At 51.6% G+C, this 526,202-nt stretch overlaps 29 protein-coding genes and 1 long non-coding RNA gene across 75 annotated transcripts; 12 read left to right on the top strand and 18 right to left on the bottom strand.

The window, feature by feature from the left end:
* Positions 1–19,909: 19,909 nt before the first annotated feature.
* Positions 19,910–24,406, bottom strand: LOC122383479 (adrenocorticotropic hormone receptor-like). The gene is made up of 2 exons (XM_043369974.1): positions 23,645–24,406; positions 19,910–22,803 (listed from the first exon to the last, which is right to left on the bottom strand). Exon 2 carries the CDS (start codon positions 22,647–22,649, stop codon positions 21,609–21,611), a length of 1,041 nt encoding a protein of 346 aa, XP_043225909.1. The 5' UTR covers positions 22,650–22,803; positions 23,645–24,406; the 3' UTR covers positions 19,910–21,608.
* A 19,891-nt stretch (positions 24,407–44,297) lies between these two features.
* Positions 44,298–71,491, bottom strand: LOC122383489 (AF4/FMR2 family member lilli-like). Of its 3 annotated transcripts, none has more exons than XM_043369991.1 (7): positions 71,270–71,491; positions 69,853–69,894; positions 68,766–68,925; positions 63,024–63,090; positions 62,453–62,545; positions 50,996–51,202; positions 44,298–46,321 (listed from the first exon to the last, which is right to left on the bottom strand). In XM_043369991.1, the coding sequence occupies exons 2-7, from the start codon at positions 69,854–69,856 to the stop codon at positions 44,372–44,374; spliced, it is 2,481 nt and encodes an 826-aa protein (XP_043225926.1). In that variant the 5' UTR covers positions 69,857–69,894; positions 71,270–71,491; the 3' UTR covers positions 44,298–44,371. The 3 variants fall into 3 exon arrangements, with proteins under 3 accessions (XP_043225926.1, XP_043225927.1, XP_043225928.1); XM_043369992.1 differs by lacking the exon at positions 71,270–71,491 and adding an exon at positions 70,248–70,324; XM_043369993.1 differs by lacking the exon at positions 71,270–71,491 and adding an exon at positions 70,021–70,054.
* A 4,233-nt stretch (positions 71,492–75,724) lies between these two features.
* Positions 75,725–78,427, bottom strand: LOC122383478 (thromboxane-A synthase-like). The gene is made up of 2 exons (XM_043369972.1): positions 78,036–78,427; positions 75,725–77,359 (listed from the first exon to the last, which is right to left on the bottom strand). Exons 1-2 carry the CDS (start codon positions 78,122–78,124, stop codon positions 75,898–75,900), a joined length of 1,551 nt encoding a protein of 516 aa, XP_043225907.1. The 5' UTR covers positions 78,125–78,427; the 3' UTR covers positions 75,725–75,897.
* A 353-nt stretch (positions 78,428–78,780) lies between these two features.
* Positions 78,781–86,053, bottom strand: LOC122383477 (glutamate receptor ionotropic, kainate 2-like). Its single transcript, XM_043369971.1, has 12 exons — positions 85,847–86,053; positions 85,415–85,618; positions 84,966–85,050; positions 84,652–84,695; positions 84,278–84,372; positions 83,552–83,689; positions 82,462–82,516; positions 82,064–82,206; positions 81,628–81,860; positions 79,929–80,044; positions 79,647–79,802; positions 78,781–79,488 (listed from the first exon to the last, which is right to left on the bottom strand). Exons 1-12 carry the CDS (start codon positions 85,901–85,903, stop codon positions 79,348–79,350), a joined length of 1,467 nt encoding a protein of 488 aa, XP_043225906.1. The 5' UTR covers positions 85,904–86,053; the 3' UTR covers positions 78,781–79,347.
* A 10,681-nt stretch (positions 86,054–96,734) lies between these two features.
* On the bottom strand, positions 96,735–119,768 carry LOC122383476 (indole-3-acetaldehyde oxidase-like). 2 transcript variants are annotated; one of them, XM_043369970.1, is made up of 23 exons: positions 119,574–119,762; positions 116,998–117,086; positions 115,591–115,948; positions 115,292–115,451; positions 113,395–113,611; positions 112,915–113,241; positions 111,466–111,596; positions 109,739–109,861; positions 107,889–108,056; positions 107,461–107,626; positions 106,983–107,185; positions 106,512–106,719; positions 104,814–104,991; positions 104,343–104,526; positions 103,920–104,121; positions 103,457–103,574; positions 103,107–103,218; positions 101,498–101,656; positions 101,159–101,287; positions 100,437–100,561; positions 99,874–100,217; positions 99,536–99,643; positions 96,735–97,317 (listed from the first exon to the last, which is right to left on the bottom strand). In XM_043369970.1, exons 2-23 carry the CDS (start codon positions 117,053–117,055, stop codon positions 97,247–97,249), a joined length of 3,849 nt encoding a protein of 1,282 aa, XP_043225905.1. In that variant the 5' UTR covers positions 117,056–117,086; positions 119,574–119,762; the 3' UTR covers positions 96,735–97,246. The 2 variants fall into 2 exon arrangements, with proteins under 2 accessions (XP_043225905.1, XP_043225904.1); XM_043369969.1 differs by having other exon boundaries at positions 99,536–100,217; positions 119,574–119,768.
* A 3,404-nt stretch (positions 119,769–123,172) lies between these two features.
* LOC122383471 (myotubularin-related protein 9-like) lies at positions 123,173–135,453 on the bottom strand. 3 transcript variants are annotated; one of them, XM_043369950.1, is made up of 11 exons: positions 135,219–135,453; positions 131,089–131,287; positions 130,253–130,415; positions 128,441–128,589; positions 127,994–128,119; positions 127,531–127,680; positions 126,869–127,102; positions 126,571–126,677; positions 126,050–126,285; positions 125,531–125,768; positions 123,173–125,188 (listed from the first exon to the last, which is right to left on the bottom strand). In XM_043369950.1, exons 1-11 carry the CDS (start codon positions 135,293–135,295, stop codon positions 125,053–125,055), a joined length of 1,815 nt encoding a protein of 604 aa, XP_043225885.1. In that variant the 5' UTR covers positions 135,296–135,453; the 3' UTR covers positions 123,173–125,052. The 3 variants fall into 3 exon arrangements, with proteins under 3 accessions (XP_043225885.1, XP_043225886.1, XP_043225887.1); XM_043369951.1 differs by lacking the exon at positions 135,219–135,453 and adding an exon at positions 131,573–131,652; XM_043369952.1 differs by lacking the exon at positions 135,219–135,453 and adding an exon at positions 131,619–131,646.
* On the top strand, positions 131,818–150,290 carry LOC122383475. The gene is made up of 3 exons (XM_043369968.1): positions 131,818–132,156; positions 148,991–149,103; positions 149,499–150,290. The coding sequence occupies exons 1-3, from the start codon at positions 132,011–132,013 to the stop codon at positions 149,663–149,665; spliced, it is 426 nt and encodes a 141-aa protein (XP_043225903.1). The 5' UTR covers positions 131,818–132,010; the 3' UTR covers positions 149,666–150,290.
* LOC122383472 (zinc transporter 1-like) lies at positions 139,887–143,093 on the top strand. Its single transcript, XM_043369953.1, has one exon. The coding sequence runs from the start codon at positions 139,958–139,960 to the stop codon at positions 141,686–141,688; it is 1,731 nt and encodes a 576-aa protein (XP_043225888.1). The 5' UTR covers positions 139,887–139,957; the 3' UTR covers positions 141,689–143,093.
* A 3,675-nt stretch (positions 150,291–153,965) lies between the features above and the next one.
* Positions 153,966–167,079, bottom strand: LOC122383473 (28S ribosomal protein S9, mitochondrial-like). 5 transcript variants are annotated; one of them, XM_043369958.1, is made up of 11 exons: positions 167,027–167,079; positions 166,014–166,256; positions 165,749–165,852; positions 165,154–165,327; positions 164,842–164,927; positions 164,527–164,602; positions 164,169–164,294; positions 163,659–163,835; positions 163,266–163,390; positions 161,590–161,723; positions 153,966–154,292 (listed from the first exon to the last, which is right to left on the bottom strand). In XM_043369958.1, exons 2-11 carry the CDS (start codon positions 166,240–166,242, stop codon positions 154,201–154,203), a joined length of 1,323 nt encoding a protein of 440 aa, XP_043225893.1. In that variant the 5' UTR covers positions 166,243–166,256; positions 167,027–167,079; the 3' UTR covers positions 153,966–154,200. The 5 variants fall into 5 exon arrangements, with proteins under 5 accessions (XP_043225893.1, XP_043225894.1, XP_043225891.1 ...); XM_043369959.1 differs by having other exon boundaries at positions 166,014–166,257; positions 166,867–167,078; XM_043369956.1 differs by having other exon boundaries at positions 166,762–167,072.
* A 192-nt stretch (positions 167,080–167,271) lies between these two features.
* Positions 167,272–193,601, bottom strand: LOC122383474 (general transcription factor IIE subunit 1-like). Of its 7 annotated transcripts, none has more exons than XM_043369963.1 (8): positions 193,446–193,601; positions 175,197–175,336; positions 174,875–175,041; positions 171,634–171,762; positions 171,290–171,455; positions 169,890–170,041; positions 169,066–169,363; positions 167,272–168,340 (listed from the first exon to the last, which is right to left on the bottom strand). In XM_043369963.1, coding segments are annotated over exons 1-8 (1,248 nt in total). In that variant the 5' UTR covers positions 193,448–193,601; the 3' UTR covers positions 167,272–168,146. The 7 variants fall into 7 exon arrangements, with proteins under 7 accessions (XP_043225898.1, XP_043225899.1, XP_043225902.1 ...); XM_043369964.1 differs by lacking the exon at positions 193,446–193,601 and adding an exon at positions 175,818–175,950; XM_043369967.1 differs by lacking the exon at positions 193,446–193,601 and adding an exon at positions 175,877–175,927.
* An 8,818-nt stretch (positions 193,602–202,419) lies between these two features.
* Positions 202,420–205,135, top strand: LOC122383470. The gene is made up of 3 exons (XR_006256842.1): positions 202,420–202,443; positions 203,590–203,959; positions 204,539–205,135. It is a non-coding gene; the product is annotated as an uncharacterized LOC122383470 (long non-coding RNA).
* Positions 205,136–206,842: 1,707 nt separating this feature from the next.
* Positions 206,843–210,178, top strand: LOC122383469 (transmembrane protein 17-like). Of its 7 annotated transcripts, none has more exons than XM_043369944.1 (2): positions 206,843–207,070; positions 209,370–210,178. In XM_043369944.1, the coding sequence occupies exon 2, from the start codon at positions 209,382–209,384 to the stop codon at positions 209,949–209,951; it is 570 nt and encodes a 189-aa protein (XP_043225879.1). In that variant the 5' UTR covers positions 206,843–207,070; positions 209,370–209,381; the 3' UTR covers positions 209,952–210,178. The 7 variants fall into 7 exon arrangements, with proteins under 7 accessions (XP_043225879.1, XP_043225883.1, XP_043225882.1 ...); XM_043369948.1 differs by having other exon boundaries at positions 207,029–207,050; XM_043369947.1 differs by lacking the exon at positions 206,843–207,070 and adding an exon at positions 207,508–207,549.
* A 245-nt stretch (positions 210,179–210,423) lies between these two features.
* Positions 210,424–213,274, bottom strand: LOC122383468 (glycine receptor subunit alpha-2-like). The gene is made up of 3 exons (XM_043369941.1): positions 211,682–213,274; positions 211,250–211,513; positions 210,424–210,930 (listed from the first exon to the last, which is right to left on the bottom strand). The coding sequence occupies exons 1-3, from the start codon at positions 212,720–212,722 to the stop codon at positions 210,742–210,744; spliced, it is 1,494 nt and encodes a 497-aa protein (XP_043225876.1). The 5' UTR covers positions 212,723–213,274; the 3' UTR covers positions 210,424–210,741.
* A 139-nt stretch (positions 213,275–213,413) lies between these two features.
* LOC122383467 (chitooligosaccharidolytic beta-N-acetylglucosaminidase-like) lies at positions 213,414–217,801 on the bottom strand. 4 transcript variants are annotated; one of them, XM_043369940.1, is made up of 6 exons: positions 217,645–217,801; positions 216,381–217,026; positions 215,681–216,067; positions 215,148–215,291; positions 214,718–214,957; positions 213,414–214,596 (listed from the first exon to the last, which is right to left on the bottom strand). In XM_043369940.1, the coding sequence occupies exons 2-6, from the start codon at positions 216,975–216,977 to the stop codon at positions 214,129–214,131; spliced, it is 1,836 nt and encodes a 611-aa protein (XP_043225875.1). In that variant the 5' UTR covers positions 216,978–217,026; positions 217,645–217,801; the 3' UTR covers positions 213,414–214,128. The 4 variants fall into 4 exon arrangements, with proteins under 4 accessions (XP_043225875.1, XP_043225873.1, XP_043225874.1 ...); XM_043369938.1 differs by lacking the exon at positions 217,645–217,801 and adding an exon at positions 217,376–217,597; XM_043369939.1 differs by lacking the exon at positions 217,645–217,801 and adding an exon at positions 217,513–217,570.
* Positions 217,802–217,884: 83 nt separating this feature from the next.
* On the top strand, positions 217,885–242,006 carry LOC122383466 (cilia- and flagella-associated protein 298-like). Of its 7 annotated transcripts, none has more exons than XM_043369929.1 (7): positions 217,885–217,924; positions 220,414–220,564; positions 220,978–221,213; positions 221,409–221,579; positions 222,077–222,200; positions 222,464–222,555; positions 241,084–242,006. In XM_043369929.1, the coding sequence occupies exons 1-7, from the start codon at positions 217,892–217,894 to the stop codon at positions 241,192–241,194; spliced, it is 918 nt and encodes a 305-aa protein (XP_043225864.1). In that variant the 5' UTR covers positions 217,885–217,891; the 3' UTR covers positions 241,195–242,006. The 7 variants fall into 7 exon arrangements, with proteins under 7 accessions (XP_043225864.1, XP_043225866.1, XP_043225865.1 ...); XM_043369931.1 differs by lacking the exon at positions 217,885–217,924 and adding an exon at positions 218,135–218,247; XM_043369930.1 differs by lacking the exon at positions 217,885–217,924 and adding an exon at positions 218,142–218,233.
* LOC122383464 lies at positions 223,100–228,176 on the bottom strand. Of its 2 annotated transcripts, none has more exons than XM_043369925.1 (3): positions 226,704–228,176; positions 224,431–225,422; positions 223,100–224,090 (listed from the first exon to the last, which is right to left on the bottom strand). In XM_043369925.1, the coding sequence occupies exon 1, from the start codon at positions 228,090–228,092 to the stop codon at positions 226,707–226,709; it is 1,386 nt and encodes a 461-aa protein (XP_043225860.1). In that variant the 5' UTR covers positions 228,093–228,176; the 3' UTR covers positions 223,100–224,090; positions 224,431–225,422; positions 226,704–226,706. The 2 variants fall into 2 exon arrangements, with proteins under 2 accessions (XP_043225860.1, XP_043225862.1); XM_043369927.1 differs by having other exon boundaries at positions 226,739–228,169.
* Positions 232,720–241,076, top strand: LOC122383465 (protein tipE-like). Its single transcript, XM_043369928.1, has 4 exons — positions 232,720–232,877; positions 235,314–236,288; positions 238,693–238,878; positions 240,228–241,076. The coding sequence occupies exons 2-4, from the start codon at positions 235,360–235,362 to the stop codon at positions 240,259–240,261; spliced, it is 1,149 nt and encodes a 382-aa protein (XP_043225863.1). The 5' UTR covers positions 232,720–232,877; positions 235,314–235,359; the 3' UTR covers positions 240,262–241,076.
* A 107-nt stretch (positions 242,007–242,113) lies between the features above and the next one.
* LOC122383463 (mitogen-activated protein kinase kinase kinase 4-like) lies at positions 242,114–271,595 on the bottom strand. Its single transcript, XM_043369924.1, has 19 exons — positions 271,561–271,595; positions 270,482–270,666; positions 269,956–270,192; positions 268,499–269,698; positions 268,096–268,260; positions 267,661–267,818; positions 267,297–267,422; positions 266,606–266,832; positions 266,100–266,302; positions 265,675–265,824; positions 264,807–265,447; positions 264,459–264,580; positions 263,857–264,036; positions 252,387–252,574; positions 251,459–251,627; positions 244,783–244,905; positions 244,292–244,398; positions 243,805–243,984; positions 242,114–243,399 (listed from the first exon to the last, which is right to left on the bottom strand). Exons 2-19 carry the CDS (start codon positions 270,485–270,487, stop codon positions 243,313–243,315), a joined length of 4,269 nt encoding a protein of 1,422 aa, XP_043225859.1. The 5' UTR covers positions 270,488–270,666; positions 271,561–271,595; the 3' UTR covers positions 242,114–243,312.
* Positions 271,596–272,421: 826 nt separating this feature from the next.
* Positions 272,422–275,813, bottom strand: LOC122383488. Its single transcript, XM_043369990.1, has 3 exons — positions 275,581–275,813; positions 273,783–273,989; positions 272,422–272,569 (listed from the first exon to the last, which is right to left on the bottom strand). The coding sequence occupies exons 1-3, from the start codon at positions 275,649–275,651 to the stop codon at positions 272,422–272,424; spliced, it is 426 nt and encodes a 141-aa protein (XP_043225925.1). The 5' UTR covers positions 275,652–275,813.
* A 306-nt stretch (positions 275,814–276,119) lies between these two features.
* Positions 276,120–282,615, top strand: LOC122383462 (putative GPI-anchor transamidase). The gene is made up of 8 exons (XM_043369923.1): positions 276,120–276,344; positions 278,043–278,182; positions 278,412–278,547; positions 279,089–279,297; positions 279,534–279,651; positions 279,980–280,090; positions 280,319–280,503; positions 281,666–282,615. Exons 1-8 carry the CDS (start codon positions 276,282–276,284, stop codon positions 281,733–281,735), a joined length of 1,032 nt encoding a protein of 343 aa, XP_043225858.1. The 5' UTR covers positions 276,120–276,281; the 3' UTR covers positions 281,736–282,615.
* A 756-nt stretch (positions 282,616–283,371) lies between these two features.
* On the bottom strand, positions 283,372–318,082 carry LOC122383461. 3 transcript variants are annotated; one of them, XM_043369920.1, is made up of 8 exons: positions 317,824–318,035; positions 305,526–305,615; positions 304,724–305,086; positions 285,802–286,023; positions 285,237–285,386; positions 284,990–285,067; positions 284,413–284,558; positions 283,372–283,937 (listed from the first exon to the last, which is right to left on the bottom strand). In XM_043369920.1, the coding sequence occupies exons 1-8, from the start codon at positions 317,872–317,874 to the stop codon at positions 283,646–283,648; spliced, it is 1,392 nt and encodes a 463-aa protein (XP_043225855.1). In that variant the 5' UTR covers positions 317,875–318,035; the 3' UTR covers positions 283,372–283,645. The 3 variants fall into 3 exon arrangements, with proteins under 3 accessions (XP_043225855.1, XP_043225857.1, XP_043225856.1); XM_043369922.1 differs by lacking the exons at positions 304,724–305,086; positions 305,526–305,615 and having other exon boundaries at positions 317,824–318,082; XM_043369921.1 differs by lacking the exons at positions 304,724–305,086; positions 305,526–305,615; positions 317,824–318,035 and adding an exon at positions 310,700–310,966.
* An 8,068-nt stretch (positions 318,083–326,150) lies between these two features.
* Positions 326,151–330,519, top strand: LOC122383460. Its single transcript, XM_043369919.1, has 3 exons — positions 326,151–326,733; positions 328,878–329,851; positions 330,008–330,519. Exons 1-3 carry the CDS (start codon positions 326,703–326,705, stop codon positions 330,140–330,142), a joined length of 1,140 nt encoding a protein of 379 aa, XP_043225854.1. The 5' UTR covers positions 326,151–326,702; the 3' UTR covers positions 330,143–330,519.
* Positions 330,520–335,721: 5,202 nt separating this feature from the next.
* Positions 335,722–349,978, top strand: LOC122383487. Its single transcript, XM_043369989.1, has 4 exons — positions 335,722–336,037; positions 347,137–347,795; positions 348,916–349,566; positions 349,862–349,978. The coding sequence occupies exons 1-4, from the start codon at positions 335,782–335,784 to the stop codon at positions 349,976–349,978; spliced, it is 1,683 nt and encodes a 560-aa protein (XP_043225924.1). The 5' UTR covers positions 335,722–335,781.
* A 955-nt stretch (positions 349,979–350,933) lies between these two features.
* LOC122383457 lies at positions 350,934–353,587 on the top strand. Its single transcript, XM_043369906.1, has one exon. The coding sequence runs from the start codon at positions 352,348–352,350 to the stop codon at positions 352,729–352,731; it is 384 nt and encodes a 127-aa protein (XP_043225841.1). The 5' UTR covers positions 350,934–352,347; the 3' UTR covers positions 352,732–353,587.
* Positions 353,581–358,260, bottom strand: LOC122383456 (alpha-taxilin-like). 2 transcript variants are annotated; one of them, XM_043369905.1, is made up of 8 exons: positions 358,187–358,260; positions 357,786–357,905; positions 357,167–357,313; positions 356,680–356,874; positions 356,169–356,297; positions 355,887–356,045; positions 355,452–355,635; positions 353,581–354,978 (listed from the first exon to the last, which is right to left on the bottom strand). In XM_043369905.1, exons 2-8 carry the CDS (start codon positions 357,897–357,899, stop codon positions 354,425–354,427), a joined length of 1,482 nt encoding a protein of 493 aa, XP_043225840.1. In that variant the 5' UTR covers positions 357,900–357,905; positions 358,187–358,260; the 3' UTR covers positions 353,581–354,424. The 2 variants fall into 2 exon arrangements, with proteins under 2 accessions (XP_043225840.1, XP_043225839.1); XM_043369904.1 differs by lacking the exon at positions 358,187–358,260 and having other exon boundaries at positions 357,786–358,168.
* Positions 358,261–369,428: 11,168 nt separating this feature from the next.
* On the bottom strand, positions 369,429–372,703 carry LOC122383486 (uncharacterized protein K02A2.6-like). The gene is made up of 3 exons (XM_043369988.1): positions 372,386–372,703; positions 369,737–372,136; positions 369,429–369,467 (listed from the first exon to the last, which is right to left on the bottom strand). The coding sequence occupies exons 1-3, from the start codon at positions 372,701–372,703 to the stop codon at positions 369,429–369,431; spliced, it is 2,757 nt and encodes a 918-aa protein (XP_043225923.1).
* Positions 372,704–377,269: 4,566 nt separating this feature from the next.
* On the bottom strand, positions 377,270–382,077 carry LOC122383458 (tyrosine-protein kinase Abl-like). 3 transcript variants are annotated; one of them, XR_006256841.1, is made up of 2 exons: positions 378,346–379,314; positions 377,270–378,098 (listed from the first exon to the last, which is right to left on the bottom strand). XR_006256841.1 is itself a non-coding variant. In XM_043369909.1 (2 exons), the coding sequence occupies exon 2, from the start codon at positions 379,146–379,148 to the stop codon at positions 378,483–378,485; it is 666 nt and encodes a 221-aa protein (XP_043225844.1). In that variant the 5' UTR covers positions 379,149–379,314; positions 381,857–382,077; the 3' UTR covers positions 377,270–378,482. The 3 variants fall into 3 exon arrangements, 2 of the variants coding, with proteins under 2 accessions (XP_043225844.1, XP_043225842.1); XM_043369909.1 differs by adding an exon at positions 381,857–382,077 and having other exon boundaries at positions 377,270–379,314; XM_043369907.1 differs by adding an exon at positions 381,700–381,859 and having other exon boundaries at positions 377,270–379,314.
* Positions 382,078–384,177: 2,100 nt separating this feature from the next.
* LOC122383459 (protein tyrosine phosphatase type IVA 1-like) lies at positions 384,178–422,712 on the top strand. Of its 8 annotated transcripts, none has more exons than XM_043369911.1 (6): positions 384,178–384,231; positions 391,217–391,242; positions 410,073–410,524; positions 412,596–412,727; positions 419,566–419,732; positions 422,047–422,712. In XM_043369911.1, exons 3-6 carry the CDS (start codon positions 410,408–410,410, stop codon positions 422,156–422,158), a joined length of 528 nt encoding a protein of 175 aa, XP_043225846.1. In that variant the 5' UTR covers positions 384,178–384,231; positions 391,217–391,242; positions 410,073–410,407; the 3' UTR covers positions 422,159–422,712. The 8 variants fall into 8 exon arrangements, with proteins under 8 accessions (XP_043225846.1, XP_043225847.1, XP_043225845.1 ...); XM_043369912.1 differs by lacking the exon at positions 384,178–384,231 and adding an exon at positions 384,760–384,957; XM_043369910.1 differs by lacking the exon at positions 384,178–384,231 and adding an exon at positions 384,785–384,979.
* Positions 422,713–430,496: 7,784 nt separating this feature from the next.
* LOC122383485 (glycine receptor subunit alphaZ1-like) lies at positions 430,497–477,415 on the top strand. The gene is made up of 11 exons (XM_043369987.1): positions 430,497–430,604; positions 453,600–453,877; positions 457,481–457,548; positions 460,629–460,767; positions 461,191–461,281; positions 461,644–461,726; positions 463,980–464,111; positions 465,068–465,266; positions 468,385–468,489; positions 469,416–469,581; positions 476,544–477,415. Exons 1-11 carry the CDS (start codon positions 430,543–430,545, stop codon positions 476,688–476,690), a joined length of 1,470 nt encoding a protein of 489 aa, XP_043225922.1. The 5' UTR covers positions 430,497–430,542; the 3' UTR covers positions 476,691–477,415.
* Positions 477,416–493,944: 16,529 nt separating this feature from the next.
* Positions 493,945–510,467, bottom strand: LOC122383454 (protein FAM8A1-like). Of its 3 annotated transcripts, none has more exons than XM_043369901.1 (6): positions 510,283–510,467; positions 509,021–509,240; positions 508,658–508,733; positions 508,286–508,406; positions 503,580–503,724; positions 493,945–495,945 (listed from the first exon to the last, which is right to left on the bottom strand). In XM_043369901.1, the coding sequence occupies exons 2-6, from the start codon at positions 509,210–509,212 to the stop codon at positions 495,649–495,651; spliced, it is 831 nt and encodes a 276-aa protein (XP_043225836.1). In that variant the 5' UTR covers positions 509,213–509,240; positions 510,283–510,467; the 3' UTR covers positions 493,945–495,648. The 3 variants fall into 3 exon arrangements, with proteins under 3 accessions (XP_043225836.1, XP_043225838.1, XP_043225837.1); XM_043369903.1 differs by having other exon boundaries at positions 510,151–510,420; XM_043369902.1 differs by lacking the exon at positions 510,283–510,467 and adding an exon at positions 509,385–509,463.
* Positions 510,468–526,202: the final 15,735 nt, after the last annotated feature.

Genomic DNA, 526,202 nt, shown 5'->3' with positions numbered 1-526,202 from the left:
GCGCTCCACTGGGGTGTGCGTATAACACGCCCCTACTGGGGGGGGGGGGAGGGGGCTATTCATAGCCCCCCCCCCTAACTCCGAAACTACTGGGCCGATCGTCAAAATTCAAACGGCGTCTGATAGCCCCGGAAAAAACTGTCTAGCGAAACCTAATTTCATTGACCTCAAGGTCACCGATGACGTCACAGGTCAGGTCAAAGTAAAAATTATTAGCATTTTGGCTTGATCACCTTTTGGGCTATGGCCGCCGTCTTACAAGTCAGATCAGGTTGATTTTTCGTTTACACACTCGTGAACAGATGCTTTAGATACCATGAGGGTACTAAACTTGTACTTTGATTTTCAGGTCAGGGTCAGGTCATCACAGGTCACGGAAATATTTTATCATGCGTCGGTCACGTGACACATGTTTTATGGTCCATTTAGGCCATAGATTTCGAATTTGATGCCGTCTGAGTCATTCGAGTTCATTTTGAGTCGAATTTAGCTTAGTTCAGGTCACTTTCAGGTCAAAAAAGTCAAATTTTGAAGTTAAAACTTTTCAACAACAAAGGTGTCTATTGGATGCAGTTTTAGCTCAGAAATACGATGGTGCTATTTATATTGGTGTACGATTTCAAATACGCACTGAAAAATTGATTTGAAAAATAATAATTGTGATTTTTTTTGCAATAATGCGTATAACTTGGCCATTTTTGAAGATATTTAGCTAAAACTTGCTAGAGCAAGTCATAAGCATGCGTTCTATGACATATTGCGTTTTTTCGAAGTCAAAACTTTTTTGAAAAAAATTAAAAATATAAATTTTGAATTTTATTTTATAAAATTTTCGAAATTTTCGAAATTTTGAAAATCCGAGATTGCAGTTTGATAGCGCAGTCTATTCTGAGTCCTTTCATGCAAAGAAATTGAATCTAGCTTAAAAATTGAGCTCTTGGGAGCGATTGCCGTGGTTCAATGTTTTGCGTCGAAATCGGCCGAACATGACGTCACTCTGACGTCATTTTTGGCCGACCTATGGTAGCTACGAAGTTCATATTTTGACACAAGGTGTCAAATTGATGCAGCCTAAGGTACTGAAAGTTTGGCGTCGATACACGTCAAGCGGTTTGGAAGTTATTGCAGAAAAACGGAAGGGGGGCTATGAATAGCCCCCCCCCCCTCCGTGGGGCGCGGCTTAATGTTAAGTTACTTCCCTTACTGATAATTGTACTTTTGGTTGTATTTGTAACATTTCTTCAAATGCATATCTTGTGTGTATTTGATGTAAATGGTTGATGCCGCCAACAGTTCGATGTAATATCCCTGTTCGCTGCGCGCAGTGCCCATTTTTTTTTTTTTAATATATATGACTGAGGGAGGCTGCGCCATCAATCATCGGGTGTGTCCTATCTGTATCAGCCAATAACCCTGTTTGTCCCAGCGGGGAGCGGGCCATCCCTCGAGCAGAGGCACCATCTTTCTTTCACCGTCCATTGGCCCAGCTCGCCTGGGTAATCAGACGACCGGGATATGGTGACGATAAGCGCGGCAAACAAAACAAAAAACACACGGCGATCCGTGAACATCGTCTATATTGTAGCAAGGCGATACAGCAGCTGTATTTCAGGTCAGGTTTCGTCATCAGTCCTTTCCTATTCCAGGATACCGCTTGTCATTGCAGCAAGAAAATTTTCTTCAGCCGTGTACCTATCCATTATGCTGTTTATAATGGATTATATCCATTATGTTGTTTACAGGTTTACAGTCATTTATGTGGTAGTGCATACTGCGCATCAGACAACAATTTACGCTCGAACCAAATAATATTACAAACAAGTGACTACTCAGATTGCATTGCTTGCTGCGACGTCGTTCAATATTAGATGTGCGATGCTCGCTCTGTCGAGACGTACGCGACACGGGCCTGGCACGCGGAACACGTGACGTGGTAGGGTAAAAAATGGTTTAATGCAATATCGTGTCTTCGGAATTGCTTGTTAAAGGTGAATCGCCAGTACTCATACTGGATGCGAATATACGCTCACCAGTTAGCAGGTAGTCATTTCCCCGAGCATTTGCAATTACGCGTCCTATATGTTGTTCAGTGAGGTACATCTACATTGTACGAATGCCGGGCAACGGCCTGTCCCTGACCCTGCTTGATGGAACACACCTAGATATTAACACCTAGATATATAACTGCGTAGCATAAACGGAATTGATAATAAGAAAGCAATGAACAGATGTCGCAGGAGAGATGCTGACAACATATTGGCGGTACCTGGAAATTGGATATTTTGTCTCTGGGTAGGTACCGATGACATATGCGAAGTTGTGTGGTAGCGCAGTAGTATACATACATATAACTATTCTGACAATAGCGTAGGAACTGCTAACAAGTGCGATTTAAGCTCTGTGTAAGAGAAATTGACATTAAAAGCGCAGTATTGCACGCTTCACCCGTCCGTCATTTCCATCCTCAGAACATTCAAAGCTTTCTCTTCCACGCCGCAACCATCGCACAGTGGGGATTTTTCCGATCTAGCGCGTCTTAATTCAAGAAATCTTTTTTGGATTTTTGTTTATTTTTTGTGTCAGTTGGGCTACGAAATGTCTGAATTTTTCATATATGGCATTTTTTATCTGTAAGTCCACAGCGAGACTAGGAAAAATGCGCCCAAAGTTCACACTCATGCGTTATTACTCAATGCGCTCAGTAAGGCCCGAAAGTATAGCTCGATTTCATTGTCCTGTCCTGTTGGGTTTTATTCTTGCGAGGTCTTAAAGTTACATATATTCTGAAAGGCACCTTTATTAGGAATGGAATGGCAAACAGAAACTATGCCACTACCTTATTAAGGTCACAAAAATGCCATTTACACAAAACCCTGACAGACACCATATTGAAGGAATTGTATTCTAAATAAATGTAGGAAATCAACAATGTTCTCCACACTTTTCCACTCCGAAACAAATCCTATCGAATTCGCCACTTTCTCCTGCACAAGACAACGCCTAGTTTGGCTGCCGGAACTTGCCTGAACACTGAATATTCACATTGGAGTATCTTAACCCGCGCCCCACTGGGGGGGGCTATTTATAGCCCCCCCCCTCCCGTTTTTCTGCAATAACTTCCAAACCGCTTGACGTATCGACGCCAAACTTTCAGTACCTTTGGCTGCATCAATTTGACACCTTGTGTCAAAATTTAAACTTCGTACCTACCATAGGTTGGCCGGAAATGACGTCAGAGTGACGTCATGTTCGGCCGATTTCGACGCAAAACATTGAACCACGGCAATCGCTTCCAAGAGCTCAGTTTTTAAGCTAGATCCAATTTCTTTGCATGAGAGGACTCAGAATAGACTGCGCTATCAAACTGCTATCTCGGATTTTCGAAATTTTGAAAATTTCGAAAATTTTATATAATAAAATTCAAAATTTATATTTTTACATTTTTTTTTCAAAAACCTTTCGGCTTTTCGAAAAAACCGGAATATATGTGATAGAACGCATTATTATGACTAACTCTAGCAAGTTTTAGCTAAATATCTTCAAAACTGGCCAAGTTATACGCATTATTGCAAAAAATTAACAATTATTAATTTTTCAAATCAATTTTTCAGCACGAATTTGACATCGTACGCCAATATAAATAGCACCATCGTGTTCCTGAGCTCAAACTGCATCCAATAGACACCTTTTTTGTTGAAAAAATTTTAACTTCAAAATTTGACCTTTTTTGACCTGAAAGTGACCTGACCTAAGCGAAATTTGACTCAAAATGACCTCGAATGACACAGACGACATCAAATTCGAAATGTTTGTCCTAAATGGACCATAAAACATGTGTCACGTGACCGACGCATGATATAATATTTTCGTGACCTGTGATGACCTGACCTTGACCTGAAAATCAAAGTACAAGTTTGGTACCCTCAGAGTATCTAGAGCATCTGTTCACGAGTGTGTGAACCAAAAATGAGCCTGCTCTGACTTGTAAGACGGCGGCCAGAGCCCAAAACGTGAAGAAGCCAAAATGCTAATAATTTTTACTTTGACCTGACCTGTGACGTCATCAGTGACCTCGACGTCAATGAAATTAGGTTTCGCTCGACAGTTTTTCCGGGGCTATCAGACGCCGTTTGAATTTTGACGATCGGCCCAGTAGTTTCGGAGTTAGCAGGGGGGGGCTATGAATAGCCCCCCCCCCCCCAGTAGGGCGTGTTATACGCAGACCCCAGTGGGGCGCGGGTTAATACCCCACTCTAGGAGCGCTAGGGCAAACAGCACGATATAGGTATGTCTCGGTGATAGGCGAATAATCTTGCTTCGTGATTTATATGATGCATATTTTCTGAGACACATTCATTAGGAATAGGATAACAAGCGTAAATTATACATACATACCGTAACCTTATTAACCCTCGCACTTGTGCGGAGGGGGAGGGGGAAGGGGTCGGATAAAACCCCATAGTTTTCCGCAAATTACTCGCGCAAAAAGCGGCCGATCGCGACGAAACTTTCAGTGCCCTCGAGATCATCAATTTTACATCTAACCTAAAAATTTCATGACTCTGACCCAACTGACCTTTGACCTGTAGCATATTTCTCGAGACCATGTTTGGCCGGAATCGCGATTCGGCGTAAGCCAGCTCACATTATCTGCGGTTTCCAGTCTCTTTGTGGTTTTAAACGTTCAAATATGTGAAATGATGTTGGTGCCATGCATTATGGTGAGTGTCAAGGTCACGTGAAGGTCAAGTCAAGACCATTGACCTTTGATAACCTTGGTTCACTTTTTCTAGTTTTACTTGTTTCTAGGGTAGGTTTTGGTGCTGATTTCGAATTTAGCAACTATTTGAATATTTACGAAGTAGTTTTGGTGCCTTCGTACTATGTTACGAAGCTGTCAGTAGTAGGTGACACCTACTATGGATGGCCGGCAGGACGCCTACTGGTTGATCTGACCTGACCTGACCTGACCTGGCCTTAATGCATAAAGACATCGTCTGTGATCAAAACTAACATGAAATTCGTGATCAGCACCCCAAAATACCCCGTAACACCCTAACTTTACGAAGTTTCAAGAGGTCTCGATTTCCCTTGGAAAGTCAACTAATGAACTTGGACTTTGAAATTGGATATATTCGGCCTCATCTCGTCATAGGCAGCACGCTTGATTTTTCCGCGAAGCTCTAGCTTGATCAGGGGCCAAACGGCTGAGCCGTGGGTCCAATTGAACCCCCTATACTATCATACTATGTTGAGTATGCACATTTTAGGGTAACATGCTCACCAGAACACACCAGCCAACATCTGTGCACAATCTGGCTACAATACTACCTATGGTTTGCCCTCTACGAATAAAGACGTGCTAGATCGGAAAAATCCCCACTGTGCATCGGTCCGGGCTGAAGCAACTTAACCCTCGCCCTGGCAGGGGGGGGGGGGTCGATGCGACCCCCCTAAGGTTTTTCGAAGATAGCGTAAAAAAGGCGGAGCGCAGCGCCGCCAAATTTGGCACAGCCTATGGGGCAACCTTTTTACATATGACCTGAAAATTTTAGGTCCGGGTGACCTTAGGTCAGGTCACCAGGTCAGAAAAACCGGTACAAGGTCATGGTCAAATTTCAATTTTCTTTTTGCACCTGTCCAACTCACAGTTTTGGACTGATTTCCTTCAGACTTTCAGGATGTGCTAAGTTCACCGAGTTGTATAACATATACTTCGGTTTTTTAAGCCCACTGACCTGAGGTCAGTTAGAGGTCATTGCGTTGTAATGTTAAGCCTATGGGAAAATACTAAATTCGGAAAATACTGGAGATATCCTCTTCGTTCTATCACTTCTGTGCTTTGAATTCCACAGTACTTAACAGGAGGTCACTTGGTGCTTCTTTGTTTGGTGTACTTATCCATGGGTCAGGTCAAATGAGGTCAACTGAGGTCAAATGACGTTTTTGCCAATAACTTGGCACATAATGACGCTAGAGCTTAAAAAATGGTGTCATTGTGTTCCTGGTGATCAGCCGAATCGAATGATATGCGATGCAATCATTATATCGAATCGAATATATGATGCAATTTGGTTAACTTGAACTTAATTAATTATTTAATTAAAGTTTACTTAAAAATTAAGAAAAACTTTAAGTACACTTAAGCAAGCTAAAAAGTATATCATCCGACGCGCCTTGACGTGCTGAGTTCACAGGTGTTTTTTTTCTTCTCTATCTTAACCCTATTCCTGGCGGGGGGCCTCAGGAGCCCCCCCCTGAGGTTTTTTGGTTATTTCTCCCAAACGCGTTGAGCTAGGAAGCTCAAATTTTCTGACTTTTCCTAAAAGGCTTCTACGCAACATGTCTGAAAATTTTGAGTTGATCTGACCTCAGGTCAGGTCACCAGAGGCGGTTTGGTGACCCTACCTCAGAAAAGTTTGCAATCACGCCAGAGCTAGAGTTTTTGACCGATCAATTTCTTCTCTTCAGGCTTTAGTTAAGGTACCAGTATGTGCAATTTGTATATCTCGGAATTTTGATATCGGTGACCTAAGGTCAGGTCAGTTTCGCGACCTCCCCATTATAAGTCAATGGGGGAAAAATCAACTCCCTGTTTTTACCACTAAAACGGGTCGGAATGGCCCCATATACCATACATGACTTCATATACGATCAACCTTCACTATCTTGAGGTCTGTTTTGCTGTTGGGCAGCTGTGAGGTCATGTGACGTCATCAAAGGTCACCAAAGGTTTTTGGCCAATAACTCCGTACAGGAACAAGATACAGACGCGGGGATGGTCTCATTGTGTTCAGCTCGTCAAGACGCATCGAATGATATACATGATGACCTCGAGGTCACGTGACCTGAGGTCAACCTTTGACCTTGACCTTGCGAGGTCAACATATATATCATTCGATGCGGATTGACGAGAGGATCACGATGATGCCCTTAGTTTGTTCCTATCTTGACTAATTCGAAAGTTATTCGAGAAAAACTCTCTCCATATCTAGCGCCGCCATTTTGACTTTTTCGACCCCTGTGACGTCATCTTTGACCTCACCTGAAAATGACCTTAGTAAAAATTGTAGATCTTGACCGTGCGTATCCGATGCCGTTTACCGTTTGTCGCTATCTTGCTTCGTTCTCGAGATCTCAGGGGGGGGGGCCGAATCGGCCCCCCCCCCCGCCAGTTTCTTGTCCCGGCGGAGCCCGCCAGGAATAGGGTTAATTAGATCAAAAGTTATAAGCGAAAAACTTTTGACCTGTTTTTAGCGAAATTTTTACATTTATACCCCCAAAAAAACCCTAAATATTGACCTAGAGCAACCAAATTTGCACAGGGGCGAGAACTCCAGGGGGACCCACCTACCTACCAAATTTGGTGTTTCTAGGTGCCATAGGAGCCAATCGCGAGGGGGGGTCGCATCGACCCCCCCCCCCCCTGCCAGGCCGTGTTATGAGAAATGCCCTGCCAGGGCGAGGGTTAAGCTCATGCGGGCTGCTCCCTTGGAGCGGCTCTGCTGCTCCCAGGGGAGCACACCCGTAGCCGGGTGCAGTAAGTACTTGGGGGGGGGGGGGGGGCTGGTCGGCCTGTCCTTTGGGACGGGCTCAGCCCCGGTGACTCACTTGGGTGCCTGCCTAGACCAATATCTCCCCCTAATTCCTATCATCCTTCCGGCTCTGAAATGGTATTGTCGGACCGAAAGGGCCTAACCGAGCAAAACAAACAAACAAATATTGCATGCTTTCATTTTTAAAACAATTAGGTTATTTATGAACAAATAAGTTATGACGCCACGCCGTCTTACCCACTGCAGTTATTTCAAGCGCGAGTGTCTTGGGAAAGGTCCAGGGGTGACCTTTACACACTGTTCAGGCGACCGGTTCGCTCAGTACCAGAAGTCGACAACTTTTGTGGGAGAATGGGAGGACAGGACAATATCACACCAAGTGTCCTCAAACGGAAAATGCTGGTAGCGAGACTGCCTGGTGTACGCCCGGGCGATGTCTGTTCATACCGCCTGGTGTCACTAGGCTCATTTCGCCCGGTATCGTTAGACCTTGATTGGTCTACGGCTGGGCGATGTCGGTGCGTTCTCGCCTACTATGCATTTCAGACCCCATGAGACCCTGTTTTTCGGTGATAATTTCTTCAATTTTTGTCAAATTAACTTGGAATTTTGGCAGACGATGTTTCAGCTCAAGCGCCAATTTTTGTCAATATGGTCTCTTAACAAAATATCAAAATTTAGAGCACTTGTCGTTGGCTCGTAATGTTAATCAGTTTTTGCACCCGGATAGAGGCTCGCATCGCTACTGCACCGGATTGGATAGGAGCGCTGGCCAATCACGTTACGCCGTGCTCAACTTGACTCCGCCCACTGGCCGTGACCGCGATGGGTCTATGCCGCTTCAGTCGGTGTCAGCACCGCGGAGAGGTCGGAGCGGGACCACATTGGGGAAGCGGGGGGAACACCGCCACTGTGGGGACACACCGCCACCCCATCTGGCGGCGAAAGTATGAACTATAAAGTGTGAAAATCCGTTATTTCCTATTAACCGCACGAAGGTAAGCGTCTTCTGATTTGTGTTCCGGTGTTTCAGTGTAATCGAAGCTCAATGTGGGCATTTAAAGAAAAATGCACATTCTCTTATAAAAATCGATGAGTTGGGAGCACTTTTGAATGTCTTTAAGTAGAGACTCATTTTGATTTACTTGATTACCTACGTCGAAAAATAACTGATCGGCTTTGTCCAGTAAGATAGGTTTGCTTGAACCGTGTAGTACATTCTTGCCGCTGGCGATTTTTGCTTGTGATCACTTATTGGGGAACACCGCCACCCCGTGGCGGTGTTCCCCCAATTGAGGTTGCGGTGTTTCCTGTTCGCAGCGTGATAAGTGATGAAACTCTAAAGACATGCTTTATTTATGTTCGTAGATGTTCCTAAGTCGGGAAAAAGCAGCTTATTTGATTTTTTTTTACTTTATATTTTTCATGCATCCCGACCAAGCACTTGCCAGCTGTATAAAACTGGCAAACAGCTGATGAACCTATACCTATTTATGTGTCCTTTACCGATTATTTGCGAAAATTACCACTTACCGACAGGAAACTCATCGCACGCGATCTCTGAACAATGAAAAGCTTTCGTAGGGATGGGTTGGGTTAACATCAACACCGGTGGCGGGGTTACCCACACAATTTGTAGGTGGCAAATATGCAAGGTATTTTTAAAAGTCGTGATACATGAAAACCTTTTAGGAGCATGCAAAATTAGTACCTAAAACACGTGAGAAAATGTTTAAATATTGTAACCAAGACAATAACTACCAAGAGACTACACACATATTCTCTCATTTTGGCGAAAAGCTTAGGGGGGCGGTGTTACCCCCGCTTCCCCTACTGGAGACAAGTGAAGCTGGCAATGTTGCTGCGGGACGAAAGCCAAAAAATTATCCGTTCGAGGGCATTTGATGTCCTCTTTTCCTTCTTTTGGTATTTAAACGTCGAACCAGCTCAGAATATTCAGAATGATCAGAATCAAGGTAGGATCTATTGGAACGGAACCGGCCGTAGAAGGAAAGATAGATGAACTCTTGGACTCTGAACACTTATTTAAGCCGGAGTTGCACCTATCTAATCGTCAGGCTGGGTCAGGTCACTACCCGATTATCTATAAGATCATGCGTAAGCCTCTGCATGACCCAAAAATATTAATATATTTGGCAGCGTCAATAAATGTTTCTGAGGAAGGCGCAGAAAGCAACAAAGTAGGATGAAGAGTCTCGGGCACGGCCGATTGCCTGGGGCATCGCTCCAGCGAGACGACCGTATTCGTGATTCGTGAAGCGTTGCGGGGCGCCGGGTTGGGCAGAAGCGTAATGTGTCGTATGGTAGAATGTCATGTGTGTGTTACATTGTTAAGACGTGCACAGAAAGAAATAGGAATGCCGGCAGGTGGACGTTGTGCACTACACGAGAACGATCAGCAAGAAACACGTATCTTTTTGTAAAACTTATGTAACAGTAGGCATGTTCTCAATGCTGAAGAATTATCTCTAGGTTTTTACTTTTCATGTTTGCACTTCAACACACAAGATCTGGGGGTCCGGCACGAACACGTGAGGAGGTCGCCGGAAGCTAGTCCGGCGACCTCCTCAACCTAAGTCAATGATAACATGGATTAGTCCTGAAGGTGTTCAATGCTTATGCTGCACCGGGATGATATAAATCAATCACGCCGGCACAGTGGCTGATCCAGGGGGGGGGGGGCTAAATGGGCATTTGCCCCCCCAACGGCATAATTTTAACATTACGCCTATGGACGATGCATGGAAAGAATCGATAAATTGTTATGGTTTGCCCCCCCCCCCCCAAAAAAAAAAACTCTGAGCTGGATCCGCCTCTGCGCCGGCATAGGTACATTCCTAATCAAATTTCATATATTAAACACATAAACTGCATCCTATTAATGGTGATTCTATTATGCAAATTGGACGTAGTCTGACGCGATGCATAATTTTACGCAAGCATTTGAAATCAACAGCGTCTTTTATGTGCGTTTTTTTCACAAGCCCCGAATCTTGTGTGGAAATATATATTTTTGTGACTGAACAACGTGTACGTACATTTGTGATAAATACAAAGTCGAGGGCTTCAGCTAGTGCGTTACTTTGCGCGCTATTTAGCTCGCTCGATGAAGTTACGGCTGCAACGACAACTGCACGGCAGAGCTACGTTCCATGCGAGCCGCCCCGGTGCGACAGCTACTGCCCCGCCCGCTCCACGCAGCCGACTGACCGGCCAAGGTCACCGGGAGTCCGCCGGGAGGGCGGAGCTTAATGGTCACGTGTTTGTGACGTCACGCCTACGTACGGATAGCCTCTACTTCACTGGCGGATTTACGGAGCCGATTTTAACATTACGAGGCAACGACAAGTGCTCTAAATTTTGATATTTTGTTAAGAGACCATATTGACAAAAATTGGCGCTTGAGCTGAAACATCGTCTGCCAAAATTTCAAGCTAATTGGACAAAAATTGAAGAAATTATCGCCGAAAAACAGGGTCTCATGGGGTCTGAAATGCATAGTAGTGTCGTTAGGCTCACTTCGCCCGACATCGTTAGGTTCAACTCAGCTCTGTGTGTGACAGTCGTATTTTCAGCTCCTTTGAAGACGAGTCGCCCGCTGTGCGTCGCGATTTTCCCTACACGGTTCACAGAGCAGACGCCAATGCACACGAGCTGCGAATCACTCCTGGCATCGCCCGTATTGTGATTGCATCATCTTCCTTACAGCATTTCTTGTTAAAGCGACGTAGAACTACGGATAGTGGAGCACAGGCTCCGATGACGTTCGCCGTCATTTTCCACGTGGCCGGCTCTCTCAATGAGTAGGCATTGTGGGGAGAGTGCTGCAAGGAAGGACGTTTCCGCCAAATATCACTTCAGTCGGACAGGTCTCCAAATGTCGCTCTCTCGGTCACTGGAGCCCCGTCAGCGGCCGTGTTGACTGTCCGGCAGCGTCGGCCGGAAAGTGCGCCGCGCCGCGGGCCGGGGGAGACCGTCTGTGCGCCCGGGCCGTGAACGGTTATTGACTGCATAATTTCCCGGTCCGACCTGGAGCGAAGTGGGCTCCGTTTTCCATCGGCAGATACCCCGGGGTTAGACGGACTGGTCGCGACGATCGATGACGCCGCTCTGTGCTTCTACTCGCCTATCTTATTTCATACATGTCCTCTCTCTCTCCCTCTCTCCCTCTCTCTCTCTCTCTCTCTCTCTCTCTCTCTCTCTCTCTCTCTCTCTCTCTCTCTCTCCATCCCTCCCTCCCTCCCACCCTCCCTCCATCTTCTTTTCTCTCTACTCCCTTTCGCTCCCCTCCCCTTCTCTCTCCCTCTCTTTCTCCCTCCCTCTCTCTTTATCCCTCCCTCCCACCCTCCCTCCATCTTCTTTTCTCTCTACTCCCTCTCGCTCTCCTCCCCCCCTCTCTCTCTCTCTTCTCTCCCCCTCTCTCCCTCTCTCCAGCCTGAAATCGGCACGCACATCTAGAGAGGCCCGTCACCGACTCTGAATTTATGCTCACGAAGTTAGCGCGACGAAGTCAATCAGCGAAAGAATAGTCAGCTCAGCTTATCTCACAGCACTGAAATAATCAGCGTGCTACCGTCGGTGGCGCTTGGGTGGCGCCACCAACGTATAATGCGTGAAGCGAATTTACATAATACGTATTTATACGAATTGCTCCGCAATAGGGATTACGTCTTCCGGAGTAGGAATGTATGGATAGGTATAATTTGGTTACTGTTAGCGATGTCGTAGCAGGCGGATGTAACTTGTAAGTGAAGCTTAATAGATGGTGACTGTTTAACTTTTAAGGAGTTCTGTGATTTTTGTTGCTCTGTGACAGTTCCTGAAATGCCAAGAACGGTGCAGTGAAGTAGGCATCACGCATTTTCATAATAGGTATCTTCATTTCCAGCTGGCTTGTTGCGGCTGGTTGACGCGACCGCTTTCCTTTGTGCTTCACCTACCATAGTCTGAGTATCTTCCTGGAACTGGGAAAGTACAAATGTTCGAGATAGATGGACACCAGAAATAAAAACATGGAAATAAAAAACAAAATTAATTCAAATAAAATAAATAAAAAGTGGAAGCTGAATTGACATGTTCTGGGCATTTGTTTTAAGAAAATTGATTAAAGCTAACTATTTCCTAAATTTGTCTAAGCCTGTTGACAAATGTTCCACTTGCGGCCTAGAAGGATGATAATACCGTGAAACTAGCTGGTCGGCACGTAGGTAGGCAAGTGTTATGACGATGTTCTTTGTGAACGATTAATTTCCCCGCCTTTGCTATACAGCCCATTCCATTATCTTCACAGCGTTAGTAGTTAGTACCTACAGCTATCAGCGACCCTGTTATCCGTCCCGTTGATTATTGTTGTTTCCGTTGTTAATGGGCTCTGATGCAGATGCTCTCTCTGTCCATTTTGTCTTAGTTACGGTGGCTGCCGCTTTCCTCGTGAGGCAGACATTAGAATGTTTCTTCTGACGGATGCGGAACGCCGAGGCCTTTGTCCTATATGACACTCAGCATCTCACGAACATGGCCTCGGTATATGATGCTGCAATGGACGTTGGAAAAGGGCTATTGCTTATCGCGGAAGTGGGTAGATAAAACTTAAGCCATAGAAAAGAAAACAAGATAGGAACAAGTATCGCCTTATTGCGGTACAGCGCAGTTGATGTTTTCCCCTAGGCTCAATATTTTTTATGAGTGATCATTGACCAGTGATCAAGAAAGAAACGAAATTCTGAGGTTACCAAACAACTCACTCAAGAGATGAGCCCATTGGCGCATTTTGCCAGAAAACTTATCTCTGAGTATCAGTAGCCGACTTTTTCTAATCTGTTTTCTGTGAGTGTAGTGTTCAGCAATTAGTCGCGCATTATACTGCATGCTCACTTCCCAACTGATGCGGAATGATTGCTGTTAATGCATTCGCGCGTGTGTGTCTCCGAATGTCGGTAGATCTATGCAGATAAATGGATTGGGAATTTTCTCCAATCAGCGATATACGCACATGTTGCGCACGTCCGGTGTCGTTAGGCTGTGTTATAACAACAGAGCCAAGGGTCCATCTAGCTCAGATCCCTCCCCTCCCCTCCCCTCCCCTCCCGCCTCCCCCTATCCGACGCCAAAGGTCGCGCGCTGTTCTCAGAGAGTGTCAGTGGCCCATGCAGGCCTAAAAGGCCCTCCGGCGCCAGCGGCGCGCGAGGCAGCGCCATTGTGACGGCCGACGGACGACTTTCGCAGGCTGTTTTATATGCATTGCCGGCGGCGGCTAACACCGGCCTGATACGCTGGAATAACCGCCGAGAGTGCGGCCTTCGCCCCGCACTTGGTAGCGGCGATTGATAAAGCAAACTGGGCGGAATGGCAATGTGAGTGCTGGCGGACCGACCACCGGATCAGTGTCGCCGGCTGGGCGCTGTGTCGCCGTGATGTTTAGACTCTCATCGGTGTTGCGGTGGGAAAATAGAGAGATGGTGGTCACAAGGATTATAGGGATCGTCTGTGACTGCTAGCTGAGTCAGCATACATATGTGTGCTATGTGTGAGACATGTATTGGCCACGTTGCACCGTCGGATGTCTAACACGTGTTTAATACTTAATGTAAATATCTTTTCCGATGTAGGCATATGTTCTTTCTTTGTAGTCCAATTAAATCTGTCCCATCCCGAAGTTCCGAGCTATGTAAACCTTGCGTCAACTCGTGTTTCAGACACGTGCATGCAGCCAGTTGCTGAGACCGGGCCGACTTAAATAGCTTCATTGTGAGCAACTGCGGGGCGTTTAAATCGCTTACATATGGATGTGAGCCTCCGGATAGTTGCCTGTCTGGATGGATTTGACAATTTTTTTTAGCCAAGATATTTTACGGTTTCATCACTGCGCCGTTCAAATAAGCCGGTGGCGTATTTTCTCTGCAGCATATTTTGCAGTGTAAGTACACAGTCGTTTGGCCGGATGTGGCTCATATCTCCTTTTTGGTGAGCCCGCAGGCCGTTAGGAGTATCGCGCCGGCTGATAGCGGGGCCATTTTCCGTGAGTGAGTGGTACGGTACGAGCGAGCTGTTGACGCACTCAGAGTGAGTGAGAGTTAGCGCCGAGTGCAGTGGAGGGGGGGGGGGGGAGGTGTGACTGCGAGTGGCTGTGAGTTTGACAGTGCGTATGGCGGTGGATGGTGCTGAGTCGACGCCAAGTGTGGCGGTGAGCTTGACGATGAGTGTGATGAGACGATGAGTGTTACGATGAGTTTGACAGTGAGTGAGCTTGACGCTTAGCTTGACGGAGTGCGGCAGTGAGTGTGGCAGTGAGTGCGGCAGTGAGTGTGGCGGTGATTGGCGCCAAGCTGACGCGCGCCGAGCGGCGTTGTTTGTCGGTCCGCGAGTGTCGATCGGCTGAGCTGTGACCGGGATCAGCTGCTGGTTCCAGCACCGCGCCACGGTCAACACACGGCGAGTCGGTCCGATGAGCCGGGGAATGCATCCGGGACGTCCCGCCCCGACAGCCAGTGCGGCAGGATCCGACTCTCCCGTCAGCGTGTGTTACATTTCCACTCCTTGATCGTCTTTGACATAGAGTTCTCAAACTCGGGTGTGTACTAATATATCTATCGACACCTATACCCATCGGCACATTCTCATCGTGTGACCAAAACTGCGCATCGTGTGTGCGCAAAACGCACACTGCGCATCGTGTGTGCGCGCAAGGTCTCTTTATTAGACGCCCGTGTGCTCGATTTATGTTGTCATCGTAATCTGCCGTTATTTGATGTGCTTTCCTGTGTTCGCCGCCGGTCGGACAGTGAGACCACCCGTTTCCAGTTGTCTCCCGGCGAACTTTATTGGGTGCTATGTCTGTGAAGTTGGCCAATATTGACAGCGCGTGTCCGATGGTCGTTGCTTTGTTTCGACCGGCCGCTTTAGGAGATTCCCAGCCATTCGTTATTGAAACTGAGAGAGTATGTAGAGTTACCGACGCAATTCAGTGGGCTCGTGACGCTTTTGACCTTGGTCGTCTCATTTCTCATCCTTTAATGGTGGATGCAGTCGATTGTTGTTGACCAGTGGGATGTGAAGAGTCATTTGTAGGGCTCGTCTCGGTACCAGTTGGGCACTCATTTAAAGTAACCCTGAATGATGGGTGTCAGTCCAGCATTTGCTAAATTTATTGTTCATGAGATCTTTGCTTAAATCGTTTATATTTAAACGCATAACTGAATGAGATTCGCCTTTATAAGGTTGTCTAAGGTGTGTCGTTTCGGCAGTGCTTTTATTTTCCCTCACGAATAGAAAACTAGTTTCTCGCACGGCTATCTGTAACCACCCTTATGTCCACATGTCATTGACGTGGCGTTCAGCTGCCTTACGCTAGCGGTCCACCCGGGCTTTCCACCGAGTCTGACAGTCTCCTCCCCCTCTCTCGCCAGGAGTGCACCAACATCTTCTCGTCGGGCGGTGGTGAGCAGCTGAGCTCGGTGGCCGGCGTGCCGTTCCTGGGCCGTCTGCCGCTGGAGCCGCGGCTGGCCGCCGCGCTGGACGCCGGAGCGCCGCTGACCGAGGCGGCGCCCGCCGCCGGACCCGTGGCAGACGCCGTCTCAGAGATAGTGCGCGGCCTGCTGCAGACGGTGCGGTGACCGAGCGGCCGCTGCCGACGACTGCCGGCCCACCCGAGCGGTGGGTCGGGCCTCCTGGCCTGCTGTCGGGGTGCAGTGGTCCCTTCTGGCTCACCATCAGCTCAGAACTGGGTATTTCAGTGCCGCCACCAGTGATGAAACTGCTCAGCCAGTTGTGGGGATGTCGTATTCCCAACAGTGACGGGTACCCGGCTGCTAGTGTCGCCAACAGTGATTATATTTCCGAGAGGGCCAGTGACCGACTAGCGCTCCTGTGGCCCGTGTGATCATTGTCGGTCAGCACACCGCCCCGTGCTGATTGAGCCGTGAAGGCGCCGGAATGGAGTGGACACAGTCTCGGCACGGTGATAGCAGTTGCCATCGGTGCCGCCGGGCCGTTCAACTCTCGCTGACCTGTCCGTCCGTGGGCCGGGCGGCTTCCCGACCCGTCCATGGTCTACCCGTTGGCCGGGCGGCTGTCCTGTTCTGTCTGAAGTAGTCGTCTGATACCGACTGAGTCCGGTCCGAATGATACCAAACACTGGCGCGAGGGCTACACTAGTGATCATATATTGACGAACGGAATAATATATGAAATAATGCTTTAATTTTATTTTTGTTTGTTGGGGAGATGTATGTATCCCTGACGCACATCTTTTACTCACGACATTATATCTATCCGTTCAGATTTCCTGATAGTCAGCAGCCTTTGAAATATCGGGAAGGCGGTAGCATTTGTGTCGCCGTGACAGAACTACCGATGTCATCTTTTTTTTTCTAGTTAAATAACGATTGTCTGTCAGTTCTGCGACGAAAGTAATGGAAAACGTCACTTTTGCTTTTACAAAGAAAGGATAGTTAATTATTTTTGCAGGACTCAATAACATCCGTGTTTCGTTTGTTTACAAAGCTGTATTTGATATCCCGTGCAATCAGGGTGGCTTGTTTGCTTGATATTTTAGATGTTTACACCACATTAAAGGGACTATCCCACCTTCTAAAATGTTGTTAAAACCAGTTAACCCTCGCATGTGTGCGGCGTTTGCCAGCTTCTAATGTGTAGGGGGGGGGGGGTCGGTTGGACCCCCCCCCCCTTGCCGTTTGGCCCCTGATCGAGCTAGAGCTTCGCGGAAAAAACGAGCGTGTTGCCCGTGACGAGAGGAAGCCGATGATACCCAATTTTAAGGTCCTAGGTCATTGGGTGACCTTCCAGGTCAGGTCAATGACCCAAAGTCGGGAAAATCGGGACCTGTTAGAAAGTCGTAAAGTGTGGCTTCTAAGGGGTTTTTCGGGGTGCTGATCACGAATATCGTGTTAGTTTTGACCACAGATGATGTCTTTAAGCATTTAGACTAGGTCGGGTCAGGTCAGGTCAGGTCAACCAGTAGGCATCGTGACGGGTATTCGTAGTACGTGTCAACCGCCTCTGACAGCTTCGTAACATGTTACGAAGGCACCAAAACTACTTCGTAAATGTTCAAATGGTTGCTAAATTCGAATTCAGCTCCAAAAACTAGCCTAGAAACATGTACAGCTCGAAAAAGTGAACCGAGGTCACCCGAGGTCACCAAAGGTCAATGACCTGACCTGACCTTCAGGTGACCTTGACACCCACCCTAATGCATGGAAGCAACATCAAATCACATGTTTGAACGTTTGAAACCACGAAAAGCTTGCAAACGCGCGGCTAATGCGAGCCGACATACGCAGAATCGCGATTCTGGCCAAACATGGTCTCGGAAAAGAGGTCACAGGTCAAAGGTCATTTTGGTCAGGGTCATGAAATTTTTAGGGTAGGTGTAAAATTGATCAATGTGAGGGTACTGAAAGTTTCGTCGCGATCGGCCGCTTTTTACGCGAGTTATTCGCGAAAAACCATGGGGGGGTCCATCCGACCCCCCCCCCCCCCTACACATGCGAGGGTTAAATTGTGCCCGACTTTATAGATTGGATGACCAGGAACACGGTTCTGGCATTTATTTTTCATTAAACATCTTAGGCTTCCCATATTCCAAACACAAACTTTCAAATATGTGACGTCACAGCCCAAAATTACCTCCTTCCCCAGGCCACATTTCTGTCATAAACTGATTCTTTTTACTCTGTAGGCACCACAACAAAGTTCAGACCAAGTTTTAAGCGATTTTTCAACGAACAAACCCATTTAAATCAGAATGACTAAACGAGGTGACGTCACACTAACGGTCGCTCCATGTTGAAGATAGGGCCTTGTACAAGGCCCATTTTCAAATGAAGGGAACGAATTTCTTCAACACCAAGAGGCCGCGGGGGTTGCAACCTAGATAGATAGTGGTTTCTGAACCTCGCCGCAAACTTGGCTATTTCAACTCAAACCCCATGTTAAAGGTGGGATAGTCCCTTTAAATTTGCAAATTGAGTCTGCAGATGTTTGTTTTTCAATTTTATGTGACGTCGCCCTGTGTCCATCGTGCGGTTGTTAGATGCACGATGTAGCCCTCGCTTGTCTGGAGGCGAGCTATATTTGTGTCCGTTGATTGTCTGTCCCATTCTCCTGGCGTTAAGCTCGTACACCGACATTTCTTCATTTGTCCTTTGCCGTCCGCTCGCACTAGTTAACTCTGCTGTTAGGTATGCCGTTCTAACCTCCGCCGTTCGGCTATACTACCTCAGCCGTCTGGTCGTACTACCTTGGCCGTTTTGCTACCACTGCCACTCGTTCGTGCTAACTACTTATGCTTTGGTGCTTGTTCTGTTCTCTGCCGTTTGGTTGTACTACTTCCGCCGTTCGGTCGTATTACATGTGCCGTTGGGTTTGCCCTCTCGGTCGTACTTAGTAGTCTGCCGTTCTGTCATGCTACCTCGGTCCTTTGTTTTGTCCTCTGCGGCTCGGCCGCCAGTGATGCATATCTCTGGTGTTCAGTCAAACAGCCGTCACCTCCGACAGTTTGGCTGTCGGCCTCCGAGCCGTCACCTCCGACAGTTCGGCTGTCGGCCTCCGAGCCGCCACTGATCTCCCGGGGTCGTCCCGATCGTGCGGTGACGACCAACTAATGACCGCTGTCCGCCGCCCGCCCCGGCCCACCGACTGCCCCAGCCGGGCTGCGGGCCGGGCTCACCCGATCCGCGACCAACCCACCGCCGGGCCGGGGCGCCGGCCGTCCACGGCTACACGCTGCCGGCTCCATCGCCATTCACAGACGGGAACTGGGCGAGTTGCGGTCCGGAAGGGGATGACTTCCGGTCCGGAAGGGGATGAGTTCCGGTCCGGAAAGGGATGAGTTCCGCTCCCGACGCTCAGAAGAGGCGCCTGTGGTTCCCCGGAAGTGTGTTCTCGGGGAGGCAAAATGGCGGCTGTTCTCCAGGATAGAGAATAGGATGGCTAAGAGCCAGTGCTCTGCTGTGAGGAGATGGCTTTGGGTTGTATTACCTCAGTGTCAACAGAGGAAGTGGTCCCGTCTCCGGGCCATCCTCATATATGGCTGCGCGGTCCGCGCCCTTCCCTGCGGCCGCTGAACAAATGCCAGTGTGCCCACTCATTTCCATTCAAAACAAAGAGGTGAATCGTTAACTAAAGGGGTACGACATCTCGTAAATGGGTATTTCAATGATATGGTAATATCGTACATCTTTATGACAAATGAGGGTTTATAGAATTTGCTATACTCACGTGAATATTGGGGCTAGGCCTATAAGGTGTACTAGTTAGCAGATTCTATAATAAGCCAATTGGATATATTTTCTTTTATAGTCGTTTAGATGTTTCGTATTTTGTACGTGTTTATAATTTATTTGAAGTACATCACAGCTGGTAGCCATCAAACACCCATGCAACAAAATAGGTACGTCGTCAGAGGTCTGTTCTATCCAAACCTTAACACTTTACAGCCAAACCCATCGATGACAACATCGAACGAGCAAATGTAAATAGACACATACCTACTTACATACCTACGCTTCCATTGACTTTGAACATAGTGTTCCGAAAATAACACGTGTCTTTGGGTCATCCTCGCATCTCCATTGCTCACATTGCCGGTTTAGTGAGCCATTCTTTGTCTCATTCGCGTCCATGTCAACAGTCCGTCGTGCCCAACCCCTCTCCAAAGAGTGTCATTCCTATTGCGTTTTGACCATCATCGACAGCATTAAGCTCGGTACACAAGTAGACAGTGTAGTCTGCACACAGCGCACAGTGGACACACCGAAGGGGTTGATGTTCTCGGAGAGCGGCCACACTCGTCATTTCCACCGTACACATATCCAGCACTAGCCCTGGCGCTCAAACGCCCAGCAAAAGGGGCGAACAGCGGGACAATGGCGCCTGCCAAAAAGTTTTTTTTCAACATTACTATGCCTCGTGAAAATGAACAACTTGTTTGACCCCTCTCCTGAATACATTAAAACACATCATAGACCAGCGCTGGCGTACACTCAGACACAACGTTGGTGGCTCTAATGACGCCTTCTTTTTTAGAGACATCAAAGCCAAGCCGATAGATACAAGTTAATTTGACTATCCGCGACCGAAATAGTAACTTATTGGCGATAAAAAAAGGTGGATATAGCTCGTTCTGAAGAGATAACACGTCAAGAATGGCGTACTCTGAACACAACACATGGTCTCACATCACGCTCCTGTTGACATTAGCGTAATGTACACGCATCGGAAACACAGCACAGTCATTGCAATACATGCACATGGAGGACGCATGCCGTCCGCAATAGTAACCAGTAGACAACAGGGCTACTACAGTCCATTTCGGAGCCACACGTTACGGCTCCGCGGTACGTTGATGACACGTCTCCGCTCCGCTCTGTCTGGTGGAGACGGGGCGCGAGTGTCGCCCAGCGGGGCGCGACATCAGATCATTTGTGGTGGAGAACACAGTCCAGTGGGCCGCAGTGTCCGACGGACTGACCGATCGGGCTCACGGCGGGCCATCGACAGAGACCCAATTACTTAGTGAACAAGTCCACTCGGCGCCGGTTTTGGCTACCGTCCATCGGGAGGCTGCGATTTGGCTCGGTGAGGAAATCAGATGTGCTTAGCTGAGCGGCAGGGTCATAGACCAGTCGTCTTTGCCTCACAGTTCAGTCACAGGTCGTCGTTGCCTGTGTGTCAGCCTCAGCTCCAGTCTCAAAGACCATTCTCACTTTGCAGGCATTTGGCCGTCTCACACCGGCCTCTTGGCCAACCGCAGCGGCTGGTCGGTCAGAGTTCTGCTCAACTTCTGAGTAGTTGAAAAGGTCACCTGTCCAGTCACCAGACATCCAGCCTCAGCCTATCTAGACTAAGCCGTCCGTGCAGTCGGTGAAGCTGTCGAGGACTGCTCAGGGACATCCAGCAGCAGAGATCCGCCGACCCACGGCAGGGGTCCGACCACCTGCGGTTTTTCACCGAGGTGCTACCGTTCCCTTGGAAAAAAAAATCCTGATCGGTCCCGCAGCAGGGCTGACCTCAGCATTGGACCGGCTGCGGCGCGCCGGCGGAGCGCAGCACCCGCAGCGGGATCTCGGTGTGGCCGTTCTGCCGCAGGCTGGTGGCCGCCGTGGTGGTGGTGCGCAGTCCGCGCTGGGTGCCCGCCAGCAGGGTGGTGCGCGTGTTGCGGCCCGGCTGCAGACTGCCCGGCGTGCCCGGCCGACAGAGCAGCAGCTGCCGCAGCCGCCGCAGCGCCAGCTTTATCTCCGGCATGCGCGCCGCGTAGATAACCGGGTCGACCAGACACTTGAGCACGACCAGCGTGTTGGTGGTGATGGCCATCTCGAGGTGGGTGCGCCAGTGCAGCTGCCGCGGGTGCATCGAACAGTCGTAGCAGATGAGGATGAACGTGACGACCGCCGGCATCCAGCAGAGGATGTACGTGCCTAGGATGAGCAGCGTCGTCACCACAGCTTTGACGCTGCTCTTGAGCTGCGACGAGTTCTGGTTGCGCAGCGAGCCGCGCTGATGCTGGCGTACCATGATGAAGATGTGTGTGTAGGCGAAGAACATGCAGATGAGCGGCACGAAGAAGAGCGATGCCACCACACGACGGAACGTGCTGAACGGCAGAAAGTCGAGCGAGCAGCCGTCGGCGCGGAACCCGCCCGCCGCCGCAAAGTACACCAGGAAGAAGAGGATGGGCACCAGCCACAGGAAGCCGATGGAGGTGAGCACGCGGCCGCGCGTGATAAGGCGCGCGTAGTGCAGCGGGCGCAGGATGCCCACGTAGTGGTTCAGCGCCAGCGCCAGCAGGTGGGCGGCCGTGGAGATGACGCCTCCCAGCCGGAGCGCCTCCAGCACCAGCGTCGGACAGCGGCTCAGCGTCTCCACGCCGAACCCGACCGGCAGCAGGCTGTTGACCACCAGACCGAGGCCCAGGATGGAGGCGGCGTACGCGTCGGCGCCTGCCAGGCTCACTGAGAAACACATGGTGGGGCTGAGCGGGCGCCGGATCAGGCGCGCCGACACGCAGATGCTGAGGTTGATGACGGTGCCGATGACGCAGAAGACCAGCATGATGGGCACGGTGATGAGGTAGATGTTGCGCCGGTGCTCGAGCTCGCCCTGGCGCAGCTGGTTGCGGATGTGCAGCGCCAGCAGGTGACGCAGCACGGTCTCGTTCACCGTGCCGTTCGACGTCTCCAGCAGCTCGTGCAGTGGCCCGAACTCACTGAAACGGGGAGCGCAGCGCGTGCGTCATTTACGGAATTATGCAAGTAACAGTCACAAAAGTAATAGAAATGCTGGATGGAAGCTGGTGGCTGAGCTTATAGTTAAATAGAACACTAGTGAAGTTCAGCGGATGTATGTAAACGAGAGCAATGTTACCGACGACATCTCTTTCATTTTCAAACTTCTGAATATCTCACGCATCTAGTTACTTGGCACAGTTCTAAGCTGTTACAAATTAGGTCGGATTTTTTGGAGTTATATTGAAATGAAATATAAGTGAGTGATTTGTGCCAGGTTGTAATAACTAGCATTCAGGTCTAGGGGCAGCTTTCTACAAACTAGCACTCAAATTATATTGTCACCCTATAATACTAGTAGATAACTTGGCCTTGAGACTTATTTAAACTTTATCTCATTATATGCTTATTCGGATGATTATGCGATATTTTGAAGGGTATACGGTGCTTTATATACCCATATACCCGTTGTTTTATTGAATAAAGGCTTACCTACCTCAAAGGCCGGAAAGGGCTCACTATCGGAGGGACACGACTTAGTAGTGGAAGGACACGTTCGGTAGCGGAGGGACACAGCTCACTAACGGAGGGACACGGCTCACTAACGGAGGGACACGGCTCACTAACGGAGGGACACGACTCAGTAGTGGAGGGACACGGCTCAGTAGCGGAGGGACAAGGCTCGCTATCGGAGGGACGCGACTCAGTAGTGGAGGGACACGGCTCAGTGTCGGAGGAACACGGCTCAGTGTCGGAGGGACACGGCTCACTAACGGAGGGACACGACTCAGTAGTGGAGGGACACGGCTCAGTAGCGGTTACCGAGGCGCTGTGGTGGGTGCAGTATCAGTTGGACAGAGCCCCGTGGCAGTGCGGTGCGCCGCTGCCAACGCCGGGAGCAGCCGCGGCTGCCTTGTTTACAATCGGTTGTAAATCAGCGTGGGACAGCGGGCTGGTGGGCGGTGGCGGCGGGTCCATTCAGCGGGCGCTCCTGAGGCCGCGACCCGGCGGGGCGCGAGCTGCGCTCCTGTCTGGTGTATATTACACGTCCGCGGTCCACACCATCGGTGATTAACTGACTCCATTGACACGCCGCGACCTCGGATTGGTTTATAGTGCCCCTTCCCCGAGCCAGTCGCAGAGTCCGACACAGAGAGAACTGCGACAGTTCGCCCGAGGCTGACGTTCTTCGCTGGCTTTTCTCTCCCTTCATCATCCTGTGACGTTAACTGTCCCTGATGATCCAGCAGAATTATTTCCTGTACCAATTAAAAGCAGTTTGAGCCATCAGCTGTTGATGTCCAATTTATCACGGCTTTATTGCTGCTCTCTATGAAGATTGATGGCGGCCGAAATGTCAGTGCATGTCAGAGGGCTGAGCTGCATCACCACAGATATGACGCCTTCCCGGAACGGCCAATTGTTGGCGCTGCTTCTGTTGCCACCGGGCGCTCCCACGACGGCTATTGATGGTCGCATCGGTAAAGCCACGAGTATGATGGGCTTATTCTGGTGGCTGCATGCTTTATTCACATTTGCACATATTGAGAATGCTGCCGCAATGCTGAGCGTCTCATGAATCACGGTCGTCAAGTTAGATGTAAGTGAATCCTAATCTATAATCTAAGATTCGGAATCAGGTGAGCCCCTACGATTTGGACCAAACTTGGTCAGTGGATAGTACGTAACGTCCTGATTACGATGCACCCAAAATCTAAGCTCGGCCCGCCATATTTACGAAGTTACGGATGTTTGAATTTCAAGGTCATTCGGGAGAGCCCCTGCGATTTCCGTCAAAATTTGTGTACGGACACTCTAGATGCTCCTCATTACGAATATCACAAAATTTAAGCTCGGCCCGCCATATTTACGGAGTTACGGAGGTTTGAATTTCAAGGTCATTTGGGTGAGCCCCTGCGATTTCCGTCAAAATTGGTATACGGACATATTACATCCTCCTCATTACAAATATCATAAAAGTTAAGCTCGGCCCGCCATATTTTTCAAGTTACGGAGTCACAAATTTACGGAATTTCAAGGTCATTCGGAGAGCCCCTCCGATTTTCGTCAAAATTTGTATGCGGACACATTACACGCTCCTCATTACGAATATCGTAAAAGCTAAGCTCGGCCCGCACTATTTCAAAAGTTACTGACGTTTGAAACTCACTGAAATTCAAACATCTCTAACTTTTGAAATAGTGCGGGCCGAGCTTAGCTTTTACGATATTCGTAATGAGGAGCGTGTAATGTGTCCGCATACAAATTTTGACGAAAATCGGAGGGGCTCTCCGAATGACCTTGAAATTCCGTAACTTTGTGACTCCGTAACTTGAAAAATATGGCGGGCCGAGCTTAACTTTTATGATATTTGTAATGAGGAGGATGTAATATGTCCGTATACCAATTTTGACGGAAATCGCAGGGGCTCACCCAAATGACCTTGAAATTCAAACCTCCGTAACTCCGTAAATATGGCGGGCCGAGCTTAAATTTTGTGATATTCGTAATGAGGAGCATCTAGAGTGTCCGTACACAATTTTTGACGGAAATCGCAGGGGCTCTCCCGAATGACCTTGAAATTCAAACATCCGTAACTTCGTAAATATGGCGGGCCGAGCTTAGATTTTGGGTGCATCGTAATCAGGACGTTACGTACTATCCACTGACCAAGTGTGGTCCAAATCGTAGGGGCTCACCGGATTCCGAATCTTAGATTATAGATTAGGATTCACTTACATCTAACTTGACGACCGTCATGAATCGGCCGCAGGCACCACTTACAGTCAGCGCCAGTCCCGCTAACGATGCCGTTTCTGTACTGCACAATCACCGCAGGAGCTGTCGGCTGTGAATGGCCCGGCTTGCATTCTATTTGCTGTGAATGCCCCAACAGGCTGAAGGGCTCGGTGCGGAGCGGCAGGCGGTTGTTGCCGCGCCGGGGCGCTGATTAGGAAGTGAGCGGCGGTCGCGGCACGCTGATGGCGGCTCCGAGTCGTCGCCAGCGGGCACGTGCCGCCTCTGGGCCCAGTAATGGAACGGTGGCCGCCGCGGCCGGGTGGGTGGCGTCATTAGCGGCGGTCGGCCGAGCGGGGACGCGCCGCGGCGCCGCCATCAGACGAGGCGCCGGCTGCCGTCCGCCGAGCCGCTCCGCTGTCTGCCGACTGATTGGTGGCAGCACCGCGACCCGGCGGCGGCCGGTGACGACCGGCGGCTGGCCTAGAGCGGGACACTTCACCGGGGCGAGACTAACCGGTGGTCGCTGTTTGGGTCGCCGAACATTTATGTACAAACATTACGTTAAAACCTGTTCATACTAAATGTTAACCCTAGCACAGCATGTTTAGTGGTCTGACTAACTACTTAGTAAAGAGTTGAAAGAGCTTGTTTTAAAGGATTGACTTGATCTTTCGTAACCTTGACCTCGAGGCGAACTTATACCTATTGGTACGCGATTCACAGATTGTGTCGTAATTATCTGAAACTCGAAGCCGAAGCATGTTTCAAACCATTCAAGCATTATCTAAATGCCTACCTTTATTTATTGGATATCTTTATAAATTGCTATTTGTAGTCAAGGCCACTTCTTAACAATGACATTCACCTTGGCATTGCTTACCACATCAGTGAACTTTCAGAATGTCTTTTCTCGTTTTTAACTATTTCTTTGGGTTTTGTGTGCTCTGCTTTCCCTTGCAACATATGGGTGTAATTTTCGTTAGTACCTACAAAAGGGTCGTTTGTCTGATACCATGACACTTTTGACTTTTGATCTGGACCTGAACTAACCTGTCATCTTGAAATAAAGCTTCAATTAAGCCTTAGGTTCCCCTCGGCTGAGACTTAATGAACGTTACATGAAGGGATTCGTGGCGCCCATTCCTTCTAATGAAACCATGATTCGCCGCGGAAACCTCAGTAAATAGCGAGGAATGAACTCCCATGTCGGGGTGGGGGGGGGGGGGTGCGACCGAGGTCTCCAGTCTCCTCAACTCCAGATACTGCGTCTGTGGCACTCGACAGTTTCGCCCATGACTGTAATATGTAGCTAAAACAGAAAAAGCAGTGGATTTGTTACGTCACACATGAACTGAACTGCACATATAAAAATAAGATTCGAGGCAAGTTACGCATACATTACGCCAGGAGCGGGGCCAAATGTCACATAACATCAAGGCAGGTGTTCCATGGGAACCAGGAATCGTCATGGCTCATATCATGCATAATAAATGGATCGGAGGCGTTGCGGGACAGTCTAACTTCAGACGCCGACAGCCACTGCCATCTAGTGGCGAGCCTGTAAGCCATGTATGGACATCGATCGGACTTGGAGTTTACTCGTAGAGTTTTTAACAAGATGACGAGCTCATGAAGAGTGGTGTGTGATGTAACATGACTATTGGCTAGGTCTATGAGCATCTCCCAATTATGCTGCCCCATCCTGTATTACATATAGGTACAGTCTGTCTTCTGACACGTGATAAGCACGCGGAGCAGCCTGAGCTAGTCGTGGTTCACAGTCGGAGCAGCCTGAGCTAGTCGTGGTTCACAGTCGGAGCAGCCTGAGCTAGTCGTGGTTCACAGTCGGAGCAGCCTACGGGTGTCCGGGGTCGGCTGAGTGATTTCCTTTGGCGACTGATCCATCGCGCCGACCGCTGAGTGATTGGTGAGGCGGCAGATCAGTCGGTGGTGCTCCCCCAGACGGTGCGATACCTTGTTTGTGCCACCGCACTCCTCCTCCAATTCATCACTGACGCCGATTGTGATCGAGGAGCGGCGGAAGTCAGCATGAAAGGAAGCTCTTTCATTCTGTATTAATGACATTTTCTACCCAATCGGCAGTTCCATAGCCATGTGCATCGTTAAACGTCGTGGACCATTTTCGAGAATGCAGGCAGTTTAGTTCGTTTAAAAAAGTCAAGTTTTAGGCGTCCATTTCCCTAAAGGATACCAGTTAAACTTATAATATAATTATATCAAGTGAAGGGCGCAGTATAGGTTCCACTTCTTAAGGAACCTATGACTTATGACAAAAACAGAACCGTCACAGCCCGACGCTAGCCGGTTCCACCGTCACACTGCGAGTCACAGCGAGCAGAACGTGTGTCAGCAGCCGCGTGTGTCTTATGGCCGACATGCGCGACCACCATCGATGAGGCTTCACCGACTATGTAACTAGATTTGTGCGCGCACCCAGTAAATAATTCTGGCGTCCTAATTGCCCGGCCGTTAGCATTCAGCCGGGGACAGCTCCGCGCGGCATTGGTTCATCCCGGAGAGTTCCGCACGGTATTGGGGCGTCACTCAGGTCGCAGCTGGACCAAACGTCGGCAACGAGATGATACACACGCAGTCAGTGAAGCTGTGTTCAGCTGTACGAACTCTATACAGCTAATGCAGGAATTGAAATGCTGCGCATGGCATTCTCAGTCGTACTATACGATAGCTTTTGATGAAAATTATCAGATGTGATCATTCTGGGTGCTAAGGGAGGGGAGGAGGGGGAGGGGACACGAACGCCAAAAGCGATGCAATAGTTGAGAGCTCGTTTCTTTCCCTTCATATCGGGTCGCAAAAAGGTACCAGAAATGAGAAAGGTCATGGCCACACGCTCGCCCCCCCCCCCTTGTGACCAGCACTTGATCTTGTGCAACCAGTAAAGACTGGTAGCCTGGAAAGTGGAACGAGCTGAACGAAGAAAGCATTTCAAAATCAAACCAAACACTTTTCAAAGTGGGAGCTTCTTTGATCCCCTTTGCCTTCAGTTCGTTATTTATGCATGTTGCGATACATTATGCAGCTTCAATGCCGTGATTGATGTTGAAAACGTGGGTACCTACCTATATGAGATTGGTTCGACTTCTGATGTCGGTTCAATAACGCGTTGACAATAACTCGAACTCCATATTGGTGGTACCCACGCAGTTGCCTATAAGATGGCTGGCCCATAAATTCATTCACGCGTTTATTTTTCAAGCGGCTCCTCTGCAAACGATCCATATACGAGTATAACTCGACGTCTTGGTAACTCACTCCACCTTTCAATTAAAATCAGTTCATTGAGACTGACACTGAGAATAGATATTGCATGAGATCAATAAAAATTTGAGTGGCTCAATTTTCACTCTTACACTAGTTTAACGACAAACGGTAGGTGCAATTAGGGTTCCGGTAGTCCGTTCCGGTCATTTCAGACGAGTGTCAACAGCGTGCCAGCAAGGATCAACATCTGGCGTGTTCTCAGCATCAAATGGTTAGCGCTGACAGTGCACTGCTGGCCAATCGGCGTAAGCGTCCTCTCTGGATCAGGATGTCCAATCACGCAGAGAAGGTGTCGAACTCGGATCAACCAGGTCAAGGTCACACACATAACGCAGCCCTCGGGAAAGCTTCCAGGCCAGTCATCCACAGACCTCGAGAATTCGGCACGGAATGGATAGAGAATTAGATGTTACCGGGTCGAGACCTCGAGAATTCGGCACGGAATGGATAGAGAATTAGATGTCACCGGGTCGAGCCCGATGACGAGAGCGCTGTAGTAACCAATACTGGAAGGGGGTGGAGAGGTCTGATTCAGTCCGGTTAGTGGAGTAAACCGAGCCGAGCAGCCTCCTCTGGACCGACACAGCTGGCAGTGAAGGGAGGCAGCCGATCCTGAAGCCAGCAGCAGTAGGGGAGCCTTTGACGCTTGCGCCAATACGCACATCCGAGAAAAACACGTATTTCTTCGACTTAATGTACTGTAAGTTATTTTCATTTCTTGCTAATGCTCAAATTTTGTGTTACCTTCTTTTATTACTTTTTGTCAAATGTCACAACGAAAATGCGGCTAAGGGGCTCGAAATTCGGTTCCAAGCCCTATTGCTGATAGGGGAGGGGAGGGGACTGTCAGTTCGGCTTCCGCTGGTTCCCGTTTTCTACTTAAAGCGGCTTGTGTTGTCGGCACTAATTTTGGCTACTTTTTCCCTCGACATTTGTTGGGAACACCTATTTAGTCACAACTTTGAACGTATACATTGCGCAGAGTCGTCTCCAGAGTGAGCTTGCGAGAACATATTTTGCCAAGCCTGGGCTCCATCGACATTTGCCTCTGGATAATTTAGTCGCCCACGGCATAACCATGGATGGATCATTTCAGCATTTACACTGATCTGTGTCAAAGTTGGAAATATATGCCCCACCGCAGCTGCCGTTCTACAGGCTGAATGTGACCACATTTTGCGCCACGAGCCACAGGCTACGGAAAGGATTTATAGTTGAGAATTGGCATGCGGCTGGCATTGATGGACATCCAATTGTAAGATGGGACTCGTCACCGCAGAAGGGGCGCGGCGGCCGACGGCGCGGGCTGGTGCTGAGGGGCGGCCGGCGGCGGCGCGGGCTGGCGCTGACGGGCGGTCGTCCCGCCGGCCCTTAGAGAGGCCGTCCCGCGGCGTGCTGGTGCGGCTCGCTGTCGGGAATGGCGCAGATAGGAGCGCGGTGGGCCGATGGGCCGACAATGGGCCGTTGGTGCCACTGGACCGACGGGATGCGGCTGCTCTGTGGCGTGGGATGTCCCCCTGATCCCTCCCTTCCCCTCCCCGCGTCGGCGTCGGCAGTGTAACCGCTGGTGGCTTATCTGGGCCGTGCTCGTCACTGCAGTCGGACCATTGGGACCTGGTACTGCGAGACGGTCCGCGCCATTGGGACCGGACACCGCGAGCTCGTCCGCGCCATTGGGATCTGCAGCACTGCCGAGGGGTTTCCAGCCACCCACAATGTCGCACCTTCTGGGATGGTGCTGTCTTTATGAGGCTTCGATAGAATTAGATCGCAATCATGCAGTGCGTTTGGTATTTCTATGCGCGTTTACATGCACAGACATTCCACAGTGTTTACGGTTACCTGAAAATGAATTTCGTCATTAAAAAAACTTCCCGAGAGATTACCGTATTTGGGTATGTATTAACCCTCGCATGTGTGCGGCGTTTGCCAGCTTCTAATGTGTAGGGGGGGGGGGTCGGTTGGACCCCCCCCCTTGCCGTTTGGCCCCTGATCGAGCTAGAGCTTCGCGGAAAAAACGAGCGTGTTGCCCGTGACAAGAGGAAGCCGATGATACCCAATTTTAAGGTCCTAGGTCATTGGTTGACCTTCCAGGTCAGGTCAATGACCCAAAGTCGGGAAAATCGGGACCTGTTAGAAAGTCGTAAAGTGTGGCTGCTAAGGGGTTTTTCGGGGTGCTGATCACGAATATCGTGTTAGTTTTGATCACAGATGATGTCTTGAAGCATTTAGACCAGGTCGGGTCAGGTCAGGTCAGGTCAACCAGTAGGCGTCGTGACGGGTATTCGTAGTACGTGTCAACCGCCTCTGACAGCTTCGTAACATGTTACGAAGTCACCAAAACTACTTCGTAAATGTTCAAATGGTTGCTAAATTCGAATTCAGCTCCAAAAACTAGCCTAGAAACATGTAAAACTCGAAAAAGTGACCCGAGGTCACCCGAGGTCACCAAAGGTCAATGACCTGACCTGACCTTCAGGTGACCTTGACACACACGGGAGTAACATCAAATCACATGTTTGAACGTTTGAAACCACGAAAAGCTTGCAAACACGCGGCTAGTGCGAGCCGACATACGCGAAACCGCGATTCCGGCCAAACATGGTCTCGGAAAAGAGGTCACAGGTCAAAGGTCATTTGGGTCAGGGTCATGAAATTTTCAGGGTAGGTGTAAAATTGATCAATGCGAGGGTACTGAAAGTTTCGTCGCGATCGGCCGCTTTTTACGCGAGTTATTCGCGAAAAACCATGGGGGGGGTCCATCCGACCCCCCCCCCCCTACACATGCGAGGGTTAAATTTGCCAACTGGCGGTATGTATGTCGGCGCACCAGTAATCGTCGAGATGAAAACGAGCGCTATCTTACAAAGTCACGGCGTAGTGTGTACATACATACACGCGTCGCGCTCACAGCGTAGCCGTAAAGTCACGTGACCTTTGGTCAGGAGACTCGGGGATATAAAGATAGAATGGAAGCGGAGCTGTTTAAACCGCTGTAAGGTGTGATCATGAACCCACAGATAGCACGATTACTTGCACCACATATGCTCTCTCTCCCCTCCCTTCCCTTCCTCTCCCTCTCACTTTCTCTCTCTCCGTCTCCGTCTCTCTCTCTCTCTCTCTCTCTCTCTCTCTCTCTCTCTCTCTCTCTCTCTCTCTCTCTCTCTCTCTCTCTCTCTCTCTCCCTCTCTCTCTCTCCCCTCTCTCTCTCTTTCTCTCCTCTCTCTCTCTCTCTCTCTCTCTCTCTCTCTCTCTCTCTCTCTCTCTCTCTCTCTCTCTCTCTCTCTCTCTCCAACAAGCATACAAAGTACGCGCACAAATTACATAAACCCCTTTCTTAATACCCGGCACAGTCAACGCCGACTGTCGCTGAGCAGCTCAAAGGCCGAGTTGAAGGGAAAAGCCTTTCCGGACCTCTGTCGCGATCTTATCCCGTCATGATGGCGATCAAATACAATAAATCTCGTGTAGGCTGTGTACGTACCTATAGAACACAAAGGATAGTTTGTGCGCTCACACACAACTACAGAAATAAAGAGGTCAGCGTTATAAAGGCCGGACAAAGGGAAGGTGCTATAAACATCGGACAATTATCACCATTCAGCGCAGAATAGGACCATTCAGCCCGGTGTGTTAGAGCTTTGGAGAGCATTCTTTTGTATAATATTGGCGATATTCTTTTGAATGGTAGCTATATAAAACCTTAGACCCGTTTCAATATTAATCGTGCGGTTGCAAACAGGCAGATAAAGGTTTATATTTACAGACATCTATTTTTTGCACGGGTTAAATACATATGAAGGCAAAGTTTGGTGATCAGAAACTTCCACTAAATTATGATAAAAAATGATGTATCTCACCCAAGGTCGTTGTTTCGAACAGACCCACGTAACTACAATGATATAAAACGGTTGGATACTGAATAAAGAAACTCAAAAGTTGATCGAAGTGAATCCGACTAATCCATTTATACAGTCAGGTCAGCGTTAAAAATCCCGGGCAAAGGACAAAGTGTTATCTATTTTTATTAAAAGACGCTGAACTCACTTTAGACTGAGCAGCCTTACCGTAATCGCAGAGCAGATAAGTAGGTGCAGAACATTCAAAGACAGCACAATTACTTTCTAAAGAATTTGCTGCGGTAGAAAGAAAAAAGTTAAACGACTTAACCGCTTATAAGCAGAAATCAAGCGGCCAACACATCTTTGTAGGTTCTATTTGGTATTTTAAACGTGGTCCCTAATATCGTTAGGTGTCCCTAATGGTTGATTTTGATTATCAATGAATTAATCCATTTAAGCCCAAGTGCGAGGGTCGATAAATTGGAACCGATTGATGCGACTGCACAAACATTGACCAGGTAGTCGTTGAGGAAGGATGAAGTCTTCTGGATGCCGAAAAATGTGCCAGATATGCCAAACAGAATGTCAACGCGCCATATATTTACGGCCACGGTGTTTCGCACGCCCACTCACCTGGCCATGGACTCGTTGGTGAGTGCGTTGGTGACCGCCATGCCGGACACGCCGGGTCAGCTGGGGTCACGGTGCACGGTCAGGTCAGGTCACTGGGGTGACGGCGCGCCTCGAGCGGCCGTCAATGAAGCCGGTGCCACCCGTTTGCTCGCTGTCCGGCACCTGTCCGCCGCCGCGGCACGAGCGGGGCGCGGGCTGGCGGTCCGGGACGGCGCCACCGACTGCCGCCGCCGTCGCCGCCGCCGCCGCCTCCCAGTGGCAGCCGCCGCCGTCGCCCCCGCCCAGCAGGCAGCCAACAGTTGGCCGTGATAAACTGAGAAGGCGCAGCCGGCAGATCGGAGGAGCCGTCCAATGACAGGCGGCATCTGCCGCGCGGAGACGCCTCAGCCGCGGGCCCGCGGCACCCGGTCACTCTGTGCACCTGGGTCCTCAGCCGCGGCACACGGTCCTCTGCACTCCGGTCCCCGGCCGGCACACGGTCCTCTGCAGTGTGTGCACCCAGGTCCTCAGCCGAGTGGCCCGCTGGGACATCCAATAGAGACTTCGCCTGCGAGTTCCGTGGCATGCTCCGGCTAAAGGCATACCGGTTAATTTTGAAGACATGACAAATAAGAAACAGATTGGCACCAGGCTGTCGAATCTAACTATTTGAAGCACGGACAGCCACTGAGCGGCGCCGTGATTTGGCTATCAGCTCTCCGTCGTTTCACTGTGTTGTGACGGAACTTGATGTTGCCGCGTTCGCATTTATTTTCAATGCTTCTGACCTAACCATGAGCTATAACAACAAAAAATAGGATTTCGATAAGCTAGATAGCAATATATGGGTAATGGGTATCATGCCCAGTACATACCGCCCAACCGAGTACCTGCCTACAAGCTGCTGCCAAGGCGACGAGTCTGAACTTAACTTTTTTTGGAAATTGCCATAGCAGAAGGTGTCAATTGTCATTAGAACAGACAAACAAGATGTTTGTCAAAAGTCTGCAGCATGCAGCACACATAAAGTGATGACAACATACCCTAAATATTGACCTGTTGATATGACTGTTCCTATATCCAGCCAGCACAATTATGTCTGGTAATTAATCAAGTCAGTTCAAAGTTGTTCGATCTGGATAAGCAGAGCATGCGACTCCTGCCGCGGGGGTTTCTGCCAGGGACCGCAGCCGTCACCAGATGTGTCAACATTAGCGCACGGGTGTGCGGCCGGCGAGTGGGCGACACGGACCGGTCGAGCCCCGCGGGTGACGGCGCCGCCGCAGCCCGCAGCGGCCACACCTAAGCGGCAGCGCTGTTTGCTGACGGGCCACTGTTTAATTCCACTACAAATGTTTACAGCCGGTAACGATGGGTGGGCCAGCACAGAGGGGGAGGCCGGGCCAACCAGCTGATGGCGTGCGCGATGGACGACACCGGGTCACAATGAGTTCCGATAGTATTCTGAAGGTCTGACATGTTTAAGGTCGTTGTAAAATATGCCTGAGCTTTGGATGGTCAAAATAGGTATATCTTCGAAGGTACCATGCTGATGCTGATGTATAGGGGAAAGTGGGTGTATTGCGCCCTCCTAACCAATTGCGCCCACCAACATTCCCACGGATTCAATGGCATGTTTAGAATTTTGTGTTCGAAAACATTATTTTCACCACTGGATTGTTCATTTTATGGCCCAAACACTCCGATGAAGTCAATCAGCAAGGCTCATTACGCCATCAAAGGTGTTATGGCGTTTTCTTAACTTTTTTGCAGTATTTTGAACCGTTGGCTATAAAAATTTGCGATATTTGTGTGATTTTCAGAGTGATATTTAGAAAGAAAAACCCTTTTTTCATTGTATTTCACTGAAACCGTAAACTTCCTGCAACATCTTTATGATAACTTCTATGCTTTTATTAATAAGTACCTGAATTTTAATTGCGCCCATGGCAATTGCGCCAGGGGGGCGCAAATAGAATAATGGTGTAGCCATTGTATCACGACAGTATGAATGCATCATTAACTGATTGCAATAAAGAAGGAGTTTAATGTCAGGCAGGGGAACAGCCCGCTGTCGTCAGTCCGCAAATTATTTCTACCGTCAAACTTATAATGCAGCTGCCATTTAGGCTACGACTTGTGATGTAATTGACAAAATACGACATTTTCAACATGGACTCAGGCGTGAGAAGTGACAGCTATGATAAAAAAGTAAAAACTGATGCCATTAAGTTGTCAAAACGATAAAAATTATTAATTTTGAGAGAAACGAGTGAAAATTTAACTGAATAGGCGCATACGTTCACATACATATATCTAGTCCGTTACAGTAAACGTTTTCGTTGCACTTTTACAAGCGTACGGAGTCACGGAACGGACACATGTAAAGTTATCTACCTGGGCAAAAAACATCGCGATACATATCTACATTTATTATTTATCCAGCCTGAATAACATAATAAATGTTTAGGTAAGCCGCAATGACATTAGACTGCCGGGGTGTATGCATTCCGTCTCATTCACTTAGCCATGCTAAAGTATAGGGCGCAATTGGGTTCTAATTGCGCCATCCCCCTGGCGCAATTTACAGCAGTTGTTGGCAAATGCGCCCTTTTGCATGTTTCTGAAAAAGCAGCTGTCAGAAGCAAACGAAACATTCTTTATTGATCGGGAGGCTCTTAAATCGTAGCCAATGAGCTCCTCTTTGAAATGGTTACCAGTGCATGCTTACATCTCCAGCGGTTTTCTTACAATTAGCGTTTTTCCTTAACCCGCGCCCGGCTGGGGGTCCTGGATTTCCACGCCCTGCTGGGGGGGGTGTTTGAACACCCCCCCCTTCTAACTCGGCTCCTGGGCCACGTAGCGATACGCGGAAGGCGGCATTCGAAAGAGCGTCAAAAATAATGAGGAAATCACTTCGGTCAATTTTTTGGTCAGGTCAAAGGTCAGGTCACCAGAGGTCATTGAAGGCAAATTTTCGCCGATTTCCAGGTCGAATGTCGAAAATTTCCAAGACGCCAACGCATAACTCGGGAACCAATAGAGCTACAGCGCCGCGGAAAAGCGCATTCGATAGCCCTATTAACGCCCTTTCTGAGTAATTTTCTCAGATTTGACCTAACGTCAACGGTTTTGCCTGCAGGGGGCAAAAACTGCAAAAATAGCCGATTTTTTCGGAAACAGTTTTTCTGCAATAACTTTTGACCCAAGCATTGTACGAGCTTACTTTTACCGGCATCGTGTTCCTCTCGTCAAGACGCATCGAACGAACTATAATTTGACCTTGAAAGGTCAACTTGAAAATTTGACCTCAGGTCAAGGTCATGACCTGACCGGAAAGGGTCATGTTGCATATCAGTCGATCCGTATCGTCGAGCTGAACACATCTAAGGCGTTTTCATCGCTCTAGCATGCCTCTATCAAAAGTTATTTGCGAAAAACTGTTAGATACCATTCGTGACCTAAGATGACCTCAGGGCATAAACAGGGGTCACAGACACCATTTTCATGTTCAGTGTGTCTAAACCACTTGTAATTCAGTGTTTGGGAGTGTTTATAATGTCTTTCGTCCAAAACAGGCGCATTTCAATTTTCTCCCATTGACTTATAATGGTGAGGTCGCAAAATTGACCTGACCTTAGGTCATCGATATCAAAATTCTGAGATATACATTTTGTACATGCTAATGCTCTTAGCAATCGCTGAAAGTTTCAAAGCGATCGGTCACTCGGTGTAGCTATGACAGACATTGAAACTTTTTATGAGGTGAGGTCACTTCGAGTGACCTGGTGACCTGACCTTAAATGACCTTGGTCTGAAATTTTCACAACATGTGTAGAATTGATGTATGATAAGGTGTACCAAAAACGGCGGCGCTCCGCGCCGCCGTTTTTGAGATATTCGCGAAAAACCACAGGGGGGGGGTGTTCAAACACCCCCCCCCCCAGCAGGGCGCGGGTTAAGGTGGCGCAATTCACCCTCCTTCCCCTATAGTCATGCGGTGCTCATCGGCGAGACAAACGGTCACTCCTGTTTTCACGCCTGCTGTTACACTATTGTGAAAGAACTTTCATTACTTCTCTTCGTTAACGAATGAGGAAGGAAGGGCAACTTTTGCCTTATCTTGGATAGCGGAACCAAAGTTAGCATCGGTCATCCTCATTCTGCCAAAATATAACCGTTCATTACACATCCTTTTGCCGTTTTTTAGAGTCATCGCAGCTCTACTAAAAGTGCATTCGCATGCAGCACGAAAAATCATACAAAATAATGTATCGTGGGTGAAATATTTAACTGGCGTGGATGCGGAAGAAAAACAGTCAATTTTTCGAGTCATGGAAAAAGAATCTGGAGGCGGGAAGAGCTGGTCGGGTCTCGTGTCGAAGCAGCTGTCGGCTGGAGACGGACGGGTGCCAGAGGGCCCCTCTGAGCCAGTGAGACGGTGTCAGTGCCAGGGGCGCCGACCCGTCACTCGACCGGCTGGCCTGGTCCGCCGACACCGACTGACTGTGTGACCTTGGTGAACTTTGGCAGGGGGACGCCTCGCTGATCGGCGGCTCCATGACTGCCTGGTCCGGTGAGCCGGGGGCGGGCTGGCGTTCGGCAGAGCGGACCAACATCGACGGTTAACTGAGTTCCTCGGTGAATGCATGGATATGTCGACTAGTCGCATGAAGTAAACAATGGTGAACGGTGGGAGTCCCAACACCTGATCCTGAAATATGATGATTGATCCAGAGATTACAAGCTCGAAGAGATGTGTGCTCACAATTCCAGGGCTACCGTGAGCGCAGCTGAAGGGAAGGAGGCCATGTCTGGAACGCTGAGAGATGGGACAAAGAAATGTGTGCCGGGACATGCACGGGACAGGGCTGCTGTGCCCCCACAGGTCGCAGTCCCGTCACTGGGTCCGTGCAGGCCCTCCCACCGAGCAGTGTTGTACTGTGTACCTACACAGTGCACTGAGAGAGGTGGGTTCACACTTCACATCACACAGCTCCGCTGGCCGGTCGCCAGCGACTTCACCTTCGCCGCTCGTCCATGGCACGCGCGCCCCGACACGGACACCAATGACAAATGAGCCACCAAAACTAACGGAATGCGACCCACGGGCTCCGTCGTTTGTCTTACGGTGATTACTTGGGAAACTTCGCTCCGAGTATGTAAACGGTGCTAACGGCCCACAAAGAGCATAGGAATCGGCGCAGGGCAACGCAAATCAAGGCTGTATCACCACACACATTATCGATATTGAGCAGTAGACGCCCTGCAATCTAGCTTGCGATCGAGTGGATCTATAAACGATTACCGAGAATTAACCCGGCAGTTGCTGGGGTATTTCGCCACCCACCGTTTGCTGGGGGGGGGGGGGGCGTTAAACGCCCCCAGCCGATAACTCGAGAACCAATAGGCGCAGCGAAACGCACGAGGCGGCAAACGAAAGAGCGCGACGAGACGCTTCAGATGAGTACTTTAAAGTTGAGTTTTGAGGTCACAGGTCGGGTCAAGGTCAGGTCAAACACCTGAAATCGGCCTTTCAGTAGCATGGACTTCAGGACTTCGCAATGGGCGCCTCTCGTCATAAACTCTGTCAAAATGGTGCACAATCCATCGTATAAGGCCTACAAGAGTGTCAGCTCCATGTAGGGGTCAGTCAAGCATAGGTCAGGGTCAATGTCAGGTCAACCGGGTAGGCACATATCCCCGAAAATCAAAACTGATATTCGCAGCCCGTGACACATGTTTTATGGGTAATTTGGGGCGTAGAACACGATGGTGACATTCATTTTATCATATGTGTACGTGTTTGGCTAAAAAAGTTTAATTTAAGAAATGCATGTATCATAGTCGTGAAGTAGTCACGAGAAATTGTCAAGATTCAGTTCAAGATTTTGGAAAATGCGGAACGATAATCAATAATCGAAGATAGCCATTTGATTGATCATGGTATTGGCAGTCTAGTGGCGTTTACGGCATGTCTGTATGTCTATTCTGTGATTTTATATGATTTTTTGAACATACGCCGTTTTTGGTCGAAAATTCAAAAATCATGACGTCACTAAAACCTCAATATCTCAAAAATTTTCCGACCGATTTTTTTGAAACTTTGTCACAATAAACTTCAATCAATTCCCTACAGGTACCCAAAATTTGGCGCGCCTGCGGCGCGCCGTTTTTATGCTATGGCCCGGCGAAAAAAGTGGGGGCGTTTAACGCCCCCCCAGCAACTCGCGGGTTAACCCTCGCCCGTATAGGGGGGGTCGAACGGACCCCCCCATGGTTTTTCGTGAATAACTCGCGTAAAAAGCGGCTGATCGCGACGAAACTTTCAGTACCCTCGCGTTCATCAATTTCACACCTACCCTGAAAATTTCATGACCCTGACCCAAATGACCTTTGACCTGTGACCTACTTTTCGAGACCATGTTTGGCTGGAATCAAGATTCGGCGTACGTCGGCTCGCATTAGCCGCGCGTTTGCAGTCTTTTCGTGGTTTCAAGCGCTCAAACATGTGATATCATGTTGCCCCCATGCATTAGGGTGGGTGTCAAGGTCACCTGATGGTCAGGTCAGGTCATTGACCTTTGATGACCTCGGTTCACTTTTTCGAGTTTTACATGATTCTAGGCCAGTTTTTTGAGCTGAATTCGAATTTAGCAACCATATGAACATTTACGAAGTAGTTTTGGTGCCTTCGTAACATGTTACGAAGCTGTCAGAGGCGGTTGCCACCTACTACGAATACCCTTACTGGTTGACCTGACCTGACCTGACCCGACCTGGCCTAAATACATGAAGACATCATCTGTGATCAAAACTAGCATGATATTCGTGATCAGCACCCCGAAAAACCTTATAGCAGCCACACTTTACGACGTTCTAACAGGTCCCGATTTTCCCGCCTTTGGGGTCATTGACCTGACCTGCAAGGTTAACCAATGACCTAGGACCTTAAAATTGGGTATCATCGGCTTCCTCTCGTCACGGGCAACACGCTCGTTTTTTCCGCGAAGCTCTAGCTCGATCAGGGGCGAAACGGCAAGGGGGGGGGGGGTCCAACGGACCCCCCCCCCCCCCCTTATACGTTCGCGGCTGGAAAAACACCAATACAAAGAGGTCTGTCACACATTATGTGATGATGATCATTCTTATCCGTAAAAGGCGCATTATAGAAGGTAAACGTTAAACCCCGGATAGGTCAGGAATATATCTCCCGTCGCAGCAAAACGACTGAATTGAATGCCGTCAAGGCGTGAAATGTCAACAATCTCATAAATTTTCATTGAAATGTGACTATATGGTGTTCACATTTACGATATGAGTGACTACATATTTGTTTGAGCGGAAATACGCATTACGCATGCTTCCAAGCGAATTTCTCGCGACTGCAGCTGCTAAGATCAATGATGTGGAACAGGTGCACCTTATAACGCCGTAAAGTTTATGGATCGCTTACGACCCGACCTCTCTCGTTTGAAACACATTGTTCTGCTGTGTTAGTTGCGCGGAAATGAATGCTGTAAAAATAGTGCATAGTTTGCTGCTTGTAACTGCGCTCGAACGGGCAGTGCAGCGCCGATTCCGAGCGTCATGATCTCATATTTCCCACATATTTCCATGTGTCGTCAGTCTCAGAAACGACAGAGCTGTCTCTCTTTCGTTACTCTAGGGTGACAAAGGAGGCAGGAGCCATTTTCTTCGAAAACGCATTGAAAGCCCGACGCATTCCATACAACATTATCGGCATCGTCGAACGATTTCTCACCGAGTGGTCGAAATACACTCAAGATTATTGTCTCCGACCAGTTACAAAGTGAGAGGAAATGACGCCCTAGGTTCGAATGTTACCCCTGGTGTTCCCTGAGAAACGGCTGGACGTGACGGGAGCCCGGCGGACAGCGATGACAGGTCCCGATCGTAGGTAGTACCTATACCTTATTCTTCTTGCCGACATATAACTAGCCATTGTGAGGCATGGGCTGGGTGGTGACCGTCTGCGTTGGAATCAATTGGTCATAGGGGAGAGCGGGGAGAGTTGTATCATGTCCAAGTTGTATCAGGGCGAATTGTGCCAAACTTATCCAATGGATGGCGCTCGCGACACGACCAGCCGACGAGGTTTTCCGGGCGCCATCTTTCCCTGTTCTGTCTTGTGGCTGAGTGGACGCGTCTCGAGGTGAGAGCCGATTTTATGTTTTTTTAATGTCATTCTAAAAAAATCAGTTGCAAGAAAATGTGTGTTCTGGGCATTTAGATGTGCACGAATTTGAAAGATCTCCGTAGCGGTGGTGAGGGTAGGTTCTAAGGCTGCGTGAGTGAAAACGGATTTCTCCAGCTGTTCGCTGTTTTTTTAGCACGAGGATGTTTTTTCCAAGATGGCGGCTAGGTACATGTTGTATCAGAGCCGGGTGGGGTATGTTGTAACATGTATGTATGCATGTATGTATGGGTATGTAGCTTTTGATCGCGAAAGCTAAGCCCTGGCTCGCGTTTGTAGGTAGCTAGTCAATGCTCGTTCCATTTCGGCACAATGTGTTGGCTTCTTTGCTATTAACAGACCACTTTTGCGTCTAGTCTGTTGATGTTTCGTTCGGATTGCATTGACCTAAGTTTGGTCTAATAAAGTGAAGCCTTTGAGCATACCTATACATTGTATTGACCCCATTTAATGTTGTTGTTATGTTCAAAACCAGTAGCAAGCATACTCCCTGAAACGTGAAATAGTGATACAAATTACCCCACCATGTGATACAACTCACCCAAGCCATGGGGCAAGTTGTATCAAAAACATTGTTCTATTCGGGAGACCGTAGAAGAAAAACTGGTAGAGGTAGCGGAAAAGTTACTTTGCACAAAAAAGCAGAAGAATCAAGGAAGGGGATAGTATGGAAATAATGAGTTTATCACGGATAGTTACGAGGTTATGGGTCTCGGAGTAAAAACTGATACAACCCACCCCACTCTCCCCTAAATTAAAGACGGGCCGGGTTGCTTACGCCACTTCCCACATACTCGTAGGCATTTTTCGAACTAAATATGTGTGTAGTGTTAATCATTACACCGAGCCGAGCACATTCGGGTTAGGTACGTATAACCAACAACTGTATAACCGTTTAGCGATCAAAAAGTAATGCCAACAATGGTGGTGGTCACCTATGATGACATCGCTTGACGTCATACATGGGACGCAAAAACACCCATTTGCAGTTGCCACCAATACGGTGGCAACTGCAACGGTTCAGAGTCCAGACGGTTCCAAAGGCGTGAGAATGCTTCTAATTTTCCGGCGATTGGAAAAGATGGGACGAGGCCACTATGTGTTCAGTTCGCTCGTGACTATTGGTCAGAACCAATTAACCTTTTGGTTTTGGTGGAAGCTACCCTGTCATTTAGTTCGATGCCTGTCAGCCATTGAGTCTGGACGGACTCTGGTTCACTTTGGTCCTAGGAGTACGGGTGTCAATGGCCATCCCGGGATAAAAGCATTGGTATATCGTTAGCTGGAGGCACAGCCCTGGCACTAAGTGCTGACAGAGGCGCCTTTACGGTTTCAGCAGGCTTTGATTCGAAGACACTTGTGTGCTGCCCCCGCTCATTTATCGATTTATCGGAGACTCATCATCTCGTGTTAGCCGTCCCGTTGTGCTAAGCAGATGATGAATCCTGTCTGTGATTCGGCAAATAAGTTCGGACACAAAGGTACAGGTACGCACACAAGCCATTTTCTCCACTAAGCCGTCTTAGAAATGCCTGCAATTTAAAAGCTTTTTTAATTAAACATGTCACACAACATACCTACTACTTCGACACACAGGCAAATACATTCAGGTGAGCGCTAGCGTGAAACAATTCTACAGATTACGAACGCAAAGCCTAGACAAATATATTTGAAGAGAGGCGTGATACTTTTCTCAGGCGTGTGGGTGCGATACCGGGCGATGTAGGCGGTGACGCAGGGCTATCTGGTATTGAGCGGTGATGAGGAGAGGGTGGGCTCCCACAGGGTGCGACAGACAACATCCCTCAGTGCACCGTGTCTTTAGTCTAGGACTGCCGTGCGCCTACCGACAGGGGACCGACCATGCGGCCCTAGCCCCGCAGTGCATGACACTCTGTTCGGGTGTCGGGGCCACTCTGGCACCGTTCTCACAATGCAGTTCGAACTTAGTCCAGGCTGCAGCTGTCAGTTCAGGAGTGGTAAATGTCCGTCTGTCAGGGCCAGGAGCAGTGAGGAAACTAGAGGAAACTGCAGCTGTCAGAAACAGAAGCAGCGGTTTCACCACCACCGACCATCCCGTGGGTCGGTGGTGGTGAAATGGTGACGTATTGGTGACGTCGATCGCCCAAGATGCGATCGACGTCAGAGAGCGCAATTCGGCCTTCTGGGGCAGACAGCGACATGTATACAGAAGCAGATCGACCTATTGGGGAGGACAGCGACGCGCAGTAGCGGTCAGCATGCCGCCCGGACGTCACTGCTCGCCGTGATGACGTCAAAGTGACGTCACTGTCTGAGTGGCGAGTGCCGCGGCCCTGGGACCTGGTGCACCGTGACATACTTGCTCGATCGCTAATGTGCGTACTGCGCAGTCCTGGGCAATGGCATGTGTCTGCACTCTGCAGAATCGCGGCTAATTCAGAACCATATGTGATGGTGAGAGGAAGGAATGTAGGGATATTAACCCTCTGGCTCTTGGCAATGAACTTCCAGCAGCCCCCGGAGGACTATTATTAGTGTTATTATACGTATTGTTATATTCTATTCTTCCAGTAGAATCTGCGCCACACAGTCTCAGTTCTGCGTCGGTAGTTATGGCCTGAAACCAAACATTTACGGTGACCAGGTGCAGTTGTTGCGCGTACAAAAGAAGAAAGTCTGTGCTATCGTACAAATTGTAACCCATCGCATGTATGAGATTTTGTATAATTCCATCTACCGACTCCTGAGCGACTGAACGGCATAATAGCCAAAAGCATAATAAGGTACAACAAAACACATATATTTCCGCACAATAATAAATACAAAATACACTGGCTATAAAACAAATAAGGATCACATTGGCACTAGCTCGAAGTTGTATTTCTTTTTGTCGGCCGTGTAGTCGATGCCGTAGAGGCTATCACAGCTGGTGCTGGCCAGGTCTATGGGCAGACACTGGTCGCCGCTGTCGAGCACGTCGTACTCGACAGGCTCGGGCAGCGGCACCGGCTCGGCGGCCGTCTGCGAGTCCGGCGCCGGCGCACCGGAGTCGGAGACGGCTGCCGATCCCCTGCCGTCCTCACTGGGTCCTTCCTCTATACCTCTTCCACCCCCAGTGACACCCTCCGCCGGCCCCCCGCCACCCGCGGCCCCCTCCGCCGACCGGTGGGCGGCTGCCGAGCGCCCGCCGCGGCCGGCGCGCCGTCCCCGGGCCGTCCGTTTGGCCGGCGGCCGTGTGGGCTGCTTCCTGAACTGGCAACGGTAGAGCCGGTGGCGCGAGAGGTCGATGTAGCGCCGACACAGCTCGCCGCAGTCGGCACACCGAAACGTCAGGTTGGGCGTGTGGTGCTCGCGGAAGTGGTTCTTGAGGGAGCGCTCTGTCTTGTAGAGGCCGTCGCAGTGGACGCAGACGAAGGGCTGGGCGCCGGCCGCCGTCAGACCGTTCCACTCTGTGGGCTCGACGGCGTCCAGCTGGAGTCCCATTTTGTACTGGGTCTGCCGGCCGGCCACCAGCGCCGTGTCCAGCCGCAGTGCCGGCCGGTGCTGGCGGCGCACGTGGCCGGCCAGCGCGTCCCAGCCGTCCGCCCGCTGGCAGCAGTAGAAGCAGGCCAGCGCGCCGCCGGCCAGTACTACGCCGAGCCGCAGCCGCTGGTCGGCCGCCAGCCCCGGCCAGTCGGGGCACAGCACACACTGGTGGGGGCAGCTGGCGCCGCGCGGACACGCGGGCGGCGCCTGGGACTGCTGGTGTTGCTGAGGTATCTGCTGAGACGGCTGCTGATGTTGCTGTGATTGCTGTTGTGGCTGTTGCTGCTGCTGAGACTGCTGCTGATGTTGCTGAGATTGCTGTTGTGGCTGTTGCTGCTGCTGCTGAGACAACTGTTGTTGCTGGGAATGTTGAGTTGTTTGCTGCTGTTGCTGGTGCTGATGCTGAGATTGCTGTTGTTGTTGTTGTTGTTGTTGTTGCTGTTGCGACTGCTCCGACTGATGAGGCAGCTGCTTGTGCTGCTGATGCTGGTGCTGAGCCTGCGTCCGTTGTATCTGTGGCTGATGCGAGTACTGGTGAGTCTGGATGCCGGTCGACTGGACTGGCTGCGGCTGATGAGAGTAGAGCTCGGATCGCTGCGCCAAGCCAGCGTGTAACCGCTGTTCTTGCTGCTGCACCTCTTGATGGCGCTGCTGCTGCTGCTGCTGCTGCTGCTGCTGTTGATGTTGCTGCTGTTGCTGATGTTGTTGTTGCTGCTGATGCCTCTGTTGTTGCTGTTGTTGCTGTTGCTGTTGTTGTTGATGTTGCTGCTGCTGATGCTGCTGTTGATGTTGGTGCTGCTGTTGTTGATGTTGGTGCTGCTGTTGTTGATGTTGCTGTGGCTGTGTTTGTTGTTGCTGCTGATGCTGCTGTCCCTGTTGCTGCTGCATCTGCTGCTGGTGTTGCGGCGCGGTCTGGGTGCCGGAGGTGGCCGTCTCGCAGCAGTCGGCGGCCGTCTGCTGTGAGAACACCACGGCCGGCGCGGCGGCCGCCATCGGCTGCAGGGTGGTGAACTGGCCGGCGCGGCCGTACGCCGGGCCGCCGGCCGGCGCCGGGTACTGGCCGCCGCGCTCCCCGGCCGCCGAGCAGGGCGGCGTGTCGGCCGGCGGCGCGCCGCTCTCGGCCGAAGACAGCATCTCGGCCGTCATGTTGATGGGCCCCGGCGGGTTGGCGCTGTAGTCGAGGCAGAACGCCTCGGCCGGCAGTGTGGCCAGCAGTGAGGTGGTGCCGGTCCGGTGCGCCTCCGGCAGGTACACCGTGTCGGAGAGCAGCAGGCCCAGCTGGCGGCGCGGGGAGGGGGGCGGCGTCAGCGGGGGACAGGGGAGACGGGGACGAACGTCGTCGGGGGGGGGGGGGGACGGCGTGAGACAGACAGTCAGACAGACAAAGAACGGTACTGTAATGGCGTGGCAATGGGTTCAAACACAGCGGCGCCCCTTGGAAATGAAAACAACGATACAAGAAAGACAGACATCACACATAAAGCTGTCGCCGTCGTCTGCCAGTGACAGCTATCACGAAGGCTGATCAAAGGCAGTTTGTTACGTTTAGTCAGCGTATACAGACTGGCACACGCAACCGATTGACGTGTACTGACGTCAGACGCCAGACCCTTAGTCGCTCCGTAAAGGCACGCTCGCGATTTTCGTCTCGAAACGGTAAAGTCCATCCCAATAGTTCATACAGCACAGAATACGTCCCCACACCTCCCAGTGCGTTCTCAGTCGGTTCCAGTGCCGGGCGGCGCAGTCCCGGAGGCGGGACTGCCAGACCGTCAGGCCCGGACGCGATACGGCTATCAGCACGGTGCACTTGACACGCTGCCGGTCTGAGTGGATCGCGGCAGGCCGACACGGAAAGCCCGACAGACGCTGCCGCCTTCACACCCGGTATACACCACGCACGACACACAACCGGGGATCGAACCAATCATCGAGGGCGATTTCTTTGATAAGAGAATCGTGAAGCTTCGGTCAATGCACATGTATAAGAGTTGTGAGGATACAAATATGCTGACCAGAAACGTAACTGGAATGCTTCCCCGGGTCAAATCAGGGGGAGGAGGCCGACCGATGGACATCGCCTGCCGAGTGCCGACTGCTGTTCTTCCACTCAGGAAACTCCCGCTCGGCACATGGCGGCCGGCCGGCCTCGGACTACGTCCACGCGGGACCGGTTAAACGGTGCCCCTCCCCAATCCGGCCCACGAGCGCCCCACTGGACAGTCTCCTCCCCCGGTCAGTATCCCGTCCGTTGGACCCCACCCTAGTAATGTTTCACCCGCTGGATCCGCGGCAGTGTCCCACTTCCTGGACCCCGGATCCCAACGCTGTGTCCCACTCAGCGTGGCGCCGCCGGCTTCAGTGGTCGATTGAGCCCGGCGGACTTCAATGCCGCCAGCCGGATATCCCCGCGGCCAATTATGCCTAATGCAGATTGGGAAAACCGTTCCTATTACGAAACGAAAACAGAATGGAAACTGAATATGCGGGCGGGCACGCTTTTGAGAGAATAGTTCACCTCTAATCTCGGGTTCCGGGAACTCGATCTCAGCCGATTTCACAATGTCGCGCAGCTATGATTTCTATTATTCACAAACAGACTGACTCACCTTCGATTACGGTTCTTGTCCGTGCCTTATCAACTAGGTACTGCTAATTTCATTATTTAATAAGCTAGAATATGTCGTGGATCCAGTTCGATTCAACACCGCCGGATAAGAGCTATATACGAAAAACAACAGAGATCACGCGACAAAAAATTCCATGCTCCGGGTCACGACATGCCCAAAGTCGAGCCATGAGGGTCACAGTTGTGTCGCTGATGATGCCGTAAGGTCACAGCAGACCGGAACTGACGTCACCTGATACGTGTCAGAGGTGGCGGCGGGGCGCCCTATAATGAAGGTCACCGGCCCATGCCGTCACTCTGCCGTCCGCGGCCTGGACGGCCGGTGTGGGGCCGGGCCGGGCCGGACGGCCGGACGGACAACCGATTGATGCCCGCCCAAGGAGCCCTAGCGGGCGCAATTCTAGCCCAATCAGTCGGCCGACAGAGACCGATGGGCTCAGACCGGGTGTTACATTTCACAGAGCCATCGGCAGTAACCGCCCTCTAACTGCAAGCATTACCGCGCACAGTAACATGAATATAAATGATTGAACTTCATGGATTGCTAGGTAGAGACTGTCTAGGCTAGGAATCGTGAGGATATGGTATAACATGTTTTATAAGCAGGTAATACGTTCACAATTAGCGTTCATTTTGTTACAGTCATTGTACCGCAACTAACAAAACGGACTAATCCACAGCTGAGATAGGGGCAACCGGTTACAGGTTAATCGATGGGGACTCATTATTATGGGTGCGGGAGCCAGGAGGCTCGCGGGGGCCGAGCCCATCCGACTTTTCGGCCACTGGGACTCGTAATGTATTCGAGCCCCTCCCTCCCCCAGCTGGAGACATCCAATCTACCAACAACCAAATCTACCAACACTTCTCGGAATAAAAACCAGGCAATGAAACCGGGAGTGAAACTAATCCGGCTACCCAGGCTGGTGTTATAGACTGTGCCGCCATATGTACTCGTATGGCGTAGATAGGCTGTGCCGCTTAACACTCAAGTCAGGCGGCACAGTCTACCGGTACTAGGCGTCCGCTGCCAGTGCTGAGGCATATTCACAAGCATCTGGTGGATGAAGAGTTCCGATCGATCAAACTGTATCCGAATGTGTTTCCTGTTGATCAAAGCCGAAATGTTTCGAGATGGCGCTGTACCATTCAGCAGACGATACCTATCAACGACTTGCGATGTTCTAAGAAACCGGGCTTAGAAGTGTTGAGCGTTCTGCGTCGTTCTAAACTCCAGGGACGCATTCGACCGCTGGGTGCATTCATTTAATCGAAATTCGGCCGGTTTAAGTGAGCGTGAAATAGATCGTTTCTCCATCACAAGTGTATACGGTGTAGGATGTAGAAGGGTTCATCGCCCAATAAGTTTGCCCGTATATCCGTCAGTAGTTCGGGTAAGTTAAATCTATTCAGATCAGAAATACAGAGTACAAGAATCTAAACGGTGACTGTCAACTTCAGACGCCGACAAATATAAAACCACACAGACTTTCAAGTTTACAGGCTAGAAGAACTTCATTAACGAACTTCTGCTTTTCTGTGAGTGAGCTAATGCGTTTCTATGAATAAACCTTTTGCTACACTGGTTAAGTTGCCCGGAGTTGAGTGCATACAGCACCTGTGTCCCCTTGAGAGTGCATTTTGAGGTTAAGGTCGCCCTGCCGTCGTCGAAACCGAAAACAACTGGGACAATGTCGTTCACCGCCATTGTTTGCAAACAGCGTACCGACCGAGGTTGGCGGTTCTTCGGACAAAGTCCCCACTGTGGAACCAATTGATGACTGACCAAACAACAGAAGCCTCTCTATATGGAGTCTCACATACGTTGACCAGAGTGGGAGCTGCTGTGGCCGGTGCACAAGGGACTGCCCGCCCGTACCGAGACCCAACGCCCACATCACCGATACCGCGACTGACCAGTCGCAAAAGAGACTGGCAACCAGACGACATCACAGCAAATTCATAGTCTACCACGACGGACCTGACTCGGGGCAGCACCGCACCATAATTGGGGAGTGGGCGATACCGGTCCTCCAACACAGTCGTGATGGGCCGCGTCACGCCGTGGAAATGAATTGGGATAGGTCACGGTATCATCCGGGCGAACTGGATACCGGGGACATCCGACAGTCCGCCGAGACAATAAATCTCCGAACGACTGGCATATTGTGATCGGATTACCAGCACCGTTGAATGGGGCCAAATTATTATTACCAATATTGATTTTGATTTATTGCAAATTTGCTTTAAAATATCAAACATAGATATATTGTAAACTGACATGTGAAACAACTGCCATTTGTATCCACTATGTCATACCTTTTGGCAGTCACATCATCCATCCTCCTACACCATGTCTGAATCCTTTTCAATGAACGATTAGTACTTTCGTTATGTAAACCACTGAATGAAGGGCGATCCGATGTCTACAAAAAGGATAGTGACCTATCTGTATGTCTGCACAGTATCTAAGACGTTCGGGACGGCGGACCGCCTTAGTGACCTTCCATGACACGCGGGGAGGGAAGGGGGTTTCCAGTTATTTACCGCCTCCAATAACGGCCCCATATGCACCAGCCATCCCATAACGCGGCCACACAGCGTCAGATTCACAGACTCCTTTTGCATACGTGATTTATGGGCTCAGCGGCACGGCGGCACTTAATGGAATCACTACCAAAAATACCCGGTATAAGTCGGCTCCGACATTCGCCGAGCACTTAGCGTGTGTGTGCTGAGCGCGTGTTCATCCGACCAACTGTCACACCCGTCCATTAGAACGTGCATACCGACAGCGCGCAGAGCGGAATCAGTTTTCCCTGTGTGGGTGTCCCTCGAACTTGCACAAAGTATATGTATAATGAAAGTCGGCCGGAGACAAACTTACCTACTGTACGGAGCGAGCTGTGTAGGTGAGTCGTTAGCCAATAGGAGCGCTGAGAAGGGTGACGTAGCGCTCAGATGAGGGACATCACTCAGAAACCAAAACCGCGAACTATTTGCCCTCAGATATCCATGGCGAAACTGGCATAGCTCACCTGCTGCTAGACATGCATTTGCCCGTGCACACTGTGCAGATAACTGAAGGATCAAATCTTTACTACCTATCAGTAGTGCTGGAGTACCGTAACAATGTACTCGCCTGAATGGCGCTGGACTGGAGTACCGTACCACTTGCCTGACTGACAATACATAGTGTATGGTACCACTGTACCTGGGTGGCGCTGGGTACCATACCACTGTTACCTGGGTGGCACTGGAGTACCCGGTACCGCGTCACTGTACTTGGGGGCGATGGAGTACCCGGTACCGTACCACTATACCTGGGTGGCGCTGGAGGTGGTGGTGGGCAGCGTTCCGCTGGCGCTCGACTGGAGCAGCGCCGGACTCGAGTACCACTGGCAGATGGGCGCCGCGCCCACGGACGAGCTGGCCGCCGCCGTCGTCAGGTTCTCGGCCACAGTCGTCAGGTTCTCAGCCACCGGCGTGAGGTTCTCGGCGGCCACCGTCAGGTTCTCCGCCGAGACATCCTGCGGAGCGCAAAACAGCAGTCAGAGAGACAGAGAGACATCACAGCGGCGGCGCGGCAGAGATGTCAGCATCTGTCAGCGAGCTGGAACGGTATCGAAAAATTAGCCGCCCAGCTGACCGTTTTGTTCGTCATTAGTAAAAGGTAGTAACAGATAATTAATAGAAGGTAGTTGAGTTTCATCGCCGACCAGTTGATGTCCATACCACGACCTATCCCACGGCCGCCTTCTTGGGCGATGTCATTTTAACTTTAAAGAAGCGTGGGTTTTGCTGTCGTGCTGATTGAGCCTCATTCGTAACATAAAAAGGTTACAGTCTGGCTTCAAAACGATGAAGTGACGATATATAGAGAGAGGACATCAAATGTCTATGCAAGTGGTAAGGAATTACTGTCCGAAATATCCCTGCGTTACTAATAATATGGCCACGCATTTCTAGTTCAATGCATAAAAAGCTACATTTCGTCCGCATTTTCGAAATGTTCGGCTGTTGTAGTGGATCAGACTATTCACTCGATTAAATATTAGGTTAATCATGTGCTATAGAGTCCGATACTCACGAACGGTAATATCGCGAGTTTGGAACTCAAGAGGCTGCATCAAGTCGTCCAATTTAATCCAGCGTATTTGAGAGGCCGTCCTTCACACACTGTCGGCTGATAATATGTGTCGCCGAGCGGTTGCGTCTGTCGGCGCCGGCTTTCCCCGGGGAGGCGCCGCGTCTGGTCGTCACGTACGCTCTGACACCGGGCGGCCGCCTGTTGCCGAGCTGGCGCCGCGCCGCCACGGTGACCCGACAAACGCCCTCGGGCGGCGGCCGCTCGGCACTGCACTGGCCCAATGGCGCCGGCCGAGCGAGCCGGCGACAGCACGCCTCAATAAGCCGGCGCCACTCCAAACCGGTGGCAATTTCACACAGAGGTCGGCGAGCCGCGCCGGGTTCGCCGCCTCCGACTGGCGAGTGGCGTCGGGTTCGTCTCGGTGGCGCTGACCCCTCACTGCTGTCTGCTGATCGGCGATGACCGGTCCGGGAGAGCCCGTGTCGGGAGGGCGACAATCTCGGCGCGAGCGAGACGCCGGGGGCGCTGTGATTCAGTGCTCGGCGGCCGGATATGAGCTGCCACGGTCGGTTCAGATGGGCGATCGATCCACCTGAGAGGCGATCAGAGACGAAATCTGAAGAAATGACACTTCGAAGGCTAGCGTGCTATTGAACAGTCTCCTCTGTATTGGACACATTGCGACATTTCAAGTCGGAAATTCAAGACCATCAAACACCCCCAGCTCTTTCTGGAGATCTAATGACGCATGCGCCAATCTGCAGGCATTTCTGTCATGGATTCCATTAGATATATCAGGTACCATTAGATATAAGCCAATAAGTGCAGTGCATGCATGATACGACTATGATTTTGGAGTTAACTTCAGCTGTTAAAAACTTGACAACTTTTAAAACATCGCCCTAAGTTACGTCGACACGTAGTCTCACTGAATGAGGTTTTTTCTTTCTATGGATGCCGTGACTAGCGTGACTAGGAGATGTTTGACTCGAAAAAAGGATTACATGATGTGGAACTGTTAAAAAACAATGGCAATGATCTACCTTCAGAAGGTCTCCATAGCCTCAACACAGCCTGTGCCCCTAGGGGAAGTAGATCCTCTAGTCCTCCAGTTCCTAAGTATTCCCTGTAGGGTCCCAACTCCTGCCGTGCTCCCAGTGGAGCCTCCACTTCCACTTTGTCCCCGGTGGGTCCTCAACTCCACCGTGATCCCGGTGAAGCCGGCAGGGAACACGCACACCTGATCGAGCTAATGGTCACAGACGTTGGGGACCATAGCCGAAATTCGGTCCGCCAGTGACGACTCCCCAGGGGCGGGAGCGGAGGAGCGGGCCGGAGACCGTCGCGCCGCGGCGGTATGTCAGCGGAGAGATGGCCCGGGTGACGAACCGCGCCGTCAGAGGGGCGGGTGTCAAATGGATATCCGTCCGGAGGGCTGGCCTTCAGGGAAAGTTTATGCGAGTCGGGACGATAACAGGTAGCTGATGTACAGAGTAGCTAATGACGACAAGTGCAATCAAACCACCAAACACGAATCATATGACAAAATCATATAAAACACTGATAGACGACACCGGCCGAATGCACACCCACTGTCCGTCAGAATGCCGTCCGTCGGCCGTCAGAGGGCAATCTGTGTGTCCAGATGAGGTCGGCAGCGGCCGGCGCTCGTCCGTCCGCGGCCTGTTTATCAGCACATTGCCAGCGGCGTGTCCCGCGGGCCGTCGAACGACTGACCGGCTCTGCCGACAGCCCCCCCCCCCCCCGTCCGTCGATACAGACCACATAAATCCCGTCGATGTCGTGGGGCGACACGCCAGGGGCCGGACAGTGCGTCCAAGGCTGCACTGGCAGCTGATGGAGCTCCCTGAACTCGGCCCGACATCGATCTTCCGGTGCAACTCCGCAGGGATTGTCACGAAGGCCGGCCTCTAAATCTCGCACTTAGGGGCAAACGAGTTCACTTGGTGCAGACGCTCACTGATAGATTAATGGAAACGTCCATTGGTTTGTTTGATAGAGTGAGCGACGAAGCAGACGGACGCGATTTAATGCGTATTAAGAACAAATTATTTTCTTGGCCAGGTCTGAGCAGGAAAAATATGGGACAAAAACGAGTGCATAGATCAGAAAGGGTTGCTACCATCAGCCACAAGAAGAACTACAGGTTTACAAAACAAATAATAATAATAAAAATAAAACACGCGATCCGTTATGATAGATGTCTACCAGCTACCATAGTCAACTTTCATCCACAGCGATTCAGTAAATAACTCCGAGGCTGTTGCGCACATCCGTTAGTCAACAAGATTTCAACGAATTCGAAGAGACCGACGAAAAATGTAGAAGGAAACCTGAAATACACAATGGAGACAGTCTCATCCAGACACCGTGTATATGGCCCCTGTCCAGGCCAGTCCTAAGGGAGCGCGGACAGGGCCGCTCATATCCGCATGTATTTCCCCTGGCACAGAGGAAAATGATGGCGCCCTGACAGAGCACGTGCAGACGTCGCCGACAAAGACCGTAAGGGTGGGCCACTGATTAGAGAAAGGCAACGCCGAAAAGTCGGCGTGGAAAATTCAGAAGTAAAAAGCGGACGCATAAACGTGTGAAACGAAGAGAAGCTCTCCTAAGCTGTATAGGGTGGATCGTGTGTGCATTGTAGACCGTCGGTATTTTTTACCTTTGGTAGCCACTTGTCCTCCACTCCTGTACCTCACTGGTACAGCCAAGGTAGGGTCATAATAGACGACTGGCTCTGTCCGCGCCGTACAGACTCCAGTCCAAGCAGACGGAGACTTCCAGTTCGCATGCACTGAACAGGCGTTCCGTACATACCATCCCTCGGACAGCAGGCATCGATCAAAAACTCCCTGTCCCCGCGGACAGTGGTCCCGTTCAGACTCTCAGTCCGCGCAGACAGGGGTCAAGGTCAAACACAGACTCCCAGTCCGCGCGGACAGTGGTCCCGTCCAGGCTCCCAGTCCTTCAGACGTGACGTCCACAGACCATATCCGTCTGTCCGGCGCCGGAGCGCAGGGGAACAATTCATCGCGCCCGGTGAGGATGACTGGACCTCCGGGACGGGCAGCATGGCGGGCAGCGGAGAACGGCCGGCCGTGCAGCCGCAACTAAATGGCCCGCGTCAGAACCGGGGTGGTGCACATATGACAGCCATTACGGCGGACGCTGATCCAGCTCGGAACGAAATCAAGCATTAACGGGACGTTGAATCGTGATTAGCGGGCCGAGGTGACACGACGCGACACCGAGCCAGTGGGGTCCAGGGAAGGGGGAGGGGGAGGGGGGGGGCGATAACGAGAAGGGTGGAGAAGAACAAACAGAACCGCGGCGGCCCGCCGTGGTCGGCCGATAACACGCGCAGTGTGAGCCGAGCCGCGGTGTACAAGGGGTGCGCGGAGTGTTTCTCGCGCGGCGCGCGACGAACGCGATATAAGTGCTCGGTTTGGTGTACGGAATAACAGGACAACATCAACGGAGCGACAGGAGACGGACGCAGGATGACAGGTGGGCGCAGCGATAGGCTGCGGGGGGGAAGAATCTAGGTAGAACGGCCACGAGGAGACGGGATAGGGAGGGGACCGTTCGACGGGCGCTATAGAAGTGGGCGTGACGGAGAGGGGCGGGTATCTAGCTGACCACGACACCGTGCGCCTAGAGAGGCCAGCATCTGTGGTCCCCGTCGTGCCATGGCCACGGCCGACGGGTGTGACCTGATCCGTATATGCCGTGTGCACAGGAGGACCTGGCAACTGTGGTCCCCGTCGTGTCATGGCCACGGCCGACGGGTGTGACCTGATCCGTATATGCCGTGTGCACAGGAGGACCTGGCAACTGTGGTCCCCGTCGTGTCATGGCCACGGCCGACGGGTGTGACCTGATCCGTGTATGCCGTGTGCACAGGAGGACCTGGCACTCTGTGGTCCCCGTCGTGTCATGGCCACGGCCGACGGGTGTGACCTGAGCCGTATATGCCGTGTGCACAGGAGGACCTGGCAACTGTGGTCCCCGTCGTGTCATGGCCACGGCCGACGGGTGTGACCTGATCCGTACATGCCGTGTGAACAGGATGACCTGGCAACTGTGGTCCCCGTCGTGTCATGGCCACGGCCGACGGGTGTGACCTGATCCGTACAAGCCGTGTGAACAGGATGACCTGGCAACTGTGGTCCCCGTCGTGCCATGGCCACGGCCGACGGGTGTGACCTGATCCGTATATGCCGGGTGCACAGGAGGACTGGCAACTGTGGTCCCCGTCGTGTCATGGCCACGGCCGACGGGTGTGACCTGATCCGTACATGCCGTGTGAACAGGATGACCTGGCAACTGTGGTCCCCGTCGTGTCATGGCCACGGCCGACGGGTGTGACCTGATCCGTACATGCCGTGTGAACAGGATGACCTGGCAACTGTGGTCCCCGTCGTGTCATGGCCACGGCCGACGGGTGTGACCTGATCCGTACATGCGTGTGAACAGGATGACCTGGCAACTGTGGTCCCCGTCGTGTCATGGCCACGGCCGACGGGTGTGACCTGATCCGTACATGCCGTGTGAACAGGATGACCTGGCAACGGTGGTCCCCGTCGTGCCATGGCCACGGCCGACGGGTGTGACCTGATCCGTATATGCCGTGTGCACAGGAGGACCTGGCAACTGTGGTCCCCGTCGTGTCATGGCCACGGCCGACGGGTGTGACCTGATCCGTACATGCCGTGTGAACAGGATGACCTGGCAACTGTGGTCCCCGTCGTGTCATGGCCACGGCCGACGGGTGTGACCTGATCCGTACATGCCGTGTGAACAGGATGACCTGGCAACTGTGGTCCCTGTCGTGCCATGGCCACGGCCGACGGGTGTGACCTGATCCGTATATGCCGTGTGCACAGGAGGACCTGGCAACTGTGGTCCCCGTCGTGTCTTGGCCACGGCCGACGGGTGTGACCTGATCCGTACATGCCGTGTGCACAGGAGGACCTGGCAACTGTGGTCCCCGTCGAGCCATATCTGGCCCGACGACGGGTATGACCTGACACGTGACGTAACTCGCGAGTTCTACCCGGCAGGTAATGGTGCAAACTGATCCAGAACAGGCGGGCACGTGTAGGAGAGGGGCGGGTATCTAGTGGCCTCCTTCGGGGCGCGGCGGCATTGGGTGAGACGGCAATTTAGTGGTGTCAATCGTAGCTTGAATCGGTGGAATTCCGGTTTTGTCCAATGTCCAATTCGGAATTCGGTTGGACAATGACGCAGGCTTTGGACAACTTTGGACAATCATTGCTACACCTCAGCATTTTTATAAAGCAATCGTGGTTAACACTGATTGGCGAATAGAAAGTTCAGCCTTTGAGATGATTAACACATTAAAGCTGCTAAAAATACATAAAAAATAGATAACAGTGTTAAGTGTAAACTATTGCGTAGGTTTCGGACATCTTTGGACAAATGGCTGGCTTAAACATTTTGGACGGAATCGACGTAAGCATTGGAATTGGACGGACATTGGACATACATTTTCTGAAACTAACACCACTAGACGGCATACGCCGAAGTGATAAAGACGAGGCGCCGTCAGCGAGGTGTCGTCGCGGCTGAGCAAATATTGGAGCTTACGACCGGTCGGGACGAGAGCAGAGAGGGAGAGTTTGAGGGCACGCAGCTGCGCGCTAAGACAAACAGGTCGGCCGTGCCGAGGCCCAGGGAGGGGAGATGGGGCGTTGGGAGCGGTCTCCAGCGGCGGCTGGGTTCTGGGGAGGGTCCGGTCATAACGGAGGGTGGGGGTGGGGGGGAAGGAGATACACTTGGCTGGACATGTGCGTCGGGTAGATCGAAATAGTCAGTGTCACTCTGCGGTGCAGTGATGGATTCTAGACTGGGTGTGTGCGCAGAATAGACCGCCCCAGTCAGTGTCACGCCGCCGTGCAGAGATGCATTGTATGTCGGATAGCCGGGTGCCCCGGGCGCCCCGATTTCGGCTGGCTTTGAACGCTAGGCGGATTGAGATGGTGAGTGTCACGCTGACGTGCCGCGGTGGTTCCCGGCTGGCTGTGTCGACTGCGGTCCTTCCCCAGGGCATGTATCAGCAAGAAGGCTCATGTTAGACCATTTCCAACGCTGAGTCGGAATGTAACTGCACAACTGCAGGTCGTCACTGTCCCGTCGTGGCGGCGGCCGCCGCTTGTGATACTGATGGGTCGGGCTTTCGAATGAACCTGATCCGTACACCTATCATATCCCTCGCCCGTGTGCGGCGTTCTGTTGCGTCTAGCGTGTGGGGAGGGGGTCAGTTGGACCCCCCCCCCCCCTCCCCCTGCCGTCCGGCTCCTGATTGGGCTGGAAGGCCCAGGTCATCAGACCAGTTTCGGTCGCCAATGGGACGTCATTAAGCTCCGCCAAAGCGAGCCTCACGGACGTCACCCCAAACGGCCGACTCGTCTCGTCTCGTCTCGGCCGGCGCCGGCTCTCCCCCAGCAAGACAGTGAACGCGACGGTTAGTGTATGTAGGTTGGACCACCGGCTGGAATGACTGGATCCGGTTATACTCTGACCACGTGGTGTGGGCGTCACATTTCTGTTGGCTTTAGAGTTGCAAAATTTTCCCAATGGGCTGCTACCGGCACCGCCCCGCCCCACAAAAATTTTCTGGGATACCGGCATGCTACCACGCCACAAGCAAAAAAAAAAAACCGCCAAATTACCGGCATACTAAAAAACCTGCATTCTTGTTTCTGGCTTACCCTTACATGAGATGCCACATTTTGGCTATTTCAGTAACCGCCCCACCCAGCAGCCACCCATTGTCCAACCAAAACTACCAGCATTACTAATTGGTTGTGCTTTTGCAACATGAATGAGTATTCTTCCTTTGATAAACCACAGTAGATTCTTGACAATTTCAATTAGAGCCAAACCTGTGAAATGCTGAGGTTCATGTGTTACCCCAACCCTTAGCAATGGAACTTCTACCAGAACATGTATTTTACAGTGGCTAAGATTGCTGTTAATACAATTCAATAGCCTCTTAGTGTCCAAAGTTTGAAGCATATGCTGATAATTTTTTGGTGGAAAATCAAAAATACCGGCATGCTACCGGCAAGACATGCCAGATACCACGAAAAAACTAGTGGCAGTGAAAAATTACCGGCATGCCGGTAGTGCGGTAGGGAAATTTTGCAACTCTAGTTGGCTTAGACCCGGCGTCGGCAAGGCGGTCTAGATGACATTAACAGGGTCAACATGTCGCCAACTGGTCGGTGCGTGTGCATGTCATCGCGGCCTCGGTATGGTATCGAAATATACCTGGCGCAATAGCGGCGCCTGCCAGACATGCCAAGTTCAACGCGTAAAGCCCAGCAGAAACGCAGCGCGGCAAACTCGCTGACTAGCGCTCGCGTCAAACGCGAAAGCCGGACATGAGGGGAATCTGTGGACCCAGTGGGCTATTTGCTTACGGCCTGGGCGGCCGTAGCGGCGATAAAAGCTACACCGCCAACAAACCGACCAACAAGGGAGGGACCATGGCCTGGGACGGACGGAGAGAAGGGGAGGGGAGGAAAGAGGAGAGGAGAGGAGAGGAGAGGAGGAGAGGGGCGAGGAGAGGAGAGGAGAGGAGAGGAGAGGAGAGGAGAGAAAGAGAGAGAGGATAGAGGGCGGAAGAGAGAGAGAGAGGAGGGAGAGGAAGAGAGAGAGAGAAAGAGAGAGAGAGAGAGAGAGAGAGAGAGAGAGAGAGAGAGAGAGAGAGAGAGAGAAAGGGGGGGGGGGGTGCGGCGACATGGATAAGGGAACGTGCGGCCGAGCGGGCGGACGCGCGGAAAGACGACCTTGCGTGACTCATAACGCACACCGCGGCGCCGGCGCGGCGGGCCGGTCAGGCAAGTGCAAACAGCAGATAGCCCGGCACGGCAGGCTGTGGTACTGCGATTAAACAATCCTAGGCTTGACTTCGGGGGCGTATTCATAATTAGACTCGTGCATGATCCTACGCCGTCGACAGTGCAGAAGGGTGGAAGCCAAGCGACAGGCTGTGGAAATTGGTCGATGCCAGAGAAACTGTCGTTGGGCGGTTCCGGCACGGGGCTGACATTGGATACCGCGGTGCGGCGCGCGCGGGGCCGTTTCGCGAAAAAACAATCAGTCCGCCGAACGGCGCCGTGCCGGGGTGACGGCAGCCATTCGGCGAGAGGTCGCGGACGGTACGACACGGGGACCGTTCCATGCTCCACCGCTGCCGAACATGATAGTGAACCCGTTGAGTGCGCGCGATAAACCTAATGGCGAAGTGCGGCTCATTTTAGATCTATCACAGTCGAGAGATGTCGGGGTCAACGCCGGGATAGACCCAGACGAGTTTCGTGTGACGTACACATCGTTCGACGAGGCCGTGCGGTTGATTTTCCTAGCTGGAGGCGCCGGGACCTTGCTGTTCCAGACCGATGCTAAAAATGCATTCAAACTTATACCTGTCCGGCCCGGCCAGTGGGCGCTACTGGGGTTCTGTTGGGACGGTTTACTATACTACCAGGTTTGTCTGCCATTTGAGGCTAGAAGCAGTCCACGGAATTTAATGATTTTGCCACATGTTTGCGCCTATGTGTTCCAGGATCAGACATCGGACGTGTATATACGCAATTATTTAGATGACTTCTTCGGGGTAGGGCGCGGAGGATCGGACAGTGCCGACGTAGCGTATGCGAGACTGCGAGACATTTGTGCGGAAGTGGGCGTGCCGCTGGCCGAGCGGAAATGCGCCCCGCCATCAACACGGATGGAGCTTCTCGGGTTGTGATCGACACAGAAACAATGACCCTAGCGTTGCCAGACGCCAAGCTAGTGGGCACCCAGGAGTCACTAAAGACACTGCTCGGGCGACAGAAATGCACACAGCGGGAACTGCTGTCGGTGGTGGGACGTCTAGTGCACGCCAGCAAGTGCGTCCCGCCGGGGAGGGCGTTCACTAGACGCCTGCTAGATGCGGCGCACTCTGTTAGCGGACCGAACCGCCGGGTGCGGATCACGGCCGAGGTACGGGCGGTTTTACGGTGGTGGGCCACTTTTTGCCGATGTGGAACGGCCTTTCCCCCCCCCCCTCCCGCCACCGGGCGAGTACGACCACTGTATTGTGATGAACACGGACAGCTCACGTCGGGGGATGGGGGCGTGGCACGGAGACGAATGGTGGATGATGGAGTGGCCCCGCGAGCTGCAGTGTGACGTCGCGCCATCCATGACGTGGCTGGAGCTCACCCCCGTCATGGTGGCATGTTTGGTGTGAGGAGAGGGATGGGGCGGGCACCGCGTGCTGATCCGGTCCGATAACATGGGGGTGGTGGGGTCTGGGGGAGGGGATGGTCGGGGTCGCCACTGATTATGGCGCTGCTGCGTCAGCCCCTGTTCTGGACGGCGTTCCATGAGTTCGCTGTATCCGTCGAGTACGTGGCAACGAAAGAGAACGGCGCGGCCGACGCGCTCAGTCGGCACGACTTGGCGCGGTTTCCGGCGGCTGCGGTCACAGGCGGCCCAGTGTCCGGTCCGGCCCCCATCGTGTGTGGCGGAGTACCTACAGGACCCGAGCCGTGGAACCCACGTGCTGACAGGATACCGCCTGTGAACCCTGTGAACGGGACACGCGCTCATAATCTAGTATGAATACACATACCCTTGGTTCCTTTGGGGTGTTTGGCGGTGGCTCGCACAGAGCTGGAGGCGAAGATAAACCCGGGTGTTGACGGCCTTTCACAGCCAAACAGGGAGGGGAGTTGATCGGAGGACACGCTAATCAAGCATTAACGGGACGTTGAATCGTGATTAGCGGGCCGAGGTGACACGACGCGACACCGAGCCAGTGGGGTCCAGGGAAGGGGGAGGGGGAGGGGGGGGGGCGATAACGAGAAGGGTGGAGAAGAACAAACAGAACCGCGGCGGCCCGCCGTGGTCGGCCGATAACACGCGCAGTGTGAGCCGAGCCGCGGTGTACAAGGGGTGCGCGGAGTGTTTGCCCACCCACCATCCCCATCATCACCGTCCTGTCCTTTGTTCCCAAACGACCCTCGTCGTCCACTCGGGTTTGACGAAGCGGTGGCTCGCACAGAGCTGGAGGCGAAGATAAACCCGGGTGTTGACGGCCTTTCACAGCCAAACAGGGAGGGGAGTTGATCGGAGGACACGCTAAACAGGCATTTGCTGGGCGAGACTAATAATGATACGCATGATTAAACCAATCTAGCAAGACAATGGTTGGGTAATTATTGGACTTTGTATGCGTTGCTTAATTAGGAAAGTCAAACGTAAGAAACACAACTGCAAAGTTGAAAATATTCCTTGACACATCTGGCAGGACTTAAATATAATGACCAGTGATATCAAAGCCAAATTTAACGATAGGCCCAAAACTTATCTCCAAAAACCTGCGTTTAAATATTAAGCTGCATACTATATTATTTAAACAGTTCCTAATATAAAATATCACGGTAAAAATGGTGAACCGTTTCTACACAGGTATAACAAAGCTGCAATTAGGAACCATGATGGCATTAGCAACTACATATGCGGACTAGACAGCAGACAGCGAATATCTGGCTAAACCGAGTCACCATGCCAGAGTCTCAGCAAACCTAAACCGTAACACAAACACAGGCTGCGCAGAAGTTCAAAATGAAGCGCTGCAACTCACCGTGTTGTATGTGCGAGACTTCTTTAGCCGGTACTGCAGGCCGAACTGGCCGCAAGTTATCAAAAACTTGTTAATAACGTCACTAGTTGTATCCTGGAAGCAGAGATAAAGACAATTATGGCGACAAGTCTCGGTGCGAGCCTATTAGCCCAGCCAGGACGACGTAATTGATGGATAGAATGCTATTATTCGGTCCGTCGTCAGTCACGCATAGAAGAAGCCAGCAAAAATGTAGGAGGTGCAATAATATGCATTATCATATCCCGAGAAATCGTGGCAGGGCTGCCCCGGACCAGGATTTCATTTCCAAATAGATCCTGAATATTTATCCTGAACTTTATGAGCACTAAGAAGCATGAGAACACGTTTCTGGCGTGACGAGCGCGCATATTTCATAAATTGCGGCAGCACGATTGTAAAAGACCACTTTAGTTTGTGGATTTACCGCCTCGGAATGTCGCATGGCGCCATTGCCGGGACAGTTTTGGGTGACGGGAGCTGGTCAGTCAGACAGTGCCGATGGGGATGGCCATACGGGAGAGGTACGACTCTAAGCCGACTCTGTGCTCACCTGTAAAAGGACCTCCAGGTACTCAATGCGGCCCAACAGGTGGAAACATTCTGTGCATATCACGTCACTGAAACAGAGAAACGGTAAACTTTCGGCAGCATCCAGCGAGACGGCAGAGAGAGAGAGAGAGAGAGAGAGAGAGAGAGAGAGAGAGAGAGAGAGAGAGAGAGAGAGAGAGAGAGAAAGAGAGAAAGAGAGAGAGAGAGAGAGAGAGAGAGAGAGAGAGAGAGAGAGAGAGAGAGAGAGAGAGAGAGAGAGAGAGAGAGAGAGAGAGAGAGACGCAACACTGCCACATTGAACAGACGTTCAGGAAATTAGATCCAAGAACAATCAATTCAGGAACAGGAAACAGCTAAGGAACAATGCTTAGTTCTTGAGACTCGTAACCAAAAAGGCTTCTAACGGATTTATTCGTGTAAGATGGCCACACAGCTTGGGGGCAGATTGTCTTTGACTCTCAATTAGTGAATGGGCCAATCTGTATCACACGAATGGGATAGGATATCGATTGCAAAGCCGAGCATTTCTTTACCACTTTTACCCTATAAAATATGGCCCTAAATTGTTGACCATAGGAGTAAATTTGACCTTAGACATCTTCTGGTTGGTCCAACGTGACCTTAGCCCAACGATCTGCAATGGTCAATTCAAGAACAACGGTTGCTTTGGTCCCATTTTAATATAAAAAACAAAACCATTCAATGCTAGGTTCCGGCCAATCGAAGTAATCAGCAACAAAAAGAGAAGATAAACAAGTTGAAATAGCATGTAAGACTTACAATAACTGAAATGGGTGTATTCTACTCCTTTGAAAACTCGGCTGCTATTCTGACAGCATCAATTTCTGTTTGCGATGCATAAGCATTAATAGTGTCGCATTAAAGGTAGTGTGCCACCTTTGAAAGATTTCCCATTTTATTTTTCCTAGGATAAGAAGCTTCTGTTTTTACCTAATATCGCAAAAAAAAAATCAAAAATGGGCCTGGAATAGTGCCTTTTTCGCCTAAAAGTTTATCGGTTTTTCGATATGTATAACAACTGTAGTGGACTGAGCTGCAAACAGGCGTCGGCAACAATCGCGAATGCGGCGCACATGTGACAATAAGCAAAGGTCATTATAGAGTTACGACGTACGGGAATGAGTTATCAGCTGTCTAATCGTAGGCAACACAATGTCGAGCCTTAAACTGTAAGCCTGTATTGGTATTGTTTCTTTTATTTGGCTGTCGAACATTGTTTATGGTTTGAAATATGATTTTATGTAAAATAATTGATATGAAAAAGCCGTCTCTTAAGTTATGACCCATTTCACCACACGCAAGTGGCAGAAATGACAATGATCAGCTGACGCATTTTTCTTGGCCGAAGTCAGAGCGCGCGGCCCGACGCACCACCACCGCACCACAAAGTATGAGCAGAAGCCGCGCCCAAAGCCAGTGCCCCGGTAACGTGAGGTAGCCGAGTCGGGGCAGCGTGCGCTGACTCAAGCCGGGGCCGCAGCTTTGGGCGCGGTCTACCGCATCCCCGCGGGCAGCCCCGGGCTATCATATGACACCGGGAGGACGCGCGGCCCCGGCTTGGGTCAGCGCACGCTGCCCCGACTCGGCTACCTCACGTTACCGGGGCCCTGGCTTTGGGCGCGGTCTACCGCACCACCTAACAGGCGTGTTCGAAACCGCAGGAGATGATGATGAACGGGTTTATCGAAACTTGATTGGATAAGCATATCGGTAATAGCGATTTCAGTGTGTGCATTTATTGTTCATAGTGGTGTGAAATGTGGTTGGGGTACGACCGACAACCCGTCGGGGCGAATTTCGCACTGGGGTACTCAAAATTTGAAGAATTTAAGACGTTTCCATGAGTTTTGAAGGTATGGATAAGTTCTAAAAATCCGGTTCTCCTTATCTGGGCCATAAACTCCATACGGTCCAGGAAAGCTGGCACACTACCTTTAAGTTCAGCACTATCTTATAGTAAAATCAGTTTAAATCTGGATATTGTGAGCTTCAGCGTACACAAATAGTCTATCTATAGCCCCCAAGTGATGCCAAATTATTTAATCATACATTCTGTTTTGACCACCAATGTGCAATCTCAACAGTTTCCGTGCAACTTTGTGTAAATAATAAAGGTAATAATAGTTTAGGTTATTATATTATTTTCGGACGGACGGTTCATCTATCCACGTACAGTAGGTATGCACACACACACACGTCCTATTTAGCTCATGTTGAATTCGACGAACCAAAGAATGACATCGATTAAAACGCTCACGAAGCTTACATTAACTCGCACTTCCCTGCAAAGAAGTGACCGAAACTCTATGAACACCAGTCAGTCTATTCACAACCACAAGGCTGTTTAATGTGCAATGTATCTGAATTGGGTGAAAGCTACGTGAAAGCAAGCCCGGTGCTCCTTGTGCAACTTTGAAAGGGTCTGTCTTTTCACAAAACAGGATACAGTGCAATGAGCACGCGGGATCAATTCAGACCCATCGGAAAAGATGGAGTGTTTTCGAATTACGAAATGTCGTCCGCACCGGCCGTAGGTTCAATGGTGAGTGATTTGCTGGGGCCCGGCATCAATGCGACTGCATCGTGCATTATTTAAAGGTTTTCGGTGAATGCAAATGAACTGAAACGGATCAGTCTACGCACAAGAGTGATTCACATGTGTATCAACATTGCCCTCAATCAGAACTGATAAGATACCTAATTGGAAATTACTCGCTGTGTATCAGAGGTCAGATGCCCGGTAATGAGTTAGGTGGACCTACAGGCTACCTACCTAGCATATACTTATGTTTTTTACGGAGCGAGCGAAGCGAGCGTAGTCTTTCCTTAGATTAACGGAAATTTCTGATTATGAGCGGCCGGCCGGCCGGCCGGCCGTGCGGACGCTTTTGCGAGGCTTATATCTCAGCAACCACTTGACCGATTTACATGCGGTAATTTTTGTAGGGTAGCTTCATTCCTTCTACCAAGTATTGGACTATTCCCGATGCATTTGGGTGACCCCTTATGCACGTGCCACGTGCAATACGAAGAGGTGTCAGTTTTGTAATTGTTGCAATATCTCGGTAACTACTTGGCCTATTGCGCTGAAAGTTGGCATGTAGGTAGGCACCCACTAGGCACTGCATATTCATGTGCCAGAGTTGGGGTGCTGCTGCACGTGCGCACGTGCAGGGGTCGTTTCCAGATCTCGAGAACGGCTCGACCGACTGCGCTCAAATTTGGTACACGGCTAGGGACCAGTTAGTAGGGTGCCGTGCACAAGTCAGTTGGGACCCATTTTGCACGTGCGCACGTGCAGGGTGCCGCTCCCAGATCTCGAGAACGGCTGGGCCGATTGTGCTCAAATTTGGCACATCGCTAGAAACCGGTCAGTAGGGTGCCGTGCACAAGTCAGTTGGAGGTACCCCCACGAAATTTCGCACGTGCAAGACTCACCCCCTCGCTCGCTCCGTTAGTCGCCCCAAAAGGCGCTATACTGGTGGTATTTGTTCGTACGAATCTCTTTGCACCAGTGACATTCACGCCAGGGGGGCCCGACTCATCCACCAGTCCAGTCTAGTAACTATTGCCACGTATTTAAATACGCAAGGAAATATTACGGGCGAGAGTATGATTTGATCTTTATCAATTTCAACGAGCATTTATCCTTGAAAGCGGCGACACGAAGAGTCTGAGTGTTGCATTCAGCTCCGACTATTCGAGAATATCAATAGTTCTACCCCAGTGCCGCCACGGCTGATCTCTATGGGGTTCAGAGTGAAGCCGTCAACTGAATAAAATCCGACAACGCAGGAATCAGATTCCATCTGACGGACAAAATGGACTGTTATTCGGCGCAACATCAGCTACGTAGTGAGGCGCGGAGTTATTTTACGCTGATATACGACACATCAGACTGATATATGCCGCGGCTGGAGAAGTCTGAGGAAAAGCCAGGCAGCACGCATTAACATTTTCAGCAAACGACCGGCTCGACGGGCAGCGATGCCCTATGGCGATAGCTTTGGCGATAATTTGCAGTGATAAACGCCAGAATTTGTCGATAGCTTTTGTCAATGATCATGTGCATTGAGCTTAACATTACAATAACTACTAAATTGTTTACAATGACCAAATAAATTACACTCAACACCATAAATAAACTTCAATGGCCTAGCCTACCCATACGTAACCTTAACCCTCGCCGGCACAGGCCATTTTGAGTCCTTCGACGGCACAAGGGGGGGGGGGTTGGTACGACCCCCCCCCCCCCTCGCGTTTGGCCTCTGATCGAGCTAGAGCTTCGCGGAAAAAACGAGCGTGTTGCCCGTCACGAGAGGAAGCCGATGATACCTAATTTTAAGGTACTAGGTCATCGGGTGACCTTCCAGGTCAGGTCAATGACCCGAAAACCGGGAAAATCGGGACCTGTTAGAAAGTCGTAAAGTGTGGCTGCCATGTGGTTTTCCGGGGTGCTGATCACGAATATCGTGTTAGTTTTGATCAGAGATGATGTCTTGAAGCATTTAGACCAGGTCGGGTCAGGTCAGGTCAGGTCAACCGGTAGGGGTTGTGACGGGTATTCGTAATACGTGTCAACCGCCTCGGACAGCTTCGTAACATGTTACGAAGGCACCAAAACTACTTCGTAAATGTTCAAATGGTTGCTAAATTCGAATTCAGCTCCAAAAACTAGCCTAGAAACATGTAAAACTCGAAAAAGTGAACCGAGGTCACCCGAGGTCACCAAAGGTCAAGGACCTGACCTGACCTTCAGGTGACCTTGACACCCACCCTAATGCATGGGAGCAACATCAAATCACATGTTTGAACGTTTGAAACCACGAAAAGCTTGCAAACGCGCGGCTAATGCGAGCCGACATGCGCCGAACCGCGATTTCGTCCAAACATGGTCACAGAAAAGAGGTCACAGGTCAAAGGTCATTGGGGTCAGGGTCATGAAATTTTCAGGGTAGGTGTACAATTGATCAGTGCGAATGTACTGAAAGTTTCGTCGCGATCGGCCGCTTTTTACGCGAGTTATTCGCGAAAAACCTTAGGGGGGTTGCATCAACCCCCCCCCCCTGTGCCGGCGAGGGTTAACTTGAGCTTATTCCTAAGACAAAGCCGAATGTGACATTCACGTTAACAAAGATCAAGTTTGGCTATGCAAATGCATTGACACACTGATCGAGTGGCCCAATGCCGTTTAGCGTTATCGGTCAAAACTCAAAATAAAAGATCAAGTCGTGGATGTCAAGCAGTGGGCTCGTTTTCCCACGCAGTATTTGTTTTATTTCCCAGGAAATAGTAAGGGGAAGTCTAGCCAACCCCTGACCCAAACGGTTGAGCAAATGGAACAGGAAGTGCCAGGAGCCTACGGGACAAATCATGTCAGAAATGAACAGGATCTCTCGCAACTTTCCATAACGGAGACGTTCAGCTTGATATCGATTGATCGGCGTTCGGATCATGAAGCATAAGCACAGGAAGTGGTTTTGATCTATCCCTGCAGTACCTCACCTCAGGCCCAGGGAGCTCTACTTGTCCAGTGTCCCCTGTAGTACCTTCACCTCGGGGAGCTTCGCTAATCCTGTACCCCCAGAGGAGCTCCATCGGTCAAGTATCCCTGCACTCTCACCTTGGGGAGCTCCACTGGTCCTGTACGCCCAGGGGAGCCCCGCACCCCTCCGCACTCACCTTGGAGAGCTCCAACGGTCCTGTACCCCCACGCTCTCACCTTGGGGAGCTCCACTGGTCCAGGTCCACCGACAGCACGCGGTTCAGCCGGTCACTGACAGACTTCCCCCCAGGCAGCAGGTTCTGCCCTATGCCGAAATAGTGGCTGCCGCTGGATGCATTGCAAATCATGCATATCAGCTTATGGCCACCAGACATGTCTGAAAGGAAAATGAATATTTCAAAAGGGCTCAAATCATTCTCTCAAAAACTTAAATTTTCAAGAATTCCAAGCCAGCAGACCAGTTGAATTTTATACAAATGTCATATGATTAAAATGCCCATTACCTGGCTGGTACAGCGTCGTAATGTAATTTTAGTGGTGAGAACCGTGTACTCGACATATGAAATTCCAGCGGCTGACGGGGATTATACCAGTGGGGCCGACAGTGTCCCACTGATAATCCACTGACAGCAACAGTGTCCGTGGGACCCCACTGTCGGCCCCACTGACGGGGAATACCAGTGGGGCCGACAGTGTCCCCACTGACGGGGATTATCAGTGGGGCCGACAGTGACAGTGTTTCTGAATCATCCAACAATTGGCATCCCTCAATCACAATCAAACGTGAGAAGCTAAAAGGGCATTGACTTTGTAGATCTGTCGATTCAATACATTTGAACCATACACCTGACAAAAAACTACACATGTGGCCTTATAAAGCTAAAACTGAAGACAGGTCTGTCTGATGATTTTTGCTACATCATGCTCTGTGTGGTCATTAGACATGTCTGGTAGTGAGCACTAAGCAATGAACAGTCTTTGTCAGCCTATCCTAGCTATCAGCTGACTCCAAAAAGGCTTAAAAAAGAACCAGCATCCTAGTCCCTGGGGATAGTGGTCTGAACTCTGAAGCTGCATGGAGTTTGTCAGACATATGTAATCTATGTCAGCCATGTCAGGCATAATGTTTATAAAGAGCCTGCCTCAATTGGTCTCATTTTGATATTGATCATTTAATCAAATATCACATCAGACAATGCCACATTCAATGAAAACATTTTACTTCCCAGCAATAACATATCTGAGCATGCCCAATATTACCAGCGACAAATTAGTACAGTCAGTTCCAATCAGTCATTCTTACCCATATTGAAGAAGTTTTGAATACACAGTCTTCAAAAGAACCCTGGAACAGAGCATAAAACAAAAGTCATCAAATTAGCAGGCCCTTGATACAACACGATGAAGAGAGCAGCGACCAGTCCACCCCCTTTGGCTCAAAGCAATCACAGAAATTCACTATGTTTCTTACATTCTTCCAATTCAGCGAACAATGATTAATCAGGGCCCAGTCATTTCACCCTGAGACTGAATCTTGGTGTTGGCTCAGTTCAGAATGAGAATCTTAACTCACAATCTGAATTTGATCTGAATCAGAATTCACTCTGAATTAAGTAAGTAGGTTAAAGAAGCCTTTTTGAATAGTTCTTTGCTCCATCAGGATAATGTATCAATATTTGGTTAACATTTAACGCTCTATATTCAACAATATTAGAACACTTTCAGCATTTCAAGCATATTCAATTAATTAGAAAAGGCCATAGGTTTGAATTTTGATGAAGACACAACAAGGATGGATACCTACAGTCAGCCCCATGCATCCCACTCAATTGCCAGTGCCACTGGTCAGCACAAGCACTGACCTGTACTAATTTGGCTGCAGGTAGAGCCCAAAGCTTAAGCAATGCTAGGTTCTGCCAATCTCAGCAGATGGTTTTGACTGATGATTTTTAAATACAGTGATCCAGAGGAAGACAGCAAGAGATGAGTGTACAGTGTGAACCTGCAAGGATGATGGTACCTACTTGTAAGCTTCATTCCAAGTTTCACGGTAGTCTGACAAATTGTTCCAAGGGTACAGAAGCAAAACTTAACCACTACTGACACATTGACACGTCACATTATTTCAGCAGTGGACTGTCTGTAGTTGTACTCTGTACCATTACTCTTTACGTCATTCTTCTGATAAACCTGCGAGCCAACAGTCTCAACACATGATAGTTAGCTAGGGTACTAAGAAGGTAGGCTTACATTTACCATCCATAGGCACCTCCAAAGAAAACATGTGACACAAGACTTCAGGGTTTAAACAGACATCCAAACTATAATTCTAATTTAAGAAGGAAAAAACTCAGACATAAAACTTTGATGGGCACTCACTGGTACATAATACTTGATCAGCAATACTTCAATTTATATCACCAACAATCAATGCTTAAATGTATATGAAAGTGCTAATATCAGTGCCTAATAGTGGCAACGCCATCACCAAAGTTGGTCGCAATGAAGCCGAAATATGCATCACTTTATTATAGTCAGTCATGCGATCACAAGAAAACAACACTCAACACTCATTATATCTCATAGTGTACCAGCCTACTAATAAATTATTCAATTATCAATAAGTTATAACTGTGAAAGCTGGCTGAACATTTGATCCAATCGATCATAACTCAAACTGAGTCAGGTCAGGACACGGATGATTGGTTTCAGTTCCTTACTTGTCAGTCAGCTGTTACGGTTGTTAGCTGTTACATTATTTATTTATTTGGTGCACATCCTTCCATGCAGGCATAGTTATTTCAGGATGGCACATGATCTGGGAACCACTATGCACAATGCATATGCACTTTATTTACATTATTCATACATAAAGGGCAGTTGGAAATAAATATCTCAAATCAGCCGTCGCTCTCCATTCAATTCAATATACTAAAAGGAACGAAAGGAACATCCAATATCAATATATCAATATTTATTTCAGTTCAAACACACACACAGCGCCATTCGCAATTTTTACACTGGAACCACTACTGGAACTGATTTGTAATAATTTGTCATCCGCGCGAGAACTGTCACATATGTAATTGCTAACATATCAGTATTTGGAAGCACTTTTTCCTTCATCGGTACATATTTTTTGGTCCGTCACAAATGATATTATTACAAGGGCTTTCATTTCGGAGTAAGAACTAAATACCACACATTTGGGGATATCGTCTGGCCGAACACATTTTTCAGAATTGGCACACCTAAACAGCTGCACTGTCTTTCTTATGTAGGTACGCTGGAGAAGAAGCTGACAAGCCGAAGCTCTACCGGTCGGCGGTCGGTCCCGGTAGGCTGACGATTTGTATTGTAGGTACATACTTACTCGGTAGGCTTCTCTCTCGCCCTGGAACGGATCTCTCCTTGGGGCTTGGCCTTTCACTCGCCAGCCACCAATCAGCATGATTGCAGGCGATAGGTAATGGAATTTGTGCTTATAGGTATCAAGCTAGGTACAAAGTGATGCGATGCAAATTTCCCGCCTTTCCTATGAGCTGGGTCGTCCCCGAGCTCGTTTAGATAGTTAAGTCCAGGGGGTGTCGAAGTCTAGTAGGAAAATCTGGCAAATTCCCTGCGTGACGTCACGTCGGGACTGACCGACGGCACTTTGCACTGAAGGATACGGCGAATTGGCTATTTTTGAAAAATGATTAAAAATACTTATGTGCTGTTATGACACATAAAACGCTTATCAGCATGTTCCTCATCATGTGATAAAGCCATATCCGTGGTCGAAAATAGCTGAGCCCCTCCCAATTTCCAACCACCGACCTCATAAGCAAAGGATGTAAGCGTAATCCTTAAGGGCGACTTTCCAATACATATCCGTACATATGCGTCCTTATGGAAATCGGTAGTGTGGCGATTGGCGACGCGCGCGACATCTGTGTGGCGACCAAGTGGCGACTGTGGCGACACCTGGTGGCTGCTTTTCTGCTGTATGTAGGCATTGGGGTTTTGCCAGATATGGTTCCTACTGCTACACAACTATGTTGACCCAATACTAGAAAGTTATTTTGCCAGTAAAAGGCAAGCAAATTGAAAGTCAATTTATAAAATTGCTTATGAATGATAACGAGAAAATAATAAAGATGTTTTGATTGAATAGTTATTAAAATACCCAACCGGTAAACTATATTCTGGTAGATTTAGTAGAAATCAGTCCGTGCAACCTTGTATTTAGGGCCTTGGTTAAGTCGTGAGTGGGTCGCGAGTGCGCCTATATGCCTGACCGCGCCACTCAGGGGCGGATCCAGCCGATCCGTTTGGGGAGGGCAAAAGTTTAGCCGACCATCGGCGACCCCGACCCACCACCGCGCCAGTGACCAAGTTACTTCACAACGCCAGTTACACCATCTTACCGTAGGTGTAAAATGTCTTATGTTAACCCGTGCCCAGCCGCGCTGGGGCTCCTGGATTTTCATGCCCCTGGGGGATGTTTGAACACCCATATGCCTTCTAACTCGGCTCCTGGGCCACGTAGCAACACGCGGTAGGCGGCGTTTGAAGGAGTGTCAAACATAATGACCAAATTACCCCAGTCACTTTTCAGGTCAGGTCAGATGTCAGATCACCAGAGCCCATCAAAGGCCAAATCCCGATAATATTTATTTAGGTCCAGTTTCGACAATTTTTGAAGAACTGGCGCATAACTCGGAAACGAACAGAGCTAGAGCGCCCCAGAAAAGCTAATTTGATAGCACTGTTACTGCTCTTTCTGGATAATTCGCTCAGATTGGACCTAAGATCAACGGTTTAGCCTCCAGGGGAAACTGCCAGTGCCATAATATATACTATTTTTACGGGAACGGATTTTCTGCGATAACTTTTGAATCAAACCTTGTGCGATCATACTTTTACCGGCATCGTGTTCCTCTCGCGAAGACGCGTCGAATGAGTTATAAATTGATCTTAAAAAGGGAACTTACAACTTTGACATTTGGTCAAGCCATGACCTGACCGGAAAAGGTCGTGTTGCATATCAGTCGATCCGTATCGTAAAGCTAAAAAAATCTAAGGTGTTTCTATTGCTCTAGAATGCCTCCAGCAGAAGTTATTAGCGAATTGCTGCAAACTATTGCATATCTTTCGTGACCTGAGATGATCTCAGGGACATAAGGAGGGGTCACGGGTGCTATTTTCCGGTTCACTGTGTGCTGTTTAGGTTGTAACTCGGTATTGTTAAGAGTGACGTTTCTTATAAATTTAGCACGAATGTTAGAAAGGGCGGATTGACGGGAGCCGGAGCCTACGCTAAGCAGAGCTTGTTGCGTAGAGCCCGACCTCTACCGTCCGATCGCGTAATTCCGGGCGACAGGAGAATTTACATAGATGCCAAAGTTAACGTGCCCTTCAAAGCCAGACACGGCCTGTATCACTCCTGACTTTGATTGGCTGCGGCTGCTCCCACCAACCGCAGACCATCCCCGTCAGGAGTCTCAAATATCGAGCGCCGGAGCGACTCAAACCCGGGCTCTCACTACCGGGAGTCCATTGCTTTACCAACTGAGCTACCGGACAGGAGGTTTGTCCAAAAAAGGTGCCTTTCAATTTTCTCTTATTGACTTATAGTGGAGAGGTCGCAAAAATGACCTAGCCCTAGGTAATCGATATAAAAACCATGTGACTAACATTTTGTACATAGGTACTGTTACCCTTATTAACTGCTGAAAGTTTCAAAGCGATCCGTCACTCGGTTTAGCTATGGCAAGCATTGGAACCAGGGCTGCGGAGTCGGAGTCGGAGTTGGAGGCGGTCGGAATCGACAGTTCTGCTTGGAGTCGGAGTCGGAGTCGGAGTCGCCAAAATCTTACCGACTCCGACTCCGGAGTCGGAGTTAACGCTGCATGTATTAACGTTATGCACTGCACCTGTCTGATTGACGATACTGCGCTCGGAATGAGATTTTGTCGAAAAAAGGCCATACAGCTGTTTTGGACGAACGTTTTCAGCGAAAGAAGCAGAAGACTGTGAATTCCCCAGAAACTGCTTTTTAATTCTGCATGTTATTTGTAACGCATATTTGCAACGCAAAGCCTTGGAACGCGCAAGGGATCGTTTCAGGCAAGATAAAAACGTCTCCCGGTTATGAACTTCAATATCCTTATATAGATTTTAATAGAACCGTCCGGAGTCGGAGTCGGAGTTGGAGTCGGAGTCGGAGTCGACTTTTGAAGCCGGAGTCGGAGTCGGAGTCACCCTAAAATCCATCGACTCCGCAGCCCTGATTGGAACTGTTTTTAGGTTATGTCACTTGACGTGCAGCTTAGTGACTTCGTGACCTTGAGAGACCTTGGTCTGACATTTTCAGAAGATATGCAAAAAATAGGTTTAAAATGGCGGCTAGGCATGTCGCCGTTTTTTTACGCGGAACGCTCCACAGCAATGAGGCTCCCAACAAATGACAAAACTGTGGATTGCTTAGGTGATTTCGAATATAGGGTGGTGGGCGTCTTACCCGACTGGGCATCTTGCCCCGTGTTACCTCACACCATGGCCATTGGCCACACTGCATATGCTTATGCATGCATTCAGTTCAGGGGCTTAATCTAATATCTGGCATATCGACCCAAAATATCAGCAGCCAGTGGTCAGCTCCTTCCTTCGGAATGGCCGTCACGGAAAGAAGCCCTGCTTTTCGTCCATATAGGCATCGACGCCGTATTAGAATTGCTCATCGCTACATGCTTTGGAAGGGGCAAAAAGATAGTCTTGCCCACACGATTTGGCTTTGGGGAGGGCAAATGCCCATTTTGCCCTCCCCTGGATCCGCCACTGGCGCCACTGCGTGTTTTTCACGCTCTCCAGCACACCAATGACGGGCCCGCGGCCTCGGAAGTGCACGCTGTGCTCCCGCAGCACGCGCACAAAAACGGTGAATGAAGGTCTCTCCGGCGGCGGTCGCGTGTTCGGAGGGACGACCGCTGCCGTCGGGCCGGTGTGCAGCATCCAAACATCCGGTACCGCGGGCGACGGAGTGGGTCGAATCGAAATCGGACGGCCCAAACACGGTCCTCAGGTGTGCCTGGCCGCCTCGATAGGATACTGCTGCCTGGGAGTGGTGACATCCTAAGTTCGTGATCCTCACCACGTCTGACAGTCGCGTGCGGAAGGCATAAGCCATCGTATATTTGTATTTGTTTCGTGTATTTGCAAGCCGGCCCTTAACACTGGTTACATACACAGATAAACATGAACGTGCAACCCTCGTCCCTATACAGTGATTTAAGATTTTATCCTCCACGACACGCCCATTTATGGTTATGACTTATGGTCCCGTGCAGTCACGTCCTGGTGATCACTACCGGGGCTCGACGCGCAGCTCGATTTTGCCGGAGGCAGGCGCCAGGAAGGGCGCCGCCAGCACGGGCTCCAGCGGCTCCAGGGGCGGCAGCAGCCGGTACCTGCGCAGCAGGTGGCACAGCACCAGCTTCATCTGCAGCAGCGCGAACCGGCTGCCGATGCAGTGGCGCGGCCCGAGCCCGAACGGCAGGTGCGCGCCGGACTGCTGCCGGGCGCGGCCGGCGGCGCTGAACCGCTCCGGGTCGAACCGCTCCGGCTCCGGCCACAGCTCCGGGTCGCGGTGCAGGCAGAACACGGACACACTCACCACGGCGCCGGCCGGAACGTGCACGCCGCCCACCTCGGCCGGCCGGGCCACGCGGCGGCCGAACATGGCCGGGATGGGCGGGAACAGGCGCAGCGACTCCTGCACCACCTGCTCCAGGTAGGGCAGCGACAGCACCTGCTCGCAGTCGAGCTCACCGTCCGGCCCGGCAGTCAGCTGCTCGGTGACCTCGGCCCCCAGCCGCTGCTGCACCGCCAGGTGGGCAGCCAGCAGGTAAGAGGTGAACGACAGCGCCGTCCGTGTGGTCTCGTAGCCGGCCAGCACGAAGATGAAGGCGTTGGAGATGAGCTCGTCCTCCGAGAGCGGCTCCCGGTCGGCGGAGGACCGGCGCGCGTCCAGCAGCAGCTGCAGCACGTCCTTGGGCAGCGCCGTCTCCGGGCCGGCGGCCGCCGCCTCCCGGTGCGCCACCACGCCGCGCAGCCAGGCGGCCATGGTCTCATTGTGGCGCACCAGCCGGCCGGTGGCGCCGAGCGCGCGCAGCAGCGGCCGCACCAGGCCGGTGAGCGGCTGCAGCTGGCGCAGCCGGGCCACCAGCGGCACACCGGCCACCAGCGCGCTGACCGTCTGCACCAGCGGGTGGCGCGTGTCGCGCTGGCAGCGCACGTCCATGGCCAGCGCCGCGCGGCAGATCACCTCCAGCGTCAGCTGCTGGAATCCCGAGTAGAAGTCGGAGGCGCGGCCGGCCGCCCGGTCCTCCTCCAGCAACTGCAGGAAGGTGCCGGTCGCGTCGGCCATCAGCGGTGCCATGCCGCGCAGCTTGGCCGCCGTGAAGGCCGGGCTGAGCACGGAGCGCACGCGCCGCCAGCGCGCCCCCTTCAGCGTGAGCAGCGTCTGCTGGAGCTCGTCCGTCAGCGGACTACCGTTGGCCGGCCGGTCGGGGAACTGGTCAGCGCGGCGCACGCACAGCTCGTGGATCAGGTCCGGGTCGGTGGTCCAGAGATGCGGCGTGGCGCCCACGTAGACGGCCATGGTGGCGCCGCGCCGGCCGTAGCGCACGCCGTACTCTGCCAGCAGCCGGCGGGCCTCGTCCAGGCCGGAGCGGCCCAGCAGCCGGTCGGCGTGGCCGTACAGGAAGCTGTGCGGCGGCACCCGGTACCCCAGACCCTGCAGCACCCGGAACCGCTGCCATCGCCGGCTGGCCGCAAAAAAAGACGGGCGAGTCACTTCAGCAGGGTGGGTGATGCCATTGCATTTTATTATGTCTCGTCACTCATGTTCTGGATATGCAATATAAAGGTCCATTTGAAAATTGAACGCAACCACTTGACACTTACAACCTTATTTGGAAACTTTTCTAGAAAACGTTACTAAAACTTTGTAAAAAGCCGTTCGGTTTTTTGCGTTACTTTCTGTCGTAAAATAAACCTTGACCGGTGGTCCAGACTCCAACCCTTGTTTCTCGCCCGTGGAGTCATTACAGCTGAACCATGAAACGTCACTTTGAATAATAATTTAAATAAACGGGTCAGCGTGGTTGTTGGGTAATTGATCTAGAAAACGCGGCTGGGTAACTGCGTAGAACCTTTTACATGCTCGAGCCGATTTATGGGCATCGTTATAACGGACATAACTTCTCGTTTACTCTATGTAATGCATTTCTTTTCTCAATGTTCGTTCAATAGTAGGTTCAATAATAGCGACTAATAATGCATCTTATTAGTCGCTTATATTTCCTTTAAAAAAAATAAACAACTAACTACTCACAGCAATCACTGAACCATTTGTTTAGGAATAAATTGTTTTGCAAAAAAATGAGCGTGCATAAAATAGTTATTATATAGTTACTAGTTACTAGCGTTATAGTTACTCACATCAGCAGGAGGACGACTGCCGTAATCAGCGCCGGAAGAGCGACGTTCCAGACGGCGACTGTCATCAGTTGGACGGTATGCAGCCCCATCCCGGGACCCTCAACTAGCGGCGACACAAGGCTGTCTGTGCATCCACGACTGACCCACGACTGTCTGTGCAACTCTGACAGTGACGCGACTGACCCACGGTTCTCTGTACTGTCTCTGACGGAGGGGAGACGGGCGACGGCACGACCACGGACCGACCCACGGCAGTGTCTGTGCGCACTGCGCAGGTTCTGACGGAGGCGAGACGGCACGACCGACCCGCGCGAGACGGTGCGCCCGAATACCACTGCTGCGGCACGACGGAGACTCTGTCCAGTGTCCCTGAACGGTGAACGGGCCCGACTCACCGTGACACAGACACCAGCCGTCTGTTTTATGTATATATGTGCCTCCTCTTCGCCAAAAAGCGATTTATATATATTGCAGTGCATGAACTGTCACAGCGTGCCCAAGCAACTATCATTTGTGATTTTGCGTATCATGTGCCTGACCATAAGACTGAGTAAAACAAATGCCATGACCTTCTTGCCCGGTCGTGTCGAAACATAAAAATGATGCTTAGCTCAGACAACAAAGCATGACTCCACTCCTTTAGCGATAACATTCGTATTGCTGCAGGTCAGTCCAAGGCCGGCATACATTTCAACGTTAATTGTAATTTACCTTCGTTTACGTTTATTACAAAGTTAAGTATCCCTTTGTATTTGGTTAAGTGAATATGTATTTTGCATGTGTTTAGATTAACATCACGTCGCAGCTGATCAGTTTTCATGATTCACGTCGACCACGACAACAGGCTACATAACAAAAAGCACATCCATTGCTACACAATGAAATCAGCCATACAAAAGTTGCTCGACTTTCTGATCGTTCAATCCGTAACGTAAAGAACATACCAATCCACCTGTCACTTGTCCGCGTCTGACAAGTGGTAACCTCAAATTACAAAACACAAATCCCAAATGACTGGTGGGTAGGTACGACGTATCCTACGCTACTATTTTAAGTGCAGTATGAAGTGTTGAATAATGCCAGATTTTTAGGTGAATTTGCGTTCTAATTTCTAAGCGTCTTCAGCAAGAACAGAGCTGTCTGTCTGGCGTCTAGGAGCAGACAGTAAGGATGTCCTGATGGAGATGGTGACGCCACACTGAGGTCGGCTGACATCAGTGTGACGCTGGGGCGACTTATGACGTCATGATGTAGATGTTGGCGGCACACCGAGGTCGGCTGCCGTCAGTATGATGTGCGGACGCCTGCGACGTCACGATGTGGATGGTGACGGCACAGTGAGGTCGGTGGACGTCAGTATGATGTGGGGGCGTCGGTGACGCGCTGGTTTGGTGGAGCTCCGACTTCGCAGCATAAACTGGAGTTCGCGCGCCATTTCTCCCAGCAGGGACACCTGCGGAGGCACGAAAATGCGCTGAACGTGTTGGTTGCATCACATTTCCGTGAATATTCAGGACTCTTTTGCATTGTAAGTGCCTTTTTACGTTTTGTAGCGTTCGCGTCTCTTGCGAAAATCAAAGTCAGCCGCTATTCTCCCGTTAAGGCCCTCACCTGAGTGGTGGGGTCCAGGCGGCGCGCCCTCCAGGCGAACTCGGCGATGGCCACGGCGCAGGCGGCCGCCATGCCTGCCAGCAGCACCACGAACACGCCGCCCACCTGGTCCAGGCCCAGCTCGCTGGCCGACGACGGACTCTTCTTGGCGCGCCGCTGCAGCGAAAGAAACGAGCCCATAGAAATTACTCTGAAAACAATATACATAAAGGAATGCGCATAGCCTACAAAACTAATCGTGTTTACTGGCATGTCCTGTCGCACAACATCAGCTCTTCCTACCTTGCACATTCCGCCGCCTTTCCTTTCCTTCCACCATTTGGTTTTCAGCGCATGTAGGGTTCCATTTTCTTGCAGAATTAAAATTGCGTTGCTGATTGACGACGTATACGGTGAACCTGAAACGCAGAAGAATAAATGTGGTATAAAGTACCTACACATTTTAAAAGTGTAGATTTAAGCGAGGGCGCTTTATTTACTTGTGTTTTGAAAATGTGATTTCGAAAATGTTTATATTACCTACTTGTATGCCGCTGACGAAGTGACAATAATACAGTCACGAAACTGTCCGGAAAAGCCTAGTACTTTAATTTCATTTTAAAAGCAATATATATGTACACCTATTAGTTCATATGTATACTTGTAGGATGAATAACTGTCATTGATTTCAGCGCTAGATAGGTAATATTACGATTGCAAGCTGAACTTAAAGTTTATGCTTACTTTCGATAGCAAAGCACTAGGGTGACCCGCGTGCTCCGCAACGCGAAAGGGGTATTTTCGATCGGTGGGTGTTTGGTTGTTCTTGTGTCGGTTGGGTTATCTATCCATTACGGTCGATTGCTTTTTGCCGGCTAAACGTTTTGGTTTGTGGAAAAAATACCCACCGCATCGAGGTGCCCGTGTCTGATAAGCATGCTTTCCACTTCAGAATCTGTCAAATGTGCTTTGTGTCTGGTGCCATGTATAATCACATGAAGGGCAATGGCACGAAATGACCTGTGCAGGCCGAAGTGCCAGTCAATAAATGAATAAATGTGCTTTATAATTTAGGCGCGTAGTTTTATGACAAATTAAAGGCGTAGATAATTTTCACTAAAAATCGTTTTGCAAAGGTTTGAAACATTTATATTTTTAAGAATACTGTTGCTTGTCATGCAAACGTGATGATTGGATCTTGGAGAGAATTGAATGCTCTTTCCAATGATAGCATTTTCAATTGTCAAACGTATCAGGTTAAGCAGCAAAATCCGTGTAATTATTTAGTGACACATTTTGGACAAATACCATTTAATTCAGCGATTTTTTCCACATTGTTTTTGATCAATTAGCTTTTCACAATTTTTCCATGAGAGGCGGTACATTTTTATTGCTAATAGGCGCTGTTTCAACTCATTCCGTCTGACGATCACCTGAAATTAATATAAATTCCAAAATCCGTCCAAAACGTCCATTTTTCAAAAGAAAGTGTCCTCCCCGGTGCAAGTGGCGCGTGCCAACCCCTGCACCGCACACCATTCGATAGCCCGTTCGATTCTCTACACGATGCTGTTTTTCCCGTACCGGTCGGGCCCACGGTTACCGAGATATTGCACCGGGACCGGACCCGTGTCGGGCAAATTTGGCTGTTTTCGCCCGTTTTTGCCAGCCGATTAATACATGTAAAGTCTATGACGCGAATTTGCACTTTTTGGGCACGCGCCACGCGCTCGCTATCGATCCGATCGAGCTGAGACCCATCAAAGGCACGTCGCGCATCCTTGATCTATGAGTTGTGCAAATTTCACCGCGCTAGGTGCAACGGTCTGGCCTGTAGTCCACGCAAAGCACCACCAAGTCGGGACCTCGGTAACGGACAGACGCACTCTCCTCAAATAGTAATATAGATGTGAATAAAACACTCCCTTTATGAAAATGCATAACATCACACGGGCTGGTAAAACATTTCGTTCGGGGCGGATAGATTAGAGATTGGACGCACCGGGCGGTAGGGCGATGCCGTAGCTCTTGGTGTCGAGCAGGCCGCCGACCTGCTGCAGCTCGCAGTTCCGCTCCAGCACGTACTCGAGCTGCGGCGACTCCATCAGGTAGGCGTACAGGCCGTTGGAGCGTTTGACCCGCTCCACGCCCTCCGACGACTTGTTGATGAACACGGACGGACGCGCCGATTTCATGAACGCCCACATGCGCTGGTACGCGGCGATCTTGGAGTCGCTGCACGCACCGAATGGCAACAGATCAACGTTGGTCGATTGGCGGTCTCTTAAGGATATCATCTCATGGTTTGAATAACTATGCAGAATATGCAGTCAACATAAATTCAATACCTATAGACCTCAAAATCAAATGCCTAATTGAACGAGATTAGCTCATGCTTAATTTATCCATAGATCTCATGCGTTCCCCGAGCTGCTCACCGGAAGAAATTTTTAGTGGACCCGGACACGAGGGCTCCGTATTTGATCTCGGTCTGTTTGGAGAGGTCCTCCGCGCTCTCGATCGGCGACACCATCCGCTCGACGGTGAGGAAGGCGGCCAGGTTGGCCGTATAAGACGATATCTGGGGAGACGGACACAAATAGCCATGTGGGGACGTCAGGCTGAAAGGTCATGTTCCGACCAGCAATAAGGTCGAGAGTTTTTCGTGAACCCTAATTAGTTATTTGTATCGTGACGATTACCTACTTGTGGCACTGAGGAGCCATTTTACATAGAAGTCCCATCTCGTCGAGGAGTGCACGCATGCGAATGTGCAACTAGGTACCTACGCAACTAGCAACTGCGGCAATACGATGATTCAGTCGTATCCACTGACCATAATCAGAGTGAAGAACCACCACAGACCGGCGATCATCCGGGTGGAGAGCGCCCTGTGAACGGCAGAAACAGAGAATCTAATTTCGGCTCTAATTTGACAAACGTAGGTACAGCCCACCGCTAAAGTAATGTAGGGTTTTACCAATCTCAACGGTTGGCTTAGACTGACGATTGTTTAATGCGGAGTGATCAAAAAGTAGATGTCAATAGCTAAAGTTGCAGCTGCAAGGGTGACGATACATATAAGCTACATTCAAAGTTTCATTGTAGTCTGGCTAATCGTTCCTAAGCTTCAGAAGCAGAACATACCCATGACTGAAACCCCACATTACTTCTGCTGTGGACTGTAGGTACGTACGCAGGCCGACTGCGAAAATAGCCGGACATGTGAAAGGATAATCTGGGCAAATGTGGCAAAGGAAGGCATATTACGCTTATTTTCTATTTTTTATACGTTATACTCTCCATAAATCAGTCAGCGTTGTTGATGTTTAGCAACACCCAATGCTATATTAATTAAAGGGACACTCCCACCTTAACATTAGTTTTGAGTTGAGATAGCCAAATTGGTGGCCATGGCCTGCAAATACCGGTTTGGGCACTCACAACATCGAAAAATGCTTTAATTCGAAGATATGGAATTTCAAACTTTCAGTTTTCGGATTCTAAGGGGCTAATGCATTGGAATGCCCCCTTAGAATTTGTGACGTCAGCGGAGATCTAACGATTTTTAAATCTTAGACTTAAACCATCGTTAACACGTGGTCGTATACGCTGCTTTGCGCGCAACGTCTGCCGCACTTTAAGGCTGCCAAATTATTGCTTCCAAATAAAGTCGCTAGTAACAGGGGAGATCCCAAAAAGTAAACAAAAGTAAAAGCCTAATATCTTGAAAACCGGTGAATATTTTTCGATGAAATTTGGTAGATATTCGTTTTCGCTCTTTCTGAACCAAGGGACATCACTTTCATGCCAATTCATTAACTTTTTTGAAGGTGGGAGGTTCCCGTTAAGCGTTATATGTAAGTAGTTTCTGACGAGAACTACATACAGTCGTGCAACGCAAAGGTGCAGTGAGGTGGTCTCACTTTGGGGCGATCTCGGATCCCTGCTGCATCAGCGAGCCGATGGTGAACCAGAGGGAGTTGGCCAGGCTGAACTGGTTCTCCAGCACGTCCTGTTGGTCCCGACACGGCTGGGGAACGTCCCACTCGTACGGACTGAACCTGCGGTACGGGACGAGGGGTGACTGAACCTGCGGTACGAGGAGGAGTGACTGAACTTGCCGACACGGGTGGGGAACCTCCCACTCGTACGGGCTGAACCTGCGGTACGGGGAACGGGTGACTGAACCTGCGGTACGAGGAACGGGTGACTGAAGTTGCCGACACGAGTGAGGAACCTCCCACTCGTACGGACTGAACCTGCGGTACGGGTGTGGGGGGTGATTGACTGAACCTCCCGACACGGGTGCAAGGGGGTACTCGTACGAAATGAACCTGTCGGCCAGCCAACAGGCGTCTGACAGGGGATAAAACCGAGACGACCAAGCGACTGGGTGCTATCACGATGGCTGTATTTTTTTTTTCGTATGGACCAAGCTGTCAAGGAGATCCAGTCCCGGAGCGATGTAAGTCCCAGCGTTCCAACGATGGGCGACTTTCACATGTATGGGTGACCTTTCACCTGGCTATGTGACCGTTAGCTGTCTTGGTGACTGTCACCTCTCGCTGGATGATCATCTACTTGACTAAGTGACCTTTCATTTGTCTGGGCGACTGTCAATTGGCTCCTCTCGCTGTGTGGCCCCTCACCTGGCTACCACGAACAGCAGCACGGAGACGCCCAGATAGGCGGCGGCCATGTAGAGCCACACCTCCAGCGACAGAGGTGCCAGAAACGAGAACAGCTGAAAACGGAACGCATCGATAAACATAACGGTTCGCGCTGTGCATACATACCTACATATATAAATAAATACAGTGACAAAAAAAATGTAGCAAATTTCTGAACGTTTATGCACCTCTTAGAGGTTAAAAATCTAGAAAGGCATCACATCGTCCAGTGTTTGTGCTTTGTTTTATAGATATCAGCATAGAACTCTGCATGCAACAGGTCAGAGGCCAGGTATGCAGAGGTCGATGATACCGGTTAAATAAGTTATTCAATCAGTCCCGTCTGGGTTTACCTGCGGTGGTTCCTTCTGGGGTAACGTGTACAAAATGCCAATACCTGCGACAAGCGAGAAATGCTTCAATAAAACTGGTAACCGAATAGGCACCAAGGTATGAAACTGCTAGCCAACATACAAAGATAATAATTAATTCCTTCAACTTAATTAATTGCTTGAAATGGTCTATATGAATTAACTAAAATCGAAAAGCTCTACATGTAATAACCTGTGTCCACTGCAATCAAAGGCTAAAAGTAAATTCAAATTCATAGCTAATTTCAACAAATGAAGCTTATTCATTCGGGCAAAAAGAAAATATCTGCACCTACCTAAATTCATCCAAGGCATTGTGAAATCAACCACTTGTTCCCTTTCATAAGTAATGGTGAGATCGGTTACGGCCATGTCAGCTTTCTGCGAAAGGGAAACGATGGGGGGGGGGGGAGGACGAAGCGTTTATAACTTCTTTGTGCAAGCTATTAACATCCGTTCTGTGCCGGCAACATCAGTCAACCAACAATAAGAGAACATTAACAGGAGCAAGAACAACATAATCAAATAATACGGGCAAAAGATGAGAGAGAAAGAGAGAGAGAGGGAGAGAGAGAGAGAGAAAGAGAGAGAGAGAGAGAGAAAGAGAGAGAGAGAGAAGAGGAGAGAGGAGAGGAGAGTGGAGAGAGAGAGAGAGAGAGAGAGGGGAGAGGGAGAGACGTGCCAGACGGGCAGAGGGACACACAAACACACAGACAGCGCCCGCTCAGCGCAGCTCGACTCGGACCTGTTCCATGAGCTCCTTGACCATGCCGCTGGCCTCGCCGGTCACCGGGTCGATGCCGCCGTAGCCGCCGCACTCGACGAAACGCACGCGGAAGTGGCGCAGCTCGGCGATGGCGTTCACCAGGTCAATGCAGAAACCCTCGAAGCGAGCGTTGCCGGTGAGCGACGGGTCCGACTCGTTCACCAGCATCACGTACGGCTCGTTCTGAGGACGGACGACACGTCAGATGTGACACATTCTATGCATAAGACTCACGGCACTTTCGGCACATCTATACATTCGACACATCAGGTACATCAGACACATCAGACACACCTTTCCCTGAGAAACAAAATTAAAGATAGCAATAAAACATATAGCAGTTTTCTGTTTCAAGTCCCGCGGTCAATTCGAACCTCGAAGCAAACCGACAAGACACGCCCGCGGACTGACCACAGTGGTAATGACGACCAGCGTCTTGTTGCGCAGACTGCGCTCGATCTCCGTCATCCTGTCCCCTATGGAGTACCGAACTCCTCCGGCGGGGGTCCAGTGGCCCACGGGGGTCAGTCCCCCTTCCGACAGCTCACTGATGGAGAGCGTGAAGTTGGTGCGCCGACCACTCCGGTCGAATTGGATCGGTCCCGATAGACCCGTGTGACGCACCTGACAAAAATAGAGACAGTTTTTACGGGTCAGTAAGTACTTACATGGACAGGGTCAAGCTGCACCGGAGCGGAGAAAATTGATACAACAAACCACCGGCACAATAAGCCTCGTTAACGCTGTCAGTCACAATCACATTCAGCGCCACCAGAAGGATGTCTCATTCACGATCACACCTACTGCCATAGATGAAATGTGATCGTCGGACGTTGGCTCACGTACTGACCAGTCTGAGGTAGTTGACCAGCGAGGTTCCCTGCTGCCAGCCCTTCTCCTGGTCACAGCTCAGAGGCCGCACGCGCAGCGCCGAGCCGAGCTGACGCAGCGCACGAGCCAGCACTAGCACGGCGTCAAACATCAGCGCCGCCTCCGTCTGCCGGACCCGGCGTCAAAAACCAGCGGGACACGGCGTCAAAAACCAGCGGGACACGGCGTCAAAAACCAGCGGGACACGGCGTCAAAAACCAGCGGGACACGGCGTCAAACACCAGCGGGACACAGCGTCGAAAACCAGCGGGACACGGCGTCAAACACCAGCGGGACACGGCGTCAGACACCAGCGGGACGCGGCGTCAAACACCAGCGGGACACGGCGTCAAAAACCAGCGGGACACGGCGTCAAAAACCAGCGGGACACGGCGTCAAACACCAGCGGGACACGGCGTCAAACACCAGCGGGACACAGCGTCAAACACCAGCGGGACACGGCGTCAAAAACCAGCGGGACACGGCGTCAAAAACCAGCGGGACACGGCGTCAAAAACCAGCGGGACACGGCGTCAAAAACCAGCGGGACACGGCGTCAAACACCAGCGGGACACGGCGTCAAACACCAGCGGGACATGAGTCAACAGGCATATGACATGACTATCCATTTCACGTCACATACATGACTCAACTATAGCGAATATGGTATGCTCTGCTGGCACTTGACAGGCACTTCATTGGTAGGTATGTTCTACTTGGCATTGCGGTTTTTATAGTTGATGCTGACCCGTTATCGAGAAAACAATTCGGAGATGCAAGGTGTAAGAACTCACCAGCATTTTTGACGGATTCACGTGCTGGGTCTCATATGATCCATTCTGAAAATGAAGGCGCGGACGTTTAAATGGAAGAATTTAGAGCATATCGGGACCAAACAAAGTGTTAGTCCTGTTTAAACAAGCTCCTTGAACAAGCCACAACTTCTTTGAATTTGTAAGGCGGTGAAATGGTTACAGGGCTTTATCGTAAGCAAGTACTCTCGAGTCTCGGGACATACATATAAGCGATTTTGTCAAATGCGGAGCCCACACACAAAAGCTCGCACTGGGTCAAATCGCCAGCTCATCAGCCGACAAAGCTCTCCCGGGGCGCCCTCTCACCAACAGCCAACGAGCCGTGCAGCGCCGGCCTACAGGGGGCGGCTGCCACCGGACGGTGCGGTTCCGGGACATAGAGGGCGGCTCACACCGACTGGGGGCGTTCTGGGATATAGCGCAATAAAAGGCAGTTCACAATTGGGAGCACACATATCAAATACTGACTAAGTTAAGACTGCCTTAATCATGAGCCTTTGACTCACCTGTAACGTTTGGGGTGGCGCCAATTGGCCTGTGACGTCATGAGTAGTCCATGGTTCCTGGTTCACAAGGTGCAAGGCGGTCACATTTGTTCCGGTGCTCTTAAACTCATCCATATCAATGGTATGCACGTTCTGTGGACAAAACACAATTAATGATTATTGTGTTCACAAAATCGGCACAGAAAACGCTATAAGATTGCACCCTATAAAGGTTCAGTTGGCTTGAGTCGGATAACTACCGAAGTTTAGAGTCAGACTGCACCGAACAACACACTGATTGCTTATGAGGAAGACTGTACATACTGCACAGCACACTGACAGTTATACTGTACCGCACAACACGCAGAGTGCCTTTACTCTAGGCTGCACCGCACAACACATTTTCTGTGAGTTAGACTGTACCGCATAACACATCGCCTGTGAGGAAGACTGTACCGCACAACACGCTGTGTAACAGACTATACCGCATAACACAATGAGTGCCTGTGAGGCAGTTACCGTCTATCACACTGGATGCCTGTGAGATAGACTGTACCGCTCAACACACTGCCTGTGAGCTAGACTGTACCGCTCAACACTGCCTGTGAGATAGACGGTACCGCTCAACACTGCCTGTGAGATAGACTGTACCGCACAACACGCTGTGTGACAGATTATACCGCATAACACAATGAGCGGGCCTGTGAGAGTGTGAAATTGTACCTGTAACACGCTGAATGCCTGGGAGGTAGACTGTTCCGCAAAACACACCGCCTGTAAGATAGACTGTACCGCACAGCACGATTCCTGTGAGATATACTGTACCGCACAACACACGGTGCGTCTGTAACGTAGAGAATAAAAACTTTGAAGGGTTCGTGAAATACGAACAAATGCGAGCTTTGTTCGATTGGTCTTGTTACTGTCGATGCTGTAAAGGCTACTGCATCGCCTTTATATCGCTGGCGTGTTACTGCCGTGCTTTGCATGTTTACCAATGAGGTGAGTAAGTAACTGAAGTACTGGTTCATCATGCCCAGCTCCTGAGCCTGCTGAAGAAGAGGACGGATCATGGAGAGCCGGCAGTCCACCACCAGCTTCGTGGTACCAGTCTTCTTAATGCGCTGCAGCAGGGGCCTGCAGGGAAAGGCAAATCAGTGAATATCCAGAATCATGCGTCATTCTGTAGTCTGTACTATTGACAAAGAAAGATTATCTTTTGCTTTTACCGTGCATTACTGGTTGGGTGCGTGTTATGTTCTTACTACATGCAGCTTCTATGTAAACAAGACAGCTGTCACCCGTCAGACGGGGGTTACAGGACAATTTGCCGAACTGCGTTTTGCCGAATGCTTATTCGCCGAATGTCAATATGTCGAATGCATTTTGCCGACGTGTCTTTTTGCCGACGTGTCAAAAAGGCGAAGTGCTAAAAGTCGAAATGCAATTTGCCGACATGCCTTTTTGCCGACGTGCAATAAGTCGAAAATGTCAATTTGCCGAAATGCTAATTTGCCGAAATGTCAATTAATCGAAATGTCAATTTGCCGAAAAGTCAATTAGTCGAAATGTCAATTCGCCGAAATGCTAATTAGTCGAATGTCAATTAGTCGAAATGCCAATTAGCCGAAACTAACCCAACCTAACCTAACCTAACCTAGCCCAACCTAACATAGCCTAACCTAGTCTGTATAAGTATTAGCTTTAGGACCGACTCAGTTTTGTTAGGTAAATTTTACACCTTCCATTTTTTGAGCTCCTAAATCCTGATATGATACATACTTACATCAAAAAACATAACCAAACCTTACCTAACCTGACCTACTGATTTTTGTCTACCCGTGGATAAGGAAGAAGTTACTCACATGAATAGATTGCAGACAATGATAAGTCAAATATTTTTAGGTTAAGTGGTTGTGCATCAGGCTTCAGGCCGAAGGCCTGAAGCCAGATACACAACCACTTAAAGGGACCCTCCCACCTTAACATTAGATTTGAGTTGAGATAGCCAAAATGGGGTCCCTGGCTCACAATTACCGGTTTCGGCACTCACAACATCGAGAAATACCTTAAATCGGAAATATTGAATTTCAAAATTGCAGCATTTTGATTCAGAGGGGCTAATGCTTAGGAATACCCCTCTGAATGTGTGACGTCAGCGCAGATATCTAACGATTTTTAAATGTATGACTAAAACGTTTTGTAGCACGCGGTGGTATATGCTATTTGCGCGCAACATCTGCCGCAAACGCCGCACTTCTAAAATAAAGTCGCTAGAAACAGGGGAGATCCCAAAGAAGTAAACAAAAGTAAAAGTCTAATATCTTGAAAACCGGTGAATATTTTTCGGTGAAATTTGGTAGATATTTGTTTTCGCTCTTTCTGAACCGAGCGACATCACTTTGATGCCAATTCATAAACTTTTTTGAAGGTGGGAGGGTCCCTTTAACCTAAAAATATTTGACTTACCATTGCCTGTAATCTCTCCTAAGGCATTGCCTTCGGCACTGCACTGCTTCACCACGAGCAATTTGATGTTATTTTCCATATTGTATTGGTGCTTTTAAAGTTGTTTGTGCCATGGACCTAGTTATGAAATCAGGAGGTCAAAGGATGTCATGTGATTTGCTTTTTACTTGGGTATCCGGGATTGCACTAAAAGTAAATTGATGATCGATCCTAAAGTAAACTAATAGGTACCACCTAACCTAACCGAGGTTTGCAGATTGACATTTCTTCAACTAATCGACATTTCGTTAAATTTACATTTCGACTAATCGACATTTCGGCAAACTGCCGATTCGGCAGATTGACATTTCGGCAAATTGACATTTCGGCAAATTAGCCTTTCGGCAAATTGACATTTCGGCAAATTTACATTTCGGCAAATTGACATTTCGACTAATCGACATTTCGGCAAATCGCATTTCGGTAAATTTACATTTCGACTAATAAGCATTTCGGCAAATTGGCATTTCGGCAAAAAGGCATGTCGGCAAATGGCATTTCGACTTTTAGCATTTCGACTTTTTGACACGTCGGCAAAAACCACATCGGCAAAATGACATTCGGCGAAGTGCATTCGGCAAAATGACATTCGGCAAATCGCCTTTCGGCAATTTGTCCGGACACCCAGACGGGCGCCCTGACCTGAAGTCGCCTGAGTGGAGGGGCAGCTGGTATATGGAGATGCTGAACTCGGCCGGCGTGGAGGTCCGCAGCACCTCCTGGAGACGCGCCAGGCCGGCGGCATCCTCATAGAGCACGCTGAACTCCGACCAGTGCCAGCGGCGGATCAGGGCCACGTACGCCTGGGGAACGGAACAACGAACAAACGACAATATGTCTGAGGAACGGAACGGAATGACAGCACAGTGACCACTTGCGCCTGGGAAAAGGAATGGGACGACAAGCCAATGGCCACTGATGCCTGGGAAACCGAACGACGGATAAATGACACGAACATCTAGGCACGGAGGCCGGAGCGAAACAACAGGTCAGCGGCCGCTTTTGTTCAAATGAGGAACGGAACTGGAGATTAACGACGACGACAACAACATGTGCGGTGAACGGATATATACTGGCGTACGGAACGGAACGGTGGAAATCAAAGAATGTTTTAAACTCCTGGGCCAGGAAGCGCACGCCTGAGAACTGAGAAGGGTAGTGACTCGGGAAATTGTGGAATAACAAACCAATCTGTCATCGGAGTGGTCGTAGGGAATTCATCGGTAGATAAATCGCTCAAAGGAGATCGCGAATGTGACGGCTGAATGTTATTTCTTTCTCCGATATGCGATATTGAATGGCGAGAAAACGCACTGATGGTAAATACATTTCTGTTGACTCATGGTTCAGGCGGACCGATGATCAATGCGTCTTTAATTGCACTGTCATTCTTCGAAAGCTGACCTTGCTGAGCGTCCTGGTGTCGGGGTGCAGGTTGATGGAGTAGTCCTCCCGTCCGGGCCGGTGGTCCCAGGTGGTCCCCACACTGTAAAAAAAGTTTAGCATTTGGGGTACTAACGGCTGCTATTCGTAGCACCTTTTAGCGTCAAAAGAACCCTACGACGTATTTACAAAGAAGCATGGTGCTAATACTGTGCTAATGATAGCTAACATTCCCATCAAATATTATAATTTTAGATCACCTATTCTTCTACTGAGCTTAACGTCTACTTCTGCTAGTACCCAGTCCATCAGTGAGTGCTTTTTCAAGCTGGATTTCTAATTAGAACCATTTTAAGTGTTTTAGAAGTTGGTAATGCTGAATATGGTGCTTACGTTAGTATCACAATAGAACCGGACATGCTTACAGAGGAAACAAATTTGAAATTGGCGCCAAAGAAAGTAGCTAAGCCCTGCTTTACAAATCTCTGGGAGTCTTATCACCAGCCCTTTAGCACGTTTTGACGGCGCAGAGCGATATGCGCATGCGCGTGCCAGCTGTTTCCGGCCACGTGTTGCGCCATTTTAGTGGAGTCCGTTGGTCGTGGTGGGAGTGTGTGCACATGCTCCGGTATATGAAGTGAAATGAAGTGAAGTGAAGTGCTCCGGGCACATGCCACCGAGTGATAGCTCTGGAATGATAGCTTAAATCAGCTATCATCGGTGGAATCCGTCGTGCGTGGCATGGGAGTGCGTGCCCCTGCTCCGGGAGGCAGTGAGGTGGAGGGAAGTGCAGTGCAGCAGTGCAGTGAAGTGAAGTGAAGTGCTCCGGGGCCGGGTGGTACATGAGCATTTGCCACCGACACATGCCACCGACACCGACGTTGATCGACTTTGGTGAGTCTGACACGTTGTATCTTTTGACATTATCTTATATTGTTTAAGTGCTTCATATTCCGACTCTGGCAAATCGCGCTTCTTGGTCTGAAGGAAAGTTGTGTTGTTTGCGAAAATAGCTCCCAACAGAAAAAAAAATCTTGGAACTGATCCAGTTTTTTTTTTTTTGCTCCAGGCATGGGGCCTGGTCAGTTCTTCCGTCGACTACCGCTTACAATGGAGGACAACTACGACAACAACACGGGGTCTCCGGTTCCGTCTATCACTAAACGCCGTCTGGTCGTGGATGAGGTCGAACTTATGGCCATGAACGGAACGTCGGTTCAACGACCCCTCCCCCCCCCCCGCCTCCCCCAGTCGACCTCGCGTTAATCGTCGGTCACTGCGAGTGTGCACTGTGCAGGTACCTATATGAGCGACCTTTCGTTATTTCCCGTGCGTTTGTTTGTGTATATATTTACATTTGTTTTTCATGCAGATGATATGAAGTGTTAATAAATGTTCCATTACTATTTTTTAATTTTATAATGTGTTGGATGCTTGAAAGATGCACTTACACGGGAATGTTGCAGAATGCAAAACACAATCATTGAGACTTGTAATAGTTAGGGTAGACCGGGGCAAGTCGCCCCGCCGAGGTAAAACGCCTCACCGATGTTTCTCGGAACTGGCAGAGTTCTGGGGAAACATCCTCTCTTCTATAAAACGTGCACTATATGATCATTATATGAGCAGACTGGAAAGAAATTGTGATGACTCTTTCGGGAGATATAGCCAAAAATGTGTTTTTTGAGTGATTTTTATGTTTTGTTGTCAGATTATGCATCATGGCGTTCTTTTATGGTCCACATCAGGTTAACGACTTTTATGTATTTTGAACAACTATTGTCTAACGCTTATCATGCCGGGTTGGTTCGTGTTAAATTATGTCTTGCTGGAGTGCAAAGCGTTGTTCTCTGACCGAACTACGTGATGGGGTAAAACGCCCCAGTAGGTCGCGGGGCAAAAAGCCCCATGGGGCGTTTTACCTCATGTGTTGTTCGGGCTACCCACTTTCTAATGTTCGGTAGCTGGCGAACAGTAAGTTTCTATGCCTTTATGTGTATTTTTCTCAGCAACTGGATGGCAAAGGAAGTATTCTGTAAACATTTGCATTGCAATAATTTATTATTTGGTCTTATGAAGCAGGTGAAAAACCTGCTCATACAATAGTGTCATAGCTGAACACCTGACAGGATGGAATGTGCTAACTTCAGAGCCGTGCCTCCAGAGGTCTAACGGACCTCTCACATAAGATTAAGCCAACTACCATGTTAAATCTGTAATCTAAAGTATGGGGCTACTTGCCCCAGGCCGTGGGGCGTTTTGCCCTGGGATTGGGGCAAAATGCCCCATTTGCAGTTGCTTCACAAATCACTTCCTAGCTTGGAGTCCGATCATAAGTGAATGAATTTGAGGGGTGCAATTTAAAGTAAAATGTCCAAAGAACGCATTGAGCACAAATTTGGCCTTCCAGGTGATGTGGGACAAAATTTATGTAGCAAAATAAATTATCTGGGGCGTCTTGCCCCAGGCTACCCTATCACTTATCTAGGATATAACCTTTTTGCACGTCTTTTCGGCCTTACACAATTTCCTTTTTGGTAATTGATTAGTCCTTTTTGCAGTAACTAGTGAAAGTATGTGCTGCTAAAGAGAGCAGTTTTTGCGAACTTTTCATGCAGCAGCTTTAACTGCAGATGGGGCAGCTCCAGTGCGTCGCAGAGACTCTGAACGTGAGCGGCGGCGGCGGGCGACTGGGGTCCGATCACAGCCGCCACCCCACGCTCCACGGCTGAGCACACTGTAACAGATGACCGCCGTGAACCAGCGGAGCACACTGCAATGAACGATACTGCAGTGAACCAGGGAAATGCACTGCAGCGGACGGGTGCTGTAAACCGGTGGAATACACTGCAACGAACACAATTGATACAACAGGATAACTTATCAAAATATTCCGTCGTCGCAATGAATCTCTATAGCAGGGAGGACCGACATACCTCGCCGAGTGACCTGGAAACTGCTGTTGAGAGGCAGAGCGCGCTCCACCTGCCCTCTCAGCTGTCGGCCCGGTAGAAGCCGCTCGTCACAGTTGACCGTGCGCACAGCCTGCAGAAATGCCGCCTCCTGCCGCTGCTCGCCCTCACCGAACAGACCGACTGGAAAGGACAGAGACGGGCCGACTGAAACGAACCACGACAGGCCACAACCAGACAGACCGACTGATAAACGGACCACAACAGGCCGACTGAAACGGATCAAACAGAACACAACACACCGGCTGGAATTGACCAAAACAGACTGACTGGAAGGGACAGAAATGGACCGACTGAAACGAACCAAAGGGACCACAACACACCGACTGGAACGGACAGAAATGGACCGGCTGAAGCGAGCCACGACAGACCACAACCAGACAGACTAGAATGGACCGAAACAGACCATCTGGATTGGACCGAAACAGACCAACGGGAATGGACAGGAATGAACTGACTGAAGCGGACCGATACCACTGACGGGCCAACGAAAATGAACCGAAACGGACCGAAATAGACCAAAACAGACCAAAAACGGACAGACTGAGACGGACCAGAATGAACCAACTGAGACGGACTTCAACAAACCGAATGAAACGGACCGACGAAAGCACACCAAAAACGGACCAACTGTAACGGACCCAACCGGACCAAAACAGACCGACTAAAACGGACCAAAATCGACAGACTAAAATGGGCCAAGACGGATTATAAGACAAGGACTGAAGCAGATCGACGCGGAGCACAACAGACCGACTGAAACGGAACAGAACGGACCAAAATAGACCGACTGAAAAAGAGAAAAATAAACCGACTTAAGCGAACCAAAGCAGACCAACTCGCTGCTAGGCGCACAGCTTCCATGTTTCTGTGCTACGTTACTATATTCTGAGTTGCACTTCAATCCGAATTATTCCATTTCTGATATCATCTTCCCGATTTGATCAGTCGTAGCTCTCGTAATTCCTCGTGGAACCGCACGCGCTACATGCCCATCCGGGAGTTATTGCAGGCGTGATCGCCTGTTTGCCATTGTCAGGACGTTTTTTGGCAGCGGCGAGCGCGGTTGGAGCGCGGTAGCCCGGGCTTTGGCAGCACACCGGTTTGAGAGTATAGAGCAAGTCGGCCACGCATGAAGAACAGGGCTCTATGTCGCGATAGTTGGCCAGCAGCGAGACTAGACAGGATTGTGGTTATTTAGTGCGGCTTGTTAAAAAAAAGAAAGAGTTCGATTGAACCTTGTTTGAAATTGAATATTGTTGTAAAACGTCCAACTAGAGTCTTGATAGATAAAACCGTTTCACAGCGGATACAAAACGTAAAAATCTATACAATTCTTCTCACTCTTTCACTTTCAGAAAAATACCACATATGAATTTAACGACAAGTATGTCAACTTAGGTCGGTAAAGTGAAGTCGAATCATTTTGCTTGGCGAGTGGCTCGCAATTATAAGACAGAGTAAATGCCGCTTCGCTGAACGAATCCATGATCTGTTTATCACCTACCTGCTATCATCTGAGCCGTCAATTATCTTTGAAAGGATATGATTGCTCCAATATCTGTTATTTACACTTTTCACAAGCTTCCACATTTCCATCATAAGTTTGTGAAGTGGAACAGAATGCCTACATGTGCACGATATCGTCGATATCAATATTACATACGCATGCAATATAATTAACGAATAATAAAAGTAGAATGATTAAATTTTCAGTGTGAAGAGTTGGATCTATTTTCATTCACCAGTTTGGTTTGCTCACCGATATAGATTGGTTCCAGTGACGAGTCTGATGCTGAGATGAATCCAGAGACGAGCAGAACCGCCAGACAGATGCGCCAGCTCCCCACCCTTTTCACTCCGACCATATCGGCTGGTGCACGGGTCTACCACCAACACCTCTTCCTCTGACTGGAGGCTCCTCTCCCAGGCCGTGCCGTACCGGCGCCACCCATCCGACCGACAGCCGACCAAAATATATCCCTTATCGTATATATCCCTCCTCCGACTGCACCAAACTACGGGACCCCTCTCTTCGACCGCACCGCTACCGCACCGCCCTCTGAGCGACTGAATTACAGCCCCGACGCTTCTCCGACCGACTACACTGCAAGATGGGAGCTCCTCGTCGACCGTACCGTACCGGCGCCGCCCCTTCAGCCAACTGAAATACAGCCCCGACGTGTCTCCAGCACCGACGGTCCCTCAACTCTCCCTCCATTCTCCATAGTATACGGTTTATCGCTGTTACTTATTTGAAACGCCGTTTGCCTTTTATTATCTGTATTGATTCAGCAATAATGCATGTATGTAAATGCAGATACCTGATACATGTTTCAAGTTCATATGTTTGGTAAGCAACAGTCATTGTATTTGTGAAGCATCCAATGATTCAGCGTCTTTCTTGATGAAAAAAACACACACAAATCTACGGGACGCTTATCTATATTTTGTAAACAAAAATATGTATAATATGTAGCGCTGAACAATAAATCACTAAACACCGAATCCTTCAACGTACGTCCATCGTATCCCGAATATTTTCATCTTCTATCATCTGGCGTACGTATCAACACTTCATCAATTATGTCACACATCATTTGCGATAATGCCCCCCATTGTATCCCATTTGCATAAGTGTTGCAAATTGATCTGAAAGTACCACTGGAAGACGCAATCAGCCCTGAGTCACAGCATATGACATTGATCTCCGGTCACACGTCGTCTGTGTCTCTGTCGCGGGTCGCCTTCTGACGGCCGTTTGTGACCTCTAGTCCGTTACGAGATCACAAACATTTCGGGGCTGAGCTGGCAGGCCGTCTGCGCCTTCTCCACCGTGCCCGGAGCGTCTGCGGGCGGCAGGCAACGGGGTCACCCACTGACAAACAGTACAGCCAGATAACAAGGTCGCCCATTGACGGGTAGCAGCAAGATACAGGGACAACCGAACGGCGACAGGCTGATTAGGTGTATCATAAAATCATTATTTTAGACGTATTGATTTATTGTGAGCGAGAATGATCAAACCACGAACTTCCGGTTTCAATGCGACGACAGTCTGTACTTTGTCAACCGAGGCGAAAAACTAATCACGCGACTGTGATGCAGAGTGGACCGTTGTTCGGTGTCGTCTACGGCAGCAGTGCAGCCGGTGCGCTGTCTGTCCCATCCCCACTCACCCAGCTGCCATCCCCCACTCACCCAGCTGCCATCCCCGCCATCCCCTCACCCAGCTGCCATTCCCACTCACCCAGCTGCCATCCCCACTCACCCAGCTGCCATCCCTACTCACCCAGCTGCCATTCTCACTCACCCAGCTGCCATCCCCACTCACCCAGCTGCCATTCCCACTCACCCAGCTGCCATTCCCACTCACCCAGCTGACATCCCCGCTCACCCAGCTGCCATCCCCACTCACCCAGCTGCCATCCCCACTCACCCAGCTGCCATCCCCGCTCACCCAGCTACCATCCCTACTCACCCAGCTGTCATCCCCACTCACCCAGCTGCCATCCCCGCTCACCCAGCTACTATCCCTACTCACCCAGCTGTCATCCCCATTCACCCAGCTGCCATCCCCGTTCTCCACTCACCCAGCTGCCATTCCCGCTCACCCAGCTGCCATCCCCACTCACCCAGCTGCCATTCCCACTCACCCAGCTGCCATCCCCACTCACCCAGCTGCCATTCCCACTCACCCAGCTGCCATCCCCGTTCCCCACTCACCCAACTGCCATCCCCACTCACCCAGCTGCCATCCCCACTCACCCAGCTGCCATCCCCGTTCCCCATTCACCCAGCTGTCATTCTCACTCACCCAGCTGCCTTCCCCGTTCCCCACTCACCCAACTGCCATCCCCACTCACCCAGCTGCCATTCCCACTCACCCAGCTGCCATTCCCACTCACCCAGCTGCCATTCCCACTCACCCAGCTGCCATCCCCACACTCACCCAGCTACCATTCCCACACTCACCCAGCTGCCATCCCCACACTCACCCAGCTGCCATTCCCACTCACCCAGCTGCCATTCCCACACTCACCCAGCTGCCATCCCCACTCACCCAGCTGCCATTCCCACTCACCCAGCTGCCATTCCCACTCACCCAGCTGACATCCCCGCTCACCCAGCTGCCATTCTCACTCACCCAGCTGCCATTTCCCCACTCACCCAACTGCCATCCCCACTCACCCAGCTGCCATCCCCACTCACCCAGCTGCCATCCCCGTTCCCCACTCACCCAGCTGCCATTCTCACTCACCCAGCTGCCATCCCCGTTCCCCACTCACCCAACTGCCATCCCCACTCACCCAGCTGCCATTCCCACTCACCCAGCTGCCATTCCCACTCACCCAGCTGCCATTCCCACTCACCCAGCTGCCATCCCCACACTCACCCAGCTACCATTCCCACACTCACCCAGCTGCCATCCCCACACTCACCCAGCTGTCATTCCCACTCACCCAGCTGCCATTCCCACACTCACCCAGCTGCCATCCCCACTCACCCAGCTGCCATTCCCACTCACCCAGCTGCCATTCCCACTCACCCAGCTGACATCCCCGCTCACCCAGCTGCCATTCTCACTCACCCAGCTGCCATCCCCACTCACCCAGCTGTCATCCCCACTCACCCAGCTGCCATCCTCACTCACCCAGCTGCCATTCCCACTCACCCAGCTGCCATCCCCGTTCCCCGCTCACCCAGCTGCCATCCCCACTCACCCAGCTGCCATCCCCACTCACCCAGCTGCCATCCCCACTCACCCAGCTGTCATCCCCACTCACCCAGCTGCCATCCTCACTCACCCAGCTGCCATTCCCACTCACCCAGCTGCCATCCCCGTTCCCCGCTCACCCAGCTGCCATTCCCACTCACCCAGCTGCCATTCCCACTCACCCAGCTGACATCCCCGCTCACCCAGCCGCCATTCTCACTCACCCAGCTGCCATCCCCACTCACCCAGCTGTCATTCCCGCTCACCCAGCTGCCATCCCCACTCACCCAGCTGCCATCCCAGCTCACCCAGCTGCCATCCCCGCTCACCCAGCTGCCATCCCCACTCACCCAGCTGTGTCCAGTCGGTGTGTCCAGCATCCTTCCTGGCCTCGGCCACGGCCTGCCGGAGCGCGCTGATGGCCGCGTAGGTGGTGCACAGGGGCGGCTCGCCGGTGGCTGCCAGCGCGCGGGGCTTGTCAGAGCGGGGATTACATAAGGCCGAACATAAGGATAAGGATAAAGTAAGGCCGAATGTAGACGAACGATCTTTAAACTGTCACTTATAATGATATTTGTTAAATTTCTGTAGAAGTTACAGTAAAAATATGGATAACAAATGGCCGAAAAATGCATAACAAATGCACAGTCCAGAGTAAAATGAGATGGAAATGAGAATCTAAGTTTACCTTTGGAGTTGAAGATTCCGATGGGGTTGTCGTTATTCTTGATGAGCTTCACGCGGAAGTCGGTGGGGATGTCCTTGCTGGACGGCACGTAGTAGTTCCAGGAGGAGTCGGTGAGCTTGCGGCCGGTCTCGGTGTCGTAGCGGTTTTCCTCGCCCATGTGCAGGCCCATGCCCATGATGAAGGCGCCCTCACACTGTCCAATGTCGATGGCCGGCGAGAGCGACTGTCCGGCGTCTTCGTAGAGGTCGGTGCGGTTCAGCCGGTACTGACCCGTCAGCACGTCCATCTCCAGCTCCACGGCAGCCAGCGCGAAGATGTTGTACGGCGTCAAGATCGGCTTCTGACTGTGGACACCACGGGTTATAGAGCCGTTAGCCGGTGGCGTCTGACAGAGCGCTCTGTGCAGACGGTTAGACGGTGGGGGATAGAAAAGCCGAGAGTTTTGACTGCATGCTTACTACTTGAGCGGGATTCTTCGTGAGTAGCGAATTTCTATAGTAAAAGACCTTGCGGAGTGAAAAATCACTAGGTGGACGGTAAGCTCGACGATGCCATAAACTTACTAATGGTAGGCGGTGAGGTTGACGCCGAGGTTGAAGGCCCTCTTGACGACGTCGGCCCAAGCCCTGCCCTCGGCCTTGAACGGCGCCAAGCGCTCGTTCATCTCCTCGCAGGCTGCCTTGGTGGCCTGGAGGCGAGAGGAGGGCAACGGAAGAGTCACGAGAAATGCCCACCCGCCCAGCGCCGCCTCAATCATTCCACACTATTTGTAGATATCATTCCCTTTTCTTAGTGGCCTTGTATTCTTTTTGACACTTCTTTTTTTTACGAGTGATAAACTGCCTTACATGAACCTATTTTGGTCAGTCAGTACGCGTCAAACCGGAACCAACTGCCGAATGCAGCCTTGTTCTATCCAAATTTGTGCCTCTTTAGTATTCATCAAAACTACTCTCCTGAAGCTTTTGTAAATCGGACCGATCCGTTTTCATCACAGTTTCTCCCTCCCTCCCATCCCTTCTCTCTCTCTCTCTCTCTCTCTCTCTCTCTCTCTCTCTCTCTCTCCTCTCTCTCTCTCTCTCTCTCTCTCTCTCTCTCTCTCTCTCTCTCTCTCTCTCTCTCTCTCTCTCTTCTCTCTCTCACTCTCTCTCTTCTCTCTCTCACTCTCTCTCTTCTCTCTCTCTCACTCTCTCTCTCTTCTCTCTCTCTCACTCTCTCACTCCTCTCTCTCTCCCTCTCTCTCGCCACAGATCTCCAGTGTATCTCCCGACGGCGTATTTCTCACCAAGCTGCTCATGTCGCTGCCCACGCTGCCTCCCGTAGCATCTCCGTTCGGGTTGATGATGTTCATGTTGGGCTTGACGGAGACCAGCTCCAGGGGAATGCCCAGCACCTTGGCGCACACCTGGGCCACCTGTAACGAGTCGGTATAGACGGGCTCTGGCGAGACGGACTGACTGCCGCGGACTGAGACAGACTGATGTGACTGACGGACACTGGCTGACTCAGCGGCAGAAACGCTTCAACCTTTCAGCAATACTTGATATCCTAGCTTACTGATTGACTCGTCATCATTAAAACATGTGAATGTCGATCCTAGTACGATCACTCGCTCGGCCCGTACCTTGGTGTTGAGTCCCTGTCCCATTTCGACGCCGCCGGTGGACACTGCCACCGTTCCGTCGTCTTTGAAGATGGAGACCACGGTCGGATATCTGGCAAACAGGAGAATGGGCCAGCGGACCGGCACCAGCGACAGAGCACGCTTCCGCCAGCGGTTGTCCTGAGCAACGGACAGACAAACAGACGGATGAGAATGAGAAGTTCATAGACCCACCGTATATCATCTCACAAAATGACGGATGAAAGCAGTGCCAGTAGGATCATAGAGATATCATATGGCTAATCAAATGGTCTCCATGAGCTACATCCAAGTGCCAACTATAAAAGCGTTAACCCGCGCCCCGCTGGGCTATTCAGCCATACGCGCCCTGCTGGGGGGGGGGGGCAGATTCTGCCCCCCCCTGTCTAACTTCCGAACCGATGGTCGTAGAAAGACGGGGAAAACGGCAATCGAAAGCTCTCAACAAGGCGGATCTTAAGAGCCCATTTTTTTGCTTAAGTAGGTCAGAGGTCAGGTCAAGGTCAGGTCAAGGGTACAAAATACAAGTTTCTACAGTATCGCCCTTTCACCGTAGTTGCCGAAGAATGGACTGAGACTGATTGCCCAAAACGTGTTCTTAGACTACCAAGACAATATTCGTTGCACACAATGTCATTCAAAGGTCAAGGTCAAGATCAGGTCAGGTCAGGTCAGGTCACCAAAAACAAAATATAGAAAAGGGCATGTGCGACACATGTTTTATGGGTCATTTTACTCATGGAATTCAATAGGCACACTCAATAAGTGATATGGACCACCTCTGGATGAATTTCAGGTCGAGGTCAGGTCAAGGTCAGGTCAAGTGAGGTCAAATTTTGAAGTTGATTGTTAAGGCCTAAATAGGTGTCTATTCGATGCAGTTTTTCACGGCGAATCGAATGGTGCTATTTTTGTTTCCGTACGAGGTCTAGAACTTCCAAAAAAAATCATTTTTCAAATTTTTTGTGTGTCGTGAGTCCGTGACGTCATAAAATTTTGAATAACTCCCACATTTTTAAACCGATTCTTCAAAAAATTGGTATGTAGGTGCACATAGACCGCTTCTTTGACATTTATTCCGGTTTTTCGATAAACTTAAAATTTTGGATTTTATAAATATTTTCCCAAAAAAGTCAGTTTTTTTGAAAAATTTTGGCCAAAATCCAAAATTTTCAAAAAAAAACCGAGATAGCCATTTGACAGACAAAGTAGAATCACGTATAACCTTTTTTGTTACGTCTTGATTCCTTTAAAAATGAAGATGTTAGCGGCGTTTGAAATTTTGCCGTTTTTGAGGCGAACATGGCGAACATGACGTCACTAAAACGTCAATTTCTCAAAAATTTTCCGACGGATTTCGCTCAAATTTTCAGGGAACGTGTCAAATTGATGTATGATAAGGTACTGAAAGTTTGACGTCGCTGGCGTAACGCGTTTAGAAGTTATTGGCGAAAAACGGGAGGGGGGGGGCAGATTCTGCCCCCCCCCCCCAGCGGGGCGCGGGTTAACTTAGGTTGTGGAGTACCATAGGCATTCCTTATAGCCCGCATTCTGTGTACTATCACGCCACGACTCGTCATCAGTCGGTCACCTGGTTGAACTGGGCGATCTCGGCCTTCCTGGCGTCGATGTCGGCCTCGGAGAACATCTCCGTCACCATCTGCATGAAGACGTCGTAGTCGGTGGCGCGGTTGCCGCCCTTCCTGTGTGTCACGGTCGTACCGGGTTATCCCGTCAGCGCCACCCGACACCAATGTTATATGTACATACACACACGTCGCAGCAGACGTCCATGCCCTTTGCTGACTTACACGTAACCGACTACTCTTCCAGACTGTCGACTGCTCGCTCTCACATCAGAGCTATTTCATGCAAGTCTGACCATAGAGTTATACATACGATAAGCAGTTACCTATTCCCTTTTAGAGTGTGGAGTCTCACCTGAACTTGGTGTCGGGCCCGAAGAAGTTGGCCTGTCGCAGCGCCCACGGGTCCATGCCCAGCTCGTGAGCCAGGTGGTCCATGACACACTCGATACCCGACACGCCCTGCACCGTTCCTGGGTCACAGGGGGTCACGAGAGGTCACGGCAGGTCACAAAACTACAGCGTAAGCGAATCAGGTATCGATTCTGGTCAGGAGAGGTCAAAGCATAGAGTTAGGAAATTCGGGGAAGTTGACTGGACTCATTGCCGTTATCGGTTACATACCATATAATGTAGATTGTAGAGCCAGTGGAGGAAGATATAAAAAGAATCAGACTCCTACACATAATGACAATTGTCTCACATCAAACGCTTCATCGGTTTACCACTGCCTGTTTTCTCATTTTCCGATATGTAGGTATTCCATTGAGGCCAGCACACCGTTTTTCTGCGCCGGCCGGCCGGGCGGCCGGGCTCACCTGGCGCGCGGCACCACGTGTTGGAGGCCGTGTTGGTCAGCACCGCAGTCCCCTCCGTCTGCCAGCCCTCGGCCTCGTACACGTTGGTGACCGTGTCCAGCGCCGAGGATGTGTCGTCAGCCGCGTACCCCACCGCGCCCGCGTCCGCCGTGAACTTGATCTGCAGGCTGGAGATCTTGCCGGTGGTTTCATCGGCCTCCGCCTGACGGCAGGCAGGTCACCCGGGTCAGGTCATAGGGATGGATGGAATGCTGAGAAGCACGCTGTGGGAAACGGATGGTTTGGAGACGGCCCAAGAGACTGAATATTGCATGCAGTGTGTTGTAGACAACGATGTAGCCCATAGAGCAGCGTTAATTACTTTAAAGAACACGGCTCTAGCAAAACGATGCATCATAACACCATGCCGGATTTTGTACTCACCTGGTACTGGATCAGGTAGGGCAGCCGGCCGCCCAGCAGTGTCATGTTGGTCCTAATGTCGAGCACCAGTCGGACGGGCTTGTTGACGGTCAGCGCGGCCACGGCGGCGGCGCTGGCCACGCGGCTCGGGTGCTGCAGCTTGCTACCGTACCCGCCGCCCAGTCGGCGCACAGACATGTTGATCCTGATGGACGGGAGAGCGTCAGGGACTGATAAATAGCATTCAGTTCTGGAGACCTCGCTTAGCATGCGCTGCCACGATACCTTCCCGATATTCTTTTTTATGGCGACGACAGCCAGTGAGGTGCAGGTGCTGATGCTGAGTCATATCATGGGTGAAACTAATTCTTCATACCGTTTTTATTTAATCGACAATCCTTATATCCACCAATCGTCCGTACCGCTGACTAATTTCAAAGCCGTATATCTCCCTCTACCGCCCGCGAAGCTGATCGACACTGGTCGTCTCACTTGTGCATGGGCAGAGTGGTGATCTGAGAGACGACCTTGTTGACGTCCCTCATGTCCTGGGTGGCGCTGAAGAGGTCCAGCTGGTCGTCGTCCCTCGGCACGGCGCGCACCGTCTGCGTCTCCATGGTGAAGTGGTACTGACCGCCGATGCTGAACTCGCCGATGACCTGACGCACACCTGGAGAGACGGGACGGGGTGGGAGGGGGCGGGACGGCTCCTATTAGACATACAGTGCAGCATGTGTGAACGGCGTCGGAAGATAGTTACGGACCAGACGGTGAAATTATGTTGCCGGCTCCCAAATGTAACGGTCGGTTTATTAACCCGCGCCCCACGGGGGGGGCTATTTATAGCCCCCCTCCCGTTTTTCTGCAATAACTTCCAAACCACTTGATGTATCAACGCCAAACTTTCAGTACCTTCGGTGGCATCAATTTGACACCTTGTGTCAAAATTTGAACTTCGTAGCTACCATAGGTCGGCCGGAAATGACGTCAGAGTGACGTCATGTTCGGCCGATTTCGACGTAAAACATTGAACCACGGCAATCGCTCCCAAGAGCTCAGTTTTTAAGCTAGATCCAATTTCTTTGCATGAAAGGACTCAGAATTGACTGTGCTATCAAACTGCTATCTCAGATTTTCAAAATTGTGTAAATTTCGAAAATTTTATATAATAATATTCAAAATTTATATTTTTATATTTTTTCAAAAAGTTTTCGATTTTTCGAAAAAAAAAACGGAATATATGTGACAGAACGCATACTTATGACTAACTCTAGCAAGTTCTAGCTGAATATCTTCAAAAATGGCCAAGTTATACGCATTATTGCAAAAAAAAACACAATTATTAATTTTAAAATCAATTTTTCAGTACGTATTTGATATCGTATCCCAATATAGATAGCACCATCGTGTTCCTGAGCTCAAACTGCATTCATTAGACAACTTTTTTGTTGAAAATTTTCAACTTCAAAATTTGACCTTTTTTGACCTGAAAGTGACCTGACCTAAGCTAAATTCGACTCAAAATGACCTCGAATGACACAGACGACATCAGATTCGAAATCTATGGCCTAAATGGACCATAAACATGTGTCACATGACCGACACATGATATAATATTTCCGTGACCTGTGATGACCTGACCCGGGCTGACCCTGACCTGAAAATCAAAGTACAAGTTTGGTACCCCAAAGGTATCTAGAGCATCTGTTCACGAGTGTGTAAACCAAAAATGAGCCTGATCTGACTCGTAAGACGGCGGCCAGAGCCCAAAATGTGAACAAGCCAAAATGCTAATAATTTTTACTTTGACCTGACCTGCGACGTCATCGGTGACCTCGAGGTCAATGAAATTAGGTTTCGCTCGACAGTTTTTCTGGGGCTATCAGACACCGTTTGAATTTTGACGATTGGCCCAGTAGTTTCGGAGTTAGGAGGGGGGGGGGCTATGGATATAGCCCCCCCCCCCCCCCCAGTAGGGCGTGTTATACGCAGACCCCAGTGGGGCGCGGGTTAAATAACCGTAGCTAATATCTAATGTTCCCAATTTATTGTAAGAATACGGATGGAATATTATCAATTAATGGGTGACGTTACTGCCTTACCTAAGCGCCACAACACCTGAAGACACCGATTATTGAGCCGTGACCATCAAACAGCCAGTATATTGATTATATGTCTCCTGGCACCTACCCTGTTTGGCGTTGGTCTTTGCAGCGGGGGCGGCGGGGGCCGACCCGCCCTGCTTCTTCAGTGCTTCCTTGATGGTGAGCACCGGCGGCTGCACGTCTGTGTAGGTGATCTTGACGAGGCCGGCGGCGGTACGGGCGGCGCTGTACGTGTCGGCCACGATCAGACCCACTGCCTGGCCGTAGTACAGCACCTGGCCCGAGGTGAACAGCTGCGGGAGACGGAGAGGTGACCGGTTAGACGGACGGAGATATGTCAAAGTAAAAGACGGGCCTACATATTGTAGGTAAGACATTTAGACAGGCTGAGGCAAAGAGAAAAAACAGACAGACAAGCAGACAAACAGACAGACAGACAGACAGACACACAAGTCAGCGACGCGACTCGGCCCAAGCCGTCTCCCTCATCGCTATCAATGAGATCGACCATGGCTCGCTGGTTTCATGTCTCGGCCGATGGCTCGGTGTGTCCCACCTCCTCGACGGTGTCTCCGTAGCTGCAGATGTTGTTGACGCCCGCGATGTCGGCGGCAGACACGTAGCCGGCCACGCCAGGCACGGCCAGCGCGGCGCTCGTGTCCACGCTGGCCACCTTGCCGTTGGCGATCGTGGTCTGCACATAGACGGCCACCAGTTCGTCCGGCTCGGCCGGCTCGTCGGCGGTGTACTTGGCCTCGCCTGGTGACCGAGTGGGTCGTCACAGATCGGGCACGTGACGATTTGAATACGGCTTCCAGAGGCATTGCGGTGGAACAAATATTGGGGAATGCATCAAAACACACGTATGTATTCTAGTCGTACATGTTCAAATGACTTAGGTCAATAAAACAATTTAAAAAGGAATCGATGAAAACAAAGTCACACGGTTAATACCTTTCGTCAGTTCCATATCGTCCTAGCCACCCAGCCCTCTCCTCATTCTCAGTTGCAGCCGCAACACCCTCTCCACGTACCGGAGGTCTGCGCCTGCGCCTCCAGCTTGGGCACAGCCTTGTTGACGGGCCACAGGGTCTGGTCCGTGTCGAACTGCTGGGTGCCCGAGCTGACCGGGTGGGTGAGGTCCTCTCCCCCGGAGCGCAGAGGGGCCGGCACCTGGTCACCGAGCACCCGGAGCACCACCTGGGGGACAGACACGGTGGGGTCACCCGCGGAGAGGACTGATCGTGGACGAGAGATCACTGGACCAGCCGAGCTGTCTGAAAGGAGGACCGGCCCGACGGTGGTCGGCAGATTGACGGAACCGTTTCACTTTCAGATAACCTTCGTTCACATAATTGTGTTCACTTATATTCATAATTGTATTATCAACATTCTCCCCCTGTGACCGTAGTTTTATTAAACTCCCCAAACGGCAGCACATGGAGACCTGTCTGGCACCTACCTTGTACAGGAGTGCGCAGGCCAGGCTGCGTCGGTAGGCCGGGTCGGCCTCTGCCGGGTCGGGGGTCGGTACCACCTCGGCCTGAAGAGCGGCCAGCGCGCCCTGCACCGTCTGCTCGTCGGTCAGCGAACGTCCCTCCAGGAACGCTTCCGTGTTGGTGGCGTGTACCTATGTGGAGAGAGGGAGAGAGAGAGAGAGAGAGAGAGAGAGAGAGAGAGAGAGAGAGAGAGAGAGAGAGAGAGAGAGAGAGAGAGAGTTCAGAGGTGTGCAGGTGGATGACAGTGGGACAGCTCTGTTCTGATATTAGAGCTGGAGAAACACGTAGAACTACAACGAGAGCACGATCTTCATTTCCCACTTTAAACGGTTTCGACAGTCTAATTAAACGGTTTATTAAACGGTTCCCCTGCCGTATTACTTACGGCACGTAACGGTCATTACGAATTCACTGTGAACCACGCATTGTACCATTGCTTTTTAACCCGCGCCCAGCTGGGGGGGGGGGGTGTTTGAACACCCCCCCTTGTGGTTTTTCGCGAATATCTCAAAAACGGCGGCGCGGAGCGCCGCCGTTTTTGGTACACCTTATCATACATCAATTCTACACATGTTGTGAAAATTTCAGACCAAGGTCATTCAAGGTCAGGTCACCAGGTCACTTGAAGTGACCTCACCTCATAAAAAGTTTCAATGTCTGTCATAGCTACACCGAGTGACCGATCGCTTTGAAACTTTCAGCGATTGCTAAGAGCAATAGCATGTACAAAATGTATATCTCAGAATTTTGATATCGATGACCTAAGGTCAGGTCAATTTTGCGACCTCCCCATTATAAGTCAATGGGAGAAAATTGAAATGCGCCTCTTTTGGACGAAAGACATTATAAACACTCCTAAACACCGAATTACAAGTGGTTTAGACACACTGAACATGAAAATGGCGTCCGTGACCCTTGTTTATGCCCTGAGGTCATCTTAGGTCACGAATGGTATCTAACAGTTTTTCGCAAATAACTTTTGATAGAGGCATGCTAGAGCGATGAAAACGCCTTAGATGTGTTCAGCTCGACGATACGGATCGACTGATATGCAACATGACCCTTTCCGGTCAGGTCATGACCTTGACCTGAGGTCAAATTTTCAAGTTGACCTTTCAAGGTCAAGTTATAGTTCATTCGATGCGTCTTGACAAGAGGAACACGATGACGGTAAAAGTAAGCTCGTACAGGGCTTGGGTCAAAAGTTATTGCAGAAAAACTGTTTCCGAAAAAATCGGCTATTTTTGCAGTTTTTGCCCCCTGCAGGCAAATCCGTTGAAGTTAGGTCAAATCTGAGAGAATTACTCAGAAAGGGCGTTAATAGGGCTATCGAATGCGCTTTTCCGCGGCGATGTAGCTCTATTGGTTCCCGAGTTATGCGTTGGCTTCTTGGAAATTTTCGACATTCGACCTGGAAATCGGCGAAATTTTGCCTTCCATGACCTCTGGTGACCTGACCTTTGACCTGACCAAAAAATTGACCGAAGTGATTTCGTCATTATTTTTGACGCTCTTTCGAACGCCGCCTTCCGCGTGTCGCTACGTGGCCCAGGAGCCGAGTTACAAGGGGGGGTGTTCAAACACCCCCCCCCCAGCAGGGCGTGGAAATCCAGGACCCCCAGCCGGGCGCGGGTTAACTAAGACAAATACATTTATGTTTTATGCACAAGCTTATGGAACAAATATAATTGTTCGTAATATGACGTTTAAAGCCCTAATTTAGTCGTACGTTTTAAACTCTATACAGCGGCTTTATTTTCGTCAAAACGTATCACGGTAGTTTTATCTCCCGCTCTGCCCGTGTGTGACTTACAAAGTCGGCACTGATTCCACCGAAGAGCAGCGTCGGCTTTTCGACGACGGTGAACGAGGCGTCGAGCGGCAGCACGAAGGCAGCGTTCACATAGGCGTGAGCACTGATGGCGCGGGGCGTGATCTGCAGCGAAACGCAGATCATTGCACATTAAAATTGCACATTAGAATTAGCTTCTCATTTTTTTTACACAGAAGTCAGCTAAAAAATGAAATTAGGATGTTTTTTATTCCCGGGCAACATGTCTCGCAGTTCAAACAGTTTTCACCGAGACACGTCTGATACACTTTCTGGAATGAAAAACGTTTACTTTTTTAAAGAGGCTGAGTATAGGGTGCGGCAAAAGTATTGATACCTTCCGTCTTTTTGTAATAACTCAATGCATTTCCAACATGCCCCCGAATATGACATTTCTGAGCGCGCCCTTGCGTACCCGCATCCTTCCCCGAGGCGGGGATTAGCTGAACAGCTGACCTCGACCCAGAGGGTCGCCGGCCGGGGTCATTATCCACCCGGTGGCCGCTGCAGTAGCCACGGACGAACCATGAAGGTCAAACAATACAGTTTGGAGGCTCGCAGCCGCGCCATTGGCATGCTCCAAGCCGGCAAGACGCAGAGGGACGTTGCCTCACACTTTGGGTCCCAGTCCTCACCATCAAACGCTGATGGAAGAAGTTTAAGGAGGCAGGGAGCGTCGCAGATAGACCGCGGTCAGGGCGCCCTTCCAGCATCTCGACCGTCGCCAAGATCGTGATGAAGCAAGCGGCTGGAAAATCTGGCCACTCGGCGAGGAATCTGTCCAAACAGCTCACTCGGAAGAAATATCCGGTGTCCGAGAGGACTGTCCGCCGGTACTGGAGGAACACCCTTGGACTGAAAGCCTACAAGATCCGCGTAAGGCCAAAATTAACGGAAAAACAGCGAGCACAGAGGCTTCAGTTTTGCAAGGAACGCAAGAACTGGACTGTGGAAGAGTGGAAACGGGTACTCTTCAGCGACGAGTCTCCCTTTCAACTCTTCCACCACCCAAACCGCCAGAACGAGCGAGTGTGGGCTGAGAACCCGGCTGAAGTCCCGAAGGCGTTCAGCGTCAAATTCCCGTCGAAACTGATGGTGTGGGGCATGATGTCCTACGAGGGACTGAGCCAGCTGCACGTGATCCCGCAGAAGACGTCGGTCAATGCCGAGTACTACGTGGAGCACATCCTCGAGGAAGTCTGCCTCCCTGCCATCAACAGGACGGCCACGACGGGCTCCGTCCTCACGCGCCGCATGGTCGAGCGCAGGTCGGACAGCATTTTCATGCAGGATGGCGCTCCAGCTCATCGGTCTGCCAGAGCGCAGAAGTGGTGCCGGGAGCACCTCCCCAACTTCTGGGCTAAGGACACGTGGCCAGGGAACAGCCCTGACCTGAATCCAATTGAAGAGCTCTGGGGGATAATGCAGCAGGAGCTGGACAAGAAAAAACCTCCCAGCAACCTTGGACAGCTCGAGAAGGCGCTCAAGAGGACGTGGGCGAACATCAGCCCACAGACTCTGAAGAACCTGGTGGCCAGCATGCCCGCACGTCTCTCACTCTGTCTCCAGCTTCGTGGAGAATACATTGACCGCTGAAATGAAACTGTTGTTTTAATTTTACGGGAGGGAGGGAATGAATGGTAAGGTATCAAAACTTTTGCCGCACCCTGTATAGCTATGAATCACGGCTACCTATCAATGGAAATTACCTTGTACGACTTGAAGACGTATTTGGTCTCGTCCAGGGTAGGCAGCGTGACTGACACGATCACCTTGCGGGCCATGTCCTCGGAGAGAAGCTGCTCCACGGAGATCTCCGTGGTGGCGGCGTCCTCGTCGGCTGTGGGACGGTCAGCGACGGGTGAGCCGGGCGGACCACGGCCGCTGGAGCACACCTACAGTACCCACGCACGCCTCCTCCCGTGTGGAACCCAACCAGGGCGCCATCTCTCTTTCTCTTTCTATCTTTCTCTCCTCTGAATGGAATTATCAAGTTAAAGTACGCTGGGTGCGTCGGATCTTTATTTAACCCTAGAACGCCTAGGGGGGGGGGGGTTGTATCAACCCCCCCTGAGGTTTTTTCGAAGTGCACGCTAAACGGCTTGTCGTAGCGGGCTGAAATTTTCAATACCCTCTGGGGCAACCTTTGCGCATCTTTTGCCAAAAAAAATTGATCGGGTCATGTCAGGTCACGGAGTTATGACGTCATAAGAGGTACAGCCTCCGGCCGGATTTTCACAAACTGAGTGCCAACGCCCGAGGTTTCCTGCCGGTGGTACGAACATCGGTTGATGGATCGTGATGAAACTTCCCATGCATGTTGGGGCAAGTATTGGCTATCATATGGTATAAGAAATTTGACCGGGTCAGGTCAGGTCACGGAGCTATGACGTCACAAGAGGAACAGCGTCCGGTACTATTTTTGAAAAGCGCCCGAACCACTATTTTGCTAATTCTTGTCACCTCAATGGGAATATGCAGCAATATTAGCTTCTATAGGGAGCAAATGAACCTCCCAAATCCAAAAATACAATCAGATTTCAAAAATTTAAATTTTGATTTTTCGAATTTCTGCCGCCGACTGTGACCTTGCCGACTTCCGGCGCTCCCAACGCGCCATTTTTAGAGCTAGGGAAACGAAATACATACCAAACGAAAGAGAATTGATCAAGGAACACGATAGTGAAGGTTTCAAGTCGATATCTCCCACCGTTTTGCCGCAATCGCCGCCGAAAGTTGAAAAAAGTCTATTTTTCCGAAAATTTGACCTTTGACCGGTCAAAAGTAGGTCAAATGTTGACCTAGGACCAAAAAATATACCACCAATCGCGAGATCTCGTTGAGAGCAATCCGTTGTTTTTTCCGCTAAGCTCTACGACCTTCCGTTTCGAAACGCCAGGGGGGGTCGTAACAACCCCCCCCCCCTGGTCGTTCGTGTTATGAGAAATGGCCTGGTCGTGCGAGGGTTAAGGCTTGCGGTACAACATACCTCCAGGGGTACGATCTTACTGCCATCTATCGGAGACAGTAGGAAATAGGCTGAGCCCTGGCTTCGGGTAAGGGCGACACGCAGGACGTCTAAGGGAAGTCTAAGGGACGAGAGGCGACCTACAGACTGCTTCCGAAGGGCGGCGAGGAGCGACCCGCGGCGTCCATACCGATCTGGAGCCGGCCGCCGGCGGCCGCCAGCAGCAGGAACACGTCAGACGGGAAGTCGCCGTGCGTCTGCTTCAGCATCAGGTTGCCGGCCCAGCTGCCGGCGTTTCGGACGGGCGTGTTGGCCACCAGCAGCAGGTGGGAGGCCATGTCGGAGAAGTGGCCGAAGCCGGCCGTGGAGGACAGCTTCTGGAACTCCTCGATGACGCGAGAGAGGGAGACGGCGGCGCCCAGCGTCAGCGCGGAGGCGGTCTGGGTCACCTGACTCAGCTCGGGCACCTTCAGCAGCGAGACGTAGCCGTCCGGCTGGCCGGCGTCGTGGTAAACACCTGGAAAACACGATCACCGTGAGAAACATGCATTATGCATGCATATAGCATCAAAGCATACGTGCATAAATATGTATTAGTGGTCTTCTCGTACAAAAAGTGATCACATGAGCGGCACTGTTCCGTTCGCCCGACCGGCAATCCCTGACCGACCTGTTCCCGTGTTGCCTCGGACCAGCTTGAGCGTCTTGTCGGCCGGGTTGGCTTTGATGATGGCGCACAGCTCAGCCAGGCTGGTCGGGTACGACCACTTCTCGGCGCCGTCCGACGCCAGGCGAGCGGTGCGCGGGCAGCCGACGCAGCCGCCGCCGCCGCCGCCCGAGCACTTCTTGGCGCACGAGCCCGCCTTGGAGCCCGAGGGAGCCACATCCTATACAAAGGTACACAGAAAGAAACATCGAGTTCCCGCTGCCACATCGCCTATACAGAGGAACACAGACAGATAGAGTTACCAGCTACCACTGCTACATCCTGTACAGAGGGACACAGACAGACAGACAGAGTTACCAGCTACCACTGCCACATCCCATGTACAGAGGGAAACAGACAGACAGAGCTACCAGTCCACTGTCACATCCTGTACACTGTACAGGACAGTACAGAGGGGTACAAAAACAGACACTGAGTTACCGCTGAGACAAAACGAAGTTAATGCGGCCCGCGAACTGATCATACGTCAGTGACAAAAAGTCAATGGAGAGATGTAGGTGATCGAGTTTTTCAGTTCAATAGGATCTCTTTTATTAGCCCCACATTGGAAAGAACAACAAATTGGAGCTAAAACGAAGGTACGTATAAACGACTATAAACCAATAGGTGATCATTGGTCGCGCATAGCAACCAGATACCGTCAATAGATTCTAAACGGCTACGCTTTAAAAGGGCGGCCCGCAGCATTTTCTTCGAGAACTTCGCAAAGTCGGTCCAGCTGTTCTTTGTTCGATAAACGATAAGTGCTGCAGAAGATCTCAGTCTATCTCACTGTCGGTCGGTGTCAGGCCTTGAACCCGAGACATTGTAAACATGAGTGGAACCTCTGTCTGAACACCCGAAACAGACTGAGACGCGACAGAGATCGCGATTACGAACGCAGTGCGTTTTATCGCACACCTGCTCTAAAATCTCTTTGTGGCGGTAGGCGGATCTATTTGGAGTGCTACTTCACGAGTATGCCTATACTTCTGAACAAACACTGGCCCGCCCCCATCCTCAGTCTGTAACAAGCTCCAGCATGACGCTGTAGATGACGTAGCTGGCATCGCAACGGTGTCAAAAACTGATCGTTTGCACTATATAAGGGCCATAGCACGTTTATAGCGGACTTTGTGCGACAGTATGATGTTGTTTTGATCAGAAATGAGGGACTGACACAACTCACAAGGGCGTCGCATGACATGCAGAATTTATTGCTACCTACCAATTATTTTTTTATCGTAAGATCCAAGCTGATAGGGGTTTTATTTCAATATAGAAATGCCATGTTGCAAACTACTTGAAAACGATAGTGAATGCCAAATCCGAATTACATGGTCACCAACAAAATAGTTTTCTTGTTTTAGCTTGCTCAGTAAACATTGTATCAATAATTGTTGTATCCGGCAATGATTGCCGAAAAAATGAGCCCAACGACTGGAAGCTCGCCCTACCATTGCGAAGAAGTTGCATTCAGGCATATTTATCTTGCATGTCTATTTATTTATTTCCTTTCATCAATCATATAGCCAATACCTAGCAAAAGAGCATGCTTTAAATCCACGCCTTAAAAACATTTAGTGTTTTTTATCGAAAAAAAAAAGATTAAATGCACGCAATGACATTCTACACCGTCGAAGATCAATAAGTGCTAAATAGGTAAGTGTTCAAATGCAAACCATCGCCTAGTCACCCTGCAAAATGACACCACACTCCAAATGCCATAAATATCATAATTATTTCAATATGTTCCATTCCAATATAAAATAAATAGTGACAATCTATTCCCCTTGTTCCCCGTTCCGCGGAGTGTTTAGTGATCACCGATTGGGGTTAACGAGCGTCGGGCGGAGTTTACCTCGATGTCCTTGATGATCTGTTGAGTCTTTTCGTCGGCATCCGGGACGAAAGTTTTGAAGGCGGCCAGGATGGGACGGTAGCCGGTGCAGCGGCACAAGTTACCGTCCAGGTGTTGCTCGACCGACTGGGGAGTCACTGCCTCGCCAGACTCCAGCAGACTGCGGGAGACAGACGGGAGATTATGTGCACCATCCGTTTCCTATACAATGTAGGTACAATGTACATACATTGTACAACATGGACATGATATGACCATTTCAGGGCTGCGGTATCCGCACTGGGTGATTAGTCCGTTACCTGTACATGGACATGACCATTCCTGGGCTGCAGTAGCCGCACTGGGTGCCGTTCATCTGTGCCAGCCGCGACTGGGCCGGGTGGTAGCCGGCCTTGCGGTCGCCGATGGCCTGCACGGTCTCGATCTGCCAGCCCTGGCAGTTGTGCACGGGCGCCAGACACGAGTTGACGGCGCGCACCTCCGTCTGGCCGGTGGCCGGGTCGGTGACGCGCGCCGTCACCACGCACGCGCCGCACATGCCGCCGCGGCACATGACTTTGGTGCCGCGCAGGCCGCACTGGTCGCGCAGGTAGTCGGCCAGCGAGGTGGACGCCGTCACCGCCGCCGTCGAGCCGTCCGACGCGGCTCCCACGCTCACTGCCGGCGCAGGGAGGACGGTCACAGCGGCCGGCGTGGTAAAGGGCATCTCACCGGTCCAGAGCGGATATCAACAGCAGCTAGGGCATATAAAACGAAAGACATCATCGGTCATCATGATTTAGCCAAAGCGCGCCCATTCGAGCCATTCTGAGGCCACATATTCTCCGAATCACTGCAGCCGAATACTGAACAGCAGATCGCATCGGTAGGATGGTTCGGTTCGGCCATAGCATGCCCAACCGATCCAGACGTGCATCATAGCGCTTAGTTAGCCTTCTATCGCGCTGACAGTGCACCAGAACTTCCGTCCGAGAGGAACAGACGCGTGGGGAACCGAATGGGAACGGGCTGGAGGGAAGCGTTAATGGTGAAATATCATTCACTTCGTATACGAAGTGGGGGAGTCCACCTGCATGGAACAGCTAATGTGTATACTTACCATTCCTGACCTCGTGATTCGTGATTGATGCATCGGGATGTCACTTCCTGAACCACATGGTCGTTCTGGCCTGTCCCCCGGTCCCACCGCTCCCGCCACGCCCGCCTTCCTCGCACGGATCATACTGTGGCGTGCACTCAGGATGGGCAAGTTAGGCTGTCCCGCAGTACAGCCGGGCGCGCGGCACAGTCTACATTTCAGGCTTCCAGCGCCCTGTTTCACGGCACTCTGCTAGCGGTTTAGCGCTCCTAGCGCTTTTGGTTTGCATAGATGATGGAAACATTAACAGCCTTCATTGCAAGCGTCTTGATTTGTTGGCGTTTCCATAGAAACCGAAAGCGCCAGTAGCGATAATAGGCAACGCGCCGTAACGATCGTCGAAAATAATAGTGATTAAAGGCGCTAGATGGAGTTGACTTTACGTTATGTTACAAGTTATAATTCACTTTTCGTTGGGCTGCCCTGTGAGCTACCGCATAACGGCTGTTTGTTGGGTGTCGGGGTTGGCAGGATATCCACTTTCAATTACTTGTTTTTACCACATGTAGGTACTAAAAACATGCGATCGTTTTTAGACTCGATTACTTTTTGTGGCGGAGTGACTCACCTTGATGTTGTTGTCCGTCGATGGTGAAGCTCACCATCCTTCCCTTGGGTGCCGCCATGGCGTCACGGCGATCACGTCGAGCCGAACACCTGTCACCAAAAGGGGAGGCCGGTGGGGTGTTTTGTGTAGGTGCCGAAAAAAGGTAGGCTGCTACGGCAGCCGGGTATGAGCGGGTTTCTGACAACATGTAACAGGAGAGCGAACATTGAGTAGAAAGGGATATACCATGCACGGTCAAAATATATGAAAACTAGCATTGCTGTGTTGTAATTTAAAACATCTTATTCAACAACAAAGTAAAATGTTCGACTCTCGTCTAACTCCAGTACCTAAGCGTTATCAACACAACCGCCCTGTATGTACATGAACAGCGCTACCATTACCTACATTTAAGAATTTACATAGGTAAACATTACCGTCAGGGGTGTCGTTTTCCGAAAATGATTGGTAGGGCCCAAAGGCGGCGGTCGGCCATATGTGACGGGGCTTAAAAGGTAGGGTACCCCCAAATCTGCCTTTCTCATCGGATTTCGGCCACTTATTTTTTCGCCCTGGTCATTGACAAGACAAACCAAAATCTATAAAAAAAAAAAAACATTTTGGAAGTCTAGGTCCTCACCGAGCTCCATGCACAAAACGTGCAGTTAAATAGGCAGTTATAATAGTGTCGGAAGAATGCACGCCATTCTGAAAGAGGCCCACGCTGACTTAAAAGCACTGCTGTGCTGAAAGGGGCCAGGAACGATTTTGATGGCCCAAGCCGAATGAAAAAGACGGCTGCGGGGCCAGGAACGGCTTTGAAGGCCCACGCCAATTGCAGGGTTCGACAACTAACAAGGTCTCGAAACACCACGATAGTTAGAAAGACCTCCTTGCCAAAATTAAAGGATGACAGTACGAGCCATTAGTGTCAACGTGTGACACCCACAATTCCTTTACGGTGACAAGTCAATGACATCTTCTAGATATTCGATAAAGGGGCCAAAAATACCGCGCTAAGCCTCCTTTCGAGCTTGCCTTTTCTCTGCAGAGTCGGCAAACGGGGGATACATCTTGCAGAGACCTTACACATAACTTAATAGATTCCAGTGGCGTAGCCAAGTGGGGGTGGGGGGTGGGAGGGGCGGGCACAAGGGGCACATGCCCCTCCCATCGGGTCCAGGGGGCCCTTCGGGCCCCTGCGGCGCCAATCGGCCGCTGAGGGTCCACGCTGGCCATATTTCGTCTCAAAGGGACCCCATAGGGCTCGTCAGAGCATCTCATGGGTCCCTAAGTGGCGTATTAAGATCTCTGTAAGTGCCCCACGCCGGCTTCTTAGAGCCCTTGTCACCAGGGCCCCTTACCAGCCTGCCCCTCACGGTCTCTGAGAATCTCTTGCTGGCCTCTGAGGGCCCATTGGTGGCCTCGGCTCTGAGGGCGCATAGGTGGCCTCGGCTCCGAGGGCCTATTGGTGGCCTCTGAGGGCCCTTACTGGCCTATTAGGAGCCGGTTCTACGAGCTGCATGCCCGCCTGTGATGGTCCAACACCAATTCTCTTAGGGCCCCAATAACAGTGATGAGTGCCTCTGATAGCCCACACCAGCGTTTCTGAGAGCCCACGCCGGCGTTTCTGATGCCCCTTCTCCCCCAGTTCTGAGGGTCTTCATCAGAGGCTCCTAAGGCCCTACACCAGCGACTCTGACGGCTCCACTGAGTCCACACTGGTGACTCTGAGGGTCTCAGTGGCGTCTGAGAATACTATTCTGGTCTAAAGGGACCCCCTCGGCGCTCCTGAAGGCACCACCGACCTCTGAGGTCCCCTTGTCGGCCTATGGAGGGCCCGCATCAGCACTAAGCTCAGCAGCTCTAAGGGCCCCACGCATATCTGTGATGGCCATAAACCAGTGTATCTGAAGGCCCCGAAACGGCGCTTAAGAGGGCCCTCGCCGGCGACTGTGCAGGTCCCTCTCCGGCGCCTCTGAAAGCCCCACACATGTGCATCTGACGGACACCCACCGGTGACTTTTGCGTGGCCCACACTGGCAATTCTGAGGATCCCACCGGAGTCTGAGAGTACCGTGCCGTTCTCTAAGGACCCCACTGAACTTCTGAAGGTGCTGCCGGCCTCTGAAGACCCTTTGCCGGCCTGAGGAGTGAGGACCCCTTGCCGTTCCCTAAGAACCCCCTGCCGGCTTGCGAAGAGTTCGCGACAGCAGCTCCTACGGCCCACAGGCCACACACATCTGTGACGACTGTACATATATGCTTATTTGCTTATCTGTTTATTTTGATTTTTTACCAACTGATAAGTGACAAAAGATTGGTAGGGCTCAGCGAACATTGGTAGGGCCCAAATAAACATTGGTAGGGCTCGGGCCCTACCAGGCCTATACAAAACGACGCCCCTGATTACCGTTGTGCGGCAATGTTTAAATTAAACATTGCCGTTGTGCGGCAGATATGTATAGGTATTCAGTTTTACCGTTTGACATTCAACAAGTAATAATAAAACAGAAACGATGTCGGCTGACCAATGTGAAAGTAAGGGACGCTCAGCCATTCTCCTGCCTACGCCGCACATTGCAGCTTTCGCTCACCGTTCCCCTCTACCGTCGAGTCGCTGGGGTGACTTCTCGTCGCCGCCAGCTGACTGCCGCTCAGCTGATAACCCGTACACGGAGAACCGGACCCGGTCGCTCCAGGGCCCGCACTGAGTTACAGCGGGCCGACGTCACCGCCCTTATATCGACCGCAGGAGTGACGTCACGGCCAACAGAGGTGACGTCACCAGCGGCGGCGGCGGGCTCTGCCGCAGGGTGGCACCATCGTAAGTCACAAGAAAAGCGGTCTTGGACGCTGCTGGGGCACCGCATAATACCCCCACCCACACCCCGAAAGCTGCTCCAATCTCCAAAAACTCCCCGGATTTAGATCCCTGACGCACTGCTGAGCAGTTTACAAAAGCTTTTCCTGATAAAAGTTGTTAAGGTAGTTTTCTTTTCACTCTAGAGAACAATGTAGATTTTGGGGGCCGCAGGGGGTGGGGGCATTTGCCCCAAATGTTCCCCCCTGGATCCGCCAGTATCCGTCTTAGGACGGTATCATCAACATAACACCATCGTCTTCCACAGGGTGGTATCACCGTCAGTCACAGGTGAGGACGGTATCATCGTCCGCTATATGACTTACTTTTCAGCTATTGCACATGGCACCCATGCATGGGTGCCACCTGCAATAGCTGAAAATTGAGCTGTGCCGCTGAAGATCTATTTCATCGTCCGCTAAATTAGGTAAGTGATCATCGTCCGCTACAGGTCGATAACATTGCATGTCACGCCACCAACAAGCGTTAGGTACCATCGCTGTCTTTCCAGACCGAGCTTATGCTTATCTCAATTTACGTGTGACTACCTGCGGCGCAACCTTTGCCTACATTCAGGCGCCTTAACAAGCAATGCGGCACAGTCTACCTCCAGGCGTCGAACCAAGCAATGCGGTACAGCATACCTTCAGGCGCTTCTTACTAGTGCCATCTGTGGGCAAATTACAAGCGGCGCGACTGATGCATCGACTTGTGTTTTCACTGCCGGAACGAGGAGGGCCGGCAGTGTTCGTAGTGTTCGAGGAGGGCCGGCAGTGTTTGTTCATTTGGTAAGATTGGGCGGAATCGCACACGAGTGGGTAAAAAAGAAATGCCAGGCATCTGTATGATTATTGACGATATTGCACCCGAAACTTCGTTTTTTAACCCTATTCCTGGCGGGGGGGGGCCTCAGGAGCCCCCCCTGAGGTTTTTTGGTTATTTCTCCCAAACGCGTTGAGCTAGGAAGCTCAAATTTTCTGACTTTTCCTAAAAGGCTTCTACGCAACATGTCTGAAAATTTTGAGTTGATCTGACCTCAGGTCAGGTCACCAGAGGCGGTTTGGTGACCCTACCTCAGAAAAGTTTGCAATCACGCCAGAGCTAGAGTTTTTGACCGATCAATTTCTTCTCTTCAGGCTTTAGTTAGGGTACCAGTATGTGCAATTTGTATATCTCGGAATTTTGATATCGGTGACCTAAGGTCAGGTCAGTTTCGCGACCTCCCCATTATAAGTCAATGGGGGAAAAATCAACTCCCTGTTTTTACCTCTAAAACGGGTCGGAATGGCCCCATATTCCATACATGACTTCATATACGATCAACCTTCACTACCTTGAGGTCTGTTTTGCTGTTGGGCAGCTGTGAGGTCATGTGACGTCATCAAAGGTCACCAAAGGTTTTTGGCCAATAACTCCGTACAGGAACAAGATACAGACGCGTGGATGGTCTCATTGTGTTCAGCTCGTCAAGACGCATCGAATGATATACATGATGACCTCGAGGTCACGTGACCTGAGGTCAACCTTTGACCTTGACCTTTCGAGGTCAACATATATATCATTCGATGCGGATCGACGAGAGGATCACGATGATGCCCATAGTTTGTTCCTATCTTGACTAATTCGAAAGTTATTCGAGAAAAACTCTCTCCATATCTAGCGCCGCCATTTTGACTTTTTCGACCCCTGTGACGTCATCTTTGACCTGACCTGAAAATGACCTTAGTAAAAATTGTAGACCTTGTCCATGCGTATCCGATGCCGTTTACCGCTTGTCGCTATCTTGCTTCGTTCTCGAGATCTCAGGGGGGGCCAAATCGGCCCCCCCCCCCCCCCGCCAGTTTCTTGTCCCGGCGGAGCCCGCCAGGAATAGGGTTAAAGAAAACCTTTCCACCTATAGCAGATCCGTGGAAAGACAATAAAAACAGATAATGCTGCATTGTATCGATAGCGCCCATGCTTTCTTGAAGATGTGCTTAATTGGCGTGTAATCAATACCGTATCCCATTTCTACCATGGTCAATACCTAATATTTTAATTGATGTGAAAATGATCAATAACATGCCAAAAATTGTATTGGTTCTTTAGTTTACCAGTTTACCATGATCATTTTCACATCAATTTTGACTATAATGTCTTCACTCATGCCAACCATCCAAACGATTAAAAACTAATATTTTAATTGGCTACTGCAGTGCAACCGAAAACAAGCTATCGTGACTCAGCATATTGCCACTGTAGACGGGCCTGCCGTCGTCCCTAAGAGCAGACGGTATCTTTATCTCAAAGCGGTGTGTCGCGGCCGAGTTCCGACCTTGGACCTGGTAATGTCGAGCAGCACTCGTCGGGGGCGGGTGCCGGGTGCACTCTCCGGCTCATGTGATCGCCAGACTTGTCCCAGCTGGTGCAACGCCGCCGGCGACAGTCCGGAAATAGGCCGAGGCCCTCAGTCCACCAGTACTGTTCGTTCGGGAGAGCCACGACCTGTGCAATGGGAACAACGCTATCACATGGAACGACACCCAACCCAGTTAGCTAGTCGCCGTTGCGTAGCTAAGTAGTGGGTCAGTAGTAGTACCTACTCACTATTGAGATGGTCATTGCCCAGCCAACGGATACTCAATGTCCAGACCCCAGTCGGTAACTATCCAGATAGTGCGCCAGTGTTAGTCAGTACGGGTGAAGGACTCAATGATTCGGGCTTAGGATCGTAGCTATTTTAGGTGCTAGTTATCAGCCGGGCCACGGACGGCTGATAGCAGTCGTGCACCGCTATTTGTCGATCACCGCGCACGTCCACCGCCGAGCGAGTGAAGCGCGAGGCCGCTGCGTTCCACAAACACCCGCGCCGCCCGGCCGAGCGAGGCCTACAGCCGGGGTGCGGCCGCCGCGCCCGGGCCGGCGGCGCCTGTGTGCTCCACACACCCAGCGCTCCGCGAGGCCGGCGGCGATGGGGACCGGCGGCCGCTCCTAAGTGTCACCGGCTGGTAGGGCGGCCGTCGATACCCGCCCCATTTTCGGTATCCGAGACAACAGTCGGCGCTGTGCGTGTTTGAACATTGCTGCGATGTTGGATTACCCGTATGGAGTGATAAGTGGTTTCCGTTTGTACGCCCTGCTTGTTGATGTTATCGATAAAGAGTCAAATAATTAGTGGAGAATGCTGAAATAACTCGTCGTTTGCTATTTCGCTCATATGTATGTATGTATGTATGTATGTACGTATGTATGTATGCATGTATGTATGCATGTATGTAGTATTCACATCAAAAGCCTTCCACATTCACCGTTCATCCGTTCATCGTTCATCAAACCGTTCATCAAACACTTCGATCAGCTGTGACTCTTTGTATTGATATACTTGTCGATTATGGGCTCCCTGCATCTGACAGACCACCACATAATGGTCCGTTGTCAGTGGTCCGACCGGCACTCAGCACCCCACTACCGGGCCGCTCAGAAAACAGACAAGTGCGAGCAGACGGAGAGAGGGTATACAGGGTACATGACGCACAGAGAGCCTCTCCACTCTGATAAATAGTGCAGACTCGCGACAGGACAGACCAGCTCAGATCGCACTCCGGTCCACACGCACCGACCGCCGGCCCCAACATGACACGGCACAAACACAGGGACGCTCTCTGTCTCACCGCGCTTTATCATTGCAATATAATATGACGCACCGTGCCGATAGCATGCCTGAGAGAGCTGATCAGTCCACAGTGTAACTGTGAACAAAGCCACGGTCCCAGCATGGCAACTTCTGTGGAAAATCACCGAGACGGTGTCCGGGAATGGGAAGATGTCTGAAAAGGTTGTCCCATACTATCGGCGGCTAGATAAAGCCACAGGGAACATCAAACAGCAGTGGAAAACATCACAGCACTGTCCTTCTAACACTGGGATTGAATGCATACGGTCGGATCGAGGCAAAATTGAATAAAGCCGGGGAAAAGTGATTAATGTTCCAGATGTGGATCCATATGCGTGTTGGGCGTGTTTGTGTAAATGCGTGTAAATGCGGGCGTCTGTTGTCATTTGTGCGCATGTGCGTGCGTGTGTTCAAATGTGCAGTTGTGTTGAGATTTGAAGGTTTTAAAACGATTGTGAGGTGCTCATCAAACTCTGGAATAACTTCCAAAAGACATCCCGACATCAAACTGACATAGGAAGTGGTCCCCTCGTCCACATCATATCCCATCAGCTCACTCAGAAACAGTGCATAAAGACAGCAGCAGCCGCGTATCGCAGGAAGTCTGAAAAACGTAAAACGAGACCATCCATTGCACACACACCGCCACATCGGGATACCATGGCGAACGATACATATAACATCGATCAGCTTCATAAATAACAGCCGACAAGCGCGATACCACAGACAATGCAACGATTAACGATAATAAGCGACCACCGATGTGCCTAACAATGCCGGGCGGAGGGCGGGGCTGGCTGTTCGGGCTCGCAGAGGGCTCGACTCGCTGTCAGACCCCTCACCACAGGTGGGAGTGGCCGGACGCACCCCGGTCTCGGGACCGCGCGCGGAGCGGGCGCGGCACCCGAGACCTGTGGGTCCGGCGCACACCGGGACCCGGAGACCTGGGGTTCGACCCTCACTGGGACCTTAAGATCTTGGGTACGACCGGACCTAAAGACCTGACGACCCATCCTTCAGACCAGGGGGCCTATGGGCGCCGTCCTCACTGCGATTGGCTGCGGTCCGCACCCGCCAGAGACTTCAGTCCAAACTGAAACGCAGGGAGATACGTCCGACGGAGGACAACAACCACATTCTTATAGTGAATCGACGGTTGTCCGTCGACCGACCAGATCTAATGGTGGTCCACCGACGGTCCAACGTGGTCCGACGACGGTTCACAAATGGTCAACCAACAGACCAAGCCTGATGGTGGTCTAACGATGGTTCAGATGGTTCAACGCTGGTCCACCAACAGACCGGGTCCGCATTTGGTCCAACGATGGTCGTGTGATGGTTGACGGATGGTCGTCCGCTGACAGCGACCTCTGCATCCCTCACAATCGCCTGCAGTCTCCCCTCCCCACCCCCCAACGGAAGCCGCCCGTCGGACGCGCTCCGCTCTCCCGGGAGATCACCCCGTCCCGTCCACAGGCCGGACAGGTGGGTCCCGGCCGAGCCCCGCCGTCCCAGACCGACCGCTGACAGTTCCTGACCGTCCGCTGCAGACCGCCCGCGCTCAGTTGGCGTCCGGTGAGACCGCCAGCTGCAGCAGGTCCCGGCGCACGGCCTCTTGCTGCAGCTCTTGCAGCCGGCGCCGCAGCTTGGACGCCTTGGCGCGCAGCTGACCGTGCTCCGCGTGAATCTCGTGCGCCCTGGCGGACCGGGGAGGGGTCAGCAGTTAATACAGAGGACGGAGGGGTCAGCAAAGTACAGAAGACTGAGGCCGGGGTCAGAAGTTAGCATGGGGTCGACAACAGCGTCCTCGACGCGGAAAACGGTACACAAAACAGGGTATTATAACATGCCGTTCAACTGGACGAGTTATAGCCATGGCCATCACCCAAAATACTAGCGCCATCTGTGTGAGAACGATACGCGAGCACCGAAGACTCATCACTCATATTCACATAACCCATTCATTTTCATGAAAAGTCACATTCTTCTCTAAGCTGACCAGCGGGTAACACACTCGCCCATCTGCCACTCCTACCCACCTGGCTAGTGCGGCGCGCTGCGCGCTGAGGTCGACCGTCCAGCGCAGGTAGAGGCCCGGCCACAGCGTCAGACTCATGGGCGCCACGCTCGGCCAGATGACCCGCTTGTTGGGCTCGTAGAGCGGGTTCAGGTAGCGCGGCAGCACCTCCACGCTGTTCATGTGCGACCACAGACTGCACGTGCGCTCGCGCAGCTGCACCTGCTCGCGCTCACAGACGTTGTCGCCCAGGAAAGTGCCTGTCGGCGGGGCGGGGAAACGGTCACAGGTCCGTCAACAGGCGGTGCAGCATGACATGGAAAAGACATTGCCCCATCTGCGATCCACTCTTCGGGTAGGTGCTCGCACGGAGTCAACCCACGGCCGGGGTTTCAGTGGACAACAAACTGTCAAATCAATCGGCTAGAAGACCACATCAGCAAAACAGTGGCCAGCAAAATCACTGAGCGTCTGAGTGACCTAACTCTGAGGCGCGTCTGAGTTAGGGGCACTCACTGGGGGGGGGGGAGGAATCACTCACCGTACTGCGAGGCGTACGAGTGCTGGAACAGGTCGAGCAGGAAGGCGTCGTTGAACTGGAACGACGTGACGAACTGGTTGGTCACCTGCCAGACGCAGTCGAGGAAGAGCAGGAACGAGGGCGCCACGCCCTGGTAGCGGTCGCGGCTGGCGGCCGGCGCGAACACCGAGTGCCGGTGGCGCGAGGTGAACGGGTGGCCGGCCTGCAGCCACTCGCGCTCCACCAGCGCCTGGAACCTGTCGGAAGGGAAGGGGGGTCAGGTAAGGTCAAGTCAGTGCCGCTTTGCTATAATAATAGAGCCTGAACCAATAATCGAGCCCCGATCAGGTCGTCACATTGAAACTCATCGGTAGCGGAGGTTTCTTTCTACGCGCAACTAGGAAGTATCCATAGCGCCCGTATCCAATATTGCTCCTAGTGCGTTCGGCGGACTATCTCATTTTCGCACCATTCACACTGTCTCTGGTGCACTGGACATGCCCTACCCGAGTGGTCACGTTACCGTCCCGTCCCCGACCTACCCTCGGATGGTGCGACAGTCCGGGTTCAGGATCAGCTGGGCCAGAGAGCTGACTTGCAGTGTCGAGTCCATACCGTCCGCCCCGTGCACCAGCACTGAGGTGACCTCCTGGCAAACAAACACCGCCACAGAGGTCATCCGAAGTCTGATCGATACACTATACAGGACGGTCATCAGATAAACCTCATCATAACTACAAGTCCACGACTTTTCGCCGCGCGACTAGAGTCTGAAGCTCTGAACAGTGGCCCAGCCTCCCGTATCTGCCCCCTACCCAGTCTCGCTCCATTGCCACTCACCTGGTCAAGACACTGGGCCACCAAGCAGGCACAGTTGAGCGTGTCCTTGACGTGCGACATCCAGTTGGAGGAGACGAGCCTGCCCAGCCAGCGGTCCATGCCCTGGGCAGTGTCGCTCAGACCGTCCACCAGGCGCTGCAGGGAGTCCAGCTGCGCCGCCTGACGGTCGATCGGCTTGTGCACGCGCCGCCACTGCGGGTAGTGGCTCTCCGGCTCGTACCCACCGCCGCGGTTCTGCCGGGGGGGGGGGGCAGTCAGAGGGAGGGTAGTGGCTCTCCGGCTCGTACCCGCCGCCGCGGTTCTGCCGGGGGGGGGGGGGGGGGGCAGTCAGAGGGAGGGTAGTGGCTCTCCGGCTCGTACCCACCGCCGCGGTTCTGCAGGAGAGAGTCGGGGCCGCACGCCAGCCAAATATGTTTAAAAAAAGGAGAGAAGCACGTGAGAAAAAGAGATCTGAGTCAGTATAAGCCATAAGGCAGCGATCTATCTACCTTGGCTGACATGGCCAGGACGATCTGTGTCCGATATGTGTCTGGTATTATTAGGTATCTACCTTGGCTGGCATGGCCAGGACGATCTGTATCCGATATGTGCCCGGTATTAATATCTACCAGTTGGCTGACACGGCCAGGTTTTCTGTGCGCTTGTCTGGTATCATTACTAACCTTGGCTGACATGGCCAGGTTTTGCGTCCTGGTGTCGATGATGTAGCCCTTCTGTCCACTGGAGCCGAGCGCCGCGTTGATGAGTTTCTCGTCCTCTCGGCAGCGGCGCTGGTTTCCCGTCATTGGCTGGGAGCTGCGCAGTAGGATCGACTGCGGGACGGTAACGAGTGGGGTTAGACACGACGTACACGGGACAATGGGGCAAGGCTACTGGGCAGATAATAAACCCCCGATACACCTGCTTATGTGGAACATCTAACTGGATAGCCACAGACTGACACGCGAAACGAAACGACAATGTGACTGAACTATTTCAAGGAAATGGTATTGATCAAGATAGAGTCAAGAACTACACCGCCCCCTACCGTCGTTACCACGGCCACTATGCCGATATGTCATCCATCACCATTCCCTTCCCCCGATCACAGTTGGTGCGGGGAGGGCGACCGTGCGGGTTACGTACGCCCTTGTCGTGTCGGTAGCTGAGCACGGGGAAGCGTCCGCCGTGTCGGAACAGCGCCACACGGATCAGCTCCTCGTCGGTGACGGAGCTGGGCACCACCACACTGCGCGGGTAGCTCTCGCACACCTAGCGACGAAGATATTGACGGGGAAAGGCGTCAGACCGGGTGGAAGGAGAGCAGCACTAGGGTCTTCAACGGGCGGCCTCGCAATCCCTGTTAGCAGATCAGCGATCAATAACACAACATTGGCGAATAGACAGAGACCAAAGATACTGGTCACTGGCGGGGACTACTAAATAGTAGATACTGACAAAGAATTGAGTTCTGACTTCTGAGCATTAAAAACAGTATGCTATTGTCCAACGTTCGATGCCTCGCACACATGCTGGCGACTCTGGTCAACAGGAAGCGAGAGCTGGGAGGGCCGACTGAGCAGGTGGCCTCACCTTGAAGTCGCTGTTGAGGTGGCTGATGCGCCACTCGTCGCTGCTCAGAATCAGCTTGGAGAACTCGTGCTCGGTGGAAAACTCGGACCAGTCGTCCTCGCCGCCCAGATTTGAGCGGAAAAAGAACGGGTACGCCAGCCGAATGTCGTCTGTCGGGAGTGTGGAGACGTGGAGAGATTCAGTCGATGACATACAGACGGGGCAATGCTACTCTTAGCATTAAAGGAAATAGTTCACTTTCACGAAATTATTTTTTTTGCAATGGATTTATGATTTTTTATGTTCAAAATGATCAGCAAAGAAAATAAAACCTATTTATAACAAAAGATTACTTTCTATATTTTGATATAGGAAGGACTTTTCAGTTTCTGTAAGGCACAGGCAATCCAGTATGAAAAGAGCATGGGTCCCGAAAATTCTTCAGAAACTAGAGAAATTATCGCGGCCACCGGCATTTGGGTGATCTGCTGCTGCTCAATGTCCTTATTGATCAGTACGAGAATTTCTCTTGAGTTCTCGTAGATAATTTGTCTAGTTTCTGAAGATTTTTCGGTACCCATGCTCTTTTCATACTGGATGCGAATATATGCAAGGCACACATCCTCAACGCAAGACACCTTTTTCGGGACGAGAAATAGAATATCTTTGCTTAGGGTGATCGTTGGGCTGTAAAAGCTCCTGATTTATGCTCGTCTCAGCCCAGGCTACGGAACTGCTATTCCAGTTCAAAACCCATGTTAAAAAGTGAACTATTTCCTTTAATATGCTGCTGTTCAGGCGGGATGCTTGATTTCTTCCTCGCGATAACTAGAGTTTGTTCCACATTGCGTAACAACGACGGTTTCGAATCCGAATAAACCAGTATAACGCCTTTTGGGGCGACTAACGGAGCGAGCGAGAGGGTGGGCCTTGCACGTGCGAAATTGCGAGAGGGTACCTCCAACTGACTTGTGCATGGCATCCTCCTAACCGGTCTCTAGCGATGTGCCAAATTTGGGCACAATCGGCCCAGCCGTTCTCGAGATCTGGAAGCGGCACCCTGCACGTGCGCACGTGCAAAATGGGTCCCAACTGACTTGTGCACGGCACCCTACTAACCGGTCCCTAACTGTGTACCAAATTTGAGGGTAATTGGTCGAGCCGTTCTCGAGATCTGGAAACGACCCCTGCACGTGCGCACGTGCAGCAGCGCCCCAACTCTAGCACATGGATATGCAGTGCCTAGTGGGTGCCTACCTACATGCCAACTTTCAGCGCAATCGGCCAAGTAGTTACCGAGATATTGCAACAATTACAAAACGGACACCTCTTCGTTTTGCACGTGGCACGTGCATAAGGGGTCATCCACATGCATCAGGAGTAGTCCAATACTTGGTAGAAGGAATGAAGCTACCCTACAAAAATTACCACGTGTAAATCGGTCAAGTGGTTGCTGAGATATAAGCCTCGCAAAAGCGTGACCACGGCCGGCCGGCCGCTCATACTCAGAAATTTCCGTTAATCTAAGGAAAGACTACACTCGCTTCGCTCGCTCCGTCATAAAAAAGCTCAATGGAGTCAAAATGGTACGAAAATAAGATGATCGAAGGCTAACATTATGCATAACAAACAAATGAAAAACATGCACTACATAATCTTAAGCTACCAGTGTAAAAACGCGGCGATGAGATAGGGAGCAACATAAACTGATAGATAAGACCATAATTTGACTTAACATGTCGAAGGAAGGAGTCGCGTCAAAGTCGCGACTCCTTCTCAAAGTCGAAGGAGAAGTCGCGAGTTGCTTAGCTACCCCGTAGCTACTGAGCTCACCGACGTTGGACAGCGTCTCCAGCGTGTGGGCGATGTTGTTGAACTCCTCCACTCCGTAGATGTCGAGCACGAGGACGCGCAGGTCCTTGCACTTGACGGCCACGGCGCCGCCCATCATGCCGTTTGGACGCCGCTCGACACCATCGATCATCCGGTGCAGCACCTGGCGGGCCGGCCGGACGTGTCACGACGGACCGGGGACCAGCGTCATGGCAGGAGGGGGACACGTTACGATAAATCGGGGAAGAGTCACAGCACACTGGGCCGGACAAGTCAATGCACCAGGGATACCTCATGGCACATAGGAGACATTTCATGGCACACATGGGACAAGTCATGGAACACCTGCATCGTCACATATGGAGCCTGGTGATTCACGTCACACCAAGGACTTGTAGGGTCATGTTACACCAGGAACTAGGAGAGTTACATCAGCAATCAGTGCATCACAAATGACTCTGAGCATATTACACTGCTTCACAACAGGCACTGGGTACATGGGAAATGGCAGGTAACTAATGAGGCATCAATCATATTGAGACATTGCCATTCAACACAGCTCTCAAAAATGTCCAGAAGCCATCAAAATAACTGAAACATTTTAGCTGCTTAGGTGAGCCTAACTCTTAACTCTTGAGCCCACTGTCCTTTGTGGTGCACAGCACTGTTGGCTTTCTGCTAGGCTGGTGCCATGCTTCACACACTCGGGCTGGCATACCTACCACTAGTAAGTCCAATTGAACAGAGAGAGTTCAGAATCAAGACAGACCTGACTGAAAAAGTGCTAGAACTGCATTCAATCCCATCTATATATGACCATATGTCTAGAAACTTACCCAGACCTCCTGTGCCTCCTCTTGTCTGGAAGAGAAGATGAAGTGATGTCCAGTGATGCAGAGAGTCCCATCCAGAGGTGGGCACAGCGGCTGGTGTAGCACCACTCGGTCACACTTGGGTGTGCGGATGAAGTCAGCAAACTCCATCCCAGAGTAGTGGGAGCCTCGTGGACGAACTGGGATGCCGCCAGGCCACCACCTGTTGCCAGCGGTGACATAGGGACGGATGTGAGTCAGTTAGCGTAAATTACCAAACAGAATCAGAATGCAGCCCAGCTGTTACACCATCTTGATCTACAAGAATATCAGTATCATGGTATGGTAGGTACTGATATTTGGCCCAGACCTCAGTCCTCAACCCGAGAGCTGCTAGACAAAGTGCAGGTATCTGTGCTAATCACATATATGAAAAAAACAAGCAGCACCTAAGCAAATATAAATATTTGATCAAACATAAATAATCAGCACATGGGCCATGCATTACACAGATTTCAGTAGATATTCGGTTTTTATTATTTGGTAAATGATACGCAAGCCGCCATTCTACGACACCGAAGTGATAGTGTTCTTTTCACGCTCACACGGCTTGTGAATTTTTTTTTTCTATCATAGACAGCAAATTTTTTGTAAAATCAGTTAAATGCTGTCCCAAAATTACGTTTCTATCGTAAAAGATGGATACTATGGCAATGCTACATTATTTGTTTTAACATTAAAAGGCCAAAAATCGTTTTTACGAGCAGAAAAACATCGATAGCGTCGCCCAGCTGAAAAGTTAGAACACCTTTGACGCAAGCTGATTTTCATGCCATTTCTTGCGCGGCTGATACAGTTACGGAATCGCGTTCGTGACGGGTGGCGCGCAGGCGCATGGTGTAGTAATATTTTGTTTTTCAACATTTTGCGTTGATGTGGTGGTAGTATGTCTGTCCCATACTCTGGAACAAAAAAGTTCGCAAATGGAGTGATAAGTGCCATTATCAAACAACTGAAAACGGTCTCACTGAAGCCAGCAAAACGTGTTGTTTTCAGATTCGATCCTTTCACTCAGCCATCGCAGCAAGTCAGGTAAGTTCAAAGCATCAATCTTGCTGAGGTATTCCACCACTCATTCCTAGTGTATAATAATTATAAATAGTTTGCTATTTTCTTTGCATTTATCTTATTCTAGTAACAGTGAACCTGAAATTAATGTTTTAGGGTTGACGCTACAACCAAGCCATCTGTCTATCAAGATAGATCAGTCTCTTTTTCGGCAGGGGTCAACTCGCCTTGTCAGATTCTATCCACTATCACCAGTGGGTGTAGAAAAGGCTTGAGGGATAGGAGAAACCCACTTCATAGTGCAATCACTGTGCAGGTGGAGTCTGCCTCTCACTCTGGAGAGAACTTACAGCATTTTCATTTTTGCAGGATGGCAATTTTCATCAGTATTATTTCTCATGGGAGTTTCTAAGCCTCTTTTGGGGAACAAATTAAGGCCAAAAAGCAATAAGCCTATATGACCAAAGTGACAATTATCATTAAGTAGTTTCCATGCCAATGCCCTGATCTGATATGCTGGCTCGATAATGGCAGTTGTTGAAAAAAGTGGGAGTTGAGCAGCTCGCTGGGTTTGAGTTGATATGACACCTGACATGACATATGAACTGTGCTGATGTTTGCCTATGTTTTGTGGTTGTTGGGAGCAGACTCAGAGTTCAGAGATAACTAATCACTGTCCAGTACATGGGAACTGGGATTGGCTCTGTTAGTCATGTGAGCACACTAAACTTTGGATTCTAATCTCCTGTACCATGGTCTTTATATCAAATGATGATGTGAGGGCCTACACAACACAACAAGTGCATGTAAGGCCTTATAGTGTACAACTTAGAGCTGACTGTAGCTTGTCTAATTTCATTGTAGGTGTTGCATGAGTGGGCCTATAAGCATTGGCTGACCAACAAGATCCACCAGGCCAAGTTGATGGGAATGAAATGCATCAGCTAAAGATTTTATCTGAACCAAATAGCCTATACTGGTGCAGATCTCTCTAGCATTTATGTCTGAAGAAATGGACATTGATTTTACATGTGTTTGTAAGGAGCTAAAATGACACAATCACAAAGCCTTTTACCTTCAGATGAAAGACAAAAGAGATAAAGGAATCACAAAACCGACTTGGGTACAGTTTGAAAGGTTTTATCAATAATCACAATTATTTTGATGGGTAGGTGATGCAATGGCACATGTTTGCTAACACTCCTGGCCCCATTTACACAAACTGCATTGTTCTGACAAACTGTACTCCTCATAATTTCTCCTCCCTCATCCCTTCTAAGTGTCCTCCCCTCTAAGTACCCAAGCACTTTGATTGTCTGAAAGCATAAAGTGTTCTTCAGAAAATTGACTAAGTTTGCATCACATATTATGCATGTGAAATCTGGTGCATCTAGGTATGAGATGGCTGCTGTTATGAGTAACGTGCCACGTGGGCTGGTCCCTTTGTTTTCGTGTTTGTTTGGACTGGATCAGGCCCGTCATTGGTGTGTTCAGTTACCCCCGCTAACTCCGCGGCAGAGGTGTGCAGACACTTCCCCCCCCCCCCGTGTATGAGACGGGCAGAGGCGCTCTCCCGTGTCAGGGTGGACACAGACCCAGTGTGTCAGGTCGGGCACAGAGCCAGTGTGTCAGGGTGGACACTGGACACAGACCCAGTGTGTCAGGGTGGACACAGACCCAGTGTGTCAGGTCGGACACAGATCCAGTGTGTCAGGTCGGACACAGATCCAGTGTGTCAGGTCGGACACAGACCCAGTGTGTCAAGTCGGACCGGGCGGGGGTACGCCCTCCATATCCGGTCGGTCTGGTGGCGACTGGTGGACGGTGACAGGTGGCCCGCGCCGACTGCGGTGACGGGACGCAGGGCGCCACGTGCGTCCGTTCTGGGGGCGCCGGACCGCTCACCGGACGCTCGTCCTGTTCGCCAGCACACGGCCGGGCGGCCCCTGTCCGACGCGACGGTAAACACAGAGCGCCGGCTGCCGACCTGCACCGTCCGCGGCGCCGGCGACGGATAATATAAACCCCGCCGACGTTTAAGCATATGTTCAAATATTTCTCGTCGCCTGTCACAGTGAGCTGAAGCCTAACAGGGCTTATGATATCCTTGGGATTGCTCTTATTGTTGATGTGGTCTTCCAGAAATCAGCGATATTCGGAGGCCTTGTCTGCTACACGGGTGCCGCTTAGATGGTATCCCATCATCATTGATCGGGAATACAAACGTTGATTGAGGGGAAAGAAAATTGTACTGTTTGACCTTTCCAGCAGAATTTCAGATTTATCCGTACAAATATCTCGATACAGGTGCAAAACATTGCTGCAACTTAGAGATGGCTATAAAATAGACTGAAGTCGATGGCCACTTGCCCGCTCTATTCAGTGTTCGTTGAGTTTCATTGGGTACGCTGCACGGAGTTTCGAAGAGCGTCTGTTCTGCAGGGCCGAAAGGGGCTTCCAACCCTGGTTACGGGCGTGAACTCGTGTCGTGCTTGAACCTGCTAAGCATAGGTACCTACATTCTATATCTTGCCGCCTTTAATAATGCATTGTTTACCAATAACAACTGTATTGCTAGTACCTATTACGAACAGTGCGGGACATTCCGGTACACTTGGTTTCCATATAGACCTACTTGTTGTACTACGTAAAGAGGAGAGAGGTATGTTGAGCTAGGTATATTTATCTATGCGTCAGCGGAAGGTGTTGCGTGCGCTCCGGGGCCGTGCAGCCGGTTTGTTCAGCTCTCCGCAGCCCGCCGGTGTCCTGCGTGTGGCGCCCGCCCGTCCATCTGCCGGGGCGCAACTCGTCACGGCGTTAGTGTCTGTGAGCCAGGCGCAGGTCACGACCTTGGCTCGGTCGCGTCAACAGGCACCGCAGTCGTCCGCCCGCCGCTATCAAACACCCATCAACACCGCGTGCAGAAACAACAGCAACCGTAGCAGAGGCGCGCGCCAGTTGGTATGGGGGCGGCGGGAGAGGGGGTGGGGCCATGGATTAGGTATTAGGTATGGATTAGGATTAGGTAGGGAATACTTCATCCATGGTGGGGCTGTCAGACGGGCCGGCGCCCGCCAGTGACTTACTTTTCGCCCTCGCCGGCGGGTGCCGGGGTGGAGCCGGCGGCCGAGCTGGCCGGGGCGGAGCGGCGGCGCGGCAGCATGGCACCTCCACTCGGCCGTCAGTTCTGTCCACAACTGGCGCTGGGATCGGAACGGGCGCCTGTCGCCGGCCGGGGCCGCTGCGCCAGGCGCGCCGACTGTCGGACAGGGCACGCCGCGGGTCCCTGAGCGCGCCCCTGCCGCCGCGATCGGCCGGCCCTGACCTCCCCACGCCGCGTGGGCCTCCTGCTGTCCATCCCCCTGACTGCGCCCTTGCCGCTGGGGTCACACGGCCCTGACCTGCCCCGCGTTCGATGTCTCCCGGACGGCAAAGATTCTATGCCGTCCGGGCCCGAAGTGGCGTTCGATGTCGCACGGACGGCAAAGATTCTACGTGACGTCACGTAGAATCTTCGTCGTCCGCGCAGAATCTTTTGAGCGTGCTACGGTGGGCAGAGAGGCAATGATGGCGCGTATTTCAAAAGCGGCGCAGCAGCTGTTTGCAGAAGTTGTTGACATTTGTGCGCGGTCTCTATGGAAACGTAAACTTGGGCCTTTTTCGAAACTGACGCACATTGTGTAAGTGGCGCACAAAATGGCCGGTCTCGTCGTCCGCCTGTGTGCTTCATCGAACGCAAAATAGAATATTCTGCGTAGAATGTTCTTCGTCCGAGGAGACATCGAACGCGGCCCTGATCCCTCCCGCCGGGCTGGCTCCACTGCCGTTCTCTGAGTGCGCCTCTGCCGCTGGGGTTGGCCAGCCAGCCTTGACCTGTGGGGAGGGGAGGGGTCCAGGTGGGGGCCGTTCGTTGACCGCTTTTGTTCCGGCCCTCTTTGGTGAACAGCATTGCCTAATCGATGTCAGTATTTAAGACCACTTTGGGGCCTGAAGTGTCTACCCTCATTCATTTGTTTCAGACTTTCACTATGGTACCTATAAAGTATAAACAGTAAGTTGGTGATTGGGTATACCTTTAACCCGCGCCCTGCTGGGGGGGGGGTGTTTGAACACCCCCCCTCGTGGTTTTTCGCGAATATCTCAAAAACGGCGGCGCTCCGCGCCGCCGTTTTTGGTACACCTTATCATACATCAATTCTACACATGTTGTGAAAATTTCAGACCAAGGTCATTCAAGGTCAGGTCACCAGGTCACTTGAAGTGACCTCACCTCATAAAAACTTTCAATGTCTGTCATAGCTACACCGAGTGACCGATCGCTTTGAAACTTTCAGCGATTGCTAAGAGCAATAGCATGTACAAAATGTATATCTCAGAATTTTGATATCGATGATCTAAGGTCAGGTCAATTTTGCGACCTCCCCATTATAAGTCAATGGGAGAAAATTGAAATGCGCCTCTTTTGGACGAAAGACATTATACACACTCCCAAACACCGAATTACAAGTGGTTTAGACACACTGAACTTGAAAATGGTGTCCGTGACCCTTGTTTATGCCCTGAGGTCATCTTAGGTCACGAATGGTATCTAACAGTTTTTCGCAAATAACTTTTGATAGAGGCATGCTAGAGCGATGAAAACGCCTTAGATGTGTTCAGCTCGACGATACGGATCGACTGATATGCAACATGACCCTTTCCGGTCAGGTCATGACCTTGACCTGAGGTCAAATTTTCAAGTTGACCTTTCAAGGTCAAGTTATAGTTCATTCGATGCGTCTTGACGAGAGGAACACGATGCCGGTAAAAGTAAGCTCGTACAAGGCTTAGGTCAAAAGTTATTGCAGAAAAACTGTTTTCGAAAATATCGGCTATTTTTGCAGTTTTTGCCCCCTGCAGGCAAAACCGTTGACCTTAGGTCAAATCTGAGAGAATTACTCAGAAAGGGCGTTAATAGGGCTATCGAATGCGCTTTTCCGCGGCGCTGTAGCTCTATTGGTTCCCGAGTTATGCGTTGGCTTCTTGGAAATTGTCGACATTCGACCTGGAAATCGGCGAAATTTTGCCTTCAATGACCTCTGGTGACCTGACCTTTGACCTGACCAAAAAATTGACCGAAGTGATTTCGTCATTATTTTTTACGCTCTTTCGAACGCCGCCTTTCGCGTATCGCTACGTGGCCCAGGAGCCGAGTTACAAGGGGGGGTGTTCAAACACCCCCCCCCCCCAGCAGGGCGTGGAAATCCAGGACCCCCAGCAGGGCGCGGGTTAATGGGTATCACGTCTTACAAAATCCATCGGTCCCATGCCAGAAATCATTGATTTTTTGTGATTTTACTTTTCATAGGCCATGACGATATAAGCCGTTGCTTACTTTTCCCGAAGACACAAAAGAACACCAATGGAAAGCGGGAAATTTCAACTCAATATCTGGCATTTTATAAGAGGTTAGAAAACATGAAGTCCTTTTGACCTATGGGAAACTGGTTCCAAAATGCACCTTGAGTGCATTCTGGAACGTACCCTTGTCAATCAGTTCAATTATGAAAATTTTGAAACAATTATTTAAGATTATAAGTTTTTCACACTTTTGTGGGAAGATGAATGATGGTTGTGTGATATAAGAAGCTATTGGCGTAAACCTCACCAGTCACCAGTCCCTAGCACGGCCATGGGTAGTTAATCGGACTCAGTCTTGTCCATTGATAATATGTGGGCCTGCAGCTGACACTTGCGCCCGGTGCTGCTTTGTGGTAGCGACAATTACATTCTCGTATGTCGTCCGTTGGGGAGGAACCAATGGCCACAGGTGCGATGTATGCAGGTCGCACGTCCCCAGAACCGAGTGCGACTTTTTTGTCCGTCTCCATGGGCCGGGGAACTATTTTTGTGCGCGTTGCCGGGTGGTGTTTTTTCGTTGGTTTGCTTGTGTCTGGCCCGGAGCCAGGTGGGTCACCAGGTGATATTGTTCACTGGCCGGTCAAACGGTCAAATATACTGCTGTAGCGCCGGTCACAGTACCTTAGGTGATTGTCTGCTAACACGGCATTGATGTGTTTACTGACCGCGATCTGGAAAATCGCACGAAATGTGTGCCTTTGGCATGGAAGTGTTTGCACATCGTTCGCTTTGTCTTGCAATACCGTGTAGTTTGTAATCATGAAAGGCTGGAAAAGAAGGTGAATTTGAGAGGAAAGAGAGACGCTCAGGATGAAATATAACCTGAGTATAAGGATTAAGGATGTATCCACCATCTTCGGGTCAAGTTTGTAAAAAACACATGTGCAAAATACGCACGCACTCGGCATTAGCAGACTGCGCCATAAAACATGTAAATATTATGGATTAGTATACGAAGAAAGAAAAAGTTAGAACCTGTCATCACACGAGTCTGCGGCTTTGCTCATCAGCTGGTGCCGTGACTCTGAGTCGGTGATGCGCCGCGGGGGCTTGTTCCAAGTCAGGCCGCCCCGTCTCGGTGCGGGAGGGGCCGTCACTCGGCCGTCAGAAGCCAGCCAGGGAGTTTGAGTACCGCGGCGGTGATCCTGTCTGGCTGCTCGTGTTCTTGTTTGCCGGGCGGCGCCTCTGTGGAAAAGTGGCAGGTGTCTTTCACGTGCGTCAGTATTTCACAGTGAAAGCGCATCTGCACGACAGTGACACGCGCTATACTTTCAGTCACGACCCGTTTCCGTCGACAGTATAGCTCCGGGCCGAACATTTCGTCAAGGAGAGGCATGCCTTTGCTCCTCCTAGAATATGCACATCATTTGGAGATGAACTTTGGTCCTGGGGTCTTTTTTAAACCACTTTCTAATGAAGCTAGAAGTTTGCATTTTATATTACCAATCACGCGAAATTTCTTGATAGGAAGAGGATAAGAAAAGTTGTAACTGGGAACTTGCAATGAGATATAACTGAGATTCTTATGTAGGCTCCTGTGAAATGTAGATTATCGGTATATTTTCTCACCGTGTACCGTTTTCTCGTCAATAGGGCCTCCATCTTCTGGCAACCGTATACGTCAGCTATACGTCAGTTCCGTGTTTAGTACACGCGCTGCATTTAATTGTGCCAGCAACGACGGTATGAATACTTAAGTCAGCACGGTGTAAGACGTTGCGGCAGGTCACTCCGTTTCTTGTGTGGTCGCAACGTCACGTACCGTACTGTGACGGCCGAGGTGTGCTGTGGGGTTCATTTGATCTCCTCAGAATTCTATTGGCCCTGTCGAGCTCCATTCGATCGCATGATGCCGAATTCCGTGACCAGCTGAGGCAATGCTCCGGTAGTGTGATCCTAGTCGGGTACTATTCTCACGTGGCGTGCCATACCAGCGACCCTGGCGTTACCTCCCGGACCGTGCCGGGGAGCTCTCTGCTGACGTCTTCGCTCGAACCGTCCGGGGGAGCTGTGGTCCGTCCTTCACTGGGTCCAGACGGGGTTGGACGGTCCGGCGCGCGGATCGGTTGGATGGCGGCCACGGCCGCAGATGAGGTGCCACAGCCCCGCTGCCGGTCACGCGGCCGTCGGGTGGAGCCATCAGTTCGACCAGTTCGTTTGTGTACATTCGGCCGTTGGCAAGTGGGGGGTGTCCGACCACTGGTCTTCTGGCGGCGGCTCGGAACGGGCGGCCTTGTGCGCACGTCTTGGCAGCGTCACAGGCCGTGGCGCCGGCCGGCGCTCGCCTCACGTTACGCCGCCGTCGGCGCGGTCGCCGGCCGGGCGCTATCGGCGTGCGCGCTGCGCTCAGTCGCCGCCGGGCCGCCGTCGCCGCCGCCCGTGTCCGCGCTGTGCCCGCGCTGTGTCCGCGCCGTGCGCCGCCGCGATGGAGGTGGGGGTGGTGCGCCGGCACGGCTCGGCGCGCATGTGGACCATGCTGGTGCTGAGCCTGCTGCTGCTGGTGCCGCTCGGCGTGCTGAGCAACACCACGCACTCGCTGCTGCTGACCCTGGAGGTGTACCACATGCTGTACAACGCGCTGACGCTGGGCGGCTGGCTGCTGTCCGTGCGCCTGGACGCGGCCGCCGGCTCGCCGACGCGCACGTTCGGCTGGGCGCGCCTGGAGGTGTTGACCACGGTGGTGACGCTGCTGTTCATGGCGGCGCTGTGCTTCTCCATCTCGGTGGAGGCCATCCAGTCGCTGGCGAACGCGGCGCACTCGGACGACATGCACCACCCGGTGTATGTGATGGCCTGCGCGGCCGCCATCCTGCTGGCCAACCTCGTCTGCTACATACTCATCGGCGGCTACACGTGCCTCCAGAGCACCCTGCTGGCGCCCAGCGAGGCGGCCAAGCGGCTCTCCCCGGCCGCCTCCGAGGCGCAGCTCAGACCCGACTCGCGGCTCGTGAAGCGCACGCCGGCGGCGCCGCTGGCGCACCACTTTGCCCGCGACCTGTCCGGCGCGGTGCTGCTGGTCATCTCGGCGACCACGGCGTACATGAGCCGCGCGCCGGCCGTGCGCTACCTGGACCCGGCGCTGGCGCTGCTGTCCGTGGCCGTGCTGGTCTCCACCAGCCGCAGTCTGTTCAGCGAGTGCTGCCTGATCCTGCTGCAGACCATGCCGGCCACGTTCGACGTGGCGGCGTTCCGCACGCGGCTGCTGGCAGCGTTCCCGGCCGTGCAGGACGTGCACGAGCTGCATGTGTGGCAGCTGACGCCCGACTGCGTGGTGGCCACCGCGCACGTGGTGCTCGCCGGGCCGCAGCAGTTCAACGACGTGGCCGAGCGGGTGACGGCCTTCTTCGCGGCGCACGCCGTCGGCCGCGTCACGCTGCAGCCCGAGTTCAGCGGCACCGCCGGCGGCTGCACCAAGTCGCGCTGCTTGCTGCCCTGCTCGGTGGACAGCTGCGCCAACGCGCGCTGCTGCGACCAGGCCGTGCTGCGCCGCGTGCCCACCATACGCGTCACGCCACCCTCGCAGGTCAGCCTGGTCGGCAGGGGCGGCAGCATGAGCAAGACCGGCAGCACTACCAGCCTGGCGAAGGAACGGAACCACAGCGCCAGCACCAACGGGGACTGCATGAAGTACAGCGTCGAGAGGGATCAGACGCTGCCTGGGAACGGCACCATACACAGCGCGGAGAAGGATCATGCCCTGCCCGCGAACGGCATCATCCACAGCGCGGAGAAGGACCAGACCCTGCCAGGGGGCGGCAGCGGGACCGGCGACGGCGCTGGAGTCGCTGCTGAGTCCAGCAACAGCAGCAGCACGGCACCTTCCCCGGAGCCGCCCGTGCCGGCCCCCCGGGGTGTTGCCTCCGAGGAGACGAAGCATATCGGGAATGCGCCTCAGGTGACGGCGATCACTAATGGCTGTGGGACGGATCCGGCTCCCTCGGAGAACGGTCTGGGCCAGTCCAGTCCCTCGGAGGGGACCGTGAAGACGCGGACTCCTTCAGATGACGTCAGAGAGTCAGTCGAGTCTTCGGACTGCGCGGACAAGAGGCCGTCGCCGGCCGAGAGGAGCTCAAAAGCGTTACTGAAGACTGACAGTCCGGCAGAGTCGTACGGCAGTGTGAGCAGTGTGGGGGACTGGCGCGACGCAGAAGGATGATGTCAACTGGTGTGAGGGTGGCGAGAACAATTCATGACTTTAACAGGCTGTGGCAAAGTGTTCCTCGCCTAAGTGTTGTGTTTGCGTGACAAGGGTGGATGAACAGAGCGATTTCGATGCATGTGGAACGCATGCTAGTTCAATGGTTGTCAAGCCCATTATCGACATGTTCTCTGTAATATTTTTTTTTTGGCGACAAAAGTTATTTGTTTCTTCCTTATACCACTGATTTCCCTTTAAACGCGCCGTGTTATCATACCACCGATAGTCTCAAGTGGAACGTCTGACTCTACTCGTCCCGGATAATTTCGACCTCGGTGAGTTCCTCCGGCGCAGATATGGCGGCGCTCCGATCTGTATCTGCTCTGTATCTGTATCGCCCGATAGCCGGGGTCCACGCGGAGGCCACTGTTTGTTTGGCGATACGCTTCTGGCCTGGAGTGGTCGTCGGCCCGTCTGTACGTATCGTCTCGGCCTTGGTGCCCCGGCCGTCAGCTGGGGGTGACGACAGACGTGACGGGCCGCGGAGTCACCCGATGACCCGCGAGTAACGCCAAACGGACTCACAGAACAGCGAGGGCGCCTGCCGGGGGCGCCCATGCCGCCACAGAGCCGGGTCGGTGACTGGGGTCGGTGCTGTTGGTTTTGGCTTCTCTCACGCTGAGCTGCTACACCGGCCGGCTCGGTGTGGCACCCATCATGCGCCCGCGCGCTGTGGGGGCGCCGCTCTGGCAGACAGTTCCCCTGGCTGGTGCCGCACTCTGCGTTAGCACCAGCGGCTGGTGCGCCTGGCAACTGGCCATCAGTGGCGGCGGCAGTGTCTGACGTGGCTAGGCAGCTCAGTGTTTACGCAGACATAAAACCAACCACCGTAGTCCATCATTTCATTAGCGGATATGCTGTTTTACTTTCACATACAGCTAACTAGTCATGATGTTGAGGATACTTTTCCATATGAAATATTTCACACTTGATGCCCTTTCATGTCGTGGCCTTCATTTCTTGCATTTCTTTGTCGCGAAGTAGGTATGAGAGACGATAACACTTACTAGTGTGTAAATATGCCATGTGAACAGGAATTCAGCAACGGCTAACTTTCCATGGGCTGTTATTGGTGAGCATTGGCCTGGCTCACCGGCTGTCGTGCCTCAATCAATTGTAACACGGGCCGAACGGTGAATGGCCCGCCGCGCGGTCGATCACCATTCACCGGCCCGGTGCATTTGGGTCATGTTTTGTACGCGCAAATATTTTTAGTGGACGTCGATGCGCCTGACGAAGCCGCATTGGTGTGGCATGGTAACCTCCTAATGAGTACGCTGCACAAGGTGCAGCTGCGCTCCTGTTGGAATGTGGTGTTTGCTGAACATGACAGATAATTTTAATACATTTCTTTTGACGCGAATTCTCATGCATTTCGATATAAGACTGCTGCTCTGAGTTATGCTTATGATGAAGCGAGGTGATCGATCCTGCCATAGTGAAGTTAAGCTTAGTTTATTTATGAAGTCATCTTTAGCATGCACGGGTTGCCGTTTGCATAGCGTGTAATTTGTACCCAAAGGCAATGCAGATGAAGCAATGATGAGAAAGGTAGCGTTTACGCAATCTTATGGTTTGGTTCTGCCACCGAAGCCTGCTAGAAACCTGTCGGTTATGTATCTTTAATCAAGTTGGTAATGAATAGACGTATTAAGATGGTTATGTGTCTCGTAAACTGGTCGCATAATGCAAATCTTACAGATGTTTCGCGCCTCAGATGTTCTTTGTGAAAAGTCTCGCCAGTTGTAACCTTTCATTTATGTAAGACCGGCCACGAGGCTGTTGTCTCGGGAGCCTGTCCGAGTGTCCGAGGGACAAGCCGACTGCTTGCTATGCCGGGCTAAGCCGGGATAATACTTTTTCCACAACAGGCTGCATTTTTGCGGCTTGTGTGTCAAGGCGCAGCCGGTCACCGCCTAGTGTTATCGGCGTGCAGTTTTCTCCGTATGATTGGCCGCTCGGTAGTGGTAGTCGGTAGCCCTCGGCTCGCCGGGCCCTGCTGCTTTGCGCCGCTGGCATTGCTGCTCCGGGCCGGACTGCTCAGTTCCTCCGCCATTGTTCTGCTGAGCAGCGCGTGACCGATCTGCGCTCGGGGCGCGCTGCCGGCAGGGGATGGGGCGCCGGACCGTCCGTACCGGCCCGAACCCGACCCACTCACGGCCGTAATCCGCCGGACCGCGTGTCAAGGACGCGACTCGTGTCCACGGGGCGGGTCGGGCACGCCGTGGTCAGGGCATCGATCACCGCTGCTCATTACCAGACGCCAATAATGGCGTCGTCCGGTCAGACTGCCCAAACCCGCTAGTGGGCTGCTGTTTTGTTTTTCTTTTTATCTGGTTTTGTTGGGCTAGGCCCGTCCGGACAAAGACCAGTTCAGGGTCATGGATTGCAGAAATTAGGACGAGGCATTGGACTGAGACAGCCTCCAGTTGGTGCGCTCGCCGCTGTTCATCCCATCTTGAGCGATAGATCACCGAGACGGATAATTGATTTACCTGAGAGTGGCTCCTATGGTCAGTGGTGGCCGTCCAGTGCTGAATAGAAAAGATCATAAGGTCGGATTCATATGCCCTGAGGACGGATAGAACGGATGGTATGCAGTTTGTAAGTGACCATTCATGGCCTGTGCGCTGTGCCAAGTTGTGTGCATTGCTAGCATAGATGGGTCGACGGCTGCGCACTGTGCAGTATGTATGACGGGGTGGGGGGAGGAGGGGCCAATTGATGCCGGCACGCCGCTGCACCGGGCGGAGCTCGCGTGGGGGATGGGTCGGCGGATGCCCCGGTCGGCCCGGGCCGGATACCGACACCGTCTGACCCCCTCTCCCTCTCGCGCCGGATGCAGCTCGTTGCCCATCTATTAACCGTGGCGGTGCCGAGCCGCAGCCTCGACCCCGGTCGTGCTTAGGCAGTTAGCACGATGCCACGTTAGGAACGAATTAATTTCGTTTTATAAATATTGTTAGTGTGTGCTCGTTCGCCATAAGTCACTCCGCCTGACGGCGGCCGGGGAACGCTGGGACCTGGACGGCAGGGTCGGAGCAGGCCGGTGTCGTCCGGGGTCCATCTGGGCTCTGGGCCGGCTGTCGTCTGTACGGGCGGCCCGTGGAGAGCGGCCGGATGTGGTGAGAGCGGGGCGCGCGCTGAGAGCCCGCTCTCGGGGCGGCAGACCGTCTCTTCGTGAGCCCGTCGGCTGCCGGCGAGTCACGCTCAACTGTCACGTGCCGGTCAGCTCCGGTCAGCTGCGGTCACTGGTCCGGTCAGCCGCGGTCAGCTGGTCCGGTCAGCTGCGGTCAGCTGGTCCGGTCAGCTGGGGTCACTGGTCCGGTCAGCTGGGGTCAGCTGGTCCGGCCAGCTGCGGTCAGCGGGAGACGACGGTCCGAGGTCCGGTCAGCATTGGTGATTGGTCCGGTCAGCTTTGGTTCACTGTCATCTGCATTTTGCGGTCACTTTTTCGGTCTGCTGTGGTTATTGGTCCGGCTAGTTATTGTCACTGGTCCGGTAGTCTCTGTAGGCAGCTGCATTCACTGATCCGGTAAGTTGTGGTCACTGGTCCCTGGTCCGGTAGTCTGTAGTCAGCTGCGGAGTGCGGTCACTGGTCCGTTCATTGGTCCGGTCGTTCGTACCGAGACCTCTCTTAGGTCACGGACTAGTCACTCTGGATCACGCCGGCGTGATCATTCTGGATTTCACCGATAGCCAGCGGGACACGGAGAGGCTAGAGAACTTTGAACCAGACTTACCGACTACCGAAGGTATCTACTTGTGCTCACGTCCAGCACAAAGTGACCCTGGCAGTCGGCGCACCCCTACGTCCCAATCAACAAACTGATTCTTGTTTATAGTATAAACACCGGGAAATACGAATCGCGAATCGGCGAATGTATATTTGGCTTCGTTAATAACGCTGAACGAATGAGTGCAAATGCGTACAGAGCATTTTACCAATAAACAGCATGGCGTAATGTGTTTTCAGCCGTAGTGCTTCCTCTGGTTGACGCTCTCGTCCTCTTATTTACGCCTTTCGTCGATTCCTGGCGTAATTCGGCCGTGCCACGCCGACAATACAGCAGCGGGCAGGACTGCCTGATCGACCTTTGCACCCGACTGTCTGCTAACTAGTCTGTATCCAGCTGGGAATATATACAATTCGCAGAAGCCACAGTGGTGTATTGCCCTCTGGCCCAGTATCGCGGATGTTCTATCTGAAGGACAGTCGGCGGCGGAGTCGGCTCGGGTCCTATTCACCGCTATCTCATGGGGTACCTACACGCTTATATCGAATATCGATCGACGGGTCGATACCGCCGCCGAAATGAACACTTGTGGGCTGGGTCATATTGTTATCCGTTTTTATAACCTGGCTCTCAAAGCAAATTGTCTGTTCGGCTCGAATCAGGCTAGCAGTAGCAGCATCTCAAAACAGGCTTGTTTCGGCTCGGCAGTCAGGTGCTTTGCCATTTTATCGATTCCAAATCCTTCGATGAATTAAAATATTAACAAAATGGTTTGTGTTGCCGACTTTCTTGTACAGCCCACCGCTAAAGTAATGTAGGGTTTTACCAATCTCAACGGTTGGCTTTGACTGGCGATTGTTTAATGCGGAGTGATCGAAAAGAAGATGTCAATAGCTAAGGTTGCAGCTGCAAGGGTGACGATACATATAAGCTACATTCAAAGTTTCATTGTAGTCTGGCTAATCGTTCCTAAGCTTCAGAAGCAGAACATACCTATGACTGAAACCCCACATTACTTCTGCTGTGGACTGTACCTCTGGCGACCATCTGGCGTCAACCTCGACATTCATAGAGGAGAAACTTGGCTGGTGACTTTGAAGAACGTATTTACCAAATTTGGGACGATAGGTGAATAAGCTATGACGGTGAAACTAAGGACAAAGGATCATGAAAAGTGCACTTTGCGCTGTTAGATCACAGTAGATCATTGCTCTGTTCCGTACGCCGTGTCGGAGTCGCCGTTCAAGTTCCGGGGCGCCGCGCCGGAGTCGCGCACTGCGCCGAACTGTTGTCAGTGGCGGTAAGAAGGATACCTATTGCTCGCGAGTCTCAGACGAGCCGCCACGGGCACAGTAGGTAAACAATCGAATCGGATATCTAAAAACAAGGTATAATACAGGGTGTCTCAAAAGTTCGCTTACACATTTCCCATGTCAATAAAGCATATAAGAACCGGCCAAAAATCTAAGGTTTTGGTGTCCGTGTCTACACTAGACAAATATGCATGCTTTGACAACTGATTCGGAAGGTTGGAAACCAAACCCTTTGCTGTATCTCCAAAAATATTTGCCCATACCGATTTTCGTCACTCCGTCAGCTGCCGGAGGCTGATAAAAGGTTACCAGCTTTCAAGCTCTTGTAGGGGAATCCCTCGCAGTTTCTACGTCGGATTTAGGTTTGACGAGCTCCCCGGCAACATCCGCTTCTCCCTGAAAGCCGATAGCTTGCATCGACACCATCCGTGAGTATTTTGTAGGTCTTCTCTGGCGCTAACTCCTTCATGAATGACTGGCGCCGACCTCCCAAGCACCATTTTCCTTTTCAAAACAACCCCATTCCTGAACAAATGGGAAGTGCCAGGGGCAAATTTTTCGCAGCATATCGTAGCAGAATGTGTCGGCCATCTGTTTCTTAGACACATTTTGCAAAATTTGCAAATCCTGAACGCTCGTCATTCCCAATGCCAAGACCTTCGCTGGGTTCCGGAGTGTTTTCCTCAGGAGAGGTTCTGCTTTGTAAACGGCCAAAACCTGTCCATCGTGCGGTTTTGTCCGGATTTTGTGTGTAAAAGAAAGCTATTTGCTCCAGATCTGCCTCTTGAAACTTCGTTAGATAAAACTTTACATTAATTGACACTTTTGGAGGGTCACTTGTCCTCGGCATTGACGATTTTCGCATTATTTTCCCTCAAAATTTAGCGTTATAGATATTATAAACAATTTTAAATGATATTTTGTCTTTATTTTATGATGACCTGCAATTTTTGAAACTGGGTAACCTCTGTCTGTGAGCTTCTAGTCAGTTTTCAATAGTTAGGACTGCATTTTCAGCTGCTTTCCGGAGCACGAGTCTGCTGCGGTACAAGGGTCGTTCAAAGCGCTGTTAGTCTTGCATGGTTTTGTCCTTCAAAAATTTTAGCCACCGTTTTTATTAGATGACCATCATGTTGTACTCATCCTCGCCGACACTTTGCCATGTGTCATTTCCGACCTAACCATTCCCATTACTCGTGAAGCAGAGAGTTTCTCAGCCGACCCGAGTATGCGACATCCATTTTCATGCCTGATCCATGGTCAGAGGTGAACCCTTTTTGTGAGCTCATGAAGGGTCGAATGCGCTTGAAAACAATGAAGCTGCTTGAGGAAGGTTGGTACCAATGCCTATGCAAAATTTCGACTGTTAATTTCATGTTGATTCAGAATTATTGACAAAAAAGCATGGCTGGTACCTGTAAGCGAACTTTTGAGACACCCTGTACAGAAAACACAACTAAGAAGTTGAATTTGCCCATATACATATATGACACTACTAGGTTACCATGACACTATGCACGGTCACGGGTCAGCACGCACGTCCGTGAGGCCTGCTTATAGCGTGAATGAGAAATGAGAAAACAGATGGAGAATGGAGCAAGGACCAGAAGAGCACACAAGTAATACATGTCATCAGTGGCAGGCCATTATCAGCGCGTGGTGATCGAGCGAGCGGCGGGATGACCTGTCGGGCTGCCCCCCCCCCCCCTCCCCTCCCCGCAGGGTCGTCGGTGGTACCGGTTCCCCGCTACTCCATCCGCGGCCACTGGGAGTGCGATCCGGCCCTTGAACACACAACCACCTCGATGCCACAATGACCATGACAGAGCAGTTCGGCACTCCCAAACCGGACGTAGTCGCCATTAACGGCGGCATACTCGCTCACGGGACGAGTGAGCGACATCACGCACTTCCACAGTCCACCCGTGATGCGAGCATTTATTGGCGTGTGCACGTAACGCTGAAGGTACCGCATGAATATGACATCCGTGAATGGTGAGAGGTGCTCAACAGCCGCCACCGTGGTATCTACCTGTTGTCTTTCCTTGGTCTGATCGCCATCAGCCTCCGTGCGGAGCAGGCTGGATGGGCGTCGTTGCTTGCTTTACTGTCATTGCTTGCTTTGATCTGGTAAGATGTATGACCCTCCCCAGTCCCCAGGCAGGGATTGACCTGGAGGCTGACCGCTGTCGCTCTTGTTCTTCCCGCAGGAATTTGATGTGGTATATGTCCGCGGGGTCGATCCGTGAGACCAATCCCAAGTGCACCTTCAAGACGGAGATCGCCAACGACCGCGGCGAACCGACCATCCTCGTGCAGCTCGGTCAGTTCTCCATCAACCCCATCAGTTCCCCAAGCCCAGGGGCTCTTGGAGGGTTCATGGCTGGTCCGGGACGTAATATTAATCTGACAATATAATATTATATCAACTAAGACGTGTACCTGACGGCCAATAGAATATCTAGGAATAGAAATATGTAGACGGCTGGTATACTCGTATATGCCTAGCACTAAGGGGTTTTGTTTTGATTGGCGCACTCCTATGAACATTGAACACAGGATGACACATCTAACCGAGAGTTGAGAACCGGGCCCCGTCGGGTCCGTCGATCTCGCCATGACTCGTTTGCTGATAAGAGCTGATGGGCGCCATCCGCCGGCAGCGACGCCCGATCCCGCCTCCTCCTCTGACGCCGCCCCCTTCCCCCCTCCCCGCAGACTCCGACAAGTCCGTGCTCTTCAAGGCGGGAAACCTGACCGAGCTGGAGGTCCTCCAGCTGTGGAATCAGCACATCACTCCCCTGGCGGCCCCCACCGACGGACCCGGCAAGAGCGCAGCAGCCGGCGCGGGCAAGACCAAGGCCGGTAAGGCCCGACTGCGCTGAGTTACCTCTACCGCTCCCGCCGCTGCCGCCATGTCCATGTCGCAGAAGAAGTACCAGTCGACGCGGACCATCACGAGCGCCATCTACGGCAGCGTTCCGGCCTTCACGGACGTGTTCGATGAGGAGACGTTCTACATCGCGTTCGGCACGCTCGTGCTCGTCACCGTGCTCACGGCCTTCGTGCTCAGCCGATACGTGACGCTGCGAGCCGTCGAGTGACGTTCCGTGCTGCCGTCAGTGAGACACCGTGCTGATCTGTGACGCCACGAGCTGACGTGCAGTGGGGACTGTCGGGAGAGGGCGCGGTCTCACTCTCGGCGGTGTACCGGTCGCTGTGACGCTCTGATGCGGCTGTCCCGGCGGTGACGCGGCTGGGTCAGACTCCGGTCAGCTATGGCAGCCCGGCGTTCCCCGCCCCGGCCCCGGCCGAGTGCCCGGCGCCCCTCGCAGTGGTCCATCTCCTGTGGTCTGCGGTCCCTCCTGGCGGGCCGTTCGGCCACCTAGTCAGCCGGGACCCGCTCAGTATCTCGTGTAGTCTCGCTCCAATTCGGTCTGGTGTGTGATTGGGTAGATGTGTGCGTGTGTGCATTCTCATTTACATAATATACCTAGATGTGCTCGGTCAGTCGGGTTATTTATCAGCATGTTCTTCACAATTGTTAACCCATTGTCGCAAGAAAACCACTGGCGATTACTAGTGAATAAGGCACTCTTCATTCAGTTTGCAGGCTTTTATTCCGAACCTAGACTAAAATGGCACTACGACAGGGGTACGCGACTAAAACTAACAATTTTACCCAACTGAACGCAAAAGCTGCCAACGGTACTAAATACGAGTATAGCCATGCCCTCGTGTTTAGCGAGAAAGGACGGAAGACCTATTGGCTATTACGCCCTCGACTACAGCGGTTCCACCAAAGGAGGCACTTCTATCGACCTATTTATCAGGGAAGTTTACATCAGCCCGCGCGCGTGTGCCCCCGATGTCTCAGCGGCCGGGGAGGGGGGGGGGGGGTAGATCGGCCGCAGACGAACGATAGACAGAGCTCGACCTTGGCTCTGATTTCAGCCGACCCGACTACAGACAGAGCTGACAGAGCACGGTAGTCCTGTGCACTATCACTCGGCAGCACACACTGACAGCGGGCGACACGGACGAGATTTGGACAACGGCCTCGCCAGAACCGCCTTCGGTTGCAGCGATTGTGGTACAAACTCCGTATTAAGTTACGTTAACACTCGGGATGTTATTACACGATTACGGGCCTACTACGAGGTTCATCTGAAATATACACCGCAAAGGAGCTCCACGAACAGAGGTTTCACGTGTTCTGCCGTGCAAAGCAAAAAACGCGTAAGTCAAAATTTTGGCATTTTTGTTTTTTTTTTACATCGATCAACAGGTTTTTTCGCGCTCTTTCACCTGATGTAGGACATGTTATCAAAAATAAACATTTTAATGCATAATTTTGGCATATAAACCCTAATTAACATACGTTTTAGTTTAGTGTCGGGAAATACCACGAAAAAAACACGTATGTCACTGGAGTTACGTCGAAATTGTTGCATTTTGATCGTTCACTTGCGAAAAGACCGTAGAAAAGCACGTATGTCGAGAGTTACGCGTTTTAGTGGTAAGACACTTTTTTACTTCCCTTGCCTAATGCAAAGGAAAAAACACGTATGTCACATACGCGTTTTACGGACCAATTATTTTACGGCTGTTCCGCAACATTGCAAAGTAAATCAAGGTATGTCAAACATACGTGCTTTTTTGCGGCACTTGGACGGTTAATAAGCAACGAAATCTCACGTATGTTTGACTTACGTGTTTTCTTCATTTGCCTTTTGTTATATCGCAGGACATACGTTAAAGATAATTGTCCCATTCATGTAAAAATTTGTTTTCATAACTGAGTCGAGTTGAACAGACGGACATGCCGGCTGCGGAGTCGATGTACTTTTACTCAGACTCCGAGTTCGGCTTTCAAAAACCAACTCGGACTCAGACTCCGGAAATCTGGCAGGGCTGCGGAGTCGACGGATTTTCGTTGACTCCGATCCCGGCTCCGGTATCCAGAATCGACTCTAACTCCGAATCCGGTCACAGCTGTCGACTCCGATTCCGCAGCCCTGGACTGGGAGACCATGGAATATTTCGGACGATTGTGTCTTTATTTTACATGCCCGAGCTAAAAGTGCACGGTTGCCATGAACAAGCTGAGCGGCGACGGTTGACGAGTTGTCGCGTTTTCCGATATATTCGTCAGAATCTGCACGTGCTGAAGCACACCTCGGTTGACCAACCAAATGCTCAGAGAGCTGTACATATACAGCTGGCGCTGTGCCATGCCAGCGGAATCAGAACGTCGAGTGCCGGGTCCCCATACCGCCTCAGCCCTCAACGCTTTGGGACGTAGCTTCACCGCAACCAATGGGTCGATCACCACCACGAACTTGCCGAAGTCTCACCACCACGAACTTGCCGAAGTCAACCTGGGGCGTGTCTCGGGAACCGCTGGAATTTCGCTGTGACCACTGCACCTTTACTGCAGTCAGCATAGGTAAGTACGTATTGACATCCACAGTCTCCAAGGGTGCTTAAGCGCCGCCTGCGTGCGTCTGCGGTGCCGCCGACAGGTCGTTGTCATTGACCACATCAGGTGAGGTGGTAACTGGTAGATATAACGAGGCTCGTCCGATAAAGCAGTGGTTCGGTAAAAGAGGCTGGATTTCGGGACGGATGTTCGCTGATGAGACCAGTGTCCACGCGCTGCCTCACGGTGGAAGGTTGTGTCTGTGTGACGACACAAGTCGCTGGATCACGACCATCACCATCGGAGGTGTTCCTGCTGGACCTAATTTAGACCCCACGCATGTGACAGCATGTCGGCTTGGTTTCATCGGGTTCATTGCCTCAGCATTTGCGTTCCATACTTCCCGCTCGCTGTCGCTGGAATAGTTAGTGCCGTTACCATACAGCAAACGAGCTGCGCATTTCTTCGCCCGAAGCCTTAGGTCTTTCCATCGTGGGTCACCCACGGATAACCCCGGGCCGCGGCTGGGCCACTTCCGATGAGTATTGGATCTTGCAGTTTCGGTTCGCAAAGAATGTGTTGCATCGCCTGCTCTCGCCATGCATTGGTCCGCACTCCGCTGCAGTACAGCTGCTGCTGGATCGTTCTAGAATACCGTCTAGTTACAGCTCAAGTTCGGCTTTGATCAGTCAGCGGCGCTGACAGCCGTGATCACGGCTTGCTGTTGGAGCCGGGGCACGCTGATCGGAAGGTGGTCTGTGGGTAAGCTCGCTACTTGGTGATCACAAAGCTAGTGCCCGTATCCATCTTCCAGCTTGAAGCACATCAATGCCAGCAACCGTTCGCCAATGCGTAATTAAATTACATACTTATAAAATCTTCATATGCAGGAATAGGACAATTATTTACGATTCAGATCGATTAGACAACCACTGGTCATTAATGACATTGGTCTCATACAAGGCTGCGGAATCAATGGATTAACAATGACTCCGACTCCGGTTTGACTCTGACTCCGACTCTTGAAAAATATCGACTCCGATTGACTCCGACTCCGCAGTTCTGGCACGTCTGCGGAGTCGATGAATTTCCGGTTACTACGACTCAGACTCCATCGTCGGTCGGAAGTGTTGACTCTGAACGACTCTGACTCCGACTCTGTAGTCCTGGATCTTGTTTATATGTTATTATCGAGTCGTCGTTTCTCTCATCCAATAAAGCATTACGTATGTCAAATTTGTTGCATGTCATCGCCAACTTCCAGCCTAGAGCAAAGGAAAAAAGGCGTAAGTCCCGACATACGCTGTTCTTGTTTTGCATTTTGGCAGTCCCACGTGCACTGCAAAGCACGTATGTATCACATACGTTGTTTTGGCGAGCTCCCCGTATCAATGGAACGCAAACTCGCGTTGACATACGTGTTTTTTACGACATACGTGGTTTTTGCTTTGTCTAGCCTCCTGCCGAAGCACAGAAACGGAGAACGTATGAAAGTAGCCCCTTATTTAGCAAATATCTAATTTCTAATGTCTTATTTAATTATACAGTTAAAAAGCTTATTCAATTTCGTTTCCAGTGGTATAACTTTCATCGGGTATTGTGTCATACAATTTGCACATCGCACCTAAACGCAAAATGCTATCTTCTGCAAAACTTTGAAAATTGAATTTCCTTGACATACGCGTTTTTTGCTTTGCACGGCAGTGTTCTCGTGTATCTTAAGTTCATCTGGAATATTCGCCGCGAGCTTCACGAACCACTAGTTTCACGCGTTCTCGTGTATTTCAGACGCACAGTATGACCATTCAGGCGAGTAACCATGGGGTTTCCACATCCCTCAATAACAGTCTCCCTATCAATCAACACAAGATATAACACATCGTCAACACGTTCACCCATCACTTCCAGCAGAATACTCCATACAAATACAACACATTCTCTCCAGTCTGCACACAACCGACGGCGCCTAGTTCCCGCACCCACCGACAGATGCCACCACTATCGCTTCTTCCAGGTGCGTCCCTTTCGCGAGCCCTTCTTGCCCGGCTTGTAGCGCTCTCGCTCCCTGACGTCCCGCGTTAGCAGTCCGGCTGAAAACAGGAACACCGTGTAAAAAGGTACAAATACAGCTAAGAGAGATACAAACGCGGCTAATGACTGGTCAGGGAAGCCTTTTCATCAGGTACGGATGATGCTGCCGTGACAACCAAGAAAAGCGTAACTCGCATTTTTTCGATTTTGAGATTTTGATACCATTAGATAGAGAATAGCAATCTCCATCTTTCTGCAAAACCGTTTTTCGAAATTCGTATTATTTTTCGAGTTATATCAAATTTTCTTTTTCGAGAAAAGCGTAAATGTTTTTCATCCTCCCTGACCGCAAGCAAAAAAAGCGTAACTACAAACGCAGCTATTAAAAAAGCGTATCTGCAGCGGTCAGGACGATGTGATAGGCAAGAAAAGCGCAACTACGTAGTTGCGCTTTTCTTGCTTATCACCGCGCTGACTTTTACGCACTTGCGCTTTTTTGCCTTTCAGGTGAGTGCATAACACTTGGTAGAAGTTTAATTTTGCCAGGAAAATTTGCATTAAAAATATATTAAGCCCTTCTTGCTTGCGTTTGCCGCCTTTCTATGTTTCACCAATATCTTCTAGTAGGTATCCGGGCGTTTGAATGGAGGAAAACTGTAAGATAAAAGCAACCAAAGTTCAAAACCACCAACTTGAAATAGTAGGTATAGGTATGGGGTGCCATGCCATACCCTGGACCAAGGCCACACGAGCGATATCAAATAGTTTACTTTATTTATTGTGGTGCATGCTCGCTGTGAACTCTTATCAGAAGCGTGTGCAAATTGCGGTTTAGGAGCAGACTTGGTCTCTGAAGAGGTTTAGAACTGAAGCGATAAAAAAAAACGGAACAAAGGTCCACGTGCAGCTAAAGGAAAATGTGAAATCAGGAGTAGAGTCGAGCGAGTTCTGGTGAAATAGGACGATCAGGGGCGGGATCTTCCCACCTGCATTTCGACATCCCAGCATTAAGAGAGGCGACCCAACCCCACATGGCCGCCCGGCCAGCCAGCACCGGCAGAGCTGACCATATGGCCGCCCGGCTTGCCCGGTCTGCCAGCCCCGACAGGGCCCCCCCCCCCCAGGCCTGACCTGCCAGCACCGACAGGGGCGAGACCTTAAGGCCTCCTGACCTGCCAGCACCGACAGGGGCGAGACCCCAAGGCCTCCTGACCTGCCAGCACCGACATTGGCGACCCCAAGGCCGCCCGACCTGCCAGCACCGGCATAGGCGACCCAACGGCCCCACGACCGCCCGGCCTGCCAGCACCGGCAAAGACGACCCCACGGCCGCCTGACCCGCCAGCATCGGCAGAGGTGACCCCACGGCCGTCCGGCTTGCCCGACCTGCCAGCACCAGAAGAGGCGATACAAAGGCCGCCAGGCTTCCCGACCTCCCAGCACCAACGGGGGCGACAGCCGACAACGTTGCCGCCCGGCCTGCCCGACCTCCCAGCACCGACAGGGACGACCCCAAGGGAGCCTGACCTGCCAGCACCGAAGGAGGCGACCCCAAGGCCGCTTGGCCTTGCAGCACCGGCAGAGGTGACCCCACGGCCGCCCGGCTTGCCCGACCCGCCAGCACCGACAGAGGCGACCCCACGGCTGCCCGGCCTGCCCGGCCTGCCAGCAACGGCAGAGGCTACCCCAAGGCCGCCAGGCCTGCCAGCACCGGCAGAGGCGACAACGTGGCCGCCCGGCCTGCCCGACCTGCCGGCACCGGCAGAGGCGAGACCCCACGGCTGCCCGAACTGCCAGCAACAGCAGAGGGTACCCCAAGGCCGTCCGGCCTGTTCGGCCTGCCAGCACAGACAGATGAAACCCCGCGACTGCGCGGACTGTCAGAACTGACAGGGACGAAAACATGGCCGCCCGGTCTGCCAGCACGAAACAAAGCGACCCCACGGCCGCTTGGTCTTGCAGCACCGGCAGAGGTGACCCCACGGCCGCCCGGCTTGCCCGACCCGCCAGCACCGACAGAGGTGACCCCACGGCCGCCCGGCTTGCCCGACCCGCCAGCACCGACAGAGGTGACCCCACGGCCGCCCGGCTTGCCCGACCTGCCAGCACCGGCAGAGGCGACCCCACGGCTGTCCGGCCTGCCAGCACCGGCAGAGGCGACAACCTGGCCGCCCGGCCTGCCAGCACCGGCAGAGGCGACCCCACGGCTGCCCGGCCTGCCAGCACCGGCAGAGGCGACAACGTGGCCGCCCGACCTGCCCGACCTGCCGGCACCGGCAGAGGCGAGACCCCACGGCTGCCCGGCCTGCCAGCAACAGCAGAGGCTACCCCAAGGCCGTCCGGCCTGTTCGGCCTGCCAGCACAGACAGATGAAACCCCGCGACTGCGCGGACTGTCAGAACTGACAGGGACGAAAACATGGCCGCCCGGTCTGCCAGCACGAAACAAAGCGACCCCACGGCCGCTTGGTCTTGCAGCACCGGCAGAGGTGACCCCACGGCCGCCCGGCTTGCCCGACCCGCCAGCACCGACAGAGGTGACCCCACGGCCGCCCGGCTTGCCCGACCCGCCAGCACCGACAGAGGTGACCCCACGGCCGCCCGGCTTGCCCGACCTGCCAGCACCGGCAGAGGCGACCCCACGGCTGCCCGGCCTGCCAGCAACGGCAGAGGCGACAACGTGGCCGCCCGGCCTGCCCGGCCTGTCAGCACCGGTGGAGGCGACCCGACGGCCGCCCGACCCGCCAGCACCGGCAGAGCTGACCATACGGCCGCCCGGCTTGCCCGACCTCCCAGCACCAACAGGGGCGACCCCAAGGACGCCCGACCTGCCAGCACCGGCATAGGCGACCCAACGGCACCACGGCCGCCCGGCCTGCCAGCACCGGCATAGGCGACCCAACGGCACCACGGCCGCCCGGCCTGCCAGTACAGACAGATGAAAACCCGCGGCCGCTCGGACTGTCAGAACTGACAGAGGGGAAAACGTGGCCACCCGGCCTGCCAGCACGAAATGAGGCGACCACACGGCCGCCCGACCTGCCAGCACCGGCAGAGTTGAGCCCACGCCCTCCCGGCCTGCCAGCACCGGCAAAGACGACCCCACGGCCGCCAGACCCGCCAGCATCGGCAGAGGTGACCCCACGGCCGCCCGACCTGCCAGCACCAGAAGAGGCGACCCAAAGGCCGCCAGGCTTCCCGACCTCCCAGCACCGACAGGGGCAACCCCAAGGAAGCCCGACCTGCCAGCACCCAAGGAGGCGACCCCACGGCCACTTGGCCTTGCAGCACCGGCGGAGGCGACCCCACGGCTGGCCGGCCTGCCAGCAACGGCAGAGGCTACCCCAAGGCCGCCAGGCCTGCCAGCACCGGCAGAGGCGACAACGTGGCCGCCCGGCCTGCCCGACCTGCCAGCACCGGCAGAGGCGACCCCACGGCTGCCCGGCCTGCCAGCACCGGCAGAGGCGACCCCACGGCTGCCCGGCCTGCCAGCAACAGCAGAGGCTACCCCAAGGCCGTCCGGCCTGTTCGGTCTGCCAGCACAGACAGATGAAACCCCGCGACTGCGCGGACTGTCAGAACTGACAGGGACGAAAACATGGCCGCCCGGCCTGCCAGCACAAAACAAAGCGACCCCACGGCCACCCGACCCGCCAGCACCGACAGAGGTGACCCCCACGACCGCCCGGCTTGCCCGACCTGCCAGAACCAGAAGAGGCGACCCAAAGGCCGCTAGGCTTCTCGACCTCCCAGCACCAACATGGGCGACAGCCGACAACGTGGCCGCCCGGCCTGCCCGACCTCCCAGCACCGACAGGGGCAACCCCAAGGAAGCCTGACCTGCCAGCACCGAAGGAGGCGACCCCACGGCCACTTGGCCTTGCAGCACCGGCGGAGGCGACCCCACGGCCGCCCGACCCGCCAGCACCGGCAGAGCTGACCATACGGCCGCCCAGCTTGCCCGATCTGCCAGCACCGGCAGAGGCGACCCCACGGCTGCCCGGCCTGCCAGCAACGGCAGAGGCTACCCCAAGGCCGCCAGGCCTGCCAGCACCGGCAGAGGCGACAACGTGGCCGCCCGGCCTGCCCGGCCTGCCAGCACCGGTGGAGGCGACCCGACGGCCGCCCGACCCGCCAGCACCGGCAGAGCTGACCATACGGCCGCCCGGCTTGCCCGACCTCCCAGCACCAACAGGGGCGACCCCAAGGACGCCCGACCTGCCAGCACCGGCATAGGCGACCCAACGGCACCACGGCCGCCCGGCCTGCCAGCACAGACAGATGAAAACCCGCGGCCGCTCGGACTGTCAGAACTGATAGAGGGGAAAGCGTGTCCACCCGGCCTGCCAGCACGAAATGAGGCGACCCCACGGCCGCCCGACCTGCCAGCACCGGCAGAGTTGAGCCCACGCCCTCCCGGCCTGCCAGAACCGGCAAAGACGACCCCACGGCCGCCTGACCCGCCAGCATCGGCAGAGGTGACCCCACGGCCGCCCGACCTGCCAGCACCAGAAGAGGCGACCCAAAGGCCGCCAGGCTTCCCGACCTCCCAGCACCAACATGGGCGACAGCCGACAACGTGGCCGCCCGGCCTGCCCGACCTCCCAGCACCGACAGGGGCAACCCCAAGGAAGCCTGACCTGCCAGCACCCAAGGAGGCGACCCCACGGCCACTTGGCCTTGTGGCACCGGCGGAGGCGACCCCACGGCCGCCCGAATTGCCCGACCTGCCAGCACCGGCAGAGGCGACCCCACGGCTGCCCGGCCTGCCAGCAACGGCAGAGGCTACCCCAAGGCCGCCAGGCCTGCCAGCACCGGCAGAGACGACAACGTGGCCGCCCGGCCTGCCCGACCTGCCAGTACCGGCAGAGACGACCCCACGGCTGCCCGACCTGCCGGCACCGGCAGAGGCGAGACCCCACGGCTGCCCGGCCTGCCAGCAACAGCAGAGGCTACCCCAAGGCCGTCCGGCCTGTTCGGCCTGCCAGCACAGACAGATGAAACCCCGCGACTGCGCGGACTGTCAGAACTGACAGGGACGAAAACATGGCCGCCCGGCCTGCCAGCACAAAACAAAGCGACCCCACGGCCACCCGACCCGCCAGCACCGGCAGAGGTGACCCCCACGACCGCCCGGCTTGCCCGACCTGCCAGAACCAGAAGAGGCGACCCAAAGGCCGCTAGGCTTCCCGACCTCCCAGCACCAACATGGGCGACAGCCGACAACGTGGCCGCCCGGCCTGCCCGACCTCCCAGCACCGACAGGGGCAACCCCAAGGAAGCCTGACCTGCCAGCACCGAAGGAGGCGACCCCACGGCCACTTGGCCTTGCAGCACCGGCGGAGGCCACCCCACGGCCGCCCGACCCGCCAGCACCGGCAGAGCTGACCATACGGCCGCCCAGCTTGCCCGATCTGCCAGCACCGAAGGAGGAGGCCGCTCGACCTGCCCTACTTGCCAGCACCGACAGGGGCGACCCCACGGCCGTCCGGCCTGCTAGCACCGGTATAGGCGACCCCACGGCCGTCCAGCCTGTCCGACCTGCCGGCACCGAAGGGTGCGACCTGACGGCCGCGATTGCTAAGCATGAAGCATGAAGTCTTAGCATGAAAAGTCGTGAGCTATTTCGAAAGGCATCTAGGCATCCGAAATGGAGAAAAGACGTTTTCGTCCTGGCGTATTTGAAACACCGCATATTCGCCGATACCATAAGATCTCGCAAGCAAAAGAAGCGTAACTACGTAGTTACGCTTCTTTTGCATTTCGCTATGGAGCCGCGCGCTGCACATACGGTTGCCGGACTGGAGTGAATGTAGTTACGCTTTTCTTCCCTACATGCCTCGCTGCAATTTGAGCATCGAGTGAAAAGCAAAAACACCTTACACCATTTTCTAGCAATATCTTATATGCCACGTAAAAAATATTTACACTGTTAGGTTCAGTGCAGTATTGCGAACAGTTTGACACCAAGTTTTCTTTGATTGTTTAAGAACCGACGATAATACAAGGTAAAACAGAAAAATCGCTCTCCTGAAAAATCGTCAAAAGCGAGTTACGCTTCTTTTCCTTTTCACGGCAGGATGGTTATAGCTGCTGCTGACTACAAGGCTGTCTTATCCATAGTGCGGCCTCTTGCCCGAAAGGTCTACTGCGTTATCGTCGCGGCGCCATTAACTCACTGAATACCAACATGTCTTGTATGACAAGGACGGCTTACATTAGTTGGCTGCATTATTTCCTAATGCATCAGAGATACCTTCCCAGCTCCACGGTAAATGCCTATTGGACGCGCCCAGCATCCCACTCAGCCGAAAGGTGTCCTACCGGGCTTCTCAAAAAAGTTAGACGATTTTATAACTAACGTATTGAAGGGTGTATCAGTGTAACAAAACATAATTGGGTATCACCTAAAAGCCTCATCAAAGACATTTCGTTTGAGTGGATTTCGATCCTCGGCAGTCGCCTTTCTGAGCCGCGCCGAGGTTATGTTCGAGATGATTCCCTTTATGCTCGATGCACAGTTTCGCCCGGCGCAGCGCGACCTCTGCTGCAGCACGACCCACGGAAAGCTGCAGACGGCACACCGCTGACTTCACTGCATCCTTATGATCTTCGGAACTTTTTGGGTGGTTTCGGTACACCTGGGACTTGAGGTGGTCCTATAGGAAAAAGTCCGGTGGGGTTACGTTCGGAGAATTCGCCGACCAAGGGCGTGTCCCGAACCTCGAGATCACGCGCTGCCCGAAGCGCTCCCACAGCCCCTCCCGGTTTTCTTTTGCGGTATTGGCGTGGCACCGTCTTGCTGGAACCATTGGATCTTAAGCGTTTCCGGATCTCTGCTCATCCTGCAATTGCAGAACCCTCCAAAACGTCGCCAGAGCCACCCGATATCGCTGACCATTGACAGCCTGAGTAGCGCATCTCTCACACGAGTGGTGTTCGCCGTGAGCCTTTGATTGGGTTTATGGCCGCCGCTGTGTTCCTTGAATTGCGTGAACCTATTGTTAACACTTCCTCAAGTCAGCAACTTGTCAATAATGTGGAAAATTTTGTTTCAAGATGTTGCTCTCTTTGCCCTAAAGTGTTTGCGGATCTTCCGTGGTGTCGAACCGACCGACTTAGTCAGGGAAAGCATAATATCAAGAGTTTTGCTTTTACTTCCTAAGACCACAGCTTCATTTTTTAAGCTCAAATCATGGTGTCATATAAATATACGAAAAATTCTCCGTTTTTCTACGTGCATTGATTTTGCTTAAATGTTGTTAGGGGTCCTCTATTCGCAAAAGAAATCCATCCAACTTTTTTTTAGAAGCCCGGTATATCCAGGGGCAGTCTACTATTGCGACCGGTTCCTTACCTAGCCGCATCGTCTCCTGCATCTCCTTGTCGACGAAGCTGCGCAGCGCCAGCGAGACAGCGTGCCGGACGGCGCCGGCCTGAGAGCTGGGAGCCTGCACCGGGTGCGGCCGCTTCCACGGCTCCGGCACGAAACTGGGGCGGCCAGGAGGGGCGGTCAACACTGGAACGGCACTCCATACCCGGGCACACTGCTTAGTGCTTAGGGCATAGAGAAGCGACGCAGAGCTCAAGGGGAGATGGCGTGCGCCGTACGAGCGGTGCCGAGCACATAGTGCAGCCAGCCGCGATTCACAAAACGCTGGGAAAGTCAGCTCATATGGAGCGACGGAGACGAGACCATGGCCTCCGTCTGAGTGGTGACTACGGGGTATCGAAAAGTTCTGATCATCACATAGAAAATGTAGACCGATTTTGATGATTTTTTGTGGGTATTATATTTGGTTCTTAAGAACAATGCTCCCATAAAGAGAATCATGAGAAGTGGTTTTATCTTATGTAGGAGAGACTTAGAAGTAAAAAAGATGAGTATTGGGCCCATTGAGGACCGAACCGTCATTCAACTAAAGCATTTGAAACGGTATCACACTGAGAAAATGCATCAAGAACGTGAAATTAGTTTATGGCGAGGAAAGCCCATCTCATGCACTTACCGAAAATGAAGAAATAATTTTCAACTTGGCTGCATGGCCCTTGCAGGGGAGTCAAGAAGTGAGTGACTACCAATGACTGACAAGATGGTGACTGTGAAGGAGATGGAGGACCTCATCCTTACAGATCGTCGTGTGACCTTTCAGATGATTGTGCAACAGAAAGGTTTCAATGCTGGCAGTGCCTGAAAATATTATCAGCGAAGAACTACAGACGATAAAGGAGTCAGCCCGCTTAGAAGTTCGTGTGTCTACTTTGTTCAAGAGAAAAATGCGTCTTGGCCTTTCGAAATGAAAACTAGGCCTTTTTTAGGAAATTGAAGACATCTTCGATCATTTGATGACTTGTGACGAATGCTGGGTCTATGTGTATGATCCAGAGACAAAAAGATCATCAAGAAGTTTAAGCACGGCACCTCTGTCCTTCTTAAAAGGCGAAGATGCAGAAGCCGATATGGAAGGTCAATGCTACCAGTGTTCTGGATCTGGCGTAGGATAGTCATTACCGACTGTCTTGATGATGGTCGGATAATGATAAGCAAGCACTACTGCACACTTTTGAAGAAGTTGCGAGATGGCCTCAAGCAGAATCGCCGCAAAAAGCCCAAGAAAGATGTTTTATCCGCACCGACAGCGCCCCCGCCCATTCGTCTTGAGCTGCGATTGAAGAAACAACATGATATGGACATTAAATCCTACCGCATCTAACAAATGCACCTGACCAGGTATTAACTGACTCTTGATTGTTACGGGAGATAAAGAATCCACACAATGGCCGGTGTTTTAAGGACAGAAATGACGTCATTGATGAGGTGGAGCAGTGATTTACGGGACAGTGCGAAGGTCCTACAATGACCGCCTGAGGCAGCTGAAGAAAAGATGCAATAAGTTTGCGGTCGTGTGTGGTGACTTGTAAAGGAGTAATGAACATCATGTAAAAAAATCAAATTTCTATCACATCTAATTCATGGTGATGATCAGAACTTTTCGATACCCCCTCGTACGGTGCAGCTGGGATGGGACGTACCTGGTGCGTTTCCTGTGTCCGCGCCGCCTCTTGCCGTGGTAGCGCTGCGTGGGCCCGTCATACTGGACCGTGGCCTCCACGTCTACAGAGTCCAGCACACCGGCCACCTGGAGCGGGTACATCACCTGGGGGGGAGGGGGTGGCTTAGAGACGGCGACATGGGAAGCAGCACCCTCCGAGCACACTCACAGGACATGGCGGTGATGTGGATAGGTCGAGAGAGCATCATCGGTACAGAGGCGACACGTGGACTGTACTGAAGGCCTCCACCGAACAACGATCGCGACTTGACCCATCACCTGCCTCCCGCTCACCCTGCCTCTGATCTGACACCTCGTCCATACCCTTCAAGTTCTAGCCTGACACTCATCTGGTTCTCCCTGCCGGACTGACCTGCGCCACGTCCTGGTTGCCGGAGCGTCCGCCGTCGCGGTGGAAGTAGTGCACCAGCGGCAGGCCGTTGACGGTGACCCGGCCCGAGCCGCGGCCGTGCACCACCGCGCGCGCCACCGCCCGCTTCCGGTAACCGGTGGCCTCCATGTAGGGCCGGCCGGCCGAGTCGAACAGCAGCTGGGGACGGTCAGAACAGTCACACGACAGCTGGGGACGGACCGATTCATTGCGGTAGCCATTACATGTGGATACTCGGCCCTGTTAAAAAATCACACATCTGATAGAAAACTGTACCTACATTAAACGAGAGTAATTACTGACTACAGTAAGTGAGACAGTGACTGTCACCTAAAATGAGCTAAAAAGCGCAACACTCGTACGCATTTCTGCGGAATCGCACGAGCGATCTGGGGAGTCAAAGGCGCACGTAGCCGAGCCCGTCTGCAACACAGCAGCAGCAACAGTCGTGGGCCGAGTTGTGCAGTCCGGCACCGCGGCGGTCTCACCCACCTCCGGCACGGTATCTGTCTCGTTGGAGACGCGCAGCATCTTGCGGTACTTGAAGATGAAGTCCTTGTGGTGGTAGGCCAGCGGATGTTCCACCAGTCGGTTCATGGCGCGTACAAACTCCTGGTACTGCACACCGCACATGCAGACACACAAACACGGTCAGTGTCAGGGGCCAGTGTGAGAAGACGGTTTGGTGAAAAACTGCGGCGAATAGGCAGTTCCTAAAATCATCAGCACACGAAATTATCGTATTATCTCAGGAAAACCCCTGATCGTAGGTCATTAGCCGAATACGATTAAAAGCAGGTGACTCAATAATCAAAGCGTAACTTCAACCGTAAACCGTAGCGTCGCTCACCTGAGGTTCTTTGAGGGTTTCCACAAGCATCTTGCCGAGCTCTTCAATGTCGAGCCACTCACTTCCTAGAAGCGAGCTGTAATAATACAAGAACAAACATTACAAAAAAAAAAAACGTCGAGGGAAACGTTCATGGCATTTTAAATGCTCAATAGTCATCTTGTTTTTAATGAAAATGACAGTCAAGGACTAATCATACAATTAATAATGACTTTAGCTCGCCCACTTTGTATTGACACCAGTATGCAATCGGCAATAGGAGTAAGCAGCAGCCATATAGCCCAAGAGACACCAAATGCCACTAAGGGAACTCACAGTTTCTGCGTGGTATCTGGCAGTTTGCCGAGAGCGTCGTTCTTGGCCTGAAGCCGATCGAGCTGGTTCATCTTTTCCACCAGCTCCTGCGAGCCAACGACACAGTATTCCAAATCACGTCACTTTTATCGCTTTTATCCCCTGTCCGTTGCAGTTCTTCCCAAGCAGAACGACTACCAAATCGGCAGTTGCTTCCAGTAGTACCGAAGCGCGATGCGACACTTAACATTTATAAAGATTTCCTCAAAATTCAGACTGGAACAGCAAATCACTGAAATCCCCGTTCGCTGTGACGACGATCAGTCAACTCACGTAGAGTGTCATGTAGAAGTTGGGTTTGAGCGTGTAGAACAGCGTATGGAAGGGCCTGCCGGTGGCGTCGAACTGCGCCGCCTTCTGCTGCGGAAACACCTCGGTGGGGTGCCGCATCTTGGGCCGCGCCTTCTTGTCGAAAATACCGGTCGGAAACAGGTACTCAATAGCGCGCTGAAACAAAATACTTGTCAGCTAGGCAAGGGAGGCGCAATATATCAGTGACCATGGCATGAAGATGCTATTTCACAGATGCAGTTCCAAATTCCACGCGTCGTCGGTATCGGTTCCCAAGGAATGTCAATGCGGGTGTGGTGATGGGCGATAAATGACTGAAACGAGCTCCCCGCCCCGCCCCCTCATCTCGTCCCTTCCCAAACGTAAGGCAGCTCAAGACCAATCTCGATAAAACTGGAGTAAGCTCATTATTTGAGTCCTGACTAAAATATGTCAGTTACGTTACTGTCACACTCACAAGTGACCAACTTTTGCACCCTCGGGCACAATTCCGTTGAGACCTATCAAGCTATCATTTTTCCGGTGCCATTCTAAAGTTCCATGCAAGTTGAAGTGAGGAAAGGTGTCCATTACTCACATCTACATCCTCCTGCGTGAAGTGCTCTGGATCCTCACCCATCATGTTGGCCAGATGGCGCTTTCCTATTTCAAATTCATGCACCTGCTTGCGCATGAACTCCTCTGTAAAAAATTAAAATGATGCCATGATTAATGATTCAGTAAAAAGTCCCACTGGACCATCACCAGGTTCACATGTTTCATGGCAGATCCAGGGTAGCTCAAGTATCAACACACGTACCTACATAAGACACGTCTTCGCTGGCCTGTCCAGAGCAACTCACCATGTTTGGTGGCCCGCTCCAGGTACGCCATCATGGCCTTGCTGGTGTTCTTGGCAGGCCTCTGCTGCACCTGGCCAGCCTGCTCCTGTGGATCAGGGCTGGTCGGACCAGACCGGGCTCCAGCGCTACTCAGTGGCCGGCACACTGTGGGGCACACAGTGCTGGCCGAGAGACGAGTGGCTGGGAGCCGCCACAGTGCCTCCAGCACTCTCACCCTGCCCAGCGACATGATGACGACAGCACCTGCAAAATGTACAACATGGAGACAGGTTCAGAGATAGCTCAAATCATGCTCATTTCACATTGGTATAAGTATGGACAACTCAGGGCACGGATGATTAAGATTCTACGCAGGCCGCAGGGCATATCATATAGATTCTACGTTGCCCAGCCAATCCCACCCAAGGTCAGCGGGGACTTGGCTGTGGTTATGGAACGTGATTGGCCGGATGACGTAGAATCTTCATCGTCCGAGAGACATCGAACGCGGGGATAGGGAACTTGACAAAATGTGAAGTCTGATTCCTCACCCTTTTTAGCAATGTCCCAAAATTTGTCGATTTGGGTGGGAAACAACATCCAAATGAAATTCATTTTCCCCTCCCTCCACTAATTTTTAAGAACATTTTTCCACTCTCAACAAAAAACTAGATTTTTTACCTATAGAAAGAGCAGTGGTGTGGATGCCCAGTTAGCATCAAACATTCTACACCCTATAATAAAATGCATGCTTTTTGTCGTTTCTCACCCTTTTTGGGCCTCATTGAATCAGCAGTTTTCCACTCTCTCCCCTCTTTTTGGTGGGTAATTTTCCCCTCTGACACCCAAGACAAAACTCAATTTTGGCACACTGCTTTTTAGGGATCCAGACTGGCAGGCCTGGTACCAGTTCAAGTTACCAAAAAACGAAACTGTGCTTGTAGGCTTATGTTTTATCTTTTTTTAGGTCTTAACCATAAGTCAAACATCAATATCAATAAATAAATGGGAAAACACGCCGACGAAACACAAACACGTTTTTCACAGCCCAATCAAGGTTTAGCTATTTCGGGAACGGACGAATAATGTGGTATCATCTTGGTGTCATCTATACCAAGCTGCCATATTTATGACGTCAGCGCGAGATATGGTAAGCTAAGGACTGCGCGATGAGGCCAAATACCATACCGCTGCTTCGACACAGCGTACAAACATTTTCCTTTTTGCGATTATGGATAGGGATGAAAGTAACCATCCAAGTGCGATCACCCTTCAAGCCTTGAGCTGTGGATAGATACATTTGTCCGCGAATAGACCAAACAACATATCGATTATCGGCAAACAACAAATTAATACACCGCATGTATTACACTCGATTCCATTCTAGTCCTACATGACACTGCGCTCAAGGCTATAGACTGCGCTGACACTTGCGGCGCATTAACTGGTAGCCTTTGCAACGTCTCGACCAGGGTATGTAGAACAACTCGACATAGAACGGTCTCTCTCGACAGCCTTTGACAATGGTGAATCGCTTGGGATTGGCGCCCAGCTCACAGTTCGAGTTCATAGTAGTGGTACACAATACACCGCACGGTGGTCCTGTGTGCTAATATAACACCAGCGCCTACCAAGGAGTAGGTCGATCAGCAAAGATCGCAGCCAATAGCAGCGCCGATTCCCGACTGACCACGCCAGGCCAGCCGGCCGGACCATCAGCCAATGTGGTCGCTCTCCATCGATAGGCCGAGCAACCACACAGCTTGGCTCGCCGCACTAGCCTACCGGTACCGGATAGCTCGACTCGCCGCACCAGGACCAACCGCACGGCTAGCCAACGCACACCGCCCTACTAATAGATCACAAGGCTATACGCACCACATGCTTTTGATGATGCACTTTTGGATCCCTGACACACAATAGCGGGAAGCGACCCTGCCAGCCTTAGCCCAGCTCCCTCGGTGTTTGTACGTCCAAAGCTGGCGACTCGAACGTCCAAGACAGTCCCAGGCGCCCTGCTTGGGTCTGACGGCTGACCTACCGAGCCCAACTCTCTTCAATGAAACATGATGGGTTATGTCGACGATATGACCAACATGAAACACTCATAGCAATGACACAGTTGATGAGACACAGTACACTAACACCGGCACGTTACTCGTGGATGTGCGAGTAGTAGTCCTGGTAGGCCAAGATGTAGGCCTCCTTCTCGTCGGCCGTCATCCGCGCGATGACGTCATCGGTGACGTCACTGATGGCGATGCGCTCGGCGCCGACCTGGACGGTGGGCGACGTGTCGTCGTCGTCCGAGTCCATGAACTCCTCCACGTCGCTCGCCTCGGCAACAGCTGCGCGGGGGACGGGAGGAAGGTCAGACACATGATTTTGCGACGCACTATCCTTGACGCACAATGTCAGTTAGTGGAATGGAATAGGCCGCAGTTTCAAAAGAGAAAACAAAAATGTATCATATAAAAACTATCGACATTTATCAGTTAACGATGATAACGAGAAAATAGTTAGAAAGTCGTGCGCAAAAATCAGGTGACGTTATTATAGCTCGTTTTTTTTTTAGCTCGATCCTCACTGTTAACATCTTTTTGAACACAGCACGAGAATTACTAGCTGAATTACTGAGAAAACTGGTTAGCGCACATTGTATTAGAGACATGAAAATATTTTCAAAATAAGTTTTGAACACTGATGATGTATTGTTATATAAAAGGTCGTGTGAGGTTTTATCAATTCAGTTATAATTCTTGACAAATCGTCCATACCTTAGGAGTTGTAACTATAGGCAAATACGAACTGAGAGGCTGGAAAATAGGAGCGCCGAGCGAGGTAGAAATAATTTTGGTAAAAGTTGATCGCCTGTGAGATCATTGTGCGCCATTCATTTTTTCTCAGTATTTCGGTTAGCAATTCTCGTGCTCTTTTCAAAGAGACGTTTACAGTGAGGGTCGAACTTAGAAAAAAAAACGAACTATAGGTTTTCAGCGATAATTCGCCACCAGGAGCAGCCGGCCGATAGCCGTAAGCCGTGCGCCAGTCCGCCCCAGCCGGCACCACTCACGTTTGGCGGCCGGCGGCGCCACCACCTCCGGCTCGCTCTCGTCGCTGCTGTCCTGGCCGGGCACCACGGGCCGGCGGCTCTCGCGCGTCTCGTGCTGCAGCAGCACAGACATGATGTCGTCGCGGCCGCGCTCGTCGCCGCCGGCGCCGGCCGCCTCCGTGTCGGCGGCCGTCTCGGTGGCGTCCGCGTCCTCCGTGATGACGGTGCTCTCCATCATCCAGACGGGCCGCTCCTTGCGCGTCGATTCCGGCGCCGCGGCACCCTCCTCCTCCATGTTGATGTTGACCGTGGTCTCGTCCTGCGGTAAATACACAGAACACGACTGTCAGAAATTCCGCATACGATAGATAGGCCCAGGGCTACGACACGATAGATAGGGCCAGGGCAGGCTCTTACGATAAAAATACGAACTATTTGTAAGCTACGAATCCAGTTCAAGACGGGCAAGCAACATCACAACTAACCAGGGACCGATTCGCGTTGGCGCACTAAGGCCCTAGTGACACTTGATTTCAAGCGTCACTATGCGATTTCGGTTCGCGCTGAGCCACTAGCCGATTGGTGTAAAATACCGCTTAGTGTCACTACATTCAAGTGTCACTTGGCCGCCTAGTCTTACTAGCTTCCTAGTGCGCCATCTCGAATCGGCCCCAGAACCCATCATCACCATTCGCAAAACGTTAGGATCCTCCGTCTCATCCCCATACCAGCCAGTTTGTGACGCCTCACAGCCTGTAGAGTGCCACTCCTATGTCATTCCCCGCCGCGGTCCGTGCCGTCAGCACCCCGATCAGCCGTAACTCATCTCTCGGCCGCACACTCACGTTGAAGCCGGCGTTGCGCGTGGCCTCTCCGGACCATATGCCGTCGGCGCCGGCCGGGCCGTCCCTGCGCGCCTTCTTCCGGTCGTCGCGGTGCAGAATGTCCTGGATGTCGATCGGCTCCGGCTCCAGAATCTCCGGCGCCAGCTTTATACCTGCGGCCGGACGGCACAACGTCGGAGAACGTCAGCCATGAGGAGCGGAGGGCCATTCGCGGCGTTTTATCCGCAGTGAAGGGACATCGTGACCCAGGGCAATCGGTCTCACCTTCCACCTCTTACCATAGGTGGGCACGATCCGTTCCTCCGTTCCGGAACGCCGTTACAATTCTTAGGAACGGAGGAACGGACTCGTTACATTTTAAAAAGGGTAACGGACCAAGTAACTTCCGTTACAGTGGTTGCTCGTTCCTCCGTTACAGTTTAGCCCGTTCCTTCGTTCCTCCGTTCTTCCGTTACTTTTCGTTTTCCGAGCGGGTTAATCTTTCAACTAACCCACAGACATCAATGTGGCAGCGAAGTTTAAGTTTTATCGTATTCTAATGTGTTAGGTTTAGTAAACTTGAGACCAGTCACAGTTCAAGCAAGTCAAGTGCCAAGGCACAGACTTCTCTATATATGAAGACTTCTACAGACTTCTTCTCTATATAGAGAAGTATGTGGCCAAGGCTGTTATAAAAATTTGGCTCGAAGTTGTCTTGAAGAAGGAAGATGGCCTCAGTGACCTGGCCTTCCGGAAGGAGCTGGCGTTGCAGCATGTGTTCGCAAATTTCAGCACGGGCGTCCCTTCAAGCGCCGAGCGCATGTTCTCGATGGGAAAAGATGTGCTAAGTGCAAAAAGGGCTACCCTCTCAGATGCCAACCTGGAACGTCTAGTGTTCGTGAAGGGCAACCGGCATCTGGCCGGGGACAAGTGATGCGCATCAGAACCACCAGACGTTCCAAGATTTAGCGTCCAGACAGTGATCGCTGTCTTGGTAGATTTGGTGGGCATTCCGTTTTCTCGGTAGGTTTATTTTGTGTCTGAATGGTCTCAGAAATGTGTGAAATACACAACATGTTAACGCGTTTTTCTTTTGTTGTAACGGAGTAACGGACTAAAGAACTTCCGTTACATTATTTGCAGATGAACGAAGGAACGAGTAACGGGAGTCACGTCGTGAAGGAACGGAAGAACGAGTAACGAAGTTACAATTTTGGGGAACGATGCCCACCTATGCCTAGACCCATCTCCGACCCGACCCACCTCCCTCCCGACCGGACCCAACTTCCATTTGCCTCCCAAATTACGGGTCCATCTTCAACCTCCTTCCCCGACGGACCCATCCTCCATCTTTAGCCCGGACCCACCTTCCACCTTCCGGTTCCGATCAGACCCACACGCCACCCATCTCTCGCACCCACCTTCCACCTCCCGCAGCAGCACGAACAGCTGCTCCATAACCTCGTTAAACCGAGCGAGCATCATGCGCGAGTCCTGGCGCGGCATGGCCGCCTCGTCTTCTTCCACAGCCGTGTTGCAGAACGTGCATAGAAACTCGCCGGTGGCCGGGTCAAACAGCTGGTCCGCCTGAGACCGTGCCGGACCGGGCCAACAGGGTCAGCGTGAGCGGTGGCGGTGTAGGGTGCAAATCGAGATACAATCAAAATACACAAATACAGCACAAAGAATCGTAAACATAACTCACGATTCCGCGGCCTATTCCGTAACAAACACAACAGCGGGGAATATGAATATAACGGCTGACCTGCAAATCAGTGTAGGTTTTCTCGCAGCTCGGGCACTTGAAACTTGACCGGCTGGTTGCATTTCGTTCTTCAGTTTCCATTTTCCGACGCATGTGATCTAGCTTGTACTTGACTACATTGACAAATATCTGAAAATGATAAAATCATGTGAAAGATGTAGATAAGATCTCAAGTGATTTTAGAACTATGTCTAGGGACCATTCAAATGTTGCCTGCTACTTATTGTATTGCTATTAATTAACCCATTAGAGCCGAAAACTTTTTTGTCGACTTTCACTGCGATTTTAACATATGTTTGTCAGGCACCCTTTAGGAGAAAACATGTGCATTTTTAGCCAGAGCACGAAACCGGAAGTGTACGTTTCCGGTCTGGCAGCTTTTGCTGCCAAGCGTATCTTACATAGTCAAAAATGGAGTGGTTTGTCACATTTCAAAGCACAAACATATCAAAACCGCGAGGAAATGATCTTTCGATACCAACAACCTTTGCCACAGAGTGTCTCCTGTTGGTGCATGTACAATTTTCACGAACTATTTTATTTACGTACCAGATATGATCTTGAATATGTGTAATTGTTCGGATTTCCATTCGACCGTAGCCTGCAAATAACGACCGTAGCCAATAATTCTCAAGAATAATGAACTCAAAATCCAGACCTCAGCTAACAGTTCAGCTCGTTCTGAGAGATCATGTTCTTTCTCTCATTATTTCAGCTCACACGCGCTTCCCCTCCCCACAAAATCTTATATAGGATGCGACGAAGGTTTTGATGACTTCCGTCGACCGTTTATTTAAAGCAACTTGGCGTGTTTCCAATGTGCTCCTAAATATCGCGTTCCTTTCAACGAATTGTGTCCCTGAGTCTTTCTCTGAAGCGGAGATTATCTGAAAATCTGACATTTACCAATGGGGGTCACTGGCATGGGTAATTAATTAACCATTGAACGGCGCATTTACTGAACGTCTAAGCATAAAGGTTTAGCTTTACAGTTGAGAGGTTCGTAGTTGCGCTGTTGGCATGCTCCAAGCTGGCAAGTGGCAACACATGGAAGGACGCTGCCTCACACTTCTAAGCCCCCGTTTTCACCAACAAGCGCTGGTGGAAGAAGTTTGGGGACAAGTAGCGTCACGCATAAGCCCCAATCAGCATGGTCCTCCTGCGTCTCAACTCTCAACCGTCGCCAAGATCGTCATGAAGAAAGCACCTGGGAAGTCTGACCATTCTGCGGAGAATCTGAAGTCTTATTCATAATGATCACTCGGATAATATTGTCCATTGATAAGGGAGGAACGCCCTTGGACTGAAGGCGCCTGACTATTGGTGCGGCCAAAATAACGAAAATCAGCAAGCCCAGAGCCCTCAGATTTGCACGAAACGGAGAATCTGGCCGGTAGAAGAGTGGAAACGGAGTAGGTATGTAGAAGCGGGTCTAGTTCGGCGACGAGTCTCCGTTTCAATGGTTTCACCACACGGACCCCCAAAACGAGCATGGGCTGAAAACGCGGCCCAAGTTCCGACAGAGTTCTGCGAAATATTATCGCCGCAATGGTATGTCGAACGATCACGATGCCCTAGCAGGGCCTGAGCTGAACCAGCTGGACGTGATCTAGCAAAAGACGAAGTCGATCCCGACTACTACCTAGAAAACATACTGGAAAAGCGTGCATTTGGCATTAAAAGACCACTACCCCGTGCTCCAACGGCGCATGGTGTCCCGCAGGTCGGACAGCATTTTCATGCTGGACGGTACTCCATCTCATCGATCTTCCGGAACTAGGCGGTGCCAGGACCACCTGTCCGATATCTGGGGGAAGGACACTTGGCTAGGGAACAGTCCTGGCCTAAACCCAATCGAATTATTTTGGAGGATATTGCAGCAGGAGCTGGACATATGCAAACTTTCCGGCGACCTCGGACCGCTCGGAAGGGCGCTGAAGTCCCAGGCGCCCCTTTTTCACATGGAGGACGTCCCTTTAAGCTTTAGAGGCACCCCTCTTTCCCATGTAAACGCCCATTTGGTCATCAAATGCGCCCCTATAGGTCTCAGAGGCGCCCCTCTTTCTTGTGCAATGCGCCTCTTTTTCATATGCAATGCGCCCCTCTTTCGCACAAAGGTGCCCTATGGACATTACATGCACCCCTATAGACCTTACAGGTGTCCCTCTTTCTCGTAGAGGCGCCCCATTGGGCTTCATAGGCGCCCCTCTTCGGCATGCAGGCGCCCCTCTTTCGTGCAGATGCGCCATTATGGTCATGACCTTCGTAGGCGCCCCTCTTTTGCATGGGAGGCGGGAGCGGGGCGGGGGCGACCCCATAGTTAGGCCTCAAAGGCGCCCCAACAAGCCTAGCAGGCGCCCCTCTTCCCGTTCATCTATAGAGTCACGGCACCACCTTCCCTTAGGCGACGGCGCGCCCCTTGAGGGATGGCGCCTCTGATGACAGTTTGTTCGGCACCACTCCGTTCAACGTCCCTGCTTCAGCAATGGCGGAATACATTACACGCCTGGTAGTGTGTTGGTATGCAATGCTCTGCAGACAAGAATAAATAGCAGAAACCCCGGCAATGACCATTTTTGGAAAAGCAAAGAACTGGGGCATTACACTATGAGCCATAAAGCCAGACATTGTTGCTCACTTACGAATGACATAGCAAAAAGGACGTAACTGCTCCATTTTTGACTACGTAAGATACGGCTGGCAGCTTTTGCTGCCACTTAAATATAACGCACGATTGGCGATACTTAGAGAAATTCATGTCGCACCTAAGCTCTTCCCATTGATAATCACACATTTCTTTACAATAATCAATAATAAAAAGGTAACATTTATTCACACCACCTTCGCAACTGACTTCTTTGGTGTCCGCCGCACGGCCGCCATCGCGCGCCCCTTGCACCCGCGCGATAAATTGTTTATTTCTCAGCACATTCGCTTTCTCGATCAATAATTCGGAGCGCACATGACGTGCATTGTTTTCGTTTTCCGTTCGGGTGAGAACTTTGAAAGTTCACCGCAACGTTTAGGAATGCGGCGCTATTTTGTCCTGTGGCAGCAAAAGCTGCCAAGCGTATCTAATGGGTTAACACTGAATATTTTCAGTTTTTAGCTCAATAAACAAGTATGTTAGTGATGAATCAGTAAGAAAGGTGAACACCTGGCAACAGGCGACACTCGCCAGGTGGCCACCAGGTGTGGCGAGCCTCATAAAGAATAAATCAACTGAGCAAATGTGAGTCACCTTGTAGTTGATGTAGTAATAGTTTTGCCTTTGAGCTTTTCCATCTGGACCTGTTTCCATTTTCATCTTTGTCTGAATAAACTTGTCATTTTTCAATGTGTCTATCCTTGCTCGAAGCATCTTGCGCTCAAATTTGAGTAATTCACAGATGTCGTCCTCCTTCATACCTGCAAATGAAGTAAAAATGAGGAAAACATTACCACACATGGCATGACACCAAATGCTCACTGTCCATTGTCCACACTTGTTCTCCATTATTTATTGGTGTCAGCCAGTCCACCTTTCAAAATCATGCTTGACAGCTGAAAAAACAAATACTTACATGGGTTTCTGACCAGCATATCAATAATAAGAGCATCCTCTATCTTGTAAAAGCCTCGGACCACCAGACGTGCAAGCTGCTTGAGAGAGCTTGGCACTTCAGTAACAAATTCACTTCCCATGCTGAGTTTCTGTGCTGACCTGCAAACCGCAGGAACAAGACATGTCAACAGACAACAAAGCTAAACCAAGACCACAAACCTCAGCTGCAACTTGAAGGAAGATCCTAATCCTGTGTGTGGCCTAACTCATACCCTATGCACCATTCATCCTCATTCAGATATTAGTTAATTCCTATAAAATCTGCTCTGGTAAACTACACTCTAGTGAAAACAAGGGTGTGTAAACATTCCTGACCACCATCCATGCCCGCTCTATTATCAAATAAATAATACTAACAATTTTAGCCCATGCATTAACTATTTCAATTGCAATTTGACCCAAGGCCTAGCCCATCGCGCACTGGTTAATCTGTTTCATAGCTATCTTAATCTGTAAGAACAAGAATCTTGTCATTTCATCCCTTGTTTGTGTTCCCATTTTTCTTTGCATTTTGCAGAAAACCTAAATCGTTATTTTCTAGATATTAAACTTTTATGGAAATAGGAAGAATCGTACTCACGCAGTGGCTGAGAAATAAGATATTATAATTTATAATAATTATTTCAAATTACAAATTACCAGGAGCGGGCATGGATGGTAGGATACCCCGCAATTACCGGCAATACGAGGTAAGAGGGACACGCCTAAGAGCTGGACTTTTTGATGACGTCTTCGGGTGACGTCATGTCGTGTATGACGTTTCGTGAGCAGGTAAGGAAAAGTCACCACCGCTGGCGAACATTGGTGCGGTAAATGGCAAACACAGATGCTGCGCAGAAAAGACAAATGTGTAACTTCAGACAACATTCGTTCGGACGACAATGTCAAGGCGAATCAAGAAGTTCTTCATGCGATTGTTAGTTATCTGTCGTGCTATTTTAGTATGATTGTTATTAGCAGTTGATTTGTGAAATTTATTATCAAAATCAATGTTTATTGAACGCAGATTCAGTTTATTTTCAGATGTACCTAGGTACCCTTACACTTCACTCATCTCAAGCTGTTCAAACACCCTTGACAAAGTCGATTAAGATGAAACGTTGGGTATAATTTATACTGTGTTTTCTCTGCATTATTAACATATTCATCATATATACAATATAAGGGCCACATGCTTTTTACAGGGAGACATGTCAGACAGCCCAGTAGGATGAGGCTTCGTCAAGCGTCATTTTTAGCAAAGCTTTTCTTGCTTAAAATCCAGTCTGCAAAACATGGCAGGGCTTACACTTTGGCTTACACTTGACTCCCAGCTGTTGTGTCTTTGCTATGCGATGTTAAACATATAAAACATCTTACTATTCATGTATGCGCCATGACTCATGTAATCTTTTCACAGCCAAGACGCTCCTAAGGTGCTGGGAATGTGGGGAGTGCAGCAGCATCAGTGCAGCACCGATGGTCGGATGCGACGGCTGCGATAAATGGTACCACTTCCGTTGTGCGGGACTGACTAAGGAGCCAGGTAAGCGCAAATGTTTTCTGTCTCAGTATTTTTGTTGCAGCTATAGTGATCAATGAAATATTTTCTGCACTGTTCAGCCAAACATGTATTTCAAACAATCTGCTTCCCAACCAAGGGCGTCGCCACAGGGGGGGGGGGGAACGGAGGGGATCTCGTCCCCTCCACTTTTTTAAATTTTAACATTACGCCTATGACGTTGCATGGAAAGAATCGACTTGAAATGGTCCTCGTTCCCTCCAAAATGGTCAATGTCCCCTCCAGTCGTCGCACCGTGGCGTCGCCCCTGTTCCCAACTACACAAATTTTGTCAAACAATGTGCCAATATGGAATTTTCAGGTTCAGTTGAATGAAATAGGAACAATGATAATTGTAGATTATGTATACCTGCAAGAGAGGAAAACAGAATACATTGTATTGCTTGTCCTTCACCGATACTGTTATTTTTCCATTTCTAGAAACACCGACATGGCGATGCAGGTGGTACTGCCTGGTGAGGCCGCGGTCTCCGGAATCGCCTGCAGACGAAGTCACCTGGCGTCCATCTGCACATCACTTGCAGCAGTGAGGCCTGCTGACAGCGTCTGGCAGTGTCGGCAACGTGCCAGACAGCTATCTGGAGTCCTGCTCACCGCAGGTCGCCGACAGGAGGGGCGACGCATCGTCTCCGAGGTCGCCTCAGCAGCAGTGAGACCCCACTGGCCGTCTTCTTAGGCTTCAACTAGATTGCGAACAACCTATGCTGAGACAACGCCCATGACGTGTGATCCGGTACCGCTACCGCACTGCGTGCCTGTGCCCGCCGTGAGCCGCTAGTGCATGGGTTCGACCATGAGAATATGTGTTTATGTTGCTTTTTATACTATTGTTTATACGTTGAAGTGACGAATTGTTTATTTTTCGCAAGCCTCCGCCGTCCGGTTGCCTGCAGCTCCATGCAACGCCAGCTGTACTGTTGTTTTAATGTTGTCTCTCCGCTCAGCTGTAGGTACTGTTGCCTCTCCGCTCATAACAACCTATGCTGACTGCTGAGACAACGCCCATGACGTGTGATCCGGTACCGCTACCGCACTGCGTGCCTGTGCCCGCCGTGAGCCGCTAGTGCATGGGTTCGACCATGAGAATATGTGTTTATGTTGCTTTTTATACTATTGTTTATACGTTGAAGTGACGAATTGTTTATTTTTCGCAAGCCTCCGCTGTCCGGTTGCCTGCAGCTCCATGCAACGCCAGCTGTACTGTTGTTTTAATGTTGTCTCTCCGCTCAGCTGTACTGTTGCCTCTCCGCTCATATATGCCACCCTCTATATGAATGGCACTACTGATTGTCACACCCACTGTCCGTATTGTCCGTAGTGGTGTCTACGCCCATGTTAATACAGCGTGCAGAATCCAGATTCTATTGAGGAGAGTTGAGCCAAGTCACCATAGGCTCGGGAAGAGAGCAACGTGTAGGCCCACTGTCCCTTCCCCGGCCCCCACTGGGGGCGCCAGCCACTCCAACTTTTGACTGGATGTCAAGAGCGTCGCCACGAGGGGAACGAGTCGCCGGCCAGCCAAGGTAGCCAACGACGTGTGAAGGTTGCCTGACCTCGAGGAAACTGAGATGGCACCAACAGAGGTTTTGTTAAGTAGGCGACCAAAATTCGAGCGGCAGCAACCTGGGCACCTTCACAGATCTAGCAGTGCCGCGTATCAGGGCGCCTTCGACGTTGTGCTGGGCGCCGATCATCAGGACGCCGGGGGAATATGACCCAATATCCCCCGTAAATATGTGCCTCGGAAGGGAGACCCAACCATAAAACTGAAAGCTCGCCGTATTTTATCCACTATTTTTCGAGCAGGTCCATAGATTTCCGTCCTCAAAAGTGCGGGGATATTCCTCAGCGTTTGAGTTGGATGGGACTATAGTGGCGTTTACACCGACAGGAGATTCCCATTGCCGGCTGTGGGAAACTACTGTCGGTGTAAACGCCATTCATATTTCCTGCGTCACCCCTGTGGGGACGCCCTTACTCCATGGTGCCGAGCTTATCAATTTGGATATCAATATTTAATGGAATCAAAATCTCTTATCGATCGATGAAGAACTAAATTACCCCGACCCGGAGAGCGTCTTTGGAATCAAAGCAGTAGCACATGACGCAAGACTTCAGGCAAATAAATCCTTCTTGTCTGAAATAAAACATTTGTGTATTGATAAGACGTGCATATAGTTGCATCATATTCACATTCAGATTCGCGTGCACATTCGCGGACCCCTTCGATTTGGCTGAAAATTGCACAGCAGATAGACCATGAGCTCCTAAGTGCAAAAATCATTTTTTTATTTACCGACATTACGTATTTTCCAAGTTATTCACGTTTGTTTTACTAGTACAATATTCTGGTTAGTAAACCTTCCCGGAAAAATCGGACCTCATCAAATTTCAAGAAAATTTCAGAAATGATTAAGACTGAGTAGTTCTTTACAAAAAACTAATTTGCATCAAACGCGGTTGCATAGTTTTCTCAGGAGAAGTCTCTAAAGTTCAAGGTCGTTCAAGGTCATGCAATTTTTCTCACTTTTTGGAGTCGTTTTACACGTGACAGCTTCGTATTTATGAAGGGCATTAGCTATACATACTGCAATAACAATATACTTAAGCACCAGAGGCATTGTTAGACCAAAGGGCGAAAAACAGTCGATAAACCTATTGAGCTAAGCCAAGAGGCAAATACAAGTGATATTCAGATTTCCCGTCCTAAAGTGAACTTGCCGGACCCCTCCGATTTCGCTCAAAATCACAGGAATGATGCTCCTTGACCTCCTGAACACGAAAATAGTGCTCCTTTTGACCGACATCAAAGACTTTTCCAGATATACGCATGCGTGCACATTCAAATTGTATATGTTGCATATGGCACGTTGGGCGGACCCCTTCGATTTCGCTCAAAATCACAGGAATGATGCTCCTTGACCTCCTGAACACGAAAACAGTGCTACTTTTGACCGACATCAAAGACTTTTCCAGATATACGCATCCGTGCACATTCAAATTGCATATGTTGCATATGGCACGTTGGGCGGACCCCTTCGATTTCGTTCAAAATCACAGGAATGATGCTCCTTGACCTCCTGAACACGAAAATAGTGCTACTTTTGACCGACATCAAAGACTTTTCCAGATATACGCATCCGTGCACATTCAAATTGCATATGTTGCATATGGCACGTTGGGCGGACCCCTTCGATTTCGCTCAAAATCACAGGAATGATGCTCCTTGACCTCCTGAACACGAAAATAGTGCTCCTTTTGACCGACATCAAAGACTTTTCCAGATATACGCATGCGTGCACATTCAAATTGTATATGTTGCATATGGCACGTTGGGCGGACCCCTTCGATTTCGCTCAAAATCACAGGAATGATGCTCCTTGACCTCCTGAACACGAAAACAGTGCTACTTTTGACCGACATCAAAGACTTTTCCAGATATACGCATCCGTGCACATTCAAATTGCATATGTTGCATATGGCACGTTGGGCGGACCCCTTCGATTTCGTTCAAAATCACAGGAATGATGCTCCTTGACCTCCTGAACACGAAAATAGTGCTACTTTTGACCGACATCAAAGACTTTTCCGGATATACGCATCCGTGCACATTCAAATTGCATATGTTGCATATGGCACGTTGGGCGGACCCCTTCGATTTCGCTCAAAATCACAGGAATGATGCTCCTTGACCTCCTGAACACGAAAATAGTGCTCCTTTTGACCGACATCAAAGACTTTTCCAGATATACGCATGCGTGCACATTCAAATTGTATATGTTGCATATGGCACGTTGGGCGGACCCCTTCGATTTCGTTCAAAATCACAGGAATGATGCTCCTTGACCTCCTGAACACGAAAATAGTGCTACTTTTGACCGACATCAAAGACTTTTCCAGATATACGCATCCGTGCACATTCAAATTGCATATGTTGCATATGGCACGTTGGGTGGACCCCTTCGATTTCGCTCAAAATCACAGGAATGATGCTCCTTGACCTCCTGAACACGAAAATAGTGCTCCTTTTGACCGACATCAAAGACTTTTCCAGATATACGCATGCGTGCACATTCAAATTGTATATGTTGCATATGGCACGTTGGGCGGACCCCTTCGATTTCGTTCAAAATCACAGGAATGATGCTCCTTGACCTCCTGAACACGAAAATAGTGCTACTTTTGACCGACATCAAAGACTTTTCCAGATATACGCATCCGTGCACATTCAAATTGCATATGTTGCATATGGCACGTTGGGTGGACCCCTTCGATTTCGCTCAAAATCACAGGAATGATGCTCCTTGACCTCCTGAACACGAAAATAGTGCTCCTTTTGACCGACATCAAAGACTTTTCCAGATATACGCATGCGTGCACATTCAAATTGTATATGTTGCATATGGCACGTTGGGCGGACCCCTTCGATTTCGCTCAAAATCACAGGAATGATGCTCCTTGACCTCCTGAACACGAAAACAGTGCTACTTTTGACCGACATCAAAGACTTTTCCAGATATACGCATGCGTGCACATTCAAATTGCATATGTTGCATATGGCACGTTGGGCGGACCCCTTCGATTTCGCTCAAAATCACAGGAATGATGCTCCTTAACCTCCTGAACACGAAAACAGTGCTACTTTTGACCGACATCAAAGACTTTTCCAGATATACGCATGCGTGCACATTCAAATTGCATATGTTGCATATGGCACGTTGGGCGGACCCCTTCGATTTCGTTCAAAATCACAGGAATGATGCTCCTTGACCTCCTGAACACGAAAGTAGTGCTCCTTTTGACCGACATCAAAGACTTTTCCAGATATACGCATGCGTGCACATTCAAATTGCATATGTTGCATATGGCACGTTGGGCGGACCCCTTCGATTTCGCTCAAAATCACAGGAATGATGCTCCTTAACCTCCTGAACACGAAAACAGTGCTACTTTTGACCGACATCAAAGACTTTTCCAGATATACGCATGCGTGCACATTCAAATTGCATATGTTGCATATGGCACGTTGGGCGGACCCCTTCGATTTCGCTCAAAATCACAGGAATGATGCTCCTTAACCTCCTGAACACGAAAACAGTGCTACTTTTGACCGACATCAAAGACGTTTCCAGATATACGCATGCGTGCACATTCAAATTGCATATGTTGCATATGGCACGTTGGGCGGACCCCTTCGATTTCGCTCAAAATCACAGGAATGATGCTCCTTGACCTCCTGAACACGAAAACAGTGCTACTTTTGACCGACATCAAAGGCTTTTCCAGATATACGCATGCGTGCACATTCAAATTGCATATGTTGCATATGGCACGTTGGGCGGACCCCTTCGATTTCGTTCAAAATCACAGGAATGATGCTCCTTGACCTCCTGAACACGAAAACAGTGCTACTTTTGACCGACATCAAAGACTTTTCCAGATATACGCATCCGTGCACATTCAAATTGCATATGTTGCATATGGCACGTTGGGCGGACCCCTTCGATTTCGTTCAAAATCACAGGAATGATGCTCCTTGACCTCCTGAACACGAAAATAGTGCTCCTTTTGACCGACATCAAAGACTTTTCCAGATATACGCATGCGTGCACATTCAAATTGCATATGTTGCATACGGCACGTTGGGCGGACCCCTTCGATTTCGCTCAAAATCACAGGAATGATGCTCCTTGACCTCCTGAACACGAAAACAGTGCTACTTTTGCCCGACATCAAAGACTTTTCCAGATATACGCATCCGTGCACATTCAAATTGCATATGTTGCATATGGCACGTTGGGCGGACCCCTTCGATTTCGCTAAAAATCACAGGAATGATGCTCCTTGACCTCCTGAACACGAAAATAGTGCTCCTTTTGACCGACATCAAAGACTTTTCCAGATATACGCATGCGTGCACATTCAAATTGCATATGTTGCATATGGCACGTTGGGCGGACCCCTTCGATTTCGCTAAAAATCACAGGAATGATGCTCCTTGACCTCCTGAACACGAAAATAGTGCTCCTTTTGACCGACATCAAAGACTTTTCCAGATATACGCATGCGTGCACATTCAAATTGCATATGTTGCATATGGCACGTTAGGCGGACCCCTTCGATTTCGCTCAAAATCACAGGAATGATGCTCCTTGACCTCCTGAACACGAAAACAGTGCTACTTTTGACCGACATCAAAGACTTTTCCAGATATACGCATGCGTGCACATTCAAATTGCATATGTTGCATATGGCACGTTGGGCGGACCCCTTCGATTTCGTTCAAAATCACAGGAATGATGCTCCTTGACCTCCTGAACACGAAAACAGTGCTACTTTTGACCGACATCAAAGACTTTTCCAGATATACGCATGCGTGCACATTCAAATTGCATATGTTGCATATGGCACGTTGGGCGGACCCCTTCGATTTCGTTCAAAATCACAGGAATGATGCTCCTTGACCTCCTGAACACGAAAATAGTGCTCCTTTTGACCGACATCAAAGACTTTTCCAGATATACGCATGCGTGCACATTCAAATTGCATATGTTGCATATGGCACGTTGGGCGGACCCCTTCGATTTCGCTCAAAATCACAGGAATGATGCTCCTTGACCTCCTGAACACGAAAACAGTGCTACTTTTGACCGACATCAAAGACTTTTCCAGATATACGCTTGCGTGCACATAGTCGTTTTGAGTCTAGAAGCTTCTGGTGGGCAGTTCTAGAAGCTCGACGAAAATGCGGTTCTAACATGTTGTAGCCACGTCAATTTTGCATCGACTGAAACGAGAAACTTGAAGATCAATTCAGTCGTTTTGAGTCTAGAAGCTTCTAAAGAGGCCAATGTTTGGCTATACACCCCGTAAGTGGTCTTTAGGCATACGAGTCAATGCAGAGGTCAACTTAACGGTGTCTCCTGCCTAAACTAAGAAAGATACAGAAACCCGGTTACCACCATTCGATAGTTCTTGAATGTATCTACAACACGTAGGAAATTCAAGGTCTTGACGTTTTTGGTCTGGCCGCCAGATGACACCAAAGTTGACATATATTTGCGCCACCTGGTGGGCAGTTGTAGAAGCTCGACGAAAATGCGGTTCTAGTATGTTGTAGCCACATCCATTCTGCATCGACTGACACTAGAAACTTGAAGATCGGTATAGTCGTATTGAATGTAGAAGCTTCTAAAGAGACCTATGTTTGTCTATGCACCCCTTAAGTGGTCTTTAGGCATGCGTGTCAATTCAGAGGTCAACTTAACGGTCTCTCCTGCCTAAACTAAGAAAGATACAGAAATCCGATTTCGCCATTCGATAGTCTTTGAATGTATCTATAACATATAGGAAATTCAAGGTCTTGACGTTTTTGGTCTGGCCGCCAGATGGCGCTAAATTTGACATATATTTGCGCCACCTGGTGGGCAGTTGTAGAAGTTTGACGAAAATGCGGTTCTAACATGTTGTAGCCACGTCAATTCTGCATCGACTTACACTAGAAACTTGAAGATCAATTCAGTCGTTTTGAGTCTAGAAGCTTCTAAAGAGACCAATGTTTGGCTATACACCCCGTAAGTGGTCTTTAGGCATACGAGTCAATGCAGAGGTCAACTTAACGGTCTCTCCTGCCTAAACTAAGAAAGATACAGAAATCCGGCTACCACCATTCGATAGTCCTTGAATGTATCTATAACATATAGGAAATTCAAGGTCTTGACGTTTTTGACGTTACCAAGCGAATAACAAAGCTAAGGTCTCCAACGATTCCCCGATTCACGGACTACCTTCGCCAAGGTTCGTGACCTACAAGGTCATGACCTTCCAGGTCAATATCAAGGTCAAACGACGGGAACCGCTCTGCACGCCGAAGTTAGCGACCGATTTCCAAAGTTAAGGTGTCAAACGATTCCCCGATTCACGGACTACATTCACCGAGGTTTATGACCCTCAAAGTCATGACCTTCCAGGTCAGCACCAAGGTCAAATCACAGAAAGCGCCCTACACGCCAAACTTAACGACCGATTACGAAAGTTAAGGTCTCAAACGGTCTCAAACGATTCCCCGATTCACGGACTACCTCCACCGAGGTTCATGACCTCCAAGGTCGTGACCTTCCAGGTCAACATCAAGGTCAAACGACGGAAACCGCTCTGCACGACAAAATTAGCGACCGATTACTAAAGTTAAGGTCTCAAACGATTCCACAGTTCACGAACTACCTTCTCCAACGTTCATGACCTCAAAGGTCATGACCTTCCAGGTCAACACCGAGGTAAAATGACAGAAAGCGCCCTACACGCCAAAGTTACCGGCCGATTACCAAAGTTAAGGTCTCAAACGAATCCCCGATTCACAGAATACCTTCACCAAGATTCGTGACCTCCAGAGTCATGACCTTCCAGGTCAACATCAGGCCAAACGACGGAAAACGCTCTGCAAGCCAAAGGTAGCGAACGATTCCCAAAGGTAAGGTCTCCTGACTAGTCTCGTATGCCTAAAGACCACTTAAGGGGTGCATAGCCAAACATTGGTCTCTTTAGAAGCTTCTAGACTCAAAACGACTGAACCGATCTTCAAGTTTCTAGTGTCAGTCGATGCAAAATTGATGTGGCTACAAACATGTTAGATCCGCATTTTCGTCGAGCTTCTACAACTGCCCACCAGTAGGCGCAAATATATGTCATTTTTGGCGCCATCTGGTGGCCAGACCAAAAACGTCAAGACCTTGAATTTCCTATATGTTGTAGACAGATTCAAGGACTATCGAATGGTGGTAACCGGGTTTCTGTATCTTTCTTAGTTTAGGCAGGAGTGACCGTTAAGTTGACCTCTGTATTGACTCGTATGCCTAAAGACCACTTAAGGGGTGTATAGCCAAACATTGGTCTCTTTAGAAGCTTTTAGACTCTAAACGACTGAATTGATCTTCAAGTTTCTAGAGTCAGTCGATGCAGAATTGATGTGGCTACAACATGTTAGAACCGCATTTTCGTCGAACTTCTACAACTGCCCACCAGGTGGCGCTAATATATGACAAATTTGGCGCCATCTGGCGGCCAGACCAAAAACGTCAAGACCTTGAATTTCCTATGTGTTGTAGATACGTTCAAGGACTATGGAATGGTGGTAATCGAGTTTCTGTATCTTTCTTAGTTTAGGCAGGAGAGACCGTTAAGTTGACCTCTGCATTGACTCGTATGCCTAAAGACCACTTACGGGGTGTATAGCCAAACATTGGTCTCTTAAGAAGCTTCTAGACTCAAAACGACTGAATTGATCTTCAAGTTTCTAGTGTAAGTCGATGCAGAATTGACGTGGCTACAACATGTTAGAACCGCATTTTCGTCGAATTTCTACAACTGCCCAACAGGTGGCGCAAATATATGTCAAATTTGGCGCCATCTGGCGGCCAGACCAAAAACGTCAAGACCTTGAATTTCCTATGTGTTGTAGATACATTCAAGGACTATCGAATGCTGGTAATCGGGTTTCTGTATCTTTCTTAGTTTAGGCAGGAGAGACCGTTAAATTGACCTCTGCATTGACTCGTATGCCTAAAGACCACTTACGGGGTGTATAGCCAAACAATGGTCTCTTTAGAAGCTTCTAGACTCAAAACGACTGAATTGATCTTCAAGTTTCTAGTGTCAGTCGATGCAGAATTGACGTGGCTACAACATGTTAGAACCGCATTTTCGTCGAATTTCTACAACTGCCCACCAGGTGGCGCAAATATATGTCAAATTTGGCGCCATCTGGCGGACAGACCAAAAACGTCAAGACCTTGAATTTCCTATATGTTATAGATACATTCAAGGACTATCGAACGGCGGCAATCGGATTTCTGTATCTTTCTTAGTTTAGGCAGGAGGGACCGTTAAGTTGACCTCTGAATTGACTCGCATGCCTAAAGAACACTTAAGGGGTGCATAGACAAACATAGGTCTCTTTAGAAGCTTCTACATTCAATACGACTACACTGATCTTCAAGTTTCTAGTGTCAGTCGATGCAGAATGGATGTGGCTACAACATACTAGAACCGAATTTTCGTCGAGCTTCTACAACTGCCCACCAGGTGGCGCAAATATATGTCAACTTTGGTGTCATCTGGCGGCCAGACCAAAAACGTCAAGACCTTGAATTTCCTATGTGTTGTAGATACATTCAAGGACTATTGAATGGCGGTAATCGGGTTTCTGTATCTTTCTTAGTTTAGGCAGGAGAGACCGTTAAGTTGACCTTTGTATTGACTCGTATGCCTAAAGACCACTTAAGGGGTGTATAGCCAAACATTGGTCTCTTTAGAAGCTTTTAGACTCAAAACGACTGAATTGATCTTCAAGTTTCTAGTGTCATTCGATGCAGAATTGATGTGGCTACAACATGTTAGAACCGCATTTTCGTCAAACTTCTACAACTGCCCACCAGGTGGCGCAAATATATGTCAAATTTGGCGCCATCTGGCGGCCAGACCAAAAACGTCAAGACCTTGAATTTCCTATATGTTTTAGATACATTCAAAGACTATCGAATGGCGAAATCGGATTTCTGTATCTTCCTTAGTTTAGGCAGGAGAGACCGTTAAGTTGACCTCTGAATTGACACGCATGCCTAAAGACCACTTAAGGGGTGCATAGACAAACATAGGTCTCTTTAGAAGCTTCTACATTCAATACGACTACACTGATCTTCAAGTTTCTAGTGTCAGTCGATGCAGAATGGATGTGGCTACAACATACCAGAACCACATTTTCGTCGAGCTTCTATAACTGCCCACCAGGTGGCGCAAATATATGTCAACTTTGGTGTCATCTGGCGGCCAGACCAAAAACGTCAAGACCCTGAATTTCCTATGTGTTGTAGATACGTTCAAGGACTATCGAATGGTGGTAACCGGGTTTCTGTATCTTTCTTAGTTTAGGCAGGAGACACCGTTAAGTTGACCTCTGCATTGACTCGTATGCCTAAAGACCACTTACGGGGTGTATAGCCAAACATTGGCCTCTTTAGAAGCTTCTAGACTCAAAACGACTGAATTGATCTTCAAGTTTCTCGTTTCAGTCGATGCAAAATTGACGTGGCTACAACATGTTAGAACCGCATTTTCGTCGAGCTTCTAGAACTGCCCACCAGAAGCTTCTAGACTCAAAACGACTATGTGCACGCATGCGTATATCTGGAAAAGTCTTTGATGTCGGTCAAAAGTAGCACTGTTTTCGTGTTCAGGAGGTCAAGGAGCATCATTCCTGTGATTTTGAGCGAAATCGAAGGGGTCCGCCCAACGTGCCATATGCAACATATACAATTTGAATGTGCACGCATGCGTATATCTGGAAAAGTCTTTGATGTCGGTCAAAAGGAGCACTATTTTCGTGTTCAGGAGGTCAAGGAGCATCATTCCTGTGATTTTGAGCGAAATCGAAGGGGTCCGCCCAACGTGCCATATGCAACATATGCAATTTGAATGTGCACGGATGCGTATATCCGGAAAAGTCTTTGATGTCGGTCAAAAGTAGCACTATTTTCGTGTTCAGGAGGTCAAGGAGCATCATTCCTGTGATTTTGAACGAAATCGAAGGGGTCCGCCCAACGTGCCATATGCAACATATGCAATTTGAATGTGCACGGATGCGTATATCTGGAAAAGTCTTTGATGTCGGTCAAAAGTAGTACTGTTTTCGTGTTCAGGAGGTCAAGGAGCATCATTCCTGTGATTTTGAGCGAAATCGAAGGGGTCCGCCCAACGTGCCATATGCAACATACACAATTTGAATGTGCACGCATGCGTATATCTGGAAAAGTCTTTGATGTCGGTCAAAAGGAGCACTATTTTCGTGTTCAGGAGGTCAAGGAGCATCATTCCTGTGATTTTGAGCGAAATCGAAGGGGTCCGCCCAACGTGCCATATGCAACATATGCAATTTGAATGTGCACGGATGCGTATATCTGGAAAAGTCTTTGATGTCGGTCAAAAGTAGCACTATTTTCGTGTTCAGGAGGTCAAGGAGCATCATTCCTGTGATTTTGAACGAAATCGAAGGGGTCCGCCCAACGTGCCATATGCAACATATGCAATTTGAATGTGCACGGATGCGTATATCTGGAAAAGTCTTTGATGTCGGTCAAAAGTAGCACTGTTTTCGTGTTCAGGAGGTCAAGGAGCATCATTCCTGTGATTTTGAGCGAAATCGAAGGGGTCCGCCCAACGTGCCATATGCAACATATACAATTTGAATGTGCACGCATGCGTATATCTGGAAAAGTCTTTGATGTCGGTCAAAAGGAGCACTATTTTCGTGTTCAGGAGGTCAAGGAGCATCATTCCTGTGATTTTGAGCGAAATCGAAGGGGTCCGCCCAACGTGCCATATGCAACATATGCAATTTGAATGTGCACGGATGCGTATATCCGGAAAAGTCTTTGATGTCGGTCAAAAGTAGCACTATTTTCGTGTTCAGGAGGTCAAGGAGCATCATTCCTGTGATTTTGAACGAAATCGAAGGGGTCCGCCCAACGTGCCATATGCAACATATGCAATTTGAATGTGCACGGATGCGTATATCTGGAAAAGTCTTTGATGTCGGTCAAAAGTAGCACTGTTTTCGTGTTCAGGAGGTCAAGGAGCATCATTCCTGTGATTTTGAGCGAAATCGAAGGGGTCCGCCCAACGTGCCATATGCAACATATACAATTTGAATGTGCACGCATGCGTATATCTGGAAAAGTCTTTGATGTCGGTCAAAAGGAGCACTATTTTCGTGTTCAGGAGGTCAAGGAGCATCATTCCTGTGATTTTGAGCGAAATCGAAGGGGTCCGCCCAACGTGCCATATGCAACATATGCAATTTGAATGTGCACGGATGCGTATATCTGGAAAAGTCTTTGATGTCGGTCAAAAGTAGCACTATTTTCGTGTTCAGGAGGTCAAGGAGCATCATTCCTGTGATTTTGAACGAAATCGAAGGGGTCCGCCCAACGTGCCATATGCAACATATGCAATTTGAATGTGCACGGATGCGTATATCTGGAAAAGTCTTTGATGTCGGTCAAAAGTAGCACTGTTTTCGTGTTCAGGAGGTCAAGGAGCATCATTCCTGTGATTTTGAGCGAAATCGAAGGGGTCCGCCCAACGTGCCATATGCAACATATACAATTTGAATGTGCACGCATGCGTATATCTGGAAAAGTCTTTGATGTCGGTCAAAAGGAGCACTATTTTCGTGTTCAGGAGGTCAAGGAGCATCATTCCTGTGATTTTGAGCGAAATCGAAGGGGTCCGCCCAACGTGCCATATGCAACATATGCAATTTGAATGTGCACGGATGCGTATATCCGGAAAAGTCTTTGATGTCGGTCAAAAGTAGCACTATTTTCGTGTTCAGGAGGTCAAGGAGCATCATTCCTGTGATTTTGAACGAAATCGAAGGGGTCCGCCCAACGTGCCATATGCAACATATGCAATTTGAATGTGCACGGATGCGTATATCTGGAAAAGTCTTTGATGTCGGTCAAAAGTAGCACTGTTTTCGTGTTCAGGAGGTCAAGGAGCATCATTCCTGTGATTTTGAGCGAAATCGAAGGGGTCCGCCCAACGTGCCATATGCAACATATACAATTTGAATGTGCACGCATGCGTATATCTGGAAAAGTCTTTGATGTCGGTCAAAAGGAGCACTATTTTCGTGTTCAGGAGGTCAAGGAGCATCATTCCTGTGATTTTGAGCGAAATCGAAGGGGTCCGCCCAACGTGCCATATGCAACATATGCAATTTGAATGTGCACGGATGCGTATATCTGGAAAAGTCTTTGATGTCGGTCAAAAGTAGCACTATTTTCGTGTTCAGGAGGTCAAGGAGCATCATTCCTGTGATTTTGAACGAAATCGAAGGGGTCCGCCCAACGTGCCATATGCAACATATGCAATTTGAATGTGCACGCATGCGTATATCTGGAAAAGTCTTTGATGTCGGTCAAAAGTAGCACTGTTTTCGTGTTCAGGAGGTCAAGGAGCATCATTCCTGTGATTTTGAGCGAAATCGAAGGGGTCCGCCCAACGTGCCATATGCAACATATACAATTTGAATGTGCACGCATGCGTATATCTGGAAAAGTCTTTGATGTCGGTCAAAAGGAGCACTATTTTCGTGTTCAGGAGGTCAAGGAGCATCATTCCTGTGATTTTGAGCGAAATCGAAGGGGTCCGCCCAACGTGCCATATGCAACATATGCAATTTGAATGTGCACGCATGCGTATATCTGGAAAAGTCTTTGATGTCGGTCAAAAGTAGCACTGTTTTCGTGTTCAGGAGGTCAAGGAGCATCATTCCTGTGATTTTGAGCGAAATCGAAGGGGTCCGCCCAACGTGCCATATGCAACATATACAATTTGAATGTGCACGCATGCGTATATCTGGAAAAGTCTTTGATGTCGGTCAAAAGGAGCACTATTTTCGTGTTCAGGAGGTCAAGGAGCATCATTCCTGTGATTTTGAGCGAAATCGAAGGGGTCCACCCAACGTGCCATATGCAACATATGCAATTTGAATGTGCACGGATGCGTATATCTGGAAAAGTCTTTGATGTCGGTCAAAAGTAGCACTATTTTCGTGTTCAGGAGGTCAAGGAGCATCATTCCTGTGATTTTGAACGAAATCGAAGGGGTCCGCCCAACGTGCCATATGCAACATATACAATTTGAATGTGCACGCATGCGTATATCTGGAAAAGTCTTTGATGTCGGTCAAAAGGAGCACTATTTTCGTGTTCAGGAGGTCAAGGAGCATCATTCCTGTGATTTTGAGCGAAATCGAAGGGGTCCGCCCAACGTGCCATATGCAACATATGCAATTTGAATGTGCACGGATGCGTATATCCGGAAAAGTCTTTGATGTCGGTCAAAAGTAGCACTATTTTCGTGTTCAGGAGGTCAAGGAGCATCATTCCTGTGATTTTGAACGAAATCGAAGGGGTCCGCCCAACGTGCCATATGCAACATATGCAATTTGAATGTGCACGGATGCGTATATCTGGAAAAGTCTTTGATGTCGGTCAAAAGTAGCACTGTTTTCGTGTTCAGGAGGTCAAGGAGCATCATTCCTGTGATTTTGAGCGAAATCGAAGGGGTCCGCCCAACGTGCCATATGCAACATATACAATTTGAATGTGCACGCATGCGTATATCTGGAAAAGTCTTTGATGTCGGTCAAAAGGAGCACTATTTTCGTGTTCAGGAGGTCAAGGAGCATCATTCCTGTGATTTTGAGCGAAATCGAAGGGGTCCGCCCAACGTGCCATATGCAACATATGCAATTTGAATGTGCACGGATGCGTATATCTGGAAAAGTCTTTGATGTCGGTCAAAAGTAGCACTATTTTCGTGTTCAGGAGGTCAAGGAGCATCATTCCTGTGATTTTGAACGAAATCGAAGGGGTCCGCCCAACGTGCCATATGCAACATATGCAATTTGAATGTGCACGGATGCGTATATCTGGAAAAGTCTTTGATGTCGGTCAAAAGTAGCACTGTTTTCGTGTTCAGGAGGTCAAGGAGCATCATTCCTGTGATTTTGAGCGAAATCGAAGGGGTCCGCCCAACGTGCCATATGCAACATATACAATTTGAATGTGCACGCATGCGTATATCTGGAAAAGTCTTTGATGTCGGTCAAAAGGAGCACTATTTTCGTGTTCAGGAGGTCAAGGAGCATCATTCCTGTGATTTTGAGCGAAATCGGAGGGGTCCGGCAAGTTCACTTTAGGACGGGAAATCTGAATATCACTTGTATTTGCCTCTTGGCTTAGCTCAATAGGTTTATCGACTGTTTTTCGCCCTTTGGTCTAACAATGCCTCTGGTGCTTAAGTATATTGTTATTGCAGTATGTATAGCTAATGCCCTTCATAAATACGAAGCTGTCACGTGTAAAACGACTCCAAAAAGTGAGAAAAATTGCATGACCTTGAACGACCTTGAACTTTAGAGACTTCTCCTGAGAAAACTATGCAACCGCGTTTGATGCAAATTAGTTTTTTGTAAAGAACTACTCAGTCTTAATCATTTCTGAAATTTTCTTGAAATTTGATGAGGTCCGATTTTTCCGGGAAGGTTTACTAACCAGAATATTGTACTAGTAAAACAAACGTGAATAACTTGGAAAATACGTAATGTCGGTAAATAAAAAAATGATTTTTGCACTTAGGAGCTCATGGTCTATCTGCTGTGCAATTTTCAGCCAAATCGAAGGGGTCCGCGAATGTGCACGCGAATCTGAATGTGAATATGATGCAACTATATGCACGTATTGATAAGCACGTTTTATAAGCAATGGTAGCAAGATTCTCCATATATTTGGTTCAAGTGATAATTTAGTAGCAGATACTTACCGTCGCATTTCGTTTTTTTTATTAATAATTTATATTGTCAGAACTAGCAACATGTCTCTACACTCAACAATAATTACAAAAGTGAAAAAGAAATGATAAATTGCTCATATTTTGGTGAAACTAAAAATTAATTCAGCACATATTTTTTTTACAGCGTTGAAGTCCAGCTCCAAAGGACAGCTGACGATCGTAGCCGAGCAGGCTGTTTGGTACTTCTTCACTACTTCTTAGAAGTACCCGTTAGTACCGATCATGTCTCACATAATAAGCTATTGGAACAAAAATATCCATGTTCTTCTAATTATTCTTCTTTCACACTTTAAATAAATACTTTTAAAATGCATTTTTCGGTTGAAATGCATTTGAAAAATGAAAATGAAATGAAATGAAAAATGAAAACGGTTTCTGCGTTTTCTCGTTCCGGGCGGCCGCCGCGTGGACGGTGTTGTTTATAGCATAGTGATGGATAAGTGATTAAATTAATTAATTATTCATGTTAAATATTATCGTGTTTTAACAAAATCATAATTAAATATTTGTTTTAAAGATTTTACAACTAACAAGAATATATTTTCGATCATAATCATTTGTCAGCTTAATTACAATTATCATATTTGAAGTAGAATGATGAGTTTTGAAACACATTTTGTCTTCTTCAATCATGAATTACACCATTTTCATTATTTACATTTGAAACTGTTCCATCGTCACAATATTATTAGCAACAATCACTTCTAATCATTCATCACTAAAACGAAATCCCGCAGAAACCGAAAAAAAGTTCACAGCTCTGAACTTTTTTTCGGTTCCGACTCGTCGGTTTTTGCGGGTTTTCGTTCCACGGGACGCCAGACTGGCAGTGTAGCTTGCGCAATGCATTCGCTATGAGGCGAACTTGACGACGCGAACCGAAATCCCGCAGGAACCGAAAAAACGTCGGAATTCATGCTAGTGTAGCTTAGGCTTTAGATCTGTAAGATGTCATGAATCAAGAAGCTGCGCGTTACAGACGTTTACGGTGCAGTTTTTTGTTTAGTTTTACAACGTCTGTCAAACTAGCAGCGAGCAGCGAGCAGCGAGTCCAGCAGCGAGAAACGGGCCATCCCGATTTAGCTGAAAATTGGCTCACAGAGCCTTCTCAGCACGCTGATTCCGAAAATCATGGTCTCTATGGTGGAAATATTGACCATTCTCGAGATAGAACCCTCTAAAGTTCATACCATCCATGACCGGGCCATCCCGATTTGGCTGAAAATTGGCTCACAGAGCCTTCTCAGCACGCTGATTCCGAAAATCATGGTCTCTAGGGTGGAAATATTGACCGTTCTCGAGATAGAACCCTCTAAAGTTCTTACCACCCATGACCGGGCCATCCCGATTTGGCTGAAAATTGGCTCACAGAGCCTTCTCAGCACGGTGATTCCGAAAATCATGGTCTCAAGGGTGGAAATATTGACCGTTCTCGAGATAGAACCCTCTAAATTTCTTACCACCCATGACCGGGCCATCCCGATTTGGCTGAAAATTGGCTCACAGAGCCTTCTCAGCACGCTGATTCCGAAAATCATGGTCTCTAGGGTGGAAATATTGACCGTTCTCGAGATAGAACCCTCGCAGCGAGTCCAGCAGCGAGAAACGGGCCATCCCGATTTAGCTGAAATTTGGCTCACAGAGCCTTCTCAGCACGCTGATTTCGAAAATCATGGTCTCTAGGGTGGAAATATTGACCGTTCTCGAGATAGAACCCTCTAAAGTTCTTACCACCCATGACCGGGCCATCCCGATTTGGCTGAAAATTGGCTCACAGAGCCTTCTCAGCACGCTGATTCCGAAAATCATGGTCTCTTGGTTGGAAATATTGACCGTTCTCGAGATAGAACCCTCGCAGCGAGTCCAGCAGCGAGAAACGGGCCATCCCGATTTAGCTGAAATTTGGCTCACAGAGCCTTCTCAGCACGCTGATTCCGAAAATCATGGTCTCTAGGGTGGAAATATTGACCGTTCTCGAGATAGAACCCTCTAAAGTTCTTACCACCCATGACCGGGCCATCCCGATTTGGCTGAAAATTGGCTCACAGAGCCTTCTCAGCACGCTGATTCCGAAAATCATGGTCTCTAGGGTGGAAATATTGACCGTTCTCGAGATAGAACCCTCTAAATTTCTTACCACCCATGACCGGGCCATCCCGATTTGGCTGAAAATTGGCTCACAGAGCCTTCTCAGCACGCTGATTCCGAAAATCATGGTCTCTAGGGTGGAAATATTGACCGTTCTCGAGATAGAACCCTCTAAAGTTCTTACCATCCATGACCGGGCCATCCCGATTTGGCTGAAAATTGGCTCACAGAACCTTCTCAGCACGCTGATTCCGAAAATCATGGTCTCTAGTTTGGAAAAATTGACCGTTCTCGAGATAGAACCCTCTAAAGTTCTTACCACCCATGACCGGGCCATCCCGATTTGGCTGAAAATTGGCTCACAGAGCCTTCTCAGCACGGTGATTCCGAAAATCATGGTCTCAAGGGTGGAAATATTGACCGTTCTCGAGATAGAACCCTCTAAAGTTCTTAGCACCCATGACCGGGCCATCCCGATTTGGCTGAATATTGGCTCACAGAGCCTTCTCAGCACGCTGATTCCGAAAATCATGGTCTCTAGAGTGGAACTATTGACCGTTCTCGAGATAGAACCCTCTAAAGTTCTTACCACCCATGACCGGGCCATCCCGATTTGGCTGAAAATTGGCTCACAGAGCCTTCTCAGCACGCTGATTCCGAAAATCATGGTCTCTAGGGTGGAAATATTGACCGTTCTCGAGATAGAACCCTCTAAAGTTCTTACCATCCATGACCGGGCCATCCCGATTTGGCTGAAAATTGGCTCACAGAGCCTTCTCAGCACGCTGATTCCGAAAATCATGGTCTCAAGGGTGGAAATATTGACCGTTCTCGAGATAGAACCCTCTAAAGTTCTTAGCACCCATGACCGGGCCATCCCGATTTGGCTGAATATTGGCTCACAGAGCCTTCTCAGCACGCTGATTCCGAAAATCATGGTCTCTAGAGTGGAAATATTGACCGTTCTCGAGATAGAACCCTCTAAAGTTCTTACCACCCATGACCGGGCCATCCCGATTTGGCTGAACGGTCAATATTTCCACCCTAGAGACCATGATTTTCGGAATCAGCGTGCTGAGAAGGCTCTGTGAGCCAATTTTCAGCCAAATCGAGATGGCCCGGTCATGGGTGGTGAAATTTAGAGGGTTCTATCTCGAGAACGGTCAATATTTCCACCCTAGAGACCATGATTTTCGGAATCAGCGTGCTGAGAAGGCTCTGTGAGCCAATTTTCAGCCAAATCGGGATGGCCCGGTCATGGATGGTAAGAACTTTAGAGGGTTCTATCTCGAGAACAGTCAATATTTCCACCCAAGAGACCATGATTTTCGGAATCAGCGTGCTGAGAAGAATCTGTGAGCCACGTTTCAGCTAAATCGGGATGGCCCGTTTCTCGCTGCTGGACTCGCTGCGAGGGTTCTATCTCGAGAACGGTCAATATTTCCACCTTAGAGACCATGATTTTCGGAATCAGCGTGCTGAAAAGGCTCTGTGAGCTAATTTTCAGCCAAATCGGGATGGCCCGGTCATGGATGGTAAGAACTTTAGAGGGTTCTATCTCGAGAACGGTCAATATTTCCACCCTTGAGACCATGATTTTCGGAATCAGCGTGCTGAGAAGGCTCTGTGAGCCAATTTTCAGCCAAATCGGGATGGCCCGGTCATGGATGGTAAGAACTTTAGAGGGTTCTATCTCGAGAACGGTCAATATTTCCACCCTAGAGACCATGATTTTCGGAATCAGCGTGCTGAGAAGGCTCTGTGAGCCAATTTTCAGCCAAATCGGGATGGCCCGGTCATAGGTGGTAAGAACTTTAGAGGGTTCTATCTCGAGAACGGTCAATATTTCCACCCAAGAGACCATGATTTTCGGAATCAGCGTGCTGAGAAGGCTCTGTGAGCCAAGTTTCAGCTAAATCGGGATGGCCCGTTTCTCGCTGCTGGACTCGCTGCGAGGGTTCTATCTCGAGAACAGTCAATATTTCCACCCTAGAGACCATGATTTTCGGAATCAGCGTGCTGAGAAGGCTCTGTGAGCCAATTTTCAGCCAATTCGGGATGGCCCGGTCATGGGTGGTAAGAACTTTAGAGGGTTCTATCTCGAGAACGGTCAATATTTCCACCCTTGAGACCATGATTTTCTGAATCACCGTGCTGAGAAGGCTCTGTGAGCCAATTTTCAGCCAAATCGGAATGGCCCGGTCATGGGTGGTAAGAAATTTAGAATGTTCTATCTCGAGAAGGGTCAATATTTCCACCCTAGAGACCATGATTTTCGGAATCAGCGTGCTGAGAAGGCTCTGTGAGCCAATTTTCAGCCAAATCGGGATGGCCCGGTCATGGGTGGTAAGAATTTTAGAGGGCTCTATCTCGAGAACGGTCAATATTTCCACCCTGGAGACCATGATTTTCGGAATCAGCGTGCTGAGAAGGCTCTGTGAGCCAATTTTCAGCCAAATCGGGATGGCCCGGTCATGGGTGGTAAGAACTTTAGAGGGTTCTATCTCGAGAACGGTCAATATTTCCACCCTAGAGACCATGATTTTCGGAATCAGCGTGCTGAGAAGGCTCTGTGAGCTAATTTTCAGCCAAATCGGGATGGCCCGGTCATGGATGGTAAGAACTTTAGAGGGTTCTATCTCGAGAATGGTCAATATTTCCACCCTAGAGACCATGATTTTCGGAATCAGCGTGCTGAGAAGGCTCTGTGAGCCAAGTTTCAGCTAAATCGGGATGGCCCGTTTCTCGCTGCTGGACTCGCTGCGAGGGTTCTTTCTCGAGAACGGTCAATATTTCCACCCTAGATACCATGATTTTCGGAATCAGCGTGCTGAGAAGGCTCTGTGAGCCAATTTTCAGCCAATTCGGGATGGCCCGGTCATGGGTGGTAAGAACTTTAGATGGTTCTATCTCGAGAACGGTCAATATTTCCACCCTAGAGACCATGATTTTCGGAATCAGCGTGCTGAGAAGGCTCTGTAAGCCAATTTTCAGCCAATTCGGGATGGCCCGGTCATGGATGGTAAGAACTTTAGAAGGTCCTATCTCGAGAACGGTCAATATTTCCACCCTTGAGACCATGATTTTCGGAATCAGCTGCTGAGAAGGCTCTGTAAGCCAATTTTCAGCCAAATCGGGATGGCCCGGTCATGGATGGTAAGAACTTTAGAGGGTTCTATCTCGAGAACGGTCATTATTTCCACCCTAGAGACCATGATTTTCGGAATAAGCGTACTGAGAAGGCTCTGTGAGCCAAATTTCAACAAAATCGGGATGGCCCGTTTCTCGCTGCTTGACTCGCTGCGAGGGTTCTATCTCGAGAACGATCAATATTTCCACTCAAGAGACCATGATTTTCGGAATCAGCGTGCTGAGAAGGCTCTGTGAGCCAATTTTCAGCCAAATCGGGATGGCCCGGTCATGGGTTGTAAGAACTTTAGAGGGTTCTATCTCGAGAACGGTCAATATTTCCACCCTAGAGACCATGATTTTCGGAATCAGCGTGCTGAGAAGGCTCTGTGAGCCAATTTTCAGCCAAATCGGGATGGCCCGGTCATGGGTGGTAAGAACTTTAGAGGGTTCTATCTCGAGAATGGTCAATATTTCCACCCTTGAGACCATGATTTTCGGAATCACCGTGCTGAGAAGGCTCTGTGAGCCAATTTTCAGCCAAATCGGGATGGCCCGGTCATGGGTGGTAAGAACTTTAGAGGGTTCTATCTCGAGAACGGTCAATATTTCCACCCTAGAGACCACGATTTTCGGAATCAGCGTGCTGAGAAGGCTCTGTGAGCTAATTTTCAGCCAAATCGGGATGGCCCGGTCATGGATGGTAAGAACTTTAGAGGGTTCTATCTCGAGAATGGTCAATATTTCCACCCTAGAGACCATGATTTTCGGAATCAGCGTGCTGAGAAGGCTCTGTGAGCCAATTTTCAGCCAAATCGGGATGGCCCGGTCATGGATGGTAAGAACTTTAGAGGGTTCTATCTCGAGAACGGTCAATATTTCCACCCTTGAGACCATGATTTTCGGAATCACCGTGCTGAGAAGGCTCTGTGAGCCAATTTTCAGCCAAATCGGGATGGCCCGGTCATGGGTGGTAAGAACTTTAGAGGGTTCTATCTCGAGAACGGTCAATATTTCCACCCTAGAGACCATGATTTTCGGAATCAGCGTGCTGAGAAGGCTCTGTGAGCTAATTTTCAGCCAAATCGGGATGGCCCGGTCATGGATGGTAAGAACTTTAGAGGGTTCTATCTCGAGAATGGTCAATATTTCCACCCTAGAGACCATAATTTTCGGAATCAGCGTGCTGAGAAGGCTCTGTGAGCCAATTTTCAGCCAAATCGGGATGGCCCGGTCATGGATGGTAAGAACTTTAGAGGGTTCTATCTCGAGAACGGTCAATATTTCCACCCTTGAGACCATGATTTTCGGAATCAGCGTGCTGAGAAGGCTCTGTGAGCCAATTTTCAGCCAAATCGGGATGGCCCGGTCATGGGTGGTAAGAACTTTAGAGGGTTCTATCTCGAGAACGGTCAACATTTCCACCCTAGAGACCATGATTTTCGGAATCAGCGTGCTGAGAAGGCTCTGTGAGCTAATTTTCAGCCAATTCGGGATGGCCCGGTCATGGATGGTAAGAACTTTAGAGGGTTCTATCTCGAGAACGGTCAATATTTCCACCCTAGAGACCATGATTTTCGGAATCAGCGTGCTGAGAAGGCTCTGTGAGCCAATTTTCAGCCAAATCGGGATGGCCCGGTCATGGGTGGTAAGAACTTTAGAGGGTTCTATCTAGAGAACGGTCAATATTTCCACCCTAGAGACCATGATTTTCGGAATCAGCGTGCTGAGAAGGCTCTGTGAGCTAATTTTCAGCCAAATCGGGATGGCCCGGTCATGGATGGTAAGAACTTTAGAGGGTTCTATCTCGAGAATGGTCAATATTTCCACCCTAGAGACCATGATTTTCGGAATCAGCGTGCTGAGAAGGCTCTGTGAGCCAAGTTTCAGCTAAATCGGGATGGCCCGTTTCTCGCTGCTGGACTCGCTGCGAGGGTTCTTTCTCGAGAACGGTCAATATTTCCACCCTAGATACCATGATTTTCGGAATCAGCGTGCTGAGAAGGCTCTGTGAGCCAATTTTCAGCCAATTCGGGATGGCCCGGTCATGGGTGGTAAGAACTTTAGATGGTTCTATCTCGAGAACGGTCAATATTTCCACCCTAGAGACCATGATTTTCGGAATCAGCGTGCTGAGAAGGCTCTGTAAGCCAATTTTCAGCCAATTCGGGATGGCCCGGTCATGGATGGTAAGAACTTTAGAGGGTTCTATCTCGAGAACGGTCAATATTTCCACCCTTGAGACCATGATTTTCGGAATCAGCTGCTGAGAAGGCTCTGTAAGCCAATTTTCAGCCAAATCGGGATGGCCCGGTCATGGATGGTAAGAACTTTAGAGGGTTCTATCTCGAGAACGGTCATTATTTCCACCCTAGAGACCATGATTTTCGGAATAAGCGTACTGAGAAGGCTCTGTGAGCCAAATTTCAACAAAATCGGGATGGCCCGTTTCTCGCTGCTTGACTCGCTGCGAGGGTTCTATCTCGAGAACGATCAATATTTCCACTCAAGAGACCATGATTTTCGGAATCAGCGTGCTGAGAAGGCTCTGTGAGCCAATTTTCAGCCAAATCGGGATGGCCCGGTCATGGGTTGTAAGAACTTTAGAGGGTTCTATCTCGAGAACGGTCAATATTTCCACCCTAGAGACCATGATTTTCGGAATCAGCGTGCTGAGAAGGCTCTGTGAGCCAATTTTCAGCCAAATCGGGATGGCCCGGTCATGGGTGGTAAGAACTTTAGAGGGTTCTATCTCGAGAATGGTCAATATTTCCACCCTTGAGACCATGATTTTCGGAATCACCGTGCTGAGAAGGCTCTGTGAGCCAATTTTCAGCCAAATCGGGATGGCCCGGTCATGGGTGGTAAGAACTTTAGAGGGTTCTATCTCGAGAACGGTCAATATTTCCACCCTAGAGACCACGATTTTCGGAATCAGCGTGCTGAGAAGGCTCTGTGAGCTAATTTTCAGCCAAATCGGGATGGCCCGGTCATGGATGGTAAGAACTTTAGAGGGTTCTATCTCGAGAATGGTCAATATTTCCACCCTAGAGACCATGATTTTCGGAATCAGCGTGCTGAGAAGGCTCTGTGAGCCAATTTTCAGCCAAATCGGGATGGCCCGGTCATGGATGGTAAGAACTTTAGAGGGTTCTATCTCGAGAACGGTCAATATTTCCACCCTTGAGACCATGATTTTCGGAATCACCGTGCTGAGAAGGCTCTGTGAGCCAATTTTCAGCCAAATCGGGATGGCCCGGTCATGGGTGGTAAGAACTTTAGAGGGTTCTATCTCGAGAACGGTCAATATTTCCACCCTAGAGACCATGATTTTCGGAATCAGCGTGCTGAGAAGGCTCTGTGAGCTAATTTTCAGCCAAATCGGGATGGCCCGGTCATGGATGGTAAGAACTTTAGAGGGTTCTATCTCGAGAATGGTCAATATTTCCACCCTAGAGACCATAATTTTCGGAATCAGCGTGCTGAGAAGGCTCTGTGAGCCAATTTTCAGCCAAATCGGGATGGCCCGGTCATGGATGGTAAGAACTTTAGAGGGTTCTATCTCGAGAACGGTCAATATTTCCACCCTTGAGACCATGATTTTCGGAATCAGCGTGCTGAGAAGGCTCTGTGAGCCAATTTTCAGCCAAATCGGGATGGCCCGGTCATGGGTGGTAAGAACTTTAGAGGGTTCTATCTCGAGAACGGTCAACATTTGCACCCTAGAGACCATGATTTTCGGAATCAGCGTGCTGAGAAGGCTCTGTGAGCTAATTTTCAGCCAATTCGGGATGGCCCGGTCATGGATGGTAAGAACTTTAGAGGGTTCTATCTCGAGAACGGTCAATATTTCCACCCTAGAGACCATGATTTTCGGAATCAGCGTGCTGAGAAGGCTCTTTGAGCCAAATTTCAGCTAAATCGGGATGGCCCGTTTCTCGCTGCTGGACTCGCTGCTCGCTGCTCGCTGCTAGTTTGACAGACGTTAAATTCCGTTGATATTATATTATTTGTGAGTATATATGTTACACTGGGTGGTTTTTATTGGAGATATGACCTAATATACTTTATTACGGATATCCGATATTACTTAGAGCAGCTAGGGAACATTTCCTATAAGTCTTTGGTGCATTATCGCCTAGTTAACTGTTTATTGAGATTACAGGCTCCAGCTTGAAGTTAGAACTTAAAGGAAATAGTTCACTTTTTAACATGGGTTTTGAACTGGAATAGCAGTTCCGTAGCCTGGGCTGAGACGAGCATAAATCAGGAGCTTTTACAGCCCAACGATCACCCTAGGCAAAGATATTCTATTTCTCGTCCCGAAAAAGGTGTCTTGCGTTGAGGATGTGTGCCTTGCATATATTCGCATCCAGTATGAAAAGAGCATGGGTACCGAAAATTCTTCAGAAACTAGAGAAATTATCTACGAGAACTCTAGAGAAATTCTCGTACTGATCAATAAGGACATTCAGCAGCAGCAGATCACCCAAATGCCGGTGGCCGCGATCATTTCTCTAGTTTCTGAAGAATTTTCGGGACCCATGCTCTTTTCATACTGGATCGCCTGTGCCTTACAGAAACTGAAAAGTCCTTCCTATATCAAAATATAGAAAATAATCTTTTGTTATAAATAGGTTTTATTTTCTTTGCTGATCATTTTGAACATAAAAAATCATAAATCCATTGCAAAAAAAATAATTTCGTGAAAGTGAACTATTTCCTTTAAACTCTTTTTTGATAATATTGATAAGGAAGCTCTCAGCGTCTCACAAAGTAAATCTTGTCGACCTTTTATCATTTTGTAATACCTGTCTCTGCCTGCATGAGCCTGCTGAAGTTAATGTTTGTATGCCTAAGTTATTGACAATGCGGCAATGCGCCTCAGTTATCAGTATGCTCGTGTTGGTGTGGTGAACAGAAGATTAGATCGCGTACTAGCATACCTGCTCTTGTCTGAAACCATTTTCTTGGGTATTTAGGTGGCTTAAAGTCTAGACTCTTGGTAAAGTCGATAACTATTTGATGTGATGTTTTCCTAATTGCCTTATTTTGTTCAATCATGGGATTTTACAATACCTGTGATAAGTTTGCAAGGTTTTTAATGGTATGTATAGGTTCCTATGTCCTATGTTGATGTGACAATGTTCTTTTTCAGATCTTGGTCTGTGAGCAATGAGCATAAACTGTGAAGAATGGAGTGAGGTCATGGATGAAGTATTCCTAATCCTCAGGAATACCTAATTCATGGTGAGGTTGAGCCAAGTCATAGCCAGATGATTATCAACTTGTACTTGTAGTCATGGTAATGTGGTCGATCAAAGCAAATGATGAACTGAACTTTTTAAATAGGTATCTATAACCTATCCAAAGAGAAGAACATGCTGTAAAGCTAGATTTCTCAATGTAAGCAGTCTGTTCCAAGCACTGTTCTTCTGAAAATGTTCATCCAGACATCCGACCAGCAACCTATTCAGTGATGCTGTGGCTGATGGCGGAGGCAAAGCACCAACTGTTCTTGGTGCCTGGTAAGTAGTATGGACCATTTCATTTTTATACCAAAGAAATAGATTTATTACTATTGCTAGTGTTATGCTAGACTTACCTAGGGTATTTGCCAAACCTGTCTCAACATTTCATCTAGCTACTTCTTCATTTGTCATTAGATTTTGCATTACCCTTAGAAGTGCCAGTGCTGATTTAGTCTAAGGGTCAGGCAACCCTGATGACGATGAGAGAAGCAACTGGCTGGAAAACTGTGACAATAACAGCATCACTCAACAGTCAACACAGGGATGGTTGTCAGGACAACCATAGATATAAGTATCATTGTTGTTTTGTTAGGACTAACAATAAGAACAATGATACTTATACCTCACCTCAAACTTTTTTGAAGAATCATAAAAAGATCATGCTCATGTCTGATGTTTTGTATGCTATTTGTGTGTGTCCATGTGCGATGTGCATATCTATGAGAGAAATATACCTCTGGGCTGTGCGTTCTCCTATCATGTGCCAGTGAGCGGGAAGAGCATGGGTTTGTGTACTCGTTTGTGCATCTGTTCATGTGCTTAATGTTGATATCTGTCCCCCCTGTGCTGGTGCAGGTGTGTGCACAAGTAGATGAGTGCCGTTCATCGCCGCCGTCTTCCTGGACCTTCGCTCATCGCCGTCGTCTCGGTCGGAGCCTGCAATTCGGTCGTCGCCGTCTGCCGGGGCCAGCCAGCTCCAGATTGATTCCTGCCTATCGCCGCCGTTTGCGGGGACCTGCAATGTCGCTGCCGTCGTCAGCCAGAGAAGCTGGTCACAGTCATCGAAGAGCAGTGATCTCCGCCGTTCGAAGAGCTGTGTAATATATATCATGTGTTGTCGCCTGTCAGTCCCCAGTGGAGTTCTCATGTGCTGTCCGTCGACTGGCGAGTCCCATGATATGACATCTGAGGATCACCCACCGGCCACCGTTTACCGGCGACTCTGAGGGCCGTCAGCCCCGAGTCCCTAGATATCCTCAGCTCGCACCCGGCAGCAGTCTCTGTCGCATCTGGAGTGTATTCTATTCTAAATACTTGATGCATTGCGCTGCTTCTTGTGTTAATCTGTTGGGAAACTTGGAAAGTGTTAACAACGGTATATGTGGGAAGTGGAAGCCGTGTAAAGTCGTCTGCGTATTCATTTCAACGGTGGTTAATGCGAAGTGATATTGGTCGAAACTGTTTTGTTATTCGTAAGCTTGTCATTGAGTATGACTTCAGGAATGAAATTGCGCGCCTCGCAATTTCAACGAAAAAAATGAGAGTTACGGTGTCAGCAAGACGTCAAATTATTGTCGCTGCATGACAGCGGCGGGTTATATTGCTACTCGCCCAGCGGTCCCTGAGGGCGTCGGCGGGCGCCGTCCGGCTGTGCACCCCCGAGGAGGCCCAATCAGCACATCTGACGGTCGCCCACCGGCGACTCTGAGGGCCCCACTAGCGTCTTGGAGTACCATGCCGGTCTCTAAGAACCGCTCAGGGTTCCGGAAGGCATCCCACGGGCCCCCGAAGGCACCACACAAGCTCTCACATAGTCACGCTCAGATCTGATAGGTCTCATACCGCCATCTGAGAGCCCCACGCCAGCGCTTTTCATAGCCCCACATCGGCATCTGCAAGAGCCCCATCTCGGCGCCTCTTGGGACCCCACACCGGCGACCCTTTTGGCCCCACAGCGGCACCTCTAAGGGCTCCACACCAGTGCTTCTTTGGGCCCCACACGGCACACTGGCACCTCTGATGGCCCACACCGGCCATTCTGAGGGCACTCATCAGCGCCTGAGAGTACCACGCCGGTCTTCAAGGGTTGTACAGGCTACTGAAGGCACCACGACAGCTCTTAAATCTCGCTGAGCTTTAATAGGTCCAATAATTGCCTCTGAAACTAAACGCCAGGGCTCTCATAGCCACACACCGGCACCTGTAGGGCTTTTCTATATCAGCGACTCGGAAGGCCCGCTCACCGGCACATCCGTCATCCGATGGCCGCCCACTGAGGACTCTGAGGGCCCCCGTCGGCATCCCAGAGTACCATGCCGGTCAAGGGCTCCACAGGTCTACTGAAAGCACCACACAAGCTCTTCAATAGTCTTGTTGAGCTCCATTGGGTCCCATACCGGCCCGGGCCTGAGACTCCATTTCAGCGCACTTCATTGCTCCACACCGGCACCTGTAGGGGCTTCGAACCGACGACTCTGAGGGCCGCACTCTGTCATAAAAAGCCCTGTCTCTGAGTACCCTATACCGATCTATCATAGGGCCAACACCGGCGCACCCGACGGCCACCCACCGGCGAATCTGGGGGCCCATACTGCCGTCTGCCGAGTCCCGTGATATCCGCGACTGTCACCCGTCGGTAGTCTCAGTCGCAGCTTGAATATAGTCTGTTAACCTAACCTGACCTTACCTTACTTACCTCGATTCAATTTAACCATGTGTGCCCTTTTTTCATTCCATCATACTCTTTTCGCTTTGTATTTCAATAGCCGCCCCCGCCGAGCGATCCCGCGGCGGCGTCGGCCGTCGCCGGCCGGCTGTGCACCCTCGGTGACGTCATCCCGCCACCTGCGCAGAAAAGCTGCGCACTGGGATGATTCTACCTGGTATATACTGCCTTGGGCGGGCGTATATATGGGTCTGTTCCCGTCGCTCCTCCCAAAAAAATCTCGGATGAGGTTGGATGAGCTTGGAGGAGAGCCGTTTCAGAGGAGCCACGGGAACATTTTTGCGAGGAAATCAGCTGTTTGCGGGCTGTAACGGTCGGCGATTTATGGCGCGCAAACATAGATTCAGAGATAATCATCGCTTTCTAATAAAATTACCAAAGATAAATATCGAGCATTACTATTTAAAGATATCCAATCGTCATCAATCACTAATATCATTTCCACTTCCCTCAAATCTCATTTATAAACAATTCACATTTGTATTACGTGCGCCAAATATGTCTACGCAAGAGCCTCCTCCAAAAACCCAACTTTCGTTTGGGATGAGGGAGGAGGCAAATAGTGGTGGTGAGATGTGAAATCAAGATGAGCTTGGAGGAGCTTGGAGGAGCGACGGGAACGATTTTTTGAAACGAGAGGAGGTTAGAGGAGCTTGGAGGAGGTTAGAGGAGCGACGGGAACAAACATAGGCGCGGGAGCCGGGGGGGCAGTGGGGGCAGCTTGCCCCCCCAACTCTGGGGCCGTGGGGGCGGTGCCCCCACAGCTTTGAGACGGAATATCACACTTTTTTTGCAAATGTTTTCTTTTTTTGTTGAAAAAGCCGAGGGGTGAAAAATAAGTGGCCTAAAACCGGTGAGAAAACTAGATTTGGGGGTACCCTAGGTTAATCTCTATTATGGTGTGCCCCCCCAGTCGGAAAGTAGTTCCCGCGCCCCTGGGAACAAACCCTATCTTTCCCGAGCGAAAAAAACAAACATTCCAGTTTTTTGGCGCTTTTGTTTCAATTGTGGTGATTCTGTTCGAAGGCCTATACAGATGGTGCTTGCGCAAAATTTCTAACGGAAAATCACCGACTATTTAGTGTCGACAGCTGCATATCAACTTTTTGAACACGTCTCCATCACTGCTTGTTTTTTGGCTGTCTGTGGTATTGGGCTGTGTTGCTGGGTGATTGTGATAATATTTTGATGATTAACCTTTTTATTCAGCGGTAGAGAATTCTGAAAATCCCAGGGGGTGCTACAAACCCCTATTTATCCACCCCTGTAGTTTTTATTTTAAGTTCCATCCAGTACCAGTATGAGTGTTTATGGCAATGGAAGGTAGCTGAAACATTTCATTATTGTAATTTTAATCTTTTGAGACCTGAATTTCAACATTCTCTTGAGAGCCTGAGAGCATTCATGCCAAGGTTTCTGAGTCTGTTTCATGATAAAGAGACAATATTTGTAATGGAGTCAACTTGTGGGTCAAGTCAGCAGAACTTGATAAATGAGTAGGTAGGTATATCACCTCTACACCTGTCGCCTCCTGTATTGTAGTGATGGCAGGTTCAATGCTGAGTCTCAGAATAATAGCCAGCGAGCGTATACTGTTGTTTTGTATTTATATGCCTGATCGGCCCTAATGTGTAATGTCTTGCATTTCTAAATATTGAACTGTAATGAGGTACTGTAATGAAAAGACTGCCTCAGACTGCAAGGTTCTATTTAACCAAATATGACTGCATGTCTGCTACAGAATGAAACACTGACAAACACTGACACTGACATCAGGCACTGACAAAGTGAATGCACAAGAACGATAAGGACATATACCTGTGCCCCCCTGTAGCGCGCTTCTCATTGGTCAATAGCCCGTTGCCGGGGCAACGTGCACATATGTGTGCGCGGGCTAGCGCGCTAGCCGGCCGCCGAACAGCGCTCCACATTATAGATCCCATAACTTACCCCGCGTTCGATGTCTCTCGGACGGCGAAGATTCTACGTCGTCCGGCCAATCACGGCTGACCTTGAACGCGATTTGTCGGACGACGTAGAATCTTCGCCGTCCGAGAGACATCGAACGCGGGGTTAGGTTCAAAGGGTTTATATCATATATATATATCATATATATATATATATATATATATATATATATCATATATATGATATAGCCTTGGTTCAAAGGTTGTGTGCGTGCAAGGTTGTGTGGTTCCTGAATCCTGTGTCACGTGTGCTATGCCAATGTGCCTTTTATTTATAGCCTTGGACTAGTCAAACGTCAAAATTCAGTGGTATACCTACCATTGACACTAAAAATTGACACAATGCCCAACATCTCTCGAGTCTCGACCTCATGGCTAAATTTTGAATTTAGGTTGGAGAGGCCAAAAAAACCTAGCGTTTTCATTGTAGTTAATTCAATCCGATTAGTGTCACAACATCTTATAAAACACTACTCTTCACATTTACACCAAGTTTCCTGCAATATCTTACCTTGAAACACTAGAAAAATTGATGTAAAAACGACTCCCTCAGAGCACACGAATAATTCAATCTGATTAGTGTCACAACATCTTATAGCGGGAAATGTGACCCAGACGCCCTCCAAAATCACTGGCAGATCCAGCTCCGAGTTTTGCGAGGGGCAAACCTGTCAAACCATAACAATTTATCGGTTCTTTCCATGCACTGTCTATAGGCCTAATGTTAAAATTATGCCATTTGGGAGGGGCAATTTCCCTATTTGCCCTCCCTTGGATCCGCCACTGTCCAGAATGGCAATTATATAAAAAAAATAAGATAAAAATAAGATAAAAAAATCAAAAGGATTTGTTCAAACATAAGTGCTTAATCTTATTTGTTGTCATAAAACATGCTGTTACGAAAATGAAGCATGTACCAGGCACTAGCCTGTAGACATGTTACACAGTGATCACTGAAACATTTTGTTGACTTGCCCCTACTTTTGTTTAACAGAGTCCAGTTACGATGAGTCACAGCAACCGGCGATGGAGCGTCAACATCCTGACTGAGGCCATGTTCCCGGGCATTGGTCTGGAGCCTGTGGCCAGCGGCCGGCCACCGCGGCCCGCTCTGGGCGCTGAGCTGGTGGCCAGCCTGCCCCTCCAAATGTGCCTCTACTTCAACATCCTGTACCTGCCGTGCTGGTCAGCGGTGCTGGCAGTCGTGTTCCACGCCAAGCTGGATCGGATGGACTTTCTGAACCGGTACATCTACGTGACGGTGGTGGTGGGCGCGCTACTGATGGAGGCCGCGCGGCTCTACGTCGGCTACATGGGCAGCCTGCGTGAGGACGTGCCCGACCTGGCCGGCTTCTGGCTGATCACGCTGCTGCTGGCGTGCCCGCTGCACGGCCTGCTGCTGCTGAACCGGGGCGCGCTGCAGCTGGCGCCCGAGCTGGCCGTGCTCTGGCCGCAGGCCGTGTTCGTCACTGCCGAGCTGGTGCTCGGGTACGCGGCCGCCCGCCGGCTGGCCCAGCACCAGGTCAGCAAGTTCCACGCCGCCAGCGCCGCCCGACAGCAGCAGAAGAGCGAGTGAGCCCGGCCGTCAGGGGCCAACCCAGTGATCTCATCCGTCCAGTCGGAGGTCGGCGGTCGCCCGATTCCCGCAGTCTTCGTCACTGATCTCGCCCAGCGCTGGGCCCGTCAGAAGTGCTTCATAATTACATGTAAGTGCTAGAAGGCACATAGATTATGCGCAAACTCGCATAACTCCCGCAAACATGTATCAAGTCCACTACATCCAATAAATGAAACAGCTTCTAAGTTAACTTTATAACTTTGTTGTTTAAAAAATTGATCGACACGCACCCATCATGCATTCTTACAGACACCGTACCACTTGGCTCAACTTCTGCGTTATCATGTATTCACATACGACCTCGCACAAAAATGAAAACATTCATCGTTTAAGCCGTTTAACTGAAAATCCTGGAGAAATCCAGAAAAGAGCGACATTAAATGCACCTTGTAACGTAAGCTTGTTTTTCAGACTTATTATATAGCCAGTGTTCATTCCGACGGTAGGTATTTTATTCACAGCAATACATCTATTCGCATTTATCAACTGCGGCCACATACAAATAACAATCACACAAGGGGCACCTGCATCGCTCGGCAACGAACAAAGCCGAATGTGAAAATCGATCACTAGCATCAAACAACGTCGAAGCCGCCCTCATTGCTACAACTGCTCACTGCTGGATAAGCTCAATACTGGTATACACCTTTCTAGTGAAAATACACCCAGTCGGGAGATTTGCATGAATTGAGTTCGAAGACTCAGGTATGTAACTGTTTTCACCACTCACCGCACGAAATGTCGCCAGTCACCACTGGTCCGCCGTCCGCGATTCGGCTGTTTGTAAGTTGTAGGACGTTAAAAAGATTGACCAATAGATGGCCACCAGTAGGATGAACAGCGTGGGGTAGACGATCGTCATGCTTCTCTCGAGAAACACTGCCATTCGCAGCCACTTCAGCACCGCTGGCGTGGCGATGAGGACCTCTTTGTCCGCCTGCGGCAAGAAACACGTAAGGTGTCTTCTAAATGTCCCAGTAACAATATGTACAAATTTAAAGTCACGTAGGCAACCCGTCGATACAATAGCTAATTACAAAGCTAGCTGAAGCGCCAGTAACACATGTCGTCTCGAGCCTTGAACGGGCGCATGTGAACAGATGTCTTTCAACTATTTGTGACAGACTGATCAGTGACCATATTTGCTATCCGTAGGCACGTACTCGCTGAGCCGCAACCTGAAATTACAAGTCCCGGAGGCGAGTCCCAGATGTCCCAGACGTTACATACGTTTCAGCGTTCCATAGGATTCTCACCTGGAACGGCGTGTTGCTGCCGTGGAAGCGGATGTATGCACTGGACCCGCCGCCGCCGGCCAGCGACTGGCGCTGGCCCACCGGGCTGGCGGACGAGCCACGCTCGTCCACCACCGGCGGCAGCTCGGCCTCGGGACGCTCCTCGCCGGCGATCTGCGACTCCTTCTCCACCATCGAGAGGAAGCGCAGGTCGGCGATGCAGTCCACGATGGCAGAGAACACGAATATGATGCACATGAAGAGCCAGATGTCGAGCGCTTTCACCTGGAAAACGAAAATGTTTTGACAACCATCCAAATAAGGGCACAGAACTCAAACTTATGGCAGCGTTCGCCGGATGAGATCAGGTCATAGTTCAGCGAAATCACGCATTACGCAGCATGCATATCCAGCATAGCATACAAACCGGCATACAAGCTCACCCTGGCTCACCTCGTTCACGCCCGGAGCCATCTGGCTGTTGGTGACAAAGATGGACACCAGCACCAGCAGCGTGGTGACCGAGAGCACCATCCGGCCGTAGGCAAAGTCGAGCGGCACCAGCAGCGACAGCCAGCCGATCAGCACCAGCATGGCCGACGGCAGGTAGGTCTGAACCAGGTGGAACGCCAGGTGACGCTTCATGAAAATCTGCAGCCGGATGACATACCGTTTGCTGCCGTCGGCATTCTCAATTATGTAGGAGCTGTTCACCCTCGGGATGGAAATGGTCACGCGGAAATGTTTGGTGACGATCTCCGTATGCCCCTGGAGGCTGTCGGGGTGCCACTTGAGCTCCATCTCTGACAGGGAATATTTGTAGCTCATTACGTCCAAAAAGCAAGACTGGACGTCCATTGGATAGTCGACGTAGGCCATCTCGCACTTGAGAGCAATAACGAAGAAGGCTGAGTACGCGACGCTTCCATGTTTCATGACTGTCACGCTCTCTGCCGGTTCGTGAATTGTTGGGATGACAACTCGCCTGGCCATCGGCATGTAAAGGTCAGGCACCCACAGGGTCTCTTTGAGCCTACCAGACATAGGCAGCATGTCTTTCCGATAGCCAGGCTTGTCATGCAGGATTTCGGACACGTCCCGAACCCTGCTGTCGTTCCACTCGGCCCGGAAAAAGAAGGCCACCACCATTTCTCCGGCCTGCTCGTTCACCGTCTCGATGAAGTCGGCAAAGGCCATCATGTGCACGAGCACTGGCCTCCCAGTGATGGGGTCTTGCGGCGGCCGGCGAATGTCATATCCTGGCTTCGTGAGTAGCTTCGCAGGCGATTCGTGCCCGTTTTTGGTGGAGTTCTGTGTTACATTGACTTCCTTAGCATTGTGTGGCCTATTTGTTTCGTTTGTTGGTACTGGCTCTGTCTGGTTCCCTGCCTGTCTCTCGGATAATACTACTGACTGGATGCATATAACCTGAAACTCAACGGATGCCAAGAGAAATATTGCAGCAACACTAAGCAATTTGCTGATAGGATCCATTTTGAGATTGAGGTATAAATCATAAGTGTCTAAAGTATCTCTGTCAATATTCAGAATGCACAGAATGCATAAGTCGCCACTTTTGAAGCGATATGAAAAGCACGGTGACTGAAAAGGATAAAAACAGGCGCCTCTCCTCGTGGCGATCTAGTATGGATACTTCCTAGTGTTTCTTCATAAACGACCTTTTTGACAAATATATCGCGCGTCACCCCCAATATATGAACAGGGAGTTGCCTAGAAAATGAAACGGTTTACACATGACCTGTGGCCGATCTTCATACCCCACTCTGGCTACTGCTCATCCAATTCCGCCGAAGTTCCCATAGCTGGTAGACACCGCTTTATGAAGGGCGTCTCCGCTGAGATTGACCGTACATTGATGTGGCGCGCCGGCAATAAGGCAGCTCCTAGTGAGCGGGGCCCAGATCGTTACCGACCGAGCGCGCCGATAGTGGCTCTCCCCCTTCGGCAGTGGCCTCCCTTCCGATACGGAGCTGCCTGAAATAGCCACCGGCGGGTAGGGCGCGGCCAGCAGCGGGAGGCAGGGAGTCTGCAGACTCAGGCGCCGCAGCGCTCGCACGGACAGCCGCCGAGGGAACTGCGGTGCTGTCAGATGATAGGTCATGCGGCATCGAGTGTCCACACCATTATCCCAGCGGCTGTGCCTAATGCATATCCCGAGGCGATCTGTCAAAATCAGCTCATCTATTATTCAGAACGGAGCATCGATTAACATCGGGTCGTCGACTAACCGTTACCGCAACAATCACATACTAGTTTCCGCCTCCTTATGCTTTGCGACGAATCAGCAATATCCCACGCCTGACATTTGACATCACTTACGGTTAAGACTAGGTCAAAAGTGTTCTCACACTTGTGGGATCATCGATCCACAGCACTAAAAAGGCTACAACGATCAATAAATCGGTCTTACATCTTCCGTTATGCTAACTGGTAACACATTCTGGCTTCTTGCGTCCCAGAAACTCCATTATAGCACTTACTTGCGCGAGTATCCTGCGGCCATATACTCTGGAAATAGCTTTACTATTGCCGTGTGTCTTTTTGATGACATCACAGTATCTTGATCAGTGATCACAAATGTTCCAAACGTAGAGTTGAAAGCGGTGTCCACTGTCCAGTCCGTGCGACAATTACACTGTGCCCCCTCTTTTGGGTTCGCTCCACAACCAATACAAAGTTCATCGTTGTTTCATAATGCCCGAGCTTCTCCAGCCAGAGACGATCCTGGCTCTGTAGCTGAAGAGACGACGGCGCTATCGGACGCACCATTAAGCCGAACGCACTACGAGCAGCAGCGGCAGCAGCAGCGGCAGGGCGGCGAGCTGCGGCAGTGCAGCGGCGGCGCCCGTCGCCCCGGCCCGCCCCCGCGCCGCCCACCGCTAGGTAGTGCACACGCCGTCGTTGAGGTGGCAGTACTCGGGCTGCAGCGGCTCGGCGCCGATGCCGCGCTGCACCATCCGCTCGCGGTGGTGCACCAGCCGGGTGAGTGCCGCCGCCGAGTCCGTGTCCGGCTCCGCCCAGAGCCGCTCGGCCAGCGCGGCGGCGCGCGGCCACAGCCGGCTGTCCAGCGTCTGGGCGTCCGACTGCTCCGACCACAGCGCCGCCGAGCCGCCCCGCACCAGGGACGCGTAGTCGGCGCCGGACGGCTCGAAACTCCGGGCGATGGCGCGCGGGCTGTTGTCGTACACGGTCTGCCAGCTCTTGTAGGGCGAACACCAGTTGTTTCCGACGCCGACCCAGGCCGAGAAGCCGCAGTCCAGGTACCAGGCGTCGTAGTTGGAGAGCAGCAGCGGGAAGCCCTGACGGAGGAGGTTCCCGATCTGCTGGTCGGTGCCGGTGGTCCACACCTACCGACAAGGGGGGGGGCGTGAAGTTAAGAAACCAGAGCCTCAGAAGACCTAGCCATATCACACGTACGCAGCGATTCATACGTGCGTTAGGAACATAACAAGTCCGCTGCTCTCTCACCTGGATAATATACTGTGACGGTTTCAGCGCCGAGGGTCGGACCGCCTCCTGTTTGGTGAGGTCGCTGGTCCACAGTAACAGCGGCGTGCTCCGGCCAGTCACGTTCCTCCAGAGGCCGGCGGCGCGGACCTGGTACTGAGCCCACAGCCGCATGTACTCCGAGTCGTCAGACGGGTCGCCGCCGCGGTCCTTCACGTGTTCGGCGATCTCGGGGGAGGACTTCCAGCAGTTGAAGTTGATCTGGCGATGCGTGAAAGAGAATTAGCTCAAGCTCTGTAATCCTGTTGGCTTCCTAGTCAGTAAAATCAAAAGCAACGTACGTAATGAGTCGCCAGCAGCGGGCAGAGCGAACAAGATGGGACTCACGCGGGGACCCGGGAGGGACACGGCGGCCAGAGCACCCTGGAGCCCCCTGGACCTCGACTCCTACCTCGTCGCCTCCCATGTGGAAGATATCCGGCTGGAAGAGGGCGTTGAAGTCCTTGTAGATCTTCCCCAGCACGGTGTACATGTTTTCGTTGACAATGTTCATCTGGCCACAGGGCGGCTCCACGCAGTACGACTGCCACGGCTCCTGGGGAGTGGGGACGGAGGCGAACCACACGGTCCGTGACACAGCACCAATGTCCAATGGCATACAAACAGGGGCTCAGGGGGCTAGTAACATAAAATGGCATCATTGTTAAACGTCGTGTTTTACAACTAGTTACTGCTCTAATTAGCATGTGTATCAGAGCTTTGTAATTCCTTGTGTTCATGTAGTCGAAAAATAAATAAGTTAAGGTAAAAAGAAAATCTTAGATCAGTTCAATCCCACATTAATGAAGCAGCCTAGTCTCCCTTCGTGGCTTAGACAGCTAGCAGCAGGTATCCCATTCATGCACTGTCGACTGACTCCACCGACGCAGACGGCCAGCCTGCCGAGTCCGGCGCTCTCGCCCCACTACCCCTCCCCTCACTAACCTCTCCGACGCAGACGGCCAGCCTGCCCAGTCCGGCGTCCTCGCCCCACTGCCAGCCGTAGCCGACGTGGGCCGGCGCGTCCAGCTCGGGCAGCAGTCGGACGCCGCGCTGCCGGCCGTACCGGACCAGCTCGGCCACCTCCCGGGCCGTGTACACCTTCTGCGGCGAGTAGGCGCCGTACTGCACCAGACGCGGCTCGCTGGACACCTCGATCGGGAAACTGTGCGTGTCCGTCACGTGCCAGTGGAGCGTGTTCAGCTTGTTCATGGCCATGGCGTCGATGGTGCGCCGCAGGGCAGAGAGAGGGATGAAGCTGCGCGATGTGTCGATGGTTAGGGCCCGGATCGGGTATACCGGCGCGTCACTGAGCGTCGCCGAGCCCAGGATCTGGGGACAGACAGACAGACAGCGACAGTCAGTGTCATATGGTCGGAGAATGGCGCACTACACAGTACAACCGGGACTGACGATAGATTATACTTATAGCGTCACTAGAATATCAGACTGATGGATTACATATGCACATGCTCGAATATAACTATAGATACTCAGACATACCATTATCGCATGCGTACTATCGCTACAGCGCAATGCTAATGAGTAATGACCCACGGGTAACGGTACACTAACAAGTAACAACAATCAGCAGTGCAGGACTGTCCAGGATGGGGCATTTAGTCCTCGATCGGGCGCCACTTGCCTGCAGACAGGCGTTCTCCTCGTCATACTCGATGAGCTGCGACACCGTCTCCAGTCCGTGGCGCGCGCCGAAGAAGGTGGTGGCGTACAGCAGGACGCTGACCTCGCCGCCGGCCGTGTGGTTGACCAGCAGCTGGTGGTACTCGCTCGTCTCCAGCGTCAGCGCGGTGCCGGCCGACTCCACGGCCACAGTCACCTTCACGGCCTGCTCGGCCACGGCCGGCTCACAGGCGCCGTCCGGCCGGCAGCCGGCCCGCCGCCCGCCCAGACCCGACGGCTGCAGCGCCCGCAGGTTGTCCAGGAATATCTCAGTGGCCTTCTGCAGCATCGGCTTCACCGGGTCGGGCGCCACCAGCTGGAACTGGATGTTGTCGATAAGGAACGGCACCGTCTCGGAGCCGAACGCGGCCGGCCCGGTCGGACGCGGCCACACCACCGACAGCTCGCCGCAGGTCAACTTGCACGTGCCGAGCTGCATGCCGTCGGTGACACCGGCGGCTGGGCGGCGCACGCAGCTCCCCGACTCACAGCGCCACGTCCACACGGACGGCTCGGCGCCCGCAGCCGCCAGCGCACAGCAGAGCAGCAGCAGCCGCATCGTGAGGCGCTGCGGTCTGCAGCGGACTGTGGGAGCGCCGTTAGATCCCCTGTGGGCAGGAACAAACTCAATGACTCACTGACGCCCGCGTGGCCGCCACCTTACCACACTTGTACACTGCCGCGTTTGCACACTGGTGTTATCTGTTGATAAGCCCGCGTTCCGCAGAGCCTTCAGCCGGGAGGAGGGGGCGGTTTCTGAAACGAAGAGGCTAAACACAAGTTGAAGTGCAAACACACTTCGTTATTACGCTCAGTGTAGGCTTCTACTAAATAGGTACCAAATAACCTTTCCCAGCCTAATCCTATCCTCGATCCCCGAATATTGCACAATATGGAGTCGCTGTTGCGCAGTTTCGCTGCCGTACACCAGCCATCTGGCGACCACCCGGCACCCACCGCAACGCGCACTGCCGGCCGCCGCCGCGACCAGCTGAGGCCCTCCAGTCAGCCAAAGACGACGGCACGGCGGCGTCGGCTGGCACCGGCACTCTGCCAGCGCCGTGTCGCAGGATAATCGACCCAGCGTGACCCACCGCGCCGAGTCTCAGTCTCGCCACCGACACGACACCGACAAAACTCAACTCAACAAACAACACGACACAGAAGACGGCGGCCAGCGGGCGCATTTTTTTTCTACCCGATCTTGTCCACAGATACCTACCTACCTAAGTAAAGTCCACAGATAGGTAAGTAAAGCGATCCCCGAACTACTTCTTTCTTCCAGCAGGGAAAATGAATAGTTATCTACCACAAATGCATATTAGGTGAGCATTCATAAAAACTCAGACAATTTTTTTTCGAAACTCACCATAAGGGGCACCAGAGAAACGAAGAAAAAATAAACAAAAAGACAGAAGCCAAATACTGGCGCTGTTGTGACAGCTCTTTTGTTTTATACAGGGCAAATCAATAATGTGGAAGGCGCGGGCAAATACAGGGTATAAGGTTTTATCGTTGTATATTTGCTCTTTCAATTGATGGATTTTTGCTTCTTCAATATTGATTTTTCCCTTTCAAAAGAAACTTGATTTGAGGTAACAATATCTATCAAAAATTAATATCAGTACAATAAGCAGACGGTCAATAATTGATCAAACTTCGGACGATTGCTATGGCAACTCCATTTCATAGCTGCTGATTAGGCTTTTGAGCAGTCGCTTTGGCAGTCACTGGCCTTTCCCTGTATCAGTATCAAAGGACCGCACGAATTGGAATTGAAGAAAAGTCAAAGCACCTCGAAGTTCGAACCAACGTGTAAATTTGGCTAGGTAGCTACCGTGGATAAATGGTTTCATTGCCATTGTCAGGCTGACCATAAGCTAGCTCTTCTAAGCTAGCTTTTCGAGGTAGTACTGCAAAAACGACTTGAGAATTATTTGTTGACACAGGACAACCAGTTTGGCTTTAAAAAGAACCTTGGTACAGACCAATGCATTTACACTTTGAAAGAGATAGTTGAAAAGTATAAGTCAATGAATAGCATTGTCCATCTGTGTTTTCTTGATGCAAGCAAGGCGTTTGACCGTGTTAATCATAAAATTCTCTTTCAGAGGCTTTCAGAGAGAGGTGTTCCTTATGTGTACCTAAGATTGCTTGCGTTCTGGTACCAAGAGCAAGAAATGGTCATTAAATGGGGATCCACTTTTTCAGAAAAGTTTAAAGTGTCCAATGGTGTCCGGCAGGGAGGTATCTTGTCACCTCCCCTTTTCAACGTGTTTATAGATGAGTTGTCTAGCAGATTAAATGAAATGGGCATAGGTTGTCTTATAGGTCGGAAATTGGTCAATCACTTGATGTATGCTGATGATGTGGTGCTTGTCTCTCCATCAAGTGCAGGGATGCAAAAACTGTTGAATGTTTGCCATGAATTTGGTATAGCAAATGATGTTGTTTATAATAGTTCAAAAAGTGTTGCAATGTCATGTAGATCGAAAGGGATGAGGAATGTCAAAATACCTGATTTTATGTTAGGGCCCATGCCGTTAGTATGTGTTGATAAAGTTAAATATCTTGGGCATATCATAGAGGAAGACATGACTGATGATCTAGATATTGCCAATCAGAACAAAGGTTTATTTGTCAGAGGGAATATGATCATAAGGATGTTTCACATGTGTACTGTAGATGTCAAACTGAAACTATTTGAGACTTACTGTTCATCGATGTACTGTGCACACCTGTGGTGGAACTATAGGAAGGCAACTATGAATCGACTCATTGTGAGCTATCACAACCTTCTTAAACGACTTATCAGGTTATCTAAATTTGAGAGTACGAGTATGACATGTGCATATTTTAGAGTGCTGAATTGTGAAAGCGTGTTCAGGAAACTTATTTATAAGTTTCTGAGGAGGCTTGAAGAGAGCCCCAATAGCATCATTGAATCAATCAATTCAGGGGATCTCCGTTTCAGATCAAAACTGAGACGTTTTTGGCTCAGTAAGCTCCATTGTCATGCTGTGCTACATTGAATGTGCATCGACTGGGAGTGTGCCCTAATCGATGTTTGTTGTTGTTCATCCATCATCCATCTGGTACATCCATCATCAACTCATAGCAATGGACTGTTAGTCTGAAATACAAATCTATCTATCTATCTATCTATCTATCTATCTAGCTCAAGCTAGGTCTATAAAGCCTTGAGCTAGGCGACCACATTGAGCTAGGCTGTTCCATAGCTCAGTCGGGTCGAGCGTTGGACTCCCAGTCGTAAGAGACCGGGCTCGAGTCGCTCAGGCCCTCGATATTTCAGACTCTTGACGGGGGTGGTCTGCGCTTGGTGGGAACATCCTCAGCCAATTCAGCAAGCTGAATTGGCAAGCTGAACAGCAAGCTGAATTGAAGTCAGTTGAGTGGGACAGGCGGTGTCTGTCTTTGGACACATTAAACTTTAAACTTTAAACTTTAAACTTAAACTTACATTAAACTTTGGCATCTTAATTCTCCCCTTACCCATTATTGCACAATTCAAATTGGATGGTACTGTTGGAGGTCTACGCATAATGTAACAACCAAGCTCTGCTTAGCGTGTGCTCTGGCTCTGTCCTGTCAGTCCTTTCATCCAGACATTTGAACTAAGTTCATAAAAAACTATAATTATTTATCTCTGATCAGTTTACCAAAGTAGGTGTTGAAAGTATTAGCAACCGAGTCCAGCACTCATGGGGCTGGATCCAGCTGTTCCTGCTTCCTATGCTGATATTCATGCTCAATTGCTCATGCCAGGCAAGAGTGAACGAATGCATTGCTTATCGTTCTATAAGAAACATTGTTGAAAGACAGTTCACTACTCATAATATAACAGCTTTTCAAATTAAGAATAGAACAATGAATAGTTATACATTCAAATTTCAATAAAGCAATTCTTAAAGTATTTTCATGTAAAGCTTGGGCATCATCAGACTACAAAAATCACACTTTTGTCTTTTTACCAGACCACAGGTGCAATGGTTCGCCTTGTGATCAAGCGAGGTGATGATGAGCAATTTCTCTATGAAACCAGCACATCAGAAAAACTTGATGATACAATATCTAATATCTGCACCATATTCAATGGAAGACTTAAAGTACTGAGGCTAGTGTCAGGTAAGAACTGGGTTCCTTTGCCTTGTTTATGGTGCAAACATTGCCTAATATGTGGAGGGCTAATCAACAAAATGTTGATCTACAATATGGGCTTCATTTGCAACATGAATTTATATTGCAAAAAAAAAGAATTGATCAAAATAATGTGATTTTGAATACTTGAATTTGAGTGATTTTTACGTGCTTCAAACATGTGCTAAGCCAGCAGTTATGGAAGTAAGCTCAGATATCCGATGCAGGTGTTGCAATTATTTATGAACTGTGTTGATCTTCCATGACCTATATTGTGATGGTGTGGTTCAGCTGTCGGTGCACAGCTCTCAGAGCTACCGTAATATGATGTCGTGTCGGCTGGCTGTGCATAGTTCACGGAGTTTTCATTATATAACGGTGTGTGTCGGCTGTTTGTGCAGAGTTCTCGGAACTGGCGCAGCATGGCATTGCGCTGCCGCCAGAGATGGTTGGCCTCACAGAGGATCAAGTGACCGACCTGAAGCTGCAGGACTCGCAGGCCGATATCGCCGTGCCCTCGGGCGGCTTCCAGATGCACGCCGACCCGCTCGGGCGGCGGAACGGCCGCGCGCCCAAGGACAATATGGTCCAGGTGCTCACCAAGGCCAGGGACGAGGCCGCCGCCATCGTGGCCAAGGTAGGCGCTACCTACCGCACCACAGGCCACAGGGTTGGTAACAGTATGTACTGCGAATGTTCTGTGGGTGTTGGATCTCGCTGTCGGTATTGAGGTGTTACCTGTCCGACGTCCGTGTACCTGGTTGTTCCGTGTTACAATGCCTGGTCTGCCGGCGTTCCTGTACTGTCCGTAACTTCTCACCTGTGTCACCAGGACCAGGCGCGCGCCGGCGTGCCGCTGACGGAGCGGGTGGTGGCCGAGGCGCTCTCCATCCTGCGCGGCGCCACCATGATCGTGTACCCGATGGGCCTGCCGCCCTACGACCCGGTCCGCATGGAGCTGGAGAACCGGGAGGACCTCAGCGGCACGCAGGCCTCACTGCAGGTACGTATCGTGACAGCAATAGCTACCGAGACCTCGGCACCCACTGGGAGCTCAGTGGCACGCAGATACAAAGGGAGACAACGCCGTTCCATCGCATCCTCAGGATACCGAAATCCTTCTCCTGCACGCCGCAACCCCCTCCGGGCTGGACAGGCACCTTTATCTCATGCGGGCTGCTCCCTTGGGGTGGCACCGCTGCTCCTGAGGGAGCACACCCATAGCGGGGTGCAGAGAGTGCTTAGGGGCTGGTCGGCCTGTCCATTCGGACGGGCTCGGCCCCGGTGACTCTCTAGGGTGCCCGCCCAGGCCAATGTCTCCCCCTAATTCCTATCATCGTTCCGGCCCTGAAATGGTCTTGTTATACCGAAAGGGCCTAACCCATCAAAACAAAAGATGCACTGCTTTTTCAAGGGACACTCACTGAGGCTCGGGACCTCAGCAGTACTTACATATTAATAGGGGATCATAATGACTCATTGGCCGCCGGATCTCGCCAGGTGATGGATCCAGGTCTCGCGCAGCTCTGGTTCTCTGGGAAAGAAATGCTTAGAGGCAAGACCCTGGCAGACTACATCGGGAAAAATGAGAAAACCAAATTAGTCGTCAAACTGCAGAAGAAAGGTATGTATTAACCGTTTCGGAGCAAAAGTTTGGGCTAATAAAATAAGAATTTAAGTATCCTCCCTGATTACCGGGATTGTTACGCTCACTTTTTTACACAGTCAACAGGCATTAGGGTGTGATGAAATACTGGGGTGCAACCACTCTGTGACCTGTGTCCGTAGGCGTCTATGCTCGTAGGCCAAGGCGCGCCGGGCCGTGAGCCGCTGATGGTTACTCTGTGACCATCCTGTGTATATCTGTCACCGTGTCTCTGCCTGTAGGCCAGGGCGCGCCGGGCCGTGAGCCGCTGATGACTGAGGAGGAGCAGAAGAAACTGATGGCCGCCGAGTTCCGACGTCAGGAGGAGCTCAAGGTCAGTCCCCTGGCCGGGGCCAGTCCCTGGGGTCAGCCTTTGGGATAGACCCTGGTGGGGGCCTCGGGGTACATGTCAGGGCCTCCCAGCTCCCTGCCTTCAGCCTCAGAATTCACTGCGCACGGGCGGACCTTTCCCCGTGTCCGTTCCACCCCACTCCCCCACTCCCCCACTCCCCGGGAATGGCCAGGCACGGCCGGAGCTCTGTTTCAGGTTACACAGCCTCCCGTCTTCCCGTCACCTCCCCTGTGTGAGGGAGGGGAAGCGGTGCGGAGGCCAGTGTGGTGCTGAGACACTGCCCACCCGGCCATTGAGGCGGTGTACTAGTGAGACCAGCGAGAGTCGCCGGGAGGCCTGTCAACCCATCAGACCCCACCGACGCCCGGCTGGACAGCACTGCGCTCGACAGACGGCCCATGCACGGTGAGTTTAGCATCGAACTTGTCAGTAAACCGTACTTTAGTGCTATCCGTGTCGGTTAAAGCACCGAACCTCACGCTGCATGAGAGACGATATACGAAAAGTGTAGTCCACAGCCAACATAGATAGTCGCTCCGTTTATTGATAATGACTTATTGCATTCAGACAAAATATGAAAAAGTACACACCACGCTTACATATGTAAGCAAAATGTTAAAGATGTATACCCACGTTTTCCCATAGCGACCCTCTAAGCGCGATCGTTGGAAGGGTGAAATAATGCTCGGGCTGTGCGTAAACGGGATAACGAGGCACCGTGCGTACTACGCGCTAGTATCACAGTCGAAAACGTGGCGCGCACGCGATATTGCCGGATGATTGAGAACGGCTGGTGGCAGCGCTCCGAGAGCGCTGCTAATATCAGTACGGTGCGTAGGCTGTCTGCGCTGCAGCGGGCAGCTCTGAGCACTGCTCGACTAGCCATTGCAGCGATGGGACGGCGGGCGGCGAGCTGAGCGGACTGCGGCGAGACGCCGTAATACTGTGCGCTGCGGCGGCAGGGCAGCAGCTGCCTGCCGCTCAGACTTAACCGCGGCAAACTATGCGGTCGGCGTGGACTGCAAGGGCGACAGAGATAGTCACTGCCGGTAGCGAGCTGTGCGCACCCCACCTGCTCTGTACCCCAATCCTGCGGCGCAGACCAAGACCTGACCCCAAGACCTGACCCTACCCTATCCGCGAGCGACCCTGGTCAGTCTGGCATGGCGAAACCAATCTAGCGCTACAGCGCAACTAAACTAACCGCGCAGAGTCGTTCACGCGGCGGCCGACGGAGGCACCACTGTCGCTTTGTACTGCCGATCGCCGCCGCTCACTCAGACTGGCCACCAAGAAGGAAAGGGGGCAGAACGAGCGCCGACGCGCCAACTAAGGCACCAGATGGGACGTCAGGCAACGGGCTGAAAGCTGCAGATGAGGGACGGCTCGGCGACTGGAGGCGGCCGACTGCTCCCGGCTGCTGTGAGACTCAGTCCTGGTGACCGCAGTCAGGCTACTGCTTCTCTGCCACGCTGGACGCCATGGAGACCGTGAGCTCGGGCGGTACCATGCTGGGCCTGCGGGGAACGGACAGACGTCAGTCGACGGCGCAGAGTTGCCAGTCAGCATACCATCGCGACGTGTCTACCGAAAGAGCAATGGTTCACCAATTCACAAAAGCAACATATTTCTTCTTCTGACCTGGCCTAGGATGGCCAGACATCGACAAAATAAGATAATATCAGGATTAGTGAATCAAACTGAACGTGATTTGGCAACCCCATTCGCGTATGGCGGGATGGCTAAACACTAAACAGCATGTGCTTGCGAAGGTTAGCCACACTGTACGGCGTTCATGCTCTATCCGTTAGCAATGCCTACGGTAATTTGTATGACATATACACTGTGCCCACTCACCGGTCCGTCTCGCCGGGGATGTGGAGCTGCGGGCACGAGCGGCGGCACCAGCCGCAGTAGCAGTAGCACAAGAAGCCGACCGTCAGCAGTATGGCGCCGGCCGGCACCGCACCCGCCAGCACCAGCGTCATCAGCTCGCGGCTGTAGTCGTAGCTGAAGATGACCATGTCGGGCATCTCTCGGCTGGGGAAGCAGGGCACCGGGAACGGCCCGTCGGCCAGCCGGCGCTGCAGCCGCTCCAGAGGAGTCAGCTTGGTGGGCGGCTGGGCGGCATTCCCCGGCCCGTCGGTGGCACCCCCGGGCCCGTCGGCGGCCTCCAGCAGCTGGCGCCAGAATACTGTGCAGTTGACGCGCGGCGGGTAGCCGCAGCTCTGGATGTTGATTTTGAGCGGCACCTGGCTGAGTTGCCAGACCGACTGGTCGTAGGCGGCCGGCGCGCGGTCGAACTGCTCGTACGGCACGTGCGACACGTCGACCAGCAGCTGGACGCAGGTGACCAGCGGCGCCGTGCAGCCCTCGCTGCACGACGTCCAGTTGCAGGAGGAGAGCCGCTCGCCAATGCGCAGCGCCGCCAGCCGACAGGTGGCCGGCTGCTCCGGAAAGCCGGCCGACAGCGTCGAGATGGCCGGGTCGAACACGAACGGCACCAGAAAGAGCAGCGCGCAAAACGAGACGATGGCCACCACGCTGGCCAGCAGCGTGACGTAGTAGCGCAGCCGCGACAGCGGGTGCGGCTTCTTCTTAGGCATCTTGGTAGGAAGCAGTGGACAGGCGGACTACATTAGCGGGAAGGGTAAAAGCGGAGAGAGAACGAGTGCAGGCGGCCTACTGCTGGGCGGCGTCGGGCAGATCGGCAGAGCGACAGCTGAGCGGGGGCGGCGGCGGCGACTAGGCGTCCCGGCCGCTGAGCAGGCAGTCCGACTCGCCCCCCGCACTGGTCCTCCAGTACGGTCGCCGCGCGCTCTGTCAAAGGGCGTCCAGCTGCGGCTTCCCTGCAACGGACGGACGGGGCGGCGCGTCAGACAGCGGACGGAGACGGGTCAGAGGTGACCGGTCAGAGGCAGTGACCGGTGATTGGTTAGTGACGGCACAGTTGAACTGGGAGAAAGTAATCGGTAGGGGAGCCAAAAGGTAGCCACACCAAACTGATCTGGTGGTAACCTTTGTGTGAGAACAATAAGAAAACACCAAAACGGCGAGAGATAATGTCGTTCCTCTCATCCGTCAGTTGACCATGCTAATTGAAAAAGGGTGTGAACACATTTATCAGCCAACATGCAGTTGAATATCACTCCGTTATGCCTTGTGAGGCGTGAGATGAATGCCGTGAGGGCGAGCGTTTACCATCCACCATGATTAGCAGTCACCACAGCACACGGGCGGATTGAGCGGCACGGATTGGTCAGCACTGGGTTGGGCGGCTGCGGCCCATAGTGGTCGGAGGAACCGACTGCGTCCGGTGACGGCAGTCGGTCCGACGGCTCGGGGGCGGGGTCGTCCGTCACAGAAGCAGTGCCAAGTGGCAGCCACTCTCAGGAGTCGCCAGGGGCCGGCGCCATGCTGTGAGAGTTGAGACCAAACGGGCCACGGCCGGCGGCCGAGCCGTGGCGCACACGGTCAGGTTGGCGGGCGTCGGACGGCGGGGCCAGGGCAGACGAACGCGCACTTGTTCAGCTCGGGGCTGTTGAGCTCAAGATTCTTACAGATAGTTGAGCCTTTCTTTTGGATCGTTCAAAAGTAAAATTTCAATAAGGCACTATGTATCGGGACTGTTAAGCCAAAAGCTCAAATAAGGGTCGGGACGCTTTAAATAGTTCAGCATCGATAGCCGATAGGAGCTCGAATCAGGGGCAAATTCTTCAATATAGCTGAAATTTAGTACCTACCTATGATTTTGGGCAAGATGAAAGGTGCTTAATCTTGCAGTTGGTCAGTTCTATCTGGAGAACATTCCTACATGTTACGCGTCCGCTCATTTATAGGCGAACGCTATACGCAATGGCAATTGCAACGTACTGTTGTATTTTAGATAGCCTAGTCGTTGCCAAAGCAATTGAATAATCTTCAAAGCTGTAGCAAAGTCCGGAAACTAAAATATGGATACGCAAATGCATAGGGACATGCATATGAAAGGCCGTGCCGGTTAAGGACCCTCTGCCCATCCGTCCGACCCCTCCGACCTGACCGGGGGTAGCCCCGTGCCGCCGGGCGGGCCGTGCGAGTGCAAGGCGGACGTCTCGAGCCGTGCTGGCGAAACCCGGAGGGTACTGTACTTGTCACGGCGCGCTCTGCTTGGCCGGCTGTTTACCTCCGTCGCCCTCTTGCTTGTGACACGGCTTACAGAAAAACAGTCCGAACTCGTTGACGCCGACCGTCTTTCCGCAGAGGACGAGGCAGCAGCAGGAGAGTATGAGCAGTGCGCTGGGCACCACGGTGGCCAGCACCATCTGGAACACGGTCTTGCTGCGGTTGTAGTCGGTCACCACGTAGCTGGTCGACTCGGGCGTCACGTAGCACGGGTAGACGGCCGGGTGCATGCCGTCGTTGCCGTCGCGGGACTTTTCGTCCAGCCAGGCGGTGCACTCCTTCTGCAGCGTGTTGACGCACCCCTGAATGTTGATCATCACCTTGGTGCCGTTCGAGATGAGCACCGAGCGCTCGCTGGGCAGCGCCGTGTGCGTCACGTCCAGCGGCTCGGCGTTCTCGTCCAGCAGCGCCAGGATCTCTGTGTAGTTGGTGATGTCGCTGAAGTGGTCGGGGTTGTCGAGCGTGCCGTTCAGACAGTCCTCGCCGATCAGCTCGGTGCCCGACTCGTTCTCTTCCATCCGCGAGCAGTACAGCGAGAGCGGCTTGTCCTCGTCGTTCCAGACGACAGTGCCGTTCACCTCGGCCTGCTCACAGGTGCCCCAGCGGAACAGGTTCGGCGTCACGATGCCGACGTTGCCCATCTTGAGCGAGGTGCAGCGGTCGGTGCAGACGGGGTCCTCGTACTTTTTGCAGTTGCCGTTGATGCACTCGTAGATGCCGTTCAGGTCGTTGCACGTGTACAGCGAGCACGCCATGATGCCCTGCGGCGTGATGGCCGACGAGGAGCTGTTCTTGCCGACGCACTCCTTGATGGCGGTGATGTTGCGGCACAGAGAGGTCATGTTGGTGCGCAGGCCCTCCAGCTTCTTCTCCATCCTGGTAGGCCGGCAGTCCATGATGCGGTTCAGCCGGTCGCACTGGCCGCGCTTATCGTCCTTTTTGTCCTTCTCGGAGCAGACGAAGCTCTGCGTCTCGTTGAACTTTTGCGCCGAGCAGAAGCGGCTCTGCATGCCGCTGCACTGGCTGAAGCGCACGGTGGTGCCCTTATGGCGCACCTTGGCGTACACGATGGGGCAATTGGTACCGCCCTTGGACATGCACCACTCGCCGCAGGAGGGCAGCTCGCAGTCGCCGTCCTCGACGCGCAGCGTGGTGCACACCACCGACGGCTCCACGAACTGGGCATCCAGCGTCTGCTTGGCTGGCGACACGACGATCACACTGAGGTAGAGCAGCGCCACGCCCGAGATGATGGACATCAGCTGGCACAGGCAGATGCAGTTGCACAGCCGCTTCTCGATGCCGTTCTGCTCTAGGCCGCCGGTCGGCTTCGGCGGCTCCTTTTTCTTCCCCATGGCTGGCGGCGGTGCGGCGCTGGCCGGGCGGTCACTCGGTCACCACTGCAGGGCGGGCCGCCGCCGCCGCGGGCCCGCTGCATTGATCCGGCTACTGCTGTGGTGTGTGCCGTTGTCATGGCGACGGTGGCGCCGCGACCGGCGGTGGCCGACGCCCGAACTATCGACCGACCCTGATCCTCAGATTCCATTGTGTCCACCGACGATCTACGTTTGAGGTGTGCGCCAGCACCGCCCCGCTTGTATGAACTTGGAGTTTAGAATGAACGACGTTGGAATGAACCAAACCAGAGCAATGGTAAAGATGACCTAAGTCCTAATTTATCGAATGGATTTTTACTTGAGGTGGTCCATGAACCCGCGAATCTTGCCACAAATGGTCAGAACCGATCTTAACCCTCGTCCATGTAGGGGGGGGGGGGGTGCAACCCCCCTGATGTTTTTCTTAGCTACACGTCGAACCGTTTCAGATAGCCTGCTCAAATTTTCAGTACCATCTGGGGCATCCTTTGCGTAACTTTTGGTATTTTTTTGTCAAGTTCATGTCAGGTCACGGAGTTATGACGTCATAAAGGGAACAACCTCCGGCCAGATTTACGCTAAATTGGAGATTGCTTCACATTGGTATAAATGCCGACTGACCTGACACACTGATGGATTGTTTTAGAATCACAACTGGCTGATTTGACATTGGCACAATGTCCGTTGACATTTTGAAGGTTACTAAAGGTCAAGGTAAGGTCAGTGACCTCGGTTGACCTGTAATGACTTCTTGCACTTGTATGCCTTTTCGGGGTATTTTGATGTCCTGAATTCGAATTTGCTATCCATTTCAGGCATCGTCGGTTGTTTCTTGTAGTTCATTTTGGGTCAGGGTCAGGTCAGTGACGTCACACGCCTGACGTGACCCAATGCACAAATGACCTTGCAGACTTCCGATGCTCCCAACGCATCATTTTTAGAGTTATGACATCGGAATACACACCAAACGATAGAGAATTGATCAACGATCACGATAGTGAACGTTTCAAGTCGATATCTCTTACCGTTTTGCCGCAATCGGCGCGGAAATATGAAAAAGTTAGATTTTTCCGAAAATTTGACCTTTGACCGGTCATAAGTAGGTCAAATGTTGACCTAGGACCAAAAATATACCACCAATCGCGAGATCTCGTTGAGAGCAATCCGTTGGTCTTTTCCGCTAAGCTCTACGACGCTCCGTTTTCAAACGCCAGGGGGGGGTCGCACCAACCCCCCCCCCCCCTGCATGGGCGAAGGTGGCAAAACACCGTTTACGGGCGAGGGTTAACGCGAATGGGACCCAATATCACTTTAACTGCCCTTGCCTTCCTCAGGACAAGCCCATCCACATCCTCCCTCATGCTTCCCTTTCCGGGCTGGCGGTCGCTCACCACCAGACAACCGGTGTCGAGGGCCAGTCTCCAGCGGACTATACCCACTCCGCTCGGGGTGACCTTTTGAGCGCCTGTCTCATTGAGACATCCCCGTCCCGCCGGGACGGTATCTGCTGCTACAGGCGCACCACGTCGGTGGTCTGCACAGTCCATTGTGCGGACTCTCTCTCTCTCTCTCTCTCTCTCTCTCTCTCTCTCTCTCTCTCTCTCTCTCTCTCTCTCTCGCTCTCTCTCTCTCTCTCTCTCTCTCTCTCTCTCTCTCTCTCTCTCTCGCCTCATTAACTCACTTACTCACTCTTTCTTCACTCTTACTCTTACTTTCAATTTCACCCTCACGCAATAAGCATCGAAGGGTCGGGTGCATCCCACTTTTCTGCATCAGTGCATCATTCCCTTCCCTTTCTGATGGCAAGTGGTCTGATAAAAATGATATTCTTTCGGACAGCGAGGGTAAAGCGTCGAATCCGAAGCATTTAGCCAAAAACGAGGACAGTTTAATCCCAGGCTCCGCCTGTCACCACCCCGGGCTCCGCCTGCCACCACGTATACGACACAGTACACACCTCTTGATGTTTTCAATACATTCGAGCTGGCTTAGTCATGAAAGGTCGCTTGGCCCTTGTTGCTATGCTCCCCGAGAGCTGAAGTGGAGGAGAGGATCAGTTAGAACCATCCTTTTGCTGATAAAACCATCACATCGCCCATATGTTCGATGGAGATAGAGAGTTGACAAAACGTATTGTTTGGTCGGTTGATCCCCTAGCTGTACCTCTCGCTCGAGGGAGGGATAGACGTCTATCGATTACGAACGGAGTACGAGGTGTGTGTGTGGGGGGGGGGGCGGAGGACAGAAGAGAGATATGACTCGGTGGCGGATCTTATGGCTGGATTGGCTGCCGGTACCAGAACAATGTCTTGCAAGAGTGGTACGCGGTCCGTGCAGCGTTAATGTCCGCGTGTTCCCCACAGGGGCGTGTTATGCCCATTCGCCATTTGTAACCGATTTGTGACCGATTTCAAGTCGCTTTTCGCAATGATAGGCATCTTCAATAACTCGGACAGGAACTGTCCCAATCAACAGATTCTACCGAATCGAACATCCGTATGGGAGTTGGTGCTCGGATACGATTAATGTGGGTTACGTGTCTGAGATCCGTCAAATGAGTAATGGCTGATTGAAGCGACTGACCTTGTCAACTTCGGACACGCGGTTGATGTAAAATGGGTTCGAATCAGGAAAACGTCGAGTTATTTGACGAGGGAATCATTTAACGGCTGTAAATCACGGACACTCATTGTGGCTCGATCAAGAAACGACTAAATCGGGAAATAAATCGACCTTAAGACCCAGAGGATATGTCGGGGACGCGGCTATCCACCAACCGAACAAATCTTGCGAGATCGGGCGTAAATTTAATAAAACCTAGGTAAAAAACAAACAAACAAACAAATGGATAATATTTCTTGCGCTTGTCATCTCCCTTGTCACCGGTTTTCTTGCATATCACTTTCCAATCCTGACACCATCCTGACATTCGGCGATTCCGGACAGCCTGCCTTTTTTCCCCTGAAGCTGTGTAACATGCTCACGAAAGCATCATACGTGGAGCAGACGTCTTCCCCATGGCAAGTGGTCGGTCTTCTGTCTGCGTTCCGGATTTCCAGAAGGACCGTCTTGAGATTTCCAAAAGATACCTTTTCGAGAGGTGCTGGTGAGGAATCGCACGGCCGGCTCCCCCGCTTCGTTCGTCGTTGACGTCAAATGAATGGACCTCGTAGTTCGTACATAGCCGTGCCGGTGCGTCCGTGACCGATAACTCAACCTTCTCACTTCTCAGGCCCTGGGGGGGGGGGGGGCAAGTTTTTTTTTCGCGATAGCTCCGAACACTCTACTGAACATGTCGGTAGAGAGCTGAAACTTGGCGTACCTGATCTTTGCTTCAAGCCGGATCTTGTGACACCAACTGCATTTTCAGGTCAGGTCGGGTCACTGACCTATGCCGTCATAAGTGAACCTCTGCACGGTCCTCAGATGTCGTAACTTCGCAACGCCCTCAGTGCCAGAGGCACTTTCACAGAGAGATGAAGCTTTAGGACGTAGTAACTAGTATCCTCTAGAAGTTTCAAAACTTGTATATCTCGGATTTTTCCTAAAGGTCACATGAGGTCAGGTCGGTCACGTTATCTCACCACTACCTACTAGTCAATGGGGAAAATGAAAATTGCTATTTTGGCACCGGAAACGATCTCAAACTATCCCAAGCACACGGAATAGTGATTTCATGCACTCCTTGCAAGATTTGATGCTTCTTTTTTTGCATGGTTGACCTTGCGTGACGTCATTTATGACGTTTCTAGGGTCATAAGAGTTTTTCGCCATGAACTCCTGATCAAATCAAGCCAGCGAGTCTGGAAAGCCACCAATGGACTCAGGAAGACCTGCCGAATCGAATGATATGCGATATGACCTCCTTCTACCAACTTCGTGACCTGGGGGCTCTGGCCTGACCCTGGCCTAAGGTCAACATTTGAAGTTGACGTCACCCAAACAAAAAGTATACCATTCGACGCACCTGAGCAGGGCGAACACGATGGTGCCAAAATCGGGGCTCTGCGGCCATTTTTGCGAAGTTATTGATCAAAAACCGAACCCGATCTTGGGTCACTTGGGACCTGACCTCAGACGTCACCGGTTATGCAGTTATGTTATGCAGAACCATGCGGTACGATAGTCTGGCCATATGGGCTGGGTATTGCTGCTCATAGCCTGGCAAATAACGGAGAAAGTTGGTCATATGTCGACACAGAACATAGAAACTGGCGCAGAAGGTTGACAAAGGGCTAACAAAAAGCCTTGCGGAAGGCACAGGTGACTTTTCATATATGCTGGCGCTCGAAAGCCACAGGTTGTTGCACAGCATGGGTGATGGAAGGTGAACTATAGGTACCGGTATACAGCCAAAGAGGGCTGACCATCAACTACATGTTAGAACGCTGCGCGGGCGTCCTGCTGATGATGCGGATGTGACCGGCGCTGGCTCGTACCTGGTTGGACGGCAGGTGGTGACGAGGTGCCGGGTCCGGCCGCCGGCCCGGACTGGGGTCGCCCGGCCGGCCGCCGGCTCTCCTGGATCGATGGCCGGCGCCGCGCCGCCGCGCTGCACTATTCAATATGACCGGTGCGTCGGCGGCCGGCCGGGCCGTGCGGCGCCAGTGGTGGCCGGCGGGGCGGAGGACCGAGCGGTGTGGACCCGGCCGGGTCAGACCCACACCGGAGACGCGCCACGGGCCGATCTGGAGGGCGCTAGTGCTCGGCGCCGGCGGGGCACGTCCAGGGGACCGCGCGGGACGGACGCCCCAGCTGCCGGAGGTATGTGTGCTCGATCCTCGGGACCTTACCCGTGGTGGGTGTCATTGACGTGTCATTGACGTCATGTGCACGGGTCTGCGGAAGAGTTATTGCGCGTCTGTTGTAACCGAACATAGCCAGTGGTTAGCAGTTTAACATCGCCTTCAGAAACATTTGAGGCGTAGGTTTGCTGTGCATTTTGCCAACTTTGTCTCTTCGATCAAGCATCCTGCTTCATGGGCAGAATCACTAACAGGCGAATTCTTGTCAGCCCATGTTGGAGTATCCATATGCGTCCACCAGTGTAACCGCCACTGAATGGAAGGCTGTTAACCTACACAAGTGCGTATTGTGTCGCACTAAATGGCGATTACTGGTCCTCCATCACAGAGGTCATTGGTGGCCCAGACACCGAGTGGCCAATGTGTCAACCGATAAGAGCTCCTACAGACAGCTACCCAGTACCCTGAGGGGCGGGCAGGGCGCGGTCGGCTGAGGGGCCGCCGCGCTGGCCGGCGGAGAGCCCTCAGCCTGGCCATCCTATGTATGGCGTGGTGGCCCTTGACCTATGGTAAATACATATGCAAATACAAAGTGAGGGCGATCCTTTGCTCGACAGGGATACCCACTCGGCTGAGTGAGGCACTATGGGAAAGACTGTCACCATCGTTGTCTATCGAAGCTAGGTTCATAAATAGCTACAGCTCTGTAGGATTAGTTGTGCATAAGGTGTGGGAACATCAAATGTCTCGAAAATTAACGGTCAAATTTAGCTGAGCGCCGCTGTAGGATTCATGGTTGTGCTGCGCCTGGTGCGTCGGTGACGGCCGCGTGCGTCATTGGCTCAGAGCCGGTCACGTGACCAGCTGACCTCGGGCCAGCGGTCGGTATGAGGCGGCGATTGGTCAGCATATACGAACTTTGTTTGATGTTCACGCACTCGAATGGACGAGGTGTGGCTCCTCGGAGGCTACTGTTGCATAACTGACCAGTGAGCCGTAGTTAACATTGGCTTCTGCCGTCCTTCCCTCAATGTCGACGGCGCCGCGTCCGCCATATTTTCGGCGTGCCGGTGTCGCAGCTGCTGCGTTCTGTCCCAGCACGGATGGGTCGGCACTCGGCACGCCACCGGCCGTCAGGACCGATGGGGCCGTCGGCCGGCGTCCCGGTGTCGGTCGGGTGTCACACGCCAGTCGCCGGCGCCGGCATCGACCCGGCCACTGCGGGGCACACAGCCAGTGTCTGTATCGCCGGGGCCACTGCGGGGCACACAGCCGGCGCCTGTATCGCCGGGGCCACTGCGGCGCTCGCAGTCAGCGCCTGTATCGCCGGGGCCACTGCGGGGCTCACAGCCGGCGATTGTATCGCCGGGGCCACTGCGGGGCACACAGCCAGTGTCTGTATCGCCGGGGCCACTGCGGGGCACACAGCCGGCGCCTGTATCGCCGGGGCCACTGCTTCGCTCGCAGTCAGCGCCTGTATCGCCGGGGCCACTGCTTCGCTCGCAGTCAGCGCCTGTATCGCCGGGGCCACTGCGGGGCTCACAGCCGGCGATTGTATCGCCGGGGCCACTGCGGGGCTCACAGCCGGCGATTGTGTTGGCTGGGTCACACTCTGAGCTCATATCCAGCGGTCAGTGTAGGGGCTTCTGACAGGAAGCGTATGATCCTTCACAATTCTGGTCTGCCGCGATCAGCACCACTCCGCGAAATGGCTTTTGAGATGGCTATTTCGGCGTGAGGTTCCGATTTATCGGGCATTTAGCTCGAAGAGACATTTCTTAGCAACCAGTCATACGGGTCTCTGTCAACTCTTGGTTCCAAATGCATCAAAACGTGCTGCGTATGCAAATAGCTGACGCCATAAGTATGAATATCAGTATATAGCAAATGTTACGTTGTCTTCGTGCGGTAATTTGATTCAGTTTTCTGTTCTAATTACTATTCAAATACCAATTGCCATAAAGGAAACTCAATCCTCATCGTCGCCTCATTGTCGCGCGTTTTGAAACGATTCAATCGACGGCAATTTCCTGGTGAACTGATTAATGGGTTTTGGTTTAATCAAAGCTAATGGAAAGTTAATGTGGTATACCAGGTTAATGTCAGGTTGGTTGGTCGCAGGAGCCACTGCGCGTCTCACGAATATGGTATTGCAGTGTTTTCAGACTCATACGGTCGAAATTAGTAAGTAAACGAGTCCATAACTAGCAGCGTCAGTCTGACAAGTTCGGTGTCATGGCGTTTCGTGTTTCATAAATTCCCGTGTAATGGCTTGGTCACTTGGTCACTGTCGACGAGATTGGATTTGTCACTGACAAAAGTTTCGTGTTTCGGTTGGTCGGTCAAGCCTTGGCACGGCCCATGGTGAACCAATGGCGACTGACACTTGACGGATGACTATAGACGTCTGGCAGACATGACCGAGGCGGACGTCTGACGGCCGGCGTTGTTTCAGATGAGCTGAAGGGCGGCCGGCGCGCTGGGACGTCTGGGCCGCCGCGATGGGCGAGCAGGCCGCCCGGCCGGTCTCGGCCTGCGAGGAGCCGCTGGACGCCGACCAGCTGGCCGAGGGCGACGGCAAACGCTCCTTCCTCGACGTACTGCGAGAGAAGCGCGACCAGAACGCCGACAAGGTTATGTTCTACGCCACGGTGCTGTTCAGTCTGGTGGCGATCGGCGCGTTCTTCGGCTTCCTGTTCCTGGTGCCGTTCGTGATCGAGCCGGCCGTGACGACCATCCAGATGGACTTTGAGGTGGAGCCCGTCACCTGCTGTGTGGTCTCGTTCACAGAACTAGCTGGAAAAGACAACTGCTCCGACTGGAGCTCGTGCCGCGAGGGCTGCACGCGAGAGATTTACAAGTGTGTGAAGATCCTGGTGGCGTACACGGATGCGAAGGACTTTTCGTGCGCGGCGCGGCCGCCCAACCACCAGTGGCTGCACAATGAGGCCTACCTCTACCCGAACGTGAAGGGGTGCGGCTACCCGCCGTCGCTCAACTGCACCGTGTTCCGTGACCGCTTCCGCGAGCCGAACGTGACGTTTTCGTGTCACTACAGCCGGCTGGACGCCACGCTGGTGATCACGGAGCTAGACCCGCACCAAGTGCGCTCCGACCTGGTGGTGGCGTTCGTCGTGCCGTTCGTGTCGCTGGCCGTCTCCATCGCCTTCCTCGTGTACGCCTACCACCGCATGAAGCGGAAAGAGGCCGAGGCGGCGGCGGCCGACGCGCTGGCGCAGCGCACCCAGGCGCTGCTCGATGCCGAGGAGGGAGAGGAGGGAGAGGACGAGGAGGGGTGCGGCGGCAGCGCGCACGAGCCGCCCGGCCGCAGCCACCCCGGCAGCAACTACTCGCTCAAATCCATCACCAGCAAAATCAACTCGACCGTGGTGCGGCTGAAGCAGGGCCGCGACTGCCGCTCGGGCAGCGGGTGAGTGCCGCCGGGCGCCGTCAATGGGCTGCACAGTTGGCCCTGTGCAAACAACAGGGAGCGTGCAGCATGCCATGACACGCCCGCTTTGTTCCACTATTCTGCTCACTCCATTCTTCTTTACTCATTTTTGATGCCAGCAAACAGCCGAGCGACACATCCCATGATGGTGATATGTCCTACTTGGCCGTTGCGAATTGTCGCTTCTTTTTTATTCTTGTAAGCTGATGTTATATAAGAGTAGAAAACTCCTCCTGTCAGTATTGATCAGCTTAATTGTTATGACCTTACGCTTATTCTTTTCTTGCGCTCTCGCGTCATTTTCGTCTTTGTACCCTGCTGGCTATGCCACTATGTAGACGTGGTTCGCCCGTTCTGCCGATTCCTGTGCACTGTTTTCTGTGTTTGCTAACGTTACTTCTGTCTGCTAACCAGTAACCCTTACCCCACTGATAAGCGTGCCTCTGCGACACCTGCTTAGTGAGTTTTAGCGGGCCGCCGTTTGTGCTGGCAGCTAGATTTAGCGGGCGTAGTCCGCTAAACCTACTGGCGATAAATACTCGCGGCTAGCCGGAATCGGCCGGCTGCATGATAGGCTCGAAAATGATATATTTTTCAGAAGTTCCACGCTCCTGCGTCTCGCCGCGTGGCGTTTTCCGGAAATATTGATAAAAGAGTTAGGGCTCTCCCCCAAGAGGTAGCCACGTCACCTGTTGGAGGCTGGAAGGCTGAGGCAAGCTTTGACCGAGCCGCTCCGGCTGAACCGAACCGCTTAGCAAGACTGGAAACTATGAGTGGTTGCCTGACCTTGTTTCCATCCCGAACGTAAGTTCTCATCGACCCCAACCTGGGCCGATCCACTGTGAGACTGGACCCAGGCAGTCCGTGTCCGACATGGTTTGACCCCGGCCGATCCGGCTTGGCATGATCCGACACTGCTGGGTCTCCTGTGACCTGAGCGCTGACCCAGCCCCACAGTGTCCTCTGTGACTTTATCCATCCTCACCGGCGCCCGCCTGACCTGCCGCCGCCCCGGTCGAACCCAAGGTGACCCGTGGCCCGAGCTGGGGTCGTGCGTTGCAGAGTGACCAGTCAGTCGTGTCTCCTCCATCTCCGCGGCCTCAGCGACACGGGGACAGCGGAGCGGGCGCCGGTGGAAGCAATGCTACCCCTGCCCGCTCCTACAGAGGCGCCGGGCTGTCCAGTTAGCCCTGCCTTCGTCCCTGACGGGTCCGTTGGCCGCTACACTGTCCACCCATCCACCCTGACTCGGTCCTCTGTATTACACAGGTGGACCGACCCTGCCTCGGCGGCTAGTTGGGCCGATAGTATAGACCAGACAGAGTGGTTACTCAAGGCGAGTTCCGTATCGGTTGGGGCGCTATACGTGCCTCAAGTAGCGTAGTTTTGTCCAGTGGTAGAGCAGAGATGTAGTTAAACTAGAAGATTAGCTGATAGACTGGTGCCGGATATGTTAGTTAAGTGATTGTCGGTCAGTGGCCAGTGCTCTGGTGGGGGCTATACTGCCTGGTGCTGTAGTTGGGTGACCAGCGCGTCAGAGGCGTCACTGGCGTCTGTCATTGCGAGTCGCTGGTCGTGGCCTGCCTTGGACCGGGCGGCCTGCCACGGGCTCGCTAACAGCGGACTAGCTCGCCTGTTTCCCAGTAGCCAGTATCGAGCCGATCATTCGGGTTGCTGTGCTGCTGATTGGCGTGTTGGTACTGGCAGGACTAGCCGTATTAGAAAGTAGCCACGTATCGCTCGGTAGCAGGGCGTGCTCGAGTGCTCGGTAGCCGCGTATCGCTCGGTAGCGGGGCGTGCTCGATGGTAGCATATCGTTCGGTAGCATATCGTCCGGTAGCAGCGTATCGCTGGGTATTCGCGCGTCGCTAGTTTCGTCGACAGTATCGGTAGTGTGAGGCACTGACGGATCCAGACGGGCACGGGACCATCTACCAAAGGTCAATGTTTCTGTTACCTAACATCTGAAGCAGTGCATGGAAATGCTGAGCACTCTTGTCACTCAGTCCCCAGCCCCCAGAAAAAGCGTGCGTCTGGGTCCGTGTGCGGTGCGAAGTGCCTGCGCAGTTAGCTGCTCGTGTAATTAGTACAGTGTATGACCATAATTGCGCTGGGTAATGTCATGCCACGGGGAAGTAGCGTTTTCATCGTGTATGTTTGCAGAGTATTTGCACGATATGTCAACACACTGGGTTTACATAGCTCCGAGCGCTGGACGGCCGCTCGGGCGGGAGTATAGTGCGTGTTTGCGTGTTCCCCCCCACTCTCTCTCTCTCTCTCTCTCTCTCTCTCTCTCTCTCTCTCTCTCTCTCTCTCTCTCTCTCCCTCTCTCTCTCTCTCCCCGTCTCTGCGTTCCGCTGTGACCTATGTGGGCGCGCGGCAGGAGCGGCGATGAGATTGAGATGGAGGAGGTGGGCGGCGAGGCGCGGCCGCCCAGCCGGTACCTGCAGCCGGGCCGGCTGCCCAGCGGCGGCGCCCGCCGCCACCTGCTGCCGCCCATCGCGCTCGAGCCGCCGGCCGGCGCGGCGCCCGAGCCGGCCCCGGTCGCCAGCTCCACGGCTACCACCAGGTGAGAGGTGCTCACCGGTCCCAGACTGCCTGGTAAGAAACGCTCACTGCACCTTGACCTTGACCGGCCCGCGACAGTCAGGTGAGAGCGCTCTCCGGCCGCGGCTCCCACGTCAACTTTGTGAGAAACGCTTACCGGTCCTGACCGCTCGGCGAGGTGAGATACCGTTCAACGGCATTGTTAGGCTGATTAGTGGGTAATCGATCCAAGTTCAATCAATGTGTTTATTCTTGTCTTGGTAGCTGGCTTCGATCTCGAAGACAAGAGGGCGGTAACTATGGCGGTAACTAGCCCCTTATTTCAGTGCTGTAAGTGTCCTGATGGATAACGGATCACGTATTTCCTTTATCAATGCCCCGGCAAAGGGCGGCTTTTTCTGGCCTGCGTTGTGGCGGTGGCGGGCCGCCCACCTCCGCGGCCGCCCCGTGTGCCCTGTGCCGTGTGCCGTGTGCCGCAGCGGCCGCCCCGCCTTGCCGCACCTCGGCTCATCGATCGACCCGTCCGTCTGGCGACGGCCGGCGGCGTCAGACCGGCGTGCCACCGGCATGACCCACCCCGCTGCTGCCGGCGGCGTCAGACCGGCGTGCCACCGGCATGACCCACCCCGCTGCTGCCGGCGGCGTCAGACCGGCGTGCCACCGGCATGACCCACCCCGCTGCTGCCGGCGGCGTCAGACCGGCGTGCCACCGGCATGACCCACCCCGCTGCTGCCGGCGGCGTCAGACCGGCGTGCCACCGGCATGACCCACCCCGCTGCTGCCGGCGGCGCCCACCTGAAGTGTGTCAGTGGCGAGCGGCCGCCGGCGCATTCTCACAGGGTTTACACAGGAGCCAACTGTGCAACCGCGTCCTACAGGCGGTAGAACGACTGTCGTCACATTCTCACAGGGTTTACACAGGAGCCAACTGAGCAACCGCGTCATACTGCCGATAGAATGACCGATCTGCGCATTCTCAAAACGATTTACGCGGGAGCGAACTGAACAATTGAGCTCTACTGCCGACAGAGCAACCGAGCGACACATTCTCAGAGGGTTTACACAGTTGAATCAACTGAACAGTTGCGTTCAACCGCGATTAATTTCAAGGATTACAGTAGAATAGAGTCGTTCCTGGAGGGAGGGATTTGCATGCACCTGTACCGATATGTATGGTATGTTTGTCTCGAGTATCTATACTGCCTGATAAATCTATGATGTCTGAAATTAGCTGTGCCTGTGGACTATCTGACACGTCGCGTTCTGACATTGGGCAAGTGTTTGAGTGGCAAGTGGGCAAGACCCTTGTGTCTGTGTTATGTAACACGCAGTGCGTCCACCTCTGACGCTGGACTCGTGTCTGCCAACAGCGCCAACAGCACCATCTCGCCGGTGGAGACGTAGCGGTACCGCTGCCGACAGGTGCGTCACCTATGGAGTGGTCGGCGGCGGTCCGTACGTATCCGCGACGTAGTTTGTGATTTTCCTTGTAAGTGTGTTATACTCTGTCCAGGTTTAGTTTGACGGCTCACGGTGATTCCAAAATAACAATGTCACCTCGGTTTATCCCAATCTGCTATGAAATGTGATAGCGCTGGCACGGATCACCTTATGTGATCCGTGGCGCTGGCAAACGCCGGTGGTTTACGGGAAGGTAGGCCGACCGCAGCACTCCCGTGTGCGCCGGCACAGTCTATGTTTCCAGGCTGACGCGATCTCGCTGGGTGAGCCAGGTGTCTGGCTGTGTTTGTCTGTGTGTAAGCTGTCTGACACTGACCGGCCGTGCCTGGTCACCCCTCCCTTACCCTTCTGAAGCCGAGGGGTCGTTACTCCTCACATCCTCTCACGCTGGAGATCTGGGGGGCCATCATCTCTCCCATCCCTACCCCCTGGGATCCGAGGGCCTCATCTCCTTCGTCCCTACCCACTGGGGAACTGGCGCCCATCAGTCCAGCACCATCGCCGGATTTTGCGCTGGGCCGCGGAGGCAGCCGTTGTTTGTCATTATAATATCTCCTAAAGAAACCTTACTGTGTAGCTGAGCAGCCTACTTGAGCAGAGCTGGGCACTTACGCATGTTATGAAGCGGCGATGGCGACGATATTTGGTCGCACGATGCGTAACGTTAGATTGCACCGGTGATGTCTCATCTGTTTTCAGTCCCCAGCAATGTTCCCTACTTTATTCGGCCGTGTCACCCTGACGGCCCCCTCCCCCATGTTCCAGCGTCTGGAGCGTGATCTGGACGACACCCACCTGAGCTCGCCGTGGGCCGACAGTGGCGTCCTCAAACGCCAGTTCCACGGACTCAACAACGTCTCCTGGGGCCCGCGCTAGGCGCCCGACCGCCTGCCCGCCGGGCCCCCGGATCGTTTACGTTCTATGTGATATCTTCTGCCTTTGCTGACGGGCCGCGCGCCGGTCTGCTGGCTGTGCGCCCCTCTGCGCCGCAGACCGCTCCGGCGGCGGCCCCGCGCAGCCGGGCAGCCGCTGGCCCGCCTCTGACTCCTGTGATACGGAGCGGGCCCGGGCGCGACCAGCTGCTCTCGCGCTTCTGCGCTTCTATTCCAGTTGCTAGAATCCTTCGAATTTCCCCTCTGTTCGTTCCTTTTATTTGTCGTAACGGTATCACTCTCAAATGTTTTTGTTTTGCATCTTACTTCCAGTCTCTTTCTTCTCAGTCTTCTCGTTCAATTCTTGTATGATCCGCTCTTTCCCTGTCTTCTTTCCCATTCCCCTTCTCTTTTTACCTTTTCCTGCCCTTTTCCCCTCTCCCTTGCCTCTGCCTCGCCTCCCACCTGCCTCAGCGCCTTCAGCTGATCTCCACAAATCGTGCGCGGCCGCCCGGTCGGCCGCCCGCGTCAGACACATCTAGTCAGCGGAGCGGACGGCGCCGCGTCGTTCAGTCTTTTCTCACAACTGCGCACCGCGTATTCCAGTCACTTCTCGAGCGTCCCTAGACGGCGCTCCTCGCTCCGGGAGCGGCCAGTTCAGGCCGGCGGGCCGCCGCGCCGCGCCAGAGCCGCTTCTCAAATCGGCACTCACGCCCTGCGCGTCAACATGCATTTTCCATGAGCTAATGTATGGCGCGTGTTTTGCCTCCATTCTCCATTATCAAATAAGGTTTTAATAAAGTGTTCGCTTTATGAGTTGATTGTCTTTGAATTGGTTCGTTTCCATTCCCTGCCGCCTGCAGAGTCACGCCGCTTTGGAAACTTTGCACTTAGCTCTGGATGTCATCACCAAACAGTTAGTATTCGATATTTGGTCTTTATTGGAGATACAAGTGTACACAGCACCAGTGGCCTCCTCGACGTGCTATGGAGGTTAAACATGACATTATCAGACGAGCCCCCCGAGTCATTTTGCAACAGCACATGATTGTAATATTGGGGCGGTGGTTTGTGGTGGTAAAATGAAAACGGTCGATTTTACATGGCCAGATAAAAACACTGCTACTGCTCACATTCACCAAGTATAATAATTACATAGTAAATAGCACGATCCGATTAAAGTAAATACCTTAAAAATTAAATGAGATTAAAATATGAAATTGGCCCACGGCCTAGGAATCCTCTTTGACGTCAAGCCCAATTAAAGTAACGAAAGGCTACAAATAACACGATTTTTATGCTTTCCTAGTTTTTAACTAGTTTTAGACGCTTCAATTCAACCCTCACATAATATCGTTTCCAATAAAATATCAGCCGTTCTAAAATTGATGCGTGGTCGCCGTCTAGTGACCCTGATGGCTCTGGTACCTAAAATAGCTGCGTGCTCCCGAATTGACATGTCTCTCAATCCCGGTCCAGGAGCCAGTTATGGGGTAGAGGTTTCACCTCCCCCTGAACACGACAGCTGACAGCCACAGTAGACATTGGGACAACAGCCGGACAGACAGACATACTGACACGTGGGTTCGGACGGCGCAGATCCCCGTCCCACGGCGCGGGCGACCCCGCCCGTCTACCTACCAACGCACCTAACTGACCACCAGGCACAGCCAACGCCGGCTCTATGTAGGACTCAACCCCAATCCACGGCAATGAACACTGGCAAATGCTAATCCTTGAGACTGTAACCACGCTACCGGCACGTCGTATTCCATAGCTAAAACAACTTAAATGCGGACCTGAAACGTCTTGACTTGGATATAGATATTTCATCTGAACACAGCAACTAAAACGGTGCTACTGTCGGCTGGCGAGACCGCATGATTGCATCACCAGACACGGTCTGGCCTTCAGAACTGGCCGGCGCTAACGCGTTTCCCTGTCTGCGAGTAATGAGCTGGCCGGCCGCGGCGCGCCTGTCTGTCTCAGTGCCTCGGTGTCTCGCAGCGCGGCGCCGCACACACAGCACACGACACGGACAGTGGGACAGTCTGAGACGCGGCCCGCGGCCGGCACATACGACAACACACCGAGTCCGGCCCCGGTCCGCCGGCAGACGCTATCACGTCACTCCGTAGTCCTGGCGGGTGAACCCGGCCATCAGCGACTGGGGCAGCGAGCTAAAGTACTCGTCACCGTCCAGCTCCACCTGTGGACAGAACATAGACCAGCCATCAGGGACGGAACATAGACCAGTTAACAGAGACAGAACACAGACCAGCCATCAGCGAATGGGGTAGCGAGCTAAAGTACTCGTCACCGTTTAGCTCCACCTGCAGAGTGTACATACATAAAGTGATTAAAGGTAAAGGGTTAACAGGACAGAACAGAGAAAATGACGTAAAACAAACCGAAGTATCTTCGGGGGGATGAGACACGGCACAGTACCGGCGCGTGACAAACTGCATGTTTGGTTGCTTTGGCAATGGTGATATGAGGGAATACTTCAAATAACGGGTGTCGTGAACCCGTACCTTTACGAAGTAAATCTAAGGCGCCGTGAAGTTACACTACATACATTTACGAACGGGTGGTCGTCTAGGTGAGACCGTACCTTTACAAATGGATGGTCATCCAGCTGCTGGGCCGAGGCGCGCAGCTTGGGGTCGTGCACGAAGCACAGCTCCAGGAAGTGTCCGCCCTCGGCGGAGAGTTTCTCGGGGACCGCCGGGCTGCCGCCCATGCCCACCCGGAACATGATCTGGTACGTGTCCTCCAGGTCGGGGAACGGACGCTGTGGAGCGGCCAGGGCGTCAGACAGACGGGGGACAGTTGGAGCGTCAAACGGGGACGGGTCAACGTTAGACACAAGAGGGATGGGTGGAACGGGTCGAGAGGGAGGGGACGCGTTTCTCGTTACAAACAAGACACAAGGTCGCGGCGTGGTCGACCATGTAGGACAGGTGCGAGGAATAAATAAACCGTGTCTCACTGTTGGCGATCTCGGGGAGGGAGTGGTACCACGGCATCCCAAGAAAGGAGCCGTGGGTATCTAGACATCTCGGGATGGAGAGCTATAACAATGAGCGACGGAGCCGTACCTTTCCGGTGGCCATCTCCACCACACAGCAGGCGAGAGACCAGATGTCGGCGGCGCGGCCCTGACCCTCGCCGCTCGAGCTGGTGTACACCTCCGGGGCCATGAACGCTGCCGACAGACGTCCGGTCATTGTCAGTGGAGTAGCGGCGGGGAGGCAGCCTAGGGGACCTATCACCCAGTCACAGACCAGTCGGGTGGCGGCGGACACATTTAGAAGCAACAGATAAAACGAAAAGAGCGAACTCATGAATAAATAATCAGATGCTTTCTTACAATATTGTTATTGAGCGAAAGTTTGGTGGCGGGTCACATCTCATTGTTACGCTGACTCTTTAGTGCCCTGGTTACGCCAAGTTAAGGCCATTTCAGATACAACCTTCGTCAGAGGCGAGTGCGACGTTCCACCCTGCACAGTGGGAGAGCTTTACTGGGGTTGATAAGATGGCCCGGCTCCCCACCATTCCCCTCACACTGTGTGGTGAGAGTCCTTACCTGGTGTGCCGACCAGTCCTTTGACCTCGCCCTGCATGGTGGTGTGGGCCACTATCTTCACCGAGCAGCCAAAGTCGCCCAGCTTCAGACAGCGACACTCGTCCGTCAGAAATATGTTGGCGCCTGAGGAAGATAGAGTGGGAGGTGGATTAGGGTGGCTCGAAGTGAACAGTACACGGTAACAGAGCACCTGTGAACCGTAAAGGAATTCACTTACCGCACGCCTAAATTAACCAGTAAAACGCCTTTTGGGCGACCAACGGAGCGAGCGTGAGGATGGGCCTTGCACGTGCGAAATTGCGAGGGGGTACCTCCAACTAACTTGTGCACTGCACCCTACTAACCGGTCTTTAGCGATGTGCCAAATTTCAGCGCAATCGGCCTAGCCGTTCTCGAGATCTGGAAGCGGCACACTGCACGTGCGCACGTGCAAGCGGGGTTCAAACTGACTTTTGCACGGCACCCTACTAACTGGTCCCCAACCGTGTACCAAATTTGAGCGCAATCGGCCCAGCCGTTCTCGAGATCTGGGAGCGCCCCCTGCACGTGCGCACGTGCTGTAGCACCCCAACCTTAACACATGCAGATGAATTATCTGATGGAGACCTAACTGTGTACCGAGTTTCAATTCAATCGGCCCAACCGTTGTGCCGTTATTGAGGTTGCAATTTTGGGGGTTCTTAAAAAATGTCCAACTTTACCACGCGCCACGTGCGGTGTTTGGCATGAACGCATGGTGGCCATCACACCACAGAACTTTTACGTCCAAGTGACATTCAGTAAAGAAGACCGCTTGTCAATCGGATGTCCCGTTCCTAAGATATTAGCTTTTGAAGAGCGTCCCCACGGCCGGCCGGCCGGCCGCTCATACTCAGGATTTTCCCTTAATTCAGTATGAGACTCCGCTCGCTTCGCTCGCTCCGTAATCAACGGTTACAGTTTTTCCAGTCCGAAATGATCGTTGTCTAACATGCTTCACATCGAAATGCGTCAAAATAAATGAGTCGTAAATTGTTGGCAGAGTTATCATATGTCAGGCCAGATCATCTATCTACGTTTCGATAAGTAACGAATCGTAGTTGAAATATGATAGAGCTATTTCCGAGTCTGTCGAAAACATCACTGAAACAGCCGCTCTAAACACTTGACGAAATACAAACACGCTCCGTGGTCAATTAGTGGTCATATCCGACGTATCACCAGCCGAAAGCACATTAATTACCAAATCAAAGCTGGTCGGCGCGAGCCGGCTCGGCCGACATAAACAGCCCACAGCGTGGTACGATGATAGATGACACGGCGTCCGGCGGCCGGCGCCAGCGCACACAGCCGCTATTTGAGTTCGGAAGTGGCCAAAATGCGATAACTCGTTAACCAGTTGACATTTTGCCAAGGAATTTTTAGCATATGTGAAGTAAACCTTAAGGTCACGTATGGAAACGTATGAGCATCCTGCTGATCCAGCATTGCCGTAAAAATATGTTTGCTTGTAATCCGCGGATGACGGGTATATCCCATAACGTGGGTGACTCGGGAGGGGATTCTGCATAGCTTCCCTGCTGTCTTCGAAACTACTCGTTCAATACTAAAAATTCAAACGGCTTCTGATAGGAAAAGCTGACAAACGAAACCTAACTTTGTCACAAAAGGTCATGGAAAGGTCATGGGTCACAAAAGGTCATGGAAAAGGTCATGGAAGGAAATGTATACATTTTTAAGGTCATGTGACACATCTTTAATGGTCCATTTCGGCAAAAGCATCTAAAAATGATGTCATCTGGGTCGTTCGATTCGAAACTATTTACATTCGACAAATGAAGGTCAGGTCACGGCGAGGTCAAAAAGGTCAAATTTTGAAGTTAAACATTCTCAACAAAAAAGATGTGCATCGGATGCAATTTGAGCTCTGGAACACGATGATGCTATTCGTTTTGGTTTTCGATGTCAAGAACGTACTGAAATTACCTTTGCAATATCGAAAATTGTGATTAACCGACTACGGTAAAATGCAAAAGCCGATAACATTGCCATTTCTGAAGATATCTGACTGAAACTTTCCAAAAGCAATGCAAATGTTACATACAAAAGCCAATAAGGTTCATTCTGGTCGCTGACTGCTCCCCAAAACTCTGAATGTTATCAACCATATCGGACATTCTTACGATGTTCTGTTGGCTGGATGTCTTTTTGCTTTATTGAATTTGATCAGACTACATTCAGTTAAGACGGCGTACATTTATTGGTCGCCAGAAAGTATACCCACAAGTCAATCGACAATCGACAACCAACAAATGCAATCAACACGAGCGTCGAGCACCCCTCCGCACAAGCAACTCCCGGGGCAATTAGACGGACCGCGCTCCTCTCTCGCAGCTGATTGGTCAGCTGCCGAACCGCACGAACCTCAGCTGCACGGCCGCCGCCCGGCCGACCTGACAGGGGTCGGCCGGGCGGCGACCTAGCGTCACTAGAACTGCAATAACTTTTGCCGGCAGTGTGATGCCGACCTAATTTTGTCAGCAAATGAATCACAATTGTACGGTATATACCAGTAAAACGCCTTTTGGGCGAAGAACGAGCGAGCGATATAGTGAGCCCTGCACGTGCGGAAGGGCGAGAGGGTACTTCCAACGGGCTTGTGCAAAGCACCCTTCTAACCGGTCGCTAGCGGTGTGCCAAATTTGAACGCAATCGGCCCAGCCGTTCCTGAGATCTGGAAGCGGCATTCTGCACGTGCGCACGTGCAAACGGGGTCCAAAATGACTTTTGCACGGCACCCTACTAACCGGTCTCCAACCGTGCACCAAATTTGAGCGCAATCGGCCCAGCCGTTCTCGAGATCTGGAAGCGCCCCCTGCACGTGCGCACGTGCAGTAGCACCTTAACCTCAACACATGGGAATGCATTGCCTGGTGGGTGCCTACCTGTATGCCAAGTTTCAGCGAAATCGCCCCAGTAATTACCGAGTTATTAAAATGGGAACAAATTTGACACCTCTTATTGTTGTATTTTGCACGTGCACTGGGGGTGACCCACATGCATCGAGAGTATCCTATTTTTGGTAGAAAGGATGCAGCTACCCTATAAAAATTGCCGCAAGTCAATCGCCCAAGCGGCTGCTGAGATATGAGCCTCTCAAAATCACTACTTTTGCAAAACAGCTTGAACACCCTTGACTTTTCACGTGGCACGTGCCACGACGGTCACTGAGATGTATCAAAAGTAGTCAATTACGGGGTAGAAGGGATGGGGCTACCCAGCAAAAAAGACCGCAGGCCAATCGGTCCAGCGGTTGCTGAGATATAAGCCTCTCAAAAGCGTTACAGGCCGGGCCGGGCCGGGCCGGGCCGGGCCGGGCCGGGCCGGGCCGGGCCGCTCATACTGAGATTTTTCCGTTATATTGAAAAGACTTCGCTTCGCTCGCTGCGCTCGCTCGCTCGTAATTACAGGGCGTTGCAGGTAAATCCGACACTTGGAAAAAACGTGTTTATTCGAGTGCTATGCTCACGATGAAAAGTTGGGCAGTATGTTACATCTCTATGATCAATTGCCTCCCCAAAAACACAAACACAGGATCGCCAACGGACGCCCCCACGTCTTCCAGCAAGACTCCGCCCCGGCGCACAAGGCCAGGACGACGCAGGCGTGGCTGCTCAACAACGTCCCTCACCACTGGTCGCCGGACTTGTGGCCGCCCTCCTCACCTGACTGCAACCCCCTCGATTATTTCTTCTGGGGCGTGATCGAGGCCAAGACCAACAAGCACGCACACAATACCGTCGACTCTCTCAAGGCCGCCATCGCGGCAGAGTTCGCCGCCGTAGACAAGGGCACGGACGCCAAGGCGTGCGAATCATTTCGCCCTCGGCTTGAGATGGTCGTTGTTGTTGTTGTTGTTCGTCCTCTCGGCGTCTATCGACGCGAAGCCTCGCGGCTTAGCATCCCTCTGCGCGCGGCCGCCATGGCCGCGATGTAACTTGTGCTCCTTGCAGTCTCTCTGGTTGGGGCGTGTATGCTTCCCATCAGGCGGAACCGAAGCCCCATCTGCGCTGGGCACCGCAACAGAATGTGATCTGGGGTGTCGGCTTCCTCCTTACAGAGTGGGCAGAGGGCTCCGCCGCATGCTCGTTCATTGCAGGCGTCGCACTGCCGTGTGGGGCTCTTGCCGATGCGATGCAGGTATTGTTGCGACCCTGACCAGTGTCCGGCTCTCAGCTGGTGGACGTCGATAGCCGTCAGACGGTCCAGGCCAGACACTGTGGGTGGGCGCGTTGTCCCCATCAGGGTACGAAACCAGCCTGGGGGTCGCTGCTCTCGTGTGCGAGCGTCCGCCGCTCGCGCCGCTGCTCTATACACTGTGCGCGTGTCCACCGGTACCTGCTCTTGGGGGAGAGATGCCGCCTCCTTGGCTAGGCTGTCGGCCATCTCATTCCCAGGCAGCCCGCAGTGGGACGGGACCCATTGTAGGCGCACCTGCCGCTCTCCATTGTCGGACACCAGGGCCAGAGCGTCCCAGACAGCTCGGTTCAGCTGCGTCCTTTGCTCGGCCGGGCCACTCCGTAGGGCAGATAGAGCTGCTTGCGAGTCGGTACACAGTATGATGGGGTCCTCCTCATGATCAGTGTGGTTGCCGATGTAGTTTAGAGTCTCGCGGAGTGCCACCATCTCCGCTCGGTAACTCGAGCAAAGCTTGCCCGCTGGTGCGCGGAGCACGTGGCTCTCCCCGTCGGGCCACTCGATATAGCCGCCCGCTCTACCGTCCAGCACTCCTCCCGTGGCGGATCCGTCCGTCCAGGCCCAGGTCGCGCACTGGGGGAGGGACGTCAGGTGCAGGGCGGCCGCCTGTCGGCGGGTCTCCGCGGACGCTCCGGAGGGGGGTGTGGCTCCTATCCCCAGGTCAAAGACCACCGGGGGGGGGGGCCTCCTCCCACGGGGCGACGCTGGGCGGCAGCACCGGCTCGATCGGGGCCACGACACCTGCCATGTGCCAGGCCTCCAGACCCACCGTGCGCCAGCCCGTCACCGCCTTCAACCGTGGGTTGACGGTCGCGTCCGCTACTCGGCGTAGTGGGTCCTCTTCTGGGAGGGCTCTTGCCTTCGCGAGGAATCGCGCCGCCAGGGTGGTTTTCCGGGCCGTCACCGGAGCCAGTCCTGCCTCCGCCATCAGGGCTTCGGTGGGGGTTGAGCGCGTGCAGCCCGTTATGACGCGGGCGGCCTCCCTCATCTCCCTCTCCAGTACTTCCACGTGGCCACGAGGCCAAGACGCCGACGGCGGTTACATCGAGTAGAAGTGCAGCATATGACTCGAACTGGTGCTGAATAAAATGACAGGCCTGTGTGTGCAATATTCATGCTTTCATTGCCGATTTCGTATTTTGCCTCTCAAGTGTCGGATTTATCTGCAACACCCTGTATGGACGTTGTCTCGATGTGAAGCACGCTGTGCGTTTTTTGGTAGGCCTATGTAAATATTGAAATCCTCAAGCCCTTCTGCTTTGTGCAAGTGTGCAACAATTAGCTTACAATAACTAAGTGGGAAGTTTTTTAGATGCACTTTTGTTACCAATGAATTCCGCACATTTTCCCCTTTCAGCTGATATCTTACTTACGCATTTTCAAGCAAAGAATATGACAGGAGACTCGTCAACATTTACATGAAAATCGCAGCACAAGCTCGATCTCACGGAGCAAAACAAAACGCTGTACTTTGGGAGCCCACCAATCTGTGCCAGAATGAGTAATATTTTTTCTGGGTGATATTTTATACAGTCTGATCAATTTACGACCAGAAAATGTGAGAAAAGCACGCTTTAAAATTTGTCGAAAATTAGGGTATTGGCCACTTCCCAACTCGGATAGCGGCTGTGTGCAGCGGCCGGCCACCGGACGGCGCGGTATGTCCCCGCCCGTCGCCAGCCCAGGTTAGCCCACTGCCTCCTCCAGCCGAGCTTACCCACCGCCTCATCCAGCCTGTCTCCAGTCCAGCTCAGCCTATTACCCTCTCCAGCCCGCCTTAGCCCGCCTCCCGGCACTGTCTCTGTTCTGTGATTGCTGGCACGGGCAGACAGGGTAGAACGGAAATCCGAAATACCTATATAAAGTCCGGAGCGTAAGGGTGACAGGTGGAGAGGTGGCAGCGGTCCGAGCTTATGGTACAGACCGGACTTTTAGAGGAGTGTGGCCTAGCATGTCAGGTCGAGACCTAGACAACCGGGGTGGTCGTAATGCCTTCACACTACGCCACAAGGATTGTGTACTACATTCTAGCATGACTCGATTAGACTTACGAGCCGCGGAGCAAAAAGGCCATGACTCAGTCGATTATCATATCATTACATCGTTATCATCGATGCCCATGTTATACGATGCAAACTGTGGACTGACATTTTATAGGGTGGCGTGTGACGTGGGCCAGTCTGGAGCACGACATGGGCTAGCACTCACAGTATGTGACAGCTCTCGTAATGATGTCGCGGTGTAAGACATGACAGCAGACGATATGAGTAATCCTCCGACATGGCAATGGCTCGCCACGGGGCAGCAGCTTTGGTGCGGTGTATTGCGCGAACTGGCGTCTAATATCTTGGTGCATGATGTGACCTGACCTCTCATATCTCGGTGTATGCTGTGGTGGTCGAACTGACCTTTGATGTCTACGTGTATGATGTGAACTGACCTTTAATATCCCGGTGTATGATGTGGTGGTCGTGCAGGCAGGTGATGGCCGACAGGAGCTGTTTGGTGTAGCGGCGGATCAGGTGCTCGGGCAGTCCACAGTCGACAGAGGCCGACAGACTCTCCAGCGTCCCCTCGCCGCAAAACTCCATAAATATAAACATCTCCTCCTGCGGAACACGCAGAGACGCACACGTCAAAATAAAAATACGAATCCAATATTAAATGTCACAAAACACCAGACACTAATGACCGCAACATGTTCAGTCTAAAACAAGTCAGAAACAAGCCATTTCCAACATCAAATCATTTCATGCTGTCATCGGCTACTGTCATCCTAACGTTTTAGGGTTTCACACAATCAGACAAGATTCCAGCTGGCTGTCCCGCGCCGTGCGGCACGTAAGCCGGGCAGCGGCGGCGGCGACGGGCCGTGTCCGGCGGCGGCGACGGGCCGTGTCCGGCGGCCGCCGCCCGGAACCCGGTACACGTGTATACCAGCCATCAGTCATGTGCGCGGCATGTCCCCCCGCCGCGAGCTGTTTATGCTGGCTTAATCTCGGCCGCCGCCGGCCCGCGCCCCTCTGCCAGAGCCGACCGGCGGGCCCCGCCCCGGCACCACACAACCGGCGGGCCCCGCCCCGGCACCACACGACCGGCGGGTCCCGCCCCGGCACCATACGACCGGCGGACCCCGCCCGGGCACCACACGACCGGCAGGCCCCGCCCGGGCACCCGGTGTGAGTCGGCGCCCGCCTGAAACCCTCTTACTGAGCGACAGACACCGTCCCGGCGCCGTCCCCCAGTGTGAGTCCAGCCCCGTCCCGGCACACCCCGACAGACGGTTCCCGTCCCCGCCTCGCGGTCCCTCCTCGGTCTAAGTCGGTTTCCGTCTCGGCATCTCCGACGGACAGTGGACATCAACTTACCCTGTGAATCTCGACGCCGAAGTACTTGACCAGGTGTCTGTGGTTGATGCCCTCGAGTATTTTCAGCTCCTCGGCCACGGAGCGGATGGTGCGGTGGTCGTTGGGCTGCAGGTGGATCTCCTTCATGGCCATCAGGTCGCCCGTCTTGTTGTTGACGGCCGTGTACACCCGGCCGAACCGGCCCTGACCTGCCGAAAGGAGGCAGACACGATCTCAGGGCTCGGCGACGAACGAGGGATCACGGGAGCTCAGGGAAGACAGAGCATCTGTGGAGAATGTTTGACAGCCGAAAACAGCTAAGGCACGGCTGCATTGTCGACTCAGGCACATCAAAGGACTCAAGAATACGGAAATAGGTAAAAAAAGAAATAAAACACGTGATCGTGAACATGATTAGAAACATCTACACTCTGAGACACATCAGCACCGTATTAAAGGGACCCTCCCACCTTAACATTAGTTTTGAGTTGAGATAGCCAAGTTTGCGGCCAGGCTCAGAAACCACCATTTATCCTGGTCGCAACCCCCGCAGCTTTATGGTGTTCAAGAAATTTCTTCCCTTTACTTGCAGGGTGGGACCAGCGTGGTCCCTATCTCTTAACCATTACGGGAATCTGATGACGTCATCAGGCTTTCGAACGTCCGTTAAATGTTTGACTAAAACGTTTTGTAGCACGCGGTGGTATATGCTGCTTTGCGCGCAACAAATGCCGCACTTTCAAATAAAGTCGCTAGGAACAGCGGAGATCCCAAAAAGTAAACAAAAGTAAAAGTATAATATCTTGAAAACTGGTGAATATTTTTCGATGAAATTTGGTAGATATTCGTTTTTGCTCTTTCTGAACCGAGCGACATCACTTTCATGCCAATTCATTAACTTTTTTGAAGGTGGAAGGGTCCCTTTAATGGAAGCAAGCCAACAAAACCACGAATGGCGTAGCGAAATATATAGCACAATGCAAATATTGTTCATTAACGCAGAACAAGGAACCAATCACACAGGTGTAATGTGATGATTCATAGGAAAATACAATGAGTTCAAACTGTCGGAAAAGTTGTTCGTTTGTCACATTGTCAAATAACACGTTAATCAAAAAAGTTATAAAGATACGTTTTTGTAACAGCGGAATTAGGAACTGTAGCCTGCCTTGAGACCCAAATACAGGAGTCAGCCAGCCCGTGGTTTGGAACTGAAACACAGCGATTCGCTCCCAAGTTGGTCAAGGGCGGTGAGCGTTGGCGGCAGTGTTTGGTTTGCACGTTCTTTCCGAGCCGGTCACTCGCCAGCGCCGTCATCTATTCGGCCCCGGCCCAGAGCCAAGCGAAAATACGATGAAATTGATGACTGGCCTCGCAACTATTCCAGTCACCACCCTGTTTATTTTGAAAAGATCTCCGGTGAGGTGATGCAACCAAAGGCCGGAATGACGAGCAATGCAGCTTAAAATTAGCGGACTTAAACTCAGCACGGGTCACAGGTTCAATGAACCACGGTACCTACTCCTGTAATGACAGCGCCGCTGGACCACCCTTTGGTGTTCCAACTGCATCAAACCCCCTGGATGCATACGAGGTATAGGTACCCGTACGTCTCGTGGAAAGTCGAAAGACGACCGCGTTAGAGGCCGGCAACCAGCCTCATTCAGCTCATGTTCAAAACGATAAACTCCCTAGCTGGTCCTATCCTTCGTACCGTCGTATAGTCAGGTCACTTGAGATCACATTAGATCGCTATGTTGGTGACCAACTGACCAGTCTGGCAGCAGGAGAAATATGTCACGAGCAGCGTGAAAGCCATTACTCTAACCGCTCAAACAACCAAGACCCCCCCCCCAAAAAAAAAAAACTATCAAATAGAAGATTTACCGCATATTCTGTCTCCCGCATATGCTCCATAGGGTCAGCATATTGACTGCGAATCATCGTTCGCATGCCCTTCGCCCTGTGCCCAACACAATTGGCTTCGATGATTCCTGCATAGCATCTACACCTTTTTAGGCGCAATTTCAAAAAGTTAAAGGGACCCTCCCACCTTCAAAAAAGTTAATGAATTGGCATGAAAGTGATGTCGCTCGGTTCAGAAAGAGCAAAAACGAATATCTACCAAATTTCATCGAAAAATATTCACCGGTTTTCAACATATTAGACTTTTACTTTTGTTTACTTTTTGGGATCTCCGCTGTTCCTAGCGACTTTATTTGAAAGTGCGGCATTTGTTGCGCGCAAAGCAGCATATACCACCGCGTGCTACCAAACGTTTTAGTAAAAGATTTAAAATCGTTAGATCTCCGCTGACGTCACAAATTCTAAGGGGGCATACCAATGCATTAGCCCCTTAGAATCCGAAAACTGCAAGTTTGAAATTCGATATCTCCGAATTAAAGCATTTTTCGATGTTGTGAGTGCCCAAACCGGTATTTTCAGGCCATGGCCACCAATTTGGCTATCTCAACTCAAATCTAATGTTAAGGTGGGAGGGTCCCTTTAAAGGCCAAATTCAAAAAGTTTACGTTCAAAATGCACGTGAACGTTTTGAATTTGGTCTTTGACTTTTTGAAATCGCGCCTAAAATGCTGTAGTCATTAGCAGTCTGGTAGAGCTATCAAACAGTCTCATACTTCTCAGGCGGCGCTTCGGTCCTCTTAAAAGACAGAAAAAGGAGCGAAGCCGAATGTAAAAATCTGCTATCCAAGTTCCCATCAGAAGCGAAAAAGCGAACGTGGACCATTCAAAGCATCACTATTACGTGGATTATAACAACAAAATGCCTAATAATCACATAATTATTAGATGGCATTGTGCGATCCCGTCAAGCAGCAGTCGGAGGCTCTAGCGCCGCCCCCCCCCCCCTCCCTATCGGCAGCTCCGCCAAACCAAATCCCCTCCCCCTCCCGTCGGCAGCTCGTGCGGACCGCCCCCTCCCCGTCGGCAGCCCCGCCGCGCCGCGCCGCTTGCCGTCAGTCTCGCACGATGGCGGTCCCTGCGCGGTGGCTGCTGGCGGCCGGCCTGGCCGCGGCGGTCGCGGCGCGCCCCGAGTTCCCCGACCTAACACTGGTTCTACAGCCGGACGAGGAGCTCGACTGGAACCAGATCACCCGCTGGATGGAGCAGGTAAGACCCGGGGTCCGCCGATACACGACACAACGACACATCGGACCGATACACGACAAAGGACATACAGGACCAATACACGACAGAAAGATATAAAAGACCGATTCACGTCCAAATGATAACTCCTATTGAGACGCCAGGTTCTAAATTATGAGAGGGACCCTGGAAACGGATACTGATGGCCAGCCTGTCAGTGTACCAAAACAAACTTACAAGACTTACAGTGATTTTTGGGATAAACAGAGCAGCGATGACGTGTTGAAACAGATGTCAAACATTCTCTTGATGTCGTATAATTTCTAAACACGATACTGAATGATGCCAACTGCGCAAAAACATTTTAGGCCCTACAGATGATTAAGAGCTTCATGATTTACATTTATTCAAGAGCTTAACGAAAAAAGTATCAAGAATAGATAAAAGGTGGTTTTTGACGACAATAAAACGCAAAACATGCTTGAGCACAGCTTCAGACGACCAGCGTCGTGAAATACCGCGTCGCGGCGTCAGTTTGCTTGGAGCCCTGTAATCTAAGCCACTGACTGACCCTTGTGCCCCTCCCACGCTGCTGCCGCGGATCAGAGTCGGTTTTCTGTGGACGCCGGCTCGCAGCACCACGCGCTGCCGCCCCGGCCGGTCGACCCGATCATCACCAGCGGAGGAGCGTCTCTGCGGCACACACAGCAAGACCAGCCGGCGGTCCCGTCCGCCGTCCCGACCGAGCCGCCGCCGGCTCGGACCCCGCCGGGCCCTCAGTGGCGGCCCGTGGTGCCCGGACCGGCCCTGGTGCCCGGAGCCACGCCGCCGTCCGCGCCGGCCTCGTGGCGGCCGCAGTGGCCCGAGCTGGTGCCGCCGGCGGCGCTGGTGCCGCAGCCGCCGCCGGCGCTCATCCAGCGCGAGCAGGCGGCGCTGCGGCCCACCTTTCCGGAGCTGCAGCGCGGCGAGTCGCTGCTGCCGGCCGACGCGCCGGGTGCCCACCAGCCGGAGCCAGCCACCGAGCCGCCGCCGGCCGCCAGCGCCGAGCCCAGCGCCGCCCCCATCGTGCTGCTGCCGACCGACGAGAGGGAGCGCTACCAGCCGCCCGAGATAGAGGACTACGATCAGCAGCCGCCGCCGGCGCAGCTGCGCGCCGCCGGCTCGCCGCCCGTCACCGCGGCCCACAGCCCGTCAGCCAGGGACCGCAGCGAGCGGCGGCCCTATCAGCAGGCCCCGCGGCCCACCCAGAGCCCAGAGCAGCCGTATCAATACACCGACCAACTGCCGGCTACACACTCCGCCCAGCCACTGCCCAAATACTCGGCCCAGAACGCCGCACAGCAAGCGGCTGGAAACCAGCCCCAGCAAGCACAGCAGCAGGCTCAATACCCTACCCCAAAACCATCAGAATACCCCGTCCCAGAACCGACCAAACAATCACAATATTCCGTCCCGCAGCCGGCTGAATACTCTGCCCCACAACCCACTAAACAGTTTCAATATCCAGTCCTGAAACCAACGCAACACCCTGTCCAACAACCGCCCCAACAACCCATCCCAAAGCCTTCAGAAAACCCTCTCGAACCGCCGGCCGAGTATCCCATCCATGAGCAGCTCGAGTATCCCGCCCCGAGGCAGCCCGAGCAGGAATACCCTGTCCAGAGGCAGCCGGAGGCCCTGAGTCAGCCCGGCCCTCAGGAGACCCAGTTCCTGTCTGACGAGACCGGCCCACAGAGTTCCGAGTATGGGGACGGCGCCGTTCTGACCGCGGCCGGGGCCCCGTCTCCGCTGGCGCCGCGGCTGCTCGCCCAGGAGAAGACCCCGGCGGCGTCCGTGGCGGACGGAGTCGTGGGCGGGTCGATACCGCCCGGCGCGCTGGCCGTGCTGCTGCAGCGACTGGAGGAGCGGATGGTGGCCGGAGAGACCCAGATGCAGCGCCATACTACACTGCTGAGGACCGCCCAGCACAGGTAACCAGCCCGACATCAGAAGCAACAGGCTGAGTCAGATAGGGAGAATGTCAGTGTTCAGGCCAGGCCCATTAAGGACGCAACTAAAGTATGTTGTGAGCACTGGCGCCACGCCTACCGCCGCGCCGCCGGAAATGACAGTCTCGTCAGTGCTAGTTGCCACGTTGATATGTAAACCATGTCAGTGGCCTTTGTTAGGCGGAGATATATACAGACGCTACCGGTACTAAGCAGCTACTACGAGCCTGGCCGGGTGACTGGGTGTCTGCCGGGAGCTGTGTATATCTGGGTGTTGACTGGGACGTGCCGCTGACCTGACCTGACCTCACCGTCTCCCTCAGCCAGCGTAAGGCGGAGGTGGTGGCCGCTGAGAGCCAGGCAGCCATCCGCAGCGAGTTTCAGCAGCTCAACACCCGACTGGACGGAATGCAGTCGGACGTCGGAAGGGTGAGGAAATGGGGAGCAAGGGCGGCACCTCTGGACTGGGGACGGCACAGCAGATAATTGTCCTGAACATGCATTTCACACGAGATTCTGAGAGATGGGCCAATCAGAGTTAGCGAATTCTGAGATCATCGATCAAACAGCTCTACATGCAACCCGTTTCACATTCCTGAGATCGATTTGGGCTTAAAACAGTCCCAAAACCTCCAGACGGCGCTGACGTAAAGCAGAGTCAGCGGCCGGCCGGCGCCCGTCCCTCGAGGGCCGGCTCCGGGAGCGGAGGCGGGCGGCGGCCCGGGCCGGTGCCGTCACCGGCGGCCCTCAGCGCTGCCACGTGTTTACTAACGCTGATAGGGCGAGACCGCCACCAAAAACAGCCCCTCCACACCGCACATGGTAAAATGATGCAGCGTGCGGTGTAAATGGGTAGTGGCTGATGGCGAAAACAAAACTCTGTTTCCAGCGGCAGCCGTCGTAGGCTGTACAGTTGCGCTGTGCGATTCGTGGGACTTTGGGATAACCCACGGGCTCTGTGCGCACAGAGTGGGTAGTACCCACGAACTTCACAAACTGAACATTCAGGGTCACCGGGTATAAATGTATTGATATGTGCTACATTGATTACCACCAAAAGGCAAACCTAGCTTCCCGACTTCTGAGTAGCTCAGATATGGGTTGCCGCAAATCTACGTAAATATTTGGTACCTATAGCCTTGACCAACTTGGGTCGCATGCCACCTGGAGATTAGCCTATATGGCAGCAAGAAGCACAACTAGCCAAATTTGCATCAACGGTGGAGCCATTGAGTTTCGGCCCTGTATAATTTCCGAGCCATGTTCCAGGTGACCTTTGTGATGTATTGTGTCCTTGTTTTAAGTAACCTCTGTCCGTGTACTTTAGGTGACCCTGTCGTGTTTCAGGTGACCTCGGTCACTGTGCTCCGACTGTGACCTCTTTATCCCCAGGTGACCTCTCTCCCTGTACTCCAGGTGACCTCGCTGCTGGAGACGGTGCTGGCCGAGGTGCAGGCCGGCCGTCGGGCGGCGCGGGAGCGGGCGGCGCGCCAGCCCACCGGGACCGGTCCGTCCACCGCCCAGCTGGAGGAGAGTGTGGCCCAGCTGGACAAGAAGCTCGGTCAGCTGGTGGTGAACACGGAGCTGCTGAAGGGCGGACAGCGCCGACTGGACGCGCACGTGCGCACCGTGGAGAACCGAACCAGGTGAGTGGCGCCGCGACCACCGATTGAGGGGCTCCGCACAGAGAGAAAGAGAGTAGCACCGACGATATGCAAACTTTGGATTTCGATCTAAATGCGCCCGACGTTAATCCACCATAGATTAGTACTTATGCAAATTTGAACAGGGTCGATGGCTATAAGCCAGTGGTGGAGTGTTTGGCTATGAGTCGCCATCCCCCGCTGTGAGTCGCCGTCCCCGCCCTGATGCGGGACCACTCAGGCACTCAGAGGCCGTTCTCGGTAAAGTATGATGCGATCGGCAGCCAGCGGTCCTTCATTAGGATAAACTGAGTCGGCCCCGAGTGCTCTGGGACCCTTCAGCCGCGGACAGCCGAGTGGGTTCGCGAGGTCGGCGTGAGTCACGTCCCCACCCCGTCCGTCCGAACTGCACGTCAGAACATATTACCGGCGCGGGGGACACTGTAACACGCAGAGAATATACATTATACACCAAACTGAAGACGGACGACACTCAGAACACATGACTCATCCAGTCGTAAATCACTCACCGGTAGCTAGAACGACAACACTCTACTAGTGCACAACGGAAAAACTGTCAATTTTCAGAGTATACTCGCATGAACAATTAACATGTTCCTTATAGTGAGCAAAAATGCGTCAATGCCTTTGATTTAAAAGGCATCTGCAGCTCTGCGTTTGTCGGCCCGTCTCAGTGTCTCAGTCCCCTGTCGATGTTTGTCTCGGCCGCTAATAGTCAATGATTGACAATGATTTGTCTAGGTCCATTTCTCACTGCCCGTGTATGTCTGTGACAGTGAGCTGAGCGAGCAGGCCGAGCAGTTTGCCACCAAGGTGGGTCTGGCCACCAGTCTGACCGAGATGCGCGCCTACCTGGACCGACAACAGCGGCGGCCTACCGTCACCGCCTCCGCAGGTGGGTGTCACTGTCTCTAGTCTCAATATACCCTGGGTGTGCCTGTGTGGGCGCGGACGGAGGACAAGGAAGATAGTAGAGGGAATAGGAACCCTTCGGAAGCGTCTCCACGGATGAGCATTTGGAGATTTTTGGAAGAAAAAAACACAGCCTGGAAAACTACAGTATCTATCAGCATTTGGAGTTTTATGTCTGAAACTAAACCCTACATAAATCAGCGTTGCACCTGAATGGGGAACTCAAGTTCACGTTGATGCTGGACCGTGCGACGCCGACTGTGCCGCTCGAGTAGTCGGCTGAGTCAATGTCCATTGTCCAGCTGAGTCAGTTGAGTGTTTGATCGAGTCCGTGCTACTGCCGGCAGGTGACGAGTCGCTGCCGGCCGACTGTTCGGACGTGCTGCTATCGGGGGAGCAGGGCGCCACCTCGGGCATCTACCAGGTGCGGCCGCGACACGCCACCCAGCCCATCTTCGTCTACTGCGACCAGAAGACCGACGGCGGCGGATGGGCGGTGAGTCCGGCATGAGGCGGGAGGCCAGGTAAGTATGGCGAGAGCAGGGGGATGCGAGAAGTGGCGAGAGAAGGGAGCTGAGATAGGGTGTGAACAAGGATAAACGGATGCGAGATCTAGAAGCGCAGACAAAATCGAACTGGAGTCGAGACCAGTATAAATAAGACCACGGAAAATAAGTACTTGCTTGCATGCCTAGCAGATAGCCAAATATTCAAGCATCCGATAGAAGTGAGCACCAACTTAAGCGACCTTGTTTGTGGTTCAGGTGATCCAGCGTCGTACAAACGGCGACGAGGACTTTTTCCGGGACTGGATCTCGTACAAGTACGGCTTCGGTAACCTGGCCGGAGAGTTCTGGCTGGGGAACGAGAACATCCACCTACTGACCAGCCATCGGGTGAGAAGACACTATGCACCATATAGCCACCTTGGCAAAACCCAATGTCAGAAGGTACGAAGTCGGACAATTTCCGACTGACACCCTCCCCTCCCCTCCCCAGCTGAACGAGCTGCGCGTGGAGCTGTCCGACTTTCCGCGCCAGCGGTCCGGCCACCAGGACTATCCCGGCTCCAACGCCACTGCCCGCTACGGCGCGTTCGCCATCGGCGCGGAGACCGAGGGATACGCGCTGAAGGTGCTCGACAACTACTCCGGAGACGCCGGTATGTGGCGAGGGACAGGCGGGCGGGACGGGGCCGAAATACGGCCCGGGGAGGGTGATTGAGGTGATCTGCATTCTGTGCCACTGCCATGTGATAGCCTATAATCAGAAACCAGGGAGCTCTTTTAAAACTCTGGAACTGGGCAATTACTACTCAGTTAGCATATCCAATGCAGCGAATGTACGACAAGGCTGCTATTTTCGCCCCGCTAAATCGTCGGCAGGTGACTCGCTCAAGTACCACGCCGGTATGAAGTTCTCCACTAAGGACGTGGACAACGACCTGTGGAAGGAGGACAGCTGCGCGCTCAACCACAAGGGCGGCTGGTGGTATAAGGGCTGCGACTCCAGGTCAGTACCGGCGGCCCACTGAGCCACCCACGGCCCGCTGAGCCACCCACAGCCCACCCACCGAGCCACGAGAGAGCGACTAGTGGCACAGGGACTACGACTCTGGGTGGGAACCCGGGGCACGAGTCACCCAGGCTGTGAAGAATAGATCAACCATCCAACTGCCGGCCAATACCGGAAGCATTAGTCAGTATCGGCATTAGACGCACATCTCTCCTGGCCGTAATTAGCACAGGAAATGTGTAGGATGATTCATAGAGTAGTAAACCGAACCAATCTTCAGTTACTGTTTATGTGGACGCTGCTGCTCAGTCTGGCTGACTTGTGTGGCCTTGTACTAACCATTTCCCGCTGGCCCCGCACAGTAACCTGAACGGCCTGTACCTGAGCGGGCCGGTACCGAGCGAGTACGAGTACCAGGTGGCGTACTGGTACGACTGGCGCGGCCCGCTGTACTCACTGTACCGCACACAGATGATGGTCCGACCTGCCGACCACGCCGAGCGGGCCGCCGCGGCCGCCGCCAAAGGGCGCAGACGTAAGGAGCGGGGACGGAGCGGGGACGGCTGACAGGGGGACGAGAGCCAGGGATGTGGGTCAGCGTGACGCAACTAAACCCGCAGACCCGGAACGGAATAGAAATTGAGTCACTCGTGGGACTCCGTCCTACTTCATGTGGATACTTGTGTGTCTTATAACGCTGCCTTTGCATTTTCCCATTATTCGTTTCAATTTCACTTTCATCTTTCTCGCTAGCGTTCGCATTTGCCTTTTGAACCATAACTGCACAAGCAGCAATGAAGTAGTATCGGCTAGTGGAACATACATTTGTAAATGTTAGACTTCGTTGGAATATTGTGTCGTTCTCAATATCCGATCCAAGTCTTTGCATATGCTGCCGTTTACATTCGCACGAGCAGTATCAGTATTCAGTAGATGTGAGTCCGTGCCCCGTCTGACCTAGTCTCTCGCAGCAGTACCGAGTCTGACCCAGTCTCCCGCAGCAGTACCGAGTCTGACCTGACCCAACCTCCCGCAGCAGTATCGAGTCTGACCTAGTCTCCCGCAGCAGTCTGACCCAGTCTCCCGCAGCAGTACCACGCCTGGCCCAGTCTCCCGCAGCAGTCTGACCCAGTCTCCCGCAGCCGGTACCGAGTCTGACCCAGTCTCCCGCAGCAGTCTGACCCAGTCTCCTGCAGCCGGTACCCAGCCTGACCCAGTCTCCCGCAGCAGGGGCCGGCCGAGCCGCCGAGGATGGGAAGACGGCCGCCCAGCGGCGCCTGGGCACGCAGACGGTGCGCGGCCGCGGCCGGCGGCGCCGCCAGAGACGCCGGCGGGGACGCCGCGCCGGGCCCTGAACAGCTACAGAGTCGGCGCTGCTCACCTCACCGAGGGGCGGGCGACGGGGGGCAGAGGCCGCTTCATACGTCCTCGTCCGGGAAGAGGGACGACGACAGAAGCTGTCAATGTTCCACAGCACAGCCTTAATTTAGTCCAAAGCAGTTGTGTAATTTGGCATCCACAACTAGATTAAACAGCGTGCTGTACGTATGTGTCAACGATAATTTAATTTGTATGCCAAATTTTGTACTTTTAATACGGCACTGTGTAAGATTGAGTCAGTGTTAAAGATATTGAGCGCGAAAACCGTCGGTAAGTGCGGAACCTGACGGCGGTGAGGAATGCTGCCAGATACTGCTGGCAACGGGGATAGGCATTGTCACACGCAAAAGTGGTGACGCGAATAGCTTTGGAAAGGTGTCGAACTTCAATACTGCCAGATGAATGGCCCTGCTCGCCATAGTAAGTTCGCAAGTCAGCGAGCTTACGAGTGAAATGATCTGGACATGTTTTTATCTAATATTTACTAATACAAACCGACAAAAAATCGCACTGCTTCTTTAACATAAATATTGTTTCGTATGGAACCGGCTGAATGTAACCAAATGCCTGCCGTTTCGCCAAATTAACTTCGACCGTGGCGCTCAAGAAAACGCCGTCTCTGGTTGCTTCTCCTATTCGATGGACCAGCTAATCGAGGCGAATATCGACAGAAATTGCCGTTTTATAAATTACAATGTATCCCCCATTTTAGATTCATAGGACTAAAAATGACAATTAATGAAGAAGTGAAAAGGCTCGAAAAAAGAACGAAATAAAAACATCCGCGCGCAGTGCAATATGAACAACACTATCTACTGAGTATGGAGTACTAACTTCGGCATGAAAAGGGCCCGTCAGGCAGTAGATGGACCCACTATCTACAGCCGCCGCCTGTCTGCCAGTCCGCAGATCCCAACCACTCACCGATGAGGAAGCCCATCTGCCAGGTGAAGCCGACAGTCTTGGCCTTGATGTGCACGCGGTCGGCGCGCCGCTCGCTGACGTGTCCGATGCGCCGGTGGTCGCGGAGCGCCTCGTCCCGCCGCTCGTCCAGCTCCAGCACGGCCAGACGAGCGCGCTCCAGCGGACTGACTAGAGATAGACCTGGCAGCGACAGAGGAACGGTCAGGCTGACAGAGGGCTGACTAGTGAGAGACCTGGTACACAGGGAGGACGGGCGCGCTCCAGGGGACTGACTAGAGATAGACCTGGCAACGACAGAGGAAGGGTCAGGCTGACAGAGGGCTGACTAACTAGTGTGCTGGTAGTACCTGGTACACAGAGGGACGGGCGCGCTCCAGAGGACTGACTAGTGATAGACCTGGCAGCGACCGAGAATGGGTCAGGCACACAGAGAACTGATTAGCGAAGTAAGCATGATGCGGATATGACAGACCACAGACCAGTTAGACTCAGTCACACAGCGGACTGGTCAGACGAACATCCGACCAGTACAGAAAAACAGTGGTCACAATACAGTTGCGCGGTGGATCGGTGAGCGATTAATCAGCGCGTGTGTCACTCACCGTCCAGAGACAGTCGACTGGGAGACACAGAGCCGGTCCGGTGTCCCAGGCCGGCCGCGCGAGACACGACCGGGGAGCCGGGCGTCAGACTGGGCGCCGACCCCACCGGGCTGCCCAGCTCGCTGGGGACATACATCAGTCAAGTTAGATGAGAGACAACGCACGAATCTGTCACATTGTTACACTGGAATCGTCTATGCCATTGTGACACGTTACAATGCTATCCTATCCTACGGGTATTCGTAATTATTGGGGAATGTTATTCTGCAATGCTATTCTACTATTTTCTGTTGAGCCCTCCCTCCGTCCGTCCCCGGCCGGCCATCACACGCCGGGCGCCCCGCTCACCCCAGCGGCCGGTCGGCGGAGTCCCGCCGGCTGGCCGTCGGCGAGTGCAGCTCCGCCGGCACTCCGACCGCCGTCCGTGCGTCGGGCCGCGGCGTCTCGCCCGGCGGCGGCAGCGAGCGCGACGACCGGTACAGCGGCCGGCTCGGGTCGGACGGAGACGACGAGCGGGAGCCGACGGCGGCGGCGGCGGCGGCGGTGCCCAGCGGAGAGGACGACACCGACCAGGCCAGGCCCTTGATGTGCCGCATGCAGTGGGTGACCTCGCGCTGGAGCGTCTTGAACTCCTCCTCCTCCAGGTGCAGCGTGTGCTGCGGCTCGGTGCACAGACTGACGAAGTCGAACCCGTCCTTGGCCCAGCGCGGCCGCAGTCCCTGGCCGCGCGGGCAGTACTCCACCACGTAGCGCATCCACTGGCGCGCCACCGAGATGAGCGCCGGCGCCACCTCGGGCCGGCGCGAGCCCGTGATCAGACGCACCAGCTCGCGGTGGTACTCGAACGCGAACTTGAAGCACTGCTGGACCACCTCGCGGCAGCGGGCGGCCAGGGAGGTGGCGCCCGGGTCGGCCAGGATCGCTGAGCACTTTTCCTCGACGAGCGCGACGCTGTCAGCCACCACCAGACGCAGCTTCAGAGCCTCCTCCTGGCGGCAGACAGACGGACGGAGCGGGGAAGGTAAGCGGCACAGTCACAAACATACAGATGGACAAGTATACCGACTCACAAAGAGAATCGAACAAACACCCAAGCAAAAGAGACACATCACACATCAAAACAAAATGAAAGAACGAAGGATAAACGAGACGGAAAGGGCATATCTTGACACGCACGGACGCACCCACATATTTGGAATAGCCTGCAGCGGCCTACCTTGAGCTCCTCGAGGGCGTCGGTGATGGCTCGGTTGGGCGGCGTCTCGTCCCTCTCCAGTGTCAGACACGCGCCCATAGCCCGCTGGAACGGCTCACGGGCGCGCGCCAGGTGGCTGGTGTTGTTCACCACCAATAGAAGGCCCTTTACCTGGTGACAAAGTGGACCTACAGTTAAACACACTTCACGCTGTGATATTATGAGGAAGGCAGTGATAAAGGGTACACAAACTATTCTGGTGAGCAATGAGGCAAATAGTACATTCGAACGTACTTTTCAGCATCGAAATGCACAGGCAAAGCTCTAGCACAGGATACAGGCTCAATACCCTCCCAGCGGTGTCAGTAGATACGTTCCTCCATCTGGGTCTAAATGTGGTCGGGTCGCGTACCTCTGCGTAGCTGAGTGTGATGGTGTTACCGTACCTCCACGTAGCTGAGAGTGATGGTGGTCTCTGCGGTGGGCTCCAGGTGGATGGTGGTGCCGCGCCACAGCTGTTCCACGTCCCCGCAGTCGTCACAGGCCATCAGCACCAGGTATCCGACGTCGACCGGCCGCCGGCTGTCCTGTCGGCTGAGCGTCATGTCGAGCAGCTGCCACACGTACTGGCGCTCCATGCATATACTTCCTGGAACGGAAACACAACATACAGATACAGCCTGAAACGGAAACACAACATACAGATACAGCCTGAAACCGAAGCACAACATACAGATACTGCCTCAAACACACAGACAGAACATAAGAATAATGTCTAAAACATAGTAACGAGCTGCCGCCCCATATAGATACTCCCAAAAATACGAGGAAACAAAACTGATTATAAGCTGCGTGCATAAATTGGTGCAATAACACAAAGTTATGGTCAAAGACCGTTTCAATTCGGTGACTATTCGCTGTCTATCTCGGCACGGCTACGCCGTTGCCGTACCTGGTATAAAGATGATGTGGTCCTGGCTGTGCGGCGCTATGACGCGCACGTGACCCGTCTCGGCCAGCCGGTCCAGAATGGCCTGCGCGCCGCACTGAATCGAGAACTCGGCGGCGATCTCCAGATCTCGGCGCAGCAGTTTGGCGAACAGCAGTACCTTGAGCGCGCGGTCCTGCGCCTCCTGGAAGAGCACCCGGAACTCCCGGAGCGTGTTCAGCGTGGACGACCTGGCGGACGGAGAGGGGGACGGGCGTCAGATGATGATCTGTCGGGGAGAGGGGGAGGGGTCAGAGGATGACCTGCCGGAGAGGGAGATGAGGAGAGGGACGTAAGTAAGCGACTTGTCATGGAGAGGGGCCGAGCCACGCTAATCCACCACTGACCGGAACGGTATAATCCATTCCAACAGGGTGGCATCGCTTTTGTAGAACCACAGACTTCTCTATATATACTTCTCTAAAGATAGTCTGTGGTAGAACACATAGTTGGCTGCGAATAACTATGATGAGCAATTTACACACCGAATAACCATGATGAGCAATTTACACCCTATTCGTGGTCTCACACTATATTGTATTGTGTGATAAATACTCAGGTCCCAACCGTGCCCGGCACCGTCTGGGACGGGACCGGAGCGAGTCGGACTCGGGTACGGGGACGGGACAGGGGTTCACGCTCCAAGCCAGCTCACCTGCTGCCGTAGAGCGGCTCTCGGCCGCCGTCACCGCTCGAAGACCGCTGCAGGCTGGCGATGCACGCGTCTATACCGTTCTCCAGCAGGTCTCCGATCGTCGGCAGGATGTCGCTCACCAGAAAACTGCCGAAAGAAATACAGAGACCTTAGATCATCGCGCAGATGAAACTGCCGAGCAAAGCACAGAAATCACAGACCCCGGCAGAGACAAAACCGCCAAACACAATGCACAAATCATTGACCACGATACAGGCTTTTTCGACGCAATCACAGATCACAGCCTATAGCGTCAGCCGTCACCTTACAATGAGGCAGTATCAATGTCCCGATAAGCGCCCCTGACGGCGTCAGCGTTGCTCACCAGAAGTTCCTGCCGGCGATGGCCTCTCCGCCGGCGATGTGCGGACAGATGTGTTTGCAGAGCGTCCACTCCTCCTCCAGCAGGCTCTTCTGGGCGGCCGACACCTCGATCTCGCCCTGCATCATCAGCAGCAGCTGCTTGATGTAGCGCAGGTACACCTGAGCACGGACCGGGCGGTCAAAGCGGAATGGAAGGTGTCGTCTCGATAGAGCTCAGAGATAAGGAGACTTCAGAAAAGAACCATGACTGAATATGAGCCATACGGCTTTTATCATTTGAGTCATTATGGAAGAGAGCGACACTAGTGGCATCGCATGCCATAAAATCACCAGCAATATTTTCAGTACAACGCAGTAACAAGGGCAGGTAAGAAACCAGTCTCGCGGAGACAAATAAAGGGTGAGTGATGGATAATCAATTCTCCGCCTACGATACCTCGAGCATTTCCTTGACGTCGGCGTCGAACGTCTCCACGGCCTGGTCGAGTCTGGCCACGCAGCGCTCTGCCCCGGCCTGCGGTCGGATGGCGCGCATCCGGCGCACGAACACGCCGCGCACTAGCACGGCCGCCTTCAGCGCCTCCTTACACTCGGCAATCAGCTGGGATGAGGCGGCCACGGTCAGCGCCTCACTACACAATATAACAAGTTTGTCTCAGCCCACTACTACGAATGTTTTACGCTTATACCGCATTTTGAGCAGTCAACAAAAACGCTGCAGGAAACCACGACATTCGACTGACTAGGACTGCACCAAAACATCATGACTGTAATAGTGACCCGTCTGTGACTGAGCCGTGACCGGCCCGGACCGTCCGGTGACGGTGGCGGTGACTGACCTGTCTAATGCTTAGTGGAGACGGCTCCTTGGGCTGCTGCTGCAGGCGGATTTTGACGCACTCGTGGGTGACCTCGAGCGGCACCAGGCTGAGCCACACGTACACGGCCTTGAAGGAGGGCAGCGCCAGCTGGGCGGCGGTGACGGAGCCCTCGCCGAACTCGCGCAGCTCGGCGGCCGTGTGGTCGTCCAGACCCAGCGAGGAGGCGTCGCCGCTGGTGAGCACCTCGCCGGCGCCGGGCGAGCCGCCGCCGCGCTGCTCTTCGGGCGGCAGCAGCGCCGCCTGAGTCTGGTTCAGCGCGCTGCCCAGGTGACTGATCAGCTTGGTGATGGTCTTCTTCAGGCCCTTGGTTTTGAGCAGCTTCTCGACGCAGCGTCGGTAGGGCGTCTTGCTGTCTCCGTCGGCGGTGGTCTCGGAGGCGGAGCAGACGGAGGTCGAGCTGACGGACCAGTGCAGCGGCGCGGCGGCCGGCTCGCGCTCCATGGCGCGGCCCTCCGACGTGTTGCTGCTGCTCGAGTCGGACGGGTTGGCGCTGGCAGAGGACTCGGAGACGCTCAGTTCGAATTTCACCCGCGGCGGGGGGACCGGGGCGGCTGCCGGCGGCGGCCGGTCCTGGGGAGGTGAGAACACCTCCCGCCCGGCGGCCGACGGCGGGTGCTCGCGGCTGCTGACACTGTCGCTGGGACTGGGAGCCGGCGGCGACTGGGTCGGCTCCAGCTCAGGCCACGGCAGGTGACCGGCACCCATGCCCTTCAGGTACTGACGGATTATGCGCATCCGCATCCACAGCTGACTGGTCAGGTTGTGCCACACAAACAGCGTCTTGAGCCGGCGCCGGAACTCGGCGTCGCAGAAGGCCGGCTGCTGCTCGCGCAGTTTCTTTCCGGACGGGTAGAGGCGCTCGGCGCCGTCCACGGCCTCCATCAGGGTGGACACCTCGCTGAGCGCGCGCCGCTGCGCGTCCAGACAGGCGCGGCACCAGACGTCCAGGCAGCCGTCACAGCGCGGCTCAGCGCCGGCCGCCGGCTGCCGCTCGAACCGGAACGCCAGCACGCGCTGCACCAGCGCCGGCAGCTGGGCGCGCTGCAGACACAGCGCCTGGTCGGTGGCGTGCATGGTGTCGCCGCTGAGGTAGGCCTGCAGCGCCAGCCACAGCACGTCCTGTAGCTCGCTCTGGTAGCGCACGTCCTCCCGGGAGCGCTGGAGGACAGCAGAAACGACGGTCACACTCAGCACTTGGGCACGGCATAATTCATAAACTTCTTGTATGCAACGCAATTGCATTATATTTCATACGTTTCTGTTGCCTGGGAGGGAGGAGTGCTCACCTTCTTCTGGCGCTCACAGCTCACCTTTCTCTGGTGCTCCGCCGAGGAGAGGTGCTCACCTTTCTCTGGTGCTCGGCCGAGGAGAGGTGCTCACCTTTCTCTGGTGCTCCGCCGAGGAGAGGTGCTCACCTTTCTCTGGTGCTCTGCCGAGGAGAGGTGCTCGCTGCTGCCCATCCGCACAAGCCTGGCCAGCTGCCGGTGGAAGTCGACCCGGTCGTCTCCGGTTGACACCCGCTCCCCGCCGGCCGCCGGGTGGCTGACAGCTCTGTCTGCCGACGGCGCGCGCTGCCGCGGAGGGGGCCGCGGCGACTCCATCTGACTGACCGGCTTCGAGGAGAGCGACTGGAAACAGCTGCTCATCTCCACCTGGAGAGGGACCGCACAACGCCACGGAACGGTCAGATCTGGTACAGGATGGCAGGCTGGCAACACGAGGCCTCACGACCCGATAACAGCTCTGCTGGCAGCCAAACTGCTTGTGTAGAAAAGCATCGTTAATGTTCGCAAAAAAAATCTACAGCTGTAGTGAACTACAAAACTCAAACCAAGATCGTCAAATTCCATAGGCCGAACAGGTTACTCAGCGTAACCAAATGCAGATACGGTATCCTTGAATATCTCCCGCTGCCGGCAGCCTCGGCGCCACCCTCGTCACCTTCATGCTGGCGCAGTGGTCGTCAGTGACGTCCGGATCGGCGTCGGCGCCGGGCGCGCCCACCACGAACTTGAAGTCGCCGGCGGCGGCGCGCTGTTTGTGCTGCCGCTCGGCGCGTCTCTCGCGCTGCAGCTGTCGGTGCCGGCGCCGCTGGTCCGAGTGGCGGGAGCGCTCCTCGCCGCCGCCTGAGGGGTTAGCGAGGGGGACGTCTGCAACGGCCGACTATAACACGGGACAGTCCTATACCGGGAGAGTCGGTGGGACGTCTGCAACGGCCGGCTATAACACGGGATAACACTAGACCGGTCTATCATTTGCCCGGAGAGTGGGGTCTAACAAAGCCTTTTTATGTTACGAATGTGGCCTTCATTTCCCTGGGTGTACCTCGCCATTGCTGAATAGGTCGTTCAATAATAAACAAGTATATCCCTGCACAAGCGACCTCTAAAGGAGTCATGGCGATACAGCAGCTAGCCAGCAAGGCGGTAGAGGCTGGCAGCAGGCACACGGAAATTCATGATGGAAGCAAATGCTGCCACGTACAAGCGGAAATACACTACCAGTAACAGCTGATAGCTTATCTGTGTGCAGTACCAAAAGCAGAAATTGGCAACAAATACTCCTGAAGCGGGAAACCCCGAAGCGTATATCAGCAGCCACATCCGCGCACATGCACCAGCCAGCGAGCGTGCCAACTGCCAGGGCCCCGGCAACAGCAGGGTCAGTGGCATGCGTTTACTATTGATAAGAGAGCTACGCCAGCCCAAAGCAGTCAACATAAAATAAGCGCAGACAAATGGACTTACACACTGGCGCTTAGAAAAAAAAAACTCGCAAATGTGTGTGTGGGAACGAATAACAAGCCAAAATGAACTTAATGAAATACAGGAGTACCCGACCATTTTTGGATGAAGATACGAACATGGCGGTCAAAAAAGCACGGCAGCGCAATGCGGAACTAGTGTAAAAAGAATAGTTTCGAGCGTCAAAGATTGAGAACAGGCGAGCCGTGGCTGTGAGAAGCGTTCAGTCGCGCCCAGGCCACCCACCCCAAACCAAGCTGGCGGCGCGCAGCTTACCGTCACCGCCAGAGGAAATATCGGCAGACGGCAGACGGTCTGCCAGCAGCGAGCACACAGACCATAGTCAGACCCACATCACACCGACCACCACACGGACCATAGTTAGACCACGGTCACACAAACCACCGTCAGACCATGGCCACAGTCAGGCCACCTTCCGACAACAGACAGACTGTGCTTCAGACCAGCGTCGTCAGAACACAGAACGAGTTCAGACCACCACCAGACCAGTCAAACAGAGCACGGTCACACAAACCACAGTCAGACCACGGTCGAACCACAAACAAACCATCGTCCGACCACCGTTAGACCGCCGTTAGATCACCGTCAGACCCCCGTCAGACCACAATTAGACCACCGTCATTAGACCACCGTCATTAGACCAACGTCATAAGACCACCGTCAGACCACCGTTAGACCAGAGTCAGCGAACCGATCACAGAAATGCAGCTCCCAGAGCATTTTCAGCAGCGCGCCATTCATCGGTTATGCTGCACGGCCAGCCGGTTAATTTCTTATACCACGGAAAGCGCAGGAGAGAAAATGTGGTGAGAACATGTCAGTGTTGAGCAAAGTACAGAACGAGGGGATGAACAGGCCAATGAGGGCAGCAAATAAGGCTGGAGCCGTTTTCAAAGGGCATTGCTGAATGTGGTTTCTATCAGGTCAACTGGAGAATTACAAATACTAATTATCGAGTAAAGAATCACTGGTTTGTGAAAAGAAACATGCACAAGAAGGGTAGCATGCAACGCACGTCGACGTCTGGCGAACATAACATCAAGGGAATGAGTCAAACACATTTCGAAAACACCGAACTACACATTCGTCTAAAAACTGCCACCCATTATCCCTCGTCTACTCGCCTCTGTGCCAATCGACCGTGTCCTCCGCCGGCGGCTCGTCGGAGCCCTCCATGAACACCGGGAGTGAGAGGTAGCGGTCCATCGACGAGCGCCGCTTCAGACTCGCCTTCAGGTTCTTACTGGCCGCCTGTGCCTGGTTCCTGGCGGTAACACAGGCCAGAGACAGACATCAGCGAGTGGCGAACAGACCGGAAAGGGACATCAGCGGGCGGCCGAGAGATGTTGCTGGGAGATCAACGGACCAGGGAGATAGATACACATTCCGTGGGCGACGGGCAGACCAGCGAGATGCATCAGTGGGCGGTGACAGGGACATACATTAGTAGACGACAAACAGACTGGGAGCGGAGAAAAGAGGATACCACTGAGCGGAGAAAAGAGCGGAGAAACAGTAGGCAACGAGCGGATCAGAGGAATTTTTCGCTTTTTACACCTTATCGTTGCGTTCCCCACTCTGGCTATGTCGTGATATTGGATGTTGAGTCAGTGACAGGCCTAGACTGGTTGCGGAGGCTCCGCCCTTGCGCTGACCAGTCGTTGTGCCTTGCAGCGGTGACGCCGAGCACTCGTCGGAAAGACCGGAAGGAGACCGCCGGAGCCCGCTAAAACTCGGCACAATGTATTATGGCCATCATTCATGACTGTGCCGGGTAATTTATGATATGGAGTACCTAGTCTATGTCTGAACCTATCAGCAACGTTTCGTTTGAAATGCGCTGTCCGGTGGGACTACGATGGATTCGACGAACTCGATGGAGAGAGGAAAATATACATCATTGACGAGAGGCTCGCTGGCTAAATGTCGGTAAATCGCGCACAATGACCAGGGAAAACAAAACGGTAACTTTTAGCAGACGTATGACCACCAAGATCTCAGCAAGTAAACTCACCAACCAAACTCACATCTGACTTTACGTAAACGGGCCGTCCGCCGTACCTACACCTTTTGACATGTTTGTGAACCTTGAAGTGTGTATTGCGATAGATGTCAGCACACTGACACCACTCGTCACTCGATAGGATTGCTATCGGCATTTCCGGGCGCCGGTTAGTCACTTAAGACTGATCGACGCAAATCAATGTGATAAGACAAGCATCCGGAATCAAAGCTACAAGCGCTGCTGTAAGCGGGGAAGCGCGCAAAAACGTTAATAAGAATCGAAATAAATGAAAAGTTACTTCATATAGGCAGTTTTATATTTCAGCCGACAGCCAGATTGTCTTCCTCCAGTTGTTAATCAATGAAAGGTGTCTTAAAAACAACAGCCAAAGTGCACCCTTTCAAAAAAGTCGATGAGCTTAAGAATGAAGGGTACCTGGTCTGCGTCTAGGAATGCGCAGCGTCGTACTGACCTGTACGCTTTTTTCTCCTTCTGCCGTCGCGTGGCGCGCGGCGGCGTTTTGGCCATTTCCATGTACTCGGCGAGCACGTGATCAGCCGAGATTCCCATGGAGTCGAACCGGTCCTCGTCCTCCGGAGAGCTCTGCCCGGGTACTGGCACCGGGGAGGTGGCATCTGGTCCAGCGGTCGGGTCCTCCTCTCCGCCATCTGCGCCCTCGCTGGGGGTAACAGGGGAGGGTCAGCCAACTGCTGAGCAGGGCAGGTATTTCACAGTGGGCTGTAGGGAAAGGGAGTGTCAGATGGACAGGGGAGGGTCAAAAAGACAGGGAGTGTTCAATTCAAAGAGATAGGGGAGGGTCAGAACTCAGAGGCGCAGCGGCAGATTGTAAATGAAGGGTCATAAGGACAGGAGGGGATCGGAAGGGAGATGGCAGGGTCAGAAGGCCAGGAGGGTCATAAAAGACAGGGGATTGAAAGGCTAGAGGGCGAGAGGAAGGGTTAGAGGGGAGATGAGAGTCAGAAGGAACAGGGGAGGGTCAGAGGAAACAGGAAAGTCAGAAGAGATTGGAGGGTCAGAAAAGACAGAGGGCTAGAGGGACAGAGGGGAGAGAAGGGGGTCAGAGGGGACAGGAAGGTCCAGAAGGACAGGACAGGGTCAGAGGGGACAGAGGAGGGTCAGAATGGGCAGGGGAGGTCAGACCTCAGCAGAGCAGGGAGGGTCAGATATCAGGACAGGTTGGTGGACAGAGCAGATGAGCTCAGTGGACTGTAGGGACATGATAGGGTCAGGACAGGTCAGGGCAGGTTGATGGACAGGGATAGCTTCTGCAGGTGGTAGGGAGCAGGTGCTTGGGCCAATGGATACATGCTAGGTACTGCATTGAGCCCATAACAAACATTCAGACAATGATCACTACCCACTCACAAAGCTCAGGGTCAACAGTCAGGGGATTAGATCAGTCTGGACCCAAATGTCTTAAAATAAAACATTCCTTTATAACCTTAGCACCATTTGTCATCTGAGCACTGCTTAGACCCCTGCTAGCTCATAAACTGGGCCTCAACTACCTAGAACATTTATTATTTCCAAATATTCATAATCTAATCACACAATCATTAAGTTGGATTCTTAGTAACATGGAAGGGGAATATGGGGAGCATGGCTTGTGACAGTTAACTCCCTTCTAAGGTCAAGGGATATATAGGCATGTTACAGAAGGATGTTTATGATGTCCAAAAGTTTGGTTTGAAGGGGTTGAAAGACATTAAAGCCACCATAAATCAGCCACTAGTTCTGTCATGCTAGAGCCAAACACCCTTAAGAAGGAACTGATAGCTCACAGCACCTTAAATCTTTCCTTTGTAATTTTCTATCATGGTGATTTCCTCCTTTTTTGAGCATAGGGTGCAAAAGAGGGATTTCACTCTAATCATAGCAACACCATCTTTGAAAAACATTTTTTTCACATTTGCTTTTAATGTCATTGCATTGCACTAGTTACTGGAAGACAACCATGTGACTTCATTGAATACACATAACACGTAAGCCTTTCTGATTGGAGATAGATAATTACCTACCAATCTTTCCATGGAATACCTACCTACATCTTCTACGCAGCGGACCACAGAGCGTCCCAGTAGTAGCACAAAAGAGTAGCACGAAAAATAATAAATTTATAAAAATGAATCAATACAAAATGAATTGAAGCTGTTACCACTGGCACCATATAAAAGAGCAATTGCAGCTGTGATTTTTAATAAGGGCTCCATAGTGAAGGCCACTTTTTTCATCAAAAGAAATAGGCTTACCTGTCATCGTCCCCAACAAACTTTTCAAAATCGAAATCCAAGCCAAATGTCTTCCTAAGATTTTCAGACATTTTCAGACAGTCAGGTCTGATCAAGTGCTACAATTTTCCCAGGCCATCCCCGGCTTTCCCCCATTCAGCCTCAGCCTCGTTATGTACAAAGCAATGCAGTGCAGAACGTTGCAAAATCCCTTAGCAAAAATCTATTGCAATGCGATGACCTGCGGTGACCCTGCGAGTGAATTTGCTCTTCTGGCAGTGTTTTTGTTGACAGCGTGAATGAAAAGACCAAATGACGTAAAAAGTTGCTAGTTTGCAACTCAATTTTCACTGTTCTTCCCTGAAAGTTGTCATTTTATTAATAAAACATTGAATATATTTCAGGGAATATTTATATATCATAATCTATCGTTTTAAAAGATAAATAAAAGCTTAATAAATAATCGCCTTTTACATTCCTGACGGCAGTTGTCTTCAAGATTTTGCAGTGTTATAGTGGTTATAGCTATTGTTTCATTTCTGACGCAGCTGCTTCAAAATAAATATAAGGCAGCCTGAGTCGCGAGTGCACAAAACACCCCGATAAGGGCGTACTTAATTACATAGAAATTTTATGCAAAGCGTGACAGTCACCAAAGTCACTAGGAACCTTCAAATATAGAAAGACTTTTCATTTGATGTTCCTCGTTTCAAGCCCAAGTCATGAAACTATTTGTATTTCCTCTGTGCATTATATTGCTTCTGAATCATGCTGATTGTAGTGAAGTAAGTTAATGACAAATTGAAATTGAAATATTTTTGTAATAGTGGGAGAAATAATTAATATTATGACATTATTGACTTTGGTATGCCTACACATATTGATGTATTTTCGGTAAATGTCAAGTTTAAGTCCTAAGAAGATTTCATTGATAAATTTTCCATATTTTTACATTATTTGGGTCTGTTCCCGTCGCTCCTCCCAAAAAATCTCGGATGAGGTTGGATGAGCTTGGAGGAGAGCCGTTTCAGAGGAGCCACGGGAACATTTTAGCGAGGAAATCAGCTGTTTGCGGGCTGTAACGGTCGGCGATTTATGGCGCGCAAACATAAATCAAGAGATAATAATCGCTTTCTAATAAAATAACCTTAGATTGATATCAAACATTACTATTTAAAGATATCCAATCGTCATCAATCACTAAAACCATTTCCACTTCCCTCAAATCTCATTTATAAACAATTCACATTTGTATTACGTGCGCCAAATATGTCTACGCAAGAGCCTCCTCCAAAAAACCAACTTTCGTTTGGGATGAGGGAGGAGGCAAATAGTGGTGGTGAGATGTGAAATCAAGATGAGCTTGGAGGAGCTTGGAGGAGCGACGGGAACAATTTTTTGAAACGAGAGGAGGTTAGAGGAGCTTGGAGGAGGTTAGAGGAGCGACGGGAACAAACCCTTTGACATCCTGAATCCAAAAATGATACTCATATGTCTCGCAAATAAAAGAAAAAAACATAATCAAACCTGACCTAACCTTACCTACTTACCTACTACCTACCAACCTACAACCTACAAACCTACCCTAACCTAACCTAACCTACAAACCTACCTACCTACAACCTAAAACCTACAAACCTACAACCTAACCTAACCTAAAACCTAAAATTTTTGCTGTTTCATATTCGTATCAACAGCGCCACAATTGTAGTTAGGACCTAAACTTGACATATACCGTATTTTCTATAAATTTAGATGCTTCATACTTGTGACATCTTTGGAACCAGCAAAAATAGCACAAAAGGTGGAGCTGAATGGGTCTAAACTATCCAAAGATGTACCTAGTTTAAGAATAAAATAGATATTAAAGCCCATTATCATTTCTCACAAATATTGCAATGAAAAGTTCAAAAGAAAATGACTGAGCCCCTACAATGACAAATGTGAAATCGGTCAATTCTGTTATTCTTGCAATCAGATGCAAAAGTGGGTCCTTTTTATTATAATTAATATGGGTGCCTACTTAGTGGGTATACCCACTACCTATAGGTAGGTGCATACTAAAGCCTTGCACATGGCCCCATAGTCAATTACTTTTATTTTGCATCAAAGTAAACCATTTATCTGTATGATCAACTTAAGCAGTTCTTAGTTTAATGGGCCTCAAATAACTGTGTATGATAAAGGCTCCTGTGTGTCCCATTGCACTCACAGTAGAGAAGTAGAGGTCTATTGATAGAAAATGTCCTAGCTCAGAAGCTAGGAAAGTGTAGATGCTTCTATTGGATTCTGGACCCAACATCCCCTTCTTAACACTGTCTTCACTAATGATATAATATATGTTTGTACTATTTTTTTAAAGCTACATTTTAACCTATATTAGAGTGATAGCTTGACCCAATTGTTATTCAGTGTGGTAGCTGTGGTGACTTCAATCAATTGCATTGAGAGAGTCTGATAGTCTGACACATTTCTGTTCTCAGATACCAGCTGGGTTTTTCACAAACCACACCAACAACTGGGCTGTGCTGGTGGATGCCTCCCGGTTTTGGTTCAACTACCGCCATGTGGCCAACGTCCTGTCTGTCTACAGAAGTGTCAAGAAACTGGGAATCCCAGACAGGTAGCAGACAGTCATATTGTAATGTTGTCCATGATGATCTGTTACACTTGTCACACCCATTTCAGCAGTGCTGCTCAGTTTTAGCCAATGAGATGGTGAGCAGTTCTGTGAGCTTTGTGATGTCTGCTTTGTCAGTGAACCTGGGCCATGGTATGTTGATTTGACAGGGGATTTTGTATGTTGCTGATGCATCTTTCATTGACTGATTATTCATGTCTGTCTGCCTCAGTCACATTATCCTGATGCTGGCCGACGACATGGCCTGCAACCCGCGGAACCCGCGGCCGGCCACGGTCTTCAACAACGCCAACCAGCACATCAACGTGTACGGCAGCGACGTCGAGGTCGACTACCGCGGCGACGAGGTGGGTGGCGCTCGGCTTCACGGAGCGACGGGCGAGGTGGCGGTTCGCCCCCTGCAGGGAGAGGTGAGGCTGAGGCGACGGTTCGCTCACTGCCTCTCTGCTGTTTTGTCGAACATTACGGGCCTGTCCAGGTGGCTGCGATGTTACGAAAGTACGGAGCGCCTCGCGAAAGGCTGAATCACGGCCAACTGTTGTGCCACGGAGCACAACGAACGCGCAAAAAGAGATGGGACGTGGATCTGTCAATCGAAAATGCCTGAACACGCACACTCTCGTTAAAATTATAAACTGAACTATGGGGTTTTCGATAGTGTCGTCAATATACCTTGTGTGCGGCGAGACTCAGAACCTGCCCTGCGCATGTTGGCCATTCACTGGGTCGATAGTGTGTTGGTGCACTGCCTGAACCATACATGACCGGTCGGGGCCGTCACTGACCGTGTGTCACTGGCCGTCACGAATCGTGTGACACTGTCCGTAACGAATCGTGCGTCTGGCCGTCACAGACTGAGTATCAGACCGTCACGGACCCCATCCCCAGGTGACGGTGGAGCGGCTGGTGCGGCTGCTGACTGGCCGTCTGGAGCCCTCCACGCCGCCCACCAAGCGACTGCTCACCGACGACCGCAGCAACGTGCTCATCTACATGACGGGCCACGGCGGCGACGGCTTCCTCAAGTTCCAGGACGCCGAGGAGATCACCAGCACAGAGCTGGCCGACGCCTTCGAGCAGATGTGGCAGCAACGCAGGTCGGAGGGCAGATGTGGTATCAGTGCAGGTCAACTGGGGGAGGGGTGGCAGCAGCGCATGTCAGCTGGGGGAGGAGTGGTAGGCCAGAGGCAGACGTGGTAGCGCTGTAGGTCAATTGATGTCACTGACGTCGCTGTAAATTCATGGTTACAACTATTGTGATGAGTCATAAAGGGTCGGTCAAAAAGATAGCCAGTGAGTGGCGGGGAGCTCATTATGCAGTTTTTCTCCTCAGGTACAACAACATATTTTTCATGATCGACACGTGTCAGGCGGCGTCGATGTACGAGAAGTTTTACTCTCCCAATATCCTGGCGGTGGCCAGCAGCCAGGTCGGCGAGGACTCGCTCTCGGTGAGACTGCGGAGACCCCTCTCCCCTTCCTCTCTCCCACGATCGCTAACCTGACGCCCAGCGCATACCTGATGGAAACGTCTCTGCTCTTTATTGGAGCTATGGTAGCGATCACCCGATGACACTAGATCCCTGGACTTATAACAAACGTGTCCTCAAAAGCTCCCCTGCTGCTGTTCGGTGCCATGACTCTCCATGTTGGTGACTCCAGCTGGGTTATTGGTCAGGCGTTGTCGTCTCGTGACTGATGCGTCTTGTAACTGTAGTCACAGTATGTATTGAACAGTGGCGACTAGACTGACGCCCGTTCCCCCACTCTCCGTCACAGCACCACCTGGACTCCTCGCTGGGTGTATACGTCATTGACAAATACACCTACCACGCCCTCGACTTCATGGAAAAACTGAGAAAGGACAGCAAAAAGTCCATGGCCGACTTCGTAAGTGCATCACTGTGGACAGTTCAATGGACGAACAATCTACTAATTAAACGTTCGGTTTAGAATATTTTGATTACGCCGTAATATCTTTGGATGGTATTTCTTGATATTACACCCTAGCATGCTTACGCATTTCCCATTGCAGAGTTATGACTGCCTCCCGTCCTGCGCTTCCCCACTGCCTTTTGTGTGCCTGATTGACGTGATCTGACCGTCCCGTTTCCCCAGCTGCGGGTGTGCCCGCGGCACCAGTGCGTCTCTACGGTGGGCGTCCGCAGTGACCTGTTCCCGCGGAACCCGGCCGATGTGCGCGTCACGGAGTTTTTCGGCTCCGTTCGTCACGTGGAGCGTACCGATCGGCTGGTGGACCTGGGAGACGGTGACGCGGAGACGCCGGTAGCAGTCGGAACCCGGTCAGTGGCGGCAGTGTGGCCGCAGAGAGGAAGGGGGAGGGGGATTCCGGGGAGAGATATGTGTGCTGTAGGGAAGTGCAGCTAACAGACCAGAATATCCATCATATTTACCGGTAGATTGTAGAAATCAGGGTATTTATTAGCATTAACGACATAATATTGTGAGATAATTGCATGTATATAATTTTATCCATGGTCTGGTATTATGTAACAGCTGGAGGTGTTGGAAAGTTTTATATTATATATGGTCTAGAACTTGGCAGCTGCCATTTAACGAGAATAAGTGCAAAGTGCTTCATGTTGGTGCAGCCAAGGACCACCACTCATTTCAAATGGGGTCGGACAGACTGACAAACACGTCAGTCGAGAGAGACCTGGGTGTGCAGGTCGACTCAATCTTGAAGTTTCGACAGCAAGCGTCTACGGCGGTCTTCAAAGCGTCTCAAGTTCTTGCGGTCATCCGCCGGTCCTTCGCCTTTTTAGATGAATTTACCCTGCCTCTTCTTTTCAAATCTCTCGTGCGGCCTCACCTGGAGTTCAGCAGTCTTGTTTGGGGTCCGTTCAATAGAGCTGATCAGAAGGCAGTCGAAAGGGTTCAAAGAAGAGCCACCCGGTTAGTGGTGAGCATCCGCCACCTTCCATATCCTGAAAGGCTGAAGAGACTGAAGCTCCCGTCACTGTACTATCGGCGTAGACGCATGGATATGATTCACGCATACAAGATGCTGCACGGCCACGTTGATACTGATCCTTCAGAGCTTCTGGCAACGAATCCTGAAAGGCGAACTCGGGGTCACACGCTTAAACTACGGAAGCCTCGTGCAACCTGCCGTGCCAGACTGAATTCATTTTCTGTGCGGTGTATTAACGATTGGAACGGGCTTCCAGCAGAAATTGTACATTCGCCCTCAGTCAACGTCTTTAAGAACAGGCTGGATGCACACTGGGAGTCGATCTGGTACTCCACTCCTGTAACAGACTGAGTACTAAGTGAAGTTATGGAAATCGGCGAGAACGGGCCCTACAGGACATCGTGCCTCTTGCCCCGATAACACGAAGATGAAGATGAAGATGAGATGAAGATATTTACACGTTGTTATGTGACGTCTCATGCCCATACGTCACTACCTGCTCTGACCTGCTGCACACTGCTCCGTTTCAGGGCGGAGACGGCAGCTCCGGCACCTGCCGGGTCGTACCGATACGTGGCCCAGTTTCCCGTCATGTCGTGAGTGTTGTGTGGGTCCCAGCGTAGGGACTGGTGGCCACAGCGGGCCAGACTGGAGCCGGGGTGGCACAGGTAAACGCCAGTTTAGGGTCCGGAGCCTGAGACTTCGCCGGATTCTAGGTGACCCAGCCGCTCTGAGACCCCATGATGGGGACCCGTGAGGGTAGGGTAGGACATTGACGGTGACTTGGAGTGTCCACAGTCCAGCGGTAATGGAGCTCCGTGTCATGGTTGGCGCCTTGTCCCCGTGCTACGGTGGCCTAGGGACCATTCCGGGAGGGCCGGGACAGAGGTGGCCAGCGGAGGACTGGGACCGGGGGACTGCAGTTCCGGCCCGGCGTAACACCCCTCTCGCCCGTCCGTGTAGTATCATTGGTACCGCCCATCCCCAAGACGGGGCTGTTTCTTCGCTTTGCATATCCACACTGAGTTACAGTCAGACCAAGTGTCAGCTACTGTGATACGACCGTGTTCGTTCAAAGTCGATCAATGGTTTGTGCTCACTGATTGTTTGGTGCTGCCCAGATTGGGCACTAGCGGAGGGTTGGAGACTACCTGGGGTGAATTTCCAGGCGTTTTCAAACCAATTGTGTCCGAATAGTCGTAATCAATTATGAATGATCGTGTCAGATAATTGTTGTAAATCCTACTTTAGTTTCATATGTATTGCCATATTGCATTTTCGCCACTCCCGCTCTTATTATGACTATGTCCGAGTCACTGTCTTTGCTGAAAGACTTGATAGGCGAGCACCGACGCGCACTGTAATCCACGACATTGCTTTTCGTTTCTTACGTGTATGTCCTGTCTGTCGTATGCTCTGGTTTCATAGTCGATGTGGAATAATAGATCGCACTTGCTCGGTGCTGATGGTAAATCTTGAAGTATTTAATTTTGATTTGAAACCCGTGCTACATCAACCTTGGTTTGGTGTAGTTGTGTCCATTTTTTCGTGGCTTCACTTTTTGCGACCGTCCACTTCTGCTGGGTGATCAAGTAACCGAAGTTTCCTAAATCCTGGCTACCGAAGTAGTGGAGACATTGCCTGGCTCACTACTAATTAGACGTAGAATTCAGGATTTATGTACCTCCTTGACTAAATTTATCGAATCATTCAGCTTCAGAGTTCCTTTCGATTCCATGATTTGAACTGGGTCATTGCGTGCTGCACAGTAAACCATCACATGGAGAACAACTTTGCCGTTCACTCGCTCATCTCAGGCATGTTGAGTGATTGGCTGATTAATTAGCACTTTTTCGCCGACGTTTTCTGTGTCAAGTACCGCCGGTAAGTGTATTGGCCGGGGCCTGTGGTCTACATGTGTCCATTGACCGGGCTCTGTGTGCCCTTTGTATACGTGTCTATGTATTCGGTCGGGCTCGGTACGGCCGCCGGGCGCGGTACATACCAGTGGGCCGACCACAGGGCCATGGGCGCGGCCGTGCGCCGGGTTAATTGTCCTGCCGACCCTGGCCGGCGGTGACGTCACCAAGGTCGGTAGAATCTGGGGCAGCGTCGGCCGGCCGTACTGACCATGGTCCCTAACGGACCGCCCGGCCCGGCGGCGATGGTATCTCCCTGGCCGGTCGGACGGGCACGTGCCCACAGCACCCCGCAGGGGTTCGGTAACAGAACCCGGTCCACTCGGAGCAGCGTGTATTCCACACCGATCTATCCATTCATTCGAGTTGGCACGAACGACCGATCACGAATTGGCTCAAAGATGATCACACACCAGTATATAAATAACATTCACTCACCAGTCACACCAACACACTCCCAGCACTCTCCCTTTCTCGCCACTCTCCCTCTAACTCTGTCGACACTCTGACCACCCACCACTCCTCCCTCACTCTCCCAACATTCTTAACTCATTCTCCGGAGCACAGCAGTCGCTGGTCACCGCCCATTCACTACTGACGACGATAGTCACGCCTCGCACCAAAGCCCGGGCCGTACGTGTACTGCGGCTGGGCATACTGGGGCTCCGGGGCATACCGCTGGGGCTGCGGGGCATACCGCTGGGGCTGCGGGGCGTACCGCTGGGGCTGAGGGGCGTACTGGGGCTCCGGGGCGTAGCGCTGCGGGGCGTACTGGGGCTCGGGGGCGTACTGGGGCTGCGGGGCGTACTTCTGCTCGGCCTTCTTCTTGGCCTCCTCCTCAGGAGTTGGCAGGTACGGGTTCTTGTACGGGTCCAGGTTGACGCTGTGGAATGGAGAGAAGGGGATAGTGTGAGAGAGGGGTTGCGTAGAATCAGTGGCCATCCCAGGCCTGGGCGCACGCCGCACTGCATGGGTGCATATGGCACGGCTTGACAGCATAGTAGGGAATAACTAATTCATACTGACGCAACTTGTCGCAGTATGACAGCGTAGGCTATTCATTACTTCCGGTTTATTGGTGTCTCCCGCCTTTTTATCTAAGCTACAAAGCCTCTCCAGGCGGGAAATCGTACTTCAAGATAACATCGGTAGTCATGCTGTCCCGTGTCATAACTAAAGCAATGAGTTACTTCAACTCTCACTCTTCCCACAAAAAGTCGCAGCAGCCGCCGTTGTTCGTTCATCCAGCGAACCGAACCAACCGCGATAGGATCGTTTTCACCGCCGCGGCCCACCCTGCCGCACTGTGCCGCCGCGCCCCTCGGTTCGACGGCCGCGGCTCCGTCCCTATGACTTACTCGTACTGCTTGGCGGCGCTGGCGCAGTCGACGTTGTACCACCAGTCGCACGTCAGCTCGTACTGGTTGAAGATGGTGCCGTTGGTGCAGAGGAAGTCGGCGCCCGTGTAGCCGTGACGGTTGTCCTCCTCGCAGATGTGGTACGCCTGTCGGAGTCGGGTTAGGTCAAGTAGCATCCGTAGTCAGAGGGTTTAGCAAGTTACTCCGCTACTCCGACAAGCTTTGTAGTTAAGGCCACGGAATGGAGCCCTCTCAGCCCAGCGGCTAGCGCGTGGCAGGCCCATGATACGTCTCATAACCCATATCGATTCGGCTGGGCGCTGAGGCGAGACGCGCATGACCAGCGTTCACCGAACGTGATCAGTTCGATAGCCGGGCTGATTGGTGTATCGGTAGACTGGCTGGGAGATGGAAAACGTGCACCGAGAGACTAGGCACTGATAGCTGGCCCCGATCCGACCCGCTGGGCTGAGGGTAAGGCCTTTCACTCTGCTGTGCAGCTGAGCACCCGGAGAGCGGACCTCGCATCTGACACTGACCTGACCGCTGACCCTGACATCTGACAGCTGACACTGACCTGACAGCCGGCTTCGACGTCAGCGTACAGGCCGGGCCGGTACGGCACCGACTCGCACGTGAACTTGGTGTCGGGCACCTGCGGCACACGGAAACACACATTGGAGTCATTTGGCTCGAATATGAGTATTTCTGGTGACAGATACGGGTTATCTGCTATACATCAGGACAGACACAAGCTTTATTTGTCACGGAGAAAAAAAAAAGATACATATTCATCGCTGCCACCCGAACCCATGGTCACTTACGGCGGCGTACACGGGGTAGTCCTTTCCGGGGTAGCCGGGGACCTTGCTCAGATCCTGGACCGGCTCGGCGGGCGCGTAGCGCGACTCGGCGGCGTAGCTCTGCTCCGGGGCAGGGTAGAGCAGCGGCCCGGCCGGCTGCAGCTTCTGTACCTGGGGGACGGAGAGGGAGGAGGAGTTACTTCAGGTGAACTCAGCTTCTGCTCCCGGGGGAGAGAGAGGGAAGGATGGGTCACTTAACGATAACCACAGCACTCCTGCAGCTTCTGCACCTGAGGGAAGGAGGACGAAGGTGAAAGGGAGTGGGGATCAAGGTGTGGCTGCCCACTCATGCCCAGCATCCCTTCACGCACTTAGTCACTGATAGGCACTACAAAGAGGGCGTAAGCAGATACACGGCAACCTAAACCGCACACTGTCGCTCTATACCTGAGCTCTTGGCCAGAAAATGAACATGTTCATGAGGTCCACATGCACTAACTGCCTCCGATCCTCTAACTCGCCTTCGGCCAACGATCCTGACCTAATCTCAGAAGCGCGTGTCCCTCCAGAGTCGCTCCTTCCTCACCTGTTTGCGCTCACGCGGCACGAACGGCTTGGGCTGGTACTTGGGCTTGGTGTCGACGACGACGGGCTCGACGACGGCCGGGCCGCTGTACGTCTGACCCGGGTCAAAGTAGACGTCGTAGTCGGCCGGGTCGTCGACCTGGGGTTTGTCGGCGGGCCGGTACCGGGTCGGTACCTGGTCCCGGTACAGCGTGTCGCTGTTGACCACCGGCGGCAGGACGTGCTGCGCGGAACGGACACAGACGGGGACGGGCTGTCACAGGTGAGACCGGAGCGGTAACAGACTGACACAGACACAGACAGGGACGGGCTGTCATAGGTGAGACCGGAGCGGTAACAGACGGACACAGACACAGACAGGGGCGGGCTGTCACAGGTGAGACCGGAGCGGTAACAGACGGACACAGACACAGACAGGGGCGGACTGTCACAGGTGAGACCGGAGCGGTAATAGACGGACACAGACAGACAGGGGCGGGCTGTCACAGGTGAGACCGGAGCGGTAACAGACGGACACAGACACAGACAGGGACGGGCTGTCACAGGTGAGACCGGAGCGGTAACAGACGGACACAGACACATACAGGGGCGGGCTGTCACAGGTGAGACCGGAGCGGTAACAGACGGACACAGACACAGACAGGGGCGGGCTGTCACAGGTGAGACCGGAGCGGTAACAGACGGACACAGACACATACAGGGGCGGGCTGTCACAGCCACAGGTGAGACCGGAGCGGTAACAGACGGACACAGACACAGACAGGGGCGGGCTGTCACAGGCGAGACCGGAGTGGTAACAGACGGACACAGACACAGACGGGGGCGGGCTGTCACAGGTGAGACCGGAGCGGTAACAGACGGACACAGACACAGACAGGGACGGGCTGTCACAGGTGAGACCGGAGCGGTAACAGACGGACACAGACACAGACAGGGGCGGGCTGTCACAGGTGAGACCGGAGCGGTAACAGACGGACACAGACGGGGGCGGGCTGTCACAGCCACAGGTGAGACCGGAGCGGTAACAGACGGACACAGACACAGACGGGGGCGGGCTGTCACAGGTGAGACCGGAGCGGTAACAGACGGACACAGACACAGACAGGGACGGGCTGTCACAGGTGAGACCGGAGCGGTAACAGACGGACACAGACACAGACAGGGGCGGGCTGTCACAGGTGAGACCGGAGCGGTAACAGACGGACACAGACGGGGGCGGGCTGTCACAGCCACAGGTGAGACCGGAGCGGTAACAGACGGACACAGACACAGACAGGGACGGGCTGTCACAGGCGAGACCGGAGCGGTAACAGACGGACACAGACACAGACAGGGGCGGGCTGTCACAGGTGAGACCGGAGCGGTAACAGACGGGCACAGACAGGGGGCGGACTGTCACAGGTGAGACCGGAGCGGTAACAGACGGACACAGACACAGACAGGGACGGGCTGTCACAGGTGAGACCGGAGCGGTAACAGACGGGCACAGACAGGGGGCGGACTGTCACAGGTGAGACCGGAGTGGTAACAGACGGACACAGACACAGACAGGGACGGGCTGTCACAGGCGAGACCGGAGCGGTAACAGACGGACACAGACACAGACAGGGGCGGGCTGTCACAGGCGAGACCGGAGCGGTAACAGACGGACACAGACACAGACAGGGACGGGCTGTCACAGGTGAGACCGGAGCGGTAACAGACGGGCACAGACACAGACAGGGGCGGGCTGTCACAGGTGAGACCGGAGCGGTAACAGACGGACACAGACACAGACAGGGGCGGGCTGTCACAGGTGAGACCGGAGCGGTAACAGACGGACACAGACACAGACAGGGGCGGGCTGTCACAGGTGAGACCGGAGCGGTAACAGACGGACACAGACACAGACAGGGGCGGGCTGTCACAGGTGAGACCGGAGCGGTAACAGACGGACACAGACACAGACAGGGACGGGCTGTCACAGGTGAGGCCGGAGCGGTAACAGACGGACACAGACACAGACGGGGGCGGGCTGTCACAGGTGAGACCGGAGTGGTAACAGACGGACACAGACACAGACAGGGGCGGGCTGTCACAGGTGAGACCGGAGCGGTAGCAGACGGACACAGACACAGACAGGGGCGGGCTGTCACAGGTGAGACCGGAGCGGTAACAGACGGACACAGACACAGACAGGGGCGGGCTGTCACAGGTGAGACCGGAGCGGTAACAGACGGACACAGACACAGACAGGGGCGGGCTGTCACAGGTGAGACCGGAGTGGTAACAGACGGACACAGACACAGACAGGGGCGGGCTGTCACAGGTGAGACCGGAGCGGTAGCAGACGGACACAGACACAGACAGGGGGCGGGCTGTCACAGGTGAGACTGGAGCGGTAACAGACGGACACAGACACAGACAGGGGCGGGCTGTCACAGGTGAGACCGGAGCGGTAACAGACGGACACAGACACAGACAGGGGCGGGCTGTCACAGGTGAGACCGGAGCGGTAACAGACGGACACAGACACAGACAGGGGCGGGCTGTCACAGGTGAGACCGGAGCGGTAACAGACGGACACAGACACAGACAGGGGCGGGCTGTCACAGGTGAGACCGGAGCGGTAACAGACGGACACAGACACAGACAGGGGCGGGCTGTCACAGGTGAGACCGGAGTGGTAACAGACGGACACAGACACAGACAGGGGCGGGCTGTCACAGGTGAGACCGGAGCGGTAGCAGACGGACACAGACACAGACAGGGGCGGGCTGTCACAGGTGAGACCGGAGCGGTAACAGACGGACACAGACACAGACAGGGGCGGGCTGTCACAGGTGAGACCGGAGCGGTAACAGACGGACACAGACACAGACAGAGGCGGGCTGTCACAGGTGAGACCGGAGCGGTAACAGACGGACACAGACACAGACAGGGACGGGCTGTCACAGGTGAGACCGGAGCGGTAACAGACGGACACAGACACAGACGGGGGGCGGGCTGTCACAGGTGAGACCGGAGCGGTAACAAACGGACACAGACACAGACAGGGACGGGCTGTCACAGGTGAGACCGGAGCGGTAACAGACGGACACAGACACAGACAGGGGCGGGCTGTCACAGGTAAGACCCGAGCGGTAACAGACGGACACAGACACAGACAGGGGCGGGCTGTCACAGGTGAGACCCGAGCGGTAACAGACGGACACAGACACAGACAGGGGCGGGCTGTCACAGGTGAGACCGGAGACCGGAGCGGTAACAGACGGACACAGACACAGACAGGGGCGGGCTGTCACAGGTGAGACCGGAGCGGTAGCAGACGGACACAGACACAGACAGGGGCGGACTGTCACAGGTGAGACCGGAGCGGTAATAGACGGACACAGACACAGACAGGGGCGGGCTGTCACAGGTGAGACCGGAGCGGTAACAGACGGGCACAGACACAGACAGGGGCGGGCTGGGCTGTCACAGGTGAAACCGGAGCGGTAGCAGACGGACACAGACACAGACAGGGGCGGGCTGGGCTGTCACAGGTGAGACTGGAGCGGTTACAGACGGGGACGGACACATACACTGACAGGGACGGTTTCAGAATGGAACGAAACGATTGAAGCCAGGAACGGAACATTTACACGCAAGAACGAGCTTACTATAAACAGAACAGGACAGAGATATGCATATAAGATGAGGGTGCGCGGGAGTCACAAACAGGATGGCTTGGCACTGTCACCAACATGATCAGCGCATCCATAGACAGGGTGGGCACAGACAGACAGGTTCGAATCGGGTCACAGGAAGCTTCAACCCTATGTATGGCCTTGGGTTCGACTCCAGCCAAAAAAATATTTATACAAATGACAGACACCCGCTCGGGACAGAACGTTCACATATCGTCATTCATATTTTTGTCGATGATTTCGAAGTGATGCAATGCCCATATCAGCGCCGTTCTATATACAAAAAGCACAAGTCAAAATTCCTCCTGAAACTGAGCGAACATTGCAGCTTCATTTGACATTTATCCTAACAGAGAGCATGATACTGTGGTCCCTATTTCTTACCGTCGCCAAGTTTTTCGCTTGGAGATCCTGAAACCTTGAAACTGGTAACATCGTGACTGGCATTTTATCTGGGCCCATCAATTGCCTGCTGACAGCTCTGACCGTTCTGACGGTTGGGACATTATTTCTGCGTTTGGTGCAGTCTCACGCGCTGCACGGCTCAGTGGCTTCTCCTGTGGGTGCCGTGTCATCACTCTCTTCTGCAGGGCCCAAGGTCGGACCCTCACCAAGATCCGCCTGTCCTGTGAAGTTCCCACGGCTCATCCGGACTGGATGTTCGCTATATAACCACTTTCAGATAACACAACCATCGGTATAGACGGGGGAACCGTGCCGAAACAGTGACTTCATTAGTCCTGAACGATCTCCGGAGAGTTCCCGACTCGGTTGGATGCATACGATTCTCCAAAGAACAGCCGAAAAACTAGTGCAAAAACAACACTCCCGTAACGTTGACTACCATTGCAAACGAACACGACTGCTCTCGTCCACAAGACACAGCAATGGTACACAAACGACCAGCGTCTCTCATTTCTCAGAGACTGCAGCGAGGCGCAAGCAACCAACACCACCTTTCGTCCTTTAGAGACTACAACGCCCGCACAGGTACATATTACTCCAATACCATTTTTTGTTCAGTAAAGACTGCAGCGACGCACAAGTGACTAACACAACATGTTGGTCAGTGGAGACTGCAGCGACTCGCAAGTAACTAACACCACCTTTTGTTCAGTGGAGACTGCAGGGACGCACAAGTAACTAACATAGCCTGTTTAGTAACTGCAGCGACGCACAAGTAACTAGCACCAATTTTCGTTCAGTGGAGACTGCAGCAATGCACAAATAGCTAGCGCCCCATTTTGTTTAGTAGACTGCAGCCACGCACAGGCAAGTAACACCAATTTTCGTTCGAGACTGCAACGACACACAAACAACTAGCACCAGTATAACGCCTTTTGGGGCGACTAACGGAGCGAGCGAGAGGGTGAGCCTTGCACGTGCGAAATTTCGAGGGGTTACCTCCAGCTGACTTGTGCACGGCACCCTACTAACCGGCCTCTAGCGATGTGCCAAATTTGAGCACAATCGGCCCAGCCGTTCTCGAGATCTGGAAGCGGAACCCTGCACGTGCGCACGTGCAAAATGGGTCCCAACTGACTTTTGCACGGCACCCTACTAACCGGTCCCTAACCATGTACCAAATTTGAGCGCCATCGGTCCAGCCGTTCTCGAGATCTGGAATCGACCCCTGCACGTGCGCACGTGCAGCAGCACCCCAACTCTGGCACATGGATATGTATTGCCTAGTTGGTGCCTACCTACATGCCAACTTTCAGCGCAATCGGCCAAGTAGTTACCGAGATATTGCAACAATTACAAAAGTGACACCTCTTCGTTTTGCACGTGGCACGTGCATAAGGGGTCACCCACATGCATCGGGAATAGTCCAATACTTGGAAGAAGGAATGAAGCTACCCTACAAAAATTACCGCGTGTAAATCGGTCAAGTGGTTGCTGAGATATAAGCCTCGCAAAAGCGTGACCACGGCCGGCCGGCCGGCCGGCCGCTCATACTCAGAAATTTCCGTTAACGTTGGCGTCGCCGGTGCCTGCGTGGTGTGATGAGCCTGAACTGAGGGGCCGGACCTACCCGTCTCTTACCTCGGTATCCGGGAGGATTTGGCGTAGTGCGGCCTCGACCTCCGCCAGCTCCTATTGCGTGTGTTCCAGCTCTCCCTAGCTGAAAGACGCCGGAGTTGACGGAAGGAGACAAAGGAAAATAAGAAAGAAAAAAAAAACGAAAAACAAGAGCGGCCGCCGTCTGACGTGCCACTCACGCACTGGAGGCGCCCGGCGGCCGGCGCAGTGTCCTCGCCAGGCCGGGCGGGCCGTATTTGCTTACCCGACCGCTGGCGCTTATCTAGCCTCCTATTGGCGCCCGCACCCTCTGTGGCCGGCTCCCTCATATGCCGGGCACCTCCAGGAAGCGGGGGGCCGGTTGCACCTCTAACGCCAAGCGTTAATGTATTTTGCACGGAACTGACGTGAAAAGACCATTAACGTTGGCGTCGCCGGTGCCTGCGTGGTGTGATGAGCCTGAACTGAGGGGCCGGACCTACCCGTCTCTTACCTCGGTATCCGGGAGGATTTGGCGTAGTGCGGCCTCGACCTCCGCCAGCTCCTATTGCGTGTGTTCCAGCTCTCCCTAGCTGAAAGACGCCAAAATTTGCCCAAATGTATGGGCACGATGCCGGCAAGGGGCGGCATGAGGTATGCCAGGCGGGCGCGGGGGGATCATAAGTACCCCGGGACTTTTGGGGTGGAATAAACGAGCTCGGTGACGGCCGCTGTGAGGTCACGGGATAGCATTAGCAAACGTTTAATGCGTCACCAACCGGCCACGCTGGGTAGAAAGTGAGTGGAAACGGGGCGTAGCAGGGGCGCAGCGCTGGATTTCGCGCCCGGTATCGCTGTACAAACTTCCATAGCTCTCTGGGACTGAGCCTGGTCACTGGGATCCCAGAGACACACGGCGCACATGCCGCCCGGGCAAACCACTGAGCCGCGAGGGCTGCCAAGAGCGGGTGGGAGGCCGGCGGATAACGGCGTCGCCCATACAAGTGCGGGCAGGGAGGAGAGTGGGCGCCTAGCAAACAAGCGCGCGGTTGGCGATCGCCGGCGGTGGCTGGCCGCAGTCCGAGCCCGAGGGACGGCGCGGCCTCCGACAGCGGGTTAGGCGGCGGCGGGAACGACATGACGAACGGGCGGGGCGGTCAGTGACAGCGCAGGGCATGGTGTCAGTACATACGTGACGGTCGTACGGTAATTGCGAAAAGTTACGGTGCGGCTGTTAGCCGCGGCGTGCGTATACCGCTGCGCTGGGCTCAGGGCTGAGGGCTGTCGGCAGGACATGACAGTAGTATAGGCAACGGGTAAGACGCCCGTGTCGGGCACGGCACGGGTTGTCCGGAGAGGCATGACAGCAGCGGTGGGACATTGTTGAGGCGTGTTCGACAATCGACAGCGTAAGTGGAGTTGTTGGACCGACGTGAGATGGGAGGGACGCCTAGTCAGTTTGGCACAGTTATGGGGCAAAGTCAAGTGAGAACCGTCGTCTTTGAAGTGATCCGGCGAGAAGCGCTGTTAATGTAAATGATAATAGAATATAACTGAAATACAGATGCAACAGATGTGCAGTGGTGGATAGGATGCGCCACCTAGGTAGCTTGTGACTGTCTCACAAAGCATGTGTCGGGAGGGGTCTTGTTTATCTTATTGTCTCCTAACATTCAGGTAGACAAAATTATTCCTGGTAGGGACGGATACCTCACAACGATGCATACAAGTCCGCCGATTCCTGGAATCAAGCTGGTCACCGTGCGATTTGGCCCGAATTGTCGGTGGTTACCCGCACTCTAACCAACACAACACGAGGCTGCGCTTGTCCGCGGCGAGCGAACGCGGTACAAGAGCGCTGAGGTGGGGGGGGGGGGCGCTGAGCAAACAGGCGCCTACGAGCAACGGCCCGAGACGAGAGGGTTATCAGGCCGGCCGCGGCGGCGGGCGCGGCAGAACGAGTGCTGTCGGCGGGCGGTCTAGGCGGCGGGTGGGGGACGGCGTGGTACACGGGCCGCCGTCGGCGTCGCACATGACCGTTGCTCTGTCAGCGGCGGAGTGACGTTGACGTGTGACAGGCCTGCGGCTACACTGAAAAAAACTTACTCCCCATTTTCTAATTTTAGAATGCCAAAAAGCACTCCTGCAATCGAATAATTTTATGACCTGGCATAAGCGCCTAAAATGGGGAGTTTTGGGGAATAAAACTAGCATATAGAATATATTTAGTATCCGAACGCTTATATTATTCGTGCTAGGGAGTAATTTTATGACGGAGGATAAAAGTATGCTATCTTTGGATAAAATTACACCAGATGATAATTTTATTAACTTAACACTAAAATTACTCCCATTCGGGGAATAATATTGCCATGCCAAAAAGCACTCCTTTTTTCGATAATTTTACCCCGGAGTAACTCCCCGGTAAAATCAAGCCCCGGTGTAAAAGTACCACCCCTGATAATGAGGGGTGATGTGATAATATTATGACCAAGTGTAAAATAAGGCATGCATTTAAACAATGTATTGAAACACCAACAATTGATTAACGAATGGTACCTGAGCATCAGCAGGTACATCTTAGTTTGGACGCACTTCCAGTGATGGCGCATTGCGGCCGACAGGGACGTGATTTTGCTTCCTAGTTGAGAAGCGGCGTCTCAACTGGGAGGCAAAACTTCGTCTCTGCCGGCCGCAATGCGAAATCACTGGAAGGACGTTCAAGGTCACAACTCACAAGGGCGTTATGGTTAACACTGAGGCTAACAAATAACATCTGCGCACAGAACCACCGCCACGGATGGCAGATAAAACGAGCGTGTATGGTTAACACTGAGGCTAACGAATAACATCTGCGCACAGAACCACCGCCACGGATGGCAGATAAAACGAGCGTGTATGGTTAACACTGAGGCTAACGAATAACATCTGCGCACAGAACCACCGCCACGGATGGCAGATAAAACGAGCGTGTATGGTTAACACTGAGGCTAACGAATAACATCTGCGCACAGAACCACCGCCACGGATGGCATATAAAACAAGCGTGATCTGGGCTATGAAAGACGTACTGAGACTTATTGGCGTACTGAGACCGCCGCAGCTGAATTAGTCATAATACAGAGGCTCCAGTAGTGTGAGCCACACGTTGCGAGTCACTTGAGCCACAGGTGAGCCACAAGTCACGAGTCACTTGAACCACAGGTGAGCCACAGGTCGCCAGTCATTCGAAGTGGGCATCTCCGATGCTGGTTCTGCACTAAGTGGGTAACCTCCCACACCTTCTGTGATAAGCCAGATATGTTTACATCGAATCCCACACTCCGGTAAAGAATCTCGAACAGGGCCCTGCAGGGCCCCGTGAACTTTGTGTAGAAGACAGCGTGGGCGGCCGTCATTAGGGCCTCGGTCTCCAACCTGGTGGCCGGCAGTTGGCAGACCATCACACCGTCCACTGATAGTTCCTCACCTGCCTGACGAACCCCGTATCTCGGATCCGCCAAGGTGCCAATGGTTGTTCCACAACCATAGGCAAGTAGAGCTAGCAGCTCGTCGTCTGCCGTGAAAAAGAATATCGCAGTCAGTTGGCATCAATGCATATCGTACAAATAAACGTAAAGAAAACCTAGGAGAGAAACAAGGAACCGCGTTCGTACAGTAGCTGGCTATGCCATCTACAGTATCTGGAGACGATTCTTCGCTTCTTCCTGATTTCTTTTCACTCTCAAAATCGTAGTACGATGCGTAGTACGTTTGCGTAGAACGATACACTCTTACAACTAAACGTGCATAATTACAAAATAATTATACGTCGTTAAAATATTTCAGTGAAATAAGAAATTAGTACCCGATGTTCCGCTGTCATGGTTAAGTATGGAGTGCAAGTAGGTATCAAACTGCATGTAACTGTGGTATATTTGGAGACAATGAAGACAACCATGAATGGAGACAACCTGAATGGAGACAACCATGACTTTTCGATATCACTAGAGTTAAACAACACTTTTTGACTAATAGCAAAACCAACGACGATTGGCTGTCCAAATGTGAGGTACAACATGTTGTCCCACCCGTCGTTAAAGTGCCACCTTTTTACGGTTTTCGGTTTAAAACGGTTTTCAGTAGACCTGACCCACCTATGACCTACCCTGAAGTCCGTTTCCCGAAATTCGTCCTAGTTTTCGAGATATCCGCATTCGAGCTTCACATTGATGCCATCACAAAAAGTGTGGGAGATGGGATTCTAACAAGGTAATGTTACATTCCCATATTCCACACATTTGTGATGGAAGTCCAATTGCGGATATCTTGAAAACTAGGCTGAATTTCGGGAAACAGACTTCAGGGTAGGTCATAGTGGGTTAGGTCTAGTGAAAACCGTTTTGTGTAAAAAAGGTGGCAGTCTTCCTTTAAGCCAAAAAAAGAATCATCAAGAAAATAAACAGTTGTCCTGCCCTCTGCTATTAATGTATTACGCCATTGGGATATGTGAAACGTCATTTCTTCATCGTGCAGGAAGAAGCATGCGTGGGAAATGCCTTCCTACACTTGGTCTTGGCTAATGTTTTGGCCTGACCTCGTATTTATCGAAAATACCTCGGGCCTAACTTTACATTCGCTAAAAAAAATCAGTCAGATCTAAACATTATTCCAGCCCTGGCCAGGAATAGATTGTCTACGATGATCGGCTCGAGCCCAGTTACATAGAAGAAGAGTATCTACCCCCCCCCCCCGCGGCACGATGTGTTGCTAGCGGAACACCTCATCCGAAAAGGTGTGCTTGTGCCCGTTCAAAACTCACCGTCTTTGTCGGCCGGCTCCACGTTTATCATCGTCTGGGCATACTTCTTCGCGGTATGTCTGATTTTGTGCAGGACATGCTCCTTCACGTCCTCCTCGAGCCCGGAGCCCCATGATCATTCCCAAGTCAGTCCACTCCTGGAAACATCGCAAAATCACATTAATGAATGGAATTAACATCAAGCAACATCAAGTTAACATTATATCATTGTGGAAGGTCAGGTCAGGTAAGTTACTCCAGCTCACAAAAAGTTTGAAAGCGCGCCACGTCAAGTGTCAACCTCTGGTGATCTTTTACCTGATGAAAATGACTGGAATGCTTTCGTCATGGTTTGTGACAAGATTCCCAACTCCGCCTTAAGCGTTTCGTTACGGCTACGTTGCTTAGGACCCGCCAAGTTAGATGGGAGAGGGGGGGGGGGTGACTTCCCAGCAGGCGGTAGAAAAACCAGAGGGAGTGGGTTAAAAATTATACAAATTTTCCAGCTGTTTTCCTATCCAATTTTGTTCCCTGATAGCGCGGATATAAAATGGTGCCACTAATTATATAGTTAGTTCAGTTCAACCATCCCCCGTTAACGAGTTTCAAAATTCCTTTACCGTTAGGGGAGAGCGGGGAGAGTTGTATCATGTCCAAGTTGTATCAGGGCGAATTGTGCCAAACTTATCCAATGGATAGCGCTCGCGACACGACCAGCCGACGAGGTTTTCCGGGCGCCATCTTTCCCTGTTCTGTCTTCACTGAAAAAAGTTTTTACCATCAATTTACTAAGTTACTAGCTTTGGTAAATTTTACCATCAGCCTACCATCATATTACTACCAGCCTACTATGGTGCTGAATACTATCCTGCCTTGACATGTTGATATTACCATGGTTACGTTTATCAGGGGTGGTTTTGTACCCCAGTTTACAAGGTGGTAACCACCTGAGGCTAGTAGATACCCTCGTAAGCTAATATTCCCTACCATAGTAAAATCAACCTTTCCACGGGCGGATCCAGCAGGTGAATTCGGCGATCAAGTCTCCTCCTTTCCATAGAGGTGTTTGCCAATTTTTGATATGTTGGAAGGAGCGTCATCCAAGGACTAGCTGAGACCCTGAGCAATTAATAGTTTTATGGACGAAAGGCCAGAAATTTCTTGCAACAGTTCCCTGGGTGTGCTTCTGCTGCTATGGTAAGGTATACCATGGCAACACCATGACAACACTACACCCTTACTAACAATCCACGTGCGTCTGACTCTGCTGCAGCGGCGCCGCCATGTCAGTTCCGGCCGCGCGCCGGCGTTGTGAAGGTGCTCCGTGGTTTTAAATATTTGAACGGTGATTGTGTGGGTGGTTAGCGTAGCTGACGGTGGAGGATACTCGGAAATAACAAGTAAGTCGTTGTATCTTCAGCATAATAATACTTATCTCACGAGTGCCATTTCCAGCAAAGATCGCAGCCTTTGTTTCGGTTCATGTTGTTGAATTTCCTTGAGACCCTGTTGGACCGGGTAGGGGGAGGGTGGTGGGGTGGGTATCATTGCGGGCATTTCCCAGCGTCGGAAATCAACGTGTTTTTTTATTTGTTAACCCACGCCTCACTGGGGTATGTGCTCTAACGCGCCCCACAGCACGTTACAGCACGTTACAGTGGGGGGGGGGGGGGGGGGGGGGGGGCTCCTAACTCCGAAACTACTGGGCCGATTGTCAAAATTCAAACGGCCCCTGGTAGCCCTGGAAATATTGTTGAGCGAAGCCTAATGTCATTGACCTCGAGGTCATCGATGACGTCACAGGTCAGGTCAAAGTAAAAATATCAGCGTCTTGGCACTCTGGGCGCCGGCCAACAAATCAGATCAGGCTCATTTTTTGTTTGCACACTCGTGAATATATGCGTAACATAACCTGAGGGTACCGAACTTGTACTTCGAATTTTTCAGGTCAAGGCCATCTCATCCCAGGTCACGAAAGCTTTATATCGTGCATCGGTGACGTGAGACATGTTTTATGGTTCATGTAGGCCATATATATCGAAATCAGTGTTGTATGTGTCAGTTTAGGCCATTTTAGCTGAATATAGCTGAGGTCAGGTCAGGTCACTTTAGGTCAAAAATGGTCAAATTTTGAAGTTGACATTTTTCAACAAAAAAGGTGTTTGTCAGATGAAGTTCACATATATTCAACGCATATGTGTTCAAACACATATAGACCCCGTTTCCATGGGCATCACTGATCCGGATCAGCAAACTTAAATCGTATTATATTTCTCGAACTCTTCGTTACATGATATAATTCCAAGTGGATTAGGCTTATATAATCAGTTAATCCCTTATTTTCATTTTCATATATTGTCTAACTATACTGGATTAGCTAATCCATTTTTACTGATCCGGATCAGTGATGCCCATGGAAACGTGGTCATATTCTGCTTTTTTTCATTCAGAAACGTATATGTAAAAAAAATAAAAAATACAATTTCTGAGTTTTTATATTTATAATTTTCAAAATATTCAACATTTCGAAAGTCCGAAATCAGTTTGGTAGCCCTGTAGAGTCCACCCATGCAAAAAAAGGATCTAGCTTAACCCTCAAGGCGGTGGGGGGGGGGGCATTTTTTGCATCCATCTTTAGTTTTCTTTCGATATATCTCCAGAACCGCTGCGCCGATCTTCACCAAACTTTCAGTACCCTTTTGCACATTGTGACCAAATTTTTTTTTCCAAAGGCTATGATAAGTTGGCCGCTACGTCGGAGTGACGTCATTTCTGCCATTGTCGACCAAAAAAAAAAGCTTCGCGGGAAGAGCTGTCAGGTCTATAAATTTGATTATGCATAAAAATGTTCAAGACATGAAATGTGTAGAATTACCAGGGCTACTATACTGTTCTCTCGATTTTGTTTTTGAAGTTGACCCCAAAAATAAAAAGAAATAGATATAATAGCCAAAAAATCCCAAAAGTTTTTCGATTTTCGAAACAAACGGAATATATGTAATAGCCATTATGGACTTCTATTCACATTCCAAGTATTAGATCGATAACTCCTTTTTGCCAAGTTATAACGAAAAAAAACTGTTCAAAATTAATGACGTCAAATTTTCAAACTCGATTTTGGCAATTCTAGACCACAAAGCGCAAAACAAAGACCACCATTAGACTCGCCGTGACGAGTGGCATCGAATCAATACCAATTTTATGCGAAACTATCAACTTTGACCTGAAATTTGACCTTTTTGACCTGACATTGACCTGACCTCCACCAGAAAGTGACCAAAAAACCGTCCCTGATGGTCTTATAACCAACACCATTGAGGCGAATATGAAAAATTGGCCATAAAACATGCATCGCACAACCCTACTTAGTAAAGATAGGTTCATGTGCTGACCCTTGGTGATCGGACCTGGTATTATCAGTGACCTCCAATAGCAACATATGCTCGTATAATAGGCAACTCACGCCCTATCGCTGATTTTTGACAAAATGCCCTTTACTCGATGTTGCAGCGCATTCCTTAAAAGACCCGTGAACGGTGAAACATTTTATCTTTGACTTGGCCTGTGATGTCATCGGTGACCCCGAGGTCAATGAAATTGAAGTTCCCTCGACAAATTTAACAAGGCTATCGAACGCCATTTAAATTTTACCGATCCGTCATAGTAGCTTCGGAGATACGGGGGGGGGGGGTCAAAAATCCCCCCTCCCACCGCGCGGAAGGTAGCCGGGAGGCCCACCGCTTGCCGGGTTAAAACTCAGATCTTGAGAGCGATTACCGTTGTTCAATGCTTTGCATCAAAATCGGCCGAACATGATGTCACTCTGGCGTCATTTCCGGCCGATCTATAGTAGCTACGAAAATTTTATTAGTGCACAAGGTGTCAAATAAATTGATGCAGCCGAAGGTCCTAAAAGCTTTGTTTTGATACGTCCAGCGGTTTTAAAGATATTGCGTAAAAACGAGAGGGGCTATGAATAGCCCTCCCCACAGTAGGGTGGGGGTTAACCCTCGCCCGTATTGGTGTTTTTCCAGCCACGAACGTTTAAGGGGGGGTCCGTTGAACCCCCTCCTTGCCGTTTCGCCCCTGATTGAGCTAGAGCTTCGCGGAAAAAACGAGCGTGCTGCCCGTGACGAGAGAAAGCCGATGGTACCCAATTTTATCCTAGGTCGTCGGTCCTAGGTCATCGGTTGACCTTCCAGGTCAGGTCAATGACCCAAAAGTGGGGAAAACTGGGACCTGTTAGAACGTCGTAAAACGTGGCTGCTATTGGGTTTTTTAGGGAACTGATCACGAATATCATGTTAGCTATGATCATAGATGATGTCTTCATGCATTTAGGCCAGGTCGGGTCAGGTCAGGTCAGGTCAACCAGTAAGGGTTTTGCCGGGTATTCGTAGTAGGTGCACTAGGTGGCAACCGCCTCTGACAGCTTCGTAACATGTTACGAAGGCACCAAAACTACTTCGTAAATGTTCATATATGGTTGTTAAATTCGAAATCAGCTAAAAAAACTAGCCTAGAAAGATGCTGATAAAACTCGAAAAAGTAAACCGAGGTCATCAAAGGTCAATGAACTGACCTGACCTTCTGGTGACCTTGACATCCATCCTAATGCATGGGAGCAGCATCATATCCCATGTTTGAACGCTTGAAACCACGAAAGGACTGCAAACGCGCGGCAAATGCGAGCCGACATACGCCGAATCGCGATTCCGGCCAAACATGGTCTCGAAAAGTAGGTCACAGGTCAAAGGTCATTAGTCAGGGCCATTACATTTTTTAGGGTAGGTGTAAAATTGATTATAACTCGAGGGTACTGAAAGCTTCGTTGCGGTCGGCCGCTTTTTACGCGAGGTATTCGCGAAAAACCGAGGGGGAGTCCGTTCGACCCCCCCCCCTATACGGGGGAGGGTTAACAAGCCAAAACGTTGCTAATTTTTATTTTGATCTGACCTGTGACGTCAACGGTGATCTCGAGGTCAATAAAATTAGGTTTTGCTCGACAGTTTTTCCAGGGCTATCAGACGCCGTTTCAGTTTTGACAATCGGCCCAGTAGTTTCGGAGTTGGAGCGGGGGGGGGGTTCTATAAATAGCCCCCGCCTCCCCCAGTGGAGTGCGTTACAGAACATACCCCAGTGGGGCGCTGGTTAAGAGTAGAATTTTTGAATTATTGCCAACACTCAACACTGCACCTCATGGCAATTAATTCATTATAGGGCATTTTACCTGAACCAGCCTCTGGCCTAATGTCCCAAATTTGCTAAATTCCTCACCCTACAAATCCCCTGTTCTATTAGATGCTGCCATTTTTTTTAAAACAACTTATCTTAAATCCTTGTTTCATCAAACTGGGAGCTAGGTCACGGGACACTGCGAGTCAAGGTGGGAGGGGTAGGAGATAGAGTGTCACTGCAGCACACACAATCAATCTTTCCATTGGTTTATCTTATATCAATGCCTGCTCTTTTCCAGAGCTGGCTTTCGAAGTTCGAACCTTCGGTATATGGCTACCAATGCCCTTGGAGAAGGTGTTGCGTGATAAATCGCTGGAAGGGCGACATTCAACGATTGTGTGAAAAGAGACCGATTGCATTGTGATGATAAAGTGAACTGTAATAATTGTTGTTCATGCGCGTTGTTTGGTTATGTGCAGACGTAACTTTGTTTGTGGCCAAATGCTTTTTATGTGTGAAATATTTCATGTAGGTTACTAGGTAGATGCTTTGGAAAAGTGAAGAGCTGCTTTGTCGACTGCTAGGTAGATAGTAACCGTGTTTACATAGGGTTCCCTTAATCTTCCCCTATTTGTCTCTTAAATGTCCCTTATAAAGGAATCCTCTGTCTCCTTTACCTCGCTTAACTACAAATATGGCGCAACTTAGTCATTCTAGAAGCAGTTTGCAATTGTTACTTACCTTTAGGGCTCTCCCAAATAGCTTCCAGACTAGACACTGAGGTAAAAGTGATAGCACATGAAAGCTCAATGCAAGAAAAATCCGAAAACTATCTGGCATTTAACATACTTTAAACGGCTGAGCTATAATTCAAGTAGGTATAATCACATCCTCGGCAATATCAGAACACCGCACCTGTCGAATTTCCGCCTTGACTTTCTGCCGTTTATGCGTTAATGCCACTTAAAAATCCTCAGTCGGCGCACGTGCGCTTGTCGAGTCGGGGACCACCAGTCGGACGATTCGGAACTGCCGGCCAATCAGCAAGCCGCTTTTGTGATGTGATAGTTTGAGAACCACTGGATATGGTAGCGTAGCAGCTTTTGGAAAGGCGCTACGCTACCAAATCCTCCCCTATTTGTCGCTTAAAGAGGGAATTGAAGGGCAGGATAAAATTACTTCAAAATATGAATTGTTGAATTTCGAGTATTAAATAAGCCCAATGTATATTGTTTACAGCATAAACGATGCTTAGTATGCTTCTAACAACAATAGCGTCCATAGCAACGTTACACGCGAGCGCTATGATGCCTAAAATCCGATCTGAAAATAAGGGAGAAATAGGGGAAGATTAAGGGAACCCTATGTAAACACGACTACTGTCATGCATGCTGTTGTGCATCAGTAAGTGGCTGTCGTAATGATAAACAAATTTGGCATGGATAGGCTAAAGCACAGCATATGAAGCATGCTGGTTGATGACTAGTAAGATCCTGTTAACCGACTGGTAATATCACAATAAATGTCACGTAGTAAACTATTGTTTTACGATGGTTGGCCAGCAAAGCAAAGCTGGTATCCAGATGACAAAAGGATGGTTTTACCATGATAAGTCATTAGTAAGCATTACCAGGGAGTAGCTAACGATAGTAAAGTCCTAGTTTCGTGCTAGTATCACGTGGGTTTTTGGGCATGGTATGACGACATATAGTTACCGTGTTAATACCATGGTAATTTTTACTGGCATTGGTATTCACATGGTTTTACATTCATATTAGGCCTAGTATTTGGGTCGTAAGTTAGTTTACCATAGGTAAGAGGCTGTTCAAAATATGACCACCACTCGAAAACTAACTAGGGTGGTATTTTTCTTAGTAGGCGGTACCAGGATAATACTAGCGTTAGTAGAGCTTTGGTTTCTTATTAGTTATGCTTTAGTTTCAAGGTAGTATGATGAAAAAATATTACCGTACTAAGACCATGGTATTTTGATGAGCATTGGTAGTTGCATAGTATTCCTTTGATATTGGGCCTAGTATTTGGATCGTAAACTGGTTTACCATAAGTAAAAGGCTGTTCAAAATATGACCACCACCCAAAAACTAACTAGGGTGGTATTTTTTTCTTTCAGTGTTGTGGCTGAGTGGAAGCGTCTCGAGGTGAGAGCCGATTTTATGTTTTTTTAATGTCATTCTAAAAAAATAAGTTGCAAGAAAATGTGTGTTTTGGGCATTTAGATGTGCACGAATTTGAAAGATCTCCGTAGCGGTATTGAGGGTAGGTTCTAAGGCTGCGCTAGTGAAAACGGATTTCTCCAGCTGTCCGCTGTTTTTTTTAGCACGAGGATGTTTTTTCCAAGATGGCGGCTAGGTACATGTTGTATCAGAGCCGGGTGGGGTATGTTGTAAGATGTATGTGTGTATGTATGCATGGGTACCTATGTTGCTTTTGATCGCGAAAGCTAAGCCCTGGCTCGCGTTTGTAGGTAGCTAGTCAATGCTCGTTCCATTTCGGCACAATGTGTTGGCTTCTTTGCTCTTAACGGGCCACTTTTGCGTCTAGTCTGTTGATGTTTCGTTCGGATTGCATTGACCTAACTTTGGTCTAATAAAGTGAAGCCTTTGAGCATACCTATACATTGTATTAACCCCATTTAATGTCGTTGTTATGTTCAAAACCAGAAGCAAGCACACTTCCTGAAACGTGAAATAGTGATACAAATTACCCCACCATGTGATACAACTCACCCAAGCCATGGGGCAAGTTGTATCAAAAACATTGTTCTATTCGGCAGACCATAGAAGAAAAACTGGTAGAGGTAGCGGAAAAGTTACTTTGCACAAAAAAGCAGAAGAATCAAGGAAGGGGATAGTATGGAAATAATGAGTTTATCACGGATACTTACGAGGTTATGGGTCTCGGAGTAAAAACTGATACAACCCACCCCACTCTCCCCTACATCACGCTGCCGCGCTGGCGGGAAAAAAGTTCCCACGCATTCATAATACATAGGAACATGGTGATCATCTGGGTCAACTGGCGAGCTTATAATTGGGAAGTTTATAAAAAACACGTTTACATGAATGTTTGAAGCCCCGTTTCTCGATAATCCACCCTTAAAAGGCACAGATGTCAAATGTGACATTTTAACTACACCACGCTTACGCATAGCCACTGTGACGTCACCGTGGCGGTCAAATTTTCCTACTGAACTACCCTGTTAGTAAAAGAATCTCGAGTTCAATCACACATAACATTAGACAAGGCTTTTAAATACCGAATAAAGCAACACTTACGGCAGCTTCGCTGTACATATCCAGGAATATCTCCTTCATCTCCTCGCCAGTCTTCCGGTTTCGGTTGCTCGTGAGGCATATCCGCCGAGCCTCGAAGGATTCTTTGAGAACAGATGTCTTGTGAGTGACATCGGCGTGCTTTAGCTTGGCACTGAACTTGGCGGTTTCGGTGCAGATGTCTAGCTTCGACTTCTTCGTTTTGGGAAACATCCCCGGCATCCCCTCTTCAGCTGCCGCACGCTTTTTCACAACGATGCCCCTGGCTCGTCTTTCCGTGTCGATGACGGCGTTGCTCAGTGGCTTTCGACAGTTCTTGAATCTGTTCCGAAGTTTCTGTCGGAAGCTGTTCTTCCGCAGAGTCACCTTTGAGAAAGAAAAGAACCGTTTTTTTTCATGGACAGCTTTATCAGGCAGTGAACACTGAACAAGATATAAATACGTTCATTAAACGTGTTTTCTTCTATCGTGATATTGGGAGGATAGAAACAACAAAAAGTAGATGTCCGGATATGACCGTTTTAATACGATAGGCAATGGGCACTGGACGACTATGGGTAACATCGACCACAAGACAGGAAACATCAACGTGACACAGGAGGAAGCTCGGAGGACCCAATACCATGGGTGACAATTTGTCTTCCAATTTGGCCATGGGTGACAATTTGTCTTCCAGAATTTCATCATCGCGGAAATCTTCGTCCGCAAATCTACGTCAACGCATTTCTTGGATTGTATGGTCATACTACGGATTACAGTAAAGTCATACTAACAAAACACAAAGTATACAGTAATTTCAGCTTACCTTCGAGGACTGGGACGCTTGCTCGGTTCTCTGACAGAAGGCCTTGGTTCTGACGACTTGAGCACAATGGCGGTCGCGAATGGTCGCGAACTGCAGAGACATTCCGAAAATATTATTCTTGGAATAATACTGTGCTGGACGAATAAATTAATCACTTTTAGATTAGTTATGTCACAACGGAATAGGGTTATCAAGAAAGTGATACAGTATTGCTTGAAATACGCTCCCGAATACTCCCGAAGAATAATGTTAGTAATGCTACCACATAATATTACACCATGGTTATAAAATTATTGTCCGGACATGATAGTTTTATCACGAAGGAAGTAATTTTTACACCTACATGAGAATAGTTTTATTCTGTCGCGTCAATTTATCAGCCGTAATGGAGTATAAAAATTACCCTAATTACTCCACAGCGGTTTATTTTTATGCAGTTTTGATAAAAGTACTCTAGCTGTCAATTTTATTACCATCTAATGGGAGTTCAGCACAAATATATTCCAATGACCTTGTTTATCACTGTGAAATAAGCTAAAATTACCCCATGCCTCTTTGAGACTGATATAAATTTATAACCCGAAAGAATAAAAAGGACACGTGATAAAATTAGAAGATAAAACTAGCACTTGCTAAAACACAAAAGAGATGATTATAGTACCAGGTTTAAGAATAACTTTCAAAAACGCCCTTAATGCAATGCAGAGAGTAAGAATACGCTACAAAACATAATCATTATATGCCATTGGTGCGTGATTATTCGCCAAACTGGAGTGGAAAAACTCCAAAAATAACTCTCTAGGTGTAAGTTTTTTTCAGTGTAGAGCGCTGGCATGACGAAGGTTCTGTCGGCGGCGGCATGACAGCCGGGGTGGCTGGGTAGATGATAGGAGTGCTTGTGGTAACGGCGGGATGGTGGTATGTGACAGAGGGGGTGGGCCTGGCGATTGCCGTGGTAGGTGTGCCCGGTGCCGTTGGCGGCGCGGCGGCGCGGCAGCGGTTAAGACGTACGGGGTGGTCCGGGCGGCGGCCGGGATGGGTAGAACTGGAGTGTCAGCATGGCGACGGTATGTGGGAGGCGTGTCGGTCCGGGCGCTTGGGCTAGACATGATCGTGAACGGTCGGAAGCAGCGTGATAGCAGTACCTACATATATGGCGGACGGACACTCAGTGCGTTAGACATGACAGAAGTGTCAGCGGCGGCGTGGCAGTTGTTCGTGACAGGCGGATAGCCTGTGCGGCGGGGATGATAGATGATTGTCCGCAGCGGCGTGACAGTGCCAGGTTGTCGGCAGCGGCGTGACGGCATCGGCGTGGTAGCGGTATGTGACGGATAGGCAGCTCGTGCGATGAACCTGACAGGTCGGCCGGTGGTGGTGGCTTGACAGCAGCATGTGACAGACGCGGTGGCCGTGTAACGGGCATGACCGGCAGCAGCGTGACGGCTCGTGACGTAGCGGTGTAGGGCAACAAAGGCGCGATGCGCAGGCGCGCAGCCCCCTGTGCTGAAGATACATTGCCTAACGCAGCGCAAAGGTCCGGCGCCACCTGGGATCGAACCGGGACACCCTGGCGATAGTCCTAACGGCACACAAACGGATCCGTCACGCTAACCACCACACAACTATGGACGCAGCGTTCTGCGACAGATGAGCGCAAAACAACGAGCGCTGGTGAGGAGGGCGGCGCTAAGCAAACAGACTTACGGCTGGGGGCCACCGGCCCGATACTGATAGGGTGACCAGGGGCCGGTCGCGGCGGTGAGCGCGGCGAGACAAGTGCACCAGCTAAGGGGGGACGCCAGTAAACAAACGTGCGGCTGGCGCGGCGGTGGCCGGAGACAGCCCGGTCCCGGTCCAGAGAGGTGCCGCAGTGACTGGCAGGGTGACCAGGGGGATGGGTAGACGGCTCTGACGTCATGGCTGCGTCATGACGTCATGGTGGACGGTCCGCTATGGCCAGTCCGACCGGCCACAGCGGTCGCTGCTGTGCGGTGACGGAAGGCTGACGTGGGGACGCAGTGGGCGGAGCTTGGAGGCTGTGTACGGTCCGACCGCACACAGGGCCCGTGAACAGCCCTCAGGCTTAGGTGGAAAATGGCAAACGGGAGAGACGGCCGGCGGTGATAGCGGTGGTGAAGAGCGCGGCGGGCATGACAGTTTGGTATGACATGAAAGATCAGCTGATCTCGGAAATGTCATAGCTAGTTAGTGTTGTTGTTATAGCGAGTTGTTTTGTCGTCAGTGTAAGAGAGGGACGCGAGTATATGAGCAGGGCAAGCGCGATAGAATGGGCACCGGTGGGAAAGGCAGCGCTAAGCAAACAGACGGGCGGCTAGGGGCCGCGGGCGGCGGCCCGGGATGGGAGGGTGGCCAGGCCGGGGTGCGCGCGGCGGGCGGGGCTGGCGGGAGGGAGGTGCCGCCGGGAGACAAAGGCACGGCCGGCGGCCTCAGGCGGTGGCAGGTGACAGTCCGGCTCAGAGAGACAGCGCGGCGGCCGGCGGGGTGGCCGAGCGGCGGTCGGCGGGGCGGCTGGGCGGCGGGCGGCCGGGCGGCCGGGCGGCGGCCGGCGGGGGGGGGGAGGGGTTGCCGCGGCGGCGGTCGGCCGGGCGGGGGGGGGGAGGGGTTACCGGGTGGCGGCCGGCGCACACTGGTCGGAAACGCCCTCACGAGAGGCCACGGGCGATTCCGGAGTTTCGGATTATTTTTTACATAGATCGATTTGAAATTGATCAAATTATTATACTTAGGCCAAAAAAACTAATCTGGGTGACCAAAAATAACTGTAATCAGCCCCCGAAGATGGGGTATCCCAGAACTCGGAAACTGACGCGGAGCAAGAGGTTTCTTGAGCCGGATATTCAGAGTCTTATTGCTGATAGACACCAAATTGAAATCCCACCTATTATGCATCAAAATGTTTGTTATGAAGTTGCCGACTGGTCAGTGCAAAATTTTTGGTATACTTTTCCCCTAACTAAGATTTACTGTAGCTTTTTTATGAAGGCTCTCCTACAGTGATTTTGGAATATAACTGCAAAGTTTAGGTAAGGAAACAACAGGTAGTCCCATCTAGTTCCACTCTGATTTTTTGTGAGATGAAGCAGGATTTAAATTTACACCAGGGCAACATAAAAGCTAACTGCGCATATTTGCGCAAAATTTGCAGGAGCCGCTCTTCCTACCCAAGTACCGCCCGCCCCGCCCCAGTTTCGGCTCGGCCGCCGCGCCCGGCTTACGCTGACCTGTGTGGCCTGCACGCATCCATGCGTAGTTGACTGGTCATTAAAAACAGATGCGCTTGAGTTTATGAATTTTGTGAAAAGCGCGTTTTATGTATGCATTTATGTATGCATTGACATCAAAAGCCTTCCACATGTTGCGTGGCGATTTCGGCTTGCATTTAAAGAGCCTTGCTATTGACAGCCATCACTCCGGCTGAAGAAATTGGAAATTGAAACCTTCGTGAATATAAGACGCTGCAAATATAGGACACCTGTCACTGACGTCGGGTTACCTTGGGCCGTCTTTTTACATTAGATCACAATTCCGGTATTTAACCCTGGCCGGACCGATTGGTTTTCTATATTGACCGGGGAGGGTTGGTACAACTTCCTCGCCGTTTCGCCTCTAATTGAGCTAGAGCCTCGCGGAAAAAACGAGCTTGTGTGCCGTTATAAGACGCAACAATTAGGTACTACCCGATTTTAAGGTCTTAGGTCAGCCAGTGGCCTCTTAGGTCAGGTAAGTGCCACAAGGGACGGGCTCAGTTTTAGGTTAATTACTTTGCCAAAAATGGTCGCACTGCCGCGATTTTGGCATCATCGTGTTTGTCTAGCTCAGGCGCGTTGAATGCTATACTTGGTGATCGGGTGAAGTCAACTTAAGGTGTTAACCTCGGGTCAAGGTCAGGTCGGAGCCCCTCAGGTCATGAAAATGGTTGAAGGAGGTCATATCGCATATCATTCGATTCGGCAGGTCTTCCTGAGTCCAATGGTGGCTTTCCCGACTCTCTAGCTCCATCTGATCAGGAGTTATTGACGAAAAACTTATATGGCCTTAGTGACGTCATAAATGACGTCACGAAAAGTCAACAATGCTTAAGTGAAGCACTGGACCTTGCAAGGAGTGCATGAAACCATTCCCGGTGCCCGAATAGCAGCTCCCAATTTCCCTTGTTGACTTAAAGTGGTGCAAGATCCTGTATTATACTCAATTATGACGTCATAACTTAACAGATTCACGTCATATATTTAGTGCTTGACATCCAAATGATAGCTTACATATGACAGAGAAGGTATGCAAAGTTTTATGAAGTTTGCTTCACTAGTTGTGGAATAACAAGCAAAAAACTTTTGCGGAAAGGCCGCTGGCCTCTCGCTGGAGCGTTTCCGACCAGTGTGCGGCGGGGCGACCAGGCGGCGGGCGGGTCGTGGCAAACGGCAGGACAGCCAGCGGAAGCGTCAGGTGTGACGGTGGGCTGTCGGCGGCGGCATGACAGCGGTGACGACGAACGTAGCGGGCGTGACGGTTGGGTGTGTCAGCGGCGGCGTGACATGTTGGGTGACGGGCGAGGCAGGGGCGGCGGCGGCAAGACCGAGGTCTGGCGTCGGCGTGACGGTGTAAATGACAGACGAACAGTCCGTGTGACAGAAGAGGTAGTCAGCAGCGGCTTGACCACGTATGACAGACGGGACGGGCCGTGCAACGGGCGAGATAGTTGATTGTCAGCGGCGGCGTGACAGCGTATAAGACGGCACAGTCCAGGCGACTGACGATAGAAGCCATGCTAGCGGCGGCGTGACGGCCTAATAGCCGACGGGAAATCTCACCGGCGACGGGTGAGATGGGCGTTATAGTAGGGCAGGGCGTACTGGCCGTCCGAGAAACTATCATGACATAAGCATGGGATGTCAGCTGCGGCGTGACGGCGCGGGACGTGTCGGCGGTAAGACAAGCAAAGGAGCAGTAATCGCCACGTGATCGCCACGGCAGTAATCGACACACGAGTGGAACGTGGACCACTCTGAAATGTTCAACACAACAATACGAGGGGGCGGTAGGTACGCCGGCACGGAGCGCCCGCGGGCCTAAGATTGCTGGTAGTGGGGTCGCTCGTGAGTCGTGACAGCCTGGACACAATGGGGAGACGCCAGCAAGCAGGCGTGACTTACCGGATGCCCTTTCGCGTGTGGAGCGTCCCATCTCCGGGAGATGATCGCAGCGGCTGGAGCGCGCACGCACGAAAAACAAGAGCGGCCGCCGTCTGACGTGCCACTCACGCACTGGAGGCGCCCGGCGGCCGGCGCAGTGTCCTCGCCAGGCCGGGCGGGCCGTATTTGCTTACCCGACCGCTGGCGCTTATCTAGCCTCCTATTGGCGCCCGCACCCTCTGTGGCCGGCTCCCTCATATGCCGGGCACCTCCAGGAAGCGGGGGGCCGGTTGCACCTCTAACGCCAAGCGTTAATGTATTTTGCACGGAACTGACGTGAAAAGACCATTATTCTACGTAAGACTCCGCTCGCTTCGCTCGCTCCGTAACCACATTTCTTTCAATCGGAGACTGCAACGACCAATCAACCGCCTCATGTCCGGAGAGGTTAGGACCTGGGGACGACCGATTGAGATGCTACCTTCCTCATATTTAGATGCAAGTTCTTCGACGTATCTTATAGGTAGGTACGCTTGGCTCTCAATAGAGGGAAACCGGCGATAAGGGACAAAGAACGCCAAAAAAATGTGCACTCGTAGAGGGTGCTAGTGTCATCGATCAAAAGAGGTAACTAATCAGACCTCAGCTTATGAAGTGTCAGAAACTAATAGTATAATGATATCGAAAAGGGTCTGAGATGATACCTTATTGGGGGGCAACACAGTGAAGCGCTTTGAACCGTATTTCTGCAAGCTGACGAATGTTTCCTGGAGCCAGGTTGCGCCTCCACTCTTCGCCGCAGAGCCGGAACGGTTCTTCACATCTGCCGCCTTTCTGTCCCACGAATTTCCGTCAGGGGCGTCCGTCACGGAGGGATGGTCAGTCGGACAGATGACGGCTGTCTCCGGATGGCTCGGACCGCCCCATAGCCGGTCAGATGACGGCTGACCGGGGCTGGCCAGCTTAGGGGACCGGCTGCGCCAGTAACAGCCGCAGCTCAGGGGACGGTCGAGAGCTGCGCCGACCCGGTCGCAGCTCAGTCAATCGGCTGCGAGCTGCGCCAGCCCGGTCACAGCCGGCGCGGAGAAAGGCCGCGGGCTGCGCTGTCGCGGCTGCACCGCTGCCGGGACGTCCCCGTGGCCGGCGGCGGGTCAATGGAGTGTGACCGGCGCTCCATCGGTCCCGTCCGGTCGGCACTGAGCCCTTCCTCGGCGAAAGGCGTGCGGCCGGCCGTGACGGACAAATGGCCCGGCAGTGCGCGCCGAGAGGGGCTGCTCCGGTCCGGACAGACTCTCCCTGTCCGGCCGACGTCCGGCTGACCCGCTAACGGGGACCCGAGACCAGCCGGAAATATGTGAGCGGCTCGGAATCAAGTGCATGAGCATACATACTCTAGGCAGCTTGGAACTTGGCAGCCCCAGAAAACTTGCCGACAATGCAGATGATCGGTTAAAATGGTGTTTGCGAGGCTCTTCTCTACAGATGTTCATGTATGTTTTGTGTTGTTGCTATTGAGCAGTAACGAAAGAGCTCAGCTTTAGAATTCAGAGCCCATCTTTGAGTTAATATCGCATTTAAATCTTGGTACAACGACGATGACGACTTAGGGGATGTTAACAGTGGCGGATCCAGGGGGCAAAATGGGCATTTGCCCCCCTTCCCAAACGGCATAATTTTAACATTACGCCTATGTCCCCCCCCCCCCCAAACTCTGAGCTGGATCCGCCTCTGGATGTAAAACCGTAAAACGACGACTTAGGGGATGCAGTTTATTGTGAATGCCGGCGGCTTATTTGACTATGTATGTACAGCCCTCTGCAAACTGCGTGGTAGGTATTCTTTTTTCGACAAAACCGAGAATAACGCGAATACTATGCTAACGGCCACTCGGACATCGTAACAGCAAGACGCACGAGACTCCGCACCTTAGATTGGGCTTATTTTGGTATACATTTTCCATCTAGTTTGGCAACAACACACACAAGTTTATATCCGCCCCCAAAACGAACTTTTGCATTTTGTTGCTACACCAGGCGTATACTTTGTTCCGTGATAACGGGTGTCAAGTCCAAAATGAGACAAACGCAAAATTAAGGTAGACACTTTGTATCATAAGATATTTTAACGAAAGTTTCACCACATATACTTCGATCTGTCGCCAGTCCACTGGTACTAGTGAATCTGCACCAGGGGTCCGTGCCTGTCTGCCAGATGCACGCGCTCTCCCACTTTCTTCATCATCGATCGCGGCACCTCCGGGTCAATTTTCTTGATGCTGCTCAGGATTCTGGCACGCAGCAGCTGATCGGATGACGCTGTCCAGCCACCATGGTAAACTTCTTGTATAAGTATGCCGCAGAAGTCCTCTATTGGTCTCAGTTGCGGGACATTCGGGGTTTTTTCCTCGCGGCTTAAATATGGTATGCCAACCTCCTCCAGAAACTGGCACGTGGCACGTGCATAATGGGCTGAAGCAAAGTCTGACCAAAATACATATTCACCCCTTGGGTTGTTGGCCTCGATGAACGATTTTAGTTTGCTGTTCAGGCACTTTGTGATGTAGACATGGGCGTTCACATTCGTTGAACTGGGGTAAATTTTTGGTTTTGATTCTCCTTTGGGTGATATGGCTATCCACACAAGAAACTTACCTGGGAATTTCCCAATCGGACGGTACTTCACATTCGAGGTGTGTCTTCAACAGGCCCAGCGTAAAAACAACGGTTTATGGCATTTCTGAGCCAGTATAAGTGAATAATCTTTCATCGTCCATGATAACATCTTGTTCTTGAGTGGCACTCAATTTTCCCCGGCTAAGGCGTCGCAGGCGGCCGTTTTTGAGATTTTTCTTGCTGAGCCGACTCCTGAGGAGCTCTCTGGCGCATCCCATATCTTACCTCTTCCTCTCTGAGAATTTGTCTTACTCTCTCATGCATTATTTTTTTAAAGCGGCGGCCTAAGAGACGAAGTGAGACGCCGACTATGCCGTTTACCATGCGAACAAGGTCTTGGCGCCTCTTTGCTGACATTTTGGGAGCAGGCCTGCCATTTTGAGCTCGTCTTACGTGTCCTTTGTATAGGAATGTATTGATGGCGCGATATATAGTCGATCGTGGAACACCAAATGGTTTAACGTGGCGGAAAACCTGAGCCTTAGTCAAGTTCGGGTTTTTAGCAATTACTCTCGCGACAATGTCTCTTTCGGCTTGCTTGCTCAAAGGGCTCATGACGACTGACCTCAATACGTAGCCAAAATATTTTAACATCATGAACGTGCAATTAACGCATGGACACTCTGTCAAAATTTCAAGTGAATATCTAAAGGCAGATTGAAAATAGAGCGACTTCAATTTTGTCTCATTTTGGACTTGACACCCGTTATACCCAATCGAAGGAGTGGAGCATGGTGCATCTATATGCAATGAGATCCGACCGACTGATAACTTAGCCTTTGAGTTATTATCGGTTTTGGCGAAAAAAGAATACCTACCACGCAGTCTGCAGAGGGCTGTACAGTATGTTTAATACGTCACAGATAATGTAACGTTATCAATACTTTATACTTTTTAATGTTAGTTTTATCGTTTGCGAAGCATTCGCTTATTTAAAATCTCTACACACTTTTATTTATTAGGAGGTATACCTAAATAGAAATGGTGTGAATTCGGAAAGGCATGCACTCTATCGACCAGATTAATTAAATCATTAATCTTTTGTTAAAATAGGCATTTATTGTCTGTTTTGCATGCTGATTTAAAACTGTGGGATCAGTTTATATCATGCTTTGCATTAGTTACTTACCTTTAAGTCTAAAGGTGCATTTTATCTTTTTATTTTCTATTTATCTATTTACCCGCTTGATGATTAAGTACGGAATGGTTCCACTTGTTTTACTGCAATTACTTTATTTAATATTTTATCTAGATTTATTCATTTTCAAGCATGCATTTTAGTTAGTAACATGTTTACCTAAGTTGGCATGCCGAAGATGCCATCAGGGGTATGGAATTATGACATACATTACACGTAGGTACTTACTTAGGTATAGGTTATGTGTTGACCTACCAGTGCAACAAGTTAACAACCTTTTCTGTTTCATACTTTCTGCTTCGTACTCAGGTATATGGAAGCATCTACATTCAACACATATACATGTGTTGGACCTAGATGCCGGATATACCCTATATGTTGGATATATATGTCTACACCGCCTAAGTATACATAGCTTTTCCTAGCAGGTAGTTTGATGAACGATTGTCTGATCGTTAGGGTAACTGTGGGGAAGACGCACCCCTGGGTTAAACGCCTCCCCTAAAAAAATCGTATTTCTTATCGACGGATAGGTGTTTTATCCTGTCTTTCAGAACAGTCAGCTGCTTGTTTACGTAGGTCTCTATTTCCGGTTCTGCGTCTTGAGGAGCAGCGTGGGTAGGTGCTGATGTTGGTTTTGGGTGTTGTTTTTGTTGTTTTTACAGAAGATTCCTAATATTTTGATGCCCTCTTTATATCACAAAACTTGCTATTGTGCATATCATTCAAAACTGCGTTTTATTGTCATTCTGTTGAACGTATTATGCTGCGGCGTTAGTGGCGCGTTTTTTGTCAATATTTTGTTGACCGGAAATGGAGTGGATGGGGCAAGACGCCTACTCGATGCATGGGGCAAGACGCCCCCAGTTTTCTGAAAGGGGGTGGGGGCGTTTTGCACGGTGGTGAGAGTGCAGGGTAGCGCCCTGTAGGTCGGGGCCGAAAAGGCCTCTCCCTGTCCTTTTTTAATGATATATCCTAAACGACTGCAGATATCGTCACCAAACTTTCAGGACTCCTCCGGGCATCAATTTTACACATTGCAGCAAAATTTCATCCCAAAGGCTATGATAGGTTGACCACAAATGACGTCAGAATGACGTCAAGTTCTGCCATGTTCATCATTTTCTGTTGATGGATGGGGTGGGGGCGCTTTGCACATGGGTGTGGGCGTATTACCCAGGGTATGGGGCAAAACGCCCTTTTGTAAGGGTATGCGAAAACCTTTTTGGGGGCTTAAATACCACACGCAGGTGTCTTTTCTTGGTCTCAAAGCGTAGTAAAAAGAATGAGCTACACGATGGTGCCCAAAGGTTTAAGTAATCTGTGTTGGGTTGAGTGTCAGAAGGTTTCGCGCTTAAGGGGGGCGTTTTTGACCTATTCACCCTAATGATATATTCGGAAAATGGGGTAAGCGACAAGCGTACACAGATAGGTATTGCTTGAATGTTGCACTGACTGGAATTAGAAATAGTTCTTGTAATGGATTACGTTCAATCTTGCAAGTTGCGATGAGTAATTGTTACAATAGATGAAGTATGTGGAGTGAGCAATGCTCCATTGTTCTGCGTTAGCTGCCCAAGTGTCGCTGGTATGAGGGCGGTACCGTTTCGTCCGTCACTCTCTCCAGCTGCTCGGAGACGGCACTTTACGCAAACAGGTTACCCAACCGGCGTGCCGCCGACGTCCCAGGGCGGCGGGCCGGGAGTTTTTGTCCGCCACCGGGGAGCGTCACGCCCACACTCCGCGGCGCGGGCGGTGGCCTGACCTTGACCGGCAGCGCGCGCGTTTGAAGGCACCGCCGCCCGGCACGGAGGCGGGGCGGCCGACGGCGTGATGACGTAGGTATAGAGGGCAAGAGCACTTCGGCAGTTCAGGTTGAACGGATTGTGAAACAATTCATTGTTTCAGTTAATTTTGAATATTTCTTTAAAGTCTTGATATTCTGCGACCTTAGGTAATGTTGCAAGATATAGATATAAAAATAGAATAGTTATACTATTGTGTAACTTTTGTAATGGTATTTGAAGGAAAAAAAGATCGTCTCAACCAAATAATGGTTAATGAGGCCATCTTGGGCTCTGGCTAGTACTCGAAATCAAACTGTTGCACTTCTAACGCAGTCAAGAAATATTTTGATCAAAACATTTACGGCAAACATCAACGAGAAAACACAGCAACCATTGAAAGAGTGAGTGGCATTTCATTCCCACTCTTTTGATAGCAAGACTCAAGAGGAGAAAACGTCAACAAGCAAGTCCCATACCCTCTCATTCACAGACCAGAAGTCGAAACAAACTGGCTCGAGTCACACAAGCGACAGCAGATCACTTTCATCGGAAGTGAACGGCCATGGCTGCTCAGCATAAAAACACGCGCCAGCGAGCAAGCATGTCACATGACAGCGGGATGGAATTCATTTTACTATAAGTGTCTGGCACAGATCATTATCAATTAGTTCTTATAGAATTGATATGAATTCGGGTAGCACCGCATGCAAACAGGATGATACTCGTATGCTACACTAGCACTGGCATCAGTGGCGCATAATAAATTCCCAGCAACGCCTAAACTTGGAGATCTGATGAATAGCATTGCCGTGGCTACAGTTCATAAGCCGACAAAGCGAAAACATACATGGTAAGACGATTCAAAAGGCGCACAGTCGTTGCTTTATGTGCCTTACACAAACTGTTTTGCATCTATGGCGACCACTGAAGCTGTCGACCTGATAACATATATGTTATATCGCCCATCGAAGAAATGAGTGTCCATGCTAAGCTATCACAATGTAACGAGAAACGACCATATACTCAAATTTGCCTCATCGAAGAAATTGACAAATTTAGAACCATGAGCACTGTGCAGCTTGACGCCTATCGTAAAAATAGCAGTGCAATCTCTTTATTTAAAAGGATGAAAAACGGTTCAACGAAATTTACTCCGCTTTATGCCCCCTGTTTTAGCAATAGCAATTTTAGCATGATGCATGCACCCGGTTGCCAGGTAACAGCACCTGACCTTGGAGTATACAAACGGAGCTTTTTGTTGATCAACAAAACCATTGATTGATACCAAGCTTATTGATGTTGAGCAAAGCATTGCGTACTTAGCAGAACGACTCGACCTAATGCAATATGCGTGATGCTTGTTTGAACTCATTACTGAGTTAAAAACATACAGATCAATTGGCTGAGTACGAGTACCTACAATACAATACATATCAATTGTATAGCAACTTCAAACGTCAAACATAAAAGGCACATGCAAAGGCGCGCCGGGTCACCGCTGCAGGGTCAGGTCACGCCGCGGCACTCACCCTGCTGTACCGGTCTCACCTGGCCTGCGGCGGCGGCCACCAGGGCGGTTATCACCAAACAGCACCTCATCCTGAGCTGCTGCTGTGTCTGCTGCGGCGGCCGAGACTGCGACTAGCCACGGACACTCTGCGGCCGAGACTGCGACTGGCCACGGACACACTGCGACCCAGACTGCGCCGACGCACCGGCAGCTAATACCGTTCGGGAGCAGCCTCCGCCGAGCAGCCAATCAGCTGGGCGCGCGCACCGAGCTGAGCAGCGCCGGCTCCAACTCAGTATATGGTCCACTTTCACTTTCAGCCGATCGCCGTGGGAGAGGCGGCCGGGCTCGTCGGCGGGGCGACCCCGCGCGCGGAGACGCCCGCGGCGGCGGCCGACCGCGCCCTGGGAGGGGCCGCCCCCGCCCCCGCCCACACCGCGCCCAGACCGCCCACCAGCCGCTGACCCAGTTCCAGACCCGTGTCTCGAGAGATTCTCTGTTGAACTTGTTAAAAAATATCAGAAAAATGCCCATTGTAACATCATTGCACTCATTTGTTCAATTCACTGGGATTTTTGGTACTAAATGTAAGAATCCAGAAATTATGACGCTTGTCGCTTCACCTAAAGAAATGTGAGCTACAATGACCAGCTTATAAGGACGTCAAATTAATTAATGACTGAATGATCACCCCTGCTCTGGAATGTGGTGACACATCCCCGGTGCCGATAGTTCATCCTAATCTCGGCAGTCCGGCCCGGTGCAGTGCACAGTTCCGGGCTCCGTCTGACGCCAGGGCCAGTCTGCGGACAGCCGCCAAGGCCGGTGACAGGGGCCGATCGGACCGAGCGAAACCCCTGGGAGTGACCTCCGCCGCTCTCACACACTGAGACCGAGCTGGAATCCACCACTGCTGCAGAAAGGGCAGTGCGGGTGTTGGTGCAGCAAAACCAAGAGTCACAATTGCATAAAATCCAGGACCCGACGGCTTTGCAGCGATAACCGCTCGTGAAAATTTAAATGACAAGTTTAACGAATTTAGGTAGACTCGAGAGACAAAAAGGAAGAGAAAGAAAATTTTTGAAATGGCTTGAATGGCAAACCTCGAAACGATAAATATAATATAGGAAACGAAACAAATGAAGAAACACTAAGAACCGCGAAGTAAAACGAAGAAATCAGAAGAATAACGAAACGAAATGAAAAGTGATTAGTAAATCATGACGGTGTATTGACATGGAAATCACTTGCGAGGTTAAAATACATGTTAAATTACGATTAAGTTGATATCGTATCGAATCACCAAAGCCATTTGATGCCAACAGGCACTAACAGTTTCGAGGTGTCTATATCAACAATAGTGCAATGCAAGAATAAATGTTATCAAGAACTGAAAGTCGAATATTCACAGTTTTAGGCTCAGCTGAGTCTACATTGAAGCTATCATTACTCCCGATATTATTTGAGCCTGGTGTTGTTCCGTCAAGAAGAATTGTTTGAAGAATTGTCAAGAAGATTAATAGCACGCTGCTATTGCTAATTCGAATTCATACAAAAGTTGTCAAACCTGCTATCGAGGTAAGGTCTACACAGCAATTATAATCCCTGGCAACTAAATCAACGGCATCAACTGCATAACTTGGACACCCGTTGGCCTGTGCTTCACCCTAGTTTCTTAGCGTACCGTTACGAGACAATGGAGAATTTGAAAGTGTCTGAACTTAAAATGATGCTGAAGGCACGCGGTCTTAGCTGTAAAGGAAACAAGGCCACGCTTGTAAATAGATTGGTAAATGTGCTAGGAGCGCGGAATACGTTAGATGCCGAGCCATGTTTGGAAAATAGTGCACTTCATCCCGATGACAGTGTGTCCCGTGTTGAGTCCCCGTCTGCTTCTGTGTCTCCTTCCAATGTTAAGTCTGAGTTAAGGCGCGCAGAGGAGGCAGCCGATAGAGCCGCTCTCATCGAAAGATTAAAGTCCTTAAAAGAAAAACAGCTCATTGAGAGTCAAATTGCTGAACTTAGACGTGGACAGGAGCTGCTGGAAATTCAGGCGACCTTAAATGAATTAACTGCTAGAGAGCAGGCGTTAAAGACGTATAGAAATGATGATGATGTAAGCCCATTACCAGCGAGCTTTCATTCGTTACCCTCACATGAGACGGAAACCACTCGCATCTCTCACTCTCACGCTAACCCTACACTCCAGTACGTCCCAAACTTGCGGCCGGATATATCTCAGCAAGCACCACCCGCGTTTAGTCGCCGCGCTCATGAAGGCACATCTGCTGCTTTAATAACCGAAAGAGAAAGGACGGCAGCGTTGATGCGTCTGCCTCCGATCGAAATCAAGAAATTTGGGGGTGATACCACTCAGTTCGCTCAGTTTATTCGATGTTTCGAAATGAAGATCGCTTCTAAATTGGATGATGACAGTGAAAAGTTATATTACCTGGAACAAAACATAATTCCGGGAAGTAAGCCGCACAGTATTGTTGAGAGCTGCATGTATCTTGAAGACGGGTATCAACATGCGATGCAGATTTTGCACAAGAGGTATGGCCAGCCTAGCACAATCGCAGCTGCCTTTATTGATAGAATAAGTAGCCAGGAACAGCTCAATGCAGAAAATGGAGAAGAGCTGGACCAGTTCTCGTTGTTGCTCCTCAGTTGTAAGAATGCACTAGGAAGCTCGTGCAGCTTCATGAATGATCCTCGAACCCTGCGTACTATTACAAGGAAGCTACCGGTACCACTCCTGAGTAGATGGCGACGTCGTGTAGACGATTTGGAAGAGTATCAGGGGCGGCCAGCAGTCTTCGAAGACCTGGTTGAATTTGTAGCACGAGAAGCCAGAATAGCCACAAACGCTTCGTTTGGACAACATATGTATAGCAGCCGTGAAGGAGCAAGTGCAAAGCAGAACGAAGGGGAATTATTTTCCCAAAGTTATCAGAAACCTTTAGTTGCGGCAACGCGCACCCAGTCTCAGAATGACAGCGGGTGTCTGTTTTGCGGGGAGAAAACGCATAATGTTACGGAGTGTAACAGGCTGAACAGCGTCCCATTTGAAGAGAGAAAACAATTTGTGATGAAAAATGCTTTATGCTTTGGGTGCCTCCGTAGAGGCCATAGACGTTCATTTTGTCGCAGACCAGTGAGCTGCCAGCTATGTAACCGAAATCATCCGACGGCGCTGCATGATCGCACTTTAGAAGATCGGCAAACGCTGCTTAAACAGCCGCCTTTGCCAGAGGATACAAACACAGCCAATGCGACCACTTGCCGTGTCGCAGCAGACGAACTCAAAAGGGGTGCTATGCTGCCGTTGGTGGCTGTGAAGATCAAAAGCTCTTCGGGACAATACACTACATACGCCTTCCTAGACAGTGGTTCAACGCATTCGTTTATATCGACGTCATTATTGCGCCTGCTCGGTATGGAGCACCGTCCCGGTCGGCAGCTGTCGCTGACCACGGTGCATGGTGCCGCTTCTATCCCGACTCAGATAGCAGAGGGGTTGTCCATTACTGACCTCCAGGGCTTCAATACTTTGCAGCTGCCACCCCTCTACACTCTGCCAAGTATTCCCGTTGACTCTGGTCATTTCCCTAAGGTTGCAGATGTTGAAAGGTGGGAACACTTACGAGGCATTGATCTCCCAGATTCTAATGTATCAGAAGTCGGTTTGTTATTGGGAGCCAATGCATATTTAGCAATGGAACCACTGAGGGTTATACCAAGCATAAATAACAGTCCGTATGCAATACTCACAAGATTTGGATGGATAGTATGTGGAATAAATCAGACGGAAGGTCAGACGGCAAACACCGCGATCTTCAAGACAAACGTAACCGCGAGCACAACGCTAGAAGAAATGGTAAAATCTCTATACAACCACGAATATGAAGAAAGCCTTCACTGTACCAGGAGAGGTTTGCCTGCAGAAGATCGGTTGTGGCTCCAAAGAGTCAATACTTCGATTGAACATGACGGCCATCACTACAGTATTACTTTACCACTGACTGAAGAAAGTTTGGTTTTACCGAACAATATCTCAATTGCAAGATCGCGGTTAAACAAGTTAAAATTCAGATTGGAAAGAAACAAACTGTTCGCTTTCGATTACATGTCGTATGTGGACACAATGATACAGAAAGGATTTGCAGAACGTGTTCCAGAAGGAAGTGAAAATAGAAACGATGGTAGGGTGTGGTACCTGCCTCACCATGCCGTTTATCACTCGCACAAACCCGACAAAATACGGGTGGTTTTTGACTGTGCCGCTCAATTTCAGGGCATATCACTGAACGATTGCTTGCTTCAGGGCCCAGACCAAACCAACACACTTCTAGATGTGCTTCTACGTTTCCGATTAGAGCCAATCGCCTTTATAGCTGACATAGAGGGCATGTTTAATCAAGTACATGTTCACGAGTCAGACAGAGATTTACTCAGGTTCCTCTGGTGGCGAGATGGAAACACGTCAAACGAATTACAACAGTTCAGAATGAAGGTGCATATTTTTGGCGCCAAGTCGTCTCCTGCCGTTGCTTGCTATGCACTCAGGCGAACAGCCGAAGATAACAAAACTCATTTTTCCGAAGAAGTCGTAAGCACAATACGACACAATTTTTATGTTGATGATGTACTGAAGTCATCTCCCGACGAGCAGACAGCTATTGGTCTAGCTCATGAGCTCAAGGAGTTATGTAGCAAGGGTGGCTTTAATCTTACAAAATTCTCGAGCAACAGCCGGACGGTGGTCAATTCTATCGCATCGGATGACAGGTCCAAGAAACTTAGAAAAGCTTTGATTGAAAATGAGCATCACCCCGATGAACTGGCACTTGGTATAATATGGAAAACTGAGGAAGATGATTTGTCTGTTTCCTTAGACATGTCGAGTCTCACTTCAAGGTCAAAGACCAGGCGAGGCCTATTGTCCGCTGTCAGCTCACTCTATGATCCGTTGGGCATGATTGCCCCGACTATTCTACAAGGAAAAAGAATCCTCCAAGATCTTGCCAGAAAACAGGTTAACTGGGATGGGGAAATCCCGGAAGAAGAGCAGAAAAAGTGGGTAGCTTGGCTGATGAATGTTTCTAAAACAAGTCTCATATCGATCCCGCGCTGCATTAAGCCAACAACTTTTGGAAGCATCGTATCGTGCGAGCTGCATCACTTCGCTGATGCCAGCGAGTGGGCATATGGCACTGTCTCTTACGTCCGTATTGTTGATACAGCGGGGAATATCCATTGCTCATTTCTGAAGGGAAAGGCACATTTAGCTCCACTGAAGACTGTGACCATCCCCCGTCTCGAGTTGATGGCGGCCGTCACGGCTGTAAGAATCAGTGCATTACTCTCTGATGCGATTATTTATGCAGGGTCACCTTGTAAGGTCACTCAGGAGCTATTCTGGACGGATAGCACGACAGTCTTGCGCTATATCTCGAACAGGAAAACGCGATTCCACACCTTCGTGGCTAACAGGTTAGCTATTATCCACGACGGGTCTACTCAAGAGCAGTGGATGTTCGTACCAAGTGCTCTAAACCCCGCCGATGATGTTTCAAGGGGTGAACAAAGTGATCGGTGGTTGACAGGACCAGAATTCTTGTGGAAGTCGAGAAAGGACTGGCCCAAAAAACCTTCAGCTCTACTGGAGTTAAAGGAAGACGACCCAGAACTTAAAGTTTTAGTGAGTTCTATTGGTGTGAGCAATGATCTTCTGAGGGACGAAACAAACGTGAAACATACATTAAGTGACCCGATTGAAAAGCTTCTCAAGCATTACAGCGATCGAAGAAGGCTCATTCGTGCGGTAGCTTGGATCCTCAAGGTAAAGAAGTTTCTAAAATCGCGCATTGTACACGGGGAGGGCCCCTCCTCACGCTTAACGAACTCGGATCTTACGATAGCTGAGGAAGAAATCATCAGATATGTTCAGACTAACGCATTTGTTCAAGACTTTACTCAACTTCGCGCGGGAAATCATGTCCGTGCATCAAGCACCCTGCACAAGTTGGATCCATTCCTCAAAAATGGATTGTTGCGAGTTGGAGGACGTTTGCAGAACGCTGACCTGACCTACAACGCTAAACACCCGGTCATTTTGCCTTCTCGCAGCAGTTACACTGAGATGCTTGTGCACGACACTCATAGACTTTCTGGGCACGCTGGTAGGCAGCATGTTCTTGCTGATTTGCGGAAGAACTTTTGGATTCTCAAAGCGAATGCCACGGTTAGAAGGATGTTGAAATCGTGCGTATTCTGCCAGAAGAAATTTCATCCAGTTGAAGTGCAAAAATGCGCAAACTTGCCAGAAGACAGGGTAATGGCTTTGGAAAAGGCATTCACAAGAACGGGTGTCGACTACTTTGGGCCATTTTATGTGCGACATGGTCGGGGCCAGATTAAGCGTTATGGCGTGCTCTTTACCTGTTTATCCATACGAGCCGTGCACCTTGAAGTAGCTGATGATCTGTCTGCCGACTCTTTTATTTGCGCCCTAAAAAGATTTGTTTGCAGGAGAGGTCACGTCAAGGTTTTACGTTCGGATAGGGGCACAAACTTTGTGGGAGCCAATAATGAGTTACAGCGAGAACTGCACAGACAAGAGCAAAACGAAGACTGGATCCACTACAAGGCGCTGACAATGGAAATCGACTGGATATACAATGTGGGAGGAGCGTCCCATCATGGAGGTGCGTGGGAAAGGCAAATTAGAACGATCCGGAGACTTCTCGAGACCGTGATCAATGGAGCGATGAAGGATGAAACGTTGCAGACGATTATGTGCGAGGTCGAATCCATCATAAACAACAGACCATTGACGCCAGTTTCAGCCGACTCATGTGACATTCCACCACTTACCCCTAACCACATTCTGCTCGCTGGCAATGGGTATGATTTAGTCCCCACCAACTTATTTGATAGGTCTGACTGCGATAGTCGTAAACGGTGGAAACAGGCTGCGTATTACGCTAGTATGTTTTGGACACGCTGGCGAACAGAGTACTTGCCGTTACTACAAGAAAGACCCAGTGAGACAGCTAAAGATAGGCCAAATGTTGGAGTGGGCGATGTGGTGCTGCTTGTAGATGATGATGTACCTCGAGGCCAGTGGCCGCTAGGTAGAGTGTTAGGGGTGAAGCACAGCGCCGATGGGCTGGTTCGTACCGTCAAGCTGAAGGTCAGGGGCACGACCTTCGAGCGCCCAGTGACGAAGCTTGTGAAGATACAAACAAGAAGTTGTTGAAACCTCATAGATGTTTCAAGGGGAGGGTGTTGGTGCAGCAAAACCAAGAGTCACAATTGCATAAAATCCAGGACCCGACGGCTTTGCAGCGATAACCGCTCGTGAAAATTTAAATGACAAGTTTAACGAATTTAGGTAGACTCGAGAGACAAAAAGGAAGAGAAAGAAAATTTTTGAAATGGCTTGAATGGCAAACCTCGAAACGATAAATATAATATAGGAAACGAAACAAATGAAGAAACACGCGAAGTAAAACGAAGAAATCAGAAGAATAACGAAACGAAATGAAAAGTGATTAGTAAATCATGACGGTGTATTGACATGGAAATCACTTGCGAGGTTAAAATACATGTTAAATTACGATTAAGTTGATATCGTATCGAATCACCAAAGCCATTTGATGCCAACAGGCACTAACAGCGGGGCTGCGGCGATCTGGAAGGTCAAGTCTATCGAAATGTTGGTCTAAATTAGCCAACCAGCGATCCAGCCGGTCAGTCTAGAAAAATCACCGAACCACTGGTTCTTCAGTTGTGAGCATATAGTTCCAATGCATCAACATATGTAATGCATCAACATTGCTAAGGGATAGGATCACATTGTCATTGCTTCGCTAGTCATAGGTGTCATGTTACCGGGAGCATTGCAGACTGCATTGTGTTCAACCTTCATATTACAACTTTCTTCAGAATAAAGCAAATGTTTATGCCATATTTATGACGTTTTGTTACAAGGCTAAGCCCTAACATCACATCGGCAGAATGTTGCCATTAGTTAACAGTTGATGTGCGGACTGCTTTTGGCATATTATTGTCGCAAGCCGGTTCAAACTCACAGGATATGTCACACAATTAACATTAGCAAATAACAAGTTCTTCAAGGTCCGACAAGTCTCCACTAATTTGAAAGTTAGTTCAGCTTTAGAGCAGCGGCCATTGTCTCAGAGCTGGAAACAATTCGTGGCACGCGCCCGCAGCGGGGACACCGGACGGGACGGGGACATCTGTCCCAACTGGTGCACACACTAAATCGCCTCGTGCTGACGCGGCGGCTGGGTGTTATCTCTCTGTTCGATCTGTCGACGAATTAACACTTCTTTCATTGTTTGTTTTTAGTATAGGAAGGCATTCTTTTGTCTTTATAATCAGGAGGTTGGTCCGCCTTTAGAAAGGACTACGCGAAGGTGTCGCGTTATCGACGAATACGATCTCGCCATAACTTAGCGACACCCATAACGTAAAATGGTCATATGTTCGAGTCTCAAAGGACCGTCACCCCTGCTCTCTCCGAGTGTCGCCCGGCTCCGCCAACGTGGCGACTTTTTGTGCTTGTGGACTCTGCAGTTAGCATCACAATGGTATCGCCGGCCGGTGATAAGCCCCTTGAAAGAACGCCGCGGGCGCAGTTGTCAGTCGCCGGCGGAGGGTGTACCCTGTGGACCTAACGCCGGCCCAAAGTGATCTGCAGACGGGGATTCGGACTCTGTGGATCCAACCCGGACTCAGAGGGTCCCTCAGCTGGTTCTGGACCCGGTGGACCAGATTCAGACTCGGGTGGTCCCGAAGACGGTGATCTGGATCAGACCCGGACCTGCAGTGCACCTCGGCCTGCTCCCCGACCTTCAGAGTGCAGACTGAGAGGGGTCGGGTCGCCATGACCTTTGCACTGCTCCACCTCTGCCTGGGTAAGTTGTCGATGTCGGATGGTGTCGTGCTCCCGGAACTACCGGCTGCTCACGCACGGGGCTGGGAAGGACGGGTGCAGCCGGGCTCATGGGGCTCCTCTCACCACCGATAGCTCCCTCCTGAGTGAGACTCACGCGGCTGCTCTCCTCACTGACGCGGCTCCGGCCGACCTGGGCCCAGTTCATATATAGAACCCATTTGCCGCTAAGGGACTCTTATTGGAAAGGGGGACCCAGAAAACGGGTTCATATAGCCATCCTTACACACCGACACCAATGTTACCAAAAGTGTCTCTTTGAAAACTGACAATTTGGAAAAGTGGCACTTGTCGGCTGGCATTTCCGTTTGAATTGGGCCCTGATCTGAAGCCTGAAAGCTGATAAATACCCATGTAGTATATATGAGACATATTTCAATGCGATATAGCAGGCAAGAACATGGTATGCTAACGAAGCGTCCCATTGAAATGTCCGAACACTGAAAGTGGTTTGACAGGGATTTCGAATTCATAAATTAGTTAAACAACAACACAGTCGTGCGCCCCTTTTACAGATGCTTGAAAAAACAAATAATCATTGATTAGATACATGTCTTGACATAAATATTTCGAATGGAATCGGCTGTTTGGCGTCTGAACCTAGCAAGTAGCCTAAATGATGCGCTGCAGTGCAGTGGGCGGAGAAGTGAATATAAATATGTCATACTCTTAGTGTCACAAAATAGCCCCTAATTACCACAGTTCAAAACGTGCGCGGTTGTATCTCGCTTGTAAGACCCTCCATCTGCTAGTGATATGTTCTGGTGATTATCCACCGAGGGCAGGCGAGCTAACTTTAGATCGCAGCTCGTGTTGGCATTGGTGCTTGGCACGTTCTAATCAGCACCTCCAGGTGACTCACATAATATTGCCATGTTTTCAGCCAATTAAACTTGAACAAAAGTGATCCTACCGCTCATAACTGAGCCCGGGGCCGAGTTTTAACAGAACGGCATTCGGTGGCGGCGGGTTCCCTGGGGCGCGGGTCTGATAACCACCTCCGTGGCCATCAGATACCGGGCTGATGGCGGCCGGCCGGCCGGCGATCGGGGGTAAGGTCACAGGTGCCCGGAGGGCTCCCGGTGGACAGCGGGGGGCAGCTCCCGAACCGTCAGACTGACTGATAGGGAGACGTTTACAGCGGATCGACAGACCGACAGACAAGGAGAGATTCTTTGCGGACCGACAGACCTACCTACATACAGACCTGCGGACAAAATGGCATCCCGATGGATTGGCTGGTAGGTATCCTGTCACCGGAACGAGTCGACGTGTGTCATTGAGTGAGGGGCTCCATATATGACCGATAGACCAACTCGACTCGCTGTGGGGCTCCTTTGCCTGATAGACTCGCCGACAGCGAGGGGTAGGCCCTGCAGTCTGACGGACCGAGGCGGTAATCTGATCCTGACCGAGAAACGGGGATGGAGACCTGGATAACTAAAAAATAGGCATGAACAGAAAATTACAGTATCCAAGCAGTGTCAGTGGTAGGAACTAAGGGACCGCAACGACCGTCATTAATGAAACATGAAAACATCTCAATCTGACGCTGTGGGCGGAGCCGGAGAGCCGTATAAAACGGCCTCCTGATATGGGGCCATCGCAGGCGCACAGCCTGCGGTGGCCCCACTCTGGACAATTAGCAGTAACCGGCTGGCCAGACAGCGCGTAATACGTGCCGCGCTCTCGACACTCGTCAGCCGGCCCTTATCGCCGTCATTGTTTTGCTATCACGCCCCGGATCACACCATTACGTCACCGCCACCGTTATTCCATCCATCCGTCAGACTCCGCCGGTATAATCGTCGGCGTATCAAATAACAGCACATAAACATGGAACAAATGATAAATAAAGAGGTAAAAGACGATCCACTGGTGTAAAAAACGAGGCGTTGTCAAACAAAATCATACATTTTTTGACAGCCTACATTTTTGTGCTTTCCACTCAAGCAAATCGCAATGAATTAGGTATACCTACCTACATGATCTTGACATGGCAACGATATTGTTTTGCGCATTTCTTGCACTGCGTATGAAATCCATGATAAAGCAGCGTGCGAATACCTTCTCAGTTCACTCCCTGAACCCTGTCTGCTGTTTCAGTGACTGCGGGGACGTTGGCGGTCAGCTCGGCCCAGACGGTGACCTATCTGGGCCGCCCTCTGCGGGACCGGACCGCCGCCGGCAGCACCCGACCCCCACCCCGGTCACCGGCGCACACCCTGCCGCTGGTGGATGAGCTCAGCGTGCTGCTCTCCGAGTCCCGACGGCTGCTGGCGCGGCGCGGACACAGCCAGGGAGGACAGCAGCGGACGGCCGCACGTCGGGCCGGGCCAGGGAGGGTACCGGCCGGAGCGGGTGGCGCCACCTACCTCAGTGCTGCCCTCTACCCAGCTGCAGGGCTGGCGGACCGAGCGGCCAAAGCCAGCACTGGGAATAGTGCAAATGATAGCGGTAGGGAAAACCGACCACAGGAGCACAGCACGTTTCTAGCTGCAGATAAACAAAGCAATTTTCTGGACCAAACCCTAAGCCCAAGAGCGAGTGGCGGTGTGCATGTTTGGCGTAAACTCGACAGTACCGTTACATCCAAATCTGGCATTGGTGAAGACGAACCAAAGCTGCTGACCAAGTTCGAAGACGATCAGGATATCTTGGCCCATGAGTCGTCCTACACCTCGTACGAAGCAAGTTCCTCGTCTGTTACAGCCGAGCGTAAGACGACGGCTGCAGTGCCGTCCGGAACGATCCCACTCTGGGGTCTGCCCATTGTAGCCCTTTCCTCTACTACCGCCGACAGCCGCGCCTCTGGCGGGCGCAAGCGGTCGCCCTCCGCCACCTTCAGCCCCACTATGCGGCCTGGGACAGGTGGCGCCCGATTCGGCAGCAAAGCCGACACAGGTAGCGCCGGAGTCGCTGACGACGGCAGCACGGCCACCTCGACCCCTGCCGGCAGAGATAACGTGCCGGGCCGGCCGGGCCGCGACTACCCGACCTTCTCAAAGCCTCCGGTCACGGGGTTCAGCTGCCGCGGCAAGGTGCCCGGCATGTACGCCGACTTCGAGACTCGCTGTCAGGTGAGACTCAGCCACACTCATTTCTCTAATTTCTGTGAATTATCAGAGGACAGATCTGTTTATGGAGTTTTGGGTTAGTACCCAGCCGCTGCCCACAACTGAGTACTGACGTGCTATAGCGTTGTGTCTGAGCGACAGCTCCCCCTGTGTCGGCAGGTGTGGCACTTTTGTCACGAGAACGGCCACCACCGGTTCCTCTGCGTGGCCGGCACCGTCTTCAGTCCCATCAGTCGCACCTGCGACTGGTGGTACAACGTCGACTGTCGCTACGACGCCTTCCCGCCCTTCTGAGCGCAACACCCGTGACCTCTGTGACGTTATATCGTCTGACCTAACCTGGCTGGTGAGCTGTTAACGTCGGGGCAGAATTTATGAAACGCTGGGATGTTGGAACGGTCCAGCATGACGACAGTGGCCCTAGTGTCCGAGCGTGTTCAGAAAGGCATCATCGGCGGTGTGGCCAGTGGCAATTAGCTGTCAGTGATGTCAGGCGACCTGTGAACTTTGTGAGGTGGTCATCGTCCAACAGCGTAACAACAATAAACGATGGAAAATATACTGACTTACATACATGGTCATGTCTCTTGTCAATACAAACACGGGCGACAACCTGTCGCCCTGAACGAGACAACTCCAGAATGATCGCGTAACGAGCAGTGCCGGCGTAAGAGCAGTTACGCCCGCCCCACGATAAGTTAATTCGAATCGATGGATCCATATCCCCATCCCTAATTCCGCCTGGAGACCCAGCAGGAGATGGTGACCAGTGGTGACGCAAAAATGTCATGATAAACAGCCGAGGGGCGAGGACCATTCAGGAGTAATCGGAACTGCGTCATTTGAAAGTTTGTGCGCATGAGTGAAGTCACAGGTCATACCGGGTGGCCCAAAAAAAAAACGTTCCCAACTTTGGAGGCCTATATCTCAAATTGGAGTGCAAATAACGAGCCAAAATTTTCATCAAGTTTGCATCACTTCTTTGCGCATTGGCATACTAAATTGTAACACTGTACCATCATTTTCAAGCCAGCAATCTTATGTTGAATCAAGTAAGATGTTTTTGCTTTTTTTGCCGATGTTGAACGGAAGTGATGATTGGCTTGGACGTACTACGTTAGAAAAAGATAGTAAAATAGAGCACGTGAATGAAACCAGCACGTAGGGGAAAGTGGGGTAAGACGGACACCTTAACTTTGGAGCCATTTTCGGCCGGTTAGAAACATCATACAAATGGGAAACTGAGTGAAACCCTTTTTTAGACATTTTACTTTCATTTGCCAGAAGATGAGACTTATACCTGATTCAACAAATAAACTGCAGCTATTTTTGCAAAACCTTGCAAAAACCCGTCTTACCCCACCCCATGGGGTAACACGGTCACATGGGTAGGGCAAGACGGCCAGCTTCTTTCACCGACCAGCACAGCTCGCAGCAAATGCCCGAGATTAGCCGCATTGATACAGTCGCTCGTTGGTCTCAAGTGCTTCGGAAATGGCAGTATACGAGATTCGTGCAGAAGGCGTATGCTCGTATATAGGCCCTAGTTCAGAAGCCATGTAGAACCGTTTTTCACATTCATTATTCGAGAATAAACTGTGCCGAAGGAATATTGCTAACATGTCTGTGAGTATCGGAATCGAACATATTCTTATTAGAAATGGTTCTTTTTTTCATACAGCAAAAAAAATATTTTCACCATTACAGACCCATTGGATTCATAGTTGCCCGTCTTACCCCAAACTCAATGTCAGAAGTTCAGCACGATTTTTCTCTGTGGACAATTTGATGCAGACAAATCAAATCCGCGGTAAATGAACACTGGTGGCATATGAGTATAATATAAGTGATTGCGAGTTTTTAACTCTATAGTGCTGCACACAAAAGCTTGCTCAATACATTATGGATGTTTTCAATGAAATGAGTGTTTTAAAGAAATCAAAATAAAAGATTATCGACTGAACACAAATTCATCAGACTTCAATGGTGGTGTGTAGTGGGAAAGGAAATTATGGTCCTAATTTTTCTCGCTCGTAGCGCTATTGGTTTGGTCTGCAGAAGGGGTGCCCGTCTTACCTACCCTGACCGTCTTACCCCACTTTCCCCTATGTTGTTATTTTAAATATTTTTTTATCCCACTTATGTGCCAAATATTCAAATAATGAGCCAAAATGGTGTTAATGGATGCCATTCGTTTCAACGCTAAGTCCTGTTTCGAGCAGAAGGAGTGGCACGGTGCATGGGTTACTGCTCATCGCCCTCCCTTCAAGAAGATCAAACAGTAAATCGACCGAATAAAGAAAAAAGCTAGCCGGAATGTATCACCCTGCGGCCTGAACCATCAATGAGTCTAGCTGTCAGTAGCAGTCATGGCTGCAGGCCGTGGTGCCGAGATGGAAGTGGCCCGTTCACTCACAGTTTTTAGTAAACATCTGAGCAAAAAAGTAATTTTTACATGGCATGCTAGAAACACGAACCGTTTAAAAAGTAATTGACCGAATAACATAAAAATCATACCATTCACGGAAAATATAGGCCGCATTGACTATTGGAAGTTTCAGTGTTGCATCTTTATCACTTTCTGAGAAATATTGATTCAAAGTTGGGAACGTTTTTTCTGGGCCACCCGGTATATCCATCGTGTTGCTCAATACTTTCACTTAGCAATATCAATTGATATGTTATCGTTTTACCGTTTCGACACCGAGACGCAATGAGGCATGACCGACGCGGGACGTGCCGCGACTCGAGTCCGTGCTATAATTCACATGGCTCGGTTACGTTCCAGCACACCGTAACAAATCGTACCGGCCCCCGGTAATCCAGCCCCATTGAGAAGCAGCGGCCTCCTCTCAGCAGCGTCAATAGCTGATCAGCGGGCCGGCCGCGCCGACAGCGGCCAGCCCGACCCACCGGCGCTCTTACACATTTTTCACCACTTCTATCCTTGCGTGCATAGCGTATCGTAATCAGGTACCCAGTCGGACTATTTCTTCGTCCGCCGCCCGGGAGACTCATCTGCGCGGGTCTAGGAGAGGCTCCCGTTCCGCCGGCGGCGCCCCGCTGCTACTGTTACGTCACCGACGTGTCCAGTCGCCAATCGCTCTCACCGCGCCCCAGACTGGACATCTGGTGGACGAAGCACTGGACGAGTCATCCGCCCCGCGCGGCACGCACAAAAGGGTTCAGAGACTGGACCAGAAACGAAGGTACATTTTCTCACCGTTCTTTATAAAAACGGCAGGTTATTCAACTTTTGACGACTTCATTGGTTTAATTGCTGCTAGCTATAAAATGTGAGTTTAAAATGATATTTAATGCAGTTGCTGTCGCACACAGTTTTATGTCAAGTGGTGCTGTACAAAGCCTGGTGTCCGATGGTGCCGCACCAAGCTGACGCCCGGTGGTGCCGTACCGAGCTGACCCGATGGTGCCGTCCCTAGCTGATGCCCGGTGGTGCCGTACCGAGCTGACCCGATGGTGCTGATCCGGCGGTGCCAGCCGTCCAGCGTGTAATGCTGGGTTCGCTGGCTGCTTGTGTATTTTATCTGGGAGTGTTCCCGTGCCATTCAACTGGTCTGTGAGGAAAACTGAACCGCGTGAGCTCATGTTCAACTGTGAGAAACCCTTGCTGCTAATTTAGTACTTAGCCCGTTCCATCGGCTAGCATCTAGGTACGCAACGTAAGTCGTAGCATGGCCTTACTTTGCATGCTTGAGACGAGTTTTCTTCTTGCAAAAGCTCGTAGACCTGTACTCCGGTGGAGTAAATCTTATGTTTATGCAATAGCGCTCTGATCCGACCAACTTCGATGATCGGCGATTCGGCTGCGCCAACTCAAACCTTTGTAATTAGCGCGGCGTTGCGCTGCGGCCGTCGTGCTGTTGCAGCGGTCAGAGTATTGTGTGCGCCCGTCCGGCGGCTGTGCACGGGGCGCCGTTACGCCACTGTCCATGGTGACAGATGCAGCGCTAACAATGCCGCCGGTCTGCACGGCCCCGGTGAGGCGGCACCTTCGCGGCCCGTGCCGTCATCGGAGGCAGTGCGAGCGGCCGTTTTCGGGCCCAGCCGAGCAGAACCGAGGGCGGCCGGCGCCGAGTGGCAATAGTACCAGATGGCATGGTCGTGCGTAATTGGCCGCCTTGCCAAACTGGGTATGGTATATGCCAATGACAGGACGGCCGAGGGCATGGGAGCCGCCCGGTGACGAAAACAAGTGTGACTGAGCGGGTGCGACTCGGTGCAGAGTGACTTCTCATAATGTGAGCAAGCCGCCGCCCTGCCTGATGCACACTGAGTGCAAATATCTCGAGCTAAGGCCAGTTATCCTTGAACCGTCGAAGGAGTTTCCTTATAGTTACTACTTCTGATTGCGTCCTATTGGTGCCAATGAGCCATGCCGTGGACGTATATCGCCAGTCCAGTTGTGGTCAGGAGGTCCCACGGCCGGCCCGCCGGGGGAAGACGAGACGTGCTCGGTCGACCGGTCACTGGTCAGGGGCGGCGCCTCTGAGAGAGTGAGACCCGGCCCGACGCGTCTGCCGCCGCCAGCGCGTGCACATCCGTAGCGCGCGCTCCATCATGTGTGACGCTGCCTGCCGTGCAAGCAAGGCGACTCGGTGCATTGCTCTGTCATCAGCAGCCTAATTGCGGCAACCACAAAAACAATGTCCAGCGAGAGCTAAGGCGAATCGGAGGAGATGTTACGAATGTCATCCGCATTGGGCAATCGCAATCATGTTCCAGTCGGCAATCCACATGCAGCGGTGTCCTTGTCCTTTGTTGACCAAACATTGCGCTACTTGTAAACATGGGCGAGACGTGTCATGTGACTCGTGCCGGCAGTGTAGCAGCGCCGTTCGCGATCATCCCGTGCCGGCGGCAGCAGATCCGTGCCGCCCGCGGCGCTCTCCCGAAACGATCGACTGCCGACCGCCTCAATGGGAGCCAGCACGCGCTTTATCGCGGTGTCTGTTCCCAGGATATTCCCTGGAGATGCGATTTTTCTCGCCGCAACTCTCGCACAGTCAGTCAAGCTGGTACTGGCGTGACCGACGACTGACGGCCGTCTATCACACACATGCGATCTGCAGTTCGTACTATGCAGTCTGTATGCCCGACTAGTCAGACTGTTTCTAACCGATACATGTAGATATATTGTTGTGCGGTATTCAAAAAAAAAACCTTCACTCTCCACGTTTTCGCAAATACAGTTAAAACAGGAGCGCACAGTCGTGCTTTTTGGAACATCTTATGTAGTACCGTCTGTAAAAGTAGATCAAGGGCTGTCTCCCCTGGTCAAATGTCGGCTCCATCTGGTCTGGCATCGAGTCCCGCTCCGATCTTTTCCCGGTACAATTAAGTCTCTTCCTGGTCTGGTGCCGTCTCCCCTAGAACAACGTCGTCTCCTCCCGATTCAATACCATTTCCCCCTAACCAATGTCATTTCCTCCCGGTCCAATGCCGGTCTCCCCTGGTCCAATGCCTCCTCCCGGTCCAATGTCATCTCCTCCTGGTCCAATGCCGGTCTCCTTGGTCCAATGTCTCCTGCTGGTCCAATATCGTCCCCCCCGTTCCGATGTGGTCTCCCTCGGTCAAATGCCATCTCCTCCTGGTCCAATGTCTCCTCCCGGTCTGATGTCGTCTCCCCTATCCGAATCGTCTCCTGGTCCAATATCTCCCGGTGCAATGTCGTCTCCCCCCGGTCCAGCGCCGTCTCCTCATGTCCAATGTTGTCTCCTGGCGTCAGCTGCCGCCGCCGTCGCGCAGAGTCCAGTTTCTCCGCCGTCACGGGGAGGGGTCGCAGCGTCACCCGAGTGACGCCTCCGTCATCAGCGGCGGCGGCGTCACCGGCCTCCGTCACCGGCGGTCAGTGGGCGCGCGGCGGTGACCGGGCGAGCAGGCCGCGGCGGCGGGCGGCGAGGGCGGCAGCCATGAGGGCGCTGACGGCACTGCTGGTGCTGGGGCTGACGCTGGTGCTGGTGCGGGGAAATAAAGCCGCCCATGGGTTGGTGCAAACCACTGGAGGAACAGCGGCCTCAACTGAAGGACTGCATAGTGGGGATAATGCCTCAAGAGCAGCACAGTACGACGGAGAAACGGTCTCAGCTGCAGCAGCTTACGACGAAGGAACGGGCGACGGAGCAGCAGATCAACAGAAGGACACGGTTCCAGCAGCAGTTTTGTATGGTGAGTACAGCCTTGTGTCGACTGTCGGATACATCCAGGCGTTTTTTTTGGGGGGGGGGGAGGAACACCTCATCACCGATGGTTGCCACTGGCGAAAAGTGGGCCAATGGAGCACTCGACTCTCCTACTGCGTGTGAAATTGACGAGGTTTTGTCGCTATCCTCACAAAACAAAATTTAACACCTTTTATTAGAAAGCGAGTGTTTAGCTGCAAAGCAACGGAAGCGAAATCTAACGCGTTTTTAGATATCGGAGTAGCCTTTTGAGAAGTGCGCCCTCGCAGCGTCTAATGCCGCCTTTCTTGGATTCGTCACTGATCTGCCACTCCCCGCTGCCTACGTCATGGCCCATCACGGAATATATTGTTTAGCAGTGTTTTTTAAACGTTTCTTGGCACTGTACAAATCCAACTATATCCAAGCAAGCCATTTTCAAGGAGGCAAGCAAGCAAGCAATGGCCTTTTGGGCGCAGCGTGAACTGAGCTACTGCATTTACCTTTTTATTCGTCTATTTGTTCGTCTGGGCGTTGGCCGCATAAGAGACCAAATAGGTATTTGACGCGATGATTTGCTACAGATAAAAGACTCAACTTGTGTTTACCGTCACAGTGACTTGGAAACTGTTACCTAGTCGAATGACGACTCGCAACGACGATCCAAATCGCTCAAAATGCAGTCATCTCGATTGGAACTTGGAAGCGAAAGCAGACTTCTGGAGAAAGTTATGACATACCTCATCTGATTTTTAAAAACCATCCCGTGGTACTAATGGAGAAAAACGGACCGTTTATCTACAAAAAGCGGCCAATGGTTCCACATTTCAAGAGTGAACTTCCAATCGGCAATCACATTACTTATCTTCCCCGCGCCCTGCTGGGTGGGGGGGGGGGGTGTTTAACTAAACACCCTTATCGGTTTTTCGCGAATATCTCAAGAACGGTGGCGCCCTTATCATACCTCTTTTCTGCACATCCTGTGAAAATGTCAGACCAAGGTCACAAAAAGTCAGGTCACCAAGTCACGTCAATTGACCTCACCTCATAAAAAGTTACAATGCCTGCCATTGCTACGCAGTGACCGATCGCTTTTACTTTAAAACTTTCAGCAATTGATGAAAGCAACAGTAGGTATGTACAAAATGTATATGTCAGAATTTTATATCGGTTACCCTAGGTCAGGCCAATTTTGCGCCCTCTCCATTACAAGTCAACGGGAGAAAATTGAAAGGCGCCTCTTTCGGACGAACGCCATCCTGAACATTTTCAAACACCGAAATACAGGCAAACGTGACACAGAGAATTGGAAAATGGCACCCGTGACCCCTCGTTGTGTCCCTGACTCCTGAGGTTATCTCAGGTCACCAATGGTATCTAACAGTTTTTCACTAATAACTTTTGATAGAGGTATACCAGAGGGATGAAAACGCCTTAGACGTGTATCGACGATACGGATCGACTGATATGCAGCAAGACCTTTCCCGGTCAGATGAGGATCTTGACCTGAGGTCAAATTTTCAAGTTGGCATTTCAAGGTTAGGTTATAGTGTAAGCGTGGGCCGGGGCGACGGCGTCGGCGTCGGCTCTCGAGCACGCGGGCTAACACAGCAGTCGGTCATCTTCTAATTTATTACAACCATAGTCTGGCCAACAAAGCCCGCGTCCTTCAAACCGCGTCCTTCAAACCGCGTCCTTCAAACCGCGTCCTGTAAAGCGGCCCAAGTAACGTTTAAACATAATTTGAACGTTTTATGACACAGCACACGCTATAATAAATTAGACAAAATTAATTAGACAGTACTAAAGCAAACAAAGGGTATCGGTAAAATCAAAAAAATCAACAACTCAGCGCTTACCGTTCGAGATCAGACGCACTCAATCACCATGTGCACTTCACAGCGGTCGGCACGGAAATAGCCCACCTGCGCGGACACGCCCCGACCCCCGGCCGGCGCAGGGCCGGACGGCACGCGATTGGTCGGCGCCGGGCGGTCACGTGACAGGTCGCGCAGGACGTCACATCCGCCGGACAAAAGGAAAGCGACAACTAAATAATAATAATGCGTTAAACAGTGCACCACTTACACTCTCCCCCCTAATGAAAAAAAAGACACGCGAGTAAACGTACTTCGGTAGCCGGATCACCAACAGTCACAGAGGCGCAGCAAGCACACCGCGTCATCAGTAATGTCACTAATGCTTCTTTAGATGACGACCTCAGAAACGTTATGATTATCAGCCATTTCCGGTACAGAAACTTTCCAAGCACAGGCGAGCGCTACCTTCATTCACTAAAGGCACAACACCGACTAGAATTCGTATACAATTCAGACGCTGTCCGCTACAATGCCCATATCACTTATCAGTAACTGCTGTCCGATAATATCACGCTGAACAATCACGCATTCTACTCACCTAACTAACACACAAACAGCAAAACTAGTCATAGGTCAGGCGGTCTGGAGGCACGCCCTTTGTGCTCCTAGCTGACCTACGGGGAGCGGGCAGTGGCCTCACGGGACCCACAACCGCCTGCTCATCTCTCGAGCTCGCCTGAGTATCACACATCACTTGGGGAGTGAAAAGCATAGAAGACGGGATCAGGAACGGATGAGGGGCTTGGTCTGGCTGCTCGACAGGATTCACAGGTTCAGCTGGTACACCTGAATGCCCATTCCACTGAAACCCATTTATCGCACTGTCAATGCCACCTCCACCCCTCAGCGCAGAGCCCGAGCGAGTCCCACCTCCCACTGGGGCGGGAGTCGACTGTCCCGGCGCTGGATCTACGTCATCACACACTCGAGGCTTGAGACGATTGTGATGGACCAGCAATGTCGACTTTGCACCTAGCACTCGTATCCTATAATTTAACTCTCCCACTTTGTCTACAACTACTGCCGGCTTCCAGGGTCTCAGAAACTTGTAGTACGCTCCCCTGGGAACCACGCCTTTGTGTAAATAAACCTTGTCTCCTGGCATGAAATTGAAATCATGAATTCTCCGATCATAAATACACTTGTTTTTCCTATGGCTCTCTCGCGACTTCTGAAGAGCCGCACTGTGGAAGCTCCTCAGGTTAGATCTGAGCTCGTCCAAGTACTCAGTGATGGACTTTGTCCGACCTTTGATCGGCTCACCGAGCTCAAGCTGAACGGGCAGACGAGGCTCACGCCCGAACAGGACACAATAGGGAGAAACGCCCAGTGACCGGTGTACTTGGGAGCGCAACCCAAGCAGTAACAGTGGCAGATTCCGGTCCCACTCGGCATGCTGATGGTTCTCGAGAAACTTTGAAAACATGCTCAGCAGCGTACGATTGGTCCTCTCCACGATGGAGTTGGCCTGGGGATGAAAACTAGTTGTCTTTGACTGATCAATCCCCATCATCTCACAAGTCAGTCTCATTACTTCCCCAACAAAGCAGCCTCCGCGATCAGAGTGGACCCGTCTGGGACAACCAAATCGGGACACAAACTCATTCACAAAAACCGATGCAACTTCAGTTGCCTCCTGCGTCTTCAGCGGGTAAGCCTCCACCCACCGAGAGAAATGGTCAACAACCATCAGGATATGCTTGTGACCACTGGCCGTCTCCGGCAGAGACGAGAGAATGTCGAGGCCAACAACCTCGAGTGGCTCACTCGCCGAGAGCTCGCCAAGAGACGCTCTGGGCGCGGGAATAGGAGCATTCCCGGATCCACACTGAGAGCAGCGCTTACAGAAATCGTCAATGGCGGTTCTCATCTTGGGCCACCAGAATCTGAGGCGGACCTGCTCAAACAGCTTATCGGCCGCAAAATGGCCTCCAGCTGGTCCGGCGTGAAGTGATGCCAGCGTACCGGCAATCAGAGATCTGGGCAGAACAAACTGCAACTGATCAGAGTCATGCGGCTGTCGTCTGTAAACTCGGTACAGTACTCCGTCAATCAGCCGCAAGCGTGACCACTGCGAAAGGAATTGACTCGCGTCAGGCGAGTGGAGCTCGCGCTTCTTTGGCTTTCTGCCCGCAGACAGATGCCGTGTCATCTCACAGATGTCTGGATCAGCGTCCTGCTCAGCTCTGATGAAGCTGGTGGACCAGTCGGTCGCAGTCACACGAAGTGTCTGCTCAGAACCGAGCGGCTCAGTCTGACACGCCTTGTCAGTGACGTCATCAGCCGGGAGTCTGCTGAGGGCGTCAGCCAGCACGTGCTCAGCACCCGGGCGATGCTCAATTGAGAACTGAAATCGCGCGAGGATCTCAAGCCAACGAGCGATAATGCCGGTAGGGTTGCGGAAATTCATTATCCAACGGAGCGATGAATGGTCAGTGCGGATAACGAATTGTCGACCGAGAAGGTACGGGGCAAACTTCTCGACAAAAATCACCACTGCCAGTAGCTCTCTCTTAGTGGTGCTGTAATTGGTCTGAGCTTTTGAAAATCGATGACTGCCATAGGCAATCACCTTCTCCTGATCACCAAATCGCTGCTTCAGACAAGCACCAGCCGCCTCGAGAGAAGCGTCGGTCTCGAGAATAAACGTGCCAGAGTCAGGCCTGAAGTCGGGAACTGCGAGGATCGGCGCCTCACACAATGCTCGACGCAGCTGGTCGAACGACGTCTGGGCCTCATCGGACCACTGAAATCGAGTGTCCTTGTGCAGAAGTTTCTGCAGAGGCGCGGCGATGAGGGCGAAATCTTTCACATGCTTTCGCATGTAGCTGGCCATTCCCAGAAAAGAGGCTAGCTGCTTGGCCGTGCGCGGAACAGGCCACTTCGCCACTTTGTCGATTTTGTCTGGATCGACAGCGACACCCTCACTGGAAATCACATGGCCCAAAAACTTAACGCTCTTCTGGAAAAATGAGCACTTGCTCAAATTAATAGTCAAACCTGCAGCGTGTAACCGGCTCAAAACCAGCTCCAACTTCCCCATCACATCGGAAAAATCGTTGCCGCCGATTAAAATGTCATCAAAATAAGGCCAAGCTGTGTCAGGAGGCAGATCACGGAGTACCAGATCCATGAGGCGCGCACAAGTCATCGGCGCACCGCTGATACCTAGCGGCATACGGCGGTGACGATACGAGCCGAACGGAGTGACGATAGTCGTCTTATCGGCGTCTTCAGGGCTCATGCCGATCTGATAAAAGAACTGCTTCAGATCCAGCACACAAAATAAAGAGCAACCTCCGAGGGAATCCAAAATGACATCAATACGCGGAATCCCATACGCCGGAATTCGGGTAAGGGCATTAACGCGACGCAAATCTGCACAAATGCGAATGCTACCATCCTTCTTTGTCACCACACAAATCGGTGAACCCCAACAACTGCCGAAGTTTTCCTCCAAAATTCCAGCTTTCACCATACGATCCAATTCAGCTTTCACCTGATCCTGCTGAAACGGAGGGATCCTGCGAGGAGATGATCTCACAGGCGGGGCGTCGACCATATCGATACGATGCTGGATCAGAGGAGTAAATCCAACATGACCATCTATCATGTCCTCGTAAGTTGAAAATAAAGAAATTACTCGCTCCTTCTCAGACTCACTGAGATCGGCACCGGACAACTGAGAAATTAAATCGGCTCGCCAGTCCGACTTGGACTTGCTCTCAGGATAAAGCGGATGCTCGGCTACACCCACTTCGAGTTGTCCCAGCTCAAAACGCTTCGGAATGGTCACTGGCTCAGTGGAAACATTCCGGACGACACAAGGGACGGCCTGACCGGACACTGTAACCATGGACGGCACAAACTCGAGTCCCTCGATGTCAGCAGACGGCTCTAACATCGCTGGACCACTGAAATCAACATTTGGAACGAATCCCGGAATGATCAGCTCATGACCCGGAGGGACGGACAAATCGTGCTGCAAAATAACTCGGCCTACGGAAATAACTGAAGCTGACACCGATCGCACCACCCGAGATGGTGTCATCACGAGCTGTCCCCTGGAAACATCCACGACACATGGACAGGCTGACAAAAACTCCAATCCCAGCAAGACGGGAACGTCAATGCTATCGGTCACGAAAAACGAAACTGCAGTTGTCTGTCCTCCCAGCTTAATTGAAGTCTTTACTTTTCCCAGCAAAGGCAAGGGATCCTGGGTTGCTGTCTTAGCCTGCGTTGAAGTCTTCAGGAGCGGTGGCTGGTGGGGTAAAACGTCAAAAACGCTCTTACTAAGCAAATTAATTGAACTTCCTGTATCCAACAAAAGTGAACAATTAACCCCTCCAACTACACCGTCAAAAGTCATGTCGTTCCTCAGAGGTACGACTCTATCGGGAACTACCGAGGCAGAGCCAGACTCGCCGCCGGAGCGCTGCTCGGGAGCGGCGCGCGACTGAGCGCGGTCAGCTGACTGGCCGGTGCGGGCGGCGGAACCGCCTGAGGCACACCCGGCGTCCCTCTGGCCTGCTGTTGAGCGGGTCCTACCGTCGGGACGGTGGCGGGGACCCACTGGGAGTTTCCCGACTCAATCTGACACACTGAGGACAGATGACCCTTGCCACCACAGCGGTAACACACCGAGTTCTTATGGCGACAATCCCGTCTGACGTGTCCCTTCCTCCCACAACAAAAGCACGTCCTATCCTGTCCCATCGGTCTACTGGGACGCTGCAGGCGAGCTAGCTGTCCCTCGAGCTCCTTTACTCTGTCGCGGAGAGCCTCTGTCTCCGAGGAGACCTGTCTCACTGGTGCAGCCTGGGCACCAGCAAGTCGAGCCGCACAGCACATGTTGCGAATCGACACGACTGCAGCCTCAAAAGTAGTGACACCGTCTGAGACGAGCCTCGATTGGAAAGTCATCGGGAGTGACTGCAGAAAGTAATTGAACAAAAGTCCCTCCTCGTCACTATCGGGGAATGCGGCTGAGACTAAGCCCCTGAGGCGAATCACAAAGGAGTCTAGGTCAGCATTCTGATCAAACTTCACAGCCCTCAGCTGGACCTGGGCCTCGACGACACCACGAGAGGGGAAAGCCTTACGAAGGCCGATGAAGGCAGCTTTGACAGTTTTACGTGACTCTTCCGGCAAACAATTGTACGCGTTCCTAGCTACCCCGGAAAGACACAACGGCAAAAGTGAAGCTTGTTTGGTTGCATCAAAACCTTGCAAGAGTGAAAACGTTTCAAAATCCTGAATGAATCTCGTAATCGAGCCAGAAGGGCCAGAAAAAGTAGGCAAACCAACTGAAGCTGCGAAAGGCTGAGAGGTAGCCATGATCAAATGTAAGACGGAACAAAAGGAAAGAAGGATGCACAATTAGCGACACTGCGTATCAACAAACACCTTTCTGAGTACGAATCAGTAAAACATAGTACCTAACTAAATGGCAAGGCGGACAGCGATCGGAATTTTAACAATATGAAACAGGTTACCCAAGCATCAATTAAACGTAACGGCTACAGTCACACTCACGAATAAAAAAAAATCAGTCTACGTAACACTCACGGTATCGTTGCAGTCCTCATTCAGTCACCTGATGTGTAGCACACACTCAGCTCGGCGTCGTGCGGGGTCCTTGGCAGTCTGCCAGCCGCACGGTGTCACGGCCGGTCACGGCCAGCGGCTCCTGGCACTCCGCCAGCTCCGGCCCGCTCGGTCGCGGCGAGTCGGCCCCCGGAGGGTAGGCTGTGCCGCTGGGCGCCGACAGCGGACGGTCCTCGGCGGGCGGCGAACAGTGTCAGCAGCAGCCGCGGCTGCGGCTGCGGCTGCGTCCTCGGCTGCGGATGGCGACAGGGTGGCTCAGGGCCACGCTGGTAGCACCACGTCGACGGTATCAGTGGCTCAGCAGGCCACGGAGCGCTGGAACTCAGCGCAGGCCAGCGAAGCTGAGAGCCAGCCCACGGCGACGCAGATGAAGCAGGCCATCGGAAGTCGCCACGGCTCGAGTCTGAGTCGACGGTCCAGTCGCTTCGCCCAGGCGTGTGGCTCGAAGAGACCAGTAGCTGCCATAGTTGCAGGCGCTGTCGGCTGTCTTCAACAGATCCCACCGCTGCCACCAAATGTAAGCGTGGGCCGGGGCGACGGCGTCGGCGTCGGCTCTCGAGCACGCGGGCTAACACAGCAGTCGGTCATCTTCTAATTTATTACAACCATAGTCTGGCCAACAAAGCCCGCGTCCTTCAAACCGCGTCCTTCAAACCGCGTCCTTCAAACCGCGTCCTGTAAAGCGGCCCAAGTAACGTTTAAACATAATTTGAACGTTTTATGACACAGCACACGCTATAATAAATTAGACAAAATTAATTAGACAGTACTAAAGCAAACAAAGGGTATCGGTAAAATCAAAAAAATCAACAACTCAGCGCTTACCGTTCGAGATCAGACGCACTCAATCACCATGTGCACTTCACAGCGGTCGGCACGGAAATAGCCCACCTGCGCGGACACGCCCCGACCCCCGGCCGGCGCAGGGCCGGACGGCACGCGATTGGTCGGCGCCGGGCGGTCACGTGACAGGTCGCGCAGGACGTCACATCCGCCGGACAAAAGGAAAGCGACAACTAAATAATAATAATGCGTTAAACAGTGCACCACTTACAATAGTTCGTTCAATGCGTCTTGACGAGAGGAACACGGTACTGCTTAAAGTAAGCTAGTGCAAGTTTCGAGTCAAAAGGTATTGAATAAAAACTTTGCGCTAAAAATGTCTATTTTTGGCAGCTTTTGCCCCCAGCAGGTTAAACCCTTGACCTTAGGTCAAAACTGACGGACAGAAAGCACGTTAAAAAGCTATCGAATGCGCTTTTCCGCGGCGCTGTATCTCTATGCGTTCCTGAGCTTTGAGTCGGTTTGTCGAAAATTATCGAAGTTTGATCTGGAAAGCGGCGAAATTTTACCTTCGGCGACCTCTGGTGATCTGACCTTAAAAATAACCGAAGTAATTTCTGCATTATTTTTGACGCCCTTTTGAACGCCGCTTACGGCGTGTTGCTGAGTGGCCTAGGAGCCGAGTTAGAATTGTTCAAACAACCCTCAGCAAGGCGTGGAATTCCAGGACCCCAAGCTGGGAGCGGGTTAACTGCATGGTGGATATTGCGATCGACGGATTACAAGGATCGTGCCTCGTCCGTTATTGCAGGCGAGACCACCCGGCAAAACGCATCACTTTCTGTAAACGTTCCCCGCCCCTAAGACACATTCCAGGGAGGCGTGCGTGTGTGGCGAGAGGGTGACGGGAACGTGCGAACGTGTGAAAGGAGGAGGATGCCGAGTCAGCGCAGCATCGCAGAGAAAAGGCAGCCGCGTGAGCAGTCGAGATGGCACATCAGCCAGTCACGAGCCGTAATTTAATGGTTGATGGGAGATAAAACGTCGATGTTGACAATAAGTTTGCACGGCCACTCAGGAACGAAAGTGTGGGGACGAGAGAGCTGACAGTCAGATTGGGGCAATCGTGTTCTTTTGATGAATGGCTAGAAATGAATGGTTTATCAGGAGTGATCACGACCGAAAAGGGCTTCCCATTTAGAACAGGAAGAAACCAACAATTACACGCATCCTTAGACTATCCAAAACGCGACTAACCAGCAATGCTAAATATAACCGTTTAGATTTAGCCTTTGTAAGTGTCCGCCACAGCCGGCGAAGAATCGCAGACTCTCTGGGAACCATTTAAGTACAACCATTTAAGAAGCTGTCTCCCAATGGCTCCATGCAGCTCTCCTCACTCTGACCTAGTTCCAGTAGTGTCCTCCGACGCACACGGCTATAGCGTGCGAGTGGTGCATCGTTTTTCACAGCCGAGGAGTCGGCCAAACGCGGGATAGTCCGCGGTAATCACACTCTAAACGGACTGCTGACAACACAAACAACACACCAAAGAATAGAAAAGCACACAAACGGTCCATTTGGTCTAAACGAGCTCTTTCACCACTTGGTCCCCGAGATATCGTTATCTTCAGTGTGGGAAGTGTGGGAATTAAGTATAGGGTTGTTAGCCCCAAGGTGATGACGGTCGCAGTATAATGGGATCAGGCTGAAACCGAGCACCGACCACGCAGGGTCAACGGCTAGCGTCATTGCTTTGAATGCACAACAAATACTGTGAAACTGTTAATTGAAGAAATCGCAATTAAACAGTTTTCAATCAAAACGGTACTAAGAAATTTACAAAATTGTCAATAGTCTGGTGAATATAGGTACACGTAAATTACAGGCATATGATACCAGAATTTTGGGGGCGATGAGGAAAAGTATGAAAATTGACTCTGCGCGCAATAGGAGAGGTTCGCAGCTTGACTTGTACGGACCTCCTACGAGTACAAACAAAGCGCCCATCCGGCCGACCCGCCGAGTGTCGTCCCCCACTCAGTGTTCCGATCCATGAGCACGGCGTTTAACCGCCGTCCTCGGTGTCGGGCCGGGGTAAACACCAACAGCAGCCCGCCAGGGTGACCGGGCCGTGTCGGAGCGCGCTAACCACCCTCTGATAATGTCACCGGACCGCAGCGGGCCCACGGCCGTCTGTGGACCTCCGCCGCCGGCTCAGACAGAGGGGTCACGGGCCGGCAACGGCGGCCCCGCTGCCCGATCGGCCAGAACGACGGGAGATGGGCCCCCGACCGCACATCGCCGCCTCCCGCAGCAATTATAGCCGTGACGGCAAAGACGCATACAGCTGCAATACCGCCGCTGCGGTCCAGAAGTGAGCGCAATACTCGTTTACCATTCAGATGCGTACTGCATCAGTGAACGGCAGGCAGTCAGCGTGGTTTTACGGTGAATAGAGAACCATGAGCCGCCCCGAGTCAATAGCTGCCATCGAGTGATGGTGACAATATATCGGTGATCAAGAGAAATGCACGTATGACGATTTCACTGTTACTCTGTTCTGTTGATTTCACTGTTCTCCAGTGAGTCCAGACCTATGTTTCTCCCACTCTAAAAAAAAAAAATAAAGAAAAAACGAGGCGAGTGGTACTGGGAGCAAACCATGCCCGAAAGGAGGCCCAATCTACCGCCAAAAATCGGAATGAAAACTTGTGCAGGCATGAAAAACACAAAGAACAGTGCTAATCCTACTTCCATATGCCCGTTCGATGCCACCGTTGACTTATTTCTGTCTATCAGCAGTGTTGACGTTTATCTGTCCGTCTTTCAGCGCTGGTGTCGGCGCTGTCCACCGCTCGCGGGGACACGCTGCACGCGGACGCGGTGTACCATCTGCACCTGACCGGAGGGAGGCGGCCAGAGGTGGACAGTGTGCGCGTCTCCCGCCTGCCGCCGGCGCCGACAGGGCACAGAGGCCAGACGGCGGACGGGGGGCGGGCCCGACCGACCGCTGCCGGTAACAGCTCGCCCCCGGCAGCGGCCGGTCAGCAGGCGGCTCCACTTGCCGAGTACTCGGCGGGTCAAATGTACTTCACGCCCAGGATGCTGTATGTCGGTGATGACAGCACCGAGAGGACCGTCAGCCGCGGCTCCCGGTCCAGCCGGCGCTCTGACAGGGCTCGTCGGACCCGGGCCAGCTCCCGGAGACCCCGGACGGCCCGTCGGGACAGCCGCCAGGCCGGCTGGGGGCCGCCGGAGCTGCGCCGGCCTCCGTCCCCGCCTGCCGCCGACCCGGGATACAGTACGGCGGAGCGGTACGACCCGCAGTATGAGACCGAGTGTCCTCGCACTCCTCACGACCCAGACGGCGACTGCATCAAAGGCGAGGCGGGCACCGACTACCCGACCCTGGACACCATCCCGCGTACAGGCTTCTCGTGCCGCGGCCGACCAGCAGGGTACTACGCCGACGAGGAGACACGGTGTCAGGTGAGATGGGGGACGGGGTCAGGTGAAATGGGGACGAAGCCGGTGAGATGGGGCGGGGTCAGGTCAGTTGAGAGAGGAAGGGTTAGTGAGACAGCGACAATGTTCGATATTATGTGGCCAGCAGTGTAATCTCTGAGTCGGTCCGAAGTTAGCGCAATCTGAGATCATTCTATCTTCTCCCGGTGAAGTTTACGAGCTGTTTGGTCTTGGCCAGTAGGCTGAGTCTGGTAGTCTGAGGCCTCTAGTCTGAGGTCTGTTGGAGTCTGAGGTCGAGGTATGAGATGTGTTGGAGTCTGAGCCGACCTGCTCTGCCGAGACGGTCCGAGCGGAACGTGTTACACAACCGTCCCGGCCGGCGCGCACCGGGTGGCCGCCGTTACGTGACACCCGGCACGTGAGTGTGACGCGACGGCCGGCTGTCACGGCGGCCGTCACGTCACGGCGTCACGCGCGTCTCTGCGGCCCGGCGCACACACACGCACACAGTGGTGCCGCCGCTCAGCACGCACAAGCCGTTCGATGGCGTCAGGACGCTCTGCCGATACGTCCGTTTGAGAAAAAGCTGCACTAGTGGCCGTAGGCTTCGTCGAGATGGCCGGCGTTGGGCAATCTGCCCGCCGCCATGTGGACGCGTCTGGGGCGGGGACGGTGGACAGTGGACAGGGCCGGATCATCGCTCACTGAGGAGTTAATGGACCGGCCGGAAAATCGAGAGTGCCGGCGGCAGGAGCAGCGCTGCTGCCGACGGGTGGATGAGTCGGTAGTGAACCGGCTGGGGCGGAAAAAAATCCGACTTGGTCGCAACGGACAGTCTTCGGTTGCTATTCGGCCCATTGTGATTCCCTCTGCGACATGAAAGCTTTTCAGCTCTTGCCCTGTAACTATGTATATTTAGAACACCAGCACTTGGTGTATAGTACCACCAAACCATACTTCTAGAAGCTTATTCTCTTCCTCAAACCACAAAGCAGTCAGCGATCCACCGATCCTGTGTCGGTGTGTCTATGTGCTCCGCCAGATATGCCACTAACGAATCTGCCTCGGTGTTCTCCGCGATACCTTACATTACTGTCTGATTTTTTCCACATGTCTGACAATACCGTGTCTGTGGTTTCCACAGGTGTGGCACTACTGTTCGACCACCCACGTCCGGCAGTCGTTCCTGTGTACTCGCGGCACCGTGTTCAACCAGCTGCACCTCGTCTGCGACTGGTGGTACGCCGTCGAGTGCGGCCGGTCCGACTCCTTCCACTACGTCAACAACCGGCTGTACGGCGCCGCAGAGCGGGCAGAGGAGCCGTCAGACGACCTCGGACGGCAGGAATACAGTAGCTATACTGGGTACGGAGCGCGGCGGGCTAGATACCAGCGGCAGGGGCAGGAACAGGAGAGAATTGGAACGGACAGAGCGAGGGACGAGAATGGAGATAGGGAGGAGCGGGAACTACAAGCGAGAGAACGGGACGTCAGAGAACGGGCCGAGAGACAGCGAGATGAGAGAGGGGAGCTCCAGGATAGGGAGCGAGAGGCAAGAGAGCGAGAGGAAAGAGGACGAGACATAAAAGAGCGAGAAGAGAGGGGACGGGAGATAAGTGAACGAACTGCTGCAAGGGAGCGGGAGGCGAGAGAGCGAGAAACAAAAGAGCGAGAAGACAGAGAACAAGAAGCAAGAGTGCGAGCTGCAAGAGAGCGAGAGCAAAGAGAACTAGAGGCAAGAAAGCAAAAGGCAAGAGAGCGAGATATAAGAGAGCGAGAGGCAGCAAGAGAACGAGTGATAAGGGAAAGACAAGAGCGAGAACGAGCGGCGAGGGAAGAGGAGGAAAGAGCACGAGACATCAGAGAGCGAGAGGCAGCAAGAGAGCGACAGGAAAGGGAGCGAGTGATAAGGGAAGGAGAACAACGAGAACGGGCGGCGAGGGAACGCGAGGAGCGAGCACGGGCCGCACGGGTTCGAGTGGTGACCGACCAGTTGTCGGCTGACGCTGATCGGTCGCCGCGGCCAGCGGAGTCGGTCCCATCCCAGCCGACACGACCCGGCCGCCCTCGCTCTAACATACCGCCGCCAGCACACACCTCACGGCGGCGGCCGCTGTGGGCCGGCGGTCGGCGCCGCGGACGCTGGGTCGCCGTGCCCCGCACCTACACGGCAGCAGGGCACCTGGTGGGCACACCGCGACCGGTAGCGGTCAACAGTCCGACCCATAGACCAGCGCTTGTCAGCGGTCCGACCCTGCGGCCAGTGGCGGTCCCCAGCTCTACACCGAGACCTCACATCGCGCACCGCGGTACCGCTGCCCCGCCAAGACAGACGACCGGAGAACGTCCCTCCTCACAACGGTACAGCCCGTCCTCAGAGCCATACAAACCCACCCCGCGGCCGGGTAGGCCAGAGGCTCATGGTGACACAGCCCCGAGTCAGCATAGCAGCACCACCAGCAGACCTGACAGCGCCAACGCGCGAAGACCATATGAGCCGACGACCGCGGAGCCCGTCAGTGTTAGGCCGAATCCGTATGGAAGCGCGTCTGGCCCGTTTGGCAGTACATCCAGACCATACACCAGTACACCAAATCAGTTCAGCAGTGCATATAATCCGTACGAGAATACACCCAATCCATACGGCAGTACGGTCAGATCCCACGGCCTTAAACCGATTCCGTACAGTACTACCGCCAATTCATACGGCAGCACGCCCCGTCCTTACGGCAGCACTCCCCGACCTTACGGCAGCACGGCTCTGTCGCCCTACAGCGTATCATCGGTTAGAAACTATGTCGGCCAGCCATCCCCCGAGGCCCACCACCGAGCCCCCGTGGTGAGGAGACCCAGCACAGAGCTGGCACGGAACTATCGGGGACTGACGGGATCACCGGTCGAAGCTAGCGACTACCACGGTCCGCACGGAGATACACCACAGTCTGCTGCTCACCGACCTACTTACCCAGCCAGGACCTACCGAGGAATACCGGTGCAGCGACCAGAGAACGCCGTGCAGGCAACACATCCAAAGAAATACACCGCCAGATTCACCGAAAAACGCACCGGGAATCCAACGTTCACAGCGCATAAGTTCAGTAAACCAGCGGTTCTAGACGGTCCTAGTTCCCATTCAGTATCACAAGGCGTCAATTCATTTGAGACACCCCTTCCAACGAGTGCGCCAGCCCGACCCCATCAACACAGCTCTTCTGTGCAGACTTACAATCTCAACCCATCGCCGAGACCCTATAACATCAGTCCCTCTCCTTTCCCCTACGATCCAACCCCATCACCGCGTCCCTATAACCCCAGTCCTTCTCCTCTTCCTCATGACCCTACCCCATCATCCTATCCCTACGTGAGCTCCTCGCCTTTCCCTTATGAATCTAGCGCGTCACCTCGGCCCTACGCCTCAAACCACTCTCCCAGCCCGTATAGATCCGTCTCACCCGATCGTCCCTTCGATTTGATCCCTTCTTATCACCCCAGTCACTCGGCCCCAGCCACTCACCCCCACGACTCGAGTCCCATTTCTTCCTCGCATGACACCAGATCTCCAAAATATCCCCATGACACAGGCCCATCCCCAAGACCCCTTCATCGCCCAGACTACGAGAGACCCAGTCCTCTGCCGTCCCATCCCCACGGGCCGTCCACAGAGGCCCCAGCGACCGTCACTAGCACCGTCCCGCGGCCGGTGGAGCCGCTCCCAGCGCCACCTACAGAAGTGACCGATTCGCAGCTCGATCACACAGAGCCGATCTCTGAGGGGTACGAACGAGAGAAAGAGCGGCAGAAGGAGCACACTGCTGAGACTGAGGGATGGGAGAGGTACCCAGACGAGGTGCAGCGAGGCCAGAGTGACCACTCGTTATCCCCTGGCCAGCGGCACGGTCCAAGCGAGGCGCACATATCTCCCGGAACAGCGCCCGACGCAATCAGGCTGGCTCCTCACGGGGCAGACACAGGGGCAACCCATGACCCAGGCTTTGAGAGTAACGAGCCGCCATATAAGAGCAGTACTGAACCATTGATAAGCACAGCTGAGGAGGAAAGAACTGAGGTAGCATATTCCAGCAGGCAACGATCGCCTGACATTGAATCAAACCCATCCTCGATACGGCTGGCTGAGTACACATTACCTTCCAAAAGCCAGCACTCTGGCTCTCCCAAGGAGACGCGCCCAGCCCCACATCAGTCCGAGCCACCGGCGAACTCCCGGCCCATCGATCGACCTGTGGAAGTCTCCGTCGCTTCCACAGCAGCGCCGGGAAGTGCCTACTTTCCTGTTACGACCAGCGCGCCCTCTGCGCGGCCGGCCAGCTCCAGTCCGAAGTCGCCGCCGCCGGCCGTACCTCTGCGCAGGATCAAGGTGCGGAGACGGCTGAGGAAGGTTCGACGGAGACGGCCCAAGCTAGCAGGGAAGGGCGGAGAGCGGACTGAGTGTCCGAGTGGGCGAGTCACTCCTGAACAGCTCCCCGAGCGAGAGAGGACGTTCGAGAGACATTCAGAGCGAGACGAGAGAGACAGGGGTGAGACACCCGATAAATACACCCAGGCTCGGACGGAGAGGATGCGGACCAAACAGCAGGAGATAAAGCTACGTCAAATGAAGACCCAGGAGCAAGGCAGGCTGCTGCGAGAGGAGAAACTGCGGCGCGCCAGGCAGGACGCCGCTCTCAAAACCAAGCGGGGAGAGCGGCCGCGCTGGGAGGGCGAGGAGCGGCCCCGCTCCCGGCAGAGGGAGACGGTGATGACGGAGGGTGCACAGAGCCCACCCAGCACCAGTACCACCAGTCGGCCGCAGCACACCTTCCCCCCGTACCGACCCACCAGCACCACTGAGCGGCCGCGGTACACGTTCCCACCGTACCGACCCAGTAAAGACTCGGCCACACCGCCCGGAGAGCTGCCGTTCGGGGCGCGGCTCGGCAAACGGAAGAAATACGGGGGCTGAGATAAACGAAACAATACACATGGGATCTGAGCGGCGGAGAGCCACAGATGGGTGGGTGAGTACAGCTCAGGACAGAAGACAGACAGACTGACACAGGTCAGGACAGGGAACAGGACTAGCCGACACGTGTCCGCACAGGTCGCGGATACAAGAGTGAACGTCACGGGCCAAGACAGGAGACCTAGACTAACCGTGACGGGTCAGGTCAGAGAACACCAGACCAGCCGCGAACAGAGTAAAATGTGTCCAGGGCCCAGACCGAGGTCCCACAAAGAAAGCAGTTTGGAAATGTTTTTAGTACCTGCAGTCTGCACTATATCCAGTGACACCGCTTAATCGTTTACTGATTCACTGGCGTTTCGCTATTGCTGAAATACACCACTGAAACCAATTTAAGCCCGGCGGGTGTGCGTAGTAGTATCATATCATAGTATCATATCCCATGGTAATGATAATGAAATGGTGTTGGGAGGAGCAGACAGTGCAGCTGATTAGAAGAATATGATATAAACCAGCTAATATGTCGGATTTCAGGTATATCAGAGCAGGGTAGCATATCGTGTGCCGTATGCGCTAGTGTCGTTCCAATGAATCCATCCCCTGGTACTCTGTATGTTGACACTCAGTATGAAATGTCGCTGAATTTGCGGAGCAAGTCTGGTATACGCGATCGTTCGCCAGACGACAGAATGCATCAGTAGGACCGTGTGCTTGTGCGTGTGTCGATGAGAAGCTGTTTACTCGCAGGTAGATGCAAAATCGTTTGGTGCATCAGGATTTCGTGCTTTCACTGAGACAATGTGAAATGTAGTCATGTCGCATATGCTTAATAACAAAATAAACGATCAGTAGAGAAAGACAACTGAACTGTATTTGGCTACGTTCCGAGTTCAATGGCACCACTCCGGGGTCTCTGTAAGCGTATATCGATCATCGAGCCACGGGGACAGCCGGTCGGGACCTCGCCCCACGGGAGCGGCATGAGACGCGTCAGGACAGATTGACGCACAGCTGCTATCAGCACTGAGTACAGAAATCTCACAAAGGAGCCTACTGTGAAACGGTTCACAGTACACTAACAGGTAAAAAGGGGAGTTCACAGCACACAGGTAAAAAGGGGCGGTCACCGCACACTTACTGGCAAAAGTGGCAATCAAAGCCCAGTAGTTGGTGAAAAAATGGCAGGGTCACAGCAATCCAACAGGCAAGTGGGGGATAATCACAGCACACTTTGTACATGGTCAGGTCAACGTCTGGCACTAGTTACTAGGGTTTTGGGTTCGGCTCATCACTGGTGAAGGTGAGAGTTTGATTGTTAGTTTGTTCTGTTTTTTTATGGGTACTTCCCAGTATGGCACGACCATTTCCGAGCCATGAGATGGTAGGAAAGGGAAGGACGATGCGACCACTAGCTGTGGTAACCAGTTGGTGTGCCGCCGCGGCCAAGCCCCGAGACATGGTTTGAGAGAGGCTACCCGCAATCAGCAGGATCCATTGCCGGGATCTAGCACACCTCGACCGCCTCCTAGCACACCTCGGCCGACTCCTAGCACACCCCGGCCGACTCCTAGCACACCCCGGCCGACTCCTAGCACACCCCGGCCGACTCCTAGCACACCCCGGCCGGCTCCTAGCACACCCCGGCCGGCTCCTAGCACACCTCGGCCGACTCCTAGCACACCCCGGCCGGCTCCTAGCACACCTCGGCCGACTCGGCGACGGAGCGCGCTGGACACAGCACGACAGGGCCGACTGTGGAGTCAGGCACAGCCTCTGTGGCGGAATCAGCTGGAGTCTTTACAGCGGAGTCCGAAGTAGCCTTTGAGGATGAGTCCGCTGCTGCTCTTATGGAGAAGTACGATGTAGCCTTTGCGGAAGAGTCGGCTGCTGCCTCTGTGGAGGGTGTGTCAGTTGTAGCCTCTGCGGAGGTGTCCACTGTAGTAGCCTTTGCGTTGGAATCCGATGCACCATTCGTGTCGGAGTCCGACGTAGCCTGTGCGGACGTATCCGCAGCAGTACCTGTTGTGTCGGAGTCAGGAGTCCGTACGTCAGAAACCTCTGGTGCCCGTGTCAGTCGGCTGGAGTCCGTCGTAGCGTGGGTGCCGTTCTCTGCCACAGACTCAGAGGTGACGTCTACTGTAGACTGTGTTCCACCGTTTACTGAAGGCTGAGTAACTGAACCTACTGCATACTGCGCGGCAGAGGAGGTCGCTGTCTCCAATCTAACCGCTTCAGATATCTTGGGACCTAGCCAAAGCACAGACAAAGGAATGATCAGAAACACGATTAGGCAGCTCACTCGAAAAATAGTGCCAAAAATTGCATGAGCCTGAACAAAACCGACGGATCTGATTAATACTTGCAGCTGCATCCTATGTCTGTATAAGAAAATGATCTTGAAACTTTTTGTGCCCATGCTGATCGGTATCCTACGTAGATCGGCAGTCGTAAAGCTACCCAATTAATTGTCGTTGGTGCCACATTCCATCATAAAATCGGTATTTTAAAAAGAGCTCGTTTCCAAAGATGACACAAAATCGATAGGACTGACCAGCTGCGCAGCCCTCCAGAGGACAGACCTACCCGGCCTCCATTGGGATTGACTGCCCAATCTCAGGGGACTGACCTTCCCAACTCCCCCAGCCCTTCCGGGCGGTGTGGGACTGATCCGCCCTGCTCTCAGCTAGGACTGACCCGCTCGACTCCCCAGATGGACTGACCTGCGCGGCTCTCCAGGGCGGTGTGCAGCCGCTGCAGCGTCTCCAGCCGCCGCCGCTGAGTGGCCAGCACCACATCGGATGTCTGCTTGTGCTGCGCCATCCGCAGCAGCGCCTGGTTATTGGCGGCACACTTCTGTCTCCAGCTGGCCGACTCGCCCTCTAACCAGGAGATGGTCTCCTGCATCTGAACAGGGAGGGAGGGGTCAGTTCTGCCTCCAGCCAGAAAACGGTCTCCTGCATCTGAACAGGGAAAGTAGAGCGGTGGTCAAACTGTTTATTCAACATACAGCAAGAGTAGCTTCAGGGCCCAGAGGCCAGAACAAGCTGTAGTAAAAAAATCCACAGCTTTAGCCTTAAAGTAGATCCAACGTTTATGACGTCATCATAAAAAATGCAAGCTTTTCTAAGTAACAACATTGCTGCTTTTTGACTCACCCGCGCCATTTCAGACTTGTACGAGTCGAACGTCCCGTTCGAGGAGGCCAGCTCCCGCTGAATCTTGTCGAACCGAGTCGAGTACGTTTCTAACTGGGCCCTGAGTCGCGAGTCTGCGGCCTGGAGCGCCTTGTACTGCGCTTTCTGAGCACCCACCGCCTGGGGACACGTCAGTGGGTGCTCACCAACTAGGCAAAACTCGTAAATACACAAATAAATCCACGTATTTCGATAAGCCATCGGGGTGTGAATCACCGTGTAATTTACTGTCACGTTACCGACCTCTAGGAGCTGTTGTTTCTCTTCAGTGAGTTGGCTCCGTTGGTGTTTCATTTCGAGGTGGGCTTGAGCAAGCTGAGCCACAGACTGGCGGGTCTGGACGTCACGCTGCTCCATCAGTGCCGCCGCCTCCTGGAACACGGCGTTAACACGGGTCAGTAGCGGCGCAAACAGCGGCACACACGGGTCAAGGGTCAGTGGCGGGCCGTGGCACACAGTGGTCAGTAGCGGCACACGGTGGTCAGTAGCGGCACACAGTGGTCAGTAGCGGCACACACAGCGGCACACGGTGGTCAGTAGCGGCACACACAGCGGCACACAGGGGTGGCTAGCGGCACAGGCGGGCAACGGGTCAATGCTGGCATACAAGGCCAACCGTATCAATCGGCGGTATGTAGCTTTGATATTCGTTAGATAACATAACTCACGACAAAACGTAGGCAGAACGCATAAATTACACATAAAACACACATCTCCAGAGACGCAGCATCCTGTTCAGTTTTCTGTCGCGTACCTTGTTCTTCTGCTCGTACTTCTGGCAGAGCTCGGACAGCTGACGAGCGATGCTGGCGTTCTCCTCCGTGAGCCGGGCGTTCTTCTGAGACCCGTCAGCCACGGCCCCCGCTATCTCAGAGAGCGTGCTCTGGAACTGCACCGAGGCCGTCCGGCGCTTCTCGCACTCCTCGCGTGCCCGAACCACACCCTCCTCCTGGGGAGGGAGGTGGAGGGGAGAGTCACCGGCTTCATAACGACGTGTGAAAGGGAAACAGGTTAAGTGGGTAAAACATTCCAGCACACATAGGAGGCTCCCATCACTAAGGAAGGGAACTGGGTGAAATGATGTATAAGAGTCATAGCTAGCAAACAGGAGACAAACATCAATTGTCAGATTCAATGCCTTGATGGATTTAATGCAGAGATTGTCACTCTTTACGAGCAGCCGGGTTTGGCGGCGCCCGTCAGTCCCCGTCCCGGCGCGGCGCGGCGGTACGGTGCAGTACCTTGATGGCGCGGTTTTGCGCCTGCAGCTGCCGGCAGAGCGCCTCCAGCTGACTGCGGGTGAGCACGCTGCGCGCCTGCTCCGACTGCAGCGCCGATGACTCGCGCTGCAGCTGCTCCAGACGGTGGTTCAGCTTACGGACGGATGCCTGGCGAGCAGACACACAGACAGTTAGCTGCAAGCTGACACAGGCGTGATAGCCTTAGTCGATGGTGATAGTGGCTAGGATGTAAAGGCGTACTGCCAGCAGCTACTCTGACATCAGATAATATGTCAAGCAAGTGTTTGTAAAGCTGGCAGTGATGTGTGATGAGCTGCAGCACCATCATAGCAATGCCTCCAAAACCTGTGTAGAAGAATAAACCTCTGCAAAATGATCACCTTGTGCTGTGTGCAACAGTGAGCTGTGAGCCTTGTGGTGTGCTTTAAGCTTAGCATTAAATAATTACCAGTGCAAAAGGTAAATCTTCTGTGATACTGGTGCAGGCTGGTATATATTCAGCCCCTAGCTGGCCCAACTTATTGTCTCTGCTGCCAAAGTATGCATCCTGGCACTGACCAGCAGGATGAAGACAGTGCTAGAGGGCAGTAGGCAATAGGCTACCGCCTAATGCCTTCACCTGCATGCGTTTATTGTCCTCCTGGTGTTCTGCATGCAGCCTGCAGAGCTCAGCCAGATGCTGCAGGTCTACCTCAGGGTCAGCAGAGGCTTCAAGCACCGATGGTGTCGGCATTCTTAACTGGGGACAGCAGGCGCACTGATTTGGTGAAGTCAAATCACTACTTCTACAAACAAAACCTGCTTATACAAAATTCTTATAGCCTTGGCTTAGGCATAGTTGGCAAAGATAACTTGTGTATAAGGAGTCTATCTATCAATCTGTATTATGAAAACCCTTGTACGGGCCTTGTATTTGTATTTTGTTTTGTAGGTATTGAATTAACAACCCATATTTAAACTGTATTTAGGTATTGTTACAGAGCAAGTGAAGCCTTTCGTAGATTAAAGGGACTATCCCACCTTCAAAAAAGTCCCGTTTAGGATTCGGAAATGTTACTCAGGGTATTGCAAGGCCGTATAAGAGAGGTAGAATCATCCCGCGATTTCCAATGGACCGGTCGCTAAGCATTAGCGTGACGTCACTGGTGGAGACCGGGCGGCGCCCGGCTCCAAGCTGTACGTCGGGTACATTTGGCACCGTATAGTTGTTATTACTGAACGACGAACGTAGCGACAACTAATGACTCTTGATAACTTTTTTACTCACCTAAAGCTGATTTCCTTGCCGGTAGGTACATTGTCGACCCGAGCCCCAGGGTTGACAATCATGGGATATGGCTCGGATGGGCGACCTCGCGACGGGAGGAGGAACGATTGCAATTGTTATGTTCCGCACCGCCGATTGCATTCTCTGTCTGCACCCGGGGGAGGGGAAGCAGGGGGCACGTGCCCCCAACGGATCAGGGGCCTCTCGGGCCAGAGGGGCCTTGCGACGCCAATTGGCGGCTGAGGGTCCACGCTGGCATCTTTCGACTCAGAAGGGCCCCACAGGGCTCGGAAGAACACCTTATGTGCTCCGAAGAGCCGCACTTCTCTCCATAAGAGCCCCACACCGGCTTTTTAGTGTCCCTTGTCGGTCTTTGAGGGCCCCTTGACGGCTTCTCAGGGCCTATTGGCGACCTCTGAGGGCTACTTGCGGGCCTCTGAGGGCCCTTACCGGCCTATCAAGGACCAGCAGCTCTAAGGGTTCCACACACGCCTGCGATGACCCCCTAAACCAATGGTTGAACGCCCCCCCCCCCCGAGTTGCTGGGGGGGGGGGCGTTAAACGCACCCACTTTTTTCGCCGGGTCATAGCATAAAAACGGCGCGCCGCAGGCACGCCAAATTTTGGGTACCTGTAGGAAATTAATTGAAGTTTATTGTGACAATGTTTCAAAAAAATCAGTCGGAGAATTTTTGAGATATCGAGGTTTTAGTGACGTCATGATTTCTGAGTTTTCGACCAAAAACGGCATATGTTCAGAAAATCATATAAAATCACAGAACAGACATACAGACATGCCGTAAACGCCATTAGACTGCCAATACCATGATAAATCAAATGGCTATCTTCGATTTTTGATTATCTTTCAGTATTTTCCATAATCTTGAACTGAATCTTGGCATTTTTTCGTGACTATCTTCGCGACCATGATACATGAATTTCTTAAATTGAACTTTTTGAGCCAAACACGTACACATATGATAAAATGAATGTCACCATCGTGTTCTACGCCCCAAATTACCTATAAAACATGTGTCACAGGCTGCGAATATCAGTTTTGATTTTCGGGGATATGTGCCTACCCGGTTGACCTGACCTTGACCCTGACCTATGCTTGACTGACCCCTACTACATGGAGCTGACACTCTTGTAGGCCTTATAAGATGGATTGTGCACCGTTTTCACAGAGTTTATGGCGAGAGGCGCCCATTGCGAAGTCCTGAATTCCATGCTACTGAAAGCCCGATTTCAGGTGTTTGACCTGACCTTGACCCGACCTGTGACCTCAAAATTCAACTTTAAAGTACTCATCTGAAGCGTCTCGTCGCGCTCTTTCGTTTGCCGCCTCGTGCGTTTCGCTGCGCCCATTGGTTCTCGAGTTATCGGCTGGGGGCGTTTAACGCCCCCCCCCCCCCAGCAAACGGTGGGTGGCGAAATACCCCAGCAACTGCCGGGTTAAGGCCATATATCGGCGGCTCTGGGGGCTCAACGCCGGAGCCGCATCGGACGGCCACTCACCGGTGACTTTTGAGGGCCCCACACCGACGACTCTGAGGGCCCCACTGGCGTCTGAGTGTACCTTGCTGGTCTCTAAGGACTCCACAGGGCTCCCGAAGGCACCGCAGACCTCAGTTGAGAGCCCCTTGTCGGTCTCTGAGAGCCCCTGTCGGCCTGTAAAGGGTTCGAGCCAGCAGCTCTAAGGGTCCCACACCCGACTGTGACAACCCCACACTGAGGTGTCTCTTAGGGCCCACAACGGCAACTGTGAGGACCCTCAACGGCGCCTCTGAGGGCCCACAGCTGCACCTCTGGGGGCCCCGCACCAATGCCTCTGAGTCTCTGAGAGCATCACACCGGTACCTGTGAGGGCCCACACCAGTGCCTCCAAAGGCTTCATACCTGTGAGGTGCCTGTACCTGTGAGGGCCCACACCAGTGCCTCCAAAGGCTTCATAACCGGCGGCCCTGAGGGCCCTATACGGGTGATTTTGAGGGGCCTACCGAAGGCAGCACACAATCCCTTAGTCTCGCTGAGCTTCTATCCCAATCCCATACCGGCTTCTATCCCAATTCCGGCTCAACTAATTATCAGCCCCCCCCATGGCTCAGCAGCGCCGCGCCGGTGCCGGTGCCAGCGCCATCGGGGCGGCAGTCGGCCACGCGCACTCAGTGGTTAGCGCTTAGCACCGGCGGCTAGCGCACGCCCGGTGTGTTATCGGCCGTGAGCCGCTCTAAAACGGCTGCAGTAACTGTTCGATACAGGTAGTAAGCGAACTATCGGCCGATATCGCCTCTGGCGGCAGGCCAGGCATATCATAAAAGGCAAAAAGATGCAGAGATGCAGGTGGATTGATGACCGGCAAGCTTTTGTGTTTTACGAGGGTGAAGGGTCGAAGTCGGCTGCTAAGTGGTGAGCGGATTTTATCAGATGCCGGTTCACTATGGCCTTTGTCCGGGTCCTGGTGCCCTGACGCACTCTTGGAGAGCCGAATCACAGCAAAACTCCATCCACGACTGTATCTATACGGCTTACGCTTTTCTGAAAACGTCTGCGTTTGGCCTTCTACGGCCCGCGGCCAGCCGGCCGGTCGACCCCGAATGGCGGTCCACCAGTGACGTCACCGGTAGTGTTAAGCTGATTGGCGAATAATGCATGGGAAGAACCGGGAAGACATCCCCCTGGGGTATTGTGACGAATTCTGCAAGTTATTACGCATTTTCACACTATACTTTTTAAGATATTTCGACTTTTATATTTCATCGTGACGTCATTTAGATCGGATCTGTGACGTCATGAAGGATTTACTTCATGCCAATGAGGGGGGAAATTTGGCAGCAAATGTATTTGCTTTCAAATATGACGCGGCTCATACAATAACAAAAGTGTCTCTGATTTGGCATTTTGTAGTTGGCAATATGATACCTTACTGATGCCTAGTCAATGTAAGTTTGTTGGACTTCCTGCACATAGAATTCAGATACTAACACCACAATTCACATAGGAAAGGAGCATATTTTCACCATTACTTTTAACATGTTTGTGTCAATTTTAGATGGGTACAAAGTGAACAAGTCTGAAATCTGGATGAAAATAACAAACAATCTTTCCTGAACTAACCTTACCTACTTTCCTAAAATGTTTGTAATACTAACCTAAAGCCTCCATGCCAGATGCCTATTCAACCTACAAACCTTTCAACCAGCGTACTACATAACACCTCACAAGCTATTCCATTCCAAACCTATTGATTAGGATCTTTGGTATGCTTTTACTCATTTCATCTTAGCTTGCTATCATGCAGGTATCTAAAGAAATGTTTTGTTTTTCCTTCTTAGCTGTTGAAATTTCTTAAAAGCCAACAAAACACACCATGCAGTAAGCACATGACAGAGGTCTCTGTCACTGCATGAGGAAACTCGCAATGCTGCTTGCAGGCTGTTGACAGAAAGTGATCAGTAAGTTATGACTTTTGCATACTACTATATTTTTTTTTTGTATACAAGGAGTTTGTCAGAGATTGAACATGTCTCAGCATCATATTTGAATACTGATACTGTCAACACGAGTGTTCAACCAGCTCGTGTCAGGGACGGGAACCAGGACACCCAGGATGACAACCCCCCGGCCCCTGCTGCCCCGCCCTCTGATGACCACCCTAACAACTCCAACAACAATGATGTCCCTGACCCTGAGTCAAACGTGTAGCTTTGACTACCAGTTCCTACAGCCGCAGCACATTCGTCCTTAACATAAGTCAGTCTAATGTGAACTCGCTAGTCCGTAAGCTGCCGGTGGTGCAAGATTTTATACTGTGTCACAGTGTCCATATCATGTGTATAACGGAATCTCATCTCCTCAGCTCTATGGCAGATTCATTTATCGACATTCCTGGCTTCAGAGTGGTCAGAAAAGATACTGAAGGCTCTTTTGCCAAGCACGGTGTTTGTATCTATGTTAAAAATTGCTTGAAGTTCGAACAAATTGAAACTGATTGTCCTAACACTGTTGCCATTGTATTGCCAGAGTTCAGTGTACATATTGTTGCAGTCTACCGCCCCCCGTCGTCCGAGCCTGAAGCCAATCAGCATCTCTTGGATTTTCTCATTTCTTTTTGTGCAGACCGTGAAGTCGTGCTCATGGGGGACTTCAATCTCCCGTCCCTCGCGTGGGATTCCAGCAGCCCCTCATCTCGCGCGTCAGGCTGTGACACTGATTTCTATGACACCTTCATGTCGCTTGGATTAACTCAATGGATCTACGTCCCCACTTACCCCCGCTCTGGAAGCACACTCGATCTTGTGCTTACAACTGAAACTGACAGGATGGGTACTTCCTCGGTACTTCCGCCCCTGCCGGGCTGCGATCACTGCCCGGTGCTTTGTAACTATGTGTTTGACTATTCACCCCCAACGTCCCAATCTAGCACTCAGTTCAGGAAGTGGCACAGGGCGAAATTTGATCGCATCTCCCGCGAACTGAACGTTATTGACTGGAGTGCTGAATTTACAGGCTGCGATGTCAACCAGATGTACACCCGCTTCCTGGACAGACTGTCGCCTCTTATCGACGATTTTGTCCCTACAGGAACTTCCTCTGCTGACAACACCCGTCCTCCATGGAGGACAAACCCCCCTGGCAGCCTCAGACACCGGAGGAGACACGCATGGGAGACGTACAAAAAGATGAGATTTACCCATGGCAGGCGATCTGCAGCGGCCATATCAGCACTCGATACTTTCTTCACCCTCAATCGCTCTCTGAAAAGGTTTGCCCTGGAGTCCCAGGCGTGCTACGAACAGAAACTGCTCCAGGAGTCTGCCTCTAACCCTAAGGCTCTGCATGCACATCTCAGGCGTAAAAAGGTAGGCTGCCCTGGCGTTGGTCCCTTACGACTTTGCAATGACACGCTTTCAGATGACCCTGCTACAATGGCTGAAGCCTTTGCTGAGGCCTTTGAGAGCGTCTTCGGCCGCGGTCCCCCCAACCCTAACCAGTCCCCTCACGAAACAGCGGACTCTGTTATGCCACCCGTTGACTTCTCTGTTGACGAGGTTCTTGCAGTGCTGCGATCACTGGACCCCCACTCAGCTGCTGGCCCAGACAACCTTCACCCATCGCTCTTACGAGCTTGTGCAAACAGCCTAGCATTTCCCTTGTTTGTTATTTTCAGACAGTCACTCAGAGAACGTCGCTTACCTGCTTCTTGGAAGATATCCGTCGTAATTCCTTTATTCAAGAAGGGCTCGAGGTATAACCCCCTGAACTATCGTCCCATCAGCTTGACTTCGGTGTCTTGCAAATGTCTAGAGCGCCTGATCTGCCAGCAGCTTACAACCTACCTGGAAGAGAACTCTATGCTGACAAATAACCAGTTCGGTTTCAGAGCCGGGAGATCCACTCAGGATCAGCTGATCCTTGTATATGACGAGGTGTCTAAATGGCTTGATGATGGCTGTGTTACTGACCTCGTGATGTTTGACTTTGCCAAAGCATTTGATGTTGTCTCTCACTCTATCCTTCTTCGCAAGCTTCGCATGATCGGCATTGCAGAGCCCCTCATCTACTGGATTGAAGATTTTCTGATTGGCCGATCTCTGTCTGTGTCAGTGAAAGGTGTACTGAGCAAAACTCGCCCCGTGTCCAGTGGGGTCCCACAGGGCTCGGTCCTTGGTCCGATTTTGTTTTTAGTTTTTATTAACCATATTGGTAGCAGTCTCGCATCTAGTCACAAGATTTTCGCTGACGATCTGAAGCTTTACATGAAAGTTGCCCACAGCTCAGCAGACGCATATGACCATGCCTCCTCGCTTTGTCAACAGGACATCACTGCCCTGCACCGTATTTCTTCGTCATGGGACCTTCGCCTGAACCGTGACAAATGTGTGGTCATACGTTTTCAGAGCAAGGCTCAATCTCAATCTCTTCCACCTCCAGTGTATGACATCGATAATTCCCCGATTCGAGTTGTCCCCTCCCATCCGGATCTCGGAGTACTGGTGGACTCGAGCCTCAAATTCCACGACCACATATCCGCTACTGTCCACAAGGCCGCAGGTCTTTCTCAAAACCTCCTGAGGAGCACGGTGTGCCGATCTCCGGACTTTATGCTGACACTTTTCCGTACTCACATAAGACCAGTTATCGAGTACTGCTCGTGTGTGTGGCACACTGGGTACCTGGGGGACCTGCGCGCTCTGGAGTCGGTCCAGCGTCGCTGGACCAAGCATATCGCTGGCCTGTCGAGTCTGGATTATCGGTCCCGGCTCTCATCGCTGAACTTGTATTCAATTCAAGGCAGACTGCTAAGGGCTGATATGATTCAGTACTGGAAGGTGTTCCATGACAAATGTGCGGTGTCCCCCGCTGACTTGTTCACTCTACCTCCTCAGTTAGGCATGCGCGGACATTGCTTTAAGATTTTCCATTCCCGCTCGCAGACTGATATCAGGCGTAGGTCATTCTCGGTGCGCGGTGTGAGACTATGGAACTCCCTCCCGGAGCACGTCGTAATGGAACCTAACTACAAAACCTTTAAGGGTTTGCTGGCGGAAGCCCTAGGCGACGCTCTGTATGACTTTCACTAACCGCCTTGTTTTGTTCTCCGTCTTGCGAAATGCACTGTACCATGGACACATTTAAAGTAGCATTGACTTTGTCTTTCTCCTGCATCAATTATGTACAACATAACTACTCTTGTTTGCATCTTGAACCATGCCTGTTTTCGCGCAAACATATGTGCAGGCGCTCCACTCCGGTAGTAGCAACTGCTGGTGCGCCTTGTGTCTGCGGGTTCCTACTGTATCCCTGCCTACTCCTTCCTGTCTGCAGACGTGAGATTGGGAACCCCACCAGGTGAGTGAACCAGGTGAGTGATAATTATATACACGAGCATTGGCCCATCAATTGAAACTTGAAAAGTAGATAAGTGCGTAGCAAAATGGGTTCATGAAGAGTAAATTGCCTATATAAAACATGCAATGTTCACTATATAACATACTGCATAAAAAACGTAGCCTGCTCCATAAAAATGTAGTCTGTTGACTGTTCCATGTCATTTTTGCGCCTATGGTCAAAGCCGCTTCTTCAATTTGCTTCTTCATTCAGTGCAGGGATGCAGCCAAGGGGGTGTCCATGGCCCACGGGTGTCATGGTCTCCCCCTGAAGGTGAAAAATAAAATAAAATAAAATAAAAAATTAAAATAAATTAAAACAGCTGCACCACACCCCCAAAAATAGTGGGCCAAATCCGAGGAGTTTTCCTTTTGAAGGGGGTACGACACTAGGCCCCGACCTGTGGCCCCTCCCTCAGCAAAATCTTGCCTATGGTCCAATAATTTGTGTCTATGCTATATTTCTCTGACTATTCTATACAGGAGCTATGCAATCCTGTTTTATTTCTAGGTTCATGCAATTCTGAGGTGAAACATTTTCCTGGCGTGGTGGCACTTTGTCAGTGTGGGGTGAGGTAGGTGTGGCTGTGATGTGGCTGACCCTGTCGGGTACCACTCCCCCTGACCCGCCCGCGCGTCCCGTCAGGTTGCCGTGTGGCGCGGCGCTCCGCCAGCTGCTGCGCCGGGGTTAGCGGCGCTCAGCAGCTATCAGCTGACACGGCGCGCCGTGCTCGATCGCCGGCCGCGGCGCATGTGCCGCTGCGCGACGCGCCGGGCGCCGACGGCCGTCGTCTGGCAGCAACAGCGCTGCCAGTGACTCGCTCTGCTGCTGCAGAAACTGGACAAGGATCGTAGAATCGTGGCGTTCCATCCGTAAAAGTCGATCCCAGGCGGCCTAGTCGGAGAACAGGCCTAGTCGCCGGGCTGTCAGCCACCGAATAGCAACTGGCGCATCGCAACTCGGAGCTGGCCGCCCCGCCGAGGCTGAGCACACCACACCCTGGAGGACCTGCGCGCGCGCCTCTCCGAGCTGGAGCAGGAGAGCGGGAGACGCGCGGCTGACCTGCGCTTGGAGCAGGGGCGCACGCGGCTGGTCGAACAGGCGCGCAGGTGCAGCGGCGACTCGAGAAACAGGCTGAGTGTGAGGTGTCCTCCAGTCACCTCCTGTGTCCTCCTGTTACTCGCTGTCATCTGGGTGGCCCCCATGATTACACCAGGCTAATGATACGCCACAGGGGTGTCGATTTTTCAAAATGGTTGGGGGTGCTCAACCCCTGCACCGGGTGAAAGATTGCAGCTTTGCCATGGACCATGGGGCACAACCGTGCAAGGTATGGTTGGGTATCCCCATAAGGTACTGATAATCACGGGATTTCCCCCCCCCCCATCAGGTTCAGGGGCCCATCGGGTTATTCGGGCCTGAGGGGCCCTGCGGCGCCAATTGGCCGCTGAGGGTCCACGTTGGCTATATTTAGACTCAGAAGGGCCCCACAGGGCTCGTAAGAACACCTCATGGGCCCACAAGTACCAACATTAAGATCTCCATAAGGGCCCCAAGCCAGCCTCTGAGGGCCACTTGCCGGCCTCTGGGGGTCTTAACCGGCCTATAGGGGGCCAGCTCTAGGAGCTGCACACCCGCCTATAATGGCCCCACACCCATTTCTCTGAGGGCCCATATAACGGCGACTGTAAGGGCCCTCACCGGCGCCCCTGAGCGCCACACCGGCGTCCCTGAGGGCCCCACACCCCTAACTCTGAGGCCCTACACCAATGCTTTTAAAAACCCTACATGGGCGGTTCTGAGGGCCATTGTCAGTTACCAGCGACCCTGACGGCTCACACAGGTGACTCGGAGGGTCCCAGCGGCGTCTGAGCGCACCATGCCAGTCTCTGAGAACCCCACAAGGCTCCTGAAGGCACCGGTGACCTCTTGATATCTTTTTGTCGGCCTATGAAGGGTCCGTGCCGTAACAGCAGTTCTGAGGGCCCCACGCGCGCCTGTGATGGCCCTAAACCAGTGTCTCTGAGAGCCCCCACAACGGCGCCTGTGAGGGCCGTCACCGGCGACTGCGAAGCCCCCACACCGGCGCCTCCAGTCCGAGGGCCCCACATTGCCATATCTGAGGGCCCCACACTAGTGCCTCTTAAGGCCCTATATCGGCGGCTCTGAGGGCCCAGCATCGTAGCTTCTGAAGGCCCCACTAGTGCGCATGTGACGGCCACCCTGCCACCGGTGACATTTGAAGGCCCCACACCGGCGACTCTGAGCCCCCCATCGGCGGCTGAGTCCGTTCCGGTCTCTAAAAACGACCCCACAGGGTTTCTGAAGGTACCCCCGGCCTCTGATGGCCCTTTGCCGGCCTCTGAGGGCCCGTCGCCGGTCTCTGGAGCCCCCTGCCGGCTTGTAAAGGGTACGCACCAGCTCTAAGAGTCCGACACCCGTGTACGACGGACCCACACAAGTGTCTTTACAATTTAACGTCTTTTTTCGCCCTTCTTCTTAAAACTAACTTTTCTTTTCTTTACATCTTTATTTCATGCCTTGTAAATTGCGTAATTGTTTTATTTTTTGTAGTGAAAGACTGCAGAACAATTATTTTCCTCAAGCAGAGTTAGTGGGAGTTATTGAGGGACAAAATCATTGGGGGTGCCCGGAAAACCATTGGGGGTGCTCATTTGAGCATTGGGGGTGCTGCAGCACCCCCAAAGGTATACAAATCGACACCCATGATACGCCAGGGCTGTGATCGTCGTGCCGGGAGGGGTGCCATAGTGCATAAGAGGTGTCTAAGTCGCATTGATGTCACCGAGTTCAACGTCACCTTTGTTATAACGTGAGCTCTTTATTCACAACCAAAGCCGCGTTGCGTTAAACTCCCTAGAGCGCCAAACACCGATCGCTACTACCACAACCGCGCTCCGCGCGGGCCGGCGGCCGACTGCTCTCGAACCCCGCGTCTGCGCGCCGGCGCCGCCAATGGCGTCGCCAGGCCCCCGGGCAGGGGGGAGCAACTGGCGTCGCCAGGCCCCGGGGCAGGGGGGGAGCAGCTCGCGACACCACACCCTGCCGCCCTTAAAACGGACCACATTCACTTTGACCTGCCGCCCTTAAAACGGAACACATTTTAAACCGGAACGTGGAAACAAACACATTACGCGTCGGAACGTGGAACCAAACACATTTTAAACCTCGGCGATCAGTCGCCTCGGGCACCTCCGGCGCCGAGCGGAACGGCGTTGCGAGGGGCCCTCAGTGTCCCCGCCGCCCCTGCCGCCGCCGTCACCGCCACCGCCGGTGTGACTGTAGCCGCTGAGGTCACCGGTATCACCGCCGCCGCCGAGGTCACCGGCACTACCGCCGCTGCTGACGGCATCACCGCCGCCGCTGAGGTCACCGGCACTACCGCCGCCGCCGGGGTCACCAGCACGGCCGTAGCCACCGGGGTCACCGGCATCCCCGCCGCCGCCGAGATCACCGGCACGGCCGAGGCCGACTGCTCCCCGGTCACAGGCCTGACCGGCGACGCCGGCGCGGCTGCCGTCACCGAGGCCATTGGCGCGATCGTCTCCGACAGGGCGCCCGGCGCTGCCGCCGGCGCCACCAGCCCGGTCACCGCCGGTCGTCGCTCTGACGTCACCGCCGGTCGTCGCTCTGACGTCACCGCCGGTCGTCGCTCTGACGTCACCGCCGGTCGTCGCTCTGACGTCACCGCCGGTCGTCGCTCTGACGTCACCGCCGGTCGTCGCTCTGACGTCACCACTGGTCGCCGCTCGGACACTACCGCCGGTGGCCGCTCTGACGTCACCGCCGGCGCTGTTCCCTGGGTCCGCCGCCGCCGCCAACAGCTGGTCAACGTGGCGCGACCAGATCACGTGTCCCACGTCCACTTCATACGACACGGGACCGGGGCGGGCGACCACCGTGCCGCGGACCCACTTCTGACGACCGTCATACGAGCGGGCCCACACTGTAGCTCCCACGGCGAATTCCCTGCTCCGTCCGCCGGCCGTCTCACGCTGCCGGTCCCGAGCCGCCTGCAGAGCTGTCTCGGCGCTCGGGACCATGAGGTTCATACGAGTGCGGAGGTTCCGCCCGAACAGCATCTCAGCGGGAGTCCGTGCGGTCGCGGCGTGGGGCGTCACTCTGTACGCCATCAGAACTCGGGCGAGCGCCAGTTCCATGCCTCCGCTGTCGTCTGCTGCCAGAGTCGCCTTCAGTGAGTTTTTTAGCGAGCCGACCGCTCGCTCCGCCATCCCATTAGACGATGGGTGATGGGGCGCCACTCTGACATGTCGGATCCCGTTAGAGCTGGCGAACTGGGCGAATTCCTGGCTCGTGAACTGTGGGCCATTGTCCGTTACCAGCACCAGTGGTAGTCCGAGACGAGCAAAAACCGTCCTCATCACCGCTACGGTCCGCTCGGACGTGGTCGTCTTCATTGGGATCATTTCAGCCCACTTGGAGAAACTATCCACCATCACCAGGAACCAGGTGCCCTTCAGAGGTCCGGCAAAATCGGCATGCACCCGCTGCCACGGGCCGTCCGTCGGCTCCCACGGGTGCCGTGTCGCCTGCGGCGGCTCAGCTCGCTTTGAGACGCACGCCTGACACCCGCGAGCCAGCGCCTCCAGCTCAGCATCGAGTCCCGGCCACCACACAAAGCGCCTCGCCAGCTGCTTCATGCGAGTGCAGCCGAAGTGACCCTCATGCAGCTCCCGCTTGACGGTGTCGCGCAGGCTGCTCGGGATGACGACTCGGCCGCCCCAGAGCAGACAGTCGGCCTCAGTCGTCAGCTCCTCTCGGCGATTCTTGAAGGGAGCCAGGTCCGGGTCCACCACCGCCGGCCAGCCCGATCGCACCGCCGCCAGAGCGCGGGCGAGCGCCGGGTCTCGGCGCGTGGCCACTGCTATCTGCTGCGCGGTCAGACACGGCCCCTGCTCGGCGATGAACATTACGCCGCCTCCGCCGTACGCCGCCTCCTCTTCTGCCGACAGCCGGTTCTCCGCCTCGTCCGGCACCGACAGACGGGACATCGTGTCCGCCAGCCTCATGTCCTCCGTCCGGCGCAGCTCGATCTTGTACTGATACGCCGCGAGCTGCAGCGCATACCTTTGCATGCGAGCCGCCGCCAGAGATGGCAGCTCACGGTCCGGGTTTAGGATCCTGGAGAGCGTCCTGTTGTCGACCACCAGGGTGAACGGCCGACCAAACAGGAACTGGTGGAACCGCCGCACTCCGAACGAGACGGCTGCGGCTTCCCTCTCCACTTGGGCGTACTTCCTCTCCGTCGGAGTGAGCGTTCGGGAGGCGTACTGTACCGGCCTCTCGAGCCCCTCGGGCGTCACTTGCATCAGAGCCGCTCCGACTCCTGTCGCACTGGCGTCCGTGACGAGCCGCAGCGGCAGCACGGGGTCGTACCGCATCAGGACCGGCGCCGTGGACAGCATGTCCTTCACACGGCGCACTGCCGCGGCGCACTCCGCCGTCCATGCCCATTTGACGCCCGTCTTCAGTAGCGCGTAGAGCGGCGCTAGCACGGTAGACAGGTTGGGCAGCAGCCGCTGATAATAGCTGACTGACCCGATCAGAGATCGCAGCTCCTGCACGTTCCGAGGGTCAGGTGCTGCTGTGACGGCCGCCGTCTTCTCTTGCACCGGGCGCAGACCCGCCTCAGACAGTCGCCAACCGAGATACACCACTTCTCGGACTCCGAACTGGCACTTCTCTTTCTTGAGGCGGACGCCGTTGTCCTTCAGCCGCTCCAGCACCCGGTCCAGCCTGTCCATCAGCTCACGGTCACTGTCGGCGCCGATCAGCACGTCGTCCAGGTAACAGACGACTCCTGGAAGACCATCCAGCACCTGGTCCATGATCGCCTGGAACTGCGCTCCACAGGTGCTGATCCCGTACGGGAGACGGTTCATCCGCATCGCACCACGGTGTGTGGTCACGGTGGTCATCTCTCGGCTCTCTTCGTCCAGCTCACACTGGAGATAGGCGTTCCTGCAGTCCAGCTTGCAGAACTTTTTCCCTCGTATGCTGGCGAATAGCTCCTCCGGCGTGCGCATCGGATACTTCAGAGGCTGCAGCTGCGGGTTCACCGTGATCCGATAGTCCGCGCACAGCCGCACGCCGTCCTTCTTGGGGATGGGTACGAGCGGCGTACCCCATCCGGAGAAGTGTCCAGGAGGCACCTTCTCGGCGATCCCTTGATCCAGCCACTTGTCGAGCTCCCGCTCGATATCTTGCTGTAGCGCAAACGGCACCGGTCTGGCGCGTCGATAGACCGGTTTGGCGCCTTCCTTCAGTCTGAGCGCCACCTTCACCGGGATTCTGCCCAGTTCTTCTTTGAACACCTCACGGTGTTTGTCCATCACCTCCTTCAGCGTCGGCTGAGTCGCCACCGGGCACACGTTCAGCGTCTCCAGACCCGACGCCGTCCTCAGCGCCTTGATCCACTCTCGTCCCATGAGAGGTCGGTGAGAGCCCATGTCGGACACGACGAGTCGCAGCCGTGTCGCTCGGCCGTCCGTCTCCACGTTGACGTCGGCCTCGCCTCGCAGACGGATTTGCTGGCCGGTGAATGACGTGAGGTGCAGCTCACTCGGCCGCAGCGTCAGACCGGGGATGTGAGTCTCCGCGCTGATTATAGTCACCGGTGAGCCAGTGTCGATCAGCATGGTGAACTCCTGGCCGTTCACCCTGACCGTCGCCCACTCAGCTGCGGCTGGCTGCACGGCGCTGACTTGCCAGTCAGCCTGGTCGCCGTCCTGAACCAGCTTCACGCCAGTTCGCTGTTTGCCGCAGTCACGCTGCAGATGCCCACGCTCTCCGCACCGATAGCAGCGCGGCGCGCCGGCCCGCCATGGCCGCGCGCCGGCCTGCCGCGGCTGCCCGCTGTCCTGCCGTGGCTGCCCGCTGTCCTGCCGCGGCTGCGCACCGTCCTGCCGGGGCCGCGCGCCGGCCTGCCGCGACTGCGCGCTGGGACAGTGGCGCCGCCAGTGGCCCCGGCCGCCACAGCGGAAGCACGTGCCTGGCCCCGGGGGCTCGGTCGGCCTGACCCTCTCCGTCCGCTGCGGGCGTCGCACCAGGTGAACTGCCTCCCCGTCCGTCTCGGCCGGCGCCGGCGCCCCTGACAGCCGCGTCGTCAGATCCATCACGTCCCTGTGCGCCCGTGCCGTCCGCCGGACGTCCTCCAGAGAGAGGTCGTCACCCTTTAGCGCCGCCTCCCGGACCAGCTTCCTCTGTAGCTCACCTCGGCTGCCCAGGACGCATCGGTCTCTCAACTCACGGTCCACCTGCGCCGGCTCGTAGCCGCAGCGCAGGATTTGCGTCCGTAGTCTGCCCAGGAACTCCTCCAGACTCTCTTCCTGCTCCATTTTCATCCCTTGAAACTTTCCTCTTTCCGCCACCACATTATTCTTCGGCACCAGATACCGTGTTAGCTTCCTTTTCAGGCGAGCAAACTCGTCTTCTCCCTGTCTCTCGGCGTCCTCCTCAGGCAGTGAATCGCTGACATCGGCGAGGTCCGGGCCCACCAGGTGCAACAGGACTGCACACCGTCTCGCAGGCCCTTGAATGTCAACAGCGATCATATACCGCTCCAATGCCCGGAGCCACTTTTCAAAGTCCGTGCCTGGACGGTACGGCACCGCAGACACTATCTGCATCCCCGTTGGATCCATCGTGCCGCCGCCCTCTCACCAGCACGTCGTTTCTCCGGTCGGCTCGCCGCCGCTCCACCGTCGGCCCGCAGCCGCTCCACCGTCGGCCCGCGGCCGCTCCACCGTCGGCCCGCAGCCGCTCCACCGGCGGCCCGCAGCCGCTCCACCGGTCGGCCCGCAGCCGGGCGTCACCGCTCACACCGGCCGGTCACCGCTCACACCGGCCGGTCACCGCACACGCCGGTCGGTCACCGCTCACGCCGACCGGTCACCGCTCACCGCGCCGCCCTGCGCCTGTACTTGGCGCTGCAGCTGCGGTTTCCCGCGCTTTTCTCGACGGGGGCGTCACGTGGTAGTGACGTCACACGCACGTCACCGCGCGCGCATGCGCACTCGCCCCACACCGCCCGGCCGCGCGCCAGCTTCCCGCCGAAATTGCCCGCTTCGGGGACCAGGCGCCTCAAACCGCATTGAGGCCCTCTCCGCCGCACCGATCGGCCAATCACACGCGCTACCACAGCTGCGCGTCACCCCCGGCCGACCAATCAGCGTGCAGGACGCCGACGCATGCGCCCCGCACACCACACTGCCGAGGCATCATGGCCGCCACGAATTTCGGCGATCACATGGGAAACCCTGCCAGGACAACGGCCGCCGCGCGACAGGCACACTACCAGCAGCAGCGCGAAAATAAAAATACTAAGCAATACTAAGCACTAAGCATTCGTACTAAGCAACGTTTGCGCCCTCACCGTCCGTGGCCTGTCCGCCCTCGCTGACCACCGCGCACTGATCACTGGCCCGTTTCGCCATCACTCGCAATCACAGCTCCAAGGCTTCACCTTGATCTGATCCTCGTCGCCAGGATGTTATAACGTGAGCTCTTTATTCACAACCAAAGCCGCGTTGCGTTAAACTCCCTAGAGCGCCAAACACCGATCGCTACTACCACAACCGCGCTCCGCGCGGGCCGGCGGCCGACTGCTCTCGAACCCCGCGTCTGCGCGCCGGCGCCGCCAATGGCGTCGCCAGGCCCCCGGGCAGGGGGGAGCAACTGGCGTCGCCAGGCCCCGGGGCAGGGGGGGAGCAGCTCGCGACACCACAACCTTGTCGCGCGCTGACTGGAACGAGGTATGGACGAGCGGTAGCACGGAGGCAGCGTGGGAGGCGTTTGTGCGTGTGTTTATATGCGCCCTGGATAACGTGGCGCCGATGCGGCGCGTCCGTGTGTCACCACCAGGGGCGCCACCTGTGACGGCGGCCACTAGTGACCTGTTGGCCAGCCGCCGCCGAGCGCTCGCAGATACGTCGGCCGCCGGACGTGAGCGGTACAGGGCAATCAACCGGCAGTGTCGGGCGGCGATACGGTCAGATACTGCGGCCCATTTAGAGAGAGAGTGTAGGAAAGCGGGCCCCGCGAAAATGTGGCGAGTGTTGAAACCTGTTATAGGGTGCAACAAGGGAGCTAACGATGTACCGAGAGTCACGCCGAACGCACTTAACGCGTACTTCTCTCAGATTGGCCAAACTACATCCAGCAGTGTGCCCAGACCGACACAGCCACTGGCAGTACGGTTGCCTCGGGTGCATACTGGCGCGTTCAGAGTTGACACAGTGGACATTGACACGCTGATGACAGTTGTTCATGGCATGAAACCCTCCACATCCACGGGCGTGCAGGGCATCAGCGTACACATGTTACAGAAATTCTTTTACGGCGTCGGACCAGTCTTGCTGAACGTGATCAATTTTAGTTTGAGTAGTGGAGAAGTCCCAAAGTCATGGAAACATGCCGTAATTACGCCGCTGCCAAAAACTGCGAACGCGTCAATGCCATCTCATTATCGCCCTTTATCAATTTTACCGGCTATCATGAAGGTTATAGAAAAAATAGTGCAGCGACAGCTGGTTCAGTATTTTAGGGATAACTGTCTGTTCACACCGAACCAGCACGGTTACCGGGCGTCACACTCGAGCGAAACCGCCTTAGCTGTAGTGACCGAGCGCATTTATCGGGGGATGGATGAGGGCTGTATCAGTATATTGGTCATGTTGGATCTCTCCAAATGTTTCGACACTGTTGACCACCACAGACTGCTAGCGAAGTTGGCACTCTATGGAATCGATGAGAACTGGTTCGTAAACTATTTAGCTGGTCATTCTCAGCAGGTCAAAGTTAGTGGGAGCGAGGGTGAACCGATCATGTCAAACACACTACCCAATGACATAGGAGTGTATCAGGGTGGGTCGCTGAGCTGTCTGCTATATGCCATTTACGTTAACGATATGGGTCTGTATATTGACGGAGTCGAAATCATTCAATACGCTGATGATACGCAGCTACTCATATCTGGCAAAAAGAGACACCTGTCTGATATGATTGTGAAACTTGAACGTGCCCTTAGCCAGCTTTCAGATTGGTTTAACGAAAACCGTCTCAAAGTGAATGCAAGCAAAACGCATATGATCGTCTTTGGAACCAAGGCGATGTTAAAAAACCAGCCGAGCATATCGGTCAATTTTTGTGGAACAACGATTCAGGAATCGAGAGTGGTCAAAAACTTAGGGCTTTATATGGACAGGCACATGACCTTTGTAGACCACGTCGACCACGTAGTGGCAAAGTGCAGCGGCAGTCTAGTGGCGCTGACTCATGCGAGACATTCTCTGCCGAGGGCATCATTGAAGTCAATAGTCACTGCGCTGGTCATGTCCATCATTAGGTATTGTGTGTCGATTTACGGCACGTGCAGTAAGACGGAACTCCAAAGAATTCAAAAAATCATAAATTTCGGTGCCAGAGTCATCAGTGGAAAGAAAAAGTTTGATCACATTTCTGAAGTACTCAAGAGTCTCAACTGGCTGTCGTCATCTCAGCTGGCGCAGTACCACCGGGCACAGATGGTTCGCAGAGTCGTGTCATCGGAGTTGCCAGAAACATTGTACTCGATTATCGCTGCCACAGACCACAGACATGAACATCAAACACGACACAACAACCAGCTGCGGCCCCCTGCCATTAGAACGGAGACTGGCAGGCGCCAACTCGCGTACAGCGGAGTGAAACTGTATAACGACGTGTGCCAAAACAGACGTGTTCGAGAGTCTTTCAGGACGGCGCTGTATCGGAACATGAGGGCTTAATCCGGTTAGGTGTGTGAATGTTGTATGGTGTTCTGTTTTGAAAGCGTGAGAGTGGCTTGTATCCCCTTTTATACTCCTTTTTATTGTGTTTTAAAAACAGACGTGTACACGTGAAAAGCCGAAATGTCGGATCTTGTGCGAAATAAATGTCTATTGTCTATTGTCTATTGTCAGCAGGCCGCCGCTCAGATGCAGATTCTCAGGCTCACTGCCAGACTGTGGGGCGGCGCGCGCCACGCCACTTCAGCACGAGCCTGTGATCTTGTAAACTGTGAACACTGCCAGTTCGGAATTAAAAGAGTAAAATCAGTGAACGTCCACTTCGGCTTCATCGACGAGAGCAGCCATCCATGCGCGCCGCCCCCGGCCGCCGCCGCCGTCGCGGCTGCTGTGCGGCAACACGTTTTGTTGCCGGTTCAAGTGTGCTGAGATCTTCGTCTGTCTCAGCAAAGTGTATGATGGGGCGGCCCGCGACCCGGCGGTGTTTTTCGCGACGCTGCCGGCCTTGCAGAACAGTGTGCGACCTGCGGTGCCGGTGGCTGATTGCGGCCCGGCGGCCGGCCGTCCGGGACCCGCGCGCTCACCACGTCCTGTCCTGCTGTGATCAAACTGTGAACTCGGCGCGACACGACTGGCGAGCGCCGAGTGTGTGTTTATGTGAGTATGTATATGTGTGTGGGAGAGGGGCGGCGGCAGTGGCCTGCCGCGCCACGCCGCCCGGGGAGTGTCCGCCGCGTATTTTGTGTGCTGTAGCCGTCCCTCGGTCCTCGCTCGATGTGCCGGCCGCCAGTGACGCTGCCTGCAGGACTGACGGGCGACGGCGGCCGGCTGGTATTCAGCTGTGCCCGGGTCGTTGGCGTCTGCCACCAACCGAGAACGGACCTGTGGACCGTGGCCAATTGCCGCAGACGCTGCCCTCTTAATGAATGTTGCTCGCCGTCGTGGACTCCACGAATCCCATGACATTGTCGTTCCCTTCACCAGCTAGGAGAGATACCGCAAACGTGTTGTTCGTTTCATTGAGCTGCGCACCATTGAGTGCGCCGAGAGCGCACCATTGAGTGCGCCGAGACTGACGTTATTTATCTGAATATTAATATATCCCTAAAATTATGTGCCACTTTCAGTGAAAGCATACAAGTTCAAGTTCATTTATTCACGTTAATCCGCCTTCGCGGCTTTTGATCAACGCATGTCAATTAGCATAAAAACAAGTAGGCATGGGTAAAATACAGGCACACGATCATTCGTACACATCGTTAGAACAGTTGGTATGTAGGTTGTGGGTATCATGAGATCACGATGACTGTGTAGCATATGAGTTAAGGCGTAACAGGCTGTGGCGGCGGCCTGTTACGCCCTGTGTTTTGCGCATCCGCAAAACACAGGGTACGCATGAAAACTCATTTGATTGCTGTATATAAGAAACGAGACAGAGACGGGAAGGAATGTCACACCCGGGTGGCCGCAGGCGGCGCGCACACACTGGTTCCACTAAATCGTAGAAGAGCCACCGTCAACGCAATAAAATGGATATTAGATATCACAAAAACAAACGGCGCGGGCAGCTCGTGGCGGCGCAGTCGCCGGTCTCTCATCGCTGCACCACATTGAACATGTCGCGCACTGTGTTGGCTAGTTTGGATAAGAGCCGCTGGGCGTCGCTGCTGTTGCGCGCCCGCCGGCCGAGCGCAGGGTGCCGGCGTGCGTCTCCAGGCGCCGCTGCAGGGCGCGGAACCGGAGCCAGCCGGTGGGCGGCACCTGGCCAGCGTGCGCGCCGCACGCCGTCAGCAGCAGGCCCAGCTTGTCCGACAGCTGCATGCACGCCACGGTGGAGGCGGACGATGTCTCCAGCGCGCCCTGGCTGCGCTCCACGGCCGCGGCCAGGTCGCGCACGGCCTCCGCCGAGCTGCCGGCGCCGGCCGAGCGGCTGCAGCCGATCGGCGGCGCGCTGGTCGGGTGCGGCGGCGGTTTGAGAGTCCCGCGCTTGGCAGATGTGAAGCAGCGGCGGTAGAGGCTGCGGCGACGGCCGAGCCAGCCTGCTCGAGCCTGTCCCGTCGACCTGTCGTTTTTCGAAGCGCTGACTTGAAGCTGGTGACGGCCTCGTCCGTCTGCGAGCCCTCGGTCGACTTGCGGACGCGGCTCCGCGGCGGTCGAAACGACTGCAGCTTGGCCTCGGAGCGGGCCCACTCGGAGCGCTGCGAGTCGGCCACCGCCGCTGCGGGCGGCTCGCCCTCGGCACGGTTCTCGCGCTGTTTCTGCTGAATCTCCGAGACCAGCTGAGCGCTGATGGACGGGGTCAGGGACGCCGGCGGCTGCGGCCGCGAGCGCTGCCCGGTCCTTAGTCGCGTCACCAGGTCGTCGCTGCGCTTGGCGCGCTCGGAGAGGTTCGAGTACTCGGCGCGGCGGTGCGTGCGCGGGCTGGGCACCGGGTGGCCGGCGGTATCATGGGAACGCCGCTCGACAACTGGTCCCTCAGGCCCGGCGGCGTCGGCGGGAACGTCGGGTCGACGATAAAGTCGGCCTCGATGTCGTCAGGAGGCAGCAGTTCCATCGGCGGCGGGGGAAACCCCAGCTCGGCAGGTTTGTTTCTGGCGCGACGACGGCCGGCGCCGGTCGGTCGCCGACTCCGCGCCGGCCCCGTCCCCGCCGCACCGGCAAACACTAGCGGACTGAGCCGCGACAGCCGCGGTCTCTGAAACTCACTGTTGGACGAGTTGGACCGCACCATGGCTGAGGGCTTCTTGGCGGCGGCGGCGGAGGCCGGCGGCCGCACGCCCTCTGCTTCCGTGTGACTGCGCAGCGCGCGGGCCTCGCCTGCCGCTCCCGCGGCCGCCTCGCCACCCTCCGCACTGCCGCGCAAACCGCTCTCCCGCAGCGAGTCCAGGAAGGCGCCGATGTGCGCGCCTTTGGGCAGCGTACCGTACCGCATGAAGGACTCGTTGACGTGGTGCTCCTCCAGCGGCGCCACCTGCCGTTCGTCCTGCTCGTCGTCGGGGACGCCTGCTCGGGTCATCAGCAGCGGCCGGTACCTTCGGCAGCGGCTTCTCTGCAGGGGCCTCCTCCAGCTCGGAGTTTTGACAGCTCGGAGCGCTGTGAGCTCGTTTCACGCGGCGGCTGCGCCGGCGACGCCCTCCGAGTCCTCGGCCACCTCCTCCGTGTACGAGCTGTCCCGCAACGAGCTGTGGCGTGCACAGGGGGCGGGGACGGGGAACGGTCAGAGCTGGGGCGTGCACAGGAGGGGTTTGGACACGGTCAGAGCTGGGGTATATGCGGGAGGGCGGGGGGCGTGGACTATCGCAACTGCGCAAATCGAAAATGCGACCGAGTCATATCCATACCCTTGAAACAAAAAGTTATAGAATTGTGACGTTACACTCAAAACACGACAAAGTATGTCTCTACTCTAGTCTCTATGCTTTAACCCTCGCCTGCACATGCCATTTTCCCATCCTGGAACGCACATGGGGGGGGGGTGGTTGCCAACCCCCCCCCCGCGCCATTTCGTTCCTGTTGGAGATAGAGCTTCGCGGTAAGGACCAAAACGATTTTTTGGGGAAGAGACGAATCCAATGATACCCAGTTTTACCTTCTCAGGTCAGTCATTGACCTTCCAGGTCAGGTCAAACTAAAAAATGTTGCTTTTTGGGGCCACCGTTGGAATATCACGTGCTGTGCCCATCATATACTGATTGTTTGAGGTGCCAAGCCAGCTAAAACAGCTCTTTGTCACACTATCCGACTAGATTTTTACTGGTTGTGGCCATTTCAGGTCAAGTTAGGTCAAGGTCAATGATATGTGTTTGTCTGTGTGTGTCTGTGTGTATACTGATGTGTGCACAGAATGGTTTGTGTGTCCCTATTAGATGGCATCATAAACTGAGAAGCTTTTACCAAAAAAATGCAGCAAAAAAACTTCATTGAAAGTTAACAGCTAGCCTAAAATGCAATGCTTTTAGATGACCTAGGTTGACATTGACCTTGACCCTGACATCTATACAACATCGAAAATCATGATAGATGAAAGGTAAGTCCAGCAAAAAAAAATGAAATCAAGGTGTCAAAAGCTCACAAGACCCATAGCCAACGCAAGATATTGGGTAACTATTGGTCATTTGGGTCATGACATGACCTGAAGAACAATGTAATATCTCCGAAACCAAAAACCACAAAAACTTGAAATTTTCATTGGACGCTGAGAAAGGATTGAGACGCAGCTATACTGATGCGAAAAATCAAGCATCTAGCTTTTTAAAGCTGTCGCATGTTGAGTGCAGAGCAGAAAATACTAACTGGGGGGGGGGTGGCCCCCCGTGCAGGCAAGGGATAAAGAATAAAGTCCAAAATTACAACAGCATCATCATACATCTGCGATCTCCACCTTACAACTGACTGAAGTATCATTGAAGTCGACCACCATTTTCTCTGACCTGCAATTCAACTTCCTTTATTAAAATAATAAACTCTTTTCAAACTTCAGGTTTGTTTTTGTGGGGAAATGTCTCGTTTTCTTCCCACAAAGTTATCCTCAAAATTGGTGACAATTATAATTCAGCTTTCTTCATTTATAACTTATAAATATCAAAAGCAGTCATTTAGATTAAATTAATTTCATCCATTAGGTTTCTTACCTCTGCATGAAAAATTTACAATTAGAAATTGGCAAAATGTTCCTTTTCGTTGGTTGGTTGTGGGATAAGCACCATATAATATTGGGAGTGGGACAAAGGTGCTAATTGAAACTCTCACCCTGTTCTGATGGTTATTATATGGGAAAAGCTCCCCTAGCTGAGCTGAATTGGGCAGGAACTGAGCTGAGCTGAATTGAGCAGAAACTGAGCTGAGCTGAGCTGAACGGAAACCGAGCTGAGCTGAGCTGAAACTGAGCTGAGCCGAGCGCAGCTGGTTTGAGCGGAACGTGAGCTGAAGTGAGCTGAGCTGCGTTTAACTGTTCACACTGAAATGGCATACAAAGTAAACCTCCCCCTTGTACATCCTAATGGATCACACCACAAGTTTCTTTAAGAGCATCCTTGATTTTCAGTTTAAACAACCCGCAGTTAACTGAAAATCAAGGTTGCTCTCAAAGAAACTTGTGGTGTGGTCCATTAGGATGTAAAAGGGGGGAGGTGCACTTTGTATGCCATTTCCTTGTCTGCAAACTTCTTGGGTCACATTTCTTTGTCTGACCTTCACAAGGCCTAGCTGACAAAGACTTGGGCACCGGACACCATGATTTGTGAAGGTGAAAAAATGCAGCAAAACAAATATGTAGACAAAATGGAGAGAAATATGCTAAAAATATTTGCTTTTACAATAATACATTGTAAGCACAAATATTTGTGGCATATCGTTCTTGAACCTTGCATAAAAAGGGAGAGCCGAGAGGCGAAGAAGTACGAGATAAAGAAATGCCCTCCAAGTATTTGTGTGGATACCAAAACCAAAGACAATTATCGCCATATTGTTACCTTGCATGAATAAAATAATAAAAATGGCATTGCCAGTGCCTCGAAATTTGACAAAACTGGCACCTCCTGAGGCAAAAGCAGTCTATTAAAACTTACCTGAAAACTGTACCCTGAGTATTATATATTTCGCAAATGACACAGCAAAGCCGAGGCATGACCAATTGAAACAAAATAAGTAGATCACTTATACTTCTAACTCATCATTATCCCACAACCAGAAAAAAACTCATTTCGAGACGTATACTCTACTCACCGTGGTATACTCCACGGGTATACTCCAGCTCCGTGCGCCGACAACGCCAGCTTATTGGTAAATCAAGTGGTACTTGAATTAAATACGTGACAGGCGCTCAAAATGCAAATGACGTCATCAGATTGCCGTTAATGGTTAAGAGATTGGGCCTTGTACAAGGCCCATTTTCAAATGAAGGGAACGAATTTCTTCAACACCACGAGGCCGCGGGGGTTGCAACCTAGATAGTTAGTGGTTTCTGAACCTCGCCGCAAACTTGGCTATCTCAACTCAAATCTAATGTAAAGGTGGGACAGTCCCTTTAACAGCAATTTCTGAGTATGAGCGGCAGGCCGGCGGCAGGCGGGATGTTTTTGCAAAGCTTATAGATACATATCTCAGCAACCACTTGACCAATTTACTTGCGGTAATTATTGTAGGGTAGCTTTTTTTATAAATTTAGCTCGAAAGTTTGAATAGACAGATTGACAGAACCGGAACCCACGCCAAGCACAGCTTGTTGCGTGACCCCGATCCCTACCATCCAATCGTGCAATTCCGGGTAACGAGAGAATTTAGATGCCAAAGTTTAACATGCCCTTCAAAGCCGGACACAGCCTGTCCCACTCAACTGACTTCAACTGGCTGCGGCTGCTCCCACCAACCGCGGACCATCCCTGACCCCGTCAGCCGTCAGGAGTCTCAAATATTGAGCGCCGGAGCGTCTCGAACCTGGGCTCTCACTACCGGAGTCCAATGCTCTGCCAACTGAGCTACCGGACAGGCTCAGTTGGTAGCTTCATTCCTTTTCCAATTTCCAAGTATTGTATTGGACTATTCCCCATGCATGTGGGTGACCCCTTATGCAGGTGCCACATGCAAACCAAAGAGGTGTCAGTTTTGTAACAATTGCAATAACTTGGTAGGTGACTACTGGGCTGAATTGATTGGGCTGAAAGTAGGAATTTAGGTAGGCAACCACTTGGCAATGCATATCCATGTGCCACAGTTCAGTTGGGCAAACTAGACCTTTGGAATCAAAATATGGAGGCATCAAAAGATTGATTCCTTTTGGGCATAAATGCAGACAATTTCTAACTTCCCAATCACATAAAAATAAGAGAGTGTTTCAAGAAGGAGCATGCCTGATCTTGAACAGAAATGCTTGAACTATCTTCTAAGCAAAATAATATTGCTCCTATCATAACAATTTGAGTTCTATAGGTAATGAAAGGCAATCAAGGAATTGATTCACTTTAAACAGATAATCATAATATTGATTCCCCATCAGCTGGCTAATCATTGTTTTGATTCACAGGTAATGTTAACAGATAGGCAACAATGACTTGCAAGAATACAGCATTTATCTTTCTATTATTCTCATTTAGTGGTATACTCAGCACCACAACTGATACCTATAGCATTGTTGTACTTTACCTTCACTACATTTGATAACAATTCACAATTTTTAAATGTCAAGAATACAAAAACTGAAGCAACAGGTAAAAACCATATAAATAATATAAAAGCACTACAACAATGATAATTAGGGGTTTAAAAATTTCATTTTGCCATCTTACACAAATACTGATTGGTTAGTATGTGATTCATGATACAAAAATAACATACAGTGTGATTTCCTCAAAACAGCTTTTACGTGATGGACAGTGGCTCTGTCTTTTTCCTATTCACAAGGCCAAAGGGACAATTTCTTAGCTTTGTGGTAACACTTTTTGCAAACCTACCACATTTTTCTACCTTTTAAAAGAAAAATCTCACCGTCATGGGCCTTTTTTCAACCGTAACGATTCATTTGAAGTCAAAAGTGTACCCAAATGAATCAAAAAATTGATTCCATGCCCATATTTGGTCATGGCTCCTCCCACCAGAATCAAATTATTGATGCCTCCATATTTTGATTCCAAAAGTCTAGTTTGCCCAACTGAGTTCAAGTTGGGGTGCTGCTGCGCATGTTCATGTGCAGGGGTTAATTCCAGATCTCAAGAAGGGCTGAACCTATTGCGCTGAAGTTTGGTACATGGTTAGGGACTGGTTAGAAATCGGTGCCATACAAAAAAAGTTAGGATGGATTTCGCGCATGCACACGTGTAGGCTGCCGCTTCCAAATCTTGAAAACGGCTTGGCCTATTGCGCTCATTTTTTGACACATTGCTAGGGACCAGTTAGTAGGGCTAGGGTGCAGTTAGTAGGGTGCAACTATATGGCCTTGGGGTGCAGTGCACAAATTAGTTGGAGGTACCCCCTCGCAATTTCGCACGTGCAAGGCCCACCCTTGCCCAGGGTATACCCTTACCCTCCCTCTGTCTCGCTCGCTCCGTTGCAGTTAAAGTCGCCCCAGGGCCCAGAAAAGGCGTTTTCAAGGCGGCGTTTTACTGGTATTGTTAAATACACTGTTTTCGCCTTAACTACACTACACTTTGATTTTAGCCGAAAGGCCGAGAACTTTAGCATTTATCCGACGACCTGTCTTATTTATTCAAAATAGGGGTAACATGCAAACTTGATACAAACATCGGTGACATCGCGCATGTTACGAATGTCTCTCTTGCGCCAAAAACAGAAACTTTGGAAACTTTACTGAAAATACTACCAAATGAAGTTAAACAGGGCTGTGTGAATTATTTCAAGGCTTTGGCTTAGCTAGATCACAGTGTATATAAATATTATAGCTAGATTACTCTGAATACCGAGATCACTTATTAGTTATCACATCCAATATTTCAAGAAGATATGTAAATCCGTGTGAAATAAAGCACGAACTTTAATTTGAATGCCCAATAAAGGGATACGTTTCCTCAGGAGTTTCAGTAAAACTTCATCTCTAATATAAAGTATGTTTTATGTCGCTCCTCATGAAGTTTTTTTACTTGTTCAGAGGGAAAACTTTATAAAAAAGTATTTTTAGTACGGTTTGCCTTACTCTTGTTCTGGGCCGTTTTCTTACAGGCTTGCATTGCAAACATGTGAGGGATCTTTCCAAATATTTCAAAGATATTTTGACAAAGAGCTCAGCATTTCTTCCATTACAACGTGAATGTTGTTTCGTGTACTAACTAAAGATTTTGTACATCTGACTCCGAGTGGTATAAGTCTGCATTGAAGTGAGTAAAACTGATGACTAAGGTGGAGTGCAATTTGGACTTGAATTTAAATTCAAATTGTGATTTGGTATGTTTTTTTTTGCGTCATAGGTGGCGGAACGGGGAGGGCACAGGTGTGAATAATAATACACGATAATGAAAATGCCACATTCTCAAAAAGTTTCTTTATACTAATCAAATAAAGCAGTGGCGCAGCCAGGGGGGGTGAAAGGGGTGAGATCTCACCCCTGTCTCTTATCCTAGGGGCCCACCGTCGATTCGAACTGTAACGTTATGCAGCCTGACAATTTTTTATCACTAATGTCAAGGTCCGTCATAGGACTGAAAAACAGTTTTCAGGCCTGATAGCCCCCCCTCCTTTAGGATTTATAGTCCCATTTTATGATTTAAGGGGGTACATCCAAGCCCCGATTGAACTAATCCAAGGCCTAGGAGGGCCCATTCCATGGCATGAGAGGGCCATTTCAGGCCTGAGAGGGTCCATTTCAGGTCTGTGAGGGCCCATTTCAGGCCTGAAGGGGCCCAGTTGTAGCTTGAGAGGGCCCATTTCAGGCCCTAGAGGGCCTGTTTGAGGCTTGAGAGGGGCCATTTCAGGCCTGAGAGGGCCCATTTGATGCCTGTGAGGGCCCATTTCAGGCCTGAAGGGGTCCATTTCAGGCCCTAGAGGGCATGTTTGAGGCCTGATAGGGCCCATTTCAGGCCTGAGGGGGCCCATTTCAAGCTTGAGAAGGCCCATTTCATGCCCTAGAGGGCCTGTTTGAGGCCAGAGAGGGCCCGTTTGAGGCCTGAGAGGGGTCCATTTCAGGCGTAAGAGGCACCATTTCAGACCTGAGAGGGTCCAGTTACGGTATGAGGGGGCCCTTTTTTGACATGATAGGGACCATTTCCGGGCTGAGGGGGCCCATTTCAGGTCTGAGAGGGCCCATTTCAGGTCTGAGAGGGATAATGTCAGGCCTGAGAGGGCCCATTTCAGGCCCTTGAGGTCCTATTTGAGGTCTGAGAGGGGCCCATTTCAGGTCTGAGAGGACTAATGTCAGGCGTGAGAGGGCCCATTTCAGGCCCTAGAGGACCTATTTGAGGCATGAGAGGGTCCACTTCAGGCCTGAGAGGGGCCACTTCAGGTCTGAGAGGGCCCAGTTCAGGCCTGAGAAGACTCGTCCCAGGAATGAAAGGATCATTCTATGTGTGGGAGGGTCCGTACTCCGTGCCTGGTCTGGGTCTGAGAGGGCCTATCCCAATCCTGTTTGAGCCGATATCATGTTTGATATAGGCAGGGTTACTTTTACAGGAAAAGTCGAGAGGGGGAATAAAGTTCGGGGCAAGGGCGGATCCAGGGGCATCTGAAAGGGGGGCCCAATGCCATTAGGTTTTTGTTAGGATGGCGCCTGCAGAACCTTACCTCCCCCAAATCCTACTCTCTCCCTGGATTCTGGCCACTGGCCAGGCCTGTGCCTGCCTCACCGCCCGGCCCCACCCTGACGTCTAGGGGTTTGACGCCTAGGCATTCATCAGGACTCCACACCGGTCCATGATGGCTCCAAACTGACACCTGAGGCTCCTGCACCGGTTTTGAGGGGCCCACCGACCTCTGATAGCCACCACGCAGGTCTCAAAAGACCATGTCGATTGATGATATCTAAACACCCAAGTCTTGGAAGGCCTGTGCTCTATGCAGATTCTTGAGGGCTTTACGTGGGCTTGTAAACATCCCGAACTGGCTTTAGCCTAGCTCGACCGCACCCCGCAGAGCAGGGCCCCAGGCTTTCCAGTTTTACGCCCCTGAGGGGTGTTTGAATATTCCCTTCTAACCTGACTCCAGGGTCACGTAGCGACAAGTGCGGCGGTAGGCGGCTTTCTAAAGAGCGTCGAAAATCATGGGGAAATTACTTCAGTCATGTTGCAGTTCAGACCAAAGCCCACGTCATCATGTTCATCGAAGGAAAAGTTTCGCCTATTTCTACACTCGAGATCAGGACAATGATCTGACCTTTCTTTGTTGGTAAGGGGCCCCCATTAGGTTGAGGGGGGCCCATCGCAAACGTCTCTCACCCCTGTCGCCAGAGTTCTGGCTGTGCCACTGAAATAAAGTGTTCTGTAAAACCAGGGATGCGGAGCCGGAGCCGGAGCCGGAGCCGCCGGAGCCGGCATATTTTGCCCGGAGCCGGAGCCGGAGCCGGAGCCGTGAAACAATATAGCCCGGAGCCGGAGCTGGAGCCGGAGCCGTCAAAAAAGGGGGCGACTCCGGCTCCTTTTCTTAAGAGGAAACAATTATTTACCTAGTTCGGTTTGACAGTACAAGGCTTAAAACAATGTGGTATTCAAAATAGCCTTGTTATACAAATACAGAAGCAACGTGCACCAATCCCATCGCCTTTTTTTCTTCCACCCGTATTTAATTGATCGCATAGGGGATGTACTGAGTAGAAGCCGGAGCCGGAGCCGCCGGAGCCGGATCATTTTACTCGGAGCCGGAGCCGGAGCCGGAGCCGCCATGACATTTCACCCGGAGCCGGAGCCGGAGCCGATTTTTTTCTCCGGAGCCGGAGCCGGAGCCGGAGCCGTCTGAAATTTCCACGGCTCCGCATCCCTGTGTAAAACTAGTAAAACATTTCCCTAGCACATGACTTACAGACTGCAATTATGGCCAAATGTATGGCAGCAGCTGGTTGGGAGGCTGCACTACCTAGCTGGATGGCAAGTCCTTGGTCCAAACCAGCATGAGCACCAGCCCTCATTGTCATCAAGCCTTGGCCCCCGATCATCCCCGGCCAACCAGAGGGCTGTTCGGGTCCCTGCAGCATAGATCTGTGCTGGATGTGTCATACTTGGGTGACGTCCGCTGCCTGGGTCTGCCCACTCTCTGCCGGCACGCCGCGGTTGAGCGTCACTGCAGCCTATTCCACCTGCGGTGAACCGTTGCACTGGTGGACTGGTGATTGTCACTCAAAGAATGGTTGAATTGCGTTCAAATGTGGTTAATAGCGATGTGCCACTGAAAAGAGTGATAAAGATACCCCAAAAATAGCATACAAACCGCTTACAATAGGAAATATTGGACGTTAATTTTCATCCGCGCCACTTTCGTCTCCTGCAGCACTGTATTTCTGGCTGCAGGAAAACAAAGTATGCTTCAGTAGGTGACATCGCACAGGCGATGATGCAGTGGTGTGGGCGGGACTAACGGGCGACGTGGCCCTCACTGTGCATGGGTGTGCAGCAAATTTCATTTTGGCTGCGCAGCCGAACAGCCCTCAGGCTGAAAATATGAATTTTACGTTATTTGCGAAAAACCTTGGGGGGGGGGGGTTGCATCAACCCCCCCTTCGCCGGGCGAGGGTTAACCAATTGACTTCCTCATTCATCCCCCAGGTCAGTTGGTTCGGTGACTCAAATTTAGCAGCCTCTCTCGGTCGGGATTGATGGATCCACCGCACCGATGTGCCGTATTTTCAAGACTGACTGTAGCACTGATACACTCCCACACCCAAAGTTAGTCCCCTGATAGAAAACGGTATTACGGTCAGGGGACCGCTTGTAAACGGCGAGCAGAAGTTCTCTGCTCGAATTGTACGGTGTGCCTCAAAGGTCAAAACTACAAGCACTTAGTCCCTGGTAGGCGCCCCCTCTTATCAAGCAAGAGTGGGTTTATAAGCGCCAGGGACTCCCGTCCTCGCCCCTGTTCCTAATTCCCTCCCCGCATCCTCGCTATCTTGTCTATCCATTCGGATTCATCATTCATCTCATTTTCCATATGTTATTCACTTCATCGTACATGTTCAATGTTGTAAGTCTACACTACTTTTGTTGCTACAAATCCCACAAAGACTATCTTCACTAGCAACAACTACATCCAAGCAGACGTACCATTCCAACCCTTACAATCGCACAATCCTATTCTGAATGTCTTATCTATCTACTGTCCGGGTTGGCACGTCTCTCTTCGACATGGTTTCCTGTCTCTAACAACCCTACTACCATCTGGGCAATGAGCAAGGAAACCTAACAGATGAGTTCAACAAGTGAGTTTAGTCACCACATTCAAGCTCCTGCTGTACAACTGAGCAACTCCGTCGACTAGGTTTGGCATCCCTGTGCCATCCTGTTACCCTGTACCACCGGGGACACAGAGGCGATATATTGGCTGTCGACCAGTGCCGATTGCCGAATGCAGTGGTAACGGATTAATCCGGTAACCAGTTCAAGGCCCCACTGGATAGTAGACACTGGGGTGACTCGATGTTCGATATCCCCAACCCACAAGAGCCCAGCTTGTATCCTGCTATGAGCTCGATTAGAGCGGGATCCCCAGGCCAAGTGCCCCTTTCGTCCCCGTTGTACAAAGGTACGGAAAGATAAGTGCACGTTTCTGAATTCTTTTTTATACGAATTCTAGCTCTTTTTCAGAGTGAGCGGATGCGAATTTTCAGTCTGACTGGTGCGGACTGGCGCCAGTTTGTCAGATTTTGAATCAGTTGGCATCTGTGGTGTCTGTCTTACGTAGTCCTCGATGTCAAGCACCCCTAGGCGATGCTAAAAAGTTGTCTACTTTTTTATTTTAACCCTCGCCGGCCGAGGGGGGGGGCGGGTGCCGCCCCCCCATAGGGTTTTTTCGCGATAGCTCCGAACACGCTGGCGATAGAGAGCTGAAACTTGGCATACCTGACCTTTGATCCAAGCCGCATCTTTTGACACCAACCGCATTTTTGGGTCAGGTCAGGTCACTGACCTATGACGTCATAAGTGAACCTCTGCACGGTCTTCAGATGTCGCAACTTCGCAACGCCCTCACTGCCAGAGGAGATGTCACAGGGAAATGAAACTTGCAGGATCTAGTATCCATTATGAGTCTCACAACTTGTATATCTCGGATTTTTCCTAAAGGTCATATGAGGTCAGGTCATTTTCGTGACCTCACCATTATAAGTCAATGGGGAAAAATGAAAACTGCTATTCTGGCGCCGGGAACGATCTCCAACTATCTCAAGCACACAGAATCGTGATTTGATGCACTCCTTGCAAGGTTAGATGCGTCACTTTTGCAATGTTGACCTTCCGTGACGTCATTTATGACGTCATCAAGGTCATATTAGTTTTCCGTCAATAACTCCCGATCAAATTGAGCTAGCGAGTCGGGAAAGCCACCAATGGACTCAGGAAGACCTGCCGAATCGAATGATATGCGCCATGACCTCTTTCGACCAACTTCGTGACCTGGGGGTGCTGACCTGACCTTGACCTGAGGTCAACACCCCAAGTTGACCTGACCCGGACAAAAAGTATATCATTCGACGCGCCTGATCAAGGCGAACACGATGCTGCCAAAATCGCGGCTCTGCGGCCGTTTTTTGCGAAGTTATTCACCAAAAACTGAACCGTACCCTGGGGCACTTGACCTGACCTCAGAGGTCACCGGTTGACCTAGGACCTTAAAATCGGGTACCAATCTCTGCGTCTCGTAACGGCGCACACGCTCGTTTTTTCCGCGACGCGCTAGCTCCACCAGGGGCGAAACGGCGAGGGGGGGGTCGTACCCGCCCCCCCCCCCCCCCTCGGCCGGCGCGTATGTAGAAAACCAATAGGTCCGGCGAGGGTTAAAAGGGCTAAAATGAAAGGGAATGTATCGCAAACTAGCTAGGAGGGCGCCAAAGACAACCGATAAATCGTTGAATGACCTTACCGTAATGTGTCGTCAGATATGCCTCTGGTCAACCGTTTGGCCTAGAGGTCAAGACAATTTCGAAATTGCTGTTTTTGCAGTTACCGCTTTTGCGATTCTTTTTTCAAGTCGTGGCTATGAGAACTAGTTTTATCCCTTCTTTTGCTATCTGGGTCCTCTCAATGATAAGTGAAAAATCATGTATCAACTATCATATGACTTGTACCTAAGGTTTAAATCGGTAAATTGACCTCAGACCAAAGTCATGACTTGACCAAAAAGGGGTATGTTCCATAACAGTTTAAGTGTCGATGGGTAAAGATTGTAATGACTGAAAACATTGTGTTGTCCTGGCACATGCGTGCAATGGAGGAGGCATTTGTACTTGTCTGCAATAGCTGTTTTATGCCAAATGGCGTAGCGTTACACGCCTTGGCTTTGCCTGCACGCATGGAGCGTGGCCTAAAATCTCTCCCTCTAAGGTGAATGTCAATAGCGCTTTTCCCCAATCCCCAGCTCTCGCAACTTGTTATTGTTTCGTCATTTGCGACCATGTAATGGAATTTCCCCCTACTAATCAGTGTCCCTCTCTCTGTCTTTCAGACTCCTGGATGTGTATTTTCACTGAGGTAAGTGACCACGTCTCTGTCTTCGTATATTGAGCGCTATGTCTATTGTATATGTTCTATAACCATGTGGAAAACCCAAAGACGGAAATGTCTACACACGTACATCATGCATACATGTACTGAGCCACTGCTCAGCGGACCGTCTGTCTAATTACCCACGTGTTGCTGTGTGCATGAGGCGCCGGCCCGGTTCGGGGGAGGCCGTGGGCGCGCCGTCACGTGCACAGGCAGCGGTGGGGCCGGCGCCGCTCATCCAGCAGAGGCCCTTCTCTTGAACACGCAGGTGTGGCTGACTTCACGCTGCTGCTGCTATAGGGAAAATGCAGGCTGCAACATTTGTTCACAAAAGGTCAACGGTGAATCATGTCGGCTTAGCCGATGAATACACTTTGCGTGAACAATATCCCGGAAGCTTCATCAACCAAGAGCCTTATGGTCTGCTTTTTTGTGGCTGGCATCGTCCCTAAGTGAAATCGGCCAGCTTCTGCGTACTAGAACTCCACATTCATTTACCCCTATTTGTTACCGCCTAATTCTTCAATGGCTATTGTTTGATGCTGCCATACGGACAAAATGATTCACACAATATTTAACTTCCTTTTAGTCCGGTGAGGTGAATTGATGTGTATGTCTTAGACGTGCGCTACATATTCCGACCACAAACTTCACAAAACCTAGTTTTCAAACTCAACTTTTCCGCAGACAGAATGATCCGGCCGCCTATTCCTTTGACATCCATTGCTGATTTGTAGTTTCCGCCTTGTGGCGCCATCGGTATCAGATTCCCCAGACAATGACCATCGTAAGTCGACTTTTCTGTTTTATCGACGAACGTATAAGTGTAGAGTTGGGTCTACTTTTGAATTTAGTTTTGAAGTGCTAGACTTCTAAGTTGGCGTGTCCTCCGCCCGTCAGCACCGGGCCTCTGGCTGGCCGCGCCACTGATAACAGGGCGCCGTTAGGTATGTGGCTCGCCACCTCATGACGACAAACGCCGTGGTGATGTGCTCACCCCTGCCGAGCTGTTTGTTTTCCGACACAGATGTACCCGGCGGTGACACGAAGCAGCTTGCACTGCTGCTGCGCGGTGCTTGCTCGGCAAGGGCGCACAGCGGCCGACCGGGCTCATCTCAGAGACGGTCTAGCCGAGCGCTGCTCACTGCTCATTAGCTGGTATAATAATCTAAGTTACTCTTTGTATGCACATTAGAGCATGTCAGATGTCTGTTACAAATGACTGGCTGCCTTTCGGTGCCAGAGTAGCTCAGCAGTGCCACGCTTATGCAGCTCAGTAGGTGACAAACTGTGATTCCACCTATCGTGACACAATGTGATATATGTACATCTGTTGTATAATAAGTTGTAAGAGCGCTGGTGAGGTGTTTTCAATCCGTTGAAATAGCTAACCATCAATTTATAACTCCTGGTTTGGAGGGCTTGGCCTTCACGGTTTGTGATTGTTTCGGAATACCCGTGAAATCGGTGCACCCTTGTTTATTGTTAGGTATATTTTCGCAGTAGGCTTACGGTGAGCGATTTATAATCCATCACTGTCCTCTGTCCGTCGATGTCACCTGCTCGGTCCCTCGCCCCTTTGTTTGTACGGTATACAACCGTTATCCTTTCCTGTCGGAGCTATTGACCTCGCCGCAGTCCAGGACTGGGACGGGAAAGGTGTGGCCGATTCCATCGCCGTTCTGGAACAAACCGCGGGCCGACTCCGTGGTAGAAAAATTACCCGCATACAAAATTTACAACTGCACCGGGGTACTCTTCCACTCCTGGAACAATTGGACCCCACTCCTGTCAGCAATAGGGGTCAAGTCGGATTTTCCTGACAGCTCCAGATCTGTTTTCCTCAAAGTTTGTGAGCTCTCGCTTTTTGGAAGCGCACATTTCGAGGTAACGGTTCCCGGCCAGCTCATCGTTTCATAACGCGGTGGTGTAGGCGTATTTCGTGCGCTGGATGACCTCTTTTGGCTATCAGACAATTTGCTACCGCATTTTCGCGGAATCCGAGCCTCTGACACGTCACGTTTCTGCACTGACTGCCGGCCAAATGCTGGAAATACCCATCTGTTTTCCCCATTTCTACCGTGATGATTGGAATCGTAGCGTTAGGTTCATTGGCTGCTTTTTCAGATTTATTTTCTGAGATCGTTGTCGGCTCAGCGCAACCACCTATCACGCATCCTTGGTCGTTTTCCGGCTCTGCGCCTTGGTGTATTTTCCGTGCGGTGAGCACTGTCAGGACAACGACGGCCCATGACCCGACCTGGTGGATCCTTCACTGACTTCCTATCGTCGCGATGGCTTCAGCGACTCGAAAAACAACCAGTGTGGACTGTGGAGTGCCATATCTATTCTCTTTTGTTTTGGGGACATTTATCTTTGCCCGTAGCGATTATTTATTTGATTACGGGCGCCGCTGAGCTAACGCGGAGCAGTGGAGAAGCTGAGGTTCCGCTGGCAGCCGCCGACGCGCTGCAGTCGCGGAAGGCAGCAGATGCACGGCCAGTGTCCGGTAGCGCGCTGCTCGGGGTCCGCTCCGAGGCTCCACGACATTGATCAGACTACCCACGTGACTGCGAGCTACGAATCTGGCGTGGCCTAAGTATTGAATTGCGGTTGTGTTGGCTGGGCTCTGGCTTTTAACTGTGACCTGTGGCATCCTCCCTTTGGCAACTCGGTACTAACTGCATCATTTGGGCTGGCGGCTGGGCTCCGATGTGACGTTGGACCGACCCCCTTTGACGGTGCCCGTGACAGTTTCTATTGTGGGTCCTCGTGACTGGACTGTCTCGGCGTCCTCCGTCGGACACATGTGACACCGCTCAGCCCGCCTCCCTCCATTCCAGACTTGTTTGGCTTGGTGTCCAGCCAATGGGCCGCTCGCTAATGCGCCACGGTCACAGGGTCCAGCTCCGTCCAAGGGCGTGGTGGAAATATTGATGAATCATCGCTGGCGCCCCACGAAATTCCTACGGCGTAGCCACGTCCGGTATCGCGCATGTATTGAATGATCGTTCAGTTGATAAATTTAGATAACATTGCGTATTTCGGTGTGGTGTTATCCTCCTGCCGTCTGCACACTAGCGCGGTGTGATGGAAATATTCGCTGTGTGTGCACGGCTGTTTGTTCGATTTCGGAAGTTTCATCCCGTCGCCCCGTTAACATTGCGTATTTCGGTGTGGTGTTATCCTCCTGCCGTCTGCACACTAGCGCGGTGTGATGGAAATATTCAGTTAAGCAGTCATGTGTGCACGGCTGTTTGTTCGATTTCGGAAGTTTCATCCCGTCGCCCCGTTCTCCCGCTCGGAGCATGAATGACGTCGGCCGGTGATACGTATGGCAGACTCCAAAGTTCGACTGTGCGGCGGTCGGCGGACCCCCACCGGTGGGTAGGTATGTCTGTAGAAGCTGCATACTGCACAGTGCACGGCGCCGCGCCTGGTCCGTTCCCCGCGCCCTGTCTGCCACCCCTCCCCCTCCCGTCTGCCGTCTGCCGTCACCCGTCTGTGCAGGGTCAGTGACCGCGCCCGCACGGCCTTGAGTCGCCGCCGGCACTGGCCGGCCCGAGGATGGAGTCTGGTCGGGGACCACTCACTGGTCTGCTCACCAGGAGAGCCACGGGCCATCGTTTGAACGGGGCGTGAGTCAGGGAGGTAGAGGGGTCAGACCAGGCAGAGCCGTCCCGAACGCTGTCCTATGCGGGCTTAGAGCTGGCTGTTTTCCGTTTACACCCAGGGTGCTACCCGCTGTTCTCGGAGAGCTGCCCTCTGCTCTGCCATCGATCCTCGGCCGGGGAGTTGCGTGCGGCGACTGAGGGTGAACGTCCCCCGGCATGGTGTCTTCCGTCGGACGGCAAACGCCCGCGCAGTGCAGGCGCTATATGTAGTCATCACGGAAGAGTGAGTGGATAAGTGGCTGGATAGATGCGTCAAAGGTGGAGCAATCGACTCCCATAACAATCCCGCCTTTTAATCAAATTCAGCCCGTTCATGTCTGTTATTTTCCGTCCTTTGTGCGTGGGCCCATCCACGCCGGTGTCTTGTTTCGTTCCTGGCCGTTATTTTCCGTTCTTTGTGCGTCGGTCCATCACTGACGACGCCTGTCGGCCGTTACCTGCCGACGTCTGTCCGGCCTTACCTGCCGTTACCTGCCGTCGTCTGTCTGCTGTTTACCTGTCCGCCGTTACCTGCTGTCGTCTGTCCGCCGTTACCTGGCGTCGTCTGTGTGCTGTTTACCTGTCCGCCGTTACCTGCTGTCGTCTGTCCGCCGTTACCTGCCGGTGTCTGTCCGCCGTTGCTCGCCGACGGTCGATGACTAACGCGAAATAAATGCATTGCGTGCCACGGAACGGACCTTCTCGAAGCCGATAACCTGAATCGATTAGGGCGATCGGCGGATGATTCAGGTCAATTCCTGCTCGAGTGTCACTGTCGCACGAAAGCAGGCATTTGACTGACTCCTGAGTATCGTTCAACAGCCTCTTTTCAAGGGTATCGTTTAACTTGGGTGCCTTTTCTAGTGTTGGATGTGGATTGGTATTTTGTGTCGATCCGCCCAGATTCCCCGGGATGACGCCTGATGATGGTGTCTTTGGCCCCCCGGCCGGCGGACTGTGCCGCTGCTGTCCTGTCCGGCGCTTAGCGCTCAGTCGACAGAGGTGGGCGGACGGCGGGCTGGCAGGTGACTGGGATCTGTGAGGGACAAGCCTCTCAGGCCGCCGACATGCACCGGAGCCGTCCGGTGTCGTGACGAACAGAGGCACATAATTGCATCCCACTTCTCAGTAATCACTTATTCTGGCCTTTATTGGCCGCGAGATCGGCACGCCATGTTGAAACGGGTGTGGGTGCTGCCTACAGGCACTGATTTTATAGGCACTGATCGCTCTAATAAAACCAGGTAAACGTTATTTTAGGAAGACTCAAATGGCAAATGCATCCAGGAATCGGTCGAGATGATTCTGATCTACAGCGAATCATCAGGCGACGCCATCTTCCTTGGTTCAGCAGTGATGGAAGTCGGGATCGGCCGCAGCCGATACGGGATCCCGATTGTGTTCGAGTGGGGAAAGTCTGAGCTGCAGGAACCCCAACAGGACATCGGCCGGTGCCGGTGGTGGTTACAGGTTATGAGCGGCCTCCGAGTCCGGTCATTAGTCGGTGCGGCCGGAGATGGGTGTTCCAGGTAGGGTTTGTCCGGTACCGATTTATCCGGTCCATCGATCTCGGGTTCCCGCGAGCCCGGCTGACCGGCCAACCGGCTTCATTGGCGCTGCTGACGGCTGCGCCGCCGGACTGTTTTTGTGGACGGAGCGGCCGGTGATCGATCTGAGATAGCTTCATCCGCCGACCAACTCCGACCCGACCTGAGCTGACCGATACCCGACCCGACTCTGACCTGACTCTGACCTGATCTGACCCGAGCCTTGCACTACCTGTCCGATACCTGACCCGCCCCGGACCCGAGTTGTGGCGGACTGGGGAACTCCTGGGCGTGCTGTGAGGTGTCAATGAGCCACCGAAGCCGCCTTATTACACCCCCGGTGCGGTCAATAGGCTGCGACCTCGGGACTCTCGTGGTCATACCTGTGTGAATGGTTGGCCGTATCATTGCGGCGCTGCGCAGAGACACGTCTGCCCCTGACACGTGTGTGCCGGTGCCACGTGAGGCGGTGGGCGGGGCTTCAGCGGCACGTGACGCTAAGGTGTGCCGCTGTCCGGGGGTCAGGTGAAGGAGACGTCCACACACGGGTGCTGTGGCGCAGGAGGCACGCTGATCGGACCGTATTAGTTACACTCATTTTATCAGTAGATGATAATTCGCCGCCCCAATCACGGATCGTTCGCAATGAGGTCTAAGACAAATGTTTTTTTTTTTTAACTTCCTGCCCTGCACTTCGCGGCTACTACCATAGGTTACTCAGCTGAATGCTGATGACGCCAAACGTTAATTTAGATATTCAAAAACTAATCCGGGCTTTCGGAGCCTCTCTCCGGAAGCCTTGGACTTGTCAGTTCTGCATTTTCACAGGGACTGTCCTGTGTATTAGCTGCGATACCGTTCCTCCTGACTTTCCTCGCTCAGTCACGGCTGCCTTTCCATGGTGGACATGTCCACGGTTTCGCATTGCTCGGTCGGAAGGCTTCCCTGATGAGCGGCTGTGATATTCAGTCCTGTTTTTCACGGTGACCTCTCTGTCCCTCCTTTCTGTGCCATTCATCTCGGGCCTCTGCGCCGGTGGCCTGCCGCCTGCTGGGCATCACAGGCGGCCGTTTGGCCGGGCTGTAGGCAAGATAACTGCGCCGTTCGGCTGACCCGCCGCTGGCCAGGTCACCGTCGGCCCGGTAGGTACGCCGTATCACAGCCGGTACGCCGTAGTAGCGCGTCGGCGTCATCGCCGTGCCCAGAACTGTTCGGCGCCCCACGCCGCGCGTCGGCCCTGGAGCGCCCGTCAGCGGGCTTCCCAGAAGGCCGGCCGTGAGTTGCACCCCCCCCCCCCCCCCACCTCGCCCTGGCCAAGGCCCGGCGGTCCCACCCCAGCTCATAACACTCTGCATGAATCGGCATCGCCCGCAGCCCGTCTGATTTCATATCGACCAGCGGCACTTTGCGTGCTCTGTCCTGTGCTTCCCTGTCGTGCAATGTCACGCCATGTTCTTCCTCGCGCGATTTTTAACGAATACCACAAGGCCCTGCTCTGCGTATCTCGCTATCTTGCACACCACGCACGCACACGGTGCGGTAGCACTGGCGCCCGTTACGGCACACGGATCCCGCTGCAGCTCGCGGCCCGTGCGCCCTGGGTGACGGCCGACCGGTCCACGGCGCCACACACCGCGTCCATCTGTCAGCGAGCTCCGGTCAGCTCCGTGGCCGGACCGGAGCAGCTCCGGTCTCTTCCTGGTCACCTTGGCTTTGTAGCAGCTGAGCCCAGGATTACATTCACTAATGCTGAGCCTCAGCTGACTTCTGGACGTGGCTGGCTTTGCATTTGGAGTGTTACATTATTCTTAGTTATTTGCGGAAGTTCTGAAGTTCCTGCGAATATTAGATTAAATCTTACTGCATCTTCTTGAATATCAATCTCTTAAAAATATCTTTAAAAAACGATCTCTTAAAAATAATTTGTTTTGACACTAAATAGAAATATAGAATTGTATATCCATGCTGCCTTTCAGGGAAAACGGTCCGTCCGTAAATGACTATTGGCCATTTCCTGCAGTTTTGTGTTTGAAAGAGCTTGTCCGTTATGAAAAATTCGATCACATAGGTTGACATTTTTTTGCTACATGTTTGCCTTCGGGTAGACGTAGCCTTGTATGTATGAAGACAACGAAATTAATTTTCTTAATTGGAGCAAGTACCTTTATCAGAAACGACCTGTAAAGCTTTCATGACCCCGTCAATCTGAAGATGACCGTCGATGACGCGCATCACCCTTTCCTTAACTGATATCTAACTTATTTTATTAAAAAGAGGCGCATTTTACTAATTTATGTAGGACAGTTTGGAGCTTGATGTTATCGAGCAGGCATGCATTGGCCAAAGTTGTAACTAAAATGTCACTGATATTGACATATTATATAAGTTATAATTAAACGGTTCTGATTCACTACTTTTATTACTTCTTGGCTAATGACCCCTTTCGTAAAACAATAGAATGTATTTTATTTCAGGCCGATTGCCTCAGTGGTTTCTGTTCCTGTCAGTAGTTGAATAACCACAGACCGTATAATTTGTTTAATTCAGCGCTGCAAATGGCCTTCGTTGATAATTATCATTTGTGTCAGATTCTTCCTTTTTGTATTCCGCTTCTTCCTGACATTAGCATGTTGGTTTTCCTGCAACTCCATTGGAGGAAAAAGGCTTTTAATCGAAGTGGTTCAGGGCAAATAGCTTTCGTCGAACATCCAACATGCGTGCATTGTTGCCGTTTTCTGAAAAGCGCTGTCTTACTTTAATGTTCGTGTGGTGTTTGCCGTGATCCATTTGGCTTTTTTGTGCGTTCGGAATCATTAGTCACTGCCGGCTGGGGCTGACACTGTGGTCAGCGAGCCGTGACCTTAGGGAATTTCCTGTATCGACTTGACTCCGATTGGACAGGTCTTGTCAGGGTGGACCTGTCGATACCGTCCGATTTCCGTAGCTACCATACAGCCGAGACGTATCATTTAGGTGGGCGATGAGTAGCTCCGACATGGCTCACCAGTCACCTCAAGACATATTGAAAAAAAAAGATAGCTTTATCTTCCTTTTGTGAGACATAGATTCGACTTATGCCTGCCTGTTTGCATGTTTCGCTTATGTTTCCGGCTCTTGCTGCGTTTAGTGCGTGCGTCAGTGTTGCGAAGTTTTATGCTTCAGCGTTTCCTTGCATAGTGTATTTTGGCTGTCTGAACCGGTCGCTGTGAGCCCGTCTGTACCTATATCGGTCGGTCAACGGCCGACAGTGCGTCGGCAGCTGACAGTGGCGAGGTGCAGCTTTTTGTCACCAGAGGCCTGCCGACCTGACACGGTGAGGTGACTGTTGAGCGCCGACATTGACCAGCGGATGTAGAGGTGCAGGTTTCTGTCACCAGCAGCCCGCCGATCCGACAATGAACGCTGATATTGGCCTGGAGTGGGATGCTGGTGACTGGGATCGACCAGTGACCACACCGGTGGCTGTTCATTGCAGGACACGTCCACGCCTTTTACGCCTACTTTAGGCGGTAGAGCCAGCGATTTCGACAGTACCGCATAGTCTGACTATGCCGATCTGTCGAAATCGGTTGCGTTGCACTAAATATAGTATGAACTGTGTGCACCTTGCCTATTGGTATTTGCCGTTAAAAAGCTATAGAAACGGGACAGCGGAAAGCGGATCCCATTCATGTCTCTTCCAGACAACAGTGTCGAACCCAGTATCCGCTCCGGTCCTCACAATGCTCGCTGTTCCGTCTGGATCTGTGTGCTCGACTGCCGCTACTGATGAACACAAGGTCGTATCGACACGGTCCCCGTGGGGGAGATGTGGGGGAGGGAGGGGGAGCCGGTCCGATCCGGTCGGTCCTGCCGCCGCGCGCCGCATCTGCGGCCGCATAAGGACGCGGCGGAGCACGCACAGTCTGGGATCACCTGGTAACAGCCGGGCGGCCCTCCCCTGGCACCTGCCCCCCCCCCCTCCCCTCCGCGGAGGGATCCTCAGCCCTCCATGGCCACGGGCCCCTGCCACCGGCCGCGGTCGGCAGCACCAGGTTTTCCTTGAGAGGTGCGCCGCGCAGGAAACACTCGTAGGAGTAAAAAAAACTGTCGTCTGGGCCGGCCGATCGGCGCGGCGGGGTGACGGCTTCGATCGCCCGTTGCCAGGCGCAGCCGGCACTCTGCAATTTGCAGCGCTGAATGTGGAGCGCTGTTTTTTGACCCTGCACGGCTGTGACAGGCCTCGTCGGCCCGGGAGCGGCAGTGATCCGGGAGCCATTGATCACTGAGCTGTGCCGGCCGGGAGCTTCTCAGAGACGCAGCTCGGCCGGTCGGTGCTCAATGCTCTCATCAGTGGGAGACGCTCATTGCCTCGCTGGCTGGGCGGCCAGCTGACCCTGGGCGGAGCTGCCTGCTATGTCAAACCCCACTGCCCCTCTTTTCTCTGGTGTGTATCGAATCCATGTTTGTCGTGTTGTCTGGCGCGTTTTGACTCCCTCAGTCTATGTAAACTCCTAAGCGATTCAGCCCATTTCGTTGTCGTTCTGTTTCGACTGCTCTCTGTGCAGTTCGCCTCGTCCGTTCCGTACCGAGTCGCTGTGGTTGGCCTGTTGCGCTCGCCCTCCCAGGGCGGGCCGTCTGTGTGTGCGGGCTGGAGGCGCACGCTGTGCCCGCTCCGGAAATACCGGGCAGCGCCGTCGGCAGGGACCGGCCGACGGCCTCGGACACGCTGCCCTCCCGCCCCGTCCCTGGTGAACCGTCTGACACCAGGGAGGTGGTCTGCTGGGTACTGGGATGGTTCCGTAGTGTCATCCGGCTACACTGTTATGCTTTTCGTAATTGTTCCTTTTTTGTGACATTTCGTCTCCAATCGTGTAAACGGCAACCATTTCAATGCGTGTTTGTGATGTGTAAGATTGAATTTCATCCGTTCCAGCAGTCCAGCTTGATTGACATTCGGCTCACACCTTGTAAACTTGATACTTTGCACATTGTACAAGTGCACGATGCTCATCGCAATGATTTTCCTGAGATCGGGAAGGGTTCTTTGTCCGAGCTGCCACGGTCGTGCGACCTTGGTTCAGGTCGCTAAACTTGCGCTGCCGTGCTCTGCCACACCCGTTCCTCCGTGGGCCTCTGACCGCCGGCCATCGCACCGGTCAACAGCGAGTTCACGGCAACTTGTGCAGCCTCGGTCGGTCCGTCGCTCCCTCGAGGGGAGTACGGGGAGGCCCTCCCCTTCCCCCAAATTCACGGACCACCTGAAAACTTCACCATTCCGCCCCGTTCCTCCCCGCGATACCGTGACCGCGAGCCGCCCCAGGCGACCTGAAGCTGGGGCTCACCATCAACGTGCGTCAGATTGTCTGACGTCAGACCATCATCTGACTCAGCTGTGCTGGGCTATGCCGCCCCCTACAGTTTTGTCAGCTCGTGCCTGCTCCCGCTGATTTAAATGTTTATTTTTCACATATTTGAAAAGGATGCCGTCTCAATGGCTCAATATGGGGTAGTGTCTTGCTGGATGACTAGTGGTCACATTGTGATTCCAGCTGCTCCAGCCGTAGCCATTTGCTCGTGATGGGAATGGCCCGCGGCCAGGGTCGGCGGCCGCTTTACAGGGCAGATGGAATCGGTGAGCCGAGCGGGCCGGTCTTATCGTGTGGGTAGGTTCAATGTTTGATCATTAATTATGCCGCCGCCTAATGGATCCACCTTGGGAGGCGCTGTTCACAGAAATCTGCGCAGCAATCGTACTTACGTGGGTTCTAAGCAGCCCCCGTTCACGAGCCTCAGAATTCCTTTACCGTGACGTCACGTGGGCGGCAAAAATCCCTTCACCCCATAACGATCCATACAAATGAGGCCGAGTTTTGAGCTGGGCTGACGCCCAAGTTGAGGGCTAAAATTTTATAAAAAGCATACCATTTGACTCAGTAAGGCTTGATTTTTCCAAAACCGGGCCTCAATAGGTCGAATTCAAATGAACCAAGCATTAATTTTGCCTTTTAGATGAGGCCTGCAAATTTCGATGAAGTTTTTTCTCGTGAAGGAAAAAAATAGTGCTACCAAATGCGTCTTGCGCCGCTTTTGCAAAAGTTAGATACTAACGCCATTTTCTATCAATAATATGCAAATTTATTATGATTTTGGCCAAATCGAATGGCAAACATTCACTTAACAATAGCAAGACTTCTATGAGGTGCATTGTTTTGGCGAGTGATCTATAGTATGCTTCAAAAATACCACTGGAACTTGGTATGCATCATACTGCACTACCAAAGGAACTGAAGACTCGTATCTGAGCCACTTTGAATGCAAGATAATGGGCTGAAGTGTGAAAAAGGCTGTGTTATGCCTTTCAAGAGAAGAAAACATGCCAGTATTGGTCTTTTAGCACAAATATTTATTTCTAGTGAATATTAATAATGTGTAAAATCATAAAATGTTGAAGTTCACTTGATACGAGAACAATCAACAGATCACCAAAGCAAGGGACCTGGTTGACTGGTCTTGTTGAGTCCTTTTTTACATTTCTCTCATCCAATAAGTACCTAGTTAATTGAGTGAGTATTGTCTACTATTATAATTTGTGGTTAATACCTTAACATAGAACATTGTGAGCAACTGTCGTGCTGCCGCAAGGCGCAAATGAGCAAGCACAAGTGCTACAGTGACATGAATCATTATGAATGTATTTCCAAGGTGGCATGTACAATAAATGTTACAAGGGTGGAGTATGTTCTTTTATGAAATGGAAATCATTTAGAGATACAAAACATCACATGATTCAGAAGAATATTGGTGAGCTGATGATATTTTATGTTCGCACTTTAATAGCACCCATTAAAATCATTTTCATTTTGTTGAGCAGTGCTCTTGAGATAATGGGTGACCGGGACGGGTCAAGTAATTGAGTTGAAGAACTATGCTGAAATATGAATACAACACTAAACATTTTCAGCACAAAAAACCATCACCTTCTTCGTCCACTCCAAACACATCTATTTTTGAATGCATATTTCACACTCAGGAAACCAAACCAAGTGAACCAGTGAACAAGGCTACTCAATAAAGCCGAAATATTTGGTTTTTAACAATTTTTACCTCAGTGTAGCCCGAAACGAATACGAATTACACTCAGGAAACCTTAATGTAAGGCTGGCTGAACTGCAGGTTCATTAGCTATGTTAGACTGTGCCCATGCTGCCCACAGTTCCTTGCATAAGAAGACCAGTGAGTGATGAAGTTCTAACTTCTAAATCATTGAAGTCACTTAGAAACATGGTCTGGCACATTTTGCACAGCTATTTCAATTTCATATAATCCAGCAAAAGATATGTTGAAAGTCGTATGGAAACCATGAATAATGAATGTGTACTGGAGCAGCCAATCTGCAAATATGGTAACTTCGACGACATCTTGTTGGTGTGGGCTTATTCGGCTGGTGCGGATTTGGCATGGTGCGGAGCGGATTTGGCTAATGGCTTGGTGCATTGCGGATTTAGTGTGGTGGGTAGGTTAAGGTGGTAGGTTTTAGGTTGTAGGTTTAAGATTGTAGGTTGTAGGTAAGGTTAGGCCAGGTTTGGTTAGGTTTGGTTTGGCTTGACTTGATTAGCAGGCATCTCTGGGTAGAGCGCCTCTTCCTGGTTGGAAAAACAAGTGTGGGGCTTGCTTAACGACTACCACATTTTTTTCTAATGCATGATTTTACTAGATTTTACAATTTGAAACATGTCAAAGACTGTTAAAGAGGCAATTGGTGTACATTGCTCAGACCATCACTTTGTCCATATAGCCAATGCAGCATTATTATGAGGGCTAATTATTGCATATCTGATGGCCATGCTCAACCCAAAATTTAAAAATATTCATAGCTGAATAAAAATTTAATCACTCATCAGCATTTCAATTTCATTGTGCGATACAAACCGACCTCTGATGAACAGACACTATAAGGGAAAATAATGCCAGAAATGAGAAAACCTGGTGATATTATAAGCGATCTGATAAATAAAGCTAGAGTCGTCTGAATCCTCAATAGTCCGATCTAAAATCGCAAATTTGCCCATTATCACTACCTAATGGGCAAAAAATCCACAAACAATACCCTATATACACGGCCTACACGTCCTTGAACAATACCTTGCATTATAAATGTCTCACGCAAGTCATTTATGTATTTGCAAACGGCTACCAAATCGCTACCATATTATGTGACGTCACCTGGGCGGCAAAAATTCTTTAGTGAACTAACCTTATAAGTAAAGTAATCTTGGTTCTAAGCTCCAACATCAAAAGTCTTTCCATTCAAAGTATGCGGACTAACTTCATAGCAAAGAGCGGCAGTTTCTCTTCTCGTGTTTCTAATGAACTAAATGGCAAGTATGCAAGTCTCGAACTTTCCAGCCGAAAATGTCCGTTCATGTAGGGGTTTGTAACATGCTGTACAAACTCATCTCTCTGTTAATGTCAAAAGGTGGTCTATTTCCTGTCATACAGTGTTCATATGTCGCAGCTGTTCTTTACATGTGTCGAGTTAGCTGCCGCTCCCCTATAAGGAGGGTGTTGGGTGCGTGTTGGACGTGTATCGGCAGCTCCGTGTTGCGGATCACGGCCACCAGCGGACACTATCGGAAGGTGCCCGCTGCCACCATCGGCCATATCAGAGGGACGGGCCGACCACCGCCGGCTCCTGGAACTGTTCACACCTGCGCGCGCTGGCGTACCCGGTTCGTGCCGCCCTGCCGTGCGCCCCACATTCACTGCGGCCGGTAAAAATGGCGCCATCGGGCCACAGCCGACATATATGGTCACACTGACCGCAGTAGGGAGCACGCTACCGGTATCAGCCACCTGTCTGGCTCTGAAAACATCACACTTTTTGCTGCTTCCATGCAGCGTGTACGTTATTTGGCTTTCCCGATCCACAAGCAACATGCTCTACTGACATTTCCACGGTAGGATTATTTTTATTGCTTCATATGAAAGCAGACAATAATATGGCGATTTTCCAGTGTGGCGTGCTATGAATCACCTGTAGGTACCTATTTGATGTGGCTGTGATTGCTTTCACGTACCGCAGATACTTGGTAAAGGAAAGTATGAATTACAGACGGTCTTGGGGTAGACCTCCAATGCAAGATCCGTTAGTAATTCGCTATTACTCGTCCATTTGTTTGCGATAATTTGAATGAACGTTGAAATTCCGACATCCGTGCTCTATTGGGATGCCCAGAAGATATGGAAAATGCAGCCCTCACGGCGTGTCATTCGCTTTTTGTCCTGCATAAATCACACACTATGACTGCTCTACAATAATGAGCACGAATTGTGGCTTCTCTGTAACCACCAGCTCCGGGTTAAAAGCCCAAATTACGTCATGGTGCGGACATTATCTCTGAAATGCAGACACCTGATTTGCTGTCTGCCAGCAGCCACTTGCCACTGCGTAGTCATTTGGCATATACTGTTGCCCATCATGAAATGCTTAGTTCAGACAAATCGTCTGGCGACTCATGAACCGAACTAACTTCGTTCCTAAATGACCGGCTATGGCCGCATCGCAGCTTTGTGGCATAAATGATCTGATCGGGTTTGGGCTGAATGCCAGCTGGGACCGCAGTTCATATCGACGTTTGCTAGCCCGTCACTACGGCTCTAGAACTTACATAGGTAACCACTTTGGCGTCTCGCTCCCTGTGCTAACCGCCGGAGTCCTCTCTACATTTGATGAATCGCCGGAGCTGTCCTGCCGAGTCCAGGCTCTCGCCCTGTTCCGCCCTGCCATGCTGGATGTTAATCGGGCGCTATGTTCATTGTTCACTGTTCAGGTCACGATGGCGACTTGTTGCTACTTTGGTCTGTCCTCAGTCTCGAGGAGTGATTTTTACATGTCGAGCGTGAATCCTGAGCGGTACCTATTTGTGCTTCAGATCTTATTTACTAACAGGAAACATTCCTATTCTTTTGACATTTGCGACATCGTCCAGTGACGGGAGTTCAGAACGGTTTGACCTAAAAGTCTCCCGTCTATGCAGGTCAGCTAGTCAGCCGGACCAGCCCCAAACAGCTAGATAAATAGTCTGTCTGACCCGTGACCAGTTACTGACAATGCGGTCAGTTTCTAGGAGCTCCTTGTCATTCATTCTAGATTCGGCTACCGTCTGAATTGATATCGCAGTCAGCCGTCTCAGCTCGACCTGCGCCTCCACCCACCCACAGGGCGGCCTGTTTCGGCAAACCTGACATGTTTGTATCGTATGGATGACGTCATACGACGGTGGGCGGCCTGTCTTTGACGCCGCGCGGCCGGAGGGGGGGGGGGGGCACGACTCCGCAGTACCTGCCTTTACGGGCGGGGCGAGGGGGCTCAAGGTTGCGCCACGTGATGTCTCCCGTCGAGTTTCACAACGGTGTGACCTCTGTTGGTCGCCGACGCAGGCGCGGCGCCAGGCACATCGGTCGGGGGTGGGGGCCGGCGGGGGGAGCCGCCCCTACCAGCGGTCCATTGCCGGGCCAATGATTAGCGGCTGTCTGCCGGACGGGCGGCGCGCGGCCTTGGTGTGAGGGCCGCCGTGGTGCGCCGGTCACCGACCTTGGCCGGCGGCGCTGTCTGCGGCCGGCGCCTCCCATTGACGACCGCCGCGCGCAGGTGACGTCACCGGCTCCCCCTCGGCCCGGTGTGACGTCACGGGCGCGGCTCAGCTGGCGCGGGGCGGCGCTCGGCGGCGGCGGCTCAGAACGTCGATACGGACCGGCGCCGTCAGCCGCTCCGCGCCGCCCGCCGCTCATCGTCCCTGTGTTTCTCCCAGTGTGAGCGCGTGCAGCGCAGTCACAGCAGCCCGCTCGGCTGGCCTCTCACTCATAAATGTGTGGCGGAGCACTTTCAACGGCAGAAAACGTGAGTAGGGCGCGCCTAGGAGCGCAGGGCGGCGGCCGTCCGACCGGCCCGACCCGCCCGTCTCCCCTCCGTCGGCCCCGGCCCGTCTGGGTCGCTCGAGCCCCGGCAGCCAGCGGCGGCAGGCCATCCCCGTCAGTCCACCGTAGCTAGAACGGCTGGCCAGCGTCCCCTTTGTGTCTACAGTTTGCTAGTCTCCCCCGTGAATCCGCAGTGCCCGCAGTGCCCGCCCTGTCTCGTCACTCCGAGGAACCTAACCCACGCTGGCCGACATCTTCTGTGAGTCCACAGCGCAGCCGGCACGCAGGCCCGGTTGGCAGTGGAGACTGGAGTGGTTGTTTTTCACAGAGTAGTGCGCGGTGACTGCTCGCTCCCTGCGCCCGTACCGCTACCCGGCCGAGCGGCAGTGCGGGTCGCCCCGCTGCCAGTCGGGCCGGCTGCTGTTTTCGCCGTCCGGCAGTGGCGGCGGCAGGGAGAAATCACGGCGGTCTTTGTGCGCCGTCTGCCAGCACAGCCGCAGCGTATTCCGCGCTGGCAGTGTCGGTAGCTGGGCGTATGATGGAGTGGATGGTACTGGAGCAGGGCCGGGGGTTCAGTTTCTCTCCCGGCCACTGCCGACAGTCGGAACTGTCTAACGTCTATCCACGGGCGGCGGGCGGGCGAAAGTGGCCGGCCGGCCGACCTACCGACCGAGTCGGGACGGGACCACTGGCCGACATTCTCACTGACCGGACCGGGTATATGATCCACTGGACAGGAGCCGGCGGTCGGAAGGGGGCAGACTGGATAGACGGGACGGACGGCTACCCAATTAACCACTACCCGGTGGTCCCAGGGCACCGATAACCCATCTCTGTTGGGGAGGGGTTGTCGGGGCCTTGACCTCCCGCTGTTCGGGGCGGTGCCAGCTGACTGCGTGTGCCGCTCTTTGTGCGGCGGCTGGTCGGCGTGGCTGAGTTTCGGCCGCCGCCGCCGCCGGTGGCCGCCGCTGTGAGCTGCACTGGTCGCTGGGCGGCGGGCCGGCGTGCGGGCGGCGCTCGGCAGCAGCCTTGGTCTGCACTGGCCGCCGCACCCCTCCCCCCCCCCCGGCGGCGGGCCGGAAAGTGGGACCGGACCGTCCGTACCGCGGCGGACGACATAGCGTGTGTAGCGGCAGGAGGGCGTCAGTCAGGCCCGGGACGCCACCGGACAGACACGGCTGGCAGACAGTGGCCGAGCGGCTGACAGACTCCGACTCGGCTGGGACGTCCGCAGTCTGAACGGTGGACCGATCCCACAGCGCCGGACGGCCTGTCGACTGTCGGAGCGGGCCGGGTGATCGCTGCTCTCTGTCATAGTCACCCATCGATACTGCGGTCCTGAGTCACCATGAGCGCCAGGTAGGCTGACTCCCGACTCCGCTGGGACACAGCTCAACTCCGGGACCCTCGGCTTGGTGCCGGCCTGGCCCTTCTAGCCTAGATCGACCGCCATCCTCCTGGTGTTTTCTAACCGCTGCTTCCTCAGCTCCTGTGCGACGCGCCCGACCTGTGGTAGGTCACTTCCCACGCCAGTCTGACTCATATCATCAGACGCGAACCTAGGGTGTCACGCCTGTCTGTCGAGAGCGTTCCTCTGAAGTCTGACCTCAGGTAGAGTTCACACCTGCAATAACAACAGGTGCCGAATGCCTGGCTGGCTGGGGTAAACCCAGGGGTAAACAGGTAGTTTTAGTTCTTCCAGTATTTGACCAATCGGACCAATCGACCCGAGGGCAGTTGGTAAATCAAGCTCAAATTACGTGGAGTCATTGCAACAAGCTCTGCCAGCGAGCGGATGGTTTTGAAAGTAGAAACAGCTACGCTGCATAGGCATTATGCATTATGTATGCATATGCAGCAATTACTCTGTTAATTTATGGCATTGTTATTATATTTCCGTCTTGCTACATCGGGCTGATTATTTCTCAGTGATTGTTATGCGAAGGTACTGATATCCGCTTTCTTCACTATCCCATCGCCGCCGTCTGCCGTTTTCTGCGAGGTTTCGGACCACCCCCTTGCGCCGGTGGCAGAAGCGCGGAGTGACACCCGCCCTGTCCCTGCTCTGGCCGTTCTTAGCCTACCTCATTCCTAACTGACTTTGTCCGACTGTAGAAGAACGCCTCTGTGAGCATCCTTTGTGCGTTTCAGCGCCACAAAATGGCGCCGCCGGCTGGTTTCAGTGGCCGGTAGTCGGTCGAGTTCCTGGTCGGTGCCGCACGCACGGCCACCGCTCGATGAGCTCCCAGCTCGCACGTCGGCGGCTCAGGCGGTGCCTGGACGGCAGAAGGCATCCCTGTCCGTGGGAATGCCGCTGTCAGGCTAGTTTGGATGCCGTCCGGGGTCAAACTAATTCACCTTTTGTCTCCGGTTATTGTTGGCACTCTTTGTGGCTTGTGCTCCCCTGAAATCTGCACCTCGCCACTGCCAAATTGTGTTCCTGTGAGGGTGTTTTATGTGTGCCGTGTACTACTGCTCAATGCTCAATGCTCATGTATGCATCGTCAGCTCGTCGCGTGCTCTCCAATGTATGCTGTCCTTTTCTTTTCTTTCATCTAATGCGTAATTTGTAGGTGTAAGGTCCTGTACAAATGTGTAATGGTGCGTGTGTTGACCCCGGCTCCCCTCCGCCTGTTTCATTGCCATAGCGGTGGGACTATACTCCTCTTTGCGCTGTGTGTCGGGTGCTGACGCACTACCTCCCCTTCTGTTACAGCACCAGAGCGGCCGGGGCTTCAGCCGTATGGAGCTGCTGAAGGGAAGCAGCGAGTTCTGCCGAGCCCAGCACAAATAAAGTGTCAGAGCGCGCGCCGCGCCTGTGCTGGACAGTGCGTGTCAGTGAGGGTGCTGCCGTGCCCGAGGCCGGGTCACCGCGCGGACTGGGTGCCACATGGGGTGAGGCGTGCACGGGGCCGCCGACAGCTGCGCCGCGCCGTCCGTCCGTGAGCTGTGGGCGTCCGCCGCGCCCCGAGTGGCTGTGGTGCGCGCGAGGAGCGCTGCAGGGTCCACCCCGGGCCGCCGCCGTCTGACCCGCGCCCGGCACACACTGACATGAGCAATATGAGGAACAAGAGCATCCGACCGGCGCCCTCCGAGATTGAGTACAAGGGCATGCGGTTCCTGATCACGGACCGACCCACTGAGAACACACTGGCTGCCTACGTAGAGGTGAGAGCTCACCCGACTGTACTGTGGAGGCGAGAATGGTTAACTGTGAACCTATGCAGAGGTCAAACACTGTTATTTCGACAAAACTGGAATGGCTCGAAGGTTATTTTGATCGAAAAGCATAATTCATAGACGCACGAGGTTCTACCCCTAACATTAGTCCATTATCTTCCTAACTTCTCAACCATTGCTGCAAACATGACAGGGATTTGTGTTTTGATTGAATGCATACGTTTGTCTATTTCTGCAAAATCTTGGTCGGGGAGTCATGTTATTGGTGGACTCAACTTGAATTGTTGAGCATCCCGAGTCTGTGTTATTACTCCCGAGTGACAAATGACCTTCGAGCTATTCTCATTTTTATCGAATTATGAATACCTACCGCGCATTGAGACGATGTCTGTACCTGGCTCTCAGCTGAGACAGACCGGATGCCGTACTTAGTTTCTGACGTCATCCGCGCGGGACTGCGGGACCGGGGAGTCCTTCACTATCCCCACTATCGGGAGCTGAAGTGGTGGCTATTAAGTTTGTGGTCTGCGGCGCCTATCAATGTCTGGCACGTCAGGCATTTGGCGAGCAGTCATTCAGCTCAAATCGTGCCTTGGGTAGTCCGGGTTTAGCGATGTTATTCTGCCTTGCTAACTCTTCTTCGTAAAAATCATTCCGGGATATTCCGACTAGCGATGATTGTTCATTGATTCCCCTGGTTTCATTGACTTCATTGTGACTCATGATACAATGTCGTCGTTCACAATAATCCAAATTATGCAAGAATGCTGTAAGGTTGGTATTTCCTACCTATAGTATTTCCTCAAATGCTTCGTGATCGCATGATGGGAGCCTTTTGTGCGTCATTTTTAGCGCTCATTTGCTTAGAACGCGAAACGGTCTTTTGCTTTTATTCGTGTTCTTAATAATTGCTTTGCAAACTACCCGGATTGATAAACAATGGGCTTGGTTAGCAAAGCAAACGAAACTATTTGTTTAACATGAAAATTGAAGACATTTTGCTGCTACCAAGCGGCAGTAAAGTAAAAGCCCTTTGTTGAATAGCGCGTCCATGGCTTTGTTTCGTGAATGAACACACGATCATGCTGGCTGCCACATGCTCCTTTTCGTTCATTGTATGATTTTTCCATAAACCTCAACATTGTTCGAGATATAGTTGAAAAGCCATTGAGCATGAACTGTTGGCAAAATAGACTTTCTTTGTTCAGCGTCTCTTTGTTCTGCGAACTATTAATTTGAGTTCGCGGGATGATCCTAGCTGTGCGATAGCGATTTCTACTGAATGGTCCGCGCTAATGCTTTTATTTCTAAAGGCGTTTCAACCATCCTTAGCTTCAGAGAGGCGTGGGCTCCGTCTTATCATCAGCACCTAGACGGTGGCGGGTGGGATTCACTTAACGCTGTAACTGTTATGGTGAAACTCTATTCAGGGCTGGCCGCTGGGAGTGTTTCACGGGCTCGTACCGTCAGTGCATACTTGTGCCTCCATTTCATGAGTTAACCGAAAGAAGAGCATACTTTTGTCCTTGCTTTCATGTGCCGTGGCACAAAGTACGTTTGCCCTCAACCCGTATGCTGTCCCTTGCGTGCAGTCGAGCTCGTCTCGTCTCTTGATTGTTCTAGCCGAGTAAAACAATTCACAAAACATGAGAAAACATGGCATGAGAACTTTAGGCTCGGAGCCTTATAGCGTTCGGTGAGATCTGTTGCTGCCACTCAGGCGACCTGTCTCACTACGGACCAAATGACACTGGCTAATCGGTCGACTCTTCATAACACCCATAGATGATGTCTCGTTTCAAATTCGACCAGGGCCCTAGACTTCCTGATCCTTGCTGTGACTCGGCACATTATCCCCAATCCTAGACACCTTAGCGATAGCAGGGTGCAACTGGTATGTCTGTTGCTGGGGGCATCTGGCGGGATGACGGACGGCGTCCTAGGCTCAGCTGTCGCGGCGAGCTCATCTGGGTCCGAGGGTCAGTGGGTCCCATCTCCGCGGCCGCCACTACCCCAAACCAGCCTGTGTCCTGTGACTGACTGATGTCTGCTATTTCAGGAGCTGAAGAGGCACAACGCGCGCTCGGTGGTGCGCGTATGCGAGCCCACCTACAAGACGGACCTTCTGGAGCAGGAGGGCATCTCCGTCACGGATCTGGTGTACGACGACGGTACCTTCCCTCCGACCGCGGTGAGTGCGGCCGTCGGTCTCACAGAGACGGGCGGCGACTCAGTCGGTCACGCACAGCCACCTGACACTGACTGGGAGCCTCACTACCACTCTCACAGCCGCGGGCTCGGGGCACCAACAGAGGGGCTCCCTGCGCTCACTCGAGAAGCACCCCAAGCGATCAATGGCGGTCACGTCCTGCCCACTCAGCACCGCTGACCGCTCCGGCTTTGTGGACAGATCAGTCACATTTACATTAACCCTCGCCCATGTAGGGGGGGTTGGTGCTACCCCCCCCCTGAGGATTTTCGGAAATAGTGCGAAAACGGCGGCGCGCAGCGCCGCCAAATTTTGGGTACCTTATGGGGCAAACCTTGCGCATCTTTTGATTAAATAAATTTGACCGGGTCATGTCAGGTCACGGAGTTATGACGTCACAAAGGGAACAGCCTCCGGCCGGATTTTCACAAACTGAGTGCCAACGCCCGAGGTTTCCTTCCGGTGGTACGGACATCGGTTGATGGATCGTGATGAAACTTCCCATGCATGTTGGGGCAAGTATTGGCTATCATATGGCATAAGAAACTTGACCGGGTCAGGTCAGGTCACGGAGCTATGACGTCACAAGAGGAACAGCGTCCGGTACTATTTTTGAAAAGCGCCCGAACCACTATTTTGCTAATTCTTGTCACCTCAATGGGAATATGCAGCAATATTAGCTTCTATAGGGAGGAAATGGACCTCCCAAATCCAAAAATACAATCAGATTTCAAAAATTTAAATTTTGATTTTTCGAATTTCTGCCGCCGACTGTGACCTTGCCGACTTCCGGCGCTCCCAACGCGCCATTTTTAGAGCTAGGGAAACGAAATACATACCAAACGATAGAGAATTGATCAAGGAACATGATAGTGAAGGTTTCAAGTCGATATCTCCCACCGTTTTGCCGCAATCGCCGCGGAAAGTTGAAAAAGTCTATTTTTCCGAAAATTTGACCTTTGACCGGTCAAAAGTAGGTCAAATGTTGACCTAGGACCAAAAAATATACCACCAATCGCGAGATCTCGGCGAGAGCAAACCGTTGGTCTTTTCCGCTAAGCTCTACGACGCTCCGTTTTCAAACGCCAAGGGGGGGTCGCACCAACCCCCCCCCCCCTCTGCATGGGCGAAGGTGGCAGATCGCCGTTTACGGGCGAGGGTTAACACTGTCTCGACACATTCAGCACCCTTCACCGCTGATGTTCGGTCAGGGTCTAACACAACACACATCAAGAAGTAGCCGCTCAGTTCTCTTGCTGTTTTCTTTCGCCCACGCTGTGTCCATCGCTGGTTAGAGTCCATGGTCGTCCGACCCCAGTGTGAAGTTAGACCGTGCCCTGATGTACCCGACACGTGCCGCCGTCTGCCCATGTCTCGGCACGTGCCCCAGACGAGGTCAACTCGTGCCTGACGTGCCTGGTGAGTGGAAGTGAGAGGCGCACTCTGCAGCCCGCCAGCTGCGTCATTACATCCTCTTCAGTCTTTCCGGGTCGTTTTCAAAAGTAATCTACCCTGAGCCTATCAAGGTACTCGGTGAGTGCTTCTTCAGATAAACAATTTGCAGCTAATTATGCGATAGTAGCTTTTCCGTCCCGATTAGAATTAGATCAAGCTTATTGCCGTGATAGGGATGCTTGTTTCGCTGAACTTGCCTAGGTATCAGGCAGGTTGATAGCACAGGGTGGAAATCTCCCCCGAGGGATGTTGTGCTACTGTGCTGAGTCGTTCGCCGCTGCCGGTCCCCAGTGACCAGGTGCATGGGGTGCAGGGACTACTGAGAAGGCTACTGTCGAGAAAGTTTGTTCGTCACTGTAACGGGTCGACAGACGACAGGTCCGCTCTGAAACCAATAAGTCTGGTGTAGTAAAGACGACTGGTTCGCGTATGGTGGGCCATCTGTTTGTTCGGATGCATGCCTCAAATGGTGCAGCTTGCTCAGAGTCGGAGGGCCCTCTTTAAGTGCCACGGACGGCCGCCGCCTGTACGGTCGGTCGGTCGGTCGGTGATAGTGCGCACTACACTGCCGTGTCCCCGCTGCCAAGGCCGTGTCAGCCGCGCCCCGAGTCCCGCCCCCCCCCCCCCTCCGCTCATGGGCGGGCGTCTGGACCGCGGCCCGGGCGTCCTGCGGCCCGCTCCAGACGGGGCCGCCGGGTACAGCCTCCTCTCAGTCACCGGACCGTATATCAGCCCCGCCTCCACGTCGCCCCCGGCCATAAGGGGTGTGAGCGACACCGAACGGGCACCTGCAGCGCTGTTCCTCGTGAACCTTTTGCAGCCGGCACGGAGGTCAAACCTGGCCGTGAGGCTGCAGAGGAGTGGCTACCCGTGCTCCGCTGCGTGCGGTATGGGACGGACGGGTGACGGGACGGGGTCACTGTGCGGGGACAATGACCGTGGGATGGTGTGGCGCCAATAATGTTGCCGCTGGCTCTCTGTGCCAGGGTATCGGCGCCGCGGCTGACCGCTCCGGCCGCCGCGGCACCCGCCCGCCCTGTGCCAATTGGAGCTGCCGGGGCGCTGAGTTGGCTGATTGCCGCTCCCGCCGCCACCCCCGCTGCCCCCTGGGGCGGCGACCGGGTCGGTCTGGCCCCCGGCCAAATGTCCGCAGGCACTGGTCAGGTGATCAGACCCCCGGGATGGGCGGGGCGACTCCTGTCGGCAACGATAGAGGGCAGGACGCTCATTAGTCAGCTGACGACGCGGCAACCTTGACCGAGTGCGGGTCACCCGGGCGGGGACCGACGCCTCCGCCCGGCAGTTATGACATTCAAGAGTAACAGCTCGATGTGAAGACACTGAGCGGAGTTTTAGCACCCGCTAATGGCGGCGCTGAGCTCTCTGATGGCACCGCCGGTGGCGCGGCCGGCTCCATGTTTTGTTGGTCCGGTATGGCGGGGGCGTGTGGCACTGGCCCCCCGCCAGCGCTGCTGGTGCGCCAACTTCGCACGGCCGCCGCCTGACATGACCTTGTCACTCGCCGGGCGGGGGTGGGCTGATAACCAGACCGGCACCACCTGTGGAGCGTCCGGCGGACGGTCCGCTCAAATCGGCATAATCGCAGCACAGGCGCACTGTCAAAGCGCCGGTGTCCTCACTCCTCAGTCGTCTGATGGCCCGGTCAATAGGTCATAAGACTGGTCTTCGAATTTCTCCGGCTGATGAGATGCAGCTTATAAATTTGTATTAGCCGTTTCCGTTGCCAACCAGCAGTCTCAGCATCGTCAGCATATGTAGACCGCTGACGACTGAGGCAGAAACGAGGGAGGCTGGGCTGCAGCTGCGCCGCTCGGGGCCGATTACGGTTCCTGGTACTGTCAGTGCCGTCTATGTGATTTGCGTCTGACGTCCGTTCGGCCCTAACCTTATTGGGAGAATCCTCCGGCTTCCCAGTAGCCACCCCCGGCACCTTCGCGCTTGTCGGTGACTGTGGGACTGTCTCCGTATGCCTCGCTTGTCTGCCAACTGTCGGGGATCATTCCGTCAGACTCTGACCGTCCCTAATGCCCCCTGTCTATCCTCCAACTGTCGGTAACTGTCCCCGTCAGGATCATCCCGACGTCCCCCGTCTACGACCGCCCGGTCGGGGAAATCAACCCGCGTCGGAGCTCGAACCGGCCGCCATTGTTCCTGGTAACTGTGTATTCACACCGGGCGGATAATCCGAACCACAAAACAGGCTAATGAATGGGCGATTGTTTGTCGGCCGGAACTTCCGCAGGGTGTGTTCGCTGGAGTCAGAAGGGAACAGAGGGCCTCGGAAGAACACAGGAAGATTGCTAATTAATTGTTCCTCTTTCCTTAACACGGCTTCTGCTGTTTAAAAATGAGTTTGTGTCCACGACTTGGAACAGCACTGATTTCTCTGTACTTTCGACAGACGGCCCCATCCCATTTCCCCTTTAGGCAATCTCCCGACCTCACTTCGCCTTTTCCCCGCAGGCTGGTGTCTCGATATCCCACATTAAATCGCCCAGCCTGTTGCCTACACCACCTCTCCACGCACCACATCTTGTGTCGCTGAGGATGTTTGGTTGGCCTCAATACGGACTGTTTGCCTTGCTGTCTATGGAAACCGCCGCTACCTGCCGGCTGTTTTTATATCGACGTTTCTGAGCGGAAAGGCGGATGGCTCGCTCCGCTGTGGAAAAGTGCGGAGGACAATGGCAGACGGGTCGGCAGTGTCTGCCCGGAATCGCCGCGCTGAGTCATCGGCGCCGGCCGTTTCCTCCAGGTGTGGCCTCGATCCAACTCCGAACACAACGTGTCGCAATCGGGCGCCCCCGCCTACCGGGCAGCAGGAACACCGCTCCGATGTTCACCCGCGATCCCCACCTACCGGGCAGGAAGGAACATCGCACCGACTCGGCTCAGCGATCACCCTCCGCAACTTCAATGTCGGGAGTCGGGAGCAATTCCAGTTGCAAAATGAACATCTTTTTTCTGAAGGCTGCTGTACCCACTTCTGGTTTCAAGCATGAGAGCTCGTCAACTTTGACAGGCTCGTGGTCCGACATAATCATCTCAAGGCTGGGCTCGACACCTGGTGGAACGCTGGGTTCCCACCATTCGCCCTTCACCCAGATTTGGCCGTCACTTTGCGGTAGTGTGCGTTCTGGTGAGTTCCTGTTGGGGACTCATTCCCCGAGCGAGCGTTGGTTTATGCTCTCGGCGCTAGTTTATGCTATCAGTAGCTCGGCGCTGCTCTCTGAGAAGCCCCAATTCAGTCGTTCTGTAGCTATTCCAGGACCTCCGGCCTCCACTCGTTCTATTTACGGCCGATGGCAATGTCTGATGCTCAATCGGATCAAACCGCTATTTTTGAGTCGGCTGGTATTTCAGTTGGTATGGATTCAAGTTTAATGTGTAGGATCAGCTCATGGCCCATGCTTCCGTCGGCCTGTCGGGTGTCGTGGCACCAGCCACTTGTCGGCTGCCATATGGACGCACGAGCCACATTTATAACTACCTGTGGAGCGGATCGGTAGAGAGATCACCTTCCATTGAATTGTAATCCGGTTGTTATGGCCTGAACTGCATGAATGACAGTTTTCTTCACACGAGCCTCCAGCGTAAATGTCGCACTGGGATCTGCAGTTTGTGGTCGTGATAGGGCCCGGCGAAGGAGTGACTGTCCTTCCTTTTCGTTGTCGGCGATTCCTTTATTTCTAGAGCACCTATCCCATCCCCGGCGATCGTTCCACATAGTCTCAGTCTCAGTTGTATCTGTTTTGTTTTCGTCGTCCTTTTTCTGCGGTGATTATCGTCTTGTATCCCTGTTGTCCCGTCTGTTCCCGTTCATTGATCCTTCTGTCTCCATATGTCCTTGTTCCGAGACCGCGCTGTCCCCGGCTGCCCGGGCTCTGTTATTGTCTGGCGCCTGTCGATCGCTGCTCTATGAGCGTCCCGGTCCTGTGATTGGGCGCCGTCTGACGGGGCTATATCTGTCCGGCGGGCTCTCTCGGTTTGCCACGGCCCCTATGATCCATACTGGTGAGGAGCGGCGCAGGCGGCCCTCGTTATTCAGTCGCCGAGCGCAGTACGGCGCCGGACATAACTGGCTCGTACCAGATTCGGCGGCTGCCGAGCGGCCGGGACGGAGCGGCGGGCGGCCCGCAGTCCGCACTCTCACCGCCCTGCGCTCCTCTCCCATAGAAGGCGTCCGTCCTCCGCACCGTGCAGCCAGCGCGGACTGACAGCGAACGGGGAGTGACGCAGAGGAGCCGGTGACGATGGGCTGCCGCCGACAGATGCACGACTCTGAGTCAGCACTCGTTGAGAGCAGAGGGAGTTCGCAGCACTGGCAGCAACAGCTCGCTGAGAGCTAGCCGAGAGAGGTTGAGCAACAGCTTGTTGAGAGATGACTGAGGAAATGAGAGCAACTCGTCGTCTAGCTTTGGCATGGGGGCGAGAGAAACTCCTTTTCGACTTGTAGAGCGTCAATTGGTGGCTGAGAGCTACTGCTCTCTGGTGAAGGCGCTGGGCGCGTCACTTGTTGATGTTTTCCAATTTGGCACTCGATCTACCAGTTGAACTCCGCTCAAACGGTGTCGGAGCGCGACAAATTGCCTGCGGCTGAGCTGCCCGGGATGGAATCACTGCCGACGGCCGGCATCGATCCGGGTCGGTGTGTTGACGCCTGCGGGCCGCGCTGCGGCGCACACTGCCGGCCGCTGCCGCCTCGGACCGGGCGAGTCGGTCCGCGCGCGCCGGGTCAGACGACGATCGACGCAGCGGCGACCTCCCTCAACGGGCGGCGGCGGCGGCAGGGCAAGGCCGCCCCCGCCGCCGCCCCCGCCGCGGCGCTATTGATCCCCCTGTTCCGGCGGAGTGGGTCACCGCCATATGCCGCTCCCGGACACCCGCCCCCGCCCCCGCCCCCGCTGCGGCAGAGCGTGTGCGTAGGTAGTTGCGGCTGGTAAGCTGCGTTGTGGAAGCCATACATCGACAGCGCGTGCGGCGCAGATTGAGCGGTGGGACTCACGTGAGAGCGACTGGCCGACTCTCCGCCACCGGCATCCGGAGCTGCGCAGGTCATCAACACATTTCGGGTCGATAAATGTCGCAGTTCGTATGCACGCTAAAGAGCAATCTCAGTCTATCCCGTAATGGGATTCGTCGTCCTTTAGAATGAATAATCAAGTCTTCAGAGCGGGTCTTATCAACAAGACAAGCTGAATGTGACTGATCAAAAGGCTGGAGCAGTCGGTTGACTGACTGCCTGGCGCCTCCCCTCCCCCACAGTGTCAGGGTGACGTACTGGAGCCGTGACTAACCTGTCTGGAGTATGGAGCTGTAACTGACCGCTCTCCTCTGTTCCCAGGTGGTGGACGACTGGCTGGATCTGCTCCGTAAGCGGTTCCGCGCCGACCCGACCGCCTGCGTGGCGGTCCACTGCGTGGCGGGCCTGGGCCGGGCGCCCGTGCTCGTGGCGCTGGCCCTCATGGAGCTCGGACTCAAGTACGAGGATGCCGTCGAACTCATCCGACAGTACGTATACAGGGCAGGACAGCTGAGCTGCGGGTGGGGTGGGCCTTTGATTGTCAGGAAATGTTAATTTGTTTGCTTATTTGCTTATTCCACGATATCACCAACAGGCAGTGTTAATTAAGAGGCAAATTCAAAAGTTTGGAGGGATTGGGTTAGGAGGTTGGGTAGATTGGGTCCGGCTGGGCATTGAGGAAACTACCGAAGGTGCGGTCCAATGAAGAACTCCACATCCCTAGTACAGACAATGGTCGACAGTTAAGCCTGTTTGGGACAGTTATCGGCAGTTAGCCTGGAGCGATAATAATCAGCGACTTGGTTTGGTAGCGACAGTTATTGATAGTCGGGGTGTTCAGTGACAGTTATCGAAAGGATGGGTCGGTAGCGACAGTTATCTTTGAGTGTGAATGACCATTTTCCTCCTGTCATTTTTCACCTGGCATGTTCGAGTCAGTACGATTGTGAATCATCAAGCAATGAATTGTTCTGTGCACTGAATGGAATAGGGTCAGCTTCCCATATTAGTAGGTTCGTGTCAGTGGCTTTAAACTGATTTCCTGTGGTTTCGCATGCAGCGATGTTTGCATGTGTCCGATGTCGCACGCTCGGTTTCGTGTTGGCATTCCTGGATCGCGGGCTGCCGTCCATTTCACAGAACTCTGATAAGATACGGCGAACTGAGGCCGAAGCTGTCGTCAGTCGTGCCACGTTAGTGAGGCTCGGTCGTGTGTCCCGCCCTTCGGACACCAGTTGTCCGCTCTATAGACCTCCGCCGTCCGGCAAACAGCACCAGCTGACCATTGAGCGCCCTCGCCGGCGGACGGCGCATAACGCGGCTGGACACCTGTTGTGATGGCCGCGTCAGGCCGTCGCCATGGCAACGCACATCGAACGGAGACGCCGCTCACCCGACCGGCCGTCTTCCCACACCATGCAGTCCAAGTAAAAAGCACCCTTGTAATGGCGATGGTGGATGTGCAGGAACGCATGTGTATATTGTATGTTTCCGACGACAATTCGCGGTGACCTGGCTTATTAGACATGACTGTCCTAGTTGATGCATCTCTTAGTAGAAGGGGTTTTTTGCTACATGGTACCACTTACGTTTCCCGAGGTAACAATCATTTTTTCATCAACTCGGCTGCGGTTTCTAGAATTGATTACTACAGGGTGTTTTGGGAATTTGCGTGGGGTGGGTAAAACACTTAACGGACATTTTCTGTGGATCGCCTGCTTGGCTGACACACCAGCTGCATTATTAAGTGGTGAGGTGAGCTCTGGCTAACGTCCTCATTTAGTTTTGAATTTTGATGAATTGAACACCATGATAGCCAGCCCCAGCGGATTCTCGTTACCCCAGGGCGACTGCTCGGGGCCACCACTCTCGTTTGGGTGCCTCGCTTGGGTGCCTCGTCCGCCGTCTGACGAGTTGTCGGACCGCTGTGACAGTTCTGAAGGCGACGGTGCGCTGTCAGGTGACCCGGAGGTGTCAGCAGCTGTCAGGAGTGTCCCCCGTGATCCCACCGAATGGGGGTGTGGAATGTCCCAAAATAGTGGGAATGTCGCCTCCCCAGGGTGTTGACAGTTCTCCGGATATTGAGGGCGTCGCGACACCGTGACCCGGGCTGTTCCCCGGGGAAAAGGACGAACCGAGAGACCTGATGGGTCCGTGGGCTGTGCCGGGCGGGAGGGAGAGTCGGTCTAGAGGAAGGGTCTTATTAAGGAGAGGGTGTTATGGGAGCCTGTTGAATTGTTAGCAGTCTGAGTGGCCTCCCAGGCAGAGACGGCTGTATATTGACTCCACTCCCAGGGTTAATACGGAGCAGAGAATATTACCGTATCGTTCAGACGCCGTGTCTCGGGGGACGGCACATCCGGGTCGGATACCTCCCCAGCGCGCCAACTTTTCTCATTAACCGGCGCTGGTTTTCTGCGTCATAATGATCCGCCCAGCGACCCCGGCACGAGGCGCCGCGGCGGTACATCTGCGCCGTTCGCCGGGCCGTGGCGGCGCCATTGGCACGCAGGCGGCCGGCGGCTGTCAGTGGCGCGCCGCGCCGCGCCGATCGGTGCCGAGGTGTTTTTGCCAGAGGCGGGGTCAAGGACGGCGTCCGGTCGTCCTGGCGCTCAGCCGGACGCCTCACGTGGTGTGCGGCTATTCGCGGCAGGCTGGCGTTTGGCCTCTGTGCGTTTTTTTTTTTTTTTTGTCGACCGAGCCTCGGCTGCTGACGAGTCGCAGGCCGTGGCTCTCCGTCCCGGCCGTTCAGCTGTGTCCCGCTGTTCCGGCGTCCCACTGACTGGCTGCACTCCGTTTCAGGAAGCGACGCGGCGCCATCAACGCCAAACAGCTGCAGTATCTGGAAAAGTACCGTCCCCGCTCGCGGCTGAAGCTGAAGAACGGCCACAAGGCCGGCTGCTGCATCCAGTAGTTGGCAGCACCGCCGCGCCGGCAGGTGGCAGCACCGCCGGGCCGCTGCCGCCGACATATCATTGAGTTGTCTCTTCTGCGCGGCGTTAGGTTCTGGAGGCGGTCCGGCTCTCGTGGCGTGATGTGCATGTGTGCTGTTTGCCGGCCACTCTTCCTGCGGCCGCCGGCAGCCCCTGGACGCCAGAAAGGTGCGCTATTGCGTGGCCCGGCGGCCCCCGGCCCGGCCTGACCCCAATGTACCGAGCCGGCGGCTCGCGCCCGGCCAATGAACTGTTCGGAGCATGCCTGCACCCGACGGGGGCGCTGCCTGGTGGCCGCCCTGCGAACTATAATTGTCGGCCGCGCCCGCCGAGCGCGGTCGTCCGTTTCTCCTAGGTTTGTTTTTGTTATATGCGCTCGTGGGGGGCCGTCGGCGGGCGCGGTGACCGCGGCTCCGAGCGGGTCGCGCCCAGCTCGGTTTTACTAATCTGTGACCACATAGTCGGAGTGCGAGTCGCCTGGAACGTGCGTGTTTCTACTGTAGACAAATGACAAATAAATTCTGTGTATTCGGCCTATGGTCTCTGAGGGACTGCGACGCGGCCATCTGGAGATAAAAGCTTATTTGTCCAAAATATGATGCCTATACGCTGATATTATAATGACGCGAATAGTTCGCGGGAAGAAACAATTCATTGAAACTCGCGTATCTGTATTTCATACGTCACAGAATCTGAACAAAGTCCGAGGTCATGACAGCCACAACTCGCATCCCTTCACCCTAGAAACTTACTGATGGTGAGTGTATACTTAAACTGCTACTTTTGCGCTAGGAAATGACGAACGCTTTTATCTGACGATTTGGATTACTTGGGTTTTGATACTTTGACCTGGCCTTGACCTCGACTAACAAAACATAACGTTTTCATGGCAAAAAGATGTATATTAGCTTAAACAACCACTAAATCCTAAGCTAAACTAACCATACCAGTTACAGAGAAACGAGAGGGTGCCATCATTGCTCTGAGGCTATTTTGGACGGAAGTAAGGGCAGCCGTCAGTGTGCTCTCTTTGTCTTCTCTCTCTCCCTCTCTCTCTCTCTCTCTCTCTCTCTCTCTCTCTCTCTCTCTCTCTCTCTCCCTGCCCCTCTCTCACTTTCTCCCCATCAATTTCTCTCAGTAGCCGGCCAGTGAAGACATCACGCTTCGCCAAGCCATGTTATAGGACGATAAACATCTCAATTTCGGCCGTGTGCTGCAGAGCTGGTGAACTGACAAAAGTCGGGGCAGCATGAAAATATACTGCAAAGAAGCGCAGAAAACTTTTTAAAAGTTTCCTGTTGTAAAAACACAAAACAAGACGGTCACCTGGTCAGAACAGGATAAGGACGGTCACCTGGTCGGACCAGAATAAGGACGGTCATCAAGTCAGCGGTCAAGATAAGGGCGCCGCCACCTGGTCAGGCCAGGATAAGGACAGTCAGCTGGTTTGAGTCGTTAGACAAGACCTCGACTTCAGAGGTCCGATCTCCGATCTATTGATTTGTGAGAAGCCTAATCTGTCATCGAACCTTGTGTTGCAGATGTGTAAATGACTCGTCATCATGCCGCAGTTAGGGGGCTTAGGACATTTTTTCATAAAACGTCGATTTGATAGGCCAGTAGAGATAGGCTTGTGCTCTATCTCTAAACGTCTCCAACTTAAGATATTGGTATGCTTAGGCCGAATGGCATCCCTTCGCTACCGCTGGGTATGGAAATTTAGCATGGATGACTAGCAGCTGAATTGGTACAATAGAAATTGAACTAGGGTGACCCGCGTGCTCCGCAACGCGAAAAGGGATATTTTCGATCGGCGGGTGTTCGGTTGTTCTTGTGTCTGTTGGGTTATCTATCCATTTCGGTCGATTGCTTTTTGACGGCTAAACGTTTTGGTTTGTGGAAAAAATATCCACCGCATCGAGGTGCCCGTGTCTGATAAGCATGCTTTCCACTTCAGAATCTGTCAAATGTGCTTTATAATTGAGGTGCGTAGTTTCAAGACAAATTAAAGGCGTAGATAATTTTCACTAAAAATCGTTTTGCAGAGGTTTGAAACATTTATGTTTTTAAGAATACTGTTGCTTGTCATGCAAACGTGATGATTGGATCTTGGAGAGAATTGAATGCTCTTTCCAATGATAGCATTTTCAATTGTCAAACTTATCAGGTTAAGCAGCAAATCCCGTGTAACTTTTTAGTGGCACATTTTGGACAAATACCATTTAATTCAGCGATTTTTTCCACATTGTTTTTGATCAATTAGCTTTTCACAATTTTACCGTGAGAGACGGTACATTTTTATTGCTAATAGGCGCTGTTTCAACTCATTCCGTCTGACGATCACCTGAAATTAATATAAATTCCAAAATCCGCCCAAAACGTCCATTTTTCAAAAGAAAGTGTCCTCCCCGGTGCACGCGGCGCGTGCCAACCCCTGCACCGCACACCATTCGATAGCCCGTTCGATTCTCTAGGTACACGATGCTGTTTTCTCCGTGCCGATCGGGCGCACGGCTACCGAGATATTGCACGGGGAACGGACCCGTGTCGGGCAAATCTAGCCATTTTCGCCCGTTTTTGCCAGCCGATTTATACATGTTAAGTCTATGACGCGAATTTGCACTTTTTGGGCACGCGCCACGCGCTCGCTATCGATCCGATCGAGCCGAGACCGCTCAAAGGCACGTTGTCCATCCTTGTTCTATAACTTGCGCAAATTTCAGCGCGGTAGGTGCAACGGTGTGATCTGTAACCCGCGCTACGTAGCACCATGTCGCGACCTCGGTTACAGACAGAAACTACGTCACCTCAAATAGTAATATAGATTGGTACAAGGCCCTACACGCCGGGCAACAGTAGATAACACTTATTTTACCCGCGCCCCACTGGGGGGGGGGGGGGCTATTCATAGCCCCCTCCCGTTTTTCTACTTTCAGTACTTTCGGCTGCATCAATTTGACACCTTGTGTCAAAATATGAACTTCGTAGCTACCATAGGTCGGCCGGAAATGACGTCAGAGTGACGTCATGTTCGGCCGATTTCGACGCAAAACATTGAACCACGGCAATCGCTCCCAAGAGCTCCGTTTTTAAAACCCTATTACCAATGTCTTTGCATGAGACGACTTAAAATAGACTGCACTATCAAACTGTTATCTCAGATTTTCAAAATTGTGAAAATTTTGAAAAATACCTATATATTTAAATTCAAAAGTTATATTTTTTATCTGTTTTTCAAAAAGTTTTTGACTTTTCGAGGAAAAAAAAACGGAACATGTGATAGAACATGCTTATGACGTAGGTACCTACTCTAGCAAGTTCTAGCCAGCTATCTTAAAAAATGGCCAAGTCGACGCATCATAGCAAAAATTTCACGACTATAGATATTTCAAATCAATTTTTCAGTACGTACCTATTTGACATCGTACACCAATATCAATAGCACCATCGTGTTCCTGTGCTCAAATTGCATTCGATAGACACATTTTTGTTTAAATTTTCAAATTTAAAATATGACCTTTTTACCTGAAGTTGGCCTGACCTAAGCTAAATTCAACTCACAATGACCTCGAATGACATAAGCGACATCGAATTCGAAATCTATGGCCTAAATGGACCATAAAACATGTGTCACGTGACCGATGCATGACATAAAATTTCCGTGACCTGTGATGACCTGACCCTGACCTGAAAATTAAATTACAAGTTTGGTACCCTCAGGGTATCTAAAGCATCTGTTAACGAGTGTGTAAACCACAAATGAGCCCGATCCGACTTGTAAGACGGCGGCCAGAGCCCAAAATTTGAATAAGTCAATTATCGACTATTTTTACTTCGACCTGACCTGTGACATCATCGGTGACCTTGAGGTCAATGAAATTAGGTTTCCTGCGACAGTTTTTCCGGGACTATCAGATGCTGTTTGAATTTCGACGATCGGCCCAGTAGTTTCGGAGTTAGAAGGGTGGCTATGAATATCCCCCCCCCCCCCGTAGGGCGCGTTATAGGTACGCAGACCCCAGTGGGGGATATTGAAAGTGATTTCCAAAACACGTTAAAACCTTAAAATCAATCAGCTTAGAATTTAGATGGCAGGTTACGCAGATCGTCTTCCTTTGCGTGTACATAAGTGCATAGTGCACTAAGCAGAAACTATCGGATAGCTGATGTCTCCGAGCCCCCTGAAGCTAATTAATTCGTATTGCGATTACGTCCGGACCATTGTCTTGGGACGCTTTCACATTCATTTCGTCTGACGGTCCCTTCTATAATTTGTTCCGTGAATGTGTTACTTCTGTCTTCCATGGCAGCGAGCATCGCAAATTAGACAATGACACAGCCGAGAGTTATGAATCATAAACCGTGCAGACCAGCAATGTGCTGGATATGCTGTCGCTGAGCTGCGTTTTCCCTTGCGTTGAAGAGAAGCTTCATCAAAGCTTGATGGGTCCCCATTTCGCTGGGAATGACCGCCTGTTCGTCTGACTGCCGGCGCACATTTTCTCCGAACGACCGGTGCATCTTTTGGTGGGCCATCACGTGCAGCTGCTGCCGGGGGCCGCGGTGATGAATGAAGCGCGCCCTGGGGGGGGGGGAGGGCGATATGTCCTCAGTCACCGGCCCCAGAGGTGACGATAACAACTCACCTCTACTAAATACGCCCGAATGGCGAATACCTTTACTGAGTCCCCCCCCCCTCCCGAGCTGTGATCAAGAAGGAAGCTTACCTATGCTTACAATTGTTTTGCGTTTATGTCTTGATTCGAGCATAAACGCAATTACTGATTCATAAATTTTGTTTTGGTAGTATACGGCTCAGCCATCGCTCTGAGCCTGAAATGAAATCCTTCTCTATACCATTACTTAGAGCTAACATACGACGAGGAGCGGAGCGCTGTACACAGCGCTGTAAGTCTAGTGCTGCCAAGGTGGTCTAATTTATTTATGCCGGTGCTCCTCCGCTGTTTGTGCGCGCCTCTCCAGCAAACTATTCTCGTCTAATGGATGATTCGTTTTAGAAAGAACAGCGTGTAGCTGTTTAACGACGCATGTAAGCGCGTAGTCGTGCAGTGAGCGCTCTGCCTCTGTGACTTACTTACTGTAAAAATTAGTGATCTTCCATCTGCTGAACTCAATAGCCAATCGAAGACAGTAAATTGTCCTCTGCCCATGCGTTTAATTAACACCATATTAACACTGTAAAGCACCAAGAGCAAGAAATTAAGATGCAAACTTTCGACTGAATTATCACCAGGTTGAACAATTTCATTCGTGCTACAAATGTTGAGGATGACGACCTCGCAGAATCGCCATTGGGTGAGCTTTGCTTTTGTCGGGACGTGAGCAATTTGTCTTCCTAGAAACCCAAGCTGAAATTTGCATGGCATCTTCTGCAATGTCTACGCTCCAAAACTCCTACATCGTTGGCAAAGTATTAGCCACTTCCGCTTTCGACAGATTACGGGGAACATGTGATATAACAATTGGAGCATCCCGATTTGATCATCGAATGTGCGCCGTCTAGCTGCTAGCCCTGCATGTGTATGGTATACTCAGGCGATTCATCCTTATCGCTAACTAAGTGCAGTTTTTTTAGCGTCTGCGGGTCAGTGAGGACTGAGGACATATGTACTACATATGCCATATTATATTAATCTACATAATATACAATCTACATATTATGTAGATTGTAGATATATAGGAGACCAGGCAACTGTGCAACATATTATTCGATTTTGCGGCTCGCAGCATCGTATTATAATATAGCATCTAATTATTATGTATAGCCCTTTTCGCGACGGAATATTGTTCAGTGGACATTGGATAGTGGCAGGGGCTCCGCCACAGGGGGGTACGCGGGGGTCCGGACCCCCTCAATAATTTACCTGGGGGGTACAGTACCCCCCAATATTCCGAATAACTATAAGCATGTTTTCGCATAAGAATGACTAAATCATTCACGGAATGTGTTGAAAAATTTAGAATGTGTTGACAATAGCAAAGCTAAGGAATTTAAGATCTAGAAATGTAGGGATCCCTTAAAGTGTTGTGGCACACGAAGTGCTCAACTCTCGCCGACCTATATGTACGGGAGTGCCATTATTCTACCATTTTGTTATTACAATGAATGCGTTTAAGATTGCTATAGGATTAGCTAAGGCCTAAGCATGCCAGAATTCGGCTATAATTTCGTGAGAGAGGCCCAGCTTGCAGTACACCTCCTAGACACAATACCCGCCCTAAATGAGCTTCAAATCGATCTGCGAATCCCTTTTCCATGAAAGGTCACCCGATAGTGTTGGGGGAGGGGGTTAAGCCGGTCTTTCGAGCACCGTATTACTCTAAGCAGCCTCACACCGTTCTGAGGTAATCTGCAATAATCTGCACAGGACTCTGAATGCAGGTCGGTAGAGATGCATCTAGAAGTCACAACTCTTACAGGATCCCCTGCATAACCTGACCTTTGATTCAATTGCAGCATTTTGATATCCATTTTCATGTCAAGCTAGGTCACTCTCTGATCACAGACTGAATGTCAGTCTCTAAGGACTCCATACTGCTATATGTATGTATGAGGGCAGGGCTTTCAAATCCCTTCAACGACTCCTAAAGCCCTGCGCTTCCCTTTAACTACGGGGTTAGAGGACCCGGCACTGGCCTAAGAGCCTACATAGATATCTGAGCGCCTGTGCAGGTCCTTGAATTCTCAAGCCCATACCAGTCACTGAGAGCCTAATGCGTTGTCTGATGGCTAGCACCGCCCTTGGAACGCGCAACAGCGGCCTCCATTCCTCAAAGGGACAGTATCACCATTTTGATGAAATTTGACATTGCATAGGCCCCACCTTTCTGGTCCGGAAACTGAAGACCGATCCTCGAAGCTCCACACCGTTATCCCGCTATCGCCGCTCAAAGTACGAAAGGTGTACCACACTTTGAATCGTGCTTCACTATCTTCACTGTTTAAATGTTTGCGCCGTTTTGAATTGACCGCCAGTAATAAAACTTTTACCCTGGTCATTTCATCAAATTTTATAAAGCCAAAACGTTTTTCGCACTTATTCATCACCGTTAAATTCATTAAATAGTCGTAGGCAATTTCCGCTGTTTCCTTCGGATTCTAGCGGCTCAACAAAGGAATTCCTCCAGCCTGAATCACAATCTCCCTCCAATGTATGACGTTTATCACGTGATTGTCACGTGATATTTTCTCCCATTGTCAATTGTCACGTCCAATTGTCACTCCCTCCAATTGTCACGTTATATTTTTATAGGCAATACCTAAGGCTACCTCTCCCTAAGGACAACTCAATCAGAAGAACGACCGCGTAAGCGTAGCGTCAATAATGTATTATCTGCGCCAGTTCTGTAGTAATTTTGCATGCTTCCAAACTGGCGGCCATGCTTGTATAGTGGTGGTTCGCTCATGAAAATGAATCATGAAAATGAAATGTGGTTGCAATATTTTTCACCGAGTTCGGTCCTCAAACTATGTTTTTCTGATTCAGAAAAATAAGAAATGCTAGTAAAAAAAAAATCAGCTCCATACACGGATTTTTTTTTCGATGATACTGTCCCTTCAAGAACGTTGATTTGAGAGGCCGCCATGTCGGTGTCAATGGGCTCCGCTTCTCCGTTTTCGATTCCTTGTGCAAATTTAACCTTGGTTTTTCGGTTTAAAGCAGAATTCTCCCGATAAAATTATTAAGTTTTTTTAGCTCTAGAAAAAGCGGCAATTTTTCATCATCTTCGGGAGCTGCAGGGGGGATGGGGAGGGTGAATTCGCCCAAAATACACACCCTGGATCCGCCAGCGAGCTTTTGTATTATGAGTCGGACCCCCCCAATCCCAAAACCGTGGCGGAGCCCCTGGATAGTGGTCACTTAATTTGATCCGTTTGATCCGTTTGGTAGCTGATAAATAACAGAAATTGTTTATTACATAAAGGAATTTTCACCTTTCAAATAAGTTGTCTATTGTTTTTCTCCTCTGCTTTCACAATCAATCAAATAGGCACCCGATGTCCTATCGTGAAATAGGCTACCTGAACTAAATGGGTAGGCATCGACAAAATGAAATGTAACGTCTTAAACGGTAGACGTGATATGCCTTATATGGGGATGGTATTCAGGTAGTCGTAAGTAAGTAGGATTATTTAGGTGTTCATTACCTAGTATGATAATATTACTGCGAGTGCAGCACCTATTCACTGTATCCAGTGGCGGTGCGCGGTATGCGTCGGCCCGGCGCGCGCAGGGGTCGGTTGCCGGGCGGAGCGGGCCGGGCGGCCGGCGGCGCGGGGTCGTCCAGTGGCGGCGGTGACGGCAGTGGGTCAGTGTGCTCGGGTGCCCCTCCCTCGCCGAGGATGGTCCGCACCGTCGTGGCTCTGCTGCTACTGGCCGCCATCAGCCCTGCACTGCCCCAGAGGTGGGTGCCGGTTCCGATCGCGGCGACACCGTCCCCCTCGACCGGTCGTGAACACGACCTCCGGAATATCATATTGAACGGGATGATAAGAATGCGTGAATCTTGAAAATGCACGGCTTATGCGCCAGTTGAAACAACGATGGTGTCCATGGAACGTGTTCGTGCCTGCATGCGCTTACCGCACATAACTACATGAATTTCGACGAGCGCATAAAACGCCGGATGATGCGACCCGCTTGACTCTCGAGTACCTTGATTGCGGTCTTTTATAAGGGCGACAGACTGGACTGTTCATCAGGTAATATTTCTCGGTGCGTGTGATGAGGAGAATTCCAATTGTCTATGAGACCATACATACACAAAGGTTGATTTGACCACATAAAGTCGATGACTGGTAAAGAGGCCGTAGCAAAACATATTAGCCTGCAGTCCTAAAACCACACCTAACTATGCAGGTCTGCTCGGCACTGGCGCTGTCCGTCCTATGCAGTCGGGTATACGGGGGCAGAGGTGGCCGATCTCCCAGGGAGCGGCACCACTGGCCGCCGGACCGAACCCCGGGGGGCGAGCACCAGTCTCTGAGGCTCGGCGGTATCGGCCCGGCCAAATTACATACACACTGCAGGCGTCAATACGAACACGGCACGCGACGCACCTCAGACGGGCAGCGCAAGGAGGTCCGGGGTGGCTGCCACTTTCTAGACGCCAGAGCTCACAGTGCTTTTTGTTTTCCTGCTTTACAATACATATGGTGACCTAGAATATAACCGTTATCAGTCATCTAGCGAGTTCTAGAAGATTTATAAACAAAATGAAAAAGTTTTAAATCAAATAGTTATTTTTAATAGTTCGATACCGGACATGACAAAAATAATCAGCGCAAAAATAGTGAAAATAAAATTAGTTCAGTTATAGTTCAGTCAACACCAAATTGACGGTTTTGATATCATTCTGGAAGACAGCTTGCGGCAATTCATGATTGACTACGCATACTTCTATCAAACAAGTGCCCTTCCTCTCTAACAAACCCTCTGTACTCTGTATCACGAAGCCATTTAAAAGCCAAGGAGGTGGTCAAGGTGCCCAGCTCCAGTACCGACCGCCCACTTCAACCCAGCCTCCGTGCCCACGGGCCCATTCCAGCCCATCTCCAGCGCTGTCCGACCATTCCAACTCAGCTGAGATTCTGACGGACAATCCCACTCCCAACCTCGGTACTGACAGACCATTCCACCTCATATTCGGTACCGAAGAACCATTTCAACCCTCCGATACCGACGGACTATTCAAGCTCAGGTCCCGTACCGTCGAATCAGCTCCGGCAAAAAGTGACTTATTTAGCCCAGCTCCGGTGCTATCGGGCCATCCCAGCCCACCTCAGTATGGTGCAGGGCCGGCGAGGTGCCCGGGCCGCGGCCTGTATGACGTCACGGCCGTTGGACCCGCCCGGCCGGAGCTCCGTTTTCTGACTCGGAGCTGACCGGCGAGTGTTTTCTGTTGAGCCATCCACTCGTAAAGTTGCGTGGTCTGGGTGATTCTGCGGACAGCGCGGACTGGTCTGTCTGCGCTGAGGCGATAAACGGCGGCTGTATGGACGGCGGTCGGAGGGGCGGCCGGCGCTCAGCGGTCAGCCGTTAGCGCAGAATGGGCGACCAAATGGCAGCGGTTGTCTGCCAGGGTGGGACGGAGGCGATTGGGCCGCAGCTGAACAATGGTGGAGAGGCAACACATAGCGCCGAGGGACGTCGAGAGGTTCGTCGTGCACAGCAAGGCGCGGGTATTTAGAGCGTACTATTACGCTAAATATAATTTTGAACTCAAATGTTTTACGACTATGTATCAATTCAAAATGCATGCTTCTTCGTACGGTGTCTTGGAAAACAGTTCCATCAATAAATTAATTTTAGTGCTGACATAAGCGTATTATATTTCAGTGCGTAACAGTTCATCACATTTACGAACAAAGAGGCGGGTCTTTATTTTTCTCGTCCGCACCGTCTCGGGTTTTCGGTCCCCCGATGAGCCCGCTGACAGAGCTCGATTAGGATAATGCCCATCCGGTTCTCACCTACACAGTCGTCTGAGACACATCCGAAATGAGCTCCGACGGTCCCCGGACGGGCTCCGACGGTCCGCGGCGGGCTGCTGAGCACACAGGACGACTTCTGGGATAGGTCCGAAGACCACTCACCAGCTCCTGTTATCGCTGCCAGACAGGCCGCAGGGACAGTGGAATCGTTTGCTGAAACTGTAATGATCGGCGATATAGGCTGCCTTATGCTTCTTCAAGGGACAGCTTGTGCAGTGGGCACAGTGTATTTTTATGTTGCCTTGGATGTCGCGGCTAGCATGTTAGTCGATCCAATACAAACAGAGAGTCTGCTCGGTTTCAGGTCTCCCCGAGCGACCGACCACTCTACCAACATGAGGCGAAGGCTAACGGGCCCACTTATCCCCCATCGCCCCATATCCCCGTATCCTGCCCTCCCGACGGTCGAGTGCTGTAGTGTGCGCGAGGAGGGCAGTGAAGGCAGAGCGAATGATCGGCCCGGTCAATTACTGGCCGGCTAGCTGCGCTCATTGTGGCCGGTCCGGTGGCGAGACACAGCGCGGCGGAAACGGTCTCTCGGCCGGGCCCGCTGGGACTGGCCCATTGTGGCCGCCACCCCGTCCAATGACGGGCCGTGCAGGGGGATAGTGACTGCGACCCAGCCCAATGAGCGAAATAATGCCTCGAGAACTGGAGGAGGGCACCAGCGAGTGATAACGCCGGTGAGGCGAGCCGACCGGCAATGCCGACTTTTTGTGCTGAAAAGAGAAGCTGTATCTAAATTAATTGGCCCAAACAAATAGCAAAGGATGAAAGAAATCAGGTGGCTTGCTCTGAGTCATGACCCTCAATTTCAGCCCGATTTTGCGCCATTTTCCGATAATTATCACGTCCCCAGCCGTCAGTGCTGCTAGAGCAAGTTGGCATACCTCTACTAGTCAAACAGCAGCATGGCAAGTTCTTGCTTAAAGATCAACTGTAAACGCCCCATGGCCTAACGTTTCTCTGCTGCGGAGCAGGTCCATTGGCAGGCGTGACGAACCGCATGGGCCCCAACATGTAGAAGCTGTTACGGAAAGTTAAAAGAAGTAGACATGCTAAACGGCCCATGCTCCCGGAGCGTAACTTTGAGTGTGGTCGCTTGGGGAGTCCAGATATAGGGGCTGGACGTGCTCTAGCACATTGTGGGAGCATTTTGGGTGATGCTCCAGCCAACTTGTGAAAACTGAATGCCAATTTCGCCTATTCTATCTGGTTGCTAATACTATTTCAACTTTGAGCGCGATCGGTTCAATTGTTATAACTGAAATTAGGTATCACCGGCCAGAATTTGACTGGACGTGTGCGCTGTCTCGAATTTCTGCCGAGACGGTAGCACACTGTGACCAACGACATTATGTTAATCCAGTTAGCCCCGAGCTGTTTCAAATTACACAACCTAATTTTCCGATGGGCGCCTCTACGCCTCTAGCCTATTACTTTGTTTCTTTCGAGCGTCGACAGCAGTAGAGATTCGCAGCCCAGTGCGTAGCCTTCGCTTGATTTATACTAGCTAGTAGAATGAACGCACTTCACACTCTTAGTTAACCGACGTGCTTATGAGCCTTTGTGTTGAATGAACCTGTGCATAAGCTTTGGACCCTTTTGTTTTAACCTCGTTCGCACTTTTGCCTAAAAAAGAATAAATCTCTTTGATTGATAAATCGTCAAAAAGCAGGCTGTCATCGCGTCTCCAAGGAGCCCGAGCGGAAAATCACTATAGCCCCCTCCGCTCGCCCCCCCCCCCTTCCATAGGCAGGTATAATGATGGCTGCAATCAGCCGCTCCGATTGTGATCTGATGGCGGCGATATTGGCGCATTTGGCTGTTTGTCGCCGGTGCGTCGCGCGTCGTCACCCGTGCGCCACACATCGTCAGCCACTGATGGGGCGATCAGTGTCGGGCGCGGGCTACTAGAGCAAACACGGCGGTCAGCGCCGGCAAAAACAGCGCTCCCCGCTCCCTCCCGACCCACCAATTCCACACGCGCATTACTGCCTCCTCCCCTATCTCCCATTCTTCCTCCCTCTTTCTCTCCTCTCTCTCCCTCTATTTCTCTCTCTCTCTCTCTCTCTCTCTCTCTCTCTCTCTCTCTCTCTCTCTCTCTCTCTCTCTCTCTCTCTCTCTCTCTCTCTCTCTCTCTCTTTCTCTCTGTTTCTCTCTCTCCGTCTCCCTCTCTCTCTTTCTTTCTCTTTCTGTCTGTCTGTCTCTCTCTCTCTGTCTCTCTCTCACTCTCTTTCTTTCCCTCTCTCTGTCGTTCTTTCGGTTACATAGAGTCAGTTTCCGATTTGTTAAACTAGTGATACTCGCGTATAATGAGTAGAGTATGTCTGTTTTTTTTTTCCAAAGCAGACGGCCGTCCAAACTTCCAATCATCTATCGTGTAAGTCTGAAACTTTGAACTGTGGATTCTAGAGCTCTACTGGTCTAGTGTGGCCATGTTAATCAACTCACTTTGTTGTTTATTGCTTTTTCAGCCAAAAATGCAGCTCAAGCATTTTGGAATGATTGTGTCGGCGGACGGCGGTGCGAGGAACTGCGGACAAAGAGCGACAGTATTTTATTCGTACATTTGAGGAGCCTGAATCCGGGGCGGCGCTTTGAAAGCTACCTCGCAATAAATAGCGGATCAACAGGCAGCCGCTATTCGGAGAGGCGTGATATGGACATTCCTCTTCCCTCTCTGCTGAATTTATAACGTCTGACGGAGCGAGCAGCGGCAGCAGTAGACCGCCAGGCCTCGCGCCGCGCGAAGGCTCACCAAAGATATTCGAAGTGATTGAACGGACGTACAGGAATATCAATAAGGTGCACGTGAAAAGCAGTTCAATGCATGCGACGATTTTGTGAAGCATACGAAGTGTAGTTTATTAGTGTGTGTTGTAACTTACTGGCTGCTGGGAAATACCTATCAAAGTGTGATATAATCTTCACTGCCAAGGTGATGCGGCGCGGCAGACAGTCTGCTCTGCAGGGAGACCCAGACAGGGCGAACTCTACATATTCGCATTTCGCACTGGGAAGACAACGGGAGATGGGACAGGACTCTCGTTGCTGAGAGACCGCAATTCAATTAGCTACGGGACTGTATGTGTAGGTGCGTTATTCAAAGTGTTTTTTTTTTCTTCTTTTTATGGGAGAACACTGAGGCCTCCAGACAGGCCCCTGATGTCAGTTAAAGCGGCCTCTCCTACGAGCGGAGGGTGCGAGATCTGAGTGCGAGGTACTTACCAATGCTATCACCTGCTATCAAAACCTGCCATCACCACATGATAGCAGACGGGCATGAAAAACGGGCAAAGTTTTCTATTACCAGTAAAACACCTTTTGGGCGAAGAACGAGCGAGCGAGATAGTGAGCCCTGCATGTGCGGAAGGGCGAGAGGGTACTTCCAACGGGCTTGCGCAAAGCACCCTTCTAACCGGTCGCTAGCGGTGTACCAAATTTGGACGCGATCGGCCCAGCCGTTCCTGAGATCTGGAAGCGGCATTCTGCACGTGCGCACGTGCAAACGGGGTCCAAACTGACTTTTGCACGGCACCCTACTAACCGGTCTCCAACCGTGTACCAAATTTGAGCGCAATCGGCCCAGCCGTTCTCGAGATCTGGAAGCGCCCCCTGCACGTGCGCACGTGCAGTAGCACCTTAACCGCAACACATGGGAATGCAATGCCTGGTGGGTGCCTACCTGTATGCCAAGTTTCAGCGAAATCGCCCCAGTAATTACCGAGTTATTAAAATGGGAGCAAATTTGACACCTCTTATTGTTGTATTTTGCACGTGCACTGGGGGTGACCCACATGCATCGAGAGTATCCTATTTTTGGTAGAAAGGATGCAGCTACCCTATAAAAATTACCGCAAGTCAATCGTCCAAGCGGCTGCTGAGATATGAGTCTCCCAAAATCACTACTTTTGCAAAACAGCTTGAACACCCTTGGCTTTTCACGTGGCACGCATAGGCGCGGGAGCCGGGGGGGCAGTGGGGGCAGCTTGCCCCCCCAACTCTGGAGCCGTGGGGGCGGTGCCCCCACAGCTTTGAGACGGAATACCACACTTTTTTTGCAAATGTTTTCTTTTTTTGTTGAAAAATCCGAGGGGTGAAAAATAAGTGGCCTAAAACCGGTGAGAAAACTAGATTTGGGGGTACCCTAGGTTAATCTCTATTATGGTGTGCCCCCCCAGTCGGAAAGTAGTTCCCGCGCCCCTGGTGGCACGTGCCACGACGGTCACTGAGAATTATCAAAAGTAGTCAATTACGGGGTAGAAGGGATGGGGCTACCCAGCATAAAAGACCGCAGGCCAATCGGTCCAGCGGTTGCTGAGATATAAGCCTCTCAAAAGCGTTACAGGCCGGGCCGGGCCGGGCCGGGCCGGGCCGCTCATACTGAGATTTTTCCGTTATATTGAAAAGACTCGCTTCGCTCGCTGCGCTCGCTCGCTCGTAACTATATTTATGTGTAACATATTTACAAAAAAAAAACATATGGCCGCTGACGCTGTTTAAAGGGACCCTCCCACCTTAACATCAGATTTGAGTTGAGATAGCCAAAATGGGGTCCCTGGCTTACAATTACCGGTTTCGGCACTCACAACATCGAGAAATGCCTTAAATCGGAAATATTGAATTTCAAAATTGCAGCATTTTGATTCAGAGGGGCTAATGTATAGGAATGCCCCTCTGAATGTGTGACGTCAGCGCAGATATCTAACGATTTTTAAATGTTTGACTAAAACGTTTTGTAGCACGCGGTGGTATATGCTACTTTGCGCGCAACAAGTGCCGCACTTTCAGCTGCTAAACTATTGCTTGCAAATAAAGTCGCTAGGAACAGCGGAGATCCCAAAAAGTAAACAAAAGTAAAAGTCTAATATCTTGAAAACCGGTGAATATTTTTCGGTGAAATTTGGTAGAGATTCGTTTTCGCTCTTTCTGAACCGAGCGACATCACTTTCATGCCAATTCATAAACTTTTTTGAAGGTGGGAGGGTCCCTTTAATGTGCTGTATGTATATCGAATAGTCTGGCTCGTGTGTCATTCCGCTTTCCTAGCCACAAGGGTGGCTAAACGTTCATTGCTATTAGTTATTTGGGAGATTGGTCTCATACGAATTTCCCTTTTGCGCAATGGCTAGTGGAATCTTTCGCTCGACGATCACAGCTTCGTCAAGACACTCATGGCCAGCAGTCAACTGACATATGGTCATCGGGTAGATAAATGTTTGAACCACTTTCAACACGGTATGTAGGCAGCTCCACATAGCTTGAAAACCAAAGGCATCTTTTCTTTTAACCCTCGCCGGCCGAGGGGGGGGGGCGGGTGCCGCCCCCCCATAGGGTTTTTTTCGCGATAGCTCCGAACACGCTGGCGATAGAGAGCTGAAACTTGGCATACCTGACCTTTGATCCAAGCCGCGTCTTTTGACACCAACCGCATTTTTGGGTCAGGTCAGGTCACTGACCTATGACGTCATAAGTGAACCTCTGCACGGTCTTCAGATGTCGCAACTTCGCAACGCCCTCACTGCCAGAGGAGATGTCACAGGGAAATGAAACTTGCAGGATCTAGTATCCATTATGAGTCCCACAACTTGTATATCTCGGATTTTTCCTAAAGGTCATATGAGGTCAGGTCATTTTCGTGACCTCACCATTATAAGTCAATGGGGAAAAATGAAAACTGCTATTCTGGCGCCGGGAACGATCTCCAACTATCTCAAGCACACAGAATCGTGATTTGATGCACTCCTTGCAAGGTTAGATGCGTCACTTTTGCAATGTTGACCTTGCGTGACGTCATTTATGACGTCATCAAGGTCATATTAGTTTTTCGTCAATAACTCTTGATCAAATTGAGCTAGCGAGTCGGGAAAGCCACCAATGGACTCAGGAAGACCTGCCGAATCGAATGATATGCGACATGACCTCTTTCGACCAACTTCGTGACCTGGGGGTGCTGACCTGACCTTGACCTGAGGTCAACACCCCAAGTTGACCTGACCCGGACAAAAAGTATATCATTCGACGCGCCTGAGCGAGACGAACACGATGCTGCCAAAATCGGCGCTCTGCGGCCGTTTTTTGCGAAGTTATTGACCAAAAACTGAACCGTACCTTGGGGCACTTGACCTGACCTCAGAGGTCACCGGTTGACCTAGGACCTTAAAATCGGGTATCAATCTCTGCGTCTCGTAACGGCGCACACGCTCGTTTTTTCCGCGACGCGCTAGCTCCACCAGGGGCGAAACGGCGAGGGGGGGGTCGTACCCGCCCCCCCCCCCTCGGCCGGCGCGTATGTAGAAAACCAATAGGTCCGGCGAGGGTTAATCGATTATCGCATGCAATTAAAATTCGTAATTTATCCTAGGTAGGACCTAAATCATAAAACTGGCATTCGCGTCCGTTGAATACAAATCCGTGTTCATCGCTAACGTCACACTATGCGTCTAATTAGTTTTCAGTCTTTGAATAGACAGGCTTATGGCGATGAAAAGCGATGGAGGTATGAAAAGCTCGTGCTACCCTTGCTCTGTTTTATCAAGACAATGCGACCACAAGCCAGGGAGCGACAGCGGGAGCATAAAAATGCGCCCACAAACCGAGAGGAATAGGCGTCGGCTGCGGCGAAGCTCAGCTGTCGCCACAGCCGGGCCATTCGTCTGTAAATAAAGGCGGCACCAGTCGCCCGGCCGACCGGAGCTGCCAACTCACATCTCTCACGGACCCCTGGTCCTCACCATCGAGCGGCGGTGTTCGGTCAGGTCACCGGTGAGGCGCGCCTGTTCTGCCTGCACCTGACCGGACCCACGCCGCGCCGCCCCCATCCATCAGGGGTGAGGTCGGTGAGGTGCGGCCCGCGGACACCCGGCGGGGACTGACGACAGCCGCCGGCCGCCATATTGTGCGGCCGCAGCGAGTTATTGCCGTCCCTCCACTCTCGGCGGCGAGCGAGACTCAAACGCAGCCGGCCGCGGCAATAACAGCCGCCGCCGACTGCAGTCTGCAGACGGGACGGGTTACGGCTGCAGGGGAGAGGAAACGGGACACAGGCACAGCTGCTGGGGGGACAACAGGACACAGCTGGTGGGAGACAGCGAGACGCATCCGCTATGGGAGACCACGAGATGGGGTTTAAGCTGCTGGGGAAACAACATAAGGGGCACAGCCGCTGGGAAGACAACAGACACGGCTGCTTGGGAGAGAAAGGGATGGTGTTTTATATGAGGAGACAACAGCAGAGACACAGCTGTTGGGGAGACAACGGGACGGGCCGCTGCTGCAATGGGAGGAAACGGGATACAACTGCTGGGTGAGACAACGGGAAGGGCTACAGCTGCTACGGAGACAACAGGTCACAGCTGCAGGGGAGCTGACGAGGAGACAGGGGAGACACAGCTGACGTGACACATCTGTACTGTCGAGGACACCGGGGCCAAGCACTGGAGGAGCACCCCAGGCTGCTGTTGAGATGAAACACCTCCGGTGGGACTGCTTGAGAGATACGAAGAAACTGTCGATGAATTGATATATGCCTGCTGTTTTCCCAGTTGGTCAATTGACCGATTACCAAGGGGAATTTTAACGGCCAGAGACGGGCAGGTGTGGCGAATAACACTGCGCTGCAGAAAACGGAACCGGGCAGAGTTTCACACTCTGGAGCAGAAAACAGCAGCCGTCTTCGAAGCCTACCCTCCAAGAGGCCATAAATAGTGCAGCCATAAACCTTATCGGAGGGTCACAGGCGCCGCCCACCCGTGATTTCCAGCGGTGCTGATCCATCCATCTTTGGACATCGGGAAACTTATCAGCGCTGTGAGAGAGCGGAAGCTGATGCCACTGTGAGGTGGCAGCTGTCAAACGGTCGTGCCACTATGAGACGTCGGCTGTCAATATGAGGCCGTGTCATTGTCTGTAGCACTGCCAGGCCTTGTCACTGTGAGGCGGGCCGGTGAGGTCATTCTGCGGCCCCTCTGACCGGTCGGTCGCCACATTCCCCCATACCGCTGGTGTGGGCGGCCGTGACCCGTGAGACCCGAAAAGTCAGCCGGCCGCCGCTCCATCTATCCTCATTGGCAGCGCGGCGTGCCGCTGCCGCCGGCGACCGAGCGAGCATGATGGGCGGCCGGCGGACCGGGCGACCAGGCCGCCCTGGACCGCACTGGACCGCATTGCCTACTGGGCGGCACTGGACCGCCCTGTACCGCAATGGACCGCACTGCCTACTGGGTGGCACTGGACCGCCCTGTACCGCAATGGACCGCCCTGGACCGCACTGGACCACATTGGACGGCACTGGGCAGCACTGGACGGCCCTGGACCGCACTGGACGGCACTGGGCCGCACTGGACGGCGCTGGACGGCACTGGACACCAGGAGCTGATGCCACTGATCCCACTTACCACACAGGCCTCTTACAAAGGTCTCTTACCACACTGACTTTTTCTGAGCCTAGCATCCCGTCAGAGTGGCAGTCTTGGACTTCTGAACGTCGCCTCACTGTAATTTTGTCACGTTTACAGCAGCCGTTTTGATCTTGTGACGCCTCTTAGTTCAGTTATTGGTCGGGGGCGACACGGCACGAGAGCAACCCATGTTGCCGGTCCTCCGGATTATTTCTCTGGGCTGGCCTTCTGGTGCCGCTGACCCTTCGCGTTGTTCGTGCATTGGCGCTGCTGAGTGGTGGTGTTGGCCTTACAGGCTGGTCGCTAGTGCTGGTCCTCCACGCCCGTTGCTGGTGGGTCTCTGTTGACTGTCCTGTTTTCCTCTATTGCTGGTCCTCTAGGCTAGTCGCTGTGCTGTTTATCTGAGGAGTCTCCTCTCTCCTCCCAGTACTGGCACAGTCGGACCCGGCGCACAGCACTCCTCTGGGGAGAGGTGGGAGAGGGAGAGTCGACTCCTCTCGCCCCAGGAGGAGCGCGAGACAGGCGGGCCGTCGGAAATGCCGCGGCATTCCGTACATGTACGGCGCTGCGGCCGAGGAGGAGCTCGCGAGACAGGCGGGCCGTCGGAAATGCCGCGGCATTCCGTACATGTACGGCGCTGCGGCCGCACTGCAGGAGATGGGCCGCCGCCGGCGCCAGCTAACGATATGAACATGAATACATACATGTCTGGCTGTAGGCGGCCAGATCAGTGCGGCGCACACGACACCGCCGCCAGCGCACTCGCAGCTATGGGAGACACATTTGTGCAAATGGGAATGGTAGAGTGCCAGTTTCGAATACAAAGTAGGACAAACGCTCGCTCACCTACATATAGTAAAACCCAAAGACATTCATTCGTACATATTATAACATTACCCTTTATCCATGTGCCTAGATAGGTACTCTTCCAGACCCTATCGATTGAAAGATTTAATTTAAAAGCAATATGGGACTGTTTGACGTACATCAAACCATACGAAGGATATTTATAGAAAGAAAAATCATCAATCGCCTTAAAGATAAAGTAAGCTGCCAGTCGGGTTCACTATAGCGTCGCAGCGTCTCTTGGCCCCGACGGAAGTCGAGCTCGACGCGAAAGGTCGGCCCAGATTCGCGGAGCGGTCTCCTCTAGCGGAACATAGCTGCCGGAATAACGTCTGAGCGAGATGCAAATGGAAGGCCCTCACCCCGTCCACGTGCCGAGAGTGTGACGGCGCCCGTGTGGGATGCTGCGGAGCCTTCAGCATGGACGAACTGGTCCGGCAGCTGAACTCTCTCAAGTTGAAGAAGACACCCGGTCCCGACGGCATCACGGCTGAGATGCTCCTCCACCTGGGCCCTACCGCGCGACGGGAACTCCTGCACGCCATCAACAGCAGCTGGCAAGAAGGAGCCGTCCCACGTGAGTGGCGCCAGGCCACAATCTGCCCTATCCCAAAGGCCGGGAAGGACAAGCGCCTGATCTCCTCATACCGACCGATCGCGCTCACCAGTCACGTCTCCAAGCTGGTCGAACGCCTAGTCCTCAGCAGATTGAACCACGTTGTAGCGGCCCGGAACCTAATCCCACCCGAACAGGTGGGCTTCCGTGAGGGCCGTTCCGTGGAGGACAGCCTGGGGCGACTGGTGCAGCAGGTTCAGGACGGATGGCAGCGCCCGCGATCGCGTAAGAAGCAGCCAGCGGACGGCGAGACGGCCCAACGCTATGTCCTGACGGCGTTCGACTTCTCCCGAGCCTACGACACGGTGGATCATCGGCTACTCCGCGTCCGACTGTTGCAACAAGGCATACCACTCTGCCTCATCACCTGGATCTGGAGCTTCCTCCGCGACCGCCGAGCTCACACAGAAGTTAATGGCACCAAGAGCCGCGAGCGAATCTTCAGAGCAGGTCTGCCACAGGGAACCGTGTTGGCGCCGACCCTGTTCCTGTTATGGGCGGCGCCACTGGCAGACGCCCTGAAGAAGATCCCAGGCACGACGCCGTACATGTACGCCGACGACACGGCGACGCTATGCTCTGGCAACACCATCCTGGTCGCACGGCGGAGAGCCCAGCAAGCGGCTGATGTTCTGGTGCAGTGGGCCATCGCCTCGAAGATGAGGGTGGCGAGCGAAAAAACTCAGGTGCTGGTCCTCTCTCAAGCCCCCAAGGACGCAGTCGACTGCTACATCAAGGTAGCAGGGGAGACCGTGGCCGCGGGCGCCCAGCTGAAACTCCTTGGAGTTACTCTAGACCGCACCCTCCACTTCGGGGCGCACTGCAGAAATCTGCGACAGAAGACTCGTCCCCGGATAGCCCAGCTCAAGAGGCTAACTGGGCGTGACTGGGGCCTCCGAGAACAGCAACTTCGAGCGGTGGCCAATGGCTATGTCAGGGGCCCCCAAGAACATGCTGCTGCGGCCTGGCTGCCTGCCACGCCCGCTTCCCACGTCGAGATCCTCGAACGTGAAGTGCGGGCGGCCGCGCGCGTGATCACGGGCTGCCCCGTCTCAACACGGACCCACGCGCTGCTGGCGGAAGCCGGTATGCCCCCGGTCTCGGCGCGGCGCCCCTCGCTGGCGGCCCGCTTCCTGGCCAAGGCGAGAGCCCTGCCGCGCGAGGACCCGCTCCGCACCGTCGCCGACGAGGTGGTGCCGGCGCGCCTGTCCTCCGTCACTGGTTGGAGACAGGTGGGCACGGAGGTTTGGGAGGCGGCTGGCGTGTCGTCGCCGATCGAGCCCATCCTCGCTAGCCGGCAACCCCCATGGGTGACCACGAACGGCGTGACCTTCCGCCTGGACGTCGGGCCCGGCCTCCCGCCGAGAGCAGCATCTGCCCAGACGAAGCTGGAGGTAGCCACTCTCCACCTGAGCGGCCTCCCACAATGCGCCACGTGGGTATGGACGGACGGCGCGGCCGACGGAGGAGTCGCCAGCGGAGGTGCTGGAGCTCTGCTCGAGCTGCCGGACGGCGAGACCCGGGAGCTGCGGGTCGCTGCCGGCAAACTCTGCTCGAGCTACAAGGCGGAGCTCGTAGCCCTCAACGCAGCACTCGAGTAGGGGAGAGTGGGGTAATTTGGCCGCTTTTTTTTAGAAAACGATATAACTTAAAATTGACGACACATTTCTGCATTTTCTCAACGCTGGCAGGTGTCGCATTCATTTTGCTTTACTGGACAGTGAACTTGAAATGATAGAGTAATTACTTATATTGAAATTGTGACGTATTACAAAGGTCTGCAAGGCGGCCAAATTGCCCCACTAGCAGGGTTATTTGGCCGGGGGTGTGGGGCAATTTGGCCGGTGTTAGTTTGCGGTTGGGATTTTCTGTTATATTGCGATTCAGCTTCAGATTCAGCAATGACGTGTGTCCTATGACGCATTTGCCGCATTTTGGAGGTTGGCTCAGGGGTCACAGGGGTCAAAATAGCCAAATTAGCAACTTTACACAACTTCGAGTACCATCGTAATTCTCTCGTCAGTCCGCATCGAAAGATATATGTGTTGACCTTGAGAAGTCGAGGTCAAAGGTTGACCTCAGGTCACGTTGCATCAGGTCGCTTGACCTCAAGGTCACGTGATTTCAAGGTCATCATGCATATCATTCGATGCGCCTTGGCGAGCTGAACCGAATGAGACCATTTGTGCGGCTGTACCATTTTTATGTAAGGATTTATTAGCAAAAAACGTTTGGTAACCTTTGATGACGTCACATGCTCTTACAGTTGACCAATCGGAAGTAAGAATCAAAGTAGTCAAAGTTGGTCATGAATCATGTCATTTATGGTACAATTGACCATGAAAACTCGGCCGTCCCAGCATAGTGACCATGAGCGCACCGGCCAAGTTGCCCCGCTAGTCCCGGTCAAATTACCCCATATTGCCATTCTGAAAATTTTTGTCTATAAAGTCATCGCGGCTTTACGGAATTAGATAAAATTGCTCTTGGAACCGCTGAACACCCCCAAGAACGGCGCTATAATGTCTGAATTCGTTTTTAGCCCAAATACTACATGTTATACAACTTTATAAACAGAAGTAAAAGTTACCATTTTCTAATTAAAAGTTACCATTTTTCATTAATGTTCCTGGGAAGGGGATCTGTGACTCATGTAAATGACGCTCATGGTACAGAGTCTTGGTTGGATCATATTGTGTGCACGAAAGGTGCGTATGGGCTAATTCAGGCAATCGATATTCGCTACTCTATTTCTAGCTCTGACCATTTCCCTATGACTGCTGAGCTCAGGATCCCCAGTGGGGTTTCAGTAACGCCAGATGACCTAGACAGAGAGAATTTCAAATGGGTTGTTGACTGGTCAACGGTCGATCGTGCACGCCTTGAACTGTACACTGCGGGTGTGAATGAAAGGCTAAACGAGATAAATGCTCCTCTTAATGTTCTAAATTGTAACGATACGCACTGTGTTGATCACTGTTCAGATATTGATAGATATTATAGTGAAATAATATCTTGCTTGCATGAATCATCTCGCCACAGTATAGCTAGAGAGGTGCGCGGCGGACATAAGCCGGTGCCGGGCTGGAGTGAGTTTGTACAGAAGGCTCACTCGACGCTTGGTGACATATATTGTCTGTGGGCTATTGTCGGAAAGCCCAAGACCGGCTACATCTATGATCAGCTGCGTTTAGCATAGGCTCGTTTCAAATACTCCCTGCGATGGTGCATTCGCAATGATAAGGATCTTCGGGCTAGGAACTTAGCTGATAAGCTCGCAAGGTACCCACGTGATCCCGCTTCCTTTTGGAAGGAGGTCAGAAATCTGAATAGCTCCCCTCCTCTTGCTACAACAGTAAATTCTGTGAGCGGGACGAAGGACATTGCACACATGTGGAAAGACCATTTTTCTGGTATACTGAATTCAGTTTGTGATGATACGTTAAAGGAATCTGTACTTCATCGAGTGAGAGAGAACATGGGTGTTGTGCATAACATTTCTGTGCAGGAAGTGTCTAACTCTTTGCGAGACCTGGCGTCAGGACGGAGCAGTGGTCATGATGGCTTAAGTGCAGAGCACTTTAAGCATGCTGGTCATATGTGTCTCACCCACTTGTCCTTGTGTTTCACCATGATGTTAAAACATGGCTACCTGCCCAAAAGTTTGACCAAAGTTGTGATTGTTCCCATAGTGAAGGACAAAACTGGGAATATTTCTGATAAGGATAATTACCGACCGATTGCCTTAGCGAGTGTCAGCTCCAAAGTGCTGGAGTCAATCGTTTTAAATCGTAGCCGTGACGTCTTTTGTACCAGTGACCATCAGTTTGGTTTTAAGCCGTCACACTCTACTGACATGGCCATATATGCTGTAAAGGAATTATCTGAGTACTATACTATACTATTTTTTTTTTATACTTGCGAAACAATAGCCCAGTGTTCTTGTGCTTTCTTGATGCTAAAAAGGCGTTTGATCGAGTGAATCATTGGAAATTGTTTGACAAGCTTTTGCGTAGGGGAATGGATGCTTGCCTTGTAAATCTTCTCGTGGAATGGTATGGTACACAATCATTTCATACGCAATGGGGACAGTACGTTACAAGTGGCTTCACTGTTTGCAATGGGGTCAGACAGGGGGGCATTCTTTCACCATTTTTGTTTAATCTGTATGTTGATTCTTTGTCTGTGAGCCTTGATAACACTGGTGTTGGCTGTCGCTACCTAGGTAGTATGAACCACATAGCATATGCTGATGATATGATTCTTTTGTCACCCACGCCGTTTGGCCTTCAGGTCCTACTAAACACATGTGAAAAATATGCGAATGAACATGACATTGTTTATAATACGAAAAAGACTGTGTGTATGTGCTTGCGCCCAAAATGTTCAAGAATATGTGTTTGCCACAGCTTACTCTTTGCGGTGAAACTCTGAAATATGTGAATAGCTATAAATATTTAGGTTTTAATATTTCTGAAGACTTAACTGACAATTTGGAAATCCAGCAGCAATATCGTTTACTGTGCTGTCGAACGAACTCGCTGATTCGGAAATTCTCGATGTGCTCGTATCAGGTAAAGAAGTTTCTGTATATGTCCTATTGTGCCACTGTATATTGCCTTCACCTTTGGCACGTGTTCAATGTGTCTGTTATCAACAAGTTTAAGGTTTGCCTGAATAATGCTGCTCGAATGTTTTTTGGCTACGAGAGATTCTGTAGTGCTTCTGCAATGCATGTTCGCGAAGGCATTGATAGCTTTGATGTTATGTTCAGAAAGTCATCATGGATATTTCTCCGAAGGCTCGGTTTGACCAAAAACACTGTTTTGAGCGCTCTTGTGAACAGTGATGTGAGCATACGCTCTAGATATAGGGCTGTGTGGAATCGGGCACTGTTGGCAGTGTAAAGTGGTTCTGTCTCATTTATACAATTGGACCATGAGTCCGTAAATACAGTTCTCTCTCTCTCTCTCTCTCTCTCTCTCTCTCTCTCTCTCTCTCTCTCTCTCTCTCTCTCTCTCTCTCTCTCTCTAATGAAATTAACGTTTTATTAATTTTGAATAAAACTACGAGGGGCAAAGTTTTGACATTTGTCCTCCAGTTACTTCTACCCATGACAAATGAATTGAGACTAGCCCAGCAAACATGCCCACATGGGTCCCATATGGGGTGAACATGGGCCAGATGGGCCCACGTGGGACATGGGCTACAGATGGGCTACCCATATGGGCCCCATATGGGATAAAAATGGGTCAGATGGGCCAAACGCATGTGGGCTGGAGATGGGCATCCCATGTGGGTCCCATATGGGGTGAACATGGGCCAGATGGGCCCACGTGGGACATGGGCTACAGATGGGCTACCCATATGGGTCCCATGTGGGCGCCGCGTGGGTTCCATATGGGGCCTACGTGGGCTGGCCCATATGGGTCCCACGTGTCACCCACTGCCATTCCCATGTGGGACCCATATGGAAGAGGTGGGGGGCCCATGTGGGTCCCATATGGGAACCATGTGGGCATGTTTGCTGGGAGAGTTATTTCACTCACTTTTATTAGACATCGTACAGGTGGGGGCGGCCAATTTACACCACCGGCCAAATTACCCCACTCTCCCCTACCTGCGACAGCACCCGGCGCACACAGAGGATCCAGTGGTGGTCTGCACAGACTCTCAAGCGGCTCTCCGAAGACTGCAGGAGGGGCCGTCTGCGCAGTCATCGCCCCTCGCAACTGCGATCTGGGACAGCCTGCTGGAGCTGTCGTCGAGCGGTCGCCAGGTCCTCCTACAGTGGATACCGTCCCACTGCGGAATCCCGGGGAATGAGCGCGCGGACCAACTCGCCAAAGATGCCTCAACTCTCCCCCAAGAAGACGTCCCTGTTGACGTGACCACGGTCTACCGAGCTGCGGCGAGACTCGCGCGTGCCCGTACCACCAGCCAGTGGCCTCCTGGCTGGTACCGCACGCTGATGGAGGGGCGCCCCCCGCCGCCGGTTCGTGGACCCAACAGGCTGGACGCAGTGGAGACCCACCAACTACGAGCAGGACACTGGTCCGGGTCAGCCCAGTACCTGCACAGAATCGGGCGGCACCCATCGCCGGAGTGCGCCCAGTGCAGTGATCGGGGATGCCGGGCAGGATGGTGCCGCGCCTGCGGCGAAGAGGCCGACACCCCGGACCATGTCCTTCTGCGGTGCCCGGCGCTGATGAACGCCCGGCTCCGCATCTTCGGCACCATCTTCCCGAGCCTGAGCGACGTGCGACGAGACGACGCGGTGGCGGCCCTGGCGAGGGTCGCCAGGTACCTCCAGAGCCGTTAGGCTACAGCTCACCAGAGCCTGGAGGGACAACACAACAACAACAGATGCAAATGGGAACAGTTTTCAGCTATCAAAGTCGAAAAGTCGAAAGCCCAGAAATTTGTTTCATCGGACGAACCGGATCTATAATTATACTTCCTTCCGAGCATGAATTATCACTTTGATGCAAAGGTGACGTGACGCTGTTCAACGGTAAAGTCACATGATAATATCATTCCAATCATTGAATGAAAATTAATCTTGCGCTTTTGTTCATTGCTATAGACGCACACACAGTGCGAAATTATTCACGATATATCATGGTCACATGGAGGCGATATCTGCCACTAAACGAGCAGCTCATTTACCATTATAACGGTGCAACTATTCTCCGCTACTAGCACTCTGATATATCTTATACAAAAGTTATTAATCGCCCCATTTACCAGCAATTTCTCCTACAGATTATGTGCGTTAATCACACACATCTCACAATAATTCCACTTTACTAGCGGAAAACGTTCAGAATGATTTGGCTATTATAGCGCATCCAAGCTGTGATGAGAAACAATAAATTTAGGTGTACCTATGTGCTAATGGGTATACACAAGTTTCAACTGATGAGATCAAAACTTAGAATAACAGCCTGATCTACTAAGGTATCAATCCTTTCAACAGACTACTTAGCAAGTCAACTCAGAAGTTCTTTACACGCTTCTTCACATCTTTCCATGCGGTAGTTCTTATTCGGGGCTGTTCGTCGTGCCGATATGGATCTCAAGCTATGCAACATGGGATAACTAGGTACCTACTGCACGTTATGCGTCGCGGCGCCAGCCAGTAGCCACCGCCTCTGGGGTGAATCCACCCGCTGACGTGCCCGCCGGCGGCGCCGCGCGACACAATGGCCTTCAATATCGGCCACGGCGCGGCCAATATGCAGCGCGTTATCGTCAGAGGAGCCCAGGCGTGAGATTCGCGGCATAAATAGTGGAATGGGGGCTTGCGGCTCTGCTCGGCTCTGGAATAATTCAGATGCAAGGACTGTACCCGAATGTTAAATGCGTTCTTTATGTACCTACCAATTGCCACAAAATGTTATACCTACCTACCCATTGGTTCCATGTGAAGTGATTTTGTTTTGAAGACAATGCGTTTAAGGGCACATTATATGCAAATTTTGGGTATACATTTGGATGTGTGGGTGTACATACCTACATACATGCCTTTGATATATATTTATCAAAGGCATTGAAATAAAGCAATCGTCAGAAAGGCGTTAAAAAGTATGCTCAAGATATGCACAGAAAGGGATGTTGAAGGTGAGTCCAACACCATTTTAATGCGTTTACAGAGTCTAGATCCGTGTATTATTAATGAAAAAAAGGTAGGTATTGAGATACCTGCCCAAAATAACTGACTCACGACTCTCGGTTCGAAGCGCCTTTCAAACTACTTCCACGCATGAAATCCGCCACGTAATCGTGATAGTGCTAATTATGTTACATTAGGTTATTGAAATTATACCATTTCACGGGGAGTGGACACTGAGCGGCGGTGACGAGAGGGCGTCTGACTGCCCCCCCCCCCCCGGAGCGGTGACCGGCGCCCCCTCTGCCCCGGCCCAGCTGACGGCAGGCCGGTCGGGCGCAGCTGGTCAGTATTGGGGCGCCAGGCGCTCCTGATGGTAAACAGAGCCGCCAGATTACCGAAGAAATCGGGCCGAGCCGTGCGGAAAGCCGCGCACAGTCGGGAATCAGTCTGACGGATCGGGCACAAATTTTTAGTGCGAATAGAAAACCACCTGACTGAAGTGGAAAGTCCTGCCCATTTTTATCCCGTCCTGCTCATCTTCCTACTTCGTGTAAAATGCGGTATATTACACATGTACTCTCTCCGCCCACCCTTTCCATATATGGACGACACTCGGCGTCTCGTCTTGAGACAGATGTACTCTATCAATCACAGCGCCACCCAAATAGGAAATCGATACGTCCTCAGCACTCGCATTTGCTGTCGGCGCCAGTCCTTTGGGAAACGACACGCGGTCTTTCAGTGGCGAGCCCCCATCTATTTCAGTCGCCGAATATAGGCCTTCTGTGACGGCGTGCACATTTTTCTCTCCCACACTACTCGCCCGGATCGGCTGAACGGTCTGGAGTTGCAGCAACCCTCTGAGTGCGCTTCCGTTATCGTCTAATGATGAGCGAACGTTGACCCCTCACATTATCACAACCTACCACATTCTGATAGATACGGCCTACACTTTGGCGCCACAGATTGGGGCAGGATATTGGCGATCAGCGCTTATTTCACCATGGCAGCACGGGCTTTCCACATTGCACCGTACCGTATACCGTAGGTACCGTACCATACCGTACTGTGCCGTACATACCGTATCGTACCGTACCATACCGTACCACGCCACGCCCCGTGTGGATTGTCCATGATGGTAATACATACATACATGCATACATACATACATACCACATCGTACTGACCTACAGCTCAATATAAATAATTCCGCACCGCTTCGTAACAGCGAGTACCACTCTCAGTACCTGGACTCCCATGTAGTACTTACCCTTCGCCGCATAACTCGTCCGTGGGCCGGGGAGAGGGGGGAGGGAAGATGCCGGCGGCTTCCCGGACTTATCCGCTGTACTGGTTCTGGTCGGACCACTGCCGCCAGAGGCAACTCAATATGAGCACGGCCGACCGGCGCGGCCAGCGCGCGCGGTCATCTGGCGGCGGTCTGGCCGCGCTCTGCACGGCCGGTCCGTGCCGTGGGGGTGCTGGGAGAGTCTGGGGAAGTACGGGTGATGCATCCGGTCAGGTGACGGGTCTGCCGACTGGTGGGACCGCCTATGTAAGAGCATAGACCGCCCAGAGAACTAAGGAGTAGATACGCAACGTAAATCAATATTTTGCTTTGAATGCATGTAGATTTGTAGAAATGATGTAGAATAGCCGTTTTCACGACGGCCATCTGGTACACATTTGGTGCACATCTGGTGCAGCTTAGGTGCAAATTTGGTCAAATTAGGTTCAGTGTGTCTCTAAGTAGCTATCAGCTAGGGTTGCACTTCTGCTTATATGCCTACTTTGTCATATTATCAGAGAGCATCATCGATTAAAACACTGAAATAAATTCAAAAAATGAATATATTTGTTGTAAAAGAGATAAGGTGCAGATTTGGTCAAATTAGATGCATTCACCGGATAGCCTGTCGTGAAAACGGCTAATATAGATTTTGACAGCATTTTGCATTGTTATTTATGTACATTATACAATCTCGTATTTTGCAGTGGTCTATGCTGCTTCATAAGGACGGGATTGGTCAAAAACCTGCGTCTGCCATCAGTTTATATGAGACAAAAAATTAAACAAAAATTTCACTAAGAACGGATGCCAGACTATGCAGTTTGACACTCTATCTTTGTCTCTTTCTGTTCACTGTCGCCCCCTTCGATCGGCTGTAGTGTGGTCAAAAGACTGCTGTCGTCTTCCTCAGCGCCATTGGCAGGCCGTCCTCCATCGATTCCGTCGCCACCTGTATGGAGCTGCGTCTGCTATGTTTGCTGACGTCAAATACGGCTTGACGCACCATTCACCGGCGAAAAAGAAGTCTTTGCGCCCGCACATTCATGGCAACGATCCGTCCTCGTCCATTCTTCGCTTACTTTCACGTAATGAAGTGTTTCACCTCAGATCCAGAACTGCTTGGTACGTTTTTCGGATGTCATATCAAAAACAAGTCGTTTGTTACTGGGGAAAATAACGATGAACACATCAGCTATGCTATTACTTTATATAATTTACTAAGAAATTTCCGCACCGGGGTGACTGACGTCTACTATCAGCCTGTCCATTTCCGTATTAAGCGTACCACATCAGCAATGGAGCTTTAACATAATTTTCCACAACTGCACACGCCTAATTTCTTCACTTCCCACATGATCATTCACTGATAGATAGATAGTATGCAGGTCGTATAGGTGTTCTGTGTGACATGGAGTACTGTCATTATTACGTAATATTGCCATTATGCTGGACCTAAATGATGCGGAAGTAATTCTTTCCTTTTCGTTCACTTAGTCTTGTGACAAATATTTCTCGTTTTCATTGCATAATTGAAGCATTAGGTGCTGGCCACAGAAAAGCGAGACGCGGGCTTGTCCGCTGGGTATTGGAATTCGATTCTCATTCTATTGTCGCATCCCATTATGGGCGATATTGGCGACCGAGAAACAACTATCCGTCGTTCGTTGCTCGCTACCCTGATGTATGACCGTCTCTTGACAGTGCTGTGAAAATTACACCATAGCAGGAAGTATAACATGATAGGCCGGGACCGAAGCATTCCGTCCGAGACGGATGGTACAAAACAGATAGTCAATAAGGCTCACACTACTTTTCAAGTTCAGGTCCTTCGGTCATAGCCAGCCGACTGGTCACATCGGTCCTCGGGGTATCGGGACGTCGGCCGGCGTGGCGGTCTGGCACTTGAACATGACGTGACGATAGGCTGCCAGTCGTGGTGGCAGCAATAAGGTGACGTGACAGCATGACATTTACTATTGTACCATCCAAAGTTCTTCGGAGCGGATGTCTATCGTATGATCGTCTATCGGTCGACCTCAAGGTCTACCGTCTCATAACTCATGTGCTGTGTGTTTGTCGGAGATGTTAACTGTATGACACAAAGTCTGACTCCCCCCCCCTCCTCCTCTGCGGCAGTCTGTTCGACTCGGTGCGGCAGCAGCAGCAGCAGCAGCGGCAGCAGCGGGCGCCGGGCCGGCCGTGGTCCTCCCGCCGCCGGCCCGGCCCCGGCACCGACTGGACGCTGCTCGCCGAGGACTGGGAGGACCGGCAGGAGGAGGAGGAGCAGGAGGAGCAGGAGGAGCGGGCCGGCCGGCCGGCGCGCTCCACCAGCTGGCTCACCTCAAACACCACGGCCCGCTCCGTGCTGCCGCCCGACTACGACATGCTCGAGAAGCCGCGGTCACCGGTACCCGGTCAGTGCCGCGGACACGGACACGGACACACGGACACGGACACACGGACACGGACACACGGACACGGACACACGGACACGGACACACGGACACGGACACACGGACACGGACACACGGACACGGACACACGGACACGGACACACGGACACGGACACACGGACACGGACACCCAGCACAGCAAACCAAAACCTTGGTGTACGGTGCTGATTGATACGGTGCTCGTTTTGAATGTTTTATACGAAAAGCTACTGCATCCATCCATTTCATGCTTTTATTTCCTTGGCTTCTGCTCATTCCTCAGTTCCTCGGCTTGTGTGGAAATATAAATGTAGGTATAGCGGAGCCGTCCTTCTTGCTGAGTGTCCAAGATCCATTAGACTGGCTACAATCTATCCAGCGTTCTATTAATCTTTGAGACAATTAAGCTCGCCTTATCGTGGCAAGCACTGGCTACGAAATAAATGTTATGCTTTATCTGGTTTCAAAAGCATTCAACATGTCAGTTGGTTTGGCTCCACCAGCATCATTCCTAAATTTGTCTCTGCGATACGGGAAATATCTGTTCTGTTTTCAAATGGATGTGTGTGCGTTAGCGTATTTACTACCATCATATGTCAGAGTATACGAATTACGAACTCGACGGACCAAGTGGCTAGAAATATGGGTGACTGTTACTGCAAATATGCATCCAATGTCCGCATGAATTGGAAACGTCTTCAATATTATAATTTATAATCAGATCATCCTATGAATTTCACTATTATGTGTTCTCAAAATGATTTATTTTATTATTGGCGACGAATAAAGTTAAGCGCGTTTTTAGTTACTTGAAGTCTGTTTAATGCTCACTATCCGCTGTTTCCCGTGTTTCGCCATTCAGCAATGTCGGCTCACTTCCGTCACCGTACTCGGTCTGCCGCTCCTTCATCAGTCAGATAATTTGACGGCCATCCCTGAAACTCCCTGTGTGATGAAGGGCACCACTTGGCGGCTCAACCGTTCTCAGGAGTCATTGACTCACAGCCAGGGTGTAATTAGCTTTGCGAGACGATGGAAGGGCTTAAATCTTGAAAGGTCATGTATTACTGACCAGCTGAGAAACCAGGCCCTTTGCAGCAAGTGCCGTGGCAGAGACTTTCAGCTGCTGTTACGAAGTTTCATATCTTTTGATGACTTAATTCCGCTAAGAATATGAATTACTAAACAAACTGCGGCTTCAAGGTGGTATACTTTTAACCCTCGCCCATGTAGGGGGGGGGGTGCAACCCCCCCCCCCCTGAGGTTTTTCTTAGCTACACGCCGAACCGTTTCAGGTAGCCTGCTCAAATTTTCAGTACCCTATGGGGCATCCTTTGCGCAACTTTTGGTATTTCTTTTGTCAAGGTCATGTCAGGTCACGGAGTTATGACGTCATAAAGGGAACAACCTCCGGCCAGATTTACGCTAAATTGGAGATTGCTTCACATTGGTATAAATGCCGACTGACCTGACACACTGATGGATTGTTTTAGAATCATAACTGGCTGATTTGACATTGGCACAATGTCCGTTGACATTTTGAAGGTCACTAAAGGTCAAGGTAGGGTCAGTGACCTCGGTTGACCTGTAATGACTTCTTGCACTTGTATGCCTTTTCGGGGTATTTTGATGCCCTGAATTCGAATTTGCTATCCATTTCAGGCATCGCCGGCTGTTTCTTGTAGTTCATTTTGGGTCAGGGTCAGGTCAGTGACGTCACACGCCTGGCGTGACCCAATGCACAAATGACCTTGCAGACTTCCGATGCTCCCAACGCATCATTTTTAGAGTTATGACATCGAAATACACACCAAACGATAGAGAATTGATCAAGGATCACGACAGTGAAGGTTTCAAGTCGATATCTCTTACCGTTTTGCCGCAATCGGCGCGGAAATCTGAAAAAGTTAGATTTTTCCGAAAATTTGACATTTGACCGGTCATAAGTAGGTCAAATGTTGACCTAGGACCAAAAAATATACCACCAATCGCGAGATCTCGTTGAGAGCAATCCGTTGGTCTTTTCCGCTAAGCTCTACAACGCTCCGTTTTCAAACGCCAGGGGGGGGGGTCGCACCAACCCCCCCCCCCCCCCCTGCATGGGCGAAGGTGGCAAAACACCGTTTACGGGCGAGGGTTAAAAACTGTTGAAAAGACTGCAGGTCATCCAGTTGGCACCATTTAAAGCTCAAATAGAAAACGCTTGCGAAATCTAGCATGCGCGATAAGATAGTAATAAGTTCTACTACTCCACAGCCCGCTGAATGGCTTGTCATTATTCAGCGCTGCGTCTGCTCCGCCCTGCAGCAGTGCGCTGTGGAGTCTCGGCGCTCCGAGAGGCACGGTCCAGCGCTCCGTGACGGGCACGCGGCCACTCCTGGCGCTCGGCAAATAAAACCCGGACCGATAACTGCCGGCGGTGTGTCAGCGGGCGGAGCGGTGACCGCTGAGTACCCCCGACGCTCTGGGCCGCTCAGTTCGCGCTCTCCCTCCGACCCCACCGCCCCCCTCCCCCCACACCAGACTGAGACCCCGCCGACCTCGCCGGACCCAAGGACCGCAGCCACAGGCGCAGCCCAGTCGAGACATGACAAATTTAGACCGGTGCCCGGGTCGACAGTCGCTGGTAGCGACCGCCCTCGACACACCAGCGAAATGAAACGCGCCGGAATGCGTTTTATTGTAGCTTGAGCGAAATTAAATCGGTGCTGTTCATTCTGGGATTTGAATAAACGAGAATTAAATGCACTACTTTCAGCATAAACTTTTCCATCAAGAAAGGAGGTGAGATAGCGAAGGTAAAAGAAGGGAGGGTTTCCAGGAAAAGCATGTGTCAGAATCCGAAGGCACCGTTTGAGACGTCACACTCGCTGTCGATGGTAATTACCTTTCTTGATGAAAATGTTTGACTAAGCTAAGTTTAAATAAAATGCACAAATTTATTCAAAGTGTGCAACTTCATCGGATAATAGGTGAAATTGCCCTACAATTTTTAAAACACTCTCAGAAGAAGCTCACAGCTCAAGACTCAGTCACAACTGACAGCTCTCGGAAGATAACAGATGCAATTATCTGGAGTTAGTTTAACTGCAGTTCCTCATTCCTCTTCTCTAGTATATTCAAATCATTATTTTTTAAATTTTAATGCACACAGCTAGCCAGTAAATTTTGATATTAACGCAATTGGCATGTGACTATAGATATTTCATATTGGTATGTGGTTATTGGTAATTATCCTGTCTCTATCGTGGGTGTTCTGTTTAATTCAACAACGCCAGAGGCGGATCCAGCTCAGAGGTTTGGGGGGGGGGGAAACCATAACAATATATCGATTCTTTCCATGCATCGTCCATAGGCGTAATGTTAAAATTATGCCGTTTGGGGGGGGGGGGCAAATGCCCATTTTGCCCCCCCCCCCCTGGATCCGCCACTGAACAACGCGTTGCCATAGAACAGCCTACAACGACTGATCTGCATGGCTGGAGGGTCTGCCTCAGATGCCGCCATCCACCGTCAGCATACCTTGTCGCAGAACATATACATACCACTGCTGCAGGTGCTGATAAGATATTCTCTCTATTCTAGGGCAGCCACTCAAGGTTTCCCTCAGCCTGAAAGTCAGGGATATTCAAGACATCAATGAGGAACATATGGTGAGACATTTCAAATGTGTAGTTAAGATTTTCAGCTTATTCTGATGGAAAGTAGCTAGGCTGCATCATTTATGGTGTGTAAACTATTCTATTCATTAACGCACTCTCTTATCGATGTGATGTCGCCCGTGTCGGTGCTCAATGTTGTGCTCGGTAGAGGTTTATCAAGCACCTGATTGGTGCACGGGCTGATACCGTTATCTGGGCCCTACTGCAGTCTAGGTATACTCTATTCATACAGCTTCACATATTTTGAAGTTCTGTCGCCTAAAATGATCAAAGACTGAACTGCAGTTGTGACAGCTACCAGATCAAAGCCGCATTATGCTTACGCAGCGCCGTTATTTCCCATAGAGCACCACTGATCGGCCTTTGAAGAATGAGGCGTTTTTGTTCCAAAATGGACAGACACGGATAGCATAGCAGTGGCGCTTCATTATAAAGCAAAATTAGGTAACCTCACCTGACATAGAGCAATTGGAAAATTTCACATTATATGGTACCTGCCCTGCACAGTGCACAGACATAAACTTTAATCGGTATCTGAACCCTCGCCGGCCGAAGGGGGTGCCGCCCCCATAGGATTTTTTTTCGCGATAACTCCAAACACGCCGGCGATACAGAGCTGAAACTTAGCATACCTGACCTTTGATTCGGCCAAATCGTTTGACACCAACCGCATTTTCGAGTCAGGTCAGGTCACTGACCTATGACGTTATAAGTGAACCTCTGCACGGTCTTCAGATGTCGCAATTTCGCAACGCCCTCACTGCCAGCGGAGCTTTCACAGGGAAATGAAACTTGCAGGACCTAGTATCCATTAGGAGTCTCACAACTTGTATATCTCGGATTTTTCCTAAAGGTCATATGAGGTCAGGTCATTTTCGTGACCTCACCATTACCTGAGTCAATGGGGAAAATGAAAACTGCTATTCTGGCGCCGGGAACGATCCCCAACTATCTCAAGCACACAGAATCGTGATTTCATGCACTCCTTGCAAGGTTTAATGCGTCACTTTTGCAATGTTGACCTTGCGTGACGTCATTTATGGCGTCATCAAGGTCATATTAGTTTTTCGTCAATAACTCTTGATCAAATTGAGCTAGCGAGTCGGGGAAGCCACCAATGGACTCAGGAAGACCTGCCAAATCGAATGATGTGCGACATGACCTCCTTCGACCAAGTTTGTGACCTGGGGGCGCTGACCTGACCGTGACCTGAGGTGAACACCCTAAGTTGACCACATCCAAACAAAAAGCATAGCATTCGACGCGCCTGAGCGAGGCGAACACGATGCTGCCAAAATCGCGGCTCTACGGCCATTTTTGCGAAGTTATTCACCAAAAACGGAACCGTACCTTGGGGCACTTGACCTGACCTCAGAGGTCACCGGTTGACCTAGGAGCTTAAAATCGGGTATCAAACTCTGCGTCTCGTAACGGCGCACATGCTCGTTTTTTCCGCGACTTCCTAGCTCCACCAGGGGCGAAACGGCCGGGGGGTCGTACCCCCCCCCCCCCACCTCGGCCATCGCGTATGTAGAAAACCAATAGGTCCGGCGAGGGTTTAAATCACTTAATCACATTGGTAGGAACGTACACAATACCGCTATTGAAGAAGGTAATCATTTTAGGTACATGGAGCCGCTTTCCCAAACAAATGTTTCATTTACGGATGTGCTTTCACAATGCAAAGAACATATGTGTCTCGTGTAGGTATATTGGACTTGAACTTTTAATTTCATCAAGTGGACGAAAGAGCATTATCAGTAGAATGTTTACTAGTTTCCTCAACTTTACTTACCGTGTCTGCTTAGAATTTTTATCTGTAAATGAAGTATATTTTTGGTATTCAGTTATAATTTTGACTCATCTTGACCTTTTTGCTGCCTACAGTTTACAGTTGCATGCAGCAGTGAACATGTATTTGTTTGCCTTGTTACATGCAGTCATCCTCAGCGGTAAGGACGACTACATAACGCACATTGCACATTGCTTGCGCACTTTGTCAGCAGAAGTGTTTGAGCGTGGATCTTATGTTCTGCACGAGTTAATACTTGGATAAAAAAATTCGACCTTATCATACTGCATGTAAAAATAAAACACCTGTTTTGAAATTTATCGTCCAGTATTTACCACTAACAATACTAGCTTAGCACGCAAGACATTTAGGAACACACAAGCCCCATACAAACCCCCAAATTCCTATTGGCATGTAAATAACCCGTAACCATCTTGCGAAAGAATGTTTAAAATGATTAGTGAAAATTAAATGCATTTCTAATGTGCCTGAACAGTGTCATTGGGCGTGGTAAGGTGACATCAATTGTCGATTTCGTAGATAACATGAACGTCTGTTGTTACTTAAGGCTTATTAGACTGCAACTAAACCATTTTGATAATATCGCTGTCCAGTGAGCGACTAAATCTTCTGAGTTGTCACAATAACCCCAGTATGTATGTATTGCGGTACAGCATCGCTCGCACTTCTTGGCTGTGCAGCACAGTCTAACTTACAGGCAGTGTATTCTGCGGTACAGTCTATCTCACAGGCATTGTGTTGTGCGGCACAGTCTATCTCACAGACACTCAGTATGTTGTGCGGTACAATCTACGTCAAAGGCAGTGTGTTGTGCGGCACAGTCTACCCCACAGGCACTCAGTATGTTGTGCGGTACAGTACTCACAGTCTATCTCACATACACTCAGTGTGTTGTGTGGTACAGTCTAACTCACAGAGTGAGAAATTGCGGCTGGCTTGAAGAATCGTAAGCTGTAACAGTTTCCAATAAATAAATAATGCCTTTTACCGAAGCCGTTGATGTGTAATGTTGTTTCGCCTAATCATGTTGTTGATAGTTAAAAGTCAGGCTCCTATCACTCACGCACAAAGAGAGTAGTAATTCTTGCACTCATCCTTACGGATGTGTGTGTGTGTGTGTGGGGGGGGGGAGGGGGGTGCTTGTGTGTGTGTGTACGCACCAGCGCACCACTGAAGGAGTTAGACCGCTATTCTTACCGTACGTACAGCGTCACGATAATTGCGACCGTGTATACTGACTGGCAGCTGTTGTTTTTAGGAGCTGGCCACGGAGATGTTCCTAAGGTTCTACTGGACTGACAGCCGTCTGATTCCGCCGGAGACACTCAAACCAGGACAGTGGTTCAACCTCCATCCCGCCATATTTGACCAAATGTGGAAACCAATCACCTTCGTAGGTATGAAATAAATGCGTGGTTTCTTCTCTTTTGCAATAATAACAACTTATCATTAATGACAACATATCATCTGACTTGGTGTATAAATATTTCCAACTCGTTTCAAGCTGCATTTGAAAGCGCTTGCGTCTTTCCTTTGATTTTGAAATTATATGCTATCATGTGCACTAGTGAATCCAAATTGGCCTTGGAATGTTGTGTAGGCTGCTCTACCCTAGAAATGGTAATTAGAGTGCGTAAGAAAAGGAAACGTCCAGGCAGCCTACCGCCCCCCGGATAAGCAGATGATCTACCGCCATTTATTAAGAAATCCAAAACAAAAAACGTGACTGAACTTACTGAACAAAGAACTTGAGGTGTGGTCGCTTTTACACGCAAAACGGCTGCAGTAGCTGTCGATGCTGAGGTATTCTCTTTTGTCAGATCACATGAAGGGCCTGCGAATATACAAGCTAATATCGCCGGCCAGCAGTTTACGGATGCAGTCGGACGGCTTCATTCGCTACTCGGTGCTGTGAGTGCCCACTGCCGACCCCGACCGCCCCCCTTCGTATGGGTGCATGTGCGTCTGTGTGTGCGTGCGCGTGCGCGTGTATGCGATTGTGAATGCTGAAATGCTACACAGTTTATGCTGTATGTTATTGTTTATGCTTTGTTATACACCTATGTATGATGCAAGACACATTGAGTTAGCTAAAACATCCATTAAATTCCCATATATCTCGACAAACCTTTCTCTTTTCATGCCCTACCGGTAAAGATATTATTTGTTGAGCATTCTGTGCCCCTGATGAGGACTACCCGGCTCTCGGCTAAATGTGACCGTCATGTGTCGTGACCTGTTCTAGCTGGCCTTTGACGCCGTTTGTGTTGCAGGCTGACGGTTACCATCGTCTGCAAGATGAGTTTCCGTGACTACCCGTTCGACTCGCAGCACTGCGTGTTCCACTTGGAAGACTGTGAGTATCGGCCGATATAAGTTGTGATTGTCGAAATATTGTCACTATTGAGCATTGTTGCACTTGCCATGAACATGTGTGTCATGCAAGACGCAGAATTAGGTGATTTACTGGTCTATCACGCAATGGTCTGAATGCATGGATCATCTAAATATTTGCAGAAAATCTATTTTTGGCTTGGCAGTATTTCAGGGGCTGGATGTCGAACTGTTCCCCGGGGTGTGCTATGGTCGTACTTTGCTGTAAGTTAGGTAAATGAGGTCATAACCTGACGCCGATGAAGTTCTAAATGCGCATAGTTTTAATTGAACACTTTGAAACCATGCGATTTCCAACAGTGATGTGTGTCTACATCAGACCTAAAGCGGATCTCGCACCTCTTTTCGACTAGCTGGCCTAAATAAATTAACTAATAGCTACTAAAATCTAATAAACTATCTGAATGAGATAAAACGGAACACTTTAACATCTACTTCATCTTTTAATTGAGACACAGAGGCACATCCATTGGAATAGTAAAGGTGCACTTATGATCGTTAGTTTCCATTAGTCGGTATTCAACGTCCAGAAGTTTCTCTTTTTGCTTCGACGATGGTACCATAACCGTTTCGCATATCTAGGAAGCCAACAAGTCGTGCATATGTATGTAGGTGCTATAAAATCTTTGCTTCTCGCAGTTCCATTCATTTGCCAGTGTTTCAGGCGTACCGAGTGCCATTTATTCGACAAGTATATGCACCGATGGGTTTTAAAGCCGACTCTAGCACCCCTGACTGGGGTTAATGTTACAGAACCAGCTGATTATTCGTTAGATGAATTGGCAATGCAGGCGAACGGATCTCCATCTGGACGTAGTAACACAGGCCAATTGGGCGTCCAAATGCATTCAGCCATTCCTTATAGAGCTTTCCAGCACATGGCTATAACGCTTTGGCTATGGGTGATTCTATGGCTCCTCGATTGAAAGCACAATGGGCCAATGGGCCATGGGCCGTAAAAGCTGAGCATCCGGGTCTACCGCTGTTTGGGCCACCAACAGGAAAGCGAGGTTAAACCACCTGATCCGGGGTCAGGTGGCTGTCTTCCGATCGCTATTGATGCTAAGCAAATTTATGGATTGCAATAGCTTCTCAGCAATCGCTTACTTTTATGCTTATTGCAATTTGTATTGACCAGGTAATGTTTACTTAAAATGCAGTGCTTTTGAGCATAGCCATGCCTATTCGATTGAATAGATATATTACATTCACTTAAAAAAGTCGAACTGAAATTCTATTTCAAAACCTGCTTCTATAAAAAGCTGGAAAAAATCAACAGTTTGCTAGACCTCCCCCTCCTCTCCCAAAAAAAAAAATCCCGAAGAGCCTGTATAGGAGCCACTGATGTGACACGCCAGTCCTGACCTTTGACGTAAGCGTCAGAGATTGCCCAGATTTAGTGGCTCTCGGGGCGGCGCTCAGAAACACCCAGCAACATATGACACTAGTTGAGCCGCACTTGGCGACGGGTGGTCTGTTGTGCCGCCGCGGCTGCTGAGGGAGCTGCTGCTGGGAGGGGCCTGCAATGGTCCGTGTTTTCATTGCCGACTACAGAGGATGTAGCCGGATCTTGCTCATTAAACTGCTGTTTGATATTAAATGTAAAGTCTAAGCCTCTAAGGTAATGGTAAATGACAAAAGGAGTAGCTGCCTGATGCCTCTGCATGCGTACCCACTTCGAAGGATTTAGGCAGGGCAGGGTTTGTGGAATTAATTTGATTAGAGCATTGCTAAAACGATCTCGGATCTACTTTGTACATATAATAACTTAGGTACATTGCTACTTTGCAATGTAATGCAGATAAGAGTGAGCTCCTTCAGCTTATTATTCGCTGGCTTGCGGAGAGCCGACCGAATCGGGCAGCTAAGGGCCCATTTCTGATTCTAAACATCCCCTTTAACCTCCGTCTCCGTCTATACGGCAACACAGCCCGTGCCCGTGTTCATCTCTGCGCAAACGGCGGCGAGAGTTTCTGTCTTATGTGTTGGAGTGAAGCCTAACACCCACGCATGCCGCTTCTCTCCCATTTACACTCTCCAGGCTGCCTACCCCACCTTTTCTGCTGAGAGCTTCTCTTCTCAGCGCCGGTCGGTTACTGGGCTGATCCGACTGTACATACTGTGAGCTCGATACAACTTTGCACGAATCTGAGTGCGTTCATATTTATACCGTACTGGAGAAGTAGTGTTGTATGTGTGTCTCTTCGTGTTTCAGACTCGTATCGTACGGAGGAAGTGGTGTACGAGTGGGAACCGCCTGGGATCGAGGTCAGCCCCGACCTGACACACGACCACTACGATATCCGGGTGGAGGTGCTGGCCACACAAAACTACAGCCACCACACCAGTGAGTGAAAGCGTCTGCTCCGTGAGCCGAGTACTGCGGCACTAATGGTTAGTTACCGACAGCTGCCACAGCATTGTGTTTGTGCATGTGTGCGATTATCCATTTGCTGTGAGCTCGATACCGTGATACTTCAAACTAAATCTACTTCACCGGCAGTACGCGTACCTACTGGTCCTGAAACGGCTCTATAGTCCCGCATCAGTACTTGTATTGGGAGCGATAGAAGCCATTGGGCCCAGTGTCCGCTGCGGAGGGACGAATTGCCGGCCATATATCTGTCCACCAGCCAATACTGCGCGCTCTGTAAACATGGGGCTGCGTGTTGCGGGGACGACAAATTTCCGGGCCTGCCATCCGGCGACAGCGAGCTGTGCGGGCGCGAGACGCACGACCTATAACAATTCGCTAAGTTCGATGTATTTGCCGGAAAGTTCAGACAATCCAAAGCATTTCAATCTTGCAGAGCTTTGATTGGATCGCAAGGTTATTGCTGGTCGAAAGTTAAGTGATCGACAGGTGTGAAAGGGAATTTTTGTCCTTACTTGGTGTAGATACAGGAAGATCGCGCTCTAAGGTTGCAAGACTATCGGTGATGTAACTTTCAAAAGTTATCAAATGTAACGATGAATTTCTAGGAATATCGAAAAGATACACTTACATTATTAATTATGACATTTTATGTGTACCTCGTTGTTCAGTATTCTTCATTTTTATTTTATCTAAATGCAACACCAAGGTAAGATAAACATGATACGATATGAAGGAGGTAACGCTTATAGTCGATGAGAGCTACCACATTTCCTAAAATACTAGTATCTGCCCCTTTTATGAAAATAGCGAGTCAGTAACTAAACTACTTCGGTGTAAAATTGTAGCTGATCTGTATCAGAGCCATAATCCTCCCTCCCTTTCTACCTCTCTCCCCTCTGACGCCCTCTCTGCCCTTCTCCCGTCAGTGAGTTTTCCGGCGCTGGAGTTTCACGTGAACCTGCAGCGGCGGCTGAGTTTCCACCTGCTGCAGACGTTCATCCCGTCAGCGCTGTTCGTGTGGGTCGGCTGGCTCAGCTTCCTGGTGCCGCCCGAGGTGGTGCCCGGCAGGATGGTGCTCACCATCACCACCCTGCTCACACTCACAGCAATGTTCAACGCCGTCAGGTGAGTTAGTGCCACTCAACACCCGAACTGGGCCGTGGAGTGAGTCAAATGTCGCTCACCAATCACCATCCTACTGGGGCCATTAGGTGAGCTAGTGCCCTTCACCACTCTGGCCGGGTCGTGTGGTGGAGGATTAATGCCACGTGCCGTTCTAACCGAGCAATCATGTGAGCTAGAAACACATGCCGTTCTGACCGGGTCATGAAGTGATTCGGCCGATGCTCACTGCTCTCACCCCGACCGGTGAGTCAATTGGTGCTGACTCATGGCCGCTATAATCCACTCAGCGTTGCACTTCCGCCGAAATGCATGAGGCTGTATGATTGAGTGATCTGCTCACTTATGTAGTTAAGCGCATTGCTCTGATGGAACTTTATGGCGTTACAATTCGCCTCACATTCAGCACTAAAGCAATGTCAGATTGCAAATTAGTTTTAGATCATCAGTCGCATTGTTAAGTACGTCGGGCTCAATTGGGGGACCCCATACCATTTCATCAAACATGAGCCAATACCCGGAGGCCATACTGGCGGATTGTTCGATAAATCACCCATCGGGCTGTGAAGCGGCCGGCTGAGCAGCGGGCTCTCTGCGGCTGCCGACGTGCGGTTAGCAGTCCGACCATGCATCGCTGGCCGCGGCTTCAATGCATCCCAACATCTCTGTGTGATCGTGGAGGATCAGAGAAGCCGATCTGCTTGGCGTTATTTGGAATATTACAGCCGTAGAGGCCATGGAACAGGCCCAACTGCAAATGACGTCTACCAGCTGAGTATTACAGCAAACAATATTGTCGGGTCAAGCAATCCGATTCTCTGAAAGCATCCAAAGGACGCTATTGTAGTCCTACACCCTATATATTCCGTGCCATTGTTCTCTAGGTTCATATCATTACTCGGAAAGGGGGTATTTTTGGCGCTTGCAAGCAGCTGGACGCGACCAGCCATCGCTAAATGACCTGTCTGTACCTATGTTGCTGTACTTTCGTTTCGTATGTTCTTACTTGACGTTGATATAAACAGCATGAAGCTCAGGCAATCGAATACAATTGTTTCGGGTCATGAACCATACCACATCCTTCACTGCGGTGACTCTTCTCTGGGTTCCTGACGTCGAGTCACGGTTTCTGCCCCAGCTCCGTATCACCGCCGTCATATTTCCTCTTATCGGTGGGGCGCGGCCGTCCTCCATGGAGCCGTCTAGCGGTGGCCTCTCTCATGAACCGGGCCGCCCACTGAGGCGGTAATGCCCTCCGGGTGTCGCCACTCGGCCTTCCGATCAGCAATCGATCTGAGGTGCCGCCGCCGCGGCCCATCGGCCGGCCGCCGAGCGGCGCTTCACGGCCGTCATTGTGGCCCTCAGGGCGCCAACAATGCCCCTCCGATCAGCGCCGGCGGCCGGCCGGCAGCTCGCAGTCTGCTGACACCCACACCAGCGGCCTCGGGTCCGCCCCCGTCCCCGTCCAAGGCCAGACGTCAGTCGTCAGAGGCCGGCCGCTCAGTGGGCCACAATTCAGAGTCGACAATTGAGGTTCGCCACAGAAGTTTGAGCAATCGGCCGCCGTTATTAGGCCGGAGTCGGCCGATTCGTGGCCAGTTGCGGTTGTGTAGGAGGAACTCCAGCCGTCTCGATGCTGCTGCATATAGATTGTCGACTGCGGACGCTGAGCTCTGAATCTGTCACGGCCGATGGGTAATCTGGTCAGGGTCAGTGGGGCGGGGACCCCAACGGGGCAGGGAGGGACTCGGCCGGACCTTTCGGACGACTTCGGCCCGACGGGCGGCGCCGGCGGTAGCCAGGACAGTTAGTCCCCGGGCAGAGCCGTGACTGCTCCTGGATGGCAGCTAGAACTGAAAATGGCCGTTAGCCTGGTCATTTGGCTGCCATAGAGCCGCGACTCTCGGGCGAAACAACGCAGCAACAGCTGTATTGTGTCGTCATCTTCCCTGAATAGGGTCAAGAAACAGCTGGAGCTCAGGACTGTCGTGAAAGCAATGCTGTGAAAAACATCAGGATGCTCTAAAGGCAGATCCGATCGTCTGTAAACACATTTAGCAGGGATCAGCCGAGCAGAGCAGCTGGGTCGTCCGACGTCCGAAGATACTAAGAAATACTCAGCACTCATATCGGTCGATATGTGACGTCCATTGTGTAAATCCATGAGATAGCCCTGCGAATAACCAGCGCCTTACGTTTGAAATTGTTGTCTGTAGCGCCGCCTGCTCATTGCTCAACCCCCATCCAGTAGGCCGTCGTTGGCCGTCTGGATATTAGACTGTGCCGCAGTACACGCGCGGCCGGCGGCGCAGTATCCTACCAGGCGGCTGCTGGCCGGCACAGTATCCTACCCGGCGGCTGCTGTCCGGCATAGTATGCTACCAGTGTGTTGTGTCTGAGGTTGTAGACCGTAGTTAGTGACACAAACCGAGGTGGATGGCAACTGATTACCTGGCTTGTGTACCAGCATAAGGTACATTCTGTGGTGACTTCGGCCCAATACCACTTGTTTGTCCGTCGCCTGAAATTCCTTGTTTGACTTTGAATTCTGTCCTGAGCTGGCGCTGTCTCTGATAGGAAAATCTGACAGATTTGAAACATTCTGAGTAGGTTTTATAAAAAGAGGTTTATGACGGCAGCTCAGCAATAAATAACCCGATAACCTGACCCTGAAGATCCATATGGTTAATTCATAGCCTTGTTTTGAGCGAAGGTCGCACTACAGTTCGATTCTCGGGCCATATTTTTTCAGCTTTACCCTTTGTTTGGCCATTTCTGCGTCCGATATCAGCGGGCAGGGCTATTTCTGCGGGCTTTTCGCCGCCGGCGGCGCCTTTGGCGGCTCCTCTCCATCGCGGTGCGTGTCGTTGGTCTGACAGGCCATCGGGCTGAGCGGCCTGCGGCTGTTATGGTGCGTCCGACCGGCTGCCGGCGCTCGGCCCCGCCGCCGTTCGACTGATGGGCGGCCGCAGCCTCGGCAGATATCCGCTGACGCCGCCGTCAGGCCGCGGTAACGGAGATTGGCGGCTCCGGGAATCGTGGATTGTGTCCGACCGATGGAGGCGGCCGTGCTGCTTTGACTGACTGCTGAAGCAGTGACACGATCGCCGTTTTTTTGCAGGGCCGAGAGTCCCAAGGCGAGCTACGCCAAGGCCGTGGATATATGGATGGCGGGCTGTGTGCTGTTCGTCTTTTTCGCACTATCCGAGTATGTCATCGTCATACGGTGAGTCCCTCAATCACGGGCCGGAGCATCATCAGAGCGCCAGACCGTGATGTGCGTGGGGCGTCCCTCCTTTATAGTGCATCACTGCTTTCCGACATCCATCTACCATTGTGCGTTATGTTTCTATTAGGAGGGGAAAAGTATCCGAATATAGTTATGTGCCCTTAATTTGTTCACCGTACATACGTCACATGACGTAGTGTATGACGTCAAACCGAAGACAAAACCTTATTGATATAGCGTTTGCCTACATAAGCTAGTGACCTACTGTCGACCTGCCTGTCTTTGTACCGTGACTGCTTTGCTATTCTGTTCTACTGTTGTCCCTTCATCACGAAATGTCAGCCATTGAGTTATATCTAACATTCAGCCTCAATGCTTGCCGTTGCATCCACTAAGCCTGCGTTTACTGGGACACAAATGAAAGGAAATATTATCGATCTCTTATATCCATTGTTACGTGGCATGCGTTGGCTAAACAGGAAAATTGTGCACTCCATAGATAGAAAATTAATGCATTTAGCTTAAAGACTCAGCACTTTTATGGAACAAGAAACTGCCATGATGTCAACATTAGGCACACTCTTCGCTGATTTGATTTTCGTTTCTTGTTTTTTTTTTTAATTCACACAACACACATGCTTCATTATTTACTACCGACTATACGCAATTATCGTTCTGTGCCGGAATCAGCCAAACTTCACGATTAAGCTACTCAATTTCGAGCTCGACTCTCCGCCACAAAATCATCCTGACTAGCGGCACGGCTCATCCCCCCCCCCATGTGTCGCATGGTCCTATGGTCTGCATCAACTCGGCTGCGTCTGAGCTGTGTCAGGGGACGCGCGGGTCTATGTCGCTTGACGAAGGCTCAGCCAGTGTCTATCCAGCTCACTGGGCGCGTCCGGCTCTCCCTTTCCTCACAGGATGATGGCCGTGGCGGAGAAGAAGAAAAAGAAGCGGGAGCGGGAGCTGCGGGAGCGCGAGCTGTCCGCCTCGAACGCGGCCCGCCCCATCCGCGTCAACGGCGGCAAGGTGGCGCCCAACGACTCGACTGAGTCGGAGACCAGGAGCAACGGCACGAGCACGCCGGTCAGTGGCGCTGGGGAGAACGGCACGGGCTGGCCGTTCAGTGGTGATGGGAATGGTGTGAGTGAGATAGAGGTGGAATTACAAGTGATTATAGTGCTGAGCGTAACAGCATCGGACGACTAAGCAATATTAGAGCCGTTTGCATTGAATACCTCCTTTCTGTTACGATGCATCAGATTGAGATAAGTTTTTGTTAAGTTTATTTAAAACACGGTTATCTAAAACAATAAGTAACGCAGTTTACGGCATTAAGGAAAACTGCATCCCCTCCTGGTTTTACGAGTAAGTAGAACTCTTAGGAAGTAATGCAGTACGAGCCAGTCATCTAACGTGAATCGGTTTTGATGTCAATCGGGTGGAAACTCATTTGCCGGCATTGCTCTCTAAATCCTGTTCTGAGGAAACTTGGCAATCAGGCTGATCAGTTCCTTTGACAAAATACAGTCGCAGTGTGACCGAGTTGGCCGCCGTCTCGGCGTATTTGTGTGGGCCTCTGGTGTCGTCTGACGGGCCCTGTCCGCGCTCCAATCAGCCGGTCTGTGAGCCGGCGATAGGCAGAAGGGGGCGGACGGCGGCCGCGGCGACCCGTCCCACTCGCTGACAGACCGACCAAACCGCCGACAGACCGACTGACTGCATCATATGTATATGACAGGCGGACCGCCGACAGGGTCTATCCACAACAGCGGAGCAGCCCAACGACAGCTGCCACCCCACTGCACTCAGGCTTTATTGAGCGAAAAGTCGTCCCCGACCCAAACTATGCATTGTAGTTCAACGTGGCATGCACTTATTTGTCTTAAAGATGTATGAGAACATTCAACTTCAGGGTCTTTCTGAGGTATTGTTTTGCTAGTAATGGAATGTGATCTATCTGAAATCAATAGGACGTTGCATCAAGGAATAAAGTAAAGGCTGGGTTTGCTGAGTCAAACAACTAACCCAGATGGAATCTCGTTTTGCACTGCGGAAGTGCAGAGCTCGCTATTGTAAATACTCGCTCGTCCTTCGCTCCAAAGGCGTCTTGCTGGTGAAAGCAGGACGGGAAAAATTGATTGAAGAGTGTATGAAAGCAAGCAATAATTTAAAGTAGACTAGCGTAGACAATAGTATTATAGTATATTCAAATGTAATCCTGATAGAATAGTCAAAAGGCAGGCCACCCAAAGACCGGGGATATATATAGTAAACCTATTTTTAAAATGACGGCATGGTTGAATTTCTCAGCGAGCTGTGCTGGCTTGGATTGCGAATAGATCGGTGAGATATGCACTCGAAAACCATTAGCACCTACATTCAACACGTTTTTCTCAAAGTTGTGTGTGTGCTTCGTTTTCACCGAAAACTTCACGCCGCTGTGACTGCTAAACCATCCATATTGTAAAATGATATGACCAGAGAAGCAAACAACTCTGTACCTCAGTCGCTGCACAGCTTGCATCGCATGTATCCACGCACTCTTCTACATGTCAATTCTTATCGCTGCGATTGATTGTTGGAGGCACACAATCGCTTGTTGGCGCACCATGTGAGTGCGCACTAAGTGATCACTGACGCACCGAAACATTTATCTTCTCTCTTATGGGAGCCTGTGAATCAGCTCGGTTTTACCACGTTGTGTTTGCCGCTGCCACCTCGTCTCCTCCCGAAGGGTCCGGTTGGATCCTTCTCACTCCCTCCGTTCGGTTGATCCGTTGTAGTGTCTTGACACAATCAAGTCTTGACAATTACATGGTATATTAATAACAAGATAAATAGCAACAGTATCAATGCTTCTTCAGCCACACTCCAGACCAGTCTGTTGACCTCAGGTCACCGGTCACCAGAGGTCAACTCTTGGCGCCAAAACCGTACCACAATTGTCACGTGTGCGCCACCAATGTGCCATTGCTGCCACATAGGGAAATACCTTTATTTGGCAGCACCATGAACTCAACATGCAAACACTACATTCCCCTTCCCTTAGAAATAAAGCAAGAAACTAGTAATGAATGCCAACGGAAAACACCATTACAATGTGCCCATCACCTTATGCATCAATCACACTCCTCAATGAGCCTCTTGGGCCGTTTCCTTTCTCTACCCGATCTACGCTCAGGCGCAGGGTCATCACTCTGCTGATCACCCGACACCTCCGATGCTGCACTCCTGTTCGACACGTCCCCTGTTGAAGGGACTTCCTCGATCCTGCCGCCCGACGGGTTACTTCTGCTGCTGGAGGTCGCATCATCTTCTCTTGTGAGGCTCCTGCCATCATCCTCGATGGCTGGTCCGTGGTAGATGAACCATCCTTGCAGACTGCTTCGACACCTTCCACCATGTCCGCTCCTGCCAGAGGGGTTGCACTTTCAGACAAGGCACTTGAGCGAACTAGACGTTCTCCATGCACCAGGGTACCATCACTCAGCAAGAAGGAATGACAACCTCTAGCCTCCACAATCTCCAATGACTTTGAGAACTTGGAGCATCCCTTCCTGGGCTTAGGCATCAGTTTGTAGCGTACATAGTCTCCAACTTTGAAACAGTTCTCTTTAGCGCTGAACTTTGTGTCCCAGTATAACTTTTGCTTAGCCTGTTGTCTTTCAACTTTGGCTCTCACCTGTTCATTGGTCACAAACCAGTGCTGACCATCTGCTGCTGCTCGCAGAGGCGTGCGTAGCTGTCGACCACGGAGCAACTCTGCGGGACTCCGGCCGGTTGTGGCATGCGATGTCACCCGGTATTGAAGCAGAAACTGCCTCACAGCTACCATCCAGTCCTGTCCTTCAAGAGTAGCTGTCTGTAGGACACCTTTAAGCACACGGTTAAATCGTTCCACTGCTCCTGCCCCTCTTGGGTGGTATGGGGTGACCCGAATATGTTTGACTCCAACTTCACTCAGATACTCTGTAAACTCATGAGATGTAAACGCTGTGCCGTTATCAGATACCAGCTCCTCTGGATACCCTTCTCTCGCAGCCACTGTCTCCATGAAGTTGATTACTGCGCGGGATGAGGGGTGCGGACAGAATGCCACCTCCGGCCACTTTGAGTGATAGTCTGTCATGACAATGGCGAATCTTCTACCTATTCCCCCTCCTTCTAGCGGTCCGATGAAATCGATTCCCAACTTAGACCAGGGTTTCTCCGGGAAGGGAACCGGTTGAAGCAGGATGTTGCGCGGCTTCGCACTCTTATCAACAGCGTCACATACTGTACAGGACTTCACTATGTTCTCCACTGCCGCGTCCATACCTGGCCACCAGAAAAGTTCCCGTAGACGTTGTTTAGTCCTGACGATGCCTGGATGGCTTTCGTGGGCCTGTTCCAGAAGGTGTTGCCGGAGTACGGACGGGACGACGATTCTCTCGCCACGGAGTATGAGGCCTTCGACAACCGTAAGCTCATTTCTGAACCTGTAGTACGACTGCAGGTCTGTTGGGCAGTCCTTCGAGCGAGCTGGCCAGCCAGACACGATCTGCCTGCACAGTCTGGTCAATTCCTCGTCCTCAGCGCCCGCCGCTCGTATGCTGTCTCTGGTTACCGCAGATTTACGCGCGATCCTGTCAGTGATCGCCGCCACCATCAGCTGGTCGTCATCCTCTGGGGTGTGTGTCGAGGCTGGCAGTCTGGAGAGGCCATCTGCAACATTTCTGGAACCACCAACATGCTCCACACTGAACGAATACGCCATGAGTCTTATTGCCCATCGAGACAGCCTCATTCCTGCCCTACCAATCCCCTTTGATGATAAGAGCGACTGTAGGGCTTGGTGGTCCGTCCGCAAGGTGAAGTGGGTTCCGAAAAGATACTTATGCCAGTGCTCAACTGACCACTTGGCCGCAAGGGCCTCCCGCTCAGTAACGCTATACTTCCTCTGGGTGTCTGATAGAGTGGCTGATGCGAAAGAAACAACTCTCTCACCCTCGGGGTAGATCTGACTCAGCACTGCTCCGAGGCCTACATCCGAAGCGTCTGATGTCACGACAGTCGGTCGATCTGGGTCGTACATCGTGAGCGCTGAGCTGTTGATGATCTTGGAGATAACTTCCCTGAAACAAGTCTCCAGCTCCTGCGTCCACTGGAAACGCTCTGCTTTCAGGGTGGCCCGAAGTGGATCCACCAGTGTGGAAAAGTCGCTCACAAACCTGGCGTAGAAGCCGAACAGTCCCAAGGCCGACTGTAGCTGTTTAGCCGTGCTGGGCGACTTCATGTCCCGCATACCCTTGACGCGGTTCTCGCTCACCTTGAAGCCGTTCTTCGTGACAGTGAAGCCCAGGAACTCTAGAGATGTGGTGCTGAAGGTGCACTTCTCCTCGTTCAAGGTTACCTGGTACTCCTTTAGCCTGGCCAACACTTGCTGAAGACGAGCATCATGCTGGTCCTGGTTCTCACCAAAGATGATGATGTCATCGACGTAGACTTGGACCCCCGACAGTCCAGCCAAGATGTTGTCCATCACCTTCTGGAAAGCTGCCGGGATAGAGGACAAACCAAAACAGCATCGGGTGTACCTTCTCAGCCCATCAGGTGTCATAAAGGCCGTCAAATTTCTGGACTCTTCATGCAGTGGAAGCTGATTGAAGGCAGACTTCATATCCAAGCTCGAGAACACTGCAGCCCCCTTAAGCTTATCGAGCATATCCATCATGTCAGGTAGCGGATACTTGCTGGGCATGACCGCTTGATTTACCTTTTTCAGGTCGAGACATACCCGGATTCCGCCGGTGCGGCGCCTGGTGACCACCATCGGAGATATCCAAGGTGACGAGTCCACCTTCTCGATGACACCCTTTGCCTCCAGGTCTGCCAGGTGTGCCTTCACTTCCTCCCTGACTGAGTACGGCAGAGGCCGCATCTTCTGCTGGACAGGGGAAACACCGTCCCTCACCTTTACCCTGTGAACAAACCCACGAAGGGGAGGGAGACCGGGCTGGCTTAGCTCCGGTTGACTCCCAGGTGACACGGCACACACAGCATTGCCGTTCTTGACTGTGATCTGCAGACTGAGCTGTAAGTCACGCCCCAACAAAGGTACAGTACCGCCTCTCATCACATACAAGTCAGCGTCAGCTGACTTACCGTTACTGGTCACTGTGGCCCGGATTACACCAACAACGTCAAGGCTGTGTCCCCCATATCCTCGTAATGCAACATCACATGCATGCAGTGGCAGTTGAGGGAGTCTCGCCTGGTGCAGATGCAAAGGCAGGAGGCTAACAGGCGAACCAGTGTCTACCATCATCTCCAGCAGAGTGCCATCAACATCCACATCAAGCATTGGACCAGACAAGCTCAGCAAGTCATGAACTGATGAGACTTCTACAGTCGAAACTCCGGGTGGGGCTCTCGTGGTGTCCGGTCTCTGTGATCTGGTCCTGCATACTCTGGCGAAGTGACCCACTTCATGACAAATGTGGCATTCCCTCTCCCTGGCTGGGCATCGGCTATCGCCCGACCTGTGACCACTGAAGCCACATGCAAAGCAAGTCTTCGACCGACGGCCATTGTCTGGGGATCTCGGTTTGCCAAACTTACCGGATGTCGCTGCCACCTCTTGACTGGCATCCTCAAATGCATCTTGAACTGGCCCTACGGCGCCACAGACTGTTGTATGTCGCTCTGCAGTGATTTCTGCTGCTGCTGCAATCTCCTCGAGACGGGTCAAGGTTAGGCACTGCTCTGAACAAAGACGCTCCCTCAGGCGACTTGATGAACATCCCTCAAGAAACTGGTCCCGTATCATCTCATCTTCTAATTCCCCAAATCCACATCGCTGACTCTTCTCCCTAAGGTTAGCTAGGTACGTCTGGACTGTCGTGTTCCTGTCCTGCACGCACCTTCTGAATTGCACACGCTCAGTGATATAGTCATTTTTGGCTGCAAATAGTTCCTCAAAAATGCTACATGACTGCATGGCCAGTGACCTGTGCTGTGATTCATTCTCACCTTCAACTTTGGGCTGCTTCACAAGTCCTCCTGTTGGCAGCTTAGTCCTGTACAGCCTACGAGCTTCTGCACCCACACAATGAAGCAGCAAGGCCTGCTGGCGTTCTTCTGACCACTCACACCACCCAATAGCAAGAGCATACACCTCGAAATCAGCATACCACCCAGACCAGGGTACCTTTGGCTTACCAGCCGCCGGCAGGAAGGCAGGTGGTGGTTGGATCCCGTCCATCTTACCGCACCTCCCTTCCTCGATAACAGCTGCAGCCACTTGCCTCACTTGTACTCTACAGTCTACTTGTAGTCCGTCTTCTTCCTTGGCTCAATTATCAGAGTTAGGTTGACATCCTCGTCGCCAATTTATGTAGTGTCTTGACACAATCAAGTCTTGACAATTACATGGTATATTAATAACAAGATAAATAGCAACAGTATCAATGCTTCTTCAGCCACACTCCAGACCAGTCTGTTGACCTCAGGTCACCGGTCACCAGAGGTCAACTCTTGGCGCCAAAACCGTACCACAATTGTCACGTGTGCGCCACCAATGTGCCATTGCTGCCACATAGGGAAATACCTTTATTTGGCAGCACCATGAACTCAACATGCAAACACTACATCCGTCATTCACGCCCTCCTGGCCACGGTTCCAGGCGCTGTGTCTTCCCCACACCATTACGTGTAGTGTGCCGAATGGATAGACCTGCGGTGGGGGGCCGCGCAGTACGTCAGCTTCCGCCAGGGCTGCCGCGAAACCCCGTACAGCAAGTTACAGAAGGGAAGCTGGTCCGACTTTTCTACCGCCGCTCAAATATACTGCTACTGCGCTGAAACTCAAAATTATTCATCCGGTTTCGAGTGTAACTTTTCATGTGGTAGGTAACTGGTATCCGGAACTCATAAAGAGACATCAATATAGCTCTTTTTCATTGTGTTCGTCACTGTCTCTTTCCCTCCTGCGCTCCCTCTATCCCTCCCTCCCTCTACTGGCTGCAGCAGACCCGCCGGTGACCCGGTGACCCCTCCGTTCACAGCAGTGTAGCCACGAGGTGGCCTGGGACGTCATGGCCAGCCGGCTGGAGCGGTTTGTCCTCTACGCTTACCCCATCACCTTCCTGGCCTTCAACGTGGCCTACTGGTGCTACTACCTGTTCAAGCACAGCTACTTCAGTGACAGCTAGACTTTGAGCGTGATCGGGTGGGGCGCGGCCCGGCGCCGCGGCCGCCCGCTGCAGTGTGAGCCCTGCTGCCAGCGGGCGGGCCGCGCCGGGTCGTGCCGGCTGTCCTCACCGGCTGGCCGACGGTGACCGCGTCCGCCGCCGAGGTGGGGCCGCCGCCCCCAGCTCTGGTGACAATCCAATGTGTGATACATCAGCGGCGCCGGCCGAGTGCCAGGTTATCAGTGGCCGGCAGGAGTGGCCGGCCGGCGCCGGGATGGAGGAGCCCCGGGCCGACCGGCGCGGGGATAGGAGCCTCGCGGCAGGATGGTGCTGGGATGAGAGTCCGCGACCGGCCGACGCTAGGGTGGGAGGAGCCCTGTGACCGACCAGTGAAAGTCAACCGGCGCCCGAACACGCAGGGTACAAACAGGACGCCGCTAAAAACTCCCAAGCTGCGGGTGCGCACGTGAATGTGTTGGCATTGGTAGGGGCGAATCCGAGGTGTGCGTCGGCGAAAGCGGTGTGCGTGAAACTACAAGCAACAGTTGTAAATAGAGTAGGCCAAAGAGCAGCATCTACGATTACGATAAACAAATATGCTGCACAAAATAGCTTGCAACACGACAATGCTGCATACCTACCTACTACTGCTCATGAGACAAAGAGTTACGTGAATACCTACTCGTACGCTGTACTTGTGTTGAAAGTTGCAATTGATGAACACGCTAAATTAAGCAACCAAGGCGACGATATGTATTTTGTATGTTAAGGTGTAACTAAAACTCTTGTTTTACTATAGATAATGGAAGGGAGAAATAGCGTTATTGTACGGTGGGTGATATTCGATGTTTGATGGAACGGCACAATCGCGTGTGTTTACTGTTCACGTGAGTGTGTGTATGGTTTTGTGCGTTCGTGTATGTAACGTGTAAGTACATTGTAGATAAACGGTCGTGTATGACAGCTGTTCCAATTGTATATACAGACTTCTCACGGATGTTGGAAAATTGGACATTGCGTTATGTTGCATTTTGTGCCTCGTAAGTCGAATGCTATGGGCATGAGTGTGTCCATGGGAAGATTTTGCATGTCGACCCGATTATTTTTGTTATTACCTGCCCTCAAGCGATAAAAATGGCATTTCCACTTATTTCAAGTAGGTAGGTATCCAAACTTTTATTCATAATCATTATCTGCGATATAAAGTATCCAGCTAAAGGCGATATTGCCAAGGGATGTAGACTGTTTAGTGTTTAACCAATGGAAGTAGGGGATGTATCGATGTCCTTTGCAATGCCAATTTCAGTTTCGCTTTGTAGACCTGCCGCGGCCCATTGTGCCGGGCAGGGTAGCGATTGCCTGCGGCGGTGACCCAGGCCCGTGGTGCAGCTTTAATGTATGACGTCACAGGTGTAGACGGTGTGACGTCAGTCGGGCCCCGCCTCGCCGTTTGCTACGCCCGATCTTTTCCCTTTGTGTGATGTCATAAACATATGACGTCAACTACATGTGACGTCACAAATGTATGACGATAAATGGAGTGGTGCAGTGTCGAGTGGGGGTGTGTAACGCCAAAATGGAGTTGGGAATGCAAAATTATTGTTGCGACACATCACTTATGAAACCTATTCGTATGAAGCGTCGCATCTAATAACTGCTCCTATTAATCGCATAGCGTCTAAGCATCTGCGCGAGAACGAATGCCAGGCCCAGCCATAACGCATAGGGGAAGCGGGGGGAGCACCGCCACCTTAAGCATTTCTGCTCACCGAGCTGATATGCGTAGTAAAAACGAAGCTCTTTTGCATTCATGCGAAAGTAGGAATGTTTTCCTACATGTTGGCATAGTTTCCAGCGCTCCATTATAAAATTTCGCTGCTTTACAGACATTGAAAACAAGTCCTGCATTTTCCGTCCTCCAAAAAATGTGCGGGTAGCACCGCCACTGATGGCGATGTTATCCACAGATCGGCCTTACGGTGACAGCCACCCTTGGAAGCGTTACTGCTGTCTGAAATAGTAACTCAAACTCATATAAGACACACAAGAGTTGGTTGTTAGTTTGTCACAGATCAGACTGTTTGTTGCGGACAATATGCATACAAAGCATGACAAATTCACGTTTATTTCGAAACATCCAGTGAAGTCAAACGTGAGGTTAAAAAACAGACGACGTTTGCGGCCTAACTAAAGCTCTTCTCCGAGCTGAGTGAATCATCATTGCGGCTTTATCCATTTTGCCACCCCTTGGGGTAGCACCGCCGAGCATGGCGGTGTTACCTCACACACAGTCATGGACCGACAACGCCCCGACGGGAAAACAAGCCGGGACGCGATTCTTCTGTAATTCCTTTCTCAACGAAGAGCACTTCATGCCCTCAAATTTAACGTAAAAATCAAGGCATTTTGACTTGAAATGACCACTTACTTGCTGCTAAAACATGCCAAATGATTACAACGATGGTTTGAAATTCCCAAAATGGGCAATTGCGATCTCAAAATCAAATAAATCTTAGCGAAACCTACCTCACGCGGCGTCCCGTTTCCGTTCGGACACCGAAATGGCGGGTGTTTACATTTACAATTCAGAGTTTTGCCGATAGAGAGGATGGCGGTGTTTCCCACATGGCGGTGCTACCCCCGCTTCCCCTAATCCTACCATGTGTAATGATAATAATTAAAATTGCCGGTCCCGTAGCTCAGTTGGTTAGAGCGTTGGACTCCGCGTGGTGAGAGCACGCGTTCCCGGTTATGACAGTCCGGGTTCGAAGCGCGACGGGCGCTCGGTATTTATGGGCCTCCTGACAGGCATGGCTGCGGTTGGTGGCAGGCCGTAGCCAGGCGAAGTCAGCGAGGGGACCGGCCGTGCGCGGCTTTGTGCGCACGTTAAACTTTGGACTCTAAATTCTGCCATAGAATCGGAATTGCGCGATCGGAGGGTAGAGGGCAGAGTCATCGCAACAAGCTTCGCTTAGCGGTGGCTCTGTCCTTGTGAATCCTTCCCATCAAAAGGTTCGGACTAAATTTATAAAAAAAAAAAAAAAAAAAAAATACAGCGGCTACGTACCTAGCAAGCTGTTGCATTTGAAACCCTTTTAGTCACATAACTATTCCATGCTAAGGATACCTGTTAATTTGCCTTTCAGGACTTGTGTTGTTTTCCTAGCATTTTTTACCAGCAATATGTTTGTAAGAAATTGACCAATTTGTAGGTAGGTACTTGGTTCTCAGAGTCTTTTTTTCTGCTGGACAATGGAAATGAGAAAATGAGTGACCAAAGGACTTGCAACGTGTGAAGCATCTGGAGCGTTTGGAGCTAGTTATGGTACCTAGTGATAGCTGCTTATTAGGTATGGTTGAGCATATTGTGAATGAAGCGCCAAATCCCATGCACTATCGATGGCCAATCATAAGTTATTTACAGTTGATATTTGGGTTCGACACAGGACATGTGATGACTTGTGATTGTGAATACACGCCTGCACACGTTTTCTCCTCTTTGCCTGTCTTTGCAATGGTAGCGAGGAAGGACCGCACATGCATTTCCCAGACGTGTCTAATCTGGCAGTGCCGACAGGCAGCACTGGCTCGTCGCGGGGGAGGAGCGGGGGACCAGGGCCTCGTCTAAGGAATTTTCACTGGGGGGGCAGAGACTGAAGGACCCAAACCTAGGGTACCCCCAAATCCTGTTTTCTCACCGGATTTAGGCCACTTGTTTTTCGTCACAGCCCTGAGACCAATTTTTTTAACAAAAAACAAAAAAAAAACAAAAAAAGAGCCATGCTCGTATAGGGGGGGGGGGGGGTCGAACGGACCCCCCGGTTTTTCACGAATAACTCACGTAAAAGCGGCTGACCGCGACGAAACTTTCAGTACCCTCGCGTTAGTCAATTTTACACCTACTCTGAAAATGTCATGACCCTGACCGTAATGACCTTTGACCTGTGACTTCTTTTCGAGACCATATTTGGCCGGAATCGCGATTCGGCGTATGTCGGCTCGCATTAGCCGCGCGTTTGCAGTCTTTTCGTGGTTTCAAGAGTTCAAACATGGAATATGATATTGCTCCCATGCATTAGGGTAGGCGTCAAGGTCACCGCGAGGTCAGGTCAGGTCATTGGCTTTTGATGACTTCGGTTCACTTTTTCGAGTTTTGCATGATTCTAGGCCAGTTTTTGGAGCTGAATTCGAATTTAGCAACCATTTGAACATTTACGAAGTAGTTTTGGTGCCTTCGTAACATGTTACGAAGCTGTCAGAGCCAGAGGCGGTTACCACCTACTACACCTACTGTACGAATACCCGGCAAAACCCTTACTGGTTGACCTGACCTGACCTGACCCGATCTGGCCTAAATGCATGAAGACATTATCTGTGATAATTAACTAACATGATATTCGTGATCAGCACCCGAGAAAACATAACAGCCACCCTTTACCACGTTGTAACAGGTCCCGCGATTTTCCCGACTTTAGGGTCATAGACCTGACCTGGAAGGTCAACCGAAGACTAAGGACCTTAAAATGAGGCATCATCGGCTTCCTCTCGTGACGGGCAGCACGGTGGTTTTCTCCGCGAAGCTCTAGCTCGATCAGGGGCGAAACGGCAAGGGGCAAGGTCCAACGCCCCCCCCCCTATACGTTCGCGGCTGGAAAAACACCAATACGGGCAAGAGTTAAGATTTATGTGTTACCCCCTCACATTGCCCCACCAGACAGTGCTAAACATATTTATCCGTGTTGGGCCGTGGGCGTCTGATTGAGTGGGAGGGGGGGGGGGGACACAAACATGAGTTGGGTCACTGGCAGCTGCCCATTGACAATTTGCTACTTGAATCACAGTAGCAAAATCACAGAATCACAGTGGGTACTCAGCTCTATAAATCACAAAACTCTGGCTTTTCCCGTAGTCATGGAGTATGAACAGTTTTTGAACAAATAATTTAACGTTTCTCGTTAAATCCGTATAAGACTCCTAACAAAAACGCATTGCAGAGAAGGTAGTTTTGTGAGAAGTTCACGTTTTGACTGGGGGGGCAAATGTTGGCCACTGGGGGGGCAATCCGCTCGACTGGGGAGGCAATTGCCCCCCCAGTTAACATGTTAGACGAGGCCCTGCGGGGGACGATAAGCCGCCCGCTGGGCCGCAGGCCTCTGCTGCTCCAGGGCTCCGCGCCCGGTGTGACTATCTCAGGCGGCAGCCGAGGAGGCGCCGGCCCCACCAGCGGCGACAGCGTTAGTCGGTCACTCGTCCTGCAGGATGGCCAGTTAGCCGTTCGGACGAGTGGCCCGCTCTGCTGCTGATCGGCGCTCCACCGTCGTACCACAGGCAGCAGCTCCAGCCCAGATCAGCGGTACAATTTCCCTATATCGTCCCCGAATAGCCACCGGAGCCGACCTCCAACCTGCTGACGACCCGATATCTTAGCAAAGTGACATCTATGACGAATAGTGAGCAGGGAGAGATGGACAAATTGATAGAGAAAGAAAGAGATGGAAAGAAAGAGAAGGAGAGGGAGAAAGAGTGAAGATAGAGAGAGAGAGAGAGAGAGAGAGAGAGAGAGAGAGAGAGAGAGAGAGAGAGAGAGAGAGAGAGGATAGAGCGCATCGGTAACCCCGAGGCGACGTGGAAGCCCTCACCGTCGGATACTTCGGTTGGTTGCAGTAATACGAGCCGGGCTGGCCTATTGTTTGAGCAGATAATTGGGCGGCCACTGGTGAAGCATCCTCCACCACTGACCGAAGCTGTATCGCGCACAGAGGCGGGCCGCTATCGGTGCTCGGCGGGCTGCTCTCAGGGAGAATCTCCCCTCCCGGGCCGTGACGACCGTCAGTCAGTCGCTCCCTTATCGACCCTGGCCGCAGAGGCGATCTGCGCCCCACTCCGCGGTCACCGGCGGGCAGCGAGAGCAGAGCCGGACAGTGGCGGGCACCGCAGAGACAGAGCAGGGAGGGGTGCTCAGCGGTCCATAGCTGTACTGCAGGGCCTGGACGGAGCGGGATCCCGCCCCTCCCACGCCGGTGTCTGGACGGAGCGGGGCACCGCCCCACCCGCCCCGGGGTATCCCCCTCCCCTTTCCTCCGTCTCGGACGAGCCGTCTCCGTGCCTCTCTGGGGAAAGGCCACCGGCAATCACCGCTGATAGCGCCGGTTCCGGCCGACTGGTCACCACACAGCGGCCGCTAACTGCGCTCCACTCACCGCTGACGGCCGAGCCCGGACCAACAACTCACCGCTGACGGCCGAGCCTGGACCAACAACTCACCGCTGACCACTGGGCGCCGACCAACAACTCACCGCTGACTACTGAGCGCTGACCAACAACTCACCGCTGACCACTGAGCGCCGACCAACAACTCATCACGAGATGCACTGACCATCACACATCAACCGCTGCGCTCCACACACCACCGACGGGCGAATCCGATCAACAACTCGCCACTGAACGTCAGCCACCAACTACTCACCACAGACCGCTGAGCAATGGGTTCCGACGGATAACGCTTAGCACAGTCCACAATACTGAGCAGTGGCCACCCATCACTGGTCACCGACCATTTAGCCCTTCTGGCCTGACCTCTGACCATGACCAATGCGGGAAGACGAAGGAAAACTCGAGATATTTGTCTCTTATTCTCATCAATATCATATATCTAACAAGCAGGATCGAATCATGGAGATTCTAGCTTCTGCGAGATTATTCAGAGCGTAGGAAGCTATTCGTGTTCGTGACGATCCCAACAGCGTCGCATTGCATTAAGATCGTCTGTTGGAATATGTCCGAATTGGACTGGATATCGCCGTAATGGAGTATCGATACGCTGTCAGATGCTGAGGACAGAGGAGGGGCCGAGGTAGAGGAGAGAGGCCACCGGTGACGGTCCAATCGCCGGAGGGGAGCGGGCGGGCAGAGGAAGGAAATGCCAGAGGAGAGAGTAGCGGAGCTTTGATCAGTGCGGTTAGTGGATATTGGGTCGGACAGTGGAGAAATAAATGGAAATGAAATAAAAAAAAAAAATGGAAGAATGAAGTGAGGCGGTAGACGGAAAGTCGGGTGTGACCATATAACCAGGTAGAGTGCGGCCGCAAAATTATTGGCTAATAGTCGCGTAGGTGTCGAGTTCGACTGATCATGTGTGGATGTATAGCTAGTGATAGGTACGGTATGAATATCGGCCCATAGTCTATGTGACTGTATAGTTATCGGCCGAGAGGCAGTGCGCGGTCGCATAGTTTATCGGTCGATGCTCAGTGTGCGACCGTACAGCTATCGGCCGCGTGCGATTGACGTGTCCGCAGGGACTAGCTGACCGAGATTGGCTCCCCCTCCTCCCACCTGTCTCCAAGGAGCTCTGCAGGGCACAGGAGACAGCCCTCAGTTATCGTCCTCTGGAACACGGTATTTGGAATGATTTCTCCCAAACTCGACGCCACTGTTCACGTTGTCTAGAGCCGAGTCAGCTTGTTGCATGATGCATCTATTGCTGACATATCTCTAGAGCATATATCTACCTAAGAAAAAAAAACGTTGCATATTATACAACCCATGCACAGGCGGCATTTTTTGTGCCTCATTCACTGTTCAGCCAGCAGCCGCCGGATAGGATACTGTGCCGGCCACCAGCCGTAGCCGCCTGGTACGATACTGTGCCGCCGACCGCGCGCGTGGTGCGGTACAGTCTACCCTCTAAACGTCAAGCGACAGAACGCCGGATCCTGTGCTTACGCCGGCTACAGCTCATTCTTCCAGCACGCTTAGGTAGGCATGGACATCCTTCCGAACGTAATGCATTGTCATTAGATTCGAACACGTTCATTTACAAAAAAAGGTAGTCATGTCATCCTCCCGAGCGTAATGCATTGTGATTAGATGAAGGATGGATTAAGTTAAGGGCAGGTTCACGAATGTGGTGCATTTCAAGCGTAGATTAGGAGTCGCAATAGGTGGACTGAGATGCATGCTTTGTGTAAATGATTGAATACACCGTTATAGTTTCATTTTCATATAAATCAAACGGGCGTCACTCTGGTTCTACACGAGAGCAGAACAGGTGTTTAACCCTCGCCCATGTAGGGGGGGGGGTTGGTGCAACCCCCCCCCTGAGGTTTTTCGGAAATAGTTCAAAAACGGCGGCGCGCAGCGCCGCCAAATTTTGGGTACCTTATGGGGCAAGCCTTGCGCATCTTTTGATAAAAAAATTTGACCGGGTCATGTCAGGTCACGGAGTTATGACGTCACAAAGGGAACAGCCTCCGGCCGGATTTTCACAAACTGAGTGCCAATGCCCGAGGTTTCCTGCCGGTGGTACGGACATCGGTTGATGGATCGTAATGAAACTTCCCATGCATGTTGGGGCAAGTATTGGCTATCATATGGTATAAGAAACTTGACCGGGTCAGGTCAGGTCACGGAGCTATGACGTCACAAGAGGAACAGCGTCCGGTGCTATTTTTGAAAAGCGCCCGAACCACTATTTTGCTAATTCTTGTCACCTCAATGGGAATATGCAGCAATATTAGCTTCTATAGGGAGCAAATGGACCTTCCAAATCCAAAAATACAATCAGATTTCAAAAATTTAAATTTTGATTTTTCGAATTTCTGCCGCCGACTGTGACCTTGCCGACTTCCGGCGCTCCCAACGCGCCATTTTTAGAGCTAGGGAAACGAAATACATACCAAACGATAGAGAATTGATCAAGGAACACGATAGTGAAGGTTTCAAGTCGATATCTTCCACCGTTTTGCCGCAATCGCCGCGGAAAGTTGAAAAAAGTCTATTTTTCCGAAAATTTGACCTTTGACCGGTCAAAAGTAGGTCAAATGTTGACCTAGGACCAAAAAATATACCACCAATCGCGAGATCTCGGCGAGAGCAATCCGTTGGTCTTTTCCGCTAAGCTCTACGACGCTCCGTTTTCAAACGCCAAGGGGGGGGTCGCACCAACCCCCCCCCCTGCATGGGCGAAGGTGGCAGATCGCCGTTTACGGGCGAGGGTTAACATTTGACTGAGGTCTGCTGGTTCCTGCTCATATTCATAGCTCACATGTATTGGCTAGACTCAGGCTCGGGCGGGCTGATTTTATGTCTCCGGAAGACTGATAGCATGTTGCAAGCACGGGCTTAGCGAGCTTAGCGTGTTTCAGCGTGCGATGACGGAAGTGAGACGGCCTGCGGGGTGGCGGCGCAGCGTTCACTATATATTAGCGTGGCTGTGATGGTCTCAGTATGCCCAGCAGCGCGCTAGCGGGGCTGATGGCTGTGCGTAAACTTTTTTCTCAAATGTAAGTCTACTTTCCACCAGTGTTGTTAAAAACAAACAAAACGCATATCGCTTCAATCTAAGGACGGTCTTGTCTTGTGGCATAAAGCACACCCGCGACTAATAAGACACACCAACAATTACGCAAATGAGATAGTTTCCTATTAGGGGCACCCTACTCTAAACTGTAAACATGTTTACCATTGTGTTTGATTTGCTGTTGTGTATTGTTTGACAAGCCCAGAACGATAAGTTGCAGCCCAGTCGTCGTCCAACTTTCTCATCTCCTTCTCTTTCTCTCTTCCTCCCTCTCTCTGCTCTCTCTCTCTCCCTCTCTCTCTTTCTCTTTTCGGACACCCCTTTATTCCCTTCGGGCATCCGGCCGGTTATTTCTCCACGGACTAATAAAATATATCCGGTTGTGGCCGGGGGCTGTGACGGCGGGCCGGCGGTGCCACACTGCCCCGAGGGCGTCCCATTTCGGTCGACCTCCCACCACCCGCGCCCGCTCTGTCGACGTCACAACCGCCGCACCGGGTCACAATGACGGCGACAGCTGGACACTGGAGACACACCAGGCGCCGGGCAGCTGTGAGAAGGCAGCGCGTGACGCCTCTGGACAGAAGGCCGAGCATTCCACCTCGAACACAGAGCAGAGAAGGAACAGGAGTGGGAGGCGAGAGCACTGGTCGAAAGCACATAAACTAGAGGGAACACCCGTCTCAGAGCTCCACTCGGGCCTCCCTCTCCTGTCTCTCCGACTCATCTGTGCCATGTTGCGATGCTCGCGAGAGGTTATAGTATAAGAATGTTGCGTCATGTCCTAAAAAGAACAAGGAGGCGTCATTGCACACGAGGAAGTACGTACCGTGGCACAATGTGTCCCCAGTAGAGACCGTCGCCTGCTGAGACTGTACAGTCTGTCTTAAAAGTACTGCGCAAAGTAACGGTGGATCCATCAAGCCTGACCGAGGAAGGGCCTGCTATCCCTCGCCGGACCTATTGGTTTTCTACATACGCGCCGGCCGAGGGGGGGGGGCGGGTGCGACCCCCCTCGCCGTTTCGCCCCTGGTGGAGCTAGCGCGTCGCGGAAAAAACGAGCGTGTGCGCCGTTACGAGACGCAGAGATTGGTACCCGATTTTAAGGTCCTAGGTCAACCGGTGACCTCTGAGGTCAGGTCAAGTGCCCCAAGGTACGGTTCAGTGTTTGGTGAATAACTTCGCAAAAAACGGCCGCAGAGCGCCGATTTTGGTAGCATCGTGTTCGCCTCGCTCAGGCGCGTCTAATAATATACTTTTTGTCCGGGTCAGGTCAACTTGGGGCGTTGACCTCAGGTCAAGGTCAGGTCAGCACCCCCAGGTCACGAAGTTGGTCGAAAGAGGTCATGTCGCATATCATTCGATTCGGCAGGCCTTCCTGAGTCCATTGGTGGCTTTCCCGACTCGCTAGCTCAATTTGATCAAGAGTTATTGACGAAAAACTAATATGACCTTGATGACGTCATAAATGACGTCACGAAAGGTTAACATTGCAAAAGTGACGCATCTAACCTTGCAAGGAGTGCATCAAATCACGATTCTGTGTGCTTGAGATAGTTGGAGATCGTTCCCGGCGCCAGAATAGCAGTTTTCATTTTTCCCCATTGACTTATAATGGTGAGGTCACGAAAATGACCTGACCTCATATGACCTTAAGGAAAAATCCGAGATATACAAGTTGTGGGACTCATAATGGATACTAGATCCTGCAAGTTTCATTTCCCTGTGACATCTCCTCTGGCAGTGAGGGCGTTGCGAAGTTGCGACATCTGAAGACCGTGCAGAGGTTCACTTATGACGTCATAGGTCAGTGACCTGACCTGACCCAAAAATGTGGTTGGTGTCAAAAGATCCGGCTTGGATCAAAGGTCAGGTATGCCAAGTTTCAGCTCTCTATCGCCAGCGTGTTCGGAGCTATCGCGAAAAAACCCTATGGGGGGGGGGCGGCACCCGCCCCCCCCCCCCTCGGCCGGCGTGGGCTATAATTTGAAAGTCACCGAACCAATTGACCTGGGAAATGAACGAGGATGTTAATTGGTTCAGTGACTTAAATTTAGCAGGCCCTTCCTCGGTCAGGCTCGATGGATCCACCGTCACTTTGCGCGGTACTTTTAAGACTGACTGTACTCGGCCACAGACCCCCGCTCCCAGGAGGCGGACCGTGTGGGTGGACACAGAATGTACGTCTCGCGGCCATTGTGCACTGGCTATATGTGGATGATGTATGGGTCTGGTCGCATTGGCATGAATCTTTCAGCAGAGAGGGCATTGGACACTTCACGTAATGGCAGACAATGGTGTGTGTGCAAGTGCTTTTAAGGTAAACGAATATCGAAGTGCACTTTTGATGAATGACGTATAAGTAGGTATACTGCACAACGTACATACATAAGTGTACAGGGTAGCGCGGCTAATACAGATCGAGGGCATAGTGCATTTCTCGAATCACTCGCTGAAAAAAAAAATGGGCACAGCAGTGAGCAGCTTGTTCGGGACACAAGGGACCATGGTGACTAGCTACCATGTATCAATGGCGACTGGCGAGCTTCTAGGAACGGCTCATCGAAAGGAGATATGGCGGAGACCACCTGAAACCCCTAAAACCGTTTAACCCTATTAGTGGCAGGCTCCTGGCTACCCCTATTAGTGGCAGGGGGGGGGGGGCTGTTTACGACCCCCCTTGATATCTCGAGATCTAACGGGCCGATTTTCAAAATTCAAACGGCATTCGATTTCGCTCAACGTGATCTACATTTCTAAAAAATAAAAATTAAAAAATGTCAATAGGGGGGTAGAGGGGGGGGGGGGTAAAAACGGGCAAATTGCGGATACATTTTAGACTGTTTATCACGGCCAGGTTTCTGAACCAATCTTAACGCAACTTTTGCCGATCGATAGAGAATGAACCAGGAATTCACATGGATCCTAAAAATATGCATTTTCAAAAATCATAGGCGGATACAGATCATTGGGATTGGGGGTACACAAAAAGTATAGTAAATAAGGTTTTTGTTGGTACTGTTTCTAAAAAGGGTGGTAATGGTCTTGTTATGTTACAATTTTCTTATGAGAGAACGACTACAATTGTATTGGTCATGCATAGGCGGTGTCAGGGCACCTATGTTGGGACTGGGAGGTAAAACATAACCCCCCTTTTTGGACGCCTGGATCCGCCTATTATAGCAAAAACGTGTCAAAAGAGGATGCACAATAACTTTGTATATTTTATCACATGATACCTTTCATTCACTGTTTGTAAAACTGGTGCATACAGTTATAATACATCAGCATCGTGATATTCGCCCAAATGACTCGCTTCACGAATAGAACCACCCAATTCCCAGTGCTCTGGAGCCGCCCCTGGTAAAGTTATGAACTTGAAATTTTCAAGGAATGTGCCCAATTTAGTTTTAGGAAAAGTCAGAAAATTTCAGCATCGTAGCTTCAGCGGTTTCGGAGATATTCCCGAAAACCTGAGGGGTGGATGAAAACACCCCCCCCCCCCCTGCCACTAATAGGGTTAAAACCGTCCCTAATCTCTCGCCTGTCGCGACGCTGAAGATGAATGACTGAACTACCTGAGTGCAGGGTTGAAGGGCACGGAACGTGGTAGTGAAACCACGTTCATTTACTGAGAGCATAGACTGTGCCGCACTACACACACCGATCCCTTACAGATAGGCTGTACCGCAATGCAACTATCCCCTACAGGTAGGCTGTGCGGCATTACATACATCCCTGGCTGGCAGACTAGCCGCAATAATCCCTGACCGGTAGACTGTACCGCAACACACCGATCCCTGGCAGATAGGCTGCGCCGCAGCACACCAATCCCAGACAGGCAAGCTCGTTGATCGCTATCGCCATCGCGAGTCTATCTATGAGATGCAAGCGACTGAATTCGTTTATCCAATACCTCCAACGTCTCTGCTGCTCAAGGAGCATTTATTTCATATCGGTGAAAGGATCACGGTCGTAAATTCTCATCGATGACAGGCGAAAACCATTTGGGAGTCTGGCCTGGTCGAGCGCACCTACATACATAAAATGGCTGGTAGACTGGAAACAAATAACATGGTTGCATCCCATACGAAGCGACCCTTTTTATTGAAGTGTGCAGCATTTAGGCACTAACAGTCATCGTAAAACGTACCAACTCTTGAAAAGTACAGGAGAGGACATTCGACAGAAAAGAAACGAAGACGTTATCCTCTCGTAAACGAGAAGACGAAAAACACAGCCGATGCCAGCGAAGTGAAACTTGATAGCTCTGCACGAAATGTTGTTTGTGTTACACCGAAAATCTGCCATGCATGTACATGCATGTATGTATGTATATACATGCATGTACTATTGCCAAAGTTTACCGACTCGGCGAAGTTTTGCGAGGTTTCTTCTATTCTATTTGCAGATAGGTAATAGGTATCACAGCGCAACTTTACTGCCCCTGTCGAATTCGATCACAGATTAAAGGACGAGTGATGCCACGGCACCAGTTGGTATATATTTTTCTTTATCTCAATGTCGGTACGGTTTTCCCGCATCATTCTGACAAAGCAATGCATAAAGGGTGGCCAACAAAGGTGCCTATTGCTGCATAATGCGAAGCTCAGGAATCCAAGATTGCCATACATTTAACATACCCATCATTCAACAAAAAACATTTTCTTCAAAGTTGTCATTTTGAAAGCACTTTAACGTCAACGTCTAATCTTAGAAACCAGTCACATTTCTGCAGTTCGAGTCTGGTTCTTTCGGCCGTCTCGCTGGAGCCGCGGCCGATAACAGAAACGTGACGTCAAATATGCCGATAGCACACATGTAGCGTTATCCATACATGCTATTCCCGAACATTTGGCGCAGCGGGCGGTGCGCTGACGGTCGAACCAGCCGCAGATAACTGGAGCGCCTGCAAACAACACTCAGATAACGGACGGATGAGCCGCAGAAGGAGCACCGCTGTGGAATATCACTGAGCCAAACCGGGGAACAGCCAGTTTAAAGAACCGGATGAATCTTATCAACTGCTGTCGTAGTCAACGAGGAAAACCAAGATAGAAAACGACATCTTCTGAGGAAGAGGGCTCAGCAAACCAAAAAGCACGGCGATTGTTATGATCTGAGTGTTATTGGGGACCATCCGGTATGATACCACGTATGTTCCATTACCTACATGTGATAACTTCAACGATTGAATGCTCGTCTCCATTATTTTCCTTGCATTCCTTCTTCACCCGAAATTAGACGATATTTGGACTGCATCTACATCATCTTACTATTCAAGTCCTCACCACCTGACGAGGTTAGGAGTCCCCGTCCGTAAAAGTCGCCCTTAACTGGAGGCTGGATCACCACATATCGTTAGCATAACCTCCCGAAAGAGCCTCGTCCAAATCCACTTCATTTCCCTAATTCGGTTGGCGTTTCTCTGCGGCGACCCCCATCTGGTGTCCCGGCGCGCGCCGTCATCTGTTAGAGGACGGACGCCGCGCCGCCGACACCGGCGCACACTTGAATATTCATCCGGGCGTCGGCGTCGGAGCCACCGGCGGAAAACAGACGTGCCGAGCGCCGCGGGTGCGGCCGGCGCGCTCCCACGGCCCTCGGCGGGGCGGGGTGGGGGTGAGGGGCCCGCCCTCTAAGCCCTCAGCGTTTCAGGCGAGCAGCACTCCAACCGCTCCACAGTAGGCCGCTATAGGATATCGTTTGTGCCGCTGGCCACCGCCCCCGCGTTCACGGCCTCAGAAAATATCGCCTCAAACCCAGTCAAACTTGTCCCGTGCAAGTTTGGCATCATGACAGAAGTTTTATAATGAGATCCGTTGACTAAGCGGGGTCGGCGAGTTTGCTTTTTATGGACTGAGAAAACAGCAAGTCAAACATGATTGGTGTTTTCGATGCCCACGCATCTAAAAAAGCTGAATTTAATTATAAATCACCAACAGCTCACTTACTTATATTGTCTACTTATCGCTCACTTATATTGTCTTGACATCAATATAAGATGCACTACTGCAGCGTTAATCAGGACTGCAAGGACACACAACAACGCCAACTCCTCATCGAGTCCGTGTTGATAGCGCCGCGGGTTGCCGGAGAAGGTCTGTTCGTCCGCTGTCACCGGTCGAGTCAGTCCGCTGTCACCGGGTCGGGGCCAGCAGGGGTCGGTCAGCAGGGGTTGATTAGAGGTCAGAAGAGGTCGTTCAGAGGTCAGCAGGGGTCGGTTAGAGGTCAAAAGAGGTCGGTAGGTCAGTAGGGGTCCGTCAGAGGTCGGTCATAAGTCAGTCACCGGGTCGGGGGTCCGTCAGAGGTCAGCGTGGGTCGGTCAGAGGTCAGAGGTCAGCAGGGGTCGGTCACCGGACCGGAGTCAGCAGAGTCCGGTCAGAGGTCAGATATCAGAAGAGTCCGGTCAGAGGTCAGCAGGTATCGGTCAGCAGAGGTCGGTCACCTGGTCGGGGTCAGCAGAGGCCGTCACCGGGTCGGGGTCAGCCACTGTCCGGCGCCGAACGGCGGCGCTGGCGCCTGGGGAGCTGTTGTCGCTGAGCGAACTGCGGCGGATATCCGTCACCGACACGGGACTCTCGTCAGAGAGGGAGGTCACTCAGGGCCGCGCCGGTCGGGGTCGACCCACACATCGGACACTGACACCGCAGCAGCAGCCCGGAGTGTCGGCCGTTTCCCAACTTTACTGAGAGCGGTGTGACCATGCTGAACATTTCCCCGGTGACCGCACTGCGCACTGTATCCGTCTCTGCGACCCCTCCCCCTCCCCACCGGCCGACGACCGGGGTCAATTGGCGGCGGCTCGTTCGCGTGGCAGGCAAAGTGGCGACGCGGTCCGACCCCACCGCTAAACCGGTTACGACCCACTCGACACCGGGCGGCGGCGGCCGCTTGTCCCGGCGGACCACTCGGCGGCGCTGTCACCGCGCGCGGCGGGTCAGTCGACCGGTCAGAGGCAGCACGTGCACCGGCCGGCCGGGGGCACAGCGGCCGACGGCGGGTCAATGTTACGGGGTAACACACAAAGGGACACAGCGGCCGACGGTGGGTCAATGTTACGGGGTAAAGCGCAGCGGGACACAGCGGCCGACGGCGGGTCGATGTTACAGGGCAAAGCGCAGCGGGACACAGCGGGTCAATGTTACAGGGGAAAACACAATGGGACACAGCGGCCGACGGCTGGTCAGTGTGATCATGGGACTAAAACGGACCGATCAATGTCGCCGGCCCGGGGAGAGCTCAGATGTCGGAACATCCTGCACCGATGGGCTAGAAGGTCTAAACAATACAAAGATATCATTGGTGTTGTGATATCATTCAGCTCCCATGGGAATGTTCGCTCAAAGTTCCTTGGTTTCCGAACTTGATGCCCAATATCAATATAACCATGCGTCGTAAGTCGTAACTAACCCTTTTACGAGTGCCATATTCATTAAACAATTAGGTAACATTCTTCCGCAGCCTCGAAACTGGATTTATGTCTGCGTCTCGATACTTGCTAAATGTTTTGCATTACCCGGATAATAACATCAACTTTACGATGGCATACCCTCAGCTGGCGCCCGTATTATTGCCTGCTACGAATAGGGCTGCCAGCTCTGGCCAAAATTAAGCTGCAATAAATCGTCAGCAATGCATTTTCGAATGCCGGCCCGGCAGCACGCCATATGGGGAATCGTTCACAGTTCAGAAACAAAAACTAAATGATCATGAGCAAGTGGTCGATAATGATACGGATACGGTGTCAGCAGTCAGACAGCTCACGCACTCATAACGATCTGTTTCAAATCCACTTGGAAGAACCGTGCGTAAATCATGCATAATACGTTGGTCCATTAGGTTGGCCCAACGCTTTTGGTGTGCGACTAAATGCATCACTATTCACTAATGTGTCAACCTCACTCCCTCTCCAATCAGTCCCTTACAAAGTTTCATTAGATCAACAGAAAAGTAGCTCACTGCAGACACAGCTTTTTGGACAACCCATATATTAACAAAATAATAATCACGTTGGACAAAATACTCAATATCGCGATCATTCGACTTGCGCTCACAGACCACAATTCAATTAGACGTCACACAGCAATGGCGCAGTTCTCACCGCCGCAGTTCTAGATGCCATTCCTGAAGCGAGGCTAAGTTATTTTGATGTGTTAAGAACGAATCTGTAGTATCCTTCATCACACAGTTGGAAATGAATCTCAGGAGGGTGTTAACTGATCGTTTTCTTTTCAATTGGACTATCAGCGAGATGACACAAAGAGTCACATGTTCAAATCAGCAAAGTCAGCGGCCGGTGAATAACGCATGGTAAGGAAATACTTGAATACTTAGAACACAAACATACAACGATGGGGATCCGTAAAGGCCTTCACTAATACCAGTTCGTCTTTAAAGGCCTTCATTAATACCAGTTCGTCTTTCAATAGCCGAAATGTTTTATGCAGGGATGTGGAGCCGTGGAAATTTCAGACGGCTCCGGCTCCGGCTCCGGAGAAAAAATCGGCTCCGGCTCCGGCTCCGGCTCCGGGTGAAATGTCATGGCGGCTCCGGCTCCGGCTCCGGCTCCGAGTAAAATGATCCGGCTCCGGCGGCTCCGGCTCCGGCGACTCCGGCTCCGGCTTCTACTCAGTACATCCCCTATGCGATCAATTAAATACGGGTGGAAGAAAAAAGGCGATGGGATTGGTACACGTTGCTTCTGTATTTGTATAACAAGGCTATTTAAATACCACATTGTTTTACGCCTTGTACTGTCAAACCGAACTAGGTAAATAATTGTTTCCTCTTAAGAAAAGGAGTCGGAGTCGCCCCCTTTTTTGACGGCTCCGGCTCCGGCTCCGGCTCCGGGCTATATTGTTTCACGGCTCCGGCTCCGGCTCCGGCTCCGGGCAAAATATGCCGGCTCCGGCGGCTCCGGCTCCGGCTCCGGCTCCGGCTCCGCATCCCTGGTTTTATGACATCTATCGGTCACCAACTCTGGGAATAGACATGTTTTAGGGGCTGAGAGAACATTGAATTTCATATCATTCAGAAACACTACATCGGTAATGTTACGGAAATCAGCATTTATATAGGTGGCCATATAATATTTAATGAAATAACATATAAATTTCCACTCAAACCAAACCCAATATTTTTTCCACACCGTACAAATGGAGTGAGTTAAGCGAACTTAGCATCTGACCTCAATTATATCTATGGTCCATGTCGAGTCACTGAAAATACGGTGCACCCCATCACTCTGTATGTAGATTCTTGGAGACAAACAGCGGCATACAAACACATCTATCACACACAGGAGAGATATCACCATGCAGCGATCATAAATCAACTTATTTGACACGACCATAGTTTAAATATACATAAATTGAAAACATAAATCACCACAGGCCCAGACAGAGCCCTTCCGACCGGCCCTGGTTCTCCAATAACATATCAACACAACTCACAATGAAGCTCCCTAAGCTCCAGGAAACGTCCTATATGCACATAGCCACCTTGCCTCTGACACCAATCATTCAGTCCATCCACGACACCTTAACCATGACAAGTTCTCACCACAGACCATATGATGTCGGAAACGCCACCCGGTGCAGTAAATTATGGCCGCAAGGGACGGTCGCACGGGCAGGGGGACCGGGCAGTCTCTCACGCTCTCACCAGCCCACCCTCTCACCGCCTGGCCGGCTCGACGACGATGGTGCCGGCCAGCAGGTCGTACGGCGTCCGGTTGTGGTCCAGGTAGAACACCGTCACAAACATCGGGAAGAAGAAGGTGACGCTGACGTTTTTGATGATGCTGCGCAGGAGGGCGCGCGCCAGGCCGAGGTCGCCGCCGGGCGCCAGCACTACGTGGTCGTCGAGCGAGGGTGCCACCCAGTCGCAGCGCACCACGCGCACGCCGACCAGGTACTTGCCCGGCGTGGCGCCGCCCGGCACGCCCCACGCGCCGCAGCGCAGACACAGCGCCTGAGAGAGGGGTATAACACTTTCAGAGTGGAAGCACACACCGAGGCGCCGCAGCGGAGACATGGCGCCTGAAGGGAGGAGGGGCACAGCACCGTCAGCGGGGCCCATAAGAACGACTCGGCGACGAGTTGCCACGTCAAGCGATTGGTCCACTCCACCCGGAGAAGACACCGCAAGGCGGTCAGCCTCTCCATTCTCCCGTCGAGTCCTCCCACCCACCAGTCGAGTTCTCCCAGTCGAGTCCTCCCATCCCATCGAGTCGCGCCGCCACAAACAGATCGACACGAGTCGGACAAAAACGAGCGAGCCCACCGCCCGACCGCCCGACCGGAGGCGGCCGATCCGAGCGGCACGGCTGGCGTCGCATTAACGAGCTCCGATTGATCACCATCTGAGATCGGACGCCATCGCCGAACCGTCGCCACTTCGTTATGAGATCTGTCGCCGCCGAGATTACGGAAGTCGGCTCATCTGGCGGCGAACAGAGAGGCCGGCGGCGGCACGAGGTGCTGACACTGATTGGGACTTGTTTGCGATAGCGCCGCCCCGGCCGGGCAGACACAGAAGTCGATGCAGAGGTGACAGTTGCTGTGTGGTCGACACGATTTCTATAGAAAATAGCTGCCTTTTCAGTGAACATGAAGACCACTTAATCATTGAAAGACGTTAACGGTCTCCTCCAGGGCAGGGTGATACGCCACAAAACTTCACTTCCACATCCGATGAAAATGCCTCCGCTGCTCATGGGAGACTGCAGAGTTTCAGCGCCTCACGCACGCTGGCGATTATGGGGCGTTAGCGCCTCACGTCCACAGAACACTGCAGCGCCCCGCCGACAGTCTGCCCAGCCCAGACCGCTACTGTCGCGTTCATCACCGCTTGCAGGCAGACAGGCGGGCGGGAGGAAGGGAGGAGCGGCGCATTAGTGGGTGTGATAGAGCGCCGCCTGTCACCGCTATCTGTGCTAACTAGCTGAGCCGGCCATGACAGATTGTAGCCGCGCCCAATGGCGTCCGGTAATGTATAATAATGGTCCAGCGGGCGGGCCACAGACACGTCCACCGGCCAAATACGGCGGGACTGTGATGGGTCTGATGATGGGTCTGTGGCCACTGCACAGACCCGCCTGCCTCCCACAGGGTGGGTAGCAGGGGCGTCGCCGACGGGGGGGTCGGGGGGGTCGCGACCCCCCCACTCGTCAGAACCGGGGGGGTCGACCCCCCATTTTTGGCGATGCTGAGTATGCTTTTTTTAGCTATCATGTCAGGGAAGTTGGCGTCAGCAACATCAACAAATACAACGTCAGATTCAGAATCGCTTCAAGAGCTCCCTAGTCCCTATTGCTTAAAGGTCAATAAGCTGTGGGCTAGAACATCAGCATGCCAATATGATTTTAGTCCCTTTTTATCCCTCAAATGAGCGAGCGCGTCAAAACTGACCCAAGCGTTCGTCTGATTGTCAAAATAATGGTTGCAGTCGATTCGTCGGATGACGTATCAGTAACTACGAGGTACCTACCTGGCTAGCCTCAGCCCTGCTACCCTCGGACCTGCCTGCATAGGGGAAATGGGGTCAGATGGTGGATCACTCTGGGGCTTTCCTTATAAGACGCGCAAAAAGGAGTATATTGCAACGAACTTTCCAGTGACCTCGAGTTAATGAATTTTACACCTATTCTTAAAAAAATGGCCCTGATTCGAATATGTATGACCTTGGTTAACTTTTTTGAATTTTATTTGCTTCCACTTACAAGTGTGGTTTTGGGGGCTGATTTCGAGTTTAGCGCCCGTTTGAACCGTTTCAAGTAGTTTTGATAAATGATGGTTATGTAACATGTTACGAAGCTATCGTTTGTGGTTGTCATTACGAAGCTATCGTTGGTGGTTGTCAGTCACCCACTCTAGATGGCCGGCAGGAAGCCTGCTGGTCGACCTGACCTGACCCGACCCGATCTACCCAAAATGCATGGAGTCATCATCTTTGTTCAAGACTACCATCGAACTCGTACTCGGGACCCCGATAACAGCTACGGCTCACTAAGTTCTAGCATGGGCGGCCAGATTTTTCCTACTTTTGGGCGTTGACCCAAGATGACCCGGCCAAGACCTTGAAATTGGGCATCATCGGCTTTCTTTCATCACGGGCAGCATTTTCGCTCTTCCGCGAAACTCTACCTCGATCAGGGGCCGAAAGCATGCCTTATGCGTTACGTTGGTAAACGTTTTACCTTAGCAACCCGCAAAATACGAATAAGAGCTACAGCAACACAGAAAGCGTATTCGATAGCTTTTTAAAGCTCTTTCGCCAACTTCGCCTCAGATATGACTTCGGGTCTATGGCTTCAGGCTTGTGTACCATAGAGTCCAAACAGCTAAACGGACGGATTTTGCCGAAACATTTGTTCTGTAACAACCTATGATTCAGTGAATGTGTATGATATTCATGTTATCACCATCGTTTTTGTTTCGTCGAAACACGTCGCATGGCTTACAATTTGAACTTAAAAACTTGAATAGAAAACTTGACATCAGGTAAAGGCCATGACCTGACTGGAAAAGAACCTGCTGCATATGGATCGATCTGTGTTACTGAGCTGAACACACTCCAGGTGCTGTCATCGCTCTACAACGTCTCCATCAAAAGTTGTTGTCGAAAATGTGTTAGAGACCTTTGATGACCTAATGACTGACCATTTCAGTCACCACTGGTTATTAGCTGCACCTTATCTCTAAAATGAACAAGGTGTCATGGCTACAAAAGTATCTAGCGTTTTTAGCATATTCTTTCAAAGCAGAGGGCATCGTGCTTTTTCCCATATCTTATCATGATTGGTGAGGTCACACACCTATTTGACCTGACTTCGCTTCTCAGATGTAAAATCCCAGATTCATGAACTGTTGGCACTTATAATCCCATTCATTACACCAAATTTCAGACTTATAGGAGTCAGGAGATAATCTATAGGAATGACAAGATTGCAGTTTTAAGAGGCATTAAAACTGAACTTGACATGACATTGTTACCTGACCTCGGGTGACCTCTGCTTGATTTTTATGCACGATGCAAAATTGATGTACAATACGATATACCGCCATGCTTTCGCGGCGCTGCGCGCCGAGGTTTTTCTCCGGGCACACGAAAAAACCGGGAGTGTGGCTAAAAACACCCCTACACATCAAGACGAAGACCGGAAACCCGACCCCCCCACTCAAAAATCCGTGGCGACGCCCCTGGTGGGTAGACTTGGCTAGCTGCACCTCTGGAGCTCCAGACTGGTGTCGGCTGCGTGCGGACTGCGGACGGGTGAGCGCGGACCTAGGACGGGTAAGAGGGGGCTCAGCACCGATATTCAACGCGCTTCTGCCGTCCACTAGGATCCCATGGTTCTCAGCGCTATCGCTCATCCTCGACAGTCAATGCATCGTAAAGCCGCTCATCAGTTCACAGTGTCGAAAATACGATCCATCAACAGATTCCACGGCCATTATCTTTGACAGATACCGCATAACAGCAAATTGATATGGTCAAAAGGAGGACAAGTGTCATCGGATTAAAATAAAACAGGAATCGGGTCACATACCTAAGGTAGGTGTGGCTGAAAAGAACATGCATTGAAATCATATACTTTATTTGGTCAAAACAAGAAGGGCTCTATGATCGATGGATCACTGAGTGCAACGCAATTAATTTGTTCGTAGTCTCACGTACTTTCTTCATTAGTGGAGTTGTCAAGGTCAAAGTTGGCGAAACTTTCCACACTCAACGTGTTGATGTCAAAGGTGCCGACTTTTAAGTTGAAGTCAAAAGGTGCCGACTTCTAAAGAATTAGCAGTTCTTTAAACGGAAAAGAAGCTGTAAGAAATATAACCTTGTAGGCAGTCACTTGTTTTTCATTCATCACACCCGTTCTTATAACGTTCTGTGGTACCTAGCCCTAGGCGCTTCAGCTCCGCTGAAACAGTCCCGAGATGGTTCACCTCACCTGTGCTGCACTTGGTCACAACATGCAACTCTCCTCAAGACTTGCTCTTGTAACAAATGATAAACCGACATAACTTTCTTTCAGTGCCGGTTTCTAGGCTTTTCGGTAGCTTCGATAAGTGTTTTAACGCTTGCTTTGACACCAAATACCAATGCTGATCGTGAAAATACTTAGGGGTACTGAGGTTATCAACATCCACAGCTCATGAAAAGCAGATCCGGTGAACTTTACCTATTTGACATAGGTACTCAAATTTTCGCAATTCTGCTAGCTATCACAATACCAAACTCCAATAAGTCGGCACGAATATCATCCACTATCTGAATATGAAGCTCCCAGCGGCAACTGCTGCAAGACACCGTTCAAAGAAACGGCAATAACAATAGAACAGCATTCCACGGAAGGCTGCTTTCAATAAGGTGCCTTTGATACTACTATAGCTAAGCCTAAATCTAATAGCAAGTTGCGTAAGGTGTGTGCAATAAGCTAACAAGATAGCAGGTATTTCTACTTTATATGTATAGCTCTCCAGGTATCTGAACAGATACGACAGTCATTAGATCCATTATTTAAAAATGAATACATTAGAAATATTGAATAAGTCTAGCCAGCAGGAAAACTGTACAGTTGACTACAGAATGATGTTCCAATCCTCAGATTAACCTACCAATTGACTGGAACGCTGAGTTGTGCCGTTTATCACGCAATTAAGCGTGCCTATTGTGAGCGTTGGGTCACATCATTAACTGTAAACTCAGTTCGTGTGATGCGGCACAACCTACCACTCTAGGCAACTAATTGCCTGTGAAAAGGGGAACATCATTCTGTAGTCAACTGTACAATTGTTGGATTATGCATGCTTGGCAACAACCATTCCAAATTAGACTGAGTGCTGTGCAATCCGTAATTTGTGCCTCTGAAAGGCGGGATGTCGCTGACACAGGCCAGCCGCTCTTTGGTTGATGAAGGGCCGCCGACTTCTCGTCTGTTCCCCACAGTGCTGGCGGAAAATCTCAGCATCCAATCAGCGACCGCGAATTGAGAGCGATTCTTATCAAAGTTCCAACGGCTCCAGAGATCATCTATCGCTCCATAATTTCGTTCGATCCACACCAGACACCAAACAGCAGACTAGCGGATGACTTATGACTAGCAGCATTGCTGGAGACAGTTCAGCGCCGATAAAAGCTATCGATTTAACACGCCTCAGTCACAATAACAACAATCAGTGACACAGCACCGGCAGACACAGCGGCAGTGAGGCCGGCGGCAGTCACACGGAGGAAGTGCACAGACGCTAGCCTCAATGGCAGCTGCCGACTCCGTGCCACCGCGGCTGGTACAGCTGGCGGCGCGCCCACCGTTCCGTGACTGGCACGGCGCAGATCAGATCGGAACGCCGGGACACGGAGGACCGAAGTGCCACACATACGGACCGGGGTGGGATATTGACAGAGTAGGGCGAAACACGGAGGATCCCAGCCCGGCTGGGACGGAGGCTGAACCGGCCCAGAGTCGCTGCGGGCGCCCACCAGCTCCGGGTAGATACAGCGCACCAGACCCCCGAACGGATGGGACTTTCATCCTCTGGGAGCAGCTCGAAACAATGCACCCGCCAAGCAATCAGTGAAGAGCGCTCGACAGTATCCAGACGCGCGCCACTCGAGGCACGCCGAGCGGACAATTCAGTCCTCTGATCCTTGTCAGACGGACGCTGCGACAAAAATGGCCGACCCGCAGCGCTGTGGATAGCACGCAGTGTGGCGTACCAGCGGTTCGGAGTCCTTCAGCCGCACTGTGACGCAGTGCGCAAACTGTGCGCCGAGTGTGTGCCCCCGGCACGCCGAGGGGATGGACGGGGGGGGGGGGTGACTCGGCGCCGTCCGTCTCCCAGCGGCGCTCGACCCGTCTTATCAGCGGCCCCCAGAGCCGGCCGGCCGGGCGCGCGCCCCGCCCGCCGGCCCGCGACCCTCCGATGCCCCACCGGCAATCACTTGTTTTGACAGCACTCTGAACACCGATCGAGCCGCGGCTCGGGTGCGACCGCGCGGATCGGCGGCAACAACACGGCGGCAGCCGCGGCCGGAGGCAAACAGCTGCAGCGAGACGGAACGGGCCGCCGCCCTCCGCCCGACACGGCCGAGCGGGCTCACCAGAGCCGCCCTCAGCAGCACAGAGCCGATTCCCAAGCTCTCCCAGACCCGCCCTCTGATGGACAGAGCTAGCTCAACAGACCGTCCTGACTCTCCCGACCGCTCTTAGCTGCTCAGACCCGACTCTCCAGTCCTAAACCCGCCCTCAGATGCACACTGCATGGACCTAACTAATCTGACTGCTGCACAGACCCATCTCCCCAGGCCTCAGGGCTCAGACCCGCGCCGACTCTCCCGACCGCCCTTAGCTGCATATCTGACATTAACGGTACACTGCAGATGAAAGCACCAGTGGTTTGATTCTCCGTTCAGCGAACCGTTTATATACAGTTATGTGCATTGTGCATTGTACCGTTTGTAATAAGCTAATTACTGACTTCTCCAGCCCAATGTTTAACATAAAAGGATAGACGATGGTAACTTCTTTGAAGAGATGTCTAAGACTATTTTGAATAATGCACTAACACCTGATTAAATTATTCGACATCAATCTAGCTGTGCACAATCTATCATATTGAGGTCTGGGGCTTCATGGACGGCATCGCTAATTTTCCCGTCAGATATAGGATGCCGATGACGTCACACCAAAGCAACACACCAATTGGTTGATCAGATCTGTTTACACAACCAACATGAGCAGCTTAACGCCAGTATTCTGTTGGAAACCAATGGAATAAGCTCTCAGTTTCGCTCTACCAAATCAACAGTCTCCGATGCATCATTGACCATTCCCTACCAAATTAACAGCCTAGAATGCATCGTTACTCATACTGTTAGAGACCCAACGAAACGCTTTTGGGACGCAATCAAGATTATGTGTGAGCGCAACATTCTCTTATTCAAGACAATTAGCACTAATAAAAAGCACGCTTCAAAAAACGATGTTTAACGCTGGCCGTTTTTATCAAGTGTTTCAACGCGTCCTATTCTGATTAAGCCACACAACATTTTCCAGAAAAGGGCGTCATATTTCGTCATTAGACTTGACAGCCAAACGCGCGGAACTGACCAGTGGGTGCCGATACGGCCATTCCGGCTGCCCGGGGCCGCGCTGAACCACCCGGGGGCGGTAGATGTGACCTATGGCACACATCCCAACACATCCCACCTGGACGGCGCAGATATCGGCTGCAAATGGCCCGCACATCACCGCTCTCATTTCCGGAGCCACTAACTCGGCCCCTTCTGCGCCCGATCCTAGAGCAAGCTGGTCCGACGTAAAAGTCACACGCTTATCAAACGATACATTAGTGTAGCATCACTAATACACGATATGAGTAATGCCTGATTCTGTGTTTAACGAAAACGTTTAAATTTCTGAAAGTGTTAATGCATATTGTTTTATCCAATAAGTGCGCTCCATACGGTCTCGGCACGTCGTGCCCATGCCTGTGGGTCTCCATGGAGCGGGCTCAGCCATATTCAAGCACCCGCGCCAATCGTGACCCCTGGAAGGAGACGAGACACCAACAACAACGATCCATCGGACAGGGACCCACCTCGAACCAGCAGACGGAGACGCGGTTGACCATCTCCAGCATGAGCAGCTCGGAGGTCATCTCCATGGCCAGTGTGTAGCTCATGTCGGCCTGACCTCCGCTGGCCACCTTCACCAGCGTGTCCACGTCGTACTTGGCCAGGTCACTGAAAACGAACGGTCACCAGGTCAGCGTCAGGCCAGGTCACTGAAACCGAACAGTCACCAGGTCAGCGTCACTTGGCCAGGTCACTGAAACCGAACCGTCACCAGGTCAGGTCAGGCCAGGTCACTGAAATCGAACCGTCACCAGGTCAGCGTCAATTAGTCAGGTCACTGAAACCGAACGGTCACCAGGGGCCGTATTCACGTCGATCATATTCGTAAGAATTTTCTTAAGTTTGACCTACTTCTTAAGTAAATTTTTAAATCACGTGAACTCCGTCGATAAAAACTTGAGGAGTGTCGACGTGAATACCAAATTATACTTACATACGAAAGAAAATCGACTTACGAAGTCGACGTGAATACGGCCCCAGGTTAGGTCACTTAGTCAGGTCACTGAAACCGAACGGTCACCAGGTCAGGTCATTTGGTCAGGTCAATAAAATAGAAAGGTCACCGGGTCAGATCACTTGGTCAGGTGACTTAGTCAGGTCGATCGCTGAAACGGACCGGTCACTTCGGGTCAGGTCAGCGTCAGTGAATGATCACATGTCATCAACGGCCGGATTAATCGATCAAACCATGCACAACGCACATTGTCCATACATCCAAGGGCTAATTAGCAGCTACATTTGAAGTATAATGACTAATAACGTTCTGGAATCTGCACGTCTGTTAATTATGATATCAAACATTTGCAAATGTCACACAACATGTACCAGGAATAAGACAAATGCTCGCATTAGCACTTTATTTCATTATATGGCGGAAAAGTAAAGGCTTGTTGATGCTTTGGGTCATGGCATAGCAACGCCTTATAGCTAAGTATAGTTAATGTGCAACACATTATAACAAGCAATCATAATCCCTCGTAGCCCCTAATTAGCTCAACGGACAGACTTTTGTGGAGAATGTTCACAAAAATGTTCTTAGGTTGTTGCCATTCTTTGTTTGGCAACACCCATCCGTCTTCTATGTGGAAACTGGAAATGTTGAGAACAGTGTTGTGAACGGCTGTGCCGGGGAGGCGGGGAGTACCCGCTCTGCTGCGGTGGTGTTGGTAAGTCCAGCAACCAAGAGCTGGTTGCTGGTGTTGTTGGTTGGGTTTGGTTCGGTTCGTCCAGCTGGTCTGGTGTTGTTGGTTCAGCTCTGGTGCCGTTGGCTCAGCTATGGCGTTGCTAGTTCGGTTCGTCCAGCTGGTCTGGTGTTGTTGTTCCAGCCCTGGTATTGTTGGCTCGTTCCAACCAGAGTGTTACTGGTTCGGTGCGTCCAGCTCTGGTATTGGTTTGGTACGTTTAGGCAGTCTAGTGCTGTTGGTTGGGGTTCGGTCCGTTCAGTTGGCCTGGTGCTGTTGTTCCAGCCCTGAGTCTGGTGTTGTTGGTTGAGGTTCGGTCCGTCCAGCTGGTCTGATGTTGATGGCCCCAGTGTTGTTGGTTTGGTCCGCCCATCTGCGCCGGCCGGCCGATATTGTCGGGAGCTGTCCCGCGGGGGACATTCCGCGCACAGGCCCCGCGACATAAATCACGCCGCCCTGATGAAAAGCCGCCCCGCCAAGTGAAATATTCGGCCGGCACAAATTGAAAGCCCCAAATAAGCGTCCATGCGGCAGGGTAGCGTTACCATGCCGGCGCGGTGCCAGTGGCCAGAGTCACGACCTCGGCGACACGGGGTGGTGTTACCATGTGGTAAGGGGACATAAACTTAGTCATGAAAACAAACTACCAGCGACCGCCCGGGCAGCGGCGCAAACCAGCGTGATCCAGGAGATATCGCTGATATGGTGCATTATCATTCACACCAGAAAACTGTAAACACACGTAAATTTCGCGACAATACAAACTTCTCTAGTATTTTACATTATGAAATATCATGCCTAAACATTAGATTTCTCGCTCCCTGATTCGTCAGGCTAATAATTCGGGTCAGCCCATGTCTATTTCCTTTGTAAGTGAAGTAGCTGGATATTAGCAGCCAGTGGTATTTTCGGAGACGCCAGCTTCATCACACTATTTAATTTCCTGGACCCAGACAGGAATGTAATATACCATGGACGCCGAAACTCATTTGGTCGGGATAGGCAGAGGAAATTCCGTCGAAAAGAAATACTGGCAATCGTACCTTATACCAAGAGGTATTGATGAGAACAAATACAGCGTGTAATGTTTACCGAAATCATTTCATAGGTAGGTTAAAAACCAGCCTCTACACGAGCATTCGTCAAGTTTAGCATCATATTAGAGTACGACATGACTTGGCGACACGGCATGACGAATAAGGCCCAGGCGCCTTATTCAAACCGTCCGGCCTGTGTCCAATACATCATGCGCTATAATTACCACACTGTGTCGCCGACAATAATGCCGGCTGGCACATTTAACATATGCCTTGCAGTAGAGATCGCCATGGTCCGTGACGTCTGTATGGCGGCTAATAACGGACCCGGCGGACGGCGTCACGGGCGGCGGACGCCGACGGCAGAGTTGGCCGGAAACTGCAGCGCTACAGGCGAGACAACAGACCGCCGCCGAGCCAATCTGGGCCGATTTACAGGCCCTCGGCCGGCGCGGCCTCAGCAGATGATGAACAGCGACGGCCTCAACTCGGGCGGCGCCTCCGGAAACGACAGACGCTCACGTGATTTGTCACTGACCGACACCGCGCACCAGCGCGCTCCCAGATACGGCCGGCACCCGATGGCGATCGATTAACTGAGATGGGCGTAATGATGTTTGGTTGTTAACTGATGGCAAATATATTTACAACACCGGAAGTTGGTACATATTGACATCCACTATCACCCTTGCTTCCTCACAAAATAGAAAGCAAGCAATTAGCTAACGAAAAGCGATCGAACTATTTACCACGAAATGCCCAATATCATTTAGGACCAATCAATCAATGGATCGTAAGCTTTTCCTTTCTGGTATAAAATGACAGATAATGTATACAGCACTGAACGCGATTCCGCTGAAAATGGTGATCGATGCTCACAACTATATCGAAAATATCCTGAAGAAAGTCTGTATGCCTGTCATCAACAGGACGGTCACCATGGGCTCCGTTCTTCAGCGGCGCACGGTGCCACACACGTCGGAGTGTTTTCATGGAAGACTGCTCCTTCTCATTGGTCTGCCTGATCTAAGAGGTGGTGCCAGGAGCATCTTTCCAATATCTGGGCGAATGATACAAGGCTAGGGAACAACCTTGAGCTAAGTCCAAACGCATTGCTCTAGGGAATTGTGCAGCAGGAACTTGACCAGACAAAACCTCCCAGCGACCCAGAGCAGCTCGAAAAGGCGGTCAAGAAGACGTGAGCAAACATCAGCCCTTAGCATCTCCAGAACTTTGTGCCTAGCATACTTGCTGGTGTTTCACGCTGTGCCCAGCTTCATGGAAAATGTATTGACGTATTGACCGGTGCAATGAATCTGTTACATTATTTTTTCTTTTACTGAAAGGAAGGGACGATTCGTAAGTTATCAAACTTTTGACGCACCCTGGCCTATATTGCTCAAAGTACCAACATTTGATTTGGTTTGATCTTTTGGGTGACGCCATTCAGGACTGCCGCAGAGCCTAGCTGGAGGGACGGACCACCCGGCCGAGCAAAGGTCCCTCTACCGCTCATTTGCGATGCTTAGTTTTGAGGGTTTGCGCGGACTGGATTTTCTGTATTTTGCATTTTTGGTTAAAGATTCACCATATGATCACATAAAACAGGATTATGCAATATGCATGCTCTGTAGATGATACAAATTACAATGACCACACAACCATCTACAAGACGACTGACATGTGATGACGCGAACCAGGTAAATGCATCGTGACTCAAATCGGCGCCTCAGCTGGGCTGGACCTGCACACTGCACAGTGTACCGCAGCTCAGTGCAAGCACAGTGAACGACACCTTGGGGCCGCCGGAGTGACGATTAGTTGAACTGTTCGGCGGCAGGTGTCAGGCCAGTCGCCGAGCGATCAGTCTTCGGTACTCGATACAGAGTATGCAGAAACAAAACAAGCGACAACAAACTAACTGGATGTCTCTGCAACACAGTGTGGCCAAATTGGTGATGTTGCGGGGAAAGTCACTCACAATGAAAAGTATAATGACATCGTCAGAAATTTTAAAATTACATCATCACGACGTTTTTGTCGTGAAAGCATACCTAGTGTACGAATAAAGACTAAAATGTTCCAATGTACGATTCGCACCGTCATACTCGTGCTGTCGCGCTTTGCAATGTTGTTTTCTTTTTACATCTTTAATGACAATATTTGGAGTTTTTTGTACTTTCCACCAGAACTTGACGTCAGGTATAGTTTTTCCACATTATCTGTAAAAACTGCACCTAAATTGAGGCTGAAGACGAGTTTTTTGAAAATAGTGACATCCTCGTACGACTTTTTTAAACATCCTCCCCCTAACGCTAAACCAATTTGGCCACACTGCTGCAACACACCGCGCTGATGTAGCACACACACAGCCTTCCAGCTGTAGCCACTCAGCCTGACTCTCTCAATCGTTACAACCGCGGCACGCTCCAATAACTACAAGGTACTCACATGAGGCCGAACTGATCGATGGCGATGTACGCAAGCAGGAACTTGATAATCATCAGGATGAAGAAGTCTACCGTTTCAGCCACAAGACGCTTCCACAGTGGCGGAATACGAAACTCGATACCTGTCAGGGCGTAGTTATCAGTGACGATCGCTGTTGTAATAATTTGATATTGCATTTGCGGTAGCGCAACTACGACGGTACTTGCGCCATACATTGAAGCAAAATGTAGGTACCTATGCATATTTTCAGTCAAAGAAGCATGTATAAATTTTGAGTAGGTATGTCAAATGTGACTAGCCTATGGTCCAACTCCACACCATCAGAGGGTCAGCACTAGCAGTAAGCACCTAAGTAGGCAGAGCCATCCTCACCTCGCTGGGGCTGCTGCTGCTGCTCCTGAGGTGGAGGTGCAGCAGCCTGGTTGGCAAAGCCAAACCTCACTCCTGGCTGCGAGACAGATGAGGGGTTGACACTCTGTTATCAGGGATGCTGTGCCATAGGCTCATTTTCTGAGAACAATCAACAATGAGTGCATAAGCACCAAATTTAGCTATGTAGGTATTGGAGCTGTTTTGCTGTGCACTAGCCATCCAGATTATGGCAAAAGTAACAGGTTGGAATAATGCAAGGACCAGCATTGCAAGGAGGGTAAAACAATTAAATGTGTTTAAGGCTTAAAATTATTGACGCACCCAGTATGTCTTAAGCCAACACCCACAGCTCTTCAACCTCACCTGCTGCTGCTGCTGCTGCTGTGGCAGTGATCCGGCAGCCAGCTGCTGAGACAACCAAATGGGAAACATGGCCTCCATGCAGCGTGTTTGCTGCACACGTGCCATCCAGAGCCGTAGATCAGTGCAGTACTCAGCCATTGAGCCATACTGGCGGGGCACATCGCCCCTACCCTCGGATGCTGGAGCTGACATTTGACCGTGACTGGAGCACTGGAGAGGTCTGGAAGCAAATCAACAGTTTCAGTTTAAGCTGACAGTTTAACAACAGTTTAAACTTTATGTTAACAATTTAAGCTGACCAGTTTAACTCAGGCATATAAAAACTGTTCAGCAGAAAAAGCGATTTAGTAGTCATCAGCAATACCTATATCAATTAACAAAAAATAATTTATGAAAGCCCAGCCCTTATGCTATGCAGAGGCCAGGCCATGTTGATGATTTACTTTTTGTCAAGACCAAGGCGGCGTTCGATGTCTCCCGGACGGCAAAGATTCTTTGCCGACCGGCCAATAACGTCCAAGGTCAGCGGGGGCTCGGCTGCGGTTATGAAACGTGATTGGCCGGACGGCGTAGAATCTTCGCCGTCCGAGAGACATCGAACGCGGGGCAAGATTCCTACAGATAGGGCCTGTTCCAGCGCCTCCAGAAACCTCCAGAAAGCTCCAGAAAGCTCTAGAATCCTCCAGAGAGCGTTCCAGCGCCTCCAGAAAGCTCCAGAAAGCTCTCGCCAAAGCTCCAGAAACCTCCAGTAGCCTCCAGAGAGTTGGGAGGTCCAAATTTCTCTGGAGGCTCTGGTCTACAATTATGGCGCACATGTGACAATTACGAATGTAAACAAACATAGATATATCTATGTAAACAAAGGACTTTTGACTGATTATTTTACAACTTGAATATAAAGAAAATTATATTGCTATAATTTTGTTAATCTTTCTTAATAAAATTGAAAACAAATTTTGCGTTTCAAGAGAGAACAATCGTCATTCTTTGGGTATCTGTGATGCCAATCTCCAGAAATCTCCAGATTGCGTTCCAGCGCCTCCAGTGAAACCTCTGGTAGAGCCTCCAGTCAAGAATTTCTTCTGGAGGCGCTGGAACAGGCCCATAGTCGAGACAAGGACAACACTTACTATGAATTTTAACTACAATGATAAAAAATGAGCTTGAATAAGATTATTTAAGTGAATAAGTAAATATCTGAAAGACAGCGACTTATCAAATATAATGATATCCCTGCCAGATCCCTGCATATACGGCCTTGCCTGCATCAATCAATCTTGGAATTAGTGCTCGTCATGTGTGCCTTTTTAGTGGCCTCGCAGACAATTTATTTTAACATTTGTTCTATCACAGAATATGCAGCAATTAATGCTGGTGACCACATGGTGACCACCATTTATATTCTCAGCTTCTAGGCTACTGCCAGCAGTATTTAGTTGTAAAACTACGTCTGTCAAACTAGCAGCGAGCAGCGAGCAGCGAGTCCAGCAGCGAGAAACGGGCCATCCCGATTTAGCTGAAATTTGGCTCAAAGAGCCTTCTCAGCACGCTGATTCCGAAAATCATGGTCTCTAGGGTGGAAATATTGACCGTTCTCGAGATAGAACCCTCTAAAGTTCTTACCATCCATGACCGGGCCATCCCGAATTGGCTGAAAATTAGCTCACAGAGCCTTCTCAGCACGCTGATTCCGAAAATCATGGTCTCTAGGGTGCAAATGTTGACCGTTCTCGAGATAGAACCCTCTAAAGTTCTTACCACCCATGACCGGGCCATCCCGATTTGGCTGAAAATTGGCTCACAGAGCCTTCTCAGCACGCTGATTCCGAAAATCATGGTCTCAAGGGTGGAAATATTGACCGTTCTCGAGATAGAACCCTCTAAAGTTCTTACCATCCATGACCGGGCCATCCCGATTTGGCTGAAAATTGGCTCACAGAGCCTTCTCAGCACGCTGATTCCGAAAATTATGGTCTCTAGGGTGGAAATATTGACCATTCTCGAGATAGAACCCTCTAAAGTTCTTACCATCCATGACCGGGCCATCCCGATTTGGCTGAAAATTAGCTCACAGAGCCTTCTCAGCACGCTGATTCCGAAAATCATGGTCTCTAGGGTGGAAATATTGACCGTTCTCGAGATAGAACCCTCTAAAGTTCTTACCACCCATGACCGGGCCATCCCGATTTGGCTGAAAATTGGCTCACAGAGCCTTCTCAGCACGGTGATTCCGAAAATCATGGTCTCAAGGGTGGAAATATTGACCGTTCTCGAGATAGAACCCTCTAAAGTTCTTACCATCCATGACCGGGCCATCCCGATTTGGCTGAAAATTGGCTCACAGAGCCTTCTCAGCACGCTGATTCCGAAAATCATGGTCTCTAGGGTGGAAATATTGACCATTCTCGAGATAGAACCCTCTAAAGTTCTTACCATCCATGACCGGGCCATCCCGATTTGGCTGAAAATTAGCTCACAGAGCCTTCTCAGCACGCTGATTCCGAAAATCGTGGTCTCTAGGGTGGAAATATTGACCGTTCTCGAGATAGAACCCTCTAAAGTTCTTACCACCCATGACCGGGCCATCCCGATTTGGCTGAAAATTGGCTCACAGAGCCTTCTCAGCACGGTGATTCCGAAAATCATGGTCTCAAGGGTGGAAATATTGACCATTCTCGAGATAGAACCCTCTAAAGTTCTTACCACCCATGACCGGGCCATCCCGATTTGGCTGAAAATTGGCTCACAGAGCCTTCTCAGCACGCTGATTCCGAAAATCATGGTCTCTAGGGTGGAAATATTGACCGTTCTCGAGATAGAACCCTCTAAAGTTCTTACAACCCATGACCGGGCCATCCCGATTTGGCTGAAAATTGGCTCACAGAGCCTTCTCAGCACGCTGATTCCGAAAATCATGGTCTCTTGAGTGGAAATATTGATCGTTCTCGAGATAGAACCCTCGCAGCGAGTCAAGCAGCGAGAAACGGGCCATCCCGATTTTGTTGAAATTTGGCTCACAGAGCCTTCTCAGTACGCTTATTCCGAAAATCATGGTCTCTAGGGTGGAAATAATGACCGTTCTCGAGATAGAACCCTCTAAAGTTCTTACCATCCATGACCGGGCCATCCCGATTTGGCTGAAAATTGGCTTACAGAGCCTTCTCAGCAGCTGATTCCGAAAATCATGGTCTCAAGGGTGGAAATATTGACCGTTCTCGAGATAGAACCCTCTAAAGTTCTTACCATCCATGACCGGGCCATCCCGAATTGGCTGAAAATTGGCTTACAGAGCCTTCTCAGCACGCTGATTCCGAAAATCATGGTCTCTAGGGTGGAAATATTGACCGTTCTCGAGATAGAACCATCTAAAGTTCTTACCACCCATGACCGGGCCATCCCGAATTGGCTGAAAATTGGCTCACAGAGCCTTCTCAGCACGCTGATTCCGAAAATCATGGTATCTAGGGTGGAAATATTGACCGTTCTCGAGAAAGAACCCTCGCAGCGAGTCCAGCAGCGAGAAACGGGCCATCCCGATTTAGCTGAAACTTGGCTCACAGAGCCTTCTCAGCACGCTGATTCCGAAAATCATGGTCTCTAGGGTGGAAATATTGACCATTCTCGAGATAGAACCCTCTAAAGTTCTTACCATCCATGACCGGGCCATCCCGATTTGGCTGAAAATTAGCTCACAGAGCCTTCTCAGCACGCTGATTCCGAAAATCATGGTCTCTAGGGTGGAAATATTGACCGTTCTCTAGATAGAACCCTCTAAAGTTCTTACCACCCATGACCGGGCCATCCCGATTTGGCTGAAAATTGGCTCACAGAGCCTTCTCAGCACGCTGATTCCGAAAATCATGGTCTCTAGGGTGGAAATATTGACCGTTCTCGAGATAGAACCCTCTAAAGTTCTTACCATCCATGACCGGGCCATCCCGAATTGGCTGAAAATTAGCTCACAGAGCCTTCTCAGCACGCTGATTCCGAAAATCATGGTCTCTAGGGTGGAAATGTTGACCGTTCTCGAGATAGAACCCTCTAAAGTTCTTACCACCCATGACCGGGCCATCCCGATTTGGCTGAAAATTGGCTCACAGAGCCTTCTCAGCACGCTGATTCCGAAAATCATGGTCTCAAGGGTGGAAATATTGACCGTTCTCGAGATAGAACCCTCTAAAGTTCTTACCATCCATGACCGGGCCATCCCGATTTGGCTGAAAATTGGCTCACAGAGCCTTCTCAGCACGCTGATTCCGAAAATTATGGTCTCTAGGGTGGAAATATTGACCATTCTCGAGATAGAACCCTCTAAAGTTCTTACCATCCATGACCGGGCCATCCCGATTTGGCTGAAAATTAGCTCACAGAGCCTTCTCAGCACGCTGATTCCGAAAATCATGGTCTCTAGGGTGGAAATATTGACCGTTCTCGAGATAGAACCCTCTAAAGTTCTTACCACCCATGACCGGGCCATCCCGATTTGGCTGAAAATTGGCTCACAGAGCCTTCTCAGCACGGTGATTCCGAAAATCATGGTCTCAAGGGTGGAAATATTGACCGTTCTCGAGATAGAACCCTCTAAAGTTCTTACCATCCATGACCGGGCCATCCCGATTTGGCTGAAAATTGGCTCACAGAGCCTTCTCAGCACGCTGATTCCGAAAATCATGGTCTCTAGGGTGGAAATATTGACCATTCTCGAGATAGAACCCTCTAAAGTTCTTACCATCCATGACCGGGCCATCCCGATTTGGCTGAAAATTAGCTCACAGAGCCTTCTCAGCACGCTGATTCCGAAAATCGTGGTCTCTAGGGTGGAAATATTGACCGTTCTCGAGATAGAACCCTCTAAAGTTCTTACCACCCATGACCGGGCCATCCCGATTTGGCTGAAAATTGGCTCACAGAGCCTTCTCAGCACGGTGATTCCGAAAATCATGGTCTCAAGGGTGGAAATATTGACCATTCTCGAGATAGAACCCTCTAAAGTTCTTACCACCCATGACCGGGCCATCCCGATTTGGCTGAAAATTGGCTCACAGAGCCTTCTCAGCACGCTGATTCCGAAAATCATGGTCTCTAGGGTGGAAATATTGACCGTTCTCGAGATAGAACCCTCTAAAGTTCTTACAACCCATGACCGGGCCATCCCGATTTGGCTGAAAATTGGCTCACAGAGCCTTCTCAGCACGCTGATTCCGAAAATCATGGTCTCTTGAGTGGAAATATTGATCGTTCTCGAGATAGAACCCTCGCAGCGAGTCAAGCAGCGAGAAACGGGCCATCCCGATTTTGTTGAAATTTGGCTCACAGAGCCTTCTCAGTACGCTTATTCCGAAAATCATGGTCTCTAGGGTGGAAATAATGACCGTTCTCGAGATAGAACCCTCTAAAGTTCTTACCATCCATGACCGGGCCATCCCGATTTGGCTGAAAATTGGCTTACAGAGCCTTCTCAGCAGCTGATTCCGAAAATCATGGTCTCAAGGGTGGAAATATTGACCGTTCTCGAGATAGGACCTTCTAAAGTTCTTACCATCCATGACCGGGCCATCCCGAATTGGCTGAAAATTGGCTTACAGAGCCTTCTCAGCACGCTGATTCCGAAAATCATGGTCTCTAGGGTGGAAATATTGACCGTTCTCGAGATAGAACCATCTAAAGTTCTTACCACCCATGACCGGGCCATCCCGAATTGGCTGAAAATTGGCTCACAGAGCCTTCTCAGCACGCTGATTCCGAAAATCATGGTATCTAGGGTGGAAATATTGACCGTTCTCGAGAAAGAACCCTCGCAGCGAGTCCAGCAGCGAGAAACGGGCCATCCCGATTTAGCTGAAACTTGGCTCACAGAGCCTTCTCAGCACGCTGATTCCGAAAATCATGGTCTCTAGGGTGGAAATATTGACCATTCTCGAGATAGAACCCTCTAAAGTTCTTACCATCCATGACCGGGCCATCCCGATTTGGCTGAAAATTAGCTCACAGAGCCTTCTCAGCACGCTGATTCCGAAAATCATGGTCTCTAGGGTGGAAATATTGACCGTTCTCGAGATAGAACCCTCTAAAGTTCTTACCACCCATGACCGGGCCATCCCGATTTGGCTGAAAATTGGCTCACAGAGCCTTCTCAGCACGCTGATTCCGAAAATCATGGTCTCCAGGGTGGAAATATTGACCGTTCTCGAGATAGAGCCCTCTAAAATTCTTACCACCCATGACCGGGCCATCCCGATTTGGCTGAAAATTGGCTCACAGAGCCTTCTCAGCACGCTGATTCCGAAAATCATGGTCTCTAGGGTGGAAATATTGACCCTTCTCGAGATAGAACATTCTAAATTTCTTACCACCCATGACCGGGCCATTCCGATTTGGCTGAAAATTGGCTCACAGAGCCTTCTCAGCACGGTGATTCAGAAAATCATGGTCTCAAGGGTGGAAATATTGACCGTTCTCGAGATAGAACCCTCTAAAGTTCTTACCACCCATGACCGGGCCATCCCGAATTGGCTGAAAATTGGCTCACAGAGCCTTCTCAGCACGCTGATTCCGAAAATCATGGTCTCTAGGGTGGAAATATTGACTGTTCTCGAGATAGAACCCTCGCAGCGAGTCCAGCAGCGAGAAACGGGCCATCCCGATTTAGCTGAAACTTGGCTCACAGAGCCTTCTCAGCACGCTGATTCCGAAAATCATGGTCTCTTGGGTGGAAATATTGACCGTTCTCGAGATAGAACCCTCTAAAGTTCTTACCACCTATGACCGGGCCATCCCGATTTGGCTGAAAATTGGCTCACAGAGCCTTCTCAGCACGCTGATTCCGAAAATCATGGTCTCTAGGGTGGAAATATTGACCGTTCTCGAGATAGAACCCTCTAAAGTTCTTACCATCCATGACCGGGCCATCCCGATTTGGCTGAAAATTGGCTCACAGAGCCTTCTCAGCACGCTGATTCCGAAAATCATGGTCTCAAGGGTGGAAATATTGACCGTTCTCGAGATAGAACCCTCTAAAGTTCTTACCATCCATGACCGGGCCATCCCGATTTGGCTGAAAATTAGCTCACAGAGCCTTTTCAGCACGCTGATTCCGAAAATCATGGTCTCTAAGGTGGAAATATTGACCGTTCTCGAGATAGAACCCTCGCAGCGAGTCCAGCAGCGAGAAACGGGCCATCCCGATTTAGCTGAAACGTGGCTCACAGATTCTTCTCAGCACGCTGATTCCGAAAATCATGGTCTCTTGGGTGGAAATATTGACTGTTCTCGAGATAGAACCCTCTAAAGTTCTTACCATCCATGACCGGGCCATCCCGATTTGGCTGAAAATTGGCTCACAGAGCCTTCTCAGCACGCTGATTCCGAAAATCATGGTCTCTAGGGTGGAAATATTGACCGTTCTCGAGATAGAACCCTCAAAATTTCACCACCCATGACCGGGCCATCTCGATTTGGCTGAAAATTGGCTCACAGAGCCTTCTCAGCACGCTGATTCCGAAAATCATGGTCTCTAGGGTGGAAATATTGACCGTTCAGCCAAATCGGGATGGCCCGGTCATGGGTGGTAAGAACTTTAGAGGGTTCTATCTCGAGAACGGTCAATATTTCCACTCTAGAGACCATGATTTTCGGAATCAGCGTGCTGAGAAGGCTCTGTGAGCCAATATTCAGCCAAATCGGGATGGCCCGGTCATGGGTGCTAAGAACTTTAGAGGGTTCTATCTCGAGAACGGTCAATATTTCCACCCTTGAGACCATGATTTTCGGAATCAGCGTGCTGAGAAGGCTCTGTGAGCCAATTTTCAGCCAAATCGGGATGGCCCGGTCATGGATGGTAAGAACTTTAGAGGGTTCTATCTCGAGAACGGTCAATATTTCCACCCTAGAGACCATGATTTTCGGAATCAGCGTGCTGAGAAGGCTCTGTGAGCCAATTTTCAGCCAAATCGGGATGGCCCGGTCATGGGTGGTAAGAACTTTAGAGGGTTCTATCTCGAGAACGGTCAATAGTTCCACTCTAGAGACCATGATTTTCGGAATCAGCGTGCTGAGAAGGCTCTGTGAGCCAATATTCAGCCAAATCGGGATGGCCCGGTCATGGGTGCTAAGAACTTTAGAGGGTTCTATCTCGAGAACGGTCAATATTTCCACCCTTGAGACCATGATTTTCGGAATCACCGTGCTGAGAAGGCTCTGTGAGCCAATTTTCAGCCAAATCGGGATGGCCCGGTCATGGGTGGTAAGAACTTTAGAGGGTTCTATCTCGAGAACGGTCAATTTTTCCAAACTAGAGACCATGATTTTCGGAATCAGCGTGCTGAGAAGGTTCTGTGAGCCAATTTTCAGCCAAATCGGGATGGCCCGGTCATGGATGGTAAGAACTTTAGAGGGTTCTATCTCGAGAACGGTCAATATTTCCACCCTAGAGACCATGATTTTCGGAATCAGCGTGCTGAGAAGGCTCTGTGAGCCAATTTTCAGCCAAATCGGGATGGCCCGGTCATGGGTGGTAAGAAATTTAGAGGGTTCTATCTCGAGAACGGTCAATATTTCCACCCTAGAGACCATGATTTTCGGAATCAGCGTGCTGAGAAGGCTCTGTGAGCCAATTTTCAGCCAAATCGGGATGGCCCGGTCATGGGTGGTAAGAACTTTAGAGGGTTCTATCTCGAGAACGGTCAATATTTCCACCCTAGAGACCATGATTTTCGGAATCAGCGTGCTGAGAAGGCTCTGTGAGCCAAATTTCAGCTAAATCGGGATGGCCCGTTTCTCGCTGCTGGACTCGCTGCGAGGGTTCTATCTCGAGAACGGTCAATATTTCCAACCAAGAGACCATGATTTTCGGAATCAGCGTGCTGAGAAGGCTCTGTGAGCCAATTTTCAGCCAAATCGGGATGGCCCGGTCATGGGTGGTAAGAACTTTAGAGGGTTCTATCTCGAGAACGGTCAATATTTCCACCCTAGAGACCATGATTTTCGAAATCAGCGTGCTGAGAAGGCTCTGTGAGCCAAATTTCAGCTAAATCGGGATGGCCCGTTTCTCGCTGCTGGACTCGCTGCGAGGGTTCTATCTCGAGAACGGTCAATATTTCCACCCTAGAGACCATGATTTTCGGAATCAGCGTGCTGAGAAGGCTCTGTGAGCCAATTTTCAGCCAAATCGGGATGGCCCGGTCATGGGTGGTAAGAAATTTAGAGGGTTCTATCTCGAGAACGGTCAATATTTCCACCCTTGAGACCATGATTTTCGGAATCACCGTGCTGAGAAGGCTCTGTGAGCCAATTTTCAGCCAAATCGGGATGGCCCGGTCATGGGTGGTAAGAACTTTAGAGGGTTCTATCTCGAGAACGGTCAATATTTCCACCCTAGAGACCATGATTTTCGGAATCAGCGTGCTGAGAAGGCTCTGTGAGCCAATTTTCAGCCAAATCGGGATGGCCCGGTCATGGATGGTATGAACTTTAGAGGGTTCTATCTCGAGAATGGTCAATATTTCCACCATAGAGACCATGATTTTCGGAATCAGCGTGCTGAGAAGGCTCTGTGAGCCAATTTTCAGCTAAATCGGGATGGCCCGTTTCTCGCTGCTGGACTCGCTGCTCGCTGCTCGCTGCTAGTTTGACAGACGTCGGAATTTATCACTGTTTTTCAAAACTTTTTGTTTGAAACATCTGCGCCAGAGCCGTCAATTCCGTTAAAATGTCCTCTAAAACACTGCAACGATTTGACATTGCCCACTAATTCACTGCAAACACCAAAACGCATTTCTTTTCTCAAAAAGCATTCAACAGCCAATGCTAGTGAACAAAACTGAAAGAATAACTGCTGTTCTTTGATTTGAAATGGATTTTTATGTAGAGAAACATCAATTTATGACACAACGAGCCAGGATCAAAGTGCACCCTCGGTGACGTCATTTGTCCCTGCCGCCCGCTGAGAACCGTGCACGCAGGGCCCAATGGGGATGACTACGGCCTGCGCCCGCCGATCAGGGCTTGGGAATCCTACACTGTGATGTAACGGAAGTTAGCAGGGATTCAGCAGGGGTTCAGCAGGGATTCAGCAGGGATCGACGGCCCCTACGATTTCGCTGAATTTTGGTGGAGAGGTGCAGAATGGTGTCCTCTATCGAAAATCCTAGTGCCAAAATGCGGGGAATCCATCAGGGGGGCCACAAATCCCAAAAAACAGTATGCCCTCAGGGCACAATCGACGAACTTTGAAAACCCTACTTCTAGCCGTCAAAACAGCTAAAAATGCACGTCATTCGAAAGAGGACAAAATTTTACGTACAACGGTACCAAATTTAGGGGGCTAGCGCCCCCCTGAACCGAACAAAACAGCTTCAAATATATGGGCCCGGGAGTATGCCCTCGGGGCATAAATAAACGTTTTCAACAATTTCAGGCCTATAACATCGACGAAATCCAGCAATATGCACATCATTGGAAAGAGCGTAATTTCCCAAACAAAAAACCCAAGTAACATTTTTCGATGGGGCCCACCTGGGGCCCACAGGACCCAATTGAAATTTGGGGCCCAATGGGGCGGCCCCTACGATTTTCTTCAAAATTGGCACAGACACTCTCCTGGGCCCCCTCTTCAATCTGGCCGAAGAAACCTACCGGGGAATCCAAAGGAAGGGGCCCAAAGAGGGCCCCAAAGAGGCCCTTTCTAAGTATTGCCCATAATTTCGCGACCAACCCCGGCAATATGCACATCATTGGAAAGAGCGTAATTTCCCAAACAAAAAACCCAAGTAACATTTTTCGATGGGGCCCACCTGGGGCCCACAGGACCCAATTGAAATTTGGGGCCCAATGGGGCGGCCCCTACGATTTTCTTCAAAATTGGCACAGACACTCTCCTGAGCCCCCTCTTCAATCTGGCTGAAGAAACCTACCGGGGAATCCAAAGGAAGGGGCCCAAAGAGGGCCCCAAAGAGGCCCTTTCTAAGTATTGCCCCTAATTTCGCGACCAACCCCGGCAATATGCACATCATTGGAAAGAGCGCAATTTCCCAAACAAAAAACCCAAGTAACATTTTTCGATGGGGCCCACCTGGGGCCCACAGGACCCAATTGAAATTTGGGGCCCAATGGGGCGGCCCCTACGATTTTCTTCAAAATTGGCACAGACACTCTCCTGAGCCCCCTCTTCAATCTGGCTGAAGAAACCTACCGGGGAATCCAAAGGAAGGGGCCCAAAGAGGGCCCCAAAGAGGCCCTTTCTAAGTATTGCCCCTAATTTCGCGACCAACCCCGGCAATATGCACATCATTGGAAAGAGCGTAATTTCCCAAACAAAAAACCCAAGTAACATTTTTCGATGGGGCCCACCTGGGGCCCACAGGACCCAATTGAAATTTGGGGCCCAATGGGGCGGCCCCTACGATTTTCTTCAAAATTGGCACAGACACTCTCCTGGGCCCCCTCTTTAATCTGGTTGAAGAAACCTACCGGGGAATCCAAAGGAAGGGGCCCAAAGAGGGACCCAAATAGGCCCTTTCTAAGTATTGCCCCTAATTTTGCGACCAACCCCAGCAATATGCACATCATTGGAAAGAGCATAATTTCCCAAACAAAAAACCCAAGTAACATTTTTCGATGGGGCCCACCTGGGGCCTACAGGACCCAATTGAAATTTGGGGCCTAATGGGGCGGCCCCTACGATTTTCTTCAAAATTGGCACAGACACTCTCCTGAGCCCCCTCTTCAATCTGGCTGAAGAAACCTACCGGGGAATCCAAAGGAAGGGGCCCAAAGAGGGCCCCAAAGAGGCCCTTTCTAAGTATTGCCCCTAATTTCGCGACCAACCCCGGTAATATGCACATCATTGGAAAGAGCGTAATTTCCCAAACAAAAAACCCAAGTAACATTTTTCGATGGGGCCCACCTGGGGCCCACAGGACCCAATTGAAATTTGGGGCCCAATGGGGCGGCCCCTACGATTTTCTTCAAAATTGGCACAGACACTCTCCTGGGCCCCCTCTTCAATCTGGCTGAAGAAACCTACCGGGGAATCCAAAGGAAGGGGCCCAAAGAGGGCCCAAAAGAGGCCCTTTCTAAGTATTGCCCATAATTTCGCGACCAACCCCGGCAATATGCACATCATTGGAAAGAGCGTAATTTCCCAAACAAAAAACCCAAGTAACATTTTTCGATGGGGCCCACCTGGGGCCCACAGGACCCAATTGAAATTTGGGGCCCAATGGGGCGGCCCCTACGATTTTCTTCAAAATTGGCACAGACACTCTCCTGGGCCCCCTCTTCAATCTGGCTGAAGAAACCTACCGGGGAATCCAAAGGAAGGGGCCCAAAGAGGGCCCCAAAGAGGCCCTTTCTAAGAATTGCCCCTAATTTCGCGACCAACCCCGGCAATATGCACATCATTGGAAAGAGCGTAATTTCCCAAACAAAAAACCCAAGTAACATTTTTCGATGGGGCCCACCTGGGGCTCACAGGACCAAATTGAAATTTGGGGCCCAATGGGGCGGCCCCTACGATTTTCTTCGAAATTGGCACAGACACTCTCCTGGGCCCCCTCTTCAATCTGGCTGAAGAAACCTACCGGGGAATCCAAAGGAAGGGGCCCAAAGAGGGCCCCAAAGAGGCCCTTTCTAAGTATTGCCCCTATTTTCGCGACCAACCCCGGCAATGTGCACATCATTGGAAAGAGCGTAATTTCCCAAACAAAAAACCCAAGTAACATTTTTCGATGGGGCCCACCTGGGCCCACAGGACCCAATTGAAATTTGGGGCCCAATGGGGCGGCCCCTACGATTTTCTTCAAAATTGGCACAGACACTCTCCTGGGCCCCCTCTTCAATCTGGCTGAAGAAACCTACCGGGGAATCCAAAGGAAGGGGCCCAAAGAGGGCCCCAAAGAGGCCCTTTCTAAGTATTGCCCCTAATTTCGCAACCAACCCCGGCAATATGCACATCATTGGAAAGAGCGTAATTTCCCAAACAAAAAACCCAAGTAACATTTTTCGATGGGGCCCACCTGGGGCCCACAGGACCCAATTGAAATTTGGGGCCCAATGGGGCGGCCCCTACGATTTTCTTCAAAATTGGCACAGACACTCTCCTGGGCCCCCTCTTTAATCTGGCTGAAGAAACCTACCGGGGAATCCAAAGGAAGGGGCCCAAAGAGGGCCCCAAAGAGGCCCTTTCTAAGTATTGCCCCTAATTTCGCGACCAACCACGGCAATATGCACATCATTGGAAAGAGCGTAATTTCCCAAATAAAAAACCCAAGTAACATTTTTCGATGGGGCCCACCTGGGGCCCACAGGACCCAATTGAAATTTGGGGCCCAATGGGGCGGCCCCTACGATTTTCTTCAAAGTTGGCACAGACACTCTCCTGGGCCCCCTCTTTAATCTGGCTGAAGAAACCTACCGGGGAATCCAAGGGAAGGGGCCCAAAGAGGGCCCCAAAGAGGCCCTTTCTAAGTATTGCCCCTAATTTCGCGACCAACCCCGGCAATATGCACATCATTGGAAAGAGCGTAATTTCCCAAACAAAAAACCCAAGTAACATTTTTCGATGGGGCCCACCTGGGGCCCACAGGACCCAATTGAAATTTGGGGCCGAATGGGGCGGCCCCTACGATTTTCTTCAAAATTGGCACAGACACTCTCCTGGGCCCCCTCTTCAATCTGGCTGAAGAAACCTACCGGGGAATCCAAAGGAAGGGGCCCAAAGAGGGCCCCAAAGAGGCCCTTTCTAAGTATTGCCCCTAATTTCGCGACCAACCCCGGCAATATGCACATCATTGGAAAGAGCGTAATTTCCCAAACAAAAAACCCAAGTAACATTTTTCGATGGGGCCCACCTGGGGCCCACAGGACCCAATTGAAATTTGGGGCCCAATGGGGCGGCCCCTACGATTTTCTTCAAAATTGGCACAGACACTCTCCTGAGCCCCCTCTTCAATCTGGCTGAAGGAACCTACCGGGGAATCCAAAGGAAGGGGCCCAAAGAGGGCCCCAAAGAGGCCCTTTCTAAGTATTGCCCCTAATTTCGCGACCAACCCCGGCAATATGCACATTATTGGAAAGAGCGTAATTTCCCAAACAAAAAACCCAAGTAACATTTTTCGATGGGGCCCACCTGGGGCCCACAGGACCCAATTGAAATTTGGGGCCCAATGGGGCGGCCCCTACGATTTTCTTCAAAATTGGCACAGACACTCTCCTGGGCCCCCTCTTTAATCCGGCTGAAGAAACCTACCGGGGAATCCAAAGGAAGGGGCCCAAAGAGGGCCCCAAAGAGGCCCTTTCTAAGTATTGCCCCTCTTTGGGGCCCTCTTTGGGCCCCTTCCTTTGGATTCCCCGGTAGGTTTCTTCAGCCAGATTGAAGAGGGGGCCCAGGAGAGTGTCTGTGCCAATTTCGAAGAAAATCGTAGGGGCCGCCCCATTGGGCCCCAAATTTCAATTGGGTCCTGTGGGCCCCAGGTGGGCCCCATCGAAAAATGTTACTTGGGTTTTTTGTTTGGGAAATTACGCTCTTTCCAATGATGTGCATATTGCCGGGGTTGGTCGCGAAATTAGGGGCAATTCTTAGAAAGGGCCTCTTTGGGGCCCTCTTTGGGCCCCTTCCTTTGGATTCCCCGGTAGGTTTCTTCAGCCAGATTGAAGAGGGGGCCCAGGAGAGTGTCTGTGCCAATTTTGAAGAAAATCGTAGGGGCCGCCCCATTGGGCCCCAAATTTCAATTGGGTCCTGTGGGCCCCAGGTGGGCCCCATCGAAAAATGTTACTTGGGTTTTTTGTTTGGGAAATTACGTTCTTTCCAATGATGTGCATATTGCCGGGGTTGGTCGCGAAATTAGGGGCAATTCTTAGAAAGGGCCTCTTTGGGGCCCTCTTTGGGCCCCTTCCTTTGGATTCCCCGGTAGGTTTCTTCAGCCAGATTGAAGAGGGGGCCCAGGAGAGTGTCTGTGCCAATTTTGAAGAAAATCGTAGGGGCCGCCCCATTGGGCCCCAAATTTCAATTGGGTCCTGTGGGCCCCAGGTGGGCCCCATCGAAAAATGTTACTTGGGTTTTTTGTTTGGGAAATTACGCTCTTTCCAATGATGTGCATATTGCCGGGGTTGGTCGCGAAATTATGGGCAATACTTAGAAAGGGCCTCTTTGGGGCCCTCTTTGGGCCCCTTCCTTTGGATTCCCCGGTAGGTTTCTTCAGCCAGATTGAAGAGGGGGCCCAGGAGAGTGTCTGTGCCAATTTTGAAGAAAATCGTAGGGGCCGCCCCATTGGGCCCCAAATTTCAATTGGGTCCTGTGGGCCCCAGGTGGGCCCCATCGAAAAATGTTACTTGGGTTTTTTGTTTGGGAAATTACGCTCTTTCCAATGATGTGCATATTGCCGGGGTTGGTCGCGAAATTAGGGGCAATTCTTAGAAAGGGCCTCTTTGGGGCCCTCTTTGGGCCCCTTCCTTTGGATTCCCCGGTAGGTTTCTTCAGCCAGATTGAAGAGGGGGCCCAGGAGAGTGTCTGTGCAAATTTTGAAGAAAATCGTAGGGGCCGCCCCATTGGGCCCCAAATTTCAATTGGGTCCTGTGGGCCCCAGGTGGGCCCCATCGAAAAATGTTACTTGGGTTTTTTGTTTGGGAAATTACGCTCTTTCCAATGATGTGCATATTGCCGGGGTTGGTCGCGAAATTAGGGGCAATACTTAGAAAGGGCCTCTTTGGGGCCCTCTTTGGGCCCCTTCCTTTGGATTCCCCGGTAGGTTTCTTCAGCCGGATTAAAGAGGGGGCCCAGGAGAGTGTCTGTGCCAATTTTGAAGAAAATCGTAGGGGCCGCCCCATTGGGCCCCAAATTTCAATTGGGTCCTGTAGGCCCCAGGTGGGCCCCATCGAAAAATGTTACTTGGGTTTTTTGTTTGGGAAATTATGCTCTTTCCAATGATGTGCATATTGCCGGGGTCGGTCGCGAAATTAGGGGCAATACTTAGAAAGGGCCTCTTTGGGGCCCTCTTTGGGCCCCTTCCTTTGGATTCCCCGGTAGGTTTCTTCAGCCGGATTAAAGAGGGGGCCCAGGAGAGTGTCTGTGCCAATTTTGAAGAAAATCGTAGGGGCCGCCCCATTGGGCCCCAAATTTCAATTGGGTCCTGTGGGCCCCAGGTGGGCCCCATCGAAAAATGTTACTTGGGTTTTTTGTTTGGGAAATTACGCTCTTTCCAATGATGTGCATATTGCCGGGGTTGGTCGCGAAATTATGGGCAATTCTTAGAAAGGGCCTCTTTGGGGCCCTCTTTGGGCCCCTTCCTTTGGATTCCCCGGTAGGTTTCTTCAGCCAGATTGAAGAGGGGGCCCAGGAGAGTGTCTGTGCCAATTTTGAAGAAAATCGTAGGGGCCGCCCCATTGGGCCCCAAATTTCAATTGGGTCCTGTGGGCCCCAGGTGGGCCCCATCGAAAAATGTTACTTGGGTTTTTTGTTTGGGAAATTACGCTCTTTCCAATGATGTGCATATTGCCGGGGTTGGTCTTGAAATTAAGGGCAATACTTAGAAAGGGCCTCTTTGGGGCCCTCTTTGGGCCCCTTCCTTTGGATTCCCCGGTAGGTTTCTTCAGCCGGATTAAAGAGGGGGCCCAGGAGAGTGTCTGTGCCAATTTTGAAGAAAATCGTAGGGGCCGCCCCATTGGGCCCCAAATTTCAATTGGGTCCTGTAGGCCCCAGGTGGGCCCCATCGAAAAATGTTACTTGGGTTTTTTGTTTGGGAAATTATGCTCTTTCCAATGATGTGCATATTGCCGGGGTTGGTCGCGAAATTAGGGGCAATACTTAGAAAGGGCCTCTTTGGGGCCCTCTTTGGGCCCCTTCCTTTGGATTCCCCGGTAGGTTTCTTCAGCCAGATTAAAGAGGGGGCCCAGGAGAGTGTCTGTGCCAATTTTGAAGAAAATCGTAGGGGCCGCCCCATTGGGCCCCAAATTTCAATTGGGTCCTGTGGGCCCCAGGTGGGCCCCATCGAAAAATGTTACTTGGGTTTTTTGTTTGGGAAATTACGCTCTTTCCAATGATGTGCATATTGCTGGATTTCGTCGATGTTATAGGCCTGAAATTGTTGAAAACGTTTATTTATGCCCCGAGGGCATACTCCCGGGCCCATATATTTGAAGCTGTTTTGTTCGGTTCAGGGGGGCGCTAGCCCCCTAAATTTGGTACCGT

Source organism: Amphibalanus amphitrite, unplaced genomic scaffold (genome assembly GCF_019059575.1).
Source record: "Amphibalanus amphitrite isolate SeventyFive unplaced genomic scaffold, NRLGWU_Aamphi_draft 000164F_arrow, whole genome shotgun sequence".
NCBI classification, from domain to species: Eukaryota; Metazoa; Arthropoda; class Thecostraca; order Balanomorpha; family Balanidae; genus Amphibalanus; species Amphibalanus amphitrite.
Note: the sequence above shows the minus strand (reverse complement) of the source record. Positions and strands in the feature narration are given on the sequence as shown.

Bases quoted from the DNA above. Each gene is read 5' to 3' on its own strand.
- LOC122383487 (XM_043369989.1), top strand. From the start codon at position 335,782: ATGAGGGCGCTGACGGCACTGCTGGTGCTGGGGCTGACGCTGGTGCTG. The intron at 336,038-347,136 runs GTGAGTACAGCC...TCCGTCTTTCAG, and splicing joins TCCAGCAGCAGTTTTGTATG to CGCTGGTGTCGGCGCTGTCC. The intron at 349,567-349,861 runs GTGATAAGGGAA...TACCGCCGCCAG, and splicing joins GAGAGGCAGCAAGAGAACGA to CACACACCTCACGGCGGCGG.
- LOC122383486 (XM_043369988.1), bottom strand. From the start codon at position 372,703: ATGGAGCAGGAAGAGAGTCTGGAGGAGTTCCTGGGCAGACTACGGACG. The intron at 372,137-372,385 runs GTCAGGCCGACC...GGGCATCTGCAG, and splicing joins GCCCGCAGCGGACGGAGAGG to CGTGACTGCGGCAAACAGCG. The intron at 369,468-369,736 runs GTAGCGGTGATG...GATGGCGTACAG, and splicing joins CGACCACGTCCGAGCGGACC to AGTGACGCCCCACGCCGCGA.
- LOC122383473 (XM_043369955.1), bottom strand. From the start codon at position 166,607: ATGAATTTCATTTGGATGTTGTTTCCCACCCAAATCGACAAATTTTGG. The intron at 163,836-164,168 runs GTGGGTGAGACC...GACCGTCCCCAG, and splicing joins AGACAGATACCGTGCCGGAG to CTGCTGTTCGACTCGGCCGG. The intron at 163,391-163,658 runs GTCAGTCCGGCA...CCTCCCCCCCAG, and splicing joins GCAACCAGGACGTGGCGCAG to GTGATGTACCCGCTCCAGGT.
- LOC122383454 (XM_043369901.1), bottom strand. From the start codon at position 509,212: ATGTCAGCTCCAGCATCCGAGGGTAGGGGCGATGTGCCCCGCCAGTAT. The intron at 508,407-508,657 runs GTGAGGATGGCT...ACGCCCTGACAG, and splicing joins GCAGCAGCAGCCCCAGCGAG to GTATCGAGTTTCGTATTCCG. The intron at 495,946-503,579 runs GTGGGTCCCTGT...CCCCTCTCTCAG, and splicing joins TCTCCGTCTGCTGGTTCGAG to GCGCTGTGTCTGCGCTGCGG.
- LOC122383456 (XM_043369905.1), bottom strand. From the start codon at position 357,899: ATGCCGACACCATCGGTGCTTGAAGCCTCTGCTGACCCTGAGGTAGAC. The intron at 357,314-357,785 runs GTGAAGGCATTA...TCTGCTCGCCAG, and splicing joins AGGACAATAAACGCATGCAG to GCATCCGTCCGTAAGCTGAA. The intron at 355,636-355,886 runs GTGAGTCAAAAA...CTCCCTGTTCAG, and splicing joins ACAAGTCTGAAATGGCGCGG to ATGCAGGAGACCATCTCCTG.
- LOC122383460 (XM_043369919.1), top strand. From the start codon at position 326,703: ATGACCTTTGCACTGCTCCACCTCTGCCTGG. The intron at 326,734-328,877 runs GTAAGTTGTCGA...CTGCTGTTTCAG, and splicing joins ACTGCTCCACCTCTGCCTGG to TGACTGCGGGGACGTTGGCG. The intron at 329,852-330,007 runs GTGAGACTCAGC...CTGTGTCGGCAG, and splicing joins ACTTCGAGACTCGCTGTCAG to GTGTGGCACTTTTGTCACGA.
- LOC122383471 (XM_043369950.1), bottom strand. From the start codon at position 135,295: ATGCTGCCGCGCCGCCGCTCCGCCCCGGCCAGCTCGGCCGCCGGCTCC. The intron at 130,416-131,088 runs GTAAGTTTCTAG...CCGGCCCGCCAG, and splicing joins AGGAGGCACAGGAGGTCTGG to GTGCTGCACCGGATGATCGA. The intron at 126,678-126,868 runs GTGAGTGGCAAT...TTTGTTTGCCAG, and splicing joins TGGCCCAGTGTCTTGACCAG to GAGGTCACCTCAGTGCTGGT.
- LOC122383479 (XM_043369974.1), bottom strand. From the start codon at position 22,649: ATGCTGGTCTTCTGCGTCATCGGCACCGTCATCAACCTCAGCATCTGC.
- LOC122383477 (XM_043369971.1), bottom strand. From the start codon at position 85,903: ATGACGGAGATCGAGCGCAGTCTGCGCAACAAGACGCTGGTCGTCATT. The intron at 83,690-84,277 runs GTGAGGGGCCAC...CCCGTACCGCAG, and splicing joins CTGCTGTTCGTGGTAGCCAG to GTTCAGTCCGTACGAGTGGG. The intron at 80,045-81,627 runs GTGCGTCCAATC...TCTGCGTTTCAG, and splicing joins CGGCATCGCCCTACCGCCCG to GTTCACCGTATACGTCGTCA.
- LOC122383465 (XM_043369928.1), top strand. From the start codon at position 235,360: ATGGGCGAGCAGGCCGCCCGGCCGGTCTCGGCCTGCGAGGAGCCGCTG. The intron at 236,289-238,692 runs GTGAGTGCCGCC...GGCGCGCGGCAG, and splicing joins GACTGCCGCTCGGGCAGCGG to GAGCGGCGATGAGATTGAGA. The intron at 238,879-240,227 runs GTGAGAGGTGCT...GTCTGCCAACAG, and splicing joins AGCTCCACGGCTACCACCAG to CGCCAACAGCACCATCTCGC.
- LOC122383463 (XM_043369924.1), bottom strand. The intron at 268,261-268,498 runs GTCAGTCACCGC...GCCTCATCCCAG, and splicing joins CTCCACTAAGCATTAGACAG to CTGATTGCCGAGTGTAAGGA. The intron at 243,985-244,291 runs GTACGGCTCCGT...GCCGCTCCACAG, and splicing joins TGGAGATGGCCACCGGAAAG to CGTCCGTTCCCCGACCTGGA.
- LOC122383474 (XM_043369960.1), bottom strand. From the start codon at position 175,711: ATGACAAGATTCTTGTTCTTACAGATTAAGATAGCTATGAAACAGATT. The intron at 175,042-175,196 runs GTAAGTATTTGT...CTTCATTTGCAG, and splicing joins TATGCTGGTCAGAAACCCAT to GTATGAAGGAGGACGACATC. The intron at 169,364-169,889 runs GTGAGTGTGCGG...TATTTACCGCAG, and splicing joins CGCGCAACGCCGGCTTCAAC to GACGAGACCACGGTCAACAT.
- LOC122383488 (XM_043369990.1), bottom strand. From the start codon at position 275,651: ATGTCTGAAAATCTTAGGAAGACATTTGGCTTGGATTTCGATTTTGAA. The intron at 273,990-275,580 runs GTAAGCCTATTT...TGTTACCCCCAG, and splicing joins TTTGTTGGGGACGATGACAG to CGAGGGCGCAGATGGCGGAG. The intron at 272,570-273,782 runs GTCAGTACGACG...TGTTACCGCCAG, and splicing joins AAGGAGAAAAAAGCGTACAG to GAACCAGGCACAGGCGGCCA.
- LOC122383466 (XM_043369929.1), top strand. From the start codon at position 217,892: ATGTGGAAGGCGCGGGCAAATACAGGGTATAAG. The intron at 221,580-222,076 runs GTACGTATCGTG...GGATCTCGCCAG, and splicing joins GCACGCAGGCCTCACTGCAG to GTGATGGATCCAGGTCTCGC. The intron at 222,201-222,463 runs GTATGTATTAAC...CTCTGCCTGTAG, and splicing joins CGTCAAACTGCAGAAGAAAG to GCCAGGGCGCGCCGGGCCGT.
- LOC122383476 (XM_043369969.1), bottom strand. From the start codon at position 117,055: ATGGCGGCACCCAAGGGAAGGATGGTGAGCTTCACCATCGACGGACAA. The intron at 113,242-113,394 runs GTCGGTCAGGGA...CGTGTTTTCCAG, and splicing joins CCGAGGCAACACGGGAACAG to GTGTTTACCACGACGCCGGC. The intron at 111,597-112,914 runs GTATGGACGCCG...ACCGTCCCACAG, and splicing joins CGGCGGCCGGCTCCAGATCG to CCGACGAGGACGCCGCCACC.
- LOC122383461 (XM_043369920.1), bottom strand. From the start codon at position 317,874: ATGAGGTGCTGTTTGGTGATAACCGCCCTGGTGGCCGCCGCCGCAGGC. The intron at 285,387-285,801 runs GTGAGGAAGGAG...TCCGTCCCCCAG, and splicing joins TGCCGCGTGAGCGCAAACAG to GTACAGAAGCTGCAGCCGGC. The intron at 283,938-284,412 runs GTAAGTCATAGG...TCCATTCCACAG, and splicing joins AGCGCCGCCAAGCAGTACGA to CGTCAACCTGGACCCGTACA.
- LOC122383469 (XM_043369944.1), top strand. From the start codon at position 209,382: ATGAGTCACAGCAACCGGCGATGGAGCGTCAACATCCTGACTGAGGCC.
- LOC122383458 (XM_043369909.1), bottom strand. From the start codon at position 379,148: ATGACCCGAGCAGGCGTCCCCGACGACGAGCAGGACGAACGGCAGGTG.
- LOC122383464 (XM_043369925.1), bottom strand. From the start codon at position 228,092: ATGGGGAAGAAAAAGGAGCCGCCGAAGCCGACCGGCGGCCTAGAGCAG.
- LOC122383475 (XM_043369968.1), top strand. From the start codon at position 132,011: ATGTCTGTCCCATACTCTGGAACAAAAAAGTTCGCAAATGGAGTGATA. The intron at 132,157-148,990 runs GTAAGTTCAAAG...TTCTTCCCGCAG, and splicing joins CAGCCATCGCAGCAAGTCAG to GAATTTGATGTGGTATATGT. The intron at 149,104-149,498 runs GTCAGTTCTCCA...CCCTCCCCGCAG, and splicing joins GACCATCCTCGTGCAGCTCG to ACTCCGACAAGTCCGTGCTC.
- LOC122383472 (XM_043369953.1), top strand. From the start codon at position 139,958: ATGGAGGTGGGGGTGGTGCGCCGGCACGGCTCGGCGCGCATGTGGACC.
- LOC122383489 (XM_043369991.1), bottom strand. The intron at 63,091-68,765 runs GTGAGAGCGTGG...TCTCTGTTTCAG, and splicing joins GACCAGTGGAGCTCCCCAAG to TGACGTGATATGCACAGAAT. The intron at 62,546-63,023 runs GTGAGCACAGAG...CTCTGCTTCCAG, and splicing joins ACCTGGAGGTCCTTTTACAG to GATACAACTAGTGACGTTAT.
- LOC122383468 (XM_043369941.1), bottom strand. From the start codon at position 212,722: ATGGATCCTATCAGCAAATTGCTTAGTGTTGCTGCAATATTTCTCTTG. The intron at 211,514-211,681 runs GTGAGCCAGGGT...TTCGTTTTCCAG, and splicing joins TGGCTCCGGGCGTGAACGAG to GTGAAAGCGCTCGACATCTG. The intron at 210,931-211,249 runs GTGAGAATCCTA...TTCTTGCCGCAG, and splicing joins GCAGCAACACGCCGTTCCAG to GCGGACAAAGAGGTCCTCAT.
- LOC122383457 (XM_043369906.1), top strand. From the start codon at position 352,348: ATGCGGACCAAACAGCAGGAGATAAAGCTACGTCAAATGAAGACCCAG.
- LOC122383462 (XM_043369923.1), top strand. From the start codon at position 276,282: ATGAAACTATTTGTATTTCCTCTGTGCATTATATTGCTTCTGAATCAT. The intron at 279,652-279,979 runs GTGAGACTGCGG...TCTCCGTCACAG, and splicing joins TCGGCGAGGACTCGCTCTCG to CACCACCTGGACTCCTCGCT. The intron at 280,504-281,665 runs GTCAGTGGCGGC...GCTCCGTTTCAG, and splicing joins CCGGTAGCAGTCGGAACCCG to GGCGGAGACGGCAGCTCCGG.
- LOC122383467 (XM_043369940.1), bottom strand. From the start codon at position 216,977: ATGCGGCTGCTGCTGCTCTGCTGTGCGCTGGCGGCTGCGGGCGCCGAG. The intron at 216,068-216,380 runs GCAAGTGGCGCC...GTCTGTCCCCAG, and splicing joins AGGAGAACGCCTGTCTGCAG to ATCCTGGGCTCGGCGACGCT. The intron at 214,958-215,147 runs GTAGGAGTCGAG...ACGCATCGCCAG, and splicing joins TCCACATGGGAGGCGACGAG to ATCAACTTCAACTGCTGGAA.
- LOC122383478 (XM_043369972.1), bottom strand. From the start codon at position 78,124: ATGGGGCTGCATACCGTCCAACTGATGACAGTCGCCGTCTGGAACGTC. The intron at 77,360-78,035 runs GTGAGTAACTAT...TTTTGCGGCCAG, and splicing joins GCAGTCGTCCTCCTGCTGAT to CCGGCGATGGCAGCGGTTCC.
- LOC122383459 (XM_043369911.1), top strand. From the start codon at position 410,408: ATGAGCAATATGAGGAACAAGAGCATCCGACCGGCGCCCTCCGAGATT. The intron at 410,525-412,595 runs GTGAGAGCTCAC...CTGCTATTTCAG, and splicing joins CACTGGCTGCCTACGTAGAG to GAGCTGAAGAGGCACAACGC. The intron at 412,728-419,565 runs GTGAGTGCGGCC...CTCTGTTCCCAG, and splicing joins GTACCTTCCCTCCGACCGCG to GTGGTGGACGACTGGCTGGA.
- LOC122383485 (XM_043369987.1), top strand. From the start codon at position 430,543: ATGGTCCGCACCGTCGTGGCTCTGCTGCTACTGGCCGCCATCAGCCCT. The intron at 430,605-453,599 runs GTGGGTGCCGGT...CCTCTGCGGCAG, and splicing joins AGCCCTGCACTGCCCCAGAG to TCTGTTCGACTCGGTGCGGC. The intron at 464,112-465,067 runs GTGAGTGAAAGC...TTCTCCCGTCAG, and splicing joins AAACTACAGCCACCACACCA to TGAGTTTTCCGGCGCTGGAG.